This window comes from Cydia strobilella, chromosome 6 (genome assembly GCF_947568885.1).
Source record: "Cydia strobilella chromosome 6, ilCydStro3.1, whole genome shotgun sequence".
In the NCBI taxonomy this organism is placed as follows: Eukaryota; Metazoa; Arthropoda; class Insecta; order Lepidoptera; family Tortricidae; genus Cydia; species Cydia strobilella.
Genome location: NC_086046.1, coordinates 9,901,315 through 10,375,022, shown reverse-complemented (window position 1 = coordinate 10,375,022; position 473,708 = coordinate 9,901,315). Strand labels below are relative to the sequence as shown.

Genomic DNA, 473,708 nt, shown 5'->3' with positions numbered 1-473,708 from the left:
TCGCTACGCTCGTGGTTCAACTATAGAATCCTTTCGCTTGCTCGTGTATCAATTCCACACTCGCGGGTAAAATACAACTTTGCACCCTTGTAACACAAATAACTATTTTTCGCGATTTCGTGGTTGGTCCCATAGTAAGTTGCTCAGAATAATCCGCAAATTTTGGGCTGTTGCAGTTAATTATCATGCAGCGAAGCATTTTTTAAGTTTTCACGGACGTCCGGCTGCAACAACCGGCGGCGTGGACTGTAAAGAGCGACGGTCAACCTCGACGATTGGTCGGGGTTCGGATACGCGAAGTAAATAGGCTGAGTAATAGTAAGAGTGAATAGGCTGTTACTGAACCGGTGAGCTCCATCTTAGGCCCTGTCTTCACTTTCCATCAGGTGTGACTAGGGCCAATCGCCGATCAGTTTATAATAAAAAAAAAAAAAAAAAAAAAATGCATTTGCATCTTCTATGGTATATTTATTTCTGTGGGAAAACCCGAAAACTATAAATTTGTAAAAAATAAAAAAAGTTAAATTTGTACGGAACCCTCGTTGGGCGAGTCGGACTCGCATTTAACTCGCATTTCGCATTATTTATATTTAATTTCATTTATTTATTTCAATATAAACTATTTGCCCGGCTATTTGGCCGGTTTTTATTAACCGACTTCAAGATTTCAAAGGAGGAGGTTCTCAATTCGGTTGTTTTTTTTTTTTTTTTTTTTTTTTTTTTTAAATGTTTGTTACTCCATAACTCCGTCATTTCTGGACCGATTTTGAAAATTCTTTTTTTGATTGTAAGTATATACATACAGATTGGTCCCGTTTTCGTCAAAAAGCAGTTCTGATGATGGGATCCATGAGGAATCGAGGGAACTCCTCAAATGTTAAAGGCATACATATAGTGATTTTAGTATTTTCATCAACAAATCAAGCACTTACATTTAAAAAAGTGACATTTGATGAAGTGGAACTGCTGATGATGATCAGAACGGAACTCTTCAATGATGCATAGTTCACGTTTGGCGATTTGTCCTCTTCGTTATGTTTGTTAAGCAAGTTAGGTTTTCAAGAAACATTTTTGTCAAGCTCGAGTTCTGATGATGGGATCCATGAGGAATCGAGGGAACTCCTCAAATGTAAAGGCATACATATAGTGATTTTTGTATTTTTATAAACAAATCCAGCACTTCCATTTTAAAAAGTGACATTTGATGAAGTGGAACTGCTGATGATGATCAGAACGGAACTCTTCAATGACGCATAGTTCACGTTTTGCGATTTGTCCTCTTTGTTATGTTTGTTAAGCAAGTTAGGTTTTCAAGAAACATTTTTGTCAAGCTCGAGTTCTGATGATGGTATCCATGAGGAATCGAGGGAACTCCTCAAATGTGAAAGGCATACATATAGTGATTTTTGTATTTTTATAAACAAATCCAGCACTTCCATTTTAAAAAGTGACATTTGATGAAGTGGAACTGCTGATGATGATCAGAATGGAACTCTTTAATGACGCATAGTTTATGTTTGGCGATTTGTCCTCTTCTTTATGTTTGTTAAGCAACTTAACGTTTTAAGACATATTTTTGTCAAGCTCGAGTTCTGATGATGAGACCCACGAGGAACCGAGGGAACTCCTCAAATGTGAAAGGCATACATATAGTAATTTTTGTTTTTTTATCAACAAATCCAGCATTTACATTTGAAAAAGTGACATTTGATGAAATGGAAACTGCTGATAATGATCAGAATGGAACTCTTCAATGACACATCGTTCACGTTTGGCGATTTGTTCTCTTCCTTATGGACCCAGACCTAAACTTGGACCCGGACTCGGACCCGGACCCGGACCCGGGTCTGAACATGGACCCCAACTCGGACCCGGACCCGGACCGAACTCTGACCCAAACTTGGACCCGGACAGCCGGATACGGACCCGGACTCTGATCCGGACCCGGAAATGCTACTAGAAAAGTGGGTTAGGTGGGTGGTTGGGTTTTGAACTGCGATTCTCACAGAACAGAACTGCTATCAGAAAAGTAGGTTAGGTTAGAGCTGTGACCCTTACAGAAACGAAATGCTATCAGAATAGTAGGTTAGGTTAGGTTAGGTTAGAACTGCGACCCCTACAGAAACGAAATGCTACTAGAAAAGTGGGTGGTTTTACCTCCTTTTCTACATTATTAGGCAAAAGATGCTGTCTTTTTCATTTCATTGTCTGGAATCTAAGAGTGCACCATCAACAATAAGTGAACTTTCAGCGGCATCCCCCATTTAAGTCGGTTTTTTTTTCTTAAGAATTATGATATAGTAGGCAAACGAGCAGACGAATCACCTTATGGTAAGCGATTACCGTCGCCCATGTACACGGAAATTCCGCAGGCGACAGTTCATCTCACAGTTTTACTTATTGGGTAAATAGGTTAATACAACAACAAAATACAAATCAGCCTTATATTCTTTTTATTATTTCTTCCAGCTTTTAATTGTGAGCGAAAAAAAGAATAGCTTAGAAAATGTATGCTTCCCTTAGATAAGTATATGTCCGGACTGTCCGGAGTAAGGTGACTTTTTCGGTTCTGCCCCGAGCCCCGTTTTGCCCTTATAACAATTACTACAGTACAGGTACCTAAAATGACTGAAAAAAAAAAAATTGTACATATTTGAAAACAATGTTCACGTGTAATAATATTAATATGTAGATCATTTTGTTTTTTTTGACAGGTCTCCGTATCAGCTTGGGCAAACATGCTTTTATATATACGGATATTCTCCTCTAAAGGTCGCATTTCTCAACCGATTCTCGTATAATTTTGTGAGTAGGTTTGATAATTATGTATATAGATTTGTTTTGTCGAATCCGTTTTTACATTTTTTCAAAATGTCGGTCCAATATTGGACCGACATTCGCGAAGTCTACAGCTTACAGAGCCACAAGTCAAGTCTTGTTCCATATGTTTAGGAAGCAGGTTTTCATGGTTCTCGGCCATCATCACACTTCCCAATAATATAATAGTAAGCAATTTGACATGTAATAATTAAGTATTTGTGAAATGTTGTAATTTGTAATTTAGTGTAATTTTGAGTAGTTTTAGGATATTTTTTTATAATTTTAGGATAGTTTTTGCTCGTTATAATTTTTTCTAGCTGTGCATGCTTACTTTGGATGACATTCTTATGTAATACCTACCACTAATGTACTCTTTGTAACAATGTTGAATGTTGTCTGTTTAGTGTGTCTTTTAAATAAAATAAAATAAAATAAAAATATGATAAATGTATATATAGTACCAACCCAGAAATAAAACCCTTATTTCTCTGGTTTCATTAATAACATATGTAGTTGGAAAATTTGGCTTCGCAACAAAACTACAAAATTAGGCAGATCATTGACAATTTGACACCATCTTCACCATTCACCAATCATAGTTGAAACGGTTTCATATTTACGATACATACTTTGCTTAAAAATGCTTGAGCAATTTCACGAATGAAACGAAGACGAGTGCTCGTTTATAAGCGTGATTTAACAACTCCGGCATATTGATTTTTACGTCGCCGTGGGCCCGCCTCCTCCCCGCGGGAAGAGTTGCACGGGGGTAATGCTAAAATGCTTGTTCCCCTATTTGAAAGTACATGCCGCGGGGACGTTCAATTACGTCTTTACGAATTTTCTTTTCGTAACAAGGGTTCATTTATGTTGGCATTTATGTAGACAAGTTGGGCTCTGAAGCTAAGACTGACTGACTGCTAAGCTGGAAGCCCAGAAAGGCTTTCGCTACGTCTAAATACTAAATGTGTCCCACGTGGACCCTCATGCAGAAATGGCCGTACAGCAGCGTTGTGGGGTGGGGCTTTTATTACAACCAGGACATGTACATCTGTGATTGATTTGAAGTAGGTATGGTTAATCCTGGGATTGTTTGTTCGTGTTATGAAGTTATGAATATTAATTTGAAATATACGTACATGTGTACATAATACTTATACATTACAGATGTGGTGCATAATTGTTTTCCATCGTGTTTTCTCGGAAACGTTCGTCAGATTTGTCCTGCTCAGTACTTTTTGTACCGAGACTGACTGAAATAGCAAGACACGTTCGTACGTTTTCGTGAAAATACGATGGAAAATAATTATGCACTACATCTGTAACATTATATTACGATAAGACGACTTAAGTCTTAACAAGGCAAACTTGAGAACTAGACATATCGACCGGCATATGTGATATTTCGACGCAGTCACATGCATCTTGTTCACGTGGGGGTCGAGAACTACTCAGGAGGATTTGGGTTTTCTTCATGAGAACTGTATGTTTTTCTTATCCATTACCACTTTTTTGTAGTTTACTTATCGTGAACAGTTTACGTAAGATTTACGACCGGATGCGTCTTCATTCAAACGTGAATGTGACACACTTTCTATCGTAGTTACATTCTTATCTCTCGCTTATTGTGTTTTTTAACAACTGGTTTACTAGCAATTTTTCATGTTTTATTTCAATCACCCACTTGTCGAGTTGTAAAGGGTAATATATGTTTATGTGTAATGGTGTATCTACATAAAGTATTATAAACGTATGTAGTAGATTTTTTGGCGGGAAACGCTCTTAAATTTACGAATAGTTAACAGTCAACACCGGACAAGTGAGAGTCGGACTCGCCCACCGAGGGTTCCGTACTTTTTAGTATTTGTTGTTATAGCGGCAATAATCAGAAATCCATTGTCTGTGAAAATTCCAATTGTCTAGCTATCACGGTTCATGAGATACAGTTTGGTGACAGACAGACAGACAGGCAGACAGACAGTGGAGTCTTAGTAATAATAGGGTCCTGTTTTTACCCTTTTGGGTACGGAACCCTAAAAACTAGAGATCGATAAACTTAAAAATGCAGGTAATATCAAGTGATAAAACATTAAGTAGTATATTTACCCAAATAAATAAATGTCATACAACGGAAGGAAAACGAGGAAAAATTGTGAGCACGCAGTTGGTAGTCCCCGCGAGTTTGTTCAGCCCCACCCGCGCACTTTTCAGTGGGCCGCCCCGCCGCCCCGCCGCACCCTCCGCTGCACCCCATGTGTTATTCCTTCCCCGGCCCGCGCGGGACGTTCCTTCATCCAACTCCAATTTACAACTGAAAAAAATCTAACAAACATTTCCTAAATTAAATATAATATGTGATTTTAAATCACTCGCTAACATAAGGGATGGCAAAATCGCATTAAACCACTCATTTCAGTAAACGTTATACTCGTAACTGGTTAATAATTCTATTTAAGTAGGTAATGAAATATTTTTAATATTATATTATTAGTTAAAAGGCTTAATTTAATGGTAGGCAAATATACCGTGTAACTAAAACCGCTCATGAACTAGTGATATATTTCAATATACCTATCAGATAGTTATATTAATGTAGTAGTTAAATTGATGTAGGTAGTTTAAAAAAAACATTGATTACGTAAACGACAGTACGTCGTACGAAAATGTATCCAGAGAGAAATTTAGTTTGTAATAACAACGAGGGGCGCCACCCCAACCCTACTGAGTTTGAAATGGAAAGCTTTTAAGAGCTTTTTGTTTTGTAATTAATTATGTTTTTTATTTACATTCCTTTACAATGTTCGTGATTTATGTTATGATGAAATTAATCAAATAAGGCATTTTAAATGATAATATTAGAATAACAATTTATTGAACAATTTTTTTTATCCTTTATTCTGCTTTGCTATATAAGATCCATTTGTGTAGATATTCGTATTAGGCTATAGGTAATATAGGTATTACTTACACTTAACAACGTACTTTAGCCAAAGAAGGTAATCTAGCTACGAGTATAATCCTTCGGTAATATTTTATAATCATATATTGTATTACGCTATATGGACCGCTTGGAGCAATAATAAACAATGTCATTTCCCAGATTGAGGAAAAACACCGAATTCTAAAAACTTCAATAAAATATGGAGAAGGCAAGAGTGAGAGAAAGAGACGGCAATAGTTCAGACAACATGAAACCTTGTCTGCGATAGCGCTCGCTTGTTAGGTAGGTATATAAGTTAGTTTGCTCTAACCTAATTTATACTTTTTGTTTTAAGACCGAGTACTTCTTTATAGCTATTAATTAAGAACTATGATAACTAAATATCATAGTTTGTTTGTTTCTTAGGTTACATAGGTACCTATTTTGGTAAAACTCTCTTGATTGTTCAAAAACTGATGACTTGATGCGACAGTTGCATTTTATTCACATGTGGGGCAAAGTAATCTGATGCAAATTTTGAGTTGTTTCCTTATGTTAGCTGGTGGATTTAACTTTTATATGATGACTAGCTGTTGCCCGCGACTTCGTACGCGTGGATTTGTATGTTGGTGGTTATTATATTCTACATGAGCATAATATAGAACATTATGCAGCAAAAGATATCAGTAGGGACGGTTATTCATTTGATAATAATTATACAACGCATGAAATTTGTCTTTCACAAACTACGAAGTTTCAAGACCATAACAAAAAAAAATTGTTTCCGGTGTAATCCCTCTCGACCCTCTTAGAAGATTTACAAGTCCACTACAAGTATGTATTAAAAAAAAAAATTCGCTCCCGAAACTATTAATACAAACGGTGTAAGTAATCAGCTTTCGTCTATTTTAATATAATGCCCTTTTTACCAAGTTTCAAGTTCCTAGCTTAAAAGAAAATTTGTACCACATATAAACTTACATCCCCTTTTTAACCCCTTTAGGGGTTGAATTTTTAAGAACGTTGAAATAACTTTTTTATAACTTTTGTATTTCTAAGAAGTTTTAAAGCATTTGTAATAGATTCACTTTCAACCCCTTTTTAACCCTTTTAGGGGATGAATATTTAAAAACGCTTAAATTACTTTTCTTGTATTCTAATAATATGCCTTTGTACAAAGATTGAAGTCCCGCACTCAAAAAAATGTTTGACCTCCATACAAACTTTCTACCCCTTTTTCTCCACCTTAAGGGACGAATTTCCAAAAACGCTGAAATTAGCTTTCTTCTCTTTTAATGAAATACCTTTTTACGAAGTTTCCAACTCTTAGCTTAAAATATAATTTGGACCCTATACAAACTTTCAACCCCTTTTTAACCCTTTTAAGGAATAAATTTAAAAAACGCTGAAATTACTTTTCTTGTATTCTAATAATATGCCTTTATACAAAGATTCGAGTCCCACACTCACAAAAATATTTGATCTCCATACAAACTTTCAACCCCTTTTTCACCACCTTGGGGGACGAATTTTTAACAACGCTGAAATGAGTTTTCTTGTTTTTTTATTATAATTAATAAACATTTATATTATAAAATTTGAACCCCAAGACAAACTTTCATCCCCTTTTTAAACCCCTTAGAGGTTGAATTTCCAAAAACGTCTTTATATTACTTTTTTTTGTAATCGGCTATTATGCCTTTCTAGGATGTTTCAAAGCATTTGTAATGGATTCAAACTTTCAACGTTTTTTAACCCATTTAGGGGATGAATTTTTAAAAACGCTGAAATCACTTTTCTTGTATTTTAATAATATGCCTTTATACGAAGTTTCAAGTCCCGCTTAAAAAAAAATTATAATCTCCATACAAACTTTCAGCACCTTTTTCACCACTGAAAAACCCCTTCTTAGTGGATACTAACGTCATAAAAGCTACCTATTGTGAAAAATTCAGCTCTCTATAGGTCCAACGGTTTGGGCTGGGCGTTGAATTAAGTAGTCAGTCAGTCAGTCAGGACTTTTACGTTTATATATATAGATTTTGAATGATAATGATAAATATTCAATGGCGTTTATTTGGATTTGATTTGGTTGGATTTTGTTTGATATCTTACAGTTAATATTTTCGTCGGCTTGTGTTATGGGTACTCAGACAATGATATATATAATATATAAATACCTAAAAAATACATAGAAAACACCCATGACTCAGGAATGAATATCTGTGCTTATCACACGAATAAATGCCCTTACCGGGATTCGAACTTAGGACCATCGGCTTCACAGGCAGGGTCACTACCCACTAGGCCAGACCGGTCGTCAAAAACTATCCAATATTGTAGGTTATTTTACCGTATTTATTCAAGACTAAAGAAAATTGTACTCGAGCCGGTCGGGGGCGCGGGGCACGCCGGTCGGGAGCGCGCCGAGCGGGCTGGCAGTTTGTATGGCAGATTTTGGACTTTATTACTAAGTAAATAAGGGTCATAATAGACGATTTTGCTTTATGCTTTAGAACATAATAAGCAACTTTTTGTCGTCTACGCACGAACTTTACGAACAAGAGAAGTGAAAATAGCTATCTGTTGGTCGATGTATCTCAGGGGGGCAAAGTAAAAAAAGAAATCGAAACAGTTTTCATAGACATAGAAATTAAAATATCACAAAAGAACTCAAGGCTCTTGGAAGCCTTGGCCCGCGGCTTAGTATGCGTAGAATGAAGTTTTCGTGTTAAAAACAATCCTATACGAGTATTTCCTAGGGACCGGGACCCAAACTATCTCTATACTCTATACCAAATCGGTTCAGCGGTTTACGTTTGAAGAGGCAACAGACAGACAGACAGAAGTAATCTTTAATCTCTAGATATATTATATACGTAGATATCTGGTATATTATCCTCACAAGGAAAAACAAACTTTACATTTTACATTATGATAATATTTATTACACAAATATGTATCTGTATAAAATGTATTACAATGTAAAGACAATCCAAAATATTATAACTCTCTGAACACAATACGCTATAATAGCATACATTTCCATACATCAAAGCTCTTATGGGCTAACTAAAGGTTTTAAATTGTTTCTCGATGTTAATAAATTTTAAACAGATAAACCTGTACATCTCGAGCTCGCCTCTTAAAAAACGAGTATTGTGAGTATAGAATCCAGACGAAAAAAGTAGTCGCGCAACATTTCACAAGGCTCAACGGCCCGTAGTCGCATTGTGCGCCTTAACAATATCCACAAGACCACGAGACGCAGACGACGCAACACAACAAACAGAACGCCAACCAACGTCATTTCAACAAATCAAATACCCGGCCAAACAGTCTCAAATCGACAATTTTAGCCAGTTTCAATTTTATGCCCTTCGCTGGATGTAATATGCAACTGGATGGGAGTAGTATTTTCATTCTGGGCTGGGGAGGCTACCGCCAACATCAAATTTTGATAAATGTCTATTTTTATCTCTATCTGTCTTGGAATATTATTATAAACAAACAGAACTGGAGAGTACTTACACGAGTTTCGAATGTTTCGATGTTCTAAGTTCGTAGCAGGTCCCCTGGCATTTAAAGGTTGTGTGCAATTTTAACGTATTTTATACACACATATACATATTTTAACGGTTTTTATCATCACTGATAATATCTCCTGCCTTATTCATTTTGTCCAGTCGCCTTTTCCGGCAAATGATTTTATTTCCTTGTTTGCCTCTTACGATATACCTGTCGACGAATTCTAGTTTTTGAGGCAAACGTAGAAGGATCACCTAGGTTACGATATACTACTCTTCCGAGAATATTTTGAAGTCAATTTTTGGTCGGGTGTTTTTTTTTGTAACGGCGTTAGACTAAAATTCCTTTTTCTACAATTTTTGTAAGCGATACTAGTGCTCCAGTATCAGCATAGCATAAACGCGCTCATAATGCTTTAAAAGCCCGGTAAAAATGAATATATTAGTGGCAGTATCAATAACTATGTTATACTTATGTATTTATAATATATGTAGGTATATAGCTTTTTAAATATAGATTCACATTTAATTTCGTACTAAAATAAAATTATCATTCCGTATTAAGAAAGGATCGTTTGAAATGGGTTTCAAAGTTAAATCGCCATGCTCAGAAAACATATTTGCATTACATATAAAGAGAATGTAATGCAAATATTATGTAATAATAACGATAAAAGGAGACTGTTATTTATTAAAAAAAACCGGCAAAGTGCGAGTCGGACTCGCGCACGAAGGGTTCCGTACCATTACGGGAAAAAACAGCAAAAAAATCACGTTTGTTGTATGGGAGCCCCATTAAAATATTTATATTATTCTGTTTTTAGTATTTGTTGTTATAGCGGCAACAGAAATACATCATCTGTGAAAATTTCAACTGTCTAGCTATCACGGTTCATGAGATACAGCCTGGTGACAGACAGACAGACGGACAGCGGAGTCTTAGTAATAGGGTCCCGTTTTTACCCTTTGGGTACGGAACCCTAAAAATTGTTATAACAAATCATTATATTTCTAGTTGTTCGCGCCTCTTTTCATTCATTATCATTAACATTCATCCATCTCGCACACTCTTTCTTTCATAAATAGATGCGACCTCATATATCACCCGCCTTTTTGCCGATCTACTTAAATCGTAACGTAAATAATGAATAGCAGAATTTGAATATCTGTCATTGGTATAATAATGTAAATCAAGTAAATAAATATTTCTTTGTGAAAGTTAATTAAATTTAATTAAGAGAGTGATAAAGCAGCTAGTGATTGTGAAGGAGAAAGAGGACAGAAGAAAACGAACCCACCAAATTAAAATACCTAACTCGGCGGCCGCCGCAACCCAACGGAATTATACCCAGCAGGTAAGGTCTGCCACATTAGTTCATTTATTCATATAGGTATACCACAGAAATATGAATATAAGGAGAAGTGGTTTGACAGCTGGGCGCGTGTCGCGTGTCTCTCTCTACTCTACTTTCTGATCAAAATGGTCAGAAAGCACGATCGCATTGTTATTTGATGACAGCCGTTGCGGTATAAACACTAAAGCAAAATGCCGGTTTGCGCCGTAATTACGTGATTTACGTGCAAAAATCGCAGTACCACTGTAAAAAATAATTATGAAGTTACTTATCAGTATCACAGGTAAGACTAATAGCAATCTATTTGTGTAGTAAAAACGGCAAAAAAATGTATTTGCATTTTAATAATATAATTTCATAAAAAAATTTTTTGTCCGTTTTGTTATGGTCATACGATTTACGAAGACCTGTGTAACTCCGTATAAGATGAATACAGTCTAAGGAAAAAACGTGCCTCGGAAATCAAGAAAATTTCATTCGTGCATAGATGGCGCTACCACCTATGGCTTATTCTCGGCTAGATGGCGTTGACGACCCCGATCGGTATTTAACAATTTTAACAGAGAGGTATCAGTGAAAAAACATGGGTCAAAATCATATAGGTAAAAATAATAAATACAAATAAAAAAATCATTTATCCATATATATATATATATATAATTTTTTTGATGTTTTTATACATTTTTATTTTTAGTTTTAATCCTGTGTCGATAGATGGCAGTAAATTTACTCTGACTACAAAATTTACTATGACACTAACCCTCTATCCTATACATATATTCTCTTTGCGGTCATAGAAGGTTGTATAGAAAACCGTAACCAAACGGCCAAAAATTTTGGGGACTTTTTTTCGCAGTAAAAATGGAAAAGGCTCGTGATTCTGAGTAGAAATAATATAAAAATTCCCAATTCTAGCACAAAAATGTTTGGTACAACTTTAAATAGAAATGCCCATGTACTTTCTTCAATGATGTTTTCAAAGCTAATGCGCAATGGACAATGAACATGTGAAATATGACATTAGTCTGAATATTGAAGTAACATGTCAAAATATTAGCAGCGAAGAAAGGGCTACTAAAGCTACCACTGAGTCGATGCTCTTAATCGTATCTTATCGATATTTCAATGTAGTTGTATATGTAGGTAATGAGTATTGAGTAGGTATACGAATCAAGCCGTATCAGTAATTGTTCTCAAATCAATTGACGTGTTATTTCTACATCTATATCTGTTGTATCTGTAAAAGCACGCATAAAGTTTCATGCTTTCTGTTGGATGGGGCCAGAGTTGGGCAAAAATTTGTTTGATTGAAACTGAAATTTTAAATAGAAGCGTTGTTCTTAATACGATATTCAATACAAATTTATCATGAGCTTGCCAGTGGCATAAAATACCATAAAAATCTGAGTAACTGGGAAACCTGAGGGCCTACCGCGGACAACGAAGTTTGCAAATTGCGGACATTTTTCTCTTTTACTCCAATTAGGGCGTTATTAGTGACAGTACTGGCGCCCTCTGTAAAAATCTATGACCAGCCAACTCGATTGCCTATCTATTTCGCTTACTTAACATACGGTATTTTTAAGGTTGGTGCGGTGGCATAGTAAATTAAAGAATCTTGTTGGCACAGAACCCTTAAACGGAATTCTGAATATATCGTAAGGTTCACAGTATAGATTTTTTTAAACTCTACATTAAACATTATGGCGCTTCGCGCAGTTTTTGGCCAAAAACTGTTATTTTCTAGAGCTTATATCTTCTAAATGGGTCAACAAAAAATTATGAAAAAAATATATATGCATCTTCAGTCTATGCACAACAATCGTAACATTTGACATTTTTCCTGAAATTTATAGTTTCGTCGAAATAATAATAATACGCCGTTTTGCGGCTAACTTTGCTTATAACTACGAAACGGCTTAATCGATTAAAATTATTTTTTCACCTCAGCAGCTCGAACAAGCCTACTTTCGTCACTCCCTGGAGTGAGGAAAGTGCGACTTTCCTCACTCCAGGGAGTGAAACAATGTAGCTTTTTAGTGAAGGCCATGAAGTTCATACTTTTATTACATTTTTTTTATGGTATGGTATGGTACGGTACGGTACGGTCCGGTCCGGTCTCGTATCGTATCGTATCGTATCGTACATATTATAATACTTTTTTTTTCTGTTTATTCTGTGTAATTCGAAATACATTTTAACCTTTAATATGTTCTCACTACTGAGGTGAAAAATTATGTGTGCAACACGAGAGCAAAGTTATTTTACATCTCGTGTTTTTGAGTCCCTCGCTACGCTCAAGATTCTACCTTAGAATCTTTCGCTTTCTCGGGATTCAAAATAAACACTCGCAAGAAAAACCAACTTTCCTCTCTTGTTGCACAAATAACTATTAAACTAACAAAAATGTTTTAACAGGTTCTACAAATACAACATAGCTTTTGTAAATCAATAAACATTTTTTTAAGAAATCGAACGTGTTTCCACATTTCATGCGTATGCAGCCTGAAAATGGCGTAGCCGGCACCCGGCAGTCGTGTGCCAGCTTTGAGACGAGGAGGCTGTGTCACTGACAGTAACAGTAAGTAAGTATATAGTTTCTGATTTAAAGAGGTATTATTTACCGTGATAATATGTAATTTACCACCTCCACGAAATGCAAGGTGTATTCGTATCTGAACAAGAAAATGATTGTAAAATACGAGCTAACTATTGTATTATAGCATAGATACTCGTATTATCGTTGCGGTAGTAAGTAGTACGTTTGAGTTTTTCCTTTCGCCTTAATTTATAGTTTCGCCAAAAAAAATACGACAGGCCGTTTTGGTCTTTTTACTAAACTAATTGTAAGGGTCATTATTTATAAATAGTTTATATTTGAATTATGCCTACTTTCATTTATGATTAGCTTATAGAAGAATATCAATTGACTCTTACTTGTCACTGTTCGTTTTGTCAACCACCACCAATCAATGGGAGATTACCCAATCTCCCGACACAATCAAAAAAATTTAAACTTAAAAATAAATATCTACACACAACGTAAATTGATAGCCTATATTAATCAATTAATTATTTGTTTTGTTAGGAATCCAACTTTATATAAAACGAAAAATGGCAATATGTCCGCGCATCTTAGAAAACTTTAATTTTTATATTTTAAATGAAGCTTTCTGAAGCACAAGTGGAAATATTGTCATTATTTTCGTAATAATAGGCTGCGAAACACTGTGTTAAGCGCGTCAGAACAAAATAAACTTTCTGCAGTTATTTAGTCTTTGGCCACAATAACTCCAATTTTATTACACTTGGGCTCAGCACAAACATACAGATTACAAGGAAGGCACGGAGCGACGAGCGACACAGCCTCCTCGTCCCAAAGCTAGCACACGACTGCCGGCCACGCCGTTTTCGAGCTACATACGCACGAATATTGAATAATATTCGATTTCTTAAAAAAGAAAAGATTTTTTAACATTATGAAACGTTGCATTTGTAGTGCCTGTTAAAACATTTATTATAGTTTAAAAATAACTTGAATCGAATAAACCGTTTAGGAGATATAAGCAAAGTTAGTCGCAAAACGGCCTGTCGTAATGTTCCTTTTATGGGGAATCTATAAGTCACAGAGAAAAAATCAAACATTAGGAATGTTGTACATGAAATGTAGATTCATATATTTTTTTTTATAATTTTTTGTTGAACCGTTAAGATTATATATACTCTAGAAAGTAAGAGTTTACGGCCAAAAATAGCGCCTAGCGCCTTAAGAAGGTACAAACACACTCTCAGAAGATTTGGTTGACATTTTTACTGTGTAATTACAATCAATCTAGCGCGTGTGTGTACCAACCAGAGCGCAAGATCGCACGTGTAAGTAAAGGGGCCAGTTGTTCGGAGCTGTCAAATTTTTGTTCTAACTGACAGGCCGATATCGTCCGGCGGACTGATAGTCAGTGGGCCCCTTAAGTACACTATCTACGAGTATGTGTGAGTAGGCCTTATGCGTACAATATTGTAAATGTAGTTGAAATGGACACATTTTTAACTGCGGCAACATCGGTCCCGATACTAACTGACGATGACAGCGGATCTATAGATATCTATGATTCATACATAGCCATATTCCTTTTATCTTCCGGGCTGCGGGCACCGCTGGTCCTTCAGTCTTGCGTCTCCACTAGTCGAACTAGCGGTCCAAGTACATAGTTGTTTTTCCTTAAGAAAAGTTTGTAAACAATTTTATTTATGGGGAAAATATGTTTCGAATGTTCATCAGTCAAGGGAGTCAAGGGCTCGGGTCTCCGCAAGACAGCCACAGCCACGGTCTCGGGGGAGGGGTCACAAACAGGTTATGACCCCGACAAGTTACTTGTCCGAGACACCGAACGTGACCACTGAGAATGGCCCCTGGAGGCCGGGAGCTCCCCGGGACGGGAACACTTGTAGCGCGGGCCCCGCGGGGCAGGGAGGCTCCGCCGCAGCGCGCACTCTGTCCTGTCCCGAACCAGGATAACATAAAATAATGTTTTGACGTCGTTTCACGTGTTTCGATAGAGCAAATCGTTTTAGACGTCGAACCAATTTTTAATACAGGTTTTTTGACGTTTTAGTTTTTTATTAAAATAGCTTAATAACATGTAGCTTTTTAACATTCGTAGCATAGGTACATACTTACTTTCATCATTTAAGTACATACGTTGAAAATCCGAGTAAACAGAGTTTTTGGACGGGCCTCTTTTTCTTAGTTTAGGCGGACCCTGTCATCGATTCCATGAATTTACAAACTTCAATTGGATTACAGTGCCCCGTTATTTATTTGGCCACTTTTTCCACCGTACGCAAACGAATATATTTCCACTATTACCACATAATACTCCATTGTTCTTCAGTTCGTTGATATTTCTCCAACATTTTCAACGGTTGGACGCTACTTTGTGATACACGTGCCTAGCGATCCATGAATACCATAATATTGTTTGTTACAGTTCGTGCCGGTATCATAGCGGCGCTAATAGTATTGTACTATTTAATGATTTAATTATATTTAAAAATACTTACCTTTGTTGTGACTTACGACTAATTAACAAAATATATTGAGTACCTGTACCTCTCGCCTCGAGTTGTGGTCCCTTTGACAGTTCATTTCTATATGGAGTAACGAGTAACATAGTTGGTAGACTTGGTATTAGTAGTACGCTTCCCTTTGTTGTGTTGTCACTAGACTAATTAATAATAGTAGATTGTTAACCATGGGTTGAATGGCACCCATTTCTGTTGAGGTAGTTTGGCGCTCGAACGCAGTGAGTAGAGTTAAACACTCTACTTTTCATATCGAATGCGAGAAAACAAAACAAGAAGGCAATTTTGCAAAATCAGTAATTAAAGTAAATAAGTAATAGACCTACGGCCATGTTTTTAGGGTTCCGTAGCCAAATGGCAAAAAACGGAACCCTTATAGATTCGTCATGTCTGTCTGTCTGTCTGTCTGTCTGTCCGTCCGTCCGTATGTCACACTTTCTCCGTGTTTATCAGGCCAATTCGAACGTACATTGCCATCACAATGATATTTGAATCTCGTTATTTAGTTATCGTGCGTCTCGCCCGCGCCAATACATGTACGAACAAGTACGAGCGAAATGCATTATACTCAACTAAATAAAATGATTCAAATTATCATTCCCACGTTCGCCTACGGTTCATCTCGCGACTCGCATATAATGACACACTTTGCACACTTGTAATAAGATGTAGGTACTATTTTTGTGAGACATTTTTGGCCTTGACAATCTTGACATGATCATAATTGTACAATCAGTTTATAACACGGTACCCTTTCAAAATGTTTGTTTAACTGTTTTGTTTTTAAGCACATTCATGAATAATAAAGGGGATATGGAGTTATTGTATTCACAAAATGATAGAAGCTTTAAATAAATTAAGAAAGAAATGTTGGAAACAATTGTTAAAAAAACGTGGTTATTATACCAACATAAATGTATTATTTGTATACTACCTGACTGCACCGCACTACCATTGTCTGCCGCTGATTTATTTGAGAAACCCTTTGCATCGATTTGGTTAATTTTTCTTTTTATATGGTTCAGTAATGAGAGAGGAGAGGACAAAGGCTGTTCTGTTTGTTTTACTCTCATGCAGGCTGCAGCCCTATTGAATGTTTGTATCTGAGAATAAACTGGCGATTCATCTTAATACGAATAAATAACTTAAAATGTTTTAAGGCGGATTTCTTCATCTAAATCTAAATCTGAGTAGGTATCTAAGGATAATTCGGTATTGGAAATATTGATACTTAGTAATATTGAATACTGCAAATTATGAATATTTTTTTGTTAATATCCAAATAGTTTTTTTGTTATTTCTTTAAAGCCTGAGGGTGCTGCTCATCGCTGTTTACACGGTGTGCTTAAAGCGCGGCCTACATGGATCTTATAGTAACTGAATTATTAAAATTCGTGTGTACGGAATTTCTTGCAGATGCTTTTGGCCGCATTGACCTTGTGTATAAAATATACTCATCATCATAACTCTTTAGAGCCTGGCTCTTGTCGGTGGAGTAACCGACACTCTTTCTGCCACTGTTTTGAGCTCCTGATACGTCACTACGTTAATTTTCTCTTTGGCTTGGTCCAAAACTGCACGTCTCGGTTTTCCTCTGCCTCTCCTTTCTTCTATTCTTCCTTCTATTATAGACTTTATGTAAGTATCGTGCCGTATCAAGTGCCCTAACATGTTTCCCCTTCAGTTTTTAATTATTCTCAGCAGAGATCGATAAATATCTGTGGATGCAGCAGCTTACGTGTAAAATAAAGTAATATTGACCGGCGATAGATAGCCAATTCTTGGGATTAGTTGCCAAGCGGACTCCAGGCTCCCATGAGTCGTGGAAAAAAGCTGGAACAACGCGACGAAGATGATGATGAGTTAGATAAAAAGGGGAAAAAACTTTCACCAACTTTTTGCCTAATTGACTTAAAACTTAAATTCGCTGTATTTTTTTAAAACTCTGGTATCTGAAGCTACATAAACTAATTACAGTCATAGATATACCATATCATATTGTAAGTACGAAGTTTCAGAGCAATCTAGCTAGTCTTTTTAAAATTAAACGTCTGCTTCACAAAATAGTAGTTAAGTTGTTAATATAATTTCGTTTGGTAATAAATTTTGCATGTGTTATTTTTAGTTATTAAGGATTTATAATTTTATGTACGCGTCAGTGTAGCAGTTACTGGTAAACCAATAAAAAAAATTAAATAAAAAATGAGAACGTAACTACGTTTGTACAGAGAACCAAGCTTGCTGCGGACTGTTAAGCAATAAACAGTTTTAAATATAAACATACGTCAAACCTAATCAGCGTAACTAATAGTAGTTTATCTGACTGCTGCATACATACTGCTTAATTATGTACCTATATGTAGTTACATACACTAAAATACACTTTTCGATAGCTCTCAGCGATAAGACCGCCTATTGTTTACCTCTACTCGTGTTGCCGTTTTCTTTCTATATTTTTTTCTTTTATTGAGGTGTGCAATAAAGAGTATTTCTATTATATACAGTGATGATGAGGTGTTTCCAGGAACTAAAATGCCGTCGGTGTCGATTTTATTGGCCGTACCATGATCCTCCTCTCCTTGACCTACTTGTTCCCATTATTTCCATTATGCTTAATAATTCCATTTTCTCTTGTTCTTTTGTATCACTCTGCTTGCTGCAAAGATGCTTGTATTATTCCAATTCCAAAAAAGCCAAATCCTTCTTTTTTTTCCAGATTTTCGTCCCATCTCTACCCTCCCTTTCCTTTCCAAAGTACTTGAGCGTCTTGTCCACTACTCCACTAGCAGCTTGCATCGTACCTGAACAAACAAGACCTCCTAAACTCTTTCCAGTCTGGTTTTCGTCCCGGTTACAGTACGGCCACTGCTCTCGTTAAGTTCACTGTCGACATTCGGGCGGGGAGCGGGGATGAATAATCAGAAGTTGACAGTATTGACGCTACTAGATTTTGGTAATGCGTTTAACTTCGACATTCTACTAATTATACTGCGGTCTTTTGATAATATATATCTCCGACGTTAAGTAAGTAAGTAAGTAAATATTCTTTATTGCACCAAAATTATACATTTTACATACATGAAAAACTACAAAGAAATATTTAAAGAAAAAATAGAACCAGGTAACAACAGGCGGTCTTATCGCTAAAAAGCGATCTCTTCCAGACAACCTTTGCTTTGCTTTAGCTGGTTTCACAGTTACTTAATTGGTCGTCGGCAATGCATTAAGGTAAGTAATGATTTTAGCTCGTCTTAGTGCAACACGCTGGCCGGCGTACCGCAAGGCGGCGTGTTGTCTCCTTTATTGTTTTCTATATTTATAAACTCCATTACCACAAATCTTTCTTCGCACTACCATCTGTATGCCGACGACCTTCAAATCTACCCGCAGGGTAAAATTGAGGATCTTCCATGAGTCATTTGCAATTTAAATAGCGACTTAGTGCGAAATTTAAACTGGATCCTTAGTTTTGTCCTCAAAGTATATCCATCTAACTCGCAGTGTATTATTTTTCGTAGTCCTAAGCTGTTAAAGATCGACCTTAATACTCTATCACCATATCACAAATTTGCTTTGATGGCGTTCTGGTCCCTTTCTCACAGCGAGTCAAAAATCTAGGAATTTTCATGGGTATCTTGGGTACCTCAAGTTGGCGAAGTGAGCAGGAGGATGTTTGCAGCAGTGAGCTCCCTTAGAAGGCTACGAAATGTTCTACCTATTCCGAACAAAATTGCGCTTGCCCAAACTCTCCTTCTCCCTATTTTAGATTATGCTGACGTTTCATATCTTGATATAACGGAGGAGCAACTGAATAAACTCGAGCGCATCCAAAATATATGCATTCGGTTCATATTTTGGGCTACGCAAGTATGATCATGTTTCTCTTTTTCGTTCACAACTCAAGTGGCTCCCTATTCGTTATCGTCGTAACCTTCATATTTTGTCCCATTTATATTCTATTCTATTTTTCCCCGCAACTCCCATCTTGAAGAGAAGACACTTCTTTCACTTCCAAGCTGTTCGACTCTGGAACTCTTTACCTCTGGACATTAGACGCGCTCAATCTATTGCTGTATTAAAAAATACTTAAAGAACATTATCTATCTCTTCCTTTGTGTATATACCTAGTTGACATGTTGCTGTTATATGTACTATATTACCTACCCAAATGTTGTCTGGAAGAGATCGCTCTTCAGCGAATAGACCGCCTGTTGTCTACCTCTATCTTTAATCAATTGTTTTCTGTAAGCTGTATCTTTTACTGAGGTGTGCCAATAAAGAGTATTCTATCTATCTATCTATGTAAAAATGTTACGACCGGCATTGCGGCATCGTTGCTCTGTCACGAATATCAGGTGGCGTCTTCGAAATATCTTGATCCCTCATTTTATACGAACGTGGTGCGTTAGTTAGTTTATAAACATCAAAACAAACTATTTTTTGCGACATTATGTAACTGAACTTCAAATGGCTGTAAAGGAAACTTTTTTCGTGCATGTTACGCAAGTGTACTTTTTTGATTTAGAAACTAACTAGAATCGGCCTCAACTGCCATATCGTTCGATATCAAGTAACATACTAGAATAATACGAGATTTGTCAAAATTGTTTGTAATTAATTTCATTCGACTAAAACGTCATCTCGACTGATATTAGAATAGTCAAATGAAATTGCTTTGTTTTTAAGAGTTGTTAGAAATTTTAATGTAATTATAAAATTATCTATATGCTGGTCATCATTTGTGGTTTTTGTTCGCATCATGGAGAGTATATCTGTGTTTGTTTTCATGTAAATCAATCTTTAAATAACGAAAGTAACGAAACCATACACAACACGCTACAGTGTGAACGCCATCTGGTGGCCATCATCCAATCCGAAAAAATAAACTCACTGTAATAATAAATAAACACAACTTATTAATAGACATTCTCGGTTCGTTTACATAAACTGACATTTCATTTTTTACTCCTAGGTACCAACGTTAAAGTTTACTTCCTGAGCTGTAGGTATGCGCCGACATTTAATAATGGTTTTATTAATATTATAAGCTGGTAATACAAACCGGTCTCACGATCCTTTCAAATGTGTTGTGGTTACAATTTTGACTGGTTCATTTTAACCCTTAAATTGAAAAGGGAAAAAAACTCAAAAAACCGGCCAAGTGCGAGTCGGACTCGCTCACGAAGGGTTCCGTACCATTACCCAAAAAAACGGCAAAAAAATCACGTTGTTGTATGGGAGCCCCACTTAAATATTTATTTTATTCTGTTTTTAGTATTTGTTGTTATAGCGGCAACAGAAATACATCATCTGTGAAAACTTCGACTATCTAGCTATCACGGTCCATGAGATACAGCCTGGTGACAGACGGAGAGACAGACAGACAGACAGCGGAGTCTTATTAGTAATATGGTCCCATTTTTACCCTTTGGGTACGGAACCCTAAAAAACTGTGTTGTATCGTTTTTTTGGTGTTATTATGTGATTATTTATTGTAGAAAAAAACAAGTGCGAGTCGGACTCGCGTTCCAAGGGTTCCGGTCATTACACAATTTAAACCATGTATTTTTTATGTGAATCGTGACTGAAATATCTTAAAAAAACCCGTAGGGGTCGGATCAAAAACTAAGTAATTAGGTCCGACCCACGCTTGACTGCACATTTCCAATAGGTTTTCCTGTGATCTATAGGTGAAGGACTATTTTGTGTATTTTTTCAAAATTTTAGACCCAGTGGTTATTTTTTGCCTATTTTCTTGAATGACTTCTGAACTGTTTATCCTAAAATTATAAAAAAAATTGTTATTCTCACAATGAGCTCTTTCATTTGATATATAACTAGTGTTGTTAAAAGACTAGTCTTTAAGACTTTTGAACTTTAACGACTCGCGAACCTTTAAGGCTCAAGCTTTGAAAGCTAGAGCGTTAAAGGTTTGCTCACAAAGCGGTTTAGAACCTTATCGACTCAAACTTTTTATGACTTGTAAAAATGAAGTCTTTAAGACTCGGGCCTCATAGGGAAAAGCTAGACTTTTTATCTTAAGCTCAAGCCCCCGAACCTTAAAACCTTGTGTCAAGCTTAGAGCTCATACGTTGAGCTCTCTTTGCAAAAAATATTTTTGTGTAGAGAATTTACGATATACCTATTTATATCGGAAGAGTAACTTAACATCAGTTAACGCATTTACTGCCTGCAACGTATACAGAGGGTGGACCATTTAGAACCGTGATTCTGTTGCGTATACATATACATTTTCTATGAAACTATATTTTAAAATTTTCCCGTTTTGTTCCGTCCTATATGAGTGAGTCATAAGAAATAAAAATAAAAGTATTTAAAAAAATATTTATTATGAAATAAAACTATGAAAACGGATTATATCGCGTATATTGAATTTATAATACATCCCGACGTTTCGAACTCTTTACAGCGTTCGTGGTCAACGGGTGACTGAGCAAAAATTACAAAATGCAAAAATACCCACATACTAAAATAATGAACAATCATAGACTACAAACTTTAAGGCTGGTTGTACATGCAAAATCGGTTCATAAGGCTAGTTATACACTATAATTATTTTTCAAGTAAAGATATATATATATACGCGATAAAAACTATGCCGGCTCCAACCCTACACCACGGACCCGAGAAGATTTAATTCCCTCCTAAATTGTAGGAGGGTATCCCAATATGGGACCGGCAACAAACTCGGCGGGACACATCTTTTCAAAACATCAGAATGTCCAGCATCATCCAACACTACGGTCTCACAGTCTATGTCTCGCTTGCTCCTTTATCAGGTGGACTACAGGATCCCAAGCTGGTGGTAGAGAAAAGCCATCTTCCCTATTAAAGTTTGGATATTTCTTAATCTCAATGGCCTCGCGCAGCATTCTGGGTATGTAACGCTTCTCCTTGGCAAGAACCAGAGGCTTATCAAACTTGATTGAGTGATTGGCTTTATCCATGACATGCTCACAGACAGCAGACCTAGGTCGACGGTGCTTGACATCAGCTATGTGTTCCTTCACCCGAGTGGAAATGCTCCGTTTCGTCTGCCCGACATATGATAGGCCACACTCACAGTCCAGCCTGTACACTCCTGCAGTCTGTAGAGGGGTATTGCATTTTACAGGCCTCAGGAACGTCGGGATGTATTATAAATTCAATATACGCGATATAATCCGTTTTCATAGTTTTATTTCATGAGTAACTATCGCGGTAACCGAAGACAATAAAATATTTATTACTTAATTAAGACTGGGTGATTACTTGAACCGCTTGAACGTTTTAACTTTTAACCGCCTCCGCTATTGACTAATTCATGAACGCAAACTAAACAACTAAGAGACAAAAAAACAAAACGGTTTCTGCAGAACTGTAAAAATGCCGCGGCATACATTTATAACCAAAAATACCACCACACTCTTTGTGGACTTCGTCAATATTGCGGACAGAGGAATAAGAAGGTAAAATTCTAGTACTAGTCACTGATCCAACCCGCGGACTGACAGAGAGACGAACGGACAGTTGACTATACGGAATTCTAAAAACGCGATAAGTCATAATTATCTTTTTCTGTTTTTCCCTATTTCACAAAAACGTATTAAATTTCACCCTACCCTATAGCATAGGTTGATCTTATTTGTTAAAAGCTTTTACTTTTTGCTCCAAACCTTTACTGCTAAAAACCTTACAGACTTAAACCTTCAAAGCTTAGGAGGCTTTAAAGCTTGAGGCCAAAAGACTCGAGGTTTCTTTGCTCGTAAGCAGCAACACGAACTCTTAGTTCGAGTCGTTAAGGTTCCGAGGCTTTAAGGTTCGAGGCTTTAAGGCTCAGCAGTCGCGACTCAAGTCTTGTAGTTTACGCCTCAAAGCTTAAATCCACAACATTATATATAACACGATATAGTTTGAACAACTTTATTTTTTAATTTTCTCATTTAGGTACCCCCCAAAAGTGGCCCCCATGTTTAAAATTCGTTTGTTTACGTTACATGTCCGTCTTTGGGTCACAAACTTACATATGTATACAAATTTCAACTTAATTGGTCCCGTAGTTTCGGAGAAAATAGGCTGTGACAGACGGACAGACAGACAGACACACAGACGCACGAGTAATCCTATAAGGGTTCTGTTTTTACTTTTAAGGTACGGAACCCTAAAAATCATGCAAAAAATCTATTTATTCGAATCGATTTATCTATTGTTTCGAAAAAAACATATGTCAAGTATGTTGGACGTTGCCAGGTTCGGCGTAAATTAATGGAACAGCCGCGTAATGAAAAGACGTCCAGTATTTTGGACGTTGCCTAGTGCGCATAAGGTTTTATTACTCAAATTCATGTAGTTTTTAATAAATATAGAATTATTGCATTTTTTTATTAGAAGTACACTTACTAATAATGTCAACTAATGTAATGAATTTAAGTAAAACCTATTATTTTTGTTGTTTCTACAATAACTTCATAGCTCGCAGGTGGTGAAATTTTACCAGTCATTGACGTCATAATTTACCATAAAATCAAACTTAGTGGGGTATCGTAGGATGCAGTAACATCTGAGCAATGGTTTTTACAATAATACATGCGCTTTTATCAAAATTTTCGTAAGAAATTGCTCAATTGAAATCGGGTTTTACTCTTGATGAACGAACAAAAAAAAACCGTAATCTTTTTTTATCGATTTGGTTCTATAATTTGTAATACGGCAAGTAATGACTTTTTATAACGTTTTGATATACCTAACATCCCTCTGTTTAATTTATTTACCATAAAAACTGCCAATTTTTTTTATAATTTTACTCGTCGCCGTGTAATCGACAACGGGCAAAATACTGGTCATTACACTTTTTGAGCGTGTTTTGCCCATACCTAAATACAACACTTTTTTATGTAAATCATACTGCCACGTAAGAAATAGTTAGTAACCTCTATTACATGTTTTAACACTGCATAATACTGTCATATAAAAAAAAATATTGTCCCTTGAGTAGGGAACTATGATAGCACCCATGAGGCTGACATGTTCACCTAGAGTGTCCAAAGCCTCCATAAAAACCAGATTAAAAAAAAAAAAAAAAAAAAAAAATATATTGGAATATGGGAAAAATGTCAGTCTGTCGGATGCTAAAAAATTGTAGTAATGCTCGCAGACGTATCTTGATTGATAAAAAATTGTTTACTTATTAGATGTTATCTATATTTTGTCAGGCACTAGTTTTATCCAAGGAAAAATATGAACAAATATTATTTCTAATATTATTACCTGACCTAAACACAACGTAATTTATTCTATAACGGGCTCATCACGTCCGAAAGGTTATTGCTCTAGATTATTACAAAAATGATATACTTTTGTGTGGAAAACCTAAGTAGGTATGCGCCAAACTAAAGTTATCTGGCCATACACACTAGGTTATTTTTGCCAACTGCACACAGTTTTGTCAACTGCACAGGTAAATAAAACGTAGCGTATGTGGCATTCGACTGTGCAGTTGTCTAACCAGCTTCGACTGTGCATGTTGAACTGTACAGGCAAAACTGCGCAGGCGTACCCACACCCACCCAGGGTGTATGGCCAGTTTTACAGAGTGCTAGGTACTCCATTATCTATGTTCTGTCTACTCGTATTTATAACTAGCTACAGCTTTGTAGGTAACTATGCAACAAAAGCTAATCGTACAAACAATGTTTAGTTTAGTCTGAGCGTCATGTACTTATACAAAAATGAAAATAATAAAAAGAGACTAAAAATTGTAGAACCGGTCTCCGTGGCTCGGAGAGCGTCGGAGGAGTGACCTCAGTTGGCCTTGACAGCTGCGCACTCGTCCACCGGAGCCTCCACTCTGACTCAACCACCACTAGCCTCACCTCACAACATTATAATAAAAAGCTCTCGCTGCAACTATGCGTTACATTACATTACCATGGCCGCACGCTCGTAAAGGAACGCGTTATATTATATTACTATGTCGTCAAACTGTGATTTGTAGACATTCATTAGTCGTGGAAAAAGGACGACTTTTAACTTTATTTGTCGAAAGTACCGTGGGTCTCTTATGTGCGTTTCCCATTTGTTATTCTGTCTGAAATGCTTTTCAGACAGAATAACAGAAAAAGTGCTGCAAATTGTCGTGTAATAAATAAGATGTAAAGTCTGTAAAGTATGAAAGTAAAATTAGTTCAACCATTCTTAAACACTAACGCCGTGTACAAGCGTTTATGTTTTAGAGATTATATATACAGGGTGGCTAAAACATAAGTGCATTCCCGTTGCCAGGGAGGTTTTGGGATTATATTAAGCAACTTTTAGTATGGGACCAACCACGAAATCGCGAAAAAAAAAATCCCTCCCATAGAAAATGGACCAGCCAAAATGTATGAAACAGCCAAATTTGTTTTCGCGATTTCGGGGTTAGCCCTATAGTAAAAGTTGCTCAGTATAATCCCAAAACCTCCCTGGCAACGGGAATGCACTTATTTTTTAGCCACTCTGTATAGACAAAAGTATTGACATAAGTGGCTTGCCATAACATCATATCGGGGGACAATGGACATTCCATTAATGGCGGGCGGAGTAGTGGGGAGAGGAAGGGCGTGGAGGGAGAAAATTGGTATTGTACCATGATTTCTAGACATTTCATGAATAATTTACACGATCCTGATTAAACATTTTTCTTAAGTGTTCGTTAAAATGTTTTTAAAGTCAACAAAAATAAAAATAGGTATCATAGGCTCAATGCAAATCTATATTCAACATCTATGTTTTATTGTTGTTTCCTTAAAATGTTATCGCTTTGTGTATGTAAATGCATAATTGCATAGGCTTTAAATATCATCTTTTTGACAAAGTAACAATGCAAATGATGAAATATTAGATAGCATACCTGAATTGAGCCCGACGCCTTTAAACGGATAGCTGATAACTTGATCGCCGAGTTTTTATATTAGATGTTAGTTATAGTTAGAGAGAGATGCCTCTTCTCTCTTAATAAATGCTGCCGTTATCAGATGACATTTTAAAAGGTACCTAGGTTTCTAAATAACTTGGCAAAGAACATTTTCTGAGTTGGTTACTTTTGTAATTTGTTGGACAGAAGCGATATTTTTGTGTCAGTCGCTGCGTAATGTTCTCATTTCATATTGTCTACCTATATAACCTAGCTTAGTTAATGCTAACGACAATATTGAACGTAAAACTGCTAAACTAATTAAAATATATTAAATACTCAGTGAGTTTTAGGTTTCATCACGCATCAGTATGAAAATCTGAAGTTTAGTACATTTTTGGGTCAGACCGACAGAAAATAAAGTGCGTGCTCTTGACCCGAATGACACACACCTTTCCGTTATTGCAGATACAGGGTATCTATGCTATAATCGTTAAGTATTTGTTTTAAAAGGGGGCAAATATATGTTGTTTATTCCCTCACGCTAATATTTATACCAATCATACCCGAGCAAGCGACATATTCCGAAATTGAACTACGAGCGTAGCGTTTGTATGGAGAGGCGGCTCTTCACTATCTTCTTAAACGACGTCAGCAAATTCGAGTTCCCAAATTATAGGTCTACGAGCACGTGCATATTTGACTGAACTTGTTTGTAAAAAAGTTTGTAATTTTTTTTGTTAACCGTTTATTATACATAAACGCAACATTTCACCGCCAAAATCGCGATTTCCTTGTTTTCCATACATCGAAACGGCTTCCAAGCAAAGCGGCTTCTAAGCAAAGTGACACAGTGACGTCACAATGTGTTGCCATTTGTGTTAGAGCGTTTGCTCAGTAAAGTGGCGATGCCAGACTTTGACCATCATTATTCATTTGTGACTTTTGTATTGCTTTAAGACAATGGATCCCATACAGACATTTGATCCTCAAAACAAACCCGATCGACTGATACCATTTAAAAAAATGTCAACTACCTTATTATGTACTTATATATATAATATTTAACACCAGTGGTCTGATAACTATACCTACAAGACAAATTGAACTCTTAAAACCACCCAGTTCTATTTGTAGCCGTTATTAGTCACAACAACCAATGCGGGCGGTTAATTAAACAAACAAATGCAATCTATTAGTTTAATTTCATGCCTACAAACATTGAACAGGATTGTAAAACAAACGATAAAGATGCATTGGTTCCTGGTTAGTTATTTATGATTGTCATAACAATTTTTTCATAGGTATTAGGTACCTACTACCTACATCCTACAAATTATAATGTATGTTTAGTTTCCAGGAAACAAGATATTTATAAATGTTTTAGTAGTTGTAAACACATATTTCTGTAAGACCTAATTAGTACACGCAGAAATGTTACATAAATATAAATTAATTTCTTGGAAATTATCCCCTACAGTGGCAGGTATCCGGACGACAATATAAACCAGTTTTAATTTTGATCAAATTCATAAAAAAATAAAAATCTTAAAAATGCTTAATTTAAATAAAACCTTGTATTGTAATGTAGTCAAAATCGTGCGATAATATTGATTAACGATATGAGTATAATCTGTTGTAGTTATTTTATTTGTAACTGATAAGTATTAAAAAAAAAAACAAAAAAAATAGCCTTTATTTCTACTACCTTACAATAACTTAACTTCCAATTTATTTATGTAGTTTCTTTATACTTAAACAATTCTAATTACTTATATTATACGATTTTTCTTTAACAATTACATATTGGTAATAGTAGTCGCCTCTGTGGCGTAGGCCTCCCCCATGCGTTTCCACATTTCTCTGTCGCGGGCCTTTTGCATCAATCTACAACCCACCTATGTTACAACTTCTTGAATAAACGTCTTTTATTTTTATTTTTTTAAGTTGTCGCCAACTATTTCTTAAAATATATCCCTCCATCTTTTCCTCGGATGTCCACAATTTCTATTTCCGTCATACGGAATTCATTCTGTCAGCCGTTTGGGATACCTATTTATCGTCCATCCTACATATGTGGCCTGCCCATTGCCACTTAAGCCCTCTCACAAATAAGTATTTAGTTTTATTATATTTAAGATATGTAGTTTTTAATTTATTTTATATTGGATAGGTATTGTAAATATAAACTTTATTAAGCTATAAATAAAATCTAGCAAAATATAAAGTTAACGAAATATATAAACTGTAAAAGGTTATAATGAGATAAAATGTAAAATATGTAAGATATAATAAAACAACAGAAAAATATGAATTTAAGTTCTACGACGGGGTGCGGGGGTGAAACTACGGGGTGCTGGTGTGCTGAGGCAAAGACCTTTTTCGGGGAAGCGGGTAGACGCATGCGGGAGATAGGTTTGGATCCTCGCTCTGGGTCCTTCCTGATGCAAAGGTTATCCATCGCGGTTCAACGCGGCGAGCGGGATGGGCACCTTTGCATCGGACACACACACACACACACACACACACACACACACACACACACACACACACACACACACACACACACACACACACACACACACACACACGATTCGTACGGCTGAAATGTGACATGTGACTTATTATTATTATTAGTTTCTATGGTTGCTGTAGTATAGTTTAGAGTATGAGTAATTTGTGTTTTATTGTTTTTATTTTTAAGTTTATTCATAGAATAACTTAGACTAGAGCGGTACTGTCATAGTAAATTTTGTAACACCAGTAAATTCACTGCCATCTGTCGACACACTTTAAAACTAAAAATGAAGATATATAAAAATACGATATTACGGTATACGGTATTTAAATATGGATAAATGATTTTTTTTATTTGCATTAATTCTTTTTATGATTTTGACCCATGTTCTTTCACTGATATGCGTTTAAATTGTTAAATAACAAACGAAAATGTCAACGCCATCTATACGACAGTAAGCCAAAGCTAGTAGCGCCCTCTGAACGAGAATCAAATTTACTTGATTTTCGAGGCACGTTTTTTCCTTAGACTGTATCCATCTATTACGGAGTTATATCTATCTTTGGTTTATTTAATAATAGTGTGTTAATGTTAATATTTAATAATTTTATTACTGTAATTTTAATAAATAAATGATTTTTTATTATGTACAGCCAAATGCAATATAATAACAGGCTATGAGAAAATGAAAACAAAAGGAGGAAAAACCATAATAGCACAATCGAATTAAGTCTAACCTCGAAATCCTTCCAAAGATATGAAATTTGGTATGTATGTTAATTAAAGGTCTCTTTTTCATGTCCACACTATTTGACATTTGGGGACCTCGAGGAATCGCAGCCATCTTGGAAAATGTGTACCATCCTGGAGAAATTTGCGTTTTACTCTAAATATACGTTCTCTATGAAAATGGTGTAAGGTTACATTAAAGCTTATTCAATTCTACACAAAAAAGTCCTAGATAACTGCGAAAAATATACATCTTGTTATATAAAATAATAGCTGAATACAGATTTAGCGTTTATACCCTTTCAGGGGATATTCTCTTAATAGGAAACTTGTAGGAATATGAATTCCACTTTTGTCCATACATTTGTACACGTTATACCCCAATATTAACATTTTACTCGACTGCGACTTAAACAGAATGTAGGGTTATGGGTTTAAATACTGATAATCAGTACACCCTGTAGCTCAGGATACTGGATGGATTTTTTAAAATGATGTATCGGTATTCCTCTTGCCCTTCACAACCTGTTTACACTGGTTTAATAAAGAAAAATCAATACAGCCGGCTTGAGAGGATGCCGATGATTAAATCATATTTTTACTTCTAGCGCCTAAACTATTGAGTGGATTTCAATGAAATAGACATCAGTAGATCCATAATTGGTACACGAGTGCTATGCAATACAAGTTTACTAAAATAAATGAAGGAAAAATATTTAAGACCTAAAAATGTGACTGCAAAAACAAATTTTAGGTCTTAAATGGGGTTTAAACAATAGTGACAGTAATTAAATTTGACACCTACAATTTCAGGGATCCCTGTTTGCGTGTCATAAAATTAAAGCTTCGGGGACCACGGGGATCAAACGTACAAATAGTATTAAACATAACTTAAATACTACTTACTTAAATAGTATTGGAAGTAAAAAATATATAATCATTAAAACCGGCTTATTTACAACTTCTTAGCAACAATTCTTATAAATCTGGAAAACTCAATGAAAAATATACAATTTTGAACTATTATTTCACTTTAGTATTTTGCCCTTTATTTTCAGTCGATGCTTTACATCTACAAGCATGTTATCTCGAAACAGCTTGATGCATGACATGCTTGATGTGTAGTTTTGTATATGCTATAAGAAAAGGAGACATAGGTATATACAAAGAAAATTAATGCATTTGATTGATACTAGAAGCTCTATTATCCATCATGAACAAAGATCCATCCATATAAATGTTGGTAGAAGTTAATAATACCTTAAGGCTTAAGCTAAGCATAAATAGCATAATCTATTTATGTGTATACCTCCTTTATGCATATGAATATCCGGGAGATTTACGTTATATCCTACTCTAGGTGTAAATAGCTTTATAAAAACTTCGGCCTCAAATGTAAACATTTATCTACTCTGATTAGTATGCTGTTGCGAGATTCCAACCGCGATCAGTTCGCACATAGCTGTCGTTTGAATTGAAGTATTTTTCAAGCCGCAGGAACGTACAATTTGCTGTTAACTAGTGTTTTGTTAAAATATGGACAAAAAACAGACAAGATAATTGTTGAGTACCAATTAGATGCTAAATTTCGCTTTTTTTTGTCAATTTACGGCATTGAACACATTGTCATAGCGAAATTATTCTTAATTATATGCCCACCTTAAACTTCTATGATATTAAAAAAACGCCATTGTCAAACGTCGTGATTGATAAAGTGTACTGCTCGCTAAAGACGAGGTATTTTGTACATTGACCCGCCTGTTCTGTTCCTATCTCTATCGCACGCGCATAATTATATTGCTCTCCCGCTCGCACAGTGTCGTTGGTCGCCGGCATCACGGGCGGGACAGCTATATAATAATCACGCGCTTGCGATAGAGATAGAAACTGGCGGGTCAATGTACCAAATTCCTCGTACCGAGCGTCCTTTCTTTAGTGACATTGTCACTTTTCACACCGATGGTCATATTATCATAACGTCAGGAGCTATAACTAAATAAGCCGAACTTTCTTCCTTTAGATGCCACGTAAGGATAATGGTGATTTATCCGTATTATTACTAAATTACTAGGTTAAGCGGATAAGCCTTTTAACTGTTGCAATAGCACGAATATTGTATCAACCGATCGTGGAAATATTACGTACGTAATAATGCAGACTAGTGATTTAGTACAGGTTTTGCTCGCGAGGATCTATATTTCTTAGTTCGCATCGAGGGAAGACGTTATGACTGAAAGTCGAATCGCTAGAATCGCTATATTGATTTTAATATTCATCTCATAAATACACTACAAAAAGAAACTGGTTTGATGTGTTCCTATTTCGGTATAGGCGGTCAGATACTTTAATAAGTTTTTGTCAAAAAAACATTTTTGGTACAAGCTTTTATCGCTGACTATACTTTTCCTTCCACAGGCAACTATGTAATACCTACTCATTGAGACCATTCTAACAACCCCAAACACAATTAGTTTGCGTTGTTTTATCACAGAATTCCCATGGCCACCTCCAGTCTCCATCATCAGATCAGCTCCATGCCATTATAATATTGCATTGTCAGTGATTTACATATGTATGCAAAATTTCAGCTTAACCGGAAATCGGAAATTGGGTCAAATTCAGCTTCCAAGTTTTGACCCACACTAACATACATACATGCATTAACAGGGCAAGTTAAATAAAAGCTTGTAAAATGACGTGCAAGTAATTTTTCCCCTCACTAGCTCGGAAAGTTGTCGTTTATCCTTCAATACAAGCGGGGAAAAACGCGTTTTATCCACTAGTGGGGAAAGTAATTTGACCTTGGATGGAGCGTGTTTAAGTAGCTTGACAGATAATAAAACGTAAAACGCTCATGATAATGGTTCGTTCGATATTAATTATCATTAAATAAATGGTTTGAGAATCTAATAAAAAATACCAAATTTAGCTTTATTTAATGATTTTAAGTCATAAACCTTAAAATTCCATAAGAAACGTTTGTTTTTTTATAATGATGTTAAAATATAATTCTGAACGCACAAGTTGAGTCGATGCAATTTCAAAACGCATCGTTGACATTTCATACATCAGAAATGTCAACATTGTCAACAAATTTTTTACTTAAAACCTTTTCTCACCGACTCGCGTAAAAATACACAATTTCCAGAGTTTTCTGTTATAATATCGTAAACAAATGAGTGATTACAGTGATGAAGATGATCTAACGCCTGTGGATGTTGCACTTTCCTCGCTATAGTGAGGTGAAAAGTTTCGTGTTACACACGGGCGCAAATGTATTTTACTTCTCGTGTGTTGAAACACTCGCTAGCTCGCTACTGTCAGGATTGTATTTTAGAACCACTCGCTTCGCTCGTGGTTCACCTATAGAATCCTTTCGCTTGCTCGTGTTTCAATTCTACACTCGCGGGTAAAATACAACTTTGCACCCTTGTATAACAAATAACTATTACAGCGCTGAGCCAGCGTGGGAGTATGAACTATGATATTCTGCCGATAAATCTTAGCAGTAAGATTTACCTACGAGTTGTGTGTGTTACTTACTAACAGTGTGGACCAATGCTACCTGAAAATATAGATACGGACAACAAAGTGCCAAAAATATGTATACACCTTAATATATGGGCAATAAGGTCGTGTATACATATTTTTGGGACTTTGTTCGTATCGATAATTTTAGACGTGACTGTACCGCATCGTATTTTACAGAAATATTGTCCGTTTGTCATTCTCGCGTCCTTTTACAAAAATAAAAACATTGGAAATACGCATTCGGCCAATGAAATGTATCCTTATATATGCATGGCGTGTACCCTTTGTGTAAATAAATTAAAAAATAATGTCTATATCTAAACGATACATTTAAAAAAGTTCTTTCGTAATATCCATAGGTTACCCATATTTTATCATGTGACAATGGCTACCGGCAACATTAGGTACATTTATTCAGATGAATCTCTGTTAGAGAATAGTACATTACGATACAAGTGCGAAAATAGGAAATTCTAACGAGCGGCGATAAATTACAACACGACCGAAAGGAGTGTTTTAAATTGACACGAGTTGCGAATTACCTATTCGCACATGTATCGTACGTTTTACAGTACATATGGCCCTTTAAATTTTTGGGCATAGTTGCGTAATGTGCTAATTATCGCACTAGTGCGGTAAAGTAGCACCATATGTACTATAATAGTACATTATGATACAAGTGTACTAAGTTGGTCATCACACACGAGGCGATAATGTGCGCGCGAGCTGTAAGCGAGCGCGCATTAAGAAAGCCGATGTGTGTAATGACCAATGCACACGCGTTTCATACAACGTTTTTCAACACACTTGCGAGAAAAAAAAAGATACTCATATTAATCAAATTTTAATAGTTAAAACAGTATTGTGTGTTGCATCTGTCATACTGCCGGCCGCCCCTCGCCCCGGCCGCGGGCGGCGCGGCGCGGCGGGCGGGCCGGCCGGGCTGCGCAATTAAAGAAGGCTCACTTTCCATGCATATTATTAGCAATCAGTTACCTTTTTAACTCAGTCGGATAATATAATGAAAAAGCACGAGTGGAATAATACACTGAAAGAGCACGCGTGTTTAATATCTAGGATTATGAGCCAAAAATCGGTGGAATAAAAACGTCGTTTTGAGCAAGTGTGTTGAAAAATTTTCAACGGAAAGTTGGTTTTCGCGAACTAGTACTTTTTACTTTTCCAATTTTTTTAAATGTTTACTTGTTACAATTCATGACTTATTGATGAGTGTTAATATTAGTTTCCTTTAAACGTCGTAATCAACATAAAACCTACTGTTAATGTAAGAATACGAAAAATATACATATTTCATATTTTATTACTTACCTCCTCATCATTATAACACGTCAATTTTTTTTATATTGAATATTGAAAAACCGTTCTTAATAAGTTGTCTGAATGGAACGGAACGCCTGTCAAAGGCGTTTTTTCTTTCTGCTTTAAGTTTCTAAAGGCAACATTCGATATTGTTTTTATAAATGTACGATACACAAATAATCGTAATTAACGATATTTGGGTAATAATAGTACAATGTTTTATATTTACAATTGTTTCTGTCTTATAGAACATGTAGGTATAAAAAAAAACTTTCATTGAAGTGGGTTCAATAATAATAACATCCAGCTAAAAAAATGGCTCTTCATAATGTCAATGTCAATGGTGTCACAGAATTAATAACATAAAAGTTTCGAATTCCTTACTTGTTTTTTTCTTATTTTTTCGCAACTGTATTAAAAAACGTCGTTCGATACACTTGCGGAAATGTCATTCTTCACTCGTTCCGAGTCTTGCCACTCGCCTGCGGCTCGTGGCAAGATATCTCGGTACTCGTGAAGTAATGACATACTTTCCGCACTAGCATCGAAATATACTATTTCAGTTATTTAAATAAATAAATAATGTGGCTCCATAGATCCCTTGTTCTCGCAGCAAAGTAGGTTTACTCACACTAGAGAAAATCCAATTCGCTCTGTCGTGTATACGCGCGCACACAGAGACTTCTGACTTGAGGGAAAAATAAAATTTCTCGCTAAGTTTATAATGGGAAAACTTTGAGAACCACTTAATTATGTTAATGTTCGAAACAAAATTTTATAAGAGACGTTTATACATGGTAATGTTTTAATTTAAAAACATTTAAATTGACTTTTACACATGGTGTTATGTTTTAAGATAAGGACCTACTTCAAATGTTTATACGTACATATAGGGATGTATTATGCATATATCTAGTATATCTACGTTACGTAGGTAGAGTCAATGGAAGGAGGGTGGATTCTTAGAAGGCTGTATTGTTTTAAAGATATTCTGACTTTTAGCCTGTACCGTCGGGGCGGTTCTAATCAAAATGTAAATGGTGATTTGCAATTTTATATTTTCATTTCCAAGCTTAGACGCCGATATTCAGAAATTGTATATTAAGTGTTTGCTTATGTACATTCACATAGAAAAATATGCATGGGTGATGATGGGTGATCTCAAGGGTGATGAGAAATTCGACGGTTTTCATCATACCTATTTTAAATAACGTTGTTCGAAGGTTCATTGGGTAATGGATATACAGGGTGATCAATCCAAATGGGTCAGTAGGGAGAAGTCAGAAACTATGAGATATAGCGACATCTGTTCTTGGGAACCATGGCTTCAATTTTAGATTTAATAATAATGGCATTAAGTTTTTTCTAGGGTTCCGTACCTCAAAAGGAAAAAACGGAACCCCTATAGGATCACTCGTGCGTCTGTCCGTCTGTCTGTCTGTCTGTCCGTCTGTCACAGCCTATTTTCTCCGAAACTACTGGACCAATTAAGTTGAAATTTGGTACACATATGTAAGTTTGTGACCCAAAGATGAACATGTAACGTAAACACAAATTAATTTTAAACACGGGGGCCACTTTTGGGGGGTAAATGAGAAAATTAAAAAAATAAGTTTGTCAAACTATATCGTGTTACATATCAAATGAAAGAGCTCATTGTGAGAATTTCAAATATATTTTAAGATAAATAGTTTAGAAGTTATTCAAGAAAATAGGCAAAAATTGACTATCCCTTCCCCCCTTTATCTCCGAAACTACGGGGTCAAAAATTTTGAATAAAATACACAAAATAGATCTTTACCTATAGATCACCGGAAAACCTATTAGAAATGTGCAGTCAAGCGTGAGTCGGACTTAATTACTTAGTTTTTGATCCGACCCCTACGGGTTTTTTAGACATTTCACATAAAAAAATACATTGTTTAAACTGTGTAATGTACGGAACCCTTGGCCTCGCACTTGGCCGGTTTTTTTTTCAAAGCGCTGGTGCCCTAGCGCTAAGGGCGTGCGACTTGCAGTCTGGAGGTTGCGGGTTCAAACCCCGGCTTCGTACCAATGAGTTTTCCGAAACTTATGTACGAAATATCTTTGATATTTACCAGTCGCTTTTTGGTGAAAGAAAACATCGTGAGGAAACCGGACTAATCCCAATAAGGCCTATAGTTTCTCCTCTGGGTTGGAAGGTCAGATGGCAGTCGCTTTCGTAAAAACTAGTGCCCACGTCAATTCTTGGGATTGGTTGCCAAGCGGACCCCGGGCTCCCATGAGCCGAGGCAAAATGCCGGGACAACGCGAGGAAGATGATGATGGCATTCAAGATTTTCTAATTTTTTATTCAAATTTCAGGATCAATTATACAACTGAATACTACACGCGATTAAATAGACTGGGGCACCTAACAGATAGACAATTTTGTTAACGCGTATCCATCCCACCAGCCTAATGGACGCGTTTTAATGCGGGAGTTTCGCATAACAGTTATAGACCAACGATTACAGTCTAACCATTCTATCCGTTACACATAAAATGAAAGGAAACGGGGTTTACTTTAATTCCGCTTATTGTATTTGTTACATATAACTACGATTAGAATCTAGACTTGGTTAACTGTAGTGTAAAATGGTTGACACTGGAATCACTGGATTGCTCTATTTTATGCTTTTATGTAATTTAAGATTCAAAACATGTGGATTCAGTATCATTTCAAAAAAATAACGGAGATTAATCCATTGTGCAACTGTGGCACTGTGACAGCGGTGGTTTGCACTGTATGACCTACTATATAGTCTACAGTAAATCAGAAAAAAATTGTCTGCTAAACAGACTAAAGTAATTTGCTTATAATTATGATAGTTAACATTTGCGCTCTTGCTAAAAATAAATCAACAATAAATATACTAAACAATGTAAAAACCGGCTAAGTGCGAGTAGGACTCGCGTTCCAAGGGTTCCGTACATTACATAATTTAAACAATGTGTTTTTTATGATGTGAAACGTGAGTGAAATGTCTTTAAAAAACCTGTAGGGGTCGGATCAAAAACTAAGTAATTAAGTCCGACTCATGCTTGACTGCACTTTTCTAATAGGTTTTCCTGTGATCTATAGATAAAGATTTATTTTGTGTATTTTTTTCAAAATTTTAGACCCAGTAGTTTCGGAGATAAAGGGGGGGGGGAATGGTCATTTTTTGCCTATTTTCTTGAATAACTTCTAAACTGTTTATCTTAAAATTATAAAGAAAATATATTTGAGATTCTCACAATGAGCTATTTCATTTGATATATAACACGATATAGTTTAACAAACTTTATTTTTCAATTTTCTCATTTACCCCCCAAAAGTGGCCCCCGTGTTTAAAATTAATTTGTTTGCGTTACATGTCCATCTTTGGGTCACAAACTTACATATGTGTACCAAATTTCAACTTAATTGGTCCAGTAGTTTCGGAGAGAATAGGCTGTGACAGACGGACAGACAGACAGACAGACAGACGCACGACTGACGGCACGAGTGATCCTATAAGGGTTCCGGTTTTTCCTTTTGAGGTACGGAACCCTAAAAAATACTAGCGATACAAATTAAAAAATCCTAATCAAGCTAGTATGAATTTACTTTTAATCTTTTGTTTGTACCTAACAAGCTTCTTCCGATCATATTAGAATTAGATGAGAAATAGGTATCTTGCATTTTTTCCATGTTAGCGATACTTATTGTGTACCACCAAACCACTGTCAACCGCCTCACCTTACTGCTACTTACATTAAAAAAACCATTTGGTGTTGGTCATACGAGTATGTGAAGTCCCATGGGTAAAGGTACCTTATGGCTGGTATTGAGTTATGCATATCCCAGTAAGTGAGTAAATTTAATATTCTTTATTGTGCACCATAAAGTTAAAAAAATACACAGAAAGCGAAATACAAGCTTAAGACTAGGTAAGAACAGGCGGTCTTATCGCTAAAAAGCGACCGCTTCCAGACAACCTTTGGGTAGCAGGAAAGTTAAGTACTTACAACTTTGAACGTAATCCACAATAAATAAGCCAGTAATTTACAATAAATAAGCTATCGATAACACAAAAAATCAACCTCCTAAGTTGTGTAGTTACGGAGATATTATTTTTTGAAAATAATGTTATAATATGAGGCAAAGCGCTGGTGGCCTAGCGGTAAGAGCGTGCGACATTCAATCTGGTCGGTCGCGGGTTCAAACCCCGGCTCGTACCAATGAGTATTTCTGAACGTATGTACGAAATATCATTTGATATTTACCAGCCGCTTTTCGGTGAAGGAAAACATCGCGAGGAAACCGGACTAATCCTAACAAGGCCTAGTTCCCCCTCTGGGTTGGAAGGTCAGATGGCAGTCGCTTTTGTAAAAACTAGTGCCTACGTCAATTCTTAGGATTAGTTGTCAAGCGGACCTCAGGCTCCCATGAGCCGTAGCAAAATGCCGGGATAACGCAAGGAAGATGAAGATGATGAATGTTATAATATGAGCAACTTTACGAAAGAGACGTTTTAAGTTTAGCCACTTAAAAAACTATGTTGCTGAAGTAAGTAACATAGTTGACTACAAATAATAATACCTTAGACTCCTGAGATAATAAAATGTTGTGACATGTTCTGTACTACAAATCGAAACCTTTGATATTAACTGATTTATGTGCATAGGTACTGCCCAATTAAAAAATAATAAAGTTTTGTTTCATTTTCACGATTGATGGCAATGAGCTCTCAAGTTTTAAATTTATCTATTAGAAAACGATACAGAGAAAAAGTTTAAGCAAAAAAAAAATACCGATTTAGAGGTGAAAATATAATTACTGACATTTTCATGTAAAATCACTAAATTGAATATTTTTTACTTTTGATGTAACCCGAAATCAATTTTTCGAGCACATATGAAATAAATTCTTTCATTCAAATGAGATAAATCCTAAACCAGAACTAAATACTATATTTAACTTTTTATGCCACTTTATACATAATAATAACGGTCTATGCTCCATACATTTAAGAAGAGGTATCTTGTGGAAATAAATCTAACAACACATCACTACAAATAATCAATTACATTGAAGTTTGTTTTATTATGAACTGAAAATATGTGACGTTCCACGGGAAAAGGTACCTTATGGCGGCTGGCGCTTAAGTCGCATAGCACCTCAATAGCATTGGAGCGGGGTTAATAATAGCGTAACCGCCAATCGCCATAACGTACGTACCTTTGCCTGTGGGACGTGTGGGATTAATATTATTAATTAACATTAAACTGCCATAAATATAATTAGTTCTTCGTCATAATCATCCTAAAAATACCAATAATTTGTATGTAAAGAAAAGGTACCTTGTGGTTAAGTTACATGATGAGGCATGATGATGATGGAACAGTCAGGATAAATAATATTTTGGGGTTAAGATGGTATAATAGTAGTTTATGTGGCTGCTACATAATGAAAGGCATGAAAACTCGAGTGGGTTTATGAAACGAACGTAGTGAGTTTCATAATAGAATCACACGAGTGTTTTAATGCCTTATTATGTACAGTTACATACACTGCTTTATCTACACACATATTATAAACTTTCTATGATATATTCACTTACCTCATATTACAGCCGATGTTGGGGCATAGTTGCTCTCTGGCGGAATTCGCGGATATGAGGTGGCGTCTCCGAAATATCTTTATCGCACATTTTACAAGAAATTTTTGCCAGAGTTACTTTAAAAACAACAAAAATTATTTTCTACCTACAAACTAATTAAAAAATAAACTGCACGTCGAATGGCGGCAAAGAAAACTTTTTGCACGCATTTTTTTTTATGAAATAGGAGGCAAACGAGCAGACGAATCACCTGATGGTAAGCGATTACCGCCGCCCATGGACACCCGCAACACCAGAGGGGTTGTAAGTGCGTTGCCGGCCTTTAAGATGGGAATACGCTCTTTTCTTGAAGGTTTGAAGGTCATATCGGTCCGGAAATACCGCAGGCGACAGTTCATTCCACAGTTTAGCTGTGCGAGGCAGGAAGTTTCTAGAGAAACGCACAGTTGAGGACTGCCAACCATCTAAGTGGTGAGGATGGTAATGTTGTCGCGTAGGGCGATGGCGAAAAGAAGCTGCAGGGATTAATCCGAACAATTCCTCGGAGGCACTCCCCGTTATACACGCATGTCACGCATCCGTAGTTTTTTTTTTATTCAGAGACAAACTAGAGTGGGGGTCGATTGCCATATCGATCGATACCAACTAACAAGCGAGATTTGTCAAATTTGTATGCAATTGACATTTCATTTCGAATAAAACGTCATCTCGACTGATATTAGAATAGAGGTCAAATCAAATTTCTTTGTTTTTCAGAGATGTTCGAAATTTGAATAAAATAATATTATCGAAATCGATGTTATTATTTAGCAATAATAACATTTTCACAGATAAAAAATTTGCTGTAACAAAACAGTTTATCTTAATGTTGGCCATTATTTACGGATTTTGAAGGCATCATAGAGGGTTTATGTTATGTGTGTAGATAAAATTATTAATCGTCTATTTCTTATGTATAATATATGTTGGTTGCCATCGAAGACGTGTAATTAAGCGGCTTTGAGGTTCGATGACCTCAGATATTACCAATTATTAGGGTATTGGCATATATTTTTCATCAGCAATCCAATAGCAGATTTATTGCATGCAACTAAACCAAATGAAGATTATTCTGCTTAAGAAAGACTTGATGAGAGTAACTTTGGTATAATAGCACTTGGATTTATAATATCGGTCGATGTACTGTTATAATATTGGCTAGGCCCCTCGACCAGAACTACAATTTATAAATTTGTCTTTCAGAATGCTAAATTGCTAATACAGTTCCCTTCCAAATTCCAAACTTCTTTTATTGACTAGTTCTTTTTGGGAATTTTCAATCACGCCGCCACCACCTTTTTTACTAAATCAAAGAGGATATATGTATAGGATAGAGGAGTACTACTGTCATGGTAAATATTGTAGCCACAATAAATTCACTGCCATCTATCGACACACGATTAAAACTAAAAATGAAGATGTATAAAAATACCATTAAAATGTATTTATATATGGATAATTATTTGCATTTATTATTTTTATATGATTTTGACCTATGTTCTTTCACTGATATGCGTAAAAATTGTTAAGTAACAAACGAAACCGTCCACGCCATCTATTCGAGAATAGGCAAAAGGTGGTAAAACGTGGTGGCGCCACCTGTTCGCGAATCAAATTTCTTTGATTTCCGAGGCACGTTTTTTCCTTAGACTGTATTCATCTAATAAGGAGTTACATAGTCTTTGACCAAACATTGAGACGACATTACTAGGCTTATGACTTACTTATAATAAAAATAAAAACAGGTAAACAAACATTACGCATGAGATCACACAAAAAAATTGAGCATTTTTTCACCTTTTTACAAAACATTGAATGAATATCTGAAATATCTCCGAAACTGGAAACCCTCATAAGGTACCCTTTCCCGTGGGACGTCACATATTATTTAATTCTGAAATTACGATTCATTCGATCGAAACCAATTAACTCGTACCTAATCAGAATTATTCGATCAAATCTGACCCAATAAAAAATTAAACTCATTTTGAGATTCAAGGTTTAGTTGTTTCATTTTCATATTAGTTAGATATTGATCGTGTTATTAAATTATACTATATTGTGCTTTTATCCTAAATTATGAAGACACTGGATATTGTTTTGATTATTAAAAACTTTTTAGGTTATTATTTAGGGTTTTGGAAGGGAACCTACCTACACATGTTTATTTATAGTATCTGGAAGTCTGGCTTGATTACTTGATGAGTCTTCATAATATATTTACTGGTATCTCGACACCAAAATAATATTTCAGATTAGGTATCGCAGTGCTTAATGTAATCAATAAAGACTATGTACCTACTGAAAACCAACAACTTTGTAATATCTTCGTTATTGTATCTATTCGTTTTCTTTACTCTGGTTTAAATGCATTTCGCCATTGACTTTAGCAAATTAATTTAACTTATACTAATCAAAGTTGAGCCTGTGTTTCTGCAACAATCTATTCAGGCTCCCAGAGAATGGAGCTTTCTGTATAAATACACTTGAATAAATAAATACTCTTTGGTAACTGTTTAACTCGTTTAACTTCATATGAAGTGCTAAATAAGGAAATTATAATTGTATATATGTTGCAGGCATTTTGGTAGAATCCGCCGTTTACAAACGGCGCCGTCATTTTACAAACGCGAAGCGGTATGCAAATTGCCGAAGGCAAGTTGTAAAAGGGCATTTTTTTCTGTAGTGATGCATTGGACTTTTTTTCTAAAATAGGTAAATTTAATGTTTTTCCTACTCAGAATTAGGGTTTGCTCCCGGAAAATACCGGTACCGAAAGTACCGGGAATTCTTAGCATGAAATAGCATGTTCTTGAACTTACAATAAAAAGAGTAACCTAAAATTAAAACTACCTACAAAACTAAAACTAATACCTAAAAAATAAATAAAACATAACATGATCACCCAGGTCCGAGCCCTGTGGAAGGGTTCCCACAAGGCTGGCTGCGTTCCCCCTTTGGATGGCTATGCCAATCCGTTCGGCGAGGAACGAGTCAGCCCTACGGTCCCCGGTGACCTCGTAGATTTTTCTGGTTAGCTGCCGAAATAATTTGTGAGCGCCTGGGCACCACGGTCCAAGAGTCTCGACTGCAAATGCCGCAAATATATGCCGGTCAGTGAAAGCCATATAGAGCATGTTCTTTAAATAAATATATTTTATCACTTTTACGGCTGATCACATATTGAAATCAAAACAAAAATAGTCTATGGGTTTGAAAATGCTGAAAATATAAAATAGCGCATTTTGAAACTTTATGTGTTTCTTTCTACGATAAATGATTTTATATGAACAATTAGTTATTTGTATAAGTACTAAATAGGAGCAAAAAATAGAAAGACATTTGGAATTAATAAAATACTCCCTTTAATTCGAACACGGTATAAGAAGCTCATAATGATAATACCATTTCTGCATTTCTGTATTTTTTACCTTTGTAATTATGAATAAAAATATAAACAGATTAGAAAAGAAAATTAAACGAATAAAAATGATTATCTTTCCTTTTTAAAATGAGTTAATTTATTACAGTGACACATGTGTAAACATAGAGATTTTTACTAGCACGAACGAGGCAACGCTAGTGACTTCCTTCCGAGATTTAGTTCATCGATATCGTATATTATCGATATCTTATAACTGCCATAATAATGTTATAAATATAAACAAATGTGGCATGTTTAGAAATAAATGAACAAGAATATTATTAATACTTTACCTACATAGTAGAATAAAATAGAATAAAATTTTATTAGTAAGCACAAACAAACAAAAGACATTACATAATATAAAAGAAAACATAAAATAAGATTAAAGTAAGGTAAGTAAGGTAAGGTTGCCAGAGCTCGAGGGAGAGGAGTGTTAGGGTCGGCAACGCACATGTAACTCCTCTGGAGTTGCAGGCGTACATAGGCTACGGAGACTGCTTAACATCAGGCGGGCCGTATGCTTGTTTGCCACCGACGTAGTATAAAAAAAAGTGCCACGAAATGGTCTCACACGCATTACATTAGTACATAATTAAAAAAAACTCCATGACACATACACCAAGATTGGTTTCAAATTGCCATCACCAATAAAACCATCACACAGGTTTTCTTACATGATTCTCGAAGTACACTACCAATTTCTTTCCCATATTTTCGGGTGTCAAACTTCTTCGTCAATGTAGGCAATGGTTGTGGCTTTAAGACTCATAATCATATTTTCGTAAATAAGAAGTGTATGTTCCTTCACTATGGTACTTCTTATATTGTACCAATATTTAGAGAAAGATTTACGGTCGTTTAAAGATTTTTTTACTGAAAATTGAGGTAAAAACTTGTTTTTTTAAGCACTCCCGAAAGTACCGGAAAATCCCGGGAAATCCCGGTTCCATCCTTGCCTGGTACCGAAAATCCCGGTTCTTTGAAACAGTACCGGTTCTGCAATCCCTACTCAGAATCACGAGCTCCTTCGTTCCTACTAGGAGGAAAAAAGCGTCCCAAGTTTTATTTTTCCATACCGTTACCATTTTTCAAACACTTTGCACGGCCGAGTACGGCGGTAACAAAATGGAAAGTACTTAAAATGTATGAGAATTTTGGGACATTGTTTCTTTCCTAGGAGCATGGAATCAGCTCATGATTCTGGTCACAAATAACATTAAATTTACATATCCTAAAAAAAGTCCAGTGCATCACTACAGAAAAAATGCCCAAAAAGTAAAATACCTTAAGGCATTAACGGCGGCGCGGCGCCGTTTGCATTTTGCCGCGGATTTTTGATCGAATTCGTTTTTTAATTTACCACGCGTGGCGCTGCTCATCAAAACTATAAAAAACGCTGGGGTGTCCATCAAATCTGGAGTTCGTCGGCCTCATTAGAGGTGCATGGGACGGGAGAGGCTTTTGGATCTGGGTGGCTCCGGCGCCGCGGAAGAGCAGCCCTTCCTTCCGCCCTAGCGTGACGGAGCTCGGTCACTACACTCGGCTCCGCAGCTTCGGCTTGCTTGTTCTTGTTCCCTTCCCGCGCTCCGTCACAGCGGGCGAGGGCTGCTCTCCCTCCGCGCCTCCGATTTCGCAATTACTCTCTAGGGGTAGGACAGACAAGACCACGTGGAATGTGGGGTGCTCTGATTCGGTTTTAGGTGATATTGAGATCTTTAATGACCATTCATAAGTTTTACTTAGATTATAAATGAAAAATAATAAAGTAATTATTTTTTTTTGTGATAAACATTTTCTTCCAAGTATTATTATTATTAATTAATTTAAAAAAACTTAGTTTGAAGTGTAAGTTTCCGTTGAAAATATTCTTGAAATAAATGATTGAATGCCTTTAAGTTTTTTTTTAAGCCCATGGTCACCCCAACGAAACCCACAACGTTTGACGTTGGCGCACTAACAATTTGCCTTCGGCAATTTGCATACCGCTTCGCGTTTGTAAAATGACGGCGCCGTTTGTAAACGACGGATTCTTACAAAATGTCTGCGACATATATACAAATTAAGTAGGTAATTGTAATACCACTTTTATAAAAACTTTTTTTAATAAATTTTTACTCACTTCATAATGTGTCTAATCTAATTCGTTTAAGATTAATTCTTCTGAATCAAGTCAGTCTCAAGTCTCATGAAATGAGTATTATTCTAGGATGAAATAAATCATAAAACATTTCATTTAATTTTAATGAAAATATCATTTCCTTCGAAGGAGGTACATCCAAACTTTACATCCGTCATTTTGCATGGGCCAACGGTCGAGTGGCGGTGGCAGGGGTGCAAGGGGGGCGGCGGCGGGTGGAGCGGCGCCACCCCGCGGCCCCCACGGGCCCCACGCGGGATCGATACGTCATTTGAGCTGGTCGCCATGGAGACCGCGAACGGAGCGGGGCGGCGCCGCGGCTTCGGGATGGTGGGTGCACGGAACTCCACGGGCCCGCGGGCCCCCGCCAAATGAAAAAATAGATACAGCCTTATTTGGGACAAATCCCTCTATAAAAACAAGCCAGTTAAGATGATGCGGAATTGAGATGTTTCTGTTTATTACGGCTGGATATTAACTTTAACTTGAATGTTTACTATATTCTATCTAGCCTTCTTTTATGGTAGTAATTTCGTTTGGCCCGCAGTCCGTTCACCGTATGATAGTAGATAACAAGGTCGACGAACTAGCACCATATTTCATAGGGCTACAATTACAAGTTACAACCCGCATATTTGTTTAGGAGGAAATATTGGATTGATTCTATTGTAAGATTCTATAGTAACTTAGTTACTAAAAATTACTATAAATGTTTGAGCCTCTTTTGTTTTGTAGGCTCCTAATAGGTAAGGCGGTAATATATATCACATTTTTGTTGTCCAAAATCAAACCTTTTACCTACCAGTCAGTTAGAACAAAAACCGGCCAAGTGCGAGTCGGACTCGCGCACGAAGGGTTCCGTACCATTACGCATAAAATGGCCAAAAATCACGTTTGTTGTATAGGAGCCCTACTTAAATATTTATTTTATTCTGTTTTTAGTATATGTTGTTATAGCGGCAACAGAACTACATCATCTGTGAAAATTTCAACTGTCTAGCTATCACAGTTCATGAGATACAGCCTGGTGATAGACAGACGGACGGACAGTGGAGTCTCAGTAATAGGGTCCCGCTTTTACCCTTTGGGTACTGTACCCTAAAAATTTGACAATTCCGAGGCCAACTAAGAGGCCGATATCTTACCTGTTATATTTACCTATAACCATATTTATAAAATTTGTAAAACCTGTTTATTTAAATATTTTTCTTGGTCCACCTTTTATCATCTAAGCCCGATTTTTCATTTTCGGTAATAAAATTTGTTCAAAGTTTTTTTTGGGCAGATAAATCAAGCTTGTAGAGTTTGACTTGATTTAAAGTTGGTGGCCTAATATTCCCCAATATACGGTACGGTACGTTGACACTACTTCACCCGCGTTTGACCTAAGGGTTGTTCTGGTTCATTGTCGTTTGAGTCATCGCTTTGAAAAGTATAGAGGAATTTCCCTAAATATAGAACACCGTATGATCCGTATATAGGTTAACTATACAATAATTTTTAAGAAAAAAAAACCGACTTCAATGGGGGATGCCGCTGAAAGTTCACTTTTTGTTGACAATGAAATGAAAAAGACAGCACCTTTTGCCTAATTATGTAGAAAAGGAGGTAAAACGACCCACTTTTCTAGTAGCATTTCGTTTTTGTAAGGATCGCAGTTCTAACCTAACCTAACCTAACCTAATTTTATGATAGCATTTCGTTTCTGTAAGGGTCACAGCTCTAACCTAACCTAACCCACTTTTCTAGTAGCATTTCCGGGTCCGAGTCTGGGTGTCCGGGTCCAAGTTTGGGTCAGAGTTCGGTCCGGGTCCGGGTCCGAGTTGAGGTCCATGTTCAGACAAGTCCAAGTTTCATCAAATGTCACTTTTTAAATGTAAATGCTGGATTTGTTGATGAAAATACAAAAATCACTATATGTATGCCTTTCACATTTGAGGAGTTCCCTCGGTTCCTCGTGGTTCTCATCATCAGAACTCGAGCTTGACAAAAATATGTCTTAAAAACTTAAGTTGTTTAACAAACATAACGAAGAGGACAAATCGCCAAACGTGAACTATGCGTCATTGAAGAGTTCCGATCTGATCATCATCAGCAGTTCCACTTCATCAAATGTCACTTTTTTAAATGTAAGTGCTTGATTTGTTGATGAAAATACTAAAATCACTATATGTATGCCTTTAACATTTAAGGAGTTCCCTCGATTCCTCATGGATCCCATCATAAGAACTGTTTTTTGACAAAAACGGGACCAATCTGTTTGTATATACTTACAATCAAAAAATAATTTTCAAAATCGGTCCAGAAATGACGGAGTTATGGTCTCCATAGTAAGTAGTGTCTATTAGAATCAATCGATTATGTGTCTTAGCTTAGTGTCTACAGGTTCACACATATTTTTTAATCATTTTTTTTATATCAAAATAAGAATAATACATAGACTGTTGACTGTATGCTGTATGTCACAAAAATGTAATATTTAAAAATTTATTACTTAATTCAATTGGTTTTTAAATATAGATAACAATGATCTAAATTTTTGTTAGTATATTCTTAAAAATAATGATAGTACTTAAAAATTAAATTAGATTTTACGTTTAAAATTATTTCATTAATTACAGGACAACACACATGATCAGCAATCATCTTTAGCTTACTTAGGCTTACATTTGGTCGGTACCTACTTTCTTCCTAAAAATCTAAAAAATTAACAATTCAACATTTATTTGTACGTTTTTTAATTCCATATGATCGTATTGAATAGTACCGTGATAGTTATTTGAAAAAGATTAGAAAGATATAAAGTACAGGGGGACAATTTCGTCTGGTAAGTTATAAAGTGCAACTTTGACCACCGAAAACTACTATTTACAGTACCTTTACTGGCAATTGATTGCCTTCATACTGTAGATTAGTTATTTTGGTTTTATTTTTTCAGGCTCACATCCAAAAATGTTGAGTCTGTTGTAATTACCCCGCCGAGGGACAATTACAACTACTGATAATAATAAGTTTCGTTACAGTGAACTTGCACAGCTAAACCTGTAGGGCTAAGATGGTCGGCTCTTTATCATTTGTCACCTTGTCACTACGTTCTTACAAATATGTAAGTGCGAAAGTGACACATGGCATGACAGGTGATAAAATTGCGACCATAATACCGCTGCTGAGCTCTTGTGGTTAATCATGGCGTAAGGAATCTAAATTGCACCCGTTTATTTATGTAGCTACGTTTATTTTTGCAAAAAAAGACAATATCTTTAAGCGGGGTAATTTCAACATAGTAAGCAGTGAGGGGACTCGTGTCTATTAGAATCAATCGATAATGTGTCTTAGTGTCTACAGGTTCACACATATTTTTTATTTTATTTTTTATTTGAATGCATAATTAGAATAAAACATAGACTGTTGACTGCATGTCACAAAAATGTAATATTTAAAAATTAATTATTTAGGCTTACATTTGGTAGGTAGGTACTTTCTTCCTAAAAATCTAAAATATCAACAATTCAACATTTATTATATTAATAAATAATTTTCAAAAACGCTGAAATTTCTTTTCTTGTATTTTAATAAAATGTATTTTTACAAAGTTTTCAAGTTCCCAGCTTAAAATAAAACTTGTACTTACCACAAACAAACTTGAAAAATGTCATTACAAAAGAGGTAACAAATTAGCTACTAGGATTTTACTTTATGTTCAGCATACTAATATTGTCTTCGGTTACCGCGATAGTTACTCATAAAATAAAACTATGAAAACGGATTATGTCGCGTATATTGAATTTATAATACATCCCGACGTTTCGAACCCTTTACAGCGTTCGTGGTCAAATATATATTTTTGCACTTTGTAATTTTTCCTCAGTCACCCGTTGACCACGAACGCTGTAAAGGGTTCGAAACGTCGGGATGTATTATAAATTCAATATACGCGATATAATCCGTTTTCATTTTTTTATTTCTTCAGCATACTAGTTTATTTATAAAAAGAAAAAAATCTGACCATATCAATATGTATATTACTCGTTTGATAATATGTTTATTTCGCAAGTATAGTTTTTTAAACTTTGTATGGGGATATGCCAGTCGATATTGGTCAGAGTCAAGAGCTATACCACTTTGCTCATCCGGATCCACAGCAGGCAGTTGTGGTGTCTCAGGATAACACTATTACCCGGGCTTGTAGAGAACGGCGTTTTTAATACAACTACTTAGGTATTCAATTCGAGGTTTTATTCGAATTAAAAAAGCTGGATGTAAATAAGTGCGAGTGCTAAAATAAGCATAACAATATTTGTGAAAAATATAGTCTGAAATTAGAAAGAGCTTGTGCTTCGGACGGCTACTGTTATTTTACTACTACTCGTACGCTTTAGTTACGCTACTACGAACCACGTTGATTCCCCATCCGAATACCACACCACACATAATGGACCGTTGACAGTCGGTTACATACCTATATGAAGTACCTCTCTAAAAATATAAAATCCGTCTTAATTAGCTTTGTGTATAACTATTTCAAATCGATAGCGTCCACCGTCCAGACCAGTACCGTTCCAGAGATATTTAGCGATGTGACAGATAGACAGTTGCACTATAAACTATAAGGGTTCATTTTTACCTTTTTGGTATGGAATAAGTAGTACAATAATACAGATATACTTACAAGTAAGCTTCAACCAAATATTATTCAGCTTCATTAGTAAGTCAAAGCTTCCAATAAAAAATAGAAGAATATTAGGTTTGGTTGTCAAAATGGGTTCTCGATAAATATTATAATTGGAACCTTTCGTAGTTCAATCCGGACACGAAAACATTTTATTTCAACTTAAACTTTCCAAAACACTGTACAGAGTACGTACCTGAAAGGTATAAGTACCTGCCTATATTATTCAAAATAGGGTGAGCATGAGCAATCCACAAGGGGCAGTAAGGGGATATCAGAATTTCATAAACTAAAGATACTTGATACTTATATGTATGTAAATTTGTTTCTAGAATCACTAGGTTAATCTTGGAGCGACTGTCTTCAAAGATTTAAAAAAATCTTTGGTAAGTATATTCCGTCGGAACCCAGTCATCTGTTAAATAATGGAAGTAGTGTATTACGATAATGCATAGTAGATGTGTTTACATTGTGAGGAAAAAATAAATATTATCGTGGGACCATGTATCGGAACAACGCAAAATGCGACAGGCAATAGAATTCCTTTTTCGGCAAAACAAGAGTTTTTTTTCTAAACCAAAATAGATCTCGTCATTGCTAAAAATGAAATTGCCTATCTCGTAAGTAGAGTTTTTCATTTTCCCTCGCTGCTCAATTGGGATTGATAATTCTGTATAAGTCAAAGTCAAAGTCAAAGTCAATATAATCTTTATTCAAATAGGCCTTGTTGCTAGGCCTATTTGAATTGTCAAGTTTTAAATTGTCAAGTTTTAAATATAGGGTTTTTTACTTGTCATAATAAGTAAGTATGTAAGTATATGTAAAAGGACTATGCGTCAAAATGGTCCAAAAACCAACAGAGTTGAGAATTAGGTCATTAGATAGGTATTTCTATGAACTTCATTTGGTTCTATGGGTACCAAGCGGAATTCCATTGCAAAACTGAGATATTGGTATTGGTATTTTAGCCAAAATGTCGTGACCCTTATTACCTAGGCAATAGAGTCCACCGCCGGGGGAACGCGGCGCATGGTTTGCCGCGCTAGCCCGGTGGTGCGCTAAAGTTACCCTGCAGCAATTAATTTACTTACTTTGACTCTATTGCCTAGTTAATAAGAGTGACAACATTTTGACTAAAATGTCAATATCTCAGTTCTGCAATGGAATTCCGCTTGGTGCCGATAGAACGAAATGAAGTACATAAAAATACCTATCTAATGACCTAACTCTCATTTCTGTTGGTTTTGGGACCAGGCTCCATACACAGTTCCCCATGGTCCTTTCATCTTATAAGAAGTTGCGTCTCACACTATCATTTGTCTCTTTTGCACCGATCTAATTAGAAGGAAGTAATAGTCTTCTTCGTCTTGAATTAATTCCTTCTCGATTTGTCTTAAAAATGGGTTCTGGGGGTATGAATAAACTGCTTTATAAAAAAAAAACGACACCGATGTGTTGTCAAGATATGTTGTTACCCACAAAATTTACTATTTATTGTTTGATTGGTAATTGGAATAGGTTTTGGCAGCATATTGACTCAATACCATTTACTCTGTATTAGTGAAGTCTTGTATTGTACTGATGTAAAATGATTATTGCACCATTGTTACAGCGTCATGCTGACTTGAATTATTAAGTTTTATCTATAACAATAGTTAGGCCCCAATTGAACATGCTAGATATAAATCTACCTATTCATAAATAATTCACTTTGTCTGTCTGATGTATAACTTTGCTATATTGTCAGTGTAAGAATATTCACAGGTTGTGGGAATAGTTTATAAAAATAAGTTAGTATAGTCGTTCGATTTGTAGCTGGCGCCGAACGGCTAATCCTTTGTCTATTGTTAAGTAAAACCGCACGTGCCACTTAACAGCATAAAAAAAGGTTGAGTCGCTTTAATCGGTTATTGAATTACGACTCCATGGTAATTGGAATAAGATTAAAAATGAACTAATGGAAATAGTTATTTGTTATACAAGGGTGCAAAGTTCTTCGTTCTTCGTGGTTCTAAAATAGAATCCTGAGCGTAGCGAGTGTTTCAACACACGAGAAGTAAAATACATTTGCACCCGCGTGTGTAACACAAAACTTTTCCCCTCACTATAGCGAAGAAAGTGCAACATCCACATGCGTTAGATCATCTGCATCACTGGAATCACTATTTTTTTTTACGATAATACGATATTATAACAGAAAACTCTGGAAGTTGTGTATTTTTACGTGTCGGAGTCGGTGAGAAAAATTTTGTTGACAATGTTGACATTTCTGACGGTGACGATGCGTTTTGAAATTGCATCGACTCAACTTGTGCGTTCAGAATTACATTCAACATCATTTAAAAAAACAAATGTTTCAAACATCAAACATCAAACATTTATTCAGCAAATAGGCCACAGGGGCACTTTTACATGTCAATTGTTACAAACAATAAAATTAACCCAAAATTACGAAAAACAATTACATAAATATAAATGTCTAATTACACAAAAAAACTAATAAAAAATATACAAACAACAGAAGTACTTAAAATTGTTTAGAGATGTAAAAGTCTCTAGGTGTCAGTTGTCACAGATAAAATGTAGGTATATAATAATAAAAAAGATATCAAATTATCCAGAGATGTAAAGGGTCTCCAAGACTTGAGTTGTTATATAATTAATAAAAAGACAAGATATTAAATCAGACAAACAGACAAGAACCGAATGAAGTGCCTCACGTTGATGCCACTCAAAAGTAAAGTTGCATAGGTAAAATGAAGCCCGTGTAAACTTAAACAGACCGGTCTCCACAAACAGCACCCGTTCACGAGTATGACGCGTATCTCAGCCATCGTCTCCCTCAACCTTCATTCGGGAAAGTGGCGACCCGATCAACGACGCCACCGTAAGCAAAGACTTTTAAGCGAGCATGACATGTTCAAGTTGCCGGGCTGTATTAATATATATAAAGTAAATTAATTCAGTGAGATACAACATTTGTGCTCGTATGTTACATTAAAGACGGCATAAAGCCACATAATCACAACATAATTCGTAAGAAGTATGCCTACCTATAAATAACTAAATTACAAATTTAAATTGACATAGAGAACCAGATACCTGTCAGAATCATTATAAATATAGGTATTATTACATATAAAATAAATTTAAAACAAAATAAAATCTTAGAGTGTATAAGGTCTCTAAGTGTCCAAAACTAAAATTAACTAAAACAATACAATCAAGCGAGAGCTTGAGTCAGTTCTACTGGACACTAGTATGGTTATTTCACAGAAAAAAAAGACTAAAACCAAAACAAATATTGCTTAAATCTTATGGAATTTAAGGTTTATGACTTAATAAATTTGGCTAAATTTGGTATTTTTTATTAAATTCTCAAACCATTTATTTAATGATAGTTAATATCGAACGAACCATTATTATGAGCGTTTTACGTTTTGTTATCTGTCAAAAGCTACTTAAACACGCTCCATCCAAGGTCACATTACTTTCCCCACTAGTGGATAAAATGCGTTTTTCCCTGCTTGTGTTAAAGGATAAAAGACGGCTTTCCGAGCTAGTGAGGGGAAAAATATTTTGCGAGGCTGTGTGTGGTCCCTCTACGGTCATTGAGTGCCGGCGAGTCGAATGCTACAGAACCAATCTAAAATGTGTCATCGTGATGCGTAACAAAGGCACGTTATCTGTCAAAAGGTACTTAAACACGCTCCATCCAAGGTCAAATTACTTTCCCCACTAGTGGATAAAATGAGTTTTTCCCCGCTTGTTTTAAAGGATAAAAGACGGCTTTCCGAGCTAGTGAGGGGAAAAATATTTTGCGAGGTTGTGTGTGGTCCCTCTACGGTCATTGAGTGCCGGTGAGTCGAATGCTACAGAACCAATCTAAAGTGTGTCATCGTGATGCGTAACAAAGGCACGTTATCGGAGAGGGTACCTACACTGGTTTTTTGAGCGTTTGACTAGCCCGCGCTCAGCTGCCAGTTAGAGTTATACGACCCTGTTTTTGCATGTAGCACGTGCGGTTTTGCTTAACAATAGACAAAGGATTAGCCGTTCGGGGCCAGCTACAATTCGAACGACTATAAGTATAGTTGGTAAAGCAAATCTTGTCAGTGGAAAAACGCGGCAAATTTAAAAAAATTAGGCGCGAAGGGATATCGTCCTATAGAAAAATTTGCGCCTTTTTCTACTGACAAGATTTGCTTGACCGGCTATAAGTAAACTGTGTACAGAAAGGTAAGGAAAGTATCAACAGTAATAATCATTCAGCTAATAGCAAAAACTTAGGTTTTACAACAGATTATCAGTAAACCGGTACCTGGTAACCAGTAGCCCACATGGCCACGAAGCCCACGAATAGGTATTTTTACTCGTATATTTATTTTCATAAATGTATCCTCTTTAGAATTGTATTAAGAAAATGATACCACCCTTGATTAAGCAAGAATAAAACAAAATGGAGCGCCTATGTTACTTAGGCAATTATGCATATCATAAAAAGTAAAACCAATATTGTACTATTACGTCAAAACGTTTTAAAATTGAACGACTGTATTATATTCATTCTTATACAATATAATTCAACCTACAAATATACAAACTTTCAAATACGTGTATTTGCTTATACAAACAAGAAAGTTAGCGAACAATATAAAAGTAATGGGATAGAGTGAGACGGCGTGCAAGTCGTTGTGAGTGCGAGAGGGACGTAGTTATTCAAATTGAGGGTACATATTTCTACATAGGTAACAAATAGCTAGTAAAGATTTGTATGGATATTCCTGATTGAAAATTTGAGATAAAATCTTCCATTATATTTATCGCATAATAATCTTTTGTTTTTACGTTTTTACAATGCACAACTTAATGTTGTAAAGAAGTACATATCAGAACGTGGCGTAATTATAGGAGGATTCGTATGCATGATATATTCGTTCGTATATGCGTCCTTTAATGACCTTTTTACGTTTATACATATATAATTATGTATAATATTCATGCATTTGGATTTAGCACTCTTGCAAGAAGTATCGTCAGTTATAAGAGGTTTTTAAGTACCTTAATCGTTATTAGGTGTGACTATATGGCTAAGAAATCAGAGGGTATCATTTTATTTTATTAAAGAAAATATTTTAAATGTTATATCTTGTATTTTTAAATTGTAACCATCATTCTTATATGATACTGTGCTCATTGTCTATCAATTATCTAGTTTTAGATTATCTTTAAAAAATTGTTACATACCTCTAATACTTTAGGTATACTTTCAAATAAGTTGTTTAAGTCTAATTATTATGTATTTGTTTAAAATAACCTATTAATAAAAAAAACAATAAGATTTTTATTCACACTTAAATAGCGCTGACGCAAAGAAAGGCATTCCCATGTTATGATTATTGAACAAAAAGTAGAAAAGTTGAGAGTTGCTTGCAGGAGCAACTTCAAGAACAGGTATTTACACTGTTTGAATATGTAGGTTGTTCAGGTCGTTTGAGATTATTTTCTGTTAATTTAATGTATGTATGTCAGGAATGGGAAAAGCAAACCATTAATTATGAAACTTTGTGTCTATAGAGCATTATGTCGACAATTGTTACGGTTGATGGCTTCTTGCATTGGTAGCCTAGTGGTATACTAACATTACTAACTTCAAAGAGTAGTACGAGTATAATAGGCAAACATACCTATAATTATTTTCGGCTAATTTAATAAAAAAAATCCCTACACAAATTGATACCTATGTATTGTGTATTTTTTAGATTTCTTGTTCAATATTATTCATCGTTATTATTTTAGGTTAGTTATTTTTTCAATCATTCAAATTTTAAAAAAAGTGTGCAAGCTTGCGCCATCTATCGCAAGTGTCCTGAAATGCTTCATCCACTCCGTAAGTAGGTGCCTCCTTTGTAAAGTATCCTTGGTTCATTTGAACCCTGTTTTTGGGAACAGTGTGTTAATTTACCACTAGATGGGGTAGTCGGGTTAATAATAAATAACACAGAGATCTAGTAAAATAACATAAATGGTTTACGTTCGGGGATTACGGTGATAAAATAGAAGTGATTATCGTCATTGGCCCTTTCGTCTACTGCGGATGATTTTACACTAGTTATAGTCTGTAAACTTCTACTTAGTACGGCGCAATAAGTACAACTTTATCCACCGCCCGCGATAAATAAGTGCTACGGTTATCGCGCTACCACTTTGTTAAATTCCTCTTAGCCCTGGCATAAGGAGTATGTAGTGCGTCAGGATATGTTTTAAGTAGGTATATTTATTTAGTAAGTACCTAATTATAATTAAAGGTGCTATCATGACTAGAGCTGAAAATGTTCAAGAAATAGTAAATAAACAAAAAAAACATATTAAGTAATATCGCCATAGCGTCACATTGAATCTCTGTATTTATTCGTCTAGTATTCAATTCCATATTTAGGAATTAAACGGACTTCCCTGTAAGTGAAGTTCGATTCTAATTATATGAGCTGCACAAACTTCTTCAATGACATTATAATAACTTGTAGTAGGCGCATCAGCGTGCCTTTGATCATGACTTTTAAAGCAATAATTCAGAGTAAAAATAAACAAGTGCGAGTCGGACTCGCGTTCCAAGGGTTCCGTACATTACACAATTTAAACAACGTATTTTTTTATGTGAAACATGAGTGAAATGTCTTTAAAAAACCCGTAGGAGTCGGATCAAAAACTAAGTAATTAAGTCCGACTCACGCTTGACTGCACATTTCTAAAGATCTATTTTGTGTTGTCTTCGGTTACCGCGATAGTTACTCATGAAATAAAACTATGAATGTACACCAGTACGGACTGGAAGTTGCAACCAAAATCCGGCGACATGAAGACCTTGGGAATAAGCTCGCACGCGCTCGTTGCGCTCTGCATTTCTTGAAGAGGTGTCGAGATGAAAATCTTATTCCTACATGCGTGAAGATAGCTCCGAAGAAGGACATTATCGGCAGTGAACGCATACTTCGCCGGGCGAGTGAGAGATTACTGTGCAAAACCATCCATAACAACCGTTACACGGCTTATAGACTTGAGCAACAGATTAAGGTAGGCACCGGTCAATTGCAGGAAGTGTTGACAAGCACCGATTTTAATGATGTTGTTGAACAAGGTAATAAACGTTACGCATTTACATTTGAACAATGCAAGAAACGACAAAGTGCCAAGTTTGACAAGTTAAAATCGAAAACGAGACGCAGCGATAACGGAGGGCTTCAGAATAATAGCGCTAACGGAACGTCGCTGTCAGTGTCAAATCGGTCGGTTGTCAATCTATCCAGTAAACAATTGTCGACGTCTGAGTTTTCAGTATTAGAAAAAGGTCTTAATTATGTTGTGGCTCCGCGAAAGATCCCTTTTGAGGACATTATTGTTAGTGTAGAAGACTGTCTGGTGAAAAATCAGGTAAAGAAGGAAGATTTGGAGGCTATACGGCAGGATGTTTCGTCATTATTACGGAAAGCCAAGCCTCCGAAAAGGAATTTGCCTAGAGATGAATTGGCCGCGTTGAAAACGTTACGCGATGATCCAGACCTTACTATTCTTCGAGCGGATAAGGGAAATGCGACGGTTGTACTTAATACTTCAGATTATAACCAGAAAATTAGGGAATTATTAGCGGATACTACAACCTACAAACATGTAAAGACGGACCCGACTATGAAAGTATTGAAAACCACTAAAGAACTAATTAGTGATTACTCGGACAGCCTTGATCTGAATGTTGCAAGTTTAGTTCCTGACTGCCCCGTGCCTCCAAAGTTGTATGGGTTGCCAAAAATACACAAACCTAGTGCCCCACTACGTCCCATAGTGAGCCAGATAGATGCTCCCACATATAAATTGGCTCAGTACCTCGCGGGAGCCCTCTCAGCATTACGTGGTAACACTAGCACGCATACAAAGGATTCTTACCATTTCATCGGTGAGATTAAAGACCTAACATTGACTGATGATAAGATCATGGTCAGTTTTGACGTCCAGTCGCTATTTACAAGCCTACCGGTACAAGACTGCATTGAAATTGTCAAGAAGAGGTTATGTGAGCAGAACATGTCAGAGGAATATGCTAAGCTGTTGGAACATTGCCTTACATCTGGCTACTTGCTATGGAATGGTGAATTCTACCTTCAAGTCGACGGCGTGGCCATGGGGTCTCCGGTGTCTCCAGTAGTCGCTGACATCTTTATGGAGGACTTCGAGGAGAGGGCACTCTCATTGGCTCCTGTGCGACCGAAGATATTTAAAAGATACGTAGATGACACTTTTACTATACTTCCAAAAAGTAGTGTTTCAACTTTCTTGGATCACCTAAATTCCATCCATAGCAAAATAAAATTTACTATGGAGTTGGAAAAAGACTGTTCTCTCCCCTTCTTAGATGTATTGGTAAAAAGAAATCCTGATAACACCCTAGGTCGCACTGTGTATAGGAAACCTACTCATACTGATAGGTACTTAAATGGCAAATCGCATCACCATCCCAGTCAACTTGTTACAGTAGGCAAATCTTTGTTTCAGAGAGCCCAGAGGATATGTGATGACCAGCATCTGGCCGCGGAGCTCCAGCATGCCAGGCGCGCGCTCCAGGCAAACGAGCTCAGGATACCGCGGGTCAACCAGAGGTCCCACATTAGGATCCCCACAGTTGAGCGCAGGCCTGCCATTCTGCCTTTTGTCAGGGGGGTCACGGACAGGATCAGCCACATCTTGAAGCGTGCTTCTATAAAAACATATTTCAAGCCAATGAAGAAGATGTCACAATTCCTGAGGCCTGTAAAATGCAATACCCCTCTACAGACTGCAGGAGTGTACAGGCTGGACTGTGAGTGTGGCCTATCATATGTCGGGCAGACGAAACGGAGCATTTCCACTCGGGTGAAGGAACACATAGCTGATGTCAAGCACCGTCGACCTAGGTCTGCTGTCTGTGAGCATGTCATGGATAAAGCCAATCACTCAATCAAGTTTGATAAGCCTCTGGTTCTTGCACAACATTCTGATGTTTTGAAAAGATGTGTCCCGCCGAGTTTGTTGCCGGTCCCATATTGGGATACCCTCCTACAATTTAGGAGGGAATTAAATCTTCTCGGGTCCGTGGTGTAGGGTTGGAGCCGGCAGTTTTTTTTTTTTTTTTTTTTTTTTTTTATTTTTTTTTATTTTTTTTTTTATCGCGTATATATATATATCTTTACTCGAAAATAATTATAGTGTATAACTAGCCTTATGAACCGATTTTGCATGTACAACCAGCCTTAAAGTTTGTAGTCTATGATTGTTCATTATTTTAGTATGTGGGTATTTTTGCATTTTGTAATTTTTCCTCAGTCACCCGTTGACCACGAACGCTGTAAAGAGTTCGAAACGTCGGGATGTATTATAAATTCAATATACGCGATATAATCCGTTTTCATAGTTTTATTTCATCTATTTTGTGTATTTTTTTCAAAATTTTTGACCCAGTAATTTCGGAGATAAAGGGGGGGGGGGGGGATGGTCATTTCTTGCCTATTTTCTTGAATAACTTCTAAACTATTTATCCTAAAATTGAAAAAAAATATATATGTAGGATTCTCAAAATGAGCTCTTTCATTTGATATGTAACACGATACAGTTTAAAAAACTTTATTTTTTAATTTTGTTATTAACCCCCCAAAAGTGGCCCCCGTGTTTAAAATTCATTTGTTTACGTTACATGGCCGTCTTTGGGTCACAAACTTACATATGTATACCAAATTTCAACTTAATTGGTCCAGTAGTTTCGGAGAAAATAGGCTGTGACAGACGGACAGACAGACGCACGAGTGATCCTATAAGGGTTCCCCTTTTCCTTTTGAGGTACGGAACCCTAAAAAAATGAAAATTCAACGAGAATTCACAGTTTGGATCAGATTTCTGAACGCATACTTCCTACTTCCAGCCTCAGACATCTGTCAGTGTCACCTCATTTAGTTTAGAGTACAAGCCAAGTCATAACACTTTCACTGCCAGTGACCCGCTAGGCGGATTCTCTATTCTTAGGCGCTTGTCGCTACAAAGCGGAAAACACGTGTTATCAGCTTCGCTCGTAGCTCGCGCTGGCAGTGAACATACCACCAGATATAACAGCTTGGCCCATAACTCAGCAAAGCCAATAATATCTTAAACTTTGACAGGGATTTACACTGTTAGAATCCCTGGTTGTCGCAGGACAACGCGGGTACTGGGCGGGAGGGATCATCATTTCGAAGTTTGTGCAGCTTATATAATTAGAATCGAACTTCACATACAGGTAAGTTCGTTTAATTCCTAATTATATTTCGCTGCACAAACTTCTTCAATGATATATAATAACATTCCAAAATGATTAGCACAGCCATTTTATGCAGTGAATAACCAGCCTAAAAATTGCATTCCAGATTGTACAGCACAACCACCGAGTGCAGTCAGCAACTAAAGATGTCTAGCTGTCTAACACTGCAAACGCACAGCACTAACACCAAATAGAAATAAAATAACATGAACAATTTAGCACTTTCTATTTCTTACTTTGCATTAATGTTCCCTTTCGGAATGTTAGGTGTATTAAATAGTAAAATTAATCAAATATTTCAAATGCTGGCACTATCGGAGAGTGAGGTTTACATATGGATGCCGAGCGGAGATAGGGATCTTACGTTGCAGACCTAGAATAGGATCGTGATCTCGACATGTAACGCGTCCCAGCATACCGGCCATGCCGAATTGCAGACGAGGGGACGCTTGACCTTGATTGCGAATGTTCTTGTATCTTCTTCTGCAATCTTCTTATTTTTTCTTCCAATTTACAATTGGGTCACTCTTCTTTGCATATTTTAAGGAGTTTCATGTCCTTTTTTAAAACAAAAAACTTGTTATTTTATTATACTATAACACATCATGACCGTTTGGCATGCATGACAAACGACAATGGGGTGACACTGACAGATGTCTGAGGCTGGAAGTAGGAAGTGTGCGTTCAGAAATCTGATCCAAACTGTGAATTCTCGTTGAATTTTTATTTTCTTTTTTTTTACTCTGAATTATTGCTCTAAAAGTCATGATCAAAGGCACGCTGATAGCGCCTACTACAAGTTATTATTAACCGACTTCAAGATTTCAAAAGAGGAGGTTCTCAATTCGGTTGTTTTTTTTTTTTTTTTTTTTAATGTTTGTTATTCCATAACTCCGTCATTTCTGGACCGATTTTGAAAATTCTTTTTTTGATTGTAAGTATATACATACAGATTGGTCCCGTTTTTGTCAAAAAGCAGTTCTGATGATGGGATCCATGAGGAATCGAGGGAACTCCTCAAATGTTAAAGGCATACATATAGTGATTTTAGTATTTTCATCAACAAATCAAGCACTTACATTTAAAATAGTGACATTTGATAAAGTGGAACTGCTGATGATGATCAGAACGGAACTCTTCAATGACGCATAGTTCACGTTTGGCGATTTGTCCTCTTCGTTATGTTTGTTAAGCAAGTTAGGTTTTCAAGAAACATTTTTGTCAAGCTCGAGTTCTGATGATGGGATCCATGAGGAATCGAGGGAACTCCTCAAATATGAAAGGCATACATATAGTGATTTTTGTATTTTTATAAACAAATCCAGCACTTACATTTTAAAAAGTGACATTTGATGAAGTGGAACTGCTGATGATGATCAGAACGGAACTCTTCAATGACGCATAGTTCACGTTTGGCGATTTGTCCTCTTCGTTATGTTTATTAAGCAAGTTAGGTTTTCAAGAAACATTTTTGTCAAGCTCGAGTTCTGATGATGGGATCCATGAGGAATCGAGGGAACTCCTCAAATGTGAAAGGCATACATATAGCGATTTTTGTATTTTTATCAACAAATTCAGCATTTCCATTTTAAAAAGTGACGTTTGATGAAGTGGAACTGCTGATGATGATCAGAATGGAACTCTTTAATGACGCATAGTTTACGTTTGGCGATTTGTCCACTTCTTTATGTTTGTTAAGCAACTTAAGTTTTTAAGACATATTTTTGTCAAGCTCGAGTTCTGATGATGAGACCCACGAGGAACCGAGGGAACTCCTCAAATGTGAAAGGCATACATATAGTGATTTTTGTATTTTCATCAACAAATCCAGCATTTACATTTAAAAAAGTGACATTTGATGAAGTGGAACTGCTGATGATGATCAGAATGGAACTATTCAATGACACATAGTTCACGTTTGGCGATTTGTTCTCTTCCTTATGGACCCAAACCCAAACTTGGACCCGGACTCGGACCCGGACCCGGGTCTGAACATGGACCCCAACTCGGATCCGGACCCGGACCGAACTCTGACCCAAACCTGGACCCGGACAGCCGGACACGGACCCGGACTCGGATCTGGACCCAGACCCGGACCCGGAAATGCTACTAGAAAAGTGGGTTTGGTGGGTGGGTGTGTTTTGAACTGCGATTCTCACAGAACAGAACTGCTATCAGAAAAGTAGGTTAGGTTAGGTTAGAGCTGTGACCCTTACAAAAACGAAATGCTACTAGAAAAGTGGGTCGGTTTACCTCCTTTTCTACATAATTAGGCAAAAGATGCTGTCTTTTTCATTTCATTGTCTGGAATCTAAGAATGCTTTCAGCGGCATCCCCCATTGAAGTCGGTTTTTTTTTCTTAAAAATTATATAACTTAGTTTGTGCAGCGAAATATAATTAATCATGCACTATGTTCGGTATTACTTTTACGATATTATATATATTTTAACCCTTTATGGGGCACACTTAGACGGCTTGTACGGCGAAAATAATCATACTATTGCATCATTTTTAGGATTCCGTACCCAAAGGGTAAAAACGGGACCCTTATTAGTCTTATTACTCATACTCATATTTTATTAATAATATAAATTAAAGGTATACAAGATTCATAAATAACTAAGACTATTACTAAGACTCCACTGTCCGTTTGTCTGTCTGTCTGTCACCAGGCTGTATCTCATGAACCGTGATAGCTAGACAGTTAAATTTTCACAGATGATGTAAGTATTTCTGGTGCCGCTATAACAACAAATACTAAAAAGTAGGGAACCCTCGGTGGGCGAGTCCGACTCGCACTTATCCGTTTTTTTGTATTTTTTTCTTGTGCCGAATTTTTAGGACTATGAGTCCCCGGCAAGCTCGGTTCTCCATACAAACGTAGTTACGAGTACGCTCTCATTTTAAAACGACTAGCTAGATTGCTTCGAAACTTTGTACTTACATAGGATAAGGTATATCTATGCCTGTAATTATTTTATGTCGCTTCAGATACCATAGTTAAAAAAATACAGCAAATTTAAGTTTTTCATACAAAACTTGTTTTACCTCTATGTCGTTTGTTTTATTCATATTCATTTTCGTTTATTCATAATAATTAGCAACTTAGTTTTAAAATGAGAACGAAACTCCGTTTGTATGGGAAGGTGAAATTCGGCCGAGCTTGCCGCTCCGCACTTCGCAGCGACGTCCGGTGCTGCGGTTTTTAGTTTATAGTACTGCAGAATCTATATTTGTATACAAAAACCGCATGGTGCAACAGTGGCTCTGCATCTCTGTGCGAAGGTGCGAATCGCACGACGATTCATGCTTTCGAAGATTCGGAGCAAATCTGTACGGTGATGCGTCATCGCCGCACGCGAATTCGTCGCTTCGTACGCCGCAACGAAATGCGGCGTGAGTGTGACACTCGCCTAAAAGAGGCGTTGAATCTTTTTTTTTATTCGGCCACGGTGGCACTGCCATATAAAAGCTAACTGTAAAGCTTTCGAAACGTTTGAATGCTATTGTTTGTTTGCAGGCGCAGCTATGTCAGCACTCAGCACCTCTATAAAGAACATCTCATTCGCCTGGTGAGTGTTTACTGTTTACCAAATACAATTATTATTATGGACTGTTATAGGAAGTGGGTTAGATAGTGTAGTGCCATAACCACTTACCTACCGTGTTTAAGATAAGATTTCCGTATTTAGGGAGGTTTAAACATCTATAACATTACTTAAGAAGGCACTTACATTACACATACTTATTACTTGTAATAGTTTTCCTGTTAATTAAATTGTATAAGATTATCTGTGATTCTTTATTATTCCGTGGCGATATCCCTATCTCCCGTCGTAAGTTTCGCGTGGCGCGCTCTTTTTTTTTTACGAAAACGAGACGATGGCACCAAATCAAAATGTTCCCATTAGGAAAAAAACAGCAATTATAATAATATAATTCCTGTTTATTTTGGCTTAACTCCCTTTAAAGGTTATTATTAAGACGTTAGTAGACGATCACTTCTCCATACAAACGTAGTCCCCAATTTCCTCCCTGGATTTATGGAAATTATTTTCCTAACTTATAATAATAAAAAATCGAAAAAATCAAACTACCCTTTCGTAATATCGGTGGTTAATATACTTCAAATTGTATAAACATTTTTCTTTAATGTCCAGAGAGAAGCAGTTGTCCCCTTCCCTCTTATAAAATACATTTAAGCGCGACGCATGGTTTGCGAGTAAACGATTTTTGTCTGTGTGTCATTATATGTTTTCTTGTTTGTTTTGTTCATGTTAGTCAACTTTATAACATTATGGTTTTCATGATCAATAACGGATTAGAATTAATAAAATATTAGATTCACTCACTTCACTTCTATATTTATGCTTGTTTGTCAATTCTGTCATTGTCATTGAATTTAATGTCATGTAGCCACCACTGGCGCTAGTTATGCACGCTTAATATCGCGCCACGATATGGTCCGACCGGACCGGCACATGTTCGGTCGGTTGATGCGTGTAACTTAATGTTATGTACTTATGTTATGTTCTTATGTCGTCCTATTTTATCTCTTTTTGTATTAGTTTGTGTAAACGATGTGTAATTTTATTTTTCGCCATATTTTATGTCTCTTTCTTTTATGTTGCTTTCTTTTTGTCTGTTACCTTCCGTGATTCTCACCTGATGGTCTCATCGGAAGATCAGCACTGGAAGTCGCCAGCAGCATGCTGAGATGGGGCCATTTCGTGACACTTTATTTTCATGTTCTTTTAATGTCTGTCTGTTCATTGTCTGTGTGTGTTTACGAATAAAGTATTCTATTCTATTCTATTTGCGACAAGACACAGTAGGGCAGAAGTACAGTCGAGTTCATAAATATGTATACATTTCTTCACCATAATCCATTGCAATAAGGTGAAAAAGTGTATACATATTTGCTAGCTCGACTGTACCGTTTATGGCCCCTGTACTGTACCTTTCTGGGCTATTTACTGTTATAATATATGATACGAGTAATATAAATGTATTTATTATATACCAATACAAACTCAATTTGTTTCAAGCTTTGAAAACTTAATATAATTTATAATAGTTTTCTATTTATTGGTTCTACTACAACTGGACTAAAACGCTGTAATATAGGTGGCCAAAAATAGTAGTTTTGCCATAAATGACAACCAGCGGTGGCTGGTCTCACTTGCGCGTGAATAAAAAAAATGAGTAGAAAATAATGGTAACCACGCATTATACGCTAAGCAAATATTATCAACAATTTTCTTAATATAATCGGTTCTACTGCTTAGAGGTTTCGGCCAATCAACTACCCTTTTACATACTTTTTAGCTACAGTAGAAAGAGCTTCTAGTGTAGTAGATATTGACCATTTTGTAAATTATCCCGCTTTCCATGTTACCCTAATGCACCTCAAGTGAAGTCCTTGAGTTTTTTGTATGTTGTCTTCTTCTAGCGCAAGGAGGTAAGGAACCTTTATCATGCGTGATCCGACATGAACTTTGCCGGTCTTTTAGGTTTGGTAAGGAAAATACATAAATTCATTTGAAATATTTTATTTAAACTCCCTTGCACAGTAGCACAGACAGCTAGATTGTAGCTTGGTAATAACTAATTAAACAAATAAAATAGAGTTGAAATAAAAGAAACAAAGAAAGAAGAAAAACAATTTTCCTGAAAACCTGAATATAATTTTAATAAAAGAAAATTAATATTTTCTCATATTGACAACCTATCTCATCATGATATACAACCAAAACTACAACTTTAAATAAATAAGAAGAAATATAACTACAACTTACATACACAGAAGAAGGTTTGTACGAATGAATGCGATCGTTATTTACATCTCTACATATAATATCATTCCGAAAACGACCGCAAAGTCTGATCAACTTTCGTACCCGTCTTGATCTGTTACACATGAAAGGTCATGTATTTAAGTCTACCAGCACTTTAATATCAAAAGTTACAAAAGATCCTACAATATGCTCGTTAACATCATATTGCAAAAAGTTCTTTACAAAACACTTTTAAAAATATTGGTCACTATTACTAACTAAGTGCTAGTAAAAACTGTGCACCTTCACGAATTAGAGAAAACAAGATCAGTCGTGATGTCACTTTCTGTCAGACGTGGAGGCAGGAAAAGCGCTCGCCAAGGCTGCGCTGGCGTGTGTGCCCCGCTCGCGTCGACGGACGCTTTTCGCCCTATCAACATGAAGTGGCTTCCTTTTTCTAACTTCTAAATTATAATAGTCACTGGTCTTAAAACATGGCTTAAGTACTATACACCTAACATATATAAATTATTACAAATTAAGTAAGGCATTTACATCAGGGATCCTTATGGTTTACTTCATATTTACACGATACTAGATCGCTTATTAATCTTATTATAACATCGTGTAAAAACAAAGATTTTGACTAAACTTAACTATTTCGGTAAATTAAGTAAAAATGGTCAAGATTTCGGCGATCTAGTGACCAACGACACGAAGCTGGATGTGTTTTGTCGTTTCAATATAAGTAATTATTTTCGACATCGAATCGCTTCGCTTTGGTCAATTTTCACTTTAAAGTGTTAATAAATTTTGAAACTTGTTATCATAAAGGCATAGTCGATTACAACTTAGCACTATCGTTTGGCACTGACTTTTGTTAATGAAAAGATAAATAATAATAATAAATTAGCCTTAATAATGAAGACCCGAAAATACTAACAATTCAGATTTAGAAAAATCTAATTTAATATTTTAATCACAGTCAAGTATTATTGAGTTGTGCGTGCCATGACTTTATGAAAGTAAAAAAAAAATTACCATATATGACACGAAATCTTACACTACTCCTTCCTTCGGGATAATTTGAGCATTATTCTTGTGCATAGAAGAGTAGATGGAAGTATTATCACATAGGTCCTTTACCCTAGTGACGTCGCAGGCGAATGAGTCATCTCTCGGGGGGTATTTCACCTTCGTCGCTTCGCGGACACCGCTGCGGCGATCATCTGTCTGAGCATGGGCTCTGGCGTACACACCTTGGGATCGCACTTCATTTGACCGTCTCCTCCACATCTGAAAAATCGATACAAGTTTATTAAACAAAAGTGGACTTGGTCAACCTGGTAATCAAGGGTTGAAGTAAGTAAGTAAGAACACAAAACAAAATTCATTTCAGCGAGAAATCTTACTAAGAAAAACTACTTTTAAAACTATTTATGCCAAAAACTTGGCATAATTTTCATTTTTGTTTTGGTACAAGCCTAAAGACTGACTGTTAATTTTCTTTCCACATGCAACTAATACTCATCGAGACAATTCTAAAAACCCCAGACACGCGTTGCGTTGTTTTATCTCAGAGTTCCTATGGCATTGTCATACGACTTACATATGTATGCAAATTCTCAGCTTCATCGGAAACCGGGAAGTGGGTCAAATTTAACTTGCATGATTTGATTGCAGACTGACTGACAGACAGACAACGGGACAGGCGAAACTAAATAAAAGCTTGTAAAATAAAAAAACCTTAATATCTGTGCTGATTATTTAACTCAACTTTTCGGTAACTAACCTAACTTATTGTATTAGAAAATAATACTTACGTGCAATGTAAACATGGTCCTGATGATGCTCGCACGACTTCTCCCACTTTGTAGATGTGTCCCTTTATTTGACAGCCTCTTCTCTGCGCAGCGCCCTTGTAGGCGTGAGGTAGGAAGTGTGGTGGCAACGTTGTCGTCGTCGTTGTCGTTGTTGTCGTAACGTTGAGAGTAGTCGCCATGGACACTGGGCATTCATATCGCGGACAACAGAATCCTTGGATAGGTTCTTCATGACAGCCATGAATTGGAGGAGGACAACTTTGTTGAAGGCAAATAATGTCACTTCTGAAGCAAAAGCAGAAATCGCAAGGATCATCTCTTGGTATTTGCTGCGCAGATACGTATACTTTTCCACCATATCGACAAGTACCAGGACCGAAGGAATCTTCTTCTCCGTAATCAGGCTCTTGTCCGTAACCACTAGTTCCGCTCGGTGGGAAATGGCTTTCTTCTTCTGGTGGTAATGCCTCTTCTGTGGGTTGCACTTCGTTGGCTCCAGGTTTCGGTAGTTCTTCAGTAACGTCAGGTTGTGATTTTTCAGGTTCAGCTGCCGGTTTTTGTGCTTCATCACCAGGTTTGCCGAATTTATCAAGTAACGGTGAAAGTGTCGTGGATTGTTCTTCTGCTTTTGTAGTTGTGGCTTTGGTGGACGCTAAGATAAATTCTTCTCCAGGTGCATTCGTTTCTTGTGGTTTCTCTGATTCAGACTCAACGCTTGGTACTAAAGGCTTCTCAGTTTCCGTTGGTTCTTCAGCTATCGTGTGTGGTGATGTAGAAATTTCATTAGATTCTACAATATGTGGTTTTTCAGTATCGAGAGATTCAGGCAAAGGAGATATCGTGGTGATCTCCTCAGACACAGGCAAAGGCTCCGTTGATTTTTCAGGTGTCGTAGTTGCTGTCACTTCTGGTACGCTTTGATCCTTGTCGGATACCACGTCTTCATGCGGTGACTTTTCTGATTCCGTACTCAGGACAGACTCCGTCACCTTCTCTATGGATATTTCAGGTGTCGATGGTTCATATTCCTTTAATGGTATGTCGGAAGGACTAGTACTTGTTTCTACATCAGGGGATACAGTCTTATGCGTATGTTCCTCTAATAATACTAAATCTGGCGTTGTTTCTGGATATTCTTCTTTTGTCGTTTGCACAGGCTCTTCGGATATTATTGTTGTTTTCTCTGGCGTTACTAAAGTTTCTAGAGCTTTGGTAACATCTTCTTCAAGTGGAGCACTTGTTGGTTCGGTTCGCCTTGAATCTTGCTTTTCTGTCACAGGCAATTCTTGTTGTACTGTTGCACCCAATCCAGTATCAATCAATTCGGGTGCATTAGTTTCGGATTCAATGGATCCAGAAACAGATGATTCAGTCTGTTCCACGGGTTCCACGAACGGCATTTCCGTCCCAATTTCTACTCCTTCATAAGGTTTCTTTGTTTCAGAATCTGAATCTGCTATCTTGACTGGATATTCAGTTGCCTGTGACTCTGTAATCTTTTTATCTGCTTCAGTTGATGATCCGACTTCCGTAGTTAATGGTGTTTCTGGTTCGAGTTTCGACGATTCAGTGGGAGTAACAAATTCTTGTGGTTTAGATTTAGTTTGATCATCAAATTTAGTTGTTATTTTTAACGGTGAGTCTGTGACTGACCCGTCTTTTTCTGTGATGGAAGATTTTTCTGGCTCTGGCTCAGTCTCTAATGGTTCTGGTGTCTTTGTTGTAAATTCTTGCTCTGGCGCTTCGGTTATATCAGTATCAGATTTTGTTGCTAACATTTCTGGAGCATTTGTAGCCAACTCAGGTGAAATTTCAGGTAATTCGGTCCCTGGTTTTTGAGATTCCAATTCTTCTGATGTTTCTGTCGGTACATAGTGTGGCTCTGTTGATTCTGGTGTTTCTGGCATTTCCGTTTCCGAAATTGTTGGTACTTGTGGAGCATTCGTTGCCATTGTTTGTGTTTCTGGGGCATTTGTTACTTCCCCTGGAGATGCCGTGTCAGATTTTTCAGGAGGTTTAGTATCAGATGAAATTTCTGGTACATCTGTAATGCCTTGGGTTTCTGGTAGCTCTGTAATTTCCTTCTTCGGTTCAGTTTCAGGAGCTTTAGTACCAGCTGAAATTTCTGGCGCATCTGTTATTCCTTGGGTTTCTGGTAGCTCTGTAACCTTCTCCGGTTCAGTTTCAGGAGCTTTAGTATCAGCTGAAATTACTGGCGCATCTGTTATTCCTTGGGTTTCTGGTAGCTCTGTAACCTCCTTCTTCGGTTCAGTTTCAGGAGCTTTAGTATCAGCTGAAATTTCTGGCGCATCTGTTATTCCTTGGGTTTCTGGTAGCTCTGTAATCTCCTTCTTCGGTTCGCTTTCAGGAGCTTTAGTATCAGCTGAAATTTCTGGCGCATCTGTTATTCCTTGGGTTGCTGGTAGCTCTGTAATCTCCTTCTTCGGTTCAGTTTCAGGAGATTTAGTATCAGCTGAAATATCTGATGCAACTGTTATTCCTTGGATTGCTGGTAGCTCTGTAATCTCCGTGTTCGGTTCAGTTTCAGGAGCTTTAGTATCAGCTGAAATTCCTGGCGCATCTGTAATTCCTTGGGTTTCTGGTAGCTCTGTAATCTCCTTCTTAGGTTCAGTTGGCGATGTTTCGGGAATGGTTGAACTAGTTTGTTGTGACTCAGGAGCTTCAGTTGATTCCTTCTTCGGTTCAGTTTCTGGTAATCCAGGGGAGCTTGTCGCAGTATCCTGAGATTCAGGTGCTTGTGTATCTTGGTGGGACTCCGTAATTAAAGTCTCTGGAACGTTCGTTACTGTATCTTCTGTTGCTGGAGCTTCAGTTGCATGTACTTCTGGAACGTTACTTGAAGAATCATCATGTGTTGGAGCTTCTGTAGCTTCTATTGAAGGTACAGTTCCAGTTATTTCGGGAACGGTTACCTTTTCTTCTATCATAGGAATCTTTGTATCTTCTATCGGTACTGTTTCTGTAATAGGTAGTTCGGGAAGGCTTGTTGTTAGATCCTGTAACACAGGAGCTTCGGCTATATCGTCTTTGGTTCCTGTTTCTAGTGTCTCAGGTACATTGGTGGCCACATCTGTTACCTCAGGAGCTTTCGTGATTTCTCCTTGTGGTTCTGTTTCAGATAATTCTAGTACGCTGGCATCTTGGGGCTTCGGTTCTTCTGAAGTTTCCTTATCTGATTTGTCCGAAGATATATCTACCACCTTCGTTGCGGTATCTTGTGATTCTGGAGTTTCTGTAGATTCTTTTTGTGACGTTAAAGATATTTCTGGAGCAGTAGTTGTAACATCTTGTGTTTTTGTTGTTTCCGTGTGGGATTGTATTTCCGGTTCTTCAGGCATAGCAGGAGATTCTGTTTGTGATTCCGAGGAAGTTTCAGAAGAATCGGAGGGCTTGGTAACCACATCGTTTGATTCTGGGGCTTCTGTAGTATCTTTGTGAGGTTGAGTTACAAACAAGTCTGTTTCTGTTACAGAAGGTTGCGACTCTGTTATTGTTTCTTGCGGTTCCGTTTCCGATACCTTAGGAGCACTAGTAACGGTAACTTGGGTCGCTGTTGTTTCTATTTCTTCCTTCTGGACATCTGTTACTTCTGGAGTATTCGACGTGACTTGTAACTCTGGGCCTTCTGTTACTTCTTTTTGTGCTCCAGTAGAGGATAATTCAGGGATGTGAGGCAGTTCATCATCTAGTTTAGATTCTGTAGTTTCAGGTTGGGAGATTTCCGGTGCTTTTGTAATAGATACTTCATCTGGTCTCCCAGATTGTGATACGCCTTCTGGTATTTCTGGAGTAATAGTTAGAGCATCCTGTGGTATTGGTACATCAGACGTTACTGGTACCGGTATAATTTCCTGTGGCTCTTTAGTAACAGCCTCTTCGGTCATAGGTTGCTCAGATTCTTTTTCAATTGAAGACGGTTCCGTTGGGTGTTCATGAACTATTAATTCTGGCAGTTCAGTAACAGTGGTTGATTGTACTGAGCTCTCCGGGATGGAGGTAGGCGATTTGGTTTCCATACTGTCACTTGTTTTTTCTTGTGGGGCACTAGACTCTGGAAGATTAGCTTCTGTCACAGAAGATTCCGAGCTTATTGGTTCAGTGACAATTGGTACTGATATTGGCGAAGAACCAGTGCTAGTTTCCGTTTCTGGAGCTGTTTTATCTGAATCACTCACAGGTTTTTCTGTTGGGAATACATCTTCCGCGATAGCTGATGTTCCCAACTTTTCTGCAGGTGTCGTAGCCGAATGACCTTCATCACTCACACTAGGCATTTTTTCAAATTCGGATACTGTCTCTTCCGATGGTGTTTTAGCAGGCATGCTTGTTGACTGCGGTGATTCTGATTCCGTTGTACTACGGTCAGTGGTTATTGCTGGCTCAGGTGTAACTGTGCTGCCAAATTTATCGTCACCGTGATCTTTCACAATGGACATTGGAGTTTGCGTTTGAGAGTCAACTATAACAGGTGGCGGTGTTTCTGCTTTTTTGTCTTCGTCAGATTCTTCAGCAGACGTTTCTTGAGGTAATGTTATAAACGGTTTAGGCGTCTCAGTTTGACTTTCAGGTTCACCAGTAATATCATGAACCTTTGTTATTTCATCATCACCTGGAGTTACGTTAGAGAGATCAAGGTCTTCTGGTTTAGACGTAGCTTCATCAACAATTAACTCTGGGGCTTGCGTTTCTGCTATTTCCGTAGTGTCTGGTAATGACATATCCCCGGCAGTCTGCTTAGTATCGTCAGGTTTACTGGTGACAAGCTCTTCAGGTGTTGATGTAGATACTGGCAGTTCTGGTATTTTTTGGTCTTCATCTTGTGCTGAAGTACTTTGCGGCTCAGGTGATGCTGTTACGAGAACTTCCGGAGCAGCTGTTTGACCTTCATAAGACTTTGGTGTCGTTTGCGTACCCTGAGATTCTTCTTCTTTGATTGGTTCTACCTCTAACTTTTCAGTTATTTGCTCAGGTGCAGGTGTATACCGTTCGGTAGTCTCGGTTATTTTTTCTTCAGTGTCTTGCACATATTCTGGTTCCTTGGTTGGTTTTTCGTGGCCATCTCTGTCTAGAGTTTCAGGAGCCAGTGTTAACATCTCTGGTGATTTAGTGGTTTCCTCAGTTATCTTGGCAGAGCTACTTTGAGTTGCTCCCTCGGTTGTGGTTATATCAGCTGTGTCCTTATCTTTAGCAGCATCTTCTGGAACTTCAGACTCCGTATCACTGATTGGTTTTAATGTTGGTTCTGGCAACTCAGTTCCAACAAAGATTGGCAATTCTGTAATTGTTTCTTTAGTATCCTTATCAGATAAGCTTGGTATTTCTGTAGTTGGAACTTCTGAAAATGCTGGTGTCATTTCTGGTAATATTTCTTTTACCTTGGTGATATCTAATGGAACCATTGTTGTTCCTTTATTGGCACTTTCAGTAATGCTTTCTTCCTGTTCACCCTCTGTTGCCTGGGTTACTATTTCAGGGCTCTTAGAAATAGTTGTGTGTGAGTGAGTGTCTTTTTCTTTGTCATTATCAATTTCTTCGTATTGTGGAGTTGTACCTGATTCCTCGCCCTTTTCTGGTATTGAAGCTTTGGTGGTTGCACTGAGTTCAATTTCTTTTTCGATAGCAGTTGTCTTTGGTAACTCGGTAACTGGTTCCTCAGATTTTGTTTCCAGTTCTTCAGGTAATTCAGTTACTCTTGGGGCAGACTCTGAACTAAACTCTGGTATATCAGTTATGTGTGGTACATGATCTTGTTGTTGTGTGCATTTAGTGCCAATGCAATCACTAAGATGTTTATTAATTTCTGGAACGTGTTGCGTTTTACATTCTTCTTCGTTGCATTCTCCAGTAGTTGGAGTTTGATTACTTTGACCACAATCACTGCCATCCTTGCAATCTTGTGATTCTTGTGGTATCTGAGATGGTAATTCAGATACGCATGATTCGCCTGTGCAAGGTGGTGCTTTTTCGGGAATTTGAACATCTTTACAGCCATCCGGATTGTCACAATGTGTGGAATCATCCTTAGAAGCAGTGATATCAGGTTGAATTTCACAATCATCGCCTTGACATGTTTGTACAACAGGAATATCGCAACCATTTTCTTTATTACACGTTTGATCTTTACAGCCATTTGGATTATCACAAGGTGTGAAAGCTTCCTTAGGACCCGTAACGTCAGGTTGAGTTGCACAATCATCGCCTTGGCATGTTTGAATGACGGGAATTTCACAACCATGTTCATCATTACACGTTTGATCTTTTGGAATTTCTGTTTCACATTTACCCGAGGCACAATGATCTGGTGATGATGAACAACTATCGCCGTTACACTCTTCGGTAGGTATAGCTGGACGAGCTTTTTCTGGCTTATTGGCAACTTCACCGCACCCTTGAGATCCACATTCGTCAGGCTTCTTATTTGAATCATCGGCACAACCGTCAGAGGTGCACGGTACAGAGGGTGTAGCGTCTTTCTTATCCTCATCGGTTTTGCATTGGCCCCCATCACATTCGATTGTAGGTGTAGAAATAGGACTTTCTGTACCTGCCATCTGACTATGTGATTGAGGTGGAACCGTTTCTCTTGGATGGTCACATACATAAGTAGGACAGCAAGATTCAGGAGAATCATACATTGGTTGACAGTTATCCATATAGTCTGGTGGTGGGCTACAAACGATAGGTTCGCATTTGACAATGCTGCTGATGCACCTACAACTGGTGCGACAATGACTGCTACTGGGTACAATACTCTCGTGACTATAAGTGACACCATCAAGTAAGCAATCGCCTTCACCGGGTATTCTACCTGGTGCCAATGTGGGGAATGATTCTTCATCAATTTCGTTTTCAATAGGATTTGCAGATGTAGTATAAGAAAGGTCAACTTTGCTGACAGTAGTAAACACAGTAGCAAGTTCAGGCTGTACTGTCGTAGCAGTTTGGGTATCTGCCTTAATAACATCAGATTCTGTAGTTAGTTCCACGGATGACTCAGTAGTGGATTCTTTAGCTTCTATTTCTTTTTCAATTAACTGTGAAGTTGTAGTTTTAACTTCTTGTTCTATGGATGAAGAAGTAGTGATTTCCGTTGCAGCAACATCCGAAGCTATGATGTCACTTGTTTTAGTGGTAGATTCTTCCAAATGTTTCAGTGTTGTTGTTTTCTTGGGCATCATTTCATCTTCATCTTTCCTCCTGGTGGGTATCGTAGTTTCAGCCATTTCTTCTTCTGAAGTAACTATGCTATCTGGGGATGTATGTAACTTATGATCAGCAATAGTTGATTCCGCAATGACGGCAGGTTCGGTAGCTGTTATTTCTTCATGAGGAGTAGTTTTGTCTTTTAGGGAAGACTCATCTTCAGGTAATGCAGTTGTTTTCGCATCGTAAGAGGACTCTTTTTCTGTTTCTAGCTTAGTAGTTGTTGTTTCAGGTGAAGTTTTATCTGAACTATCATCTTCGAAATCTCCACTCGGCACTGTATTTTCTCCCTTATCAGCCTCAGTTGTTGTCTTTTCAGTAATTTTAGGTTCCGTTTCGGGTACTTCAGTAGTGCCTGGACTATAATGATCTGGAATTTCATCTTGATCAGTTACAATTAACGGATGAGAGGTTTCGCTTTCCGGAAGAAGCATCTCATTGGCGTCGGTTGGTTTGAAATATTGTTCTTCCCCACTACCCTCAGTGTCAGGTTCCAATGGGGAAACTTCGGTCGATGGCTCATCTGTTTCACTTCTATATCCACTGCCTTCTACACTAACTCTTCTTGGTGGAGATAATGTAGTTATATCCTCGAAGGGGGTTACAGTTGCAATGTCAGGTTTCGTTTCAGTAGTCATTTCATCGCCTTCACAGATGTAAGTATCGGGACAGCATTGGCCTTCATGTGGAGGCATGGAAGTGCAATTTTTGCCTTCATTCTCCATAGGAGTACCACACTCTTGCACTACACATACAATGTCACCTTTCATACAATAACAATGTTCGCAAGCCTTTTCTGTTTTTATTGATGCACCATCTGCAAATATTTTGTCATCGTGCACACAATCTTGTGTCATTTGTGTTACTGGTGCAAGAGTTGTGGTGGTCAGGAGGAATCCTGGCGTAGGTCGCACCGTGGTGGTCATATCGTCCAAGAGTGGTATTTCATCCTCGGGGTGATCTGAAAATGTACAATGGTTATAATTAGCAGTGTTCGAAAATAGGCAGAAGTAATTAATATTTAATTTAAAGGGCAGATGACAGAAACCTCAAAAATGAATTGGTTTATGTAAAAAATCTATTCATATTTTACCCATTTTGATCGGTGCTTGAAAGAAAATATAGACACACTAGCTGTTGCCCGCGACTTCATATGCGTGCACTTGTATGTTGGTGGTTATATATTCTACATGAGCACAGAACATTATGCAGCAAAAAATAGCAGTAGGGACGGTTAATCATTTGTTAATAATTATACAACGCATGAGATTTGACTGTCACAACCTACGAAGTTTCTAGCCCCTAACTGAAAAAAAAAATGTTCTCGATCCTCCCTCCTCTCAACCCCCTTAGATGATTTTCAAATCCCCTTTAAAAAAAAAATGTTCGCTCCCGATGCCAACTTTCAATCTATTTTAACTCCTTTAGGGAATTTTTTTCTAAAAAAGCTGAAATCACTTTTCTTGTTTTCTATTATTGTGTCTTTTTACGACATTTCAAGTTCACTATTTACATAAAAATTTCGTTACCGATGCAAACCTTAAACCCTTTTTTCACCAACTTAAGGAATGAATTTTCAAAAACGGTGAAATCAGTTTTTGTCTATTTGAATATAATGGCTTTTTACCAAGTTTCAACTTCTATCCCCTTTTTTACCCCCTTAGGGGTTGAATTTCTCAAAATCGCTTCTTATCTCGTGTGCACTATAAATGCAACCTGCGGTCGCAGCACGGTAGAATTTTTATCACCTGTCACTATGCCTGTCACGTTCTAACAAGTATGTAAGTGCGAAAGTGACAGGCATAGTGACAGGCGATAAAAATGGGACCATGCTGCCACCGCAGCGGTGTGCATATTTCAACTTTTTATCTTTTGTAGTTTCGGCTCTGCGTTGATGAATCAGTTAGTCAGTCAGTCAGGAGTGTCACACACACACGCATATATATATATAAGATAGATAGAAGATAAATAATTATGGTATCTTATGCGAATATAATATTGATCATATGTCAGAAGCCCAATAATTAGTATAGATAGAGGCATTTTTCCATCACTAGTATGTACTTTATCTACATCCATAACATAACCTTCCTATAATATATTCAGAACCGATAAGCTAACGGCCTATTTAACAAACCTGTAGGTGCATCGTAATTTTAACTTTACGTTATCGATAACCGATAGGTACCTTAATTACATAAAACATAGAAACAAAAAAATTTGATTTGGCCTCTATTCTAATATCAATTTTAACAAATCTCGCATGCTTCTCGATATCGAACGATATGGCAGTCGGCCCCCAACTCTAGTTTGTCTCTGCCGAGACAAGCTAGAGTTGGGGGCCCAGAGAAAAGTTTCCATTTGCCGCCATTTGACGTTTAGTAGGTTTGTAACACAGAAATATGAACATAAGGAGTGGTTTGACAGCTGGGCGCGTGTCTATTTTAAGGGCCTGACACTCTATGATAGAGAAAGATAGTCTTATTGCGATTCCTATAAGAGGAAAAAGAAAATAGTGCCATGCTTTGTCCTTATCACCGACCGGGTGGCATCATAGGTAGGAGGCGATGGTGAAAGAGAAAAAATCCTATGCTGCCCAAATTTTATATGAATATTCTTTCTCTTACCCCCGGTCGTTCGGTGGCGCGTATCTATAACTACTTGAATATGCTATGTCTATGCTATCTTCTGATCAAAATGATCAGAAAGCGCGATCGCATTGTCAATTGATGACAGCTGTTGCGGTATAAACATAAAAGCAAAATGCCGGTTTGCGCCGTAATTACGTGCAAAAATCGCAGTACCATTGTAAATTTAAATAATTATGGAGTTAATTATTACAGGAAAGACTAATAGCAATGTATTTGTGTAATAAAAACGGCAAAAAAAATATAAAATACGTTGTCCATTGCCGGACATTCGAAAGTCATCCATTGCTTGTTGTATGTACTTTCTTCATTGATGTTTTCAAAGCTAACGCGCAATGGACAATGAACACGTGAAATATGACAGTCTCAATATTGAAGTAATATGCCACAATATTAGCAGCAAAAAAAGCGTAATTAAAGCGTTAGAGTGAGTGATCGTATGAGTATTGAGTACGTATACCAATCAAGACGTATCAGGTATATTGTTCTCAAATCAATTGACGTGTTATTTCTACATCTATATCTGTTGTATCTGTAAAAGCACGCATAAAGTTTCATACTTTCTGTTGGACGTTGTTCTGAATAGGTACATTATTCAATACAAATTCATCATGAACTTGCCAGCCTTGGCATAAAATACCAAAAAAATCTAAGTGACTGGAAAACCTGAGGGCCTACCGCGAACACCGAAGTTCGCCAGCCAACTCGATTGCCTATCTATTTCGCTTACTTAACATACGGTCTTTTAAAGGTTGGTACGGTGGCTTAGTAAATTAAAGAATCTTGTTGGCACAGAACGGAAATTTTAAATGTAACTTACCACACGAGTAGCGAACAGGGCAACACACGTCTTTACGATAAATCGGGGTGCAGCCGTCCACGTGAAGAGTACATTCTTGCATAACACAAGTCGTCATATTTCGTATGCAGTAGCAATGTTCGCACGGTTTGTTCGGAGAAGGCGGCACCTTGGAGCCCTCGGGGAAGTATTTCCCGTTAATGCTGCAGCCGTATCTGTCCAATTTGCCGAGTCCAGTCTCGCCATATTCAGACGGAGATGACGTCGAAGTCGAGGTGAGTAGGTCAACTGGAACTGAAAATAGGGATCGTGAATAGATTGGTCGATTCCTATCTATTCTGAATAGATGTTTCTGGGTCATACACAAACTTGGGTTTTAAGTTTGTGTATGACCCAGAAAGACATAGACATGTTTAAAATGTACTTGTGATTCAAGCCAATATTTGTATATCATATCGCTACCCATATATGCAGATATACCTAACTTTAGGCAACATGAGTTTTTTTTTCAGTGTATTAATTATACATAAATTTTAATACATATTGATTGCGTTCATTCAAATTAAGAAATAATATGTAAAAGTTACCATCAGGGCAAGTGACGATGGGGCAGCACTGGTCAGCGCGCTTTTCAACCGAGCAGTCTTGGCCAATGGGTTTGGTGAAGGGGCAGACCCTTAGATAACACATCAGCATTCGGTTGTGGCATGTGCAATTGAGGCAGGGCTCGTTTGTCATAATACGATCACCTTCCCCGTAGTGCTGGAAGTTGTAGTAACATCCTTCCGAAGGTCCTGAAATTAGATTGTCGAACATAAGATATAATTTACTGAGAGTTTAAGACTACATAAGTAGTGTTAATAGGTACGATGACAGTAATTAAAAGTCACTAAAATATTATATTTCTTAATTAAACTAGTCGTAGAATACGAAAAACGCATTAGTTTTTTTTTTATATTTGGCTAGATTGTTGATTTTAACAAAACATTTTGTTAAAATAAAATTACAAAATGCGCAAGTCCGCCATAATTCGGTGAACACCAATCAGAGCGAATGACGTCACGTTCATGTAAACAAATATCCGAAATACTGAAAGTTCTGGTTCTCCTGCTATCTGGGGGCACGGCAGTACCCCCGCCAAGTCGAGCAAAACAAAGAGGCACGGCCGTATCATCCTTTTCTCGAAGCCACTAAGGCCATTTTCAACATACTGTAATTTTGTGATAGCTAAAGCTAGAACCCTGAATTTTCAGTGACGTATAGAGCATAACATGATTTAGATATATTCTCAGTAACATGTAATTTTAACATGTAGTTTAAGAATTATTGAATGTAGTTCCTTAGTTCCTTAGTTTTGTCACTGACACACTCACGAACATCATACTTAATTCTAAGGTACTTCTAGCAGACCCACAAGCTCCAAATTTGAAACGTAATTAGTTTTACAGTACATATGGTGCTACTTTCTCGCACTAGTGCGTCAAATAGCACTTTTCGTGCATATGTCGAAAGTTTAAAGGGCCATATGTACTGTAAAACGTTGTACGATACACGTGCGAATAGGAAATTCGCAACTCGTGTCGATTTAAAACACTCCCTGCGGTCGTGTTTTAATCTATCGCCACTCGTTTCGAATTTCCTCTTTTACGCACTTGTATCGTAAATAACTATTTAGCGTATTAAGCGCACACAATGCTTTACTTGTACTCGTATGTGTATTGCTCAAACTGCATGTCATTAGCGCTATGTTCAATTAGGATTATTTTAAATAGTTGACGAATTATCCTTATGTCACTATGTAGCCGTGCGATTGCTAAGTCATTATAAGTATTAAAAGAATAAAGGTATCTAATAGTCTTAAAAAGTCTCTAAGTCTCGAAAAAACTTCTCCACAATAGACCACATCTCAGCCATCAAACAAATTGTTGAAAAATGTCATGAATACAGAAGACAATATTACGTGGCATTTGTAGATTACAATAAGGCGTTTGACTCACTTAAGCATAACAAGATATGGGAAGCACTTAAGGAACAAGGAGTCCCGGAAAAATACATTAGGATTATAAAAGAAATATACTCAAAAAGCACAGCAAAGATTAAATTAGAGAGAATAGGTGAAGAATTTAATATAGGAAAAGGAGTCAGACAGGGTGATCCTTTGTCGCCAAAGATATTTATAGCAGTCCTCGAAAGTGTGTTTAGACGGATGAACTGGGAGAGCTATGGTCTCAATATTAATGGAAGAAAACTTAACCATCTACGTTTTGCAGACGATCTGATTCTGTTAACAGATAATTCCAAAGAACTCCAGTACATGTACGTGTATGGTTATTTCGGTGTTTTCTAAAGTAACTCAAGCATTTCCTCCCAAAAACCACCAATTTGATTAGTGCAACTGTAGCCTAACCAGGAGTTTGACACTAAATATTCGCTAGCGTCTTCGTAACTTTGTACACTAATATGCCAGTACTAGCGAGATGCATAAACAGTAAGTTACGCACACGATAGCGAATATATCAATGTCAAACTCGTGGTAAGGCTACTGATGATGAAGACCACGGACGAAATGTGGAACTTCCCTCGTATGTGTATTATGATTTTTGATGTAGGTAGTGTTGGAAACAACCAAAGAGACTGAGAAGTGAGGGGTAGGTGTGAGAGGTGAAGGTAGCGGGTATTAAATTTGGGGGGTTTGAGGTTGGGGGTTGAGGGGAGGTGAGTTGATGGGTCGGGGACTAAGGGGTTGGGAGTTAAGGGATTGGGGGTTAGGGTTAGGAGTTAAGGGGTCTGGGGTTAGGGGTCGGGGAATGGCGGTTGAAGGGTTGGTGGTTTAGGGCCGAGGGGTTTAGTGATCAGGGGTTGATGTGCTGTGAGGTTGAGTGATCGGGGGGTTTGAGGGATTGGGACAGTGGCGGGGCGGAGAATGGATTTAGTGACAGGAATGATTTCCCAGACGGACTCGAGGAAAATTCTGATTATTTAATAAAGTTTACGATTTTAGGGTTAAACATGATTATGTTTTTCATTCATGCGTCACGCTCTTAACAATGTCTTAAAACTAAAAATGGAAAAATAAAAACTAATAAAAAAAGATAAACCGACTTCAAAAAGGATGAAATAAAATATTATCCTTTTTAGGGTTCCGTGTTTAAGTATATGCGTTACCAACTGATATGTTTGGAGTCAGTGCCAAGCCAAGTAGTAACAATACCAGTCAAAAATAATGAGCTTTATGTATATAAATCCCATTACAACTACAAATATTATAAACGTGAAAGTAATTCTGTCTGCCTCTTTGTTACCTTTTCATGGCTAAACTACTGAACCGCTTTAGCTGAAATTTGGCATGAAGGTTCCTTGAATTGTTTTATATTTTGAAATGTCGTCCTCTGGATAAGCGACAGAAAATAACTCAGTCCCAATCCCACACTTGCGTGCTATGGACTGTTCAAGAATTAGTAAGAAGTGCTCTTTAAAAAATACGACGACAAATAAACGCATTAGATTTACACTAATGTGCCGACAAGCATCGTACGAACTGCGCCAGGAAGGTTCAACCGTGTGTTCTGTTCTGAGGAGTGTTCTTAAATACCTACAGAAAGTTCGTTTATTGTCGTCGTGTAACGCTGCGTCTTACATAGGCGAACACTCGCGAACGCGAAGCGAAGCGAAGCGGCGCGGCTGGCCCAAGGCGTTCGCGTTCGCAAAGAGATCGCCCACGTAGGACACTTCTATAGGTATCAAAGGATTAATTAAAGCGCCGTGCCACGCCGCTTAGCGTTAGCGTGTTGTTCGCCTACGTAGTACGCCGCGTTAGGCAATCCAACGTACATACTTATATAGCCGCAGCCTTATCGAATTGCACCAAAATCACTATAAATATATGGTTCAAAACTTGGCTTGGCACCGACTTCAAACATATCAGTTGGTAACGCATATACTTAAACACGGAACCCTAAAAAGGATAATAATTTATTTCTTCCTTTTTGAAGTCGGTTTATCTTTTTTTTTATAAAAGTTTTTATGTTTATATGACCTTGACATCACTAGGGACGCCATGACACTTACAAGCGTTTTGGAGCGAATCTAAAAACTAAAATGTAGTTTTTTCCTACTATACCTTTATTAAATGCAGAAATATGTTATTCATAGTAAATAATTTATGTTTCTTTAACATTATAGGACAGTTTTTCAAAATCTGTCATCATGCCTATTTAGCCAAGTTCCGGAATTTTTAAACTTACCTTCATATAAATCTAATGCAGTTTGGTTGCTGGCTGTAGGTGCTGAAAAGATAAAAAAACGGTGTTAGTTTTAGTAGGAAATATTGTATGATTATTGTAATGTGTGTGCGTAGGTCTGTAGGTGAAAAACCTTGTTTGAAAAAGATCTTATTTCATGCAGGTGTACATGAAGGGTAAAGGCCTATATTGTTCTCGCGGGAGTTATTGATTGTGAAAAAAAAGCTATAACTCCTTAGGGAGTTATAGCTTCCTTTTTAGTTTTCCGTACCCAAAGGGTAAAAACGGGACCCTAGCTATTACTAAGACTCCACTGTCCGTCTGTCTGTCTGTCTGTAATTTTGTTGCTATTTTCTTAAATAACTTCTAAACTATCTATTTTATAATTACAAAAAAAAATTGGAGATTCTCAAAATAAGTTCTTTCATTTGATATGTAACATGATATAGATTGAAAAACTTTATTTTTTAATTTTCTCATTTACCACCCAAAAGTGGCCCTCATGTTTAAAATCCATTTGTTTACGTTACGTCCGTCTTTGGGTCGCAAACTTAAGTGAGGTTTAGACTAACAAGAACTTGCATGCAATTTGTATTACATTGCGGTATCTGATAAACATTTTGAATGCAGTTTACCTTAGTAGTCACCAATATAACGTAAATTACATGCAAGTTCTTCCTAGTCTAAACCTCGCTTTACATATGTGTACCAAATTTCAAATTAATTGGTCCAGTGGTTTTGGAGAAAATGGGCTGTGACAGACGGACAGGCAGACAGACCTATTAGCACGTGTATCGTACAACGTTTTACAGTGCATATGGCCCTTTATTTTGGACATATGCACGGAAGTGCTTATTTCCGCACTAATAGTACGGGAATGTAGCACCATATGTACTGTAATAGTACATCACGATACAAGTGCGAAAAGTAGGAAATTTGCAACGACTGGCGATAAATTAAAACGACCGAAGGGAGTGTTTTAAACCGACACGAGTTGCAAATTACCTTTTCGCACGTGTATTGTAGAACGTTTTACAGTACACTATGGCCGTTTTCGACATACGCACGTATTGTGCTAGTTACCGCACTAGGGCGGTAAATTAGCACCATATGTACTGTAAAAGTAATGAAAGGGAAATGATTCTGGGTAACCGAAAAGTAATTACTAAAAACACGCGTGTTCATGGTATGGTAATCAAGAACTTGGATACATTTTTCTAGTCTTGTTAAAACAGCAATTTTACTTTGTTTTGGTCTTTTAGCATTACATTAGTTTTTCTTATCAGTGCACGAGTAAAGTTAGTTACGAAGTGTATCAAATGACGGTGCCGAGTAACTACTTAGTACCTACACAGATTAATGATGTATTTACGGTGATGAATTTTGCTTACCTACCTTCGACAATGGAGTTGACTAAACCTGATATAATTAAGGAAAAAAGTGAAATAAGACCGAAAAATTATGCAATTAAATCTAAAAAGTCTATTTGATTGAGTTAGTTTATCTCTTTGGTAATAGTTGTTGGTTAATTGGCACTTGGAGAACCTTATATACAGTTGGTTCCGTTTGGACGTATCGAGTGTATTATATTAGCCAACGTATTATATAGCTGCAGTATAGTATATGGAAGACAAAATCGGTTTTACTACATGTAAGTAAGTAAGTAAATATTCTTTATTGCACCAAAATTATACATTTTACATACTAATGTAATTTTACATGTAGTTAATGGCTGGAGCTGTCAAACGCGACAAAGCCGTAATTAAAGTAACGGAGTCGCGCTTGATCGCGAGCCGACATTTGGGCCACTTATTTGCATACAGTCGCAGTCAATATCGACTATTACCTATGTAAGTAATCGATTAATTAAATACTCTTAAACTACTAAACTCGCAAAGATTCCGCAGTTAGCAATCCGGTAAAAGGTAAGTATTCATAATGTTGAGACAGTTGAACGACTTGTGCGGACGGAGTTGCGGCCAGATGCTAATAGCGAATAAATAATTAAATATGCAACTATCACACGTCTTTTTTAATATTTAGCTCTTCTAATACCGTTACTATGTCCTTTTAAATTGGAAATATTGTCTCAATAGGTCTTTTTTAGTAATCTGTGAGTGTGTCCTCGTATCGGAATGCGCGTGGAAAATTGCTCGATGGCAATTTAATTGATCACGTAAGTTATGCGAGGCGGTGGCTTATCAGCTGTGGCCGACGAACCGTTAGGGCTCTCTTGTCTGGCTCTATAAGGCGGGTGCACGCTGCCTCAACGCAGATCGTCCAGCTAACGGTCGCCAGGAATGTCGTCAGCATCCAGTTTTTGCGGGCCATGATTTCGACCCTAACACACTTCTACGCGTGGTCATAAAACTGAAATAATTAGGACTGGCAAGCGGAAATTGGTATCCTGTTTACTCGCACTTATAGGATGATGACCTTTCCTGTCATCTTAAGTATCGGGCTGATCTTATCTCAATTCTTAATTAGGAATAAAATGTATTTATTATGTTAATAATGATGAAATTGATAATTCAATTAATACCTATATTAGGTAATCCGTATTTTTTGACATTTAGATTTTTATTCTAGAAAGTTTGTAGACTAGTATTTATTTATACAATTTTGTTGTTTGACGATCCTTTTGTGAAATTCTTATTATTAAATTTTGACATCTATAATAATTCAATTCTTTTAAGGACAATAATAACTGCATCAATAAATTACTCTGATATTTAGATTAAGGTAATATTTGTAAAACTTGACAATTTAAAAGTGCTTGTTGCTAGGCTTATTTTTTATTTTATTTATTAAGTACAGCCACATGCATTAAAATTGTGTCAAAGTACTTCACCTGATACAGTACGACAATTATGGAGTACATAGCGTTGACTAAGTATAATAGGACTGGGAATGAGATCTTAACCTATACATAAAAATAAACATTACATTTTTAGAACAATTGACTAATATATACATTATTTACAATTTTACGGCAATCCTTACAAATAAATAAAGGAATAAATAAATACAAATACTACTACTATTTTCGTTTTGGCAATATCTTAGATTTAAATGTGGGTAAATGGTCATGAAAGATGTCAATGAAATTTTTGCAAGTAGTAAGACTATTGTAACTCGAGCATATTCGAGCTACAATAGTCTTACTACTCGCTACTATTGTAACTCGAGCATATTCGAGCTACAATAGTCTTACTACTCGCTACTATTGTAACTCGAGCTATTTGAATAAAGAATATATTGACTTGACTTTGAAACGACAAAATGAAAATCTGGCCTTATAAAGTAATATCAATGCACATATCAATTAGGATAAAAATATTCTGTAATGCAAAAAACTATTGTTTTTTTTTTGCGAATGGCAAACAAAATAGCTAAAATGTTTAAGTATGACAAATACCTACCCAAATTGTATCTAGTTAAAAAAAAGTTATCTTATTTCTGTAAAGCTTCGCATTCCTAAGCTACCACGTGTACTAACAACTAATGTCATTAGATATTTATAAATTCAAATATTATGCCAAGGAGTGCTAATAAGAAAGTCTCTATCAAAAATTCCAGTTCTCGTGACGTAGCCCCTCGTTCAACGAGCCCCATACTAATGAATTGCTTTTGCGTCCGCAGCATGTACCACTGTGACGTTTATAAAAGGCCCTGCACGAACAAAAAACCACTTAATGCAAAATCGTGCGCTTAGGAACATGGCCCAAGTCAATCGAAATCAGGAGACCGCTTGAATTTGAAATTTGCACTACATTAATATGGATTGTTGTTTCAATGAATGAATGTCGCCGTGGTCGCCATGCTTGATGAAGTTCACACGGTACACCTAAACATTGTAGGCCGCATTTAAATATACTTCCTATGTAACATAAATTGAATGCGAATTCTTTGAAATGACCGTGCTGCGGATACTAAATCTGCGACTGCAGACCGAAATAGCTTCATCTAATAACATGCATCGCGAAACACACGCACAGCCTGTACAGTTAGGCGCAGGGCGCGACCATTCACCTAGACTACTCAGAGACGGCGCCGGAGGATTCTCCTGTCCTGTGGCTCAGTTACACTCTCCAATAAATACCCTTGATATTTTAAAAATAACTTTCGAGTGTTTTTCGCCTTTTTAGACTAACTAGAAAAAAGCTATACTAGCTTGCCCATTTCATTTTGAATGTTTAGGTAGTTGTGTCGTTGTTTAAGTAGTCGTTTTAATTAAATTATTCTCTATAAATAAGTGTACGGAATCTTAAAAAATGTGGGTTTTTTAACACCCGATATTTATGATTAAATTTAAGCGAACCGTTACGAAATTAAACAAAGAAATCACCATAAAACAAACGGTGCATCTAGGATTATAGTTATATAATATGTATATCATTAAAAGTCAATGCCCCAGGAACCTGTTTGATAATGTAACAAAAATTGAGAAATTATACGTTCGAGCGGAAACCGAGCGCATGACTCCTGGCGGACAGCGGGTATTAATGACGGTGACAGCCGCATGTACAACTTCATTAGATCATTAGCGTAACTTTACGAGGGTAGTTTCTTGTCTCCCCTGCCGCCGCCGCCGCCCGCACCGAGTAATGCAGCCCGCAGTCTGCGTCGGTCCACCAACGCGAGCGCTCGATGAAAATGCTCCTCGTTATGAAGCGAAACATGTCGAGCAAACATCAACTATATATACGTGAGTGACCCGGTTTAATATATTTAATACCGTAACGACTAACCTAACTTCACATGTTACATCAACTTATTCACTACGCTGAGAAAAGCTCCAATTATACTAATCTAATAAGATATCGGAATAATCAATCGTACGTGTCAATTCGTATCACACTACATATAAAGCCTACGCTATAACGCCTTCTTTTATGTTTGTTCTACATAACCAATTTCGAAATTTTTTCGGTCAATGGGTCAACTTATGTAAAACGATGATTTTTTTTTTTTACTGTATATCATATAGAAGAACATATAAACTTGAATTAATTTAAAGTCAAACATTCAGGTAGCCGTAGTCTGTTTCAAAGAAATATAAACTATTTATAAAGATTTTTACTGGAAATACCACCAAACACTGTTACGACAATAATATTAGCATATTATACTTATGACACTTGTTAAGCGGTATATACCGTCTAGCATATCGTCATCGATACATTATTCATAGTCGTATCTTATTCCAATAAATAATGATTTTAAAAACGTTTTGCATACATATTGTTAACTAGCGACACGCCCCGGCTTCGCACGGGTTACCCTTAACAAATTATAACCTAAACCTTCCTTAACAATCACTCTATTGATAGGTGAAAACCTCATGAAAATCCGTTCAGTAGTTTTGGAGTTTATCGCGAACATACAGACAGACGCGGCGGGGGACTTTGTTTTATAAGATGTATAGATAGATGTTTATAGTGTTTAAAAACTATGCGTGTACCACCATTAGAAGGTAATCTATTTAAGGCGGTTCCCTGAGCAAGAAGGCGAAAAATTTCCTTATATGATCATATTTTTAACAGACGTTGATATTCGTAGACGTGGAAAAAATATATGTAGTCCTTGATTATATTATCTTTAATTTATAAGTTTCCGATACACGAATACACTTCGCTCGATACAATTAATTCCCAAATTAACCTCTAACTAGGACTTTTAATCCAACTTTACTCGGTTATTTATTATGTGATACTATAAAGAAAAAAAAGAAGAAAAAACAATCTTAACTTAAATAGTAATTTGACCGCTTTCGAAATTCGATATTGTAAGGCAACGTTTTTAAAATAAATAAAAATCGACAAAATTCGATCAAAATTACGACAAACCGATGGAACGGCTTTAATTATTGAGACTGACTGGTACCTAATATCCGTTTGTATTTATAGTAGTGTAAATTACAATATGTTTCGGTAAATAAAAACTATTCAAAACGAATTTGTTCCTGGGTGTTAAGGAAACGCAAGCGGTAATGAATACATATACATATATATTTTATTTTATTTAACTTGCAAATCTACTTATGATGATCTTTATTACTTTTGCAATCGGGCTAAGTTCTACTGTTAGGATTACAAGTTCAGTCCCGATAATAATCAACGATGAATTATACTCTTATTATTTGCACCGATATGGTTTTGATATTGTAGTATTCAATTAAATTAATAAAGTATTTTTATATTTTATTAAATATTTTAATTTCCTCTATTAGAAACTTTTGTCGGACAGAACGAGGTTTTCACTCGATAACAACGAATTCCATTACAAATAAATTTTGGCGAATGTTTCAATTATCAAGTGCGTTAATTTACTGGGATTAATTTTGGGACGATAAACGATATATAATCAATTAAATCTCTTAAAGTTTACTGGCTTTTTTTACTTTAAGCAATTGGATCTCATCGTACTTTTTTGTAATGTGTCAATTTTATCTGTATAAGATTATCCCCAAACATTTATTTTCTCCAACATGCAATGAAATATTGATATTATGTCCCTTAAAATAGGCTGCGGCAAGTCAAGTGTCAGGTGTCCTAAAAAAGTGTCACGTTGCAAACGCGGCTAGACTAGTCTAGCTCTCCATACAAACGTAGTTACGCTCTCATTTTAAAACGACTCGCTAGGTTGCTCTGAAACTTTGTACTTACAATTACTAGATAAGATATATCTAGGTATGTAAAATTACAGATTAGTTTATCTATTAGCTTCAGATAACATAGTAAAAAAATACAGCGAATTTAAGTTTTTCATACAAAACTTGTTTTTGCTCTATTTCGTTTGTTTTATAAACTGAAGCTATATAAACTAATTACAGACCTAGATATATCTCATGTCATTGTAGTTATATGCAAAATTTCGTTACAATCCAACACGTAGTTTTAAAATGAGAACGAGTCTCGGTTTGTATGGGGAGGTGAAATTCGGCCAAGCTTGCCGGGGACTCTTAATGAAATTTCATACAAAATTGCAGGCCCACAAAGTTCTCTTTTTAGGGTTCCGTACCCAAAGGGTAAAAGCGAGACTCTATTACTAAGACTCATTTGTCCGTCTGTCTAGTGTCTATCACCATTGAAATTTTCACAGGTGATGTATTTCTGTTGCCGCTATAACAACAAATACTAAAAACATAATAAAATAAATATTTAATGGGGCTCCCATACAACAAACGTAATTTATATCCCGTTTTTTGCGTAATGGTACGCTAACCCGTGCGCGAGTCCGACTCGCACTTGACCGGTTTTTTTAATTTCCATTTCACAAATATTTGTTATTCAGCCATTTAAAAAAAACTATAGCAAGATTTGCTAAATGGTTCGTAAATGTTTGCTATATTTTGCAGTTTTATTTATATAAAATCGACATGAATATAATAAATAAGACATAATTAACAAAATTCAATATTGTTAAATTACTAATTTAACTAGAGTTAGACCAAGTAAAGTCTGCCACGATTTTGATAACATACGCTGTGCAAGCTTTTGATGTACATCATAATTTCATAGAAGTTTGACGTTTAATAACACTTGCACTGCGTGTGCTATCAAAATCGTTGCAGACTTTTCTTGGTCTAACTCTACACAAATAAACATTTAAAATATTTCATCTTAATGTTAGCAGTAAAATGTCTACTCAAACACGCGTAGGTATTTTTTTTATTTGTTATGGAGGCAAAGCTGAAACCGAGTTGGTGGTAACTACTGGAAATTATTTTTTCCAGTAGTTACCACTGGTAAAAGGTGGGATATTTTTTTTCCCAGCATTTACCACCAAAATTTTGTTAGAGTTCCATACTAATAAAAACACTATAAATACAGGATGTTTTTTTAAGTATAGTTACCTGCAATAATTTACGGGGTGAATATGTAGGTCATACCGAACAACTTTTACTATGGAACCAATACCGAAATCGCGAAAAAAAAATTTGACTCCCATACAAATATCAACATCAGACCAACCAAAATGTATGACACTGCCAATTTTTTTTAAATAAATTTTACGTAAATAAATTATTATAAACCGATGTCTTTCATTTCAGTATACTGCCGTAAAAATCAAAAATACTAAAACAAATACTGTTTAATTACCTAATCACTTGAAAAATAATCTATGAATAATACCTTACATATATTTTTGTTTTTGCACTTGTTAAACTGTTTTAATATTTTTGATCACTTTTAAGGCAGTTTACTAAAACACTAATCGACTTATAATTATTTGTTAAAGCACTCTATTTTTATACTATACTATTTAATACTGTTTTTATTAGTATTGAACTTTAACAAAATTTTGGTGGTAACTACTAGAAAAAAAACCGGCCAAGTGCAAGTCGGACTCGCGTTCCAAGGGTTCCGTACATTACACAATTTAAACAATGTATTTTTTATGTGAAACGTGAGTGAAATGTCTTTAAAAAACCCGTAGGGGTCGGATCAAAAACTAAGTAATTAAGTCCGACTCACGCTTGACTGCAATTTCTAACAGGTTTTCCTGTAATCTGTAGGTAAAGATCTATTTCGTGTATTTTTTTTTTAAATTTAAGACCCTGTGGTTATGGAGATAAAGGGCCCCCCTCCTTTATGGGCTTCTAAATTGTTTATCCTACAATTATAAAAAAAACATATTTGAGATTCTAACAATGAGCTCTTTCATTTGATACATAACACGATATAGTTTGAAAAACTTTATTTTTTAATTTTCTCATTTACCCCCCAAAAGTGGCCCCCGTGTTTAAAATTCATTTGTTTACGTTACATGGCCGTCTTTGGGTCACAAACTTACATATGTATACCAAATTTCAACTTGATTGGTCCAGTAGTTTCGGAGAAAATAGGCTGTGACAGACGGACAGACAGACAGACGCACGAGTGATCCTATAAGGGTTCCGTTTTTTCCTTTTGAGGTACGAAACCCTAAAAAGGTTACCAAAAGGTGAGAAAAAATTCCCAGTAGCTACCACTGGTAACAACTTGGTGGTAACTAGTGGGAATAACCCTTGATGTTCTTCTCTACATGTCGCAATTCTCAACCGATTCTCTTGAAATTTGTTAGCAAGTTCGATGAATAAATAGTTATTTTTGCCGATTTAGTTTTAGGATTATTTTCAAAATGGCGGAGCCATACATTTATTCAGTTTTAAGTTATACTCGCGAGGCCTACAGCTCACAGAGTGTACATACTACATCATAATTTACGTTTATGGGCCAGTTCGGCACGGTGTAGGGCAAGTCCTTAATTTGAAGGAAAAAAGCAGTGTAAGTGTGATTTGCTCATTATTAGTGTTGTCGAATGACTCACCCGCCGCCGTGGTCGCGATGCAGGCGGCCAGCGCGAGCAGCGCCCCCGCCGCGCACCGCCGATCCATCTGCCGTCGCCTGCAACAATCACAATCGAATCAATTACCCTGCCTCACCACTTCGCTCCACTCCGACTCAAGAGCATTGGGGATCGAACACACCGGTAATGGGTAACCGTCACCCTTTACGATGCCAAAAGACGTTTTAGGAGCGCGCAAAATCTTACAGATGGGGAAACCAATGTTTACTTGCTTTACTCTTCTTAGTTCAAAGAATGTGCATGCACATTTTCTTTTTAATATGAATTATTATTGCTTTGATAATGGAACCTAATACTAATATAAATGCGTAATTGCTTAAACAAAAATATTGAGAAAGAATTTCGTAATAAACCGGAACCATCATCATAAATATTGGTCATATAAGATCTAAAACGATACCTAAACATAAATTAATCCAGGTAGAAACATTGAGAGAGTTCCACCTTAAACAAGATAATACATTTATCTGGCGGCATGTCTAACTTTAAAATTCGATAAGGTGCAGCGGGCCAATTTCGACTGGTAAGTTACGAAGTGCAATTTTGACCACCGAAAACTACTATTTGCAGTACGTTTACTGGCAATTGATTGCCTTCATACTATAGATTAGTTATCTTGGTTTTATTTTTTCAGATACATCCAAAAATACTTTAAAATGAGCATTTTATATAAAAAGGCAAAAATAGTTGTAATTATCCCGCCCAGGGGCAATTAAACCTATTGATAATAAGTTTCGTTACAGTGAACTTGCACAGCTAAACCTGAGCTTCTGTGGTTAGTCATAGCGTAAGGGATCTATATTGACCCCGTTTATTTATGTAGCTACATTTATTTTTGCAAAGAAAGGCTTAATAGATTTAAGCTGGGTAATTTCAACTGGTCTCCATAATAAGTAGTGATGGGACTACTTATTACTATTAGAATCAATCGATAATGTGTCTACAGGTTCACACATCTTTTTCAAATGTTTTTTTTTATATTTGAAGTTATAATCAAACATCAAACATTTATTCAGCAAATAGGCCACAGGGGCACTTTTACATGTCAATTTATATACAAACAATAAAATTAACCCAAAATTACAAATAAAAAAACATAAATATAAACATCAAATTACACAAAAAAAACTAATAAAAAATATACAAACATCAGAATTACTAAAATTGTTTAGAGATGTAAAAGTCTCTAGGTGTCAGAGATAAAATGTATATAATAATAAAAAAGATTATCAAATTATCCAGAGATGTAAAGGGTCTGCAAGACTTGAATTGTTATATAATTAATAAAAAGACAAGATATTAAATCAGACAAACAGACAAGAGCCGAATGAAGTGCCTCACGTTATGCCACTCAAAAGTAAAGTTACATAGGTAAAATGAAGCCCGTGTAAACTTAAACTGACCGGTCTCCACAAACAGCACCCGTTCACGAGTATGTAATAAAAATAAAACATAGACTGTATGTCACAAAAATGTTATATTTAGAAATTAATTACTTAAGCTTACATTTTGGTAGGTACTCTCTTCCTAAAAATCTAAAATATCAACATTTATTTGTATTTTAATTCCATACATTTAGCTGCTCTCATTGAATACCCTGATAGTTATTTAAAAAACATTAGAAATAACAAATGATCTTTCATTTAGCCGAATATACTAAGATGTTTCAAACGTCCACACATAGTGTTTTATTTAACACACCTTAATTACGTTACCATAGGCGATAGGCCTTTGAAACACCTTTTATTTAAAAACTAAATAATTATCCTTTAATAATATAGGCGCATACCCACGTAAAAATAAAATAGTTACAGGCGGTTAAACATAGTGTTTAAATTGTCCCCAGTCTACCCTACGACTATCATGCTACTTTTATAAAACAAAACGCATCCTTTTTTTTTAATTGTCAAATATTTGAAAGGAACGCTAACGTTAAATAAAAAAAGCAAATTTGCAAAATAGTATGAAATACACTTTTGTGTATAAAACTTTTTTCTTGTCAAGTTCTAGTTTTCATTGCAGGATTTCTCAAAATTCCCGTTATATTTAATGATTCTGTTTTCGCCATCATAATCTAACAATGACAACGATTAATTTCATATGTATATTGCAGTATGTATACATTCAATTTGACGAAGGAGGCCAAACGCTTAAGAAAATCGACGATCTCATTTGATACATCGTAAAATTAATAAAATAAAAATATAGTCCTTTACAGGGTCAGTATTTTTAAATTAGGTATTTGCATCGATAACAATCTCGAATCGTGTACATCACTAGCGTTTGTTCGTAGTCGAATTAGCCGCCATCTCAATTTTAGCGGGATTATTTAAACTATCGCCAAATTACTATTAAAACATAAACTACATTAGATTCAGTGACATACAAACATAGAATAGGCTATAAATATAGGACTCACCTTTGAAAAATTTGTAAAGACCCATTAAAAAGCACTATTTTTATATAGACATAGTATAGTAGTTATAGACATGTAACCGAGCGACCAGGGGTAAGAGAAAGACATGTTCATGTATTGACAGGTATAAATTTCGGTATTTCGTCATCGCCCTCTACCTATGCTGCCATAACCCGACCATGAAAAAAAAACCCGGTCGGTGATAAGGACAAAGCATGGCACTATTTTCTCTTTCCTCTTATAGGAATCGCAATAAGACTATCTTTCTCTATCAAAGAGTGTCAGGCCCTTGATTTTTATAGAATATTTGAAGAGCCAACTCGCACGTGGCCACAACGAATTTCGTCGAAAACAAAATGGCCACGTAACTCAGAAAGCATTCGGTCTATTAACACCGTCTGTGGTGAAATTATGAACAATCTTTTTCGCTATCTAGACATATATGGCACTCTAGTTAATATTGTAAAACATGGAAGATATTTCGACTAGTTGAAATTTCCTGCAGTCGAAATTGTCTTCCTGCGCCTTATATATGTATATACCTTGTACATACAAATGAGTCATCAGCCTCTTGGGTTTAAAATATGTTTACACACTTAGTGCAAGTTCTCTATAACAGTGTTCTGATTTTTTTTTAATGCCGAATTTACGAGAATTGTAGGCTGGTGGTTGTAACGGCACCACTTTTCAGTCTGGCAACATCGGGTTCCTTGAAGGCCAGGAACACCACTACAAGGATTTTTACTGCTGGGCTCGAGCTCGAGACACGAGAGATTGGGCTAGAGTGCTAAAAGGCTGAATAACATTGATTGAGATCAAAATGTATTTATTTTAAATGCGTTGCTTGCTTAATCCATGAAAGTGCTGGAAATTACACATTTTTATTTACGATTTTTCTCATAGATATAATTCAAAAGTTACAAGGTTAGATAAGTTGGTTACTTCACTCTTCTTTGTGGTTTCGTTAAGTCCTAATGAGTAAAATAAACATACACACACCTGAAGAGGGGATAAATACGCAACAGACACAGGAAAACGTGCTGGAGTGGGCCCCTCGGCTGAGGGATTGCACTTCTTGGCGTGAATGTGCACACATCAACGTTGTCAACAATACTAATTAATTAAAGCTCGCACCCACGATGATGAAGCTAATGTGACGAGAGTGTCTTCAATTTAAATTGCAGAAAGTTACTAAAAATCATACGAATGAAGTTCATATTTGCGATGCTCGGTTTAGTAAAAATTAACTAATGTTATGTTATTAGTGCCCTCATTTTCGGGAACTGCTTAATTTAAAATTAAATTATCCAGCTTAAGTTAGTAAATTCATAAACTTTTAAGTAATTCTTTCAATTGCGTACCTATATAGGTATTAAAGAGTCAGGCTTCCCAAACGTCATTTTCATTTTCATTCCAAGCAACTTTGTTTCAGCTGCTTGTAGCATATGGGTGCGGAACGCGGAAACGAGGGTCAAAGGCAAAAATCTAGGCAACCGTTTAGTCCTGAGTGAATGCCAATTTAACTGTCCATTCACCGCCGGCGCGCGGACAATAGCCAACTATGTGGTTCGAGGGAATTCAATAAATTTCAGCATTTCTGTCAATGGCAGTTTAAGTTATGCTACGAATGACTACACGGTTGCCGTAACGTCAGCTATTTTTTTCCTTGTGCTTTAGTATTTTACTTCAGCGCAAGAAAGGTCCATAGACTTAAATATATATACCTACTACTAAAAATATATACCTACTTTACGTGTTTGTTGAATCCTTATAGATAACTTACATATACAGTACTGAATATATCAATATGAGGTGTCATCTATTAATAACTATCAAGTCTCGACGCTAAGTTGATTTTAATTCAGCACAATTTTATCGTCGTATGAGATTCAATTTGAATGTGATTCATGTTAATCATGCGTGCGTCTGGTTTTCTTGGCAGGAGGGAAATTTTATTTAAAGTCTTAACTGAAAGAGTTTCAAGCTCTGGTGAGCAAATGATCGTCACTCCGGCTTATTCGCGTCGCGGGGCTCTGGCTGTTACCGTGGGAACGCATCCGTCCGGCCTGTTGTTCGCACACACGCGCACTCCGCACCTACGCCACCTGTATATATGTCTACTTACTTAACTGTACTTGACCATCATATATTACACACAATTCTGCTTGTTACTAAAATTGGTGGTATATGGTACTAAAGTAGTCTGAAACGGTCGTAAATAATTACTATGGTAAATGCTAATTACCGATCTCGTCTAAGTATCGTGTTCAAGTGCAAGTTTTAACACGGATAGTTAGTTGACAGCCTATTTTATATCATGTTCATGTCTTGTATGGGTAGAGAACAAGTGAATTCTCCGTCTTGTAATACTTATGTACGTACTTTTACCGTAATATAACGTGTGGAAAGAATGAATGGGCCCTGGAGGGAAAGTACCTCAAAACCTTAAGTTAGCTCATTTTGCTTAAAGGAAACATTCTTTTATTTTTGTAAATAAAAAAAACTGCTTTCAAAGATTTTTCATTTTTGTTTTCAATTTTGCTTGTCTAAAAATATTCTTGAATACTAAATATTCGATTTTATGGATATTTTGTACGACAGACGAGTGTAGGGCCTAATGTTTCTTTGAGAAATGTTATCATTAACATTAACTGTATCGAATAGTTAGAATAAAATAGCGAGTGTTTATTTTTTTTAATTTTTAGTCGGTTCGATTCCCGGGTGAAACAAACTAATTTCAAAAAATCTTTGAATGCAGTTTTGTTTCTTTTTAAAAATGAAAGAATGTTTCCATGAGCAAAATGAGCTAACTTAACGTTTTAAGGCACTTTCCCTCCAGGGCCCATTCATTCTTTCCACACTGTACGTATATGTACATAATTGTAAATGTTGAAATTCCTATTAAAATTGATTTATGGATTTCAGAACTTTTTTATTTAAATCCAAGTGTAAACAATATTTTATGTGTGACCGTTCTTATTAAGTATTATTACCTTATTGCACTCGAGTTTTCAACAATACATATACAATGTTCCACATAAACAACAACCAATATCTTGATTTTGACACGCATATGTAAATATAGTAACGCACACCCAACGCGACAAGTTGGTCCCGACACCGATCTCTTTATACTAACCTCATTTTATTGCTATAAATATAAATAAGCGCCTACAGATGAAAGCAGGGGTCCTCCGGCCTCCGTCTAGACGCTCTCGGCGAGCCTCGGGCGTAGGGTGAGGGTAGGTTCGTCACTATTTGCTTTACTAAGATACCACGTGCTCCGGACGTGAAGAGCTATTCACGTCACGTGTTTATGCCGCTTCCGTAATATCTTTCTCTTAGCGGAATTGTGTAAAAATACAGTTCAGACTACATTTTCCGCCACAATTTGTTCCTTTCTACCATATACATGTCGAGTATGTCGGTGTTATATGAATTCAGATCCGAAATTGAAGTGGAACCGAAAGTAATGGTTTTTTTTTATCTATGATGTCACGGCAATAACGTGTCATGTAGATGGTAATTGAAAATGGCAGTGCATAAAAATGTGATTTGATTGTCTGCACTTTTAGCATTGTTGTATTGGAAACAAGTTAACGCAATATTATCTAACAATATTATTCATATATTTTTTATTGTGAATTTAAGCAGTTACACCCTCATACTCGTAAAATGTATTTTTTGGTTCATTGCTGGTTCAAAATATATGTAGGTCAACGGGGACTTGACTTTTTTTATTTACCAATAAACTTTTTAATTAGGTACAACTACCCTAAGTAACTGTATTTCGTAATCTTAAAATAAGTAATTTCCCAACTCAAAGCTTCGAAAAGATTGTGTTAATACTACACAAAAACAATAGAAGATAGAAGGCAGGTAACCGAAGTTAAATATAGCTAGGGATAATGTTTTGATTAGCTACCTCTTCCGCGCCGCGCTGCGAGTACTTCAGTGTACACAATAGAAGCACACTTCCCAAGCTTAATTTGGCATACCGTTTACTCCAGCGGTGGTTGCGCCGGAAAGTAACAGTTAATCCGATTAAACAAACTCAAATTTGAAAAGCATGGAGATGAAAGCCGCAAATGTGTGGCGCTCTTAATTGGTTCCCCAAGCAAGTAACTGTAGATGGATGCTCTTGCTCTCTGTTATTGATCATGGGCTTATTCTACGCGCTGAGCGGAGTGCTACGAAGACGATGCGCTACGCACGTACAATCTACTGATTGCTGCCAATGCTGCTTTTAAGGGTATCCGGCAAGCTCAGTTCTCCATACAAACGTAGTTACGCTCTCAATTTAAAACGACTAGCTAGATTGCTCTGAAACTTTGTACTTACAATATGATAATGTATATCTATGTCTATAATTAGTCTTTGTAGCCTCAGATACCATAGTTAAAAAATTACGGCGAATTTAAGTTATTCATACAAAACTTGTTTTTGCTCTATTTCGTTTGTTTTATAAACTGGAGCTATGTAAAATAATTTCAGACCTATATATACCTCATGTCATTGTATGTGCAAAGTTTCATTACAATTCAACACGTAGTTTTAAAATGAGAGCGGAACTTTTTTTGTATGGTAAGGTGCAATTCGGCTGAGCTTGCCGGAGACTTATGTCCCTTCCCATACAAACCGAGTTTCGTTCTCATTTTAAAACTACGTCTTGGATTGTAATGAAACTTTGCATATACAATGACATGAGGTATATATAGGTCTGTAATTAGTTTATATAGCTCCAGTTTATAAAACAAACGAAATATAGCGAAAACAAGTTTTGTATGAAAAACGTAAATTTGCTGTATTTTTTTTACTATGGTATCTGAAGCTACATAAAGTAATTATAGACCTAGATATACCGTATCTTATTGTAAGTACAGTTTCAGAGCAATCTAGGTAGTCGTTTTATAATGAGAGCGTAACTACGTTTGTATGGAGAACCGAGCTTACCGGGGACGGTTAATTTGCACCGCCGATTCTTTTATTTTTATGCTTCGAGGAAAACGATCTCGAACAATTTTTTTCCGAAAGTATTTTATTAATAAAATGTAAAGTTGTATATATGTTAGATGTTAGTTTAGGTGCGTAGCGAGCTAAATGATCCGATCGGATGGTCGCCGGGAATTGGGTGATCGGTCGCGGCGTGTCGGTGTCGGTGGCCTGCTCGAGATGTTGCCCAACACATAATTTCAGGGCACTGCAACCACAGCGACCATTGACACCAATTTATCGAATATTGAACAATGGCTAAGATCGGAGAGCTTTACTGTCTGTTTTCACTACCCTCGCCAAAGTAATGAACATTACATCATACATTGCTTGATTTGCTTTAGACCAAACGTGAATATTATTACCTATTTACATGAGAAACACGGGATAATTTTCAATAACTTAACAAAATGCAAACCATTACGTTTTGACCTGAACACATTGGAATTTCCCATATACTTAGTCACTTTAAAAGTTTAAGTACTTACATGTTTTCTGTACATAATATACACGCTGGCAAAAAAATAAGTGCATTCCCGTTGCCAGGGAGGTTTTGGGATTATAATGAGCAACTTTTACTATGGGACCAACCCCGTAATCGCGAAAAAACATCAACATTGGCTGTTTCATACATTTTGGCTGGCCCATTTTCTATGGGAGGGCAAATTTTTTTTCGCATTTTCGTGGTTGGTCCCATAGTAAAAGTTGCTCAGTATAATCCCAAAACCTCCCTGGCAACGGGAATGCACTTATTTTCTAGCCACTCTGTATGGCGTGTATAAGGAGATAAGTTTTTAGGCAATTAGTATTCACAAAGTACTTTATATATAGTAGTGTGACTACTTGAAAAACACAAATCAAAATATGTAATAAAATAATTTGATTTGTTCCCAAAGTTGTTCAAAGTACTTAAGTTAAAACATGTACAGACATCATATCTTTTATTCAAATTACTTTCTCAACAGATCTGTCTTACAATGCCAGTAGTTACGGTCAGATGCGGCGTTCTAGATTGTTGCGCGATGACCGGCGGGGTCAGTGAGCACCGGCGCTTGCGTCGGCTCGCGAATGCTACGCGAGCGCGGAAACTTTTATGTTCTTTAAGGCCGTCCCGCCGAGATCCCGATAACGATAGACAGCTCGTTTATCAGTCTCGATCTTAAATGTAGGTACTAGTGAGACTGAACGTGTAAGTTCGATTAATAAATGCATACGTGATTGAGCTTCGAAGCTTGTCTACTTCGATGCGTCTACGCTCGAACAATGCGCTCACGTACAGTGTCGCGATTATCAATCGTCGTAAGTTACAAGTGATTAGCATATAAGTCGTGAACACGGCAACTGCGAGTCGTTACAGTTTGGGCTACAACCTACATGGCATCGTTATTAGGCTATAATTGTCATCGAAGTGTAGCGGTCGATTAACGGCAGACGGACGCAATTGTGTACATACTAAGTAGCTGAAGCATGCAGCGTGCCAGCAAATCCAGATGTATGTCGAATGGATGTTTAAATTAATCCACGTCCTAAATCGGACTGCTATGCTCGCATATTACGTAAATGATATTCATGATTTGCATTGAAACATATTGCATACTTACTTTTTTAAGAGCTTGAGTATCCCTCAACGATTATAGACCAGGGACAATGAAAATGCGCAAAAAAAAACGTAAACTGACTGTTAATAGAAAAATTAAATATAAAAACATGTATCAAAATATTTTCAAGACTAACAGCCTTATTTTGTTATTAAAGTTTAAGTAAAAAAAAGTGCCTTGAAAATCCCGAAAATTTGATTCTCGATCAGATGGCGCCACTACCTTTGGCCTACTCTCGTATAGAGGGCGTTAACGGTTTCGTTTGTTATTTAACAATTTTAACGCATATCAGTGAAAGAACATGGGTCAAAATGATATAAAATAATAAATGCAAATAAAAAAATCATTTATCCATATTTAAATACATTTTATCGTATTTTTATAAATCTTCATTTTTAGTTTTAAAGTGTGTCGATAGATCGCACTGAATTTACTGTGGTTACAAAATTTACTATGACAGTACCGCTCTATCCTATCCTCCTCCTGTGTCCTCTTTGTTATTACAAAAAACAGTAAAAAATGCCCTTTTCCATTTAAATTACTTTCTCTATAAAATAAAGTCAATCCGGAAAATAGAATCATTGGAATCCAACATACGAGTATACAGCTGCTGCAACTGTTTCCAAGCTGTATAAAAATAGGTTTGATGTATGGAAAGTTGTAAGTCAGTTATCGAACTGTCTGTAGGTACATATAGGTAGAGCGGTATTTGAGAAGTGAGTGAGGATAATATATACATTCGCGTGGAAGTAACTCGTCGTGGCAGGCCCGTACCCGTGCCCGAGTCCCTCAGGGAATCGGTAGGAACATAGCAAATATTAGTTTCCTTCATGAGATATCTGCTTTCGGTTCGGTTTGATGACCCGTGCAAATTTTGTGTCAGAGGATTAAAGTGAAAGCTATCTAGACTGTATCATCACACATAACAGTGCTTGGGTTTTTTGTCAAAAAGAGCTTATCGCTAAACGAATCTGTGGTCATGGGTCTACGTGAAACTACTAGACACTATCTAGTATCTAGGTACCTATTCGTATGCACGTACTGCCCCAGATTCAGTTAAGACTAAAATAAATTCTTATTAGTAGATAAGCATAGTTACGTAGATATTAATGATTTGAACGGTTGAAAAAAAAAGTTTAATTGTGTAGTTCACTATTGCTAGGTACTTTAAAGATTTATTTTCTCCGAAAAGGTATATTGGATGTTATTCAATTTCAATATAGATAATTTTACCGAGAAGTGAAGGAAACCCCCGACACTCAAAGGCTAAATTTGTTTAAATACGGCACGTATTTAACCGCCCAACAGAAATAGGTACTAAAATTAATAGTTTGGCAACTAAAGCGGAGCCTCAAATTATTTTAATATGAGTAGTATTTTAATGCCGTTACAGCTTTTGTTTATGTTAAGGCAAGTACCAATTATTTATTTGGCAACATAAATATTTATTCATAAAAACAAAGAAATAATAAACACAATAAAACTTACTATTTAAGTACAAAAAACTTTGTAGTAGTAGCTGGAGGTGGATGCTTGCTGTGTAAAGCTGTGGTGTTGAGGCTGAGAGTTAGATAGGGCTACTGCATCGTCAGAAAAAAGCAATCGGGCGGCACCTTTTATATCGCCGTCGGAAACTTTAGTTTCTACTTTTTTAAATAAATTGTCCTTTCAGTTCCTAAAATTGTGAGATGTGGACTGAAATGAAATATAGCTGCAGCAGTTGTCCTTTCCTACTATTTTCGTAAGTGATTTTGAATGTTCATTCGAATTCGTATGGAGGACTTTAAAAGTGATTGAAAGTAAGTGTTCCCAATAATAGGGAATATTACGCGAAACTCTGCGCGCTCTGAGGGTCTATCGCACAACAAGAAAATCGAAATTTCGTTATCTAACATCTCTGTCACTCTTGCATATTCGAGCGATAAAAAGGCAGATAGCGAAATTTCGAATTCTCGTTTCCTGGTAGGTTCTCTGTAAACAAACCGCCTTGGTGCATCAATGTCATATTTGATTATCTCTGAAAACTTGTCAAAAACCTGTTAAAGGTACAATATGTATAAATTACTCTATGGTTTACTAAACGGGCTAGTGCTGCACTCTGGTGGCAGAACATTGCAGTAATACCCCCTATTGCGTATGGAGGTGTGGCTTAAGGATTTGGCAACTGCAGATACTCGGGCACCGCGTGGTATCCGTTTTAATACCGGGCGCGGATTTTTTAAATCACTCAGAATTTGGTGAAATGGTACGTCCGATCTGGTGTGGTCTGGTAACTGTGAAGGCGCTGAAACGTTTGGCTGTGGGACAGTACGGTAGATGAGAGTTGAGTATGGCTTCGTCGGTGTTTTTTGGTGATATGGATGTTAAGGCCTCTAGGGCCTTTATAATAACGTGGTTCGGGACATTCCCGGCAACGAAGGTGATAAATTTAAAAGTGGAAAAATAACTGCCTTGGGTGAGACTTGAACTCACGGCCTCTGGATCGATACTCCAGCGCTCTGCCAACTGAGCCACCAAGACCTCATCCATAGTCAGCAAATCTTCCCACTATATGGGTCTAGGGGACCCTAGCGACATCTACCGTAAGAGTGTTCTTCGGTGGCCGTTTAAGAAGTGTAACACTCTTACGGAAGATGTCGCTAGGGTCCCCTAGACCCATATAGTGGGAAGATTTGCTGACTATGGATGAGGTCTTGGTGGCTCAGTTGGCAGAGCGCTGGAGTATCGATCCAGAGGCCGTGAGTTCAAGTCTCACCCAAGGCAGTAATTTTTCCACTTTTAAATTTATTCTAAGCTTAATAGCATCGATCGCAGACGTTTCTGCTTGTTAAATATTAATTTAGAATGGGTAGCACATCGTAACTGGTGAATTTCCAATATGACTTAGAACTCCGGTGGCCGTTTAAGAAGTGTAACACTCTTACGGTAGATGTCGCTAGGGTCCCCTAGACCCATATAGTGGGAAGATTTGCTGACTATTGATGAGGTCTTGGTGGCTCAGTTGGCAGAGCGCTGGAGTATCGATCCAGAGGCCGTGAGTTCAAGTCTCACCCAAGGCAGTAATTTTTCCACTTTTAAATTTATTCTAAGCTTAATAGCATCGATCGCAGACGTTTCTGCTTGTTAAAAATTAATAACGAAGGTGATTTTCTGACGATGCAGTAGTCGTGTAGGGCAGGAAGGGCTTGCGAGGGGCATTTATACAATACGTCAAGAGAAAATACAGTACTTAAATTACTTAAAATAAAAGACACAAATAGTAAAACTAAATTAACTGGCAACTGAATTATGATATTGGAGACTATTTGTGAAGCACATTTTAAAAAGAAAACGACTATCTATAAATTCAAAAAATTAAGGTAATAGCACACTTAAAATTTGTATTTCGACCATCATTACCTGAGCTGTAATTTTAATATAAACGAGTCGGACTCGCGTTCCAAGGGTTCCGCACATAACACAATTTTTAACAATGTATTTTTATGTGAAACGTTTTTAAAAAATCCGTATCCGGATCAAAAATTAAATAATTAAGTCGGACTCAGGCTTGACTGCACATTTCTAATAGGTTTTCCTGTGATCTATAGGTAAAGAACTATTTTGTGTATTTTTGTCAACATTTTTGACCGAGTAGTTTCGGAGATAAAGGTTCATTTTTTGGCTATTTTCTTAAATAACTTCTAAACTATTTAAAATTACAAAACAAATATATTTGAAATTCTCACAACGACCTCTTTCATTTGAACACGATATCGTTTCAAAAACTTTATTTTCTCATTTACCCCCCAAAAGTGGCCAAGTGGCTTTGGGTCACAAACTTCCATAGGTGTACCAAATTTCAACTTATTTGGTCCAGTAGTTTCGGAGAAAATAGGCTGTGACAGACGGACAGACAGACAGACGCACGAGTGATCCTATAAGGGTTCCGTTTTTTCCTTTTGAGGTACGGAACCCTAAAAAGGATCCTTAAAAAGTTATTGTGGTCGTATAAACATCGAAGCTATGGGTATTTCACATAAAGTTTTAAGTCATAATGTATTGTTTGTCAAAATATAATATCATTAGTCCTGAAACTGAAACCGTTAACTTTTCAGGATTTTCGTAAGGTTATCCTATAGATAGGTTAGGTTAGGTTTGTTTTATTTTACGCGTTTCTGAACCAAATAAATTATGAGTAACGAAAATACGGACAAACACATTATGACATTTATGACAAAACTTTTTAGGAAACAATAGAGACCCGTAGAAAACTTAAGGTGTTTGATTATGTCGTGGTTAAGATAATGTTTATGGAATAATAACAGATTTTTTTAGGCTACTAGTGCGATGCGACAATTTCAAGCGCGTGAAGTGGACTAGGTACAGTCTAGTTCATAAAATATGTACCTATACCTTTTTTTACAAAAATGTATACATGTTTGAAAAAGTAATGTATGCATATTTATGAACACGACTGATTCCGTCTTTTACTTAGTGTATTAAGTAAAGAGGGAGGGGTAACTCTCATGCGCGAGATACTGCATGTCTATTCAAGCTTAACAAGGACACTTGTAAATTTATTATTTTATCTTTTATTATTTCTACAAAAAGACGTAATAATATTTACAGTACATATGGTGCTACTTTTTCGCACTAGTGCGGGAATGAGCACTTTTCGTGCATATGTCGAAAGTTTAAAGGGCCATATGTACTGTAAAACGTTGTACGATACACGTGCGAAAAGGTAATTCGCAACTCGTGTCGATTTAAAACACTCCCTGCGGTCGTGTTTTAATTTATCGCCACTCGTTTAGAATTTCCTCTTTTCCGCACTTGTATCGTAAATAACTATTTTCGTAACATAACACTTTAACAATAATAAGCCTTTAAATATTTGTGTTGCAAGTGTATTCGGTAAGTACTTAAATAATCTAGGTACACGGAAGTTTTATAGAAGTTAAATAAAATGTGTGTTTAGAAAAGAATTTAAAAGAAAAAAAGCAAATACGAAGAAAACTTTTTTTTAATGGGTACATATACATAAACACCTCATGAGTCATTACTACCTATATATAAGTAGTTTCTAAAACTAAAGGTGTGTAATGTATCAATTCGATTATATAATTTATGGTTTAGTAATTTTGATACCTTCCATTTTCGGAACTCAACAGAAATACTAGGTATATTTTCTAAGCGACATTGTACATGTAATACATGCAATGAGATTTTTTGTTAAAACCCCTTAACGATCCACGAAGCGATATCGGATCGCACTCAGGCACGCGCACGTAGCGCTAACGATAACGTAGTCCGAGTAAGTTAGGTAAATCCGCTCTATACTAGACGCACCTATACCGTTACAAACGAACGTTAGCATTCCATTCCACAACTAAACCATATCATCTCATTTCCACGCTATTATTTAACTTGATTTGGATTCGTAATATAGTTAACCTTTAACTTCCAAAATATCTGAGAATCTAGCAGCAAAAAAGTGAGGGTAAGCCGGAGTAATTTTAACTGCAAATGTGTAACTGTAAAATTGTGTTCAATATTAAATCCTAACTTTATGACATGGTTACTAATATTAGCTAACTTATGTGTAACTCATGTGTTGTAAAAGCCACCGTTAGTGGGCATGGGCACGAAGCGAATGCAGCGTGCAGCGAAGGCTCTGTTGCTAGGCATACGCTGAATTCGCGATTGTTGCCCGGCCGCGTCGCTCACACGATGAACGTTGCCCCCGACGCCCGCTCGCATACCTATCCACTACCTACCGCGGCCCGCTGAGATCTAGGTAACATTGTACACGATCATGCTCAGCAATACCTTGAGCTTTTGAAGCATCGATAGGTAGATATGTCAAAAAAGTGAAAAATTTAAATACGAAAGGCAGTTTCACAAAACAACGTAGATGAACGCCCAGTACAGTATTACCCATTTATGAAAACCATATGTATTTTAACATATTATTTAAAGAGGTCGGTTGAACTGGCTCGGTTCAATCGATCTATTAGTAATGGTAATTGACGAGAATCTGTTTTCGACGAGCGTGTATCTTAAGTAATGTTCCGGGCTCACCCCTCAGCGTCAAGTGAAGAGCGCCCTTGCTCTCTGTATCCCGCCCTCGCGCCGCGTGCGGTGACAATGCGACTTACACATCGCGGATACATGCGGAAATTCAAATAGACTGCAATCTTTTAACGGTCGCACATCTGGGACCTACGTAACAAGTTTTCAATACAATCCTCTAGAGTATAAACTAAGTATGGCGGGCCATAAATTAGCTAAATTAGCAATTAGTCTTCCAATCCAATACTGTATTGGATTGGAAGTTATCCCGATACAATATGAAACCGGAGTGTCCGGGCCGCGGCGCGGCTGCAGCCGCCTGACACCGGCTATTAGGGCGACCGCTGACCCGTGCCACTTACGCGCCCCTCTCACGTACGAACAGCTAAACCAACTACATCGGGTACTAAATCGGTGACTTTTGAACTCCATTCCCTCGAGTACGAAATCTAATTAAGATTTAAAGCCCAGTTGATATGCTTTTGTGATGGCGGGTGGGCGTGCGAGTTGTGTTTTGTTATGTTAACAGTTAACCTTACCAGGAAGTAAGGTAAGGGCTTCAGTGCGATGTCTATTGACTTGCATTCGCAGGCATGTACGAATGCTTCGTGTCGAACTGTGTTTACGAGCGTCTGGCCGATAGCTAACCGGCCGGCCCGTCATTACGCCCATATCTCTGTGTAAGGAATGAATGGCAAGCTCTTGCGAGCGTAGGCTATGCATGAGCTTTAAGAGGTTAGGCACGTATTTACTAAGATTTATTCTTCTAAAAAGTTCCTTTCAGAGATTAACATGTGTTGCCGAGAGAAACGTTCGATTATTGCGTCTTGGGAATAAATGGACCCATTCCATTTACCAATCAATGCACCTACATAAATAGATTACCTATTGAAGCGAAATACTCATCCCGTTAATTTAATATGATATTATGAACAGTATTATGTTGATTAAATTCGGTTTTATGCCGTGAGAGGTGTACTAACAATGGCTACATGGATCATGTTTTTACAGCGGGATTGCACTGGAGCGAACCAGTTAGGTAGTTTGTAAAAACTATAATATGTAGCACTAGCCATGAAATATACATTGCATTATCATATTACACGCGGGCACCGTGGTCATCGCTCAGACGGGGAATACGGACGGGGATAAAAACGCACATAAACAAGAAAGCCCTAGTACTAAAAAAACTATGGCGAGGGCGCAGGCCCGCTTCGGTATCCTGCACTTGAATTATTCTACCATATTATTTTTGCAATCGAGAAGCAATAATTATATTGCGTGATAGCTTAACGATGCAATTCCCATCAAGATAAGTACTAGGTTTACCTATTGTTATTTAGGCATTATAAAGGATGGACCATAAAAACTGACTTTTACCTACCTACTCGTAATTAACTACCTTCAGCCATCTTTTCTATAAGTATTTATAGCGACGTAAGTTATAGCTTTTATTTAATGACGAACTATGTAGATGCCGTCTCATTGATGATTGTTGTACACATGAAAAGTTTTTATTTGTTGTTATTTTTACGGTTAATGTAATTTCTTAGTTTTGTGTGTTTTACAGTGTAGGTTTATATCCTAAATATATTTTTTATTTTTTTATTATTATTTGATTTATCTTGTGGTTTCACGATTAAGCACCATTGCGGAAACTACTTTTGTTAACACTCACTGTAACGAAACCTTCCTTTTACTATATATAAGGAGTTAATACTATGTAGAAATCTATTTATTGTTGGTGGTTTCGAGAATAAACACGATTGCGGAAATAAATAAGCGCGCAATGCATGGGAACGAGGGTAGGTAGATAATTAGAATAATAGGGATCGCGAGCTTAGGTCTGAATGAGTCGCTTCCCCGAGCGGGCGAGAGAAGCTCGCCGGGGTCAACCTGTGCGTGCAGCATCGACCCACATTTGAAGGATTACAAGTAGCTGTTGAGAGAATTTACCGCTATCTTCGCCATATAAGCTGTATGGATATTAGGTCGCTACGAGCAAAGCATGCTCTTGCGCCGACATCTGCGCAAATATTGATTTAGTAAGTCGGAACCACAATGGCGGCGGTTGAGCCCGGGCAGCCTAACGGCGGGCGGCCGTAAGAGCCGCCGATGCCATACATATAAACATCAGGTTTTCCTTAAACTGATGACTCGCCACTCGCTACCAAGATGACCAGACCACGTAGAATAATATAAATATTTGACGTACATATATCTTTCCCACGCGTGTCACGACCTCAAAAAAACACTCACAATCCGAAACGAGAATTAAACAATCTTATATAAACTGTTTGGCATAATTATAACTAAAAGAGATGAAATTATGAATTTAATAGTTTATTTATTAAGTAAATAGTTAATTAATACGATTCATAAGAATTATGTTACGTAGTTAAAGTAAAAGAGCCGTATAGTGGGTAATCTTTCCCTCGAAATCTTTACGCCTTTCGGAAAATAGTATTATTGTTTTGACAATGGAATGAGAAACAAAAGAACGGTTTGAAATTAGTACAGCGGCCGCGCCCACAGCAGTCGGTAGGTCGGTACCGGTCGGTAAGTGCCGTGTTTACATGCCCGTTTCTTTGCCCTCTCCACATTTGGTTTATAAAAAGATTTCAATTTAAAACAAATAAACGACTCATCATCAATTGGCTATTAGTTAAGTGTTTTCGATAAAAACTATTGGCGCCTTCCGCGGTTCCGCTCCTTCCGCCTAATTACACGACTCATCTACACGAGTTAACTAAAAAACGTCCATGTAAGTACCTTAATCACCTACCCTTTCTATTTGTTTTGTTATGTTTTACACTTGTACATGTTTGTTCAAAATACATAAAAAAAAAACAAAATACATTAACTCGCAATGAGAACACACTCAATTATTAAGAACAGTTTGTCATCCAATAAACGTTAAACGAGAATCCGGAGAAGGAAATGAGCTCGTATTACTTGTCATTATGCAACATGCAATATTAATGGTGGTTTTGTACCGTTACCAACTGCGCCGCCGCAATTTTTAAGAAACCACTTACCGCATCGAAATACATGTTTACCTGCCCGTAATAATATTCCGGAAACCCGACTAGCACTGTGGCCAATTGGAAATTATGTCTCGTTTAGTTTTTCTCGGATTCACAAAACGGTCAAAAACATATTGAAGAACTTTTTATAAAAAACTTTGAACTTTTTTTTGAACTTCATGGGACCACGTCTGTCCGAAACGCACGCGCTAGTCACACACAATAACACTGGAAGATGGACATATTTTAAGCGTGCAAGTTAATAGTTATGGCTGTCATTTAACGATGCGATTATAATCAATAACTCATTTCCAGAAACTGCTCGTACCGTCGCAAATTGTAAATATTGAAGCTCTTATATGTTTACGTTATCGATATACATACAACATCCAATTTGTTGAGCATTGCAATCGATTTACATCACTTCAGATAAGTAACAGTGTTTCTATTTACGTGTGAGGGCATTCTACATAATTAGGTACCTATGTACATGTGTCAGATGTTAGCTCGGCAGGTAACCTAGCTATTATAATAGTTATAGACATTTTGTGAAATATGTTACGGGAATATGTATAGTATGTGATTAGGTACCCGATTCGGCTCAGCAGTCTATGTTTGTTACTTTGCATAGACTTTAAGCCAAAAATGCGGCATCAGAGCTAACTTTACGATTATAAGTTAATTAAATTCGCATCAGCTCCCAATATTTTTTGTAGTTTTTTTATATGTTCTATTTTTATACTCCCTTCTAAATATCTGCGTGTAGGTAACTAGAATTTAGAGCTGACGAAGTGAGCATACCGGTTCCCCTGAGAACTTCGCATCGCCCCAGGTGCGACGCACAGTTCACCAAAAAATATCATCGTGACATAAAAAACTAAGATTTTACAGTAACATATATGTTATCGTAAAAACCCGTTTTAGTGAAAACGCATTGTTCCTTGTTAAAAGTAGTTTTCCGTATCGCGAGGTGAAAACGCGTTTTCATTAGTAAAAACTAGTTTAACGTAAGGCCTTGGTGATAAGTAGTTTTAATAATTGGTATTTTTAAGTCAAAAGTAATTTTCGCAAAGTGCCTTGGTGTAAACTAGTAGTTTATTTTACTAGACGATGCACGTAGGTAACACAATTTTTTTTCTAAGATCATTATAAAATACATAATGTCGGTTCTGGCACTCGCCGGCTGCTCGCTTCGTTCGCTAGGCTTCGCCGCTATTTGGTCACGGTTAACCTAATAAGCTCCTCCTCGCTTTACTCGTCGTCGCACCTATCTTTCGCCTCTCGAAAAATACCGTGAAAGTTAGTTTTAACTAGTGAAAACGCGCGAAGAGCCAGCTCTGAAAGATTGATTTTTGATCCTGAAGTTTGGCTAAATATAAAAAAACATCCCCCTGATTTATTTAATAGGTATCACATAAACAGAAAAAAGAGATTATTTACGCTACAAAGACTATTAGAATTATCTAATAGAATTTGTACCGTAAATATCGCCTATTATACTGCTTCTAGCTTCCTCATGCTTCTAGTTATCTAAAAACTTTAAAAATGTTCTACGAAGCTGGAAATTTGTTTGTGTGACGAGCAATAATATTTGTTTCAGTTATGATTTTTTTCCATGTGCTTTATTATTTAACATCTTTTCTATTATATTAACGATAATATATTGAATTTTCGTCTAGTAAGTAGTGTAAGAATGGCCCCTAGCATAGTGTACTAATATAATAAGCAACATAATAAATGTTGTTTAATTAGTGTTTGTCGGGGATGGGCACTGTAAGAGATTTGTACTTAATAGAATCGTTGCTACAATCAACTTTTGCTACGTTCGTATTAATTAGTAGTTAGTGTAGTTACTATGGAAATTCACTTATGGATCAGGCAAATGGAGATAGTTTTAAAAAGTTAATATTTTAATTATTCGCTGCTGTCACGAGCTTACCTACGCGCACTGTCTCTTTGCGCAGACTAGTTTTATTCAAATAAATGTTATTAAAACACAAAAAGGCATGTTGCATAATAATTTAAATTATATATTTGTATGTATAGCTGTAATAGGAAAGACTTGCTGTTGTATACTATAACATTCTTACATACATATGTATACGTAAAGAGCAGATGAGTAAGTAAGAGTCTGGCCTATTTATGTAGCAATTTACAAAAAATACAAGGAAATAAATATTACATCACTTCTATAGTTATCGCGTTAATAATTACCATCAAGCATACTGTTTTTTACCCCATAATGTAAGAACAGAAATGATCATGATTAGTTCCAACATCAAGATATTGAATGAATAACTACGTATAAGAATTATAATTATTTTAATGAAAAAACTAGTACCAAAAAATGTCTATATTATATTCATTCAAGGTGAAGATGTCGGCGCACGCACGAATGTCTAGAACCGAATTTAGGGAAGCGTGAAGCAGGAAGTTCTGTCGCAGATTACTCGCGTGATCGTTTAACTAGTTCGATAATAGGAATTAACCCGCCGCCTCTGTCTGTCTGTGCTAGTCCTTGAGGAGTATGTTCTTGCTTACCTGAATTTTATTATGAACTAATCTTCTCATATCCCTATATAAATCTTAGTTTAATCTGGAAAGAATCATAATTATATAATTACTACCTATATAGCGAATATATCTTTACTCAAATACTAATAATCCCGTAATATACATATATTCACTTAAATATAGAAGCGTTAACGGTCTTTTTCGCCAATTTATTGATTTTCGTGCACGTTTCCTTTGAGCGTTCCTCGAGTGTGAATAATTCATGTCTCTAAGACTCAGTTGACATATTACTTTCATCGACTCTCCCCTATGGAAGAGAAAAATGTGAATAAACGCAGTACTTCAATGCCATGGACTATGAAGTGCTTTCTTTGATATTTCGGTGGCCACATTAAGATGAATTGTAAATCGATGGAGCGGCCTCTCTGGCTTAAATAGATACATTTAATGTTGCAATAACAATATGCAAAATTAAATAGATTTTAATAACTCCGGGTGGTATTTGGAGACATAGAGACGTCGGTGGCGTTACACGCAGCTTCCGAGGTGCAAGCGCCTACCTCCCAGGACAATGACATCGCGCGTTCCGCACGATAAAACATAATCTGGACATTATGGAGAGCCCAAACCATTTTAAATACTCGCATAAAAACTGTTAGATACTATTTATTATTGCGTCATTAAGGCGGTTCCCTGAGCCAGAAGGCGAAAAATCTCCTTATATGATCCCGTTTTTCTAAGAGGCGTTGATATTCGTAGACGTGAAAAATATATGTAGTTCTTGACTATATTATCTTTAATATCATAGCTTCCGATACACGAATTATGACACTTCGCTCGATACAATTAATTCCCAAAGTAACATCTAAGTCGGACTTTTAATCCAACTTTACTCGGTTATTTATTATGTGCTACTATAAACAAAAAAAGAAGAAAAAACAATCTTAACTTCAATAATAATTTCATAGCTTTCGAATTTCGATATTGTAGGGTAACGTTTCTAAAATAAATAAAAATCGACAAAACTTGATCAAAATGGACACTTGGCGCGCATGATCTTTCCCGTTCTTTCTTATTTATTTTAATAACGTTCTTACAATATCGAAATTCGAAAGCTATGAAATTACTATTTAAGGTAAGATTGTTTTTTCTTCTTTTTTTGTTTATATTATCACATAATAAATTACCGAGTAAAGTTGGATTAAAAGTCAGAGAGAGTTAATGTGTCGGAAGCCTTGATGTTACAGTTAATATTGTCAAGAACTACATATATTTTTTTTCACGTCTACGAATATCAACGCCTCTTAGAAAAACATGATCATATAAGGAGATTTTTCGCCTTCTGGCTCAGGGAACCGCCTTAAGAACTCTATGCTTGTTTCGCAAACAGTGACCGGTTTTAAGAGATCGTTCACTCACTATTTTTACGTAGGTAGGTACGTGCAGGGCAGCTTATGGCGAGCTATTGGGGAGTAACGACCCCACGGACCCGAGTGCTCCAGAGAGTCGATCAGGGTCTCCGTCTCCGGCGTGTCTTCGACGGTCGGAATAGAGCCCAAGGCGACCCTCAGGACTCTCGGCACAGGCTTGCCTTAATAGGCCGTCCAGAGAGGAGTCGTTAGACAATGCTATGGCAGGTGCAAGCAATGTTATGGCAGGTGTCCGGACTTCTTTGCAATAGCCCAATCTTATTTTCCACTCAAACTTAAACCTTACACTAATACTCTGTCGATATTCTCTAATCTTCTATCTTCCAATGCCTGCTGAAACCGGTTCACGGGTGTCTATCCGTGAATGGGTTCCAGCAGGCATTCTACATGACATCAAATCTCTCCAAACGCCCTCTACGTGTTGGATCTATATCCCCACGCACGCCATAAAAATGACCAGGCTCGAAAGACCCGAGAGTTTTAAAACGGAGATACACATAATAATAATAATAAAATACTTTATTGCACACTACAGAATAAAAGTTACAACAGAGAATAAATTGGAGTTTAACGGTGTTACCTACACCGGGCGGACTTATCGCTAAACAGCGATCTCTTCCAGGCAATTTTCAGATAGCGAAACGGCGAACATAACTAGTAAGGTGTACGAGTGGTGCAAAAATAACTAAAATTAGCAAAATGAATTAAATATGAATTTTGGGAATATTTTCGAGCACGCTTTCGTGAATTAAGGCACATGGATCAGACATTATCACAAAAAGAGGCTAACACTCGATATTATAATTTAATACTTATAAAATGATGTAATCATTCAAAATTCTTGTAATATCACACATTCCTGATAAACCTGCTTCCTAAAATTTTGATTCTTCTTTTTAATCTGAAATAAATGTCATATATTAAAGAAAAAGTGACGAAGCCCTCCAGTGGTGAAGGCCGAATCTTCTTTTTAATTTACTTTTATATACGTACTATAGTAATTTGTATTAAACAGCCAAAAAAGTTCATGTCAAATCAGTAAATGGAATATTTTGTCCATACATTGCACAAAGCACTGCAGGACATGGACTGCCATGAATGTCATTGGCAGTGATCACTATACATGCAGAGACTCGTAAATATATTGCCGCAGACACCCCTCAGCAACGCACACGTCGTATATCGGTATAAATACTAATTGGTAAAAGACCTACTCAAACACGCCATGAGAATTTTTACTCGGTAAATGGTAAAATGGGCATGTCTATTTGTCTTGTTACTTAGAGTGTGTGTGCCACGACCGTAGACAACGCCATTCAGTTTTCGTGGGCTGGGTAACATAACTCTCCTCGGTTGACTCTTCGTCAATAAATGCTAAGAATGTGAAGAAATTGCTTATTTTGCAGTATTTTCTTTATATAATTCTTGTTGTGAAGGATTGAATTTGAATAATTTGGGTTCCCCATGTTCATTTGCTGATTTATTAGTAGGTAAAGTGATAGAGATAAAGTTTTATTGAATTATTTGTTACTAATACAAAACTATCGTAAATGTGCTTAGGTGCATACTTTATGAATTATTTCTTTAGAAACATGCTTTCTGGAAAATCTTTCACATTCAAATTAACTTCAAAGTTCACGTGCCGGCTTATTATCAAAAAAACATATTAACTGATCTCTTTATTATTTTTAAATACAGTAGTTTTAGGTAATTGGCTCATTCATTCATTACACAAATTAAACGAATGTGCTACTAGGAGGGCTGTTCCGAATGTTGTTAGCTGCTCCGGCTCTACTCATGAGATAACAATATTAAACGGTTGTGCTAGTACGTGGGCTGATCCGAAAGTTGTTAGCTGCTCCGGCTCTACTCATGAGATAACAATATTAAACGGATGTGCTAGTACGTGGGCTGATCCGAAAGTTGTTAGCTGCTCCGGCTCTACTCATGAGATAACAATATTAAACGGATGTGCTAGTACGTGGGCTGATCCGAAAGTTGTTAGCTGCTTCGGCTCTACTCATAAGATAACAATATTATCTCTACTACAACTAATTCTGACTTTTAACTTTGTTAAATGATGTTTAAATTAATGTAGGTGAGCCCATTCCCACGTACGACAATCAATAAGTATCTAAGTTAGGTGTTAGCTTTTAATAAGCAGGTCGATCCATTAGCCAGGGGTGATATTACATTAACAAGCCGACATTTAGCACAGTGACGTCAGTACTTTCACGCCTTATACGTTACTGATTGACATGAAAGGAGATAACTATTGTAATAAAAACTCAGACCAGCAAAAAACTCGAGCTAAATAACATCATAACCTACATTCCATAAGGCGGTACCGAGCGCCTAGCGAGCCCCGGTATTGAATGTGAATTTTAAATGGACCTCGAGTAGGGTCATATTTGTGTGTTTCTCTTTATCGGTCATTGTGGCTTGCATCACAGCTCTTATTCTGATATTGATATTCAGGCGGCGACCCGTCGCGAGGTTTCGTACCGGTGACTACTTATTCGCTTCTCGTTTACATTAGGGACCAATAACCATCCTGCCGTAAAAGAAAATTATTTTTCTTTGTTTCGCTAACATGGGTGAGAGTTCTTGTCCCTACCGGGGCTTATAAATATATTCCCACGCACAGTAAGCTCGCGAGGTGCCTACATTTTGTTTTTGCAGAATGTTTTTCATTTGTACAACAGAATTTATATATTTACACGGCGATTCGAAAGTAAAGGTTGCACTGAATACCTATCGAATGACATTGATGGTTATCTTTTATCTTTCTTCTTACAAATCAATTGGCAATTTAAAACGGCAATGCATATCGTGGTATTTGTTTGTGTAATGTGATATTTGTTTAATAAGTAAGTGTATACCATTATGATTCATCAATATAACCTTGGATTACTGACTAAAATAATGGAACCAAATGAAGATGTGATTTACGATGGTTTACGTAATTCACACTAGTCAATCGCGCAAGGAAAATGGTAAGTGACATACATTATGATAAGTTCTTCATTAAATATTTGCATCAATAGCATTCCTTATAAGTACGTATAGTCCGTAAGTATTATATTTATTAATTATTAATATCGACGGTGGAAAGGAGAAACCCCTTAAGCGATATTTTGTGAATTGTTCAGGAAAGAGTTTCAAAGTATTATTTTTGGAAAAAAAAAAATTATTTAAGTGGAAAACAAAACACCTGAAAGTTTACATTTTGGAATTAACATTAAATTTTATACGAGTTGTCATAGCAATTGAGATATTCAGTCCCTGATGTATTTTCTATTCGAAAATTATATTATATTTATTATTATTATTTTATTTATTTAATAAAATACAGAGTATTCTTACAATAATCATAGCCCCGCAGAACTTAATAAAGAGTTTGACTGTGGGGTCATCAGTCTCTAGTTACATATGTACTTAACTTAATTTTATAGTAGTGCAATTACTACAAAATATTGAGGTAGTATATTTGGGTGTATCAACTTTTTCTTGTCACTCTTAAAACCCCGATTTTATGGTAATTAAAATAACCAAACATGCATTTTTGTGGTAGATATAAGGCCTTTCCACTGAGCTACCACTAATAAGCACGTTTGTGGATCGTTATACAACATAATTCCGTCTAACAAACTGTGCTAATATTGTCCCCTGGCTGACGGGACACAATAACAACAAGAAATAGTTGATTCACCCATTTGATTATCGAAACTAGAGATGCCACGAATATTTGGCAACCTTCCGGTATTCGGCATATTCGGCCTCTGCCGAATATCGTATGTTGCCTACTATTCTGCCGAATACCGAATATTTGTTGCACCTACCTAAAAATAAAAAAAATACAATAATAATAACCAAAAACTAGGTATATTTAATATTTAAAATGTACTTGGAAAGTTATTAAATACGAAGACCCTTTTTAGAGCATTTGTTGATTACAAAATATTTTATTTTTATCATGGGTCTGATTTGATTGACTAACAACATTCATGAATTCTGTTCAACAAAAATATTTTATCTATATCAAAAATATATATAAATAATTATATCTTAGCAAACTTTGTGCTTTGTTGGTGAGTAGTTTTCATAATAATTGTGACTCAAAATGTTCGCATGTCATGCTTCGGCCGAAAGAGGGGCCGAATAGGTATTCGTTATTCGGCCAAAACCACTATTCGGGCCATCTCTAATCGAAACATACCTGACACCAGAAAAAAAATACTCATTCTCTTTTTAAGGAAGTGATTAATATATTTAGAAGTTACTTAGCTTTTTTATAACGCAAATCATCAATTTAATGATCAGCAAATAAAGACTATTTATAGTTTTAATAAATTCTATAATGATTGTCACGATACTATGATTAGATTATCACGAAGTGCACGCTTTGATACTTACATATAGTACGCGAATATCTCAATGAATATACCATGAAATCAACGTCACGTCACGACATTACGATCGGGCCCCCGCGCAATTCGGGTCTACCCCACTTGACTCAATCCGGCCGTGATTACAATATGGCAAGGGAAACAGAAACGGTTTCCGGCGTTTTTTGCGACATTCTTGTGGTCCGGTAACGGTGCCCGTTCCTAGAGCATCGGCCCGACCGCGCAGGCGCAGCGTCGTGCACTCACACTTCCACTGCACTAGGAGCCTCTCTTTCGATTAGTACGGAACAGCCCATTTTTATTAGGTACCAGTAATATACACACTTGAAACATTCTTGATACAATCGATTAGATGTCCAATCTCAATTTAAAAACAATTTTCACTATTCATTCTCCCGGAATATGTACAATTCACCGCACTCTTTAAAAATACTGGTTATCCAATTGTGGAGAGTTTCATTCTTTTGAGACCATAAACCTACATGGAACTTATGTAGGTAAAGAATAAATGTGAATGGCAACACATGTGCTTCGAGTGTGGAAGGTTGTGGAGGTCAATGGCACTGCCGCAGATTCAGTTCCCCATAAGTTGCCATTTTCCCAGGAAGAGGGCGGGCGACGGCGGCGGCGCGTGGCGCCGCGGAGCGCGCCCGCGCATTCTGTCACGCCGGAGCTTGCGCGCGCATATTGACGTGCACACATTAATGCGAAGTCAGCAGATCTTCGCCACGTTTTGAGGGCATTTTATAGCTGCCGATTTAATTATGGCTATGTCTCAACATGGATGACATGATTTTCACTATACGAATTCATATTTTGGTTTCTTCTCCCTCCCCTTCCTATAGGCTAAAAGGGATCTTTAACCATGTGGATGTTAAACGAAACATTATTTTAAAAAACAATAAAGATAAAAACCTTTACATAGTTTAGATAGATAGACGATAACCTATGATATAAAATTGTACCTATTCATGTACCTGCCTTTCCGCTCATACATTTTACAATGTAGGCCACGACCTACTCGTATTTATAAAGTGTTTGACCCTGAAGATATGTCAAATTTTGTAACGAATGTTTAGTTAGTCAAAATTATTGTACGTAAACCTGTGTAGAAGGAAGAAGGTAATCTAGTCATTTAACTCTCATCAACAAGGCGTGTATCCGCAGCCTAAATGCTTGAAACAAAAGAATCGGAAGCTTTGCCACAACGCCCACAACTAGTCGGCCTTGTTACTCTGCCGTCATCGATGGCTATTTACTTATACGTGACTTCTATTATAAATATTCAAGTTGGTCGTGCCTTTAACATTCAAAAAGTAACGGATTAATCAAATTTTAAAATTCAACATTGCAAAGTTAGGCGTCCCATCGTTTTAAATGCTCCTGAAATGAAGATGAAGCTCTGTTTGATTTAAGCCTTCCAGCGAGCAAAAAATATGCTAGCTAGGTATCATTAAAATGTGGCGCCCCCCCAGTTTTATGGTGCTTTAGCAGATGTAACCTCTGCGTTTTCTTTTGTATGTTGTTAATTATTTACTAAAAATTCACGAATTACAAATAAATAACCTCAATTTTAGCTGGAGCAGAATTTCCTAATTTTAATAAATGCGATGAAAATCCGATCGATACATTGTGAATGGTTCCATCGGATGCGACAGAAAGTACATATTCAAATTCAAAAACAATAACAATAAAGTTTGACTTCACATTTATAATATAATTCTTACGATCAATAAAAAAACCGGCCAAGTGCGAGTCGGACTCGCGTTTCGAGTGTTCCGTACATTACACAATTTAAACAATGTATTTTTTATGTAAAACGTGAGAGAAATGTCTTTAAAAAACCCGTAGGGGTCGGATCAAAAACTTAAGTAATTGAGTCCGACTCACGCTTGCACTGCACATTTCCAATAGGTTTTGCTGTGATAAAGAACTAATTTGTGTATTTTTTCCAAATTTTAGACCCAGTAATTTCGGAGATAAAGGGGGAGGGGGGATGGTCTTTTTTTGCCTATTTTCTTGAATAACTTCTAAACTGTTTATCCTAAAATTATAAAAAATATAAATTTGAGATTCCCACAATGAGCTTTCATTTGATATGTAACACGATATAGTTATAAAAACTCATTTACCCCCAAATGTGGCCTCGATGTTTAAAATTCATTTGTTAACGTTACATGTCCGTCTTTGGGTCACAATCACAAACTTACATATGTATACCAAATTTCAACTTAATTGGTCCTGTAGTTTCGGAGAAAATAGGCTGTGACAGACGGATAGACAGACAGATAGACAGACAGACAGACGCACGAGTGATCCTATATGGGTTCCGTTTTTTCCTTTCGAGGTACGGAACCCTAAAAATATAAAATACATCGCGGTTTCTTGTAGGGTCGGGGACAGTGGAGAGGTCCTCAAAGTACATCGTGAAGGCGTGTGGCCGCGGCGTGGAAGTGGAACCTTCACCCTGCACTTGAACTCGCCCGCCGCCGCCGCCGGCTCCCACCGCGAGTCGCGACGCAACGCCAATACTAGCGACGCAATCATCCGGATACATCGCGAATTTTTACAATTAACGCATTCATTCAAGCGTATTAGATTCATTTTTAATGCATTTTTTTGATAAAGACCTCCTGCTTAAACGTCTACTATATAAATGTCGATTTCACGATTTATGTCACATTTTTATTATTAACTTCAACGGGATTTAATCGCGAATTGAATAACCATGAAAATGATTCGTGGGCTTAAAAAAACTTCTTGTAATAATGAAATATTTTTCCCCTCACTAACTCGGAAAGTTGTCGTTTATCCTTCAATACAAGCGGGGAAAAACGCGTTTTATCCACTAGTGGGGAAAGTAATTTTACCTTGGATGGAGCGTGTTTAAGTAGCTTGACAGATAACCAAACGTAAAACGCTCATGATAATGGTTCGTTCGATATTAATTATCATTAAATAAATGGTTTGAGAATCTAATAAAAAATACCAAATTTAGCTTTATTTAATGATTTTAAGTCATAAACCTTAAAATTCCATAAGAAACGTTTGTTTTAGTTGAGTCGATGCAATTTCAAAACGCATCGTTGACATTTCATACATCAGAAATGTCAACATTGTCAACAATTTTTTTACTTAAAACCTTTTCTCACCGACTCGCCTAAAAATACACAACTTCAGAGTTTTCTGTTATAATATCGTAAAGAAATGAGTGATTCCAGTGATGAAGATGATCTAACGCCAGTGGATGTTGCACTTTCCTCGCTATAGTGAGGTGAAAAGTTTTGTGTTAACACGGGCGCAAATGTATTTTACTTCTCGTGTATAACAAATAACTATTGTAGAATACATATCACGGTTACACTGATTTTTATTTTATTTACATTAAACAACTTATATTAGCTAGGTATATATATATATGTATATATATATATACCTGCTAATTAGTCTAGTAGATATTTTTAATTAGTGTGCGTTAATAGTTATTTGTTTTACAAGGGGGCAAAGTTGTTGTTTAACCTCTTGTGTTAATATTGATACCCGAGCAAGCGAAATATTCCAAAATTGAATTGTTCGAAAATTGGAATCTTGAGCGTTACGAGGGTTTCAAGGCACGAGGCAAGTCAGACACAGTGCTCCCGAGTGAAACACAACATTTTTCACCGCACTAACGCAAGGAAAATACTAACTGTAAAATATCAAACAAAATCAAACCCAATCCATTCGAAATAATGTTATTAAATATTTATCATTCAAAATCATCATTTGAAAGTCAATTCTACCAGCCCACATAAGGAAACTACTTACTCAAAATTTGCATTTGATTACTTTGCCACACATGTAGATAAAATGCAACTTTCTCATCAGTTTTTGAACAATCAAGAGAGCCTTTACCAGTTGTTGCGGTGAAAATATATTACCTAATTAAACTATTTCCAGTTGGGGAATTATAAATATTCGATTGATTAAAATTTTTAATTTTCACCTTTATTAAAAGGCCTGAATCTTCACTACTTATACTTAGGTACCTTAGGTAGTATTTCATCTGTTTTACTACAAACGGTCATTTCGAACGTCACGGGAATCCTTCAGAAAGTATCGAGTAATTTCACTCCGGCCTTTAGTGCTTTTTACAAACATGGTGCATAAAATTTAAATAATATCAAAGATAGTTTAAATTATATTTTCTTTTCATTATGTTGGAATTTGAAACCAATTATGTTACAACGGTTTATTTTATAAGTGACCTGAGTCCTTTGATCCTCAAAAAGTAAAGCCTATTTATTTTTTGATTTTTTTATGGTTTAATTGCATTTTTTACATTGCAACACATTGGTGGATAATATCAAATAAATGATGATTCTAAACTTTTAATTTCGTAAATGTAAAGGTAGGCCAGGGCTAATACGTACGTCTGGTTTTATATGCCTGATTATAGTGATTTTTTTTTATAAATAATGATATGTTTTTATTATTTTTATAATGTTTAAAGAAAAGTTTTATCCCGTAATTGTATCTACATGGGCAAAAATTAAAGTTTCTACAATGTTCCACTTTGGAAAACATGCAGTGATACGAATAGAAGACGTTTATGGTTTGAAAATATAATTCCTTTTTTTTTGTATTTTTTGCACAACACAAGAAAGTACAAAAAACTACTTTTAAGGTACAATTTTATTTCAGTGGGATATGTATTTAAGGAATGAGTAGCGTTTTATAATTTTAACCCGAGTAAGCTTTCGGGTTAGAATTTTATATGACTTTCAATGTGCCCTCAGCCGACAATAAAGTTATATCAGGCTCCGAGTATCACTATAAAGTGATACTCATTTTTTTTTAAATATAAAATGAAGCCCACTTCTCGTGCGACTACTAGTAGTAGGTTTTATACATTTAGTAGCTTTCGTTTTAATCTTACGGATGACAATCAAGAAAGACATCTTTGAGCAGCGAAGCCCTAAACTAAAATCGCAGTTGTGTGCTCAATGATAAAACCGGCCAAGTGCGAGTCGGACTCGCGTTCCAAGGGTTCCGTACATTACACAGTTTAAACAATGTATTTTTTATGTGAAACGTGAGTGAAATGTCTTTAAAAAACCCGTAAGGGGGCGGATCAAAAACTAAGTAATTAAGTCCGACTCACGCTTGACTGCACATTTCTAATAGGTTTTCCTGTAATCTACAGGTAAAGATCTATTTTGTGTATTTTTTTCAAATTTTTTGACCCAGTATTTTCGGAGATAAAGGGGGGAATGGTCATTTTTTGCCTATTTTCTTGAATAACTTTTAAGCTGTTTATCCTAAAATTATAAAAAAATCATTGAATATGTAACACGATATAGTTTGAAAAACTTTATTTTTTAATTTTCTCATTTACCCCCCAAAAGTGGCCCCCTTGTTTAAAATTCATTTGTTTACGTTACATGTCCGTCTTTGGGTCACAAACTTACATATGTATACCAAATTTTAACTTAATTGGTCCAGAAGTTTCGGAGAAAATAGGCTGTGACAGACGGACAGACAGACAGACAGACAGATGCACGAGTGATTCTATAAGGGTTCCGTTTTTTCCTTTCGAGGTACGGAACCCTAAAAAGTTACCAAATTACAAAAAAATCGCATATCTGCAGACTCAAACAACCTTAGGTATCCTAGTAGGTAAAGTAAAAAAAATCCTTCATCAGCATATGTATTACTAAGAAAACATGAATCTGAATAGATATCCCACAACCGCCATACAAAACCACCGAGCGGCAGCCTAAGTTTTCACACAAAATATTATACAACCAAATTTTGCACATCTACTAAAGTTTTTGAGATTATAGGAACTTCCAGTGTGACCTAAGTATGTTTAATGCATAATTTTGCCCTTAAATGCATAGTGATGGATGCAGCCTACACAACAAAAACATCTAATTTTATACATTAGATAAAATCTATTTGTTCCTATATATTATTTCAATAATAAAACTAATCCGTTTTCCGATTTTTAACTTAAATCCAGAAGTTGATGATTTTTAGTATGTGATTATGGACGTTTTTTTCGGGGTTTGTAATTATTTTATATTTAAAAACATTATCATAGGTATATCACAAATAGTGTATTTACCTTTCTGATGGTAGTAAGATTTTTCATATATCTCTTATTGAAAATTATATATTTACATAAATATGATTTAGCCTGCAACTTCTAACACTGATTTCGCAGTGAAAATAGATGTTATAATTTGTTTAGCATTTTTGCCATAATCAGCAAACAATTACGTAACACGTAAATATTAATTTCGGGCAAAAAGAAAAAAAAACATGCATTTAAGGGTTAATAGATATGCCTGTAAAATGCATTTAAGTCTTATATACTGGTGATTAAGTGTTCCCATTGCATTTATGTCACATGATTCAGGACATTTTGTCAATTTGTGCACCTCCGCGGCTAACGAGCGTTACATGACGAATGTTTTTTAGGCTTGAAGGTCGTCACCAAACACTCCTTAACAAAAATTCATACACTTACACGTCTTAATCACTTCCATATCATCATGACTTTTACAATACACAACATACTTTGAAATATTTATTTCACGTCAATTGTATTTTTGATAATAAATGATTATTAATATATTGTGAAGGTCTTTGTAGTTTGTTTAAGCCCTGAACCAATATGACAAATTAAAATATTTACATATATATTAGTTGAACACAACTTTATTATGCTGGTGTTATAATTAATTTGAATAACAAAAATAACCTTGGGGCTATCTTATAATTAATTTCAATAATTAATTTTTGAAACCATATATTATATAAGTTTTGATTTCAAACATAATATTAACACCACTGAAAGTATTAACAGCCGATTAGTTACAAAACTAACAAATTAATGTAATCGCCTAAAAGCTTATTTACAAGCAGAGCGCGCCAAGCTCGTGAGCGCTAATCACGTTTGTTTCATTTCATTGTTATCAGTCACATTGAAATTGAACACGCCTGTAATAGACTCCGATAGTTTATTTACGTTGTTTCAGCTGAATGGATTGTTCAGGATTAAGTAGAGGAATTAATTTTGTTGTACTTTGTAAAGTACAATCGAGAATGATTAGTGGTAGGCGGTGTGAAATATTGGATCCGCCACGCCGCGAGCGCGCAGCGCGGGCCGATCGGATCCACTCACGAAAACCTATTCAAACCTTTATTCACTTCTCCGATTCGCCGATCCTCTAACTATTTCTTTTATTGTAGGAGTAGGTAATTATATGTTTAATGTGTAAAGCGAGACTAATAATTATGTTAAAGTATGAAGTTATGATTCCATAGTTCATGTGGAAAATTTGCATATTTTTTTAAATTTTAATTCAGTTTATGGTGCGTGATACTTTATTACACTTGTAATTAACTTTTGCAGTTTATACCATTTCTTTATTTAAATAATAAATAAGTTGGCTTACATATTTTTTTCAATAAAGTTTTGTTAAGCAAGATTATACTGCTCTTTTTAAACTAATAACCATGCAAGATCTGAAATAGTTTCATTATAAAAACTAAGAAACTGAAGAAAAATCTTGTTCTTGCTCAATTCCTACGGACTGAAGAGGATACGTTCTCTTGTCAACTCGGCGGTAAAGCTCGCCGGCCGGCTCGTAGCCGCTTCAGCTATAACTCGCTTTCAGGTAACTATTCATTATTTATGTACTTACCACTTGTACACAACTCTATTTTAACTTTTTTATTCATTATTAAGTGCTTTTGTAAAAGTATATGTAGTAAAAAATAGTTGTACGGGAAATATTTTGAAGTGATTACAAGACTTACCTCTATAACTGAGTGTCAGTGCGAATGTCGAGATCGTCAATTGCAGGTCGGTTAAATGTTTATGTCACTAGAGTCCAGCTGGGCTGAGGAGGGTCTCGTGGAGCCCGGAGCGTGGTATCTGCGGCGCGGCCGGCCCGGCACTGACGCGAGGCTGTCGGCGGAGGCGGGCGCTCGCGCGGTGCCGCCGCTCTCGGGAGCCGGAGGCTTCGCGGCGAGCTTTCAGCGACACAAGACTCGACCCGTACGCACTGCACACTGCACTCGCCCTTGTCTACCCACGCGGTGCGAATCGCTTCTCAATCGTCTACTGTTCTGAGCGCCCGACGCACGTTTGAACTCTTCGCGATGCCCGCTTTAGCGTATAAATATGAGGGCCGGTGGCGGGGGCGCCGGACCGCGACGCATCACGAATCCACATACACATAAATTGAAGATGCAGCTGTTGTCCTCCCCATTGATTTTATAACTTATCATTCTGTTACATCCAATTAGTAAACCCTCAACTTCCGAACGATGTCACGACTGCCGCTGCATGCGCGGCGCGTATGTTATGTTCCGATAATTACAGGTACGATAAGAGTTCACTTAATTATTGTGACATAAGTCTTCGGCAAGCTCGGCCGAATTTCACCTTCCCATACAAACGGAGTTCCATTCTCGTTTTAAAACTACGTTTTGGATTGTAATGAAACTTTGCACATAAAATGACATGAGGTATATCTAGGTCTGAAATTAGTTTATATAGCTCCAGTTTATAAAACAAACGAAATATAGCGAAAACAAGTTTTGTATGAAAAACGTAAATTCGCTGTATTTTTTTAACTATGGTATCTGAAGCTACATAAACTAATTTCAGACATAGATATACCTTATCCTATTGTAAGTAAAAAGTTTCAGAGCAAACTAGCTACTCGTTTTAAAATGAGAGCGAAACTACGTTTGTATGGAGAACCGAGCTTGCCGGAGACCCATAAGCGGGGCGCATTGTTACTGCAATTAAGATATTACAAGATTCTTTCCGTTCGTGTTTGTAACCTGATCTTGGGCGCTGAATAAGCTCGATGGCTTATTATTGAATAATTATTATGTACCTATAAAGTGGCATTACAGACAGTTCTTGAAGATAAAGTTCCATTCTCAACCAAAAGGATACTTATTGTCGGTTGTCAATAAGGAGCTATTTTCATATAGCTTCAATTTGAAATCAACCTTATCGACAACGGACAATGTGGTACCTTTTGGTTGGAAACGGCACAAATAGTGATTTTCCCTTAGACAGTTTGCCCTTAAATCTAACTAATTTACTTACAAAGCATAAAGCAAATCAGTTGCACATGACACAGCTATGCATTTACGTCGTTAATAAATGGTCACCATTCGTCTCAGTTAAACGGTAGCAGACAAATAAATATTGATTTTATTTCGGATTAAATACGATCTAGGATGATCGACCATTCATTATTACAGATACAGACGTCTTCGAACACTAAACATCTTAACTTGAGGAGCTTCTTGCACGTAGGATTGGTAACGCGAGATGCACTGAAACAAAGAGAAATAAGAAAGCCTAGTGTTCACTTCACACATGAGTTTTCTTGTGAACTAGTTGGCTCTGTTTAGGGAATGCAAACCGGTTTTTATTTGTATGAAAATTCGGTAAATAACCTGTTTTTTCATACAATTATAAACCGGTTTGCATTCCCTAGCTCTGTTGTAGACCTCGCGAGCATAACTTATAACTGATTAAATGTATGGCTCCGCCATTTAAACAAAATCCAAAAACTAATTCGCCACAAAAAATATATTTAATCGTCGTACCTGCTCACAAAATGTCATAATAGTTGATTAAGAATTGCGACCTGTAGGAGGAGAACGACCGGATATTCCGGATATACAAATTTTTTGCCCAAGCTGAAACGGAGACCTTCGCAATAATAAATCGTATGTGTAACTTTTAGTTTGACGCTTCTTTTAGTTTAAGCACTCTTATTTTTAGTCGCTTTTGGCGACATGAAAATTTTTTTTTTTGGGAAAATAATAGTGAGTGAAACCATACTGATCTAAATATTTTGAAATATGTGTCACGATAGTTTAAGTTCGATCACTCTTTTAAGCTTTATTTCTCTTTAATTGCGGTTTTCAAAACAATATCAAATCACGATAACATTTGTAAAGCTTGAATAGGTAGAAGGCTTAGGAGGTTGTCTACGTAGCTGATGATATCGGATTCAAACTGACAAGAAAATATTTTATGTGATAAGCTTAAATCTTTATTAAAAAGACTTAGAATTTATTATTATTTGCCTGTTGTTACCTGGTTCTATTTTTTCTTTAAATATTTCTTTGTAGTTTTACATGTATGTAAAATGTATAATTTTGGTGCAATAAAGAATATTTACTTACTTACTTACTTATTTGTTGCAAGCGTACCTATTTAGGGAGTGCCCTCCTGGTGGTAAGCGGAAGGCAAATGGTGCCTGCTACGGCATAATAGACGCTTGCAACGCCAATAGTGTCACGAATCGCCAACATAGTTAGTATAGTAACGGCACCAATCATGAGACATTTAAGAGTAAAAATGGAGTACTGTCCTATTTGTCTTTTATGCTTTCGATGTGTATAATGAAACATACTGCAATTGGTTTCAACATAATTAACAAATTAAAACTATGTGTTTTCTACGGTCATGGGCAATGTTCAGCCATTTATTATAAAACAAACAGATATGAATGAAACGTAAAACTTAAGCAGCTGCATGACTATTGTTAATGGTAAAATGTTGCCAGTGTTTGAAAACAGATGCTCAACAACTGACGCTGGTGTTGAGCTAATTAAACAGATCTCCGATGCCTGGGAGGAGTCGCAGGATGCTTTGGGTATCTTCTGTGATTTATCTAAGGCCTTCGATTGCGTCTGTCATGAAACATTGATCAGGAAACTGCACTTTTATGGAGTAAGAGGATCGGCACTGAATTTAATTAAGTCCTACTTACACGGTAGAATACAAAGGGTCGATGTGAATGGACAGCGATCACCGGGGTCATTGGTCTCTATGGGTGTACCGCAAGGATCAATATTGGGGCCGTTCCTGTTCCTTATCTACATTAATGACCTGCCATACCTTGTAAAGACCCACCATGTTATAGTATTGTTTGCAGACGATACCTCACTTATTTTCAAAGTCAAACGACAGCAACAAGCTTACAATGATGTAAACGATGCTATTTCAGAAGTAGTAAATTGGTTCAATGTTAATAACTAATTGTTAAATGAGAAAAAGACTAAATGTATTAAGTTTGTCACTAGTAGTAACGTAAGGCATGTGCAAACAAGTGTCATTGTGAAGGACGAGGAATTGTAATTGGTTGATAGTACAGTTTTTCTTGGTATAACTTTAAATTCTAAACTCTAGTGGGGTCCCCATATTGATACTCTTTCGAATAGACTGAGTTCTGCAGCTTTTGCAGTGAGCAAAATCTGTCAGTTAACTGATGTGAAAACAGCTCGATTAGTATATTTTAGTTACTTCCATAGCGTTATGTCATATGGTATTTTACTGTGGGGTGGTGCTTCAGAGATAAATACCATTTTTGTTCTGCAGAAGAGGGCTATTCAAGCAATATATAAAATGAACCACAGAGACTCACTTAGAGATAAATTTAAGGAAATTGACATAATGACAGTGCACTGTCAATATATTTATGAGAATATTCTGTATGTACATAAAAACATTGCCAGTTTTAAGAAAAACTGTGACATACATAAGATTAATACTAGAAATAAGCATAAGCTCGCAGTGCCCTTCAATCGGCTCCATAAAATAAAAAAATCATTCATAGAAGGGTGTAAGATTTTATAATAAACTTCCAAATATCATCACTGAATTATCTGTTAATAAATTTAAAAAATATGTAAAACGTAAACTTATCTCCTATTATAGCCATACCCCGCAATCGAACTAGCAAATCTGTAGCAGTTGTACATCAGGGTTGTCACTGTTGCCAAATGAAGATCAATGTCATGTTGGTAGAAAGTATAATATTTGCAACTTACTTTCTACCAACATGACATTGATCTTAGTCTTTTTCTCATTTAACAATTAGTTATTAACATTGAACCAATTTACTACTTCTGAAATAGCATCGTTTACATCATTGTAAGCTTGTTGCTGTCGTTTGACTTTGAAAATAAGTGAGGTATCGTCTGCAAACAATACTATAACATGGTGGGTCTTTACAAGGTATGGCAGGTCATTAATGTAGATAAGGAACAGGAACGGCCCCAATATTGATCCTTGCGGTACACCCATAGAGACCAATGACCCCGGTGATCGCTGTCCATTCACATCGACCCTTTGTATTCTACCGTGTAAGTAGGACTTAATTAAATTCAGTGCCGATCCTCTTACTCCATAAAAGTGCAGTTTCCTGATCAATGTTTCATGACAGACGCAATCGAAGGCCTTAGATAAATCACAGAAGATACCCAAAGCATCCTGCGACTCCTCCCAGGCATCGGAGATCTGTTTAATTAGCTCAACACCAGCGTCAGTTGTTGAGCATCTGTTTTCAAACACTGGCAACATTTTACCATTAACAATAGTCATGCAGCTGCTTAAGTTTTACGTTTCATTCATATCTGTTTGTTTTATGAATGATGAAACACCGTGGGATTGTGATTGAAAATAATTAATTATTTATTATTATGTTAATAATGATGAAATTGATAATTCAATGAATACCTATATTAGGTAAACCGTATTTTTTGACATGTAGATTTTTATTCTAGAAAGTTTCTAGACTAATATTTTTTTATACAATTTTGGTGTTTAACGATCCTTTTGTGAAATTCTTATTATTAAGTTTGACATATCTATAATAATTCAATGTTTCTAAGAATAATAATAACTGCATCAATAAATTGCTCTGATATTTAGATTAAGGTAATATTTGTAAAACTTGATAATTTAAAAGTGCTTGTTGCTAGGCCTATTTGAATAAAAAATATTTTGACTTTGACTTTGATGATAAATATAGTTGGTCAAGCAAATCTTGTCAGTAGAAAAAGGCGGCAAATTTAAAAAATGTAGGCGCAAAGGGTTAGCGTCCCATAGAAAATTTGAATTTCGCGCCTTTTTCTACTGACTAGATTTGCTTGACCAACTATACTTAATTTACAGGATGTATGGTACACATTCCAATATTGGTGCCACGTGCATCAATTCCATCATATAGGGATAGGGGTGTTTACGGATTGAACTTATTTTGTAGCGGAAATTGCGGGAATATCTGGGCCGAGGCCCAAGGGCTTTGTTTAACAGTCCTTTCCGGATTCCTATACAAATGACTACTTCTACTAGAATAATCTAGATGTTGAGTGTATTAATTTCGATTGCACTGAGATTTTTTGTGTAAAGGATGAAGTGGGTACAATCCTATGTTGCACCCTATAATATGCATACATCAAGTCTGCAGATTGCCACATTGAGACTTTTTGTAGTAATCAGGTATCCAGGATCAGAAGCTATAATTATGATGTGAAGATGTGGCAAGTACGAGGACTGGCAATCTAGGCGGGGGCAATGCCTCGTAGTGGTTGCCGGGACTGGAGTTCTCGCAGCAGGTCTCCGGTCTCCCGTCTCATTTCTTACGAAAAAGGAACAACATACACCCTATGAGTTACTAACTATACTTTTATATTCGTAGATACACACAAAGACATGTAGATTACTTATGTGAAGGTAAGTACCCAAATACTTGGTTTTGTTTGTTTGCTTGAGGCTCTAAATGATAGTTAGTGCCGCCCATGACAAACCAAGTAGTCGGTAAAAAATCAACAACAAAGTACGAATGATGGACTACTAGTACAATCTGAGACGAAGATCGTCTTATAGAAAAAAATATTGTTTCTGAATGACACGAGTTTAGATGTAAAGCTTTGCTTGGAAATAATAGGCAAGATACTAAATTACAATTATAGTACACAATTGTATTTTTTTCGTAGGTTGTTACGTTTTTATAAGAATTTCCGCGAGGTAGTAAAAAAGACGATTTTCATGATGTTTTCTTTAATACTTCCAATATTATTTAAGTAAAGGTTACAGTTAATTTTGAAACAATATCAAGTAATGCAGAAGAATTTTATTATAAAAAAAAGATCCAATATAACTGATCTAAAGTTATAGTTTTCCCCTAATTTTCATTTTCCTATTGACTGCTATTATATTGCACACAACTGTATATTTTAATTTTACATAACTGTGACAGAGAGCGGGAATATTAATATTTTGCAGAACCGTAAGGTATAGATTTTTACATTAATTATTTTGTTCGGTTTTATCGTTTTGTAGAACCACTATTCCTAAAGGCCAGTGACACCTCTATCTGCTTGCTATTTTTTATACTGATCAAAGCGGACTCAATCCTAACATAACGGCTGCAAACATTACTATGCTAATTTATTATTAGGGTATTTTCTTGGCATCCGCAATGTGACACACATTTTATAGACTTAACTGTAGCGGAAATATGATTGATAGTTGACCGCAAAAGTATGCTTCAGTTGTTGTTTGTATGTACAAGTCGGGCCGAGCACTAATAGATGAACATGCTGAACTGGTTTCTAATGTTTCTGTTCGTTTTGCCAATGGTCATGCTACCAATTGGCCTGTACACTCCGATTATTCTAGCTTAATACTTCTTATGCCCACCACAGTACCTAATCGCGCTCATTCACAATGGCATTCATTACGTTAACGACTTTTGTGTTCATTTATAAGTTTGTTGAGTTAAAGGTGTTCTTTCGTTCCTGAGAAGATTATCATTAAGCGTAGCAGGCAGCGCCACCTGCGCCGAGCCCTGAAGACAATTTCGGGCGAACGTGCGACCGCGGCCGGATCGGATATAAGCCAAATAAAGAATCCAATGTGTGCAGATTCCGTGGCTGTGTAGTAGTAGCTATTCGTAGGTAGCGACTATTGATTTTGTCCACCCCAGACCGAACGCTCGCCGAACTGCATCGCTTCCGCGGCCTAAAACTATTGCCCATTTATTATTATCAAATTATCAGCATTACACCCAACAAAAGTGTCAATTCAATATATCGTAGTCAAAGTGAGATCAATTTCAAACCCGCTGCTGTAATATTAATGATTTATTAATTAATGAGTTGGCAATGTACTCGTAGAATCAATATAAATCAATTCATTTTATATGTAGCCTGCACAAATATACATGATTTGTGACATTAAATAAACATGTTTTGAATAACTATCGGTTACCGACTCGGGCTAATCGCGCCTACGCAAATTTCATAGTAGCATAATTAGGTAACCATAAAAAATATCCTGTTTATCAGATTTTACCGAGTACCTAAGCTTGTACGAAGTTTCCTTAAGTGAAGACACTGAGAATTTGAAAAGTGTGTCCAGGCTGTGCCTTCCACGAATTTCCCGATTAAACCGGTCAAGCCTGGGAACCGCGCAGCCGACACTTTTTCAAAACGTGATAGGTGTTCGAACCTAGCACGAAAACCAATTGGCATGTTTAGTTTATGCACAACTTATAAGTAGCTATATTGTCGCGTAATCGTTTCATTGATCCTAAATTAAAAAATATATCTATAGGTACTAATACTAATACATGTAATGATACCGTAAAAACCCGTTTTAAGTGAAAACACGTTTTCAATAGTTAAAACTAGTTTTTACAAAGTGCCTTGGTGAAAACTAGTTAAAACTAGTTTTTACGGCATTCTGCCGGAGTAAAAAAATAGGTGCGACTAGGACGCACCTTTAGAATTATAGTGACCTAATTAAAAAATGCATGTTTTTGGGAAACGTTAAATAAAGATTGACGGTTTCATAAATTCCATACACAAAGAGAAATTACCGAGCTTTGATTGAGAAATAGTTACTAAAACTTGTCTTTAATTAAACTTTACTTATTTCTTAACACGCTTATACATATAAACAAGCAAAATAAATGTATTACCTATTTTTTTAATATATTTTTTTAAAGTGCGTCAATTTTAGGTCTCTGTACGACTAAAATGTTTTCCCCTCACTAGCTCGGAAAGCCGTCTTTTATCCTTTAAAACAAGCGGGGAAAAACGCATTTTATCCACTAGTGGGGAAAGTAATTTGACCTTGGATGGAGCGTGTTTAAGTAGCTTTTGACAGATAACAAAACTTAAAACGCTCATAATAATGGTTCGTTCGATATTAATTATCATTAAATAAATGGTTTGAGAATTTAATAAAAAATACCAAATTTAGCTTTATTTAATGATTTTAAGTTATAAACCTTAAATTCCATAAGAAACATGTTGTTAATCAAAAACATACAGGGAACTCGTATTTTTCATGCAACATACCAAGTTTCTGGTAAAATTTTTAAAGCGCCTCTTAAAATAAGCAATTATACATTCGTATTCATTATTTTAAAATCTTCCCCATTAGTCATTTTCGGTAGCCATTTTAGGCTAGCATTTCGAAGTGTTTTACAATACAACTATTGGCAAACTTGGTTCTATAATGTCCCATAGTCACTGCATTCACTCGCCATGTTGTTATCATGACTTATAATAACTTTGCCAACGAATCAATAAGTGTTTCTTTGACAATAACAGCATTGAACGCTCTTATAAAACCATTACGTTTATAATAGCATGCGGCAAGCTTGCATAAAACTAGATTCAATTACGACTTACAAATGCTTTTATAAAACTATTTTATTTGTAACGAATTCAAATATTGTACTTATTAGCGCTTATAAAACTAAGTAACAAGTGTAAATGGAATCAAGGGTATTTACACTTATAGGCAGCTTTAATAGGAGATTCGGGTCTATAGTAGCCTAATAAGCAATCTTAAAAGCGCTTACAAGTGCTATTTATAAGAAGCTTCATTCTTAAGTCTGATTGCTCTTACTAAAAGCTTTTGAAAGAGGGTGCGGCTTATAGTGGTTCATATACTTAGTTTTATAAGCGCTTAAAAGGCTAATTATCCGAGTAATCGTGATCAAATACTAAATAGCATTTTCTGAGACGCATATAAGAGTAATTGCGAACGCCAAAATCAATATAAGAATCTTATAAGTGTCTTATTCCTATAACATGTGTTCTGAGACTATTTTGCTTGTTGGGATAATACATAATTATAATCTAATAATATATATCAAACTAAAACTACCATTAAAATAAACTAACTAAAACTAAAAACCCTAACTTAAAAATAAATACTAAAAACTTACCACTAAACCGGGACCCTTTGGCAGGGTTCCCAACACGCAGGCAGCATTCCCACGCTGTATTGCAAATATTGCAATGGCAATCCTTTGTGCGAGAAAGCTGCCCGCGCGAGGGTCGCCCGTTGCCTCCCTCAGGCGTTTACTGAGCTCCTTGTGGAGCCCTTGCCCCAAGGTCCGAGTGTCTCGACGCCAAATGGTGAGAAAACGTATTGGGCGCCGAGACAACTATACTTAGTGACCTTGAGGCGTTCCCGGGCGTCCGCCGCGGCTCCCGCTCGTTTGCTGGTTGCTGGGAGGTAGAACGCCGCTAACGTATTGGTGCAAGTGGCGTCCCACACCAGCGAGCGGGCCCATCTTCCATGGAATCAAAGACATCCCGGAGAGGAGTTATGACATCTTCTTTGTATGGAAAAAAATGTATTTTTGTTCAGAAACGTTTCGTGTGTGGTATTAAATGAAAGGGCATTCTAAGCCGGTTCTAAAAATATATCACATCATTACATTGCAGTCAAGTGTTTTAAATTAAAATAAAAACGTTTTTTTAAAACATACCAAGTTTGGGCTCCTTCAATACGAGACCGTTGAATTATTTTTTGGTAAAATATACCACAAAAAATACAACAATACCTAATATCCTCATATCTAACCCCAAGAAAGCAATTTTGAAAATAATTTCATTTAGCATTTTTTTTTCAAAATATTGAAAAATTTTACACAAGAAATATACGCGATATAATCCGTTTTCATAGTTTTATCGCGGTAACCTAAGACAATATCACATAAGAAATATTAAAAAAAATACTTAATGAAATTATTCTCAAAATTGCTTTCTTGGGGTTAAATATGAAAATACTACGTATCATTTGTGGTATATGGTATATTGTACAAAAAAGTCAGTAAGGTATCGTATCTGAAGGAGCCCAAACTTGATATTTTGTAAACTAAACAAACTATATATAAATTATAATTCCACTCCAAGATATCGTTTTCATGTGTTTTATGTAATGTTCTTTCATTTAATACCCGATAATTAGGACTATTCTTTGCATAATATGAGCGCATTAAGGTAGAATTGTTGGCGCGCTTTAGTTTTTTTTGTACAACTTCCACAGTTTTTATCGGAAATTAAAAATTTAAGCTGTGACGTATAGTCTATTAACTGGTTTCTTTTATATTAGACGCAACATTGTTATAACGTTTTTAGTTGAGCAATAAAATATATATACACGAACTTTTCTCAAAAAAAGTGGTTTTTCTTTGTTTGTAGCTCCTAAAATATACATTGTTTTTATAAATAATGTAATAAAGAATCATAATATATTTAATAACCTTTCGTTTGATATAGCACACGTGTATGTATGACTCATGGTATAGTTATAATTTAGATTATGCAAATTTCGGCAGCGGTCACATGTAAATAAAATAAAATAAAAAATAAAAAAGCCCTTTATTCGATGTAAAAGCGGTTACATATAAATTTGAAAAATAAAACTTAAACTTAAAATTAGTGTTTTAATTACATGAATCCCTAGTGGGTAAAGGCCTCCTCCAGTGCTGCCCATTTGTCCCTGTCCTGTGCTAATGACATCCAGTCTGTGCCGGCTGTTCCTTTTATGTCATCTTCCCAACGTGTAAGTGGTCTGCCTTGTCCTCTTTTGCCAAGTGGGCCTCTCCATTTAGTGACTTTCGATGTCCATCTCTTGTCTGTTAGTCTTGCTGTATGGCCTGCCCACTTCCACTTAAGTTTCTTTGCATAACTCAAGGCATCTGTTGCTCTTGTTTTTTCTCTTATTTCAGAGTGTCTTATTTTGTCTATTTTTCTTATATTGAGCATGCTTCTTTCTAACGCGCGTTGGCAAGTGATGATTTTCTTTTGAGCGTTTGCTGTGAATTTCCATGTTTGGCTTCCATATGTCATACATGGCAAGACACTTTAGTTCAGGACTTTAGTTTTAATGGCTATTGGCATGTTGCTTTTAAATATGTCTTTAAGGCTCCAGTATTTGTTCCACGTTTGTTTTATTCGCCTTTCTATTTCCAATTCATTATTAAATTTATTAAAACTAATGTTTTTCTCTAGGTAGGTATATTTTTCTACATATTCTAGTGTGTTGCCATCTATGCCTATTGGTCTTTTCCAGCTATTGGTCATTGCCTTTGTCTTGCTTAGGTTCATTTCTAATCCTACTTTGACACTCTATTTGTAGGGATTCAGTCATGTGCTGTAGTTGCGTACATGTTTCTGCTATCAGCACTAGGTCATCCGCAAATCTCAAGTGATTTAGATAAGTACCTTGCATATATATTCCTAGTTTGCTCCATTTTAACTTGCTGAAGATGGTTTCTAGGATGGCGATGAATATCTTAGGAGACAGTGGGTCGCCTTGCCTTACTCCTCTTTCTATGGGGAAGCTTTGGCCGAGTGACTCTAGCTTGATTCTTCCTGAGTTTCTTCTGTATATACTTTTGACGGCCTCTATGTATGCATCATCTACTCCTTGTTCTTTCAAGCTTTCCCATATACTTGTGGGTTACAGTATCGAAGGCTTTTCGGTAATCTACGAAAGCGAGATACAGGGGTCTTCTCTGCTCTTGATATTTTTCTATTATTAATTCAAGTGTGTGGATGTGGTCTATGGTCGAGTATCCTTTCCTAAAACCTGCTTGCTCTACCGGTTGTTTGGCTTCTAGTACTGTACTTATTCTTGAGTTAATTAATGATGAAAACAGCTTGTACAGGCTCGGTAGCAGGCTTATGGGTCGATAGTTGTTGATATCCTTTGGGTCTCCTTTTTTATAAATTAGTATAATGTTTGATTCAGACCAGTCTGAGGGAGTCTCTGAACTTTGTAGTATTAAGTTGAACAGTATAGCCAACGGTGCTGCCAGGATATTGCTTGCTAATTTTAGTGCTTCATTGGTGATGCTGATGATGGTCTGATCCTGGGCTCTTTTCTAGCTTTAGCTTCTTTATTGCTTCCAAAATTTCAATTTCATCTATTGGTTTAATGTTACCTGTGATAATATTTTTGCTATGGTTGGTATGTATGGTCTTGGCCTCTTTGTCGCTGTACAGATTTTTATAAAATTATGTTGCAGTATTGATGATATCTGTTCTGTTAATAAGATTTTTGCCCTGGTTTTTCAGTTCCCCTATCCAGGATTTGTAGACTCTTAGTTCCTTGTTGGCCTTCTTTGTGCTGCCGGAATGTAGTAGATGTTTTAAAGTAGTTTCTTGTCTGTATTTTTTATAGTCAATACGTATATATTTATTATTTAACTTATATAGTGCCGAGAGTTCATTTTTCATGGCCCTTGTTTTGTTTTTGGTTTTTTGTAATTCCATTCTTCTGTTTAAGAGTTGCGCTGTGCGTTCTGATAATATTTTATGTTGTTTTGTTTCTTCTGTTTTTATTTGACATTGTTTTAAGCTGTAAGTAATTGCGTTTTTGATTTTGTCATGATAGGACTGCACTGTCATGCTATTCTGGGGGTCAGTCAGGTCTGGTAAGTTCAGCTGTAAGCATTCCAAGAACTTTACTTTCTCATCTTCGTTTCTAAGTTGACTCAATTGGTTGTTTGTAAATTTTGCTCTACATTGTTTTTGCTTGGTAAGTTTTACTGTAGCTCGGAGTGGTCTATGGTCTGAAGAGTAGTTCAAGTTTATTGTACCTATGTCGTTGAACATTTTTGGTTGGTTTGACAGTATATAGTCTATCTCGTTTATATATTTTCCATCAGGGGATCTCCAAGTCCACCTTCGGGCAGCCTTTTTTTTGAAGCATGTATTTAAAATTGTTAGTTTATGTTCAAGTGCGAAGTTGACTAGTCTCTGCCCCCTATCGTTTCGTTCACCATATCCATGTTGTTTCATAATTAAGTACTCCTCTGTAGCGGGGATGCCTATTTTTGCATTAAAGTCTCCCATTATTACTATGTGTTTATGTGTCTTTTTTAATGCCAAGTTGATTGTACTGTAGAAGTCTTCTACTTCCTTGTCGTTTGAAGATTGTGTTGGGGCATATACTTGTAAGATAGATATTTTGTATCCTTGTATATTTATGTTTAGTACTGCTACGCGTTCTGATATTCCAAGGAAACTCTCTATGTTGTTTATTAGGGATTTCTTTACAAGGAAACCCACTCCATATTGGCCAGGGGTGCTTCCTATATAGCATAGTATAGAGTTCTCGTATTCTTCCATATTGTTACCAAGTCTCCTTACTTCAGAAATTCCTATTATGTCGTATTTGATTGACTTTATGGATTCTTCAAGTTCTATTAGCCTTTCGTGTGTCGACAGTGTTCTAACGTTAATATGTTATTAAGTGAAGTGTGTTAGCATCTTTTATTGTTTTGTTTTTCTCATTCTGTAATTTTTTTGCACGTGGAGGGTTGTGGTCGTTTTCCCCCTCGGTGACCAGCCGGCTTGGGGGAGGGTTTTTAGAGGTTGTTTTATGTAAAGTTGTGGTTTTTGATTCTATGTGGTTCCGGGTGTTGGTGTTTTTTATTAGTTTTTTGCATCAGTTGTTGAATTCGATCTTACCCTTTCTACAAAATTCAGAATGTTGGGTTTTAGGATCTCTTTTACCGTTCCCTTGGTTTTGTTCTTTTCTGGTCTATCTGACGTGTTTATTTTCTTTTGAGATGACGAGTTGGGAGAGTCAGACTCTTCCCTTTTCCTTTTGTCCCTATTTGAATCCGTTGGTTTCTTAACTATGAGTTTATCATATTTTATAAAGGCTATGTTTCCCTTTTCCTTTTCTGCCTTCACTTCCAGTTGTAGACTTTTCCGTTTATCGAGCACTTCTTTCGTGTAGTCTTCTTTAACGTATATGCCTTCTGGGAGTTTGGCTTTGTTTTTTAATATTAAGTGTTTTTTCCAAGTGGACGTGAGGGTGATAACAACGGGTCGGTTTTTATTGTTTACTTTTTTGCCAATTCTATATACGTTACTTATTTCTTGGCTATCTAAGTGTGTGTCTGACTCGATTATTATTTCTTTTATAAAGTCTACCAGCTCTGCTTCGGACTTTCCGATCTCATCAATTCCGAACAAAACTAAGTTGTATTTTCTTTTTTCTCGTTCGAAAAAGCCGAGCTTTTGCTCTAAATTTGATATTTTCGATTTAAGTTCCGTGTTTTCCTCTGATATCTTCTTAAATCTGTCATCTATCGCTGCCATGACGTTACTTGTCACAGCTTCCGTTATGTTGGCAGTTTGTTCGTTTAGCTTCTTTTCGAGGCGTGACCACAGATCTTCCATTAATTTTTCCATTTTGGGTGGTTTGAGATCTATTTCACTGGCAACCCTGCACTGGAAGTTTCTCTGGTTTGTTTTGGCGGGCTTGACAGCTTGCGGTTAGGTTGGTATGAGCGAGATTTCACTTTGAGGTTATATAACATGAATGAATTTATTGCTTTTATCTTTGTAGATATTGCGTTTTGAGCAGTAACACTTTGTAATATTGCTTTGCACTATATAATTCACTGTTTTTTGCACTTTTTGGCGTCCCAATGTCACTATTTGCACTGAAATTGTTTATTAATTACGGAGCTTGATGGCGTACGTGATTGCTTGCCGAACACCGGAACCGTATGACGCCATTATTTGTCACTCAGGCACTATAGAGATTGTCTCCCGGCAGTTTTATGATCCTTTTTATATTGCTAATAACATACTAGAAGCTTATGCGGATTATCCTGAAAATGACCAATTTCGATTTTTTTAACTTTCATTTCATTCTAGCAAATACCTACATTTGGATGCATAATTTTCACATTTTTGGTCTGATTTTGATTATTTTGATATCAGTGTATGGCTTGAGACATCAGCTTTAATTTTGTAGTACATTGTTTTAACGTCCGACTTTTGGTTTGGTTGAAAAACCCAAATAATCAAATTTTTTTTTTATCATTTTGATTTATTTATAAATTTATCTTAAACTATTGTATATTTTGGTACATAGTGTATTAGTGAAATATATAATATTTTATTGGCTTTCGCTTAATACCCCACACGTGTATGTGCAATGCATAGTTTGGGTGCAAAATGCAATATTCGCAACGAGGCCGGAGTCATTTTGATGACGTCATTCCGCTGAAGTAGATGGCTGGCGCCGCTGTCTCCCGGCAGTTTTGGAGACCCAGTGCCATGCCCAACAGTATACTAAAATTTGGTAGCGGTTTCCGGATCTGAACTATCTCTTCGACCGTTTCCCATAAGGCATAGTACTATACATTTTATTCAGTTTTAAGTTATGCTCGTGAGGTGTACAGCTCACAGAGCCTCTAACTGATTTCACTGTAACATAATTTATCAATTTCACAGCAACACTTAGTTAAGCTCAGCTCCCCTGTATACTCGTATTTTCATACATGTTTGTAGTTTACTAACTGTACTAAACATTAAATTTAAAGTAATTGCGCTTTTTGTTTTGTAATACTTATGAACTCACAAGCAGTGCCTACTATGAGATGCATAACTAAGCACGAATACCTAACTAGGTATTCGTTATTTACGTAATGCGCTTAGGCGATTGTTATGGTCAATATTGCTAGATCTAGAGTTAAAGTTAGCCGGCGGGAAGCGCGGGCGACGAGGCGCCAGCGACCATTCTCGTTTGCGCGATGGCTATCGGGCGCAATCCTCTATTCCTCGCAGTGCTAATCAATGAATAATTACTCTGTTTAAGGGGCACCTCTATAAATAGCCCGCTGGAGCGCTGACCTGGAGCGACGGGTTAGTCCGGCCTGACAGCCACGGACACTCGCAACGCCTGATTCTGATTGCAAAACTAATACAAAAATTAGCAGATACCTACCCAATGGACCATTGGGTGACTACCCGTTAAAATTAACAAAATTCGAGCAATTTTTGTTAAGTTCTTCAAAAGCATAAATATATACAAAAACTCGTCTTTGCTACATAAAATAATCTCTATTTTCGTACATATTGTTTAAAAGCAGAGTACTGAAGTAGAGCGGTAGAATCAGGCTGGTGCAGCCTCGCGCCCCGCGCCGCGCGTCGTCGACTACTCGACACGCCTTCGACTCCGCATCCTGCCGTTTTTTGCTAAATTAGCTATAAGCTGTAAGTAAAATAAGTGTTTTCCTACTGACTGACTCATCTTATTTTTGTTGCTATTCTATTGTACTATTTATCTATTCACCCTACTCTTCCACACATACTAGATACCTACCTACTTATAGATTTAGATTTATATATTTCATGATATGAAATTACATTATAATAGTATTTTACACAATCGTGATATAATAGAGAGCTTTTCAGTCGAGTGCCGTGTTTAAGTAAGGTTTGAGATTGAAAAGCTTGATTATATCACTATTGTATACAATACTTTTTCTACGAGACAAAAAAATAATACTTTAAACTAGTAGAATCATATAGGCAAACCAACCAAAAGTATATAGTACAGCTAAGATACACGAGCTGCCGCCGCCCGCGAAACCTTCATACTCGTACGCGCCCCGGCCACCGGGCCAGGGGCCCCTAGAAATAGGAGCGCCACGAAGCAGAGCTCCGTCTAGTTAAATTGTGAAGGAAATGCTTTTGGAAAAGAAACAGTGCGGTGAGACCATGCATGTGCATTTGGTACTACCTACTTATGTGTCGGAAGGAGATATTCCCTCATGCCTTTCAGGCATTTTGCTTCTAAGACCTAATGCGATTTAGGTACCTAATTTAAGAAAAGCAGACATTATGCCTTTCAGAAATTTTGCTATTAAGACCTAATGCGTTTTAGGTAATGAATAAAGCAGACATGATGCATTTTAGGCGTTTTGCTACTAAGACCTAATGCGATTTAGGTAATTAAAAATGCAGACATAAAGCATTTCAGGCATTTTGCTACAAAGGGCTTTTTAGAAGACCTGCTCATAACCCGATTATAATAAGCCCTAAAGAACTCAAGGTGTTTCGCCTAATAAAAAAAAATGTAACTACATTACCTAAGTAAGAGTTATAAAATATTCATAGTTACTACCATAAACACCTCATACCTTAATAAAGTAGGTAACGGAGAAATAATAATCTTGGCGAAGTCATCGGACAGAGTTCCAAGGGGTTATCAGCTATCGCTTCTTCCAAGCAGGGCCGGCATCTTGCAGTAGGGCCGGCATACATACTGAATACTGAATACAGCACCGTTCGGTTCGATACAGCTACTCAGGCAGTAGGCACCCACATAAATTGAACATCTACTTACCTAGGTATCTACTGACGACACTGACGTGGTGCTCACCGTCTGTTTAACCTACTAATAGTGTAAATATAAGAGCTGTTTTTAAAATACCGACAATGGCTACTTTATTTGCCGAGACGCTGAATCACCACCATTCCTTGAATTATTGTTCTTAATGGTTACAGAAAATAAAATGCAGACATTTTACGGGACACAATTTAGTTATCTAAGAATACTTGGTTAACCTTTAGTTAGATTTACATCATAACTGAAAACATGAAACTTCCATGAACTTATCGTTAAAAAAAATGCAGCCAAGTAAACGTACTTAATTCCGTAAAGCGAACGGCAATGACATAGACATTGGTCAGTAGTCGCAAGGCTGCGCGGCGCGGGCGACGGCCGCGTGGAACAAATGCGGAGACAACGCCAATTTGCCACTCAACGTGACAGCCACCGACACTACACTTACCTATTTGTATAACGTTAACGTGCTCCACTGGATTTATAACACTTGTTTCGCGCTCAATACATAACAATATCTAGTCGCCAAAGAAACTCGACAGATCTGCACAGTTACTTATGCGAATATTAAATAAACTATAACTACCATCCTCAACCTATTTAATCGTGTGATACGTCATTCCTTCACGGCCTGCCGTAATTAAGGGCGCTAAAATGGCCTTGAAGGCAAGCGTAGAACCTGCGGAGAAGAAAATGATAAAATGACTCGGGAGCGATTAAAGTTGTTACAATGAATTACGGCATTGCAAGGACGCAGTAAAGTTGAATATTGCATCAGTGGTTGCGATCGCGGGGAGGCAATGTTCGCGTGGAATGCAGGCGCTCGGCGCGGTGGCGCGCTGGCGCGGCGCGGCGCGGGCACTGGTTCGCGCCGTGGCTCGCTCCCGTGACTCACCAGGCCGGTCATCACACCACAACCTCACCACCACGAACATTGGGAAGTACGTACTTAATTGGTTGTCCGCTCACTTCTTGCAACCGTGCCATTCCATCAAACTAACTATGTAATTTTTAATATGTATTTTTGTACGATAAAGAGTTTACTACTACTACTAACTTTGCCTCCGCGTTGTCATTATTGACGTCACTACGATTTTATTGGGAGCTACCCAATATACACTACACACACACACACACACACACACACACACACACACACACACACACACACACACACACACACACACACACACACACACACTACATTACATCAATGACGGGTGCAAACCGGGGTGTTGTCTGAGTTATTTTATCTCACATGATTAATAAGTTGGTAGTCAATATTATACCTAAATGTAGCGGAAATAATAGTTGTCATTTAGAAGATAATTCCAATTGATTAAGCTGGTTCCACGTGTCACAAATAATATGTAATGTCGTCATCTTGAAAACCCGAATCTGAGTCATTTTTAGGGTTCCGTGGTCAACTAGTAGATAATTTACATCTTGTTAATAAGCCTTTAAAAATCCCTAATCTTACGGCTTTATTTTCCGTAAATCTCTCACCGTAAATTTACTACTAAATTAAATATATCTATATTTCAGACCCATAGTCCATTATATGGTTAGTTACATTAACTTAATATTACTTTATACAATCGTGATATAATAGAGAGCTTTTCAGTCGAGTACCGTGTTTAAGCAACGAAGCTTGCTGAGTTGCTTAAGTAAGGTACGAGATTGAAAAGCTTGATTATATCACTATTGTATACAATACTTTTTCTACGAGACAAAAAAATAATACTTGCAACTAGTAGAATCATACAACCAAACCAAACCCAAACCAAAAGTATACAGCTAAGATACGCAAGCTGCCACGGCCCGCGATACCTTCATACTCGTACGCGCCCCCGGCGCCCCCGGCAGGTTGGTCAACGACACCTCCTCGTAACTCATGAGGCCCTGGTACCTGCTCCTTGCTAAATTCAATTTTAAGACAGTTTTTTTCTCGATTTTGGCTACCGTAGCCTATGGAGACTAACAAGCAACGCTAAGCGGTTTTCGCTAGGGTATGGATGTTGCTATATGAAGGGTGTCACATGCGCGTTTCTGAGTTATGAAGCAAAAATACAGGACCTGAAAGTTTCAAAAATTAAGTTTTTTTTTTTAACTTCCAAAAAGGAAAAAAGTAAGGCTACCATTCGATTCCTTACATTTTTTGATATTGTTTGATATTGATATTGATATTGATATTTTGTCCATACTTCAGGATCTCAGTGACCTTGACGTCACGTTAATTTATCGTTTTGTCAAAAACTGGCCAAGAGCATGTCGGGCCATGTTCAGTGTAGGGTTCCGTAGGTATCGTTCCGTTCCTACACTAGGCTAAACGGGAGCTATTAGTATAATTGTAGATTGTTAACCAAGGGATGAATTTCACATTTCACCCGAGTTTCTACTATTCATATCGAAAGCGAGGAAACCAAAATAAGACAATGCAGCATAATTGTAACAGACCTATGGCCATGATTTTTTCCTTAGGACTTACTCGTACTTGCAATCGGAGACTTTGCATGTCTATAGAATAGCGAAAAATATATTGCAATATTTATGAAAAACATATTTTTTAGCAAACTGCAGTAATTTTTAAAGGGAACACCCATATATTCCGAAATATGTGTTTGCGATTTTTATAACCACGATTTTCATAATCCCGATTTTTTATAAGTCTGAAATATCAAAATTACAATTTTTAAAAACACGATGGAATAAAATCACGAATGTGCTATTTCCGAAAACTTAAAATCCGATTGTCATTTGACCGAACGCTTAGTTCCGGTTTTACACTTTTTCCGAAAATATTTTTTTCCGAATTCTTAAATTCCGAAAATCATTGTCCGATCGGAAATAAAAAGAATTCGGTATTCAAAAATTCGGTCTTTTGTAAGGTCGGAAAAATGAAATTCGTGATATTCAAATGAAAACTTACGTTTTATTAGTAATTATTACAGGTGCCTGTCGTGCCGTATCATGTTAAATTCTCCATAAAATCTGGGTGCACGGTAGTGCCCTCGCCAAGTCCGCAAAACAAAGAGGCACGGCCGTACCATCCTTTTCTCGAAGCCATTCAGGCCATTTTCGACGTTCTGTAATTTTGTTAAAGATATCTAATATTGATGCGGTTTTAATTTAACACTCCCTGGCACTGACTAAAATAACCGACTTGGTATCATATTACATCTCTAAACTTTTTTGTACCAGAAGTATTGCGTTGCGAGACGGGCATCTTTTTACATGTAATGTTTTTGATGGGATATTTTTGGCATAAAAATTCGGCATAAATTTATTCGGCTGAACTGCGACCCTCAAGATAACGAACTGTTGCCAGAAAAGTGGGTTACGTAAGGTAAGAATTGTGACCTCCAAGAAAACGAACTGTTGCCAGAAAAGTGGGTTAGGTTAGAACTGCGACTCCCAAGAAAACGAACTGTCGCCAGAAAATTGGGTTAGGTTAGAATAGGTCCCGAGATTGTCTCTGGTCTCGTGCGTCTGTTTATTCCGGACGTCCCGAGAATGGCCCTCAGACCACGACAACGCGATCTATTGGCCGTGCCGCCGGCGCGCACCGTATCGCGCAGGAACTCGCCGCTGCCCCGCGCCCTTTCACTGCTCAATGCGCTCCTGGCATCGACGCCTGAGTGCGACCTATTTGCGTGGCGATGGACGACAGTGTATAATGAATGCCTGAGATTCTGTGAGGCGATGGATGCTAGGTGCTCAACTGTTCCAATATAATTTTTGTCTGTCTGTCTATACGTGTAATGTGCTATTAATAATATAATAAATAAAAATAAAAAGCCTTTTATTTCTTGAACTTTTTTTACATTATTTCATATTTGTTTAAGCGTTCTATATATATAATATTATTCAAGAACCCCGTTTTCACAGGTGAAGGCCTCCTCCAAAGCCTTCCATGTATCTCGGTCCTTTGCCACTTGTATCCAATTTGGCCCAGTAATTTTGGTGATATCATCTTGCCATCTCATAGTAGGTCTTCCTATCCCTCTTTTTCCTAGAGGTCCTTTCCACGACGTCACCCTTGCTGTCCAGCGCCTGTCTTGAGTACGTGCTACATGGCCCGCCCACCTCCATTTAAGTTTTTTGGCATAGCTGAGAGCATCTATGCTCTTTGTGTGTTGTCTTATTTTTGTATGGTTGATTTTTTGTATTTTCTTGATGTTTAGCATACTACGCTCCATTCCGCGTTGACAAGTCCTTATTTTTTCCATAGCTTTTTGAGTAAATCTCCATGTCTGACAGCCGTATGTCAGACAGGGTAATAAGCATGTATTCATGACTTTAGTCTTCACGCTGACGGGCATGTTACTCTTAAATACTTCTTTTAGCTGCCAGTATTTGTTCCAGGTCTTTTGTGCTCTCCTTTCAATTTCTAGCTCGTTGTTCGCTTTATCAAAACTTATCTGTTTTCCTAAGTATATGTATTGTTTTGTATAAGTCAATGGTTCGTTTCCTACCATTATGGTTCGCTCCATGCCATTTGTCATTACCATAGTTTTTGATAGGTTCATTTCGAGTCCCACTTGCACGCTGGCCATATGTAGCGAGGTAATCATATATTGTAGTTGTGAGCTTGTCTCTGCGAGTATTACCAAGTCGTCTGCAAAACGAAGGTGATTTAGGTAGTTGCCGTTTACATATATTCCTTTGTTCTTCCAATCTAGCTGTCTAAAAATAGTTTCCAGAATCGCTATGAACAGTTTTGGGGACAGAGGGTCTCCCTGCCTTACTCCCCTTTTGATAGGGAAGCTAGGACCCATGGTTTCCAGCTTCACTTTACCGGTACTGTTCCTATATAGATTTTTAATAACTTGTATGTATTGTTGCTCTACTCCTTGACTTTCTAGAGTCTCCCATATCCATTTGTGTGATACTGTATCGAAAGCCTTCTGATAGTCAATGTAGGCAATGTAGAGACATCTTTGTTTTTCTTGAAATTTTTCAATTAGTTGTTCTAAGCTGTGGATATGGTCGACCGTTGAGAAGCCTTTTCTGAAGCCTGCTTGTTCTACTGGTTGATTGTTTTCTAAAGCGGCACTTATTCTTCGATTGATGATTGATGAAAAGAGTTTATAAACCGCTGGTAATAAACTTATTGGCCTGTAATTTGAGATGTTTTTAGGGTCTCCTTTCTTGTAAATTAGGATTATATTAGATTCTGTCCATTGAGATGGTATAGCAGCGGTTTCAATTATGCGATTAAATAAAGTTGATAGCGGTAGAGCTAAAATATTGCTTGCTGTCTTGAGAGCTTCATTGTTGATTTGATCTACACCTGGACTCTTGTCACTTTTTAGGCTTTTAATTGCGTTGATTACCTCAAGTTCAGTGATGTCTTCTGCTTTCTTCTTATTATGTGGTGTTGATACACTATCAGTTTGGTTCCTGTCAGTTTTTTCGCTGTATAAGTCTCTGTAAAATGCTGTTGCCACTTCTATAATGTCGGTTCGTTTGTGTGATGCCTTTCCCGAAGAATGGAGTTCCCCAATCCATGTTTTGTTCTGTGTTAGTTCTCTGTATGCTTTTTTAGTACTTCCCGCCTGTGTTATGTGCTTCATAATGGTCTTCTTTCTGTACTCTGCATAATCTTTTTTTATGTACTTGCTAATTAATTTGTACAGGGCACATAGTTCATTTTTTTCGCTGCGAGTCTTGTTTTTGGTTTTATGCAATGTTCTTCTTCTGTCCATAATGTGCTATTATTGTTGTTATAATTGTTGCTGTTTTATGTATTATAATTGCTGTTAGTTTTAAGTTACGTGACGCATTGGTTCAACTGTAATGTCATGTAAACATTTTAATCAATAAAATAAAAAAATAATAGCGACCCCGAAGTAAACGAACTCTTGCCAGAAGTGGGTTAGGTTAGGTTAGAACTGCGACCCTCAAGAAAACGAACTTTAACAATATATTCGGAATATCGTTATTCGGAGATTTAAAAATTGGGATGTTTAATACAGGAATCGCGTTAATTCGGTTATAATTCCGAATTAACGCGATTCCTGTATATAAATTCGGAATTCGTGATTTTAAAAATCGTTAATGTTAAATTCCGCTTTTGTCACTGTCGAAATTGTTATAATCGGAATTATGTGGTTCGGAATTTAAAATTTCGGAATATGGCAATTCGGAATTCGTGATTTCAAAAATTTTGATGGGTCGAGCATTTAAAAATCGGAATGATAATGCTATTTCGTCTCTTAGGCTTCTGAGTGCGTAGCAGGCTGAACTTATTGAACCTACCACTGCAGATAGCTCATATTTCCAATTTAAGCAATATTTTTTGCAATAATTATTTAAAAAAAATGTATTAAAAAAATATGGGTCTCGGGGTCACACTACAAGGAACTTATTAGGGTCGGTAATAATGGCCGCCATCTTCAATATCTCACTTCCGGTCAAAATTTCGATCGAGCTTCCAGCAAATTCGGATTCTGCGAAGTCAATATAGGTTAAAAACCCGGTTGCCAAAAAGTTATACGTTTTGCCAGTCGACTTCGTTTTTTTTTTAAATATGACCAAACTATAATACAATTACAATACCAAAAAAATCTATTACTTTTATTTTAACACACACATTTATGTTGATCTAGAATCAATGTTCCATAGGAACCAGCGCGAGCGGACACTTACTTAATCGCACATGGCACGTATGTTCGACCCACAAATCTTATCAACAGCGAGGTTTACTCACTTCGCTTACATGTCACGCATCCAACTCACTTCCAGAAGTTAATCAGGGAAGTTTTCGGGAGCCCGGTAGGCGGAGCAAAGTGGTTGTAATTATTTAGGAGTAGTTCCTATAATTGTTACTACGGAAAGTTGACTGATTCATTACATTAAGTAAGCGCGGAAAGTAAAGACTTATAAAAAAGTTATTGGGTCGTGAGTGAACTAGGTAAGAAATCAATCGTAACTTGCGTAACTTTAACGATCCACTGGCTATTAAGCTAGTTTATAACGCCTTGGTGAAAAGCAAGTTAGAGGCTTCGTCGATCGCATGGTTACCGTATGAATCAACTTACGCGTTACTGCTGGAGAAAGTGCAAAAAGCTTTCCTAAGGTTTTTGTACAAGAAGATTTATGGGTACTTTTTTTTTTTTTTTTTATACCACGTCGGTGGCAATCAAGCATACGGCCCGCCTGATGGTAAGCAGTTACCGTAGCCTACTACCCGTTCCTGTATCCAACCAAGTATCTCTTGGGAACCCTTGGATACAATTCATTAGAAGTCAGACGGACCGTGCGACTGTTTGTTCCAGATGTCTCCAGAATAGATCTCAGGCCGCGGAGACGCGTTCTTTTAGCTGTGCCGGCTGCGCGAACTGTGTCGCGAAGAAACTCGCCACTGCCGCGCGCTCTCTCTCTACTTAATGCGCTCTTGGCGTCAGCACCGGAATGCGATCTGACTGCATGGCGATGGGTAGCTGTGAGAAACGAATGCTTGAGGTTCTGTGAGGTCATGGATGCTAGGCCCTCGAGTGTAACGTAATGTTTGTTATCCGTGTGTGAAATGTAATGTTATACTTAGTGTAATGATTCTATGTTGTTATGTGTTAGTTTCATGACGTATTCGTTTACTGTAAAACCGTGTAAACGTATTTATAAAATAAATAAAAATAAATAAATCATATTTTTCTCTTAAATCAACATAATAGGCATATTGAAAACATCCACAAATAAAATTAATGTTAAAAAAAATTAAAACCGACTTCAAAAAGAATAAATAAAATATTATCCCGTTTTATATGCGCTAGCAAACTGAAATGTTTGAAGTCGGTCCCAAGTCGCCGTCAAACCGAATGCCAACCCTGGTATAGCTCGATAAGAACAAAAGAACCAGTATTGTAACTATTTGTCTTGGCACCGACTTGTAATGTAGGTATCAGTTTGCTAATAGCGCATATAAAACGGGATCATATTTTATTTCATCCTTTTTGAGGTCGGTTTTACTTTTTTTTTGGATTAATTTTATTTTTCCATTTTTCGTTTTTCTTTATCTGTCTGGCCAAACTGTCATGTCACTAAACATTGTTGCGCTGGAACATTTAAGCCATCAAGATTGGAGGAGTTGGACCTCATGGAACCTATCATCAGAACTTAATCTTTTAACACAAATGTTCCTTCAGAACTTACTTGGTTAAAAAACATAACGAAGAGGACAACTCACCAAAATTGAAATATGCGTTGTTAAAGAGTCCCGTTCAGGTCATCATCAGTAGTTCCACTTCATAAAATGGCACTGTTTTGGATAAAAGTACTTGGTTTGTTGATGAAATTACTAAAATCGATATATGTTATGCCTATAAGATTTGAGGTGTATCCCTGTATTCCTCATGGATCCCATCATCAAAACTGGGTTTTAATAAAAACGGTTCCATACCGGACCAACTAGGGACTATAATTATACATTCAAACAATAAAATATTTTCCAAATCGGTTCAGAAATGACTGAGTTCTGAGGTAACAATAACATACATACAAAAAAAATACGGTCTAATTGATAACCTCCTCCTTTTTTTTAAGTCGGTTAAAAATGAAGTCTAGGGATGAACGGATGAACAATGAACATGGTCTGTTGTAGTAGAAAATGGTGTAGTATAGTATGTAACTCGGTATAGTGCCGCTCGCGGCGTAGAATATTACAAGTAGGTAAATTTGCGCCCGTGTGTGGTTATCTCGCGCTCATATTATTCCTTAAAGCTTCATAATAGTGTATGTAGTCTGTGTAAGGACTGTTCCTTACACAGACTACATACACTATTATGAAGCTTTAAGGAATAATATATGTACTTCATAAAAAAAATCCTTATCGGTTCCGCCGTCGTCGAAAAATCGGGGAATACACATATAAAACCAGACCATGTTGCATTGTGGGGACGAGAACCTTCTCCTTTTGAAGTCGGTTTATTAAGTAAATAATAAGCAGGTAGTATATACCTACTCATATTTTTTAATGGTAAAATGTACCTATTTTCTTAAATAACTTCAAATTTATTTATATCAAAATATATGAGTAGGTATCGACGATTTTTACAACGAGCCCTTTCATTCACTCGGTCTTGTAGTTTCGAACCAAATTGACTGTGACAGACTGAAGGACAGAGAATCATACGAGTGATCCTATAGTTCCTATACCTACTTAATAATAAAGGTTCCATTTTTTTACTTTTGAGGTATGAAATCATAAAAAGTTACAATGAGATTTAGCGGAACATCTGGGTTAGGTGGCAAGAGGCTGTCTTATCGCTAAGAAGCGATCTCTTCTAGGCAACTTAATAATAATTTATGAGACAAATAGTAGTCTACAGCTATTGTTTGCTAGATGCAAACATTCTGTGTGACTTATTAGTCATCCGAGCCTCATTACCTAGTTGACGCTGATAAGCTTAAGGAACACAAACAAATAAGTTTAGTCCCCCAGCGACCCATTTCTAACCCCAAATGAATAAATAATGTTAACCTATAGACGCAGCCCCACGGAGTGTGGTCAGGCTCGCGGATCGCCTCGTGCGATTTGTGCAGCGTCAGCACCATCGTTGTATGGCGCCTGCAGGCCGCCGGCCGCAGCGGGCGGCGGGCGCGGGACCAACAGACCAACAGAGCCACGTGAGTAATATCGCTCGGTTGCTAAATAATGATATCGATTTTACGGCGCGGCAGATGGTCGGGCCCGCAGCCCAGTCTGACGTCTGCGACCCTCCCGCTCGCTGTACTGTCTCACTCCTCACCCCCGATTGAGATTTATCCACCCAAAAGGTCCCCTAATACACGAGAATGGATTATACGATTTATATTAAGTTTCCGCAATTTCTATTTAGAGGGATTCGAAAGCAGTAAACATTTGCGCTCCAGATTTGTCGATTCTTTTATAAATATTTTCGTAGGGCATGTCACTGGGTGACCGCCATTTGTATTGACAATGCGTATATTGGCTTTCATTACAAATCGACGAATTCTGCCATCTGTTGCATTCGGCATATTTTATTTCTATTGTGTTTTGTATTAACTGGCTTATATTTGTTTCAACTCGAAAAATTTGGGCGTTGAATTTTTGTTTCAAAAAATAAAATAGGTATAAGTGTACCTTTTATATGTTTGCACGTTGAATTTTATGTTTTGAAAGGTTAATAACAAAAAATCGCTGGAGTGGAGTTAATCAAGAAAACACTAAAATCCGCATACTTTGCGGTCCAATGCTTTAAGGTCCTAGTTTTGACATTTTGGAATATGCAAGCTGCTGGTACAGAGTTTGAATACCTCTCCAGCTTCTGGTTACTACTGTAGGTATCTCTAAAATAATGTTTCATACTTAGGTATCTACCCACTGTGTAAAAGTAAATGTCGTTTATATCAAGTGATACAACATACTTACATCGCATTTAGAAACGTCTGTTTGTATTTACCGAGTATTGCAAACAGTCCAATCAGCAGCGTAATCAAAGAAGTGCGCTATGCAAAACGTACTATAAAACACCTTTGATACTAAAGCAAGCTACGTAATTTTTTGCTATTGAGATAAAAATTAAAAGAAAGATTATTGCATTTAACATAATCTCTGTCTAGACGGAAGCTGGGAATTGGTCGGTGGTCTTTTATTTGAACGAGTATGAGCTCGCGGCCTGGCCCGAGCGCCGCGCATTTGCATCCTACACGTTTGTTTGTGAACTAGGGATGAATTACGAGCGATTTTCACAACTTCATAAGTACTTTCTATCCAGGTGGGCTCTGAGAAGTTATCTCGTTGACTCCCAGACTTTTTAATCCTGCCATTATGTACGGCACGGGAGCGCAAGAAACTCGGGAACTGCTCGCTGCACGTATAACAAACGGCACTGTATAAGTCATGGTATTAATATTTAAGCAATTAATTCTCCGCAGGAAAATAATTTCTCAAAACCCTGGATTCTGGGGCCATTCTACTTTGTTCCATACCTATTATGGCGTCGCGGCGGACGCGTCCCTCGCTAGTCGTTACGATACGCCAACATGTGGTTGATGATGCATGTGAAGTTTTATTAAAGCGACCAAACAAGAAAGCTCATTAGACCTTCTCATAACGAAATCAACATGAAGTTTTCGAGTCCATGTTAAAACAACCGTTCTTTTACTCGAAACCACATGACTACACATTTGGTAATGGTTTGAATTTCCGCTTGTTCTCACATGCTTTTAGTCAGCATTAGAGTTCAACGAATTGATTTAACGAAGAGCCTAATCGCCGGCGAGCTACTAAATTCAATTTAGAGCGCACATATAAGTAGGTACTTACTCATTAAAATGCCCGAGAGTGCGGATATTCTGATGTTTTTCGAAGATAAATACGTAAAGGTTACCAGAACTTTTTCTCGGAAAATTCAAATGATTATTAACAGATTTTATTATGTTAACTAATAAATATAGTATTAGGTACGAAAACAAAACAATATCTAAGATAATTGGATAACTTGTACCAGGTACACTATGATTGGAATCAAATGATGACTTCATAGATAAACGGTTACTGAAGCGTGACGATTTATTTTTTGCTCAGTGGAATTTAAACTTGATTTACATCGTTTTTAATTCATATCTCGTAACAAGAACAAATAAACCTTCCATACTAGGTACATCCTACTCAGACATCAAATATGTACCTAATTTTCTACTCCGTGCAATTGGTGCGTGTAATGATCGGCAAATAATTTTCCTGAAATTGACAACCTGAAGCATGTGCCCCGGGCCGGGCGGGCAGTATTCACGAGTTCTCTTCCTATATGTAGAGGAGAGCTAGCAAAATATTAACATAGTGTGTTGATACGGGTCTTTTTGTATTACTCTTTACGTAGTTAAGAAAATCAACTGTGTTATTGTTTTGTTGTTGGGTTATTCTTCTTCTAATCGTGTGAAGGGATCATAACTAAATAATATTTTGCCAATATCTTGCCACCTCTAACCCCCGGGGGGTAACTTTTATGAGATCTTCTGTAGTGAACGTAGTTGGACACAGGGAACACTGCATCACATATTGTGTAGTTTGTAGCTCGCCACATTCCCATAGTACATCGGTTCCCCTATCTTTGGCATATATTTTTTTTAATAATTCTATTCTGCATAATAACTTTTGGCATAATATACTGTTAGCATAAACTCACTTGGTCCTGGATAGTTGCGCATACGTACTCTACGCATAATTTTTATTGATCGAAGTATCTTTTGGCATAAAATTAATGTCCGAATGGAGACCTGGTATCTGTTTCATTTCGCATAATATAATTTGTAATAATTTATTTTTACATAATACAACGCTATTAACCATAAACTACTACAAGCATAAAGTCTTATGGCATATAAAAGTTTTGCATACTTGGAAGAGTCATATATGTTTGTAGGCCGAATATTTTTTGGCAGAGATTAATTTGCCGAATGTTTCGTAATTCACAACTACATTTTCTCATAATTTCATTTCGCCGAACAACCCAACAACCCAAGAACCCATTCAACCCAAGAATTCATATCATTTCCCAACCTAAGAGTTACCAACTGTATATTTCGATATTAACTTGGCTTGGCCGGGGCGAAGTTTGAAACTGTTGGCTGTTATACTCAAAAGCAGATTCCGGAAGGGGCACGGGAGTAGTAAGTAATTTGAGCTTTTAAGTATTTTTAAGTGGGCCCTAAAAACAAATTAATCAGTGAATTAATGTTAACCTCGGTGTGGAAGTGTGACTTCTTTATGAAAAAAAAAACGGTACGTATTATCTGATGCTACCTTTCGATTTTCATCCGGGACATAAAAAATCGCGTTCAGAAAATGACCCATTAGATTGTACTCCTCCTACTTTTATTCAATAACTTTTAAAAATTATGAAGTCTTTAAACTTCCTATTTTTCATACAAGCTAGGTACTTATAAATGGCACCAAATATAATGACCACCAAAAAATACTCTGGTACCCTAAATAAAGAAATCGCTTTCACCAAAAAAATATACTAAACACCAAAAAAATTAAATCTAAAATTACAAAACTACCACCTGTTTAAATCACGACTGCACTTCAAATTGTATTCAAACACCAAAAATCATGAATGATCACCAAATATAATTAATGATCACCAAATCTTGAAGAGCAAATTAATGCGATATTTTCACTTAAATAAACCACTATGATTACTAAAAAATGTATACATATTACCAAATAAAGTAAAATGATGCCAAAATTACTAGCCCCTCTCGCTCAATCCCCCGTACACCTCACCGCACGCGGCGCGCTCGCCTGACCCAATCCTCAATTCAGTCACGCGCCACGTTTACAGAAAAGAAATGCTACTAGAAAAGTGGGCAAGGTTAGGTTAGAACTGCGATCGTCACAGAATCGAACTGCTGCCAGATAAGTGGGTTAGGTTAGAACTGCGACCGCACGCGCCGCGCTCGCCTGACCCAATCCTCAATTCAGTCACGCTCCACGCTTACATAAAAGAAATGCTACTAGAGAAGTGGATAAGGTTAGGTTAGAACTGCGATCGTCACAGAAACGAAATGCTACCAGATAAGTGGGTTAGGTTAGGTTAGAACTGCGATCCTTACAGGAACGAAATGCTACTATAAAAGTGGGTTAGGTTAGGTTAGAACTGCGACCCTTACAGAAACGAAGTGCTACAAGAAAAGTGGGTTAGGTTAGGTTAGAACTGCGACCCTTACAGAAACGAAATGCTACTATAAAATTGGGTTATGTTAGGTTAGAACTGCTTCCCTTACATAAACGAAATGCTACAAAAAAGTGGGTTAGGTCAGAACTGCGACCCTTACAGAAACGAAGTGCTACAAGAAAAGTGGGTTAGGTTAGGTTAGTACTGCGACCCTTACAGAAACGAAATGCTACTAGAAAAAAGTAGAGTAATTAATTTAATGGAATAACAAGATGATAAATATTTGCACATTTTTAACCGACTTCAAGTAATTTGCTTTAATAGGATAGCAAAATTAAAAAAATTGGTTATAATTTCACATTAAAATGGAGGTCTAATTTTGGTAATCATTTACTATTTTTGGATTTACAATGATTAGTTTGGAGTCATTTGCTTTAATAGGATAACAAGATTAAAAAGTTTGGTTATAATTTCACATTAAAATGGAGTTCTAAATTTGGTGATCGTTTACAATTTTTGGGTTAAAAATGATTATTTTGGTGTTATTTGTTTTAAAAGGATAAAAATATGGTACAAATTTGGGAATCATTTCTCATTAAATAGAAGTTCTTATTTTGGTGATCATTCATTATTTTTGGTGGTAAAAACGAATTTTTTGGTGTTAAATTTTACTAAATCTGGTGATCTGTTAAATACATGCCCTTATAAATATTATCTTTAATGTACCTACGCCATTATCACTTTGATTGACGTTGCTTGTCACGATTTAAACATAACAAAATTCGCAATACCTACATTGCGTCTTAGAATAAACTTTTAAGTGTACTAAAAAAAACACAAGTTATTTTTAAAAGTCGCTGGCGCTATACAAATGTTGGTCAGTATGAGGAGTTTAATTTTTTGCTCGTATTACAGGCCACAGCCGCTATATTCAATGAGTAGTGAGAGAGATAAGTTTGTATGTAAATTATGTACTTAATAGAATACCTATGTTAAAAAGACTCGCATTATTTTAAACATGCATTTCAGAAAGCCATTTGCTTGATATCCGGTATTAAACGATAAGAAATATGTTTTAATTAGTTCTCCTAGCGGTCCAGATGAAAAAAATAGTGAAGCCCAAATCACAAACAGAAGTCTCAATTTGAAATTAGGGCATTACATTCGGTTAGAAATCAAAATCTAGTAGGCAATAGGTTTTTCCTGTATCTATAGTAGGTACTCTTTCTTGATTACTCCAATCCCTAAACTTGCAAATACATATGAGCGATACTGTACTTTAATAGTTATTTGTTTTACAAGGAGGCAAAGTTGTTGTTTAACCTCTCGTGCTGAAATCGTTTCGATCGAGGGTTGCCACCGAGTGAAACACAAAATTTATCACCACACCAACACGAGGAAAATACTAACTGCAAAATATCAAACAAAATCTAGCAAATCAATTCAAAACGAATGTTATTAAATATTTTTCATTCAAAATCATCATTTAAAATTAAATTATACCAGCCAACATAAGGAAACAACTCGAAATTTGCATTTGAATACTTTGCCCCACATGTGGATAAAATGTAACTTTCTCATCAGTTTTTGAACAATCAAGAGAGCCTTTACCAGTTGGTGTGGTGATAATATACTTTACTGGTACTTACCTACCATGCATGTTAGCCAGCGCATTCTTGGTGGCTAGGTAGTTGGCAAGAATTCGCCAACCTGGTAGACAAAACGTTGTTGGTACCGCAAGCCACCGACCATCATGCGGTTAAGCGACTGTAATATAATTCGATAACCAGTATTATTGAACCACAACGCACATGTTATTAACTACTTGCTATTCTTCACTTTTAATATACCTATTTGAAAATGACTTCGCGTCTATGGAAAATAGGAAAATAAAACCTAGGTTCATTTAACTTGAAGAGCGTTAATGGAGATGGATGTTCAGCCAGCGCAGGTTGCATCTCTTATTCCGCACATCATTCAGGTAGTGCAGCAACTGATTTATGACGACAAACTGCCTGGGCCATTACCATATCACAATCAATAATGGCCCGCCACCGCGCTGATCACTCCCGCCTATTTCGTTTCCATATTTCGCGTTCATTCATTTCATACTTGGTCTTCCATTAAAATAACATAATATTTATTTATTTTACAAGAGGGCAAAGTTGTTGTTTAACTCCTCGTGCTAATATTGATATCCGAGCAAGCGAAAGATCCCAAAATTGAACCACGAACGTAGCGAATTCGAATCACTATTCGAAAATCGGAATCGTCAAACATTACAAATCAAATTCTAATGAACGTTATTAAATATGTAACATTCAAAATCATCATTTAAAAGTCAATACTATCAGCCAACATGCACAAACCAATCAAAATTTGCATCAGATTACTTTGCCATACATGTGGATAAAATGCAACTTTCTTAGCCGTTTTTGAACTAAGAGAGCTTTTCCAAGCTGGTGTGGTGAAAAAATATATATAATAAGACAATTGTATTTAGATAATTGGGAGGTATTCCTAATTACTTTATTTACCTTAACTAGGTACCTACTTAAAACTATTAATTTAATAAATATAGTTTTTTTTTTATTGTGCGATGTACCGCATTACTCTTTTTAAATGGTACAATGAAGAAATTAAAATGTGGGATAGAATTCAGAGTGCCTTCTGCCAATTCAATGTGGGGGTTGGTCCTCTGTACCTACCTATATAAAATGTATTGATAATCTATCTTCTTAAATATGATAATAAGGCGGTTAAGTTGTATAATTAGTTCATTTATATATTATATTATTATTCAATCATTTATTTTATTGGCATAAATTCTGCCTAGCATACCTATACCGTGGTATCTATGCTACATGCTACGCATACATCCAGTATACAGTTTTTAATAAACATCACCTGTCAAACTAATATTAATTTAAATTTGTGTTAGGAAGTAATTAACTTTAAAAGACAGCGATTTAACAGCGTTTATGTTTATTTCCAGATACACTAAAAACTTATACCGTTATAAGAAATTTCCTATTTTATTATCCTACGGTAAATTATCAATCTTCAACTACAGCATAGTCTGTTTGTCCTCCCACTGATATCCACTTAATGGATAACAAAAAATATGGAAATATAAGGCAAACACTCGGATCCAGTGTTAGGTATCCTCATCGAGCAAAGTTTGGCGACACGACCATCGACACGACGCCGAGTGGAGAACACGCACTCCTGCAACGGTACTAAGTTAGTTAGTAAGTACCTATTGTACATTCACCGCAAATGAAGCTAAGTACCTATTAATTTTATTTTGTTAGTACACATTGTACTTTGAAGTAATATGTCCGAACACTAACAACACTCGACGGTAGAAGTTCGAGTAAGTATACACGTACATTCCTGCACAAACGTAATGTTCCCATAGGTTCCAACTTTTCGTTACACTTCCTGTAACTTAATGCAACGCTAAAATAACCGCGACTACAGTTAACAATTGGGCACTTAAAATAGCTTACAAGAATTCCTTATTTACACTCCGGTGACTATTTACAAAGAAGTTCTCAGGAGGCTGGTTGTACGAACCTATAGGTACACATGTAGGAGGAAGGCAGGTCAAGTGAACGGGGCTCTGTCTTAGCCGCCGGTTCGTCTATTTGTCTTAACGCAATACCTGTCAATAGCCGTCGTAAGTTCATTGGCATTCCCGGTTTGGCGCATCCATCGCGTGGATTTGTGCACGCCGAGCACCAGCGCGCACCACGCACCCATACAGGAACCCACCAAACTGGTAACCTAGCGTGTCGTCGCCGTGCCATTACCATTCAATTGTTGACAAATTAAACACTTGCCGGGTAATTGCATTCTCACATATTCGTTATCGATACTTTAGAGATTTCATTAATTTTGTAGGTACTTTTCATCCTATAAACATATTGTACGAGTATGTAAATACAGCGTGTATTTTTTATAAGACCACATGTTAAAATAAGGGTATTTAGTATGAATTAACATAATGAATTAACTTTAATACGTTTCACTAAACTAACGACTAATATTTTTCCTTATATATAGATACTTGCAATAATTCAGCATGCAATACATCAATATACAGATACTTTTTTTATTCCAACGTCGCAGTTGCTGACGCGACACGCGACTGTGTAGGTACCAATAAAATGCCGCTCGATTTTTTTTGTTTTATAGCACTAAAACCTTTGCTATGTTTCTGCTGTATTAAAAACACGCCTGCAAGTCGCTTTTATAAACCGTAGAAATGATACCACTTTAAAATTTGATACTTTCAAGACGCTTCATTTCACATAGGTACTTTCGTATCCTTTTAAAATATTTTTCAAGTAACTATCCCAATTTTCCAAAGTAAAATTACGAAACCGCTTTTGTAGTCTTTCTTCTGCTCTCGATGTCGTCACTTGTAAATGTAATTTGTGGGTTGGTGTTAAATAAAACGGTGTTCAATATTTTGTAACAAAACAAGGAACACAAAGGGCGTTACACTCGTTGTGCAAACATAGAGCCCAATAGGCGGCGACACGTGTCGTGCACGACTCTCCAATCATTGAATTATCACAAATTACCTCACAAAAGAATAGAAAAACGCGCTAATACGCCTAATTAGTTATAACAGCTCATTCATACGGCAGCCGATCGTGGTCTGTATTCAATTGATGAGATTTACAAAACAGGACACATGCGAATTATGAGTCGCACCATAGGTTAACCACTCAGACGAGTGTTAAAACAAACTAACACGTTTCTTGTCTCGTTAATGATAGGTACTAATGAAAACGTGTCAATAACCAACATAACGGAGGTGCTACGTAAGATTCGAAAAATTTCACACGTACTTAATGGGCGGACTATTTAAATAATAACCATGCACAAGTGCATCGAACCATAAAATTACAATATAGGTATATTACGTGTCTTATACGGGTATGAGGCTCATTCTAGTAGAAAATCCCGTCTGATAACGTACCCTCTCTATGTGATAATTGATTGGATTGGTTACAAAATAGGCATTACCGAACTGAACACGGTTTGATATTAATTCAATTAATTGGCCCTTAAAAAACTAAAATTACAAACAAAAATTTTGCGTTAGGGAGCTCTTAAAATTTCAAACAGTATTTTTCTTTGCATACATTCTTACGCAGCGCCTTACGTAGGCGAACAAAACGCGAACGCGAAGCGAAGCGGTGCGGCACGTGTGAATCAATCCTTTGATACCTAATATGGAAGTGTCTTACGTGGCCGCGATCTCGTTGCGAACGCGAAGCGGGGCGATGCGACGCGGTTTACGTAGCGTCTTACGTAGGCAAACGACGCGCGAACAGGAAGCGAAGCGGCGCGACGCGGCTAAATCAATCCTTTGATACCCATAGAAGTGTCCTACGTAAGCGATCTCGTTGCGAACGCGACGCGGGGCGAAGCGGCGCAATTTGCACGCGAACGTCGGGAAGCGCGGAAGAAACAAACCGTTCGTTGTCCTAGGTGAGCGATGTTGGCGCGATCAATCCATTTGATTTTTAGACGCGAATACGACGCGGCTAGAGGCGTGGCGCATGTAAAATGCCGGATTTGATTAGTCGACTCACATTGTTTTTTTATAGGTTTTACTGTAATGTATACGGAAAAGAAATAAAAAAATATTTAAATGCACGGAAATTGGCATAAAGGACTTAAGCGCCAATATCGTATATGGCACTTACGACTATTGTGTGTTCGCTGTGATAATGACTCGAAAAAGCAATTATTTTTTATTAATTAATTTTTTAAGCTAATTGCGAGGTCTACAGCTCAGAGCCCCTATTTTCGTTTATTGAAAGAGCGTTGTTAGCGAAGGTCTCCGTTTCCGATTGTCCTGATGTTGATAATACTATTACTTATTCTGTGCTGATGTTCTCCTCTGCAGGTTGCATTTCTTAACCGATTTTCGTGAAATTTTGTGAGCCGGTAGTTAGATAGATTTTTTTGTGGTTTCGTTTTTTTTTATTAAAAAAAATCAGAAATTTTCAGTTTTTTGACAAAGTTGTGTTCGGCGTTCGAGATCACAAACTTGGATTATTCATTGAGCATCATAAACAAGTCTACAAAGAATCAGAATCTAAATCTAAATCTAAATCTGTATTAAATATAATTTAACTAGTAGTTCGCCCCGAACTGAGAACTCGCGGTTCGCCAAAGATAGATTAATTGAATGCACCATTTGCAGGCATTTAGTCGGCAAAGGAAATGATCGAAAACCGCGTGCGATTTGTTGCAGTCTGTGGAGCCCTTAAGATTTAAGTCACCATAGAGATTAAACCAGGGGGGGGACACTTAGAAATGTAGTTAACATTAGTAAAGATGGATCTTGGATTTTAATTGGATCGAGACAACCTACTTTTGCGTAAAGTTGACTTACTATTATGCAAACTACGTCACCAGTTGTCACTATAAAATTGATACAATTTAAAGGCATCATGAATACAACATTAAGAAGGTTGCATATACCTCGTACGTGATCAATCTTTCTTTATTCATAACGTTGTTACCTAGCAACTGTTATTTATGGCAGAAAAAAATAAAAATATCGTAAACAGAGATATGATTGATATAACTTATTATTTCACTATTCATTTTAATAGTACATTATGATACAAGTGTGTTAAGTTGGTCATTACATACGAGGCGATATTGTGCGCGCGAGCTATAAGCGAGCGCGCAATAAGAAAGCCGATGTGTGTAATGTGGTCACGCGTTTCATACGACGTTTTTCAACACACTTGCGAGAAAAAAAAGAAACTTTCATATTAATCAAATTTTAATAGTTAAAACAGTATTGTGTGTTTCATCTGTCATACTCGTACTGCCGGCCGGCCCTCGCTCGCCCCGCCGCGCCGGCGGTCGGGCGCGCCGGTGCCCGCCAGTCTGACCAATTAAAGAAGGCTCCCTTTCCATGCATGTTATTAGCAATCAGTTACCTTCTTAACTCAGTCGGATAATATAATGAAAAATCACGAGTGGAATAATACACTGAAAGAGCACGCGTGTTTAATATCTAGGATTATGAGCCAAAAATCGGTGGAATAAAAACGTCGTTTTGAGCAAGTGTGTTGAAAAGTACATAGCAGAGCAGAGTAAAATTTGAGCAAGCAAGCAGCATTAAACACGAGTAAAATTCTAATAGGGTAATTAAAATTCCAATAGTTACAATGTTACATAACCAGGTTTCATTTTTTTTTATACAGTTGCTCAAAAAATGCTACTTTACCTAGCTGTTTAGCGTGCGGAAAGTTGGTTTTCGCGAACTAGTGCTTTTTACTTTTCCAATTTTTTTAAATTTATACTTGTTCCAATTCATGACGCTTACATGAAGCTTGTTTGACAAGCACGCGCCTATTCGTAGACTGCGTACTGATTACAAATCCCCTGGATCACTGATAATATTAAGAGGCCGTAGTCGATTTTGGAGCAAAAATATAAAATTGATAGATTTTAGTCGTTGAAATTATACACGTTTTGTTACGTAATATCTAAATAACAAGTATTGATTTCTATTAGCACGTCTTCTCATCTTGCCTTTTAATAATGAGGTCGCGAGCGTGCGTCACCGGTAATGCATGAAGAGAAGGAGCAGTTTCTAAAAATTCATCAAAAAATCATGGTGGTAAATTATACAAATTGATGTATAAGAATAGTTTCAGCAAATGTTGTAGATTGTTTAAGTATCAAAATTACGTTGAAATTAAGTCGATTTTTAGAGAAATTGTCACTTGTTTTGAAGTAATTTCTGGAGAAAATTGATTTCGTCTAACTTTCATTTACACTACTTCAAAGTCATAATAATAAAAATGTAGTCTGATAAACGTCAAGTACAGGATATGTGTAATACAAAATTACCATGTTTAGCAGTCCAAACTTTACGAAATTTACAAATAAGAGCGACAAAATCAGTGCTTTACGCGCGTTTACCTAAACGTCCATCAGAAAAGCAAACATTACTAATTTACTGAGTCTGTTTTCAAAAAATTGGTCTGATAAACGGTAAGATAAGAAGACGTGCTAATAGAAACCAGTACTTGTTATTTCAATTAGGTAACAAAAGGTGTAAAATTTCACGGACTAAATCTATCAATTTTACATTTTTATCACTTACATAAAATCGACACCGGCCTCTTAAGAGTATGATGCACTTACGCGATAATGCGTTGAAAAAAGCACAGAGAACAAAAAAAGAACACCACCAAAAACATTACAGAGAATTACGTAACTACACATCAGAGGCATTATAGAGCAACATAGAGCAAGTTTATTCTTGTATTACTCGAACGATAGCAAAGCATGCAAAAGATGTTGAATTCAATATTCGCCTTAGCCCCTCACAGCTCACAGGCAATACAATACATAAGGCACTAAGTTACTAGTAGGACTCTCATGACTTTAAATACAAACTTGAACGTGAACTTGAACTTGCATTAGAACGGGAAAAAGCTGCGTATTTTACATTCTATGTAAATAACAATAAATCTCACCCGAAACAAATGTGGAAACACCTCAAGAACTCGTGTTGTCTGGATGACGGCAATTATTCATCGATCCCCCAACATTTACGCGACCCTGAAGAAATAAACAACTTTTTCCTAGCTGTACCTGGAAGCCCAGACACCAATCGCGAAATGCAGGCATCTTTTCACAGTCAACTAATTGATAAACAGTTCAATATTGAGAGATTTTTATTGCCAATGTTATTTATGTACCTACTTAAAAATAAAAGCGGCTATTAGTACCTATGTCAATACCTACTCAGTGTAGGGTTCAGTGGGCAAGTAGGTACTGTCCGTCACTATGTTAACACTATGGATGGACATAACAACCAAGGATAAAACATTTTCGCGACACATCTGCGTGATTAATATTTAATTATTTTATCCATGTCAAATTACAACTTTCTAGCTCTGTCACTGAACAAAAGGCCAGGCAGACGAATATGGCAATATTATAAGGAATTGTGTGTATACCTGTGTACACATTGGTGACCACAAACATCTAAAATCTAAAATTATGATTTTGACATGTAAGGCAATTTAAATACCTAGGTCACCTGCTCACGGACAACTTGATGGATGACGCTGACATCGAGAGGGAGCGTAGGGCGCTGGCAGTGAGGGCGAACATGTTGGCTCGTAGATTCGCGCGATGCACGAGAGAGGTCAAAGTTACTCTTTTCCGAGCTTACTGTACTTCATTGTATACGTGCACACTATGGGCTCATCACACACGAAAGTCTCTCAGCGCCCTACGCGTCCACGATGCGTTCAGGGTGATGTTAGGTTTGTCGCGCCGCTGCAGTGCATCGGGCATGTTCGCGGAGGCGCGCACCGCGTGCTTCTTCACCACTCTGCGCAGGCGGTGCGCGTCCTTGCTCTGCAGAGTGCGTGCTAGCCCCAACACCATCTTGAACATGATCTCCAGCAGGTTTGATTGACCTTACATGAACCACTGCATGTCAATACATATACACAATAATGTAAAGTAAGGACTAATTAATATAGGTTTAAAAAAATGTATATTTGTATTCTAGATTTTATTACTGATCTCTGTTCTGTTTTTAATTTAATTTAATTTATTTAATTGTAATTATGCTTTGTTACATTGTAATGTGTGGACCTATGTTGTCTTTTAATAAACGGATTTATTATTATTATTTATTTAGGGTTCCGTACCTCAAAAGGAAAAAAACGGAACCCTTATAGGATCACTCGTGCGTCTGTCTGTCTGCCTGTCCGTCTGTCACAGCCTATTTTCTCCGAAACTACTGGACCAATTATGTTGAAATTTGGTATACATATGTAAGTTTGTGACCCAAAGATGGAGATGTAACGTAAACGAATAAAATATAAACTTGGGGACCACTTTTGAGGGGTAAATGAGAAAATTAAAAAATAAAGTTTTTTAAACTATATCGTGTTACATATCAAATGAAAGAGCTCATTGTGAGAAACTCAAATATATATTTTTTATAATTTTTGGATAAACAGTTTAGAAGTTATTCAAGAAAATATACAAAAAATGACCCCCCCCCTTATCTCCGAAACTACTGGGTCTAAAATTTTGAAAAAAATACACAAAATAGTTCTTTACCTATAGATCACAGAAAAAAACCTATAAGAAATGTATAGTCAAGCGTGAGTCGGACTTAATTATTTAATTTTTGATCCGACCCCTACGGGTTTTTTTAAAGACATTTCACTTACATTTCACATAAAAAATACATTGTTTTAATTGTGTAATGTACGGAACCCTTGGAACGCGAATCCGACTCGCACTTGGTCACATATATATTGTATGCAGCATTATCGCTTAATAAACATCTTAAAAACAGACAAGCGATCCGATTTAAAATGGGCCTAAAAATAGTGTTTTCTAGCTGTATTTGTTGGGGCCCTTTTTGTGAAATTGTGCTTTGTTACATTGAGGAAGTACTGCGTTTCGGGTGTATTATAGGCCACCAAACGAAGGAAAATGGGGGAAATAATTCGTGTGTAAGCGTATTTTGGCATAGTTGTAAGGAATGGTGTATTTAACAACATACTAAAAGTACCAGAGGGTGGGGGTGAAGCTAACGGGTAGGGAGGGTTTAAAGGTCTCTTTTTATAGTTTTTCGTAAATATAGCTGGTAAACGGTAGCCCATAGCAAAAAATTGTCTTATCTTATACGTAAATAATCTGTATAAAATTTCCTACAAAATAGATATACAGGCTGTCCTAAAATAGCACGTCAAACTGACACTGGAGGTAGGACACCCTAAAAGGATCATCCAAACCAGCTTAACATGACCTCAGTAAAAGCACGGTTTTCGATTTTGATTTACAATACGGGGCGGAATTCTGGGGACGCTGTGCCGAGTGGGAGAGAGTTTTTCGCCTCCAGAAACGCGCCATACGAACCATCTCACGAGTACCGGCGGATACTCCGGCGAAGCAACTGTTTATAAAACTGGGCATTCTCACATTACCCGCAGTAGTAATAATGCAGGTGGCTGTGTACGTGCGTGAACACCTTACGTCCTACAAAACGAACGCAATGGTACACGAGTACAATACGCGAATCGCTAACAAGCTTGTAGGTATTAGCCGCAAACTTGCAAAGTCGTCCAAGTTAACCCACGGTCTACAACAAGTTGCCAAGCATTGTAACTGAGGCCACAAGTCTGCATAGTTTTAAGTGCCGACTAAAACTCTGGCTGATTGAGCGCTCGTTCTATACCTACGATGAATTTTTTTAATATATAAAGGCAGTAAGTTGCTTAGTACATACATACATCCGTGTAAGTGCAATTTTTTATTTTTTATTGTAAACAGTTTTCTATATTACTATTATTATTGCTGCTTAAATAATATATGTAGCTTATGTAGTTTATTTTTTATTGTTTGTAGTTTATACTTAGGTATTTGATTTGTAAACTTTACACCTTTGTTCTTTTGCACTGCCCATTAACTTATTTCTAGCCACTGAATCGCTATGTGAAGGTTGTCTGGAAGAGATCGCTTTTTAGCGATAAGTCCGCCTGTTGTTACCTACTCATTTATGTCCTGTCTTTGTTTGTAACATGTATTTTTCCCTAGTCCGACGCATTCGTTTGGTACCTACGTTATGAGCTTTTATGTAGTTATATGTGTCGTTTTCAAGCAAAAGGTACCACATTGTCGCTTGCCATAAGGACGCGCTCACACGTTATTCGTATAAAGATACAAGCAAATTTCGTTCTTATGGTTACTTGTGGTACCTTTTACTTAAAAACGACACATATGTATGTTTAAATGAGACGAGAAAGAATTTTTCTTATTACATAGTTTTAGTTATATATGACACAGTCCAAAAAAACTTAGTTTTTTACGTAGTTGTATTGATCTGTTGTAAGCCCAGACCAGATACGTATTACAATAACAACTGTAAGCAGATGTATGTACATCTGCTGTGTAAAACCGGCCAATAATGAAAACTTGTGTAAAACTATACCTAGGTAAAAAGTGAAAATAATAAAATAAAATTTATTTAAAAAGATTAGGATAAGTTAATTTTATTTTAAATGATGATGGCAAGGTGCCAAATCAGAAAAAAACATTCTTGGAAGGTGACGTAGATGATTAGTAACGTAAGTGTATGAGGAAAATAAGGAATAGCGTTGCGGTAAGCCCGGCACGGTCAATGATCGGCGCCCACCATTTGGAAGGTCGCCGCGCGGCCTTCTTCCGGCGCGCGTTTCTTTCGATACTTACACCAAAACAGTTATACGTGCTCTCGCATGTCTTATATGTAGGTTATGTTTCTGTGCCGACATGAATTCTCGTTATTACTCCAAATTAACCAGCTAATTGAACCCGCCACTTTGAAAAGAAAAATTTCAATTGCAGGAATTGCGTGTCAAATATGACCCGATCGAGCTCCCGTCCGACTCCCGCGTCTTATTATGCTTTTTATCTCACGGCGACATTATCATAATGACTTAATAACTTTCCAGCGAATGCCTTTGTGAGAACGTCACACCCCGAGTCACATGATACGCATTAGGCATGCGAAAAACCTTTATGTGGATCATTCATAGCCTAGGATGATGGACGCGCGGTTAATACCTACGATGTTACTTTACTTCTATTGTGCTGAGATTGCGACATTATTGCGAGAGTGACATTTAATCAAACGTATTTTTAGGTGAAGGTGCTAGTACAACCGAAGTGTGAAGCTTTGACCCAAGCTTTTATGTGACTATCCTTCACGTCACCGTTGTACAAAGACGAAAATGCTGGCGTTTGAAAGTCGTCAAGCAAAACTAACCGTGCAATCATCGCTATTCACACCCAGTCTTCACTTCTTAAAAGAGGTATTAACTCTATCAATGTGCCTGTCTACCTAATTACTTATTTATATTTTTACATATATCATAGGTGCGCAAAAGAAATCATACGAAGGCCCGCTGTAGCCATGACCTCGAATTAAAATCATGCAGTACACTCGGACTCGTAACTGTTACACTAACGAGGTCATTTATCAACCTGTTATTGTTTTTTCCTCTAGATTATGTACCCGACGTAAGTGCAGCTTTCTAGCCTATATCTTCGACGATACTGATTAAAATGTTGTTGAAAATGATAGTGATACTATAGTACTTATAGCAAACTATCAAGTTTTGGCGCTTTCTTTATTCTTGTATTATTTATTTATTGAATTATTACACATTTATACAATATTACAATTTGGACAAAGACCCTGCAAAACTGTTGTAACAGTTTGACTGCAGGAAGTATATACCTAAAGTAAACATTTTTATAACAGTTCAGCAATACATGATATAGGTACATCTATTCTTCTTAGTGTAAGTCCTTAGGTATGTATATATTTTTATTTAATAAATTTAATATTGTTTTGTTCTTTTTAGGGTTCCGTACCCTAAGGGTAAAAACGGGACCCTATTACTAAGACTCCACTGTCCGTCTGTCTGTCCGTCTGTCTGTCTGTCTGTCTGTCTGTCCGTCTGTCTGTCACGACGACGTGATAGCTAGACAGTTGAAATTTTCACAGATGTATTTCATAACAACAAATACTAAAAACAGAATAAAATAAATATTTAAGTGGAGCTCCCATACAATAAACTTGATTTTTGGCCTTTTTTTGCGTAATGGTACGGAACCCTTCATGCGAGTCCGACTCGCATTTGGCCGGTTTTTTATAATACGCCTATTTCGTTCGTATCGTAATGTCCTCAGGTAAAATATTGAGTAGGTGTATATGGCAAAAGTTTTTTAATGTCCTGTCTTCGAAATAACTGTTAATTCTTGGAACTTCAACGCCTGTTCTTTTATATATATTATTATACCTATGTCTACATTCTACAACTACTAAAAATATATAGAAAATGTACATAGTATAACAAACACTGGATATCTCATGTCACATTATAACATTAACAGGAGTCATTATAAAAAACTGTAATAGATGTCATATATTAAAGAAAAAGTGACGAAGCCCTCCAGTGGTGAAGGCCTCCAGTGGTGAGTGGCTGTGGCGGGGTGGCCTAGGGGTTCATGGCGTTAGCCGCGATAGCTAAAGACGCCGGTTCGAATCCGGCCTTCACCACTGGAGGGCTTCGTCACTTTTTCTTTAATATATGACATCTATTACAGTTTTTAATTTATATATAGTAGTGTGACTACTTAAAAAAAACAAATCAAAATATTTAATAAAATAATTTGATTTGTTCCCAAACTTGTTCAGGAGTCATTATACTTATACTTGCTTACTGATTTATCACGTACATATTACCTATGCTGCGCAAATTAGGTAGGTGACTACATTTAACCTCAAGGAAAGTATACATCGAAGAAGAAAAATCCGGCCAAGTGCGAGTCGGACTCGCGCACGAAGGATTCCGTACCATTACGCAAAAACGGCAAAAAATGAGGTTTGTTGTATGGGAGCCCCACTTAAATATTTATTTTATTCTGTTTTTAGTATTTGTTGTTATATCACGGTTCATGAGATACAGCCTGGTGACAGACGGACAGCGGAGTCTTAGTAATAGGGTCCCGTTTTTACCCTTTGGGTACGGAACCCTAAAAGTGTTTGTACTTATATATTCTTGATGGCCTGGAAGATTATTCTCTAGTCAACGTTGGTTATAAATCACGACAGATCAACAGTCCTCGCTGGAAGAGGAAGGCACTTAGGCCTCAAGTTGATTGCAACTGAACGTTGCCTCGTTTACATAAACATTAGATCACGTTTTTCTTTTGATTACGCATCCTTAACTCTTTTTCCGGAACTCTTGTAATGTAACTTAGGTACATATATTCTCTTATGACACGAAATAGTATTCAACGAACAAAGGACATGGCGGAAACTCATTTTCTTTATGTCAGTAAAATCTGATATGTTACTTCGCCCCATTAGAGTCGGTTTTTGGTCTACAAGTCTTCTAGAAATCGATATTTGCTCATGTCGTCTCGGACATAGATATATTTGGTATCAGTGCATTCAGTATAATGTCCTAAACACAAATATATAAGATGACAAGCGCGAAAGTGGTGGGGGTAGTTGCTGTGACGTCATAAAGTCGACAGTACAAAGTTTTGTTGGGGTACCAAATGAAAGGGCTTTGTGAGTAGATTACAAATATATAACATACTGTAACATTTTCACTACTTGGTCTAACAAATTATTAGAAAACGTTAAAAAAATTCACAATCCACAGTGGACTTTGAACTGCTCTAAATTGAAAATGACTGAATGGATTACTACAAAATACATACCAAGTGACTATCCTCTATATAATGTTAAAAATATACCAGATATACCCAATAATAAAAAAAGGACTCGCGCACCGAGGGTTCCGTACTTTTTAGTATTTGTTGTTGTAGCGGCAACGGAAATACATCATCTGTGAAAGTTTCAACTGTCTAGCTATCACGGTTCGTGAGATACAGCCTGGTGACAGACAGACGGACAGACGGACAGCGGAGTCTTATTAATAGAGGGTCCCGTTTTTACCCTTTGGGTACGGAACCCTAAAAACAGAATAAAAAAATATTTATACAAACATACAACAAACCTTTTTTTTGCCGTTTTTTGCGTAATGGTACGGAATCCTTAGTGCGCGAGTCCGACTCGCACTTGGCTGGATTTTTCTTCTTCGATGTATAGTTTCCTTGAGGTTAAATTTAGTTACCTAATTTGCGCAGCATAGGTAATAGGTACGTGATAAATCAGTAAGCAAGTATAAGTATAATGACTCCTGTTAATGTTATACTGTGAGATGAGATATCCAGTGTTTGTTATACCCACGCTCGAAGTATATTGCCCTCCTTCTGATGCAGTCGGGTAAAAGTACCATTTTATACTTTTTACTGGAAATGTATTTTTACCCGACTGCATCAGAAGGAGGGTAATACTTTTCGAGCGTGGGTATGTATTTATGACATGAGCGAAAAGTAACCTAAAGCCTGTTCGGCCACTCTACTACATCGCTTGCCCGCGGAAAACGGGAGCTGCCAGTGCCAACTTTTATTATTTGTACCAGGTCAAATGGAATGCTACTTGATTCATTGTTAAATCACCGTGCACATGTAAACTAAAGATGCAACGAATAGTGGTTAGATAAATAGTGACCAGATATCCGTTGCATCTCTAATGCTGACTGTACAGCTATTTAAAAAATTAAAACCTCTCATATCTCCCAAGACATACAATCGTGGATGATACGTTTATTAAAGGTAAATATAACACGAAAACACGTAACTACGCAGTATAGGTCGTCTTTACCTACTGCCGACCGTCGACATACAATACTTATGTTGACGTTAACTCATATAAAGGAGTGAATCGGGATCACTTTATACCCATATCAAGTTCATAACATATATGAGGCTCGTGATCTCAGTGCTGAACGAGCACTTAAGGGAACGGCCCAGATGGAGCAGGGCGGCGGCGGCCGGCGAGCTGCGAGGGGCGGGCGAAAGGGACTAGCACATAAAATTGAGGGACTCGAATGAATTATCCCCGCACTTGAAGCGAAACTCAGGAAATTGCCAGTAGATTTGCGAAATCTAGTAGGTAGAATGGCGATACGTCCTTACTGTTTTGGTTAGGTGATGCTTTCCGCACAAAAACGCAAAACTGATTTCATATTCGCAACAGCATTGCGGCAACGACAGCAAGTCAATTTATCAATTAAATTGACATCGCCCGTTTCTCGCTATTGCAACGCTGCACTAGAAACGCTGCTGCCGTTTCCATCGGAATGTTTCAGTTTCAATTAAATTGACATCGCCCGTTTCTCGCTATTGCAACGCTGCACCAGAAACGCTGCTGCAGTTGCCATCGGAATGTTTCAGTTTCAATTAAATTGACATCGCCCGTTTCTCGCTATTGCAACGCTGCACCAGAAACGCTGCTGCAGTTGCCATCGGAATGTTTCAGTTTCAATTAAAATGACATCGCCCGTTTCTCGCTATTGCAACGCTGCATCAGAAACGCTGCTGCAGTTGCCATCGGAATGTTTCAGTTTCAATTAAATTGACATCGCCCGTTTCTCGCTATTGCAACGCTGTACTAGAAGCGCTGCTGCAGTTGCCATGGGAATGTTTCAGTTTCAATTAAATTTACATCGCCCGTTTCTCGCTATTGCAACGCTGCACCAGAAACGCTGCTGCAGTTGCCATTGGAATGTTTCAGTTTCAATTAAATTGACATCGCCCGTTTCTCGCTATTGCAACGCTGCACAAGAAACGCTGCTGCAGTTGCCATCGGAATGTTTCAGTTTCAATTAAATTGACATCGACCGTTTCTCGCTATTGCAACGCTGTACTAGAAGCGCTGCTGCGGTTGCCATCGGAATATTTTAGTTTTAATTTTCAGTTTATTACTGTAGTAACAAAAATCATGTTTGAATTATTATCAATATAATATATGTTGTAAAAGAGTAATAAGGCAATTGACAATAATTGACTACGTGAACGCTGGCGAGATCATGCCTGAGGAGTTTAAGCAGGAAAATGATCTTCGTATATGGACCACATTACTGCTCTACCTGTTCAAAAAGTGCAGCAATATTATACAGAACAGCAATTGAACTTGTAAGCTTAATGTACTGTTCGATATGGATGAAAGCATGAAACTTGACATGCGTAATAATGCATATGTAGCTTTAATATGTAGGCAAGAAAAAAAGTGGAAACATCTTGTCAATTGAGTATTTCCGACTTTTGTGTCTCATTTCGCAGTTATTTATTGTTATTAGAAAAACGGTTCAAGTTGGAATAAAACTGCCTATGGATTCTTCATTTAATCTCTAAAATACTTGTATTTTTTAAAGTAATTATGAATTTATGACGAGCACTTTACCAGCGATTTCATTAAGTACTTAATATCAACCTACCGAAAAAGGGTTTATTTGTCAAAAGGTGGGCTGTGGACGGGCTATGAGTATTATAAAGAGCACCAAATGTAAATTTGCAGCAATTCTCTTGAAAAATGTATTGAATTTTTGCTCAGCTGATGTCTCCCATATTGCCCAGTACTGAACGTATTGTGTCGTAAGGCAGCAAAACATCTCGCCAAAATTATCACAATTTGCACGATGCATGATTTTAAAACTATATATAAGTTCTAAAACAAAATTTTCGAAAACAATTATTCAAATAGTACCTTTAAAAAGGAAAATCTTTTGTTCATTGTCAGTGTTTTTGTACATTTAAACGTTTTTCTATTCTAAAACAAATAAAAAATTGCAAACTGGGACACAAAGGTTGGGAAAGCCATACAGTTGATAAGTTGCTTCCTTTTCTATTTTTTTTATCTTACTACTCAAGCTACATGGATGCTTTTATTCCGGATGGGACTATATCTTTAAAATTTGTTATAGGGGAATTAACTATATGAACTTTAAAGTTATGTCAAGTAAAGTTTATCAAAGTAGGTAGTACCTATACAAATTTATGTCAATTTACTAAGAGCTAGAATCGCTTGCGCCTGATAAAATATGTTGGTTTGCGATTTAGTTAAGGCCAAGTGTAGCTCATTATAATATTTTTCTTTTCGACTATTTATTTCGCGATCATCAATATAATATTAAATTTAATGTTAGCAAATTAGACGTATCACTTCATCAGCATAAGTAACTTATATGCGTAAATAATTCGTTATCTATGACTTATTACCCGGCTCGTCACGAATAAACTTGCTGGCGTATTTACTACGTTCACGCGTTTGAGTTCCAATGAATTGAAAATGTTGTTAATGACCACTTACTGCCTCAACGTCCTTGCGAAGGCCGATCATTTGTCTATCGAGTACTGGCGATGTAGTGGATACTATTAATATATTGGCTACCAACAATTTATTCGATTAATTTAATTGGTGTTATATCGTGGACACCGTAATAGAACAAGGCAGCTGAGCCAAACACAAAACTATGTTCACGTCTTTCCTGCAGACATACCCAAAAGTTAAAGGCTATAAACGTTAATTTTCTCATTTAACCCTTATCATGTCTAATGAATATACAAGAGATTTATCAAGTCTCAACATTGCCACAGTTGGGAAGCGGTTATAACGGCGTAAGTAGGATTAGGTATTTATATATTTAGTTTTTATCAACTGATCTCCAAAAAGAAAATGCTTTCCATTTCCTTCATTTTAAGATTAACCTACATAAGTACATAACCTACCTAAGTTTTCTTAAAACTTTTGTATACAACAACTTTTGTGTGTGTTTGTGTTTTGTGTGTTTTGTACATAAACTGGGAAGCTATCTAAGTGGTGGTGAACTTGCGTCGATGTGTCAAAATTTTCCAAGCAAAGTAAACTCATTAATACTACAAGATGATCCAGAAATGTCAACATTTGATATCGACCGTTATATATGTTTGAGTGGGAATGGAAAAAAGCAGGGTATCTCAAAAGAAAGAGTAGCTATTGGGATTTTAGTAGCATGATCTCATTTGCCAGAGAACAATTAGCATTTCGTGCACGCGAATATTACTTAAGAGTCCCCGGCAAGCTCGGCCGAATTTCACCTTCCCATACAAACGGAGCTTCGTTCTCATTTTAAAACTATGTGTTGGATTGTAATGAAACTTTGCACATACAATGATATCTAGGTCTGTAATTTATTTATATAGCTCTAGTAAGTATATAAAACAAACGAAATAGAGCAAAAACAAGTTTTGTATGAAAAACTTCAATTCGCTGTATTTTTTTACTATTTTATTTTTTATAATATACCTTATCCTATTGTAAGTACAAAGTTTCAGAGCAATCCAGAGAGGTATGGGCACTGTGAATGACATCTCGCTTTGTGTGGTAGGGCACAGGACAGCGGATGTCATTCCAGATCTAGAGCAGAGCCCAACTGTGGAAGTACCTCCACCTTACAGAAAACCGCAGCCAAATAACACTAGAACCTACTCATAGTGTTGTGTTCCTGCCGGTAAGTAAGGTTGCCAGAGCTCAACGAGGGAGAGGAGTGTTAGGGTCGGCAAAGCGCGTGTAAATCTCCGGTGTTGCAGGCGTCCATAGGCTACGGTAACTGCTTACCATCAGGCGGGCCGTATGCTTGATTGCCACCGACGTGGTATGAAAAAAATTTAAGCGTTTAAAATATAAGTACGCAAATACGCAAAAGTATCTGGCCCCGCCTGCTCAAGCAATTAAAAATGTGTTCAGAAGTCCAGAGACAAGCGTTTTAACTCTATTTCAAATGCAATGAACAAAAAACGTCACGTGGCCCTGAAAACATGGAGCGAGTTCAAGGTCAACCCGGTTTCTCTACGATAAAATGGTCTATTTTCTTAAATGGCACCCGGCAAGCGATATATAGGTAAACGTATTGCAGATTTTTTTCTGTCCTGCATTACATTGCTTAAAATAATTTTAAATTTGAATTACATTGCTTAAAGTGCTCTATCAAGTGCTTACTTAGTATCAAAAGGAATGGGCAACTTGTCACCCCCTCCAACGGCGCTATTTCAGCAGTTTAGAAAAAAAACGCCGGAAATCTTATTTCCAAAAGAGGTTAAGTACCATAGTTGGCTACCTCACGACAGTCACGACCCAGATTTATCTCCAATAGATTTTTCTTTTCGGGGATATCCCTAAATATACACGAGGAAATGCAAGAAATTTTCCATCATGCAGTAATGAAATTTTCAGGTTCAGGTTGCAAGAGAGATCGGAATAAAGTGGGTAACATTTAGGATTAATTGCTTTTGAAAAATCAAACCCCAATTTATCCACTTTTATTATCTAAAACGTTTTTCCCTGTTTAAATATTTAAACGCGGCTGAGCTAGCGGCGGCTCGGAAGCGGGAAAAGTATGCGGTGTTGACGCACTACCTATTTGTCCCTCTTGCCGTGGAAACCACTGGCTGTTGGTGTGCTGAGGCCAAGACTTTTATTGGGGAAGTGGGCAGACGGTTGCGGGAGAGTGGTCATGACCCTCGCTCCGGGTCGTTCCTTTTGCAAAGGTTGTCCATCGTTGTTCAACGTGGCAACGCGGCGAGCGTGATGGGCTCCTTTGCATCTGGAGGGGCGCGGGGCGCATTTTGTGAATAGTTTTTGTGTTTGTTAGGTTCTAGTTTAGGTTAAGATTTTTGTAATGTTTTAATTAAAATAATAATACTTACCTACAACGGTTTTGTATATATGTAATAACTAAATACATAATGAATGTTGTATGTAAATAAAATTGATCTGTTTAAATATTTTGTTATTTAAAATAAGATTTTATATTTTGACTTATTTCTGGACCATCCTATACTTAAATGCGTATATAATGAAAAATATCATGAAAACTACACAAAAAAGGAAGCTTTGAATTTGTTGTAAACGAGTACAGCCAGTCTACAGGAAGGATCAAGGAAGTAACCTTTATCATCTGCCTTTATACAAATATATATTTTCATTATATCATTAAACATGCACGGTTTTAGGTAATTAACAACCTATTAAATTTATTAACGAATATACACCAAAGCTTTATCGTCTGAAACCAATAAAATAAAATAAATAACCGAACAATTTAACTATTTGTTATAAACTATGCATATGTCGGTCTATGCTGCCAAATTAAGATAAAAACGTTTAGTTTCTATTAGAGATGGTTCAAAATTTGACGATAAGATCACGAATTCAACGCAATTTATACGATTATAATTTCATAAACTGTGCGCTTTAACGAGATAACTTATCGGCATACACCAAAAACGATTGCATACATAATATTCAAACGACGGTCGAACCTGACTTACTTGTAGTCTTAATTACTTATTTGCTGTTTAATGACATATAGAAAAGCATAGCGTATTAACAAGTAGCCAGTAGGAGTATTAATATCATATTCTTAAATAGTAGATTGTGTAACAAGGGAGCAAAATGATATATACACGGCGTGGGTGTACATTGAATCCTGAACGAAGCGAAGGACAATATATATAGTTGAATCCTGAGCATGGCGAGGGATTCTAACATAGAATCCTGAGCCTATGGATACTGCAGCTGCGGCTAGTGTTGAAAACTTTCTGTAGATCCAGGTAGACCTACGAAAGTTCGGGTCCTACTACGAGTTCTGCAAATAATTGAAAGCGATACCATGTCAACAATAAGTAGGTACTTAATTGAAAAGAAAACCCAAATTCCTGAAATATATTACCCATTATTTACTGCAAATAATGTGAATGTACCCTGTGTCGCTTTAATAATGCTAAAACTCTCCCGCGGATATTTACAATATTTTGATCTCTACAAAAAACATTAGGTAGCAAAAGTCAACAGCACAATATTCCATGGTAATATAACTCATTTAGTATTAAGAGTAGAGAGTTTTCATTCGAAATGATAGTGGCTATTGTGGTTGATGGGTGGCGGGCTGGCGGCAGCGGCAGCGGGCGCTCGCGGCGCGCTCGCGCGCTCTTCGAGTTGATTGATGCGTGCCGGGCGCAGTGAAAGCATTTAGGTGAACACATATCTTGACTTGAACCATAGCGGTATCAAACCCTACCACAAAAAGCACGTACCCAAAACACGAGTTACAATTTTTCTCTTACATTGCACAATACGAATTTGTTAACGGGAACCGGCCATCTACATTGAACTTTTTTGTTTGTGCACGGGCGGGTATAAATTGATAATGTTGGTAATTTGGCGGCGGAGCGAGTGCCGTTGCTCGCAATGCTAATGAGTTTATAATGGACATAATAATGTAGGATGATAATATATTTTGGGAATCAATGTCTAGGTCGAATATGTGGATTCGGCGATACTTACGCATATGACTTGAGTAAACGCTCCCAATGAGGCGCCCTAGTTTATTTTCACAGTTTGATGCCAAGTAAATACCCGTGTAACACTTTAAAGTTAGAGCTTTCGTATTTAATGGCTTTTAGTCTTATTATGATGGACCACGTGAAGATACTTCATAGTGTAAGCAAACACACTGAGCGAACCAATTCCAATTAATACCTATGTACAAGTGAAGACGCGGAAAATGGATAGGTGCTGGACATACGTATTGGAGGCATAGTTAAAAAATATTTGAAGAATCGTATTGTTACGTTTAGATATTGAAACTTATTATCTAGTTGTACAACTAGGGAACAAATCAAATTATTTTATAAAATATTTTGATTTGTGTTTTAAGTAGTCACAGTACTATATATAAATTATAAACTGAAACTCGGGTTCGATTCCCGCCTCGGCCACCGGTGGACTTGGTCACTTTTTCATTGTTGCATACTACGGTGAAAAAATCCATTCTGATTATTACCAACTTCATTTTTCAAATGCCATAGCCATAACAGATTGTGCATAAAGTTGTTTACAGGAGTTAGAATGCCCCTATCTGATAAGTATGAGGATCGATTGTGCTTCTCAATTCAGATAGATGTAGGTACCTCTAAGTTTTTTTGTAAATTATTCTGCACCTATTTTAGTCTCATAATCGTTAAAGTTACAGAATGTTTTTTTAAATTACTGGCAATATTTTGCGATATGAACTTTTTTTCGCGATTCGGGCGTTGGACCCATAGTAAAAGTTGCTCAGTATGACCTATATAATTCACAAGCTAAATATTGCAGGTAATTAAAAGAAACCTGAATAATATATTTTATGGATTTAATTTCTAAAATTGTGTAAAACCTCTAAATATCATAATTAAATAAATAAATAAAAGTAGGTACACATTAAGAAAAACCGGCCAAGTGTGGGCCGGACTCGCGCCCTAAGGATTCCCCACACACACAATTACGCAATTTCTTACAAATATTGAATTGAATGTCTGGCAGCGGAACGAGTTATCCGAATGGTCGGTCATTTCAGCTGATCCCGTGTTCAGGCTCCAGGCAGTCAATATCTCCAGCATCTCCTGATGCCTCGGGGAGAGGTGACACGGGTTGGTGGTAGTTTGATAGAATTCTTTTCGAATTTCTTTTTGATGTTCCCATTATTTGCGTGCAAAAAAATACGCAAGTAGGTATAAGGGGTTAGCACTAGTTTGACTCACGTGTAATTGTCGGCCGAGGCGAAACCAAGACTAACAGAAAGTGAAGCTCGAAAAAAAATACAGTATGTATAAAACCATTTGTTAAAACTGGTAGATGGGGAACTAGAGTACATTGTAATGACACACTTTTAAGTAGCTTCTGAGCATGTTTTGTAGCATTAAATTAATTAATAAATTTCTCAAGTATTTACCTTCTTTTTGCAGTCGCTTAGCGGTTATTATTATTTTATCGTATGGCTTTATTCCTGATAAAGATTTACAATTTTAGTCATACAAAAAAAATATATATATATATATATACATGATTATAATTTTATATCTAAATTGAGTAGCCAGTCCCTTGCTTCCGGTGTGAGTGCTAACAGGTCCTGCATGCCTCCAGCAAATCGCCTCATGGGACATTTTTCTACAATGCTTGTAGAAACGCTTAGCGGTTTTTGTAACAGACTGTGAAGCTTGTTTTCGTTTATGGATTGTGTCAGTGCATGCGTGCAGTTATTAGTAACTAGGGGCAACTGATCAATATTTACGTTGTTATGCTCATGCGCTCTGACAACTGTTAATAAGTAATCTAAGTAACTCTATCAGTAATGGCCGTTGTCAATGACAACGTGCGTGCGTTTTGTGTACGAGTAAGTATTGTTTATTTATAACCAGGCGGAAATTCAAACTTCAACATGAAATTTCACGCCTGTCTTTCATGCGAAACCGTTAACCAGTGTCAAATTGTACTGGTAACCATGATAACTAGGTTTAACCGGTTAACCCCGGGATAGTGGAATGGTGCAAGTGGACCAGTGTATTAGTGCGTTGTACTTATTGGCTAAATAAATAGAGGCTCAAGAAATACACATACCACTGCAAAATTTTGTGGACATATTAAAGGTTGCATTGGGATAATTGGTCACGATACCTCGAATATAAAAACAGGTTTACTTGATTCAAAAAACCTGTTGCACCTTGAAAATATCGGCTGAGTACATACATTAGACATGCCGCAACTTTTGTAATTCTGTTTGGCAAAGCGCATGAGGTCAAGTGCCCAGGAGTGACTAATGCATGGTCGTCCTTTGCATCCTGCATATTACCCGTATAACACGTTAATCCAGGTTTCATACTAGAAGTTTTAAGGCTCTCCTTACAAAAAAAAACATTTCCATGAACCATCAAACATGACAATTATGATTTGTAAGATTTTCATATATTGCTTTTAGGTTTTTTACGTATTGCTTTCAGAAGAGTTAGATTGATAATTCATCAAACGATGATATCACACCGTTGCACGAAACTTCCGTGTTATTCTGTCGGTTATACGTTTTGGGTCTAAGTGCCTACCGTTATGCTTTTCAGCGAGCTAAACAAAAAGTAAGTCAAAACTTAAACTAGTTTTATTTGGAATATTGATTTTGGGTCTCGAACCGGATTGAGAACCTTAGCTAAACCCTCGCAACCGGATCCAAGCTCCCCAGGTAGACCAGGACCGATGCTATAATAACTTTCGGCCTTATCGTATTGACAAAAGTAAAAGTGGTATACCTACATCGAAATTATTTAATAATGGGTAATTGAAAGTGAAAAAGTAGGCAAACCATCATCGTCTCGGGCTACTCGTACCTACAGTTGATAAATGAAGGCTGTTAATGGATTGAATATTGTAGATTGTAGTGTTTATAGTAAACGGCAAATCGTGTGCGATGCGGCGGCGCTGTCGGTGACGCCATGGCTCCTCGATCTTCCTTGTGAAGTGAGTCATCTTCGCTTGCTCGTGACCTGGTCCGCGGATTTTGTTTACTGGCCCCGACTTACCTTCAGTTATTATTAATCACGCGTTAGTAATCATTTTCGTTAGAAATTCATTTAACTATATTTGTAAGCTATTAATATTGCGCAATTAAACTACAATAATACTACCTACAGTTTTAGATGCACATTTTTAGTTGACAAGTACCACGCTTGACATATTTTGAAAAGACTAGGTCTCAATTTTTAAGCACAAAGTGCTGAGACCCCTTCGCGTGAACTGTTAAATAGTATTGTCTTCGGTTACCGCGATAGTTACTCATGAAATAAAACTATGAAAACGGATTATATCGCGTATATTGAATTTATAATACATCCCGACGTTTCGAACTCTTTACAGCGTTCGTGGTCAACGGGTGACCACCCGGGGGTAGTCACCCGTTGACCACGAACGCTGTAAAGAGTTCGAAACGTCGGGATGTATTATAAATTCAATATACGCGATATAATCCGTTTTCATAGTTTTATTTCATGTTAAATAGTAATTGTGTTAATATGGCTGAATATAGCGGCATTTTGAAAATTGATCCCAATACTAGAAAAGAAGATACTACAAAAATCCCCTACGGTATATGTAATTATCCTAACCTAACCTACCCACAAAATTTTACGAAAATCGGAAAAATCGACCTGTAGAGGAGAACAGCCGAACAGACATAGGAAAGGATTTTTTTTACGAATGCTGAAACGAGCGGTTCCGTTTCAGCATTCGTAAAAAAAATCCTCGGAGCGCTCGCTCCGTCAATAACTATTATTCCCACATTATTCCCTTATGGATATTGTATTTTTTTTATTGCTTAAGTCTCTTCCTGTATTAATTATGAACATTTAATATAAATAATATACATATATACACTTTTCCAAAAACAACAAACCAAAGAAAAAAGTTAGATAGATAGGTACAATCTATCTAAGCCTTGACTATACATTGACCTGTGTGATTTATTTATCTACGACATGAAACACTTAAGCTCACAGAATAATTAGTTATAAAAAAACTAGGGTTTTGTCGTGTTTAATTAGATGACTCAAAAAGTTCTCGGTAATGTCTCGGTTAAGTTCTCTATCCTTCATTGACGTAAGATGAGCCCCGCGCGGCAAGAAGCGCAAGTCATACGAGTATCACTGGAAATAGATGCAAATAGCTCCTTACCTACAGTAACCGACATCCGGCTGAGAGCCTCTTACGATCATACCTGTTTTATAGCTATCTATCTACTTAATACCGTACTGAGATACTTCATATCTCCTAACCTTTATTTATTATTTCCTTTGATTTAAATAGCCGCTCTCGTACGGTGAGCTTTACACCCAGGAATTCTTTTAAATGTTACTATATTCAGGTTTTTGTAGGGAAATAAATAATAATGATTACGAACCATAACGATAACTAAACGAAGACGTAATTGATGCGATCATCTCTATTTATAGTCGTCATTTCTAAAGTATTTACTTCCGCCATTTGTTTGATGTCTGGTGTTTGTAGTTGTAGAATCTGCAAATCATTAATGTATTCCCGATTAAGTTGTAGTATTTTAATGTAAATATATTTATAAGGTTCTGTTATGCGAACGTTGTAGGTAATCATAAGCGTGAGAATATTTAGTATAATATACTCGTAGTTACTTGTAGTTGCTAATTTCAAAAATAATATGTTAAATGGGTTGTGCCTAAGTAATTTATGTAGCTTTATTATCACTATAGGGTCACGGTAGATGGGTAGGATATACAGTATGTTGATGAGTACATTTACTTGGCTCAGATAGCCTCCTTCGAAAACAGGCAAAACATAGAGGTCAATAGACGTATTGACAACGCCTGGAAGAGCTTCTGGTCCATGAAGGCGCTATTGCGCTTCCCCTGTGTCTCAAGCGCAAACTCATCGACATGTGTATCTTGCCTATCCTCAACCTATGGTGCTCAAACATAGTCATTAACTGAGGCGTTAAAGTCCAAACTCAAGGTTTGCCAGCGAGCGATGGACCGCAGTATACTAGGTGTTCGCAGAACTGATAGAATCAAAAACACGGAACTGCGCTCCAGAACTCGAGTTGTAGATGTAGGTGTACAGACCGCTAAGCTTAAGTGGGACTGGGCTGGGCATGTCTACCGCATGCACATGCAAAGGAGTGTACAGGTTTTTAAAGGGTCGGCAACGCGCGTGCAATATCTCTGGTGTTGCAGGCGTTCATAGGCTACGGTAACTGCTTACCATCAGGCGGGCCGTATGCTTGATTGCCACCGACGTGGTATTAAAAAAAAAAAAAAAAAAAAATGCACCCTGAAAGGTGGGCCAAAATGGTTACCGAGTGGGACCTACGGAACACCATAGATGGAGCTGGCCGGGGTGCAGGCAGGCCGAAAAGGAGATGGCGGGACGACTTGCACGCATTTTATCCGGATTGGCGGGAAACTACAAACGACAGGGTCGAGTGAGCCTTTGCCCAGCAATGGGACACTAAATTAGGCTAATAAAAAAATAGGTAAACATTATACACATTTTTTCACCTCACTTAATCAAACAAGTTTATTCTGCGATGTCAGTTGGTGATTTTATACTGATCTCTTCATTGGGCGGGGTAGCTAAAACTACTCTTCTTAAGCGTCCTTGCTCTGCAGAGTGCGTGCTAGCCCCAACACCATCTTGAACATGATCTCCAGCAGGTTTGATTGCCCTTACATGAACCACTGCATGTCAATACATATACACAATAATGTTAAGTAAGGACTAATTATTATAGGTTTGAAATAAATGTATATTTGTATTTTAGATTTTATTACCGATTTCTGTTCTGTTTTTAATTTAATTTAATTTATTTAATTGTAATTATGCTTTGTTACATTGTAATTCCACACATTATGTTGTCATTACTATGTTGTCTTTTAATAAACGGATTTATTATTTGTATCTCCTTCGATATCACGGGCCTATAAATCCCGGTCTTTTGATAGGCTTGCGTGGGGATATAGATCCAACACGTAGAGGCCCCTTGAAGAGCTTTAATGTCATGTAGAACGCCTGCTGGAACCCGTTCACAGGCGCAACAATAGACACCCATGAACCGGTCGCAGCAGGCATTGGGACTATTGCAGAAAAAGTGAATAGTATACCGGTCTATGGATTGAAGTTTGGGTGGACAATGAGACTGGGCTATTGTAAAGAACTCCGGACACCTGCCATAACAATGTTAAAACACGTTATCGAGGCAGGTGGTGACTTGCCGCTGACTAGATGGGCCCCTGAAACTGCCGTCGTGAAGACGACCCGGAGCAACACCGGTGTGAGCGGCTCAGGGGTGTCGAGAGGTGTGCGCCGCTGTCTACCCAGTGGCTGTTATCAGCCACTGTGCTAACTCGCGTCTTATGCATCTTTCACTTCCACCCCTGGAGCATATAGCTCTTACGACTCCCCTCTGGACGGCCAATGAAGGCAAGCCAGAGCTGAGAGTCCTGCGGGTCCCCTTGGGGTCCACTCCGACCGACGAAGACACGCCGGAGACGGAGACCCTGACCGACTCTCTGGAGCACTCGGGTCCGTGGGGTCGTCACTCTCCAACAGCTCGCCACAAGCTGCCCTGCATAATAAATAATAAACGGATTTATTATTTATTATTATAAGAACATTATAAGAACATTAACCTAGAAAGAGCCCAGAAAGCTGTGCTAATGGTAGCTACTTTCAGTCCGTTCCTCTTCCCCTCCAACAAGTCCTTCCTTGGAGTTTCTTCAAGTTCCTTTACAAGTCCTTCGGGGTACTCACTGTTAGGCAATTATTTATTTTAAGCATTATTTTAAAACAGCATGCCGCAACCCCATACAGCACTGAATATACTAACAAGAGACGCAAAGATATTGTTTGCCCACAAAACATTCATAGGAGATATCTATGAGATTCTTCATTGCTCTAGATCCTTTTCTATACAACAGGCTTAACGCCAGCTTAGATTTATATACACTCTGCTATACAAAGTGTAAGGAAACGTTTCGAAAAGCCCTTCAAAATTTGACGTACGAAGACACAGAGAATCTACTATTAGTTATGAAATGATTATTTTAAGCGATATGACTATATTTATAATAGGATAAATATGATAAGTATTCCATTATTATAGTATGATGATGTATGTATGTATTAGGTTGCTAAATTATAGTATTATTGCTGTGTATTTTGTAAGTGAAAATTAATCTCCATTAACAATTGTTGCCATATTTCTCGCCTGAAACAGGGTACCCTAGTTCAAGCACATGTAAAACATCACTATTTAGTTTTGTTTTGTATTAATGTAAGCATGCCACGTATTTTTTTAATTAATTTTGTTTATGTTATGTTTTATTACATACTTATGTTATGTATTTGGTCATCCATCCACGTAATTGAATTGAATTTTCCTCCAAATACTAAGTTCACTTTTTAAATCCAATTTAAACATACGTGTACTCGTAGCGCTTGCACTGTCGACTGAACCAATCGCTTAGATATAAAGTACAGTAAGCTAACTAATTATCTACAGGAGGCAACAATAGAGGCACGTCTCACGGGTGTCGATGGCGCGCCGGGGTCACGTCGCGACGCTCGCGACGCACCCGCCGCGCGGCCCGCGCTAGCAGACAACCTCAAACTGTCACATTGACACATTGACAGTGTTATACGGTAACGACGTGTCGGAACTGTCACACCATTCCTTGAATTCTCCCAGAATTTGGTGCACATGTGCACTTTTCTTAATTTCCAGCACTTTCTGTAACCTAATCCACATATTTTTATGTTGTTTAACATTAATCTAAAATGCATAAAACTTTTATAATAATATACTATGCTAAATAAGTAGGTATATTAATCAAATTGCACAAGTAAAGTTAAACTAAATACAAACACACTATAATCTAATTCTGTTCTAAATAAATACTACATAAATATACCAAAGATCCGACGACACATTTACCTATTTACATTTACTTTCCTGAAAACCTCACCCTTATTATTTAATTTATTTAGTCCGTGAACTGCACCTAAATACATTTTCACCTTGGCTTGTTAACACGAATGACTGCTTAAAATTCAACGAGTAACATCGGAAAACAGCACATGTGTCGTAATGCAATTAAATTGATTTAGGTCATGTGCGATGCGAATCCAGCTCGATAAACGTATTCTAAATAAATACGATATGCAAGTAATTTTAAGAAGCAGCGAGGCAACGCCGCATCGACAATAGCAATGAGTGGCGAGTGTTTGAGACCCAGATCCGTGAGAACACACCAGTAGCCCAGAATAGATTCTCCTGAGGCCATCCTGTCTACGGCCATTAATTAACGGTAATAATTATACAGTAAATATGTTGAAAACATAGGTACTTAAATTTTGTTGCTGATTTTCCAAAATGTTTATGATAGGTACCTATTTCTAAGGTTTTTAAAACGTACAATGAAATAACCAGTAATTATACAGATTAGGTTACTAAAACGTATCTTGGAAAACGGCAGGGGACCATTTTATTTAGTATGAAAGAAATTTGCTACCTCCATTAAAAATAAAATACATGATTCGCAACATCTACCTACATTCAAGACACACCTCGTTGGATTGAATCGATTTTAATTCAGAAACAAACTACATTCCTACCTCATGAATAACCATTAGATACAGTGAATTAAAGAAGTAATTATTAATTTTGAACGCATTTCCTATTACTGCTAATTGGTTTACCACCCAAAGCGATCAGTACAGTAAGTGAAAGTGTCCGACACTATTCCGCTCCGTATGGTCAAATCAGCTCAAATAAAGCTTTGACGTGTGTGATGCAAAAAATGATCTAGAAATGTATACACAATGAAATGTGGGTGAGCCATGCCGATGCCGACGTGACACGTGCTGACACTCACGCCTCGTATCGTGTGTGGCTAAATTGACTTATTGCTGTTAAGCTCTCAACATCTAAACACTTGTTATAAAATATACCTACCTAGGTTCTTCATACGAGCTACGAGCTAGTTTATATCCTGTAAACACGAGCAATAATATTTTCAGATATTAACCAAAAAGTTAAACCATTTCAGTAACTTTCCTAATGTTTTCTGATGATCTAGTTAATCAATTTTTTATGACTGAGCAGTGGCAATTTATTTGATTACAACGAGATAAAACAGAAGCATACAAGTGCAGAACAACTGTTTGATAAGCTAAATTAAGTTGTCTGATGATAAAGTCAGGAGGTGGTCACAATAACTTTTTATTAAATTCCATTGAGTTACTTTACTAGCCGTTAAAATCGTCTTGATGAAGAGACCAGTGGTTGACATTAATCTAGTTTTTTTTGAAACCAATACTCATATTATAAAATAATCTTTTTCTACTCCTCGACTAGCTGTAATGGTTGAATTAAGACTTCGTATATCAAACTATTTTTTATGTATGGACTCCCAACTCAACGATAATATTCATTTCGATACGCTGTAGTCTACTATAAAAGAATTTGACCGATCACGTGCCGCCGCGCTCCCATAGAAAAGACATAAACGCGCGACTATTTTGTCTTCTGAGATACTTACCAATTTTCATTAATTATTTAGGTTTTAAATATTATTTATTTAAAAAAAAGTATTATTTTAGATGCCTCGTAGTAAAAGTATTGTATACAAAAGTGATATAATCAAGCTTTTCGTTGCCTAAGCACGGTACTCGACTGAAAAGCTCTCTATTATATCACGATTGTATAAAATACTATTACGAGATTCTTTATTTTGACATAAATGGCAGATTTAGACATTACGGTAAATATAAACATGGATTGGGCAAATTAAACCGAAAAAACTTAATTAAACCGATTGGGGTACCGGTACCAAATAAAAAGAGTTGAATAACTCGGTAGGCTCGCGGCAGATTTATTTATGCACAAAATAATACTTCCTTTAAAAAGCTCTAACAGCCCAACTTACAACCTCTTACATTTATAGTCACATTATCCACGTTTATTTCGTTTTGTAAAAGTTTATAGTAAGTATTCTTTGAGATTTTGGCTTAGTTTACAAAGTAGAACTACAAGGTATTCCAAGGCACCAGGTAGGGAGAGTTTAAAAATGCCTAGGTTAAATTCTCACCCTGCTAACGAAAAGGAAATTTGCCACAACGCTCTTGATTCCACTTACGTTACTGTAATCAAATTTGTGGCACATACTCGTTTGTAATATGCACGATATCACACGCGGAACGTGTTTGTAAACAACCGACCTGTTTTTAAGGTTACAGACTGAGCTTTTATTGATTTATCATGCCTAAATATGTCAATCTACATATTTCTAAATTCTTGTTTGCATGTCTTCAGTGCATTTATATGAAACTATATTAGTGCACTGACTTATGGGAATATAGTTCAGATCCGGAAACCGCTTTCAACTTTTAGTAAAACTGCCGGGAGACAGCGGCGCCGGCCATCTACTTCAGCGGAATGACGTCATCAAAATGACTCCCGCCTCGTTGCGAATATTGCATTTTGTACCCAAGCTGTGCATTGCACATACACGTGTGGGGTATTAAACGAAAGCCAATAAAATATTATATATTTCACTAATACACTATGTGCCAAAATATACAATTGTTTAAGAGAAATTTAAAACTAAATCAAAATGATGAAAAAAATATTTCGATTATTTGGGTTTTTCAACCAAACCAAAAGTCGGACGTTAAAGCAATGTACTACAAAATTAAAGCTGAAGTCTCAAGCCATACAATGATATCAAAATAATCAAAATCAGACCAAAAATTTAAAAATTATGCATCAAAATGTAGGTATTTGCTAGAACAAATGCATTAAAGTTAAAAAAATCGAAATTGGTCATTTTCAGGATAATCCGCATAAGCTTCTAGTATGTTATTAGCAATATAAAAAGTATCTTAAAACTGCTGGGAGACAATCTCTATAGTGCCTGAGTGACAAATAATGGCGTCATACATGTGACCACTACCGAAATTTGCAAATTCTAAATTATAACTATACCATGATACATACACGTGTGCTATATCAAACGAAAGGTTATTAAATATATTATGATTCGATAATACATTATTTATAAAAACAATGTATATTTTGGGAGCTACAAACAAAGAAAAACCACTTTTTTGAGAAAAGTTCGTGTATATAGGTATATATTTTATAGCTCAACTAAAAACGTTATAACAATGTTGCGTCTAATATAAAAGAAACCAGTTATTCAACTATACGTCACAGCTTACATTTTTAATTTCCGACAAAAACTGTGGAAGTTGTACAAAAAAAACTAAAGCGCGGCAACAATTATACCTTAAAGCGCTCATATTATGCAAAGAATAGTCCTAATTATCGGGTATTAAATGAAAAAACATTACATAAAACACATGAAAACGATAATTTGGAGTGGAATTATAATTTATAAATTGAATTTATTTGATAAATAAGCAAAACAACGGTTTCTTTTCGTACCGAATCTCCTCCTTTGAAAGTCGGTTAAAATTTAAGTTTTGTTCACCTGGGCTACAAAGGCGAATGAATGGACGCCTCATTTATCAAAATCAGTTCAGTAGTTCCATGTAAACAATACATCACACGTAACGTAGATAGCAAATTCTGCATATTTCTATTGTCTGGTAGAAGTAGTAGAGGACACACAGGTTTTTTTTACCTAGCTCAGAAGTCAGGGACTTCAATACCTATTTTGTACTTGCTTCTGTCAATTTTTTTTTATTTTAATTTTTTGTTTTTTTTTTCAAATTCATTTTATAAATACGAATATTATTATGTTATATACAGTCTATACCTACCATACCCCGAGTCCAATGGAGCATACTTTTGGCGCTTCACTGCCTCCTGACTCGGCCGCCGCCCCGGCCGCGCGTGCTGTGCGACTGATGTGAGAGGCGGCGAAGGTGCTGACGCACGTGGCGTCCCAGACCAAACATCGTCCTCTCTCCCACGGCACCAAAGTTAGGCCATCAGGCCGCTTGCCGTCCGTGCGACTTAGACCCGGAGGCTCAAGCACGGATGGAACACCAGCTGACCTGAGCGCCTTCTGGACCATGTCATTTAGGGCATGGTGACGCGGGTGCCTCCCGACGCATCGCCGGCAACTCAATGCATGATGTCCGTCAGCCCCCACCGCGGAACCGCAGATGCATACGTGTGGTTGACATACATCGCAGCCCAGGCGGAGAGCGACGGACACCCGCAACGAGTCACCGTCGAGTAACGTGCCCAGTTGAGGGGAAGGTAACGCCTGCAGCCAAGCTCCTGATTCCGGCCGCGACACTGCCAGAAGCCTTGCGCGGTCTACACCCGAAGCGTTCCCAACCAGGCCGTCCAAGGTGGCCTTACACCCTACGTCAACCCACGCGCGCTGGAGTCTTGGGTTCTCCGGGACGGACGCACCTGGGTTGATAGCCAGCCAATTATGATTCCACTCCAAAAGGTCGTTTTCATGTATTTTATGTAATGTTCTTTCATTTAATACCCCATAATTAGGACTATTCTTTGCATAATATGAGCGCATTAAGTTATAATTGTTGGCGCGCTTTAGTTTTTTTGGTACAACTTCCACAGTTTTTATCGGAAATTAAAAATTTAAGCTGTGACGTATAGTTAGATAACTGGTTTCTTTTATATTATACACAACATTGGTATAACGTTTTTAGTTGAGTTATAAAATATATATACATGAACTATTTTCATAAAAAGTGGTTTTTCTTTGTTTGTAACTCTTAAAATATACATTGTTTTTATAAATAATGTATCAACGAATCATAATATATTTAATAACCTTTCGTCTGATGTAGCACACGTTTTTATATGACTCATGGTATAGTTATAATTTAGATTTTGCAAATTTCGGCAGCGGTCACATGTATAACGTCATAATTTGTCACTCAGGCACTATAGAGATTGTCTCCCAGCAGTTTTATAATCCTTTTTATATTGTTAATAACATACTAGAAGCTTATGCGGATTATCCTGAAAATGACCAATTTCGATTTTTTTTACTTTAATGCATTTGTTCTCGCAAATACCTACATTTTAATGCATAATTTTTGCATTTTTGGTCTGATTTTGATTATTTTGATATCATTGTATGGCTTGAGACTTCAGCTTTAATTTTGTGGTACATTGCTTTAACGTCCGACTTTTGGTTTGGTTGAAAAACCCAAATAATCGAATTTTTTTTTTCATCATTTTGATTTATTTTTAAATTTCTCTTAAACTATTGTATATTTTGGTACATAGTGTATTAGTGAAATATATAATATTTTATTAGCTTTCGTTTATTACCCCACACGTGTATGTGCAATGCATAGTTTGGGTGCAAAATGCAATATTCGCAACGAGGCGGGAATCATTTTGATGACGTCATTCTGCTGAAGTAGATGGCCGGCGCCGCTGTCTCCCGGCAGTTTTAGAGACCCAGTACCATGCCCAACAACATACTAAAATTTGGTAGCGGTTTCCGGAACTGAACTATCTCTTCGACCGTTTCCCATAAGGCACAGTACTATATATCGATACGTTGAAAATATAATTTCGGTACGCATTAAATACGACTAATGACATTACACTGATATTATAATTTTTCCCACTTATCTTCAAGCAAATCCTCGAAAATATTCAGCGGCCTGCCTACATTAAACGATAACTATTTCTTTATAAATTATAGCGAATTTTCATAAACTGGCTAATTTCGCTAGAAAATGAAGTAAGTAAAGGACGGAATTATAACCTGGCTTTAAGATGTGTTAAATCTATATATATAAACGTAAAAGTCCTGACTCACTTAAATCAACGCCCAGCCCAAACCGTTGGACCTAGAGGGCTGAATTTTTCACAATAGGTAGCTTTTATGACGTTAGTATCCACTAAGAAGGGGTTTTTCAAAATTCATCCTCTAAGGTGGTGAAAAAGGGGTTGAAAGTTTGTATGGAGATCATAATTTTTTTTTTAGTGCGGGACTTGAAACTTCGTATAAAGGCATATTATTAAAATACTACAAAAGTGATTTCAGCGTTTTTAAAAATGCATCCCCTAAATGGGTTAAAAAAGGGTTGAAAGTTAGAATCCATTAAAAATACTTTGAAACTTCCTAGAAAGGCATAAAAGCCGATTACAAAAAAAAAAATATTGACGTTTTTGGAAATTCAACCCCTAAGGGGGTTAAAAAGGGGATAATAGTTTGTGTTGGGGTTCAAATTTTATAATATAACTGTTTATTAATTATAATAAAAAAACAAGAAAACTCATTTCAGCGTTTTTAAAAATACATCCCCCAAGGTGGTGAAAAAGGGGTTGAAAGTTTGTATGGTGATCAAATATTTTTGTGAGTGCGGGACTTGAATCTTTGTATAAAAGCATATTATTAGAATACAAGCAAAGTAATCTCAGCGTTTTTAAAAATTATTTTCTTAAAAGGGTTAAAAAGTGGTTGAAAGTTTGTATAGGGTCCAAATTATATTTTAAGCTAAGAGTTTGAAACTTCGTAAAAAGGTATTTCATTAAAAGAGAAGAAAGCTAATTTCAGCGTTTTTGAAAATTCATCCCTTAAGGTGGTGAAAATGGGGTAGAAAGTTTGTATGGAGGTCAAACATTTTTTTAAGTGCGCGACTTAAATCTTTGCATAAAAGTATGTTATTAGAATACAAAAAAGTGATTTCAGCGTTTTTAAAAATTCATCCCCTAAAGTGGTTAAAAAGGGGTTGAAAGTTTGTAGTGGTCCTAATTTTATTTTAAGCTAAGGTACTTGAAACTTCAAAGAAAGATATATAATTAAAAGAGAAAAAAACTTATTTCAGCATTATTGAAAATTCATCCCCCAGGGTGGTAAAAATGGAGTTGAAAGTTTGGATGGAGATTAAATATTTTTTTGAGTGCGGGAATTGAATCTTTGTATAAAGGCATATTATTAGAATACAAGAAAAGTAATTTTAGCGTTTTTAAATATTCATCCCCTAAAAGGGTTAAAAAGGGGTTGAAAGTGAATCTATTACAAATGCTTTGAAACTTCTTAGAAAGGCATTGTATAAGATTCCAAAAAAGTTATTTCAACGTTCATAAAAATTCAACCCCTAATGGGGTTAAAAGGGGGATGTAAGTTTATATGTGGGTTAAATTATCTTTTAAGCTAGGAACTTGAAACTTGGTAAAAAGGGCATTATATTAAAATAGACGAAAACTGATTACTTACACCGTTTTTGAAAAGTTTGTATTAATTGTTTCGGGAGCGAATATTTTTTTTAATAGTGGACTTGTAAATCTTCTAAGAGGGTCGAGAGGGATTATATCGGGAACATTTTTTTTTTCAGTTAGGGGCTTTAAACTTCGTAGTTTGTGAAAGACAAATTTCATGCGTTGTATAATTATTAACAAATGATTAACCGTCCCTACTGATATCTTTTGCTGCATAATGTGTACACGCGTACGAAGTAGCGGGCAACAGCTAGTAGGTATATAAAAATCCTCCACTACATACATACCCCCTTATTCATAAACGTCGACTAAAGTTGACAAGCCGCTAATAATCGTTTGTCCCTTTCCGACGTATTGGTATGATGGAAAGGGACAAGCTTGTCAACTTTCGTAGACGTTTATGAATAAGGGGGTCAATTTGTATTTTCTAAATGTTCCGCGTAAAATTTCTTAGATTTTCCCAGGCAAAAGGAGCTCAATCTGACTGTGAGCTATTCAAGGTATAAATAAATTCTGATCACACATGCAGACTGCGCTCGCGCGTAGACTGACACGACTAGCCAGTCTTTCGAGCGTTGTATTAGGGTCGACCCTAAATTATTACTTAGCCCTGTATGTTGAACTTTAACTAAATAACTAAACCATGCCAAAAATATATGACAGTAGGCTCGTTTTATCTTTATATGGCTGAGATATCGATGGCTTAGATACGCGACATACTCGTGAACGGAACGGGTGCTGTTTGTGGAGACCGGTCTGTTTAAGCTTAGACGGGTTACATGTTATGTTATACGAACCAATGTAACTTTATTTTTGGCATTAACGTGAGACACTACATTCGGTTCTTGTCTGTTTGTCTGATTTAATTTCTTGTCTTTTAATTACTTATATAAGAATTCCAGTCTTGGATACCCTTTACATCCCTAAGGATAATTTGATGATCGTTTTTAGGGTTCCGTACCCAAAGGGTAAAAACGGGACCCTATTACTAAGACTCCACTGTCCGTCTGTCCGTCACCATGACGCCGCTATAACAACAATTACTAAAAACAGAAATAGAATAAAATAAATATTTAATAGGGGCTCCCATATAACAAACGTGATTTTTTTGCCATTTTTTGCGTAATGGTACGGAACCCTTTGTGCGCGAGTCCGACTCGCACTTAGCCAGTTTTTTTATTATATATATTTTATCTGTAACACTATCTCTAAAAAAAATTAGTAAGTATCTGTCTGTTGTTTGTTTTTTTTATTAGTTTTTTTATGTCAACATTTAAAGACTCTCTAATAAAGTATCTTATAATTCATTAATTCCATATTTGTATTTTGTAATTTTTGTGTATTTTGATTGCTTGTAAAAATTTGACATGTAAAAGTGCCTCTGTGGCCTATTTGCTGAATAAATGTTTGATGTGGATGTTTGATACACATACCTTCTCCAAATAATTTATCTGAATGCTATTGAATATTTTTGATTGTTTTTATGTGTAAACTAGTTTATCAAATTTTTTGATAAGCATAACTATTGAAGTTATTTTATCCTCTTACAGAAAGTAAAGTTATTAACTTTGATGGATCTGTACTCGGTACAAAAAATTATTTAATTAAACAAAGTTTATAAAGATAAAGCACCGGACCTTGTTTATCCGAAGATCAAACGACAATTAAAACTTGAAGTTTAATACAACTGGACAAAACAACAGGAACAGAAAAAAAATAATTACATATTATGGAGGTTCGAACGCATAAAATAATAAATGAGTGCAAACTATCCTGACGCCGACGCCCCGCTGTCACCGGCACCGGCCAAGCGCCCCGCGCCAGCTTTTGACGAGGGAGCGTGAGAACCGTAATACCACTGCGATACTTGCAAGACTTTTTGCAAAACTGTAACGAACACTTTATGGTGTAGGTCTCTACGCGTTTTGCATACTAAATGCTTACGGAACATTTCTAGCATCCAAGTTTTACACGCTGCACCCGAGATTGATTATTAGAATAATAATAGTCGTAATTTGATAAAAGCTCGGGCGTACCTACTTGTAATTTGCCACTTATAAGTAATTCCGATTTGAAATCCTCTCGAGCTCGAAAATTGCTCTGATGGCGGATGCATCTACTCGTATTGGGGATGTGATTATCGAATGTCCCGTAAGCAGTGTATTAGAGCTGTGCTAATATCGGTGAGTGGGCCCGAGATTCAGGCGCTCACTATAACGGGACCCCGCTGGCGGCTATGCACACAAATTAATGACTGGCGCTCAAGGCCGCCTACAAGCAATCGACATAGATACATCGGTTTGTCGACTATGAGAACATGGCGCCTTCCGACTTACGGTCAGCGAAGAATGAGGCCGAGAAAGCTAACGCAGCCAGCGCCAGCGCTGTGCGGCTGTGCTGCTGTGCTGCTCGCTGCCACGCTACGCGCTACCACGTCTTAACACATCTCTCTATATCCGCGCGGTATGAAATATTAATCACATAAATAACGTGCACACTCATTTCCATACTAATGGGATCAATTCGCAGCTGTTAATTGAATCTCCATCTCTCATCTTCAACAGCGATTGACAAGATTGACACTCGGGTAATGAATGATATTTGATTTGTTTTATTTTGCATCCAGTAATGAATGACCCAGTCTCCTGCTAAATGTCTATAGATTCAATATCATTATATGAATGTTACACGGAAGCCTCCATTCATGGCAGATATACCTAATTAATTTGAATGGCGGGTGCACAAAGCCGGTAGTCAGCAGCGTCACCCGGTGCACTTTTTGCGGCGCTCGCCGTGGGTGTAGGTACTGTTACTGTTAGCCGAGTTTCGATTTGACCGCCGCCAACGGCTAACCTTGATACTTTCAGTTACGTCGTCTATTTTGCACTGCTCTTGTTGCCGCTGTCATCTTATTGTGGCCGAGTTAACTGACAAAAAATATCAATCAAAATTCTGGCACAAGAGCTCGGGGCGTCCGCGTCGCGTGCTCGCTTGCCCAATAGATAAACGAGATGGAAAATAACATTCAAACACATCGCTTCAATGTTTCTATGTCGAGCAGCTATGTTAGAGATCATGTTATTATTTTGGGTTTATGTTACATTACATGACATTGATAGGGTTCCGTAGCCAAATGGTAAAAAACGGAACCCTTATGGATTCGTCATGTAAGTCTGTCTGTCTGTCTGTCCGTCCGTATGTCACAGCCACGTTTTTCCTAAACTATGAGAACTATACTGTTGAAACTTGGTAAGTAGATGTATTCTGTGAACCGCATTAAGATTTTCACAAAAAAATAGAAAAAAATTTTTTTGGGGGTTCCCCATACTTAGAACTGAAACTCAAAAAAATTTTTTTTATCAAACCCATACGTGTGGGATATCTATGGATAGGTCTTCAAGAATGATATTAAGGTTTCTAATATCATTTTTTTCAACTGAACAGTTTGCGCGAGAGACACTTCCAAAGTGGTAAAATGTGTCCCCCCCCCCCTGTAACTTCTAAAATAAGAGAATAATAAAATATATGATGTACATTACCATGCAAACTTCCACCGAAAATTGGTTTGAACGAAATCTAGTAAGTAGGTTTTTTTTGTTAATACGTCATAATTCGCAAACCGCAATTTATATACCTTTCACTCACGTTTCACATAAAAAATACATTGTGTAAATTGTGCAATGTACGGAACCCTCGGTGCGCGAGTCCGACTCGCACTTGGCCGGTTTTTTATACTTGATATGCATTTTGTTTAACCACGCGCAATTATAATAACTACTTTGAAGCTCACATTGCTAACTTTGAAGGGTCGATCAAATAGTTACTTACTTTTAGTTAAGGAGGATCTGTTATTGTGGCGTACGCTCCCACGGAAGCTTCCAGTGATGAGGAAATTGATAATTTCTACAGTAATTTATACAAGGCTATCAATCTAGCGCATCAGAACTATATTATTACAGGAGATATGAACGCAAAAATAGGCCAGCCCAGAAACGAACACTTAATAATGAAACAATACGGGTACGGCGAACGAAACCAAAGAGGGCAAAGACTAATCGACTTTGCTCTTGAAAATAAACTTACCATACTAAATACATGTTTTAAGAAAAAAAAACCGCAGATGGACCTGGAGATCACCGTGCGGCAAACATAAGAACGAAATCGATTATATTCTCTCAAATCAACCACATTGGTGTGAAAACATCGAGGTTCTGTGCCTTAATTTTTCATCGGACCATAGACCCGTCAGAGCAACATTGAGTTTGAAAAAACAAGAGAAAAGCCGGATTGGTTTCAAAAGTCATCAAAATGCCACACTGAAAGACGAGCAAGAAGAAGCAAAATACATAGAGCTTATAACATCGTATATGCCAGACCTGTTCAATGAATGTAAAAGCTTTCATGTACAAACTTTCTACGACAAAATAATAAACGCTGTCACATCTAGTCTGAAATGTGCACGAGAAGCTGAGTATAATAATAATAACAAGAAAACACACAAGATTTTAAGCGACCGCACATTAGCACTTATAGAAAGAAGGCAGAAATTACAACACATAAAACATAAATCACGACAGGATAAAAATGAGTTATCAGCGTTGTACAAGCTAACCAGTAAGTACATTAAATACGACTACGCTAACTATAGAGCAAAAACAATTGAGAAACATTTAAAAGAAGCGGGTAGCTCCAAGAAGGCCTTTAAAGAACTACGAACTAACAAAACTTGGATAGACGAACTTCAAAGTACTTCTGGAAAAACCCAAAATAGACGTAACGAAATTGTCAACATAGCAACAGACTTCTACGAAAACCTTTACAGCGCACAGGTTAACGAAATCCCTCCCCCCAATAACTCAAACTACACAAGTGAACACACGCAGAGGAATATACCACCATTCACCGAATATGAAGTCGAGCTAGCAATAAAACGATTAAAAAACGACAAAAGCCCTGGCGCGGACTACGTAACGAACGAGGCCCTGAAAACAGCTCAACCTCTACTGACTCCGCCATTAACGCACCTAATCAACAGTATACTAGCAACTGGTAACACACCATCACAGTGGTCGGAGTCAGACATTATTTTAATATATAAAAAAGGAGACCCCAAAAACATCGTAAACTATAGACCGATAAGCTTACTCCCGTGCATATATAAGCAATTTTCCTCTATTTTAAACCAAAGGATCGGTATTACCCTAGAGGCCAGACAACCTATAGAGCAAGCGGGCTTTCGTAAAGGTTTCTCGACAGTTGACCATATTCACACCCTGGAACTTATTATAGAAAAATACAACGAGCGGCAAAGAAACCTTTACGTCGCCTTCATAGACTACAAAAAGGCTTTTGATACCGTGTCTCCTTCAAGCATTTGGGAATCTTTGAAAGAACAAGGGGTTGAAGAAACTTATATAAACATCATAAAAAGTATTTATCATAAAAACACGGGGCGAATAAAGCTTGAAAAATTAGGACCTGCTTTTACCATCCAAAGGGGAGTAAGACAGGGCGACCCACTGTCTCCAAAGCTCTTCATTGCTATCTTAGAGTCAATCATACAAAAACTAGATTGGAAAGGAAAGGGAATAAAAATCAACGGGGGATACCTCAGTCACCTACGTTTCGCAGATGATTTAGTCCTTCTATCAGAATCTAGATTGCAACTTCAATTGAATTTGAAATTGAATCGCTGAACACAACTAGCAAACAAACTGGACTCGAAATGAATTTTACAAAAACAATGGTCATGACAAATAGCGACAAAATAGACATATTCGTTGACAACGAAGTTCTTGCTTACACGGATTATTACACCTACCTTGGCAAACAAATAGGCTTTTCAAGAGACTACAACGACTTGGAGATCGTAAGACGGATACAAAACACCTGGAATAAGTACTGGAGTCTCAAAGAAATATTTAAAAGCACTTTGCCAATAAATACTAAAACAAGAGTCTTCACGTCATGCCTGCTACCTTGTTTAACATATGCTTGCCAAACTTGGAAATTTACCACAAGCGCAAAGAGAAAATTAATTTCGTGTCAAAGAGGAATAGAGCGCAGCATGTTAAACATAAAGAAAATGCAAAAAATACGCCATACAAAAATACGTGACGTCACAAAAGCTACTGACGCTCTAACCTTTGCTCGAAGGTTAAAATGGAAATGGGCGGGGCACGTAGCACGCCTGCAAGACGACAGGTGGACGAGAAGAGTAACTTCTTGGAAGGGTCCTATAGGAAAGCGTCGTAAGGCACGACCGCATACGAGATGGGAAGACGACGTCGTCAGAACCGCTGGACCTTCGTGGCTACAGGTGGTCCAAGACAGAGAGAGATGGAACCGTTTGGAGGAGGCCTATACCCAAACAGGGGTTCTTGCAACAGAACCATATTAATAAAAATAAAAATAACTAATGTATATACACAAACAATTAGAGTAATGAAGCATTTTTTTATAAAGTAAAAATTGTATATAGAAGTTAGAACAAAAATAAGAAAAATATACTAACATTAGAAAATAATAAACTAACATGAAAACTGTAATCTTAAGTGCAAGCAAGGAATAAAAGGCTTTTTTATTTTATTTTTTATTTTATTTTATAAGGAGGATCTCAATACCTACCATGGGTGCATTTTGCTTTACATATCCATACCTAATATGTGTCTTAGAATCAGAAATAGAAAAAGGATGAGCCACAGGCATGATCTTTTATTTATTTTCTTTATTGGGGAAAAAACAGATACAGGTAAATAAGATTTACAGGCAAACTTATAAAAGTACATATAGTCTTCATCCTAAGACAATTTCTACTAGAAGGTTAGACAGTAGCAAAAATAGATATAACTCCGTAATAGATGGATACAGTCTTAGGAAAAAACGTGCCTCGAAAATCACGAAAATTTGAGTCTCGATCAGATGTCGCTACTACCTTTGGCCTACTCTCGTATACAGGGCGTTGACGGTATCGTTTGTTATTTAACAATTTTAACGCATATCAGTGAAAGAACATCTTCATTTTTAGTTTTAAAGTGTGTCGATAGATGGCAGTGAAATTACTGTGGTTACAAAATTTACTATGACAGAACCGCTCTATAATATTATATCCTCTTTGACAGTAGTTTTAGGATAGCATGGTGATCGGAACTATGATAAATACACTATCATTTAACACTTCTAAAGTATATGAGCACATGCATAGGTTTATCATAAAAATAAATTACGGCTAATGAACACTACAAGAGATACAAAAGAAACGAAACTACACAATATATAGAAGCTTAAAATTAAAGTTGTAATATCAAGCTGACTTTGCGCTTAAATTCAACTCGAGTATTATTAAATATGCGTTTATTGTAGTATTACATAATCGTACGCAGCGGGGCTCGCACCCTAGCTGCAGCGAATAGGGACAGATGTCGTGTCCTGTAGGTAGGAGCTCGGAAACTAATAGCCTCAAGTAGCTCCGGACAGTTGTACTGACCTGTACATATGTTGTATAATACGGTGGCATCTTTGGCGTGGCGTCTGCTCGCCAGCGTCTTCAACTTGTACCTGTCGAGTAGTTTGTCATATGACATTGTTGTACGTTCGAGTCTGTAGTGGAGGGCTCTAAGGAAACGCTTCTGTACCGCCTCTACAGCATTTATATAGACGGCGTAATGTGGGTTCTATGCCTCTGATGCATACTCGAGGTAAGAGGGCGCAAGAGGGCGTTATAAAGTAACATATATGACGAACATAGCTGATCTGAGAACAAATCCTAACATTTGAAAAGCCTTTGCCGTTATTTTGTAGACATGTTGGTCAAATGTTATCTTCTCATCGAATGTCACCAAGATCCTTTACTTGTGATAATCTTTGGACAGTTTCCCCTCCTATGTTGTATCTAGAGACTATTTTATTTTTATTTTTTGGTGAAAGTCATTTGGACGCACTTATCATACGCCAAGTATAGTTTATTGTCTAGGTAATAATGATGGAACCGATCTAATTCATCCTGAATGAGAGTGCAGTCATGCTGGTTTTTTACTGTTTAATATATTTTCAGGTCGTCTGCGAACATAGCAAAATTACAATTCAAAAACCAATTTCCAATGTCGTTAATAAATAAAGAGTACAGAAGCGGTCCCAAGATTTACCCCTGAATCTTGTAAGTAAATAGAGCTTGTTAACCTTTTGGACGCCAATGACGGATATATCGGCACCACAGGTCCAACGCCAAAGACTGATTAATCCGTCACAGACCACAGAGTGCAACATAGACCTACGTGCATGTGCATAAAGTTCAATTTCAGGCCATTTGGCATACCTAACATAGGTACAGTCAGCATCAATAGTAGCGGATGAAACAACATGCCAAAAGTACCTGTCACCCTGGAATACTTTCTCACGTCTAGTGCATTAGCAAATATAAATATCTCTACAATACGCGTTCGTAATAGTTATCTGTCACAGTGTAATAGTCTTGACATTTTTTTATTAATAGTATCAGTCGATCAGGTTTGTTCGTTTGTTGGATCAGGATCAAATGTCTATATATTTATTTATTTTTATTTTCTTTATTGGAGAAACAACAGAAGTAAGTACTTACAATAATAGCAAATGATAATAAGACCCATATGATATGATATGATATGATATGATATGATATGGGACCCATTGCATTAGTCAAAGTCCGACAGTTGTACTTCACTCGCGAAACGCTTCTAACAAAACGATAAGTAAACATAACGTCACCGTCCAACTGAGAACCCATTTTATTATGGATGAATCAACATCAAACATTAAACATTTATTCAGCAAATAGGCCACAGGAGCACTTTTATATGTCAATTTTTACAAACAATAAAATTAACCCAAAAAAAAAAAACAATTACATAAATATAAAAAAAATATATAAAAAAATACATAAATATAAATGTCAAATTACACAAAAGGAAATTAATAAAAAATATACAAACAACAGAAATACTAAAATTGTTTAGAGATGTAAAAGTCTCTAGGTGTCAGAGATAAAATGTATATAATAATAAAAAAGATCATCAAATTATCCAGAGATGTAAAGGGTCTCCAAGACTTGAATTGTTATATAATTAATAAAAAGACAAGATATTAAGTGCCTCACGTTAATGCCACTCAAAAGTAAAGTTACATAGGTAAAATGAAGCCCGTGTAAAGCAACTTTTAAATCTCCACATGATGAAAGTGTGGATTTTAATTTTTTTTTCTTATTGTCCATATTTATACAGGTTGTCCCTAGCTATCATAGGACACAGCCGAAATCACAGATTAACAAATAGTTACTACGTAACAGATACATCATTCCCATACTAAAGCGAAAATACCTACGCTATAATAGCCTACAAAATCTTAATAATAATACCTGCTGCTCAGGACGAGAAGAAATGTACCATAAGTACGCGCACAAAGAGTCGACACTGCCTTGCTCGCCGTGCGAGTCACGTGCCAAGGCGTCATCGTAAGAATGCGCTAGGGTTGTACTGTTAATTATGTTATTATTGTAATAAAACGAATGTTGCGAATCAACCTTTTTTTTTATTAGTCAATCAAGTATAAAAACAACCTGACTCAAAAAACTCCTTAATTTACGACTTACCTACTTATGTTCAAAGAAATAAATGGTGACAAAATTCATAAAGATAGATTTAAAACACTACGTAAACGAAATTAATAACTAGCTTAAATCTAAAATAGGCCCTTGAGGCATTGTACCAAGGATGCTGGCGGCATTTCCCCGCTGTATCGCAATGCTGATACGTTGTGCGAGAAAGCCGCCAGCTCTTCGGTCACCAGTTACGTCAACCAGACGCTTCGCGATTTCTGCAAACAACTTATGCGCGCTGGGACCCCATGGACCTAGTTTCAACTCCAATTAGTACCACTGTATATATCTTGTATGTAAATAAATGTTTATATTATAAACACTACTCACCTTTCTTCGTCTCTCGGAAATGAAAAAAACGACAAATTTTCCTTTGTTTTTTAACTTTTACACTCATCTAGTGCACAATAATTACGTGGTTTCGGCATATCGAAGCGTAGGCGCGGGAAACGTGCGGTGCGAGCGCTCAGGCGGGCGTTCGGCGGCCCTCTGTCGGTTGTATCGTCGACGATACTCCGAGCGGTAGGCATATAGCGCGAGGCCTTGAGCGAGTGAAGGAGGCCTGCCGAAATGTACATATTTATATTAGGGTATTTAAAACCAGTATACAAAGTTTCATAACAACCGGTGTAGCGGTAACGAAGAAATTAACAAATTACGATTTTTTTTACTTTAGAGCAGCCTGTATGTGTTAGTAGCTCCTGTAGGCCGAGCACATGATTGGCGCGACAGTATCTCGCCGCGAGATAGACTACCCGTCTTTTACTAACTGTATGAATTAAAGAGGGACGGGTATCCATGTCGCGGCGAGATACTCTCGCGCCAATCATGTGCTAGCCCGGCTGAGGTAATAAATAGTATGAAACCTTCTTCGACCTTTTTGATTATTTTTCTTATTTATGACACTAATACGATTCTGACTTTTGACAAATGTCACTATTGCCGCACATTTTAGATCAAATTGTCAAAAGCACTGCCAATGATTAATACAGTATGTTTCTTTTTATTGTCGTTTATTGGAAATAACTTTTGTTCAAAAATCTATTTTTTTATCTTTTGGTGTAATTAAAAAAATATTAACGTTAGAGCATTCCTGAGGGACCTTATTGTCGATGGCGCTTACGCCATTGTAAACGATGCTCCGATATAAATACAATGCCGTGCGACGCTGTGCGGCGTAAGCGCCATCGACAATAAGGTCCCTTTTCATAGAAAATGCCCCAATTATTGTTAAATTATTTTTCCCCTCACTAGCTCGGAAAGCCGTCTTTTATCCTTTAAAACAAGCGGGGAAAAACGCATTTTATCCACTAGTGGGGAAAGTAATTTGACCTTGAAGCGTGTTTAAGTAGCTTTTGACAGATAACAAAACGTAAAACGCTCATAATAATGGTTCGTTCGATATTAATTATCATTAAATAAATGGTTTGAGAATTGAAAAATACCAAATATAGCTTTATTTAATGATTTTAAGTCATAAACCTTAAAATTCTATAAGAAATATTTGTTTTTTTTATAATGATGTTGCATATGACTGAAGTTGAGTCGATGCAATTTCAAAACGCATCGTCTAAAATGTCAACATTGTCAAGTGTCAACAAAATTTTTATTTTAAAACCGTTCTCACCGACTCCGATTCACGTAAAAATACATAAATTCCAGAGTTTTTTATTATAATATCGTAAGAAATGAGTGAATTCAGTGATATGATCTAACGCCTGTGGATGTTGCACTTTCCTCGCTATAGTGAGGCGAAAAGTTTTGTGTTACACACGGGTGCAAATGTATTTTACTTCTCGTGTGTTGAAACACTCGCAGGTAAAATACAACTTTGCACCCTTGTATAACAAATAACTATTATTTACATTCATAAAGCAATACAGTTTAATTCTTATATATGGCATATTTCTCACGAAATTTCACAATATTGGCCTTAAAATTGTCCCCTGGACAACTCACATTTCACAGAATCGGAACTTTTTAATTAAAACGCGAAATAGTTATAGTACTAAGAGTTTTGAATGATTCACGGTTAGTTTCACTAGACTTATATTGACCGGGATATGGACCGTGATTACCTTTTGTATTGTTTTTGACCCGTCACCCGTGAACAAGATGCATGTAACTGCGTCGAAATATCGGGAGCTCAAAGACAATACAAGAGGTAATCACGCTCTGTATCCCGGTCAATATAAGTCTAGTTATACCTATATATAGTACTGTTAGAATATTCCTCCTGCTACTTTGTTTTAATTGTGTTATTGTATCTTTAAAAAAATATTAACTGTTCTTGAATCTAAAAAGAACAAAATAATGATTACACGTTTTTCAATTTAGGGGCAACTTAGTTGTCCCATAGACATGTCTGGTTGTCCAATGGATAGTATACCGTTGCTGATTGGACCGAGCTCTTTCGAAAGACGTGGTACGGGCGTGGCAACCGCTAGGGTTGGCACCGTCCGAAGCGAGTACCGTCACCTATTATTATGTTATGTACTTATGTTTAACGTACTTACTAGTTTAACAGATTTTGAAATTTCCTGCAGTAATAATGCATTTGACTGCAGGCAGTATTGCAGCACGACATTACTGCCTTACTAGCAAATGACAAAATTGATGTCGCTGCCAGGATTTTTGACATTTGCGGTAATACCGCAGTAGGCAGCAGTATTGCTGCACGACATTACTGCCTTACTGTGGCAAATGTCGAAATTGATGTCGTTGCCAGTATTTTCGACATTTGCGGTAGTAATTAGTAATGCGTCGGCAGTAATATCGCAGTCGGCATCAGTATTGCAGCGCGACATTACTGCCTTACTGTTGCCAATGTCAAAATCGATGTCACTGCCAGGATTTTGACATTTGCGGCAGTTATGCAGTCGCCAGTATTGTCGTGCTGCAATACTGCTGCAATCGACTGCATTACTGCAGGAAATGTCAAATACATAGGTCATTTTTCTAATACAAAATCTTATCAAATTTGACTTTATAAAAATGTATCAAAAATTATCCGTTCCGTAGCGTGCGCGGCAACCACTGGTAGACACCAAACTGGTGAGGGCCGCATGTATTTGTAGCAGCGCGGCGAAATCGCGGAGTGAGCCACGCCGCCTGATCGCGGTCCGGTACGTTCGTCTGTTACAACTTTAAGCATTGTGCCATTTTCAGTTATCGCACAACCGCGGTGTGCTTGCGCTACGATAGCGAAACGGTTTGTGTCTCTCTATCACTCTTCCATATTTGTGCGACAGTGACAGCTGCGTTTCGATCGCCACGGAGCGTAAACGATGGGCATGTTGGTCACGCGCTTAATAAACAAAATCGTTGAACATTGGTCAAGCAAATCTTGTCAGTAGAAAAAGGCGGCAAATTTAAAAAAATGTAGGCACGAAGGGTTATCGTCCCATAGAAAATTTGAATTTCGCGCCTTTTTCTACTGACAAGATTTGCTTGACCAGCTATAAATGTGAATTTAAAGGCGTTATAATTTTTAGGCGTGAAATAGAAAAACTATTTTTTGCATCGTCTACATGAGGTATCTAAGTACCATAACAGAAGCATAGAAAACTGCTGTCTAAACGCAAACTATACTTACACTTACAGCATAGTTGGTGAAAACATGGAATGGGCCCTCACAAAAAGCAACATCTATGATGGCTCAAAGGCAACACCGGTGTTGGGGCTCGCCAACAAAGTCGCCACATATTTTTACATCAATAAATTTTTGGCAAAAAAAATATTTTTGGTACAAGCTTTTCTTGCTGATTGTACTTTACTACAGGAAACTAATACTCATCGAGACAATTCTAAAAACCCCAAACACAATTCGGTTGCGTTGTTTCATCAGATCAGCTCGATGCCCTCGATGGTACCGTAATATTGCATTGTCGCCCGACATTTATATGTATGCATATTTTCTGCTCAATCGGAAATCGGGAAGTGGGTCAAATTTATCTTCCAAGATTTGACCCACACTAACTAACAAACTTTCATACAAAACAGGGCAAGTTTAATAAAAGCTTGTAATAACAGGGCAAGTAAAAAAAATATACTGTCAATACTTGTAATTATATTTCTTGTTTACATTATTTTTAATTTTAATATAATTTAAATCACATTTATTTTAAATGGAATGACGTTGCCTTTAAGAAAAAAGAGTTAGCAGGAAACGTCAGCATTTTAAGTAGATTATGTATATGAAAAGAAAACCTAGAGAGTAGAGAAAGAAAACCTTTGTTGTGCGTTTTGGCGATTAATGAAACATTTAAAATGTCCCAAAAACGTACAAATTTGGAAGTTCAACAAACGTAAGGTTATTTGTGGTATTTTCAATAAAAAGGGACCTCGATGGCGCTTACGCCATTATAAACGATGCTCATATATAAATACAATGCCGCGAGACGCTGTGCGGCGTAAGCGCCATCGACAATAAGGTCCCTTTTTATAGAAAATACCACATTTGAGTTGTTTAAAAGCTTAATATGAAACCTGGAAGACATCAAAAACAAAAACAGGGATGCAAGAGAAGCAGCACTTCATTCATTTTTGCATGAAGAGTTTGGTCCAAAATGAAAAAATAAAATCAAGATTAAAAATGCACATGATGCTGGCGACTGAATAACTCGAAATACGATTCTCGCATTCAAATTTTGTTTACATGATACTATATTTTTTCTCATGCTATAGAATATACGATAATCGTATGGTCGAGGAGAGAAACTCGCATCATCTATAAACTATTTCGCCTGGCGATAATCTCCGTACGAGTATCGAATGACATAATCGTAGGCGAGTTTTTATATCTTGCATGAATGTAAACATTTTTATGCGATACTCGCCTCGCCTGACGAATCTTGCATACGATAATGTCATACAATTTCTCGCCCCAAAACGTGCGAGAAACTCGCACCATGTAAATAGGCCTTTACTTACAGAAGCCCTTATATCATATCATGTAATTTTATTAAGGTGAATCTCTTTTTAAAAATAACCTTAACCTTAAGCTTAGTAATTTTAACTATATAGGTAGAAAAACTCCGCGAGCCCTTACAAAGCTCAGCTTTTTGCTAGTATTAATTTATACTTACATCGACGTGATCCTCATATTCCATTCCACATTTACTTCACGACACCATCTTTCACGTAGGTCTTCGCGGATTCCAACTATTATTTTTGTGAATCATTCCCACACGTAGGAACAATTTTTGATATACTAAGGAATTAAATCTACTGCTTAGGTATCAAAATTATAAATGAAATCGTAACAAACAAGTGATTTAACCGAAAAATTAAATTATGACAATTGATGACAATGATAACTGACAATTACGTGAGTGGCGGATTTATGTACTATTGGTTCGATGGTTCGATAACTAGTATTATTGGCAAATACCAGGAATAGGGGGTATTACTGCAATGTTCTGCTACCAGAGTGCAGCACTAGCCCATTTAGTAAACCATAGAGTAACTTATACATACTGTGCCTTTTACAGTTATTTGACAAGTTTTCAGGGATAATAATATATGACATTGATGCATCAAGGCGGTTTGTTTCCGCGAATCCGAAATTTCGCTATCTGCCTCTTAATCGCTCAAATATTTGCTGAAAGAGATGACAGAGATGTTAGATAACGAAATTTCGATTTTCTTGTTTTGCGATAGACCAGATCGTGGTAGTGGCGCCCCCTGCGCAGTTTCGCGTAATATTCCCTATTTTAATGAACTTTTTTTTAATAAACGTACCGTTGTATATACTTACACATAAAATGACAAATGAGAATAACTTGTAAACTGCAATAGATGTCATATATTAAAGAAAAAGTGACGAAGCCCTCCAGTGGTGAAGGCCGGATCTATCGCGGACGCCATGAACCCCTAGGCCACCTCGCCACGGCGGTACCCGTCCCAATTTCTCGACTATATGTGTCGTTTTCAAGTAAAAGGTACCACATTGTCGCTTGCCATAAGGACGCTCTGACAGGTTTTTCGTATAAACATACAAGCAATTTTCGTCCTTATGGTAACTTGGTTTTTTTTGTTTTTTTTTATGTGATAGCAAACGAGCAGACGAGCCGCCTGATGGGAAGCAGTCATCGTCGCCCATGGACGTAAGCAACATCACACGAGCCACTTAAGCATTGCCGACCCTTGAGAACCCTAAATACCCGCTTCTTGAAGAATCCCATGTCGTAGCACAAAGGAAATACCTCAGGAGGCAACTCATTCCACATTCTGCACGTTCTGGGAGGAAAAGAGCGGGATGCCCGCTTATTCATGGTGTGCCATGTGTCTAAGAAGTGAGGATGAGCTTTGCTCCTTTGGCGGGAGGTGCGGTGATTGGTAAGCGACAATGTGGTACCTTTTGATTGAAAACGTCACATATGCCATCTTAGTAAGACTAGGCGTCTTTGACGTCGCTAAGGGCAAGCAGAGCGCGCTTGCACCTCCTAAACGAATTCCTTACGGAATTACGTTATAGTGAGAGGGACTGGTGCTGCCATCTAATCCATTTATGAACGACTTTGGCAACAAATCAAACTATTTTATTAAAATAATAAATTATTTTATATAAATAAATTTAATAAAATAATTTGATTTGTTCCCAAAGTCGTTCAGAGAATAACTTGGTTAATTTGAATCCCCCCGTTGTCAACGATATGAGCGTCATGATTTTTTTATAGATTTGTCAGAAAATTCAAAATTTGTATCTGGTAACCCTGTATTGCTCTTGTTTGTCTATAGATATGAAGAAATTTTTGTTAAATTACATATTAGAGAATGTAGATACTTCTTGACGTGTAGTCTGATGTACCTCGTGTACAGTACCGGCCAATAATATATCACCTTTGAGTGTTTTTGTATGAGCCTGTATAGAGTAAACAATATAGGTTAGTTTGTAGATTGCATATTTTACTAGTCATTTTAAACTAATATATGATGAATATTGCAATGAAATACTGTGAATTACAATAGAGATGTAGGATCTCAGCATATTACTAAAAAACCCTGTAGTAAAAAAATGAAGTTAACAATACATTTAAAAAAAACCTCTATAAAAAAACCATTACATGAGACCAATTTTTCTCATCGCCCGTAGAAAGGAATACTACTAGACTACCTAAAGCAGTAAGGTGGAAGTCTTTTTTTTTTTATACCACGTCGGTGGCAATCAAGCATACGGCCCGCCTGATGGTAAGCAGTTACCGTAGCCTATGGACGCCTGCAACACCGGAGATATTACACGCGCGTTGCCGACCCTTTAAAAACCTGTACACTCCTTTTTTGAAGAACCCCATACTGTAGCCCCTCGGGAAAACCTCGGCAGGGAGCTCATTCCACAGCCGAAGCGTACGCGGGAGGAAATTCCTCTTAAACCGCACAGTACGCGACCATTTAGGTGCTAGGGTGTGAGGATGAACACCCTGCCGATGGCGAGCGGTGCAGTGATAGAAAGCGGCCGTTGGCATCATGTCAAACAGTTCTTCAGAGCACAGCCCATTGTACAAGCGGTAGAACACGCATAAGGAGGCGAAGTCTCTCCTTAGACTTAAAGGTTCAATACCGCTTGTGAGTTTGGGATCGTCGACGATTCGTACAGCGCGCCTTTGGACTGAGTCGAAGGGTCCAAGCTGGCATCCAGGTGCTCCTGCCCAAAGGTGACAGCAGTACTCCATATGGGGTCTGACTTGCGATTTATATAGCAGCAGTCTTTGCCCCGGAGTAAAGTATCGCCGTGCTTTATTGAGCACACCGAGTTTTCACTCACAAATATAATAAAAAAAAAGTTATACCGTAAAAACATAGAGGTGATATATTATTGGCCGGTACGTACCTACTGTAATTGTAATTAAAAATTAACACAATTTTGGTTTTCTCTTAATTTGTCTTTCATCTATTAACACTTAACAGTCAATGCCGTAATCTGAAACAAGACGATCACTTTACTCATGAAATATCGTTAGGAAAGTAGCAAAAAAGTCACGACGTAATGTTTAAAAATGCAGCTGACGTTGAAATATTTTACAATCTCAGAACTATGAAGTAAGGAATGAGATAAAGCTTGCGATGTGCAAGTTCAGTGATCCTTCCCTTCCCGTGGAGTGGCAAGAAGCTGCACGTCCGCCGAACCTGTTTGCAGCCCAATATCGGCGGCCGTTCCCCTATTACGTGGACATGTCGCATGAACGACAAATTACTGTTTATCATACATTTGAGAGTATCGTTGTACGTAAGTCATCGGCGTTACATAACAATTAGCTCACTCACGGTGCGGCGCCGCTGCGCCCGCGCGGGGTCATTGGCAACGCGGCCGCGAGCTGCCACTTAGGTTCAAGGGTACCTCGGACTGGTCTACATGAAATTACATTCGAACCGAACATTACAAAATTTTACCGTTTGTCATTACCGCCTGTATTCATAAAATTTAATTTCTCAAAGTGTGGCTGTGGTAGAATACGCCCTGGATTTTTCTTGGAAATGTAAAGAATAGTAATAATTAAGTAATAGGCGTAAGTTCTTGGTACTACGAGTAGTTGAATATGCGAATGGCTCGGTTTCCTGCTCGCGCACTTGACGCCATGTGAGCCCCGCCGCGTTTAAGCGCTTTGTCATTTCATTAGCGTGCTCTCACGTCTAGTGCATTAGCTAATTCGTCATCACTTGTTGGGCGCAACTCTATAATCGATTGCGGCGCTTATGATTCAGTCAGTGTAATGGATACTTAACAATTCACATTTAACTAATTACTTACTCCCATCTTGTATTATGAAAAATAGTAAATAGAGAATATTCCAAGACTAGAAAAAAACTAGTGCCTACGCCAATTCTCGGGATTAGTTGTCAAGCGGACCCTAGGCTCTCATGAGCCGTGGAAAGACGAAGAAAAAAAAGAGAATATTCCAAGAATTCCAAGAAATCTTACCTTGAAACTGCTGCTTGCACCGTTGTTATATATGCCAACTACCTATCTGAGCTTTATAATGGTAAGAAGAGTGATGTCTAGCTTAAGCATAACTTAAAGGGTTTACTTGTTGTCGGTTGTAGTTTGCAGGATCAATTTATTTATTTACGAGTCTTGCTAATTCGTCACCTACCTAAATATTAACTACTTATAAAACCCTACACTTCCAAATTTAAATTACACATGAAGTAGCCGAATAAGATAATAGATACAAGTCCAGCACGATTCCAATTTTCCAATTTTCAACAGTTGGCTGGTATTGGCTGGTATTGAAGCTATCGATTTCACGCATCGAATGCTTTAGTACAGAACACATAGTATCGAAGATTTAGAAGAGTAACCGTTACGTATGCCATAAAATTTCAAATTACAGAAACGGTAACATTATGCAAATTAAAAAGCTCTTGGTAGGACCTTTTCTGACGTTTACAATCGCTTCGTGTTAATTAAAAGTTGTAAATATAAAAAGGCGAGGTGTGGAGTTGATACATCTATATCCGTTAACTTTTAACGATAGTATCCTCTCACTTAACAATCTTGCACATTTCATGAGATCGATTTCATGCAATTTACACTACTTACATATACAATATATTTGCTTCTCCTTTAACTTGAAAAGTTCTAAGAATATTCACAGCAGTAAACACTCCACATTTACAGCGTTTGCAGTTCTGTTTTCCAAGACGAGAAACATTGTTGCTTATCATCCGTCCTGCTAAGCACAGACGAGCAAGTAATTACTGCTCGGATGGCGCACGCGCACGACTATGACGCATTGTCTACAGTTTTACAGGCGTCCATCGCTGCTCGGCCTGCTTGAGGCTCCTTCAGCTTTGCCTATAAATAATAGACGTCGACCACGAAAAGCAATCTCGCCGGATGGCAGTTAAGAACCCTCAGCTTATTTTATAACGAAGCTCATTAATGAACAACCAGCCAGAGCTCGCAAAAATGCGTCGAGGGCCTGCGCAGTAGAGCCTGTTCTCTGTTACCGCAAGCATCACCGCGGCGCAAAGCAATATACTGCGTATAATTATTACTTAATGGTATAATCGATTGTACCTCAAACTTAAGTATTTAATGGCGTATTTGCTACTTGAACGTATATATACCGTTAAAAACGTTGGCAATGCTAGGTTACATACGTCACCACTAAGTGCCTTTAAGTACTTACTCGTAAAGCGTAAAATTATTAGGCGAATAAACGAAGCGAGTGAATGACGGTTAAATACTTACTCGTGTTACATTAATACCTACCTAGCTGATGTTTGTTTGTAAAAAGTACTTATAATTACCTAACCAACCCTGACGGACACCTTTTTTTTTTACGTTGGGAAAATGCCTTCAAGCATCCCGTCTCGAGAGGAGCGAGACGAGTATGACGGACTAAAGGACGAGGGTCCTACTACCGTCTAAAAACCCAACGAGTGCCACCTCCGCCTTTAAAGGGGCGGCGCAGGATCGCGGTGAGCATTCAACTGCGACGCTCCAGTGGGCAGCCCGCAACCGAGCTGCAGGCTTTATAGAGCATTATGTAGTTTAGTGCCCCCCGTTCAATGGAACTACCATAGTGGGTGATTCCCTAATCCCCACATGGGTCTACTATGGCGGACCTGCCCCACGTCCTGGCCTACGTCGACGGAGCGGGTGCGCTTCCGGATCTTTTTCTCGCTCCCGTTCCGAAGCCTCTTTCTGCGAAATTATGTCTTCGCAGAAAGAGGCTACAGCTCTCCAGCTCCTCTCGTTGTCAAGCATTGCCCATACAACGCTTGGCAGTGAGAGGTCAGCTCCCACTTAGGTTTAAAGAATTTTATTACTCATAAGAATATTACAATTTACTTACATGAGTACTTATACTAATAATTAATTATCTTGACGAGTACACTTTTATTTGTTATATTATATAATATTAAGTGCAAAATCTTGCCGTAATACGACTCGGCTGAGTTCCCAAGTGGGGCATTCTTCAAGCATGTGGCGCAATGAATCTACTTGTGCGCCACACTCGTGGCACGCTGGGGACTCCTCTCGTCCAATCCGGTGCAGGTACGCTCCGAAGCATCCATGTCCGGAGAGGACCTGCACTAACCTGAAGGTAAGAACCCCGTGGTGCCGCTTTACCTAATGATCCAAGTGGGGACGAATGGCTTCTGTTGTTGCCCGGCAGTAAGGCAATGCCCTGAGGTCTTCGTCCCATTGGAGAAGCATGTGATTCTGCGCCAGGGCACGCACACGCTCTAACTCCTGCCAACTAGGAACTCAGCCATCCGTCCTCCGACGAGTTTTGAACCGTTATACTTCGGCTAGGACTCGTGCTTGAAGTTCCCATGGGGGATACGCCGCCAATGTCATCGCTGCCGCCCACGAAACTGTGCGGTAAGCCCGCACTGCCCTCACCGCAATAGCCCTCTGAGGTCGTCTTAAGAGGGCTTTATTCTGCGTGGTGAGTGCGTCATCCCACAAAGGGGCTCCATACATGGCCATGCTACGCAGTACCCCAGCATACAACTGCCGGCATCGGTTGTTGGGCCCCCCAATGTTGGGCAGCAATCGCCCTAACGCGGCAGCAGCAGCCACCAGCCTCGGTGCGATAGCAGTAAAATGTGCCCGAAAGCTCCACCGTCCGTCTAGTACAAAGCCAAGGTAGCGCATTTGAGCCTTAACCGGCATGGTTTCGCCGTCGATTTCAATCTTTGCACCACGGGGCGGCCCTCTGCGTGGACCATGAAAGAGTAAGACATCCGTTTTATGCAGGGCGACGCTGAGACCGAGCTGACGTATGCGATAAATCACCATCTCGGTCTCTACGGTAGCTCTGCGTGCTGCTTCCTCATAATTTCGGCCTCTATACCCTGACTACCTACGAGTAAATAAAAGTAAGAATATACGAGGGCGGGTCCGAAAATTGTTAGCTGATCCTGCTCTACTCATGCGATTTGAATAACATTTAATACCATTGTGAGAGATAGTTCGATAAGTACTTATTGAGCTGATGTAAAATCATTTTTAGAAAACGCTTAGTCTTTTTTTTATTTTTTTTACTTCGACAGTCGACCAAGTTGTGGAATACCCAATTACCCATCATAATAGAACACTAGATTCCCCTTCTGTTTATTGAAAAGATGATAAATAAAATTTACATTAATTGTATAAAACAAAATTAAGACTACTTATAAAATAAAACGATTAAAACTAAACTCTTGGCAAATTCCCGCGCTGTATCGCGATAGCAAGCCTTTGCGCGAGAAAGCTGCCCGCGCGAGGGTCCCCCGTTGCCTCCATCAACCGCTTTCCGAGCTCCTTGTGGAGCCCGCGTGCACCCCTGCCCCATGGACCGAGTGTCTCGACACCAAAAGCTACGAATTCGTAGTTGGCGCCGAGACAGCCATATTTATTTGCTTTAAAGCGCTCTCGGGCGTCGGCCGCCGCCGCGGCATTTCTGCTGGTTGATGAAATGTAGGACGCTGCCAGCGTATCGGCGCAGGTAGCGTCCCACGCCAGTGCACGGCCCATCCTCCATGGGATCAACGACATCCCGTCGGGGCGCTTGCCATCGTCCCGCGCGATCTGGGGCTCCAGAGCAGCGGGGACGCCGGCGCTGACGAGCGCCCTTCTTATGATGTCGTTGAGTGCCGCATGACGAGATAGGCGGCCGGCGCCCGAAGAGCAGGCAAGTCCATGGTGGCCTAGGCGATCAACGTTAGCCCCACAAGAGACGCAGCTGTGGTCCACACAAACATCAGCCCCAACTCGGAGACCGATGGCTATTCGGAGGGTCCCTGGATCGATGAATGTACCCGTGTTTGGTGATGGGTATGCATGAAGCCAGTGTCCAGACTCAGATCGGGAGACAGCAAGGAGCCTTGCGCGGTCCTTACCCGAGGACGTGTGTATTAGAGCCTTCAGGACGGCGTCGGAAGCTATGTTGTCCCAAGCTCTCTGCCCCGTAGGCCTAGGTGGTATAGGTAGGTTGAGCCCAGCTATCCAGGCACTCCTGGCCTCCTCCATGCACGCGATCTCGCAGTTTGATGCCGGTAGGGCTTTAAGGATTTTACCTGCGAGATCAGACGTGCTATGGATTGAGGACAAGAATGCCGGCAGAGCAACACTCGAAATTTTGCGGGTTCCTAAACCACCAAACCTAATAGGCAAAGAAGCTTGGGTCCATGCCTGTTCACAGAAATGGACATTCAGAATTGATTCAAGCTGCGACTTTAGGAGACTATCAATAGATTGGACTAAATCTGCGAATTTCCAGATAGGGCAGCAGCGGAGCAAGTAGGTAAATTTGGGAACCATCAAACAAAATTTTTAAATAAATAAGGCCGAATGGCTACTAATTTTAATTAAGCGATCTGAATTAACACGGAATTTAGAAATAGATTTAGCCAAAATGGACGGAACGGCTTCTTCGAAAATAGGGGAGCCGAGAAGGTGAAGATTGTCCTTTGATAGGATTTTAATATTGGGGGCTAAATTCGAAAAACTTGTCTGGGATGCTAAAGAGGGTTCTAAATTTTCGGAAATGTATAATTCACAAATTAAATTCTGTTTATTATTAGTTATTTACGATACAAGTGCGGAAAAGAGGAAATTCGAAACAAGTGGCGATAAATTAAAACATGACCGCAAGTCATATGGCCCTTTAAACTTTCGACATATGCACGAAAAGTGCTCTTTACGCACTAGTGCGAGAAAGTAGCACGATATGTACTGTAATAGTACATTATGATAAAAGTGTGCTAAGTTGGTACACACGAGGCGATATTGTGCGCGCGAGCTGTAAGCGAGCGCGCAATAAGAAAGCCGATGTGTGTAATGACCAATGCACACGCGTTTCATACGACGTAAATGCTTGATTTGTTGATGAAACTACTAAAATCACTATATGTATGCCTTTAACATTTGAGGAGTTCCCTCGATTCCTCATGGATCCCATCATCAGAACTGCGTTTTGACAAAAACGGGACCAATTTGTAAGTATATACTTATAATCAAAAAAAGAGTTTTCATAATCGGTCGAGAAATGACGGAGTTATCGAGTAACAAACATTAAAAAAATAAAACAACCGAACTGAGAACCTCCCCCTTTTGAAATCTTGAAGTCGGTCAAAAATATACATACAATATAATATTTGTAATCGCAAAAACAAAACTAGATCATAATTAGATGGGAAATAAACTTTATTACGTTAAATAATACAAAATATATAATAGTACATTATGATACAAGTGTGCTAAGTTGGGCATTACTCACGAGGCGATATTGTGCGCGCGAGCTGTAAGCGAGCGCGCAATAAGAAAGCCGATGTGTGTAATGACCAATGCACACGCGTTTCATACGACGTTTTTCAACACACTTGCGAGAAAAAAAAGAAACTCATATTAATCAAATTTTAATAGTTAAAACTGTTAGTATTGTGTGTTGCATCTGTCATACTGCCGGCCGCCCCTCGCCCCCACCGCGCAGGCGGTCGGGTGCGCCGGTGCCAAACCAATTAAAGAAGGCTGCCTTTCCATGCATATTATTAGCAATCAGTTACCTTCTTAACTCAGTCGGATAATATAATGAAAAAGCACGAGTGGAATAATACACTGAAAGAGCGCGCGTGTTTAATATCGCCTGCGAGGTGGGGGCGAGGGGCGGCCGGCAGTATGACAGATGCAACACACAATACTAACTGTTTTAACTATTAAAATTTGATTAATATGAGTTTCTTTTTTTTCTCGCAAGTGTGTTGAAAAACGTCGTATGAAACGCGTGTGCATTGGTCATTACACACATCGGCTTTCTTATTGCGCGCTCGCTTACAGCTCGCGCGCACAATATCGCCTCGTGAGTAATGCCCAACTTAGCACACTTGTATCATAATGTACTATTATATATTTTGTATTATTTAACGTAATAAAGTTTATTTCCCATCTAATTATGATCTAGTTTTGTTTTTGCGATTACAAATATTATATTGTATGTATATTTTTGACCGACTTCAAGATTTCAAAAGGGGGAGGTTCTCAGTTCGGTTGTTTTATTTTTTTAATGTTTGTTACTCGATAACTCCGTCATTTCTCGACCGATTATGAAAACTCTTTTTTTGATTATAAGTATATACTTACAAATTGGTCCCGTTTTTGTCAAAACGCAGTTCTGATGATGGGATCCATGAGGAATCGAGGGAACTCCTCAAATGTTAAAGGCATACATATAGTGACTTTAGTAGTTTCATCAACAAATCAAGCATTTACATTAAAAAAACTGACATTTGATGAAGTGGAACTGCTGATGATGATTAGAACGGAACTCTTCAATGACGCATAGTTCACGTTTGGCGATTTGCCCTCTTTGTTATGGTTGTCAAGCAAGTTAGGTTTTCAAAATACATTTTTGTCAAGCTCGAGTTCTGATGATGGGATCCATGAGGAATCGAGGGAACTCCTCAAATGTGAAAGGCATACATTATAGTGATTTTTGTATTATCATCAACAAATCCAGCATTTACATTTAAAAAGTGACATTTGATGAAGTGGAACTGCTGATGATGATCAGAATGGAACTCTTCAATGACACATAGTTCACGTTTGGCGATTTGTTCTCTTCGTTATGGACCCAGACCGAAACTCGGACCCGGACTAGGACCCGGACCCGGGTCTGAACATGGACCCCAACTCGGACCCTGATCCGGACCGAAGTCGGACCCGGACTTCAACCCGGACCCCGACTCGGACCGAACTCGGACCCGGACTTGAACCCGGACCCCGACTCGGACCCGGACCTAGACCGAACTCGGGCCCAAACTTGGACCCGGACAGCCGGACATGGACCAAGACTCGAATCCGAAACCAGACCCGGACCCGGAAATGCTACTAGAAAAGTGGGTTTTTGAACTGCGATTCTCACAGAACAGAACTGCTATCAGAAAAGTAGGTTAGGTTAGGTTAGAACTGTGACCCTTGAAGAAACGAAATGCTACTAGAAAAGTGGGTGTGGTTTTACCTCCTTTTCTACATAATTAGGCAAAAGATGCAGTCTTTTTCATTTCATTGATCCGTACGGTACGTTGATGCAGCGATCCGTACTCGTTTCTGTAGTAGGGTCGGACTTGTCCTTGCCGGCAGTGATTGCTGCCATGGCGAGGCAAGACACGGCGTGGCAGGCGATGCTCCCTTCTGCGAGGAAGTGGTGGCGCAGAAAGAGAAAAATGAGCGCGAAAGGGAGATTGCGGCGGAAGCAGACTCCACTCGCCGTCGAAGAGTAGGGGGGAGGCGCGCTGCGCACGACCGAAATCTCCCTCCCTAAATAAGGGTAGCGGGCGGCGGAGATGGAGGGTTTCCGTCGCTCCAAGCTTATCCCCTCGAGCGGGAAGCGCATGGAAGCTCGGCAAAGCGCGTTTCTGCTAGGTCAGCCCGGGGGGAAGTGTGATTTCTCCCCCCTTTATTGTACTAGTCATTACTAGGCTGCTGCTGGTGGGTCCGCGGAGATTACGCAAGTGGACCCGTGTTCCCACCTAAAGCCAGCGAAGCGGCCAACGTCAGTTTTTAGCAGGTATTACGGGCAACACGCACCCGTCGTGTCCTGCATAACCCTGGCTCACTGCGACCCTTGAAGAACCGAAATGCTACTAGAAAAGTGGGTGTGGTTTTACCTTTTTTTCTACATAATTAGGCAAAAGATGCAGTCTTTTTCATTTCATTGTCCGGAATCTAATGAAGAATGCACCATCAACAATAAGTATTCTTTCAACGGCATCCCCCATTGAAGTCTGTTTTTTTTTTTTCATAAAAAAAAATTTTTGTTATCTGATTGTAACTATTTAATTAATATAAAATATTGCGATTAAAATAATTTGAATTATATTGGATGTCCATTATGGACATAGGCCTCCTCCATACTATGCCATAATTTTATTTTCAGTTTTGTTTTATTTATTTTTTAATTATTATTATTAATTGCGTTGCGTATTACATGCTAATTGCGAGTCTGGAGCCTGGTGGCAAATTTTGTATTTTACATCTAAATCGTTTTGATTGAATAAATATAATTAGGTATGACATAACACGTGTCGACAATAAATTATTTCATTAAAAGTAGAAATCTCAGATATTCAAAAAATATGGTGAAATAATTTATCAAATACATGGGAAATAGCAGAAGGAACAAAGTATTTAATCACGGGTAAATTTAAATTACATTTTGAAAGATTTAAAAGGTTAATTTGTGACAAAAAAAAACTATTTAAACCGCAAGGGAGTCATAGTCATAGTCATATCATTTATTGCATACATGTGTTTACATTAGGTCTTATTTATATCTTAGGTTACAACATGCACCCGTTAGGGCATAGCAACATAGTTACTTAAATAATACTTAGTCTAAATTATATTTTAACAGCTATACATTATTCACCAGCTTAAATTATATTAAATTATAATTTATCATAAAATTATCCCAATATTAATATTTTTACAATTACAAATTTTTACATTATTATTATGAAATCCAATTTATTCCAAATTATCATTTAAGAAATCATTTAAAGAATAATAGCATTTGTGTAACAAAAATTCCTTGATTGCCTTATAAAATAATTTATAATTATTGTGCGACTTGATTTTGTTTGGCAGTTTATTGTATACCCGGATTGCTGTATATTGTGGGCTATTGGATAGCATTTTTGTTTTGGAAGGGGGGATAACAAGCTGATATTTTCTCCGGACACTATTTGGTTGGGAGCATCCTGGGGCCAACCCTCTTAATCTACATCAACAATTTATGCGACCTAAACATTCCAAATGCCCAAATTACAACCTTTGCTGATGACACTGCCATCTTATTTGTTGGGGGAGTGGGGGTAAAGTCAGCTGTAGAATCTGGCTTGAAATTAGTCGCGAACTGGCTTAGTAAAAACCTGCTCACATTGAACATATCTAAAACGAAATATATTAACTTCTCTATCACTAGTTCCAATCAGCCGAAATTTCCTTTTACACTTAAAGTACATGGTGCAACTAACCCTGCTATTTGTAACTGTGAATTGCTAGAAAATGTTGAACAAACCAAATATTTAGGAGTAATAGTTGACCGCCATCTCTCTTGGGCAAGGCATATTCGCTATCTGACAGACCGTATTCGTAAACTAATATTCATTTTCAAAAAAACAAGGCGTGTTTCTGACCCACACTTCCTTAAATCGGTGTACATATAGCATTAACACAATCGATGCTTACTTATTGCATACCGGTGTGGGGCGGTGCTGCTAAATCCCACTTGCTTCCATTAGAACGTGTACAAAGAGCAATCCTAAAAGTTATGTTCTTTAAACCAATTAGATTTTGCATACGAACACTTTACTCCATAGCTCGGGCCAGCTCGGGCCCTATCAGTCCGTTAACTTTATATTGAACGAGTACGTTTGAGACAGCACAAATATGTATCTATAGGTATTAATCAAAGCGCACGTCGCCTAGGTGGACGTAGAAAACATAAAGTGTTCGACTCTGTTGCACACAACACGGCTTTTCATCGTCGTCAATTTACCTTCCTTGCACCCTTTCTTTATAACAAAGCCAATGAACGCTTAGACATCCAAAATAGTAATAAACACTACTTGTTAATAATTTTTAAGAAAAAAAACCGACTTCAATGGGGGATACCGCTGAAAGTAAAGTACTTATTGTTGATGGTGCACTCTTAGATTCCAGACAATGAAATGAAAAAGACAGCATCGTTTTCCTAATAATATAGAAAAGGAGGTAAAACCACCCACTTTTCTAGTAGCATTTCGTTTCTGTAAGGGTCGCAGTTCTAACCTAACCTCACCTACTTTTCTGATAGCATTTCGTTTCTGTAAGGGTCACAGCTCTAACCTAACCTACTTTTCTGATAGCAGTTCTGTTCTGTGAGAATCGCAGTTCAAAACCCAACCACCCACCTAACCCACTTTTCTATTAGCATTTCCGGGTCCAGGTCTGGGTCCGGATCAGTCCGGGTCCGTGTCCGGCTGTCCGGGTCCAAGTTTGGGTCAGAGTTCGATCCGGGTCCGGGTCCGAGTTGGGGTCCATGTTCAGACCCGAGTCCGGGTCCGAGTCCGGGTCCAAGTTTAGGTCTGGGTCCATAAGGAAGAGAACAAATCGCCAAACGTGAACTATGTGTCATTGAAGAGTTCCATTCTGATCATCATCAGCAGTTCCACTTCATAAAATGTCACCTTTTAAAATGGAAGTGCTGGAGTTGTTTATAAAAATACAAAAATCACTATATGTATGCCTTTTACATTTGAGGAGTTCCGTCGATTCCTCATGGATCCCATCATCAGAACTCGAGCTTTACAAAAATGTTTCTTGAAAACCTAACTGGCTTAACAAACATAACGAAGAGGACAAATCGCCAAACGTGAACTATGCGCCATTGAAGAGTTCCGTTCTGATCATCATCAGCAATTCCACTTCATCAAATGTCACGTTTTTAAATGTAAGCGCTTGATTTGTTGATGAAAATACTAAAACCACTATATGTATGCCCTTAACATTTGAGGAGTTCCCTCGATTCCTCATGGATCCCATCATCAGAACTGCTTTTGGACAAAAACGGGACCAATCTATATGTATATACTTACAATCAAAAAAAGAATTTTCAAAATCGGTCCAGAAATGACGGAGTTATGGAGTAACAAACATTAAAAAAAAAACTAAAAAAAAACATACAACCGAATTGAGAACCTGCTCCTTTGAAATCTTGAAGTCGGTTAAAAAAATATCCGTAATTGGTTACTGACCCTAAAATACGCTGAAACTGAAAAACTCTTCGAAATTGTTAGGTGATTGCCTAGAATAATTGCATTTGAGGTAAGCAGACATAGATAAGTAACTTCTTTATCGTACTAAAAGTAAAAATTATCATTGTCATTATAAAGAGATATATTTCTTTATAATGATAATTTTGTTCTTGTTCTTATTGATAAAAAGCGACACAGATACTTATTCCAAACATCCTTTGGGTATCTAGCATTTAAATTCTTGAAACCGAAACCACTCAGGGCTTCTGTTGTCCAAAAACCAGCAGTTTATGTGTAATAATATATCATGGTATAGTTCATCGTACAAGCACGCACGCATACACACACACACACACACACACACACACACAGTCACACAAACACACAACACACTTTTAATGTAATTATCTTAGCAGTAGGTATAATAAATAGTTGTAATAGATAAATAGTAAACATATATAATACAAATGAATATACTATAGTTGATAATGTTATATTTCTATCATCCTTGCTAAACTTTAAAAATTGTATACGTAAAGTAAAAGCGATCTGACCATCTGTACCTATCTGTTTTTAACTTGTGTACACAACCAACCTTGTACACAACCAACCTTTGCTACATTGATAGAACTAACGGCGGTTTATTCCCTGATCCCTATGAGACAGGTTTACCTAGTTTAGGGCTCAGGACACTATTCCTAGGCTGTCTAACAATAGAATACTCCTAAAAATGTAATTCTAATATGTAATAAGCTGCATTTTTGATACATAAATAAATCATTTTTCATTTATTTTTTTCATTTTTCGCGACACCAGCTGGTAAATGCTCTCTTGATTGCTCAAAAACTGAAGTAAAGTTTTATGAATAAGGGTGTTCATTTAATACCTAACATTCATTTTGAATTGATTTGCTTTGATTTTGTTTGATACATAGACCTAGCATTATATAGACCAGCTATACGCGTGCGCCCGTAAGGGATAGACATAGATGACGTCATAAACGTGGGGATACCATATTGGTAAAAATTACCCCAATATTTGATATCACGTTGGGGCGATTACCCTGGAGGCAAAGTTAGCTTGTTTGACGGTATTAAAAAATTGTTAAATAAAATGTCAATGGGCCGACCTTTTTAGGCGTATAAATAATGAAATACCTCCTATAATTCGCGCAGGTGGTACAAAACTAAACATGTTTAGTAAATAAAACGTAAAATAAAATGTATTATGGGTTTTAATTTAAAGAAATCACAAATCGCAATCACACCAATTAATGTACACCACATTTAATCTTCACAACATTTGTTTATTTATTTTTTGGAATTAGAAGTACGAAAAAACTTCGAGGTCAAAATTACCCATAAAATTATGATATTTTCATCTGGTATCCCTAACATGATTGTTATGCAGCTAAATTAAGAAGAAGTTTAAAAATGGCTGACCTCAGACTCCTACCTACCTACGTAATTTGGGCGGATAATTTAACAAATAATGTTTTGTTAATTTGCGTAAATAATTGTGATATTTTTATTGAAATCGTTTGATTCTACATTGCTTTGAGTGTAACGTAATTTTACGATGTTATTCTCACATATTGCGTTAAGAGGAAGGTGTAAAATACCGTACTTACGTGTGAAAGGTTATGATCTCATATTTTTGCTCAGAGCGGCTATTACAGCCGATTACAGAACAATTCACCAGTATTTTATCAAAGTTCAAGCATTCAAAACGCTAACCATCACTATATTTCATAAAAGAAAGCACAATTTCATACAAAACAACGATAATTAAACAAGCAACGAACAAACATGACATGTCACGTACTTATTTGTTTGCCACAACCTCGGTTGTGGCAGCGGTGGAAAAGTGAAACTATGACAAGGACAAACAATAACAGCGCTTTCTCTGCTACTCCTACTGAAAGATACATAAGACTATCCCGTTCGGTCATTTTCCCCCACTCCTCATGACCGATCCAGTTATACTAGATTCATGGTTTGATATTATACTGTTGGTATATTTTCCTTGTGTTGGGATGGTGAAACTTGAAGCCCCCGCAATGCTCAAGATTCCATTTTTCGAACCACTTGCTATGCTCGTGCTTCAGTTTTGGAATCTTTCGCTTGCTCGGGTATCAATATTAGCACGAGAGGTTTTAAACAACAACTTTGCCCCCTTTTAAAACAAATAACTATTTCAAACTCCATACAAAACAGCTTTCAGTAACAAATATTATAAACTAGTTTAAATATTTTACCTGGTTATAATTAGCATTGAAATATCCCTTACAATGGTATAAATATTATTCAAATCACACAAGAGTATCGACTGTATAGAGCCGCAGCAGCTAACAATTTTCGGACCAGCTCTCGTAAACGCTATTATCCTGAACTACTAAACGGCTCTAGATTTTGATCTATCAAAAATAAATTCGTCATAACTTCTAATTTATGACAAATTATAATTTATTTACTTAAAAGCTTACGCGGATTTTTTAAAGGTGATGAAGGAGGTGAATGATTCGATTTTACGCATCCGCAGGAATCAAAATAGACGCTTCATATTAAACTCTTCGTGCGTACGTGTTATGTCTAAATGTCTTCATTGGCATATATAATTGCCCTTGCAAGTAATACTGAGTGAAAGCCATTATAGGTACAAAAAGTGATTTGTTAATGAACCGACGGAGGATTGTTAAGTTAAAAGCGCGACGGCGCGGTGTCCGGGCGTTGATGTCTAACGTTTAACGTAGCGCGCACACGATCACTTCACTGACCTCATGATTACTCATCAATGAATGTTATCAGTTTCAGAAATACATTAACCATAATCGGTGCCATAAGTGGCATAAGTTGCATTACAGCATGCGTTATAGAAATAACTATACAATGACATGATATAGCCCATAACGGTAATTTGTAATGTAATGAAGATATGCAAACGGTCTATTAATTTATTAAATTTGGAACAGCTTTCGGAACTCAAGTGGGTCTCTATTCTAGTATCCATAGATATTAAAACAGTTATCGATACGAAACGTCAATTCGTTATGTTTTTAGGGTTCCGTACCAAAAAGGTACAAAAGGAACCCTTATGGTGTGACTGTCCGTCCGTCAGTCTGTCTGTCACATTGCTAAATATCTCGAGAACTACTGAAGCTATCGATTTAAAATTTGGAATACTTAGTTATGAACAGCGCTAACCTTTACCCATTGGAAGTGTAATTTTTTTTATTTTTTTTTTATTAATTATGAAAAATGTCCAACTCAAAGAGGAGGCAAAAAGTCAAAGTCTAGTTACTAGGTCGAGTGGGATATCATTTGAAAGAGCTCGAATTGACAAAGCAATTTTTTATTTGTTTTTCATACTGAAAAAAAAAACGACTTATGAAGGAAAATGTGAAAGAAAAATACCATTCCAAAAATTTTCGTTGGTAAACTTCGGAGATAAGGGGGGGGGGGATTTACATAATAATAACATTAATCATAAATATTACAGGAAAAATATAAGCACACCCCTATCTTAAAAACTTTTTTTTTAATTAAAAAAACATTTTCTAATTTAATTTGCAATTTAAGCCCATTTGCGGGTGTTTGTTATACTTGAAATATTTATGAGATTACACTAAAAATACCTTATTTCAAATAAAACAAAAATTGTTGAAATCGGTTCACATAATAAAGAATAAATATCCTTGAAAAACCAACATACATACGTCGCGCAAATTATTTAACCAATTTGCCCATAGATAGCGCTGTACACAATTACGCTTAGTCTACTTCTGATCAAGTCTTTCGTGATTATATTTACATGAGAAAATTGAAAGTTTGTACGGAATCCTCGGTGCGCGAGTTAAACGAACTCGCACTTGACTGGTTTTTAGGGTTCCGTACCCAAAGGGTAAAAACGGGACCCTATTACTAAGACTCCGCTGTCCGTCTGTCCGTCTGTCCGTCTGTCCGTCTGTCTGTCACCAGGCTGTATCTCATGAACCGTGATAGCTAGACAGTTGAAATTTTCTCAGATGATGTATTTCTGTTGCCGCTATAACAACAAATACTAAAAACAGAATAAAATAAATATTTAAGTGGGGCTCCCACACAACAAACATGATTTTTTTTACTGTTTTTGCGTAATGGTACGGAACCCTTAGTGCGCGAGTCCGACTCACACTTGGCCGGTTTTTTAATATAAACCGCACGACATTTGATCTCGAGTGACATATGAATAGTGACTTCATTCGTTTGTCTATAATTAAATAGTTATTTGTGCAACAAGAGAGGAAAATTGGTTTTTCTTGCGAGTGTTTATTTTGAGCTCCGAGAAAGCGAAAGATTCTATAATTGAATCACGAGCGAAGCGAGTGGTTCTAAATTAGAATCTTGAGCGTAGCGAGGGACTCAAAAACACGACATGTAAAGTAACTTCGCTCTCGTTTTGCACATATATTTTTTCCCCTCACTAGCTCGGAAAGCCGTCTTTTATCCTTTAAAACAAGCGGGGAAAACGCATTTTATCCACTAGTGGGGAAAGTAATTTGACCTTGGATGGCGTGTTTAATAGCTTTTGACAGATAACAAAACGTAAAACGTTCATAATAATGGTTCGTTCGATACTAATAATGATTAAATAAATGGTTTGAGAATTTAATAAAAAATACCAAATATAGTTTTATTTAATGATTTTAAGTCATAAACCTTAAAATTCCATAAGATTTTTTTTTTATAATGATGTTGCAAATAACTGAACGCACAAGTTGAGTCGATGCAATTTCAAAACGCATCGTCAGAAATGTCAACATTGTCAAGTATCAACAAAAAATTTACTTTAAAAGTTCTCACGACTTCCGGTTCGAACGCCATCTTGATAGTAGCCTCGTAATTAATTCCTTTGTTTTTTGCTCATAAATATTGTTTTATGTGTAATATCGATAGCTTTATCTAATGTGGTAGTGTGCAGTGAATGGAGAATTAATCTCAAAGCGTGTTTAACCACCATTTTGGAGTCAACGGCCGGTAGTCCACGTGCTTCTCGTAAAATCCAGCTATCGGTTTTACGAGACAACTACAACAACCACCGAACAACGTCGTGCTTTAAGAGCATTTGGTATTTCTACCTCTAACCGTGTCTGGCTACAGCCCTAGAGGCCCATAATTTTATTGTTTACCGTACACTGGCTATGGCCGATGGCCGATATGTTTTAATCAAGAAATATTAATTCGATCCCACGTGGATCCCACTTTGACGTTGGCGAAATCATCGACAGTATCGATGGAGCCATACTACCTGAAAAATTGATTGATTGAAAAGTTCTCAACGACTCCGACTCACGTAAAAATACACAACCAGAGTTTTCTCGATTCCAGTGATGAAGATGATCTAACGCCTGTGGATGTTGCACTTTTCTCGCTATAGTGAGGCGAAAAGTTTTGTGTTACACACGGGTGTAAATGTATTTTACTTCTCGTGTGTTGAAACACTCGCTACGCTCGGGATTCTATTTTAGAACCAACTATAATTATTATTTCAACTATAGAATCCTTTCGCTTCCTCGTGTTTCAATTCCACACTCGCGGGTAAAATACAACTTTGCACCCTTGTATAACTATTTCACCTCAGTAGTGAGAACATATTAAAGGTTAAAATGTATTTCGAACAACAACAACAACAACGCAGAGAAACAAAAAAAAATGTATGTGGCAGTTCATGGCCTTCACAAAATTAAAAAGCTACTTTGTTTCACTCCCTGGAGTGAGGAAAGTAGGCCTGCCTGCCTGGAGTGGTGTTCGAGTTGCTGAGGTAAAAAAAAAACATTCGTCTTGACCAAGGGCCTGACACTTTGATAGAGAAAGATAATCTTATTGCGATTCCTATAAGAGGAAAGAGAAAATAGTGCCATGCTTTGTCCTTATCACCGACCGGGTGGCATCATAGGTAGGAGGCGATGGCGAAATACCGAAGTTTATAAGTGAAAGAGAAAAAAATCCTATGCGGGCAGCATAGCATTTTTTTATACATACAGGGTGTCCCTAGCCATTGGACACAGCCGAAATGTACATATGCATTAGGGTATTTAGAACCAGTATACAAAGTATCATAACAACCGGTGTAGCGGTAACGAAGAAATTAACAAATTACGATTTTTTTTTACTTTGGAGCAGCCTGTATGTGTTAGTAGCTCCTGAGGTAATAAATAGTATGAAACCTTCGACCTTTTTAATTCTTTTTTATTTATGACACTAATAATATTCTGACTTTTGACAAATCTCATTATTGCCGCACATTATCGAACAAATTGTCAAAAGCACTGCCAATGATTAATACAGTATGTATCTCTTTGTTGTCGATTATTGGAAATAACTTGTTTGAAAATTTATTTTTTTCTTTTGTTCTAATTAAAAATATATTAACGTTAGAGCATTCCTGAGAAGTAAACCTACGTGGGATTTCAGGGTTTGTCCAATGGCTAAGGTCACCCTGTATGAATATTCTTTCTCTTACCCCCGGTCGCTCGGTGGCGCGTCTATTCGCGTCGTTTTAATACCTTCATTTCGTCCTAAATGTGTATATATAATCTGAGTTTGCCCCATCCCAGGTGTGCATAAATTTTGGGAGCCTTGGGAGATACATTTTGCCTTAGATTGACAAACCCACTCAATGTAAAAGGAACCCACCCTTTATTACAATGTCACTACCAGCAAAGTTGTTGATGTGGATCAGACACTGGTAAAAAATAATTTTCGAATTTTAACACGATTTAACAAAAAAAATTCAAAGTGGCGGCCATTTTTTACAATCCTTGTCTACGAATTCATATTAAGATACCTTTCGGATCCTCAGATGTCAATTTTAATCATGTTTAGAGTAAATTTTCCGTTGGATGTACCGATTTCGAGTTACAAGCTTACAAGCAAAACTGAAAGAGCAAAAATTTTGCACAGGTGTGCAGGTGCTGGAATGGAGCAAACAAATGGAGCACGCATTTAGGACCGAATGAAGGTATTAAAACTATTTCCAGCTTGCTGGGAATTAATTCCTCAAAACACTTTTTATGGATCTAGTTATTTGCCTATTTTGTATTTTTTTGTATTTATTTAGTGCGTATGGTAATTCAGGTTACAATAGCAGGTAACTTAACTTTATTTACGATAATTACGTAGGTATCACACAAGGCGGGAGCATCCTGGCAGGGCAGAGTGCGCCGATAAATCGAAGCATGTCGTCATTTGTTCGAGTCGTGTCCGCGAAGGCCTTCCTCGCGCACTTCACAAAAACCACCGAAATGCCTGCCGGATGAGCTAACCCGCCCTGTCCTCGACTCATTGATTACCTTGTAAAAAATTCAATCATCGGTTAAATTTACAATAATTTCGTCGGAACCACCAAACGCGAACATTCCTATTCCGCGTACCGCGTAACTAAGTATACCAATACCAAGTAAATTTTCCGCCGTGGTCGCCGCGGAATGACGGCGGCGTTTAAAACACCGCTTCAAATTAAAATATTCCTTTACGGGCAGTGAACTGCAAAGTTTATAGATGCATTAAAGTGTTGCAAATGTCTACTTTGTAATTGTTCAATTACTAAAAAAGTACTTGTAGGTAGGTAGGTACTACAGATTGTAAGACGTGCGGAATTTCACGATTCCGAAGCTCTAACAAACATAGTGGCCACTAACAAAAGCCCTTTATTTCCTTTTTATGTATCTTCTTACAGCGTGAAACATCTTGTAATCAGTGTAATGTAAGAATGATCTTATGGCTAAGGGTTCAAATAGACGGTGTGATAACTCGCATGAATTCGAGTATAGTTACGTTGGCTACTGTAGTCCTTTATGAGGTAAAATAAACACTGTGCTGTAGGTACGAGTTTTCTAATGGCCCTTTAGTATCAATATAGGTAGTTCCGTATGGATATAACGGTTGCCGTTATAGACAGGCACGTCTGTCTCTTTCAACCCCGCATTATTAAAATGTGACATTTGTACTAACACGTGAATGACAGCGTCCATCGTACGACCGCAGATAAAAGAAGTTTTTTACACATACATATTTATACATCGTACCCTAAGTAATATCATACAACTGCAGATCTTTGGTATTGTTTTAAACTATATATACTTAATCTAAGTAGACCTAGCAACGGGTAAACACGATACTGAAATCAGTTTCATCGAGAAAAATATTTAATTTAATATATAACTACAAATCTTTTGTTAAATAAATTGGAAAATTTATAGTCATTGCATAGCGGCTACAATTTCTACGCGGAGGCCGCAGGCTGCAGAGTGCAGGCCTAGCCTAAAAGGAGCGCCGCTGCATGGCCCGTTTGACACAAGAAATGTCAGTTAATCAGTTTTGTCATACAGAAAATAAACAAACAGTAAAACCAAAAATTTGTAATGTTTACTTATGAATTTGGCCTTGCTACTGACCACAGTTTATGAGAAACGTGTGAGAAACTAAATATCTAGCGTGCCAACGTACCCCGCCGTGCAGCATTAGGACAGTGTCCAGTGAATAAATTAGGTTACTATTGGTACTTTGTGTGGAAGACAACAAGCACTTTTATTAATAGATCCACTGAATAAGTCTATTATCATCTCGTGTTGTACTTAGTGTTTCTTTTTTAACGTCTAATGTACACGGTTGTAAATAATTTAATTGAACGGTTTTGAGAAGTAGGTTTTCTTACCGTTAATGATTGGAATTAGGTAGATACCTCTACAACTGCAGATCTTTGGTATTGTTTTAAACTATATATATGTTACCTATATGCGTTAGATACTTTGACATCACGTACGTTTTAGTTTTTAGTAGATCCAGGTATTTTTAGAATTGTTTTATATTTCTAGCTTGTACTGTAGTGTTCAGTGCATTTTGTTTTACCTATTCTTGGAATGCAGGCTGCAACACAGCCCGTTGCTAGCTCACAGGAAAACCACAATTGTTATTTATGCCAAAAATCTTTTAAAACTATTAAAGGCCTTAATATACACATCACTAAAGTCCACAGACAGTGCCTCAGTCAAAATGCAGCGCCTCTTGATAACAGTTCATCCACCACGCCGTCCTCCATTTCCCCGTCTTGTCAGGTGGTCACTCCTCTTCACGTTCTCCTTAGTCAGTTAAAGTCGAGCACTAGAGTTGTAAAGAGAATATCCCGTGGGGCTCGAATTTCCGTCGCCTCGCACTTATCTCGTTTAATAGATCAGTGCACCGAAAATAACTCTACGGAGGACTGGCATCACCTTTTGCTTTTTGTGTACCATACCCTCCATGTTCGGGATGATGGTACTAAGATATCGCTTACACAGAAGATTAAGAACAACTGTTCTAACCAGCCATCTCTACCTGAAAGCAATAATAAAACCTTCTCGGCGTTCAACCGTAAAAGAAATGTTGAGGCTAAGATTAGCGACGGTGACCTGAAGGGTGCTGCTCGTCTTCTATTCTCGAGTGATGTACTATCTCCAGACACCCCAGACACCCTTGTGTCATTACAAGAAAAACATCCCGCAGGTCCCACTACACCTTATTTTTTTGACCTTCCCTTGGCAGACCAAGCCTGCTTGCAAATAAAAAATAAGGATGTCATAGACGGAATTTCATCTTTCAAAGCAGGTTCTGCGGCAGGTCTGGACGGGCTTTCACCCCAGCATTTAAAAGATCTCACGACTCATTACGTGGGTGACGCGGGGGAGCGTTTAATCGATTCAATTACTAAATTAATCAATTTCATGTATCTCGGTAAGGTAAACCCCGACATAGTTCCGATTTTATACGGGGCAAACCTAATCGCCTTAACAAAAAAGGATGGTGGGGTTAGACCAATTGCCGTTGGTACTACACTTAGACGTCTAGCCTCGAAAATTGCTGTAAGACATGTAACGTCCAAGTTACGGCCTCTTTTTGAGCCAGTCCAGCTTGGTTTCGGTGTGAGGGGAGGCTGTGAAGCTGCCGTCCATGCTTTGCGCACATACCTTTCCTGCGGGCCCTGCGATGTTCTGGTCAAAATTGACGTTAGGAATGCGTTTAATGCAGTTAATAGAGACGCTTTGCTTGCGGAGGTTAAGAATAATGTCCCGGAAATTTTCAATTATCTTCTCCTTTGTTATGCAGTCCCTACAAAATTGCTTTACCATGAAAAAGTTTTATCCTCAGAGGTCGGTTGCCAACAAGGCGACCCACTCGGTCCAGCAATTTTCAGTTTGGCCGTGAACCGCATAATTCAAAATTTGAAATCCAAATTCAATGTGTGGTATTTGGACGATGGAACCTTAGGCGGTGACTTAGAGACCGTGCTCTCGGATCTGTCGGACGTAGTTTCTAAGTTTCATTCCATTGGATTAGATCTTAACTTTGCTAAGTGCGAACTTTTTACTCGGAATGAATCTTTACGTTCGGAAGATGTGAAGCAAAAGTTCGACGACATGATGCCGGGTATTAAGGTAGTTGACAGAAGCTCACTTCACCTATTGGGATCCCCAATTTTTGAAGAGTCTTTTCAGGGATTTATTTCGGATACCGTCCTTAAATTTCAAAGGTATGAGAGTCATCTTCTTGAAATTAGCCCTCATTTCGCTATTACCATAATGAGGTTCTGTCTCTTTGTACCCAAATTGACGTATGTGCTCCGCTGCTGTCCTTTAACTAAATTCCAAAGTTTATTGACACCAGTGGATAGCATGATTAAAGCAACTTTGGAATCAGTTTTGAATTTACAGCTGGCCGAAGAATCGTGGACCCAAGCGTCTCTTCCAATTCGATACGGTGGGCTAGGGGTACGCAAGATTTCGAGCGTCTCCGCACCGGCGTTTTTGTCTTCTGTTTATAGCACGGCAGTTCTCATAGGTAAGATACTACGGGATTTCCCATCAAACTATGAGACTGTTGGCTTAGCGGAGGCCAAGAACGCCTGGTCTATTGCCTGCCCGGGCAAAGAATTGCCCGAGAATCTGGAATCACAGAGGGCCTGGGATGACGTCCAGTCCAAAATTCTGTACGACGACCTTCTTAGCCACAGCACTGGTTCAGAACGTGCCAGACTCTTGGCGGTGGGGACTAAAGAGGCCGGGGCCTGGTTGCACGCTTTTCCTTCGGTGCACACCGGTACTTTTTTGGAACCCAACACCATGCGCGTGGCAACCTGTTTGCGGCTGGGTGTCCGTGTCTGTGCTCCTCACCGGTGCCCTTGTGGTGCTGATGTCGATATGCAAGGCCACCACGGGCTTTCGTGCCAGAAGAGTGCGGGGCGTTTCTCCAGGCACTCGTCTCTCAACGACATCTTGCGACGCGCGCTCGTCAGCGCTAACGTGCCGGCTTTGCTGGAGCCTTCCGGCGTCCTCAGGGACGATGGTAAGAGGCCGGACGGAATGTCATTGATTCCGTGGGAGATGGGGCGGGTGTTGGTGTGGGACGCTACTTGCGTGGATACACTAGCCCCGTCCCATCTTCATGGCACTTCCGTCTTATCGGGTGCGGCTGCGGATGCGGCTGAGCGGAGAAAAAGGGCCAAGTACAGCTGTGTCGGCCAAGAATATCTTTTTACCCCTTTTGGTGTGGAAACACTCGGCCCGTGGGGTCCCGGTGCCCTGAAATTTTTCGGAGCATTATCAAAGAGGCTGGTGGATGTGACTGGGGATCGTAGGGCTGGCAGCTTCCTCGCACAGCGCATTAGTATTGCAATTCAGCGGGGTAATGCTGCCAGCATCTACGGCACCTTACCGAGGGGTGAATTTTTATTTTAGTTAAGGTTTAGGATAGGTAGTATATTTTAGTTACGTTTAGTTTATAAGTTTTGTTACTATATTTTTATTTAATTTGTTCCAATAAATTTATATATCAGTAATATCATACATAAAGCATGCTTTGTGAGTTAAGGTTTAGGAGAAAGCAATTATTCTTTGATAGAGTCTGTGCTGAAAGAAAAGAGTCGTGGAATGTAAGGGAACCAATACATTCAATGACTTCTTTTTCCGCACACTCTAAATATTGTATACAATTATATTATATCTTTATTATAGATTGCAGTTTTAGCTTAAATGCACGACTGTCATGCTCATGTCATCATAATAACTGTACCTACCCTCACCATGAGTCTTACTCGGCCTTAAACGCAAGCGACTCCGTCAACTCAAACACAGTGCATCTCGCTTGCACCAATGTCAGTAAGACGGAGATGTATTGTGAGGTTCTTTACGCAGTGACTAGCGAATAGGCTAGTGCCAAACTCGTGGTAAGGATACAGATACTTGCAGATACCTATCAAGAAGTTGTTATAAGATAAAACGATGACGATGGTTTTGAACACGTTTTGAATAGTCTTGGTTGTATAATTACTTTTAATATCTCAACTTCGCGACTTATTGTTTGGTGTGCCAAAGACTAAAGAATTTCACGCGAACAACTTAGTAAGGTCTGGCACCTCGGCTTTTATCTCTTGTGCACGGCGCGGGCAAAAGAAACGGTGGGATGATTCACAAATATGTGTTTGTATTATAATTGCGAGATGATTGTGCTTTACTGAGCTAATAAAAAAGAAACCGGATACGCATAATATGAGATAGGTATAAGCTGATGTCAACACCATGACGTAGTCGCCGGGACGATGTTGGCTCATAAATGTTCATGTTTATATACTTGTATCTATACGTATTGGCCTACTATCGTCCATTCAAGTTATACAACACGCAATTATAAAGATATTTTTACATAAAGTAGTAAACGACGTAGGTATTTACCTACTTACGTTTATATAATGTGAACAAGTACAGGTAGTACAGGTAGTAGGTACAGTGGCTTTCGGAAGTCACTGTAAATGTCACGACGGGATAATAGCACCTAAAAGCAAAGCACTTACCTACTTACTAATCCATACTATATTATTACATTATTATATTATATTATATTATAAATGCGAAAGTCTGTCTGTTTGTCTGTCTGTGTGTTACCTCTTCACGCTTAAACGGCTGAACCGATTTAGTTGAAATTTGGTATAGAGATAGTTTGAGTCCCAGGGAAGGACATAGGGTGGTTTTTATCCCAGAATTTCTGGGCCAGAAATATAGATGTAGAAATCGACATGAAAAAAATCAAGATAAATTATCTAATCACTTTTCAAGGACCTACTTAATTTGATAAGCTACTAAACTTATGGGACACATTCAGATTCAACCTAGGGTAGGTACATCCTATTATTTTTTTAGTTATCAAGCACGAACACTAACTTTTGTTAGTATGTATGAACGTTTAGATTATATAATTTTTGAAAACCTGACTTTGTATTTTCTGAATATATGAAAAGTAATATCAAAAAGAAAGTAATAAAAAAAATTACTATAGTATTTCCAAGTAATTTCAGGAAAAATGGAATAAACGACAAAAGTTTTAAATGTAAATGTAAAAGATAAACGCCGATAATTCAACTTTGACAGTTAGGTAAATTTATCTATCGATGTTAATTTGCCCATAAGCATGTAGGTGAAATGTCTCAAACGACATTAAAACTTATTATTAGGGCAGGTAAAAAAATCTAACCGACAGTGAAAGGTTAAATTGTCATAAGGCAAAATTATCCAAGTGAAGATTAAACTGTACTGGCAAATAAGTAAAAAACAGCTTCATTATGTGGAATAACATTTCATCTAATCTCCACTTTTTAAAAAGTTGTCAAAATCTAAGTCGTTTAGTGATTGAAATGTGTCCGTGATTCTCTGAATCACCGACTGGATAAGCGACACTAAAGTCGTCAGATTGGTACGAAACCTAGTCCATTCGATGCAGAAAAATCTGGCGATTCCAACGATGTATATAACTCAATATCTTTAAAACTGTCGCTTATCCCATTTCTCCTTTCCAGCGTCGATATGCTTGTCTAGAACATATAGATTAGGTATAGATATAAACATATAAATTAGGTATTCATAATTATTTATTTATACAGTTATTAGGTATTCGTAAAAGTGCGTTTTCAGATTATATTAAGCAACATGCACTTAGTGCAGATATATTTGATGCCGATAGTACCTACGGTTTGAGAACCTACAGAACCGTTAAAACACGTACCAATGCAATGTTATATTTCCTCTCAATTAAACCGTTAAAAATGAAAGAGCCGTTAAATAATCAAGCTTACGTGGTAATTAAGCCCAAATTGTGTGCACTTCGTTTTATGTGCATACATTTGTGTAGCCTCATCTACAACATTAATAATAATACTTATGTACTAACTCAAGTATTTTGTCAGTATTTAATATTTTTTTACAGTACATTTGGTGCTACTTTCTCGCACTAGTGCGTAAAAGAGCACTTTTCGTGCATATGTCGAAAGTTTAAAGGGCCATATGTACTGTAAAACGTTGTACGATACACGTACGGATAGGTAATTCGCAACTGGTGTCGATTTAAAACACTCCCCGCGGTCGTGTTTTAATTTATCGCCACTCGTTTCGAATTTCCTCTTTTCCGCACTTGTATCGTAAATAACTATTAATTAACGTTTTTCGTATTTCTTTTGAATTCCATCTAGAGTTTGGTAAGAAGTCTTGTAAGTCTAAATTAGATCAATTCGACTAAGTTTTATGAGACTACTCTGGGAAGGCTTAGTATTTTGGGTCGTAAGTCCAAGTTTCGAGTATTTTTTAAGCGTGACTTAAACGGACTCCTTTTAACCCCCTAAGGCCCAGCCCTACAAATGAAAAATGCAATTTTCCACTGAAATTTGAACCTAGTGTAGGAAATAGAGTTTATTTTGCGTTTGAAAATTAAACGAAACAAAGCAAAAGCGACTCTGTTCCAATTGAATATGATTTAAAGATTTAAATTTCATGGAACCGAAGAAGTACTATAGGACAGGAAAAAAAATTATGAAAAAAATATATATATGAATCTTCATTTATTGTTCAACAAATATAACATTTAACTTTTTTCCTGAAATTTATAGTTTCACCGTAATAAAAATAATACAACGGGCCATTTTGCGGCTAACTTTGGTTATTTCTACTTAACGGCTAAATCAATTAAAATTACTTTTAAACTAACAATAATGTTTTAACAGCTGACGGCCTTTCCACCGCGATACAACCGGCCGACGATTTGTTTTATTAACAATATCATCTAAATTCTAAACTACCATCTGACAAAGTATATGAAATAGGATGCGATGACTGAAAAATTTTTTTTTTACATGTTCATGTCACCAGCTGACTGTCCACCGAGATACAACCGGCTGACAATTTTTTTATTCACATTAGTATCTAAACTATCATCTGACAAAGTATCAAGCGGGAGGCGATGACAATTTTTTTTGCGTGTTTCGCTGGCTGCCATATATTCCTCAACCATACTATAAGCATCATATCGTAATAGTCTGTTCATAGCTTTATGTAATACCATGTCTTGTGCATCTAGCCTATACTCTCTGGTTGTAGTCTATGGTACAAATGACTTTTTTAAGAGAACTGTCAGATAGCTTTTCGGAGGCAAGACTGTAAAACGAGGATTGTTAGTTTTCTCCTGATGAACAAACATTTATTATAATAAAAAGCAAGATTAATCAAGAATAATAGTTTTATTCTTCAACTCAGAAGAGGGATTCAAGAGATTCACTCCACAAATTGCTCGGACGAAGGACAATTTGCTATTGTGATACGTGTGACGCCAATACGCAAAACATCCAACTGGTGAGATAATATGGATAATAACTCGAAATACGATAACATTGCCTCGGCTAGGAAGTCACGATCGCGGAAAAGACAACGGAATGACCGAGGCGAGGGAAGACATTCAAGGCGAAGTAGAAAATCCGAGAGAAGAAGTCGCCACGATTTCAGTGTACGTACGCCGAGTTTACCCCAATGTGATGGTGAGAGTGGCGTTGAAGGAAGGCAGAGCAGATCCCGTGACCGTCAACGGCATCATTCTCGTCGCAGGCGTATAAGGAGCAGGAGCCATCGTCGACGTGTCTCTTCGAGTGATGGTGGGCGGAGCAGCAGATCCTGTGAACGTCGGCGGCACCATTCACGACGTAGCCGTAAAAGGAGCCGTAGTTATCGACGACACTGTTCTAATGAAAGTACACGGAGTGGTGATTCGGAAGAGCATCCACGGCAAGACCTCGTCGAACGCCGAAATTACCGCAAGAAGTCGAAACGCAGTCGAAGGCAGCATTCGGGTAAGGCGAGGAGGAGCCTAGAAGTGGAGAACAGAGAGATGTCCCAGCAGGTCCATTTAACTGATGGTGATGTAGCTAACATGGTAAAAATTTTAACGAACTTAGTTAAAACATTAGCTAGGAAACGGCCAGAAGGTAACAAATTTCCAATTTTAGGCAATGTTATCCCTGAGTTTGACCCAATGGCAAAAGGGCAAACAATACACATTTGGTTAAACAAAGTTGAAGAATGTGCTAAGTTGTACCAATGGGGGGATGACCAAATAGTTCATTATGCTTTGCCAAAATTGACAGGGGTAGCCCGCACCTGGTATCAGGCTCTCCCTACAATGTCGTTTTCATGGTCTGAGTGGAAAAAAAAGCTAATTCAGTCATTTCCCAGTAGTGATGATTATGCGGAACTTCTATCCGAAATGTTGGCAAAAAAGGTTAAGTTTAATGACTCAGTCGAATTATATTACTATGAAAAAATTAACTTATTGCACCGTTGTGAGATTACTGGTAAGCGCGCTGTTGCCTGTTTGTTGCACGGGATAGAAGACCGTTCTCTTAGACTCGGGGCAAAAGCGCTTAAATGCGAAGAGCCTGAGAAGCTTCTAGAATATTTCCAATCGATAAGACAGCAATCACGTGAGCAAGGTAAAAGTATGCATGAAAGACGGTCTAATGTCCCGGGCACCAATCAGACATCTAATAACAAAATGACTAGACCACAAGCCAGTGGAACTACAGTTAAGACGTGCTATAACTGCAGGGAACCGGGGCATTTCAGCTATAACTGTACTAAGAAATTACTGAAGTGTTCACTATGTAATTTACTAGGACATGTTAGTACCAATTGTCTCAAAGTAAATAATGAGTCTAATACTAAAGATAATAACAAAATTATTGAAAAGACTGTTTTACAAATAAATTTAGGTAATATGAATGATGATAAATATAAAATACAGTTAAAAATTAATGGAAATGCTACAAATGCCTATGTGGATTTAGGAAGCCAGGGTACACTTTTGCGTTACAGTGATGCAGTAAAATTAGGCATAACATGGGAAATTGATAATCTGCCCATTTTAAAAGGTGTAGAAGATCACATTATATTTCCGATCGGGAAAGTGAATTTAACTTTAGAAATACAGGGAATTTCAGAGTGCACTGAGGTAATTATAGTTGAAGATAGTGTTATCAAGTATCCTATGTTGGTCGGACATACTTTTACAGAAAAGCCAGGTATTACAATTATTAAAACATCTGATTCATTGGTTTTCACACGCGATTATCAAACAAAACAAAATTTAACTTTACTTGATGACATAGTGATACAACCAAATGAGACAATTGTTGCACCAGTTGCATGTGACCAGAAGTATTCTGGTAAGGTTTATGTACATGGTTCGCTACGGGGGTCGCCTAGCTATAAATTCTGTTTGATGGCTGGTGAATACAGTATTAAGGAGGGTCGGGGTGGATTATTGCTATTAAACGTTTCAGATAATAATATTGTCCTTAAGGCAGGGTCCTTGATTACACGTGCCTTATGTGTGAATAATGCCTTGTATGTTAACTTAATAAATATAGACGGAACTGATTTCAAAAATAATTTTAATCACGGTGAACAATTAACTAAGGATGAACTGACTCAGCTTAAACATTTATTAAAAAAATATGAATCCTGTTTTTCAGATAATTTAAAGGATCTTGGGCTAACGAACGTAACGCAGATGGAGATAGAATTGACAGACGATAAACCGGTCGTGTATCGTCCTTACAGACTTTCGTATGTGGAAAGGGAACGCGTACGATCAATGGTACAGGAAATGCTCGATGCAGGTATTATTTGTGAATCTAACTCTTCCTACGCGAGTCCTATTCTTCTTGTGAAGAAGAAAACAGGCGAACATAGACTATGTGTGGATTACCGTGCATTAAACAGAATAACAAAAAAAGAGCATTATCCACTACCATTGATCGACGATCAGCTAGATATGCTGTCAGGGCACTCGTTGTTTATAACGCTGGATTTGGCGTCCGGTTATTATCAGATACCTATCGCAGAGACATCGCAGGATAAAAGTTCGTTTGTGACACCTGACGGACAATATAATTTTAAGCGCATGCCCTTCGGGTTAGCCAACGCGCCGTCCGTGTTCCAGAGAACAATGAACAGAATACTTACCAAATCACAACTTAAGTATGCGTTAATATACATGGACGATATCTTGATCCCAGCAAACTCTTTTGAAGAGGGTATAAGTCGTTTAGAAGAAGTGCTTGACCTTCTACAAAGAGCTGGTTTGACTCTTAAGTTAAAAAAATGTCACTTCTTTTACACTGAAATTGACTTTCTAGGATTTCGAGTTAACAGCGAGGGTATACGCCCTGGTACAAAGAAAACTGACGCAATATCCAAGTTCCCAACACCAAAGAATGTGCACGATTTGAGACGTTTCCTTGGTTTGACGAGTTTCTTTAGACGATTTGTTGAGGGTTTCGCGCTTATTGCGTGCCCGCTCACTGACCTCCTAAAGGCGAAATTTGAGTGGAAATGGGACGAAGGGCACGCGAGGGCGTTTGAGACCTTGAAACAAAAACTAGTAGAGCGACCTATACTTGCTTTGTATGATGCCACATTAGAGACAGAACTACATACAGATGCATCCAAATATGGCGTAGCTGGAATTTTGATGCAACGAGGAACTGATGGATTACTTAGACCTGTAGCATACTATAGTCGTAAGACGACAGCAGACGAACAGAAAATGCATTCTTTTGAACTAGAGACTTTAGCTGTTATAAGTTCATTGAGTAGATTCCGTGTATATCTCTTAGGCATACGATTTAAAGTAGTCACTGACTGTGGAGCGCTACGAACTACACTGACGAAGAGAGACCTTATTCCTCGAATCTCTCGGTGGTGGGTGCAGTTTCAGGAGTACGACTGCGAGATTGAGTACAGAGCGGGTACCCAAATGGCGCACGTAGATGCTCTCAGTCGTGGTCCTGTGACTGACCCTGCCCCCGAGGATGACACACATGTCATTGACATTCTACATGTTGACGTAAAAGACTGGATATCGACAGTTCAAAGTAACGATGACGAGATAAGTAGAATTAGAAAGGTATTACAAGACAAAAATTCTAAAAGTGCTGCTGATATACATAAGAACTATCAGCTCAAAGGGAATTATGTATACAAGGTTCTTGAAGACGGAATACGTTGGGTAGTCCCAAAGTCTGTGAGGTGGCAGGTCCTACGCATGAACCATGATGACGAGTTTTCTCGCACCCAAAGTGCCCCACTTTGGGTGCGAGAAAACTCTAAGTAGAATCCGTGGTATATTCTGGTTCCCAAAGATGCGTCGCTTCGTCAAAAAGTACGTAGACGCCTGTCTTCAATGTGCTCATCATAAGAGACCTGGAGGATGTAAGGAAGGTATGCTTCACCCGATACCAAAATTGGAAATACCATTCCACACCTTACACGCAGACCATTTAGGGCCGTTCGTTCGTTCAAGGAGAGGCAACATGTATATTTTAGTGATAATAGACGCATTCACAAAATATATTAACATCAAAGCTGTCCGTGATACAAAGACGACAACTGCCATTCGAGTCTTCAAAGAGCATTTCAGTTATTTCGGTACGCCCACCCGTCTGATAACTGATAGAGGGTCGTGCTTCACGAGTACTAAATTTAGATCTTTTACAGAAAGTTTAGGCATAAAACATGTACTAAATGCAGTTGCAACACCTAGAGCGAACGGACAGGTGGAACGGTATAACCGGGTAATCACGGAAGCATTGAGCACGAAATGTCATGACCAGAGCGATAGTTCCTGGGATGAACACGTAGGTAGTATACAATTAGGAATGAATACTACTTGGAACAAGGCAACGGGTAGAAGCCCTTCGGAACTCTTGTTCGGGTTTAAATTGGTCACGTCTTCGGAAAATATTCTAGGAAACGTAATTAATGATACAATCGAACCACTGACAGACGAGCGACTACAATCCATGAGATCAGAAGCTGGTGATTCTATACAAAGGCAACAAGAATCCACAAAAAAGGTTTTCGATAAGAACAGAAAGACTAGTACAGAATATAAAGAAGGTGACTTAGTTAGGGTCGAGAGGAATGTGTTCGATAAAGATCTTGTAGGAAAATCCAAAAAGTTAACACCAAAATTTCATGGACCGTATCGTATAGTGAAAATATTGCCTAATGATAGATTTGTTGTGGAAGATACCCCACTTACAAAAAAGGGTAGCAAACGATACGAGAACATCGTAGCCGTGGACAAGATTCATCCTTGGTTACATTTTAAAGATTTAGATAGTGAGGCCAGTGAAAACGACATAAGTGGCGGCGATAAATCTAGCGGTGATGATGAGTAATCATTGCATGTAAATGTATAACACGGTCTTGTTCGATTATATAATAATTACTGAGATAAAAATATATAAATAAAAATTATGGTATTTTAAGATAGTACCAAACAAAGGTTGTGATTTTGCTAAGAGTTGTGACAATAATGTCGTCACAGTTAATTGTACGATTGAGCTAACTGAGATTATAGTCAATGTTATGGTAGTAGGTTATATACGATTAGTCGATTACCGATAATATAGGTCCAAGATGGCAGCCTGTTCAGAACAGGCTATTACAAATTAGATGTTTAGGTATGAGTCTTGGCAGACTGTTTAGAACAGGCTTTGATGACAGCCTGCCTTCTAGAGCAGGCCGTGATGGCAGACTGTCTAGACTAGTCTAGTCTAGAGCAGGCCATAACAAATTAAATTATTAAATTGATTAGGTATGAATATTGGCAGACTGTCTGGAACAGGCTTTGATAACAGCCCGTCTTCTAGAGCAGGCCATGATGGCAGACTGTCTAGACTAATCTAGTCTAGAGCAGGCCATAACAAACTAAATTATTTGATCGATTAGGTATGAATAGGCAGACTGTCTAGAACAAGTTTTGATAGCAGCTTGTCATCTAGAGCAGGCCGTGATGGCAGACTGTCTAGACTAGTCTAGTCTAGAGCAGGCCATAACAAATTAAATTATTATAATGATAAGGTATGAATCATGGCAGCATGTCTAGAGCAGGCCATAACAATGTAGATGATTAGGTAAACATTTTGGCAGACTGCCTAGAGGGGGCCCTAAATATTCAGGTGATTACAGGTAATCAGACTAAACCATAACATTAGACCTACCTAAGTAATATGATAGTAATATAAATGATGATGATGATGATGATGATGATGTATGTAAATGGTACAATATTGTAAAATAATTATATAATATTGTTAATGTTAGATTGATCTCTTGTTAATAGTAAGGTAAATTAAACTTGTGATATGTTATTACAATTGCATAGAGAGTAAGATTGATCTCTAGCTAAGGTAAACTAAACTTGTGATATGTTATTACAATTGCTTAGAGAGTAAGATTGATCTCTAGCTAAGGTAAACTAAACTTGTGATATGTTATTACAATTGCATAGAGAGTAAGATTGATCTCTAGCTAAGGTAAACTAAACTTGTGATATGTTATTAAAATTGCATAGAGAGTGAGAGGCTTTAATAGACAATTATGTTTAGAAGTTTAAAACAGATTATTGTTGTTTAAAACTGTATCCTATAAGGACACGGCTGAATGTGCCTGTGGTAGAGTACTATTGTTAAAGTTAGATTTGTCACCTTTGATTGTTTAATTATTTATAGATATAACTAAAAGTGAGAGGACTCACTTATATATATAAAGGACGGCCGAGCTATAAGCATCATATCGTAATAGTCTGTTCATAGCTTTATGTAATACCATGTCTTGTGCATCTAGCCTATACTCTCTGGTTGTAGTCTATGGTACAAATGACTTTTTTAAGAGAACTGTCAGATAGCTTTTCGGAGGCAAGACTGTAAAACGAGGATTGTTAGTTTTCTCCTGATGAACAAACATTTATTATAATAAAAAGCAAGATTAATCAAGAATAATAGTTTTATTCTTCAATACATAGCCGTTAACCACTATATCGGAGTTATTGTGGCCAAAAAATAAAGAACGGCAGAGCGCTGATTTGGTTGTGGCGCGCTTGTAATATAGTATAATGATGATATTCCCACGTAATGTTTAAGAAAACTTCGAACTTCGAAAAATAATACTAGTTTAACACTAATAGGTAGGTAACAATTCCCAAAATTTTATATGTAGGTAGACTAGGTAGTAGGTACTTAATTTTATAAGTTAACTTGTTAACTATTAATGGCATTATTTATATTTATTTATTACGGAAAAAAATTACTATAATAAAATAAACTCAATGTACGCCTCAATTTAGTACATACCAAGCTCTAGCTATAAATCTTAATCTGTCGAATTGACTTAGGTACTTATTTGTAAGAAACCAGATAAAACACAAATTAACTAATTGAGGCTTGTGAAGTATAATGCATAAGGGAATATATATATTTTGACGCATTTGATGATTTATACGCATTATCTACTCATACTCAAACGACAAAATATCTACAAAAGATACACAAATACGAGTATAGCGCCAACCGCGCGCCTCTGGGCTGTAGCTTATTCTTTGAACCTCATTGTGGTGCAGCGGACGAAATTCACGTACGATTGCAGTGAGCGGGGTGCGGGTACAGAGACGCTGAGACGCTCAAGGACACATCAGCGACTATCGTCTTAAATGTATTTGTAAGAAAATGATAAAACATAAATTTACTAACTGAGGCTTGTAAAGTTTAATGAATAAGGGGGTTTTATTATTTTTGTTGGTAGGTAGGTCATTTATATATTATTTTTCCATTGTTTTGAAAAGAAACGTTCTCTTGTCATGAATCAAATTTAATTATATCTGGGAGACCGAGCTTTCCTCGGAAAACATATAAAAACTCAAAAATGTGCGTTGTCCCAGGGTTATAAGACCTAGCTAGATCGATTTTTCGCCCCCCAAAAATTCCCATATAGCAAATTTCATCGAAATCGTTAGAGTCGTTTCCGAGATCCCCAATATATATATATACATATATACAAGAATTGCTCGTTTAAAGGTATAAGATAAGATAAGAGACGTCGCACCACCGCTTGCTTGGCGTATGCATGCTATTTGACTACTGTTAAATATAAGGATTGATTACAAGGATTCTTTCTTTTCATGAGGCAAAACAACAGACAGAAAAGAGTAAAGGCTAGGGCGTCCCCCTTAAGCGACGGCAGCAATGGATGTGCGACTAATACTAGGGCGTCCCCCATAAGCGACGGCAGCAATGGATGTGCGACTAATACTAGGGCGTCCCCCATAAGCGACGGCAGCAATGGATGTGCGACTAATACTAGGGCGTCCCCCATAAGCGACGGCAGCAATGGATGTGCGACTAATACTAGGGCGTCCCCCATAAGCATAGCATAGCTACAGTGGTTTTGGTATTTGTATTGTGGGTGATTTTAACATACCTACTATTGATTGGGTGGAGCGGCCGGGCTCGCGGGAACTTATGCCATCGAATGGGGTCTTGTGCCAGATAGGGGGGCTCGTTCTAGGATCTAGTGGCATGTTAGGCCTTAAACAGTTTAACAGGTTCCGCAATACGAATGACAGGATTTTAGATTTACTATTTTGTAGCCAGGAGGGCGTTATTTCTGAGCCCGATATTGAACTCTCTCATACCGATAGGCATCACCCGCCTATAGTATTTACCATGAACCTTAATTGTCCTCGACCCCTTTCCGTCAACTGTGTCCGAAAATATAACTACGAAAAGGCAGATTACTCTGTTATATCACATGAATTTAATAAGGTAAACTGGGAAGCTGAATTATGTAACCTACAACCGGACCAGGCGGTAGGGCGATTCTACAATTTGTTGTTTGATGTTATTGATAAATTAGTTCCACTTAAGCACTCAAAAAATTCTAAATATCCAAAATGGTTCTCCGCGGCACTTATTAGCACTTTAAATAGGAAAATCAAAGTATGGCGCAAATGGAAGATCTATCAATCGCTTGCTGATTATCGAGAATACTCACTTCTTCGCACTCGCTGCAAAACATTAATATTAGAATGTTTTAATACCTTTACTGCTAACACGGAAAAGTCTTTGAAACGTAATATCAAGGCATTTTGGTCCTATGTGGCATCCCAAAGAAAAAGCTTGTCTAGCTACCCTGAAACTATGTTCTATGAGAGTGAATCTGCATCTACACCTAAACAAATTGTAGATCTATTCTCCAAGTTCTTTTTCTCCGTATTTGAGCCGAAGGGTGACATAGACCATGACGTTCTGACAAACCTACCACAGCGTGAGGGAGCACCTAACTTATCAAATTTATATATTAAGAAATCAGATATTTTTAAGAAACTATCAAAAGTCGATACAAATAAGGGAATCGGGCCTGACAAAGTTAGCCCTATATTTGTTAAGAACTCTGCTAAGGCGCTTACTAATCCACTATATATTATATTTAATAAATGCCTAAGTTTAGGTGTATTTCCCGAGCAGTGGAAAAATTCTCATGTTACACCAATTCACAAAAATGGGTCACGCGCTGATATTACTAATTATCGACCCATATCAGTGCAATCGTGCATCCCTAAAGTATTTGAAAGTTTAATACATGACCTCTTGTATCCCTCGCTTGTTAATGCTATAATACCAGAGCAGCATGGTTTCATGAAAGGTAAATCTACAATCACTAATCTTACACTTTACACAAACTATCTATTAGAATCTATGGATAAAAGAGTACAGGTTGACGTGATATTCACTGATTTCAGAAAGGCTTTTGACAAGGTGGACCATGTACTACTTCTGGAAAAGCTGGCTTACAATGGCATTCGGGGTAACCTCCTACGTTGGTTTATGTCGTACCTTTCAAACAGAACCCAAGTCATTACCCTGAATGGATTTAGGTCTGACCTCACTACTGTGTCTTCTGGGGTAATACAGGGTTCTATTCTGGGTCCCTTGTTGTACATTATTTTTATTAATGACATTAAGGACTGTTTTAAGAACTGTAATATTCTAATGTTTGCGGACGACTTAAAAATATTTAAATCAGTAAAATCTCGTGATGACATTCATTTAATTCAGGATGATATCAACAACTTTACCTCGTACTGCCATAAAAATAAACTTCAATTAGCGGGTGATAAATGTTTGCACATGTGTTTTACTAAAAATAAAAAAAGGGTAATTGATTCTGAATTTAAGATTGGCAATACGACCATTACAAAAGTATCTACTGTACGGGACTTAGGTATATTGTTTGACAATAAACTTGATTTTAACAGTCACATTGAACGAATTATCTCTAAATCATATCAAATGTTAGGATTTGTTTTGAGAACAGCAAAAGTCTTTAAAAAATCATCCACGTACATTCTATTATACAAAGCTCTTGTTAGACCGCATTTGGAATATGCATCAATTGTGTGGAACCCATTTTATTCCAAGTACTCGAATGCAATTGAAATGGTCCAAAAAAAGTTTTTGCGGGCTACACATAGACGCCTAACCGGCAAACGTATGTCCTACTGCAATTTATTGAAATATTATAAGCTATCCTCTCTTGACTCAAGACGCATGTGTTCTGATATGATGGTTCTTCACAACATCTGCCGTGACAGGTACGACTGCTCGGAGCTGCTTGACAAAATCCGCTTTAGGGTCCCCTCACGCAGTACCGCCCGCTCTAACGCCTTGTTCGCCGTCCCGAATTGCTCAACTAACGCTGGGATCCGCGCACCTCTGCGCCGCCTTTGCAATACATATAATAAACTATTCACGGCCGTAGACATTTTCAACACAAACAAAGTACGTTTCCAAAAGCAAGTCCTTGAAATCCTAGCTGAGACAACTTAACTTCCTTGTGTAGCTTGTTTCTGTAGTGTGCGTTAACCTTAGTTAAGTTTACTGTAGCATTAAGTACCTTACCTATATTATGTATAGTTCTTAGTGAGAGCGTTTTAGGAGGTAGGTGCATATGTTTTGAACTGTATCTTATTATCATTTGCTATTATTGTAAGTACTTACTTCTGTTGTTTCTCCAATAAAGAAAATAAAAATAAAAATAAGCGACGGCAGCAATGGATGTGCGACTAATACTAGGGCGTCCCCCATAAGCGACGGCAGCAATGGATGTGCGACTAATACTAGGGCGTCCCCCATAAGCGACGAAATATCGAAGCGAAAAGACACTGCACCAATGCTTGAATTGCGCATAGCCACTTGGAACATTGGTACAATGACTGGACGGAGTGCCGAACTTAGCTCAATTCTAGAACGACGTCGCATAAACATATGTTGTGTGCAAGAAACAAAATGGAAGGGTGCAAAATCGCGTCAAATCGGGAAAGGTTTTAAGCTGCTGTACAACGGAAAAGAGAACACCAGAAATGGCATTGGAATAATATTGGATCAATACCTTAGTAATAACGTTGTCGAAATAAGTAGAATAAGCGATCGCATCATGTCAGTTAAATTAGCCTTAGATAAACAACCGTGCCTAAATGTTGTCTCCGTCTACGCACCGCAAGTAAACTGTCCAGATACAGAGAAACTTAAGTTCTGGGAAGAACTACAAACACATTTAACAACTATACCCACAGGGGAACAAAAAATCATATGTGGAGACCTTATATTCCTTATATGGTTCATGTGGGAATGGACGGAGATGGCTATGAGGGTTATCATGGTGGCTTTGGATACGGAGAACAAAATAGGGAAGGGGAAACTATTCTAGAATTTGCAGCCTCTCATAACCTTGCAGTAGTAAACACATTCTTCCAGAAAAAGAATGAACATCTTATAACATATAAGAGTGGAAACTCTAAAACACAGATAGATTACTTTCTTATAGACAAAAGAAATTTAAAACGCATCAAGGACTGCAAGGTTATTCCAGGGGAACCACTTACCTCCCAACATCGACTCCTACTAACTGCCCTGAAACTGAAAAAATCCATTAAGACAAAATTACCTAAAGTCGAAAAGATCAAATGGCATGCACTAAAGGGTGAAAAGGGCAGTGCCGTCAGAAATCATGTTGTGGACTATCTATGCAAAAATCCCCCTCAAAATGAAAACCCATCGGTAACATGGAAAAACTTTGAAACTTTTTGCATAGCCACCGTTAAACACGAACTAGGGGTCAGCAAAGGAGCTCTGCACAGTGCAAAGGATGCCAAATGGTGGAACAACTGCACCAAAGATAGCGTTGCTAATAAGAAACGTCTGTTTAAAATCTGGCAAAATACAGGCTCCGATGAAGATAAGGAAAATTACAAACAAGCCAAAAAAGCTGCAAGAACAACGGTGGCCGTTGAGAGAGATAAGGCTGATTCAGAGTTTTACAAACAAATAGATTTAACCACTAGTAATGATATATATAAAGTGGCTAGACGTAGTCACAATGATTCTAAGGACTTCAAAACTACCAAGTATATTAAAAACAGAGAAGGCACTCTACTCACAAACGACAAGGATATCTGCGATAGATGGTACGAGTACTACCAAAACTTGTTAAACGAAGAATTCCCCAGACATCAAGAAGCAGAATTACCGCCAACCAAAGGACCAATCAGTGAAATAACCCCGGCAGAAGTGAGGAAAGCAATCTCTAAAATGAAAAACCACAAAGCAACGGGTCCTGACGATGTACCCGCAGAGCTCTGGAAACTTCTAGGAAGCGATGGAGAGATTTGGCTCTCAACTCTATTCAATAGGATTTTAGACGACGGAGAAATGCCAGTTGCTTGGAGAAAAAGTATATTGGTCCCGTTTTACAAAAACAAGGGAGATGTTAGAGATTGCGGAAACTTTAGGGGTATTAAACTTACATCACACACTTTCAAGATCTGGGAGCGAGTCCTAAGTGAGCGCCTTCAGAGTTTAATTCATTGTACAGAAAATCAATTTGGGTTTATTGCTGGAAAAGGAACCACAGAAGCAATACATGCAATAAGGCTGTTAGTAGAAAAAGCTCGTGAAAATAAACAAACATTGTGGATGATCTTCATAGATTTAGAAAAAGCTTTTGACCGAGTACCCCGAACACTGATATGGCAGGCTTTAAGGTCGCAAAACGTTCCTGAACGATACATAAAGCTTATAACAGACATGTATCGCAACGTGCAGACAAGCGTTCGAAGCCCAGCAGGTATGTCAAAGAGCTTTGATATTGAAGTTGGGGTTCATCAGGGAAGCGCTCTTAGCCCTCTACTATTCAATACCATCATGAATTACCTCACCGAGAGAATCCAGAAACCCTTACCGTGGAACCTATTGTATGCTGACGACGTGGCTCTGATATCAGACAATAAACAAGAAGTACAGGATAGTTTAGATCAATGGAGGAGATCTCTGGAGCCAAACGGATTGCACATAAGTAGAACCAAGACGGAGTATATGGTGCTCAACTTCGGCACTGACAAATCTAGCACGACACACACTGAGCTGAAGCTTGATGGAGAAATCCTACCAAGAGTAAAAAAGTTCAAATACCTAGGTTCTGTTATTGCTGAGGATGGCACGATTACAGCCGACATAACGCAACGAATAACATCTGGATGGAATAAATGGCGCGAACTAACAGGGGTCTTGTGTGACCCAAAAATGCCAATAAAAACAAAAGGCAAGATATATAAAACCGCCGTTAGGCCAGTTCTACTATACGGTAGTGAAACGTGGGCTACGAAGCAAATACATGAGCAAAAACTACACACTACTGAAATGCGTATGCTTCGTTGGGCAGGAGGAGTTACCCTTAAAGATAGAGTCCGAAATGAATATATCCGGGGCACCTTCAAGGTGGCACCAGTTACCGAGAAGATAAAGGAATCCAGACTAAGGTGGTTCGGACATGTGATGCGTCGACCCGAAAACCACGTTGTGAAAAAGTGCCTTTCCATGGCTGCAGCAAAGGGAGGAAGGGGCAGGCCAGTAACTACCTGGCTGACGAATGTCCGGAGAGACATGAAGGAGTTGGGCCTGTCCAGTGACGACGCATATCAGCGAACAAAGTGGCGCCTCAAGATTAGGAAAGCCGACCCCGCGTAACGGGATAAGGTGAGGACAAAGAAGAAGAAGAAGATTACAAGGATTCTTTCCATTCCACCTTCAATAACTTATAGATCATTGTCGTGCAATAGGACTTTTACGTTATACCTACCTTTTAACAATTAATTTTCAGATTTCACCTGCCTAGTATTTCTTTGGATCAATTTAACCACATTATTCTTCAGCAAATTTTAAGTTCTTTTTTATTATTTTCATACGTTTGAAATTAGATATGAAAAGCAGTTTGCCTATCACGGGCCTGTCTAATTTTCGAAACACGATCCTCGTGTCAGGGTAATGTACTAGCTACCGGGTGATTAATGTGTTTGCACTGTAGTTATTAGCCGCAATCGGACCTGGGATACTCTTGTCATCGCTCAACGAGCCTTCGCCTGAAGCAGGGTCAGACCAAGCTAACCCTGCATACACTTTTTCAGTGACAAAGTGTGGAAGTTTCGCCATACCTAAACAACGTACGAATGGCTACCATTGCTGGTAAATATGTATACGAAAACAATTAACGTCTACTTTTTATTGTTACTCCTTCACTTCACGCAAAATAGGCGCAATATATGAAGTCGAGTTGCGGAAACCAAGCCCGCGAAAACCTACTCCTTCACTTATCAGAGCATTCTCAATTTCTCATTAATGCGGAATCTTAAGTCCAGTCCAGACGGGGCAAGTTTTCGCCTAATCTGATTAAATTGTCAATTTAATCAGGTGGTGTGGATGCAAAAATGAAATTGAAGAACATTGACTCGCCTAAGATTGACGCCAATTTGGTCATCCCATATTCTGAACGGGCCTTATACTACTCGTAAAATATACCTATAGTGCCGCGATTTGAATAAGACTGAACTGTTGGTGTATTATAGTATTCATTATTATTTTTTATTTTATATACAAACTATTTTTCATTGAACTTTCGTATTTTTAATAAATATTCATATTTGTATTGCTTTATGATTTGATGTTAGAAGGTGCTACTCTGTAATGTTTGCATGTATCTGCACGCAGACTGAATACACTGGTCTTGTTTTTTTTTTGTATATGATCTGCATGTATGTACGTGTATTCTGTGGAAATTAAATTCTTTGAATCTTTGAATATAACTCTGATTCATAGCTCTGCTGTACCTCAGCAAGCGACAGTGCGGAATTGCCACCGTACACATCAAATTCCTATGAAAACACGAGGTTTATAGTGGCGTATAATGCTTCTGGTGGCTTAACCCTTAAATGCATACTACTACACAACAAAAAACATATAATTTTATGCATAATTAGATTAAATCGATTTGGTCCTGTATAATTATTTTGATTCAAATTTGCGCAGTATTTTAGTTTTAAAAAATTACATTTGTTTTAAGACGAAATGGCGGAAAATTGAGAAAATTTGGAAAAGTTGATGATTTTTAATATGTAATTGAGCGGTTTTTTTGGGGTTTACAATTATTTTATATTTAAATCTTTATTATAGGTATATTACAAATAGCGTAAATTTCTAAATGCAGTATGATTTTTCCCAGTCATTAGTAAGTGTAAGCGAAAACAAATATCGAAAGTTGAAAAATCGAATATTGTGAGTGTTGTGTGTCGACCCGGTGACCTCCCTAGTGCGCTAAACGTTCAAGTTAATAAACAAGACCAAGTGCGGGTAGTTCGAAAAACTCGCGCGCCTAGAAGATGTTGATGTCAACTTGAGCCAATGTTCTCCGAGACCACGAGGACAACGCCGTCCTCGAAACGTCGGAGGTGAATTTAAAACTTATTTTACGCGATTAAGTCCCGTCGTTGTGAATAATAATAAATAGTATGATTTTTCATATACCTTTTACCAATAATTGTATATTTAATTTACATAAATTATGATTTATTTAGAGTAAATTCTAACACTGATTTAGCTATGAAATCGATGTTTTAATAAAAAAAAATATCCCCGGAATCAGAGAACAAATCTGTTACGCATATATTAATTCCAGGCAAAAAGAAAACATCATGCATTTAAGGGTTAAACGGGCTCACGGGCAGACGAAACGGAGCATTTCCACTCGGGTGAAGGAACACATAGCTGATGTCAAGCACCGTCGACCTAGGTCTGCAGTCTGTGAGCATGTCATGGATAAAGCCAATCACTCAATAAAGTTTGATTAGCCTCTGGTTCTTGCCAAGGAAAAGCGATACATACCCAGAATGCTGCGCGAGGCCATTGAGATTAGGAAATATCCAAACTTTAATAGGGAAGATGGCTTTTCTCTACCACCAGCTTGGGATCCGGTAGTCCATCTGATAAAAGAGCAAGCGAGACATAGACTGTGAGACCTTTGTGTTGGATGATGTTGGACATTCTGAGTATAATATGTTTTGAAAAGATGTGTCCCGCCGAGTTTGTTGCCGGTCCCATATTGGGATACCCTCCTACAATTAAGGAGGAAATTAAATCTTCTCGGGTCCGAGGTGTAGGGTTGGAGCCGGCGTAGCTTTATCACGTATAATATATATATTTTACTTGAAAATAGTTGTATTGTATAACAAGCTTTATGAACCGATTTTGCATGTACAACCAGCCTTAAAGTTTATAGTTTATGGTTCATAATACATAGAAATGTTATTTAGGTACTATGGTTTATTTACAAAATTAAAGAGCGTCTATCACATACCTAAAGGATACATGCCCTAATTTTCTCGAGTATAGGTACTTATAGATGCCCTTAGGGCCATGTATCCCACATTGTATACACATATTTTCTTGGTGTGCCACAAAAGTAGGTAGTAGGTAGGACGTACTTAATCTGATCTCGGTCCCGCATAGTGACGACTAAGGATGGTCTTCGCATTTAATAAATACTGAACTGGTTTCCTTTGAACAAAAAATAAAAATAGTCTCTAAGTAGGCTTATTTTCACCATACTTAATGTTATTGTACAATCAATAGCGTTGACTTACTCAGCTAACATTGACCAACCAACTCTTCTAGTTTTTTATGGACCAGATTTCGTCCTTGGAGTGGAGAGGGATCTCCGTGAGCTCGGCGTCGCGCGTCGGCGAAAGCTGGCGTGATATCGCTCTGGAGTCTGAACCGGGCAAAGTGGCGTGCTCTTGTGTTGGAAGCCAACACTCATTTTGGGTCATCGCGCATGCCAAGTTAGTAAGTAGATTTGGTCCTTCAGTAGATACGTCTTATTAATTCAGCTCAGCCCCAAATAAAGTACTAGCTAAGCTACGGGAATGCTGGGTCTGGGCCGTGTGGTTAGTGTTTGCGTTGTGCTAAGCACTGCGCGTGCACAGACCATACGATCCAACACAAACCGACTATCACATTACTGCATCTATAATACCTCTCTTTTAAGTTTTTGTCACTTCTAAGCTAAGCTTAGGTATACTAGTCGGTAGGTAAGTGCCTATCAGCTAAAAATATCGCATTTATTAAGTTCCCAGCAGCGAGTCCTTCACTATAAACATTTTTGTTTATAAATCAGGTTTACGAGTTTAAACAATGTTTCGTATTATTTGAGTACCATACATTTCTTGGGAAACTTTGTTTACGAAGACTGTTTATAAAGGTTTTTGTGCAACAAGAGAGGAAAGTTGGTTTTTCTTGCGAGTGTTTATTTTGAGTCCCGAGAAAGCGAAAGATTCTATAATTGAATCAAGAGCGAAGCGAGTGATTCTAAGTTAGAATCTTGAGCGTAGCGAGGGACTCAAAAACACGAGATGTAAAATAACTTTGCTCTCGTGTTGCACACAGAATTTTTCACCTCAGTAGTGAGAACATATTAAAGGTTAAAATGTAATTCCAATTACATAGAATAATAAGGAGAAAAAAAAATTGTAATTAAAGTATGAAGTGGCAGTTCATGACCTTCACTAAATTAAAAAGCTACTTTGTTTCACTCCCTGGAGTGAGGAAAGTCGCACTTTCCTCACTCTAGGGAGTGACGAAAGTAGGCTTGTTCGAGCTGCTAAGGTGAAAAATAAATAATAAACATTGTTGGACACTCACGGTACGGTAGTTAAGGTTCATGTAGTGTGTAATGCGGAGTAGGTTACCCATTAGACGACGAAATTTTCCCGCGAATTGCCCGGCTACTGGTATTGCCGACTTTTTTAAGGATCAGTAGAGTCAGGCCATGCTAAGTTTTCATACCAAGTGCTATGTCAAGTATCGAGGTTATAGGGATATGTATGCCTTCTTACTGCCAAGATTGTGCAAAGTAAACTTGGTCATAGTCTATAAAATTGTTAAAATTTCAACAAAAACTGCTAGTTGTTAGCGCTCAGTGTTAGAAATTATCTGAATACAACTTTTATTTAGGTACCTACTGAAAGGGAGTAAGAGCGAGTGTTATCAATTAACTACCTAACTACATACTTAATACCTACATCTGCTGCGTACTTATACCCACAAAAATCTAGCAATTCACACCAATATGCATTATTTAATATGTACTTACAGAGCTTTTTATCGCGTTCTATGAAATATCAGTGTTTACCGATTAGGTACCGTTTAGTGATTTAATTGCTCAAAGCTGAGTGGAATTCAAAGTATCTTCATTGTTTTCCTCAATCGATGAAAAGTAAAAGATCGGCAATTTTATTGTTAAATTGATTTTCCCACCGTCTTTCCGCCATTCATTGAAGTGTTTTACCGCCTATGGTAGCGTATCAACACGTTACGTACCTAATCATCTATTACATACACAGTTGCTATTATATGACATAGGTAGATTATAACAGAACTTACGTTCAGAATGTTCACTGTCAAACCAATTCCATATTCGACAGAAAAGTAGGTACCTACATCTTGATAATAATTAATTCCTTTCAAAATAGGTAACTACTGAAGTCGGCTAGTAAGTTTCACATGTTAGGTATATACCTATGTTTATGAAATGGTATTTATACATTTTTAACCGCCTTCAAAAAAAGGAGGTTCTCAGTTTGACCTGTATGTTTGTGTGTATGTATGTATGTTTGTTCGCGATTGTCTCGCTTTTGGCTGAACCGGTTTTGATGCGGTTTTCAGAAAAGTGTTTGTTACATTCTGGAGAAGGTTTAAGTATACCTACATAAGTTTAAGGTTTAGTTGTAGGTTTAAGTAGTATTGGTTTAAAAACCAATTGGACCCGGTAGGTGGCGCTGCTATCGGTATACCTATCGTCTTTGATTTGCTGAAACCGATTTATTATAGGTAGGTAGGTAGGTACATGAGCGTGATTGATTTTAAGTAGGTATAAGATTAATTAGTAGTTTTTTTGAAAATGCGTGAAATATAGGTTGTCAATCATATATCGGATAATTTTATTGTTCTTTGCCCAAAAATTACATGATAACGAGTTTTTTATTCGTAAGTTTTCATGTTATTTTCCTGCAGCGGACTGAACTTAATATTAAGCTTGTAATATTTTACTGTTTGCAAAATTATAAAGTTACTTGTATGTAACACTAATTCGGAAAGCAACCAAAAACTTCTAGTCTAGACAAAAAAAGTCAAAATCGCTCTCCTTCTTGATGCGACTGGCAAATCTTGTTACTTTTTGGCAGCCGGATTTTTTTACCTAATTTGACCCCGCTGAATCCAAATTTGCCGGTTGCCCGATCGAAATCTTGACCGGAAGAGAGATATTCAAGATGGCGGCCATTATTGCCCTACATAGCGACCCTAACGAGTTCCTTGTATGGAGACCTATATATATATATTTTTGATATTTTTTATTGCAAGGAATAACAGTTGAAATAACACGTATATTCTGAAAATTTTGAGTATTTATTTGGTATGATTCAAAATATACAGTCCTTTAAAGGTGGAAAATATCATCGTCAGCGGCGCACCGCAATACGAATTCCCAGTTGTAAGGCCTCGTTATGTTACAAAACTCACTCGAAGGGCTTTAATTATCCTTTATTTTTTTAATATATTTATTTATTTAAATATTTATTCGATGGTTGAATCTTTTAGCACACATTTAAAACCTTTAATCTATGTGCGCGGAGTAAGACTGAAACTGTGACTGATTGGTGAAAAAAAGCGTCTAGTATGAGAAATATGAGAATACGAATATTAAATGAATTTATCGTTTTATTAAGCAATTAATCGAGATTTTAATGTGTACACTGACACTTAAAAACCTAAAACCTTAAATATTGTCAAAAAAAGTCTCAAATTTTCATGTTTCACGCACGATTTAGTCCCCTAAACCAAAAATTGTTATATAATTGTTGTGCGTGTTTAAGTAGCTTGACAGATAACAAAACGTAAAACGCTCATAATAATGGTTCGTTCGATATTAATTATCATTAAATAAATGGTTTGAGAATCTAATAAAAAATACCAGATTTAGCTTTATTTAATGATTTTAAGTCATAAACCTTAAAATTCCATAACAAACGTTTGTTTTTTAATAATTATGTTAAATATAATTCTGAACGCACAAGTTAAGTCGATGCAATTTCAAAACGCATCATTGACATTTCATACGTCAGAAATGTCAATATTGACAACAAAAATTTTACTTTAAAACTTCTCACGTAAAAGTACAGAATTTTGAGAGTTTTTTGTTATAATATCGTAAAAAAATGAGTGATTCCAGTTGATGAAGATGATCTAACGCCTGTGGATGTTGCACTTTCCTCGCTATAGTGAGGGGAAAAGTTTTGTGTTACACACGGGTGCAAATGTATTTTACTTCTCGTGTCTTAAAACACTCGCGGGTAAAATACAACTTTGCACCCTTGTATAACAAATAACTATTTCCCCTCACTAGCTCGGAAAGCCGTCTTTTATCCTTTAAAACAAGCGGGGAAAAACGCATTTTATCCACTAGTGGGGAAAGTAATTTAACCTTGAATGGAGCGTGTTTAAGTAGCTTGACAGATAACAAAACGTAAAACGCTCATAATAATGGTACATTCGATATTAATTATCATTAAATAAATGGTTTGAGAATCTAATGAAAAATACCAAATTTAGCTTTATTTAATATTTTTAAGTCATAAACCTTAAAATTCCATAGGAAACGTTAGATTTTTTATAATGATGTTAAATATAATTCTGAACGCACAAGTTGAGTCGATGCAATTTCAAAACGCATCATGACATTTCATATGTCAGAACAGAAATGTCAACATTGTCAACAAATTTTTTACTTAAAAACACTTCTCACCGACTCTCGTAAAAATCAGAATTTCCAGTGTTATCTGTTATAATATCGTACAAAAATAAGTGATTCCAGTGATGAAGATGACCTAACGCCTGTGGATGTTGCACTTTCCTCGCTATAGTGAGGGGAAAAGTTTTGTGTTACACACGGGTGCAAATGTATTTTACTTCTCGTGTGTTGAAACACTCGCGGGTAAAATACAACTTTGCACCCTTGTATAACAAATAACTATTGTTTAATCTTTAAAAAGCTGTATATTTGGAACCATAGCAGATGGGTACTCCAAACTTTCAGAAAATACGTATACGTGTACGTGTACGTGTACGTGTGAATTACTGCTATTTTCCACAATAATAATTATAAAAAAATATATTTAAAAAATATGGGTCTCCATACAAGGAACTCATTAGGGTCGGTAATAATGGCCGCCATTTTGAATCCGGACTTCCGGTTAGGATTTCGATCGAGCAACCGGCAAATTCGGATTCAGCGGGGTCAAATTAGGTTAAAAAACCCGGTTGCCAAAAAGTAATATGATTTGCCAGTCGAAATCGATTTTGTCAAAAATATGACCTGACTATTCCTTCCAATTACAAAAAGAAACCTTTCAGAAATAATATGGTACAGTAGCATTAACAAAACTACCTAGTGACTCTCAGTGGCCAAATATATCGTTATCTATACCATAGAAATACAGTTTTTTTTTTCTCTTTATTTAAGAGCTGTTCCGATATATTTGGCCACTTTAAACGTCAATATCTATATGTACCTACATGTTTCACAATTTAATATGCAAGAAATTATACGGCCTAGCTACCTTTCAAACCTTTACTAGGTACTAGGGTTAGGGTAGGTATCTAATTAGGTAGGTGGTAGGGTGTCCCTAGCCATTGGACACAGCCGAAATGTACATATATGCATTAGGGTATTTAGAACCAGTATACAAAGTATCATAACAACCGGTGTAGCGGTTACGAAGAAATTAACAAATTACGATTTTTTGCTTTGGAGCAGCCTGTATGTGTTAGTAGCTCCTGAGGTAATAAATAGTATGAAACCTTCTTCGACCTTTTTAATTCTTTTTAGGGTTCCGTACCTCAAAAGGAAAAAACGGAACCCTTATGTGGGCCCGTGAGTCTGTCTGTCCGTCTGTCACAGCCTATTTTCTCCGAAACTACTGGACTAATTAAGTTGAAATTTGGTATACATATGTAAGTTTGTGACCCAAAGACGTACATGTCTTTTGGAGGGTAAATGAGAAAAATAAAAAATGAAGTTTTTCAAACTACATCGTGTTACATATCAAATGAAAGAGCTAATTGTGAGAATCTTAAATATAGTTTTTTTATAATTTTAGGATAAACAGTTTAGAAGTTATTCAAGAAAATAGGCAAAAAAATGACCATTCCCCCCCCCCCTTTATCTCCGAAACTACTGGGTCTAAAATTTTGAAAAAAATACACAAAATAGATCTTTACCTATAGATCACAGCAAAACCTATTAGAAATGTGTAGTCAAGCGTGAGTAGGACTTAATTACTTAGTTTTTGATCCGACCCCTACGGTTTTTTTTAAAGACATTTCACTCACGTTTCACATAAAAATACATTGTTTAAATTGTGTAATGTACGGAACCCTTGGACCGCGAGTCCGACTCGCACTTGGCCGGCTTTTATTTATGACACTAATAATATTCTGACTTTTGACAAATGTCATCATTGCCGCACATTATCGAACAAATTGTCAAAAGCACTGCCAATGACTAATACATATGTTTCTTTTTGTTGTCGATTATTGGAAATAACTTGTTTGAAAATTTATTTTTTTATCTTTTGTTCTAATTAAAAAAATATTAACATTAGAGCATCCTGAGAAGTAACCCTACGTGGGATTTCAGGGTGTGTCCAGTGGCTAAGGTCACCCTGTATATTATGATCTTCGTTTAGCAAGGTGACTACCACTACTACTGGTCTAGCACTGTGACTTTATCGGCCCGTAATAAACCATCCGTCCGCTCCTAGTATATCGAGTATACATATATATATAAGGCTGAAAGGAGCGATTGATTTATGTCGGCGATAAAGCCAGTGCACCTAGTGTGCTTGTTAACCTTACAGCCTTCAGTGGCAGGCAAACAAACAACTACAGCGGTTCGAGGTGGGCTCTAACCATATTGGCATTAGTGGCGAGCAAACAAACATACCTAGTGGTTCCGGGCTCAGTGCTAACATAATCATTGTAGGTATGTACGAGTATATACCTACCCATCTACCCGCGGTGCGGTTACCAGTCTTTCTTTCTCGGACTAGGTAGGTATACTTACTAGAATGCAGGATTAGGTCAGTCGATATTGCTCGTGCGACGAAGCCTTAACCCCTCAAATAGGAGGAAAGAGCGACCTTGAAGTTTTACATTTAGAATATAATTTTGATTATCTTTGGTTAAGTTAATTGATTTCCAACTTCTTAGTGATTCAGGTCATTCGGAGATGACATTCGCCATATATACCTGGCCTGTGGACTGGCCTGGTGGGTGACCTTAGCCATTGGACAAACCCTGAAATCCCACGTAGGGTTACTTCTCAGGAATGCTCTAACGATAATATTTTTTTAATTAGAACAAAAGAAAAAAATAAATTTCCAAAAAAATTAATTCCAAAGATCGACAACAAAAAGAAACATATTGTATTAATCATTGGCAGTGTTTTTGACAACTTGCTCGAAAATGTGCGGCAATGATGACAATTTGTCAAAAGTCAGAATCTTATTAATGTCAGAAATAAAAAAGATATAATATAGATAGAAATAAGGTCGAAGAAGGTTTCATACTATTTATTACCTCAGGAGCTAATAACACATACAGGCTGCTCCAAAGTTTTTATCGTAATTTGTTAATTTCTTCGAAACCGCTTCACCGGTTGTTATGATACTTGGTATACTGATTCTAAATACCCTAATGCATATGTACATTTCGGCTTTGTCCAATGGCTAAGGAAACCCTGTATATTTAGTATATATTGATAGTTTTTAGGGTTCCGTATCCAAAGGGTAAAAACGGGACCCCTGTCTGTCACCAGGCTGTATCTCATGAACCAACACCGACCGATGAGCTAGACAGTTGAAATTTTTGCAGATGATGTATTTCTGTTGCCGCTATAATAACAATACTAAAAAATACGGAACCCTCGATGGGCGAGTCCGACTCGTACTTGTCCTATTTTTAAACCCACTAACCTAACTGTTATTGTTAGAACATGCATAGAATACCAATTATTAAAATTATAGATGTAGAATGGGAAAAATTCTCTGAAATAGCAGAAAAATGTCACAGAAAATAAAATAGAAAACATTATGGAAATGGAAAATTTCTATCCCCATACCAAAATATCCTAAATTATTCCACGTTAATTTAATTTAAAAAAAAACCTTAATTCATGATTACACGGGTAAGTTCTATGTCTGGTTTGATTTATTGCCCGTATTCAATTTACACACTGTATGCAAGTAGGTACAATACAATTTTTTTATGAAATAGGAGGCAAACGAGCAGACGGATCACCTGATGGTAAGCGATTACCGCCGCCCATGGACACCCGCAACACCAGAGGGGTTGTTAAGTGCGTTGCCGGCCTTTAAGATGGGAATACGCTCTTTTCTTGAAGGTTTGAAGGTCATATCGGTCCGGAAATACCGCAGGCGACAGTTCATTGTAAATAAACAAACACAGCGCCTAAAGCGAGATGCGCACGGTAAATAAGTTTAACGGTGATTTTACAACCGCCCGTGCGCCTAGACCTGACGCGCCTCGGAACATTGCCAATTTTCACTCCTCAATAGCCTTCGGAATTTCTCACAGTATGACTGTCTTCCTCGCCATAAACAGATTCGCTATTCATTATCTCAACATAACCTATAAAATAACCAATTTAATTGCTAATTGCCCCGGTTCTTTGCCGTCAAGGGATTAAACTCGACCTTAGCACTCTCATCTAAATACTATAAAGGCATTTTACGTACGATTGCCAATCCAAGAAACTTACGATAGGTACACTGATTGATACAAGGCTAACCTTCCATTTGATACAATCTGCCTTTGTCACAAATGCTGCAATCGAGTATTTAAATATACGACTTTAATCACCAATTATTGCGACAGTTGTGCATTACTCATACAGATTTAGATTTTAATTAGTACTTATTTTTGGTTCCTGGAAGCTATAATAACTTTGGCGAAATAAAAGCCTGATGCAATTAGAATCAAACAGCACTACAATTAAAATGGTTTTGTCCCACATAAGTCAAAACTCACAACCATCAGAAATTTGGCTTTCGGGAACAGAAGAGACAACTTTTGTTTCCAGATGAGTGAGTGGGTCCTATAAGGGTGTGAATAAATTAAAATACGGGTAGTTCAAGTATGTAATTCAATTTATTCGAACATCATGATTTAGGGCAAAAGAAAACATAGTAAAGTTTATTTGAATAAAAACAACATTGTGTCCAATGTTAAATGATGTATAAAGTGTTAGCAGTGTACCTATTGACTCAGGTTATCACACATATTGTCTACAAGTAAGTGTCGAGCAAATATGACATGCTTTATAAAACTTTTCAATATTCTTGTGTTATTTTGCACTGGCAATGATAAAAATACCTAAAAAATATGATACTAGACTGTGCTACATGTAATAAGAGTCCAACAATACAAAATAAGACTAAAGTTAAAGGATAACGGAACAATATGATTAAACGTTAACATTTGTCACTTTTGTACATTATGTTAGTAACAGCACATATACTGCATTTGTAATAAATTTGTCTGTTTATGACACTTTCAGCTCTTAATTCTAATTTGCATCAAAACTCGACGTGCCGTTAAAATATTACAACGTGTAATATATACTATTGTAAATGTGTTATCATTATCAAGTTTTGTAACTATGTAAAACGTAACACGAATTGTATTATTCGGATGTGAAAACGAGAAACCTCGATCTTCTGATTTATTTAATCGATCTTCTGATTATTCTGGTAAACTAAAGTCGGATACCTGCTATACCTATGTCAGGTATAGTTTAACATGAATATATCTTAAAAATTAACATTCGTAGATATCAAGATTTACATTTCGTAGTGAACAAAAAATCTTTTATATGGTTTTAGTAGGCAATTTAAACTTGTAAGCACTTTTTTTTACTAGTAACTAAGCACTAAGTATATGAAATTTAAAAATCTTTCTCGAAAAAAAACTATCGCATTCTCAGATACCGAACCCCTTATTTCAAATTGCTAAAAGTAATTTGATGATTTCAATACTTGCAAACATAAACTTTTATCAGTCATGAATATTTAATAAAGCAATGTCCATGTTCTGCTAAAAATAGTACAGCGTGTCCGATCAACTGCTAATAATTCATGTTCCTAAAAGAATGTCGTCAAAAATACATTAATAGTTTTGCACGCGAAAGCAAACATGATGTTATTTTCTAGGCTATTTCTAGGCGAATCGACGTATGTGAATATTAAAATCAAGAGAAACTTATCAATCGCAAGAAGTAGAACTGGTATCTACTCTCATAACATGCACCCTTAATTTTATAATTTTATTAAACTATAAACCGTGACATTATGTCGCAGCAATCGTCACTGGGCACGCGATTAAATCAATATAAAAAATAAAAGAAGACAAGACAATTTTTTGCCTCGAAATGGATAATGTATATTTAAATTCTATTATCCTAACTACAAAAAATAAAAAATATACTTAATATGTTACATTAAAAAATAAGTAAAAATAATAGCGATATAACACTAAAATTACGATTTACCTAATATCTTAGAAATAAAACTAGAATATAATGTTAACAACGTAAACATGGCTCCGTACCCGAGCGTGAGCTCGCGAGCGAGCCCTTAACAAAATGTATTATTTGTATAAACGTCTATTGGTGTACGAATTTCACTTAGTCTATCAATTCCTATTACTATAGTGACACACATTAGTGAACCGCCGAGGCGGATTTATGGACTTTTAAGCACTAAGGCCCTGGAGGAGGACCCTCCGCGCGCGGAGCCCCCCGGGCCGACTAACCGCTAGACAGTCGGGCACGCAGCATGCTAAACATACAATCACATAATGAGATGAACCGTCGTTACTCTTGCTGGCTATTCCTAGCGCTTCACTTGTTGCTAACAGCCTTGTTGTTATGTTTCTGACGGCGAATTCTGAAAAGAGAAAATGCTTTGTTTAAGACTCTAAATTACGCTATATAATATTTTTTTCGAATATAATGCCACGTTTCAACATTTCAAGGGTTATTTAATATTTACACATACACCGGTTTACGAAGATACTTTTCTACCGACTCAGCGAGCCGAATATTGTATTATATTATATTTGATGAGTGTATATTGTAAAACAATACTAACAGTAAATTAGTACAAAGGCCGAGAAATAGGCCTATGCCGACAGAGTACGCCCGTCTCGTTCAGTAATACCATAGAGTAACTTATACTAGAGCGGTACTGTCATATTAAATTTTGTAACCCCAGTAAATTCACTGCCATCTGTCGACACACTTTAAAACTAAAAATAAATATTTATAAAAATACGATAAAATGTATTTAAATATGGATAAATGATTTTTTTTATTTGCATTAATTATTTTTATGATTTTGACCCATGTTCTTTTACTGATATGCGTTAAAAATGTTAAATAACAAACGAAACCGTCAACGCCATCTATACGACAGTAAGCCAAAGCTAGTAGCGCCCTCTGAATGAGAATCAAATTTTCTTGATTTTCGAGGCACGTTTTTTCCTTAGACTGTGTCCATCTATTACGGAGTTATATCTATCTTTGGTAATACTATGCCATAATCGCACTTAAACTATCGTGAGACATATTTCAAAATATTTATCAGTATGTATCAGTGCACGACGTACAACCGCCGCGGACACTCGTGCCTGAGGATGGATTCCCAAAGAATCCGAAACATGTCGCCAAAAGCGACTAAAAATAATAGTGAGTAAAAACCGTACTGATAAATATACTATGCCATGTTGTATGAATCAAGCTTACTGTAATATTATTGTTTTTTTTAGTTTCATTTCAGCCGCCCGAAAAGTGATGTCTCGCATATAATAAGGAATTAACGATAGCCGTTTTTAACGCAATATTTCACCGACAAAAACGTAATTTTCTTGTTTCGTCCATACTTTAAGATAGGCTCTCAGTGACCTTGACGTCACATTCACTTATCGTTTTGTTAGGAGCGTTTCGCGAGTGAAGTACGACTGTCGGACTTTGGCTATGAAAATAGAGCAAAAACATGTTTTGTATGAAGCTACAAACTAATTACAGACATAGATATACCTTATCCTATTGTAAGTACAAAGTTTCAGAGCAATCTAGCTAGTCGTTTTAAAATGAGAGCGGAACTACGTTTGTATGGAGAACCGAGCTTGCCGGAGACCCTTAATTCAATGGGTCCCAAAAACAAACCCGATCGATTGATACCATTAATAAAAATTTGTCATGTAGCCTACACAAAAGGACATATACTTATAATTTACACGAAATTACAAAAATGATTGTCATCAAACACACTATTCCTACGCAAACCAGGGTATCCCAAGTTGTAGAGCGAAATGATTGGCGTGACAGCAATAGTGGTTAAGAGGGTATTACCGTGGGTGTGAGGTCGGCCCACGCGACGAAGGAGGGCAGGTCGCGCGCCGGCAGCTCGGCGGCCAGCGCCTTCACGCGCAGGTTGCGGTCGTCCGTCAGCAGCACCACTTCCCGCACAAGCCGGCCTCCACTCTCTTCTGTCCGCTCTGTTGGTCAACAGAATTACTTTATCGCAGACATTAAGAAAAAAGATGCCGCATTCCAACCCTATAAGCAAATTCCAATACTAGAAGTAATTGACTGATTTGTATTATGATCAGTGACAGGCTGACAGGGACCGGCCCGCATAAAAGAGCCCAATAAATACGTAGCATTAGGTTTATACGTAAAAAAAAAGAATAGGCGTCCTAACCTTTTATAATATAACATTGTATAAGTAGAAAAAATATAGTGAAACAAACAAAGCATCATACTGCCACAAAATAAACATGACAACAATCATAACGTGTCAGGTAAATCAATAAATCCGATCGATTGAGATCTATATTTTTTGCAATAGAAAACGCGAGCTAGCCGTTTTTATCGACCAATAATTGATCGCGGCCGGGATAACTCGAATAACAACCAAATGGTCATTGACGCCAATTACCGTCAATCAATACTATAAAAATATTTGAAACGCATTTATAAAAAAAAACTATGACCATTTGAGTCAGGAAATGGCTGATGCTAAATTGGTTTATTGTCAATAATTATTTACATACCTTACACATACTCTTAAATAACAATGGTATTTAAATTTATAACATTGACAGTTTGGCGGTAAGACATGAAATATAATTATACTGGAGGCAAGGAGTGCCATCAACAAGAAACGTCACTTTTGACACTGACAGATCATATCTATAACAAATCCCGATCAAATTCATAGACCAAGAGAAGTCTGCAATGATTTTGATAGCATACGCAGTGCGTTAGTTATACGTCATAATTTATAATTTCATTATTGCAATCAGAATAAGCCTCCCGAGATCGATACCTCGTTTAAAACCTCGCGTAGACTTAAGTACGACGGGTTTCTCTGCGAATGCTACATGTTTTCAAGTGTTCCCTTTGGCACTGGCATGCAGGCGGTAGGTACCTGGTTCGCTAGCTATGTTGGCGTGCAGGTTGAGCGCGGTGGCGAGCACTCGGTCGTCGTTGGTGGCGCGCTGGTCGCGCTCGGAGTAGGCGCGCGTGGCGAGCAGCGAGCCCTTGCTGGTGGCGAAGCGCACGCCAGCGCCCGCGCCCGCGCCCGCGCCGCCCAGCCACGCCAGCGCCGCGTCGGCGGCGGGGCCCACGCGCGAACACTTGCGGAGACCCTCCAACTCCGTCATTACTGCGCGAGAAACAAAGTAATTCTCCATTTAGGCATAGAGTAACTTATACTAGAGCGGTACTGTCATATTAAATTTTGTAACCCCAGTAAATTCACTGCCATCTGTCGACACACTTTAAAACTAAAAATAAATATTTATAAAAATACGATAAAATGTATTTAAATATGGATAAATGATTTTTTTATTTGCATTAATTATTTTTATATGATTTTGACCCATGTTCTTTCACTGGTATGCGTTAAAATTATAAATAACAAACGAAACAGTCAACGCCCTCTATACGAGTGTAGGCCAAAACTAGTGGCGCCATCTGATCGAGAATCAAATTTTCGTGATTTTCGAGGCACGTTTTTTCCTTAGACTGTATCCATCTATTACGGAGTTATATCTATCCTTGATTTAGGTGAAGTTGCATTAACCAAGTTGACGGCCTCCTCATGTAACCCTTCGAACGCCACGGTTATCGTGCGCGGCGCGTCGTCGTCAACCTTATAGGAATGCTCGAAGGTTGATATTGGACTGTAGCCGTGCGTGTCACTTGACGGTTGGTTTAAAGGTCCCTTTTTATAATTCTTCGTAAATAACTCGTAAACCCCGTAGCAAAAAATAGTCATACGTAAATAATCTGTATAAAATTTCCTACAAAATAGATATACAGGTTGTCCCAAAAATAGCATGTCAAACTGACACTGGAGGTAGGACACCCTAAAAGGATCACCCAAACCAGCACCACCTCATGACCTTAGTAAAAGTTGCACGGTTTTCGAATTATTATAACCGATTTAGGTTTTTATTAATTTTGCTCTTTTTGTATCACTGACGGTTGAGTGACGGTGCCGGTATTCACTTGGAAAGCCCTTAAAGTTAATTTGAGAGTGATTCACGAGGTATATACCTCTACAGGTAGCTTTTCATTTAATCTTTACTGCTAGGCTGTCCTACGTGTCAGTTTGACGTGATATTTTTGGGACAGCTGTATATCTATTTTGTAGGAAATTTTATACAAATTATTTACATAAAAGACTATTTTTAGCTATGGGCTACCGTTTACGAGTTATTTACGAAAAACTAAAAAGAACGATCATATGGCCGTAACACACCATCGCACTGCACCAAGGTCATTGAGCGACGCACCCATAAGTAAGAGCGAGAAAGCGATATTTCCATTTGGATGGATTATACGTAACTTTCCTGCTTTAAAATCTTTAAATATGGGTCCTAGCACAAAGTGTTTTTTGTAGATTATGTATGTAAAAGATCATTTTTTGCTACGGGCCACCATTTACAAGTTATTTACGAAAAACTATAAAAACTACTACTACTACTACTATAACTATTTAAACCCCTCTGATTTGTTCGGTTGATTGACCTCTGATTTGTTGGGTGCAAACAATTTAACAAGAAATAAATACAAGGTATACAACGATTCCATGTTCCATAATATGTATTTAAAATTAAACATAACAAGTGCGACCCGGACTCTCGCACGAAGGATTCCGTACCATTACGCAAAAAATGGCAAAAAAATCACGTTTGTTGTATGAGAGCCGCCCCACTTAAATATTTATTTTATTCTGTTTTTAGTATTTGTTGTTATAGCGGTAACAGAAATACATCATCTGTGAAAATTTCAACTGTAGCTATCACGGTTCATGAGATACAGCCTGGTGACAGACGGACAGACAGACAGCGAAAGTAATAGGGTCCCGTTTTTACCCTTTGGGTACGGAACGCTAAAAAAGAAATATCCCAAATCGGCAAAGCGATTAGGTACCTTATAATATTTGACGAGTTTAATAGATTTGTTTACCACGTCGATTGCAAACAAGTGGATTCGGGGCGGCTTCGGCATTATAGTTCACTTGCCAAATCATAGGAAAAAATGATCAAATTAAATTATGTCTTGCTTGTGTATAAGTCATTTTTTGTTTTTGTTTATTATTGAGTGATAAGGGTATTATGTCCAGTTAAACATACTCATGCTAATTTTGATTATTTAATAAGTTGGCGCACAATTAAGTTACATCCATTTCCAAGTACCTATTTACATAGAATACATAGATAAGAATCGCATTATGTCACCCGCCGAGCTCACGAACAAATATAAGAACTAACTAACCTAGCGCTCGAAACATACAATTGAGCCGACACCGACAACTAAGTTGCAAGAATTGTTTTGTGTTATGTTGATTGTTATAATAATTATAAATAAAATAACACGCAGGTAACTTTAAAACGTAATGCACTTCCCTTCCATTATATGAAAAAGGTGAGCTACGGTAGTGAAATCCAATTATAGTTTTTCCGTGAACATTCAAGAACTGCTGCACTTAATTCTTCAAAAAACCCGGCCATGTGCGAGTCGCCCTCGCGCACAGAGGGTTCCGTATAACTAGATAGCATTACTGAAGTTCAGAAACTATGAAAGTCGTTACGATTCTATTAGCAATTCAGTTTTGGATATTCGGTAACCATTTCCGCATTTTATCGAAATTGCTAAAGATAAATTGCTTGTAAAAAACACTTAGATATTATTCGAGATGTACATTAGCTAAGACAACTCTACAGTACAGTCAAGTTGGATTATCCATACCCATAAATTGGATTCTTCATAACCTGCATTCGAATTAAAATCACTACTAAGTTATATTAAATCGTTAATGTGAGGCACAGGGACACTTAATATTATGAGAATAATCCTCTCAACGGAGATAAAGTAATTATCTTTTGCAAAATCACATGTCTAGGATAACTTTTCTTGTTTTAGTGTGTCTTTCAAACTATTTTAGTGGCTTGTACGTCGTATATGATCCGTGTAAATGCCACGCCACAGCCAGGCAATGAGCACTAATTAAAAACGACGTATAGCCTTGTCTGCTCGCTTTTACCGTTAAACAGATCTTACCTTGTTAGTGCGAAAATCTTTATTACAGTGATACTCCATTTTGCACGAGAAACGGGATTACAATTAACTGGTTATTATATATAATACTACAAGTTTATGATTATAACGCCTGCTGAGATCGTTTCAAAAAGATAAGTGTCGAATAATATTAGATTTCAAGCTCGAGCTTCAAGATCGAGTAAGGAATGTCGAGATCCGTCGACGCACCAAGGTGCAAGACGTTGGTTTCGCCATTACCAAACTAAAATGGAGTTGGGCGGGACATGTTGCTAGGCAGAGTGATGGCAGGTGGACTAAAATGTTGTGTGTGTAATGGTGGCCGCTTTAGAATGAAAGAAGCCCCTGGCGTCCGTTGGCTCGTTGGGTGGAGGACATCCGGAAGATTGCGGGTCACTTCTGGATGAGATTAGCTCAGGACCGGGACAAATGGCGTACTGGGAGAGAGGCCTAAGCTCAGCAGTGGGCGATAAAAGGCTGATATGATGATGATGATGAATATTAGATTTCATTATGGTAATAAATTAAGTGTCTCTAACCTCTAACATGATCAAACATAACCCATAAAGGAATTTGCCAGATGGACGTAGACATTGTCATAGCAACGGGGATTAGTTACAAAACGACTGCAGACAGCCGATAACCACGATTTAAATATAGTGTCAATAAATGCAGTTAAGTTCCTGATAAGTAAGGCTGTCAGAGGTCCTGAAAATGCACCGCATTCTGTTAAGGTGCAGCCTCTATGATGCTAACGTCAAAACAGACAGACAGGCCATATTATATTTGAATATAGAAGAAGTTCTGAGCTGAAAGGAAAAGCGTCAAGATAGGTTGTCAAAACAAATATATTATTTTAAAATAATTTAATAATATATATCTATCCATCCACTGCGTACGATCCACGTTACCTTTTAAAACATTCACTACGTAAGACCGGTATCTGTCTGTCCCTTAACCTATCACCGCAGTGTTTGGTAGTTGCAAACGTTCATAGATTACAGTGATCGCTTACCATACAGTAGGGCATCATCTTATATTGCAAAGAAGAATAGCCTCCGTTTCGTTAGGATCAAGCCATTGTGCCAATAAAGATACTTAATACTCAATAATTTATTAAATATATGAAAATCATCCGGCTTAGTGCTACATTGAAATGCAACCAACAATGTACTGATAACCGATTATGTACCTTGCGCGAGTGCAGCCCTACGGTCGATGTCGCAGACGATCACAGCTCTATGGCGTGGCCCGAACTCTCAGATTATCATTGCCGGCGTCGTCGTAGAATATACCCAAGATATGCCTGTTTTCCGTATAATGGCTCCTCTACTCTATCGGCGATGATAGACGATGACTGGCAGGCACGATAGCGTAAAGGGCATACTCGGCAGTCCCCGCCAGTCATCTTCTATCCTCCCCAATGATCGCATGCGACCCGTGAGTTGTCGGTTTTTTGGGCACGCATCAAAGGGAATCGCCGGGTGGTTTTGCGTTGTACAGGCGATCATGTGGATACTTGCACGATGATCTTGCCGATGATAGACGATGATACTATCAACGATCATCGCCGATAGTGTAGAGGAGGCATTATGTATTAAATCATTGTATTACGTTTTCTCCATTGACAGCAGGTACTTACCAATAAGTGGTACGGCAAGCTGGTAGGGCGTGCCCGGCTCGGCGGCCACGGCGCGCAGCAGCGGCAGGTGGTCGATGAAGCAGTTGGTGTCGGGCACCAGCCAGCGCGGCCGCACCTCCACTTCCACGACTGCCGAACTCACGCGCAGCATCTCCTGAGATTAACACTAGCATTTAAACATTTCAACTACACGGCTTTGCCCGCTCTATAGCCCGGCTTCTAAGCCCAAAGTACAGTCCCAATCGGAAGAAAGCATGAAATTTGGTATGTAGCTTATGTAGATAAAAATATATATATGTAGAAGCGGAAACAACTTATCAAGTGGTTGTTTCCCCCCGTTAACGCCACTTTTGTCCCATTTTGCAGTTTCTTATTACATATTATTAGAAAAAACCGGTTGGAGCGAGAATTATTATTAGAAAAACGGTATTACTTCTCGCCACATGAAGTTAGCTCCATGAGAAGACAAGTAATAGATCCGTAGAGAGACCAGTAAATTTGTCTTAGTTTTTACCATGGGTTTAAGTGATACCCATTTTCCCTATAAGGAACAATCCGCGCCCGTGGGAACTAAGTCTTATAGACGTCTCGCTAATAGCGCCTATAACTGTAGCGACAAACTACGTCATCATGAAATAATGTGTAATAAAAATAATCCCTTAATGTGCTTAAAGAATCCAAATATAAACCCTTATCTGGGGGCACGGTAGTGCCCCCGCCAAGTCGAGCAAAACAAAGAGGCACGGCCGTACCATCCTTTTCTCGATGCCATTCAGGCCATTTTCGACGTCCTGTAATTTTGTGCTGGCCAAAGCTAGAGCCCTGAATTTTCAGTGACATTTTTGGGCATGGTATGGCTTACATACGAGGGCTGCTACTTATGTATCCGGAAAAGCAAAAATGCCTTTATTGTTTTTATATTTATTCGCCAAGATCAACGATCATTCATCAAGTCATTATACGTATTAAAAATTAAAGATATCTAATATTGATGCGGTTTTAACAGCCCCTGGCACTGATTAAAATAACCGACTTGGTATCACATTACATCTCTAAACTTTTTTGTAGTAGAAGTATTGCGTTGCGAGACTGGCATCTTTTTACATGTAATGTTTTTGAAGGGATTATTTGTAATTAGTGTAATTCCAGGTAAAGATTACTAATTAAAAACCAATAAATAGAGCATGATAAAAACACTCAGGCAATGAAAACAACTACATAGTTTATGATATCCGTTAACGTTAAATGGAAACATGCTTATAAATCCATATCCCTTCGTTTTCAATTCAATTCATAGACGCATATTTCTTGACATGACTCTTCTATCATCTCATAAATGCAGTTACATTAAAAGACTGTTATAGACAACATAAATTTTACAACTCAATTATAAAACGTAAGCTGCTTTGCAGTCGTATAATACTTTATAATAGAAAAAAACCATATAAACAAAAACAAAAAAAAACGGGGATAAACCTCAGACAAAATAAAATAAGCAAAGCGCTAATTATATGAGAATATTCTAAAACAGATTTTCAAAAGATGGTTAAATGCGTCGCATGCCGAACCGTATGTTATTCGATGCGCGCAGCTAGAATAACAAGTTGTATGACACAATAATTACGGCTCCGGATTCCGAATGCGCTAATCTCAATGACGGAAGCCGTAATGGACGAAACCGTCATACTCGAAACCTGCAGTGTTTAACTTGTTTACACTCCGTGCATCCACCATAAACGAGTGTCACGCAAAAAATAAAGAAAAAACCTGCCTGGTGCATGTCGGAACATTGGTAACAAATGGAGGGTTCTTCAATTTGAAACTTTTTTTGTATATACTTAGTTAGTTGATGCTATCTCCATTATCAGATCAGCTTGATGGTACCATTATAATATTGCATTGTCACCTGACTTTCATATTTCATACTCGTATGTATGCAGATTTTCAGCTTCATTGGAAACCGGGAAGTGGGTCAAATTTAAATTACAAGATTTAATTACAGACAACGGGACAAGTGAAAGTAAACCTACCATGATCTGGAGACATCATCAGATTAGCTTGATGGTATCATAATGTTGCATTGTCACCCGATTTACATAATGTATGCAAATTTTCAGCTTTATCGGAAACCGAGAACTGGGTCAAATTTAACTCGCAACATTTGAATACAGACAACGGGACAGGAGAAACTATATAAAAGCTTGTAAAAACTGACTATTCCTATTGTCGCCGCATTCATGGCATGTCATGAGATTTCATTACACAGACAGAAAACGTCGAGTTAGCGTTCCGTTTCCTACGGTTATAAACATGGTTATAAAATTGTACAATCACGCCGCTATGCAATCAACATAAATAAAAATGGAGTCCTATGGAAAAATAATTATGCGGTAACCAACGACACAACTCGCGCACATCGACCTTGAACTTTAAGGACGGCTCGGATAAAAAAAGCAATTTCTTCCTTAGTTTAATCGACCAATTAGCCTTCACCTGTACGGAGGCGCACGATTTTATATCAATTCACGTTTTATTAATTCTTCAAAAAGTAAATATCTACTAATAAATATACTCTATACAACATTAGTACTCATTAGGCAATAATTAAATGTTTTATCAAATAACAGCGTGGCAGTCAAGGATTCTTGAATCACGTAGGAATTTATTTATTTACGTTTAAAGTAGATGTGATTGATGCCCAAACAATTACTGTAACCGAGATCCAAGAGATAAGAAAGTGCAAAATGGACAACTTAATATTATGTTTATTATATCGTGAAGTTGTCTACTGTATTTAAAACATCATATCGTACTTCTCCACTGTAAGCCAACTCACAGTAAAAAAGTAAACAAAGTCATTTCATATATTATTTATTAATATTATTATAAAGTCTGTATGTCTGTCTGTGTGTTACCTCTTCACACTTAAACCGCTGAACCGATTTAGTTGAAATTTGGCATAGAGATAGTTTGTCCCGGGGAAGGCCATAGGATAGTTTTTATGTCGGAAATCATCCCTAAAGAGTGAAAACGGGGTTGAAATTGAGAGATTTGATGAATTGCCTGATAATTGATGTCTAGCATTAAGCTTATGCTCAAATTGAATGATTGCTATTACACTTTATCCAGGCGCTAAATTTACTCTAGCGGCTGTTACCGATTCCACGCAGACGAAGTCGCGGGCAAAGGCTAGTAATAGAATAACCCCCTTATTCATAAAACTTTACAGGCCTGATTTAGTTAAATTATGTTTTATCCCTTTCTTTTCCCTTTCTTTTCCCTTCCTTTATAGCTAATTCAGGCCAGTAACGCGTTTTATGAACAGCGCCATAAGAATGTATTTGGGATGCCATACCATACTCTAAATTAATGAATTCGTTAGCCGCGTATAAATATTTTATGTGACTTAGTTTTATAATGTACGTACAATAAAATTGAGTGATGAAATAGTAAAATGACTGATAACTAGATCTATATAGGTAATGATGAGGTTTTTGAGGTTTTGAGATGAAGACAGATTGACAAGAAGTTTATGTATACACCAACAATCACAGGAAACTTTGAGTCATGACACTAGTTGCATATAAATTGTCTCTCGTATTTATTTACCGTATGTTTTTTGTCCCTTTTGCTTTGCCATATTACTTTTAATTTATAATTTTAAGTTTATGTTAGGATTACGTCTTATGTTGCGAAAATACCATTTAGTTGAGGTTATACAGTGCTTGCCGTTGCAGGCAGTTTTAGTTTTGCCAGTAGCCGCTGGCGCTAGCAGCTGCAAGCTGGTTTTTGACAGACGGTATGGTCGCATTCCTAATTATTAATTGTCTATGGATTTGTTTGTTTCTTAAATGTTTTTCTTTTTTCTTGTATACTTGTTTTTATTTTTGTTTGTGCTCTTAATGTATATATTTTTTGGTTTGGTTAATATGTTTGTAATTATTCTTTGTGTTTTATCTATCGTGGCATCAGCGAATGGGCCCTACGGAAGACCAGCGCTGGCTTTATAGCTAGCACTATGCTGAGTTGGGTCCATTTCGTGATGCACACTTGATGATTTCTTCTTTTCTTGCTGTTGTTGTCTGTACATGTTCGTACTTGTGTTGTGATCGTCACGAATAAATATATATTTTTTTCTTTTCATAAAATTTACGAACAAGTTCTCTAAACCATGCAATAAAACTAATTTGTTCCTGTATTGGCTCCTTTATTACTATACGGACCTGCATGCGCTGCCGGCGCCTCTCAAAGTTGGCTTTCCTGTTCTCGAGCTGTTCCTTCCTGCGCAGCAGCCTCCTGGTGGCCTCGTCGGGCCCCTCGGCCCCCGCGGCCTCCTCGGCGAGGCTGGGCGGCCCGCTCGCCGCCGCGCTCGTGCTATCTTCATCTTCAGAGTCTTCGGACTGCAACAGCGTATTTCCATTAATGTATTGAATGTGCCGAGGCGGCCTTTCGCTGTCAAGTAGTGCAGTTAACTCGCACTGATTACAGCGCCCTTCCCGATTTTTATTTTATGAAACTCCTATATAGCTCACTACGCGATTTAGTTCTGCGGACGAAATTGACAACATTTCAAAATTTGTAGTGGTAGTAGTAGTAGTAGTAAAACTCTTTATTGTACAAAAAGAAACATAAAACAAGAGGAAAAACACATCATTTGTACAAAGGCAAACTTATCCCTTTCAGGGATCTCTTCCAGTTAACCTTTGAGCAATTGAGGGAGAATTGGAGAACGGTAGACATCAAAGCTGTACTATTAAACGGTGGTTTCTGTGTTTTACGTTTCTTCGCGGTCGCGGGCTCTTTCTTTCAGTCAAATATTCTTTTAGCTTTTCAGCCGTAGTAATAACGTCATACTACACTTACGACCCTTTGGAATTCGCTAATTTTAGATTTGATAGTTTTTAAATGAAAAGTCAGTTTTCAGATGAAATAAAAAAACCGGCCAAGTGCGAGTCGGACTCGCGCACCGAGGGTTCCGTACTTTTTTAGTTTATGGCGGCAACAGAAAATCTGTGAAAATTTCAACTGTCTAGCTATCACACAGACGAACAGCGGAGTCTTAGTAATAGGGTCCCGTTTTTTACCCTTTGGGTACGGAACCCTAAAAACACGTCCCTATACCTTAGAAAATTAATTTTCTTTTGATACATAACATAAAATATCCCACTTGAATAGCATAGTTAAATAACGAACCAGATCGGCGTATCATTAGGTCCAGGAATTGTTAGGTGTGCCTATCGCGAACTAGTATTTAAGAATACATATCAAACGCGAGTGGATTTGCTTTACAATAATATTTGAGAATAGATCTTGAGACAGTTGGTTAAACATGACGCACAAACATTAGCTTATGTATGTCTTACGATGTATGAACCATTGTCGACACAGGTACCGACCATTCTTAAAACGTATTGCAATGAGATAAGGTCCACCAATGTTAAGCGTGTTGTTGTTGGTACAAAGCTACTACTAAAACTTAAACAATTAGTATCCATATGTATTCATCTCGAATAAATATGCAAAAAGATACAAAAAAAAACTAAATTCGTGTCTCGTTGAGACACGAATTATCACCATTACACAAAATGATCCAAATAATTACTTCGGTAGTTTAAATCAGCAACTCGCTTTGAGAACAGGATGTTCAATTAAATCCTTATAACACCTAACGGTATAATCGTTAAATGGACTAACGGAATAAGCGGGAATACTAACTCTTAATAATGGATTAATAACTATTCTTATTTCGCCTTTACGATTACAAAACTACTAAGGAATATAAAACTGAATGAAGATACCGTTTAAAATTGATTACGGATAAAAATAATACAACAACTTTGGTGTGAAAACTGACGCTTATTATTTTCTATTAAGGTTTCTACGTTTATTCATTCCTTCATGGCAGCTGTATACAGGCAATTCCATGGGCTATTATTATGACTTAATAGGCTGAGATGGACGCCAATACTTGGTATTAAACTAAACAATAATATATGCTAGGTTTTTTTTCGAAATGAGGGCGTTTAAAACGTAGGTACATAAATGGGCTCTTGCGCGGGAAGATGTTGCGCGTTAAGTTGTTACGCAATGGCATATTATATACTCTGGCACATCGACTTTGGAATTTAAAAAATGTAGACGCGAAGGGCCGAACTCCCATAGAAAACTAGAATTTCGCGCCTTATTCTACTAACAAGTTGGGTGTGTTTCAGTATAACTATTAACTAGGTTAAAATCATGTAATGTTCATTCACCAAGTGTTGCAGTGGGGTGTGGTGCGTCTGCACGTGCTGCACGGCGCTGACGTAGCGCGGGGCGCCGCTCGTCGGGTACTCGAGCCGCAGCACCGGCGGGTCTACACCCACCAGGTATCTAAAACCGAGCAGATTGTTTTGAGAAATTGCTCAATATTAACATTTTTTTACAAATAAATAAAACCAAGTGATATAATCCTACCTGTACTACTTTATTTTTTACTTTTTTGGTTCAAATAATGCAGTTATAATACCCTTCTTTCATACCCTTCTTTCTTTCTTGTATATTGTGAGATGAATAAATCATATCATATCATATCATTAACTGGGTGCCTAGCTAAGATAACAATCTTTCATCAACAAACGCCAAACGACAAGTATAAAATGTATCGGGATGACAGACTTTTTCAATTATCAAATTGGACAGGCGGCATACGAAGAGTTAAGTTTCGATGCGCGTTTTCTATCAACGATAATTAGCTTGGCTAGGCCCCCTGTACAAAATACTAAAAATGAGTAGGTTATTTGTGTCTCCGACCGTTTTAACAGGGTTATCAAGATGTTTATGGCGTATCGTACCTGTAGCGTCATAATATCATCTTTATGTAGCAGATTCCTAGCAATATCAGCGGGCGCCTAACCGCCGTTCATGTGTGCGGCGTGAAGCAGGCCAGCGACGAGTCCTCAGCACACCCTGCCCAACATCAACCCTGGATGTACTCACTCTGTGCCCAAGAACAGCACTTTCCTCGTGCGGCGTGGTGCTTGGCGAGCGGGTCTATGTACAGTAAGCTGCAGAGTGAAGTACATGACGTGAAGCAGGCGACGAGTCAACACACCCCCTAGCGTTGCCTCGGGATCTACTCACTCTGTGCCAAAGAACAGCAGTTTCCTCGTGCGCAGCGCATGCTCGGCGGCGTGGTGCTTGGCGGGCGGGTCGGCGCGCGCCCACGCCGCCGCCGGCTCCATGTACATGAGCGGCGTGAAGCCGGCCAGCGACGAGTCCTCGGCTAATCGCACCGACACGTAACCTGCCATAATAATATTCATACAATTGTAGGAACATTGAGTGGCGTGACGAGAATGGATAGGATAAGGAATGAGTATACAAGAGGAAGCCTGAAAGTTGCACGCGTAGTAGAAAAAGTAAGGGCGAATCGCCTAGCGAGGTACGGACATGTGTTGCGGAGGGATGAAAGTCATGTGACGAGAAAGGTGTTACGAATGAATGTGGAGGGAAGTAGCAGGAAAGGAAAACCGAGGAAAAGCTGTGTGAGAAAAGATATGAAACGAACGCAAGTTAATGATGAGATAACGGGAGACAGAGAGGTATTGAAGAAAAAGACAAGCTGCACCGACCCCAAGTGAATGGGATAAGGACAAGCGTTCTCGTTTTCTATCAAATCATCATTTTTTATCAAATTAATAAGATTATTCAACATGGACCATCATCCTTACTATGTATCAGGGTATACGCACACAGGCGACACGACTTATTGCCATCATCGCACTTCCAATAATTATCACACTTTTTTAAATAAAGGCTCGTAATCTAGAATTTATAAAGGAGCCAATTCACTCTTATATTTTGTTTTATCGTTCGATTTAATAAACTTGATTGTACTATAAAAGCGTTACATAAATAAATGTAATGTAAAAAGTTTTAACATGGTGATGTAGACTGCTTTTACGATAATATAATAGTAAATTGCATATTCTACCCTCACTTGTCTCATTTAGGCGTTTTAATATTAGATAAATACCTGTTATTATGAACCATCTATTATTCTATCTTCGGTATGAAGTTCATGTTACGTTTTATAAATTGCGTCTTTTAGGGATTATTATTCGAGCGTTTACAGTCGACTATATAAACTACATAATAACTCATAAATAACAGGGAACGCCAATAAGGCAAATGTGCAAAGCTCTAACGATCGAGGTTCGAAGATAAGAACCCAAAGCTCACGGAAACAAAAAAAAACCCTAAAAATATCAGTGTATTTTTTTTATTAATGCTACAAATATATATCACGATTGTCAGTTAAACTGGTAAATTTGGAATTAAATCTTCTTAGACTAAAGAAGTTTGAACGTATTATGCACCCTCTGACCCCTCTGTACTATCCCCCAAAATGTGCCCACGAAATCGACGCGACTGAAATGAGATTATTGTCATTTACCTTCGTTCGATTCGCTTTCCAACTCTATCGTCTTATCATCGAGGTCTTCCAGGATGTTCATGAGTTTCGCAAGCCAGTCCCATGGACTGCTTTCAGTTCTAAAACAAAAATGCATTTTATTCAATGTAAATATGTAAATCAACAAAAATTAAGGCAGTATATTTTTGAAAAACTATAAATGATAAATTAAAATAAAAGTTATTATATTAAAAAAAATACATTTAAATAATTTTATAATGCAACCTCAAACTTCAGTTTACTGCATACCACTGTAAGCATTCGAAGGAACTTACCCTATTTCGAAATTGTCGAAGGACGGCGGTGGATTCCAAACGCTACTGTGGCATAGCATCCAATCCGACCACACCTATACAAAAGAAACAAATAAAATTAAATGCTCCCGCCGCGACATGTACCTAGGGTGAAAAAACTAAAAAATGTTTCACTCTAAAATTAGCATAGGCGCCGTTCTGGGCGCCAATGGGGAGGATAAATATTGCAAAACAAAATAAAAAACGCCGTTTGAAAATACGTTTGTTTTAAGCTGCTTAATGACTAGGTCGGAATGTAGTTTGTAAAAGCAAGGCATTTATTGATTGCCTACCCATTTCATTACCTGCTAGTTACACTAAACTTTAACTAGAAGACTCAATAATAGTATTTTATGCAATCGTGATATAATAGAGAGCTTTTCAGTCGAGTACTGTGTTTAAGCAACGAAGCTTGCTGAGTTGCTTAACTAAGGTACTAGATTGAAAAGCTTGATTATATCACTATTGTATACAATACTTTTTCTACGAGACAAAAAAATAATACTTTCAACTAGTAGAATCATACCACCAAACCAAACCGAAACCAAAAGTATACAGCTAAGATATGCGAGCTGCCGCAGCCCGCGATACCTTCATACTCGTACGCGCGCCGGCCGCCGGGCCCGGCGCCCCCGGCGGGTTGGTCAACGACACCTCCTCGTAACTCATGAGGCCCTGGTACCTGCTCCGCGCTAAATTCAATTTTAAGACAGTTTTTTTCTCGATTTTGGCCACCGTAGCCTATGGAGACTAACAAGCAACGCTAAGCGGTTTTCGTAGGGTATGGATGTTGCTATATGAAGGGTGTCACATGCGCGTTTCTGACTTATGAAGCAATTGTTTCTACTACAACATAAAATAAAATGTTTTTGTTGGCCAACCAATCACAAAGCAGATGCGACGCAGCAGCGTGTTTAAGTAGGCTAATTTGCATTGAATCGAGTCTCCTTAAACAAGAAATATTTTATCGAAATATATGAAGTTCCATTTTTAAAATTTTTATAATGGACTAAACCGTATCGATAAAATTCTTATGCTTGAGTCGGAAGTGCCATATACTATCCAAGGTTGAAAAGAGTAAGGTTGTGGTGTTGCATGTGAAGTTGTAATACACAGATTATACTAGACGAGTAGAAAAATAAATAAAAAAATAAACCATTAGATTGTACTATAGCTATTATATTTCACATTTATTATGTCGTTCATTATTCCGCAGCAACAATCGGTTTCATAGCGCATCTTTTTTTCAAATATTGTAAAATAAAAGTTATTTTTAATTCTTTTAAGAGTACACTTATTTATAAAATAAATAAATAAATCTTTAATGCCAACCAACTGTATCATCGTACCCAGTAAAACTCTGTAGAAAATGGCGTTCAGATTTCACTTTTTTCATAAGCTTCAGTAAACCATTTCATTATAATTTTGTAGTATTTCACTTTTATACAAAAATACAAAAATTCTTTATTTAATAAATTAGCAATATATAATGATTTAAAGGGATGGAGCCGCCCAGTAAGCATAAGAATGCCTGTGTCGGGAGACACCGCTCTTCCCTAACTATGTTTTTACATAGAAACAATAACACGATTTATTTCGCTATATTCTAGTATTTGACATAACTTCGTGTGTAAACGAGTAACTGGGAACATACACTTTTATACATTAAATAGAATAAAAAGACAAACATACGCTACACTTATTTAATGCAAATCGCCATGCTAGGGTCCAAATAGCGAAAAATTGCGTTTGAAAATAAGTTTCCTGTTGCTAACCAAGTCAGAAAGTAGCTCTGTACGTTGCACATCCACTTAATTAATTAATTTGTTATTAGTTTCAGTTTCCATTAGTTTCAGTAACCCATTAAATGAGCTAGCTGAATATAGCTGTTAGGTCGGCTTCTAAGAGCGCGCGTAACCCGTAACGGTAAGCGCTAGGGCATCAGCCCACTTATAAATAAATTCACAGAGGTAACTAAGAACTAAAATCTAAGTACAGTTATGAAATTACGGTACTTTAGTAATTAAACTGAACGACTAAATTTTGACGACCGGTCTGGCCTAGTGGGTAGTGACCCTGCCTGTGAAGCCGATGGTCCTGGGTTCGAATCCCGGTAAGGGCATTTATATGTGTAATGAGCACAGATATTTGTTCCTGAGTCATGGTTGTTTTCTATGTATTTAAGTATTTATATATTATATATATCGCTGTCTGAGTACCCATAACACAAGCCTCCTTGGGGTTACCGTGGGACTTAGTCAATCTGTGTCAGAATGTCCTATAATGTCCTATAAATCAGATTGGTAAACGGGTCTCCTAAATTTTATTTCACAACTGCGTGCCAGCTCCTGGGATACATGGCGACTGTGCGATCAGCAACAGTTAGGCTTCACCTGCCAACTATACTCATAAATTATTGCCTATTTTAATGCAGTTAGGAGAAACTGTATGTGGACCTGCGATTTTAGGGGCCTGGCAGCATCACATCGAACATTAGCAAGGACCCGCACACTAACGTTATGAAACAAATATTCCGTACCTTGATAGCTGGCAGAAGAAGCAGCGCGTCAGCGTGGTGCTGCGATTGCACCGGCTCCGGCAGCAACGCGCAGCAGCGCTCCAGCATCGCGCCAAACATCAGCAGGGATACGCCCAGCGCACAATCTAGCCATGCGGAGCGCCCCGACGCATTGCTCCCTGCACAAACAAATACAAATACATATTGACAACTATATACAATAACAAGTCGGTACAAAGTCTTACATAATAAAAATAAAAATTTCCGACAATCCCGTACGTGTTAAAAAACGCTCTTATTATTTGGTGTTTCAGAAACCCGCATAGATATGTAACAAGTAATTTGAACAACTTCGCAATATAAAAGCTTTCAAGTAATAACACAATAACAGCATCCGCGACTTGAACTCACGGCCGGCCTCTGGATTCTTGGAGTTCAAGTCTCACCCACGGAAGTAATTTTTCCACTTTTAAATTTATTCTAAGCATAATAGCATCGTTCGCAGACGTTTGTGCTTGTTAAAAATTAATTTAGCATACCTGACATCAAAATTATCATGTTTATCATGGTAAATATCGTATTTTTTCTTCTCTGACTCCAAGTGGTGAGATAGATAACTTGATAGATGGAAATAAACTTGGTCTCTTGTGGCCGTGGTATCAAGGAAGCGCTAATGTAATACCAAGAGTAGGCACTGTTCGGGGAAGGATGTACCCCGAGTCATCCCGTAGAGTCCTCAGTCCCGTAACGCCCTGTAACTGGTCTGCGGCGTGATTCAATTAAATAACAGGCTTAGTGCCAGTTGCACCATCCGCACTTGACAGGCTGATCAACGTCACCCGGCGCGCCGCGGCAGTTTACTATGAAACTCTCCATACAATAAAATTTAGCGAACTCTAACGATCACAAACAGTTGGTGCTACCGACCCTAAGTACGCCATGGAGTGCAATTCAACCCCATAAAAGTTAAAAGGAATCTGTCTAATAGGTAGTCCAAGCAATAACTGTATTTTATGGTTTTGTGTATAAAACTTTACACCAAAAACATTAAATGACATCCTGTTATTTAAAAAGATCGTATATATTCAACCCACGATGTGGAGTCCTGTTAAAATACTTCAACATAAAATTATACCCGAGACAAGTTCCAGGAATCAGCGTATTTTTGTAGGGATTTCCACAAGCCTGGCGATAAGGAAAGTTAGCATGACCAGTAATTGCATAATTACATTAAAGAATCTCGACTGTATCCTATTATATTCCGGTTTCTGTTTTGAAGCGAGCGAACCATAATCAATCAGAGACTTTACTACGTATTATTATATTTTCTCGTTTACGTGATTAAACTGCCACGGATACTACTCGTAGCCTACAGTTTTCGCAAACGTAAAACCATTTTTATTTTTTATTTCCATTTCTAGCAACACGTTCGACAAGTTCCTCAACTAAATTACCAAAGCAATCTAGACTAGAGGTGCGATTAAGCTTAGGAGTCATTCGCCGGTCCACTTGTCAGGGAAGTGCAAAGCATGGGCATTAAATGAGTGATTGGGATGCCTCGCTGGACTCGACTCGGTCGCTCGCCGACTCGAGCCGGTCAGGTATAAATAGAGAGCTAAAAATACACAGCACGGATTGCACCTGCGACGCAATAGCGCGCTGTTATCTAAGATATCTTCAATAAACATGACTTCCACGCCAACCGTTCGACCATATCGATTACGCGTCCAATACCCGATACAACTTTATGGCGAGGATTATTTAAGACAGTTGTAAAGTTTCTCAAATTGATTTAAAGGCGCGTATACAATCAGTTGTAATTTATTTATGAAATAATCCAAAACATCATTACGCGCAATGGTGTAAAAGAGAGGTCGTCACTGCGGCTTAGGCGCGTCAGTTTGTTGAACCTGTCTCCGTCAAATGTGCGCGGTGCATTGGAGCGGGGCGCGGGCGCAGACAGCGGCAGCGCGGTGCATCAACCTCCGATAACTTGTAATTTGTAATTACAAGCCTTTACTGCGCCCGGACGGAGCCACAGGAAATAACCACATTTACAAGCACATTTTATACATTAATTTCGCCAATTGACTACCTTGCTAATCAATGCCAGCTAGATATTGTATCTCTTAGAATAACAATAACCTTGGTTATTGCATAAATAATAACTTATACGAGTATTTCTCGTAACATTTCACAAGCAGGCAAGAACCGGCTTCGCTAAACTCTCGTCTACCTCCAAAACCGGACCGGACCGGAGTCGGACTCGCCCACCGAGGGTTCCGTACTTTTTAGTATTTCTTGTTGTAGCGGCAACAGAAATACATCATCTGTGAAAATTTCAACTGTTTATGAGATACAGCCTGGTGACAGACAGACGGACAGCAGTCTTAGTAATAGGGTCCCGTTTTTACCCTGTAGGTAATGAACCCTAAAAATGTTACTTTTCGAAAGGAAATCTACGTGTTACATTAAAAATATTGAAATCGCTGTAGTTAGGTATGCCTATAAAATTTGAGAAGTTCCCGGAAGGCTCCCGTCATCACGTCATCAGATCCTGACGCGATGACAATGGGACCTACTAGAATTGAGATTTTTTTTTGAAGTCTGTTAAAACGCAATAAAACTCATTTTTAGTATATATATCAAAAAACGGAACCCTTAAAGATTCGTCATGTCTGTCTGTCTGTCTGTCCGTCCACATGTCACAGCCACTTTTTTCTGAAACTATAAGAGCTATACTGTTGAAACTTGGTAAGTAGATGTATTCTGTGAACCGCATTAAGATTTTCACACAAAATTAGAAAAAAAAAAACCAATAAATTTTGGGGGTTCCCCATACTTAGAACTTAAACTGAAAGGATAGGTCTTCAAAAATGATATTGAGGTTTCTAATATCATTTTTTCTAAACTGAATAGTTTGCGCGAGAGACACTTTCCAAAGTGGTAAAATGCACTTGGCCGGTTTTTTATCACTACACCTTATAAAACAAAGTCCCCCGCGGGTCTGTCAGTGTGTATGTGTTAGCGATAATCTCAAAAAATACTGAACAGATTCTCATGCGGTTTTGACCTATCAATAGAGTGATTCTTGAGGAAGGTTTCGATGTATAATTTATTAAGGTTTTGCGAAACCCGTGCGAAGCCGGGACGGGTCGCTAGTTCATGATAAATAGTTGATAAATTACTTAATATAATTGATAAATAGGGTAATTCCAGGATAGATGCCCCACTTTTTTAAATAGCTTTATAACTCAATAATTCATAATTTTATAGCTATGTGTCCTATACGTATGATAACTATGGTCCTTAAACTATTATTTTACTGTACTTGTTTTTATATAAGTTGCACAGATTTTGTTTAAATCGTGTTTTTGTTAAAAGTTATCAGTATTTTACATTCATTCTTTTGAAAACGTCGTCGTCGTGTTCTAGACGGTATTCCAGATGTTCTGATTATATCGTTCACCATTTTTCTCCCTTCTTAATTTGGGGATGTTCTTGGGGCATCTATACCGATCAAAAATCGGGGCAACTATACTTTTTGCAGAGAATAGATGTCTTTTTTAATTAAATATTAAGTAATAATAAAATGAGAATAAAATATTTTTATCCATGCAGCTTAAGCTTCAGTGCACCCACACATTTTTTTTCTGTAGTCCATACGGCAAGGTAGGTAAATAGTTCAGTACAGATTCACAGGGGGGTAAAAAATTTCGAATATATACCGGCTGTCATGTTTAATAAGGATCAAACGAAGGCCAATGATAGACGGCCTGAAAAGCTTCTGATTTGACCCCCTTGCATGTTCAGTGAAAATTAATGGTTTCGAAGAAATCAACATAATTTGGCTCCGTATATTGATACAGTCTTCAGTCAACTCTGGTTAATATAAGTATAGTAGATCCTGTTCCCCTGACCATTATTTGGACAGGGCTATATTCATAGTTGTTTGAAATAATCAAGTTACGTAAGTTAGGTAAGCGTAAGCATGCTTCGTCAAGAACATAATAGCGGTGATTTTTCCAAAACAAAAAAAAAGACACGTGATGAAATCGGTAGGACTACATTGGCCTATGATCTGTAACTACAGAAAGCGTACGCGGTAGAGGGAGAGTACCACTTAACAAAAATACTAAAAAAAAGACACGTGATGAAATCGGTAGGACTACATTGGCCTACGATCTGTAGGTACAGAAAGCGTACGCGGTATAGGGAGAGTAACACTTAACAAAAATACTAAAAATACTAAAAAAAGACACGTGATGAAATCGGTAGGACTACATTGGCCTACGATCTGTAGGTACAGAAAGCGTACGCGGTATAAAGAGAGTACCACTTAACAAAAATACTAAAAATACAAAAAAAATACACGTGATGAAATCGGTAGGACTACATTGGCCTATGATCTGTAGGTACAGAAAGCGTACGCGGTATAGGGAGAGTACCACTTAACAAAAATACTAAAAATACTAAAAAAAAGACACGTGATGAAATCGGTAGGACTACATTGGCCTATGATCTGTAGATACAGAAAGCGTACGCGGTATAGGGAGAGTACCACTTAACAAAAATACTAAAAATGCAAAGATGTGGGTTCGAGTCCCACGTTAGCCAGAATTGATCACAGTTAATCTTTTCATTGTGATTTACAATTTATAAATACTAAGTAAATATATATCGGTAAAAGATATTAATAAACAATAAATATTAACCCTAGGAAGGAATGCCATTAAGAAACTATAAATAATCATATTTATCCCTTAATTAGACACGCAAGTCCGCGTGCATATGTACATGTGACTATTTTTCCACAAGGTCGCACCCCGAGTCCCGTCTTCGCGAACGTTAGTGCTTAGTTCCAGAAATAGAAGGTAATAAGCTTAAAAACGAGTTACCAACTTGTGAGAAGGTAATGCAAAAACACAGACTACCTCCTATAGACTCTACATTATGCAAGGTCGAATCAAAACTAAAAAAGAATCGGCTACCATACATAGAGGAGAATCCTCCAATCAATGCACACAGGTAAATGTTACTACAGAGCAGCACCTAGTTACTAGCGTGAAGTATCATGTCAAGTATAAGTTTTCGATTTAGGCTTACAAGGTTGGCCGATCCTCCAGTGCGTGTATGAACGCACAGAAGTGTATATGACCCTTAGAGTCCCTTAGAGTAGGGAGTAACTCCCTTGCTCCGTCTCGTGAGTAAAGTAAGCGATCCGTGTACAAAAACGGGCTACGGGATAGTTAACTCTGGACGCCCTTCTATATTTATAATCCCAGTGTAACAGGACTGGGTGAGTTTAAGACCGCTTTATTACGATAATAATAATGTATTTTTAATATAAAATAAAATAAAAGCGACAGTATTTTTATGACACGCAATGACAGAGGAAAATATTTGACGTCCAGATAAAATACGCGATTTGCAGATACAATATGACGTGTTCAGTGGCGTAGCGTGAACCAATCTAGACGTGGCCCTTTTCAATGTGTTCTCCAAGTTAATAAAAAGGTTGGCTTTGCGAGGCCCCCCCTAAGTGCGAGGCTGTGGGCGAAGGCCCCATTCGCCCACACCTAGCTACGCTACTGGAGGTGTTTTCCCTAGTTAAAAGTGTTAAAACTAGTTTTCCGTAACGTCTTTATGAGTGCGGTTTCACTAATCTCAAAACTGGAATTCAAGACCAAAAAATCAACGACAGATACGTCACTGTCAAAAGTGTCAAAGTCACTTATGTCACTGTCAAGTAAACATTTTCGCCAACCTTTTTGCAATGTGCTTCTTTATATTGGCTTCATCACTATTGATAAACAAGGTATTTTTTTTTGTCTAAAAATGGTACAACTTTTGTCGCTGGCTCTTATTTATTTTTACCAGACAACTAACATCAAGACATTTCTAAAGAACTTTAAATTCACGATTTCACTTAGTGTTTTTTCATCAAAGATAATCTTATTTTTATTTTTATAAAAAGGAACACTTATTTAGAGTTAAATAATAACTTAAATGTATTAATTACATCTAAGCTTGTTCTTAACTGCAGTTCGTAAAGTATCGCACCAAATGTTATGAATACTCGAAGTGTTGCAAGTGCTATATCAGCTTTGCGACTAAAAATCACGGACGTTTTTGTTTTTATTAGGACGGTTTGTATTTATGTACTTAATGATAAATAAATACAATTACTTCTTTAACCCTTAAATGCATGATTTTTTCTTTTTGCCTGAAATTAATATATGTCTTACATAATTGTTTACTGATTCTAGGAAAAATAAAAATATAAATTAAAACATCGATTTTCACTGCTTAACCAGTATTAGAATTTACATAGGGTAAATAATAATTTATGTAAATTTATACAATTATTGGTAAAAGATATAAAAAATCTTACTACCATTAGAAATTTATACTATTTGTAATATACCTATAATAAAGATTTTAAATATAAATAATTACAAACCCCGAAAAAACCGCCTAAATTACATATAAAAAATCATTAAATTTTCCCAATTTTCCGCCATTTCGTGTTAAAAGAAATGTAATTTTTTTAAACTTAAATACTGCGCAAATTTCAATAAAACGAAGGAAAGTGTATTAATTTACGATCAAAATAATTATACAGGACCAAATAGAGTTTACCTAATTATGCATAAAATTATATGTTTTTTGTTGTGTACATACATACATCACTATGCATTTAAGGGTTAAATCATAGGATTAAAATGACCAATAAATAAATTATCTTAACGTGTTTTTTTTTTGTAAAAAAGGAAAATACTATTGCACTAACATTTTGTTGCAGTGGCAACCTTGTGGTAGATTTTTTGGTCTTGAATTCCAGTTTCGGGTATAGTCCATATAAAAATTAACTGCCAATTTTCCATTAACAATAACTTTACATTCCAATAGGGTGTTAACGGTTGACATTTCTAGAATGAATATCAACTGTAGGTAACATATACTACGCTCTATAGTGTTTTTCAAATTTCAAACTCGATAGGTGGGCTGACACATGCTGCTCATTGAGGGATTATAGGGTATAGGGATATTAGGGGATGACAGTGCACATTTGAAACGATTTTTTACGATTCTCGATTAAATCTGCAAAGGGCATATAATCGATTCTATTAATGATGACTTATATTTTTAATTATACATCTTCACAATGTGACGCGACTGAAACGATTTGACGCGATGGCAGAACGATTCATACTATAAGTAGTCAAACTCTATTGCAATTGAGTCCCGTTTTACATAATGAAACTAGACGTGATTTTTTATTTTTATAACATAATAATATATACATATATTGGTGATTTGTGTCTATTTTTACAAGCTCTTTATTAACTTGCAATGTACCTATGTATGTATGTATTTACGGGTCAAATCTTGCAAGTTAAATTTGACTCGCATCCCGACTTCCATTGAAGCTGAAAATTTGCATACATATGTAAGTCGGGTGACAATGCAATATTATGATACCATCGAGCTGATCTGATGATGGAGACAGGAGGTGGCCATAGGAACTGTGATAAAACAACTAAACCTAGTCATAGTCATTTATTCATATAACAATATACATTGCGTTTGAATTTCACATTATATCACAATTACAATTTTATAAATAACAATTAAAAATTAAAGTATTACAACTATCTAACATAATAACAATTTGGCTTATAATAAAATAATAAATAATAATTTCCAAGTCTATGTCAATTCACCTAAATTAATTATTCGTTACTATTGATTATGTCAGAAAAAAAGAGAAAAAAAAACGATTCATTAATACTATATTGTACTCTGAGCTGACAAAAATCATCAACCGAATAAAAGCACTTCTTTAACAAATAAGTTTTGAGACAATTTTTAAACAAATTTAATTTAGTGACTGTCTTCAAATCGGATGGCAATCTATTGAATAGAGTAACTGCCTGGTAAGCTGAAGAGTGTTTGACCACTTGCAGTTTAGTGGTTATTATTTGTGGTAAGTCCTTCCTTCTGGTTTCCAATCGCTTTTGTCTTTCTTCCAACGTTTCAATGCAGTTAAGGTACTTTATAAGGTCGCTATGAATCACAAGAATATAGACACTAGGTACTGTGAGAATTTCAAACTTATTAAAATAAGTTTTACATGATGTCATCTGAGAAATTCTGGCTATTGTTCTGATAGCTCTCTTCTGGGCCACAAAGGCAGACTGAATGTTGTAAAGGTAGCTGTTACCCCAGAATTTAACGTTGTACCTAATTTTAGATTCGACCAACGCTCGATATACCATTATTAGTTGAGCCGTATTGCTTCTTTTCTAAGGCTTCTTAGTGCATAACAGGCCGAACTTATAGAGTTGACTAGTGACGATAGTTCTTCTTTCCAACACAAACTCGAATCAATCCTGACTCCGAGAAATTTAACGCAATTCACTTGTTGAATTTCAACTCCATTTGATGAAACCTGCAGACTGTCTTTATTTCTCGAAGTGGTTTTAAACAGTAAAGCATTGGTCTTGGCACAATTCAGTTTGAGGTTGTTTGTGCTGAACCAGGTATTTAGAGCTTGCAGAGTAAAGTTGACATTGTAGCTCAGCTGTATCATGTTCTCCGCCGATACTATAGCGTTGGTGTCATCCGCATAGACCACAAGTTTTACATCCGGAACAGAATTCCCTATGAATGACACTAGGTCATTGATAAAAATTATAAAGAAGATAGGACCCAGGATCGATCCTTGTGGAACTCCTCTTTCCAACTTGGTTATTTTTGATCTATGTACCGTTTTTTTTGCTGTCTTGAGTCCATTGAACCTCAACGAACTGTTGCCTGTTTGCAAGGTAAGACCTAAAAAGGTCAAACATTTTCCCTCTTATGCCGTAGTGTTCCAATTTTGCAAGCAGAACTTCATGGTCAACGGTGTCAAAAGCAGACCTAATTGTGTTTGGGGTTTTTAGAATTGTCTCGATAAGTATTAGTTGCCTGTGGAAAAAAAAGTACAGTCAGCGATAAAAGCTTGTACCAAAAATGATTTTTTTTATAACATTTAAAACTTTCGCGTTTTGAACACATATTAAATCACATTTACGATCGGGTTACAGGAGTTGTGCGAGAAGCGATTGAAATCAAGAAGCACCCCAGAAATTTTAATAGGGAAGATGGTTTTAACTTATCGGCAACTTGGGGACCAGTGATCCAGAAGTTAAAGCCAAGGGATCTATCTTTGGATGTGTGCGCGGATGTTGTCAGTGTTGCGTGTCGGACTATTGACAATAATTAACATTTATGTGTAGTGGGTGGTTTGAAATGTGATGTCTACCCTAAACTTTAGATACACTTTTCGTCGGGAAGTCACACAAATTTCTGTTTTGACATTTTGCTGAGACGTCAGTTAGACGCGACCACGACCAGTGAAACCAGCCGGGCTAGCGCATGATTGGCGCGAGAGTATCTCGCCGCGACATAGACCACCCGTCCCCCTTTAATTCATACAGTTAGTAAAAGACGGGTAGACTATCTCGCGGCGAGATAATGTCGCGTCAATCATGTGCTCGGCCTACTGTGTCGAAACGTCGGTAAATAAAGATAACAAAATAAATTCGCTATAGACCCGATCGTAACTGTGATTTAATAAATGATTTTTTTTGCCAAAAACTTATTATAAGATATTCTAAGCTACGAAGATATGTATTTTTGGTCTTTTTGAGATCAAGTTATTTTTGTTAAAAAATAATTGGTCTCAAACGTCAACGGCATTGAATGAAAAAAAAATTAAAATGTCATCGTACCCTTCGTGTTTGAAAAATACTATAACAATATAATGTCAAAGTTATGAGACATAATATGCTCTTTAATTATCTTACAAAAACACGCCTTAGACGAATCTAATACAGCTACTTAACACGTAATGGCGCTGTAATAAATTATTGAAAAAAATTAATATCGCTCATTTATCATATGCGAGTCAAGCAAGGGCTAACGAAATCTGCATAAGTGAGCTCTCCGACTATGCATAGGTTGTTACGGATCTTACGGTCATGTTTTCGAGATCTCTTCTCTACACGCTTGCGAGTAGCCATGCATTGTAGCCAACCGTTGGGAATTGTTTGATAGAACCGTGACGTCCGAAAACAAAAAGTCGTATGTAACTATTAACTTCCTATTATGATATGATTATATTATGATATGAATTTCCGCAGTCAGTTTCTAATTTAAGATAGCTGAGTTTTAAGACTAAAACTTTAAGACCCTGTGGGGATGCGGAAAAACTTACCATGTAATATTTATTGGTTCTAATGACTCCTTGTGGAGCGCCCACTGGTTAACACACGGCAGCACTTGGGAACAACACGCGGCGGCACTTGGGGATCCCCTTTTTGGTTTTCTTAAATATTATAATTATATTTGCATGCGATATCGACCGATCGTATTAGAGAATTTTATTGACATGTGTTACACTTATTTTTTTGCCTTGCCGTCAAAAAGTTGAAGCCCCGACAAGGAGGTCAGAATATATTCTTCACTATAAAGGTTTTATATGTGGCGCAAACATTCCCCCGGCCTTGAAAGGAATAACTTTCAAAGAACATTTGAAACAAATCAATTACCACATAATAGCATCCTTATTGCTCAGAGATAACGAAATTGACATTAACAAATTAGGCCTACATAATGTAATAAAAATAACTAATTACTAATAGAAATATATTAAGTATATTATTGAGAAGGCAATGGACATAATTTGACTAAAGGTCTTTTAAGAGTGCCTGATTTTGTTTTAACCAAAGCAATTCTTGCAATACCGTCCTTGCCAGGAAAGAGTTGAGTTATAAGACCTAATGGCCAATGTAGAGGCATAACATTCTCTTGAAGGATGACTACAACTGTTCCTTCCTTAACAGGCTGAGAAGGAGTATTCCATTTTTGTCTGGTTTGCACTCATCGCACCACCTCTTCCAAAATGATTGAGTTAAACGATCTAATAATTAATATCTTTGCAAAAGATGATCAGATGTAACCTCCGCAACAGACGCAGTTGGAAGATATTTCAATGGAGTAACATTAAGAAAATGAGCTGGTGTCAAAGCGGAAGGTTCAGCTGGATCAGAGCTCAACACGGACAGTGGCCTAGAATTTAATAAAGCCTCAATTTCACACAAAACTGTCATCAATTCCTGAAATGACGAGATTTGTTTACCTATAGTACGAAACAAGTGTGATTTGACGCATTTAACGTTACTTTCCCAACATCCTCCAAAATGTGGAGCACTAGGAGGAATAAATTGCCAAATTATTTTGTTGGCTGCCAGTTCATTTTGCCAAGCGTCTTGATACTCATTCGCAAGGAAATTATGAAGTTCTTGCAAATACGTATGGGCTCCTTGGAAGTTGGTTCCGTTATCGCTGTACATATATTTTACAGGACCACGTCTGGATAAAAACCGCTTTAATGCTGACATAAAACTTGCTGTACTTAAGTCGGTTGCAAGTTCTAAATGAATTGCTCGTGTTGTGAGACATGTGAATAAGCCCAAATAAACCTTTTGACTCTTCACTCCTCTTCGTCGAACAGGCGTACAATATAAAGGACCAGCGTAATCGCAACCAGTATGGATAAAGGCTTTCTCAACTTGATTTACCCTACATGCTGGTAAATCTGCCATCATTGGGCAGTTAGCCTTTGGCTTGGTCCGGAAGCAGAAATTGCATAAATGAATCCGATGACGAATAATACATCGAGCTGCTATGATCCAGAATCGATGACGCAGAATAGATATAAGAGTTTCAGGTCCTGCATGTAAATGGCGTCGATGATAATAATCGACTAGTAGGTTAATGATGTGATCACGACGTGGCAATAACAAAGGATGTTTATAATCGTAATCTTCATTAGAATTACTGAGACATCCTCCGACACGAAGGGGATCTTCAATAAATGGCTTCAGGCTTGCCAAAGCCCTTGTAAACCCTTTTTTCAAGGTCATGTCTAAAATATGTTGATTGAAATAAACCCTTTGTAGAGCTCGTACGATTTCCAGTTCAGCTGCTGTTAAGTCATCAGCACTAATAGGACCTTTAGGTAATCGTTTCATAAATTTCAAGATATAAGCAACTGTGCGTACATATCTAATCCATGACGAGAATCGTTTCGACAAATCATAAACTATATTGTCGTTCGAATTGTCGCAAGTCATTAAAGAAACAGTTTTTTCTTCAGGAACGTTGACTTCGTCTGGTACGAACGCTTGAATCGGCCATTCAGTTTTCGGCAGTTTCATCCATGGAGGACCTGATAGCCATAGAGAATGGTTCACCAGTTGACCTGGAGTTAAGCCTCTAGACAGGCAGTCGCTTGGATTTTCTGTTCCCTTGATATGATAAAAATGATCGCTTGACAAGTTCTCTTGGATCTTAGTAACACGATTGGCCACAAAAGTTTGCCATCGATGAGGCGACGAATGAATCCAACAGAGTGTTACTGTTGAATCGGAAAAGGCTAACACAGATTTGATTTTGTATCTGCTTGAGTAGGTGTCAACCACCCTTTTCATCAGTTGTGACAATAGCAATGCTGCGCATAATTCCAGTCTTGCTAAGCTTACAACCTTCACGGGCGCTATTTTAGATTTAGCGCAAATTAAATTAATCACACCTCGGTCAACGTTAGGAAAGGTGACGTAGGCATAAACCACTCCACCATAAGCCTTTTCACTAGCATCCGAAAAACCGACTATAGTCAATGAACAGTTTTCAATAACACCTATGTCTGGGAATGCTAATGTTAGATAGTAGCGGTAGTTCATTTTGGAACTGTTGCCATTGGCGTACAATATGATCAGGCGGTAATTCATCCCAATCCATTTACAAAAGCCATAACTCCTTTATTAGAAGCTTAGCGAACACGATTACAGGGGCAACCAGGCCCAGAACATCGAATAGTCTAGCTACCGATGAAATAATATTTCTTTTACTACACGGTCGATCGTCAGGACTAACCTGGAACTTGAATACATCTTCACCAGGATACCAACGTAGACCTAAAATCTTCAACGTTGTATCATCGTCGAAGGTGACACTTTGGGACAAATGTAGTTCTTTCGGTATTTCTTTTAGAACAGCTGTAGAATTTGATGACCACTTTGCTAGTTGGAATCCACCTTTCAAGAACATTTCCAGCAGTTGTTTAGTCGCTTGTACAGCTTGGTCTTCATCAATAACTGAACTGGCTACATCATCCATATAAATATCACGAGATGCAATTTCTTTTGCGAGTGGGTATTTATCACCTTCATCAGCTACTAACTGTTTGACAGTTCGCAGTGCCAGAAAAGGACTGCTACGTAGACCGAAAGCTACCCTATTATACTGAAACACTCTTATAGTTTCCTCAGGACCATGGGCGTAGCCACGGTGGGGCAAGGTGGGGCAGTTGCCCCACCCTGATCTCTGACCGCTTCTGGTCTCTGACCGGAAAATTAAATATTAATTTAGGTAATTTAAAAATTACTCCGCGAATCGAGCGCGCATGCACAGAGATCTTGTCTTTTATAGTTTATCGTTTTTTGTCTATTAGAGTTATTTGCGATTTCCGGACAAAGTTAAGGCCAGTCCAGACGGGAGCAATTTTTCGCCAATCTGATTAAATTGTCTGATGAAATCAGGTGGTGCGGACGCAAACGCCAATATGGCTCGCTGATTTCGACCACCGATTATGACCGATATTACTGAAAAAATTGAGGTGCATACGCATTTATGACGCTAGTATTCGCGTTTGGGGGCATTTGTTCAATTTAGAACGCTCAAATATTTAAAAAATAAAAAATATTTAAACGATTAAAAAATGCCCCCCAAATACTAGCGTCACAAATTGGTTTTCCTGCGTCCGCACCCCATTTTATCGGTAATATCGGTCATAATCGGCAAGCCAAATTGGCGTTTGCAAGGCCTGATTTGAACGGACAATTTAATCAGATTAGGGAAAAATTGTCTCCGTCTGGACAGGCCTGAAGTTAGATTATTTACAGGCTTTTTTTCTTCCTTGTTAGTACCTATTAATTATTAAATCTACCCTAGTCTTGTGCTATTCTCACAACTACAAGATAGTAAGGAAAAAAAATGTTTCTGTTACTACTGCACTCAACCCCTGGTTTACCAATAAAAATAAACCAGGGTTCGAAACAAAACAGCCTACGTACACTAAAACTAATAATTGAAATACTCCGTAAAAGTATCGACTCGAAAAAAAAACTGAATCGTAATATGATTTGCCTTATGGGAATATAGTTCAGATCCGGAAACCGCTTTCAACTTTTAGTATGTTATTTAGTATTCGGTTTCCAAAATTGCCGGGAGACAGCGGCGCCGGCCATCTACTTCAGCGGAATGACTCCCGCCTCTTTGCGAATATTCCATATTGCTCCCAAACTGCATTGCACATACACATGTGAGGTATTAAAAAAAGCCAATTAAATATTCTATATTTAATTTCTACACTGTAGTAGTTTAAGAGCAATTTACAAAAGAAATGAAAATGACGTAAAAAAAATCGATTATTTGGGTTTTACAACCAAACCAAAAGTCGGACGTTAAAGCGATGAACTACAATATTAAAGATGATGTCTCAAGCCATACACAGATATCAAAAAATCAAAATCAGACCAAAAATGAAAAAAAAAATTGTACCAAAATATAGGTATTTGCCAGAACAACTGCATTAAAGTATAAAAAAATCTAAATTGGTCATTTTCAAGTTTTGGAGACCCAATACCATGCCCAACAACATACTAAAAGTTGATGGCGGTTTCCGGATCTGAACTATCTCTTCGACCGTTTCCCATAAGGCATACTACTATTTATCCGCTCCTCTTTCCCCTAACATGTATTTAAATATGGATTAATGATTTTTTTATTTGCAATAATTATTTTTATGATTTTGACCCATGTTCTTTCACTGATATGCGTTAAAATTGTTAAATAACAAACGAAATCGTCAACGCCATCTATACGACAGTAGGCCAAAGCTAGTAGCGCCCTCTGAGCGAGAATCAAATTTTCTTGATTTTCGAGGCACGTTTTTTCCTTAGACTGTATCCATCTATTACGGAGTTATATCTATCTTTGCCCTAACCCTCACTCTCCTGTAGATCGAAAATATTCGAGCGGTTTAACCGTATCCTGTATGGTAACAGGGTACGGTTGAAACAGCCTCCCCTTCTTCTGCCCCACCCCTTAAAAAATGCTGGCTACGCCCATGCTCAGGACTAAACCTATAAAGTATACGCTGATAAGGACGATCCTCCCCCCGTACGTCAATACACAGATACATTTGACGTACATCAGACGTGATAGCAATAGCAAATAATCGTAAGTTTAGGAGAATACAGAACAAGTCGGCTTGAAGACTTGGTCCTGCGTGAAGTATGTCATTTAAAGATAAACCGCTTGTGGTCTGTGCACTAGCGTCCAGCACAATTCTAACCTTTGTAGTTATTCTGTCAATTTTGACAATTGCGTGGTGGGGTATGTGATAAGCATCACTTGACCTGTCATTTGGAACCTCAGATAAATATTTTTTATCAATATGTTCACGGATAACTTCATCGTAAGCTGGCTTTAATTCAGGTTGTTTGAGGAATGCTAAAAATCTGCGTTCAGCAGTCTTGTAAGAATCGCCTAAATTGCTTGGGTCCAATTTAAACGGAAGTGCTACTTCGTAACGTCCATTTTCCAAACGATTGATTGTATTTTTAAATATATCTTCAGTTTGTTTGCCGTCAGGACTATGAATCACTCCTCCATCCAAATCTTCAAATTCCCAGAATTTTTGCATTAAATTTCCTACATCAACCGAAGTAAAATATCCAGCTGCTGAGTAGGAAGCGTTAACTGCGGGAGCATCGCCTAGTATGATGTATCCCAGTGTAGTTTCTAAAGCATCAGGCAAACCAGGTTCTTTCTCAATTTTATTTGACATTAACAATTTGGTGAATAACTTAACACCAAGAAGTACGTCAATTTCACCTGGAATCGCCCAAGATTCATCTGCTAGATTTAAATTATCAAACAGATCAGACGCAGATTGATCAATATGACAAGTCGGTAAATCAGGCGTGATCTCATCTAAAACAAGCGCTTCAATAGTATATTGATGTTTAGGATCATATCTTGACCTAAATGTTAAGTTGACAGTTCCTCGGATGGGTTGTGTTATTGGTGTTCCACCTAATCCATTTATTGACGTCATTGGGCTGCTGTGTACAAAAAGACTTAAATTCTTGCAACACTTCAATGTAACGTAATGTTTCTGTGATCCTGGATCCAGCAGACATCTCAAAACCTTGTCCTTGCCGTTACGCCCACTAGCGAGCACCTTAGCAGTGGCGAGAATTTCCGTCAAGGATGATTTAGTCTGTCCCGATGCCGAATGAGCACATATGGAGGCACCGTTGTCCGTTACTGGTGAACTTGCGCTAGCTTCACTATCATCCTTACATGAGGACTTGGACTCATTTCTATTCATGGCAGGTTTTGAGTTTTCAAAGTGTAAAGTTGTGTGATGTTTGCCTTTACATTTACGACACGTTTTCTTTGAGGAACATTTCGATGCAGTATGATGCGTGTTTAGACAATTAGTGCACGCGTGAGATTCTTTAACAAAATTAAATTTTTCGTTAGGCGTGAGTTTCATGAAAGAATTACAATTATATAGTTGCGAGTGATCATTACTCTTGCACATAGCACATGGATTTCCGTTGTCATGCCCTTGCGTGCTAACATACGCTTGGGGCGTGCGAGGGAGGGGAGCTCGCACGCTGCTAGTGCTGGCAGTGGAGCCGCTTTCAGCCTTAGTTGGAGTTCGTTGCGACGTCCGATATAAAATCTTCACTTGTTCCCTAACGAAACAAATGAATTCATCATATGTAGGCATATTAGTAGAATTCCGAATAGACATCTCGAAATTCTTTGTGGTATCTGAATCTAATAACTTAAGACCCAGGTGAATGAAAATAAAATCACTTAAGTTTTCGAGCTTGTGTTGTCTTATTGCTGAAATAGTAGCAGCAAACGAATCAATTATTTTTTCTAAGTTAGATGCCGAAGGACCGTTGACGTTGACAGGTTTCATCGAAAACAGCTGGTTTAAATATAATGTAGCCAATGCGCGTTTATCATCATATTTCGCGATCAATGCTTCCCAAACTGTGTTGTAGTTTTCTGCGGCAGGTATAACTCCCGCACAGATCGACTTTGCTTTTCCTATCAAATGACTAAACAAGTAATGAACACGCTCGGAATCCGTAAGTTTATTATTCTCATGTATGACATGCTTAAATGTTTCATAGAAGAATGGGAAGTTTTGTATGTCTCCATCGAAAGAAGGAAGGTCAATCCGTGGGATTTTAATGGAGTCGTCCTTACAAGAATGGCTCAAATCCCTGGATATCGAAAGGCTGGGAGCAGGTGTATCAATTTTTGTAATTTGACATTTGATTACGCAGTAGAGATCTTCAAACGCGTTCATTGCGTTGTAGTTGACGATGTACTCCGGGTCCAACTCCAAGTTCAGAAGATTGACGTCATCCATCAACTCTATAAATTCTTTCCTCAGTTGATCGACCAATCGAGCTTGCGCGATGAACTGTGAGAAAGCCTTCTTATCACTGCTTAACTTTGGAATCATGTCATACATATTTTGTAAACGTATGAAACATTGAGCACGTTTTGCTTCCGCGAGCTTAAGTCTCGTTGCCATGGTTACCTAGTTGTTACTATGACAGTACGAAAAATATGAATAATTATGCAAATATGCACAAACAATTATAAATTATGTTCAACTTGTATAATAACTTAATGCAAGTCGAAATAAAATGAAGAAAATACGAACGTTCCGCTTGTATAATACCTTAATACAAGTGTAACCTTCGCAAAAGGTTAATTACAGTTTATGAAAAACTGAGGCTTTCAGGAATAATTTACCCGTAGCTTCCAGTTTAGTTAAATGTATTTTGTAACTTAAAATACATTGAAATTATATACCGAATATAGCATGCAAAAACGTTCCGTGAAAATTATGACACAATATGACAGTTACAAAATACAAATATTTGTAACGCATTAATGAATAAGGTAGCGCGATGAATAATCCCACACGCTACGCGTAAATAAAATAACAGACAATAACAATAAATTTGTTTGACTGACTGTACTTTGAAATACAATAAATTACGGAAACATTTGTTGAAAAATTAAGAAACCGAAAGGAAATCCAAATTAAATTTGTACCTAAATTCAGTGAGCAACAAGGATATTATGTAATATTTTTATATATGTCTCCGGTTCGTAGGCCAAAATATGGGGATGCGGAAAAACTTACCATGTAATATTTACTGGTTCTAATGACTCCTTGTGGAGCGCCCACTGGTTAACACACGGCAGCACTTGGGAACAACACGCGGCGGCACTTGGGGATCCCCTTTTTGGTTTATTTAAATATTATAATTATATTTGCATGCGATATCGACCGACCGTATTAGAGAATTTTATTGACATATGTGCCTTGCCGTCAAAAAGTTGAAGCCCCGACAAGGAGGTCAGAATATATTCTTCACTATAAAGGTTTTATATGTGGCGCAAACACCCTGCTTAGTTCAAGATTAATTTAGCTATTATTCTGTTTGTCCTCTGTACTTTCAAGAAATTTAATTGCAGTACAATTTAGTACCTTGTCATCGTGATAATAGTATGAGGTCCCTAGCGACTTTCATATTGATTGTCACTGTGACAAGGTACCAAATGGTACTGATATTTAATTATTTGACTGAATTTTGAAACTGCAATGGATATCAATACTTAAAATACCTAAAAATCTCTCGAATATCGTTCCGCAAGATATGGTTATAAAAATTGAAAACACAATAGGTACAGTGGGTAAATAATAAGGGACAAATCATTCTAATTTTTAGATGTCACGTATTTTTTTGGATTGAAATAAAATAGGTACCATTATTTTTCTTACTGGTCTAAACATTGACGGGTTTCATTATTTAAGGTGGTTCGATTTTCATACAAAATTCAATCTGCTTTAATTAAGGCACTACACACTATTACTACACAAATATTTGCTCATTTATCTACTTTCGAATATTCGTTTGCGCTAAATTAATAGAAAAACTTTGTTTCATACAGAAATCATACATAAATCAACGTAATTTTTTCATCAATTTTACGTATGTGTGTGTCACAAATGTCGTGTACAAATACGTTGCGTGCGGCGTTGCCACTCAATGACGTTGGCGACGTTGCCTGGCCGACCTGGCAGGATTTGCAGTGCCGTCATGTTTAGTGCATTTTTATTTGACAGTGTTGACACTGACACATAGGGTCATGTTTATTGTGACATCAATTTGTTTGTATAAATTGAAAATGATAGCAACGCAAAGAGTATAATAATATATGTAGCAACGTCTAAATCAAGTTACAAAAATCATCGGTGTTCTGGTCCGCGAAAATCCAGAAAAATTCAGACTCAATTGAAGCGGAATTCATGATGGTGAAGTTTCGTAAGGTAGGTACAGTTTCATTCCTTCATTGTACATTGTAATTTTCTCGTGCCGATATTTTTAGAAAATAATTCTCACTTCTTCCGTAATGGTAGATATAAGCAGTGAACAATACCTATATAATGTAATTATTACTGTTTTGGTTGCCGAATAGTCAATGTGTCACTAACTCTAGGTTTTTTTAGGTATTGTGCAAAATGAAGAGGCATTCTTGGAAATAAAATGTTTTCCTTTATTAGCCAGAAAAAATCAGGACATCCTCACTGCAATAAAGTAAAATAAAACATTTCCTGGGGATGAAAATTATGGAATTTTGTCTATGAATGAAAAACACAATTATTACTAGGTAAGTAAATGATAACTTTATTAGAATCCATATTGTTGCATCATCTTTCTTCCTATAACATTAGAGATTTTGTGCTATCATGATATTATTTTTCTTTCAGGTACAGGGACAACTACGGATAACAAATATGAAAAAATGTTATTTCATTTGTTGTGTGAATCCATCTACACCAACAAGACATCCACTGCTGGACATAGGCCTCCCCAGGGATCTCCACAACGACTGGTCTTGCAAGACCGGCCAAAATATCGAGAAATAAATAATATAAATAAACATGATAAATATCCCGTTTTCTATAATAGTTATAATTAGAAGGCCATGCAATGTTGTTACTCACTGTACCTACTTGAATCCAAAAAAATATATATAAAAAAAGTTTTAATTTTATTTTACAATTACTACTTTATTATTAGTACATTACGATACAAGTGCGAAAAGAAGGAAATTGGCAACGAGTGGCGATAAATTGAAACACGACCGAAGGAAGTGTTTTAATCGACACGAGTTGCGAATTACCTTTTCGCACGTGTATTGTACAACGTTTTACAGTACATAATTATGGCCCTTTACATTTTCGACATATGCACGTATTGTACTAATTACCGCACTAGGGCGGTAACGTATATGTAGCACCATATGTACTAAAAAGTATTTTACAGTACATATGGTGCAACTTTCTCGCCCTAGTGCGTAAAGAGCACTTTTCATGCATATGTCGAAAGTTTAAAGGGCCATATGTACTGTAAAACGTTGTACGATACACGTGCGAATAGGTAATTCGCAACTCGTGTCGATTTAAAACACACTCTGCGGTCGTGTTTTAATCTGTCGCCACTCGTTTCGAATTTTCTCTTTTCCGCACTTGTATCGTAAATAACTATTTCAAACTGCAAGGGTACGATGATAGATCTCAATTCAATATAATTTTGCAACATTTGGTTTTATTAGGTTATAAATTGTATGGAGATGAAATCTATCATCGTACCCTTCCAGTTTGAAAAATACTATAGAGGCTGGGCAGTAAGGGATTGCTTTACTTGTAGAACTATATTTAGCGCTTTAAAAAAAAACTGATACCTGACACTTACAAACCTGGACTTCCTTGGGCTAGTGCTACTAAGAATCGTCAGTATTCTCCATCCTTTCTGAGTTGGAAGAACCCAAAAAGGTGAGATTTGTGAAAGGTTTTCAATATATGTGGCGTTTTCAACAAAACGGGTACCTACTTATTGTTGTCATATTTCCATAAAGCTTCAAAATGAAATCGACCTAATTGACAACCGACAATGTGGTACCTTTTAGTTCAAAACGTCACATATTTTTATAAAACGTTATAAACTAATTTATTAATAATACTGAATATCTGGGAGAAAAAGAAAACATAGGTAAAAACTCAAAAATGCTCGTTTTCCCAGAGATAAGACCTAGCTAGATCGAACCCCTTACAGGAAATTTCATCGAAATCGTTAGAGCCGTTTCCGATATCACTGAAATATATTTCGGTTATATCGGAATCGGACAAGAATTCGAAGAATAAAAGGTATAAGAAACATAAGATAACACAAAAAGGACAAAAAAAAGTACCCCTGACGTACCAGTCTCGAACCCGAATCCTCTTGCACGTATTTCCACGAACATACCGCAACGCCATTGCAGCATACTTACAGTGCATGAAATTGTCTACTACAAGCAATCACGGAAACACTGTTTGCATGTGTGAGTAATAGTAGGAAATAGCATGACAGAAACACTCTGTCGACTTTAATAGTGTTTTTTACACTAATGAAGTATTCAATGTTTATTATAATAGTTCGATATTTATGTAAAGAGTGCGCTAAACATACTTTTAAGTATACAGATACCAACACTATTCCACAAAAAAATAAAACCTGAAAATTTGCGAAAGTGACGCCATCTAGCGGGGTTTAAGCTTTGGGTAACCTAGTCGAACCACCTTAAATTTAGTATGCTAATACATACTATATATTCAATGTCGTAACAATGAAAATGTTACGTTTCCAACAACTATAAAGTGAACACATCCAGTTGCATATAATTATTATACAAAGATAGGCACATATAAAACAATGTCGGGTATATTTATAGTGGTTCAACCAGTTCGAACCATTAGATCGCTCAAATAATTGATTCATAACATAAGTAGTACTTAATTCTTTACATTGTAATATACATAAATTCTTGCAGCTACAGACGAGTTAATAATAAAAAACAGGCCAAGTGCGAGTCGGACTCGCGTTCCATGGGTTCCGTACATTACACAATTTTTAACAATGCATTTTTTTATGTGAAAAGTGAATGAATTGTCTTTAAGAAACTAGTAGGGGTTGTTCAAAAATTTAGTAATTAAGTCCAACTCACGCTTGACTGTACATTTCTAATAGGTTTCCTGTCATCTATAGGTAAAGAACTATTTTGTGTATTTTTTTCAAAATTTTAGACCCAGCAGTTTCGGAGATAAGAGGGAGGGTGGTCATTTTTTGCCTATTTTCTTGAATAACTTCGAAACTGCTTATCCTAAAATTATAAAAAAACATAAGTATTTGAGATACTGACAATAAGCTCTTTCATTTGATATGTAACACCATATACTTTGAAAAAGTTATTTTTTTAATTTTCTCATTTACCCCCCAAAAGTTGCCCGCATGTTTAAAATTCATTTGTTTACGTTACACGTCCATCTTTGGGTCACAAACTTACATATGTATACCAAATTTCAACTTAATTAGTCCAGTAGTTTCGGAGAAAATAGGCTGTGACAGACGGACAGACAGACGCACGAGTGATCCTATAAGGGTTCCGCTTTTTCCTTTTGAGGTACGGAACCCTAAAAACTGCTAATTCACATCTAAATCTAAAGTCTGCTTCCACCGAAGTCAGGAAGAGATCGCTTTTTAGCGCTAAGACCGCCTGTAGAGTATTTGTATTGTATTTTAAACGTACCGTTTACGCGTATATTTTTATTTAACGGTCAGAATTTATTGATCGATATACAGCGTGCGGTGCTTCTCCGTAGGCGAACGAAAAAACTAGTGAAACTCATAATGGCATACGTTATGCAATATCTCCTGCAACCCTGCATGCGGGTTCTATCGACCATTGAAAACGGGTACTATGTCATGCGTTCAGGAAATCTCCCGTAGATTCGGGATCCAAAGTTACATAGATACTAGATTTGTCCACAACCTCCAGCAATCTTGGATTTTTTCTAAAAAAATATTGCAAGATAATTTTTGAGCCCCCTAAGTGCCTAACTACATTATTTGCGAATTTCAGCGCGCTCTTCCGATTTTGATTTTTTCCATACAAATAACGAACGAGTAGTTTTTTTTATGATATCGGCGAAAAATAATGGGAAAACTTTTTATTGGAAGGTTTCACGAAAATCCGTTCAGAATACTCGGGTTCCTGGGTCATTGTGTTTAAAGTCTAACGACCCTCTGTTATTTATTTTATAAGATATGTCAGACAACACAAATTCTGAAGAAAGGATCATCATAAAACAAGACATGTAAGGATAAGACATCTTTATTTTGTGTGACTTTCAGCCACGAAGTCTAGACTTAATATTTGCATACTTTTTAGTAGAGTATGGTGAACTATGTAATTAAAATTGTTACAACTTATTGTAACCCATATTCCGCAAATAAACATTCATTCATTCATTCATCTGAGGTAATGCCTCACCTGAGGTAAACCGCGGTGCTTAGTGACCGTTAGCCTGGTCAAGCAAATTTCTCCAGTCCGATATATTTGTGACTTTCCTTCTCCAACTTGTTACCCCTAAGGTCCAGGTGTCCTGTTCGACGCCGTCAAACAATCTGTCCTAGGTTTATAAATAGCTTTGGCGTTAACGGTAGCTTCGACGGCGAACATGTTGAACGCTGTGAGCGCGCGGCGGGAGGCGCACGGAACTGGTGCAGCATCTCCATCCTAGGACAGTGTGTGATAAGTGTGAATAAATACCTTTAGCGTTGACTGTGGCCTCGACGGCGAACATGTTGAGCGCCGTGAGCTGGAGGAGGCGCGCGGCCGGCGTGGGCAGCGGCTGCCGGTGCAGCAGCGCGCGGAACTGGCGCAGCATCTGGCCCGCGCTCTCGTAAAACGTTTCCATCCTAGGACAGAGAGAAATATATATTGATATTTTTTAATACAGTTGCTCAAAAAGTGGTACTTTTTGTGGCTGCGTAGCGTGCGAGAAGCTCAATTTCTCGAACTAGTGCTTTTTACTTTTTAGTTCCAAACTATACTTTCGAAACGCAGTTAAAATTGAATTTAGCGCGGAGCAGGTACCAGGGCCTCATGAGTTATGAGGAGGTGTCGTTGACCAACCCGCGCCGGGCCCGCGGCTCACGAGAATGAAGGTATCGCGGGCTGCGGCAGCTCGCGTATCTTAGCTGTATAGGTACTTTTGGTTTTGGTTTGGTTTGGTGGTATGATTCTACTAATGATATATTAATTTATTATTTTTTCGCAATTGTATTAAAAAACGTCGTTTACAACACGTGTGAAATGTCTTTTCACACTAGTTGTAAAATGTACTATAATGAGTCAGGGCTGATTTAGACGGCGCTGCCAGAACTCGCATGCGAGTTTCAATACATTGCGGTATTTGATCGGTCGGCTGAATTGGGTGTAACCTCAATAGTCCGCAATGTAACTAAACTCGCATGCGAGTTCGCACACCGTCTAAATGAGCCCTACAGCTTAGTTTTTAGCCTTATGTCTACATTTGGACTTTAATCGAAACTGATTACAGAAAGATTAAGGAACCTCGGCTAATAACCAGACATGTGTATTTGTTTATGTACGGTCTGCCCTGTCCGGTTACTGTTACGCACTTAGTCTAGCTGCCAAGCAAGTCCAAAAGTGTCGAAATACGAACGCAAGTAAACTCCAAGCACTATTATTCGCAAGATGCCCGTTATCTGGTGCAGACCGAGATTTAAGTAATCATTCAGTAAGGGCCACTTGAACCATGAAAAAAATAGGAAATTTAAACAAGTTTTTATTCGTATGAACAATCAGAAGCTTAAAGTTTTCGATAAAGAAAACTTGCATTTTCATACGTTTTTGTAGTATGCTATATGGAGCTATATGTATAGGTATGATAAACCTTACCCAATTTTAGTGATGAGTTTTCCGTGTACGTGTAAGTAGCTCGTAATGAAGTTTTTGTTTAACTGTAACAAAACAGACATTTCATACATTGATTTTCATAATATACATGTGTTACGGTTGTAAAATCGTAACTTAGGTTTTGGTTTATATAGGAATCAATCTCGTTTCGATACTCCTAGCGACATCTAGCAGCGATGTTATAAGTAGTGTTGGGTATGTTAAAACGATAGTCGGGTCGAAGGCGTTTAACGCCATCTGTCGAGGTCGGGTAATACCTTTTGGATAAAACCTGGTATCACTCAACACGAGACGTGTTTTTCAGATGCTTCGCTACATTATTTAAGGTTCTGTTCTGGAAGTATAATTAAAAATAACACACGGAATAGTTTCCAATACGTTCCATCGTCTTTCTCAAGTTACTTTAGACTTAAATATAATTTCGATGACTAAGTGAGAGTTTTTTTTTTGTCCTCTGTTGATATGGCAACTTAATACGTGGGGACGTGGAAAAGTTGACAGTGCTCGATCACTTGGAATCTGGCGGCGATGTAGGACGTCACGCGAAAGATTCTTCAGGTCAATCTCTTCGGGCAGGCAGCCCTAAAATGCAAACACACTAAGCTTTACAGCTTATAACCCGTAGCGAGGTAAGTTTCTTGACATTTGTCATCGTGAAGGAACAGCCCAGTTTCTAAAGTGCTGATTTGTATTAATTTTGGTTTCTTTGTTATAGCACACAACGTGGCAATGGCGTCCTTTTCTTTTTGAATTCCTGGTGGGAATAATTTTAATTTGGCTTCGGGTCAACATGTTAGAAGTTGATACTAACAATTTCATCGAGAGTTCGGGTAAGGAACTGTGATTTAATATAGAAAACTGTAGTTTTTTTCTTTGTCTTTGTGCATACGTGGCAATAATGACCATGGGTCAAATTTAATAGTTTTCTCGTGAGTAGTAGAGTAATATAGAATTTTAATTATTGCCTGGTCTGTTTTCGTGGAAGATAAAATCGAGGGGCACATGGCCATGCACTTTTGCCAACATGTGCTTCAATGTGTAATTTTGTTTGTAGCTTGAAAGCCGGCCCTTCCCTTCGGGTCCTTCCTTTCGCCCCTGCCGGGCTAGCACATGATTGGTGCGAGAGTATCTCGCCGCGACATAGACTACCCGTCCCCCTTTAATTCATACAGTTAGTAAGAGACGGGTAGTCTATCTCGCGGCGAGATACTGTCGCGTCAATCATGTGCTCGGCCTACAGCACACCTGGCTTTGTCTTCTGGCACGTGCTAGCGCAGCCTGCTCTTGCAGTATTGTCCTTGTGACTCCATGCTGTTCATCGCGGCTGTGGCGTACCAGTAGAACGGCTGGCTGGGTACGCAACGACGGTCTCGCTGCGTATCGTCGTGACTCCTGCCGTCTGCTGCGCGCCACTGGAACGGCACGTGGCCACAGTTCTGCTGCCTCCGTAGCAACACGTGTCTCAGGTATGGTCAACTCTAATTTCTCTTAGTGGTTTTTTAAGACTTAATTAACCTAGCAAGGAACATAATAGTGGCCTCTTAGATTTGATTTCAAGTGCGAAGTGCTAAGCGTGGAAACAGAACTTCATAGACTTTATCACGTTTAACGTCTCGTAACGTAGATATTAGATACTTTCAAATCAAATGCTTTAATGTTTAGGTTTACATAAATTTAATTAAGAAAACTGTAAGTCTACAATATTACTAACTATCCTTGTACCTAATGTTACATATACGAGACTGTTTGTTTCTTAATAAATAAAATTAAAATTAAACGTCTCATTATAGCATAGTTCACCCTAGCATAATTACCATAAGTATGTAAATTCTGTATCAGGCCTATACTGCCCGTCGTCTATTTTTTAAGGTTTATAATTAAATGTGTAACTGAGCTCAAACAATAGTTTATTTCATCTCATATTAATCTTCCTTCTTTTGCACGCTTTATGTGTGCTGGCGCCCAGTCTTTCTTTAGCTTAATATACTTTATCTAGGAGATACCTTAAGAAACTGCCAGACGTGTATTGTGATGACAGCGTCAAGGCCCACGACTCTGAGAGAACCTACATATAGTCAATAGCTGAATATACATGTTACACATGTACATATTTTTTTTAATACATCTAAAACCAGAAAGGTAAAATTTTAGACCACCATGAAACTAAGAAATATATACAAATAATAAATCGTACCATTTGTTAGTTTGTGTAAGGGTCTCACCTAACCTAGATCCCTCAACAACTAACCTCTACCACAGAATAAGTAATAGTATTATCATACAGAACGGCCACGCACCGCCCCGCCCCGATTCGAGTTACCTCGCCCCTCGACAGCAGATTGACGAGCTTTTGGCGAACGCTCAGTTCGGTTAACAACGCGATGACGGAACGTTCAAAATGCTGGTGTATTGTGCTATAGGGTACTTGACTACCAGTCAAATCCGTTTTATGGAATTTATATGAAACACTAGCATGTGACCTCACGATCAAATTACCTAATTGTTTTATACGGGTTTTAAAATAAAAATTATGTCTAAAAATAACTGCTGTCTACGTTTCTCTATTGATCTTCTGGTGCTTTATTTCTGGTGCTATAAAATAAACAAAAACAATAACTTACATTTAATAATGGCGCTTTGAGAGTCCAAGTACCTACGTACAAGAATATAAACCTACCTAGTGAATTGACAATAGGAGCGGAAGAAAACCTATACATTGCATTGTTTACATAATTCGATCGGGTTATTCAAGTGGGCCGGCGGCACATCGTGTCACTTCGGCCGGCCTCGGCTAGCTTCGGCTTCGCCTTCTCCGCGCGCCGCACGAGAGTCAGCCCTAAGCGACTTACTCTACTCACAAAATGACGCGTGTTCAGGTGCGCCGTTCACACATAGAAACGCAAATTATTTTTGATGTATGGCGTGTCCGCCGTGTGCCTCTACCATGGGTTACCTGTTAAGTTTAATTTAAGAAGTGTGTGTATTGATTGAAATACGATAAATAAATAAAATGGGTTACCTCAACCAATGCCACAGTAGCAAGGCAATATTCCAAAGCGTCGTCAAAGAGTCCTCAGCGCTAGATCGCACATCTCTCGCTATGTAATAGGGTATTTGACTACTAGTCAAATCAGTTTCTTTTTTCGATCTGTCAAAACGATTTTGCTTCTATGGAATTTATATGAAACACTAGCATGTGACGTCACAATCAAATTACCTACTCTTTATAGTTTTATACGGGATACAAAATAGAAATTGTGTCTAAAAATAATGTTTCTCCATTAATCTTTTGGTGCTTTCATAGAGTCAAATACCCTATAGTTCAGTTAATTTTTAGTATGTTTAGTGCGCTCAGGCAGGAGTAATACCTCAACAGGCGTCATGTTCGCGAGTCGCTCCTCCGACGAGTCGCGCTGCACGGTGGTGGTGCGACGGCCGCCGACCCGCACCCACAGCTCCCGCCGCGGCCCGTGCGCGGTGTCGCCGTTCTCCGTCGGCTGCCCACCTTCCGCTGCGGCCCGCCGCTTCCTTTCTGCGGCTTCGTACTGAAATATTATCTTACATAATATTGTGCCACCAATGTCACACAGGAGAATGATTTACGAACTTTATAAAGGTGGAATAACATATATCAGCACCGAGCCGCATTTTATATATGACAAATCGCTCGTTAATATGCGTTCGCATCGGAAAGCTGAAAGCATGCGTACGCATCTACATACTAACGAGCGATTTTGTATATATAAAATGCGGCTCGATGCTGATAGATGTGATTCTACCCTAGATAGAAGATTGAAGTCTAAGGCTTAGAACGCACTGCGATTAATTTCTTGCGGTTTCAGTCTATTAAGTGCGTGCGCTTATGAAGCATGCCGTGCGTTACACTTTTTGCGGTTCTGAAACCGCAAAAAAATAATCGCAGTGCGTTATCAGCCTAAGCGTAATTAAAGAGGAATTCGAAAGATACCCTGGAAGTAAAGATTAATGATAGTACTCATTAATCAATCTTTTCTATAGCTCAAGACTGTTAGTAAGGCACAGCGCTTTTTACTTATACCTAACCTAGCCTACCCAATAATCGTAAATAACTACGTACGAAAAATATAGGTACGGTGTATTCGGGTAATTTCGTATGTTGGATAATCCCGAAAATCAGATGAAAATCACCCTAAATCCCATCATAAATAATATGAGTCCCTTTTCAGAATCATCTGACTGTTTTCAACATTCACAATCCCGAACACACCTTAGGGCCGATACAGACGGACTGCAACTTGTATGGGAACTGCATACCGACTGCACGCCGACTGCACGCCAACTGCAACGTCGGCGTGTAGTTTCCATACAAGTTGCAGTCGGGTTGCAGTCCGTCTGTACCGACCCTTACTCTTACACTTTAATCTTTCTTCGCCTTTTTCTTATTACATGGTTCTCCATGGCGATACACTTACTTCTGTATTCAATGAATGTAAATAGGTATATAATAGTTCAAATTATACACTTACTTTTTTCCTATTTTCATCAAATAATGACAACAAACTTTCTCTTGCAGATGCAAACGGGTTCGACGACATTAAACTTCTCATATAATAGTAAACTGCATCTAATTTTCTCCTCTGAAATACAAATGTTTACGATATAGATGAATTGACCCACATACATCATAGTCATATTTTTTTAAATAAATAAGCAGTACTTACAGCATAAACCGCTAATATAGCTAACTGATTATATGGTCGCCCATTCTTTGGATTGATCTGTTGAGCTTTCGTATACCAAAATTTACTTTTAGCAAAATTATTAGTCTCATTGATTTGCTCCTTGTATCTCGTCAAATCGCCCAAGAAAATATACAGTTTTTGTACAGAGATTAAAGCTAGCCCGATGAAGCCGAGGCCTTTCGGTGGCACGACGTGGTTGTCGTTGATGAAATCGTCAGTATTAAATTTGTAGGTTTTTTCCAACAATTGAACGAGATTCTCGAAATAATCGTTTCCTTCTTCGATAATTATGTTTATTAGCTTTACTGCTTTAAGCTTGTCGTCAGGCGAAACCTGTGTTAAGTTTCTTCTTAATTTTTCTATGAAATTGTAATACAAAATTTTCCAAAAGTTGTGCTCTACGTTTTCAGCTTGACAGTATTTGAGGTCAGACATTAGAAGTTTCTTGAGGGCGTCTTGTAAAAATATCCTGAAAAAATAAAAAAGTTTAAGGTCATCTTCAAACAAACGAGGTTAAATAATTAACCCTTCGATAGCCACGGCTATCGTGTGAGGCGCGTCATCGTGACCCTTGTTGAAATGCACGAAGGTTGACATTGGGCTGTAGCCGCGCGCGTCACTTGACGTGTTTGACGGCGAAAGGGTTAAGAACCAACCGCAAATGGGAGATTGGCCCATCGAACGAAAGTTCCAATGACAAAACTAAAATCAAATTCCTCGAGTGAGCACTGAGCGCTCGCAACTGTTCCGAGTCGCAAATTATTCGGGCACTGACGCTGATACTTGAATAATTTACAGAAAGCTGAAATTCTCTTGACATCAGTCAGATCGCAGAGTCGTAAATCATCAAGCCAGCCGTCTCACTCACACTCATAGTTGTGTGGCAGCTTTCTCACTTTATTTTCATTGCACTACCGTCACATTAGAGCGTTTTCACATTGTCCGATCCGATGTACATCCAATGTAGGATCCTACATCCGCGTAGTCAGGCCGCGGGGCACCGTCTTTAGCGGTCACGCACACTTCAACAAACATTATGCCTACACAAACAAATATTAAGGGTCCGACAGCTGACGGGGACTCCGACATTAATGAAATTATCGGAAGCGCAATTCCGCTATCGGATGTCGGAAGGCGCCTATGAGAAAAACAGCTGCAGGAGAGTGCCATATGGCATCAAGTCCGCCTTCTTTGTGTTATAGTTTTTATTTACCTATAGTATCCGATATCGGATCGGGCAATATGAAAACGGTGTTATCCCTACAATGGTGGACTGTACCTAGTGTCGGCGACCTCGTGCCAGTGGTCGAGCGCCACGGGGCCGAGCAGCGAGTGCGCGTGCAGCACGGCGTCGGCGCGGTCCACCTGCTGCAGCAGCTGCCGGTGTCGCGCCCCGCGGGAATCGCCCGACTCGGTCCTGCCTCCGCACTCCGACATCCCTTTAAAGAAAATAAGTTTTTGACAAAAAAAAACATTTTTGGTACAAGCTTTTATCGCTGACTGTACTTTTTTCTACAGGCAACTAATACTCATCGAGACAATTCTAACAACCCCAAACACAATTCGTTTTCGTTTTTTATTACAGAGTTCCCGTGGCTACCACCTGTCTCCATCATATCAGCTCCCTGTTATCATAATATTGCATTGTCATCCGATTTACATATGTATGCAAAACTTCCGCTCAATCGGAAATCGGGAACTGAGTCAAATTTAGCATCCAAGATTTAACCCACACTAACAGGGCAAGTTAAGTAAAAGCGTGTAAAAAGCATTACATCAGAATAGAATCCTGTAGGTTGAAATGAATTTATAATTAGCTTCATGCATGATTTTTATTGGGTGTCATTCAATTCTACTTCCCGTGAGATTCAAATGTTTCTAATAAACTAATAAGCCTACTGTACAATAGACAGTAGGCTTATTAGAAACATTTGAATCTCACGAACTCTCTCTCATTCCAGGAACTTAAAAATTGCGAAAGTAAGTGGCGCACGCACCGCGAATACAAACGCCCCATTCAAAAAATCTCGCGCCCTGTGGCGTCACATCACACATGGATATAGCCAAAATGTATGCAAAATAAAGATGAAAATTAGTTTTTCGTTATTTAAGCCTTCTTTATAATAATAAACCTGCTATCTATTGTACGCCAGGAACATCCAAATTCCGAAAGTAAATGTGGTGCACGCGCCGTGAGTACAAACGCCCCATACAAAAAGCGCGCACCCTGTGACATCACATCACACACGGCTATGCCAAAATGTATGCAAAAGAATTATGGAACATAAGTTTTTCGTTATTCAAACCTTTAAAAAATGCGTTTAAGTATATAGTTGGCGTAAAAAAAACTCGTAAACATAATATATCTGTTAAAAGTGTTTAATATAGGTTGATAATGGGTATCGTATAAAAATAAATATTTTTTATTGGGTTACCTGCGCCCATTATTATTATCACACTCGTACATTATTTCAATTCAATTCACACACTTACCTCTTTCCATTCTTGAATTATTTTGTGTTGGACTTGTTTGTACAATAATTGGTTTGGATGGATTATGATAATCATACAGGGTTTTCTGATTTTCAACCGAGCCACCGCGACTGAAACAAATTATATATTTATTATTTTACAAGCCTTATTGACCTTAAGTCGAAGCATTCCACATCTACTAATAAAAGCCATCGATTTATCGACTCTTTAACACATGCAATGCCAACGACCCGCTAGGCGGTTTCTCAGTTCGTAGGCGATTTTCGCTACAAAGCGGAAAAAACGTGTAACTTCCGTGCGAATGTAGAGCAATGCTCACGCTGGCAGTGAATGTGTTAAATGTGGGTAACGTATGCGGAGTGGAATCTGAACAAAATTCAATGACGTATTAAATAAATAATATCGATACAAACGTTTTGTTTCCTATCGCTAGGCGTAACAATTACTTAAAGGTAAACACCTTAATTACAATTACGTATACCGTTTACAATAAAAAACCGCAGGCACTAAATATTACTGTGGGTAGGTGTCACTAATTTAGGCTATAAATTTTTAGCTATTTAAGCAGGAGCAGATACAGTTTTTAAAATTGATGTGCCAAGTCAAAATGTTTATCTGTCGGCGGACGATCATAAAATCAGGACGATCATGAAATTCTTAGGCATATCATGAAACATGAAAATGATTGTCTCGTTCCCTGAGTCGACTGGCATCTGAAGCAACCTAACGAACCTATCCTACCTATCTATTAGTTTAATGTGACTATGACTACCGTCAAAACATTACACAGGAACTTTACTATCGGCCTGATTTTACGATCGGTCGCCGACATATCTATTACGTGGCTACAGCTATTTAAAGTTATAAAACATACCTTTGGTCTTTAGGTAAATGAGAGCTTTGCGGCAATATTAACAGCCCCGGCTGCGAGGTCGACGTTTCCGATATGGATTTGTCAGACATGACGCTGTTTAGCCTGTTCCTTTGATGGGTGTTTTCAGGTGCTCTATAACAAAATGAAACATATAAAGTCTTCCTGTGACTTTGTCTGCGAAGAATTGGTATTTCTATTTACCACTTCCATAATAAATTCCCGCCCTTAAAGGATGATTTTCGGGATAAAACAACGTCCTCAGGATTCAACAAACTATCGCCTAGTATCGATCCGTACCAAATTTCATCCATATCGATTAAAGCATGAGGAGTCGACAGACAGAGAAACAGCCAGAGTAACTTTCGTATTTATAATATTAATATGGTAGTTTAACCTACCTTCTGGAAATGAATTAATAACAGAAAGTCAGCAAAAGATCAATAACGATTGGAGTCAGCGTATAGTAATCCATTGTACTCAAGCACTTGACATACTTAGATCCCCCAATGTTGAATTGGAAGGGCGTGAATGCGTTACTGGATCGCGACATTCATTTATAGTGTACGTTAAGAACAAAGAATCATATGTCTACATAACTACTTAAACTAAACAGCTATATGCGTGTGGCGCTAAGCTATCGACCCTTAGAATTTTATTCTTTTACCCAATGTACACTCAGCTGCAGAGTGTATTATGGCCACTTAATGAATGAATTCCATTCATAATGTGTCCATGCAGTTTTGCATCAGCTCGCTGTACGTTAAAAAAAAAACAAGTTTTGATTTTTTTCCTAATTAGAATGATTAAGACCATAGAAATATCTGCCGAGGAGTCTCGAACTCACTACTTCGGCAACTTTTTGCGCTAGGGTCAAGTTATTCGCAAGTAGTTAAAAGCATAATTAAATAAAAGAGAACGCAGTCTTACTTTTTTTTACTATTATTTATTTTATTGATGACTAATATAATTTTAAAATGTTTTCATGCTTACCTATGTGTACCTATGTGTTTTTGTTCGGCACTGTAAACTTGCATGTGATATCAAATAAATAAATCTAGTTACGTGTGCTTCTTGGACTCGAGTATCTCCTCCCGCCAGTTGGTGGTGGTGGGCTTGGGCGTGGCGGCGGGCGGCTCGGGCGCGGGCGGCGCGATGTTCTCGGCGTTGCGGCGGCGCCGGCCCGAGCGCTTGCCGGCGCGGCGCCGCCCGCCCCCGCCCCCGCCCCCGCCGCCGCCGCCGCCGCCCTCCGTCGGCGCAGGCGCGGGTCCGGGCGACGGCCGCCGCTCGATGCTGGGTGTGCGCGTGTGGCCCCACCCACCGTTTGACACTTTTTTCTGGAATATGAACTTACCGTGACACTAGCGTACTGAGAGAATAAATGTTATTAAATATTATAAGGACATTCTTACACAAATTGACTAAGTCCCACAGTAAGCTCAAGAAAGCTTGTATTGTGGGTACTCAGACAACGATATATATAATATACAAATTCTTAAATACATAGAAAACATCCATGACTCAGGAACAAATATCGGTGCTCATCACACAAATAAATGCCCTTACCGGGATTCGAACCCAGGACCATCGGCTTTATAGGCAGGGTCACTACTTTTCGAATCAAGTATCATTTTCTTTTCAGCTGTCCGAGTCCCATAGATACATGATTACATACCTTACGAACTAACATACCTATACATACAATAATAAAAATCTTAAAAGCTAAAAATCGTTTGGTCGACACACTGGAGTTGCAGGCATCCCATAGGCTCCGGTGAATGCTTACCATCAAGCGGGCCGAATGCTTGTTTGCCACCGACGTAGTATAAAAAAACAACAGTTTTCTGTCGCGTCGCCCTTTCCGGTGTAAGATTCAGCAAATTCCCACGGAACTGCCAAAATACTACCTACACCTTCAACTGGAAGTCCGCGCTTCGCGATTTTTTACAATTCCTAGTGCTTTAACTACAATATAATATAAAAAAACCGGCTAAGTGCGAGTCGGACTCGCGCACGAAGGGTTCCGTACCATTACGGAAAAAACAGCAAAAAAAATCACGTTTGTTGTATGGGAGCCCCATTTAAATATTTATATTATTCTGTTTTTAGTATTTGTTGTTATAGCGGCAACAGAAATACATCATCTGTGAAAATTTCAACTGTCTAGCTATCACGGTTCATAAGATACACAGACCTGCCTGGCCTGCCTGCCTGCGGCCTGGTGACAGACAGACGGACAGCGGACTTAGTAATAGGGTCCCGTTTTTACCCTTTGGTTACGGAACCCTAAAAAAGAATATGTGAATATTTCTAACTGTTTTTCCTTAAAAATACTAATACCAATCCGACCTCCCAGCGGTTCGCAAATCACATATTAAATATTTTGCATACAAGCGCACATGAAATATCTTCTTCCTCGATTTATCGATACCTCAACGGAAAATTACATAATTTTTTGTCCAATATTGGGATTTCGTGTTTATTCCTCCCAGAATGAGGAGCTCTTCAACTTACCAAATTTTATCAAACACTGACGAAAAAAAATCAAAATCGGCCCATTTACCTGATTATTCGACCATAGAGAGTTCTTAGAAACGGCGGCAGGGACTCTGAAACCGTCGTGGTCCCTCGGGCTGAGGGCGCGGTGCGCCGACACGTCCCGGCTGTTGCATTGCGATACTATCCTCCTGTGGATTTACGAAACACAATTACGTTTTTTTGTATGTACTACGTCGGTGGCAAACAAGCATACGGCCCAACTGATATTGAACGCCGCCTGGCAAGCTCGGCCGAATTGCACCTTCCCATACAAACGTAGTTCCGCTCTCACTTTAAAACTACGTGTTGGATTGTAATGAAACTTTGCACATACAATGACATGAGGTATATCTAGGTCTGAAATTAGTTTATATAGCTCTAGTTTATAAAACAATCGAAATAAAGCAAAAACAAGTTTTGTATGAAAAACTTTAATTCGCTGTATTTTTAGGGTTCCGTAACTTAAAAGGAAAAAACGGAACCCTTATAGGATCACTCGTGCGTCTGTCTGTCTGTCTGTCTGTCCGTCTGTCACAGCCTATTTTCTCCGAAACTACTGGACCAATTAAGTTGAAATTTGGTATAAATATGTAAGTTTGTGACCCAAAGACGGACATGTAACATAAACAAATTAATTTTAAACATGGGGGCCACTTTTGAGGGGTAAATGAGAAAATTAAAAATAAAGTTTTTCAAACTATATCGTGTTACATATCAAATGAAAGAGCTCATTGTGAGAATCTCAAATATATATATTTTATCATTTTAGGATAAACAGTTTAGAAGTTATTCAAGAAAATAGGCAAAAAATGACCATCCCCCCCCCCCTTTATCTCCGAAACTACTGGGTCTAAAATTTTGAAAAAAATACACAGAAAAGACCTTTACGTATAGGTCACAGGAAAACCTATTCGAAATGTGCAGTCAAGCGTGAGTCGGACTTAATTATTTAGTTTTTGATCCAACCCCTACCCCTAAGACATTTCACGCACGTTTCACATAAAAAATATATTGTTTAAGAGCCCTTATTCCCTGGAGCGTTCATCGATTTCACGAAATAACACTCAATAGATGGCGTTGACGCGCAGTACTTACGCGAGCGCCGGCAACTATAAAGCGTTTTGAACGCAGAGAAGAATAATCTTGATCGTTGTCGATTTCAATAGCAAGTAACATTATTTTTATTGTTATAGCCACTCTTTTATTTTATTTTATACTAGCTGTGCCCGCGGCTTCGCCTGCGTGGAATTCGGTCTGTGTCAGTAAGCGGCTAATTCACCCCTAATTTATCTCCCTGTCCCCTGGAGACAGAACTTAAAGTAAAGTTGACAGATGGATACGCTAGAGGACTGTAGTCCAGATAAAATATTTTACAATTAGGTACCTACCACCAAAGATAGATATAACTCCGTAATAGATGGATACAGTCTAAGGAAAAAACGTGCCTCGAAAATCACTAAAATTTGATTCTCGATCAGATGTCGCTACTACCTTTTGCCTACTCTCGTATAGAGGGCGTTGACGGTTTCGTTTGTTATTATTTAACATATTTAACGCATATCAGTGAAAGAACATGGGTCAAAATAATAAAAAATACAGTACCATTTTTGTATTTTTACGTCCTTGACTGTACCTATGCAAATCGGGTACACTATATAATTCCGAAATTTTTTATTTCGAATTTTAGAATGTCGAATTTTATCATTCCGATTTTTAAATGCTCGACCCATCAAAATTCCGACTGTCATAATTACGAATGATGAAAATCACATCATCATCATCATCATATACTTAAGAGTAAGTCTCTTGTCGGTGGAGCAATTTCCATGTTTCGCGGTCCTCTGCCTTCTCTTTGACAGCCTGATACGAATGAAAATCACGACGATTTATATTTCCGAAAACCCAAAAAGCCGAATATTGTAAATTCCGAAGTACATAATTCCGACTATAACAATTCCGATGGTGGCAAACACCGAATTTAACATTTACGATTTTCAAAATCACGAATTCGGAATTGCCTCTATTCCGAATTAACGTGATTCCTATTTTAAATATCCTAATTTTTTAATTTCCACTTTTCTGGCAACAGTTCGTTTTCTTGGGGGTCGCAGTTCTAACCTAACCTAACCCACTTTTCTGGCAACAGTTCGTTTTCTTGGGGGTCGCAATTCTAACCTAACCTAACCCACTTCTGGCAACAGTTCGTTTTCTTGGGGGTCGCAGTTCTAACCTAACCTAACCCACTTCTAGCAACAGTTCGGGTTCGGGTTATTTATGCCGAATTTTTATGCCAAAAATATTTTATGCCGAATTTAACATGATGCGGCACGACAGGTACCCGTAATAATTACTAAAACGTGAGTCTTCATTTGAATATCACGGATTTCATTTTTCCGATCTTGTAAAAAACCGAATTTCTGAATACCGAATTATTTTATTTCCGATCGGACAATGATTTTTCGGAATTTAGGAATTCGGAAAAAAATTTTTTTCGGAAAAGTGTAAAATCGGAACTTTAAGCTTTCTGTCAAGTGACAATCGGATTTTAAGTTTTCGGAAATAGCACATTCGTGATTTTATTCCATCGTGTTTTTAAAAATCGTAATTTTGATATTTCGGACTTATAAATAATCGGGATTATGAAGGTCGTGGTTATAAAAATCGGAAAAACGTATTTCGGAATATTTGGGTGTTCCCATCAAAATCATGTCATCCAAATCGGTCCTCCAGTCAAATCAGTCTAAGCATGACGCCGGCGGCGGGCAGCGTCTGCCCCTTTTTTTTGTTTTCGGAGTGGGAAATGCATCTGCCCATACGACTTGTTGATGGTCATAGCGAAGCAGACGCTCACAGGGACCTTTAGGCGCTTGAAGTGGAACGGGAAGTTGCTCGGAATGAAGGGGATACGCGGGATGAACACGGCTTCTCCGGCGCCACACTCCGTCAAGATCTGCGCCTACATATGTATTACGTACGATGTATTTGGGATCACAATCGAACTCGCGCTGGCTTGCCGTTTCAGCCGAAAGCGAAGCCTGCCTGGCTAGAGCGCCACTGAGTCTCACCGTGGTTTTTCTCAGACTCCTGAGACCGTGCCCCTTGTGGCCGCAATGCATTGCGAGAGTTTCGCGAAAGGTTCGATTTTTTTCGGGAAGGCATGGTAACGCGTTTAAGTCCCAAATCGTTTGACATTTACTGAAAAATGTTTTTTTTAAAGTACCCACCTTCGTGACCATTATTAAGAGGAAAGGGCACGGCCGCTTCTCCATGCAAACGCAGTCTCAATTTTTTTGGTTAATAAAAACTACCCTATGTTCTTCCACGGGACTCAAACTATCTCTATACCAAATTTTATCTAAATCGATTTAGCGGTTTAAGCGTAAAGAGAAATTAAAAAAAGTTTTTTCATATTTTTTGTGTTTTCACTCGGGAATGGTGTCATTTTGATATCATAAATGAATTCGGCATACCCGATTTATACAAAAACGATACCTAACTTGGCCTAGTAGCTAAAATTATATAGTAAGTAAGTAAGTAAGTAAATATTCTTTATTGCACCAAAATTATACATTTTACATACATGTAAAACTACAAAGAAATATTTAAAGAAAAAATAGAACCAGGTAACAACAGGCGGTCTTATCGCTAAAAAGCGATCTCTTCCAGACAACCTTTGGGTAGCAGGAAATGTAGAACTCATACAAAAGTCAACAGGTAGTGCAAAGAGCTAAATATGGAGACTATTAAACACAAACACACATACTACAATTACTACTTATACATATAAGTATTAAAACGAAACCTAACACACAAATAAATATACAATACAATATATATATATATATATATATATATATATATATAATATATTTATACAAGCATATATACAATATATAAAATGGCAACTTAAGGCAGAGATAGAAAGTATAGTTTTAGCTGATTTTTGAATATAGTTATCAAGATAAAGTTTTTAACCCCTTTTTCACCACCATGGGGGATGAATTTTTAAAAAACGCTGAAAGTACTTTTCTTGCTTTTTAATATAATAACGTTTTGCAAAGTTTTAAGTTCCTAGCTTAAAATAAAATTTGCACCCCAAGACAAACTTTCTTCCCCTTTCAACCCCCTGAGGGGTTAAATTTCCAAAAACGTCAAAATTAGTTTTTTTGTAATCGTCTATCATACCTTTCTAAGAAGTTTCAAAGCATTTGTAATGGATTCAAACTTTCAACCCCCTTTTAACCCTGTTAGGGCACGAATTCTTGAAAACGCTAAAATCACTTTTCCTGTATTATAATAATATGCCCATTATACAAAGTTTCAAGTAACGCACTCAAAACAAAAAAAAACAAACTTTCAACCTCTATTTCACCTCCTTAGGGGATGAATTTTTAAAAAAAGCTGAAATTAGTTTTCTTGTATTTCAATAATATATCTTCTTACGAAGTTTCAAATTGCTAGCTTAAAATAAATCTTGAACCCCATACAAACTTTTATCCCCTTTTTAACCCCCTTAGGGGTAAAATTTCTCAAATTTTTATAGCCTATAACCTGGCCTTGAATTTTTTGACAGATTAGTAAAGTTTTCATCAAAATCCGTTCAGCCGTTTTCATTAGTTGCGCGGTCAAATAAACAGACAAACAGATAAACAGACAAACAGATAAACAGACAAAAATTCTAAAAACTGTTGGAATGTGTTCTGTTATCGATTCTAAGTATCCCCAGCCAATTTTTTTTCGAATATCTTCCATGTACAGACTTTCGACCCTCTTCCGCTTTATTATATGTATAGATAGATGCATGGTAGTAGTAATTTCAGTTTATTATGTTAATAAAATATACATACTTGTACCCAGAGATGACCAGGGTGCCTAGCCAAGATGCCAACCGTTTAGGTACTTATAGTTTACATTAAAACCAATTCTGCAGCTGGCCTCTGAAATGGGTAATAGAAACGCGATCCGTATGTCTTTCGCTTTCCAAATGACCAGGGTGCCTAGCCAAGATGCCAACCGTTTACGCCCCGTAGCAAACGAAACGTAACTGTCTCTGTCGCACTAATATTGAAGAGTGATAGAGAGAGATTACGCTATTGTTCGCTTCGGAACGAACGACTGGAATCTTGGCTAGGCACTCGGGTTTAGTACCTACAGTTTACGTTAAAACCACGTAAAACCAAATCTGTAGCTGGCCACTGAAATGGGTAATAGAAACGCGTTCCGTATGTGTTTTGCTTTCCAGATAATCAGAGTACCTAGCCAAGATGCCAGTCGTTCGTTCCGTAGCGAACGATAGGGTAATCTCTCTCTATCACTCTTCCATATTAGTGCGACAGAGACGGTTGCGATTCGTTCGCTACGGAGCGTAAACGGTTGGCATCTTGGCTAGGCACCCTGGTCATCTGCAAAACGAAACACATACGGAACGCGTTTCTATTACCCATTACAGTGGCCAGCTATAGATTTGGTTTTAACGTAAACTATAATAGGTACCTAAACCTGGGTGCCTAGCCAAGATGCCAGTCGTTCGTTCCGCAGCGAACGATAGGGTAATCTCTCTCTATCACTCTTCCATATTAGTGCGACAGAGACGGTTGCGTTTCGTTCGCTACGGAGCGTAAACGTTGGTATCTTGGCTAGGCACCCTGGTCATCTGCAAAGCGAAACACATACGGAACGCGTTTCTATTACCCATTACAGTGGCCAGCTATAGATTTGGTTTTAATGTAAACTATAGGTACCTAAACCTGGGTGCCTAGCCAAGATGCCAGTCGTTCGTTCCGCAGCGAACGATAGGGTAATCTCTCTCTATCACTCTTCCATATTAGTGCGACAGAGACGGTTGCGTTTCGTTCGCTACGGAGCGTAAACAGTTTGCATCTTGGCTAGGCATCCTGGTCATCTGCAAAGCGAAACACATACGGAACGCGTTTCTATTACCCATTACAGTGGCCAGCTATAGATTTGGTTTTAATGTAAACTATAGGTACCTTAACCTGGGTGCCTAGCCAAGATGCCAGTCGTTCGTTCCGCAGCGAACGATAGGGTAATCTCTCTCTATCACTCTTCCATATTAGTGCGACAGAGACGGTTGCGTTTCGTTCGCTACGGAGCGTAAATAGTTGGCATCTTGGCTGGACACCCTGGCCATCTGGAAAGGGAAAGACATACGGAACGCGTTTCTACTACCCATTCAGAGGCCAGCTACAGATTTGGTTTTAATGTAGACTATAGGTACCTAAACAGTTGGCATTTTGGCTAGGCACCCTGGTCATCTGGAAAGCGAAAGACATAAGGAACGCGTTTCTACTACCCATTTTAGAGGCCAGCTACAGATTTGGTTTTAATGTAAATTATATTATAGATACCTAAACGGTTGGCATCTTGGCTAGGCACCTTGGTCATCTGGAAAGCGAAACACATACGGAACGCGTTTCTATTACCCATTACAGTGGCCAGCTATAGATTTGGTTTTAATGTAAACTATAGGTACCTAAACCTGGGTGCCTAGCCAAGATGCCAGTCTTTCGTTCCGCAGCGAACGATAGGGTAATCTCTCTCTATCACTCTTCCATATTAGTGCGACAGAGACGGTTGCGTTTCGTTCGCTACGGAGCGTAAACGGTTGGCATCTTGGCTGGACACCCTGGCCATCTGGAAAGGGAAAGACATACGGAACGCGTTTCTACTACCCATTCAGAGGCCAGCTACAGATTTGGTTTTAATGTAGACTATAGATACCTAAACGGTTGTCATTTTGGCTAGGCACCCTGGTCATCTGGAAAGCGAAAGACATAAGGAACGCGTTTCTACTACCCATTTTAGAGGCCAGCTACAGATTTGGTTTTAATGTAGATTATATTATAGATTGGCATCTTGGCTAGGCACCTTGGTCATCTGGAAAGGGAAAGACATACGGAACCCGTTTCTACTACCCATCCAGAGGCCAGCTACAGATTTGGTTTCAATGTAAACTATAGGTACCTAAACAGTTGGCATCTTGGCTAGGCACCCTGAACAGACCCGATCACCTAGGCGAAAAAATTTAATATTTGTGCTATAAAATGTACCTATGATTACATTGATCACCTAAGGATCAAGATTTTCTAATCGCATTATACACTTCTCGGAACTAGCTCGTTGGTTACGAACAAAGCAAACGCCTGACGATCGAGCACAGGTCCGTCCCCTAAGCGCTCTCGGCGGAGACTAAGCGCGCAGTGTCGGTGCAGCGTGATTTATACGTCTTTTAAAAGTATTTATATTTACGGGAAAATAGGTCCTATAGTTATGTTTTTTTTTATGGGTTCACATAAAGTTAGAGTTTGCTATAATATTATTTTGAGAGCAAAATATAAGTACAATTTGCGATAAAAAAAATATAATGCGACCCTGTTTTCACCGAAAAAATGAAGAAAACTCGGAAGGTATTTCATAATTTTTTTTAAATGAATATTTGATATTCAATCATTTCAGCCCCTCGTACAAGATATGGTGAATTGAATTGTAATCATTCATGTACCAAATGATTCTTGTTTACTGCAAAATTGGCAACCGAAACGACACTTCTCACTGCAAATTTTGAAAAATACTCCCAGGAAAACTCATTTATTTTAGGTTTAAAAAGAGAAAATGCAAACATTAACTATTTCAGCCGCTAGTTTAGGAAATTATCATTTAAGAACGTTAACAGTTTTTGAATAAATACTAATAGTTACGTCGTAATGTTGAATGAAAAAGGAAGCATTTTGCAAAATACGCTCGTTGTAGGAATAAGGCCTCTTAAATTGTGTAATCTACGGAACCCTTGGAACGCGAGTCCGACTCGCACTTGGCCGGTTTTTTTAACTATGGTTTCTGAAGTTACATAAACTAATTACAGATATAGATATACCTTATCCTATTGTACAAGATTTCAGAGCAATCTAGCAAGTCGTTTTAAAATGAGAGCGGAGCGTTGAGCTCTTTGGCAACCTTACTCACCGGCTGGAACACAACACTATGAGGAGGGTCTAGTGTTATTTGGCTGCGGTTTTCTGTAAGGTGGAGGTATTTCCGTAGAGCTCTGCTCTAGATCCGGAATGACATCCGCTGTGCTGTGCCCTACCACACAAAGCGAGATGACATTCACAGTGCCCATACCTCTCTTTTGGACGTAGTTTAAGGACATACCCGGGTCCGGGTTACTTGGTGAATGCTGGTCCAAAATAATAAACTATTCAGAACTGCTATATTCTGATGCTGGACAACTATAGTAGTCTGATAAACAAGTTTTGTCAGTAATAGTAAAATAACAAAACCATAAGTGATTCTCACACTGGAAGCGATTCGCACGTCGCTCCGATGTTTGAGCGAGACAACGCTTTGCGCGTATTATAGAGACATCCCGCTCGCACATCGGAACGACGTGCGAATCGCATCGAGTGTGATAACTACCATACCCATCCCTCTTTTTGGCGTTATAACACTAGGACATGAAAGTGGCAGTAAAATTATCTCTGCCTATGCTCCACACTGACAAACGACTCCTGCCCAAAATATAGTTCACTAGTCATGCCATTCCATTCATTCGATTTAGACACACTGCAATACTAGAAACGGCCGATCGCAACCGAGCTTGTCTGGCTTCCTTTATTTGCCACTCAGTCGCTCCTGCGTATTCGATCGAAAGAGTCGAATTAGAGGCAAATACACGAAATTTCGATTTTCGATATTGGTGGCAAGGGTTTGATCGTTCAAGTTAAAACTCCACATCTGTCCTGTGGGTGTAGTGGTGAACGCAAATCACTTTTTTAATCGCCTCTGTCCATCCATACCATACAGCCACCATCAAGCCTGACATACTCGTGAACGGGTGCTGTTTGTGGAGACCGGTCTGTTTGTTTACACGGGCTTCATGTTACGTTATAAGTACCTATGTAACTTTACTTTTGAGTGACATTAACGTGAGACACTTCATTCGGTTCTTGTCTGTTTGACTGATTTAATTTCATGTCTTTTTATTACTTATATAACAATTCAAGTCTTGGAGACCCTTTACACCTCTAAGGATAATTTGATCATCGTTTTTTAGGGTTCCGTACCTCAAAAGGAAAAAACGGAACCCTTATAGGATCACTCGTGCGTCTGTCTGTCACAGCCTATTTTCTCCGAAACTACTGGACCAATTAAGTTGAAATTTGGTACACATATGTAAGTTTGTGACCCACAGACGGACATGTAACGTAAACAAAAAATTTTAAACACGGGGGCCACTTTTGGGGGGTAAATGAGAAAAATAAATAAATAAAGTTTTTCAAACTATATCGTGTTACATATCAAATGAAAGAGCTCATTATGAGAATCTCAAATATATATTTTTTATAATTTTAGGATAAACAGTTTAGAAGTTATTTAAGAAAATAGGCAAAAAATTACCATTCCCCCCTCCGAAACTACTGGGTCAAAAATTTTGAAAGAAATACACAAAATAGATCTTTACCTTATAGATCACAGGAAAACCTATTAGAAATGTGCAGTCAAGCGTGAGTCGGACTTAATTACTTAATTTTTGATCCGACCCCTACGGGTTTTTTAAATACATTTCACTCACGTTTCACATAAAAAGTACATTATTTAAATTGTGTAATGTACGGAACCCTTGGAACGCGAGTCCGACTCGCACTTGGCCGGTTTTTTATTTTATATATTTTATCTCTGATACCTAGACTTTTACATCTCTAAACAATTTTAGTACTTGTTTGTATATTTTTTATTAGTTTTTTTTTGTGTAATTTGATATTTAGACTGGATACATCTCTGATCAAAGTATCTAATATTTTATTGATTCCATATTTGTAATTGTTTTTTGTAACTTTTGGTTAATTTTATTGCTTGTAAAAATTGACATGTAAAAGTGCCCGTGTGGCCTATTTGCTGAATAAATGTTTGATGTTTGATACCACTGCACTACTTTTCCACTTCAATTAACGCTTGATTTAAAAAAAAAACACCTTTTCTTGTGTGCGTTTTGTCGGCACCATCTGAATAGTGGATCAATGACATGTGACCTTTACCAGGCCCGTTATACCTACTACCTAGTACCTACCCCTCTAAGCGGACATTCCTCGCGGCCCATCTAATGTGCAATTAGCATTTTTATGTCTCATTGTTTGATTCAAAAAAATAATAATTCGAAAGTAATTAATAGTATTTTATACAATCGTGATATAATGGAGAGCTTTTCATTCGAGTACCGTGTTAAGGCCACGAAGCTGCTGAGTGGCCTTATTGGGTACGAGATTGAAAAGCTTGATTATATCACTATTGTATACAATACTTTTACTAAAGTCAACAAAAATAATAATTTAAACTAGTAGAATCATATAGGGAAACAAATCAAAAATATACAGCTAAGACACGAGAGCATCCGCAATACCTTCATACTCGTACGCGCCAAGGCCGCCAGGGCCCGGCGACACCTTCTCGTAACTCATGAGGCCCTGGTACTTGCTTCTTGCTAAATTCAATTTTTAGAGTTTTTTCTCGATTTTAGCTAGCTGTGATTGGTCAATTTCATTATAGTTGACTAAACCGTTTCGAAATGAATATTATAGTTGAGTTGGGAGCCAATACATTAAAAGTACCCAATTACTGTTTTGTATACGAAATCTTACAGTCAACGAGTAGAAAAAAACTAAAAATGCATAATTACCCTTCAGTACTCTGTTCCCTGCTGTACGACCTTAGAGATCTCCAATGATCCAAATCATCCCTGCTATTACCAATTGTCGAAGAGCGATTACTTTTGTAACTGTCTCTTCTTTCTCTGTCGCGATTCTTTACACTGGTCGTTATGGCTTCGTGCTGAATGCTCACGTTACTGTCCTTTCTATTTCGTTCTGCCTTTTTCTCCGAATTTCTTTGCCCTCTACTTGAACTTCTATAAGGAATAAATATTTATTATAACATCTTGAATATTATATTAATTATACATTCACCAAATCATCATACAAAAGTTTGATTTCTCCAAAATAGAAAATTGTATTAGATGGCATTTTTATATTTAATTTGTCGGCTCTTTATATTTTAACTTAAATGGTTTTATTTTATTTTATTTATTAACCAACTTTACATTTACAGTTAAACCAAACATGCAAGTTATGTGTTATAAACATATATGAACTTAAAATAATATGCTTATCACTAAATTAATTAATATCAAAGAGGATATAATAAGATAGAGCGGTACTGTCATAGTAAATTGTGTAACCAATGTAAATTCACTGCTATCTATCTATTATATACCTATATATAATAAGTATGTACAGATACTTTAAAACAAAAAATGAAGATTTATAAAAATACGTTAAAATGTATTTAAATATGGATAAATTATTTTTTTATTTGCAATAATTATTTTTAGTTCTTTAACGGATATGCGTTAACATTATAAATAACAAACGAAACCGTCAACGCCCTCTATACGAGAGTAGGCCAAAGCTAGTGGCGCCATCTGATCGAGAATCAAATTTTCGTGATTTTCGAGGCACGTTTTTTCCTTAGACTGTATCCATCTATTACGGAGTTATATCTATCTTTGTTAATATTAATAGTTGTGGGTGTGGATATTGATTCTAGGTAGCGGGCTGCTGTGGCTAGGAATTTCGGTTCTGATTGTGAGAATGGTGTATGAACTTCTCAAACTTTGAAAGGAATATGACAGCTGTAATTTTTTTTTAAACGTAATACTATGATTGAAAACCACACTAAAAAAAACACCTTTAATCCATAGAAACTTTAAGGTGTATAATTTTATATCAAAATGAAGTTATTTTATGAAATATGTTCTTTCAAAGCTTTTAAACCTGGATATGAGATTACCACCACTAATTTGCATTTAGAGAATAAATAAATAGTAATACAACAAACATAAATAATAATAAGTCTACAACTTTTGCTTTGCAAGGATTTGAAGACTATCCAAAGAATACAAACCTCTTGTCTCTTCTTCGGGATCTTCGCTTGGACTCCTTTGGCTCACTAGGTTTGACTTCCTGTGGCACTGTGGTTGGTTGTATGCTCTGAGAGAAACTAGTGGAGGTGTCACACATGTCGTCCAGTTTAATATTCTTCTCCACTTCCTCCGTCCAATCCTAGTTATTAATTAATAATTTGGCAATTATTAGGTTATTGTTACAAACCCATTTAGAATTAATTTATTGACAAATAGTATTAAAAATTAAGTAGCTAAGTATAATACAGTTGAGTGACAACATAAATATAAAGAATTACAATAACACCTATGAGACATATAGAAAAGAAACACATTTAAAACACATATTATAAGCAAAAACATCATATCATGCATGAGGAATGAGGAAGATTAGGTATAATATTCAACCAATTGTCATGTCATCATCATCAATTCAATCAATCAATCAAGACTTTAATGAGGTAAAAACCGGCCAAGTGCGAGTCGGACTCGCGCATGAAGGGTTCCATACCATTATCTATAAAAACGGCAAAAAAATCACGTTTGTTGTATGGGATGATTTATTACATTCTGTTTTTTAGTATTTGTTGTTATAGCGGCAAAGGACTTATAAGGTTGTTTCATCAATCAATAGACAACATCAATAGTAGAGATGGGCCGAACATGGAGTTTGCCAAATACGAATATTCGGCCGAATGTTCGGTTCAGATCTTATCGGACCGAATATTCGGCCGAATTATTCGGTTCATCTGTATAATTCTAATAAACCTTCGGAAACCGTTTCAATAACATGGCTGAAAAAAAGGTTTATTAGAAGATAAACAACTTCCTTGGCATTCTCAAGAAACAAACAGGTCAAACAAGGCAAGGGACACTTAAACAAATTTCCATATGGTCACAAAATAAAAACAGAATAAAAATTATTCGCCACTTTTAACCGAATAATTCGGCCGAATACGAACATTGGAGAACTTGCCGAATATGTAGAATACCGAATAGTCGGACCATCTCCAATCAATAGACATTATGAGAATTATAATTACCAAGTTTGTCATGTCAAGCAGATTTGATGAGCTGTGTGAAATAGCTTCAGTATCATCTTGCGTGTCAGAATCATGTTTCTGGTTCTCCTCATGGTAGGCAGTATTTCCATGGTTTGCTTTTATAATTCCATTTTTTGATGCTGCAATATAAATTATAGACATTTTTTATTGTAGCTGATTAAGTAGGTGTATGATATCAAAACAGGAAATGAAATTCTTCTGGCAGGAAGTAATAATATATGTTAACAATGTTAATTTGGAAAATACTAAAGTTATGTAATACAAATACCTCTCCCCCTAAACGTCATAAAAAATATTAACATTTGAAGTTGCAAAAATTGTTAAACTTTAAATGAAAATTTCTTACCATAATCATAAGAGCTTTTCTGGTTCAGTGTTTCCCTCTTATTGAGGTTTAGATCATCACTTGCACTCGGCTCACTCAAGTTCAGATATGAGTTGCTTGGGGTTGATCTTCTTGAATTTAGTACTTCATAGTTCTTTAAGTAAGAATTGATGAATTTTTCTCTGTCAAAGTTGTCATTGTCTCTGAGGCGCCCCCTGCCTCTTGAAGGCAGGGTTTGGGACCAGCTGGAGGTGGTGTTAGTATATGGGCCCTGATTATAGTTAGATTGTCCGGAATAATTTGAAAATTGCTTATTTTTTTGATCCATACTGTCAAAACTATGATGACCAGACTGTTCTAAAAACTTTTTCCTAAATCTTGGTGGTATGTTGTCTAGGTTTACCATGTACTTAGGACGAGATGAATCAGTAGCATATCCTGCTGAGTTGCGCCTGCCTGTAGGTGGTTTAGCCCCGGATCCTGATAGTTGCCGCCCTGCAGATGCCTCCATACTTCTACTATCCCTGTTTCTGTCAACATTTTTCACCTTATGGGCTGGATGTGTTGGTGACTGGGCCCTGGGTTCAGAGACTTGTCTATAATGTCTATTATAATTGATATCATTATTTGTACTGTCTTTGTTTTGATACTCTGCATATGATCTATCTCTCCTGGAGCCTCCCCTAGACCCTGATGCACTATTGAAGCCATGCTTATTGTCATGCTTATTCGACATTCTTCTATTCATATACTGACTAGAATTATTGTCACCCCGCATTGGCGCCTGGGTCTGTCGGTCCATATCATACCCTGACTCGCTGGACTTAGGCACGTACAGTTGTTGTTCAGGCTTCTTATGGCGGTTTATGTGCTCCCTGCCACTAGCGTTTATGTCTAAATCGTTAACAGAATTATGAGATCCGTAGTGACTTCGAGCTCTGGCCCCGTTTTCTACTTCGTATGAATCCATTTTTCCATCAAAACCATTACCAGATCGTCGCAACGGTCCACTGCCAGGTTTATACAGCTTTTGTTGTGGTTTACTTCTTCTGTACTCCTTACACTCATCATCCATAGCAATATTACTTAACCGTATATAATTGTTAGAAAAATAACATATTGAGATTAAATTAACAAATCTTGATAAAACATAATCGTTCTGGAATGAGAACAATAATTGCGAAGTTTTGAATGCTAACCCACTAAGGTTAGGTGTCTGGAAATGTCTACCTGAATATACACAGACTGTTATTAAAAACAACCAATTGTTTATTCAAGCGTATGCTTCACTGAAAAGTATGTATTTGTATAAAATGTAATTATTTAAGCAATACATGGACTAATTCACATTTATTGGGTTTATAGACGATGAAGGTGTTTTTCGATTGGACAAACGTTCAAAATTTACATGAATTATATTCATAGACAAGCAATTTTATTTCATTTTAATGCTGTAGCACATAAGTAAGGCTGGGCACAGACGCACGGAATTTTCCGTACGAAACGACATGTGCAAGCGAGACAGCGTTATGCATAGTCTGTGCTATGCATGTATAGAGCGACGTTTCGTTCAGACATGTCATTCCGTACGGAAACCGGGTAAAGAATCCGTGCGTCTGAGGCCAGCCTTAAGCTAACCGCATATCATATGTATGGCGCTGTCTCGCTTTCACATGTCCTTCCGTACGGCAAATTCCGTAACAGCCACCGCCACCGCATAATGATACTATAACTTTTCATATCATTATTCTCACTTCACGGTTTGTCATCAATTTATCATATCGAACCACGACATGAATACTGGTGTGGGAACACACTACACAAGTGAAGATACATCGATTCACTTGTGTAGTGTGTTCCCACACTGGCATTAGTTCTTTTTAATGATTTTTTTCTGCTAGCTACACTTGTATTATATGAAATGTCATTATGTCATCTTTCGATGGACTTATGTATGGATCATGTATGGATAGTATAGAAAGGATGCCAATCTCTTATGGCAGAATTGTTGCAAAAGTGACCGCTTTCAGCTTTAAATAATAGTTCCTAATCTCTCCGGTGACGCTAGTTAGGCTCTGGGACATGAGTATAACATTAACCATATAAGGCAACAAATAACCCGACCAAATTACGTAGGTTGTTTTGGTAGTATTTCGGTGTATGGTGGCGCCGCCTAATTACTGTTTTTTGATGGACACTTTTCATACATAGAGATTTGGCTCCTTTATATAGTCTCCATGGACTTATGGCTTATGGTCAATTGGTCATCTTCGCTTGTCTATGGCAAATTATACTACGCTTAGCTGTTCTTGATCTGTATTTCTTGACAATTTTTCCTTACTTGCATCTCGAAAATAGATCAAATTTATTACGTCAAACTATGTTTTCAACCTGCAATGGGTTCTGAACCCGTAGGTGACGTTTAATTAAATATAAATGTGATTATTTATATATTTAGGAATTTAAAACTTGTACATTTGTATAGTGATAAGTATAATATCCATATTTAAAAGTTTATTTTTACCAATAATTTTGTTGATGAATAAGATATAATGTCCTTCGAGTACTTACCCGTGGCCGAAGACGAAAATGAAGAGCCCATAGAACTACCAGTCGAAGAAGATGGAACGTTGATGCTAACAACTGTGTCCGCGCAATTCCCCGGTTGCTGCGGCCTCAAGTATCGCCATCCGGAAACGAGAAACAACCGAGGTATAAGATTAAGAGATGGCAGGCTTTACCCCCCTCCTGAAGGATGGGGTAATCACTTGTATATTTGCAGCTTTCCTAAAGAAAACAAAAGGAAATCGGGAGAAAGCTCCGAAACATCATCAGTCAAGAACAAGAGAAATGATAACTTATGCTCTGATTTAATAGTATTAGGGCTGCCATGGAAAGCAACTGAGCAAACTGTCAGAGAGTATTTTGAGAAATTTGGAGAAGTCCTGATGGCGCAATTGAAAAGAGATGCAAAGACGGGAATGTCTAAGGGTTTCGCCTTCATTAGATTCGCTTCTTACACTTCGCAAATGAGGGTGTTGGCCCAGAGGCACATGATAGATGGCCGCTGGTGTGATGTGCGAATACCAAACTCCAAGGAGGGTTCAGTCAACTCTATGCCCTGTAAAGTGTTTGTCGGCCGCTGCACTGAAGAATTAACAGCTAATGATTTAAGAGAGTATTTTTCTCAGTTTGGAGAAGTTACAGATGTTTTTATTCCAAAGCCATTTAGAGCGTTTAGTTTCATTACGTTTTTGGATCCAGAAGTAGCCCAAAGTTTGTGTGGTCAAGATCATATAATAAAAGGTGTGTCAGTGAATGTGTCTAATGCGTCCCCTAAGCAAAACAAGAGTGGCTCCAACCAGCGGAACTTGCCAAGTAGAAACTATGATGAAGGCCATATGCACTCGGCATCAAACAACAACTCTTGGAGCAGCAACCGTAGCATGGATATGGTGAACATGCAAGCACTTGGAATGTCTGCTCAGCATGGGCAGACTGGAGTAGCCGGTGGAGGCGGGCAGGGGCAAGGAGGAAGCATGCCGCTTGGTATGAGTGGACTCCCTGTAAACCAAGCATTGGTGGCAGCAGCACTGAACCAGGCAGCAGGTTGGGGCCTCATCAACAACATACCCTCTGGAGGGTCTGATCAAGGTGCTTTTGCCGGTCCGGGGTCCTCGGCACCGCCAGCTCCGCCCAACTTTCTCTCATGGATGCAACAAGGTAACTCAGCACAGGGACCTTCTAGTCAATGGGGACAGCGGCACCAGTCCCAGGGCCACTCGGTTTGATCCAATGTATGATTTGACAAGCTCATGATAATCTCTGTGATTGTAGCAACATTTAGATAATTGTCATTGGTATATGGGTTTTAGTCTGCTGCTGAGAGATGGTTTGTTTGTATCTTCATTGTTTGCTACTAATGTTATTTATTTCTAATGAAATTGCTTGTGTTTTGTTGAGTTTCTTCGTGGTTTCTTCAAATCCATAATATAATTAACCACCTCTTTGTCATAGGTCCTACACATGGTAAATGACATCAACAGTTATATCAATTGCTAATAACATATGGGGCATTTTCTATGAAAAGGGACCTTATTGTCGATGGCGCTTACGCCGCTCAGCGTCGCGCGGCATTGTATTTATATCGGAGCATCGTTATAATGGCGTAAGCGCCATCGACAATAAGGTCCCTTTTTATAGAAAATACCACATATATCCTTTACAACATATAGTAGTTGACATATTTTCATACTGAAGTTGGACAAAGGTTAGTGCTGGCCATTAGTTTATTTAATATAATGAATCCACATGTAATGTAAGATTCACGGTGTGTATCTGGATTGACTAATGAAGCTATGAGACTTCATTAGAATGTTTAGAATGGATGATTAGCACTTCCTGATTGTTTTCTTCACTTGATGCTAAATTGCAAGTCCATGGTAACTGAAAACAGTGCTAGTCTTAATGGCATATAACTTTTTCAATATTGTGTCATATGTGAGCTTGATTGGTTAATACACTTGTGTTGTCTAATGGATGGCTATACCTAGAGTACTAATGTGAATTAGATCTTGGCCAAGTCTTGAAGATGCAACTTAACAAAATAAGTTTTCTGTGTTAAAAGCCTAGTATAGTAAAAAGCCTTATTTGAACCTTTTTGAAGCCTTAAAGGCAAAGTCGAGACCTAACTCAATACTAATCTGGACGACAAATAGTTTTCACTCCATTCACTTTTACTTTTGCTTAACTACCCTATCATCTAACTAGAGTCTGGTAAAATTTTAACAGAGTAGGCATTATTTTCATTTATACTATCTAATAAGTTTATATGTACTTTAATGCCCTTGCTGGAGCAACTCTAAAGGAGGCAACTAGCAACCTGAAGACTTTGCTAGGCTTCGTGGAGGAGCTGGGGTGGTTAGAGTAGCGCTACCTCGTTTCACGCAAAATAGGTATATTGGATGTCGATTTGCGGAAAATGCCCAGCAAAACTAACTAACTATGCCCTTGCTGGCGACATATATGTTTAACTCTACAGAACTTAAAAAACATCATGCCTTCTATCATGTTTATTATACTTATATTAGCTGTCATTTTTCTTCCTATTGTGTATTGGCTACTCTTTAAGCAGATGCAATTTTAAATTTAATTAGTTGGTAAATCCAAGTAAAACTCAATTTAGATTTGTATCTTCATTTATTTTGCAACTATAATACAGTTAGATGTTACCTGTGCTTTTGTACATTAATAGGTAGGAGAGTAATCATTAACAACAGACTGTTGAGAGTTCATACATATAAAAAATAGAAATCTATTGAATTGTTATCATTGTTTATCAAATAATGTTGTTTATTAAATTATTATGAACGCTTCCTGAAGTGGATGTGGTAATTAGATCAGATTGTCTATTTTTTACGAAATAATAATGGTTTGAGTATTTTTGTGATAAAGCTACGTGGGATTGTTGTATTGAATGGGTAAATGTTAACTGAGAAACTAGAATAATCCAAGTTTTATTGCAACTGTATATAATATTAGGACAAAATGGATGGATGCTTGTACAAATTTCAAGACTGTAAAACTATAAACAAATGAATGTCGTAAATTCTAAAACCAAGTGTTACTTTAACTAGAACCTCTATGATAAGGATTACGGCTTCTATAGATCACTACTATATCCGCTACATCAATGAGCCCCATCATGCACCATAACAGTAGCTGTTACCAATAATAGTAGAAACGTTGACAGGACTTGTGTGTGCTAGCACATTTGGGTAGGTATTATTGAATCCCATCAATTACGTAAGCATGTTCACTCGTATGAAGGCGGTACAGACAGTATAGTCGTCACACTAATATAAGTACCTCGATTACAAAACCTACAACATTGTCTCTTTTGAATAATTAAACCACTAGGATTGTTATAATGTATACAATTTAAAACCAGACACTAAATTGATTGTTTAATTTAGTAATAGAGAAATGTGTACATAATTATACCAAAAGACTATCCTAGCGTATTAAACCATCATAAGAAATACTCAAATGTGTTTTTAAATTATTAAAAGTTCTTTACTAGTACTTTGCCTAGGCATTCAGATCCATTCACAGATGTTCTTAATTTAACAATTGAATAAATATCTAGATAATAACAAATTAATTGAGACTAGAACAAGAGTTTCTAGATTAGCACAAATTATTTGAGTCCTGTAATTCAGTAGGTAGGGTAGGTATTTTCACTATCCCTGCCTGGAAAATACAGTCTTCAAATAAGTACATGTTAATTGCATTACCCTTGTAGATTTACACCCACATAATGTCTAGATACTTTGAAGGTTAGTTGAAAATCTGCTACCTATATCATTTCATTTTATATTTTAGTACAAGAGAAAGTCATAAAATTATCTGTTTTGCGTCATCGTTAGTATTCAATATCAACGTGACCAAAATGATATTTGCCTCTATCTTGGTACCTATTGATGATAATACAATAGCAATATCTAGTTTTTGTTTCCTCTTCAGAGTTGATTTTGTGAATAGGTAGGTATGTTTTTGCTTGGTTTTGTTTGTTTTATTAACTTATTTGACCGTTTGTTGTTTTGGTTCTAATTTATGCATGTCGGTGTAAGTGTAAGAATATATGTCGTGTTACAGGTAGTACATAACAATGTACTTATGTATTATAATATTATTGTGACCAATGAAACAAACCTAAACCCATTCTACAACAAGTCAATTGAAATCTATATATATTCAGTTTTTTTTATTTATTGCTTTTTACGAAAACGAGGCAATCTATAGGTAGATTTAATATATGAATTTGGTACAACATATTTGTAAATTGTAACAGTGAGGGATTAACAGGTATTCTACCAGCTCCAATTTGCCTTTTAGTGTTATAAGGGGCCCACTGACTATCAGTCAGCTGGACGATATCGGTCTGTCAATTAGATTTGAACAAAAATTTGACAGTTCCGAACAACTGACAGGCCGATATCGTCCGGCGGTCTAATAGTCAGTGGGCCCCTTTAGCTTCATAATCGGAAACGAATTCTTGTAAATTTTTATTCGGTGCCTCCTCAGTCCTCATTACAAATAAAGTAATTCTTGAGAAAAAAATACCTATCTTTGTACTTGCGGTAAAAAGCTTTTACTCCCCCACTGTCCTTTCGGTAAGATTGCAGGCACAAGTATCAAGTGCATTCCTGAAATGGAATCCAATGGCTCCTGTACCCAGTGTAGGCCAGTCCAAGGACGCATTTATGCGTTAGAGGGAGCAAGTGATTTTGCTATCTCATTCCACTGCACACTGTCCCTTAGACTGGCCTACGCTGGGCCATGGTGTACAGGAGCCACAATAGAAATGGCAAAAACGTACGTAAAGCTCGCCCCAGATTACACGGCGATTAAGCCGCACACCCGAGTGTGGAGTCTAGTTCGCTAATCAGCGAAATCGACTGCACACTCGCGTTCGCGGCTTCGCGTACGATGGAGGGGGCTTACTAGTAACACGTTCGACTGACCATTTTAGACCATGGGGCCTACCGGGAAACACGAAAATCGAAATTTCGTTATCTGCCTTTCGGATCGAATATGCAAGTGATAAGGATAACGAATAACGAAATTTCGATTATCATGTTTCGCGGTCCCTCATATCTCGTAATAAGTTTTTCAACACACTTGCTCAAAGCAACGTTTTTAGTCTACCGATTTTTGGCTCATAATCCTAGATATTAAACACGCATGCTTTTTAGGGTTCCGTACCCAAAGGGTAAAAACGGGACCCTATTACTAAGACTCCGCTGTCCGTCTGTCACCAGGCTGTATCTCATGAACCGTTATAGCTAGACAGTTGAAATTTTCACAGATGACGGTGTATTTCTGTTGCCGCTATAACAACAAATACTAAAAAGTACGGAACCCTCGGTGGGCGAGTCCGACTCGCACTTGGCCGGTTTTTTAGTATATTATAACACTTGTGCTTTTTCACTATATTATCCGACTGAGTTAAGAAGGTACTGATTGCTAATAATATGCATGGAAACGGAGCCTTCTTTAATTGGTCGGACTGGCGGGCACCGGCGCGCCCGACCGCCTGCCGCGGCCCGGCCGACCCGCCTGCCGCGGCCCGGCCGACCCGCCCGCGGCCGGGGCGAGGGGCGGCCGGCAGTATGACAAGATGCAACACTGCATACTAACTGTTTTAACAATTCAAATTTTATTAATATGAAAGTTTCTTTTTTTGTGTGCAAGTGTGTTGAAAAACGTCGTATGAAACGCGTGTTCATTGGTCATTACACTCATCGGCTTTCTTATTGCGCGCTCGCTTACAGCTCGCGCGCACAATATCGCCTCGTGTGTAATGACCTACTTAGCACACATGTATCACAATGTACTATTACCTTATATATGTATATGACAATGGTCCGTGTTTTAAAGTGCGTTATAAGATTCGGGTAATTCCTGATACTGAAATTTGTCGGGTAATTCCGAAAATAGACTCTAATTTGATGGAATTAAGGCGCTTCGCGCAGTTTTTGGCCAAAAACTGTTACTTTCTAGAGCTTATATCTTTTAAATGGGTCAACAAAAAATTATAAAAAAAATATACACATCTTCACTCTATGCACAACAATCGTAACATTTGACTTTTATCCTGACATTTATAGTTTCATCGAAAAAATAATAATACGACAGGCCGTTTTGCGACTAACTTTGCTTATATCTACTAAACTGCTTAATCGATTAAAATTATTTTTAAACTAACAAAAATGTTTAAACAGGTTCTACAAATACAACATAGCTTTTGTAAATCAATAAATATTTTTTTAAGAAATCGAACGTTTTTCCACATTTCATGCGTATGTAGCCTGAAAATGGCGTGGCAGGCAGACGTGTGCCAGCTTTGAGGCGAGGAGGCTGTGTCGCTCGTCGCTCCGTGCCTTCCTTGCACTGTGTTCGCTTATGCACAAGCAAAGTGCTATAATATCGGAGTTATTGTGGCCAAAGAATAAATAACTGCAGAGCGCTGATTTGGTTGCGACGCGCATGAGCGAGCGCAACACGGTATTTTGCGATCTATTACAAATATTACAATGAATGTAATGATAATATCCGTATATACTATACTATAATATACGTATGTTTGAGAAAACTTAATTTGAAATAAATAAATAAATGTTTTCTAACCGACATATTATAATGTCATTCAAGTTTTACGTTTTGAATAATGTTCCATTCCATCTCGAAACATTCTATACATATAATAAAGCGGAAGAGGGTCGAATCAGTACATGGAAGATATTCGAAAAAAAAATTGGCTGGGGATACTTAGAATCGATAACAGAACTCGTTCCAATAGTTTTTGGAATTTTTGTCTGTTTGTCTGTTTATTTGACCGCGCATCACATGATAACGGCTGAACGGATTTTGATGCAAATTTTACTAATCTGTCGAAAAAATCCACGGCCAGGTTATAGGCTATAAAAATTTGAGAAATTTCACCCCTACGGGGTTAAAAAGGAGATGAAAGTTTGTATGGGGTTCAAGATTTATTTTAAGATATATATTATTGAATTACAAGAAAACTAATTTCAGTGTTTTTGAAAATTCATCCCCTAACGGGGTTAAAAGTTTGAATCCAGTACAAATGCTTTAAATGTTCTTAGAAACACATAGATAGACTATTACAAAAAAGTAATTTCGACGTTTTCGGAAATTAAACCCCTTAGGGGGTTGAAAAGGGGATAAAAGTTTGTCTTGGGGTGCAAATTTTACTTTAAGCTAGGAACTTGAAACTTTGCAAAAAGGTATTATATTAAAAAGCAAGAAAACGACTTTCAGAGTTTTTTTTAAATTCATCCCCAAGGTGGTGAAAAAGGGGTTAAAAGTTTGTATGGAGATCGATTTTTTTTTTGTGAGTGCGGGACTTGAATCTTTGTATATTATTAGAATACAAGCAAACTGAATTCCAGTTTTTAAAAATTAAATCCCTTAAAAGGGTAAAAAGGGGTTTGTAGGGTTCAAATCTTATTTTAAGCTAGGAATTAAAAACTTCGTAAAAAGGTATTTCATTAAGGGAGAAGTAAACTAATTTCAGCGTTTTTGAAAATTCATCCCTTAAGGTGATGAAAAAGAGGTTGAAAGTTTGTATGGGGTCAAACATTTTCTTGGGTGCGGAACTTGAATCTTTATATAAAGGCACAACAACGAGTGGTCACCACAAAAGTACCCAACATGCTACTCAGAAGCCGAAGGGCTTCTCGCTGCAGAAGAAATACTGGGGCCACCTCAACAGAATCCGCACAGGTCATGGCAGGTGCAATTATATGCGACACAAATGGGGATGGAAAGAGAGCCCGTTGTGTGAGTTCGGCCTTGAAGACCAAACTACCCAGCACATCGTTGAACGATGCCAAAAGAGACGTTTCCAAGGCAGCCCGGAAGACATACCTACCAATCTGACACCTGACGCGATCGGATGGCTGCGTTGGATGTCGACTTATTAGTACATTATGATACAAGTGTGCTAAGTTGGTCATTACACACGAGGCGATATTGTGCACGCGAGCTGCAAGCGAGCGCGCAATAAGAAAGCCGATGTGTGTAATGACCAATGTACATGCGTTTCATACGACGTTTTTCAACACACTTGCGAGAAAAAAAAAGAAACTTTCATATTAATTAATTTAATAGTTAAAACAGTTAGTATTGTGTGTTTCATCTGTCATACTCGTACTGCCGGCCGGCCCTCGCTCGCCCCGGCCGCGGGCGGCGCGGAGGGCGGGCCGGCCGGACCGCGCACTGCGCAGGCGGTCGGGCGCGCCCGTGCCCGCCAGTCCGACCAATTAAAGAAGGCTCCCTTTCCATGCATATTATCAGCAATCAGTTAGCTTCCTTACTCAGTCGGATAATATAATGAAAAAGCACGATTGGAATAATACACTGAAAGAGCACGCGTGTTTAATATTATGAGCCATATAAGGATTATGAGCCAAAAATCGGTGGAATAAAAACGTCGTTTTGAGCAAGTGTGTTGAAAAATAAGTTACAATATTAGCATATATACTGCCTACAATATTACGCCATACGCTTAAATAAATAAATATAGAGGCATATTATTAGAATACTAGAAAAGTAATTTCAGCGTTTTTAAAAATTCATCCTCTAAAGTGGTTAAAGAGCGGTTGAAAATTTGTAGGGGTTCCTCGTCTCAAAGCTAGCACGCGACTGCCGGGTGCCGGCCACACGCCACACTTGTTTTGTTTTACCTACGCAGGAGATGTTGAATAATGCTCAATTTCTTTAAAAAATATATTGACATAAGCTATAAGCTACATTGTATTTACAGAACTGTTAAAACATTTTTCAGTTTAAAGATAATTTTAATCGAATTGCCGTTTAGTAGAAATAGGCAAAAATACCTAGTAGCAAAACGGCATGTAGTAGTGTTTTTTACGAAAAAACTAGGAAAAAAATAGTTCCGACTATAACTAATAGTTTAAAATTGATTACCTATTTTATTTATCAACCAATAACTCGAAAAAAAAACAATAGTTTATTAGTAAGGTAAATTCTAAAAATTTAGTACTTAGTTTACAAGTTATCTATTAATGGCATTATTTATATTTATTAATTTATTAAAGAGATAAAAGAACTATAAACGCACTATTAATTAATATATTTTTCTTATAATTTTCGACCTCCACTAAATGCATAATCTACTAATACTCAAAGGACAAAATAGCTGCAAAGAGTGCAAAGCAGTCTTTGCAGTCAAAAGATACACAAATACGAGTATAGCGCCATCGGCGCGCCTCTGGGCTATCTTATTATATTCTTTGAACCTCGTTGCCGTGCCGCGAGTCAAAATTCACGTACGATCGCAGTGAGCGGAGTGCGGGGTGAAGCGGGTACATTTGCCCAGACGCTCAAGGCCAAATCAGCGAGAATCGTCTTAAGGGTGAATTTCAGATTCCGAATTACCCGAATCAAACTTAACATGGGTGACATTATTTGTTGCCTTTCCTATTAAACTCCACTTTAACTTCGAGTTCCGTAAAGTCGGACTCGAAAACAGACACCCTTAAATAAAATAGTACCTATGCATGAAGCAAGACTTGTAAAGAACATCTGAATGAAGTTGTACGTAGGTACAGTCAGCATAAACTAGAAGGTGACGGCCAAAGTGGCCAAATATATCGCGACACACCTTTGTTACCGTAAAAATAAGAATGTGTTACGATATACTTGGCTGACACTATCTACTTTTTATTCATTTTTTTTCAAAGGCACATATACATGATCAATTTTAAAGTTACTCGCCAAACTGCTCATGCAGTTTGTTGGCGAGAAAGCCTCTTTTTTATGCACCTACTTAAGTTGCTATCTTACTGTGCTTACCCTAAGTTTGACATTAAAGTTAGTCTTAGAAAAATATACCTATATAATAAAAATACAAAGTAATAAAGTATCCTTTTACAAATAAATGATTCTACCTAAAGGATACACTATGCTAAAATAACAAATATAATATTAATTGCTGAGGTCAAGGTAAGTTATCTATGTTTTTTTTTTTTTTTTACATTCAATATGCTATACTAGATGCTGACTGTACCTATTCAGTAAGCTATTATTCTATTTGTTCATCGTTTTACAATATTTAATATAAGGTGTTATATAGCCTATTAAACAATATCAGGAGTCAATTTTGTTTCCGAAATTCCGACTAATGTAACAGTCGATTGTACTCTTTGTGATTATTGAGCATACCTACTTGGAACTGTCGTTTTAAAAACAATCATAAAGGCTCGTCCAGGCGGGACGATCAAATTGACAAGTTGTTTAGAAAAAAATGGCGTCAATTTCATCTAGCGTCCACACGTAGTGACATTGAACACAATTTCCCAGTGGAATCAGCGAGCCAATGTCCAACAATTTCATTTTTGTGTCCACACCACTTGATTAAATTGACAATTTAGTCAGATTGGGCCAAAAATTGTCCCGGCTGGACTAGCCTTAATAAACCTATTGGAATTGACGAAGTTAATTATGATAGAGTACTAAAGTACTCAATATTTTCTTAGGGTGTTTGGTTTGTGTTTCTTAAATATCCATTACAGTCCCATAAAGTGGATAATTATAGATCGATTCTCTCCCAGATGTAAATCAATGTATAAAATGTACCTAGGACTAGTTCCATTCAAATATGCCCTCCATCGGGTCCCTCCTTTATGGTGGCAATGATCATACGTAAAAGTTCAGGCAGTCAATTTTAAACCAGCAACAGGAAGTCGTCTGGTCATGTAGGTACCGACATATTGTATAAATTCAACTTAGAAAAATGTACCCATTTATTACCACAGCTACACTTACTGAATTTTGAAAAAAAACTTGTATAGTGGTAGGTACATACCAAACCCTTCCTCTCCCACTTTAGTTACGTATTGTCACACCCTAGATTATGTCGCTACCTATTCATAAATAAATAAAATTTATGCACCTTTGCATGTCGTACTTTGCTGCCGCGTGATACTTAGATTACATACCTACTATTTAACATAATTATGTGATTGCTACAGATTCGATTTTATTTATATATTTTACATTGTAATTTAAATGTGTGAATAATGACTCCATGGACACTAATAAATGAAATAAAATTTATTTAGCGTTACACTATTGTTTTCCTTTCGATTGCTTTCCTAATATAATCCAGACATTATATGTAGTTCCATTAACCACCAAAAGTGGGGTTGGGATTTTCCACCACAAATTGCGAATAATCGGAATAATATAAACAAATCAAATTAGTTTTATTACAGTTTATCTACCTATACTAAAAACAGTGGCGTAAATAGGGGGGGGGGGAGCAGAGGGGGCAAGTGCCCCGGGCGCCAGTCAAGGGGGGCGCCAAAATGGGCAAAAGGCAGCAGCAGGGAAACTTTTGTCAGTCGTCAGGGGGCGCAAATTTGGTGACTGCCCCGGGCGCCATATCCTCTAGCTACGCTCCTGACTAAAAACGTTCATTTATATAAATTTTTAGTTAAAGTAAATAATATTTCAGTGATAACAATCTTCGTAAAAAAGTTAGGTTAAAGTAATACATATGTTAAATGCCAACAAAATCTGTAAAAATTAAACGGTTCATGAGATACAGCCTGGTGACAGATGACAGACAGACAGAGGAGTCTTAGTAATAGGGTCCCGTTTTTACCCTTTGGGTACGGAACCCTAAAAAAGGCAGAACAAAATAAAAGCTGTTACAGGCGTATCGGACAGCGACCGTGGTCCGTTCAGTATATTTCTTTCTAGCTCTCAGCTGCGTCCTTAAGAGTCCGCAGCAAGCTCGGTTCTCGAAACAAACGTAGTTACGCTCTCATTTTAAAACGATTAGCTAGATTTCTCTGAATTACTCTGAAACTTTGTACTTACAATAGGATATGCCTGTAATTAGTTTATGTAGTCGGATACCATAGTTAAAAAAATACAGCGAATTTGTTTTTTTTTTCTAAACTTGTTTTTGCTCTATTTCGTTTGTTTTATAAGCTGGAGCTATATTAACTATAGTTTGTCAAAGGACTGTCTCAATTCAAACATAGACAGATAATCATACTATCTTTGTCTTACACTAGTACTAGCACCCAAAAGAAAAAGATGAGTAGGTAGATATAGTTTTTTGACAATTTGGTTTGGCCAACTATATCTTTAGGAGCATCAAAATCTCATTATAGTTATAATTATAATACAGACCTAGATATACCCTGATGTCATTGTATGTGCCAAGTTTGTTCAACACGTAGTTTTAAAATGAGAACGAAACTCCGTTTGTATGGGAAGGTGAAATTCGGCCGAACTTGCTGTCTCTCTATCACTCTTCCATATTAGTGCGACAGTGAAGCTGCGTTTCCTTCGCTAGGGATCGGAAACGATAGTCATGTGGGCTACACCCTGGTTACAATAATAAACAAAATCGTTGAATATTTAAATGTCGTTAAAGGCGTTATATTTTTTTGGCATGAAATAGAAAGACTATTCTATTGGAGCGTCAGTCATCATGAGGTACCTATCTATAATCTATGGTATCTGAGTCATGAGTGTTTTGTATGTATTTAAGTATTTATATGTAAGTATATTATATATATCGTTGTCTGAGTACCCATAACACAAGCCTCCTTTGGCTTACCGTGGGACTTAGTCAATCTGTGTAAGAATGTCCAATAATATTTATTTATTTATTTTTAAAGGTACCTTTAACAGAAGCATAGAAAACTGCTGTCTAAATGCGAATATTAATGCTTTCACCCGTCGCTTCTAGACACTTAGGAGGCTTACGTGAAGCCGAAGCCAACACGTAGAAGCCCTTTGACACTTACACCGAGCGGTTGCTGGCAAAGTGGTACCTTTTGATTGAGAACTCCATAAATATTTATTTTATTCTGTTTTTAGTATTTGTTGTTATAGCGGCAGCGTTTTTAGTATTTGTTCTTATGGCGTTCTAGCTATCACGGTTCATGACGATATCTCATGAGATACAGCCTGGTGACAAGACGGACAGACAGAGACACGGACGGACAGCGGAGTCTTAGTAATAGAGTCCCGTTTTTACCCTTTGGGTACGGAACCTTAAAAAGGAAAAACTCAACGTCATCGTCGCGTCGTCGTATCAGGCTCAATATACTATTATACTCTTTGATCAGGCTGTCAAGGACACATATACTATTATACTCTTTGGTCAAGCAGAAGGCAGAGAACCGACATGCATAGAAAACCCTTCACCGACAAGTCTAACTCTTAAATATATGATGAGGAAGAAAAACTCCGCGAGCCCTTAAAAAGCTCTGCTTTTTGCTAATTTAAATGATGAATGTAAGTAAGACGAAAGTAATGGTATTTGAAAAGGAAGAATATATGACAAACTGAAATTTTGATTGGTCAATAAAGCACGGTTGGCTGTGCATAGAGGGGTGCTGGTGCCTACACTTATGTATGGTAGCGAAAGTTGGGAATGGCAGAAGAGGCATCAGAACCAAGTGAATGCAGTGGAAATGAGAGCGTTGAGAAGTGTGTGTGTGGTGTGAGATTACAAGATAGAATTAGGAACAGTGTGATACGGAAAAAGTGTGGACTGAACGAAGATGTAGTGACAAAAATTGAGAAAGGTATGTTGAGATGGTTTGGACACGTGGAAAGAATGAGTGAAAGAAGGCTAACAAAGAGAGTGTATTATATAGGGAGAGGTAGAAACGGGAGTTGGAAGGGGCAGACCTCGGCGGACTTTCTCTGATCAGATCGGGGAAATCCTGAAGAAAGGCCAGGTCAAGAGCAGAGCACCCTAAACCGGCGAGCGTGTATAAGGAATGTTATGAAAGTGAAGGAAGCGAAAGAGGTATGTCAGGATCGTAGCAAGTGGAAATCCGTGGTCTCTGCCTACCCCTCCGGGAAATAGGCGTGATTATATGTATGTATGTAATATACCTACTGACTGATTTATACAGAAATTAATTGGTTTAATAGAAAACACAATTGCAATGCAGTCATTTGCGCAGATTTATCTACCGTGTGTATGACAAATTCGTTGTCGATGTTTTATCGTTGCGTGTGGACGTGTGGATGACGATCGCTCATTTCGGCAGTAACTATTTACTTCAGGTAGCTTGCTTGTGTTTATTCTACAAGTAAATTAATGAAAAATATAAAAATGAATCCCTATTTCCCATGGTCACCGCCGTCACCGGTCACGGCATCACGCGTGAACGGCTGGATCAATTTCGCTAATTCTTTTTGTCTTGTGTTTGTCATTGTCAGGAGAAGGTTCTTATGCGAGAAAAAAAATAAGAAAGTTGCGCAGAACATTAGAAAACTTAACGACCTTTTTCTGCGGAGAACTGACGATCGACGACGATATCGGAGGCGTGTGGACTGTGGAGGTACTAGGACCTTCGATTTATCGACCTTCGAACGACGAAGCGCTTCGGGAAAAGGAAAAATTACTATGATTTTTTTACTAACCTGCCAAATTTTAAAGTCACCCCTGCAATTTAAAACCACCCCGTTTTACGGAACTACTGATGGATAGGTAAAGCCTAAAAAGGTCATAATGAGGTTGTCAACTGTCAAAGGTTTGCATAGATGGCGCCATCATAGCTTGCCCCTTTCTCTAGTTTTGTTCTATGAGCTTAAAGGGCTGGACTCCAGGACGGTAGTACTAGTACTATTAGTTATTCTGTGTGCAGGCCAAGAAATTGACACAATTCTAGGATTTCTAGGGATAAATAGGTCAAGTTATGCTGGCGCCATCTGTAAAATACTCGACCGGCCAACACCATTCCTAGCCTAATCCACTCCAACAATAGACCGCGAGCCAGGCGCAAATCTCCCGCCTCCCGGGCGAAAACTCGTATAGCGGTTAATGGCTAATGTATGTGAACCCTCGTGAACGTCAGCTGCCGCTCCGTTGGTGGGTTGAGGAATGAGGAAATCTGTTCCTGGCCCGCGGTCTAGTTAGGCGGTCTTCAACTCATCACATTGGATGCGATATGGTCGCCGCTCGCCGCCGCCGCAGCCGCGGAGTCGTGGCCGGACCGTTAGAATGATTACGGCGTTACGTCTCCGGTGTATGAGCGTGACAACGCTATTCACGTATACAGCAATGTCCCGCTCGCACACCAGAGCGACGTGCGAATTCGCATCCAATGTGAAGAATTGAAGACCTCCACGCCAGCACAATGCGGATTGGGGACTTTATTCACACCTTTGAATGTCTTCGAAGATAATGCCGATAATGCGAGTTGCTCACGATGTTTTCCTTAATCGTAAACTTTTACGTGCCCAGATTTCATCCTACGACCTCCCTTTAGCTTTGAAGTACTTCGAACTAGGTATATAATATAAGTAGGTATTATAATTTCAATATTGATAAAGTTCCATACCTACCGAGAGTAAATAGGTAGGTATAGGTACCTAATATATCTAAGTAGGTAAATCATTTATTCGTTGCAATTACCAACAATATAAAAATCTAAAACTCAAAAATATTTTTATAGGTGCAATGAAATTCAACTCTACGACATATTGAATTATTGAATTAACAACTGAAAACAAAACACCAGTACCGCACCGCACTAGGATCGTACGTACGTCAAAGAGAGCCGAGCCAAAATGAATAGGTAGGTACTTTAGTGTACCTACGTAAAAAATCTTACTAGTTCATTTCATGCGATTATGACACCTAATTAACTAGCAATAAAGTTCTCATTGTAGCGCGACACGGCACACTCAAGGATTTAAGCAGAGCTAGGTCCCACGAAAATCCCGACATTGGCTGATGTGTACCGTGTACCGTAGACATATAACCACTACGTTTAATTTTGTTGAGTTGCCTTTGTCTTATGTTCTTTTAATTTTATTCTTTGTTATTGTAATTTTGTAATATTTATTAAATACTTTAGTTGTTACAGGAGGGGGTCGCTTAAAGACCGGGCCGGGCCTACGGCTGCCAGATGGCCGGGATTTGGAGGGATTCTCCCGAATTTTTGCATGTCCTCCCGACTCTCGAGAAAGTGATAAATGTCCCGAAAAACTTTAAAACAATAATTTTAAATATGATGATGATGATAATATTGGTAACTAGAAGACCATTTTTAGGGTTCTGTACCTTAAAAGGAAAATAACTGAATCCTTATAGGATCACTTTGTTGTCCGTCCGTCTGTCAAGATCTCGGGAACGCGTGGAGGTATCGAGATGAAATGAAAAACCATATACTCAGGGGCCCTATTCGAGATGCACAACTGTCAGTTTCGGCTTCAACATCAGTTCAACAGTGGAATGAATCATTTGTTCATCAACTGTGGAAAGTATCATTTGGTTGTACACCAAAACTCATTCATTGAAAAAATTATGCAACAAAAATCAACTTTGTTTTCTTACTACTATACGGTTTAAAATGGCTCTGAACTCTGCGTGGTTCGGTTTGGTTTCGTTGTCACCTAACTGTGGATTGCTAATGTCAAATTTATCTATTTGACAACACACGATTTCTTCCATTCAACTGAAGTTCAACACGAAACGTCACTTAACGCATGTCGAATACCGCTCCTGGTCTACAGTTCCTTGAAGCTGAGAAAAAAATGAAACTTGTAAGTTAACGTAAAAAAATATATACGGCCGCCTCAAATAATGTATATTTCGTTCGACAGTCTCTCAAGGAAATCAAAATTTATAGAGTACTTTTCGTTGACCTAGAACTATGAAATTTGGCAAGTAATACTACAAAAGTAGAAGCAAAAACTTGAAACTACATTTGAAAATAGATCATTAAAAAAATATAGTCTTTATTTAAAGTATAATCATCGAGGTTAAGCAATGGTATGCGCGGTCATGTATGGCTGACCAGACCTTTTCGTTGATTTTTTTACTTACTAATTTGAACGGAGAGAAAAATCTGAAAGCCATATACCTATATTTTTACGTACGCAACCCTCGGTGGGCGAGTCCGATTCGCACTTGTCTGGTTTTTTGTTGTTACTTGTCGGTTGTTTTTGTAGTATTTAGACACTTCTATCGACAGCGGACGATGTGACAATTAATAATGTAAATGTAATGTAATGTGTGTGTAAGATTTAATTGGAAGATCTAATAATTGTAAAATCTACACTCTAATAGATTGTACGGCAGTGTTGGCCGAACGCTAATGCCATTAACCATTAAAAATTAACAATTGAAAAGGTTAATGGCCATTAACCATTAGCCATTGACGGAAAATGAATTAGTAATGGCCATTAACATCAATGGCCATTAATGTTAATTCATTTCAAAAAATTAACAATTAAAACAAACTAATGGTTAATGGTTTACAAACCATTAAAAATTAAATCAATTTTTAATGAAAATTAAAAATGTGATTAAAAATTAACAATTAACAAGAAGAAATATCATAATTATATAAAGGCGTAAAAGGGATCAAAGGTCTGCAAGATTGAACTTGTAAAAGTTTTGAGTATGTATTACTCATCCTCCTTATGAACCCTGGCAGTACCTAGTGGAACTTAGGTTTGGTGCAACATAGGCGCACGCTGTTTTGGTCATCCGACTCGTCTTGATGAACACTTGGGAGAGCAGTACTCATGATAGAGCTGATGCTGAACCCTGGCAGTACATAGTGGTGCTCAGGTTTGGTGCAACATAGGCGCACGCTGTTTTGGTAATCCGACTCGTCTTGATGAGCACTTGGGAGAGCAGTACTCATGATAGAGCTGATGCTGAACCCTAGCAGTACATAGTGGAAGTAAGGTTTGGTGCAACATAGGCACGCGCTGTTTTGGTCATCCGACTAGTCTTGATAAGCACTTAGAAGAGCAGTAACCATGATAGAGCTGATGCTGAACCCTGGCAGTACCTAGCGGAACTAAGGTTTGGTGCAACCTAGGCACACAACTAAACTAACACAGCGTGTGCCTATGTTGCACCAAACCCTAGATCCACTAGGTACTGCCAGGGTTCAGCATCAGCTCTATCATGGGTACCGCTCTCCTAAGTGCTCATCAAGACGAGTCGGGTGACTAAAACAGCGTGTGCCTATGTTGCACCAAACCTTAGATCCACTAGGTACTGCCAGGGTTCAGCATCAGCTCTATCATGGGTATCGCTCTCCTAAGTGCTCATCAAGACGAGTCGGGTGACTAAAACAGCGTGTGCCTATGTTGCACCAAACCTTAGATCCACTAGGTAGTGCCAGGGTTCAGCATCAGCTCTATCATGGGTACTGCTCTCCTAAGTGCTCATCAAGACGAGTCGGATGACTAAAACAGCGTGTGCCTATGTTGCACCAAACCTTAGTTCCGCTAGGTACTGCCAGGGTTCAGCATCAGCTCCATTATGGGTACTGCTCTCCTAAGTGCTCATCAGTACGAGTCGGGTGACTAAAACAGCGTGTGCCTATGTTCAATCAATCAATCAATCAATCAATAATTTATTGCAAGAACATAGTATTACATAAGTAGATAAACATTTAAAAGAAGCGTGTCTTATGTTCTACCAAACAGAAGGCATGCAATATTTACAATATTTATTTACAAGTACAATTAGAGACTAACAATGTATACACTACCACCAAAATATCACAGAAAATTTAATGTCAAAATATTACACAATAAATAAATTTCATAGTCAAAACACTAAACCTTAGATCCACTAGGTACTGCCAGGGTTCAGCATCAGCTCTATCATGGGTACTGCTCTCCTAAGTGCTCACCAAGACGAGTCGGATGACTAAAACAGCGTGTGCCTATGTTGCACCAAACCTTAGATCCATTAGGTACTGCCAGGGTTCAGCATCAGCTCTATCATGGGTACTGCTCTCCTAAGTGCTCATTAAGACGAGTCGGATGACTAAAACAGCGTGTGCCTATGTTGCACCAAACCTTAGATCCATTAGGTACTGCCAGGGTTCAGCATCAGCTCTATCATGGGTATGGCTCTCCGAAGTGCTCATCAAGACGAGTCGGATGACTAAAACAGCGTGTGCCTATGTTGCACCAAACCTTAGATCCATTAGGTACTGCCAGGGTTCAGCATCAGCTCTATCATGGGTACGGCTCTCCGAAGTGCTCATCAAGACGATTTAAATGACCAAAACCGCGTATGTCTGTGTTGCACCAAACCAGAATTCTACTAGGTAGTAGGTAGGTACTGCTACTACTGCCAGGGTTCAGTTAGGGTCATTTTGCTGTCTCATTTTAAAATATCACGAATGTAATTTTATTAGACGTTAATGCAATTGAGAGGAATTCTAATTAATTTTTTGAAACTTTAATGGCCATTGAAGTTAATCCGAATTAAAGTTAATCCGAATTAACTTCAATGGCCATTAACGTCTCAAAAATTTAATCCGAATTAACTTTAATCCGAATTAACTTTAATGCAATTGGTTAATGGCGGAACTAATGGTTAATAAAATTGATCAATGGTTAATTAAAATTAACAATTACGGCCAACACTGTTGTACGGTAAGTATCTCATAGAAAAAGGGGCAAGCTATGATGGCGCCATGCAAACCTTTGACAGTTGCCAACCCCATTTTACTTGCTTTTAAAATTGCCCCGGCAACATGCTCCAAGTGCAAGTATCCATAAATATTTTCAATCAATCAATCAATCTTTAGGTAGTATGGCTCCATCGATACTGTCGATGATGTCGCCAACGTCAAAGTGGGATCCACGTGGGATCGAATTAATATTTTAGCCAGTGTACGGTAAATAATAAAATAATGGGCCTCTAGGGCTCTAGCCAGACACGGTTAGAGGTAAAAATACCAAATGCTCTTAGAGCACGACGTTGTTCGGTAGTTATTATTTGTAGTCGACTCGTAAAACTGATAGCTGGATTTTACTAGAAGCACGTGGACTACCGGCCGTTGACTCCAAAATGGTGGTTAAACACGCTTTGAGATTAATTCTCCATTCACTGCACACTACTACATTAGATTACTGTATAATAAAGCTATCGATATTACACTTTAAACAATATTAATGAGCAAAAAACAAAGTAATTAATCACGAGGCTACCAAGATGGCGTTCGAACCGAAGTCCATAAATATTTTCATAATTCCTAAACGAAGCATAACGAACAAAGGCATGCGGTGACATTGACAGCTGTCAAATTTATCAAAATCGCGCGAAGTATTGTAGAATACCCTAAGCGGCGGTGGATGTTTTTCGATTAAAATAATTATGTAAATGTTGAATGTTGTTGTTTTTAGTATTTTTCCTATAGAATGATTTTTTTGTTTCTCCCGACGAGTCCTAAAATCCCAAAAAATTGACTTATGCTCCCGATATTAGGATCATTCGATCTGGCAACCCTCCGGGCCCGAGCCGAGGCGTCCGACGTGTCATTTTCTATGACGGCTATTCGGTGATCACTTGCTGCTTTCAGTGGTGAAAACAAAGCTTCGGCCCGGTTTAGACCGGGCCGGGCGCTAGCGTAAGTCACCCTTTAGGTTTTGCTATGCTCGTTTATCCCTCAGCGACTAATTCAGTTATCATTAGTACTAGAAAGTTGGTAGGTATTTGGCATGGTTAAATTATAATAATTAGGTAGTAGGTACGTCAAAAAAGTACTTTCAAAGACTTGAGTTCTAATAATGCACGTTAAGGGGATCCCATGCCCCAATGACCTTTGATTTGAATCCCTTAGTTTTCTAATGTTTTTTGTAGCTTATCATATTAACAGCAACGGATTTTAGCAATATAGTATCCCATATTTACTTCAAAGTTCATTGTTTTCGAAATATTTGGCATCAAAGTTGAACAATTTTAGGCCAAAAAACTGGTTTTCTGGCCCTAACTTTTGTGTTAATTAGTTTAAAATTAAAACCTTAGACAAATTTTTAGAGACGTCTAAGACGAACCCAAATATGTAGATTTCGTATAAGTAAGATCTTTCACAGCAGATACGAAAAAAGTGTTTTTTTAGACAACAATCATAAATAAATAAGTATTCATTTTTTTCACAATCCGGTAGACAAAAATGGAGATAAAAGATTGAAGAACCGATAGCCGCTTGTCTTATAATTCTATATGTAGTGCAAAAGTAGGAGATACGATTCAAAACTTGTCAAAAATCGCTGAAAACCTCAGGTAGCCCCTTACATTATTTATTTATTTTATTTATTTAATCGTATGGCATATGATAATAATAATAATAATTGTGAAATAGAAACAGTGTAAGTGTTGTAAGTTATTAAATCTACACATAGACCAGTCACGTAAGATACGCTAATGTAATAAATAGTAATTATTTAAACAATATGAGCTAACCTTACTTGCAGGAGTTGCAGGTACTTTCGCGCCACCCGTAGCGTCGTCTTATATCGAGAAAAAACTTACCTACCTTTGTGATTTGCCGACGCCAAAACGAATCGTCTTGGTAAATTGAAACCGTGTTTGAAATGGACCAATAGAGAGCCCATTCTCGTTTGAACTGTAGACTAGTCAGGACGCGCTCGTTTTCTGGCTTATCTTGATCGTAATTTTAAATTCAGAACGAAAACAAATGGAGAACAATGTATTTAGTGATTACGGTACTGGCAGCGGCGGTTCGGCAAGATCGGTAAGTTTGAATTTAATTTTGATTAATTTAAAAAAATACCTGTGTTTATTGGGAAGTTATTTGGTACTTACCATAGGTACTTAATTACATTCAAAATTAGATTGAGTAAATTGATAGCACTTTGAAAATATTATATTGGATTCCGTATTTTTTAAGTAAAAAGACAAATTAAATAAGATAACATTTAAAACTTTCGCGGTTTAAATACATATTAAATCACATTTAGAAACGGGTCTATCGCGAATTTATTTTGTTACCTTTATTTACCAGGTAGATAAATAAAGGTAACAAAATAAATTCGCGATAGACCCGTTTCTAAATGTAAATTAAATAAGGTAAGGTATTATTTAATAGGTAGGTAGATATGAATTGAGTTGGAAATATAGTGTAAGTACCTTAGGTTACTTTTGATTCTGAAAAACAATTTGTACCGTACCGCAATAATCTCATAAAACCCACGACCGGACCTGCAAAGGTACATAAAAGGAACCCTTATGGTGTTCTGCATAGATGCTACATGTTATGTTTGATGCGCCGCCACTGTGTAACTTAACGTCGCTGACAATGTTGATATCTTGATATCCCCATCCTCTTAAGTGACGAGATTGTAGAGAGCCACAACCAGGGACCAAATACCGGTAGGTATATTTTTCATACACATAAACCGGTATTCAGAAAGGGATAAGAAAAATGTTGAGAGATGTCCAAAACTGTAAGAGGTATGTATCAGAATTCAGAACTTAAATAACATGAATAACATGATTTACAAACAATAACTAATAAATACGTCTGAAATATTATTTTAAGTCCGGTAACTACCCGAGTACCAGTACGTGTATAAGTGTATAGGGACCTACCTATTTGTTTTAGAAATTGCGTCAATTTTTAACATAGGTAACTAGGTACATAATTGAAGTGGGTAGATAGGAATTTACTTATTGTTAGTTAACCATCAAATTTTCAGAATGTGGGTAATGTGCAGTAGAACTAATAGGTATTTTAACTATAACTTGTTTTGATGGCGGGAATACAAAATTAACATTAGGTAGGTACTTATATTTTAGTTAACTTATACAAAATTTAATTCATTAAGTACTAAATATTTTCTATTTCTGTGTTGATACATTTTTTTATTCGACTTTCATGTTTGAATCAAATGGTACGGTATCATTTAATTATGTAGCTAATCTTAATCATTATCTCACAGGAACGCATTGCAAATCTTCCACGAGTCCACACAAAAATACTTTACAGTACATATGGTGCTATTTTCTCGCACTAGTGCGTAAAGTGCACTTTTTGTGCATATGTCGAAAGTTTAAAGGGCCATATGTACTGTAAAACGTTGTACGATACACGTGCGAATAGGTAATTCGCAACTCGTGTCGATTTAAAACACTCCCTGCGGTCGTGTTTTAATTTATCGCCACTCGTGTCGAATTTCCTCTTTTCCGCACTTGTATCGTAAATAACTATAGTTCGCTGTCTCGGGTCTCAATATTGGCACGAGTGGTAAACAACAACTTTGCTCACATGTTAAACAAATAACTATTACACTTGTAGTCATGGGCGAGCTTGGATTCGTGGCCTTCAGCAGCTCCGAGACAACCGCATGTGGGTATGGCGACTATGGCGGACGAACAACGCCAGTATCAATCCGCAGATCTGCTAGATTGTAAGTATTTCAGCACTTTTAAGGTTCCGCGCGTAGTCAAGTAAGGATCCTTATAGTTTTGCCATGTCCGTTTGCTTGTCTCCTGTCTGTCTGTCCGTCCGTCCGCGGGCTGCAATTTGGCATGGAATATATATAAAATCATGCCGACAAAGTGGTAAATTAAAAACTACTTAGATTTCACGCTCGCCTTTGCTCATTGCCGATGCCGGGTATGCCAATGCCACCTTGAGGCATAAATCAGAAACTTAAAATTGAAATGGTACATTACGATACAAGTGCAAAAATAGGAAATTCGAAACGAGTTGCGATAAATTAAAATACGACCGAAGGGATGGATCGGAAGGGATCGACACGGGTTACGAATTACCTAAATATTCGCACATGTATAGTACAACCGTACAACGTTTTACAGTACATATGGCCCTTTAAATTTTCAACACAGTTACTTAATGTGCGTATTATCATTATCGCACTAGTGCGGTAAAGTAGCACTATATGTGCTGTAAAATACTTTTACAGTACATATTATCGCACTAGTGCGTCAAATAGCACTTTTCGTGCATATGACGAAAGTTTAAAGGGCCATATGTACTGTAAAACGTTGTACGATACACGTGCGAATAGGTAATTCACAACTCGTGTCGATTTAAAACACTCCCTGCGGTCGTGTTTTAATTTATCGCCACTCGTTTCGAATTTCCTCTTTTCCGCACTTGTATCGTAAATAACTATTACAGTACATGTGGTGCTACTTTCTCGCACTAGTGCGTAAAAGAGCACTTTTCATGCATATGTCAAAAGTTTAAAGGGCCATATGTACTGTAAAACGTTGTACGATACACGTGCGAATAGGTAATTCGCAACTCGTGTCGATTTAAAACACCCTGCGGTCGTTTAATTTATCGCCACTTGTTTCGAATTTCCTCTTTTCCGCACTTGTATCGTAAATAACTATTTCGCAGTTTTCGCATCAATAATCAGGCGGCTCCTGAACTGCCCTCAGCGCACGCTCCCCTTTTATCGTGTACATCCATGTTCTGTTCCACAATCTGTTCTACAATAATGTTAATGACAGTCGATACACACAACGCTGGGAAGATAAGGGCCGGTGGGGGATCACTTGATCAGGAAGTCTGAAACTATACTCATGGTCAAATTTAGAGGAACGCAAAAAAGGTTTAATTACTGGCCAGCACCTAAAGTAATTTCAAAATTAGTTATTTTATTATAACCTGTCAAACAACTTTGTCAGTAGAAACAGCGCGAAATTAAAATTTTCTATGGGCTCATCCATTAATTGCGTCACACGAATTTCTAGGTTTTTTGACCCCTCCCCCCTTGTCACACTGGGTCACATTTGGCAAACAACAAAATTAAACGAATAAAAAGGATTATCGTTCCAAAAACTTGTTATTTACCTGTACAGCGAGCGAATAAGTTAGTGACGTCACAAAGTTTGTGACTCCCTCCCCCCCCCCCTTGTCACATTTTCTTGACCGACTCCCTCCCCCTAAACGTGTGATGTAAGTAATTAATGAATGACCCCTATGGGACGCGATAATCCTTCGCGCCAACATTTTTAGAGTTCCGTACCAAAAAGGTACAAAAGGAACCCTTATACGACTCTGTCCGTCCGTCCTGTCACATAGCTAAATATCTCGAGAACTACTGAAGCTCTCGATTTGAAATTTGGAATAGTTATGAACAACGCTAACCCAAAAACATTAGAAGTTTATTTTTTTTATTAGGTTATTATGGAAAATGCCCAATATAAAGAGGGGGCAAAATTTCAAAGTCCTATAGTCACTAGGTCGAGTGGGATATCATTTAAAAAACTCAAATTGAACATTCCAAAACACAATGTGTGGCGGGGTGGCCTAGGGGTTCATGGCCGTCATGGCGTTAGCCGCGATAGCTAAAGACGCCGGTTCGAATCCGGCCTTCACCACTGGAGGGCTTCGTCACTTTTTCTTTAATATATGACATCTATTACAGTTTTTAATTTATATATAGTAGTGTGACTACTTAAAAAACACACATCAAAATATTCAATAAAATAATTTGATTTGTTCCCAAACTTGTTCATTCCAAAACAATTTTTTTTTCAACTAAAGAAAAATCTAGTCCCAATTTTGATGGCTGCTTAAACAAATAAGTATTTATTACTTTCAAATACTTTATGGGTAAGGTTTTAACCATTCGTGTGTAGGTATATTCAAATCTTTCTATCAACTTATTCACTTGTTTGCTGTTTCAGTGATGGTGAAACGAACCACGCTGCAAGAAATGATGAGCGAATTCAAAATGAACGGCTACGATTGTCCGTACAATCCCGACGAAGATAAAAGGTCCAGCCGCCCAGGTTAGTGCTGATTGCTGATAGGTTTGAGGTTTGGGTTTGGTAGGTTTGAGGGTTGCGGTTTGAGTTTGGATCGAAACTGGCGCGACAATGCGTATAGATCGCATAGACTATAATAATATAATATAAGAGTGAGCCCGAGTTGCCCTACAAAATTTTACCGTAGATTTCGGTACCTGAGTAATTAAAGTAAAAAAAGTTAATATTTTTTTTAAACTTATTTCTGATTGACTGTTTCAGAAAATCATATTGGCATGGGTCCATCGAGCGTATACCTGCGACAGAAGTCTTGGCCCGAACCAGAGGCTACTCCAGCGCAACGCTTGCCGCGACCCAAGTCAGAGTGGATCCAGTCCACCACCGTGCCGGATCTGTTAAAGCCTCAATTTTTTTTCGATGGTAGGTATACTTATTGTGCACACCCAGCTATATTTTTACCTACGACAATTCTGACGGTAACTTAACTTTCACACACAAAAGACCTCTTTATTTATAACGATAATCAAAGATTGCCAAAGATAATTATATTAATGTGGTTAATGCGAATCATGGATATAGCTTTATCCATGCAATAAATAAGTGTTACTTTTTAACACCACGCGATTGAAAGAGACGGACACTGTCTTTATCACGTTGTCACATAGTACATATATGTGTAGTACCTATACTGTGTAGTGATGGTCGTATTTGTCTATGTGACAGCGTTACCAATATACACCTGTTAACCAGATTGTGAGCCATATAGGAGATATAGGTAATCTTGATCAGACGTAGACTCCAACCTTGGCGTCCTCGACCAATAGTGTCTCGACGTCACCATTTTTCATATTAAATTCTAACAACCTTCAACACTCTCTACTGCGACTTTTCAGATGACGTCGGCAAAGCTCCTTCGAATGTGTACCTGCGAGAGAAGTGGTCTGTGCCAGCGCCAGAGCGGGAGAAGTGGTCTGAGCCAGTAATGAGGAAGTCGCAGCGGCTGTCACGTCCAAAGTCGGAATACTCGGAATGGATCCAACCTACCACTGTGTCAGATGTTACACAAGCTCCCAAATTCTTCGATGGTTAGTATGTATAGTCCTCTTCGCAGGATGAATTAGAACCACAGAGAATACTATCTGGAAAGTGTTCAATAATTTTTCCGAATCCAAGCTTTAAAGAAGTACAGCCACGTTTTCGATTTTGAAACTCTCATAAGAAGGATTGCAGGCATTAATTATAGTATTTCAGAAGTCTATTGGTCACCTGTGCTAGCTTTAAAAATGATTCCGGTTTGTATTTTAAATTTTAGATCTGGGCCTGACATTGCCCGTGAAACAGCTGGAAACTATTTCGGCGGAGCAAGTGCGAGTGTTGAACTCGCTGCCCAACGCCGTGTTGTACAGACTGCTCCAGGACCTAGAACAGAAAAGGAACGAGACAGCCAAGAACAAACGAGTACCAGATGTAAGTGATTTGTTTTAAATAAGTAAATTCTGTTTTGACATTCCAGTCAGAAATGTCAACAATATAACATTTAAAACTTTCGCGTTTTGAACACATATTAAATCACAATGTAACACAAATGATGTAATGAATGATGATTGTGATGAATGTGTGATCAAAGAGCATATATGTGTGTGATGTAATGTCAACAATGTCAACAAAAACTTCACATAATGTTATACCAAAGAGTATAGTAAGTATACCATAATCTTTGGTAGTGCTATATATAGTGTTATACTATATTGATGATGATATTGATGATTATAATTGACCAGATGATGATCATAATGTTAAATATTTTTACGGTTTAGACTCACTTGTTTTTAGTCACTCGCGCGACATGTTAGTATGTCTCACAACAGTTTAAATTCGAGGATTATAATGTGTACAAATAAAGACTTATTTTTTATGAGCTGTTTTTTTTTACATGTTGCACTTTCCTCGCTATGGTGAGGTGAAAAGTTTTGTGTTACACACGGGTGCAAATGTATTTTACTTTTCATGTGTTGAAACACTCGCTACGCTCAGGATTCTATTTTAAAACCAATCGCTTCGCTCGTGGTTAAACTATAGAATCCTTTCGCTGGCTCGTGTTTCAATTCCACACTCGCGGGTAAAATACAACTGCACCATTGTATAGGTAACAAATAACTATAGCCCAACCGAAGAGGCATTCGGGCGTCGCAAATGGTTCCCGTAACCTGTCGCCATTTCATCCATCCTGTGCTAATCCGGTTTTTCACGTCACGAAAAGCGTCACAAAAGGTAGCACATTGTCGTTTGTCAATAAGGACTAATTCAGCTGGGACTATGTGCATCTTATCTGGGATGATGATTAATTTATTATAACAAAACAAACGATTTCCAACGGTTGATGACACACTAGATAAGTTATCAGGCAACAATATTTTACAAAAATAATCACTAACTACATTTAGATTACCGTTTTGATTAGCAGGAATGCCGATTCTGCAAGAACAACGGCGAACGTGAATCGTACTACCGCTCACACGTGCTGAAGGACGCTGTGGGGCGCGTGACGTGCCCCGTGCTGCGCAAGTTCGTGTGCAAGCGCTGCGGCGCGCGCGGCGACCACGCGCACACCCTCAAGTACTGCCCTCTCAGCACGGACGAAGGTAATGCACTCCTTTAAGTAAAGCTGGCCTAACCATTTTCTTAACAAACAAAAAAAAACCGGACAAGTGCGAGTCGGACTCGCCCACCGAGGGTTCCGTACTTTTTACTATTTGTTGTTGTAACGGCAACAGAAATAAATCATTTGTGAAAATTTTAGCTATCTAGCTATCACGGTTTATGAGATACAGCCTGGTGACAGACAGACGGACAGGCGGACAGCGGAGTCTTAGTAATAGGGTCCCATTTTTACCCTTTGGGTACGGAACCCTAAAAACCGGCCAAGTGCGAGTTGGACTCGCGCATGAAGGGTTCCGTACCATTACGCAAAAAACGGCAAAAAATCACGTTTGTTGTAGGGAGCCCCACTTAAATATTTATTTAATTCTGTTTTTAGTATTTGTTGTTATAGCGGCAACAGAAATACATCATCTGCGAAAATTTCAACTGACGGACAGCGAAGTCTTAGTAATAGGGTCCTGTTATGAACCGACCCGTCCGTACCCAAAGGTACGGAACCCTAAAAACATGAGATAAAGCCTTGGTTGCAGCTATTACTTAGAGTAAACGGAATAGGGTTTCTGGTTTCTAGACCTTTTTTATTTTTCGAGGCACGGGAATTCTCGACCAGGATTTCTAGAGTTTCTCGAGTATCTCGAGAAATTTTGAAAGTTTCATAAGACACCATGTTATCTTCATTTTTAGGGTTCCGTACCCAAGGGGTAAAGACGGAACCCTATTACTAAGATTCCTCTGTCCGTCTGTCTGTCACCAGGCTGTATCTCATAAACCGTGAAATTTCTGTTGCCGCTATAACAACAAACACTAAAAAGTACGGAACCCTCGGTGGGCGAGTCCGACTCGCACTTGTCCGGTTTCTTATTCTGCTTTTTTACAAATCGGACTCATATGTCGTAGGTGAGATCAATAATCAAACAAATGGTACATTTTTAGTTAATATAAATTGCACTTAAATTAAATTTGTTGAATTTTTGATTATTAAGTGACTTAATAATCAAAAATTCAACAAAAAAATATATAAGTAGAGGCATGCGTGCCGCAATGTATACTACAGTGTAAACTTAAAGAAGTTTTACTACGTAATATCAATACTCAACGTAACAATGAAGCTGCTAAAATTGTGCTATTTTGCTAATAGGAATAGGTATACCGGGATGATTTGATTCATCAATAGTAATTTCGTTTTGTAATATTTGCTATTACATGGCTATGGCCCTATAATTGGTTTTTTAGCATTAGAAAGTGTTAAATGTTCATTTCTAATTTCGAATATCGCGCCTTATTTGAATCCGTCTCGCACTTGACGGTTCATATGTCAATGTCACTTCATACTCTTGTACTCCGTGACACGTGTTTTTCTCGAGTGTATTTATATAAAAATTAAAGCAATCTCTACAAGATTCCTGTTAATTTTTGTTTAATTTATCAGAAAGAAAATAAGCGATCTTGACGTGTCTTTTTATTGAAAAAAAAAACGAAAAATAAGTCACGGCAAATATATAAGTTATAATAAATCATATACGATCATTTACATTATTTTGTTTTCCTAAGTTATAGTTACTAATTGTTTAAAAGCGGTTTTCAATAAAAAGGCACATCTAGATTGTTTATCTTTTTTCTAATGCTTAAAAAAACGAAGTAGCCATAGTAAACCTAAAACGAGACGGATTTTTTAGACATTTGAGGGTAGTAGTCCAAAAGTTTCAAAACATGAAAATCGGTTGAAGTCAGAACGATAGGGGACGGATCAACAGTGTTTTGTTTGGTTGGTTAACAAAGTACCTGAAAATGTAAAAAAAAAACATTGTTTACTTACCTAAAGAAATACACTACAGACACATCACGTGTTATACGCGTGTTTTCTATTTACTTATCACAAGAGATTTATTTCTCGAGTTCTCGAGGCATTGAGCATTGAGCTTTTTTTCCCGTCTCGACAGAGGACAAATTTCTCGAGATTTCTCGCCTCGAGAATTCTCGAACCAAAACCCTAAAACGGAATTACTTACCTGCAATAAATCGAAAGGGTCTTGAATTGTGTATCCTAAAAGATAATGTTGTTATTGGCTAAGTACTTAAAGTACCTACTTAGCACTAACGGCTGATTAGCAAGATAGAAATTGTAGATTACTTTAAAAATAGCTTATATTAAGTAGCTTCACCTCCAATAAGCCAGCCAGGTAAGCCAAATAAACAGATTGATTCGGCTACTTACCAATCATAAAAATATCTCTAAATTTCTAGAACGCATAAAATCTACAGCCATGATGCGCAGCGTGCGGTTGTCGTCGGGGCGCCGCCGCGGGCAGGTGGAGGTGGAGCCCTCGGGCGACTACGTCATGTTCGGCGACACCACGCCCGCCTTCCTGCGCGACTACCGCTCCTGCGCCCCGTGCGCCCCGCTCCCGCCGTCGCCCTGGCTCGATCCCGTGTGGGCCGACTTGGAGCTAAAGTTGACTTTATAAAGATATCAGTAGAGTAGGTGACTCGGTTCTGTCTGGAGCCTGAAACAAGCTGATTTATACCACTAAATTACTTTCTGGCACTGACTATACGGCCCCTTCTCCTTACTAAATTGTTTTGACTTTGAGATATGGCCGTATTGTGGGCAGTAAAAAATTGTAATAATACAATAACATAATCCTGAAGATCCGTGCCATTTTAGCTGCTACAATGCTTATATGCAGGATCACTGTTATGTATCTTCAACTAAAGTTGATTATGTGCATATTGTGCACTGGCTTACCACACACACACAGACTTACCACACTGGCTTACTAGTGACTAGTGTTACTACATTGATGCTCAGATTTTATTGTTACAAGTTATTGGTTTTAGATTTATGTCGACGTATTTGAAACCATACAATGTGGTATGGTACATATTCATAAATGTTATTATCTAAAATTAACTGTTGATTATGGGTTCCTGTTTAATTAAACTTACTTAGATGTAATGTTAGTATTATATGTGATACAAAATCATATACAGATGGAGTATGGAGGTATAAGTGTATTAATTATGTTGCTTGGCTCATGCCAAAATTTAATATTTTATGTGTCAAATCATTTATAAAATAATTATAATTATCTTATATAAGATAATTATCTTATCCGTTTACAGAGTGACATTACTGTTATAATTACCGAATCGTTTCTAGTTAAATAACTAAATAGGAATAGTTCTAAATAGAACTACTAAAAGAACGTCGATTAGTTTTAAATGAAGACATTAGATAAAAATAATATAAGATTAACTTAGTGTTAAGTTAGGCACCTACTTATCTCTTCCCTCCCCAATGACGAAAATAATGAGCAGATGTCACTTGAATACCTAATAAAATAAATATTTTATAGAGCTGTACATGAAACCCTAAAATGGCGTAGGTAATCAATTTTCTTATACATTTACAAACAAGAAACATTTTTTGTTGTATCTTTAAAGCAACATATTTATTAATATATCATGTTTCAATATTGTATTGACAGCAATATATATCGAGATCAAATCTGTTGTTTTAAATGAAAAGTATACATTTCATTCATATAAAGTTTATTTTATTATCACGATGGAATCTTGAGGCGTGTCATTATGCTAGTAAATGTCTTTTTACCAAATACCAGTATACCTAACCATTGTAAAACTTGATGATTTTAAGTATTACATAATAGGTACTTAAGGAATGATGTACCGGAAATACAATTCATCAAAATATTAGGTACCGCTTGTATTGACAAATAAACAGTAATTTTTGTTAGAATTGCAGTTTATTTGTTCACAGATGAATCATCTTTTCTAAGGTATAATAGTTTTACTACGTCAATAACTGTTTCAACTATTTGATATAACTGTTAATGCGTTTGCTATTTCTTATACTAATGTTTCGATCTTGATGATTCATTATAACTAATCATTTACCACATCACTTAAATACTTTCAATATTTTTGATATTCAGTAATTTCAATAGGTGTTGGTGTTTTATGGGTCCAATAAATGATTAGAAAAATGTAATGTATATTTTATTGAATAATGTGATAATGCCTTTTTGGTGGTGGGCAAAGTTGCCAATTTTAAATTTGTAATTTACGAGGTTGCATTGCCCACCCCCACAACTTTTACGTTATTAATAACGGGGACTTGGAAACCTTTATTATTTAGTAGTTTCACAGTGTTCTCTTTTCGTAGTTATTATACATAATTTTAGAATTATTCTCTACAAAAATGGGTAATGTTGATATAATTATATTAATTATACAAACATTCTTATTTGCTGTAGGTAACGGATTTCATTTTATGAATGGCTCGCCGAGCAAAGACGTGATACTGCATTTCGGAAAGGATTACACAGAAGGAAATAGTTATTTTCACCACACCATCTGCTAAAGGCTCTCTTGATTGTTCAAAAACTGATAAGAAAGTTGCATTTTATCCACATGTGAGGCAAAGTAATCAAATGCAAATTTTGAGTTGTTTTCTTATGTTTGCTGGTAGAATTGACTTAAATGATGATTTTGAATGATAAGTATTCACCATTCATTTTGAATCGATTTGCTTTGATTTTGTTTGATATTTTACGGTTCGTAGGTATTTTCCTTGTGTTGGTGTGGTGAAATTTTTTGTGAATATTTGCAAATTACGGGTATAATCTTTCTCTTTTACTCCAATTAAGGCGTAATTACTGTAATTAGAGTGACAGAGAGATGCTCGCAATTTGCGAACTTCGGTGTTCGCGGTAGGCCCTCAGGTGTCATTACTGTCACCGTCTACAACAGGGGTGTATTACTGCAATGTTTTGCCACCAGAGCAGCACTAGCACAATTCCTTAACATAGAGTAACTTATACTATACATACATACTACCTTAAACAGTTTTTTGAGAAGTTTTCACTATGACATTGATGCATCAAGACGGTTTGTTTACAGAGGGCTACCGCGAAACGCGAAAATCGAAATTTCGTTATGTGCCTCTTTATTGTTGTGGCCTCATAGTGGCGCCCCCTACGCACAGTTTTGCGTAATATATCCCCATTATGTAATTCGTTCACATTGAATCGAAATCAAAGTTGTTTGCTGTGATCTGCCGCTACAACTTCACAGAAAAGTTTTTGAATACCAAATCTCTGTATCTGTGATCTTCTAGTCTTTCTCTTGTTACCTTATCTCGAATGAAGTACCTACAGTTTCACGAGTTCTGTCTGACCTGACAGTTCTTATATAAAAAAACCGGCCAAGTGCGAGTCGGACTCGCGCACGAAGGGTTCCGTACCATTACGGAAAAAACAGCAAAAAAAATCATTTTTGTTGTATGGGAGCCCCATTTAAATATTTATATTATTCTGTTTTTAGTATTTGTTGTTATAGCGGCAACAGAAATACATCATCTGTAAAAATTTCAACTGTCTAGCTATCACGGTTCATGAGATACAGCCTGGTGACAGACAGACAGACGGACAGCGGAGTCTTAGTAATAGGGTCCCGTTTTTACCCTTTGGGTACGGAACCCTAAAAATGAAAATTATGGAGGGTAAGAATGAAAATGTTCATGGAAATTCCTCTATTTATCCTCTATACTATACTTTGACTATACTTCTATATTACTACCAAAAAGTAGTGATTACTACGTAATCTCACGCAAAGACAACGGGTGATGTGATTGATGTGATTTTGCGACTGTCAGACTATTCAATATACTCTATGGTTAAGACCATGCCAGACAGATGATGTCACAGTCTAGAATTTATAGGGAGAAATACTTTTAGATAAGGTTTTACTTAAAATACAATGGCGTTATGAATCACATGTAGCCTTATAATCACTAATTAAATACATGCACCCTCAAAGGAAGGCAGTACCCGGGCCCATGGCTAAAACGAGTTTAAAATCGTCGCTTAAAAACACTGGTGTAACGAACACTTACTTAAAGCCTGTCGTGTCGAATAAGGAAATAAAAACAGCCCACACTAGCACTCCTACCGTTGAGCACCGCTCTTTCCCTAGTGAAGAAAATCAGATCTACAGCGGACAAGTCAATGTGTTGTCTATCATGTAAGTTTAAGTTTAAACCTAGGCAGCCGTAATGAGAGTAAGGTGCTCGTAGGCATAACTTTGTTCCATTTAATGGCCTGATCGGTTTGGCTTTAGCGTGAAAAAGGACAAGATGGAGAAGTCCCGCTGGTCCCTCACGCTCTATTGCGAACCGTGCAGTATGTCTGCCTCTGCACTTGAACCGAGAAATGGTGTTACCGTCTTTTTCTACCTATACCTATCCTTCAAAAATCGCTGTCTTTCTTACTAACCTAACCCAACAAATGTTTTGTTCTAGTGACTTAGATAAGGACATAAGGTGCTGCAAATATTCAGAGGATGTGAGAGAGATAGCAGTGGGGTTCGCGGACGGCACGATCCGGCTGTTCGACTGCAGCACGGGAGAATGCACACATAGCCTGGTGGACGATGAGTGCCGCTCCTACCCCGGCCCCGTCACGTCCATCAAGCACAGACCCATCAGCGATGCACATCCCAATTCTAATACACTCGTATCTACGTGTAAGTAGGAATATTAACCATACTTACGTCAAGATAAGATAGGCGATGAAATATTACGCAGCTACGCTACGTAGGCGAACAACAAGCGAACGCGAAGCGAAGCGATGCGGTTAAAAATGTTATATCAAACGGGGTCGTCAACGAAATCTAGCCGAGTGGCGAGTATAGGCCAAAGGCCAAAGGTGTAGGCGCCATCTATCCGAGAATCAATTTTTCTTGATTTCTGAGGCACGTTTTTTCCTTAGACTGTATTCATCTTATACGGGGTTACATAGGTATTTGGTTATAAGTACTATTTCAGAATATTGTAGCCGTAAGCTTGACAGCTAATATAGATGGCGCTGTACGGCGCTAGGGAGCGTGCGTGATGGTGAGGTAGTATAACACAGGAGCTCCGTTTTATTAGCTTGAAGTGTCGAGTTATTAATTCCCATTTAGGCCATAAGGTGGCAGAACCCTGCAACGCACACGGTTTATTCCAAATTGAAACTAATGTTGTGCATGCTCGTTCACTGAAAAGATCGCTCCCAAGTCTCCCAACTAGTACAATCTCACAACTGTACTAGTTCGGTCTTTTAGTACAGTAGTACACAGAGAGAGTCGACGTTTAGTTTAATTAGTTTTAGTTCGGTCGGATGAGTCGGATCACTCGGATCGCTTTGCTGTCATTGTCACTCCTCGGTCCTCGCTCCCATTCTGTTTCGTTTGTGTGTATAGTGTACTAAAACGTACTAAGAGTCTAAGAGCAGAATCATTAGGGAATAGCGGTCTAGTACAGTGGAGGGAATCGTGTCTTTTTGATTTTAGTACATGTCTAATTGACACCAAGTAAACGATTATAGAGATATAATATAACAAAGTTTCCCCGCTTCCACTTTATTGCTTTAAAACATGGAACCCTAAAAACAAGCAATTGAAACCGATTTTTGGTCTTTAGATGTTAACGGTTGTATAAAATGCTGGATGTACAAATACGACCAATGTCTGTACACAATCAGGGAGAAGAGACAGACGCTGGGTCTCACCTACCACCCTCGTTTTTGCAAGTTTGTCACCTACGGGGACGACCGTAGAATCAACATGTATGATGAAGAGGCACAGACACAAGAAAGAGCATTTTACTCAAGGTATACCAAACTTAATTTTCTTTCGGTAGGCCAATAAAAAAATGATCCTTTTATATATAGAATGATGCACTGTAGGGACCAGCAGACGTTCTAGGTAAAAGGTATCGCAACGTAAAGTGCGACATAAAATAGTAGAAATTAAATAAAATGAAACTAAAAAAATTCCATACTAAATTGTTCCCATGTTGGTGGTTCGACTAGGTTACTCAAAGCCATAGAGTAACTTATACGCTTATACTAGAGCGGTACTGTCATATAAATTTTGTAACCCCAGTAAATTCACTGCCATCTGTCGACACACTTTAAAACTAAAAATAAATATTTATAAAAATACGATAAAATGTATTTAAATATGGATAAATGATTTTTTTATTTGCATTAATTATTTTTATATGATTTTGACCCACCCAACCACCCACCCACGTTTTTTCCTTAGAATGTATCCATCGATTACGGAGTTATATCTATCTTTGTCAAAGCTTAAACCCCGCTAGATGGCACCACTTTCGCAAATTTTCAGGTTATTTTTTTTGTGGAATAGTCTTGGTATATGTATACTTAAAAGTATGTTTAGCGCACTCTTAACATAAATATAGAATTATTATAAATTGAATACTTCATTTTGCAAAAACCATCTTTAATGTCGACAGTGTTTCTGTCATGCTATTTTCTACTAATACTCAACATGCAAACAGTGTTTCCGTGATCCTTGTAGTAGACAATTTCATGCCTTGTAAGAATGCTGCAATGGCGTTGCGGTATGTTCGTGGAAATATGAGCAAGAGGATTCGGGTTCAAGACTGCTAAGACTCGGGTACTTTTTTTTGTCCTTTTTGTGTTACCTTATCTTTCTTATACCTTTAAACGAGCAACTCTTGTCCGATTCCGATATCACCGAAATATATATATATATATATATATATATATATATATATATATAGGTGATATCGGAAACGGCTCTAACGATTTCGATGAAATTTGCTGTAAGGGGTTCGATCTAGCTAGGTTTTATCTCTGGGAAAACAAGCATTTTTGAGTTTTTACTTATATGTTTTCCGAGCAAAGCTCGGTCTCCCAGACATTCAGTATATATTATTAATTAATTAATTAGTTTATGAAAGTGACGTTTTGAACTAAAAGGTACTATATTGTCGGTTGTCGATTAGGTTGATTTAATTTTGAAGCTTTATGGAAATAGCGTCTTATTGACAACTGTCAATCGATTGCCCAATGCGCAACGACAACGAAACGTTTTCTGTCTCTCTATTTCTCTTAAGGTCCCTCCACACTCGTCCGTGAATCGCGGCTTCGCGCCGCGTAGTATGGAGCGACCTTTATATATTAGTGCGATAAAGAAACACATCCAAGTTTCGTCCACCCATCTCATAAAAATTACAAGATCTTATTTTTTCAACAGCGGTGCAAGGGGCGTTATAGACGGCCACTCGTCAAGGATATTCGCTTGCGCGTTTCACCCGAAGTCGAATCACGAGTTGGTGTCGGGCGGCTGGGACGACACCGTCATGTGTTGGGACGACCGCGTGCCGTACGCCACGCGGCACTTCGCGGGCGTGCACATGTGCGGGGAGGGGCTGGACTTTGACAAGCCGGGAAAACAGGTGCCATTAAACCACCCAATTATACTCTGGCAAACCCACTTTGCCAGTAGAAAAAGGCGCGAAATTTTAATTTCAGAGGACAAGTTCGCGCCTACATTTTTAATGCCGCCTTATTCTACTGACGGAAATGGTTTGTTAAACTATATATTGCAAAACCTCCCAACTGCTCCCAACTAGAGTCCACTAACTCGAATATCTTCGTTCAGGCGTGACCAATATTTGAATGACGAAGATCTGACGCAAAATATTTTCATAATAGGAAGAAAAAGTCATATTGCTATTTAATTTAGTACTTGACTACTTATAGTTTGGTGGTTTTACGGTATTTTACTTCTCTCTCGTACAAAGAAGCCATGCAGTTGTAGAGGGACAAAGGTTTTGATTTGAAAGGGCATTTGATAAGACAAAGTTTAAAAATGTATCATAAACGTTAAATTTCTACGAAAATATGACAGTTAGCTTAGCCTTAAGGGCCCTCCACACTCGTGCGCGAACCGCGGCGCGAAGCCACCAACGCGAGTGTGGAGTCTAGTTCGCTAATAAGCGAAATTGACTCCACACTCGCGTTCGCGGCTTCTTGCCACGTAGTCTGGAGCAGGCTTTAGACCAAAAACCTTGTATCCCTTTCTTTCATATGAAAGATTACAATCTATATACAGAATGGAAAAAAACAATGGGCCCTGGAGGGAGTGCCTTAAAACCTTAAGTTAGCTCATTTTACTTAAAGGAAACATTCTTTTATTTTTAAAAAGAAGCAAAACTGCATTCCCACCAGGGCCCATATTTTTTTCACACAGTATATAAAAGTGTATAGGTTACACTTTACTCAGAATAATGACTAAAGCAAAGAAGCCGGGCAAAAATAAAAGCTTGGTAAAAGATATCGTATTCACAACACGTTATTACTTTTTGTCTATGAGTGAGTGAGACAACAATCCGCAAGTTCTTTCGTTTTTTTCAGTATTGTCATAAGATAAACTGAGGGAAATGTCAAATGGTCCTATGTGGTTCTATAATATAATCCAACCAAATAAAATATATGTTCGTTATTTCACAGGTAGGTGTCAACTGTAACAACTTGACATAGTCGTATTATTTTAGTTGAAATATTTCGGGATGTTTCAGCGGTCATCTTGGTTTATTTTAATTATATTTTTGCTATTCCTGAAAGATTGTTGGAAAACGTGCTGAGTTTTTATTTGTAATGGTTTGAAGTTCCCTTTGTGATAATGTCTTGTGTGATCGAGGGCTGTAAATCGCATACAGGAAGAAAAGAAAATACGCACGAACCGATAACCTTTAATCGGTGAGTTTTGTTCAATTTTGAAGAAATTTATTTATAGGACCTGACCCTAAACATAGAAATTGATATGTTGTTTATGTAATTATTACTTGCATTCAAGTCTATATAGATTTTTGCATATATTTTCGAACTTTTCTGCTAAGTATGAAAGGTTATATTTTTGGCATAGTGATGTATCGACCTCAGATCAATAACCTATCGACATTTACAGCTTTCTTATAGTTTGGCCCAGGACTGTCTCATTTTCAATTGATGAGTACAGTCAAGGGCATAAATATATATACATTCCCAAAGACTCAAAAATATGTGTACGCTCAGACAATAAAATCGTGTTCACATATTTTTAAGCCATTTGTCTGGATCGATATTTTTGCCTTCGACTGTACCTATAGTTTTCTTTGTTCTTACTTACTGACAGATTGTGTTTGCCAGAATATAGTATAATACTAAAAACCGGTCAAGTGCGGGTCGGACGCGCGCACCAAGGGTTCCGTACTTTTTAGTATTTGTTGTTATAGCGGCAACAGAAATACATCATCTGTGAAAATTTCAACTGTCTGTTCATGAGATACAGCCTGGTGACAGACAGACGGACAGCGAAGTATTAGTAATAGGGTCCCGTTTTTACCCTTTGGGTACGGAACCCTAATAAAAAAGACATTAATGATCATTGATGAATGTTCCTTTTATTAATATTGTTGGTCACAAAACTCAACTTTTTATTTCAGATTTCCAAAGGACGAGGAATAGGGGATATTACTGCAATGTTCTGCCACCAGAGTGCAGCACTAGCTTTTTTAGTGCACCGTAGAGTAACTTATTCATACTGTACCTTTAACAGGTTTTTGACAAGTTTTCAGGGGACCTACCGGAAAACTCGAATCCGAAATTTCGTTATCTAGCTGCCTCTTTATCGCTCGAATACGCAAGAGTGACAGAGATGTTAGATAACGAAAGTTCGATTTTCTTGTTTCGCGATAGACCCTCAGATTGTGATAGTGGCGCCACCTACGCCGAGTTTCGCGTAATATTCCCTATTATTAAATTTAAAAAAAATATTACACGAACGTTTTTTTTTATTACTTCCTATTTGGTACAGTCAGCTGCAGAGAAAAGGTACCCCACGTCCATACTAATTTACAGAACTTTGTATGTCTTTTCTATGCCTTTTCTCTGCAGCTGACTGTACATGAATAGAAACTATACTTAGTCTTTTAGCATTAGAAAAAACGGTAAACCATTTCCACGTGTCTTTTTATTGACAAGTTTTTTTATAAATATAACAATATTTTACTTATGAAAGCAAAAGTATGTAAATGATCGTATATTATATTTGTTGTGACTTATTTTCAAAGTGTTTCTCGATAAAACGACGACACGTTAAGATCGCTCGCCTTCTTTCTAATGATAAAAAAACGAGAGGTATAGTTAGACGGTTCTGAGTGGTAGACTGCAAATGAGATAAAAGCTATATTAGGTACATGCATTAATCCTCATATCAGGCGGCTCTTTGATTCCAAGGATTGCATAATTTTTATACTTTTTAATGATTTTTAGAATATGAAAATTATAAAAAGTGTAAAAGTTATGCAATTCTTGTATTCCACGCATTTCATTTCAACGAGCCGCCTGCTACAGATTTCTTGAAATTGCCGCGTTTTTTCAGGTTCAACTTTCATTAGCCAGACTAAATATTATCAATTTGCCAATTTCGTGATTATTATTTTACACGGCACATAAACTTATGCATAATTTATCGATATAAAAAGTCGACACAGTTACATCCCTAGCAAATTATCAAACTTATGACACCGTACGTAGATGAGAAATAACAAGCATATATGCATCTCTTTTCGGCACATTATCTAATTCGTAAGGAAGTAAAGTACGGGTATACATATTTGCGAAGCATTTTTGCCCGACTTCTATGCTTTAGTCATTATTCTGAGACACTTTACCCTGGCATGTTGTTAGAAATGTTAGAAAAGGACACACTCGACTGTTCGACTATCCTCTCGCTGGGACCGTTTGTTGTATATTGCTTTGCTCAACCTTAATAGTAGCTAAACACGGTTCAAATATGGTTACTCAAAAATTTTCAGTACACGGTCTTGATATAATAAAAGGTCTTTGCCTAAGACAGTCGTCTACCATCGTTCTTGGCAATGTATCTTGTCTAGTAATAATTTATCTTTTTTATTTAACAAAAAGATCGTAGCAAACAAGCTAATTTTAGCTGCCCCTGAATTCCAGGTTGTAACGTTTTTTTAGATCCTAACCTGTTCTTGGCAAGAAAAAGGTTGTATTCAGTTGTGGGATTACGGCTCCTGCAAAGTGATAGAAACTATTGTCCCGGATACTTATCAATCGAAACTTTATTGTGGAAGGATGGTGCCAAAAACGAGTCTCATAGTTTGCGGTGGATCCGAAATCAATATGTTGCGTGTTGTTGATATAAATCTTAAAATAGTAAGTTGAATGTAATAAATAGTTGAAAATGTTGAACTTGAAACTATGCAACTGTATAGGGGGTATTACTGCATTGTTCTGCCACCAGAGTGCAGCACTAGCCCGTTTAGAAACCATAGAGTAACTTATACATACTGTACCTTTAAGAGGTTTATGACAAGTTTTCAGACATAATAAAATATGACATTGATGCACCAAGGCGGTTTGTTTAGAGAGAATCTACCGGGAAACGCGATACCGAAATTTCGCTATCTGCCTCTTTATCGCTCGAATACGCAAGAGGGACAGAGATGTTTGGTAACGAAATTTTGATTTTCTTGTTGTGCGATAGACCCTCAGATTGTGGTAGTGGCGCCCCCTGCGCAGTTTCGCGTAATATTCCCTATTAACAGCGGTGCCTAAAACCTTAGAGGATATAACCAAACGGAGACGCCTTGTCTGTAATTTTCTGTACAAAAAAGCCTGCCGATTTTTGCGGGGGAGGGGAACGTCAAATGTATACGTACCGCAAAAATAGCTATGTCAGATAAACGTCATCGTCAGTCCATACATTGTGTATGACCACTGGCCGCCTATTTTCGACAGAGGGGAACGCCTGTTAATGGCTACTCCGTTTGGTTTATCCTCTAAGCATAAAACTTACATAAACCGGTATTTAAATTTGTAACGGCTGGCAACGACCCTTTCGAGTTCTAAAAGCGGGAAGGTTATTGTTTAACTCCTCCTGCTAATATTGATATCCGTGCAAGCGAAAGATTTTAAAACTGAACCACGACGAAGCGAGTGGTTCGAAAAGTGGAATGTTGAGCGTTACGACAGTTTAAAGGCACGAGGGTTAAACATTTCTACAGAGTGAAACACAACATTTTTCATCACACCAACGCGCGGAAAATACTAACTGCCATTACCCTTTGATACATTGCCAATTGAATTTTAAATGAACGTTATTAAATATTTATTATTGAATATCATCACTTCAAAGTCAAGTTATAGTCTAAGATACGTTATATATGGTCGACCTTCACCCATACGTCTGACGGATGAAACTTATATTTTATGAAAGAAAATATGTTCCTGAACATAAATAAATAGGGTTGCCTAATGAAATACGGTCAAGGCTATTTTTAATAAATTTTTGAAAATAATTTTTTTCTTCAAATTTCACCGATTTGTCTGACGAACGAAATAAGTTCCAATGGAAAGTATACCTAGTCGGCTCATAAGTTCTGTCACTGGCCTTTTAAATTTAAATTTGGAACTCCTAAAACAAAAACCGTCCTGCATTTGAATTTCGAATCTTTATTAAATATTTGATTAGTATAATTTTGCAGTTTTCTGTTTTCTTCAACATGGAGTGGACGCGTAAAGATAGCCGTACCGCAATAATTGCACTATATCGTTGTGGTCACTCGCCGACTAAAATTTTTAAGCTACTTGAAAATTTAAAATTCTCTCTAAGATTTGTGTATCGTACCATAGAAAGATACAGTGAGGTCTCTAGTTTAAATGACAAGAAAAGAAGCGGTCGTCTGCGTACAGCTAGGACTCCAGCGGTTGTACAAGCAATTAGGGCACGCATTGCCAGAAATCCCGCTAGGAAACAAAAAGTTATGGCCCTCCAGATGGGTTTGAGCAAAAACACGGTGAAAAGAGTGCTTAATCAAGACCTGAGACTTCGTGCTTATAAACGAAAAACTGGCCATCTTCTCAATGGTCGGCTTAAAGCTTTAAGGCTTAAAAGATCTAAAGCTTTATTGAAGAAGTACGCTAAAAATAAGCACCGTTGTATACTGTTTTCGGACGAGAAAATTTTTGACATAGAAGAAAACTGTAATAAACAAAATGATAGAGTGTACGCTCGCAATAGTAAAGAAGCGTCTAATAGCATTCCCCGTATTCAAAGAGGTCATCACCCTTCATCTGTGATGGTTTGGCTGGGAGTTTCTTATGCGGGCGTCACTAGTATGCATTTTTGTGAGAAAGGAGTAAAAACTAGTGCCAAAGTGTACCAAGACACGGTGTTGACTAATATTGTGAAACCACTATCCCATACGATGTTTCTAAACCAGCATTGGGTTTTCCAGCAGGACTCTGCTCCAGCCCATAAGGCAAAGTCTACACAAGCCTGGCTCGCCTCCAATAAAATCGACTTTATACGGCATGAAGATTGGCCCTCCTCTAGCCCAGATCTTAATCCTTTAGACTATAAAATATGGCAGTATTTAGAGTAAAAGGTGTGCTCAAAACCTCATGCAAATCTAGACTCGCTGAAAAAATCTCTTGCTACGGCAGTGGCCAATATCGACATGAAAGTGGTGCGTGAATCCATTGACGACTGGCCACGAAGACTTCAAGCCTGTGTAGATAATTATGGCGGTCATTTTGAATAAATGTTATACATTTAGATTCTCTAGTTTATAAGCTTTCAAACGCTGTACAAATTATACGGAATAAACTTAAACTTTTGATTTTATTTGATACTATGTATATGACAGAACAGAAAAAAAAAAAAATTAACTTTAAACATGCCACTAACAAAACAAAATAAGTAAAAAAGAAAGAAAACAGATGTTAAAAATTAATTAAGAAATTATTTATGTACCTATACCTAAACTTTGTAATTGAAAAGGAAATAAAGAGGCTTTTTTATTTATTTTATTTATATGACAGAACTTATGAGCCGACTAGGTACAACTTCTACAACATGAATAAATTAGGTTGCCTATGTTTTTCCTATCACTATTATGAGGTTGCCGTGTTTAAACAGGTGAGTTAAAATCGATAATTGCACCCATCTGAATGACGCTTCAAAATAATGGTAATTTTATAGCGAATACAATGGTATAGGGTTGCCTGCAAAAATCCGGTCACAAATAAGGGTTGCCAGGCTTTTAAAGAAAATAAGAAGGAAAGACTATTAGCGATAACTCAAAAACGGCTTAACTCATCTCGATTGTTTTAACTATTTTCGAATGTGTTTATTAATCACTATTTTTGTGATTTTTTTCATAATTTTTGGATCAATGGTTCAAAAGTTAGAAGGAAAAACCCTTTTTTTTTTCTTTCTAAATAATTATTTCCGAAACGATAGACTTTATCAAAAAATGTTGTTCAAAGAACCCTATTTATTTTGAAAGACCTATCCAACGACACCCCGCACCATAGGGTTGAAACGATAAAAAAATTGTCACACACATTTTGTTTCTTTCAAAGCGATTATTTCCGAAAATATTTACTTTATCAAAAAATGTGTTTCTAAAACCCCTATTTATTTTAAAAGACCTATCCAACGACATCCCACATCATAAGGTTGAAATGAAACAAAAAATCCTTACATACATTTTGTTTCTTTAGAGGCGATTATTTCCGAAAATATTCACTTTATCAACAATTGAATTTTAAAAACCCGTATTCATTTTAAAAGACCTATCCAACAATACCCGGCACTGTACCGGCGCGAGCGGCGGTACGCATCGGGCGGTGAATCGTAGAACAAATTTTTTTATAACATTCGCGCGCGATAATGGACACGGGAGTGTTTATCACGGAAATATTTAATAGGCCTGCAATTTGGATGTCGAAACTACCTAAACATAAGTTGCGGCACGTAACTAAAAGGTTGTGGGAAGAAATAAAATAAAATTTTCCTGCTTCTACACTCACTCTAGTATACCCGTAAAATTTTGCGGGATGCTTTCTATATTCTTCGTACAACACTCTAAATTCGCCTAACGTATAACAGCGTCTATTAAATTCGTGCACACCTTCTCTTATATTTAAAATATCTCTCATGAAATATGACCTGCTGTCGAGGCACTAAAGAGCCACTTTTGACAAAGACATTTTTAAACACTTGAGTACGTCCCATTCGCTCGATGCCGCCAACGCTACTGCGAAGTCGTGGCATGCTCGCCGCGCCGCTCTACTTTGCCGCGCCGCCCGCCGCACCGCTCGCCGCCTAAGACCAATGTCAGGCCGTAAGTCTATCAGACTAACTCAAAATATGCTTCGGATTATTTTGCCACACATGTGGGTAAAATGCAACTATCTTATCAGTGTTTGAAGTACAAAGAGAGCCTTTACGAGCTGGTGTGGTGAAAAATAATAATTAGTTATGATAATACCCCATGGTTTTGGTCTTATGTCTAGTATGCGATTTATTAACAGATGGTCGTCGTCATCACACACTTTAATCAAGACATTTTATACATTTGTTTACAGACGGAGTGTTGTATACGTAATAACCCAGGCGGTATATACGGTTTTGATTTTGGAAGGGTACGAAGGAAAATTACTGTTGACACTGGAGGTGGATATAAAAAGATCAGTGAAATTGGCAACATACCACGTGTCGCCTACGTTAGCGGGAAAAGACTGCAGATTGTAGACTTCGGCCAATCATGATTATAATGAGCAGCCACATTGTTATACATTAATTTTATTTTTTGTATTTTTTTTAACTTATACTCTAATAAAGGGTGAGATTAACAGAAACTTCACCGGAAAGTTGTACATCAGTTGTATTGAATTTATTCTCTTTTTTAACATTTTTCTACGCACAAACAGCCGCTTAATGCAATTTTACGTGATAGACAAATACACTGTGATTTCATTTTGTAAACAGTATATAAAAACTCTACAAGGATAAAATATCGAGTTTGGCAAGAATTCATAACATACGACTAGATCGGTTGCGCTGGCGCACCAATGGTCCGGCGGCCGCCGAAGCGCAAAGCGTAAATGCTTAATGTTTTGCCTCTAAAACGGGCCGGTCGGCGGTTTTCCTTATTATCTTAACGTTAGACTGGTCATTTCATGTAGCGTACATTGTCAACATTACAAATACAAGCGGCCTAAAACATACTATAATAAAGATAGGTACATAGAAACAATTTGTAGACAAATTCTTTAAGACATATTAAAATGAATTCCGTCGGACCATTCGCGCACCCAAATCACCGGTCTACATTCATAATAAATAAATAAAACATAAATACTTCTACATAGTATTATATACAGGATTTGAACATCTATTGTTATTCGACCGATTCAAGTTGAGCCTCGTCAAAGGGTGGGTCTTCCCGTGTTGCAATTGTTTTTTGTTTTGAGCTTTCGACATCACAGTTGATACCACCACATTGGAGTAGTCGAGCGGCGGGATGGACACCACCGTGGGCGCGATCGGCGGCCGCTCCGCACCCGCGCTCGAGCCGCGCAGCGCGCCGCAGAACGAGTTGCGCAGCGCCGTCGGCGCCCGCTCCGCCTCCGCCTCCGCCTCCGCCGGCGAGCGCGCCTTGCGCACGTCCCGCGCACGCTGCGGCTCCGACGCAGACTCGCACCGCGCCCGGCTCGGCTGGTCCCACCGTCCCACCAGCACCTTCACCGACACGTCCTCGCCGGCCGGTGGCGAGCTCGGCACCCGCTCCCGCTCCCGCTCCCGTCCGTCGCGCGTCCGAGACTTGGAGCGCCGCAGCGAGTCCGTCTCGGAGCGAGCCTCGAACTCCTTCTTGAGGTTGCTGACGAGGCCCTGCGGCTGCGGCGCGGCGGCGGCGGCGGCGGCGGTGGCGGCGGCGCTCGGCAGGTCGCCGTACGAGGCGGCGGCGAGGCGGCGCCGGCGCGGCCCCGAGCGCAGCCACGTGTCAGCGGGCGCGGAGGCGGACAGGCGGCCGCTCCACGTGGAGGCGCCGCGGTCCCGCGCCCGCTCCATGCGCGCCGCCGCCGTCACGAACTCCTTCAGTATGGCACAGGTTTCGTTAAACTTGCGTTCGTTGTCGGAGACGTCGGCGCGGCGGCGCGGCTCGATGTGCTCGCGGATGCTGCCGAGGTCTGGCTCGGCGACGCGCTCGTCCTTGGGCCGCTTGTCGCGGTCGGCGCGCGGCCGCGTGTCGTACGAGCCCCAGGACGAGTTGCGCGACAGGTCGGGCACGACGGCGCTGTCGAACGAGCTCCACGAGCTCTGCCGGCTCGGCGGAACCTCCTCGTCGACGGCTCTCCTCTCGTCGCAGTCGTTTCGGTCGACTAAATTAGATAAAACGTCACTCAGTTTCGTTTTCACGTCTATGATACCACTGTCACTTTTTACTATATTATCGTTTCTGTTCTCCTCGGGCTTCTGCCAGGCGGGCTCCCCGGGGTCCCACGTGTGTATTTTTTCAGAGTCTATATTTGAGGGGGGATGTTTGTGACTTAAGTTTCGCAGGGGGGACACCTGCGGGGGTTTGCCCGGCGGCTCGGGTGCGGCCACACCGACGACGGACGCGTCGGAGGATCTGTTGCTGGAAGAGTCGCCGGTGCCGAAGTTTAGTCGCTGGTACCTCTTGTTCTCGCGCCGGTCGCCACAGGCGGCGGTCTCGATCTCGTGCACGATGTGTCTGACCGAGGGCGCGCCCTCCTCCTTGAGGCGGATGATCTGGTTGGGCGAGACGCTGTAGGAGCCGTCGCCGTAGGGCATGAGCATGTGTCGCGTCTCTCGGGCGAGGTTCTCGAGGGAGACGGAGGTGGGCGGCAGCAGCTCGGAGGCCAGCTTGGTGTCGGGCGACCAGGAGCGCGGTCGGCCCGAGTACGAGCCCGTCAGCGCCAGCAGCAGCGGCGTCGGATCCGTCACTTTGTTCTCGCCCTTCGAAATAGACTTTGGCGACTTGAGATTTGTTTCTGACTTGGACCTTTGCAGCTTCTCCTTATTCTTCATGGCGTCGAGTATTCCCTGATAAGTTTCCAGCTGGTTGAGGAAGTTGGTGTTGGGTTTGATGCAGCCCCGCTTCGCCTTGACGTGTTTGAGAGCCTTGTCGAAGTTCCAGTTGTACGCCTTCATGGCGTACGCGATCACGACGGACGCGGATCTGCTGATGCCCATTTTGCAATGGACTAATACTTTTGAACCTTCGTTCCTGGCTTTGTTTATGTATTTGAATGTGTTGTCCCAGTGTTTCAGTAGGTCAGTCTTTTCGTCATCGTACACTCTTATATTTAGGTAATCAAACACACCGGGGAAAAAATTATCTATCTCTCGAGTCACATTCAATATGTGTCTTACTCTGAAATGAAAAGAAAAACGACATTTTAATACAAACATGCCTACAATAGCAGATTCATAAAGCATAATACTGCAAAATACACGTAACTGCAATCTTTATTTATTACCTACTTTACTAAAAATTCTACTGCCCCAAATTTTTGGTCTGTCTTTAGCATATCGCTTTACAGAATTACAGCATTAGTAAAATTCAACTTTATTTCTAGTACTTAGCGTTCATAGTCTTTAAAATAAGTTTCTTTATCGGACTAAGGTTACAATACCTAATTCACGAAGGCTGATATTTGCTTGTAATTTCATACAAATTTTAAAGACAGTAGACCTTATTAACCTTAGGTAAATAACTCTCTCTATCTGTCAAATACTACATTGAATTGCAAATAGTCTTTAGCTCTAGTCTCAAACTTTTTATTTTCGAACGTCACGGACGTCACGATTCCGTCAAAGAATTCCCAACGGTTGGCTACTCGCAAGCGTGTAGAAATCTCGAAAACCCCAGTGTAACGTGACCGATCCTTACCAACCTATGCGTAATCGGAGAGCTTACTTATACCTGTTTTGTTTAGTCCTTGACTCGCGTATGATAAGTAAGCGATATTAATAATGAATTACAGCGCCATTCCGTGTTGAGTAGCTGAAGTACAGTACATTGGCGTTGGGCGAGCTTTTATATGATAACTAGCTGTTGCCCGCGACTTCGTACGCGTGGATTTGTATGTTGGTGGTTATATATTCTACATGAGCATAATATAGAACATTATGCAGCAAAAGATATCAGTAGGGACGGTTAATCATTTGTTAATAATTATACAACGCATGAAATTTGTCATTCACAAACCCCTTTTTAACCCTTTTAGGGGATGAATATTTTAAAACGCTTAAATTACTTTTCTTGTATTCTAATAATATATGCCTTTATACAAAGATTCAATTCCCGCACTCAAAAAAATATTTGATCTCCATACAAACTTTCAACCCCATTTTTACCACCTTGGGGGATGAATTTTCAATAATGCTGAAATAAGTTTTTTTCTCTTTTAATTATGTATATTTCTATGAAGTTTCAAGTACCTAGCTTAAAATAAAATTAGGACCACGACAAAATTTCAACCCCTTTTTAACCACTTTAGGGGATGAATTTTTAAATACGCTGAAATCACTTTTCTTGCATTCTAATAACATGCCTTGCTATGCAAAGATTCAAGTCGCGCACTTAAAAAAATGTTTGACCTCCATACAAACTTTCTACCCATTTTTCACCACCTTAAGGGATGAATTTTCAAAAACGCTGAAATTACTTTTCTAGTATTTTGATAATATGCCTTTATACAAAGTTTTAAGTCCCGCACTCAAAAAAATTTATGATCTCCATACAGACTTTCAACCCCTTTTTCACCACCTTAGGGGATGAATTTTGAAAAACCCCTTCTTAGTGGATACTAACGTCATAAAAGCTATCTATTGTGAAAAATTCAGCTCTCTAGGTCCAACGGTTTGGGCTGGGCGTTGATTTAAGTGAGTCAGTCAGTCAGTTAGTCAGGACTTTTACGTTTATATATATAGATTAAAAAGGATAATTATTAAGTTAAGATTAAAAATGCGATTTTAATACCCTAAATCAAATAATTTTCCGAAAATTTTCAGTTAAATCAAATTCAAAGCAAAGCAAATTCTACTCAACACTGAGAACTCGGTTTATGACTCTGGATACAGGCATTATCAGTTGTTTAAACTGCCTGCCTGCATTACAATAATAATAATAATAAATGCCTACAATCAGAAAAAAGTTTCACTTGCATCGTGGTTTCATACAGGGACCGGACAACCCTTTTCGCGATAAAACCCTTTCAATGGGCGACACTTAAACACGGCTAACACATTGAAAGACTTTCCCTTTTGAACTGCAAGCCCATTCATACCCTTACGTTTGACTAACCCTTACCGAAAAGCTAACCAAAAATAAGAATAGCTCTTAATAAGGGTTACCCTTATCTTTAAGCGCTTTTTATAAAGGTTTCCCTTTGCGTGAAAGAGACAGGATTAGTATATATCTACGGTAGTGTATGAAAAGAAAAGAAAATACGTGCCTAGTCAAAGAACGCCGCCGTCGCCGTCGACGATCGCTCGGATTCGAAGTAATGTGTGCTTTATGAACAAGGTAGATGACTTAAATTAGCACGCTTATATGCTAAAAGGGAAGCCCTTTATAAGGCTAACCCTTATAAGCAATATGCAAGGTGTTGGTGAGCGGATGATAGGGGTTTTGTAAGGGTATTTGGGCTACCGATTACTCAAATGTGGTAGCTTTATATAAGGGTTTTTAAAAGCAAAACAAAGGGTTTCGTCTGGCAAAGGGTATGGTGAGTTAAGCCTTATGCAATACCCTTATAAAACCCCGATACGGGATAGCGGGCCGGTCCCTGGTTTCATAAAACCGTGGTGGTTTTAAGGTTGCTAATCACTAACTACTAGATAATTGTTTCATTATGGTGTAATGTTGTATGGTGTAAGGTAATGAATAAAATGGAACCATACCCATTTCTCTGCAATTCCTCCAAGTTGCTTGCGTTCCACTCGGAGCCGAGGTACACGTGGTCGAAGATCTCGGTGGGCGCGTCCATCTGGCCCAGGATCGTCAGCATCTCCTGGTCGATGAACGACTTGTACTCGGCCAGGTCCATGTCGAGCTCGTCCTCGAGCCGAACGCGGATGGATTTGCTCGTCACTTCGTCAAGATCCACACTCATCATGATTTCTTTGAGGGTGCATCGGATTACGCGTTCCGTTTCATCGCGTTCGCGTGGTCTGTGAAATCGAGTTATGGTGTTATTCATAAATCATGAATCATAAACGTGTGTCGAGTCAACAAACCGTTAATAATCGTTTGTCTCTATTCGTCATTTTGACCATTCCGTTTGTTTGAAAGAGACAAAATTTAATAGAGGTTTGTAAGAGGTTGCTAAGTTTTATGAATAAGGGGGTTAGACTTTACAGGAAAGGATTTACATAGATAGTCTAAGATACGCTATATATGGTCGACCTTCACCCATACGTCTGACGGATGAATCTTATATTTTATTAAAGAAAATATGTTCCTGAATATAAATAAATAGGGTTGCCTAATGAAATATGGTAAAGGCTATTTTTAATAAATTTTTGAAAATAGTTTTTTTTTTCTTCAAATTTCACCGATTTGTCTGACGAACGGAATAAGTTCCAATGGAAAGTATACAACTTCTACAACATGAATAAATTAGGTTGCCTATGTTTTTCGGTCACTATTATAAGGTTGCCGTGTTTAAACAGGTGAGTTAAAATCGATAGTTGCACCCATCTGTCTGACGCTTGAATTATATATCAAAATAATGGTAATTTTATTGCGAATACAATGGTATAGGGTTGCCTGCAAAAATCCGGTCACAAATAAGGGTTGTCAGGCTTTTAAAGAAAATAAGAAGGAAAGACTTTTAGCGATAACTCAAAAACGGCTTAATTGATCACGATTGTTTTAACTATTTTCGAATGTGTTTTTTTAATCACTATTTTTGTGATTTTTTTCATAATTTTTGGATCAATGGTTCAAAAGTTAGAAGGAAAAACCCTTTTTTTTTTCTTTCTAAATAATTATTTCCGAAATGATTCACTTTATCAAAAAATATTGTTTAAAGACCCCTATTTATTTTGAAAGACCTATCCAACGACACCCCACACCATAGGGTTGAAACGATAAAAAAATTGTCACACACATTTTGTTTCTTTCAAAGCGATTATTTCCGAAAATATTCACTTTCGTCAGATAGACGTGTGCGCCGCGCCGGCGCGCCGCCGCCGCCGGGCTTTTTTGCCACGCCGCCGCCGCCGATAATTGATCAGCGTGAAATCGGCGTGACCTTGAGTGTTGTTAATGCGCTATTCCAAGTTGGTATTTCAATTATAATATGTTTTTTTTGTCAGATATACGTCAATTATTAATTAAATAAAACAAGAGCCAGTTGCACAAACTGTTTGACACACCGATTAAAGTAACTAAGTAATCCTCAGTATTCAGCGTCAAGAAAAATGAGATACCGAGAAGTAGGATTTTTTCTTGTTAATTGTGAATCCACATTGCCTTACATACGAAGGCAGAATCCTCAGTCATGACAAGATTTACGAGTTACGAGCAACGAAAACACAGGGCCAATGTACCATGGGACCTCAAGGTGGAATAGAAAAGGAAAACTAACTGGCTAATATTGCGACCATCATTATTGCTTATTTGCTTGCGTCTTAAACTGTATTTAAGTCCAGCAAAAATCTGAAAACATTGATGTGCGAATACTCTCGAGATCCAGTGACCTAAAAAAAGAAAGACAGAGACAGAGTGACAGCACTGTAGATTCGCTTGCCCTACGGAAATGTTCAAGCTGTAAATGGGTGAAGCAACATTTTCTTGTCACTCGTTGCTATGGTTACAATCACCTGGTTCATGTCGGCGAAGTTCCACTATTCGCATGGTCTGCATGGTCATCGGGTGGCACGTTTTCATGACCATCCATTAGGATAGAGATAATAGAGAAGAAACAGACGTTCCACTTAAAAACTCACTTTTATTTACGACACGGGTAGCTCTTACACAGTCGAGGCTTAGCATAAGAATGAATCAAACAACGGCATGCAACCGCTTAAATAACCTTTCCAACCCTACCCCTCCAGGTAACACCTGCCACCTGCTATCTGAGATCACGCCACACCACCTGCGCTATGGTTGTTCTATCAATACAATTCCCAATTATTCATATTTCCGAGATCGTCTAAAAATAACAATTAATTTAATAATACTATTTATTTAATACAATAACCTTGTGATTATTTTAATTAAACACATTCAATTTATCATTTCAAAATTATAATTAGTCAGTCAATTGACTATGCTTCCTTTGAATCAGATATTTTTATTTTTATTCGGAACTATCGACTTAAATAATAAAAATCTAATTAAAATTATTAAAAAAAAACCCGCATGTAAACAAACATCAAGGATTGCCGCCCACACGGCCATTCTGCTCCAGCGCGCTCCCTGCGCTGACCCCGGTGGCGGACACTGCCGCATTAACAGCACTTGCTGCGGCTTGCTTGGAGACTGTTGTTACCAGGCTCGTCACTTGGTCCATGGTAAAAGTAGGCTCAAGTTGAACAAGCGATCGGCGGCGGCCGCCTAGTATAGGGGATTGTGATCCCACCGCTGCTGTCGGCGAAGTTCCACTATTCGCATGGTCTGCATGGTCATCGGGTGGCACGTTTTCATGACCATCCATTAGGATAGAGATAATAGAGAAGAAACAGACGTTCCACTTAAAAACTCACTTTTATTTACGACACGGGTATAGATAGCTCTTACACAGTCGAGGCTTAGCATAAGAATGAATCAAACAACGGCATGCAACCGCTTAAATAACCTTTCCAACCCTACCGCTCCAGGTAACACCTGCCACCTGCTATCTGAGATCACGCCACACCACCTGCGCTATGGTTGTTCTATCAATACAATTCCCAATTATTCATATTTCCGAGATCGTCTAAAAATAACAATTAATTTAATAATAATATTTATTTAATACAGTAACCTTGTAAAATATTAATTAAACACATTCAATTTATCATTTCAAAATTATAATTAGTCAGTCAATTGACTATGCTTCCTTTGAATCAAATATTTTAATTTTTATTCGTAACTATTGACTTAAATAATAAAAATCTAATTAAAATTATTTAAAAAAACACGCATGTAAACAAACATCAAGGATTGCCGCCCACATTCACTGGGGCTTTCAATTAACCAAACATTTTTGTAGTGGTTATAAACTTATAAGCCCTTTCCATAATGGGCCATCTAATCTAACAAGAATGAATGATAATATGACTTGGTACAAATACAAATGTTCTTGTAACAAACTGTGCTACTATTGTCACCTGCCTGACGGGAATAACAACAAATATACATCGAAATGGCGGCTCTTCTGAAGAAAATTGAAGATAAAAGTTCTAGAGAGGTCTTAAGATCAACCGTTCCAAGAACAAAGTAATGGTAGTGGACAGGGCAAATATTATTTCAGTTACCGAAGCACTCGGCGATTACCAAAAAGCGAGCTAGTTTGTATATCTTGGGTTGATAACCAGTGCCGGTGGTTGCACCACCGAGATACGCTGCAGAGCTGGCATGGCTAAGAGTGCTATGGCTAACCTCGACGAGATCTGGAAAAACAGAGGTATTCGACGTGCAATAAAGTGCGCTTGCGTGGTCTCGTCTTTTCAATATTACAGTATGGTACCGAAGTGTGAAGTGGCAAAGGTTGGTGCTTTTGAGATGTGGTGTTGACGAAGACTGCTGCTTATACCTTGGACAGCTAGAAGAAAAAAAACCCCCACACTGAGAGCTCAATATCGCCACTCACCTCTTCACAACATGCCATGGGCGAGCTCTTAAATTCCTCGGACATATCATGCGGTTTTCAACGCATGATGTGGAGAAACACATGTATTTAGGCAGATGGCAAACGTGCTCGAGTTGGAGCATGTGTGAGAAGGTCGAACGCAATGAAGAGGTCGGCTTGCGGCAGTCTGCACCGTGCAGTCCACACGGCTTATGACCGCGCGAAATGGAGACAAATTACATGTGATCGCGATCCTCAGCAATGAGAAAACGAGAAAGAAGATACGTCTCAGTAAGCCTGGTGCTGGTACGGCAAGAAAACCGTTAAAAGGAAGCCATAGCAGTCCACTATGTCTAGCAAATTTCAAGGATTTTGGAGTACTGTTTTGTTAAAGTCCGTCATTTTTAATACGATAAACCATGGAAATCATGAGAAAATGGAGAGTTACAGATCGGATCGTAGGTCATTGGGACCAGGTAACCCCTTAATCCTGGTTACTAGGGAAATCAAGTTATTATACCTATCCTATATTATTCATTTACAAATCCTATTTCACTCACAGCTTATTCAAAACTGTACTTAGTTCACTGGAATCATCGGCCAGCAACCTGGATTGATCAAATTTTCCAGAAAAACAACAAATTACTGTTTTTTTCTTAAGAAACCTGAAAGTCAAGGTCACGCCCATTTCACGCCGAAAATACGCAGCCGCCGCCAATTTTTTGGCAAACGCCGCCGCCGATTATTTTTTAATCGGCGCACACGTCTACGTCAGATGGGTGCAATTATCGATTTTAACTCACCTGTTTAAATACGGCAACCTCATAATAGTGACAGGAAAAACATTGGCAACCTAATTTATTCATATTGTAGAAGTTGTATACTTTCCATTGGAACTTATTCCGTTCGTCAGACAAATCGATGAAATTTGAAAAAAATTTTTTTTTTTTTTAAATTGAATAAAAATAGCCTTGACCATATTTCTTTAGGCAACCCTATTTATTTATGTTCAGGAACATATTTTCTTTCATAAAATATAAGTTTCATCCGTCAGACGTATGGGTGAAGGTCGACCATATATAACGTATCTCCTACTAAGACCATAACTTAGATTTTATAATGTACCAACTTTTTCAACTAAAAAGTTATTAATCAAATTGGATATACCTTTTATTGGATATATCCTTCAAACAACAAATCAAAACTTGTCAAGACAAATGAAAGATTTTTATAGGCCCTTGGCAAAGATAGATATAACTCCGTAATAGATGGATATAGTCTAAGGAAAAAACGTGCCTCGAAAATCAAGAAAATTTGATTCTCGTTCAGAGGGCGCTACTAGTTTTGGCCTACAGTCGTATAGATGGCGTTGACGGTTTCGTTTGTTATTTAACAATTTTAACGCATATCAGTGAAAGAACATGGGTCAAAATCATAAAAATAATTAATGCAAATAAAAAAAAACATTTATCTATATTTAAATACATTCTATCGTATAATCTTCATTTTTAGTTTTAAAGTGTGTCGACAGATGGCAGTGAATTTACTGGGGTTACAAAATTTACTATGACAGTACCGCTCTAGTATAAGTTACTCTATGGCCCTTGGCAAGCTAGAGGTTAATGCACAAAATAGAGGTGAAAACACGATGAATATTCAGAGTACTACGAAGTTCACCTTAAGTTTTTCATTTAAGAAAACTAATAACAACTTTTTTTTTAGTTGGAAAAACAACCTCATATAGTAACGTAAGGATTTAAATCTTGTTGAGGATCATCCGTCAGATTATGTATATCCTAATTGAATGCACAAAAGTGTATAAAATAACCATGCGCGCATTACTTAGATGTAAGCGAACAAAAACACAATTGTTTCAATCATCTAAAATAATAATTGGCGGTAAATGCACACATGTTTAATGAACACTTTGGCCGACGTCCGATCAGATTCGAGGCCGAGAAATGAGGTCTAGGCGCTCGCATGCGCGATGATCTATTACATGCAGTACAGGTTTACTACAAAACACGCAACACACAGGAAGCGTTAACTTCTTTGAATAATCCTTATGTAACGCTTCAACTATGTTTATAGATTTCGAATACAACTATGCTATACAATGTCAATGTAAATGGGTTGGGCACGTGTAGTAATAAATCATATGTGGAACAGCGCACCTTGCGCACTACAGCAATAATTTCGGTATTCCACAATTAGTTCTGGCATCTTAGCTGCCTTCTTTTACTCAATTAAACAATCATATAACAATAAAAAATCGATTTTTAAAAAGACAAGAAATTGAAAGACTTGTTCCAACTGCATCAGAGCAGATCAATACTAGACTTGCAAGACTGGAAGTTTGATCCGGTCTGTAGGAATAGATACATATATATCAAATTAATCTTAGCCATATCTGACTAAGGGAGCGATGCGACTCGATGCAGTCCTTGACATGCCATTAGTTGAAGATGGTACGGTCAGAGTCATCGCAGGCCTTAGTGCGCGCACCTCGACCGACTCATTCCAACAATTTGCTACATACATATTAGTTGTACCACACCAAAGGTTTTCAACTCACTTAAGCCTCAGCGAATCTGGCGAAGGTGGTCGGCGCGACTCGATACAGTCCATGGCATGCCACTCGTTGAGGCAGGAGCGGTCGGAGTCCACGCGGACTTCATAGTGCGCGCACCAGGCGTGCGAGGCGCCGCCCGCAAAGTGATTGAGCGCCCGCGCTCGCCCGCTGGCGCGGTGCAGCGTCTGCAGCGCTGACCTGCAAAATAACAATTTAAGAATGTCTCAACGTTAATGTGGCGTTGTAAAGGGCCGGTTCCGGCGCAACCACAGTTAGCGGAATGATCAACGTCCCTCAGCAATGAACTATGGAACATGAAACTTCCCATTTTATAAAACTTAGCGAACGCTTCGACGGTAACATACGGTTTGGTGCAACCGACCCTAAAACGCACCCAAGCCACGTGTATTCATTGTTAATTTTTTAACTTCATGCGTAGGCTGCTGTAAGAGTTTCTCCGTATTTTAATAAGACGCAAATTTAATCCAAGCGCGTGGTCTAGCCAGGTAACATACGGTTTGGTGCAACCGACCCTAAAACGCACCCAAGCCACGTGTATTCATTGTTAATTTCGTAACCTCATGCGTATGCTGCTGTAAGAGTTTCTCCGTATTTTAATACGACGCAAATTTAAACCAAGCGCGTGGTCTAGCCATGCGCCGTGACGTCAGGGCTATAACCGGGAAAACGGAAATTCGAATATCTCTACTATTATAACCCTCACTATAATCTGCTTACAGAGATAAACGCTGTTTTACGTTCAACCTTAGAAATGCCATTATGACCAATCTTTCTGCTTTACCCTAAACTCTAAAGGCGGGATTCCACCAGTGTGCGGACTGTGCGGCACTGCGGCAGTACAAAAATGCTAGTGCCGCACAGTGCCGCACACTGGTGGAATCCCGCCTTAAGATTGACTGGTACAAATACGAAAATACATATAATTGGCATGATGACAGCAACATCATGGAAATAATGGTTTCAAAGAAACATACATATATGTTAATATGATTCTAAAATCAAAACAAAAAACCGGCCAAGTGCGAGTCGTACTCTCGCACGAAGGGTTCCGTACCATTAAGCAAAAACCGGCCAAGTGCGAGTCGTACTCTCGCACGAAGGGTTCCGTACCATTAAGCAAAAACCGGCCAAGTGCGAGTCGGGCTCGCGCCCGAAGGGTCCCGTACCATTACGCGAAAAAACGGCAATAAAATCACGTTTGTTGTATGGGAGCCCCACTTAAATATTTATTTTATTCTGTTTTTAGTATTTGTTGTTATAGCGGTAACAGAAATACATCATCTGTGAAAGTTTTAACTGTCTAGCTATCACGGTTCGTGAGATACAGCCTGGTGATAGGCGGACAGACAGACAGACAGACAGCGGTCTTAGTAATAGGGTCCCGTTTTTACCCTTTGGGTACGGAACCCTAAAAATGGCCCAATTTCAGTATGAACATATGGATTATTAATATTTTCAATAAAATAAGTGCAAAATTCTTTAATCGGCCATCTTGACTAAATCACCAATCAGAAGCGAGCCAAGCCGTGATATTTCTTTGAGCAGCATAGACAACCTCATTGACCGTAAATACCGTAATCCATACGTCCACACCAAAGAGTTTGAATGTTCAATTTTTATTTTATTTCACCATTAAACATTATTACGTACAAAAAATATTATTACACGATATAAAGTAAATATGTATTTGTTATTATATAAATAAAATGCTAAATAATACGATATTTCACCATAAAACTTTTTTAATTATTTGGCGAATGGAATCATTGCCATGTTGGCTGTCGTAAACAGAAAAAATGAAAAAATATAAAACCGGCGCTCGGTATTTTCACTCAAAATTTACATGTAGGTATCTAAAATTCTAAATAATTCATCTTTAATTGCAACCGTGTGAGAGTTTTTGTATGAGTTATTGTGGCTAATTTTTGTAATGTATTTATCATCTATCATCTCTAATTGTTATATATAGTGCTGAATTAACAATATCAATCGGGTTCAAGGGAAAATTCGTAACTGTATGTAAAATAATATATTCGTGTATAAAGTACTCATGTAAACAATGTCTACCACCCTACCACCAAGTAAGCCGTGACGTCACAAATGGACGCGAGGCGTTTTCGCGCGAGCTTTAAACTAGTTATAAAAAATGCAATTATTTATGTTAAAACTTATGAGTATAGCTGAAATATTGTGTATTTCGGAACCAATACAAGTGTACCGACAATATTAAAAGGGAAGGGTTTTCAAAATTTGTCATCATGTCAATTTAAATAGGTATTTATTATGTGGCCGACAGCGAATTTTGCAATGTAGGTAAGGTCTTATAATACAACTTACTCTGCAGCTTTATTAGCACGTTCAGCTTTTATGTGTCCATATCATAACTGGCCGGTGGACAGATCAGGTAACTGGTGTTACAGTTACGACCACTAAACCCGAAGACAGAATGCGATAGAACAGAAACAACTGGTCACAGAAGTCACCAAAACAATTCAAGACTGTCTCAACCTTTAGCAAAATAACGACTTGGATGGATAGATGGATGAATCATTATCGGTGCATAAACCGTGCCAAGCTATTGCAAGAGAGTGATGACTGATGACCTCTTTCGGAACTACGTGAATCTATGACGTACGCGCTGAAAACAGTGGCTGTTCAGCGGTTATTGGCGCGCGTTAACCGCTTCGAGTCATTCACAACGTACAAAAATGTTACAGACTCGCCAACTCTTCGTTGCAACTTGAGGAATTAAATCGCTGGGAAAAAATACATGTTTTATGCTAAAAGCTAAGTCGATTTATGTAAGATTGTCCCATAAGTTTTTTAATATTTATTTAGGTTAAATAAATATATGTAAATTTGGGTATCTGAATTTAAAGTGACTTCATCTATGATTCAAGACATTGGTTTCTTTTTAAACGTAAAGCCAACGACTTCTAATCTACATATCTAGCTAGTGGCTAAGGCGGCTACTGGCATTCAAATTGCCAAAACAAATAACGTAGCTATTAATAAGATTTATAATAATAGAAAGCTATTCTGGTAGATGCCATCAGCAACCGTCGTAATGCAAGAAAATCAAAACCTGCCAAGAACATGTCGGGCCATTATCACTTATCAGTGTAATGTTTGCAGCCACTTTACTAACTTAAACTATATTCTGTTTTTAGGGTTCCGTACCCAGAGGGTAAAAACGGGACCCTATTACTAAGACTCCGCTGTCCGTCTGTCTGTCCGTCTGTCTGTCACCAGACTGTATCTCATGAACCGTGATAGCTAGACAGTTGAAGTTTTCACAGATGATGTATTTCTGTTGCCGCTATAACAACAAATACTAAAAACAGAATAGTATAAATATTTGCTCCCATACAACAAACGTGATTTTTTTGCTGTTTTTTTCCGTAATGGTACGGAACCCTTCGTGCGCGAGTCCGACTCTATTTATTATTTATTTATTTATTTTATTTTTTATTCCGTAGACTAAAATGACATTTCATGTGGTACTAAGAAATGTCATGTCTTACACGTGAAACGTCATTTTAGTCTACGGAATAAAAAAACAGACCTTAGTTAAAATATAAAGCTTAACCATTTTAACCGTTATACAAATACAAACAAATACAAAATTCGCTATTTCATAAAAATTTACATTTTTGTGATACAGGGGATTGAGGGGATGGAGCCGCCCGGTAAGCAAACAATGCTTGTGTTAGGAGGCACCGCTCTTCCCTATTTACTCGTGATTAACTTAGTTATTAACTCGTGAGTGAAAAATTTCTTTATTTTTAACCGACTTCAATTTCATAGAAGGAGGAGGTTCTGTATTCGGTTGTGGCTATTTTTTTTTTATGTATGTTCACCGATTATTCCGAGACCCGTGGTCCGATTTGAGTCATTCTTTTTTTGTTCGAAAGGAGCTACTTCCAAGTTGATCCCATATTAATCTGGTTCTGATCTGACGATGGGATCCCTGAGGAATTGAGGAAACTCCTCAATTTTTAAAGGTACATGTATGGTGATTTGGGTGTTTTCATCAGCAACTTGAGCATTTTCTCTCGAAAACGACCAATTTGATGAAGTGGACCTGATGATGATGATTGTTTTGAAGATAGTGATGATGATTTTTTTAATGTAGGATGTTAAGCGATTACTCCGAGACCCGTGGTCCGACTTGAACAATTCTTTTTTTGTTTGAAAGGAACTATCTCCAAGGTGGTCCTACATTAATCTGGTGCTGTTCTGATGATGGGATCCATGAGGAATTGAGGAAACTCCTCAATTTTTAAAGGCACATGTATGGTGATTTGGTAGTTTTCTTAAGCAACTTGAGCATTTTTTCTCGAAAACCACCAATTTGATGAAGTGGAGCTGATGATGATGATTGTTTTGATGATAATGATTTCAGCGATTACTCCGGCAGCCATGATCCGATTTGAGTTATTTTTTTTCTTTTGTAAGAAGTTACCTCTCCAAGGTGTTTTCGTAATATTTTTCGTTTTGATCTGATGATGGAATCCGTGAGGAATTGAGGGAACTCCTCAATTTTTAAAGGCACGTGTATGGTAATTTCGGTGTTTTCTAAAGTAACTCAAGCATTTCCTCACCAGAACCACCAATTTGATGTAGTGCAACTGTAGCCTAACCACGAGTTTGACACTAAATATTCTTCGTAACTTACTTTGTACACTAATACGCCAGTACGAGCGAGATGCATAAACAATAAGTTACGCACACGATAGCGAATATATCAATGTCAAACTCGTGGTAAGGCTACTGATAACTTCCCTCGTATGTGTATTATGATTTTTGATGTAGGTAGTGTTGGAAACAACCAAAGAGACTGAGAGGTGAAGGTAGAGGGTATTAGTGTTTGGGGGGTTTGAGGTTGGGGGTTGAGGGGAGGTGAGTTGATGGGTCGGGGACTGAGGGGTTGGGAGTTAAGGGATTGGGGGTTAGGGTTAGGAGTTAAGGGGTCTGGGGTTAGGGGTCGGGGAATGGCGGTTGAAGGGTTGGTGGTTTAGGGTCGAGGGGTTCAGTGATCAGGGGTTGATGTGCTGTGAGGTTGAGTGATTGGGGGGTTTGAGGGATTGGGTCAGTGGCGGGGCGGAGAATGGATTTAGTGACAGGAATGATTTCCCAGACGGACTCGAGGAAAATTCTGATTATTTAATAAAGTTTACAAATGAAATAAAACTATGAAAACGGATTATATCGCGTATATTGAATTTATAATACATCCCGACGTTTCGAACTCTTTACAGCGTTCGTGGTCAACGGGTGACTGAGGAAAAATTACAAAATGCAAAAATACCCACATACTAAAATAATGAACAATCATAGACTACAAACTTTAAGGCTGGTTGTACATGCAAAATCGGTTCATAAGGCTAGTTATACACTATAATTATTTTTCAAGTAAAGATATATATATATATACGCGATAAAAACCCCCACCCGTCACCCGTCAGTCACCCGTTGACCACGAACGCTGTAAAGAGTTCGAAACGTCGGGATGTATTATAAATTCAATATACGCGATATAATCCGTTTTCATAGTTTTATTTCATGAGTAACTATCGCGGTAACCGAAGACAATATTAAAGTTTACAAATTTACAGATAAACATGATTATGTTTTTCATTCATGCGTCACGCTCTTAACAATGTCTTAAAACTAAAAATGGAAAAATAAAAACTTTTATAAAAAAAAGATAAACCGACTTCAAAAAGGATGAAATAAAATATTATCCTTTTTAGGGTTCCGTGTTTAAGTATATGCGTTACAAACTGATATGTTTGAAGTCGGTACCAAGCCAAGTACTCCAAGTAGTAACAATACCAGTCAAAAATAATCAGCTTTATGTCTATAAATCCCATTACAACTGTACAAATATTATAAACGTGAAAGCAATTATGTCTGCCTCTTTGCTACCTTTTCATGGCTAAACAACTGAACCGCTTTAGCTGAAATTTAGCATGAAGGTTCCTTGAATTGTTTTATATTTTGAAATGTAGTCCTCTGGGTAAGCGACAGAAAATAACTCAGTCCCAATCCCACACTTGCGTGCTATGACTGTTTAAGAATCAGTAAGAAATGCTCTTTAAAAAAATACGACGACAAAACGTATTAGATTTACACTAACGTGCCGACAAGCATGGTACGAACTGCGCCAAGACAAAGAGGTTCAACCGTGTGTTCTGTTCTGAGGTGTACAGAAAGTTCGTTTATTGTCGTCGTGTAACGCTGCGTCTTACATAGGCGAACACTCACGAACGCGAAGCGAAGCGACGCGGCACGGCGCGGCCGGCCCAAGGCGTTCGCGTTCGCAACGAGATCGCCCACGTAGGACACTTCTATATATTTATTTATTTAATCTTTATTGCACAAAAGAAAATACAATCGTACAAAAGGCGGTCTTAATGCTATGAGGCATTCTCTACCAGTCAACCTTCGAGCAAAGCAGATAATTTGTAGGCGGTGCAACATAGTGATTAGATATATACAAGTATAGTTAAATAATGGATAGGCATAGACATACATACATATATCTGTATATATAATATTCATATAAATACATACAATATACATACATACAAATACATAAGATATCAGATGAAACTTTCAAAACAGAAACACTAAGAATTCATCGTTCTGCCAGCAAAGTACTCACGTAAGGATTTTTTAAATGCAAATCTATTCGGACACTGTCTAATTTTAACAGGGAGACTATTCCAAAGGCGAGCTGCCTGAATAGAGAAAGAATAGGACATGAAACCTGTTCGGTGAGATGGTATGGACAAAGAAAGGTTGCCAGTAGAGCGAAGTTGACGGACACGAGAAACACCATAGTAGTTGAAGAAAGATTTGAGATATTCGGGAGATTGAGGATCATTAATAACAGAAAAGAGGGTGCAAAGCATGCGAATATTTCGACGAACACGTATAGGAAACCAGCCGAGTTTAGAGCGGAAAGAGGAGACATGGTCGTATTTACGAAGACAGAAAATGAAACGAATGCAGTTATTTAGTAAACGATCTAACTTGTTCAAGAGCTCTTCATTTAAGTCTGGATAACACACATCACCGTAGTCAATTATGGGTAGGATTAATGTCTGTGCTAATAATATTTTTGTTTTAACGGGTAAAAAGTGTTTAAGTCTGTTAAGGGCATGTAGAGATCCAGTGACTTTTCGGCAAATTTCAGCTACCTGTATCTTCCAACTCAGGGTGCTGTCTAAATAGACGCCTAGGTCTTTTACACTCTGGCTGTAAGGAATCGGAGTGTCATTAAAATATACGGGGGGTGTAGAATTTATTTTCGCGAGCTGGCGTTCGCTACCTATGACAATGGCCTGACACTTAGACGGATTAACAAACAGACCGAACTTCTCAGACCATCGCTGGATATGTAAGAGGTCTAGATTTAGTTTGTCAACAGTAGCAGCTAGGTCAGTAACGCTACAATGGTAATAGAGTTGCAGGTCGTCGGCGTAAAGAAGCTGGCGTTCGCTACCTATGACAATGGCCTGACACTTAGACGGATTAACAAACAGACCGAACTTCTCAGACCATCGCTGGATATGTAAGAGGTCTAGATTTAATTTGTCAACAGTAGCAGCTAGGTCAGTAACGCTACAATGGTCATAGAGTTGCAGGTCGTCGGCGTAAAGATGGTACGAGCAGCGAAGGTCAGGAGTAATAAAATTAATAAATATGGAGAACAGTAGTGGTGAAAGGATACCTCCTTGAGGCACGCCAGTGGCTAGGTCAATATAGGTATCAAAGGATTAATTAAGGCGCCGTGCCGCGCCGCTTCGCATTCGCGTGTTGTTCGCCTACGTAGTACGCTGCGTTAGGTAATCCAACGTACATACTTATATAGCCGCATCTTTATCGAATTGCACCAAAATCACTATGAATATATGGTTTAAAATTTGGCTTGGCACCGACTTCAAACATATACTTAAATACGGAACCCTAAAAAGGATAATATTTTATTTCATCCTTTTTGAAGTCGGTTTATCTTTTTTTTATAAAAGTTTTTATATGTAATGTAATCAACTGCATTAAAACGTGACTTAATAGATTATCACTATCCGAGTATAGAGGAACAGTATTGTTACATGGCACGTTTATTATTTTCTCATCGAATGAGGTCAACATTGACAGTGTCCACGCGTCACGTTTATGTATTTGTATTTTTTATACACGGTATTTTTTATTAAACTCCGTTAACTTAGTTAGGGGTATGGCTTAATTGGTACATTTCATTTAAGGAAACTGAATGGCTTTACGTAAAAAGTGATTAATAGCGTTGTTGTAACACGGACAATATATTTATCTACCAAACAATTGGAAACTATGACATATCATTGACATTTCGGATATCGAATGTCCGAGATAGTACTTGCGTTTAGTAGCAAATGTATAAACTTATACTAAACACTAATCAATATGTAAACAGGCCCTAAAACAAGTGTACGCGCTCGTAGGGGCCTTATCAGATAAAAATAAATAATAGATTATCTCCAAAATGGGGTTAATTAGAATCACAATTTCTTTGAGAAAGTTACTTAATTTAAGCTCAGGAATGCACTCTTGAAATTAACGGACTTTAAAAAACACCGTGTATACGACGTTAATCATAATCTACGGCCGTACTCACCACATGGCCTGCACAGACACCGGCTTGAATATGTGCTGTTGATTACACACACACACGCTGAAACCCCTGCGGACAATGAATGCTTAATTAGTTATTGTCCTAACACTTAAAACGCAGTAAGCTAAACGACTTCAAGCTAAAATGCCCACTGTTCGACAAATACGGCGCAGTGGATCTTTTTCGGTATCGCTTGAATAAAGTCGCTAACCATTTTTAGTTTCAAAGGAAAATGCAGCTGCGACAATAACAAATGTTTAAGTGATTTGTCTGGCTCAATTGAATGTGACAGAATATTATTTACAACCAATACTAATAGGTCAAGACGGGTCAAATAACATATATGTCAATTCAAATGTATTCAAGTTTGATAGTTACAGTTACTAGGCCAATTACGGTAGTATCGGCGCCATATCGACTTGAATAAACAAATGCAATATATTACTGTATTTATTGTCTAGGAACACGAGTAACTATATGTCATGGATAAAATTCATCAATTTTTTCCTTAAGGTAATATTCTAATATAGAAACAACATGTGCTCACCACTGACTCGGTAGTAAAATTATTTATGCTTTAAACTCCCAACACCGGGTTGGAACTTGGAATTGGTGAAATTTTTTTTTTAAACTATTGCACAGTAAGAATATACAGTGACAACAGGCGGTCTTAATGCTACACGGCATTCTCTACCAGTCAACCTTTAGGCCAAACAGAGAAGCACTGGTGCGGGGTATGTAAAGAACACTAAATGATGTAATAGACACAAATATAAATGTAATATGTAGATAAAATAAATATATACAACAATAAATATATAAATAAAAATAAATATATATATATAAATAAATATATATATATATATATATATATATATATATATTATATATATATATATATATATATATATTATATGTACCTGCTACTAAATTTACTATGCAGACACTTAATCGTGAGACTTTTCAAAAAGATGCTTGCGCAGCTTGCGCTTGAACGTCAACTTAGTCTCGGCTTGTCGTATGCTGAGAGGCAAATCATTCCAGAGACGGGTGGCTTGCACGGTGAATGAATTGGTCGTAGCACCAGAGCGGTGGTGCGGAATAGCTAAAATAGGTTTACGAGCGGTGCGAAGTTCGCATCCTGGTCGAGCAGTTACGAATTTAAATTTAGATCGCAAGTATTCTGGCGCCACTGGGTCAAAAAGAATGGAGAACAGGGTGCATACAATTTTGAGACTTCCGCGCTCACGAAATATTAAACATCACAATTCTTTTATGATATCAGACGAAACCCGAACTCCCGGAGATAGTTCCTTCCACAACGACGTTGGTACGCTGCCTTCAACCAACAATTCCTTGTGATCTTGGCCTGATCATCACTTCACCTTGTTGCGGGCCGTTTCTGTCTGCGTCATTCGGTGCACGGTCGCCTTCTAAGAACCTTTCTGCCGCAGCGGTCAGCGCGATCTCGTCGCTATGACATAATTGACATACACCATACCAACAGATGTAAACTTAGTCGGCTTACCCATCTCCGTCGAGTTTGATGGAGGTGTTGGCTAGCACAGCACTAATATATATATATATTATATTATATGTACCTGCTACTAAATTTACTATGCAGACACTTAATCGTAAGACTTTTCAAAAATATGCTTGCGCAGCTTGCGCTTGAACGTCAACTTAGTCTCGGCTTGTCGTATGCTGAGAGGCAAATCATTCCAGAGACGGGTGGCTTGCACGGTGAATGAATTGGTCGTAGCACCAGAGCGGTGGTGCGGAATAGCTAAAATAGGTTTACGAGCGGTGCGAAGTTCGCATCCTGGTCGAGCAGTTACAAATTTAAATTTAGATCGCAAGTATTCTGGCGCCACTGGGTCAAAAAGAATGGAGAACAGGGTGCATAAAATTTTGAGACTTCCGCGCTCACGAAATATTAACTTAACATCACAATTCTTTTATGTTATCAGACGAAACCCGAACTCCCGGAGATAGTTCCTTCCACAACGACGTTGGTACGCTGCCTTCAACCAACAATTCCTTGTGATCTTGGCCTGATCATCACTTCACCTTATTGCGAGCCGTTTCTGTCTGCGTCATTCGGTGCACGGTCGCCTTCTAAGAACCTTTCTGCCGCAGCGGTCAGCGCGATCTCGTCGCTATGACATAATTGACATACACCATACCAACAGATGTAAACTTAGTCAGCTTACCCATCTCCGTCGAGCTTGATGGAGGTGTCGGCTAGCACGCGCAGCACGAGGCCGACGGTGGTGCGTTCATTGCAGTCGATGCCCAGCAGCGCGGCCTCGTCGTTGTGGCACACCACCACCAAGTACCGCGTGCGACCGCCGTGCGCCGACTCCAACTTCACCGCCTGACGACAAATTACATGCATTATTATTTTGGCCGAAGAACGTCTACAACCTACAACTAGAACTCCCCAAGACTCTTCTCGACAAAACCATGTGCTGTACTCGCTTTATGTCTTGATCTGATCGTGGCAGCTGGTGGTTTTCGACTTTACGCAAGTATATAGTATATACAAGTCATACAAAATGTTTTCATCACAATTAAAAATAAATACCTACATTTATAAGCTCAAAGTATTGATCCTACATTCTGTTATTTTATGTAAAATTTACTTTTTTTATTTTTCTATTGTGGTAGCTCAATATACTAAGAAACATCGCATTATAGTATAAAGAGTAAAGACCAAACGTGCGCCGACTCGCAAATTGACAATTCCGTGGTAATGTTTATTTATTAACAGTTAACCTTTTAACAGTTTTAACGTCTGAAACACGCGAGCTATTTGTACTGTCTGTAACCTGTAACACGGTCGGTCACTGCATGGACGAAGGAGCAAGTTCGCTTCAAACGGAACCGTTCATTTTATTTAGCACGCCTCAATTAGGTTCGGCGAAAATCGGCTGCTTACGTTTAAATGTTAATTATGAATCTATGATGAGTAGGTAATTGCGGTTTTACCCGACCTGATAAATTGCTGTCTAAATTCCTAATGATTTAGTATCTATCATATATCGGGGCGGCGTATTCCCGGTGGTACACGACGGAAACTTATCAGTATTCAGTGTAGGCACGTCACTAGGTGGTTCGATTTTCATACAAAATTCAATCGGCATTAATTAAGTCACTACACACTATTACGACATAAATATTTTTACATTTATCTACTTTCGAATATTCGTTTGCGCTAAATTAATAGAAAAACTTTGTTTCATACAGAAATCATGCATAAATCAACGTTATCTTTTCATCAATTTTACGTATGTGTGTGTCAAAAATGTCGTGTACAAATACGTTTCGTGCGACGTTGCCACTCCAGGCACTCCATGAAGTGCCTGGAGTGGCAACGTCGCGCCGTTCCGCCGAAGTGCCATCATGTTTAGTGCATTTTTTGTTGACACTGACACATGGGATTGTGACTTGTCACTTCGATTGTGGAATTTGTGGATTGAAAATGATAGCAACGTCTAAATCAAGTTACAAAAATCATCGGTATTCTGGCTCGCGAAAATCCAGGAAAATCCACGCTCAATTGAAGAGAAATTCATGATGGTGAAGTGTCGTAAGGTACAGCTTCACTCCTTCATTATACATTGTAATTTTATCGTGCCGATCTTTTTAGAAAATAATTCTCACTTCTTCCATAATGCTAGGATAATAAGCAGTGAACAATACCTATATAATGTAATTATTACTGTTTTGGTTACCGAATAGTCAATGTGTCACTAACTAGGTTTTTTTAGGTATTGTGTAAAATGAAGAGGCAATCTTGGAAATTGAATGTTTTCCTTCATTAGCCAGAAAAAATCAGGACATCCTCACTGCAATAAAATAAAAACTTTCCTGGGGTTGAAAATGATGGAATTTTGTATATGAATGAAAAACACAATTATTACTACCAGGTAAGTAAGTGTAACTTTATTAGAATCCATATTGTTGCATCATCTTTCTTGCTTATAACATTAGAGATTTTGTGTTATCATGATATTATTTTTCTTTCAGGTACAGGGACAACTACGGATAACAAATATGAAAAAATGTTATTTCATTTGTTGTGTGAATCCATCTACCCCAACAAGACATCCACTGCTGGACATAGGCCTCCCCAGGGATCTCCACAACGACCGGTCTTGCAAGACCGGCCAAAATATCGAGAAATAAATAATATAAATAAACATGATAAATGGGATATTTCTATAATAGTTACAATGAGGGCCATGCAATGTTGTTACTCACTGTACTTGAATCCAAAAAAAATAAAAATGTTTTAAGTTTATTTTACAATTACTACTTTATTATTAGTACATTACGATACAAGTGCGAAAAGTAGGAAATTGGCAACGAGTGGCGATAAATTGAAACACGACCGAAGGAAGTGTTTCAATCGACACGAGTTGCGAATTACCTTTTCGCACGTGTATTGTACAACGTTTTACAGTACATAATTATGGCCCTTTACATTTTCGACATATGCACGTATTGTGCAGTGTACTAATTACCGCACTAGGGCGGTAACGTATATGTAGCACCATCTTCTTCTTCTTCCTGCCCTTATCCCACGTTATGTGGGGTCGGCACAACATGTAGCACCATATGTACTAAAAAGTATTTATAATCTATCATCGTACCCTTCCAGTTTGAAAAATACTATAGAGGCTGAGCAGTAAGGGATTGCTTTACTTGTAGAACTATATTTAGCGCTTTAAAAAAAACTGATACCTGACACTTACAAACCTGGACTTCCTTGGGCTAGTGCTACTAAGAATCGTCAGTATTCTCCATCCTAATCCTAACATAAAAAGATATCCTAAAATATCGATTCCATCACGTCATGTTTTAGTATCAACAAATTTTCCCAGTTTGCGTGACGTAGTACAAAGTAAAACATCTATACAAAAATATTTGGGACATGTTTTATATATTAGCATCAGGATTCAATATAAATATGCTAGTTATTCTGAGTTGGAAGAACCCAAAAAGGTGAGATTTGTGAAAGTCAGGTTTTCAATATATGTGACGTTTTCAACAAAACGGGTACCTACTTATTGTTGTCAATAAGACGCTATTTCCATAAAGCTTCAAAATGAAATCAACCTAATCGACAACCGACAATGTGGTACCTTTTAGTTCAAAACGTCACATATTTTTATAAAACGTTAATAAACTAATTTATTAATAATACTGAATATCTGGGAGACCGAGCTTTGCTCGGAAAACATAAGTAAAAACTCAAAAATGCTCGTTTTCCCAGAGATAAGACCTAGCTAGATCGAACCCCTTACAGCAAATTTCATCGAAATCGTTAGAGCCGTTTCCGATATCACTGAAATATATTTCGGTTATATCGGAATCGGACAAGAATTCGAATAAGAAACGGTATAAGAAAGATAAGATAACACAAAAAGGACAAAAAAAAGTACCCCTGTCGTACCAGTCTTGCAAACCCGAATCCTCTTGCACGTATTTCCACGAACATACCGCAACGCCATCGCAGAAACTTACACTGCATGAAATTGTCTACTACAAGCATCACGGAAACACTGTTTGCATGTGTGAGTAATAGTAGGAAATAGCATGACAGAAACACTCTGTCGACATTAAAGGTGGTTTTTGCACAATGAAGTATTCAATGTTTATTATAATAGTTCAATATTTATGTAAAGAGTGCGCTAAACATACTTTTAAGTATACAGATACCAACACTATTCCACAAAAAAATAAAACCTGAAAATTTGCGAAAGTGACGCCATCTAGCGGGGTTTAAGCTTTGGGTAACCTAGTCGAACCACCTTATTTGCAGGATTATCATACAAAATTCGAAATAAATTAGTTAAAATAGTCTATAGATTGTAGTTTGGACCCTTATCATGCATTTACAATCTTCCTAGATTCCTTATTTTAAACATTAGGTACCTATATACCTACTTATTAAGATATTTAAGATGATTTCGACAACGTCAATCACGAGAGTCATCTCGATACGACTAGTCTGGTCGGGTTCTATAGTGACTATTTTCAGCAGCACATAGCATCAATTTAAAAACGGCCTGCCAATCATGTTGGCCGTAGAGAAGTTGCTGCAGCAGCAAGCACAGCGGTCAAGCTCAACTAGAGAAAAATAATAATAATAAATACTTGGTGGGTAATCTTACACAGATCGACCTAACCCCAAGCCCCAAACTAAGCAAAGGTTGTAAGTACTATGGGTACTAGGCGACCCATATCACTTGTTCCCCATAGGTACATTACCAACTTCATAACCACTGGGAGAGGACAAATTATTCCTACTCCATAACCGGGATTTGTAGGATTTTTTCTTTCCTTGCACAAAATCAACGTCATGATACTCATGAGCCAGTAATGTACGAAGAACGAAAATTCCTACTACAATACCCGGTTTTGGATTAGGAATTTTGATTGCCTTGTACAGAACCAACGCCGGGACTGGTAAGGTTACAGGAAAGAGATTTCCCGTTGCATAACCGGGTTATGTAGCAGGATCTTATCATTATCAATCTAGTTACAAAACCAAAAAGCTTACAATTACTACAACTCATTTGAGAAAAAAGGACGGTGCCAATTATGACACTTGTCACTCATAGCTATTACACTAAAATAATTTAAGTTTAGTTGCTTAAGATAGTATTAAGTACTAACATGTATGGACCATTATGAAGTCTGAAATAAACGATTTTTTTTTTTTTTTTTTATTATTATAGCACTACCGACCCGTTAAAGCCGCGCCGAACGCAACTGTCAAAAATCGTAAAAACCGCGAAATTTTCGTTTTACACACTTAGATACATAGGTAGCATCCATATTCAACTCAGGAACAAATATTCGTGATGAACACACTAAATGCCCTTTCCAGGATTTGAACCCTGCTTCGTAGGCAGGATCTCTACCGATTATTTAGACTAGGAGGCCGATAAGATAGAATTATGTTTACCATTTTGAGCGTCTCCTCGGGCCGCAGCAAGTAGAACATGGCCTGCAGGTGGTGCTGGATGTCGGGCTGCGGCTGCGGCGGCGGCGCGAGCGCGTGCGCCGGCGACCGCCGCCGCTCGCAGCCCGCGAGCACCAGTGCCGCGCCCTTGTTCGCGAAGTAGCACTCATTGAGGCTGGAAAGAAAGAAAATAGCGTAGTTATATTATAGTAATAAAAAAGTTGTCTTTAGGGTTACGTACCCAAAGGGTAAAAACGGGACCCTATTACTAAATAATACTCCACTGTCCGTCTGTCTGTCACCAGGCTGTATCTCATGAACCGTGATAACTAGACAGTTGAAATTTTCACAGATTATGTATTTCTGTTGCTGCTATAACAACAAATACTAAAAAGTACGGAACCTTCGGTGGGCGAGTCCGACTCGCACTTGTCCGATTTTTTTATTATTATTCTCTAATGCAACTTTTACTTTTTCAAACACACTCTTACAGCAACTGAATCAAATATGTAGCTAGAGCAGTGGTCCAGGGGTCCACGGACCACCGGTACACCCTTGAAACACCTTAAGTGGTCTGCTATTTTATAGAATAGAACAGGGTATCAGGGTAAGTACTAAGTATATGCTGAGATGAGGCCATTTCGTCTTTTCTTTAATCTTATTCTATGTTTTATTTTTATATTATGTAATGTTTGTTTGTGCTTACGAATAAAATTTTATTCTATTCTATTCTATAAATAAAAAATACTTATGATACAATAAGATACAAAATGTATTTAATATAAATTAATACTTATTCTTCAGTTTAAGGAGTTACAAATAAACATTACATATATATAAAACTACTTATAATAAAATTTAAATCTAAATTAAAATACATCTAAATAAGGCCCCCGCGGCATTGTGCCAAAGATGCTGGCAGCATTCCCTCGCTGAATGGCAGCATATACTAATGCGCTGCGAGAGAAAGCTGCCAGTTCTCTGGTCACCGGTAGTATCGATCGATGAGCATTTTACATAGTTTCTTAAGTAATTTGCATAGTTAATTTTTCCGCAAAGGTATGTAGGACTTTTTTGTGTAGAATTTAAAAAGCTTTAATGTTGCCTTACTACCTTTCACCATATTTCCATAGAATACGTAAATTCAGAGTAAAATGCGATTTTTCCAGGAAGGCACACATTTTCCAAGATGGCTGCGGTTCCTCGAGGTCCCCAAATGTCAAATGGTGTGGACATGAAAAAGGGACCTTTAATCAACATAATATTGTCTTCGGTTACCGCGATAGTTACTAATGAAATAAAACTATGTAAACGGATTAAAAATAATAAACCATCATAAACTTTAAGGCTGGTTGTACATGCAAAATCACGAACGGAGCATTTCCACTCGGGTGAAGGAACACATAGCTGATGTCAAGCACCGTCGACCTAGGTCTGCAGTCTGGGAGCATGTCATGGATAAAGCCAGTCACTCAATGAAGTTTGATAAGCCTCTGGTTCTTGCCAAGGAGAAGCGATACATTCCCAGAATGCTGCGCGAGACCATTGATATTAAGAAATATCCAAACTTTAATAGGGAAGTTGGCTTTTCTCTACCATCAGCTTGGGATCCGGTAGTCCAGCTGATAAAGGAACAAGGGAGACATAGACTGTGAGACTTTTGTGTTGGAATTGTTGGATGATGTTGGACATTCTGAGTATAATATGTTTTGAAAAGATGTGTCCCGCCGAGTTTGTTGCCGGTCCCATGTTGGGATACCCTCCTACAATTTAGGAGGGAATTAAATCTTCTCGGGTCAGAGGTGTAGGGTTGGAGCCGGCGTGTCTTTACTTGAAAAATAGTTGTATTGTATAACTGGCCTTATTTTTGTCTTATTCCGATTGTGCTAATATACAAATCTACGAAAATGTCAAAATATACTAGCCCAGGTTATAAGGTTTTTTTACAAACTTCTCTTAGTTTTAGTAGGTACTCCTCGACTCGATACAATTTACCGTGACTTTGCTCGGGAAAGATTAAATTAGCGCATAAAGGTGATTCAACAGCATCCTTGACCTATCCACCTGCGATTGGTTGGAGCCGTTAAACTTTTTGTTACAAATACCTTTGTCGCAATCAAGCCCAGTAAACGAATTATTTCATTATTTAAACTCTAGGCCAATTTCTGCTGGAAATGGAAGCCAAAGATAGATATAACTCCGTAATAGATGGATACAGTCTAAGGAAAAAACGTGCCTCGAAAATCAAGAAAATTTGATTCTCGTTCAGAGGGCGCTACTAGTTTTGGCCTACAGTCGTATAGATGGCGTTGACGGTTTCGTTTGTTATTTAACAATTTTAACGAATATCAGTGAAAGAACATGGGTCAAAATCATAAAAATAATTAATGCAAATAAAAAAAAACATTTATCTATATTTAAATACATTCTATCGTATTTTTTAAATCTTCATTTTTAGTATTAAAGTGTGTCGACAGATGGCAGTGAATTTACTGGGGTTACAAAATTTACTATGACAGTACCGCTCTAGTATAAGTTACTCTATGTGGAAGCTAAAACGTTACTAATTGATGTCCTACAAATCGATAACTATCTGTTATATTTAAATTGTGATTCACTCAATGGCAATTCGTGAATGATGTTTGCTGGGCTAAAATGATGCTCTATAGGGATCAAAGAAAACTTAGGTCTGTTGGCGCTTATGACATTATTATGTTCCAATTACTTCATATCGTAAGTGCTAATAAGTGCAGTGCCCTATATTCCCTTTTGATAACACGATTTTACAAAGAAAGCAACATCACAACAATTGATTCATATATTTAAATGATACCGCGAGCAGCGCGAGCTGTATGAATGACGCCATTTTTAGTAAAGTTGCGGCAATCCGTCTTGAGGCGGCAATCGGCGGCATTTAACCTCCCTTTCACCGAATCCGAATCGGCAGTGGAGGGCCGACGCGCTGGCTGGGCCCGCTCGTCGACGCCTCCGCCCGGTGACTCACGAGCTTCCCCGGTATATTGATATGCAGCTATTGTTGCTTTATCACCGAGACGTATAAGGCATGCCTCGTGGTTATTGATCTTTAACGAGTACAGTCTGAAAGGATCGTGAAAAAAACCGGCCAAGTGCGAGTCGGACTCACACACGAAGGGTTCCGTACCATTAACTATAAAAACGGTCACCCATCCAAGTACTGACCCCGCCCGACGTTGCTTAACTTCGGTCAAAAATCACGTTTGTTGTATGGGAGCCCCACTTAAATCTTTATTTTATTCTGTTTTTAGTATTTGTTGTTATAGCGGCAACCGAAATACATCACCTGTGAAAATTTCAGCTGTCTAGCTATCACAGATCACGAGATACAGCCTGGTGACAGACAGACGGACAGACGGACGGACAGACGGACAGCGGAGTCTTAGTAATAGGGTCCCGTTTTTACCCTTTGGGTACGGGAACCCTAAAAAGCGATTTGAACGGAAAAGCGATTTGACCGCGAAAATTAATGAAAATAGGCCAGTGTGTCGGTGGAAAATGACGTGTTGGAGATAAACGTGGCCCAAACATGGCGTGAATTTTCTGATGATAGAAATATCTTGTTTTAATTTAAGAAGGGAACCAAGTGAACCGTAGCGCACTTTATTATAAGAGAGAATCTGAAAATACATGCCGAGAATATTTTAGGAGGGTGAAGCCGTCAAGCATAGAAATGTGCGGTGATAAAGGCTCAAAATAGAGTGGGAGGGGCAAGCCGCACAAGTCTTGTGTATAGATATATGTACTATATGTTGATACGCTACTATCGCGTAAATTGTGATATTTTTCAAATGCCTAGTTGCAATAAAGCGGCAAGGGCGGTCGCTTTCAAGGTTCATTATAAATAGCAGCGGCGTGTTGCCAAAGCAGCGTTGCGCCCTCATATAGCCCCGCGGGAGCGCGGCGCGCTTCGCTCATTTCATCGCTTTGCTTTACCCAATTCGGCGCTGGTTCGCGACACCATGGCACAAGCCACACGCGGTCGCTTTATGGCTCCTCTACACTACCGGCGATGATAGACGATGACTGGCGGGCACGATAGTGTAGAGGGCATACTCGGCAGTCCCCGCCAGTCATCGTCTATCATCGCCAATGATCGCCTGCGACCCGTGAGTTGTCGGGTTTTAGGGCACGCATCAAAGGGAATCGCCGGGTGGTTGCGTTGTACAGGCGATCATGCATGCATGCTTGCATTGATCGACGATAGTGTGGAGGAAGCATTAGGCGAAGCTCCCGCTACCACATGGCTCGTCTCGTCACTCAACAATCACTCCCACATCTACAGTTCAGAGTCGACGACCAACTCCTACATTTATAGATGTTGTGAATAGTGTTTTAGTATAAGTAGTATCTTTTCGGACTAGTACATATTCACTATCGTTTTAGGGTTCCGTACCCAAAGGGTAAAAACGGGACCCTATTACTAAGACTCCACTGTCCGTCTGTCTGTCTGTCCGCCTGTCGGTCACCAGGCTGTATCTCATAAACCGTGAAAGCTACACAGTTGAAATATTCACAGATGATATATTTCTGATGCCGCTATAACTACAAATACTAAAAACGGAATAAAATAAAAATTTAAGTGGGGCTCCCATACAACAAACGTGGTTTCTATGCCGTTTTTTGCGTAATGGTACGGAACCCTTTGTGCGCGAGTCCGACTCGCACTTGGCCGGTTTTTTTTTCTGTAACGCAACGCCTGATTCAATTAAGTATAAAGAGTGGTTATTAACATCTCTGTTTAGTTTAATTGCGGTTGTTAGAACATTTCTAATTTTATTTGGTATACACCTTCTGGGGGCCTACCGCGAAAACCGAAATTGGCAAATTTCGGGGATCTTTCTCTTTTACTCCAATGAAGGTGTAATTAGAGTGACAGAGAAAGCGGTTATAGCTCTGTATATTATAGGTATTACTCTTGGTCGGAGACGTGTCACTTATAAACTTGTAAAACAGTAGCCATTCTCGCAATGTAAAGTTCGTAGCGTTAATGAAATTACCTTGTGCCGTTTTAGGGACAAGGTTTACGTTACGAATCAGAAATTACAAGCAACATTACGGTTAAACAAATTAGTAGAAAGTCCTTGGCTGCGAACAGACCAAGACTGTGAACACTGCATTTGTGTAGCTTGTTTTGGAGAAGTCGTTTGAGTCAGAATTCAAGATTTCCCAAAATAAACGTCCTTTTTGCGCTTTAGTGACGGAACAAGAGAGACCGGGAAATATAAATCAATAAATTATAGTAATGTTACTGTGTAAATACTGCTTAATGAAAATCGTCGACGTAAATAGGTATACGTTACGTACTATAACTATACTAAAATTTTTAAGAACTGCTCAGATTTAATCCATCAACAATTCAACACTATTCGATAATTTTAATAACAACGAAATATAACTAACTATTCGATAATAACGAAATTTTGTAATTTGTATCTGTATCTCTCGATTTTCGATCTTTCGATTTCGATACTTTCGATGTTCTCGGTAGGCTTTAAGCTCCAACCCGCCAAACTGTTTATAGCCAAGCAGAAAGATGGGCCGTATTGATGACTGCATGGGCATACGCCTTTCACGATGACAAAAACCGGAAATAATACACTCATCTAAACGTCTTCGACGATTCAAATTAAACTAGCAGTTTTTTTGACAAATTAATCTGAAATAATTACGACAGTTGGATCTGATCCGACGCCATTGTAAGAGTAATCATCGATTACACATAGGTAGTCGTTACAAATCTAGATGTCAAAGTTATATTGGTGCACCTTAGTCTTGGTCTTAACACTCGTAGATTTAGTCGTAGAATAACAGGCCAAGAGGACTTATGCAGGTACTAAACAAAAATCTAAGGTGTAAATATAATGAAAAGCAAATCGAACTCACCATCGACTGATTATAAAATTAATTAGTGCAAAGTAGATACACGGACGGGAGGGTATATTCTACAGTAAAAAAATCGAAATTAAAAATCCATGTCGCTACGCTAATTACCTAATAAAGTAATATCGAGACGTACACACTAATAAACAATTTGATTTGAATACGTACGAATTTAACCTTTTTTCGACCGTTTTTATTCATGTCCATTTCGTATCCATCATCCGTTTCGTGTCCATCATACTCCTGTAGAGCCATATCTTTACCAGACTACCGAAAGGAAGGTTATTTTAAAGTATGCGTATGGACCAGTGCATAAATCACATTGCTAAGTTATTAATTGTTATAAAATTGAAAAGGTTTGAAAAAGTTAGCTTAAAGTTTATTGACCGAGCGTTAGCGAGGGTCTCCGTTTCAGCTTGGGCAAAAATGCCTTCGTATTTCGTATGTCCGGATGTTGTCCTGCGCATGTCGCATTTCTTAACCGATTCTTGTGAAATTTTGTGAGCAGGTTCGGTAGTTAGATAATTTTTAGGGTTCCGTAACCAAAGGGTAAAAACGGGACCCTATTACTAAGATTCCACTGTCCGTCTGTCTGTCACCAGGCTGTATATCATGAACCGTGATAGCTAGACAATTGAAATTTTCACAGATGATGTATTTCTGTTGCCGCTATAACAACAAATACAAAAAAACCGGACACGTGCGAGTCGGACTCGCCCACCGAGGGTTTCGTACTTTGTTGTTGTAGCGGCAACAGAAATACATCATCTGAGAAAATTTCAAGTGTCTAGCTATCAAGGTTCAAGAGATACAGCCTGGTGACAGACAGACGGACAGCGGAGTCTTATAGTAATAGGATCCCGTTTTTACCCTTTGGGTACGGAACCCTAAAAACAATAAAATAAATATTTAAGTGGGGCTCCTATACAACAAACGTGATTTTTTTGCCGTTATTTGCGTAATGGTACAGAACCCTTTGTGCGCGAGTCCGACTCGCACTTGGCCGGTTTTTTCCTGTCGTATCGTTTTTTGGAAAAGTTCAAAATGGCTGAAATTAAGGACTTAAGCGCCAGTAGGGTCTATCATGGCATTTGAGACCATTGTGAGATCGCTGTAATAATGACTCAACGAAGTATTTAAAAATTTTACTTTCTTTAAGCTTATCCACCGCAAGGTCTAACTACGGTTTACAGTCACTAGTTGTATATTAAAACTAAGAATGAAAAGTAGATAACGATAAGTATGGAATACATTCTATAAAGTACTTCCAGTAGTGACTAATATTTTTTTACGTCGATGCAGATAACGCAGGCACACTCCCCAAAGTTAATTAAGAGTATATCATGTTGGACCATGTCATAGGCCTTGGACATATCTAGCAGTATTCCGATAGCGTATTTTTTGTCGTTTAATGTAGTCAATACAAGAGTACAAGCATTTTTATTATACTACGTCGATGGCAAACAAGCATACGGCCCGCCTGATGTTAAGCAGATGTATGTACGCCTCCAACTCCAGAGGAGCTGCATGCGCGTTGCCGACCCTAACACTCCGCACCCTCGTTGAGCTCTGGCAACCTTACTCACCGGCAGGAACACAACACTATAATTTATTGCGGATTCGAATATTTTGGAGGTCTATGGCAAAAGAGCCACTGGGCGGTAATCATTAGGGTCAGTTTTGGATCCTTTTTAGAAAGAAAGAAAATACATTTATTTAGCATCATAAACATTGGACAATACATTGAATAACACATACAAAAGTTATTTTTAAAAAACTAAGCAAAAAGCTCGTCGACGCAACCGGTGACCAGAGAGCTGACGGCTTTCTCTCGCAGCGCATAAGTATTGCCATTCAGCGAGGGAATGCTGCCAGCATCTTTGGCACAATGCCTCGGGCGGGGGCCTTATTTAGATGTTTTTTAATTAAGAGTAGTTTTGTTTTTAAATTTTTATTATTTATAAGTTGTTATTGTGTGTAGCTCCACAGTATCTTTTCGTCCAAATTGCCGCAGTGTCTTAAGTCAAAAGTCTTTGACCAGTGTGTGTTGCCAGTGATGACATACGGATCTGAGACGTGGGCGCTAACGATGGGCCTCATAAGAAGGCTCAAGGTCACGCAAAGGGCAATGGAGAGAGCTATGCTCGGGGTTTCTCTGCGTGATAGAGTCAGAAATGATGATATCCGCAGTAGAACTAGGGTCACCGACATAGCTCGCAGAATTGCAAACCTTAAGTGGCAGTGGGCGGGGCACATTGCTCGCAGAACTGATGGCCGGTGGGGCCGGAAGGTTCTGGAGTGGCGTCCGCGTACCGGAAGACGAACTGCCGGTAGGCCTCCAATGAGATGGAGCGACGACCTGGTGAAGGTCGCGGGAATTCGGTGGTTGCGAGCGGCACAGGATCGGTCGGAGTGGCGAGCCTTGGGGGAGGCCTATGTCCAGCAGTGGACGTCTATCGGCTGACATGATGATGATGATGATGATGATTGTTAGTTAGTTTTAGTCTTACTTTTAATTGAATAATTATATGGTACACTGTGTCAATTAACGTCATTAAATAAATAATATCAATACAAACTAGACTAGATGCTAAACAGGATCCCCACCCAGCACATTTTAGGGTTCCATACCCAAAGGGCAAAACGGGACCCTTTTCTAAGACTCCGCTGCCCGTCTGTCTGTCCGTTTGTCTGTTGTCCGTCTGTCTGTCAGCAGGCTGTATCTCATGAACCGTGATAGACAGTTGAAATTTTCACAGATGATGTATTTCTGTTGCCGCTATAACAACAAATACTAAAAACAGGATAAAATAAATATTTAAGTGGGCTCCCATCCCATACAACAAACGTGATTATTTTGCAGTTTTTTGGGTAATGGTACGGAACCCTTCGTGCGCGAGTCCGACTCGCACTTGGCCGGTTTTTTTATGGAAGATTCCTGTGCCAAAGGATTGGTTTATTAGAAAGTATAAAGGGAAAATTAGTTCTTCTACATAATCAATTTGTCAAAACATACCAAATTTGCGCTCCTCCAGATACGATATGGCTGCTTTTTTAGGGTTCCGTACTCAAAGGGTAAAAACAGGACCCTATTACTAAGACTCCGCTGTCTGTCTGTCCGTCTGTCACCAGGCTGTATCTCATGAACCGTGATAGCTAGACAGTTGAAATTTTCACAGATGATGTATTTCTGTTGCCGCTATAACAACAAATACTAAAAACAGAACAAAATAAATATTTAAGTGGGGCTCCCATACAACAAAAGTGATTTTTTTTGCCGTTTTTTGCGTAATGGTACGGACGAAACCATTCGTGCGCGAGTCCGACTCGCACTTGGCCGTTTTTTTTTGTTCAATATACCACAAAATAAATGATACGTGATATCCTCATATCTAACCCCAAGAAAGCAATTCTGAAAATAATTTCATTTAGTTTATTTTTCTACTTTTTCAATATTAGAAATAATTTATTCGTGAGCACAAACACAAAAATAGAAAAGTATTACAAAGTGACACAGTTCTACTTCAATCCCTTTTTACGAGACTTATGGAACATTAGTGTTTTCCCCTTCTAGGGCCTTTATTTTATTTTCTAGACTTGTAATGCTGTTCTTTATGGTGATTTGCTCCATGGTTATCTTGTCTGTATGGGCGGTTATGTCATTTCTTAAGTTAGCTATCGATTAATCTCCAATTGTACTGTTATTTTGAGATCGTTGAGTATCGATTGACTAATGCTGTCTAGGGTTACGGATACGGAACTTGTTGTAGTTGCTGTGCTGGAATAAACGTCAGGTGGAGTTTTTTATAATTAAGCAGGGAAAGTATGTAAGAGCTTTAATAAATTAATAAAATGTACGCCCACATTCCCAATGTCATATATTATCTTACCTTTTATGTTTTGATAGTTGACGCGTAAAATACATGTCACACAGTGCACGTGTGACTGACGGACAATCGGACATGGCGAAACTATAATTACTATTTGACTATTGAATAAGGAACTCGGTGTATATAAATAAATAACTTTGAAAATGTGGGTACGTCATACCGACCAAAATGTGTAAAAAGGGTTTTGCGTAATGGGATTTTTGGGGGACTAATCATATGTCACTTAAAATGGAAATTTATGGCAAGGTAACTATTATTTTGAGAACACCAATGGTCCAACAGACGAGAATGTGAAATATGTCGAGCATACGAAGTTTCCTAAAAAAAATTCCTAAAGAAGATAAAATTTTAACTAAAAATAATGCCAACATGTGTGTTTCGACACCGATGACTTTAAAGTACCACCACTTCCGTTAAAAATCTCGCATTTGAGTAAACTTTATCTTGCATTTAACATTGTTAAATACATTATTAAAATACATGAAAATTTATGAAAAGTAACCACGTTGTTTTATTTAATACGACATTGAATTTTGTCCAGATTTCACTCCGCATACGACAATAGAAAAACTTAAACCATTCCACTTGTAGTTCCTACAAAAACGTTTAATCTAAATAAACTGATAAAAAGTAGGTAATACCTAATAATCAGCATTTTAATATAAACTCTTCCCAGAAATTCTTAAAGTTTGCTTCCTGCTTACAATTATAACGCAATTCGCAACTCTTTAGAAGGTCTCGGCTAGCCTTCTATTAATATTTTATATTATCTTGGATGGCCAACCGAACCGGTTTTCAATTTGGACTTGGACTTTTATTCATAATACTGAATTAATAATGTCAATAAATTATTTTGACTGTTTTGACAGGTCCAATACTTTGGCGGTGTAATGTCGGTATGTCGGTATGTCGGTAATAAAAATATCATTTATGATATAAATTTATTGACAGGTGAAAAGCTTTTTATCCGGACCCGGACCCGGACCCGACGGTTGATGGAACCCTATTAGTAAGCTTTCGCTGTCCGTCTGTCTCAATGAGAATGAGAATGAGAGAATGAGAAATTTATTGATAACATTATTAAATAATCTTACACGTCACACAGCATACACATCATTATCACAATAATACATAGAGTAGATTATCACAATATTAAATTATTCAGTTATTTTACATTGTTTTAATTTATTTTTGAAATTACATCAGTTTGGGACATCAGCAGTTCTGAATATAAATTCGTTTATTGTGTAACAAGCTAAACACATTAGCATTTTCTTAAGTTTGCTTACAAATATTGCCTCACTAGCTGAGTCAATGACCTCTTTGGGAAGGGTGTTATAAATCCTTACACCCATGACACCGAGTGACTTCTGAGCCTTGGCCAGACGGCAGCGCGGGACCAGCAGGAGGTGCTCGCCGCGCGTGTTGCGGCCATGGTTCTGCCCGCATATACAACTATAACCCCAGATTTGACCTTACATATTTGCAGGCTGTTAGTATGTAAACACATGGTAGCGTAAGTATTTTGTGCTCTTTAAACAATGACTGCGCTGGATAATCGTAAGGTTTCAATCTCAAGGTTCTTGTTCTATCTCAAGAACTGGTAGGCAGTTGAAATTATGTCAGTGTTTTCTATTACCGCTATAACAACACATAATTAGACATAAAATTAAATGAAACATTAAGCATGCAAATAACGTGATTTTGTGGTGTTTTTTAAGAACTATCGTTCAGCATGCTCATTTGCTCAACAGGGAGCGTGCATAAACTGTAGGGGGCAGCACAGGAGACGTCAGATTTTAGGCGCGAGGCGTAAATGTGATGTTTATGCTTCCAATGTAGCCCACAGGATGGCAGAATCTACTATGCAGAAGAAAACGTACGAGAACGGTAGATGGCAGCACTTCCTTCGGCGTGAAATGTCAATGTAGGTAACATGTGTACGTTTCCAATTCAGTGTACAAGATGGCAGACGTGTGGCAGACCCTCCAACGCGCACGGTCCCTAATGTTGAAATGTACACATAATGTGTGTATAGGTGTATGTCTATTGCTTGTAGGTATACATCAACAATCAATAAAAATCAAGGGGCGTTTACAAGAAACTTATTGTATTTTGTTGTTTTTATTGTATATTATTAACATACCTATTAACCTCAAACTTTTGTGTGATAATAAAGAAAAATATACTGCTTAGCTATTTATGTTATTACGGAACCCTAGAAATTACGAAAATATTTCATGCAAGTTCTCGATTTATACAAATGTCACGTTTACCTCGTCGGTTACTTAGCAGGATGTTCGCTAAAAACCTACGCGCAAAGTAAAAGTAGATATGTTTGCACGAGTCATCGCAAGCACCTTGCAACACAACACAACTCCCGTGAACTTCGTCATTGTCTAGTCCTAAGCTTTAGTTCGCTACCTAGGTACGCGATTAAATTTCCATCACGTTTCGATATGGTTGGTGCGATCATGTACGCGGCAACGTGCTGTGTGTAGATAATAGTATACATGTTCAGGTGAATTATATTAGCGCTATCTCATATTATACAAAATTATTTTCACAACTTACAAGCTTATCCATACTAATATTATAAATGCGAAAGTCTGTCTGTCTGTCTTTCTGTCTTTGTGTTCCCTCTTCACGCTTAAATCGCTGAATCGATTTAGATGAAATTTGGCATAGAGATAGGTTGAGTCCCTTAGAAGGACATAGGAGTAAAAAGCGGGGTGGAATTGAGATAAATAATGAAGTGCCTGCTAATTTGTGTGCATAATATGCTCAAATTGAATAATTGATATGAGATTTTTTCCAGGCGCTATACTTTAACTGCTGTTACTAAGTCCACGCAGACGAAGTAGCGGGCTAAAGCTAGTAAAAATATATATGTACTCGTATCGTTAGAGTTGTTTTCGAACGTTATTTATATGTAGTAATAAAGTTTTGTTCTGTCGTCATGAAAATTCGCTATGAAAATTTCAACTGTCTATTAGCTATCACGGTTCATGAGATACAGCCTGGTGACAGACGGCCAGACAGACAGCGGAGTCTTAGTAATAAGGTCCTTTGGGTAAGGAACCCTAAAACTTAATTCAGACTGCAACACATCAAAAATGCCGAAGTCGAATTGTGGTATTTATCGATATTATTTCTATCGAGCCATCCCCATCGAATCGTGTAAGGTGGCATGAGAGCTTAATGGAGTGCAGGGGTCTCCAATTTTATGACCCGAGAGCGACAGTCACGGCCAAACCTTCGCTTATTTTTAGTTCGTGCAGTAGTTTTGAGGCACCTGACCACCTGAGGCCCTACGGACAAACGAAAATAGAAATTTCGTTATCTACCTGTCTATCGCTCTCGCATATTCGATCCAATCTAGTGACATTGCGAAATGATCACATGAATACTTACACTAAGTTCGCCGTTAGAAAATCAAATTGACAATACCATAGAACGACCCACCAAATACCATCTTAGGCATATGTTTCGCCCCGCCTTAATACTAGAGATGCCCCGAATAGTAGTTTTTTGCCAAATAAAATACCGAATATTCGGCTCCGCTCTTGACCGAAGCGCCGAATATTCGGCATGACATGCGAACATTTTGAGTCACAATTATTATGAAAACTGTTCGCCAACAAAGCACAACGCACAACGTTTGCTAAGATATATTTTTTGTTGAACATAATTAATTAAATGTAGTTAGAGTCAATCAAATCAGACCCATGATAAAAACAAAATATTTTGTAATTAACAATTGCTCAAAAAAGGGTCTTCGTATTTAACAACTTTCCAAGAATACATTTAAATATTTTTGGTTATTTTTATGGTGTAATTTTTCTTTTTAGGTATATGCAACAGATATTAGGTATTCGGCCGAATAATACCTAGGCAACGTTCGGCCGAATACCGAATATCTGTTGTAAGTGGCCGAATAGGCGTGTAAAAAGTCACAGGCATAGCCTAGTTTGGGATCCACTGTATCCATGTGTCTGTAAAATTGTATTCTATTGTCAATAAATTATTCTTATTCTATTCTAAAAAGGTAAAAAAAAAATAAGAACGTGCCTAGCCCCGCCCATAATCTTATGTAAATATTTATCTAGGAAAAATACACAAACTAATTAATATATTTGGCAGGCAACTGGATACAAATAATAAACCGAAACGACATAACGGAACACAATTTACAAAACGAATAGTTTCGCTATTAGGTTCCTGGGCATTCAACAAGAAACCGATATGCATTAACTAATAACATCGTTATCATTTGCAATACAACCTATATGATGAGATAAGTATGGAAGATTTGTTTAAGTTAAGGAAATATATCTGTTAGAACGTTGCAATCAAAACGGTTAAACTAAACGAGGAACTTGAAGGACGGAAGTTAACATTTCCCTAGAAAACTGCGAACACCAACGGTCAGACAGTTCTATCTAGATAGTACCTAAACACGTTAGTCTTTGTAAGCTAGTCTTTGTAGCTAAATCATATATGGACACAAAACAAAATAGAGATATTTTGATAACAAAAACAAAGAGATCTAACTGAAGCACACTTGCAATCAGAACTGATTACCTGAATGCAACCATTACGTCTCCAAAGTGCACTGAAGGGCACAAGTCACTAGTAAACTGTCAATGAACACAAAACACAGCGTTGCAACACTTGCAACAACATAGCGAAATGAGACGGACGGAGCCGGAGGCTCGCGTCCCGGGCGTATCGGTGCGTGTGCGACACGGCACTGCGCGCCCGACGGACGACCTCATGCCTTCCCTTCGAGTACAAACTGCCGCGTAAATATAGAAACTCGACGCAGACGCAGATGCCTCAGAACAGGAACACGACGCACTCGACAAAACGCCACGCTTGACGCGCCTCGGGACTCGGTTATTGCTTTTATAACGATGGATCGCATAAGCATATTAGGTACCTAAATAACATCATAATGTATATGTATAGTAATAATGTATTGTATGTATATGTATGTGTGTATGTGTATGTATATGTATATTTGTACAATAAAGAGTTTACTACTACTACTACATAATATAAACACACCACACGGATATAAAATTAAAACGGGAAACTTTCCACCAAAACATTTTGTCTGTAGATAAATTAAACAGATCAAGAATAAAGCCTCTGTCGAATTTCCGGAGGAGTTCTAGAATAGATCTGCGGAGGATTTCCATTTGAGCAACTTCGTAATTATCTAGTTTCTTCGTTCAGTTAAAAAGATATACTATGCTATCCTTATTACGAGACACCATTCAACTGTGGAGTCCAGTATCAGGCCTGCAAAGTGCAAAGGGATGTGAAATCAATTGAACGTGTGCAATTTACAGAACGCCATCGCCAGGTTCACCTCAGTTTTACCCTACTAAGACAATAACAGAAATAACTATTAAATTAAAATTAAAATAAGTTTTTGGCAAAAATTTCATTTTTGGTACAAGCTTTTATCGCTGACTGTACTTTTCTTTCAACAGGCAACTAATACTCATCGAGACAATTCTAAAAACCCCACACACAATTAGGTTGCGTTGTTTTATCACAGAGTTCCTATGACCACCTCCTGTCTCCATCATCAGATCAGCTCGATGGTACCATAATATTGCATTGTCACCCGACTTACACATGTATGCAAATTTTCAGCTTTATCGGAGACCGAGAAGTGGGTCAAATTTAACTTGCAAGATTTGACCCGTACAAACATAGTTACTGTAGCGTTCGCTACATATTTATTTTTTTGCCATCTATCGGTGGTTTTTGGAACTTCTTCCATATCAACGTAGGTTGCGCATTTCTTCGGGTTTTTTTTGTTGTTTGTTATGCGAGGGCTAGTGGGTTTTCGTTAGCGCGGAATTCTCTTAGATGGCGCTCTATAAAAACACATGGAACCTGAGATATTTTCGATGTTGGCAGGTTACAATTGCGTTGAATTTTGAATTTCAATTCTGATTCGGAAAGAAGAAATTTGTTTTCTTCGGAGGATTTCAAATAGATTTTGAGATTTACGTGGAAAGATCTGTTTGTGGTCCGCGAATATTTTTTTCAATTTTTTCCTTGTTTCAAGTAAACCTTTAATCGAGAGGAACGTTTTCTTCGGAAGTTGCCAATAATAACTTGGAGTGCGCTTTTCTTCCCGTCGTTCCGCGGCCTTGTTGGCCGTAGTTGCCAGCATCAGGACCTTTTTAAGGCCAACGTCGAGCAGTGCTCCGGTGGTGCGTGGTGGCCGTATCAACGACGCGGCGCAGCCGCCGACGGGCAGTCGGCAGTGGATGGTCGTCGACCGGCGGTCAGGTATCAGACCCACGGAGGACGCGAGCCCGCATACTGCGTGGTTCGATGGGTCACGGTACAGCGTTGGTTGGCCGAACGTTTTCTTTGGAAGGGAACTAGCGGACCCACGGAGGACACGAGCCCGCATACTGCGTGGTTCGATGGGTCACGGTACAGCGTTGGTTGGCCGAACGTTTTCTTTGGAAGGGAACTAGCGGACCCACGGAGGACACGAGCCCGCATGCTGGTTCGATGGGTCACGGTACAGCGTTGGTTGGCCGAACGTTTTCTTTGGAAAGGAACCAGCAGGTTGTCATCGTCTACGGAGCTTGAATGTTTTTTAACGTTATGGGATCGGTTCCCGTTTAATAACCCTATAATTGTTCATTGTTATTTATGTGCCATATTTCTTTTGATTCTGTAAAGCCGCTGTTATCCGTATTCCGCATTTATTTACGGCATTTTCAAAATTCTGATTGCCCCTAATTGTCAGGCGAAACTAATATTCGACATTCAATTTAGGCACCTATCACCCGTTGAAACAGCCATTATCGTCCATAATCTCCATCTCATTAATCCATTTCTTTCCTTCTACAGCTAAATTTATACGCCGTTATCTTTCGCACGTACACCAGTTTACGCCAGTGCGGAAAGCGGACCGTCAGAAAAATAATTTGTTTTGGTTATAATAATGTTTAAATTCCATGTGTAGATTCTTTTGGTGTTTTATGTTAAATTTAGTGAAGTGCTTATCAAATTATACGTGATGTGCAGAAGTATTTGTTTTACTGCATTACATATTACATACATACTGACTTACATAGGTACATTGCAAGTCAATAAAAAGCTTGTAAAAAAAACCCCTACGCTATACCTATACATACCAAAAAAACCCATCATAATGCCAAAAATGCCTTACATCGTTTTGGAAAAGAGCTGATGCTCTTCAAACTGCTGGATCGATTTCTATCAAACATAGCTAAGAACCACCAGCAAGGAAACTCGCTTTCACGTAACAAAACCGCATCGAAATCGGTCCATCCGTTGAAGACATTGGCGTCAAACATATAACACCCCTCTTTTTGCTTCGGGGGTTAATAAATCAATTTTTTTTTATACCACGTCGGAGACAATCAAGCACGTGTGCTTGTTGGGCCGTGACCCGCCTGATGGTAAGCAGTTACCGTAGCCTATAGACGCCTGCAACACCGGAGATATTACACGCGCGTTGCCGACCCTAACACTCCTCTCCCTCGAGCTCTGGCAACCTTACTTACCGGCAGGAACACAACACTATGAGTAGGGTCTAGTGTTATTTGGCTGCGGTTTTCTGTAAGGTGGAGGTACTTCCCCAGTTGGGCTCTGCTCTAGATCTGGAATGACATCCGCTGTCCTGTGCCCTACCACACAAAGCGAGATGTCATTCACAGTGCCCATACCTCTCTTTTGGACGTAGTTTAAGGACATATCCGGGTCCGGACGCAGTTTAAGGACATACCCGGATCCAAATGTATTAAATTACTAGTTAACAGTATTTAATTAGGTTATATAGGTATGTATCTTTAATTTTTGAACTGAGCGTGCAAAAAAAATCAAAAATCAGAAAATACGACTTATTAAATACTTTTCACGAAAATTATTTTGAACATTTTCCAAAAAAAATATTGTCTTATTAAAATGACTTAATTGCTGTGTATATACGCGCCCTTTTGCTTGTACGGCTTTTTGTAGAGTCAGCAGCAGAAGTTGCTAAGCGGACCAGGTGTTCAAAATTATCTTGACGCGACTTTATATGCACGCAACTTCCTGCTGCTGACTGTATTATGTGAAGGTCGGAACGATCCATTATGGGTTTTTGCGCGCACGTACTTGGCCGGTTTTTTTTTTAAATAGAGGGTTCTGTTGCTCTCAAAATTGTATATCTTTTTCCGAGGGCCACATCTCAGTCTAGTAGCGAAATGGCAAAATTTTTGGCTATTTGTTCTATTTAAGGTTGCATACCTCAACATGGTACCTTTATAGTAGGGTTGCCACCCATACTATAATATATAGTATCGTACTATATTTTAGTCACTTGTACTATATATTATATAAAAACAATATAGTACGAAAAATACTATATTTTCATCACTCAAGAATGGGGTATACAAATGTCACCGACATCGCATCGTATGCGACTTGGATTTTTAATTCGCCTAAAATCGGTGCCTTTTATTTAAATTTCCCAGTAAATACTATATTTTTTCAATATTTGACAAAAATACTACCTATATATGTGTATAGAAAAAAGGTGGCAACCCTACTTTATAGGATCACTAGTGTGTCTGTCAGACTGTCACAGCCCATTTGCTCCGGGTAAAACCGATGTAGCAAATCGAACGAAACTGTACGAAGAACATTAAACACTTACCTAAAGGGGCCCACTGACTATCAGTCCGCCGGACGATATCGGCCTGTCAGTTAGAACAAAAATTTGACAGTTCCGAACAACTAACAGGCCGATATCGTCCGGCGGACTGATAGTCAGTTGGCACCTTAAGAGTAAATTGACCGTACAATCGCTTTGGCGAAACAAGCCTCGACAGAATTTAAAATAACTCACTATAGTACTGGAGCAGCTTTACAAATAGGTAAAGTTTATGCCTTAACCTTTTCAGCCAGATAAAGGTCAGCTCATGCTTTGAACACTGATCAACGAACCGCATCTTTCGAGTAACTAAGTAGATTAACATTCGCCTTGAGATAGAACAAAAAATACACTTGACTAAATGCTATATAACTTTCAAATGCTAATTGTTAAGTAGTTCAAAATAACAGTTGTTATGCTACATTTTTTTGTCGAAAGATATGTGTACCCACACAGATGAATACGTTAAAGTGATGCCTATCCAATAGAGTTCGTTAAAGTTAATATCCACGAAAAACGATGACCTGGCGTAAAGAATTTTAAATTTTATTTAGTTTTAGAGTTCCACCCGCCGGTGTGTGTCCTGTGTTTGAATTTAAACAAAAATTTAACACGTTTTGTGTTCGATTTAGCTGAGATTTTGCATACAATAATGCGGTATGTAAATAAAGTGCAGCGTTACCCTGCTGTATGGCGATGGAGACCTGTTGGACAAGCCATGACTCAGAACGGGGGTCATTTCCTTTCTCCCTGAGTCGCTTGCCAAGCTCTCGGAAGAGCTCACGCGCCTCCCGCCCCCAGGGACCGGCTGTCTCGACGGCGACGGGCACGAAGTCGTACGTGGCTTCCAAGGCAGAGTATTTCAGGCGCTTTCTTTTGGCGTCCGGCTCTGCCGCTGAGCCTGCCGACTTATCAGTGTGTCCTACATGGGATGAAGCAAATGTACACAGGTTGCATCCCATATAAGACACCGCCCTCTCGGCCAGGGAACCAGCGTCAGCCCGTCAGGACATAATGTTGCCTATTTTGCTAAGGCATCGGATGCGAAAGGTATGCAGATATTGGTGCTCTCTATTGCGAGTATGCGTCCAACTAGCTCAGCTGAACCGTGTACCGAGGCCAAAAAAGCCACCAAGCCGATGTCCCGGACTCGACGGACACCGAAACCGCCATAACGAACAGGTAAAGACGACGACGCCACTGATCTCCGCTCAAACTTACGTTCACTAGGCTTTGTAGATCCTGTTCGAAAAGCCAAGTCGGAGATGTTCGTTAGGTGTACACGGTACGAAGTAGAGAGAAACAGGTCCGCAGAAGAATGAGGGAAACGTGTCCAGACAGATGCACTAGATGCTGCCTTACCCCCGAGAGTGCCTGCCTTTTGCTTTGTAATACAAAGCTGACACCCTCGAAAAATTAAATTACTTTTTTGTAATTTTTTTTTTTTTATAAAATTGTAAGCAATGTCCACAATATTTTCTTCGGTTACCGCGATAGTTCCTCATGAAATAAAACTATGAAAACGGATTATATCGCTTATATTTAATTTATAATACATACATCTCGACGTTTCGAACCCTTTACAATTTTACAGCGTTCGTATTATACCGTATTATATCGTATTTTGTATTATAAATTAAATATACGCGATATAATCCGTTTTCATAGTTTTATTTCATGCAAACAATGTCATTGAAAGTTAGTAAAGATATTAAATTCCATATAGTCAATTGATAATTTGAGATTAGTGAGACATCAACACCAAAATATAATTGAAATTGTTATTACCTACCTCTTGCTGACACAGTTTCCGACATCGTCCTCAGGGCTTTCGCTTGACTTGGCTGCCTCATCCTATGACAAAGAAAAGTTTATTTATTACATTATGTGAAGTTATGAAAAGTAAAATCCCATCAAAAACATTTCATGTAAAATGTTGCCAAGACGAAACCATAAGGCTCCCACTGTCAAAAAGTTATCAGATCTTTTGTAGAGCCAAGCTTCTTACTCTACAGGCCCTAACTTCACAAACTCTACACCAGGGGTCAGCAACTGGCCGTTTCGCTACTGTCACATGGGCGTAAGGTGAAAAATGTATTTACTATAAATTATTTTGTATGTAATAAAACGGCCAAGCCACATATTTTAACTAAGGTATACAGTTTGTGAAGTTAGGGCCTGTAGAGTTAGAAGCTTGGCTCTACAAAAGATCTGATAACTTTTTGACAGTGGGAGCCTTATGAATTCGTCTTGGCAACATTTTACATGAAATGTTTTTTGTGGGATTTCACTTTTTTTGTAAGTTGCTTATGACAATCTTCCATCCTCTAATTTAAAGGGTTGGGGGTAATTTACTATTAAAAATCCTGAAATTTCGTATCTGGGGGCATCTTTTATACAATCTGCTTTTTACTGATTACGCCCTTTCCCACCCCCTTTTAACCCTTACAGGGTGATTTTGGGGTTGAAAACTATTCTACATATATCATTCCCCATAACAAAAACTATCTACATACCAAATTTTAACTAAATCGGTACAGCGATTATTGATTTTCCATACAAAATTCCACCCCCTTTTCACCCCCTTAGGGGCTAAAAATTTCAATTTTTTTAATTTTTTTGTTGTTTGTGTACTAAGACTATCTTACATACCAAATTTCAGCTTCCTAGGACTTCAGGAAGTACCCTAAAGGTTTTGATGAGTGAGTGAGTGACGAAATCGGGGGTTTTTAGATATGAATAAAATCTAAAGTATAAGAGCTATGTAATTGAAAAATTGTATGCTAAAGAAGTCCACTATTGGCATCATATCCCGAGAATTTTGTTTATCTGGTGTAATCCAAACCCAAGTTATGAGGGTTCAAAAAAACGACAAAGCGCTTCGAGAAAAGGTAGTAGTGCCCTTGCGCTTCGCTTTGCTCGTCTTGGCGGGGGCACTGCCGTGCCCCCAGATAAATTTTTAGTATGGAGTTCTAAAAAGTTATAAGTAATAGTGTCCTATCTAATGTCAATTTTTTTCTTATCATCAATCAACTAACTAAAAGGCTGTTAAGGATATTTGAGAATATAGAGTATCTACAATACAAAATCAACAAGCTATATCTTAGTGTAAGGCCTTAGTGGACGCTCAAAGCGGAGCATTCGGCGGGGCGTGCAGCGTGGCGTCGGGCTCACAAGTTATTTGAGCAGCGTGCACTAAGGCCGCTCCTGTACGTTTGCATGTGTTTAATATGTACGCTGCACACCCCGCCCTACACGCAGCTGCACGCTCAACTCGAGCGTCCACTCAGGCATTACACTTAAGGGAGCTGCAACATGATCATTAAATTTGTCAAGATTAAAATCTAATTTATTGGTGATCAATTGTCACAATTGCAGATAATTGAGATTGCAGAGGCTAGTGTCAAATAAAAGTCAAATTGACTAAACAACCAAATCAAGGGGAACCTTATCATAAACATGAATAACAAAAAATAATTGCTTAAACAAAAATTACAAAGAATGTTTTGGGTTGGTAAATGTTTTAGGATAGGTAGTTAGGTGTTCAAATAAATCTGGTTATTTTTACCAATAACATGTGCCCCTAGGGTAACATTAATATGAGGCAAAGATTGTTATTTTGAGACAAATTACTTAAAGGTTCTTCTTTAATTACTGGACCCAAACAATAATATCAAATGAAGACATAGCTAATAATAGTAGAAAAGCAATCTTTCATTACTAATTACAAATGCAAACTTTAGTAGCAATTACTTTTTTAGGGTTCCATACCCAAAGGGTAAAAACGGGACCCTATTACTAAGATTCCGATATCCGTCTGTCTGTCTGTCACCTGGCTGTATCTCATGAACCGTGATAGCTAGACGGTTGAAATTTTCACAGATAATATATTTCTGTTGCCGCTATAACAACAAATACTAAATACAGAATAATATAAATATTTAAGTGGAGCTTCCATACAACGAACGTGATTTTTTTGCTGTTTTTTTCTGTAATCCCATCGTGCGCGAGTCCGACTCGCACTTGGCCGGTTTTTTTTTCACAATATAGGTGAAGAAGCAATTAAAAGAAATTGAGGTACAATGGTAAATGGAGTACTAATGCTTATAAGGGATCTCTTCCAGCTAACCTTTGTGTATGAGTAGAGAACTTTATTTTTTTTATATAAATGCCTTCCACCAATCATAAAATCAGCCAAATCATGAAATTCCTAGAAATATCATGAAACGCCACTGTTATACCCGCCATATTGTTAGGCGATCTGCTTAGGCCCACTTGCACCATTCCACTAACCCAGGGTTAACCAGGGTTACCATGGTTACCTGTACAATTTGACACTGGGTTAACCGCTTAACCCCGGGTTGATGCAAGTGAGCCTTAGTGACATTTAGGCATATTGAATAATTAGGGTGTTCAAAGCTATTTTTCCGGTTCCCTACATTAATCCACTTAGAGGCAATAAATAAGACTGTTTTCAATAATAGAGGTCATAACTACAATAAGAAGGGATAAAAAAATGGAACTTTGTAGCACTGTTTCAATTATAGAGGTCTTAGTTGCAATGTTTTCAATTATAGAGGCAAAATTAAGAAAAGCACTAAAATCTGAATTTCATTTAACGAGGTTCCGTAATTTCAATTATACACCGTGTTTTTATTAAATTCCGTTAACTTCGGGGTATGGTTAAGTATGTTTACAAAAACTAAATGGCATACTTAGTTAATTTTCAAAAAATTAATAAAATATTTTTTTCTTTTTTTTCTTTTATAAAAAGTAATTAAATGTTGCATATAGTGTTGTTGTAACACGGACATAACATTTAACTCAACCAAACAATTGAGAACTGTGACATATCAAAGCCATTTCGAACATCAATGGTCCAAGATACTACTTAAGTTTAGCAGCAAATGTATGAACTCGTTCTAAACACTAATCAATATGTAAACACTAAACAGGCTCTAAGGCAAGTGTACACGCTCGTAGTGGCCTTATCAGAAAAAAGAAATTATTAATTATCTCTGAAATGGAGATAAATAGAATACCAGTGTCTTTGATAAAGTTACTTGATTTAAGTTCAGGAATGCATCCTTGTTAACGGAAACAAAAAATAACATGGTGTAGAGGCCTTTTGGTCTTAAGGGACCGGGACTGAATCTTTGGTTGCAATTATTGAGGTTTCCCATTTAATGAGGTTTCACTGTACATCTGTAGACATGCAAAAATAATAAATATTTTTAAGATCTTTTCTTGTGAGCAAAGGAATGTGTTCATTGTTTTGAACTATTTATTGTTACTAAATTGCAGATCCAGGAAAGACTGACATGAAATCTTAATTATATCTAAATAGATTTCAGTCAACTTAATTAAGATAGGGCCTACTATTTCTTTAAATCACTCCAAATAAATACAACACTAGCTATAACATATACACATAGTAAATAAATGTTTCCTACCAGGTACAGCTGTGTACAGATTGCAGTAGTGAACAGGGTGGTCACTGGACACTTTATTTAAGTACCTATGAATCAAAATATAGATCAAGGACGAAAGAAAGCTTCCCAACTGTCAAATTGAACAGAATATTTAGATTGCCATACACTTGCAGGTTACTGAATAACATATTGAGTGCACTTAATACAAGTTGTGGAGTAATGGTCTTTGTTGCTTACCGTTTTTCTTGGTGTTTGTACACTCGAAGAACGTCGAATCGTAACAAGTGCCATAGCACATTAGTGCTAACGAATCATTATCAGAGTAACACAATCATGTACATAAAAGGTAAATTACATCTCATAATTTTAGTAATCTTTACTTGGATCACTAAATGCCAAGACAACCAAACATGTGTCACATTTTGCACATACACTTGGATAAATTAACACGACAGAAGGAAGAGACTTGTTTTCAGCACATTTTGTTCTATTGTCTAGCGCAGGACAAGGAGTCATTTAACGATACGATGTTACGATGTTGAAAATAAGAACTAACTTCCTTCTGCAATATCCGTGATACAGACAGAAACCTAGAGCGTTTTTTCGTTTCTGCTTAAACGCAAACTTGCTTGTGCTTGGTTGGTGCCAAAGAGTAGTATAATATATATATATATAGTTGGTCAAGCAAATCTTGTCAGTAAATAAGAACAAAAAAAACTACACTCATCCCCTTCTTCTGCGCGCCAGCACCAGTGCAACACAAAGACAGTATGACTCTCTGCGTCTACGCCCGAAATGAGACAGTCCCTTGGCAAACTATATAATACATTTTTGTCTTGGTCCAATTTAGTATTTAGAGGATTTAGAGACTGAAAAAATACCAATACCTCTTCACGCCTATATTTTTTAATTTTGCCGCTTTTTTCTACTGACCGAAATCGCTTAACAGGCTATACATCATAAGCCCACTCCAGATTACGCGGCGCGAAGCCGCGAACGCGTGTGAGGAGTCGTTTCGCTGACTAGCGAACTAGACTCCACACTCGCGTTCGCGGCTTTGCGCCGCAATTTGCGCACGAGTGTGGAGGGCCCTTGAACCGCTGTCAAACTTCGGTTTTGTAATGGTTTTGTAGGAAGTTTCCTTTCTGTACGGTAGTACTATTACATTACTATTATTTATTCTGTGGCTAAACTGAACGCTTAAAAAATAAATAAAAAAAAAAGTATTTTTTCCTCTGGGAATTTTATGTTTTTTTTACGCTGTCACTTGTGGTCACTTGTGATTGTGACAGTTCTGATCGGATTTCCGAATCGGAATTTATTTTTAGCTTGGCGTTCTTTTAGAAGTTTTCGTTACTAACTTGTCGCGTTATTATAAGTGGGGATTTCTAGTTCACAAAAATCTGTGCATATGCACGCATAAAGTCAACGCAAATGTTGTGTCGTTACTCACAATTTTGTGGAGATTCAAAGGTTGTTATGACATCTTTACAGCTATACAAATATTTAATACGTCAATGTGAGAAGTTACCGCCTGATGCTGGTAAATATTACAAATTTGCCATCAAACAGGTATCCTACACTATATATTTAATATATTATTATATTATATTATATTGTTTAATACACTAGCAGCTGAAAGCTGATGCGTGTATATCACTGCACTTGTTTTTTTTTAACTATTAGGTCTATTAGTGTTCATTTTGTTAGTTGTTTTAAGTGTTTGTCAAGCATTCAAAAATAATATTTTTATGTACGTTTATAAGTCCCTTTCTATTCTATGTCAATGTTTACTTATTTATTTTATTACTTGCAAACAGATCTTATGAAAAGTCTAAGTTTACACTTGACCTAAGCGGTGCCTTATAAAACCAGGTATACTGCACTACATCTAACATCTGCAAGCGGAAATATACATATGTTCACAGACAATGTTATCACACAACTTTTATTTATTTCAGAGTTATAAACAACACAGAGTGGAACCGGACCCAGAAAGGGTAAAGCAAATGATAACTAAAAGTATTGAGGATGCCAAATGGATAGTCAATAAAGTAAGTTTACACACAATTAGTAGGTATAATATTAATTCAATATAGTTCTATTAAGCTTTGAACCGTTATTTGAAGCCTAACATAAATAAATAATTTGAGAGTAGCGAACTTGATTTCCTGTAACAGATCGGTCAAACCACGAATACTCCCCCACTTCATCCCTACCTTGTGACGTCAGGTTTTGTGCACCAGGTGGGGCAACGAGGCAGGTGGCGCTCGGAGCCTTCGTCATTGGCGTTTTGTTTGCCGTAGCAATCGGTCATTTTATAAAACCTTTAAATTATTAAGTGGTTTTTAAATTGCAAACGGTGATACCGTTCGGATTTTAATTAGATTATTTCCAAAATGGACGATACGGGTGAGTCCTCTGATTCATCAAGTTCAACCAGTGGTTCTTCCACGGATACTGCCCCTATGCAAAGGCTGCCTGCGGAGGCACAGGAGCCCAGCCCTTCGCAAGTGGGAAGCAAGAGGAGGGCTGCGAAACACACAAAGCGACGCAAGAATAAACGCCGTCGCATGGAATCTACAATAAGGTATTTAAGTGAACAAGTAAGTGGAATATCAAATTTCATCGCGAATAACACTGCCTTTCAGCCTACCCTCCAACCTGTTTTTCACTCCGCACCTGTTGTACAGGAAGATTATGATTCTGACCGCGTTAGTGGAAATGTTAGCGGAGATCTTTTTGATGATGAGACTACGGGCACAGCGCCCGCGCCCCCGCCCCCGGCTCGCGCCGAGCAGCCTGCACCCGGATGCTCATTTCAATTACCGCTTAATACTGTTTTAAAAGAACCGACTATTCCTAAATCGAGGCCAGACTTAGTTAGCTTGATTAATAACATCCAGCGATTTAATTCAGAGGACTGGGATAGTGTGCGCTATGCAGACGTACAAAAACAATACTGTTCTTCGCCAGGTTTCACGTATTTAGAAACGAATGATGAGCTCAAGCCATTTGATAAGGTTAATTCGTTAGCACTTATAGAACGCGGGTTTGCTACTATTACACAGGCCCTTATTAAACAAAATGAGGCGGCTCAGAGCGGTTTTAAAGATTTAGTTGGTTGGTCAAATTCAGTGGCCCAGGTTACACCCAAATTGCTAGAGGAGAAATTAAATGAGATTTTTGTACAGGGTAGCTTTCAGAAAATTAGTAATGACGCTTTGCAAATAGCTTGTGGCCATAGGGCCGAATTAATACAGCAAAGGCGCGATAATATGTTACGATCAGTCAAGGACAATTTTCTGAAAGCTAGCTTGAAGAAAATTCCACCCACTTGTGAGAATTTATTTAATAAAGAACAGTTTGCCAATGCAATTGAAAAGGCCGGTGGATCCTCTAAAACATTTTGGCCGCCCAGGGCGCCGTCTAGTCACAAAGCTGCTGCGCAAGCTCAGCCACAACAGCAAGCTCAGGCCATGCCTAGTTATGCTAATACCTATGCAAACAAAGCACCTCCTTTGTTTAATACTAATTACATATATCCTGATTACACAAATCGGATGCCATTGCCCAACCCGTTTGTGAATTATCAGTCACAACCTCGCGACTACCCTCGCTTTAACCAAAAATATAGTCAACAGACAAAGCCGCCTCGACAAAGGGCTAATAAAGGTTTTCAAAGCAACGACACTTTTGCAAATAGCTACCGCGGAGGTAGGTTCTCGGGCCCATCCTCAACACGAGGGCAGGGTAGGCGGAAGTTGTGACTCGAGCAATTTTCTGGCTGGCCGTTTAATAGATTTTGTGCAGCAGTGGAAGGATTTACAGGCTCCAACAACCTTAATTCAAATAATTCAAAATTTTCGGATCCCTTTTATAGCCAAACCCCCTTTGATGGTACCAAATGTAGTAAATCATCCATTGATGACTCCCAAGAGTTGCGAAATGGATCGCATTATAAATCAAATGTTGCAAATGAGGGTGTTGGAACCTGTGGATCCCAGCCCCAGCTTCGTATCCCCAATGTTCATAATACCGAAAAGCGACGGATCGGCCCGACCGATATTCAATTTTAAAAAGCCTAAACGAGTACGTTTTAGTGAAACCTTTTCGCTTAATGAACATGCACAGAATACCCACTTTCTTGCAACCGCACGACTGGCTCGTAAAAATCGATTTATCAAATGCATATTTCCATCTTCCAATTGCCGAAGCACATCGATGTTTCCTGCGATTAGTTTACGACAATCAATTAATGCAAATGACCTGTTTACCTTTCGGCATAGCCTGTGCCCCAAAAGTCTTTGCATCCCTAACAAATTGGGTGGCTCAGTTACTCAGAGAAAAGGGATTTCGGATAGTTGTTTATTTGGACGACTTCTTAATGGCCAACCAGGACCCCCAAATTTTAGCCAACCAGGCTTTAGAAGCAATCCGCCTATTAGAATACCTAGGCTGGCAAGTCAACTATGCCAAATCGATATTGACCCCCCAAAAGAGCCTACAGTACTTGGGCGTGATTTGGGACCCACACATAAACGAAAAGTCTCTGCCGCTTCAAAAAATGCAAAGCTTTCGACAAAAAGCACAAACCTTACTAAATCGAAGAACGGGCAATGTAAACGAAATTCAGAGTCTAGTAGGAATGGTAAATTTTGCCAGCTTTATGGTACCCAGGGGTCGTCTGAATCACAGAGCGCTATTAAATCATTGCCAAAATCTATTGCTGAAAAATCCACGCCACCTCTATCCGATACCAACACATGCGTTAAGCGAGTTAAAGTGGTGGTGCACAAATCTAGTGAAAACTTCCCCAATTCATTACCCACCTACAACCAACTATCTAGTGACGGACGCATCGGGGCAAGCCTGGGGGGGCCAGTTAGACAATCTCAAGCTGTGGGGCCTCTGGACTCCAGAGGAAGCAAAACTTCACTCCAATCAGCGCGAGATGTTGGCAATCTACTACGCCCTAAAAGGTCACGGTCGGCACCTAGCCGGTGCCTCTCTGTTAATTCAATCGGACAACAGAACGGTAGTTGCCTATTTAAGAAAAGAAGGGGGCACAAAGTCACCCCGTCTGATGGAAACCTCACATCAAATATTCCGAATCCTAGACCAGTTCTAGATTCACATACAAATTCATTATTTGCCAGGCCGGTACAACGGCGAAGCCGATCACTTGTCTCGCCTTACGAGGTCTCCCGAGTGGCACCTGTCCCCCAGCATAATGAATCAGATTTTTGCCAAATTTGGCCGTCCATCAATAGACCTATTTGCGTCGTCAGTAGCCCATGTCCTCCCAATATACGGCACTCTGGACCTCACGGACAGATAGGCCAGCCTTTACGATGCCTTCAGCCAAACGTGGGATTACCCCCTAGCGTGGGTATTTCCACCCCCCTTTCTGGTACCCCGCGTGCTGCAACACCTCAACACTGCGAGAGGGATATATTTGATTGTAGCCCCACGTTGGTTGAAAGTGTTCTGGAGACCAGACCTCAAGAACAGGGCTCTGAGTCCCCCGTTCACAATTTACAACCTAGACCAAGTTTTGGTGGACGCGACAACCGGCCTTCCTCCTCCCATGGTACAGGACATGACTCTGGAGGTCTGGAGATGTGGGGGTGGTCAGCCAGCTTAAATGGATGGTCACAAGATCATATAAATTTTTTGCAAAAAAGTTGGCGGGATTCTTCCATCAAAACTTACAAAAATGCGTGGCAAAAATGGTGCCTTTGGGCTAATCAAAATTCTGTTAGTATGTCGAAACCACAGGGGGCTGATTTGGCTAAATTCTTAATTGACCTTCATCTTAAGCAGAGTCTGGCCTATAATAACATATTAGTATACAAATCCGCAGTTTCAACTCTATGTGACCCAAGCTTAAATATCCCTCTTAGCTCACATATATTGGTACGTCAAGCATTAAAATCTATACGAAATTCAAGTATAAAAAATAAAAAAGCTCCTATATGGGATACAGACGTCCTTGTAAATTGGCTAAAGAGTAATAATAGCAATGAGAGTAGTTTATACGAATGTTCTGCTCGCGCTGCTATTTTATTATTATTATGCTCTGGTCGGCGGGTACACGACTTGACATTATTGGCTGTAGGTGATAATAGCTGTATTGAGGCCGATAATTCTATAATTTTCTGGCCCAAATATGGATCTAAACTGACACAGTACTAAATCGTCAATCTGGATGGCAAATCTTTCAAAATAAAGATAGCAAAGTCTTAGATCCATTATTTTGGGTAAAAAGAGTCATTTTACTATCGCAACCTAGACGTATAGCTTGCGGTGTTGACAACTTATTTGTGACAACATGCGGACAGCCGAAGGCTGCTTCACGTACAAATATAGCTGGATGGATGAGAAAGATTCTACTGCAAGCCGGCATTAAAGCTAGTGCTGGCAGCGTCCGACCTGCAGTAGCATCCAAAAGCTGGGTGGAGAATATCCCATTAGATGAGATTCTGGCCAGAGGAAATTGGAGGTCAGAAAATACATTTCTGAAATACTATTGTCGACCAGTTCAACCTGCTAATTTGCCGTCACAATCATGTGCTAATTTATTTATACCAGTAGGTGAATAATGAATAAGATGTTTATATGATCAAATAGATTTATTTAAAAATATACGCTTAAAATGTAAGTAGAAATTAAACTGTGTTTCTTGATAGTAAACGTACTAGTAAATGTGTTAATTAACTTGCGCATTCGTGAACTGTTGGGTCTATACCTACTTATTATTTCTTAAAGTAATAATATTATGATTACAAATTACCTAATTTAAATGTGATTCTCTTAATGTATATTCTCTTAAATATCTAGATTATACTAGGCATAAGCAATGATACTTATGTAGTGTGAGGCGTGTGATGCAATTTCATAGAGGTAATTAGCCATAGTTTTGATTCATATACATGTGTTATTATTCTATGTAATTATTGCAAACGAATATCATTTGAATAAAAGATTGATATACATAATGCCTTTTAAAATTCTAATGTTCCCTATCTTCCTAATCACATTGGCGTCCTGTGCACCAGGCGATATCAAACAGATCTCAAATTATTTATTTATGTTAGGCTTCAAATAACGGTTCAAAGCTTAATAGCAGCGTTTTACCTACCATTAAAACGCTTATTAAGCGATAACCTTATTTGAAGCCTAACATTTAAATTCTGCCTGGTACATTCTTATTTGAGAGCCAATGACGAAGGCTCCGAGCGCCACCTGCCTCGTTGCCCCACCTGGTGCACAAAACCTGACGTCACAAGGTAGGGATGAAGTGGGGGAGTATTCGTGGTTTGACCGATCTGTTACAGGAAATCAAGTTCGCTACTCTCAAATTATTTATTTATGTTAGGCTTCAAATAAGGTTATCGCTTAATAAGCGTTTTAATGGTAGGTAAAACGCTGCTAATAACATTGTCATCACAAACTGTTTTTTGTTTTGTTTCAGTACACGCAGAAATAATGGATGTTAAAAACCATTCACTTTATAGAATTGACAAACAATTTAATTTTGTGTATGATAAAAGAATTTACTAAGTATGAGTGTGTTTGGCGAAAAGATTGAAGATTATGAAATATTTGAACACCTAGGTAAAGGAGGATTTGCACATGTTTACAGAGCAAGATGCCGCAAATCAAACGTATTTGTTGCTATCAAAATGATAGACAAAGCGTCAATGGCAAGTGCTGGGATGATTGGCAGAGTGCGACAAGAGGTCACCATACACTCTCGCTTAAAACATCCAGCTATTTTACAATTGTACACTTTCTTTGAAGATGTGCATTATGTTTATTTAGTATTAGAATTAGCACATAATGGAGAATTAGCCAGACATTTTAAGTTAGGGAGCTGTGGCATGGGTGAAAAAGCTGCTGCTGACATATTCAGGCAAGTAGTTAGTGGGGTGGTCTATTTACACTCTCACAATATTATACACAGAGATTTATCTCTAAACAACTTGCTCTTGACTAAAGACCAAAATGTGAAAATTGCTGATTTTGGTTTAGCAACACAGCTCAATGGACCAGATGAAAAACATGTTACCATGTGTGGAACACCAAACTACATTTCTCCCGAGGTAGCTTCCAGAGAAGTTCATGGTTTGCCTGCAGATGTCTGGGGCTTGGGTTGCTTGTTGTATACATTGTTAGTGGGGAGTCCACCATTTCATACCCAGCATGTTAAAACCACACTCAACAAAGTTATTCAAGCGGATTACAAAATACCAACAGAACTGTCAATCCAAGCCCAGGATATTCTACAAAAATTGTTGTGCAAAGACCCTACAAAAAGAATAACACTTAAAGCTGTTGCTGACCATCCATTTGTAAATAATATGGTCATGGTGCCTTCTATGGCCAGACAGGATTTGTCAAGGGATTCCGGCTTCATTACAACTTTGCACAGTACTCAACATAGCAGTAAGTTAAGAAGTGATGACAAAACTGGATCAGACTATATGGGCATTTGCAGAGATCATAATGCTGCCTCATCAATGAGTAGAGAAGCAAGAGTGCCACTGATGAATGTATTTTCTGGGATGCAAGATAATGTGTCAACTCAGAGCAATAGTTATAAATTTGCCATTGATAGAAGGAATGAAAATATATTGGTAAATCATATTGGTGCCAAGAACCAGAATCAATTAAGTAATGATTTTGCCCAGAAACTGGGAATTGCTGCTGTGAATAGTACATCTTTTTTAGATAATATAAAGAGGCATGATACTAATAGCAAAAATGTTGAAAATGAACTCAAATACACAACAAATGATGAGAATAAAGAAAATGTATCAAAAGTATGTAAAGTGAATTCAAATGTTTTAAGTGTACCTCCACTGTGTGCAGATAGACTGCCAGTCATTTCACACAAAACTCGAAATGCTATCCTGAAAATTGAACCTGGTGGTGTAATAGTAGAATTTATTAAAAAGAAAGGAAAGGATAGAGAAGAAAAAGTTGTAGAAATATGTAAAATTTCAAAGGATGGTATGAAAATAGTAATTTATAGTGTGGACAATAACAAGGATAAACCTAAACTTGATCTGGAACATGACCCAAAGCCTGATGAAATATTCACATACCACAATTTGCCTCAAAAACATTGGAAGAAGTATTTGTATGCCTCACGCTTTGTAGATCTTGTAAAGGCAAAAACACCAAAAATCACATTGTATTCAGCATTAGCCAAATGTCAGCTAATGGAAAATGGAACAGATATTGAGCTATTTTTTTATAATGGGGAAAAATTAACATATAACTCTGCTGAAGGTCTTAAAATTATTGACAAAAACCTTAAAACACATCACTGCTCGGGTCCAGAACTTAAACACTTAACAGATCATTTTGAGGAGTGCTCTAATAGGATAAAGCGTATACAGGAAGCTCTATCTTGCATTTCAGACGAATGCTTCCCTTTGATCATTGGTAAAAGACCAATCCAGTCTGCCACTAATGTGACATCTCCATGCCAAGGCTCAGTTAATGCCTATAGCACTCCTGTTTGGAACTTTGGGTCATTTCACCGCACTGGAACTAGCTCAACTCAAGCCCCAAGTGATTACAACATGAAGTGACTAGACAAGTAGACACGGAAAACGTATACTAATACACAAATCCCTTCAAATATTATACTTAGCACTGGACATGCACAATGACCAATTTTTTATGTTGATAATGTCAGATTGTTTTTTTTTTGCATATAAGTTTACTGCACGTAATATGTCACCTTTGTAACAATATTTTATTAGTACGACAAATATAGCTACTATATTAGACTTTAACATTGTTATAATTTTTTTATTATCCATTATCACACCCTTTGCTATTTTTATCCAAAAAAAATGTATACAACAATTAATGTTAAAGAAAACAATTGCTGTCATCCTGGGCTATCAAAATATAGGTTTTTGTCTAGATGTTTTCTGGCTTTACACAGGCAAGGATTTATAGCCCATCGCTTTTTTGCCTCATATTTACAAAGATTATGGAGTTATCTACCTCGGCACCCAAAGAGTAAACTAAGTATATTCGACACCTTTGAACGATAGTATAGGAGGGATGAAGGCATATTAATATTTTTTTCTGAACGTTTATCGTTAACCACCCTGTATATACACGGGTTTGCTTCATGTGCAGATCAAACGAAGGCCAATCATAGAGGACCGAGGATGAGCTACCGAGTTGATCCGCAGTTCCCCGTGGGCATGTATGACGAGCTACGCTTGTAGCCGATAACGTATTTTTCCACTTTGTAGTAGCGAAAAGCGCCTACGGATAAAGAACCCGCCTAACGGGGCGTTGGCAGTGAATGTGTTATTAAGTTACATACCTATAGTATAGTACTACACTAGTGTGGCAATTAGAGCTTCACGTGCCTATGTCGAAAATTTGTTATGTAAAACTTTGTACGATACACGTGCGAATGTGAACTTTTCGCATTTGTATTGTTATGTACTATTGTACTAGCGGAATGATAATGTTGTAAGGGCTCCTTACGAAGTGTCGTTAATCTAATTGGAAAATATGCTTACAAAAAGCGCTGGTGGCCTAGCGGTAAGAGCGTGCGACTTTCAATCCGGAGGTCGCGGGTTCAAACCCCGGCTCGTACCAATGAGTTTTTCGGAACTTACGTACGAAATATCATTTAATATTTACCAGTTGCTTTTCGGTGAAGGAAAACATCGTGAGGCAACCGGACTAATCCTAACATGGCCTAGTTCCCCCTTTTGGGTTGGAAGGTCAGATGGCAGTCGCTTTCGTAAAAACTAGTGCCTAGGCCAGGATTACACTTGTAAGTTTTACTTACGTAAGTAGGGACACAGCTATACTACAGAATGAGATATGAATATCGTTATCTCATTCTAGCAAATAGCTTTGTCCCTACTTATAAAGTATAATAAGTAAAACTTACAAGTGTAATCCTGGCATTCCTGGCCCTACGTCTACGTCAATGGGGTTGGCCCATGCTTCAACCATAGACATAGTATAGTAGTTATAGACATGAAACCGAGCGACCAGGGGTAAGAGAAAGACATATTCATGTATTGACAGGTTAATGTATGGCAGCCATGAATCTAGTATAACTGGATCGGTCATGAGGGGTGGGGGAAAATGACCGAACGGGATAGTCTTATGTATCTTTCAGTAGAAGTAGCAGAGAAAGCGCTGTTATTGTTTGTCCTTGTCATAGTTTCACTTTTCCATCGCTGCCACAACCGAGGTTGTGGCAAACAAATAAGTACTTACGTGACTAACGTGACATGTCATGTTTGTTCGTTGCTTGTTTAATTATTGTTGTTTTGTATGAAATTGTGCTTTTTTTTTTATGAAATATAGTGATGGTTAGCGTTTTGAATGCTTGAACTTTGATAAAATAATGGTGAATTATTCTGTAATCGGCTGTAATAGCCACTCTGAGCAAAAATATGAGATCATAACCTTTCACACGTAAGTACGGTATTTTACAACTTCCTCTTAACGCAATATGTGAGAATAACATCGTAAAATTACGTTACACAAAGCAATGTCAATCAAACGATTTCAATAAAAATATCACAATTATTTACGCAAATTAACAAAACATTATTTGTAAAATTATCCGCCCAAATTACGTAGGTAGGTAGGAGTCTGAGGTCAGCCATTTTTAAACTTCTTCTTAATTTAGCTGCATAACAATCATGTTAGGGATACCAGATGAAAATATCATAATTTTATGGGTAATTTTGACCTCGAAGTTTTTTCGTACTTCTAATTCCAAAAAAAAAAACAAATGTTGTGAAGATTAAATGTGGTATACATTAATTGGCGTGATTGCGATTCGTGATTTCTTTAAATTAAAACCCATAATACATTTTATTTTACGTTTTATTTACTAAACATGTTTAGTTTTGTACCTCCTGCGCGAATTATAGGAGGTATTTCATTGTTCATACGCCTAAAAAGAACGGCCCATTGACATTTTATTTAACAATCTTTTAATACCGTCAAACAAGCTAACTTTGCCTCCAGGGTAATCGCCCCAACGTGATATCAAATATTGGGGTAATTTTTACCAATATGGTATCCCCACGTTTATGACGTCATCTATGTCTATCCCTTACGGGCGCACGCGGTAGGCCGCATCTATAGAAATATACCAGATCTATGATGGCAGCATAATCCTTTTTCTCTTTCACTCATAAATTTCGGTATTTCGCCATCGCCTACCTATGCTGCCATAACCCGACCATGAAAAAAACCCGGTCGGTGATAAGGACAAAGCATGGCACTATTTTCTCTTTCCTCTTATAGGAATCGCAATAAGATTATCTTTCTCAAGAGTGTCAGGCCCTTGGCCTCAACCTTTTTTTGTATTTATTAAGGGCCCTCCTCACTCGTGCGCGAAGCCGCGAACGCGAGTGTGGAGTCTAGTTCGCTAATCCGCGAAATCGACTCCACACTCGCGTTCACGGCTTCACGCCGCGTAGTCTGGAGCGGGCTTTAATTGGTCTGGCAACACTGAGCCGAGACAGACTCCATCTTTTCTGTCACGATGCCTCCTAAGAAGCAGCCCGAAAAATCCGGTAAGATATTATTTTTTATAAGTTTTAATCAATGATTTAGAATGAAAATATAGTTCCATAGTGTTAGAACTTGATCTCCTCTTATAGTATATTTTTCGGGCACAAATAATCAAAGATTTGTCAAGTTAAATTAGTATTTCAGACTGACATTTGTATAGCCACGCGGTTATGTTTCATGTGTAGCTAATTTTTTGGATAATTTGTCAAGTAATATGTTGTTGAAATTGCGCTGAGTTATTAGTGTAAAAATAGTAAATACACATGTTTAAATTATATCCGTGCACATAAATATCAATCATGACACTGATGTGTGTAACATAGGTTATGTATTTACAGACCAGAATGAAACGCGCTCCCATCAGTTCAGATTCAGATATTAACCTACCTCACCTTCCAATCAAATAATAACCTCGAATTCTAGGTACTGTCTTCGTTATATTCTAGTGCTCAATGTGTGTTGTTATTCTATTTAAATATTATTGTAATGTTTTCTCTTTTAGGTTCCGCTGGAGCTAAACCCGCGGAAAAGAAGCCTGCGACGGCTAAAACGCCCGCAGCGGCTCCTAAAACCGCGTCAGCCCCCGCTGCAGCTGCTAAGCCAGCCTCAGCCAAGACTCCTGCTCCTGCACCTAAAGCTGCGGCGCCGAAGCCTGCTCCGGCGGCCAAGCCGGCTGCTGCTAAGGCTGCCCCTGCCCCTGCTGCTGCTAAGCCCGCTGAGAAGAAGTCGGCTGTGCCTACAGCCAAGCCTGGCTCTGCCAAGGCTGCTGCCCTGAAAGCCAAGTCTAGTGCTAAGCCTTCAGCCAAAAAGGCTGCGTCTGCCACTAAGCCAGCAAAGCCCAAACCAGCTGCCACTAAGCTTAAGATTGCCCCTAAGCCCAAGAAGACTGGCATTAAGGGACAGAAGAAGGTTCTCAAACCTGTTGTTAAGGCTCTTAAGGCACAGAGGAAGGTAAATATTTTTTTTCTTAAATATGAATGATCAATTAAAATACCATAGAACTACCATTAAATAATTTCACGGTTTAGACACTTGTTTTAGTCACTCGCGCGACATGTTTTGCAGAACCTAGGTCTCCTTTCAAGCACTAATAATGCGTACTCCGTGTATTGTGAACTTATTTAATGTTAGTTATGTCTCACTACAGTTTAAATTCGATAGAACTACTAGTCTAACCCATTCGTATAAAAATACCGCAAATCGATGTACAGGTTAGCCGTTTGGCACACACATACTAGAGGCCAAAACAAAATTTTTGACCCTCAGTTCCTAAAAAATTTCACTGGGGGGGAGTGGTAAAACATTATTTTTTTGTATGGAAAAAAAAAACCAAAACCTATCGTATGTGGTATCATACGAAAGGGCTTTTTGAGGCGATTCTAAAAATATATCACATCATTACATTTCGGGCATTTTTTTTTATCAAAACAAAAAGAATTTTCGAAACATACCAAGTTTGGGCTCCTCCAGACACTATATGGCTGATTTTTTTTGTACAATATACCACAAATGATACGTGATATCCTCATGTCTAACTCCAAGAAAGCAATTTTGAAAATAATATCATTATAATTTTTTTTTAATTTTTCAATTTTACAAAGTGACAGTTCTACTTTAATACCTATTTCACGAGACTTATGGAACTATACTGCAGATACGGTACATATTAATCATAAAATGATACGTAATATCCATATATCGAACGGGAAATACCTCTTTAACCCTTTAACTGCGCCTTTTATCAGTTGGTATAGTTTGTTTAGTTTTTGACACAAAATATCAAAATTGTATCCTTCAGATACGATATACCCTATCGATTTTTCTTTGTACAATATACCACAAATGATACGTAATATCTTATTATCTAACCCCAAGAAAGCAATTTTGAAAATAATTTTATTTCGATTTTTTTTTTTATTTCTCAATATTGTAATATTGAAAAATTATACAGTTGAAAAATATTAAAAAAAAAAAATCTTAAAGAAATTATTTTCAAAATTGCTGTCTTGGGGTTAGATATCAAGATATTACGTATTATTTATGGTATATTGTACAAAAAAAATCAGTAAGGTACATAAACATCAAACATCAAACATTTATTCAGCAAATAGGCCACAGGGGCACTTTTACATGTCAATTTTTACAAACAATAAAATTAACCCAAAATTACAAAAAACAATGACATAAATATAAATGTTAACCCTTAAATGCATAATGATGTATATATGCATCGTATATTTGATGGTCCGTGGCTCAATATGCAGCTATCCAAAATATTATTCCCTCAATCTATACAACATGACACATCTATTTCAATTTATTAAAAAGTTATACAAAAAATCATGCATTTAAGGGTTAAATTACACAAGAAAAAAAAACTATAGAGATGTAAAAGTCTCTAGGTGTCAGAGATAAAATGTATATAATAATAAAAAAGATCATCAAATTATCCAGAGATGTAAAGGGTCTCCGAGACTTGAATTGTTTTATGATTAATAAAAAGACAAAATATTAAATCAGACAAACAGACAAGAACCGAATGAAGTGCCTCACGTTAATGCCACTCAAAAGTAAAGTTACATAGGTAAAATGAAGGCCGTTTAAACTTAAACAGACCCGTCTCCACAAACAGCACCCGTTCACGAGTATGACGCGTATATCACCCATCGTCTCCCTCAACCTTCATTCGGGAATGTGGCGACCCGATCAACGACGCCACCGTAAGCAAAGACTTAAGCGAGCATGACATGTTCAAGTTGCCGGGCTGTATTATATTTCTCAAGCTTCATTCTTCAGATATAAAAACCAGGTAGTCCTTTAACCTACTAGGCAACTCATCGCATGTTTAAAGTAGGTAGCAAAAACTTTAACCCAAACAGGTCTATCCCTACTTTTCACCTAGTCTTGATGGGGCGCGCGGCTTGCCGCCATTGCTCATTCTTTATTCTTGCGAGGCAACGAACGCACGTAAAATCATAATTTTATTTCGAAGTCGTTTAAAATGCCTATACGTAGTGCACTTAGTGCAGTCATTATACGATTTATACGAGAATACGAGATGTAAGCTGTGGGATTATTCGTTTCGTATTCGTTGTGCAATATAAAATATATTTGTTATTAAAATTGTTCATCATCCTGGAGGTTAGTCGAGAACTAACACGAAGGAATAAATCATCCTGGGGGTTGGTCGTGAATCAACACGAAGGAATAAATCATCCTGGGGGTTAGTCGTGAATCAACACGAAGGAAAAAAAAATTTCTTGGGGGTTGGTCGTGAACCAACACGATGGAAAGTTTGTTCGTACTTCGAACACCGATTGCGCCCGGGGGTTGGTCGTGAACAAACCAAAGGTTTAATTAAGATCGGACAGCGCGCAACGAAACAAAGGGCCCTAAATAATCATATTGTGTTGTGTTAAAGAGACGAGGGAGGCTTTCTCTTTATGTGGTTTTAGATGGCCCAACAGAAGAAACTCAAGCAAAATTGCCGAGTGATAATAGATTCTTCAGATCCTGAAGAAAAATCAGATACTTACTTAAGTGTAACTATTTTAACTATTTTTGTAAAAAACTTACACTTTGTGATCAAATACCTTGCATTTACTTAGTACCGCGCGGGCCGTGAGTCCACGACTGGTAACTATAAACCTGGGGGGCGGCCTAGAGCCGTCACGAAGATAGAACTTGCTTGGGGTTGGCCGTGAGTCAACACGATAGCAATGCATAACACAATTTAATAAATCTATAGCGGTTCTCGATCAAAACCACGCACATTTTAAAACACCGAGTTCAAGTTTTTCTATATGCAATAAAGAATTATCTTTTAAGTTCAAGTTCAAATATACTTTATTCATGTAGGCCTATTTATGTAATCTAGAACCTTACGGGTTTTATTTTGAAAAACATTCGAAGTCTACCCTCGAATAAAAAATATTTCTTTTAAATTTATTCACCAGCGCTCCGCGGTTCAGTTTTGATTTGTGCGTGTCAAGAGACACGTCGGTCTAGCTGCCGAAATGTTCGGCACAAGACTACATTGCCTTTTAAAATAAATCCTTACATATAAAATATATTTGGATTTTTAATATCCAATTATATGTGACAGAACCTAACCCATAGTACGGTACTTTTATCCGCCCAGAGGTTGAATTTGAATAAACACGAGACTACCTCGTAAATTTATAATTGAAACAATACAATAGTACCTATATTGGTTTTATATTACCCACATAAGTATAACTTGTCTCTATAAGTGGGAATTGCTAAATAGGTGTACCTAAATCACGTCACGTGATGTGAATCTGAGCGAAATTCCTAAACTTAAGCTGGATAAAATCTCTTTTACCACAAATGAAATGGAATAAACTAAGTGGTAATACCCTGCACAATGCATATATTTTGGTGACCATTTTTGAATGTTTATATATGCATATAACCATACAAATTATCGGGATACGTACGCCAATATTGTTATGGGATACATAAAAATATAAATATATTTATAATACCGTGATCGCTTAAAGGCATAGGCGATGTCAGTATCTAAGTACCTGGTGTCTGTTTAAAAATATGATTTTACTTTTTTAAGTGATATTGAATAATTGAATAATTAAATAATTTGAATCATCCAATTGTAACAAAGACACCTAACTGAATTGAATTACAGGAAAATGGGTTTATTCATCATTATCTATCTAATAAACCCAATGAAACAATTTGTGAGTACTGAATATGAAAGAAAGAAAGAAAGAAAGAAAATAACTTTATTTTGCATGAAATATGGTACAAAAGGTGGTCAGACAATATTATACATAAGTAACACATATTTCACCAGCATCTGGCATGCAAAAAACTAAACTTACAACTGAAGCTAAGAAACAAACGAAAACACGTTTCACGCTTATTTCTTCATAAATACAAGTTCATGCCGAAGCCTGACAAAGTGACCATTAGAGTACCATCTAACTGAGTTAATGAAAAAGCGGTTTCGGTACAATTTGGCTAAATACACACACGAATATATTTGTTCGCATCTCTCACAGATATTTAATATTTATTTTTATGGTCGTAAATAATGGGTAACTAGGTAAATACCTATTAACCTGTATCAAAACTACAAAACGATTACCTTCCGATTATCTTTTAAAGGATCACCCTCAGATTATGCACATAAAAATATAAATACATAATTAAGAAGCTAATAGAAACCGTAAAAAATCAATAAATGACGAATGCACCTATGGTTCAACTCTCGTGTCGGTCGCGATACTCTTTCAGCCATCATCAATACGATGGTACCATGCAATACGTTTTTGCCAAGTTTAAAATATATGTACCATGATATTATAAGTTTAGTAACTGTAGTTGGTGGGGACCCACCACTTGCAATACCGCTATGTCATTAATATAGCACATTCATGACATAAGTCATGGATTAAAATATTAAGATGAATCCACTTCATATAATATTTGTTTTCTGAACTCTCAATACAACCATAGTAGCAATACAGCAAAGGCAATTTTTTATTATTATTCCGGCTTTAATGTTTACATTTTATAAATATACAACATTACGTCGCACAGTCTTTCGTTCCTTGCAGAGCGAATACTTGAATGACGGGCATAAGTTTTTAGATTTGATGCTTAATATCTGAATTTCTGTTGATTGATATTCATTTCATTTCATTGATTGCGTGGTTGATTGCTGTGCTGTCCCGTTCGCGCTGCGAGAATAGAAGCCGCTACACCAATATTTGTGAAAATATGGTCAATCGCGCCTTGCGGTCAATAATAGTAATTTATATAAAATAAAAAAGGTTCATATCATTTATATATTCTATTTAAAGGTACTCGTCACATGCAGCCATTTATAAATGTATACTAAATTAATTCCTAATGATGTTTGTTAAACGCTGATTTTACCTACTCAGGTTTAACTGGATATTATTATGCATTTTAATAGCTCGAATACGAAACATTAGGTACGTATATATAATTAAATGATAAATAAATATTCTGTTACCATTAATGGACCTTGGCCCATTCATTATATGTAATATGAGCGCAATAATAAACATTTGAGTTTGAGTAAATTACAATCTTATTTGAATGATTACTTCGAAAGCTGAGTAGACTGCTAGTCTTATAAATTATTTTTGTTTAGAATACCTTTGGTGATGCCACACATATGACATGCTTTATGCTTAATAACTGAACAGAAAGCATAATTTATGCACGTTCATATATTTTTTAGATTTCAGGAACGTGGTGGATTTTTTAATTTAATAAAAATCAAAATATAATTCTTCTTGGGTAAATCAAAGGACTTAAAAACGACGTTAGACATGTTTCGAGCAAATACATGTTTTTTGTTAAGTTGAAGCTCTCGGAACGAAGTCGAAGCTAGGCCGCGTGAGTCTTTGTCCATTGCACGCCGTGTCACTATTCGTTGATCAGGAGCTGCTGTAAGCCGATTTGCGCGTGCACACGCCTAATAACTGAATTTTCTCATTGTCGTCGTCTGCTCAGAGATCATCGTAAACAGGATGAGTCGTCGTGAGACAGACATCACACGGCCTACGCGTCATAAGCGTCAAGACGCGGGGAAAGACATCACAGCCACAGCGTATCCCACCCTGTATGGAGGTAACGCTGGGTTGTATCGTTAGCCTAAATTACGTCTTATCTTCGTAGATAATTACACTTAGACGAGCCTGAATCTTGTCATCAATAGTGTACTGTTCTGAGCCTTCAAAAATTCCGTATCGCGGACAAGCACTGCTAGTGAATTTTAATACATTTCACAAAAGGACATATGTCTTATGAGTTTACTCGTATTAAACTTTTTTAGCTCGAATTAAACTTAATGCAAAGTTGACCACAAATTGTATGGAATCTTAGTCAATTAGGTTTTATGAAGAACAAATTAGATTTTGTTTAAATATCCTAATACGTAAAAGTATATATATATATATATATATATATATATATATATATATATATATATATATACAACCTGGCTATACCTAATATATGTATACCTTTTTGAACCTGCATTGCTAAACTTTCCCGTGCTTCTTAACAATGCCTTATAACTCAATTGGAACAGTAAACTTGTGTATAACATACACATATGTACATGGTAGATAATTATTCCTACAAATATGTTTTCAGAAATAAATATGCTATGATAATATTGATAATGGGAAAGAATGCAGCAAAACTTTCAACTCTTAACATCTACCTGGTTTTTATATCTGAAGAATGAAGCTTGAGAAATATAATACATGATCAAACGAACTTCAAAGTGAAGTTCGATCAGTATTATATGAGTAAGCTTCATTCGAAGATATAACTACCCTCCCTCCCCTATACCCGGAAAGAAAGTTTTGCTTTAGAAAGTAAAGTCTCTAAAAATAATGAGCAATGGCGGCAAGCCGCGCGCCCCATCAAGACTAGGTGAAAAGTAGGGATAGACCTGTTTGGGTTAAAGTTTTTGCTACCTACTTTAAACATGCGATGAGTTGCCTAGTAGGTTAAAGGACTACCTGGTTTTTATATCTTCGAATGAAGCTTACTCATATAATACTGATCGAACTTCACTTTGAAGTTCGTTTGATCATGTATTAATATATATAAAGTAAATTAATTCAGTGAGATACAACATTTGTGCTTGTATGTTACATTAAAGACGGCATAGCGCCACATAATCACAACATAAGTCGTAAGAAGTATGCCTACCTATAAACAACTAAATTACAAATTTAAATTGACAGAGATGTAAAGGTCCTGTCAGAATCATTAAAAATAAAAGTATTATTACATATAAAATAAATTTAAAACAAAATAAAATCTTAGAGGTGTAATAAACTAAAATTAACTAAAACAATACAATCAAGCGAGAGCATGATGGTCTCTTGAGTCAGTTCTACTGGACACTAGTATGGTTATTTCACAGCAAAAAAAAGACTAAAACAAAAACAAATATTGCTTAAATTTGTATCATACTATCAAGATCAAGCTACTGTCTTAAAGGGATCCTTATCGTCTATAAAATCTTTTACAGTATAGTACGTTACGTACCTTACTTGACAAACAGCGCTTAACATGTGACTTAAAAATGTTATGTGGCAAATTTACTATGTCTGCGGGCACTTTGTTATAAAAACGTGTACAGTTCCCGACAAAAGACGTACTAACCTTACGGAGGCGGTGGGCGGGCACAGCAAGTTTATGTTTGTTTCTAGTGTTATAGTTATGGATATCACTGTTAAGCTTGAATTCGTGGATGTTTTTCCGAACATTCATAATATTCTCAAGTATGTATTGGGATGCAACAGTAAGAATGTTAACCTCCTTGAATCTCTCTCTTAAGGATACTCGAGCGCCCAGTCCATAGATGGAACGTACAGCTTGTTTTTGCAGCACAAATATTGTCTGAATGTCTGCCGCTTTTCCCCACAACAGAATTCCATACGACATAACACTATGGAAGTAACTAAAGTATACCAGCCTGGCCGTCTCTACGTTTGTTAGCTGTCTGATTCTCCTCACTGCATAGGCTGCTGAACATATATCGTATCTGAAGGATACAATCTTGATATTTTGTGTCAAAAACAAAACAGACTATACCAACCGATGAAAAGGCGCAGTTAAAGGGTTAAAGAGGTATTTCCCGTTCGATACATGGATATTACGTATCATTTTACGTATTAATATCTACCGTATCTGCAGTATAGTTCCATAAGTCTCGTGAAATAGGTATTGAAGTAGAACTGTGTCACTTTGTAAAATTGAAAAAAAAAAAATTGTTAATGATATTATTTTCAAAATTGCTTTCTTGGGGTTCGATATCAAGATATTACGTATCATTTGTGGTATATTGTACAAAAAAAATCAGTAAGGTATATCGTAGCTGGAGGATACAACCTTGATATTTTGTGTCAATAACTAAACAAATTATACCAACTGATGAAAAGGCGCAGTTAAAGGGTTAAAGAGGTATTTCCCGTTGGATATATGGATATTACGTATCATTTTATGATTAATATGTACCGTATCTGAAGTATAGTTCCATAAGTCTCGTGAAATAGGTATTGAAAATTGCTTTCTTGGGGTTAGACATGAGGATATCGCGTATCATTTGTAGTATATTGTACAAAAAATATCAGCCATATTGTGTCTGGAGGAGCCCAAACTTGGTATGTTTCGAAAATTCTTTTTGTTTTAATTAAAAAAAAAATGCCCGAAATGTAATCATGTGATATATTTTTAGAATCGCCTCAAAAAGCCCTTTCGTATGATATCACACTCGATAGGTTTTGGATTATTATTATTTTTTCATACAAAAAAAAAATGTTTTACCACCCCAGCGAATTTTTTTAGGAACTGCTGGTCAAAAAATTTGTTTCGACCTCTAGTATGCGTGTGCCAAACGGCTAACCTGTACATCGATTTGCGGTATTCCTTTGAAATTGGGGTCGAGCGGCTTCCGCTATACCAATTAAAATTATTGTTGAATTCATTGTCACTATTTTTTTTTTTTTTTTTAATGAAATAGGAGGCAAACGAGCAGACGGATCACCTGATGGAAAGCGATTACCGCCGCCCATGGACATCCGCAACACCAGAGGGGTTGTAAGTGCGTTGCCGGCCTTTAAGATGGGAATACGCTCTTTTCTTGAAGGTTTGAAGGTCATATCGGTCCGGAAATACCGCAGGCGACAGTTCATTCCTTCTTCTACTAGTGTCGTTTTTAGGGTTCCGTACCCAAAGGGTACAAACAGGACCCTATTACTAAGACTCCGCTGTCTGTTTGTCACCAGGCTGTATCTCATGAACCGTCACAGATGATGATGATCTATTTCTGTTGCCGTTATATAACAACAAATACTAAAAACAGAATAAAATAAATATTTAAGTGGGGCTCCCATACAACATACGTGATTTTTTTGCGTAACGGTACGGAATCCTTAGTGCGCGAGTCCGACTCGCACTTAGCCGGTTTTTTTTATAAAATATGTGGTATTATATAATTTATATATTATTCCTATATTTTCAGGTTGTCAAAGGTGAACATGGCAAACGCGTGCGTAAGATCCGCAACACCGTGCACTTCCGCAGGCCCAAAACATTTGAGGCTCCTAGGCAACCCAAGTACCCAAGGAAATCTCTGCCCAAGAGGAATCGGTAAGCTATTTATTAATACTTACATTTAAGACCAACTGAATGTTTACATTTACGAAAGATTTTATTTTAGCCTTAAACTGAATAGGTTGTGATATGCAGTTTATAGGATTTGCTACATTACAATTATAATCACAATTTTTTTTTACCATTAAACTTTTTCACCACATTTTTCATTGAGTGTGCTTGTGACGCCGCCAGTACAAAGTTACATGAAGTCTTATTTATCAGACTACGGCGAAATAAGTTGGATATTGTATGTCTTATTTATATCAGTCCATGGCGGTTAAAAGCTTAATAACAAACAGAAAACTTAGAAAATAAATTGTTATTCGTAATTTACTAAATGGTTTTTTGATCAAAATGAAGAGTTTAGAACAGATTGTACTGAACATTGTGTTTGTGGTAATATATTCCTTTTTAATTAAGTTTGGTTTTGTCCTTCACTTGGCCAGTAATAGTTTTTCTCTCCTACTGATTTTAATAAGTCTTTCAGTGAGTTGAGAACAACCTAATGAGTGTATAAAGTCAGTCTGTTGCTGAAATTGCTATTCTATGAACAAACTAATACTTTTTGACTTATTTACTTACTCTTTTGCTGTATTAATAAAGGTGAGAGTATTTTTATTTTGTTTCTAATTTACAAATATAATGTGATGATAACTTTGTGGGAATCTCATTGAAATATAATGATATCAAAATTGCACAATTCTGATTATAATATTATTGTTGTATAGCTACAACAATATTATAACAACATCAAATGTCTCATAAGTCATTTGTATTATTCAGCATGGACGCCTACAACATCATCAAGTTCCCGCTGACCTCTGAAGCAGCCATGAAGAAGATTGAAGACAACAACACCCTGGTGTTCATTGTGCACACCAGCTCAAACAAGCACCACATCAAGGCTGCAGTTAAGAAACTGTATGACATTAATGTTGCTAAAGTGAACACCCTTATCAGGTTGGTATTTCAACAGATTTTTTACCTTGTACTTAGATGTAATTGTCAATAAACAAGATACAGCTGAATAAAAATAAAACTAACTTCCTGTCTACAAGTCTGAAGCGACTATTCATAATTGTTGTTTACTGACTGATGTGATCAGGGTTATGACCGCGAAAATCGAAGTTCGCAAATTGCGGGCATCTGTCTCCGTCTCTTTAAGTACGCCTTCATTGGAGTAAAAGAGAAAGATTCCCGCAATTTGCGAATTTCGATTTTCGCGGTTGTAACGAACAGAAAATGAGAAAAATGTGGTGCCACATATTGTTAGGCTTCCTACAGAAGGTGGTTTGATTGAATTAAATAAACAACATGCCATGAAGTAATGAAAAATATTTCATGAACTAAATTCAATAAATGAATAAATTATGGACAAAACCAATTTATTGTAGTCAAATTTGTACATTTTATGGTGACAATATTTCTAGATTCATACTTTTGACTATACAATACATCCATACTAATATTATAAATGCGAAAGTGTGTCTGTCTGTTACCTCTTCACGCTTAAGCTGCTGAACCGATTTAGTTGAAATTTGGTATAGAGATAGTTTGCGGCCCGGGGAAGGACATAGGGTAGTTTTTATCCCAGAAGTCATCCTGGGTGAAAAGGGGGGGGGGGGGTGTATGGGGAATCGATAACAAGTAGAGTGGATAAAAAATAGCTACCCAAATTACTAACTCCACGCAGAAGAAGTCGCGGGCAAAAGCTAGTATACATATTCTTCTCAAATAAAACTAACCCTTGAAATGATGATACTTAGTGGGAATCTCATTGATTAAGAATGATATCACAATGACACACTTCTGAATATATTGCAAATGGTATGATACAATAATAAAGCATTAAAATCAATATAACACATTGTTTTTCCCATTTTCAGACCTGACGGCAAGAAGAAGGCGTACGTACGGCTAGCCCGAGACTACGACGCATTAGATGTTGCCAACAAGATCGGCATCATATAAGCGGATGTTTATTCTATATATAATAATAAAACCCTAAAAAAACTATCCAGGTTGTATGTTTTATATAATTATTATTATATAAACTAGTAATTAATTAATTACTAGTTAATTATAAGTTAATATTTTTCGCTTGCCGAACTAATGTAATTAGGGTTCCGTAGTCGAAATGGTAAAAACGAACCCTTTAGTTTCGTCATGTCCGTCCGTCCTTCTGTCCGCCTGTCCGTAGTGCTTCCAATTTCAACAAGTACAAGGTATATTTGAATGAAATTTGGAACAAAGGTGTAATTTGTGACCCTTTATTTTTTTCTAATGTTATTTGTTGAGACCAACACAAGCTTCAGACTACGGTCTACGGTTAAAATGGTCTGCTTGACCAAACGCCGTCAGCGGCGGACAACTTTCACGTATCGCACAAACAGTATAGATTGCACTAAATATTTTTTCTTTGGTATAATAATAATCTCTATTATTTACAATAGACGTCGCGGTAAGTGACCTTCGTCCGACTCACGTAGACGTCGCGTGTGGTGGGTGAGCCAGACCACGAACATGGCATTCGGAAGTAGTAGATCGCGGGCACGTTTTTAGGGTTCCGTTTATTTTAAACAATGTACTTACATCATTTTTGATTAAAAAAAAGATTCAATACGAGATTAGTAAAATTAGAACAATTACCAATTGTTTCAGGCGGGAAAATAAAGACACTATTTCTCCATTATGTTTCCAACCCAGTTGTTCGAGAGACGGGGACGCAGAGAATTACATCATTCTTCTGCACTAGAGCAGAAACGTATCACTTTTTGCGCACTTTATATCAACAACGACCCACTTTCAGAGCATGAGATATGAAAAAAAATACAATTAAATACTAAAAGGCCCAAAAAACCGGCCAACAGCATGTCAGGTCATGTCCAATTGCAAAGGTTGGTATTCCGCCTGTCCAAAGGGCCTACCGCGAACCACGTTCGACGTGTTGCCCGTCTGTCGCACTTGTAAATTCGTACGTAAGTGTGACAGCGAGGCAATACGTCGAACGTGGTTCGCGGTAGGCCCTCAATTTCTTGGTCCAATGAAAACAAAGAAATTGGACAGGTGGAAAATACTAAGACACACAACACAACACAACACAACAACTTTTTTGTGAAAAATCAAAAACATTTCGTCATGTTCAAAATAAATTAGTTTTCACTGAAAGTAGAATAAATTTACTTTTACGAATTGAAAGAAATTTTTTCGAACTATCGTAGCGATTATTAAAGAGCGTACTCCCATCTTAAAGTCCGGCAACGCACTTACAACCCCCTCTGGTGTTGCAGGTGTCCATAGGCGGCGGTAATCGTTTACCATCAGACGATCCGCCTGCTCGTTTGTCTTCTATATCATAAGAAAAACTTAATAGCTAGGTTATGTTTAAAAAATAGTACATTTCGATGCTAGTGCGGAAAGTATGTCAGTACTTCACGAGTACCGAGATATATAGTAGCCGTAGGCGAGTGGCCAAGACTCGGGACGAGTGAAGAATAATATATAATATGCCTATTTTTCGCATTCTTACATTAACAGTAGGTTTTTATGTTGATTACGACGTTTAAATGAAACTAATATTAACACTCATCAATAAGTAGTCATGAATTGGAACAAGTAAAAATTTAAAAAAATTGGAAAAGTAAAAAGCACTAGTTTGCGAAAACCAACTTTCCGCATGCTAAACAGCCACGAAAAGTAGCACTTTTTGAGCAACTGTATTAAAAAATACGTTTACAGTACATATGGTGCTTACTTTACCGCACTAGTGCGATAATTAGCACATTACGTAACCATGTCGAAAATATAAAGGGCCATATGTACTGTAAAACGTTGTACGATACATGTGCGAATAGGTAATTCGCAATTTATCGCCACTCGTTGCGAATTTCCTATTTTTCGCACTTGTATCGTAATGTACTATTGTAATTCTTATATTTTTTTAGAACTCAGTAATTTGGCCAATTCTCATTTCAGAATAATAAAATCTCAAATACCTAATTTAAAAAAACTCAATATCTTTGCTTTCAATGTTTTCTTATAATCGTTTTATTCGATATGAATCGTGTTTACTTGGTATTCAACAGAATGACACATTCGAATACTTACCCATAAATGACACATACAAAGATGCAAGGTACATATGGTACATATTTCCTTTGTTATGCATTTAACCCGCAAGCTATTTTCCTTATTATCATTGTTTGGGTTTTGTACCATTATAACTTTTTAATGAATCACTAGGAATTCCACATTAGGGAATATTACGCGAAACTCTGCGTAAGTGGCGCCACTGGCACAATTTGAGAGCCTATCGCGAAACAAGAATATCGAAATTTCGTTATCTAACATCTATGTCACTCTTGCATATTCGAGCGATAAAGAGGCAGATAGCGAAATTTCAGATTCGCGTTTCCCGGTAGGTCCTCTGTAAACAAATTGCCTTGAATGGCCTTGATGCATCAATGTCATATTTTATTATCTCTGAAAACTTGTCAAAAACCTGTTAAAGGTACAGAATGTATAAAAGTTACTCTATGGTTTACTAAAAAGGCTAGTCCTGCACTCTGGTGGCAGAACATTGCAGTAATATACCCTATTGTTAGAACATAGAACCGTGCAGTAAATTTGATTGATTTCCCAGAAATGAATAGGTAACGTTGCTGTCACACAAGGAAAATGCTAAGGCGGGCGCGGGCGGCTTGGGATAATATCACTCACTACGGCAGCGGTTCTCAAACTTTTTTAGTGACGGGATCCTTTTGGAAAGCGAAATATTTGACGGAGCCCCAAATTAAAAATTTTCGTTCGTCACTGTGGACCAGATATACAAAACGGTTTATATATATATGTGGAGAAGATATGTTTTTTTCTTATTTAATTATTTTAAGTATTCTCTCGGTGAACTGAGGCTTTGCGGGGAGCCCTAGGGGTCCGCGGAGCACACTTTGAGAATGGCTGCACTACGGCATACAACTTATTTCTTCTTCTCAGTCGGATACTCTTGTCAGAGCAGTCGTGGCCATTGAGGTCCTTGTACGGCTTTTTTCGTTGTTTCCCGCCATGCTTCTCTATTTATTGCATTCCGCACGCACAGATTTAAAGGTGACCCGGCGAGAGCTTTGACTTGGTCGGTCCATCGCATTGAGAGCCGCAACTTGTTTAGTTAAACATTTAAATACGAGAAACCTACAGGTTGTTTGTGTGTGGGATTCAAGGTTTTCCAAACTACACGCTTGAATACGGACCTTTTCAATTTAAGTTTCATATTAACTTGATTTACAATATAATGTATCTAATTCTTAAACTAATACGGAGCTGAATTATGAGTGAAAATCGTGTTAGTTTAAAGTTAAATAATTTCATTTACTATGCGAGTATGCGACCGCAAACACGTATTGACGCGCCTAGCGGCAACGACTGGCAGACCAGCTATGCCGAAGCTTCTCAATCACACATACAAAGCCACGTTTTAGTGTTGCAGAAGGTGAACATAAGTTTTTAGTTAAGGAATTAGTTTGGGTGTTCAAAACTGCCCCTTGTGCCTATCTGTGTGGTAAACTGGTAAAACATTTTGTGTTTCACTCGGTAGCAAAGTTTGTTTAACACCCGTGCCTTGAAATCCAGGCAGCGCTCAAGATTCCACTTTTTGAACGACTCGTTATGCTCGCTTGTAAAACAAATAACTATTAAATTAAAGCCATTAGTAACAATACTTCTCTATGTATGTCTTAGGGAAAATAAAAATAAGTATAAAGAGTCTGAAGTGGATATTATTATCGAAGGTTTATCTGTTGTTTGATTGTTTCACATAACATTTCCGCAATGGATTCAATTTATTACGTATGCATATGCAAATAGTAGTCCGGTTTTGAGCACGCACCGACCGCTGGAGATCTGCATGCCATGAGGAATTTTAATAGGAATATTATGTTAGGTTCTTACTTTACAAAGTAGTGAACAACCATTATATTATATATGTTTTATCAACATATGAAATATATATGCTCTAAATAGAGTGGATTATTTTTATGGGCATATTGGGGTCAGAACGACCAAGGCCTTAAGAGGGGGCTCCCGCAAAATTGAAGTTTTTATTTTGATTTTTTACGCATTTTAATGAATGGCATTTAAAAATTTCACATAGAAACGACTATTTTTCTGAGGGCAGACTAAGAAAAACCATAAAATTTTAAAGTTAGCTCGATAGAAAAACAAAACCTACATGTGTAATTTCCATTTATTTTAAATTGTATACGTACCTATCATGCTGCTATGGTACGCAGGGTAACGACCCTGCATAACATAGCAATATAATTTTATAACCCAAGAAAATTAAAGAAATCTGCGGAAATAATTCGTGTAGTTTTAAAAATTGGTATAGTTGTACCTTGTGGTGTCCAGATAAACATACTAAAAGTCCTTCGGGGTTGGGTTTAAGGTATATTTTTTCAGATTTTTGCTCGTATCTCGAAAATCTGTACGAATATCTGTACACCACAAGGTATAACTATAACGAATTATTTCCGCAGATCGCCCATTTTCGGCTTAATTTGACGTAGCTATTAGTATAAAAATAGCTAGTGATATAGCTGAGGGAGGAGGACTAAACCCTTAATAGGGGTCCCTATAAATTAAGTAAAAATAACATTAAATTTAAATTATGTACCAGCTAAGTTATATGGGAAACAAACAGGCTTTATTATTATTATAGCCGAGGGATTTGACTAGCGAAATTTTAATCAGAAGTATACTTGAGCTATTGAGGAAAAACGTTAAAACCCGCGCCGCGCGATCGTCAAATCTTCCGTCGCAATTTTTCGTGGATTAATCGTGGATCCCATCACCAGATCAATTCACCCACTCACCCGCCAATATTATATGAACTCAGACGATGGAGGGCCCCACACATTAAAAATAATACCCTCGTTCATTCGAAGATTCTATTCGATTTTCATATTTATTATTGAAATTTGTGCAGTTAAAAAAAAACTAAACATGTTTTAGACGAAATCGCGAAAAATATGGAAGAAGCGAAAATAAGATTTTTTGTTTGAGATGTAGGTGTTTTTTAGACAAGGTACCTACAACCAGAGTTTCTTGGTACGTATACTGTAGGTACCCCAGGGGTTCACGAAAATGATTATGACACAGCATTCAGCTAGTGATAGGAAACGGGTAACTGACTCGCTTTTGCGTCTAAAAACACACAAATAAACATCTTCCTACTGCGAATGAAACGCGATAAAATTCGTATATTGATGGGTACCTTAAATTTACGTCAACACTTATGCTTGTTACGTCAGTGCGTGGTAGTGACGCTCTGTCGTGATTCGTGAACTTGTGCTTAAAGAGCATATACTCTTGTGCTTGTTTTTTTGCTTAAGACATAAGACCGGGGGGGGGGGGGGGGGGGACATTAGAAATATAGTTTTCCCCTCACTAGCTCGGAAAGCCGTCTTTTATCCTTTAAAACAAGCGGGCAAAAACGCATTTTATCCACTAGTGGGGAAAGTAATTTGACTGGATGGAGCGTGTTTAAGTAGCTTTTGACAGATAACAAAACTTAAAACGCTCATAATAATGGTTCGTTCGATATTAATTATCAATTAATAAATGGTTTGAGAATTTAATAAAAAATACCAAATTTAGCTTTATTTAATGATTTTAAGTTATAAACCTTAAATTCCATAAGAAACATTTGATTTTTTAAATGATGTTGAATGTAATTCTAAACGCACAAGTTGAGTCGATGCAATTTCAAAACGCATCGTTAGAAATGTCAACATTGTCAACAAAAAATTTCTCACCGACTCGGACACGTAAAAATACACAACTACCAGAGTTTTCTGTTATAATATCATATTATCGTAAAAAAATGAGTGATTCCAGTGATGAAGATGATCTAACGCCTGTGGATGTTGCACTTTCCTCGCTATAGTCAGGAGAAAAGTTTTGTGTTACACACGGGTACAAATGTATTTTACTTCTCGTGTGTTTAAAAACTCGCGGGTAAAATACAACTTTGCACCCTTGTATAACAAATAACTATTAAGTTAGTAAAGATGGTAGTTTCCGATTATGCAAACTACATCACTAAATGTCACTACATAGGGTAATTTTAAGGCATGGATACAACATTAAGAAGGTTGCATATACATCTCTTTGTCAAGACCTTTCTTTATTTTAATGTTGACAATGTTGTTACCTTAACAACGGTTGTTTTCTGTCAGACTAAAATAAATGTCGTAAACAGGTATATGAGCATATTTATTCTCTATTAATTCTAAAGTGGTAGCTGATTAAAAATGAAGCAAGCCTACCCATGAAAACCACCTTTCAAATTTTGAAAATATATTGGTAATTTTAATTTTGTTTACGAAAAATATGTACGGTGGCACTGCAAAGATTTGTGCGATTAGATCGCGCCAAAGGCATCTGAGACGAATTAAAGCGCATTTTTGGAGGTACGTGCGTAGACAAGACATACAACCTATGCCTGAAATTCATCAGCTACAAGAAAGACCCAAAACACATCATAAGACTTAGAATTTTTTTAGTAGGTACAATGACGTCTGTTCTGGCGATCATCGCGATCAACCTAACACACTCCTCCTCGCTTCGCTCGTCGTCGCACCTATCTTGTCTCTGTTACTTAAATTTACTGTTCCAAATGATTGATTTTAATTTGTCAAGTAGTGGTTTGAACTTGCGGGTCAAATATCTCGGCCATTTTTGATTTTAGAAAAAAGTTTTTCCTACAAAACATGCTTATTTTAGCGTATTCTCTACGATAACACAATAAAAAATAGGTGTCATAATAACATCACTCCGATGAAAATAGGTGTCGGCTGTCGGCACCCCCTTTGCTTTAGTCCAACCCAGTTATGCGAACGCGAAAGAGTTCTAGGTCAGACTGAGATACAAGTCACAGAAGACGAAGCTGATGCAGCTTTGTACCTATACAAAGATAAACAAGGATAATAATTTTTAAGTAAAAAAAAACCGACTTCAATGGGAGATGCCGCTGAAAGTTTACTTATTAGTTATTGTTGACGGTGCACTCTTAGATTCCAGACAATAAAATGAAAAAGACAGCATATTTTGCCTAATTATCCTAATCCATCTTTTGCCTAATTGCCTAAATTATTATAATATTGCCTAATAATGTAGATAACGAGGTAAAACCACCCACTTTTCTAGTAGCATTTCGTTTTTGTAAGGATCGCAGTTCTAACCTAACCTAGCCTACTTTTCTGATAGCATTTCGTTTCTGTAAGGGTCACAGTTCTAACCTAACCTAACCCACTTTTCTAGTAGCATTTCCGGGTCCAGGTCTGGGTCCGGATCCGAGTCTGGGTCCGTGTCCGGGTCAGAGTTCGGTCCGGGTCCGGGTCCGAGTTGGGGTCCATGTTCAGACCCGGGTCCGGGTCCGAGTCCGGGTCCAAGTTTAGGTCTGGGTCCATAAGGAAGAGAACAAATCGCCAAACGTGAACTATTTGTCATTGAAGAGTTCCATTCTGATCATTGTCACTTTTTTAAATGTAAATGCTGGATTTGTTGATGAAAATACAAAAATCACTATATGTATGCCTTTCACATTTGAGGAGTTCCCTCGGTTCCTCGTGGGTCTCATCATCAGAACTCGAGCTTGACAAAAATATGCCTTAAAAACTTAAGTTGCTTAACAAACATAAAGAAGAGGACAAATCGCCAAACGTAAACTATGCGTCATTAAAGAGTTCCATTCTGATTATCATCAGCAGTTCCACTTCATCAATTGTCACTTTTTAAAATGGAAGTGCTGGATTTGTTTATAAAAATACAAAAATCACTATATGTATGCCTTTCACATTTGAGGAGTTCCCTCGATTCCTCATGGATCCCATCATCAGAACTGCGTTTTGGCAGAAACGGGACCAATCTGTATGTATATACTTACAATCAAAAAAATAATTTTCATAATCGGTCCAGAAATGACGGAGTTATGGAGTAACAAACATAAAAAAAAAAAACAACCGAATTGATAACCTCCTCCTTTTGAAATCTTGAAGTCGGTTAAAAAACACACTACATAACACACACACAACACATATATCGACATTTGTTATGCGTGTATCTGTTGCTCTTTTGACATGAAATCATTATTTATATTAATTTAAATTAAGAAAAAAATGGTAAATTTTTGACATTCTAATTATTATTCTAGTCTATATTATTCTGAATCTGACATATTAATTATTCTCTTTATTTATCTTTCATCTTAGGCTAGGTTTTTATAATATGGATATAAAAGTAAAATACAAAAACACTTACAAAACATTACAAAAAAAATATATAAACACATTATAAAAAACCTAACCTAGGGTACCGCCGGCAGCGGGGCAAGGCCCAAGCTGCCGGTGGTCAGGGCCGCAGAGAGAGGAACCGGCGGACTATCCGCGCCGTGTCCAAGATCACCGCCTTCTGCATCTGACCCTTGATCCAACCACCCAGCGAGAGTCTCTCTAGGTGTTGGTCGAGACTCTTCGCAATGAGACCGTTCGCTGACACGACTATAGGAACAATGATCGTCGAGTCAACATTCCACATGGCGGTTATCTCGTGAGCCAAGTCTAGGTACTTGCTGGACTTGTCCTTCTCGGCCTTCACGAGATTCTCATCATGGGGGATGGTGACGTCGACGAGCACAGCCCGGCGCTGCGTTCGATCTATCAGCACGATGTCAGGCTTATTGGCTACAATAGTCCTGTCAGTGATGATAGACCGATCCCAATAGAGCGTGGCACGACCATTCTCGAGAACTGGCACAGGTAAATACTTGTAGTACGGTACTTCGCGGTCCACAAGGCCATATAGAAGAGCAAGCTGCTGGTGAATAATCCTGGCTACGAGATTATGTCTGTGCAAGTACTCGCCGTTAGCAAGATGAGAACAACCGGAAATGATATGCCTGAGTGACTCTCCGGGACGGCGGCATGCCCGACAAATGTCGACCGTACCGTCCTTCAGGATATATTTCCGATAGTTGTTCGTCATCATAACTTCGTCCGCAATTGCACAGGCAAAACCCTCGGTTTCTCCGAAGAGGTCCCCGAATCGTAACCAGTTCACCGACGCGAGCAGGTCTACATCGGGTCCCGTGAGGGCCTTGTAGAACCGCCCGTGTAGCTGCTTATCCTTCCATACCGCCCTGCGGTCCGCAGTACTTTGTACCACAGGTTTGTGCCAGTTCTCGTTTGCCAAGGAGAGCGGCGTGAGTTTCCTGTCTACTGCCACCACGTCACAATGTATCCCACACTCGTTGTTAAGGAAATAATTCCTGAGATTGCACACCTCGCGGTTGTGGAGATCTTTGGCGTTTAGGAAGCCTCGGCCTCCACACTTCCGTGGGATGTACAATCTCATAACTGACGAGCGTGGGTGTAACATACGGTGTGTGGTGAGCAGTAGCCGGACCCTCCGATCCAGGGCATCCAGCTCGGTCTGAGTCCACCTTAGTATGCCAAAGGAGTATATGAGTAGGGGCATTACCCAGGCGTTGAAGGCGCGCACTTTGTTGCCTCCTGACAAAAGACTGTTAAGGACTTTTGTGAGCCGACTGAAAAAGCGCTCCTTCACCGTCCGTCTAATACCCTCATCCTCAATACCCAACGACTGTGACATACCAAGGTATTTATAGGTTTTTGATTCAGAGATAGATCTGAAAGACATAGTCTCAGAAAGTTGTAAATTTGTTGAATTTACAACCTTCCCCCGCTGTACATGTATAACCGCACACTTATCGACACCAAACTCCATTCTGATGGCGGTACTAAAAACTTCTGTGGTTTTCAGTAGCACCATCAAGTCTTGGTTATTTGGCGCAAATAGTTTGAGGTCATCCATGTACAGAAGGTGAGAAATGACTTCACCCTCTCTCCGAAGCCGGCAACCTAACCCTGAATCCTTCAGCAGGGTGCTGAGGGGATTCAGAGCTAGGCAGAACCACAGGGGACTCAGACTGTCACCCTGAAATATTCCTCGCTCGATCCTTATAAAGTCCTGCGGGCCAGGGCGGTCATCCCCACCACCTGGTTGACGAAGAACTGTGATCCACTGCCTCATACATGCGCTTAGGAAAGATATTAAAGCTGCATCAAGTTTATACAGCTCCAATACCCTTCTCAGCCATGAGTGAGGCACCGAATCATAGGCCTTCTTATAGTCAATCCAGGCAGCCGAGAGGGCCCCCCTGTTCCGCCGAACTTGTTGACATATGGTCATGTCTATGAGGAGGAGCTCTTTAGTACCACGGGACCCAACCCTACATCCATTTTGAGCGGAGGCCAAAATATTGTTTGCGACAATATGCGCGTTGATTTTTGCTCTCAAAATGGATGTAAGGAGCTTGTAGAGTGTAGGCAAGCACGTGATGGGTCTGTAGTTCTTCGCTTCCGTGGTACTACCGGACTTGTAGAGCAGGAAGGTGACACCAGTTGTTAAGGAAGGTGGGAGAGAACCAAGCTCGAGGGCTAGTTGAAATTGTGCTGCCAAGCAGGAGTGCGAGCATCGGAACCATTTTAGCCAGAAGTTGTGCAATCCATCCGGCCCAGGACTTTTCCAGTTCTGGGCCGTGCGGATGGCACAACTTATGTCATCGGGGCTGATGGTGACTGCCCCTATAGGTTCGATAGACTCGCACTCATGCTCAACAACATTTATCCAACTCCCCTCGGTGTGTCCGACAGGCACCGACCAGATGCTACGCCAGAAGTCAGTCATGACAGTAGCATCCGGCGGCTGCGTGTCGGACGCGCGAAGGTTGGTTTCCTCCCACCTTCGGTACACCTTCCTTTGGTCACTTTGGAAAAGACGATTCTGCTGGAATCGATCCACACGCTCTCTGTAGCGGCGAATACGGTTTGCCCATGCATAGACTTTCTGCTTTAGAAAGTCGACGCGCTCTGTAACATTGGTCATGTAGTCGCGGGGCCTGATATTCGTCCCCGCGAACGCCTGGTTCACAAAGCGCATTACTCGGGGGCGATTATTGCCCCCCCTAAAGCAGATCAGCTTTGCAATGAGAGTCCTAAACGAGCTGATACGTCGCTCGATCCGCGCTTGCCATGCCGGGACACCTCCGGCAGTCCTAGTTGCACGTTCAGCGTCCGGAAACTTGACTCGAGCAACACGGCACGCCGCGATGGCTCCGCAGTACATGATCGAGTGCGTATCTTCTAAATCTTTACTAGTCCGCAGATATGGCTCTAGCAAAGCGTTTAGGGCTCCCATTATCGCTAGATTGCGTCTATTCATAGGTAAACGTGGTAATCGTGGCCTAGTGTCGGGTGCGGAGCGATACTGCGTAATTGCCTCCTCCAGAGTCCTCCTCAGTTGCTCATTGGCTGTACTACTCACACTCTGCGCGAACTCCTCCTCGTCGGCATTGAGATCCACCCGCGGCGCCCCCGGTGCCTGGTCGGGTGCCGGCACCGGATACGGCGACGTGGCGGGCGGGTCCCGCGCCGAGGTGGAGGCCGCGCGAGCAGAGAGAGCCTCCAGGCGAAGCCGATCAAGTGTCGAGTCATCCAACCGCTTTAGCCGCTGAATGACACGCACCTGATCCGATAGTCGTTGCGCAGTCACGTCGATGGTCGGTTCAAGAGTCTGAAACAGAGGAATATTAATTATTATTATTGTATTCATTATTTAAATTTATTGGATTTTGATTTTATTGTTGAAAGTTTTGTTTTTATTTTTAATGTATTTACTAACACATAGCTATAACGATGGTACAGTCGCCAGCAGATATATCGGAGCGGCCGAAGTGGTCACAATATCTGAACACGCACTCTAACGCTTGACAAGGAGGATGAGGGTGAATATAGTTTTTCGTAAATAACTCTTAAACCTGTAAACATAAATTAATATAAAAAGAAAATTTCAAAGAATAAGAAAAGATTTGGGCATTGTAATATACAAAAACATATTGAGGTGAGGTGGGCCGAGTAGGTTGATTGTCCAATTTTTGATTTGATTTTCTAGCGGTTAGTTATAGACTGGAGGAAACCGGCCTGTTTCGAGAAAAGTCGTCGACATCTCTTCTAAATACCTACAACTGGTATGGATGTGTTCCTCATTGTCTCCAGAATACGAATTGACTGGTTGTGGTTTATGGAGGGGGGGGGGACGGGTGCTACAAAAGGGGGGCAAAGATGGCGGCCGACTGTCACCGAAATTTGTTTACATTTCGAGCCCTATGAGACCGATCGGGTCGTCTGAGATGTCATTTGAAAGACAATTAAACGTATTATAATTGTTTCTAAATAACCGTAGTCATCACTTTAGTCGTTTACAAAATATTTGAAAAAATATGTTTTTTTTTACCGTGGACGTTTGCATAAGCACTGATAAAACATGCTTATAACTCAATAAATTATAACTTTACCGCAATGAATGTTATTACAAAATATACGGGAAATTTTATGAGCTTTCCAAAAACATAAGTTTTATTTGTATATTAGGTCAGCACCTAATTTTTCAAGATGCAAAGAGTCACTATGTCACTATTGTTATATATGTGAAAGTACATAAGTAACGTTAGATTCTGTTCAGCCCCGCCCCGGCCCATCTCACCTTAATTATATTTAACAAACCTTCCGCAGTTTTTTTTAGAAAAGAATTTGTATGATTAACCCTTAAATGCATAGGGAGCATGTATGTATGTAGGAGCAAAGATAGATATAACTCCGTAATAGATGGATACAGTCTAAGTAAAAAACGTGCCTCGAAAATCACGAAAATTTGATTCTCGATCAGAGGGCGCTACTAGCTTTGGCCTACTGTCGTATAGATGGCGTTGACGGTTTCGTTTGTTATTTAACAATTTTAATGCATATCAGTGAAAGAACATGGGTCAAAATCATAAAAATAATTAATGCAAATAAAAAAATCATTTATCCATATTTAAATACATTTTATCGTATTTTTACAAATCTTCATTTTTAGTTTTAAAGTGTGTCGACAGATGGCAGTGAATTTACTGGGGTTACAAAATTTACTATGACAGTACCGCTCTAGTACAAGTTACTCTATGGTAGGAGCGATATATGCAGCCTACACAACAAAAAAGATATAATTGTATGCATAATTAGATAAAATCTTTTTTTTTTATACTACGTCGATGGCAAACATGCATACGGCCCGCCTCATGTTAAGCAGTCTCCGTTGCCTATGGATTTGGTCCTGTATAATTATTTTGATCGTAAATTAATACACTTTTCGTTGTTTTATTCAAATTTGCGCAGTAAGTATTTTAGTTTAAAATAATTACATTTGTTTTAAGACGAAATGGCGGAAAATTTGGAAAAGTTGATGATGTAATTTAGGCGGGTTTCTTCGGGGTTTGCAATTATTTTACATTTAAAATCTTTATTATAGGTAAAGCCTCTGACCAGTAATATATGATCATTGTCAAGAGGGCGCTGTTTTTGTGCATGTATAGGGTGACAGTTCAGTATAGTATGAAAAAATTAGTTCCAGTTTCACCCTATGTAAATAATAGCACTGATTTAGCTGTGAAAATCGATGTTTTAATTTTTTCTTTTCTATGGGATGATATACATTACATTTTTTTAAATTGGTCGCCTTTTTCTACTGACAAGATTTGCTTGACCA

The 473,708-nt window shown here is 37.8% G+C and overlaps 8 protein-coding genes and 1 long non-coding RNA gene across 15 annotated transcripts; 6 read left to right on the top strand and 3 right to left on the bottom strand.

Annotated features, from left to right (window-relative positions):
• Positions 1–16,032: 16,032 nt before the first annotated feature.
• LOC134742427 (uncharacterized) lies at positions 16,033–289,546 on the top strand. Its single transcript, XR_010127930.1, has 2 exons — positions 16,033–16,120; positions 289,469–289,546. It is a non-coding gene; the product is annotated as an uncharacterized LOC134742427 (long non-coding RNA).
• Positions 66,430–127,475, bottom strand: LOC134742350 (mucin-2). 2 transcript variants are annotated; one of them, XM_063675401.1, is made up of 9 exons: positions 127,005–127,475; positions 92,721–92,797; positions 83,409–83,450; positions 79,752–79,958; positions 79,186–79,458; positions 71,131–76,678; positions 70,749–70,947; positions 68,494–70,661; positions 66,430–67,966 (listed from the first exon to the last, which is right to left on the bottom strand). In XM_063675401.1, exons 2-9 carry the CDS (start codon positions 92,785–92,787, stop codon positions 67,861–67,863), a joined length of 8,610 nt encoding a protein of 2,869 aa, XP_063531471.1. In that variant the 5' UTR covers positions 92,788–92,797; positions 127,005–127,475; the 3' UTR covers positions 66,430–67,860. The 2 variants fall into 2 exon arrangements, with proteins under 2 accessions (XP_063531471.1, XP_063531470.1); XM_063675400.1 differs by having other exon boundaries at positions 70,749–76,678; positions 127,005–127,474.
• Positions 266,348–337,213, bottom strand: LOC134742353 (telomerase-binding protein EST1A). Its single transcript, XM_063675413.1, has 24 exons — positions 335,818–337,213; positions 335,451–335,590; positions 334,410–334,567; positions 333,127–333,354; positions 322,459–322,582; positions 320,961–321,232; positions 319,899–320,030; positions 319,025–319,134; positions 317,811–317,970; positions 316,511–317,000; positions 316,316–316,426; positions 315,179–315,355; positions 311,793–311,854; positions 310,638–310,786; positions 286,779–286,936; positions 284,222–284,295; positions 283,929–284,026; positions 282,614–282,776; positions 281,746–281,863; positions 279,715–279,891; positions 275,492–275,645; positions 270,710–270,946; positions 269,629–269,774; positions 266,348–268,162 (listed from the first exon to the last, which is right to left on the bottom strand). The coding sequence occupies exons 1-24, from the start codon at positions 336,869–336,871 to the stop codon at positions 268,142–268,144; spliced, it is 4,713 nt and encodes a 1,570-aa protein (XP_063531483.1). The 5' UTR covers positions 336,872–337,213; the 3' UTR covers positions 266,348–268,141.
• Positions 337,214–338,129: 916 nt separating this feature from the next.
• On the top strand, positions 338,130–339,869 carry LOC134742077 (TAR DNA-binding protein 43-like). Its single transcript, XM_063675009.1, has one exon. The coding sequence runs from the start codon at positions 338,349–338,351 to the stop codon at positions 339,585–339,587; it is 1,239 nt and encodes a 412-aa protein (XP_063531079.1). The 5' UTR covers positions 338,130–338,348; the 3' UTR covers positions 339,588–339,869.
• A 19,829-nt stretch (positions 339,870–359,698) lies between these two features.
• On the top strand, positions 359,699–370,595 carry LOC134742396 (uncharacterized). 2 transcript variants are annotated; one of them, XM_063675522.1, is made up of 8 exons: positions 359,699–359,909; positions 361,473–361,584; positions 363,842–363,946; positions 364,184–364,342; positions 364,816–365,007; positions 365,235–365,389; positions 366,384–366,564; positions 368,828–370,595. In XM_063675522.1, exons 1-8 carry the CDS (start codon positions 359,853–359,855, stop codon positions 369,046–369,048), a joined length of 1,182 nt encoding a protein of 393 aa, XP_063531592.1. In that variant the 5' UTR covers positions 359,699–359,852; the 3' UTR covers positions 369,049–370,595. The 2 variants fall into 2 exon arrangements, with proteins under 2 accessions (XP_063531592.1, XP_063531593.1); XM_063675523.1 differs by having other exon boundaries at positions 359,702–359,909; positions 366,387–366,564.
• Positions 370,596–372,365: 1,770 nt separating this feature from the next.
• Positions 372,366–384,159, top strand: LOC134742394 (uncharacterized WD repeat-containing protein alr3466-like). The gene is made up of 6 exons (XM_063675518.1): positions 372,366–372,628; positions 372,906–373,129; positions 374,067–374,256; positions 375,674–375,875; positions 379,450–379,647; positions 383,869–384,159. Exons 1-6 carry the CDS (start codon positions 372,411–372,413, stop codon positions 384,049–384,051), a joined length of 1,215 nt encoding a protein of 404 aa, XP_063531588.1. The 5' UTR covers positions 372,366–372,410; the 3' UTR covers positions 384,052–384,159.
• Positions 384,151–435,866, bottom strand: LOC134742366 (protein phosphatase Slingshot). Of its 3 annotated transcripts, none has more exons than XM_063675462.1 (8): positions 435,504–435,866; positions 431,623–431,688; positions 411,328–411,499; positions 406,562–406,725; positions 404,352–404,417; positions 395,669–395,863; positions 389,216–389,485; positions 384,151–386,681 (listed from the first exon to the last, which is right to left on the bottom strand). In XM_063675462.1, the coding sequence occupies exons 2-8, from the start codon at positions 431,685–431,687 to the stop codon at positions 384,647–384,649; spliced, it is 2,967 nt and encodes a 988-aa protein (XP_063531532.1). In that variant the 5' UTR covers position 431,688; positions 435,504–435,866; the 3' UTR covers positions 384,151–384,646. The 3 variants fall into 3 exon arrangements, with proteins under 3 accessions (XP_063531532.1, XP_063531531.1, XP_063531533.1); XM_063675461.1 differs by having other exon boundaries at positions 431,627–431,688; XM_063675463.1 differs by lacking the exons at positions 431,623–431,688; positions 435,504–435,866 and adding an exon at positions 425,718–425,980.
• Positions 435,867–436,566: 700 nt separating this feature from the next.
• Positions 436,567–445,074, top strand: LOC134742371 (serine/threonine-protein kinase PLK4). Of its 3 annotated transcripts, none has more exons than XM_063675474.1 (3): positions 436,567–436,739; positions 437,228–437,320; positions 442,744–445,074. In XM_063675474.1, exon 3 carries the CDS (start codon positions 442,835–442,837, stop codon positions 444,869–444,871), a length of 2,037 nt encoding a protein of 678 aa, XP_063531544.1. In that variant the 5' UTR covers positions 436,567–436,739; positions 437,228–437,320; positions 442,744–442,834; the 3' UTR covers positions 444,872–445,074. The 3 variants fall into 3 exon arrangements, with proteins under 3 accessions (XP_063531544.1, XP_063531543.1, XP_063531542.1); XM_063675473.1 differs by having other exon boundaries at positions 436,567–436,809; XM_063675472.1 differs by having other exon boundaries at positions 436,567–436,838.
• A 2,671-nt stretch (positions 445,075–447,745) lies between these two features.
• LOC134742404 (large ribosomal subunit protein uL23) lies at positions 447,746–460,067 on the top strand. Its single transcript, XM_063675543.1, has 5 exons — positions 447,746–447,859; positions 448,360–448,808; positions 457,918–458,045; positions 458,835–459,011; positions 459,938–460,067. Exons 1-5 carry the CDS (start codon positions 447,829–447,831, stop codon positions 460,020–460,022), a joined length of 870 nt encoding a protein of 289 aa, XP_063531613.1. The 5' UTR covers positions 447,746–447,828; the 3' UTR covers positions 460,023–460,067.
• Positions 460,068–473,708: the final 13,641 nt, after the last annotated feature.

What these genes read in the sequence shown, in the direction of transcription:
- LOC134742371 (XM_063675474.1), top strand. Translation starts at nt 442,835, where the DNA reads ATGAGTGTGTTTGGCGAAAAGATTGAAGATTATGAAATATTTGAACAC.
- LOC134742366 (XM_063675461.1), bottom strand. Translation starts at nt 435,557, where the DNA reads ATGGCACTTGTTACGATTCGACGTTCTTCGAGTGTACAAACACCAAGA. An exon ending in TACAAACACCAAGAAAAACG is followed by an intron (nt 431,689 to 435,503) that starts GTAAGCAACAAA and finishes TCTTTGTCATAG; the next exon opens with GATGAGGCAGCCAAGTCAAG. An exon ending in CCGAGGAGACGCTCAAAATG is followed by an intron (nt 406,726 to 411,327) that starts GTAAACATAATT and finishes ATTTGTCGTCAG; the next exon opens with GCGGTGAAGTTGGAGTCGGC.
- LOC134742394 (XM_063675518.1), top strand. Translation starts at nt 372,411, where the DNA reads ATGCACCCTCAAAGGAAGGCAGTACCCGGGCCCATGGCTAAAACGAGT. An exon ending in GTCAATGTGTTGTCTATCAT is followed by an intron (nt 372,629 to 372,905) that starts GTAAGTTTAAGT and finishes GTTTTGTTCTAG; the next exon opens with TGACTTAGATAAGGACATAA. An exon ending in TTGATATAAATCTTAAAATA is followed by an intron (nt 379,648 to 383,868) that starts GTAAGTTGAATG and finishes ATTTGTTTACAG; the next exon opens with ACGGAGTGTTGTATACGTAA.
- LOC134742350 (XM_063675400.1), bottom strand. Translation starts at nt 92,787, where the DNA reads ATGGATCGGCGGTGCGCGGCGGGGGCGCTGCTCGCGCTGGCCGCCTGC. An exon ending in CATCGCGACCACGGCGGCGG is followed by an intron (nt 83,451 to 92,720) that starts GTGAGTCATTCG and finishes TTATCTTTTCAG; the next exon opens with CACCTACAGCCAGCAACCAA. An exon ending in CCCTGTTCGCTACTCGTGTG is followed by an intron (nt 76,679 to 79,185) that starts GTAAGTTACATT and finishes GTACATTTTCAG; the next exon opens with ATCACCCCGAGGATGAAATA.
- LOC134742077 (XM_063675009.1), top strand. Translation starts at nt 338,349, where the DNA reads ATGTCCTTCGAGTACTTACCCGTGGCCGAAGACGAAAATGAAGAGCCC.
- LOC134742404 (XM_063675543.1), top strand. Translation starts at nt 447,829, where the DNA reads ATGCCTCCTAAGAAGCAGCCCGAAAAATCCG. An exon ending in GAAGCAGCCCGAAAAATCCG is followed by an intron (nt 447,860 to 448,359) that starts GTAAGATATTAT and finishes TTTCTCTTTTAG; the next exon opens with GTTCCGCTGGAGCTAAACCC. An exon ending in CTCTTAAGGCACAGAGGAAG is followed by an intron (nt 448,809 to 457,917) that starts GTAAATATTTTT and finishes CTATATTTTCAG; the next exon opens with GTTGTCAAAGGTGAACATGG.
- LOC134742396 (XM_063675522.1), top strand. Translation starts at nt 359,853, where the DNA reads ATGGAGAACAATGTATTTAGTGATTACGGTACTGGCAGCGGCGGTTCG. An exon ending in GCCTCAATTTTTTTTCGATG is followed by an intron (nt 364,343 to 364,815) that starts GTAGGTATACTT and finishes GCGACTTTTCAG; the next exon opens with ATGACGTCGGCAAAGCTCCT. An exon ending in AGAACAAACGAGTACCAGAT is followed by an intron (nt 365,390 to 366,383) that starts GTAAGTGATTTG and finishes CGTTTTGATTAG; the next exon opens with CAGGAATGCCGATTCTGCAA.
- LOC134742353 (XM_063675413.1), bottom strand. Translation starts at nt 336,871, where the DNA reads ATGGATGATGAGTGTAAGGAGTACAGAAGAAGTAAACCACAACAAAAG. An exon ending in TTCTTCTGCCAGCTATCAAG is followed by an intron (nt 284,296 to 286,778) that starts GTACGGAATATT and finishes TCTTTTGTATAG; the next exon opens with GTGTGGTCGGATTGGATGCT. An exon ending in GGAAAGCGAATCGAACGAAG is followed by an intron (nt 282,777 to 283,928) that starts GTAAATGACAAT and finishes TTATTATGGCAG; the next exon opens with GTTACGTGTCGGTGCGATTA.